This window comes from Macaca mulatta, chromosome 4 (assembly GCF_049350105.2).
Source record: "Macaca mulatta isolate MMU2019108-1 chromosome 4, T2T-MMU8v2.0, whole genome shotgun sequence".
Classification (NCBI taxonomy): Eukaryota; Metazoa; Chordata; class Mammalia; order Primates; family Cercopithecidae; genus Macaca; species Macaca mulatta.
Genome location: NC_133409.1, coordinates 66,553,262 through 67,129,977, shown reverse-complemented (window position 1 = coordinate 67,129,977; position 576,716 = coordinate 66,553,262). Strand labels below are relative to the sequence as shown.

The following is a 576,716-nucleotide window of genomic DNA, read 5'->3' as shown; positions in this document are numbered from 1 at the left end:
TTAACTAATCATGTCTACACAGTGTTCAAGTTGAAGCACCCTATTAAATCAACACACCCAGATTTTTAATTTAAGATTTTTCTTATCACTATTATTCAACATTATGATAATAGTGACAATAACTAAGTTAGCCTCTTCAGCATATAATTCTAATAATGTTTGGTTTTATGTATAAATGGTTTAACCACACCTACTGCTAAAATTTTTATTTTATCTTATTCATAAGGAAAATTTATGTTTTATTAATGATTTACATCTTGCTAGGATCCTGTAGACTAACTTTGCATTCACAATATTTGGTTTTTGACCAAATAGTTTGTCATGAGTTTAGATTTCCCTAAAAATAAGTTACCTTCCAGCTACAGCTGCTACTGAATGTTAGATTTCTCTCCTTGCAGTGGCCAGATTTTGCCATATGCCCTTCAGCTAGAAGTGGGATAGGATTTTCTAGAGCTGCCATAACAAAGTGCCACAGACTGACTGGCTTAAACAACGACATTTATTTACTCAAAATTCTGAAAGCTATGTGTCCAAGATGAAGGTGTCAGCAAGGTTGCTTTCTGCTGAGGCCTCTCTCCTTGGCTTGCAGATGACCATCTTCCCCCTGTGTCTTCACTTGGTCTTCTGTCTGTGTGTTTGTGCCCTAATCTCTCCTTGTAAGGACACCTGTCATATTGGAATTGGGCTCATTCTAATGATCTAGGTTTAACTTAGAGACCCAATCTCCAAATATAGTCACATTCTGAAATACTGGGGGTTAGGACTTCAACATACAAATTGTGAGTACGGAGACACAATTCAGCCCATAAAGTTGCTGGAGGCAGTGAAGAGTGGAAAAGAAATTTTTTTTGAAAGTTTGTCCAGAATTTGTTCCTTCCAGTGGGTTCTTGGTCTTGCTGACTTCAAGAATGAAGCCACAGAGCCTTGCAGTGAGTGTTACAGTTCTTAAAGATGGTGTGTCCGGAGTTTGTTCCTTCAGATGTTCAGATGTGTCTGGAGTCTCTCCCTTCTGGTGGGTGTATGGTCTTGCTTGACTTCTGGAGTGAAGTCGCAGACCTTCACAGTGAGTGTTACAGCTCTTAAAGGTGGCACATCCAGAGTTGTTTGTTCCTCTTGGTGGGTTCGTGGTCTTGCTGACTTCAGGACTGAAGCTGTAGACCTTCACAGTGACTGTTACAGCTCATAAAGGTAGTGCAGACACAAAGAGTGAGCAGCAGCAAGATTTATTATGAAGAGTGAAAGAACAAAGCTTCCACAGCGTGGAAGGGGACCTGAGCAGGTTGCCGCTGCTGGTTCAGGTGGCCAGCTTTTATTCCCTTATTTGGCCCCATCCACATCCTGCTGATTGGTCCATTTTACAGAGTGCTGATTGGTCCATTTTACAGAGTGCTGATTGGTCTGTTTTTACAGAGTGCTGATTGGTGCACTTACAAACCTTTAGCTAGACACAGAGTGCTGATTGGTGCATTGTTACAGAGTGCTGATCAGTGCATTTACAAACCTTTAGCTAGACAGAGTGCTGATTTGTGCATTTTTACAGAGTGCTGGTTGGTGCGTTTACAAACCTTTAGCTAGACACAGAGCACTGATTGGTGTGTTTACAATCCTTTAGCTAGACAGAAAAGTTCTCCAAGTCCCCACCAGACCCAGAAGCCCAGCCGGCTTCACCTCTCAATCCCCTCTTTAAACAGGACACCCCAACTGTTGTTGGGAACTGGGTGATGACCACTCTAGCTACTTCCTGCTGGATAGGAGCAAAGAAAGGGCCTTGCAGTTGTAGTGTCCTCCAGAGGGGAACTCTTTAGGCCAGTGAAAGAGCCAGCGGGTCAGTCCAGGGGTCCTTGGTAGAAGTTGTTAGCTGAGCTCTTTTGGGGTTCCATTTGTAAGACCATCTGTAGCTTGACGGCCTCGATTCTAGAGGAAACAAATTTGACAAGGAGGTTAAAAATACAAGGTCCGAAGGTAAGTAATAGCAAGATGGCTGTCACAGGACCTAGAAAGAGGAGAAGCCATGTTGCCCAACTCCAGAGGTTGGTATAAGAGTTTGAAAGGCATTGTCTGATTTCAGGAGCCTTTTCCTGTAAATGCTGGGTGGCATCTCATACTATCCCTGACTGGTTAGTGTAAAAATAACACTCTTCCCCTAAGAAGGTGCAGAGTCCTCTCTTCTCAGCAGTGAGGAGGTCTAGGCCTCGGCAGTTTTGGAGAGTCACTGCTGCCAAAGAGTTTATTTGGGATTTAGAGTAAGGATAGATTTCATTATTTCTTGCAAACTGTCTGAGAAATCCTTTGAGAGTGTGTGGTAGTAGGATACTGTAGTAGATAAACTGGCTATTCGGGTTCCTGTAGCAGTGGCCATTTCTAACCCTGTAAGTAGGGGTATTAGTTGTATGATCCTGTGCTGATGGACTTGAGCTTTGAGGGGCACTGATAGGGTCTAATTTCCATAAGATTAGAAGTTAGGATAATATGTATTACACTGTTAACTTTTAGCAAACTTTACTTTTGTTGAAAACCTTGTAAGTTTGGGATTTTAATTATTCTTTGCTATTAATAAGACCTTGTTCAGTCCATATTAACTTAAACTTGGTATAGATTGCTCCTTCCTGATTCTGTAAGTACTTTAAGATTTGGCTGAGTGCAAACAGCTTGCACGTTTGAGCAGACCAATTATTAGGCAATTTTCCTAACTCTGCTTCTACAAGAGTTTCCTTATCACTTACTGATACCCATTGTCTCTTTTTCCTTAATTGCCTGGGAGGAAACATCTATCATCCTATCCTGAAGGGAGTTCCTCCTATGTCTTGTCAGACCTTCAGATTTAGATCCCCTGTTAGGAAACCTGCTGGGTTAAGGATTTTTGATAGCAAGGCTATGGGTTGTCAGTGGCCTCAGTGCTTTTGGGCTATGTCCTTGTTTACACTGACAACAAGGTGGTATTGGAGTGTTATATGGTTACAGAGAAGACCTTCAATTATCAATTATAGGTTTCAAATTTACCCTGGCTTTTAAAGGAATAGGGTACACTGTTTTTTCTTTACTACTTCTCTCTCTCTCTTTCTCTCTCTCTCTCTCTGACTTCCTGTCTCTTTCTCTCTTCCCTTTCTTCTGGTCTTTCCCTGCCTCTGCCAGCTGCTTACGCTGCTGTTCTCCCCTCGCCTTCCCCTTCTTGATGGCTTCGGCAGTGTAAGACTGCCACCTCCTTGGGTTTTTGCACCGTGTGCAATAACTCCATGATTTCCTTCTGGTATTAACGGGGTTTCCCCAGAGGTTAGGAACTCACCTTCTTTCCATATTGCAGCATGGGCATGTAGGATTAGATAAGCATACTTGCTATCTGTATACACATTTATTCTTCTTCCCTTTCCCAGTTCTAAGGCTCAGGTAAGTGTCACTAGTTCTGCTAACTGGGCACTGGTCCCTGGGGGATGAGGCTTACTTTCAAGTACGATTACATCACTAACTATGGCATAACCTGCCCTTTGCATCCCACTCTCCACATATGAACCTCCATCAGCATATAGGTTAAGGTCAGGATTAGCTAAGGGGAATTCTAAGAGATCATCTCAGGCGGGGTATGTCTGGACTATAATTTGTTGGCAGTCATGCTCGATTTGTTCCCCATCCTCTGGGACAAAAGTGGCAGGGTTGAGGGCCATGCACATACGTATTTGAAGCACCGGTCCCTCAAGGAGTAGCTCCTGGCATCTAAGTAGGCAGTTGTCTGATAGCCATAAACTTCCTTTGGCACCTATTGTGCCATTTACATCATGAGTAATCCAGACAGTGAGATCCTTTCCTTGTATTATTTGGATAGCCTCTGACACTAAGATGGCCACCACCACAACTACCTTTAAACTGTGAGGCCAGCCTTTTGCTACTACATCAATTTCCTTACTTAGGTATGCCACTGGTTGTGGGGTTGTCCCATGAGTCTGAGTAAGGACTCCAAGAGCTATCCCTGCTCTCTCTGTGACATATAAAGAGAAGTTATATGTGGGAAGGCTTAAAACTGGAGGTTGAATTTGTTCCTTCCAATGCCCAGACTTCAGGTTTGATTTCCTCCTCAAGCAGGGGACAACAAATGGGTACCTTGTTCCCAATATCCATGTAGATAATAGTTCCAGCTTTGGCTAATATAGCCCTCCCTAATAAGGGTGTGGGGCTTTCAGCCATAACAAGAAAGGCATGTGAAAAGAGCAAAGTCTCCCAATTACTCCTCTCCTGAGGAGGTAGGAGAAATACCTGGTTACAGGCTGTCTCAGGATTCCTCGGATGGTAATGGACCTTGAGGACAGTCATCCAGGACAGGACATTAACACTGAGAAGGCCATGCCAGTGTCCAGGAGGAACTCAATTTCCTGGCCTTCAAAGGTTATACATACCCAGGGCTCAGTAAGGGTGATGACATGAGCTGGCACTTGCCCTGGGCACCCTCAGTCCTGTTGTTGGATCATTTGGTTGGGGGCTTCTGGGCCAGGGAACCATTGCACTCTGTGGCAGTGTACCTTCCAGTGATTGCCTCGGCATAGCAGACACGGACAAGGGGGCGGTTTGTTTCTCATTGGACAATCTTTTTAAAAGTGCCTTTGTAAACCGCACTGATAACAAGCTCTACTGGGTGATCGGCCTGCTCCATTTTCTGTCATCTCTGAACCACCAAGGTTGGTTTGTCTGAGGGCCATGACTAGGGCTGTGGCCTTTCTCTGATCTTGCTTTTCCTTTTGGGCCTGTTCTTCTTGGTCCCTATTATAGAACACCAAGGTTGCCAGGTTTAATAATGCCTCCAGAGTTTGTTCAGGGCTCAGGGTTCACTTTTGGAGTTTTCTCCTGATATATGATTGGGTAATAAACCTATATTTTAGGATCCATTGACCCTCTAGTGAGTCAGGTGACAGGGGAGTATATTTTCTTAAGGTCTCCTATAGCCACTCAAGGAAGGCAGAAGGATTTTCTTCCTTTCCCTGAGTTGTGGTGGACATAATTGAATAATTTATGCGCTTTTTCCTAATTCTTCTTAGTCCTTCTAGAACACAGGTCAACAGGACTCCAGTCCCCATGATCTGAGTTGAGGTCTCAGTGGGGATCCATACTGGGGACAGCTTGCTGACTGGTAGTGAATTTGTCCCTTTCTTTGGCTGCCATTCTGTCATTTACTTGACAAAGATACCAGGTATCTCCAAACTCTTGGGCTACAGCTAAAGCAGCATTCTTTTCATTAAAGGCCAGGGTTTGATCTAACAATAGCATGACATCTCTCCAAGTGAGAGCAAAGGTTTGCCTTGACCCTGTAGGATATCTATGTACCTATCAGGATCATCTGAAAACTTCCCCAGGTCTGCCTTGATCTGCTTTAAATCAGAGAGGGAGAAGGGGCCATGTACCTGGGTTGGGCCAAATTCCCCTCCCCCTACAGCTTGAAGTGGACATAACCGATAGCCTGGGGGTTTTTGTGGTCCTTTGGAGATGTCTTTGCTTATTTCCTCTGGGTGGGGGAGATTAGAGGAGGCTTATCATTAATGGGAAGGGGAGCTATAGGGAGGCTAGGATATGGGAGTAAGCTGAGAGGTCCTCCTGTGGGATGTAAATTGCAAGCTTTGCATAGTTGTGTATTCTCCTTCAGTGAAAAGAAGACTTGGACATATGGTATTTCACTCCATTTTCCTTCCTTCTTACAGAAAAGGTCAAGCTGCAGGATAGTATTGAAATTTATACTTCCCTCAGGTGGCCATTTTTCCCCACCAGAGAGAGAATGTTGGGGCCAGGCTCTAGTGCAGAAAAAAAATGACCCACCTCTTTTTCAGGGTTTGCAGGTCAAATTGGTCCCAATGGCTTAGGATGCATTTCAAGGGTGAGCCTGTTGATGCCTGAGCGTTTCCCATTTGAAAGACAAAACCACCCACAGTCTTGGTTTGTTTGTTTCTCCCCCTGCCCAAGAACTCATGGTCCCTGGACTCTGCTGATCGGAATAGTTGTGCTCACTGACGCAGCAGCAGAAACACTAGTTTTCCTCCTAGACCACAAGGAGGACCAAGGAATGTCGGATTTAGTGACCCTTACTGACACATTCTCAAAAACCTGCACCCTTGCCTGTCCTCCTAGACCACAAGGAGGACCAAGAAAAATCAGATTTAGTGGCCCTTACCAATGCATTCTCGAAAACCTATTAGAGTCCTAAGCACTCTCCTGCTAGTATTGGGACTTTACCCATGTCCCATAGAGATGTTATGCCCCAAAAATGAAGTGGGGGTCTCACTACATTGCCCAAGTCGGTCTCGAACTCCTGAGGTCAAGAAATTCTCCTGCGTTAGCCTCCCAAGTAGCTGGGACTACAGGTGCAAATTGGTCCCCATCCTGAGGGAGGGAAGGGATCTCCAGGGTTGGAAGAGTGATGCCTTTTGTCCTCACTTATATGACTAGGAAGGATACACTTTCTGGGGCTCCCCATATCCTAGCTTCAGAAATAGCTTTTGTTAGTCCTGCTTGTCTGAGGAGGGATCCTAAAATTGCAGATAGTCCCCCCTATGAAGAGGCTTTGGGCAAAAATTATGTCTTTCTGATTGGTGAGCCTGGGTGCCTAAAGAAGGTAGCAGAGTCCTGAAGTTTACACTAGAAATCATTCTTACAGGATAAACTAGAATAGCACCAGAGACAGGGAGTGGCTTTTAGAAGGGGGACTGGCCTCAGAGAAGAGAAGTGAGAGGAAGTTTGTCTGACAGGCATTAGGACCCAGGAGGCAAGGGTCAGGATAGATCGGAGAGATGGGTGAGTCTCGCTTGGGTGACATGACTTTGAGAGTTCCGCTCATGGCTGCAGGATCAACCAACTTGTCGTCAGGACCCCAGAGCTGAATGACTTTCCTCTGTCGACCCTCAGCTCAGCCTGGAAGTACAGGAAAAGCAGAAGCTGATTCCGGGTAAACCAACACTCCCAACTTTGAAGAGTCAGGGGTTGTTAGAGAACCCTTTCCCAGAAAACCTGACACCAATGCCTTTAATCTAGCAACTGCACTAATCACTTTAACTGACCAACAGGTGCCTGGTATTTAACCCCCAAATTCTAAGGAAAAATAGGACAGAATAGCAAGCAAAAGGGGTCCAATGGTACTCACCACTTGGCAATAGGCGATAGTCCTTTCATGGTCGCCAAAATGTGTCTGGAATTGGTTCCTTCTGGTGGGTTCTTGGTCTTGTTGACTTCAAGAATGAAGCCATGGACCCTTGCGGTGAGTGTTACAGTTCTTAAAGATGGTGTGTCCAGAGTTTGTTCCTTCAGATGTTCAGATGTGTCCAGAGTTTCTTCCTTCCAGTGGGTTTGTGGTCCTGCTTGACTTGAGGAGTGAAGCCGCAGACCTTCGCAATGACTGTTACAACTCATAATGGCAGTGTGGACCCAGAGTTAGCAGCAGCAAGATTTATTGTGAAGAGCAAAAGAACAAAACTTCCATAGCATGGAGGGGGACCTAAGCGGGTTGCTGCTGCTGGCTCAGGTAGTCAGCTTTTATTCCCTTATCTGGCCCCACCCACATCCTGCTGATTGGTCCATTTTACAGAGCACTGATTGGTCCATTTTACAGAGTGCTGATTGGTCTGTTTTTACAGAGTGCTGATTGGTGCATTTACAAACCTTTAGCTAGACACAGAGAACTGATTGGTGCATTTTTACACAGTGCTAATTGGTGCATTTACAAATCTTTAGCTAGACACAGAGCACTGATTGGTGTGTTTACAATCCTTTAGCTAGACAGAAAAGTTATCCAAGTCCCCACCCGACCCAGAAGCCCAGCTGGTTTCACCTCTCAAAATCAGTTTGTGTTTGAGACCATTTGCAAACATTATGTCATCCTCACAAAGTCTTATGAGGTGGGAGTTATTATTTCTGATTTACAGATGAGGAATAAGAAACACAGAACCAGGCAGTTACAAAGTGGAAGAGTCAAGATGAACACCTGGGTCTGATTGGCTTCAAAGCCCATGTTCTGTCCACCAGCATATCCTTCATCTCTGCTTTATATCTAAAACTCTTTACTCCTCTGGGCCTTGTCTTTTACAACCTTTTCCACTGAATGACTTGTACTCTTGGCTTTGCTGCCCACTCCCCAAACCAAATCATCAACCAGTAGATTTGGGGAAATAACGATGACCCATTGCCATCAGAACTGGTAATGGTCCTTGATATGGTTTGGTGTGGCCCCACCCAAATCTCATCTTAAATGATAATCCCCACAATCCCCATATGTCTAGGGAGAGACCTGGAGGGAGATGATTGGATCGTGGGGGCCCTTTCCCCCATGCTATTCTCATGATAGTAAGTTCTCACGAGATCTGATGGTTTTACAAGGCAGTTTTCCCTGCTCTTGCTTGCTCTTCTCTCTCTCACCGGTTGCCATGTGAAACATGTCTCTTCCCCTTCCACTATAAGTTTCCTGAGGCCTCCCCAGCCATCTGGAACTGTGAGTCAATTAAACCTCTTTTCTTTATAAGTTACCCAATGTCAGGTAGGTCTTTATAGCAGTGTGAGAACAGACTAACACAGCCCTTGTCCTAGAGTAACCTGAAGACTCACCCCTTCCTTCCTGCCTTAGGGTCAGCACAAACTCAGTAACCTGAGTAGCACATCTGCTTGGGCAGTTTCCCGTGATAGACCTTCTCAGTTTGGTGTGCTCCAGATATCACTTAAAGCAAACCAATCCTCAGGAATCTGGTGCCATATTCAGAAGTAGTTTCTGTGGGGATACCTGTTTTCCTTAGGCACTGTGTCCTAGAATCTCTCTTCTAAATTGGGAACATTTTCTCAGCTAGGACTCATGGTAAAATAATCTCTTAGCACAGGCCTATCCAGGGCTAAAAACATTGATGAAACATTTGTGTTGCTTCTTTTGAAACCTACAAATAGGATCAGCCTTGCATGTAGGCAGAGGAGACAGCTGCCCGTGGGATGGTTTCAGGACACCCAGGAAAATGTCCTGGGTTAAAGAACTTTGTCTCCCACTCAATGCCACTCTTGTGTCTTGTGGGTTCAGTTTGCTTTTTAATTGCCTAGATTTTTCACTCTATTATTGTGAGATAAATTATTTTTGTATTATTGAGTAATTAACTCATATTCCATTTACAATTCTCAGACTAAATCCCAAGCAATTGCTTCCTCAAAATTTCCGCATTTGCAAATGAGTTAGGTTGATGTGAAAAGGGTTTAGAGCTAATCCAACCATTTGATTAATACTGATGCTGATACAAGGGCCAAAAGAGAGTCACTGAACTTCGGTTTTCAGCTCTGCCAGGCAAAAACACACATATTATTTCACATATCTATTTATGCAGGCTGTCCTCCCAGGTTGATCTGCTTCCATTTAAGGTAATTTTCTCAGAATTTGCACTGCAGAGTAAATATAAATTTATAAAAGCTTGAGTATTTGCCATTATACAAAATAAAAATATAAATACAGACAGAAATTATTAGAACTAGAAGGGGATTTACAAACCATTTATTTCAACCTGATTTTGTGGCTGAGAAAACTCAAGTTTAGTAAAATAAAGAAATTCATTCAAGGCTTCACAATTAGTTAATGGCAGAACTAGCCATTCACTCCAAGTCCTGGCCTCTCACGACAGCACTATTTCCTACTATACACTGTGAATACTTACATAAGTTCATACATATGCTTGTTATAAGTTGTCCCTACCTCCTTTCAGAATTGGATTTAGAAAAAAACATTGTTTTTTCAGGCTAAAAATAAGTTAGGAGAAAGCTATGTCTTATTCTTTAAAGATATTCAAGTAAGTTATGATTTATGCCAGCTTTAAAAAAAGGAGGAAATGTGATATTTAAAATGGCATATGAAAATATCATCTATTTCCTAAGTTTTATTCCAATTTACAGTAAATATTTTTAAACCTCTGTGTGTAGTTCCTGTACTTCTATGATGTAGCTCTGAGTCTAAACTAACAGCTGAAAAAGAAAATACTAGGCAATAGATGCTGTGCCAAAAGCAGGATCATTTACAGAAAACGCCCTGAAACATTCTGAGGATCACTGTCAAAGGCTATGGACCTAAAGTTAGATCTGTTTTGGTTCATGGGGTCATACAGACACAAATAATGTTGCTGTTCTTCTGCCAGGTTGATCTAACCTTCAGGTAGTCTACATCATTCTTGGGAGCAGGTGCTTACTCGGATGCAAAAGACTTTTCTCAGATCCTGCCATCTCGGGTCTTGTTCATCACATTTGGAAATGATTCTTCCATCCCTTACACTTTATAGTAGCTATTACCTATGACTACCCTGCTCTGTTGATGGCACGTGCTGTCTAGTACTTATTTGTGTTCCTGTTTTTTCCTCTCTCATTAGATCAAAGATGACCATTTTCAGGTGTTTGTGCTCATTACAGGACCCAAGGCAGCACTTGAAGTGTAATATATAGCCCATAAATATTTGTTGAATAAACAAACAACTAAGTGCACTCTGCCTGAGACAAAAAAAAAAAAAAAAAACCACATCTGTTACAAACTAACTGCAAAAGAAAATACAATATATTTAATGTGCTTGAGAATTTAAAAGTTTAAGAGGAAAGGTGTATTTCTTATAGATGTGTATGGATGGTCATTATTCTTATAATCACACTTTTCTGTCCAGTGGATGGATTTATCCATTGCTCTTGGACATTAACTTGTATTAGAGAATATAACTGACATGGAAGATGTCTGTGGGAATGCCTAGAACAGTCATGCTTCTACTGTAGCAAAAGAAAGTTAGACTGGCCCAAATTTCTTCATTTACAGGTAAGGCAATCAAGGCCTGGGAAATTACCTCTTGTCAAGGTTAAAAAGCAAGGTAATAACAAACTTCTGTCTTTGCTATAGTTGTCAAATGGGGATTTTGCACCTGCATGCACTTCTGGGTTTTTTGTTTTTTTGTTTTTTTGCTTTTTTTACCTCCATGCTTGACATTAACTTTTAGAAAATAATTAAAAATATAACTGGAGTAGTTACAGTTCCTATATGAGAGTGCCATTACCTTAGCCTAACTTTGTGAAGACTGTGCTAGTACTAACAGGGATTAAATATTGATACAGATTATTTGAGTTGGGAAAGAAAGACGGCACAAAGGGATAGGCTTGGTATTCTAATGTCTCATGATACAGTAGATTTTTTTTGCTGGGGCACAGCAGGTGTCTCACTGCATTGCCCAAGTTGGTCTCGAACTTCTGAGCTCAAGAAATTCTCCTGCGTTAGCCTCCCAAGTAGCTGGGACTACAGGCGCATGCAACTGTGCCCAGCTTATCTTCATGGCACTTTAACAGATTTCTTGCCCTTCTGGCTGGCTTTTATCCAGAGCCCGAATCCCCCTTTATAGGACTGTCACCAGCTCACATCACTCTATGCTTGGTCATGGTCCTCAATGTAAAACCTGACTCTGGGCTTCCTCTCTCATGACTGTAGCTCTCAAATGCTCCCTACCTCCTCCTTTTCTTTCTTCCCAACTCTTTGCACCATACACTCTGAATGCCATATTGCAGAAGCTTTAAAGATGTTCTAAATGCAAACCAACAAAACAAATCCTTTTCTTTCTCACAACTCAGAAAACACATGGAATATATATAAGATTCGTAAAATAATGTGCAATGCCTTCTGGTGTCTTCTCTTTTTTTAAAAAAAATAATATTGGTTGCCAGACAATTGCATAGCCATATGCAAAAAAAAAAATATGAAGCTATATCCTTATTCATATCATATACAACATTTAACTCAAAATAAATTATAGACCTAAATGTAACTGAAAACTATAAAACTTCTTGACGAAAACATAAGAGTAAATCTTTATGACCTTGAGTTGGGCAGAAAGCTTTTTAGATAAACTTTCTTTAAAGAATTGATAAATTTAACATCATCAAAATTAAAAATTTTTATGCTTCAAAAGACATCATCAACAAAATGAAAAGATATGCCTCAGACTGGAAGAAAATATTCACTCACCATATATCTGTTAAATCAAATTTAGCCTAAAGCTGCCTCCTTCATATTTTAAGTTTGGCTTGCAGGTTTCCCTGTACCTCGTGAGCTATGTATTACAGTGTATCGTAGCCTGAATGGAGTTGTATGCAGACTGTGGCCACTGCTTGTGCCAATCACTGAGTGTTGGCCAATCAAAGGTGACCAACTGTTCAAACTGTGTTCAAATAAGGCAAAGGCCGAGCTGCAACCAATCCAGCTGTTTCTGTACCTCACTTCCGTTTTCTGTATGTCACTTTCCTTTCTCTGTCCTTAAATCTTCTTCCACCACATGGCTGTGCTGGAGTCTCTGAGCCTACTCTGGCTCAGGAAACTGCCCTATTCGCAAATCGTTCTTTGCCCAATTAAACTGTTAAATTTAATTTTGTTACAGTTTTTTAAAAAACATATCTGATAAAGAAATATATCAGGGACTCCCATAATTCAATAATCAGATTAAGAACCCAATTACAAAATGCACAAAAGATTTGACCATATATGAACGGTCAATGAGCACATGAAAATGTGCTCAACCATATTAGTCATGAGGGAAATTAGGACTACAATGAGATACCACTACATACACACCCACTAGAAAAACTATAATCAGAAAGACTAACAATACCAAATGGACGGTGTGAAGCTACTAAAACAATCATACATTGCTTGTGGGAATGTAAAATGGTACATCCACTTGGAAAATAATTTAGCAGTTCCTTAAAAAGTTAAATATAAGCTTTTCATATGACACAGCAATTCCACTCCTAAGGATATATTCAAGAGAAATAGACATATATTTATACCCGAAGATTTATACACAAATGTTCATAGCAGCGTTGTTTATATTAACCTCAAAATGGAAACAATCCAAATGTCTGTCAATTGGTGGCTGGATAACATAATGCGGTATATCCATACAATGGGCTATTCAGCAATAAAAAGAACCTATTGATACACAGTTAACATGGATGGACCTCAAAAACACCAGTGAAAGAAGTGAAAGAAGCCAGGCACAAAAGACTGCATATTGTGTGATTCTATTTATATAAAATACCCAGAAGGACTGGGTGCTGTGGCTCCCGCCGGTAATCCAGCACTTTGGGAGGCCAAGGCAGGTTGGTCACTTTAGGTCAGGAGTTCAAGACCAGACTGGTCAACATGCTGAAACCCCTGACTGCCAAAAATACAAAAAATAGCCCCGTGTGCTGGCATATGCCTGTAATCCCAGCTACTTGGGAGGCTGAGGCGGGAGAATCGACTGAACCTGGGAGACAGAGTTTGCAGTAAGCCAAGATCGCAGCAAAAAATAAAAATAAAAAATAAAATAAAAATAAGATATGCAGAAAAGGCACACTTAAGGAAACAGAAAGCAAACCCGTGGTTGCCTATGGCTGAAAATGGAAGTGGAGATGAACTGCAAATGGGCAGGAGGAAAGTTTTTGGGATGTTGGAAATGTCGTAATACTGGATTCTGGTAATGACTTTATAAGTAAATTTACTAAAAATCACTGAATTGTATATTTACAATGGGTGATTGTTATGGTGTGGAAATTATGCCTCAACAAAGCTGCTTTAAAAATTAAAAATGATGCAGGTCAAAACCTACTCAATTGATATCTTGACTCACTAAAGACTCATGAGCTGTTGTGGTAACGTTGCCTAATTACATAGTAAGGAAACTCTCCTAAGCTTCTCACTGAAAGTTCTTAAACTTAAGAAGTTACAATTCTTAAACTTAAGATCCTTAAGCTCTCTTCATTTCTTGCCTTAACTGGAACTAAGATACCAGTTTTATCTCCCAGTGCTATGTCCAGATCTCCTGCAAACATAGGCTCATATCCTTCTGTGAAGTTCCTACAGCAGGGGTTTCCCCTCCTCTTCCCCCTTCTCGCATCTAATTAATGGCAATGTTCTCAAATGGTACTTCCTTAATCTTGCTGCCTTCTCTCTACTTCTACTCCTCAGACTTATTGTCTCTTGCCTTGATTACTGAAACAACTTTTATTTGGTTGCTTTGACTCTAATCTTCTTTACAAGAGACATGCCCTTCCAAAGCACAATCTTTACACGCTAGTCCCTGTTTAAACATTTTAATGGCTTCCAGTGCCCACAGGATGAAGTCTCAACTCCTTAGCAAGGCAAGCAAAGTGTCTGGCAGACAATGATTGATAAAATTTGTTGAAAGATAAAATGAATGTGTCTCATGTCATTGATTTTTCTTTTACTTTCGTTCTATCTTTTTGTAAGTATGGGTGTCTCCCCTACAAATGAAACTCTCCTCTACAACAAGGATTTGTGTGTTTAAACTCATTTGTCTTTCCCAGCCCCCAGCAAAATGTACTTCACACAGTGGTAATATGATGTGCATTTGTGAGTGAATACATGGAAGAGTACTTCTTGAAGAGCTGTGTTAGGACCCAAGAGTTGCTGGCTCCCCAGGATGCTCTTGGCTTTGGCGTAACCCACAAAGCAAACAAGAGGCTCCTAGTACAATATGCAAACTCACCGAATGTTCTACATTCCTGAAAATTGCCTGGGGACTCATCATTCAGGCATTGTTTTGACTTAGGAGAGTTGATGAGCTCGGTTCTGGACTCCAGTCAGCAGCCTCCTCTTGCCAGGCACTCCTAGAATCTTCCAGAGAGGAGGAGGAACACATGTAGCATTTATATTGAATGTAGAGATTTAACAGATACCATCCACATGTGTGGTACTAGTTTTTATCCCAAATGTCACTAGAAAGGCTTTGTCCGTCTCATATTAGCAAGCCTGGCAAAATGACAAATTTATGTTACAAAAAGTAGTAAAGGAAAACGTTTCATCGTCCTTTCCTTTCTATCATCTTGAAAATAAACACTGTCAATGTACATCTTCTTGGTTCACTGCTAAAACAATGAAGCACCTTAATGAATTCCTCTGCTGCCTATGTCTAAAAGGATCATGTTCCTTTTATTCTAAAAATTTGGCTGAGGCATTTTTCGAAAGAAGAGCTGAATAACTATTACTTACACAAAGCTCTTACTTAAAAGAAAAAAAAATTACCATTACATTCAGCCAAACTAAGGCTGCCTTCTGTTAGGAAAGAATAGAATTCTCATAAAAAAAACTTTATATGTGATCATTTTGACTTTTATCTTGGCCTTCAAAGTAATAGATTTAATTAGATCATGTTCTTCAGAAAGAAAAAGAGTAAAATAAAATAGCAGGGATTTGTGAGGAACAAAAATTTTCATTGAACTAACTTCTCAGAGAGAATCATTTCTAAATGTTATCTTTTGGGTTACATTTTAAAATGGTCTCAGGATATTTTTATACCTGTTTCCCTCTATACCCTGTTCCTGCTATCTCGTTGGTTTTGCTTATGCCATTGACTTATTCTGGAAAACCATTCTTTCTTTTAAAGTGCCCAGTTTAAGTGCCATTTCCTCTAGGAAGTCTGCCCGTAAAACTGCAGCTGTCTCTGAGTAAGCTTCTGAAGAACTGTTTACTGCATTTGAGCACATAGTCACAGGGGGATAAGGATGGGGGAGGGGAACACATCAGAATCTGAGGTGTAATTTGAAAAGGATGTTACGATATATTTTAAAATTTCAAAATAACCTATTATTTGTTGTTAGGGCTAACCAAACAAATCAGTCTTCTTGAAGCAGTGAAAGGCAGCTTCTCTGGCCCTTTACCCTTCTTCAAATCAGAATCTCTAGATGGAATGTTTTAAAATTGAGTGAAACTAACATGGAGTCTACGCCACACAGTGCACTTAATATGGAATAGTCAACATGTGTAAAGCTCTTAACAGTTTACAAAGGGCTCTCGCACACTTTTCAGTTGGTCCTTATTAAAATCTTGCAGGTGGGATCAGTATTACTGCTTTCCTCTTAGACAAGGTAGTTGAGTATCAAAAGTTCACCTCTGTCATGACATAAGTAGTAAGGAGAAGACCCAGGCTGGGATTCACGTTTAGTTTGCTTTCTTTTGTACCAAGTTATGATCTCTAATTTTTAATGTCTGGTGTCTCTGAATTTCTTGAGATTTTTTTCCCTCAATTTCCTCATTGTGTCTAGTACAATTATGGGTGGGTGGATGGAGTTGCTACAAAGAGATATTTAAGTATAATATATAAAGCTGTTACAGGACTAAAATTAAAAGGAAAAATGTTTTTGATTGTCCAACACCCTGTTAATATATTCTAAATTAAGAAATCTGCAGAAATCCTAAAGCTTTTTAGATGTTAATCATGATTATTCATTTGATACAGCTGGAAAAACTCAGAAGCCAAAGATTTTGATCACAGTCATAAATCAATCTTAGAAGCAAAAAGAAAAAAAGTTGTTGTGATTCCTTTTCTGTTCAATAAGAATTATTTCTCTTCTCAATACACATTTGAGCATGCTTATTTGTATTTTAAACAGACTTCTCAAATGAAAACCAACATAGTTTTTGCTAAAGACGTTAAGACAATGAGTAAACTAGTCATCAATTATCGTTTTTCACATAAATATAGACTTTCTTTCTCAGGCTTCAATGATGGAACAAAGTATAATAACTAGACTAAGAGGGTCTCTATACAATAGAAATATGCGACATTTTTGTATGGCAAAGTGGAGCACCTGTGCAATCTAGCTATAGCCTCTATGTGAATTTAGAAAGAAAGGGAACTCGTGTGGTGTCTTGATTCTAGATAGCTATCGACTGAAATTGAAGGAAATATTGCAAGTTAATCAAAACTGACTCTTCCTGAGAATAGGAAAACTGGGTCTCTTGTCAGCTGTCACTAATGAAGACAAAATAAACAATGCTTGCAGTTAATCACTGGCACATGAACTGCTTGCCGTGGGAAAATACCATGTCATTCCAAGCAGCCTTCAAATGCATAAGGACTACATATATGTTTCTTCAAAGTTTGAAACTGAAGAAATTTTAAGATTTTTAAGATATTTCCCAATAAATGATTTTCCCCCATACATTTCCAGCTCCGTGAAGAATTTTTTTTTTTTTTTTGAAGCAGTGTCTTGCTCTGTCACCCAGGCTGTAGTGCAGTGGCGCCATCTGGGCTCACTGCAAGCTCTGCCTCCTGGGTTCACGCCATTCTCCTGCCTCAGCCTCCCGAGCTGGGACTACAGGTGCCCACCACCATGTCTGGCTAATTTTTTTTTTTTTTCAGTAGAGACAGGTTTTCACCATGTTAGCCAGGATGGTCCCCATCTCCTGACCTCGTGATCTGCCCGCCTCGGCCTCCCAAAGTGCCGGGATTACAAGTGTGAGCCACCGTGCCTGGCCTTCCCTGAAGAATTTAGCAAGTGATTATTGAGGCTGTACTATGTACCAGGGGCTTTCAAGTGCATTATTTTATTTTCACTCAATTGTTACAGAAATCGTGGGCCCTTGACACAACACTACATTGTTTTCAACTACCAGTGATTGGCAGAAAAAAGTAAAAAACACTGAGAAAGTTTCCATAAGGTGTGGGTTGGTTTTTTTTGTTTGTTTTTGTTTTGTGTTTTTGAGGCAGAGTCTCATTCTGTCTTCCAGGTTGAGTGCAGTGGTGCAATCTTGGCTCACTGCAGCCTCGACCTCCTGGGCTCAAGCCATCCTCCCACCTCAGCCTCCACAGGCATGTGCCACCACATCTTGCCAATTTTGTTTTGTTTTCTTTGTTGTTGTTGTTGTTGTTGTTGTTTTAAGAGATGAGGTGTCTGGCTGTTGCCCAGGCTGTCAGTAAGATTTTTGTTGTCATTTTGCTGAAAACACAAAGAAGAAAAATCAGAACCCCAAAATTTCAAGAAATATGAAGATTATCTTCATTAGAACAAGCAGTACAAATAAAAATGCCATCAAAATAAATTCTTTTGCTCCTAAATGAGACTTTATATTTATCAAATTCCCTGCGTTTATGTCCTACTAATTATTTTATTTCAGAGCTGGATGAATTAAAAGAATTACGTGATAATTATTTTGAACTAGAACAGATCAAACCTCTGCAACTTCCCCAGTGTTGCAGCCCTATAATTTTTCTCTCTAAATATTTTAAAAACTTACCATTAATGTTTAAAAAGTTTTTTCAAATGTCATATTTAAATACTTTCTCCCCAAGGACTACATCATCCTTTCACTATAACCAATCTGATGGCTTCTGGCCAAAATAAACTCTTTAGCAAAAATTACATTCATGTGTTTACCACGGTGTAGTTACTTAAATACTTGAATTCCAGGAAATGAAGTTTTAAAACATGTTTAGGGAAATAGTTTTTAACATTATCCAAAGGGCTCAGTTAACTTGATTTACAAAATTATGAGCAATTTCTGTTGCAAAGCAAACTTTAATTTCTGCAGAAGCTTATTGCACCAATCTCTTAAGAATAACTCTTACTATGGGTCCATCCAAAATTTTGAATTGACCTAAATAATTAATACACAGCTATTTCCCAGAGACATAGCATAACTAAACTCCAAACACAATTTGGAGTCAGAATACCGGAGTTTGAATGAAAACTTCTAGTCACAACTGAGACTCTCATATATTTAGGAAATGATACTCATTTTACTGAACTGTTTGTGCTTCAGTTTCACAATCTATTTGAAAATTCTATGTAAATGGATGTTTAAAAATTATTTGCTTTACCTGGGGTGTCAACACCCACATTTGTGACTGAGCCAATAAAGGTCAAGTGCAGCAAGCAAATTATTCTTTGAAACTCATTTTTGCCATGCTCTTAGATTAGGATTTCTGGGCTGGGGGCCGTGGCTCATGCCTGTAATCCCAGCACTTTGAGAGGCTAAGCGGGGCAGATCACCTGAGGTCAGTAGTTCGAGGCCAGGCTGGCCAACCCTGGTCTACTAAAATACCAAAAAACCTGTCTCTACTAAAATACAAAAAAATTAGCCTGGTGTGGTGGCATGCGCCTATAGTTCCAGCTGCTCAGGAGGCTGAGGCAGGAGAATCATTTGAGCAGGGGAGGTGGAAGTTGCAGTGAGCCAAGATCATGCCACTGCACTCCAGCCTGAGTGACAGAGCAAGACTCTCTCTCAAAAAAAAAAAAAAAGAAAGAAAAAGTTGGGGTTTCTCAGAATAAATCAGAGCATATTCACTCCTAAGCAGTTACTGACCCCTCTGCCTGCCCCTGGCACTCTTCTGTGTGCAGACATGGCCTAACACTCATCAAGCTCACCCGTCCCCAAATATTCCCCATTGCCACCACATTCTGGCTTCTTGAATTCCTTGTGTTACACAGTCTTTCTAATATGTATTTCCAAATTAGTTAATTTAAGTAAAAGTACTTATTTTCCATGGTTTTTGAAACTAAGTTATCTGAGAATATTTTGTCATGATTACAAAAAAAGGCACTATAAGATAATCATGTATCAAATAGTAAGTTTTATTACCAAGTCACACACACACAAATAGGATAAAAAATTAGTTTTTCTACCCTAAACCCTATATGGGTAACACAAACCCCTAATGGTGCCTAAAATAGCATTGTGAAGGATGCCTCGCTGACTATCTACATCAGTCATATGGGTTTTATAGAAAATGCTGGACTTCTCTCCTGACCTGCAGAATCAGAATTTTCTGGAGCTACTTGGAAGTCTACATGTCATTTAAATTCCCTAGGGCAATGTTATGACAGACCGTTGAGCATGGTAACAAGCATACAGTCAGTGCTTGAATATGTTTGGATTTGTTGAGCAAACCAGCATGTGTCATTACATTTTAACCCTTCTCCCTTTTATTTCTCCTTTTCATCCGTGACTCATCCACTGTTCCACTGTAATGCACCACTGACCCTTTGAGCCACTTTGTCCAATTCCAAAGCATGTCCTGAGCACCACATGATAGGGGCAGGGCCTTCTTGTGAACACTGTCTTGAACTCCCTTGTTTTTATTTCCTCCTCAAGCCTCATCCCATTCTGCAGCTAACCCTCACCATAGATGAGGCATGTGAATTGAGTTTGGGCAGGGGTGACATGAAGGGAATAAGATTGTTTGTACATAGTAGAACTGATATCTCCGCAGAAGAGGACACAGGCAAGAAAGAAGCTTCGTGAGAAATTTCAGATTCATGTTCCTCAAACAGCTTCTATGTTTTTGAGTCATGAATTCGCCAGTTTCTTCCCTTTATGCTATGTCACCAAAAATACCAACAACACATCTCCTGTAAGCAAACAAGAATGCTTTAGGCCCTTTGAGTTAAATATTGAAAAAAACAAGTGTCAAAGAATACTAACCAAAAAGTCAAGTTATTCAAAGTGAGATTAAGTTAATGACGTATTTTTCATCTCTCAGCTAATTTGGCAAACTTCTCTATAATATCGCTGGGTCTATGAGGCTCTTCCTGTTGGTTACTAATTCTAGATAAATGACAACCAGACAGGTCTTTGAGCTCTCTTCCTTCATGATTCTGAAAAACACTTTTTCAGACACCAGGGACCAAATAACGAGCATTCTGTGCTCTCTGAAGTCCTCGGCTGAACCTCAGAAGTAATCTAATGGGTAATGCCTCTGAGACCTGGACAGCCTCGTGAAAGCAGCAGCCAAGATGAATTAAGTTGATAACAACAACATACACAGTTCATTCAACTTTGTACAACAACAATAATGGGCTAAGATTATATGTGAGTCTCTAAATTCTTGTACATTTGTTTGTGCCATCGTCTTGAAATTTTGAACTGAGTTTTCTTTGAGAAATTTGTTTGCCAGAAGAAGTCAGCCTGGGCAGAAAGGTCATCGTCTGAGTGGAGGTGGAACAGGAGAACAGCTAGTACAAAGAGCTCATAAGGTTTCTTTTCTTCCTGCCTCGATGAAAATTATAGTATGGAAACAAATGCAAATACAAAATGCAGCTGCTGTTATATGTTTTTGGCAAATCCATTAGGGATCTTACTCTTGAGCTCATTTCTAATTATTTCTGTTCTATTCTTACCCTCCTAGCTTGTTTGCCTTCCTAGTCATGACCTTGTTCCTCTTCTTCACACTGACAGGGCCATTTCCTAGGCTGATGGGACTCGGGACCGTCTTTCCCTGGTACATTTCAGGGATGATCTTCCCACCCAGAACCCAGGTCATGATCAGCATTTTAGAACTGTTTCCAGGATGGTCACTGGGAAAAGTCATTGGATTCAGCCCAATAACCTGTATGAAGTGTAGACTAAAACCTGGAGTAAGAAATAATAAAGGGGTCGCGTGCAGTGGCTCCCACCTGTAATCCCAGCAGTGTGGGAGGTCAAAGCAGGTGGATCACTTGAGGTCAGGAGTTCTAGACCAGCCTGACCAACGTGGTGAATCCCCTTCTCTACTAAAAAAATACAAAATTAGCTGTGCATGGTGGTGCACACCTGTAATCCAAGCTACTTGGGAGGCTGAGGCAGGAGAATTGCTTGAACCTGGGAGGCGGAGGTTACAGTGAGCTGAGATTGTGCCATTGCCCAGCCTGGGCAACAAAAGTGACACTCTGTCAAAAAAGAAAGAAAGAAAGAAAGAAAGAAAGAAAGAAAGAAAGAAAGAAAGAAAGAAAGAAAGAAAGAAAGAGAGAGAGAGGGAGAAAGAAAGAAAGAAAGAAAGAAAGAAAGAAAGAAAGAAAGAAAGAAAGAAAGAAAGAAAGAAAGAAAGAAAGAAAGAAAGAAAGAAAAAAAAAGGGAAGGGAAGGGAAGGGAGGAAAGGAAGGAAAGGAAAGAAAGGAAGGAAAGGAAGGAAAGGAAAGAAAGGAAAAAAAAGAAAGAAAAGAGAGAGAGAGAGAGGAACAGGCAGACAGATTCTTAACACATACTTTAATCAATGTCCTATATGTGTAAATACAGTTCTCCTGATGTCATATACATCATTCATGAGAATTTACGGAGGTTATTTTGTTTCTTGATCCTTGATCTACAGAATATGACTCATCACCTCAGGGCCACCAAAAGATTAATTATAAAGATTTGGAGGACCCTGGGTAGACAGATGCTTTATTTTCTCCCAAAGATGATGGAAACTGTAACAGATTTGCCATAAGGCATAAGACACTCTAGCAAGATAAGTCACAGTTGTTGGCCTTTCACTCCTTTCTCTAAATTCTAATCAACTGCTACATAAACGTATGCTCTAGGAAAATGGGACCTGTCACCTGGGCAATGACCCTTGGCTCCTTCCAATGGTCCTTGGCAGTAGAAAAGTGAAGAAACATCACTCTTGGGAGAGTACCTGAAAACCCAGAGACCAGGAGTCACAGAACTGTGGTATCCCCCAAGGAAGTTCAATCTTGAGACAGAGCAGGAGAGATTTCCTTGTCTGAGGATTTCCTTGCCATTTTCTGGAACCCAGGAAGAGCTCCGTGAGTACTTGATGCCACCAGCTATGCTCCAGAGAGGACACTGTGGCAGAATCTTCCCCAAAGAAGAAAGAGTTCACACCAGAGGCCAGGACCACTTTAGAAGGTGCATTTAATGTTCTGAATTTGGGGATACAGAAGACAGTAAAACACAAGTTTTAGAGGCAGATTGACTTGAATTCTGATTCACTACTTGCCAGCTGAGTGACTGGACCTTGAGCAAGAAATTTATTGGTATCCATTTTCATCATTTACAAAATGGAACTATTTATATCTTCTTCGTAGGGTTGTTGTATAATCTAAAGAAGATAACACTTATGAAAACATTTGTGGCACATCCCAGTATTGCTACTTACAACTCTATGACCCTGGGCAAGTTATTCAACTCTGTGCCTTCATGTGCTTATCTCTAATATGGATGAGATGACAATAATTGCAGTACCTGCCTCATCGGGATCTTGTGAGTATTAAATGAGATAATACATGTAAAGTACTTAGAGTTGTTTCTGGTACTTGCTGTCAGCTATTTTTAGTAATAGCAGTAAATGTTAGCTATTGGTAGGAGTAAGCATGGAATAAATTGACGTTATAATCATTATCATCATCATTATCATCATTTAGAGACCATAAAGTGGTTTAAAGAAACATTCATTACAAAATTTTGCAGGCTCGCCAGACCTGCTCATTGCAGAACATAAACCTGATCTGCCTTCCTCTTAACCAGCTTCACTCACTCATAATGTGATCAAAGTGTTTGTAAACAGAAACCTCCAGGTCAGGCCACAGGGTGCATATCTGAGACTTCTTTGTGTTTAAACTTAAGTCAAGAAACACAAAACAACTGCACAGAAGCTCCCTGGGCCTTTCCAGCAACAAGAAGTTTGAAGTAGCCAGATTCCAATGAGGCTGTTCAAGCAGAGCATCGGATGACTGGCATATCATGTAAACATCAAAGAGTGACAGGACCTTGAGGACCTTAAAGATAAAATAGATATCTTGGTGGCTGTCTCACTCAGCTTCTCACCCAGGGAGAGGTTCTTCATCGATGAGAATTCCTGTTCCATTCTTCTCTTTGAGGAGAGCTTGCTCAATGCCTGAGCCGTTGTCGGACAACTTGAGTTATTTTAAAGCTTTTTTTATATACTGAACTAAAATCGGACTTCTGGAATCTTCTACCCAATGCTTATTTCTGTCCTCTGAATATAAAAAAAAAAAAAAAAAGTCAGTGCCCTCTTCCATACAAAGACTCTTCACTCTTCACAAGCTGCAAAGCTGCTCTCACGCTGCCTCTTCATTTTCTCCTCTCTAGCTCTTCTCACCATTTCTCACCCAGTCTTCTTAGTTAGCATCATGAAAATGGGAATATCCCCTCCATGGTGGATATCTGTTATGGCTCTTCTGACCATTTCTCACCCAGTCTTCTTAATTAGGATCTTGAAAATGGGAATATTCCCTCCATGGTGTCCATCTGTTATACTTGCCAGTCTAGTATCCATTTTTCTCCCCTTCTATTCATAGGATTCCTCATTCACATGGAAACCTACCTCATGGGGCTTAGATAGATATACTCCCATCTGCTGCCGCTACACCATCCAAACTAGGAGTGGGCATGTGGCCTACGTAAGGCCACTTTCCCCAATTGGTTCAGAGATGTGAACCAAGCCAGGTAAATAAGACCCCACCTAGGACTCTGCTGGAACTAATGGGAAAGGGGTTTTTATTCTGATGGGGCTGTGGTCCTGCTAAGTTAGTAGAATGTACATCACAGGTGAGGGCTATGCTTGCTACCATTTGGTAAGAACCTGTCTAAGAAAGACTAACACAGGAAATGAAAGTCAAGACATTGAGAGAGGCAGATTCCTGCTTGCATTGAGCACTTGGCTCCAGCTATGACAGAAGTAGGTTTCTCTCTGGAATTTGTAAGTATGGTAGTCAACATATATTCTTTTCTGGTTTTGAATTTTATTTATGTCAGTTTTTTACTTAAAACAAAATTAATTAGCACACTGCTCTTGCCTATGCTGTGATGAGAATAGACCAGGACCTAGAGTCCAAACCTGCTCCCCTAAGCCCCTCCCTCGTAGCTCTGCAGTTCCCCTGAGATTAGGTCCCTGAGCAGTTGATGTTATCAGTTGTCTTAAATTTGGGATCCCTTGGTTGCAAGAAGAGAAACCCACGTTAACCAGCACAAGTGCTATCACATTTTATCAGTTGCCTTAGTTTGGGATTCCTTGGCTGCAGGAAAAGAAATTCACATACGTCGCACAAATAATAATATTCACAACAGTGCAATCATAAATGGAGCCCTCCTTCCTTTTAAATTGGATCTGATTTATTTTTATGCAATGTCTCACCGTACTGAGATCATTTTAAATCCTGATGCCATCACCTTTTGAATTAGCTGTTTCTGGCAGATGTGTGTCTTCTGCATACATTTATGAGTATGTCTTTTCTGGCTTTATATAAACCACTAATACAAAAGATGCATAAGACAAGGCCTCAGAGTCCTGTGGTCCACCACTAGGAATCTATTTAGGTTAACCTGACTATTCATTAATATCCTTTGGGTCTAGTTAGCCAGCCAGCTGCTAAACTATCTACCATTTCTCTAATTCAGCTCACATTTCACATATGGTTTCTAATCCACAAACCTATCTCAAAGGAGACTTTGAAAATACTTTTCTTAAAAGAGAAAAGTAATAACCCACCGCACCTGGCATCCACTAGACCTTCACTACTTGCCAGCGCTAATTTCTACTGAAGAACTAAAGAACATGTCATTCTGCATTGTCACTGCCTTTCCAACAAAACTGAGTTCCTTGAGCTGGCTCAGGTCAATGCCTGCAGCACGGTGGTGTTCCCTTGACCCTTTAGTTCCCACTATGGTTTTACTGAATCAAAGGATGAAAGTTTCAGAATACATCGATAAAACAGAGAATAAACCCAATAGTGCTTTAATGAATTAGGTCTTAAATGTTTTATTTTACCTTGCATATTGATATTTGAAGAGAAAAGTTTATTAATTAGAAAAAAAGAGAGCGATTAGGGGAAGGGGGACAAGAGATGGAAACTTTAGCAATAATCCAGAGAGATTAGCTTGGCGCTTTTGAAGAATTTATGACGATGGCACAGGGTTTTGTTACATCGATAGTTTTTTCCTCTAAAACAGGGGTGTCCTTAGTACTATTCTTATGCTTATAAGCCATAATTAGGAAATCGGAGGGTAATGAATGGATTAGACAGAAAGAGGAAAGACAGATAAAAATAAAGGAGACAAGCCAGGACGAAAGGAAATGAACTGCAAAGTGGCAAAAGACAGGGAAAAACTGAAAACAAAAAGCACAAAACTTGCCTTCTTTCCAGTAGGTGAATGAAATCATCCCCTTCCCGGACCACTGGCCCAGCCCCAGGGAAGATTGTGATATGATTGCCATGGGGTGGCCTCCAGAAGAGAGGAGAGGTGAACTGTTGATATAAACAGGGCATCTCACTGTTTGGATTACATAACATAGGTAACTGAAAGTGGTTCAGATGAACCGGAAACAAGGTCATATCTGTGGTCAATAGTTTGCAGTGTGTCTACCCACAAATTATTATTAGGCTTCCTGTGTGCCAGTCATTGCAGTAAACATTTTTTTAAACAAAATATCTATTTTAATTTCCATGATAACCCTGAGAAATGATATATCGCTCTCCTTTTTCTGGCAGATAAGGAACTGAGGCTTAGATATATTGAATAATTGCCTTAAGTCTATACTTAATTTGTGATGTAGCCAGAATGTGATTCCAGACATCCTTCACAGGCTCCCAGGGTCCTGAGATTTCACAGCTTGACTTACAGCTCAATAGGCACAAACAGGTTAAATGTGTTTATCATTACCTCTTTTTTAAGATGCCTACATTCTTTTTAAAAAAAAAAACTGTGACATTGAACAGTATTTTGTTACTCAGTTTTTGCAATAAAATTTTTAATAAACTTCAAAGTTTGGTTTCTCACTTTAAAGCAAGGAACACATCCCTTTGTAACTGGACAAGATATTCATCACTCTGAGGTTCGAAGGATATTTGCTTGCTCGTGTGTTGAAGGATAACGCAGCTGCCTGCAATGAACCCCTGATCACAGTCAGGGGAGGGGGATGGAGAAAGGGGCCTGATGGGAACAAACGGAACATCTGGCTGAAGAATTCAGATTTCCTTCTTTGGATTTTCCCTCTCTCAAGTGCCATTCATTGCATAACCTCTGATGATCAGTTATGATCCTTGGAAGTAAAGCCAAGTTGTTGGTCATACTGTCAATTTTTCTTCAGTACTATCATTTGTATTATGAAAGCCATGATGAAGGAAAAAAGAAAGAAAAATTTAAAATGATGACTTCTCCCAGAAAGTTTGCAACTTGCAATATTTATAAAGGTTATTAGTGGGTTCTGTAACTGGATGTTACTTCATTTCTTTAATAATTAATCAAACATGAAATGAATCTATTATTATGGATAATTATTTAATGAAATCCATTAGTATAAAGTTCCAAAAAACAGAATGCCAGCACTTCAACTGTAATTCAAAGATGTGTTTTTCCCTTAGAATCCACTTTATAGACAAGACGGTTTCTAAAAAGCAACACTTTTCACAGGAATAAAGCAGCACATCTGCTTCTAAACCCCGTTTTTCTCCTCCTCCTTCTGCAGGTTCCTACCTTCCCCTCTCTGCTTCATCACTTCTCAAAGCACTGCTACAGAAAGTTGACATTAAACTTAGAGTTGTAAGATGAGTACTGATTCTGAGACTCTGCAGGTACTAGAACTGTCCCTGGAATCTTACCCATCCTAAGAACTAGGAAAAAGTTGCTTCCAAGCATTGGAGAAATTCAGATTGTTCTTCAACTGCCTTAGAAGATAGTTTAAGGTTCCCTTTTATCAGACCCTAGAAGCAAATCAGTAATGCAGTCCCAAATTAACCTTGTCTTTTTGATTCAGTGTGAGCTGGGCCCATTGGAGTCACTGTCAACCAAGGCTCCCTAGCAAAGACAGGCCCTAACTCAGATCTGGGAGGCAAAGTTAAGACTGGAGGTCCCCCAAGCTTAGGGCTGGCCTACATTAATTGCTTGCTTAAATCTTCATTCTTTACTTGTTCTTCTTATTCTGCTCTGTTCCCTGGACACTTGTGAGGCATTGGAAATTGTACAGCAAGTAAGAACCTGTAGAGAAAAGGGACAAGGAGCCGTGGGAATAAAGTGGCCAACCACAAAATGATCATGACACTTGATGGCGAAGGAAAATGGACATCTGTACAAGAGATGAAAGAAGATTCCATCCAAGCTGTGGAAAACTTACGAGCAAGAGGAAAGTCTATGAATACAAGAAATATGGCAAGCCTGAAGCCATATCTGACACATGGAAAGTGGCCATGGCAGGCCCACAGTGGCCGAGTGGCATCCAACTGGCCAGGCTTCACTCACTCAGTCTCAGCAGCCCTGCCAGGACCATGGAAGGTAGCTAGGGACGGCTCTGCAATCAAAGCTCATTGTATTGTCAAGAAACAGAAACCCACTGAAGCTAACTCAACTGCAGAAGAGATTTATGACACTGAGATACGTCTCTGAATCTAAGGTTGGTAAACAGGATACAAATCCTGACTTCTAGGATCTGCAGAGCTTCCAGGAATAAAATTTCCATTTGTCTGTGCCAGTGTGGATTCTCCTCTTGACTTCTCACTCTATGCTTCCTCCGCTCCCTTCTCTCCGCAGGTTCATTTCCTCATCAGGCTCTATGATCTTCAGAATGCTCACTCTAAGTCCGAGGTTCCCACGACTTCCCTGCTTCTAAGCACTCTTGACTGATCAAAGTCTCTGTACAAAATAGTTCGAATTTTGAGAAAACAGAAGAAGGAGAATTAATTCTTCCTGGGAGACTCAGTAAAATCTTCAAAGGAGCTGATTTACTGCTAGACTTGGAAAAACGTACTGAGTTTTTACAATAGGTAAGCATGGAACAGCCTTTTCTCAAAGCATTTTGATATTTGAATCTCCCAACAGTGCCATGAAGTGTGTTGAGCAGATTATTTAGATTATATAAATGAGAAAACTAAGTCCTACAAAAGGTAAATTAATTGACCAAGGCCATGTAGCCAGTGTGGGGTACATTCCAGACTAGATCCAAAGTTTTCTGACTTCTAATTCACTGATTTTTCTATTCGTTCATGTGTAGAGATGAAAGAATGAGTCTCTTTCATTGCCATTGATAAAATAAAAACTTCAGCCAAATTAAATTTTAAAAAGTTTAATTGAGCAATGAACGATTTGTGAATTGGGCAACCTCCCAAGCCAGAGTACGCTCAGACTCCAGTGCAACTACGTGGTGGAAGATGATATATGGACAGAAAAAGGAAAATGATGTATGGAAAAGGGAAGTGAGGTACAGAAACAGCCAGATTGATTACAGTACAGCATTTGCCTTATATGAACATGGTTAGAACAATTGGCTACATTTGATTGGCCAAAATTCCATGATTGGCACCAGTGTGGGCTACTGTCTGTTTACACCTCTGTTTGTTATAGTTCATGATGCACAGAGAAACTTTTAGGCTGAACTTAAAACACGTCAAGAGGCAGCTTTAGGCTAAACTTGATTTAATACCATCAATAGCCCTGGAATTGGGACTGATATTACTGTAATTTTAACTTGCCTTTCTCAAGTTCAATCTCCATCACGTCCTTTGCAAAAACTCATGTATTTGTAGAATATATCTGTCTAAGTCATGATGGGAAACCAATGCTGTATTTAAACAATTTGATTTGGGAAGAGTTTAATAGACAGATTATTTAGAGGTGCGGGCAGGGTTTAGGGGAACCAACAAAGAATAGTGCAGGATTCCCAAACTGGCAACAGCACGGATCCATCATCACTACCCCTCAGTCTGAGGGGCAAAATGAGAGCCGAGTCACCAGAACGTTGAGAGGGTAGCATGGAGAAGCCACCTGGTCAAAGCTGTGGCTTTCACAGAAGGACGCAGCCAACCCCTGCCAACAACCGCCCTCTCTTCCAGTTTTCAGAACTCCTGCCAGTGAGCCCACTGATTCATTGGCTGATTCCTCTGGAAGCCAGAGAGTATGGGGAATCCTCATGGACATCAAGCTTCCTAAGGAAATAGAGAGAAACTGAGACTGAAGAGGCAAATGAGAAACATCCAATACAGGGAATAAGGGGAGAAATTCAACATGGGAGGCCAGCCGTGGTTTCTGATCTGTTTTGTGTCAATCTCCTTTCCCACCCACACAGTCCTCTAAAACTGCACTAACACATGCACACACACACGTGCACACACACCCCATTCTCCTTCTCCTTTCCCCTTGCTGTTTCCTTTTATATTTTGGAAATCTGACCATTCAAGTCAGTGCCCTGGGTTTTCAGCCAGGAATCCACTCCAGGTCAATGGAGCCAAATCAATTGGTCTCTTGGTCATTGCAAGTCCTGAACTGAACTCAAGGATGCATCCTGCCAAGGTGAAGGATGAGTAGCAAAGGAAGCACTTATATAATTCTATAGTATTCCAAACCCTGTCCTTTTCAAGACCTTCTTCATATTATCAGAGTGGCAGCTCTATGGGATCATTTTGAGGAAAAAATCTTGGCGATTCAGACTGAGGTTTTTCATAAGTTCTGGCTGGGTGAGCCAGTGACGCCATTGTGGACCAGCTGCAACCAATCTGCTGTCTTCCACGCTAGGACCAGGGGCTAAGGTGGGCCCACCTGAATTTGTTATGACAGATCAGTCCTTCACAGCAGTCAAAAGAATGCTCTTAGAGGGCACAACCTGGAAACATTATCTTTCTTCTTTTCTTTTTTGACTGTTAATGTAACTGGGTATCCAAAAATTTATTTTTGTGGAGAAGTAATTCCTTGATTTATTTTGCTAATGAATGAAGTTCGCCTTAATTTCCACTTTTGAAAATTTCATAGACATGAATTACATTTGTAACCTTATCCAGTGATGTTTTTCCTCTCAGAGTCTTGATAGGAAAGGCAATTTTATTGTAAGATAGAAAAGTGACAGTTTAAAAGGGATGGGAAGGTAGTGGTATTTATTATACATCATGATTAATTTTACAGTAGCTGATACTTTAACAACTGTGGGCCCATTAGAGTAAAACAAAATATTATTATTATTATTATTATTTGAGATGGAGTTTCACTTTTGTTGCCCAGGCAGGAGTGCAATGGCACGATCTCGGCTCACCGCAACCTCTGCCTCCCAGGTTTGAGCGATTCTCCTGTCTCAGCCTCCCAAGTAGCTGGGATTACAGGCATGCACCACCACACCCAGCTAATTTTTGTATTTTTAGTAGAGACCGGGTTTCATCATGTTGGTCAGACTGGTGTTGAACTGACCTCAGGTGATCCGCCTGCCTCGGCCTCCCAAAGTGCTGGGATTACAGGCGTGAGCTGCCACACCTGGCCGAGTAATCCAAAATGATGTTCAAATGATACTGAAATGATGTTTCTTAAATCAGAGGTCTTAACTCAATGGCGGGCAGGTGGGATGATCCTAGAGAGTTATCTGGTGTGACTAAAGGTGTTTCCCCATCCCTTACCTCATGGCTGAGTTATCTGGTGTGACTAAAGGTGTTTCCCCATCCCCTACATCATGGCTGCCACCCCAGAGCCCCTCATACCCCTTCTGGCCAGTTATTCCTCCCAGGGGAGGTTGCCCATTCATGTGAGACTTTCCTCAGTCCCGTCTCATTGCTTTTTACTTCTCCTGCCATAGGCAACAAGGAGTTCAGTTGTCCTGGGATTATTTTATCCTAGAGACATCTCAAAACAGTGCAAGGAGGACTCCAGGAGTTTTTAAGGTAGAAGAACAAAATCTCCCACAATAGGGCAATATTTTGCAGAAAAGGAGATTTTCAAAGGGAAGAAGGAAGTTGATTATTTGGGAAACAGAATGTCTGGTTTTTATCTTCCCTGCCTTGCCTTCTAAATTCTTTTTTCTTGGCTGAACTTTTAGAAGTTGGGAGGAAGTTTGGAGAAAGTTTCTAATGTGTCAACTGGCAAAGTTTAAGAGCTTCACAGAACAATGGCTAGCTCTAGTCTAATGATCTCTGCTATATGAAGGTTTGAATGTTAAGTCAGATATAGGCAAAACTGTGAAGTAGGAAGTTTTCTCTTCTCCCAGCTCCTCTTCCGTCTCATCATGCTGGCTAGTTTCTTAGAACACATCCTTCTGTACCTCTTATTCCTAGCCCATGGTATCCCTTAGTCACAACCCTTGCATTTTTGAACCCATCAAAACAATCAATTCACTTGACTTCAATTCTCACGGTATCCAACCAAAGGAAGTTAGCTAGTTCTCACAGATAGGAGCAGAGAACTAAGGAGTTAACAGGTAACTAGGCAGGTAATGTATTTGTGTTTAAACTGGGGCATCTTGGAGACTTTGCTCAAATATAGAGAAATTACAGGCAATTTGGAGACCGTTAATGTGTGACAGGGCAGTTGTGTTCTGGGGAGACAAGCCTTTTGGGAGCCTTCCATTCTTGTTATTTCTACCTCAGTTCTGCTTCTTTTACACAGGGTTGACGCTTACAGTTTAACTGCAGGAATGGTTGGGAGGTGGGGTCAGAACCTCCAGACCTGAGACCCAAATGTGGGAGAATTTTGTAGCTGTTTGGTTTTGTTTGTTTGGTCTTTGAAACGCACAAGCCAGACGCCACTCAGTAAGATCCAAGATTAGTGGCACTGCTTGCTGCCTGATGACTAAGGCAATTAAATAAGTCTCGGTGCTGGCACAGCACCGCAATAACAAATCCCATAGTGTCAAATGCCTCTGCCAGATGGATTGCTCAAACCTTTGGAAGCATTCTCAAGTACACATAGTTAATCACTGCAGGCCCAGTTCGTGGAAAAATGACATGGTACTTGTGTGGGCGGAAGGTTCCTGTCACTTTCCTTGGGCCATCAATCCCATTGTCAGCTTCTATAGCCAATATTGTCCTGATTCCCCTTCTTGGGGCTCATGATATTTAAGTACTAGAAATGTGATGAATTTAGGAGACCTCATGATATTTTTTCTAAATATTTTAGATTTTTCTAGAACAAGCCTGATTTCAAATATCCTGTCCCATTGCCTTGAACAGTCCATCATACTCATCATATTGTGTCTCAATTTTTACTTTAAAAGCAGGTCATAACATTTCTTCTATTTGGCTTATTAAAGAATGTAAGTTACTTGCCCAAGAGGGATGTATATATCGAAAAGTATGTTAAGCCTTGTGAAAACCTAATTAAATCTAATATTAAATACACTTATGCCAATAAATCAACAAGGCATTTATTTTTCCTTCAATAAGTGTTTACCACGTTCAGGGAACTTGATGAGATAGAGACTCAGCCTGCTGTGATCTCTCTCTTCAAGGAGTTTACAGTTTGATTGAAGATGAATGCACTCGTGAATGATTGTGAACAAGAAGCGTAGATAATGTGATAATTGCCTGGCCCAGATTGTTACTGTTGTAGAAGTTCAGGAAGAGGGAAACAAGTATAGGAAGAAATAGTCAAACAAGTCTTAGAAAGGGGGTGGCAGATGGCCTTGACCTCTAAGGTCTTGCTGGACTTGGGTAGACCCAGAGGAAGAGTGTCCATATAGGAAAAATACTGAAGCAAAGAGACTGTGGTGGGCATATATACCAAGATTAGGCTGCAGGGGTGGAGGGTTTGTCTGATGAGAAAGGAGACAAGAATGAAGATAGGTAAGGTTGGAATATGGAAAGCCTCAGGACAGGCAGAAGCACTCAGACTTAATGGAGTAGTCTGGGGAAAACCACTAAAAAGTTCTGATGAAGAGTTAAATTTCAGGACCCTTAAGCTGGATAAGAAGCAGGACAAACTAAGGTCTTCCATCATGATTCAGATGATAGTAAGAAGGCCTTAGACTAACTTGGTATAAGTGACATGGAAAAGGAAAGAGAGATGTAAGTGATTGAAAAAGATCTATTAAGACTAGGTGCAAGAAGCCAGATGCGGTGGCTCACGCCTGTAATCCCAGCACTTTGGGAGGCCGAGGCAGGCGGATCATGAGGTTAGGAGATCGAGACCATGCTGGCTAACATGGTGACACCCCATTTCTACTAAAAGTGCAAAAAATTAGCTGGGCGTGGTGACGGGCACCTGTAGTCCCAGCTACTCAGGAGGCTGAGGCAGGAGAATGGCATGAACCCAGGAGGCGGAGCTTTCAGTGAGCCGAGATCACACCATTGCACTCCAGCCCGGGCGATAGAGCGAGACTCCATTTCAAAAAGAAAGAAAGAAAGAAAAAAAAAAAGACTAGGTGCAAGAAATAAAGAAAAATGGGTCACAGTCTACTCCAAACCCAGCCACTGTGTCTGTGGCAATCACTGAATAAATCTACATTACATGGAATTGAGAGAATGTTGATGCCACTGACGGAAAGGAGACTTCAGAAAGTACTCTATTTTGGTTTGAATTTATGATTGTAAGATGATGAAGTACAAATGAAAGTATCTCTTAGATAATCAATGAGGTGCATAGATCTCAGGTGAAAGGTCATAAAAAAAAAATCACTGGAAAGAATGTGATGCTGAAGCCATGATAAAGGCTGGACATTCCCAGGAAGGGAGCCTTTTAACCCTTAAATTTGAAGACTGGTTATATCCTACATGGAAGGTCTGGCCAGTGATGAGCAACATTACAATAGCAGAGCTGTGTACATAATCTTACCAACTTGATCAAATAGCCTTTTAGCATTGAAACACTGTGTGAGAGATAGTTTGAAAATATGTTGACTTCTGCTAAATTAAAAAAATAAAATTTCAAAATTAATGGAATGTGTTTCAAACCTCCAGCCTGACGCATGAAGTGAATCAACATGGTATGTGGGCGTGGGAGGGGGTTGAGGGTTGAAAAATTACCTATTTGGTACAATGTTCACTGTTTAGGTGATGGGTACACTAGAAGCCCAAACCTCACCACCACACAATATATCCATGTAACAAACCTGCATATGTATCCCCTGAATCTATAATTTAATATATATGTGTGTGTATATGTATGTGTATATATATACACATATATATATTTTAAAAGGCAAATATAAGCATGTTTAAAAAAACCATGGTGTGTGGCATAACTTGTATCTTCCACCATCTTTGCTTCTAGAATACTACACCACGGTTAAGTAGGGTAGGTTTTTCTATGGAGCTCTGACATATATTGTATTACAACTATCTTGCTATGTTGCAGTTGTTATTATCCTGATTCTTACCTGAGAAAACCAAAGATCACAAAAATTTGGTAGCTTGCTTCAGATCAAATAGTCAGTAAATGGCAGAAATAAGGCTATTACCAAGATTTTCTTGTTTCAAATGCCATGCTTTTTCTGCTATGTGATGAGAAGCCATGTTCAATGGCAATGCAGAAAAGGTGGGACCTCATCCAAAAAGCCAGATGAACAAATTCCTGCAATGCTAGGTCTCCAAGAAGAGTTTCAAGGGCACAGACTGCTAACTTCTTTTCACTATCTGTATCCCACAGGGCATATGCACATGTACACATACACATGCACACACATACACACACACACACAAATCTGCAAGGCCTCTTGGGATCAGGAGGTGAGTTATAGTCCATTGCAGGTACATAGTTGTGGGATACATGGGAAGTAATTATGCTGCTATATATTCATACTTAATAAATATTGGTGCTTTGCTATTTACAAACTTTCAAACCATTGATACAGATGAACAAAGTTCGTTTTCAGAGCAAAAGCCCACCATTTCTACTCTTCACCAACAGTTGGCACCACGATTGTGCCCAGACATTTTAATCTTGGCTTAAGTTTGTTACTCTGTGGCCAAAATCATAAACTCAAGCAGGTAAAGTAAATGAATGAAGTGAGACCAAGGTAAGGCAATAGGGAGTGAAACTGTGAACGACTGTGGAGTGTCTGCCCAGTCAAAAGTGGACAACCAAATCTCAGCTCTAGACCATTGCTATCACGCAGGTTAGAGGTCCACTATTGTAAGATATCCTGATTTTTCAAGATAGTATGAACATTAATGTGAAAATTCTTACTTTCATTTGAATGCTCTTGGTTTGTTAATTTGGCAGCTAATTCACATAGCAGCACTGTGTAGATGAAACACATGCACATCTGCAGGCCAGATTGTGTTTGTGTGTTTTGTTTTGTTTTTTGACATCGAGTCTTGCTCTGTTGCCCAGTCTAGAGTTCAGTGGCATGATCTCAGCTCACCACAACCTCTGGCTCCCAGGTTCAAGCAATTATCCTGCCTCAGCCTCCTGAGTAGCTGGGACTACAGGCATGTACCACCATGCCCGGCTAATTTTTGTATTTTTAGTAGAGACAGGGTTTCACCATGTTGGCTAGGCTGGTCTCGAACTCCTGACCTCAGGTGATCCACCTGCTTTAGCCTCCCAAAGTGCTGGGATTACTGGCATGAGCCACCGCGCCCGGCCTGTGTTTGTGTTTTTTGAGTTAGTTTACTAATATCATTAACTTCATTATTTCCAACAAGTGCAAACTAGGAAGAGTGATGAGAGTCATAAGAAGAGAGCCAAGAAAGTTAAGAAAGTCTTAACTAATGCCATCAATATGCATGTTCTCTGGAAAAGCCTAACTTTACACAGATATGGATATTTTAATTGATTTGAAAGTGATACTTTGGATTCATGAACCAATGGACTTACAAACAGCTTTTAAGATCCTTATGTGTCATCAAAAGTGCCAACAATAAACATTTATACCATGAACCTTCTTTAAAAAGGGATTCTCTTAACATATTTATATAAGGGATGCTGCTCTGTGACTCCAGGAAGGTTGAAAGCCTCTGAAATATTTTAAAAGTTACATCCAACCAGCCAGGCGCGGTGGCTCACGCCTGTAATCCCAGCACTTTGGGAGGCCGAGGCGGGCAGATTGCCTGAGCTCAGGAGTTTGAGACCAGCCTGGGCAACACAGTGAAACCCCATCTCTATTAAAATATAAAAAATTAGCCGGGCGTGGTGGCATGTGCCTGTAATCCCAGCTACTTGGGAGGCTGAGGCAGTAGAATCGCTTGAACCTGGGAGGCAGAGGTTGCAGTAAGCCGAGATTGCGCCACTGCACTCCAGCCTGGGTGACAGAGTGAGACTCCATCTCCAAAAAAAATAATAAATAAAAGTTACATCAAACATGAATTTTGAAGGCAAGATTAGTTGAGAAAAAAACAATTTTATCACTAATTAAGAGAGGGACTGGAGAAAAGATATTCTGGTATGGTGATAAAACTACATAGGATTTTTAATCAGAAGGCCTGAACTTTAATCTTAGCTCTGTTATATATATCTACCTTACCTTAAGCAAGTCTTGTAACATTTATGTATTTAATTTCATTTTTATAGAGTGGGAGTTAATAATTACTTTCCTTACAAAATTGTATTAATATGTAATAATACAATGTTTCTAAATTAAAAAACTGAACAAGCATTTATTTTTTTTATTACTGTTATAATGATAATGAGGAAGAAGAAGATGATGTTGGAGAAGAATAAATATATCAGATGAAGTGCATAAAGCAGAAATCATTTGCACTCTGTGAAAAACAAATCTTCCTCAGCTCTTTCTAGACTGAAAGAGAATACAGACTTCTCAGGGACACTGCTATGAAGGACACTAGTCCCAAAACAATGTGAGCATGGGAGAACAACTGCATCCCAAAGCAGTTCAAGCAAAACTATCCTCAGGATTGGAACACAATAAGTCCTGGACAGTGATTTATAACAGTTTACCCTTACTTTTATAATTAAAATCATTTTTGTTGCATTGAAAAAGCTTGACTAGAGAATGAGATATATGGGGGTGCATACATCTGCACTGTGATTTCCAATACAGAAAGGTGCAAATGATAAGAGGAGGCCAACTCCCATTACATTGAGGGAGAATCCAGTGCTGGGATATGGGTAGTAAATGAAGGATCCTAGTGAAGTAGGTACTATACTGCCACATTTATATTCTTTTACATTAAATTTATATATTAGGTTGGTGCAAACATAATCATGGTTTTTACCATTACTTTTAATGGCAAAAAAAGTACATTTGCACCAACCAACTATATATATATATATATATATATATATATATATATATATATATATACACACACACACACACACACACATATACATGTGTATATATAGAAATTTATATCATTTTATAGCTAGTCTTTGACACCATATATGTCATGATTTCTTTAGCTAATTTATTAATTTTAAAAGATTTTGAAGGAGACATCCATTTCAGCCATGACTGAATAATTAGAGCTGGATTTACCCTCCCATCATAAACTACTAGAAAATTGGCAAGATAATAGGCAAATAGCTTTGGGATATTAGGCAACAGGCAATGCTGGAATGTGATTCCTGGGAGAATAGAGACAAAAAGTGAACCCAGCTATCGGCTTGAGGGTGTTTCTGGATCATGAATCTTGGAGAGGGATTCATTTTACTCATGGAGACACAGACCAAATTATGAGGAGGCTAAACTGGCTACAACACGTAGGGCAGAGTACTGGGTGGTGTGGGGAAGTGCATGGAGAAAGAGCTCATGAAAATTTCATAAGGATCAACACCATATTAAATGTAAATGGTTCAAACACTTTGATTAAAAGAGATTGTCAAATTGGATAAAAAAGAAAGACTCAACTGTATGCTGCCTACAAGAAACTCATTTTACACATAAAAACACAAATAGGTCAGAAGTTAGAAAGATAAAACAAGATCTATCGTACTAACATTAAAAAGTAAATAAGAGAAATATAGTTTCTATGTTAATACTAAACAAAATTAATTTCACAGCAAAGAATATTACCAGAAACAAGTTATTTCATAATGATAGAAGTTAATCAAGAGAACAAAAAAATCCTAAATGTATGTGCACTTAATAATAGATCTTTAAAATATATGAAACAGAAATGAATAAACTGCAAGGAGGAATAGACAATTTACAATTATAATTGGAGAGTTCAGCACCCCTACATGTCTTTCTCAATAATTGATCAAGTAAATAGACATAAAATTAGTAAGGATATAGAAGATTTAAACAACTCTGTCAACCAAATTGACCTAATTGATATTTGTAAGATATTCCACTGAACAACAGCAGAATGCTCATTTTTCTCAAGTGCACACAGAACATTTACTAAGACAGACCATGTTCTTGGGACAAAAAAGAAGTCTCAAAAAATGTAAAAGGGTTCAAGTCTCACAAAATGTATTTTCTGACCAAAATGGAATTAAATTATAATCCATAACAGAAAGTAATCTGGAAACAATCTTCAAATATTTGGCAACAAAATAACACACTTTTAAACAATCAATGGTCAAAGAAGAAATCAAAAGACTACAAAGTATTTTAAACCAAGTGAAGGTGAAAACACAAAATTCCCATACTTGTGTGATGCAACTAAAGCTGTAATAAAAAGTATTTAAAAAGATAAAGAAGTATTAACTGTTTTATACTAACAAATACTATACTAATAAATTTGACAATATAGATTAAATGGACACATTCCTTGAAATATAAATGGCTGAAGTTCCTATAAGCAGAAAAAAATAACCTGAATAGGACTTACATCTATTAAATAAATTGTAGTTAAAAACTTTCCCACAAAGAAAAGTCCAGGCCCATATGACTTAACTGAGGAATTCTAGCAAACATTTAAGAAAAAATGAATACCAATTTTATGCAAACCCTTCCAAGAAATTGAAGAGAAGAGATTATTTCCCAATTCCTTTTATGAGGCCAGCATTACAAACATATTGCAAGGAAAAAAACCCTGCACATATATGATCAATTCAGTTTTGACAAGGTGCCAAGATAATTCAACAAAGAGAGACTTTTTAAAAAATGTTGCCATAAAATCTGGACATTCAAGTCAAAAATAAATTAAATAAATAATCTCAACTCTTACTTCATACTATATACAAAACATAACTTGAGTTGGGTCATAGTCCTAAGTGTAAACTGTAAAACTACATAACTTCTAAAGGAAACCTAGGAGAAAATCCTTGTGATACTGGTATAGGCAAAGGTTTCTAAAGATGGAAGAAGAAATTATACTATGGCAAAATTATAAACTTTTATTCTTTGAAATACAACTCAAACAAAATATGTAAACAATCAATAAACTAGGAGATCTTTGCAGGACACATCTGTGTAAAATGACTTGTATCAAGAATCTGTAAGGATCCTTGTAACTCGGTAAAAACAAAACCAAAAACAAAACAAATGGGCAAAAATTTTAACAGATGCTTCACTGAGAAAATACGGTTAGAAAATAAGTGCTTAAAAAGATGCTCAACATCATTAATCATTCAGAAAATGCAAATTAAGAACACAATGGAAATTATTACACACTTATTGGATTGGCTAAAAATTTTTAAACAAACAATACCAAGTGTAGACAAAGATCTACACTTTCAATGTAGATGAAATTTCATATATTACCAGTGAGAATACAAAATTGGGCAGTTACCTTAGAAAACAGTTTGGCAGTATTTTAGAAAGTTCAGCATACTATTGGACCCAGCAATTCCATTTGTAGGTATTTAATTAAAAGAAACGAAAGATATATATTCACAGAAAGACATGCATGCAACTTTATAGCAGCTTTATTCATAATTTTCAAACACAGGAGTTATTTAAATGTCTATCAATCAATAAATGGATAAACAAATTGTGGTTTATCTATACAATGAAATATTACTCAGCATTAAAGAGAAACAAACTGCCAATACCACAGCATGGATGAATCTCAAATGCATATTACTAAATGAGAGAAACCAATCTGGAAAAGCTACAATACAGGGTTGTTCCAATGATGTGAAACTTCTGGAAAGGGCAAATCAGATCTATAGCTGCCAGAAGCTGGAGGTGGAGGGAAGGGATTGACTACAAAGGGCTACAAGGGGAACTTTCCAGGTAATAAAAATAGTTTATTTTTTATTGTGGTAGTCATTATAGGACTATATACATTTGTCAAACGTTATTGAATGTACACTTAAGAAGAGTTAATTACACTATTGGAAATTATATCTCAATAAACTTGACTTGAAATAAAGAAGACAATGGGAGGAAAATTGTTACTGTATAGAGTGATAGGTGCAGTCTAGGGAGCACTATAGGCTCATAAAGATTCACAGGATCTTTACCATAAGAACCATGCTTTGATCATCTTTAATCTTATATTTGAACAACCTCAGAAGCTCCTATGAAATCACATTTTCCTTTAAACCCAACCATAGTAACTTAATATACATAGTAACTTACACACCTGAAAAAATTACCCTGAAATATATAGTCTGCTGACACCTGTCTCCTCATCCATTCCAGAAAGGGAAATAGTTGAAAGTCTGTGTGACAGGAAACATCTTGAAAACAAAAGCACATTCTATGTCCCTAAAACAAAACAAAGAAAACTGCAGATAGTTACCTCTATGCGCTCACTTAGATTAGTTAAAATTCAGAAGACTGGCAGGACTAACTGGGGCTAATGTGAAGCAACTGACGCTTGCAGACATTGCTGGTGAGGACGTAAATGGAAACAACTATGGTTCTGCACGCTTCCATTTACATGAAGTTCCTTCATAGGGAAATCTAATCAACTACAGAGAGCAGGTCAGTGCTTGCCTGGGGCTGAGTGTAGAGAGGGGGTCTAACTGCAAGGGGGCACAAGGAAACTTTTGGGGTGCTGAAATGTTCTTCATTGTAGTGGTGGTTACAGGGGTGAATATTTTTGTCAAAATTACTAAACTTGACACTTAAATGGCTACATTTTATTACATACAAATTATATCACAATAGTGTAGATTTATTTTAAGAAGACTTTTAAAGGCATCTATTTCCTGTAGTGCAGTAGACTGGATGTACTTTTTAACTCATTCAATAAATAAAAATGTAGGTTAATATTTAATGCTTACATAGTTTCAATTATGAGCTTGCTATTCACAGCTAAGACACATAGTAGGTTATTATTGTTTTTTCTTTTCCATGCATTAAAATTTTTTTTCGTTTAGATTTGTGGAAATAAAAACCCACCAATGAGAACAAACAAAGACTATTTATTCAGAGCTTGCAATAGCAGGGGAATCAGCCACCATCACTTGCATTCCGGCCGAAACTCAAGGCAGGCAGAGGAGCGGGGAAATCGTTAGAGTGGTTTCAGGTGTGCCCTGGTTAGAAGCTGTTGGCAGCTGGAGGCAGGCTAACAGGAAGTGGGGCATCCTATGTGATTGGTTAAAGGAGAATATTTGGCTTTCTCTGGTCCTAAATTGGAAGCAGGAACAAAAAATAAGGAAGTTGTCAGTTATTAATCAAATCCTGGCTGATTTTTTTATTATTATTATTATACTTTAAATTTGGGGATACACGTGCAGAATGTGCAGGTTTGTTACATAGGTATACACGTGCCATGGTGGTTTGCTGCACCCATCAACCTGTCATCTACATTATTTCTCCTAATGCTCTCCCTCCCCTAGCCTGCCAAGCCCCAGCAGATCCTGGTGTGTGATGTTCCCCTCCCTGTGTCCATGTGTTCTCATGGTTCAACTCCCACTTATAAGTGAGAACATGCAGTGTTTGGTTTTTTGTTCCTGCGTTAGGTTGCTGAGAGTGACGGTTTCCTGCTTCATCCATGTCCCTGGCTGTTTTAACTGACTGTTACAGGGACTGTTTGCCTTCATGGACCAGTTGCTAGAAGTAACAGTCAAACTTTGTACAAATCTCACTTGTAGATAACTGGCTGGTTTCCTGGGCTGGTTGCTGTAGATAATGAATTGGTTTCTGGGGCTGGTTGCTCCAAGTGGTGGGTCAGAGTTCTATTTTGGTATGTAGTCTGGCCATTGTCTGTATATTCAGTCTGTCGGGTTTCTATGACCTTATCCTGAATGTAAGCCCTAAGTCATCATCAGATATCTCAATCTCTTCTCAAGTTCTATCACTTTAATCTTCATAAGGAAAATTACTGGGGATCTTTTAGTCTGTCTCCATCTAAACACCTGTGTCCAGGGGAGCACACTGCCCTGTCCCCTGGGGGATGTCTTTCTCCCCTTTCCTGTATGGGATCTCTTCATTCTTCCTCTCCATGCCTTCCTTTATCTTGGTTCATTCTCCTATTTTAGTGGTACATATCAACTTCTCAAGAAAAATTCCATGAGTGGTAAAACTGTGGGGAGTTTGCACTCCCAAAACTCACCTTAGCCCAACTTCACTTATAAATAACATGGATAGGTAGAAATTCTTTTAGAAAATGTTTTTCTTCAGAATATTTTCCTTCAGTATTTTAGGCATTGCTCCATTGCTTTTTTTTTTTTTTTAACCTTCAAATGCTGCTGTCTTTTTATGTATGTATTTATTTATTTATTTGAGATGGAGTCTCGCTTTGTCACCAGGCTGGAGTGCAGTGGCATGATCTCAACTCACTGCAGCTTCCGCCTCCTGGATTCAAGCAATTCTCCTGCCTCAGCCTCCCAAGTAGCTAGGACTACAGGTGTGTGCCACCACACCCTGCTAATTTTTGTATTTTTAGTAGAGACAGGGTTTCGCCATGTTTACTAGGATGGTCTTGATCTCCTGACCTTGTGATTCGCCCATCTTGGCCTCCCAAAATGCTGGGGTTACAGACGTGAACCACCACGCCTGCCCTGACTTTCCTTTTCTTAGAGCACCTAATTTAGAAAATTTGCAATTATAAATTCTTTCTCTGCCCCCTTTGGGATATCAATCTCCTCCCAGCTTCTTGCCAGTTTTACAACCCAGGAATGTCTTTCTCAAGGACCTGGGAACCATCCCTTTGACATGTAATCACCGAGAAAGATGGCCCTCTCTGTGGATGGGTAGGAGCCTGGCTTTGATAAACACAGGCTAGCAAACACAGATGCCTAATCACACTGACCTGCCTCTCCCTACCCTCCAGTACTTTTCCACTGGCTCATTCCAGAACTTAAAAACTCTCCCACCTTTTGTTTTTGTGGAATTGTGTTCAATCTCTTTCCCTTATTGCAACAGTCTTGAATAACATCTTCCTTAACTGTTTAACTCTGGCTGGTGCAATTTTTCTTTTATGATGCTTACATTTTTAAAAAAAAATTATTTGTATCAGTAACTAATAAAAGCAAATGTTTTATCTGAAAAGACATCACATTTTTTCCTTTTTTCTTATTATACTTTAAGTTCTAGGGCACATGTGCACAATGTGCAGGCTTGTCACGTATGTATACACGTGCCATGTTGGTGTGCTGCACCTGTCGACTCGTCATCCACATTAGGTATATCTCCTAATGCCATCCCTCCACCTTCCCCTACCCCATCACAGGCCCTAGTGTGTGATGCTCCCCACCCTGTGTCCAAGTGATCTCATTGTTCATTTCCCACCTATGAGTGAGAACATGCGGCATTTGGTTTTCTGTCCTTGCGACAGTTTGCTCAGAATGATGGTTTCCAGCTTCATCCATGTCCCTACAAAGGACATGAACTCATCCTTTTTTACGGCTGCATAGTATTCCATGGTGTATATGTGCCACATTTTCTTAATCCAGTCTATCATTGATGGACATTTCGGTTGGTTTCAAGTCTTTGCTATTGTGAATAGTGCCGCAATAAATATACATGTGCATGTGTCTTTATAGCAGCATGATTTATAATCCTTTGGGTATACACCCAGTAATGGGGTGGCTGGGTCATATGGTATTTCTAGCTCTAGATCCTTGAGGAATCGCCACACTGAGATAACATTTTTGACACATCATCTAACTTAGTAAATGTTTCTTGAGAGGTTGTATTGTAATTGCATTATGCCAGGCCTTGAAGATACAAAAATAAGCAATACATTCAGAAAAAGGACAACTACATCCCAAAACATCTACTTTCATCATTGAATTTGATATGTTTACTTATAACCCAGACAAAGACTAGTTTTGAGACTTCAGACAAATCCAGACCCCTCACTGTACCTCTGTCCTGCTCTCAAAAGCAATATTGGACTACATGGTTTCTAACTTTCCTGTTTGACTCCTGGATTCTGAGAAAGTTTTGAAATAACTCAACAAGTTGTTTTTGGCAATAAAATTGCTAAAATAATTTAAAATTTTTTACTTTAAACAATTTTTTAATGTTAATAGCTTATTTTAAATGTTGGTAGAATTGGGTAAGAATAATACGGAATTAAACTAAGCATAGCTGAATACTCTGAGAGGTATTTACAATTCAATACAGGAGCCTTATCTGAAATCCTACCAATTTTTTTTTTCAGCAGGATATAGTTTCAATGTCCGAAAATGTACCTCTGGAGAATATTACATTTTGGAGCCTGCTAAAAGTTTTTCTATAAATACTCCACCAAATGAAAGAAAACAAGCCATCAGCAATCACTCTGACGGATTTATCGAGTGGCCCAGAGTGCTGGACTCTAGTCCCAACCATTGACATGTTATAAAGGCAGCAGAGTCATCATTCAAATGGATTTAAGTGCCCATTGTGTGTAAAGACCTTTCTTACCTCTCAAGGCTAACAAGTTAAGATGGATAACAGGAGTCTTTTAGCCTTAAAGGGTGCTTGGCGTAGCAAAATACAAACGAAGAAAAGATAACTTCACTCCAACTCCTGGCTGAGCTTATCCCAACAGTGTTGGTGGGGTTTTGGAGAACTAGAAGTAATCTGCAGGCTTAAATTCATTTTTCAGTCTATTCCCACTTACTATTCGCATCACCATGGGAAGGCTTACTCAACTCCTTTAAATCTCAGAGAGTTGTTGGAAGAATCAAATGACATAGATTATGTGACATGCTTAGCACAGTGCCTGGGATATAAAATGTGTTCCAAAAGTATTCGCTGAAATTTTTAATATTAAGTAAGAGTCAATATGAGAGATAGCAACAATATTAAAGGTGGGAGTTTAGTTCACTGTGTATTTATTGTAGGGAGTCAGAATTTGCCACCTCAAAATATGCCATTGGCATAAGGATTATTTTGAGCTAAAGACACTTGAAAAACAGCAGATGCAGGAAGAGCTTTCTGACCTTCCCCTTTCTGTCTAAAAGTAGGACATAAAATTTCCCATGAGAAAGGTGCCCTTGCTGTACCAGGAAGAGCAGAGTAACTCTTGATAACCAGATTCTTACCAGCCCAGAGATGAAATCTACATAACAAACCTTAGGAAAACAACTTGTCTTTCCTCACATATTTACCTTCCCACCCCTGAAAGTCTAAACCCCTTTTCCTTATCACTTGTCTACGAGTTTGTCATTCTTTGTTAACATGCTCTATAAGCTCCAAGTTCTAATCGCCCCTTTGAGAAACCAATCACCAGATTTCTCATGAATGTATTCATGCTGCATGTGTGAATCAACTGTGTTTTTCTCTTATTCATCTGCCTTTTTTCAGTTTAATTTCCAGTGTCCCTGTCATAGAAGCCAAGCGAGGAGAGGAAGAGTTTTGTTAATCTCCCCTACATATGTGTATATGTGATAACTCTGTCTATTTAGAGGAATAATGATCTTATCTATTGATTCAGGAAGGCCCTATGGAGGAGGTAAAAAAGTCACAGGATTGATTTCAAGTAGTTTTGTTAAGGCATGTTAAAGCAAACTACATTATATGGCCTGAGAAGGACTCCGTACTTGTATATCTGAGTCCTTGTGGATGAACTGTCACCTAGTTTAATAGGCAGACAAGATTGAAAACCTAATTTAGGAGTATGTACATGTAACAATAGCTGAGTCTTGGCCTATCCCAACAGCCATACTTCAATCACTCGTAGACTGCTAAGTGTTCAAATTGTGTTCAAATAAGACAAACATCAACCTGTAACCAATCCAGTTGTTTCTATACCTCACTTCCAATTTCTATACATCACTTCCCTTTCTTTGTCTCTAAATTTGTTCTTACCATGAGACATCCCTGGAGTCTCTCTAGACCTGCTATGATTCTGGGGGCTGCCTGATTCATGAATTGTTCATTGTGCAATTAAACTCCTTTAAATTTAATTCACCTGAAGTTTTTCTTTTAACAGACAGGAGCCTGAACCATTTCCACACTGCTGGCTTCAGAAAATAAAGTCACTTTCCTTCTACAGCACCTCATCCTTGTTATGGTTTAGCAGATGGCAAGCAGCCAAACCTGTGTTCAGTTACAAGAGGAACTGTGAAATCTGGGAGCTCCCCTGGCAGTAGAGGGTTGAGCATCAAAGCTGTGTTGTGTTGAGATCTAGTCTTGCTCAAGTGAGTTTTCTTATCCGAACCACAAAACACAGAAAGTGATCCCGGTGACTATCTCCTGATTTTTCCAAGGATGTTACATTCTAGTATCATTCTAGAGACCTAGTTAATTCATGACATACAATGAATGCCTTAGGACACTGGGGCTTAATGCAGGTCTTAGACTTGATGTAATCACTTGAAAAGTGTTTCAGTGGCCTTTAGGAGTAATTTTCAGAGCATTGTAAAATTCTATGTATCTGTTAAAAAAGATGAGGTGAGCTTGTACATAACATGGAAGAATATCCATGATTCATTGATAAATGCAAAAGGTTAAGTCTTGAATAACAAGCAGAGAATACCCCATTTTATTTTTTAAAAAATCCTACATGCAAATACTTAAATAAAAAACAAATCCTAGAAGATTCTATATCAAATTGGGGAAAAGATTGCCCTAATCTCTAAAATAAAATAAAGTAACTTAAAATGAAATTTAAGTAAAAAGTAGTGGGCAAGCAAAGATAAACTAGCACATTTTATTTTTATTGTTCAAATTTATTCAATGAGCATCCACTTCTTTTTAAATTAGGAACAGTTTCTTTAATTCTCCAGTTCAGATATGGTTTTAAAAAATTAACAATGTGAAAAGTGAAGGTAACTTTAACAATGCGAGTTGTGAGTGGCAGGGGAGTAGGGTAGTAAGAGACAGAAGTGGTGGAAATAAGTTTATAAGTGATTGTAGATGTATGGGGCAGCGCTGGGTAATTGGAGCATTTGCAGGCTGAAATATTGGGGGCTGGCAAGGCTCCAAGGAGAGGCTGGGACTGGACAGGTCATCTGGGAGGATGAGCTGAGTGCCTTCAAAGGCTGCCCAGCACGGCACACATAGAGCACCCATCTGCCTCTGTAGCTCTGTCCTCTGGAGGAGGTGCCACAACCAAGGTCTCCTGCCTCCCAAATCAGAGCTTATCTCACATTGATGACTGTATCCAAGTTCCCCAAATACCAGTCATTCTCATAGTATCTTTATACTGTCCTCTAATTTACTTATTTCTTTTAGCTCAATAAATTTGGCTCTGTTTTGACTTATAATATTCATGAAATAATGAGTTTCAATATTAATTATATTTTCTACTTCACAGTACGGTGATGCATCACTTAGTAATTGGGATACATTCTGAGAAATGCATCTTTGGGCGATTTCATTTTCATGCAATTTCTTCATCATGTGAACATCGTAAGAGTGTACTGAAGTGTACTTATGCAACCTAGAAGGTAGAACCTAGTACACACTTAGTCTATTGCTCTATCCATGGTCATGTAGGCAGTCCATCATTGACCAAAACATATAGGACACATGACTGTTTTGAATAATTTTTAAGAAGCTTTAGTCTGTATCTCATCTAAAAGCATCAAAGCATATTTTGGGAAATAACAAATTATATTATATATTAGATAATTATTGAGATCATGCTATAAAGTAGAGGAAGGCAAGTTTATTAAGTATTTAGAAAGAAAGTATCCATATTTTGAAAGTTGCTGATAATGCTGGAGAAATTATTATTAATTGGCAGTCTGAGTACAGGATACTTTTCATGTATCATGTTAAGACATAGGAATAAGATGGGAACTACTCTCCTCAAGCAAGAGTAATGGCCAGAGGTGTAACTGTCACTCCATGGTTAAAACAATTAACGCAGATACGAACTCTCCTGCTAAAGTGAATCAGGCTTAGTTGGACATTTTTGTTGGGTCTCCATGGGTTTTCTAAAGGCCACAAATCCAGGCATCAATAGGCCTGGCCACAATACAAGCAGCTGAGAGCCAATACCTCCCACCACTTCTCTGCATGTCTCTGCAAGCTTGCGAGTTTATAACTGTGCAGATACACAAGTAACAGGTAAGGTCACCAAGTCATTCATTCAGCATGGATTCATGGAGCATCGATGTGCCAAGCACTGTTCTAGAACCTGCAGATATGGTAGTGAACGCAGTAGGCCCAGATTCTGCTCCATGTCTGTGAAGGGGATGGGAGACAGGAAATGGTCAATATTTGTTCATACTCTATGTGGGATGGAGGTAAGAGCCATAAATACAAAGAAAGGCACACATTTATTTTTTATTATTTGTGCAAATTTATGGGGTACATGTGAAATTTTGTTACATGTATATAATGCATAGTGATCAAAGTAGGGTGTCCATCTCCTGGGTGCGATACATTTTTGTTTAACTATAGTCACCCTATTCTGCTATCAAACATTGAATTTATTCCTTCTGTGTAACTGTATGTTGGCAGGGCACAGTTTTAGAAAGGGATCGGTGATGCTGTTTTAGTCACGGCAATCAAGGAAGGCCTTTATGAGGAGGAAGTTGATGAAGAATGGAGCTCCATGGCTCTCTGGGAGGAAGGTCACAGGAACAGATATGCAAAGGCTCAGACAGTGGAAAATACTTCACATACCCGAGGAATCCCAGACAAGAGTGACTGGAGCAGCAAGGGCCAGAAGGAGACGGAGAGGATACGAGGTCAGAGACCAGGGTTAAGACTTAAAATTTCATCTCAGTGGGAGTGAACGTCCCCTAAGGGTTTCAGCAGCCATGTGACCTCTGAATGCAAGGGAAATGGAGCCACTCCTGCCCAGTGAGAGTTAACTGGAGTTTTATGTACAGCTTACACTTGTACCGCTAAGTAGAGGTACAGAGGGGAAATTTGGGCGATAATTTAACTTTTGACTGGATGAAGGCACGGGAGAGTCAGAGCGGCTCATTTTTTCCCTAGATAATTCACTTTCACAACCATGCCTTGTAACTGGCTGAGGGCCTTATCTGTCAGAAACTTAGCCGTTCGACTTTACAAATGAAATCTCATGAGCTCTCACTCTTCATCCGGAGCCTGGATCCCTCAACGGGGCCCAAGGCAGCAGGGCAACAGCATCGTGTCAGCATCATGTCAGCGTCCTGCCACCTCCCTCCACGCAGCAGAAGCAGATGGGAGAAAGAGCGGCGGCTCCTGTAGAGAGGGGGCTTAACCCGTGAGCGTGAGAGGCAGTGGGGGAAGTCATTTTTGCTCTGTCAGAAGAGGCCCAAACATAGGGAAAATGTTGTGTGAGTATAATTTCAACTTCCACTTCCATTTCACGGCCACATGCCACTTCTTGTAGTCATAACAATGTTAAAGCTGGAACAAAATAATCGTTTAGGGAACTTCAAGTCCTATAAATGATCAAACTATGCTGAGCAGTGCTAGGATTCCACAGAGGTGACTCAGGGACACTCTGGAGAATGTCGCTGGATGTGAGGAGAAGCCCGTGGGTGGACAGAGGGTCTCCTCCCTCCCAAGCCCTACCCGCTGCTTCCATCTATGCTGGATTGGGTATTTATCTAAGATTTTGCTTCAAGGAAGAGTTTTGGCACCAAAAAGGAAAAAACAACAACAACAAAAAAGCAAGTTCAGAGATTAATTAGGACTAACTATGTACCAGGCACTCCACTGAATTTTTTTACAAACATTGTCTCATTAATCCTCCAATAACCCTATGAAGTAGATATTATAGTCCTATTAATGAGAAAACTGAGACTTCGTGAAGTTAAGTAAATTTTTCATGTCTCACAGCTACTGCAAAGCCAAGATTTGAACCCAGGCCAACTCATCTGACACCTAAACCTCAACTCCTAATATCTATGCCATCCTGAAAAAAGAAAACCTGTCAACCAAGGTTATTCTCATTACCATTCAAAGAAATGTCTTAAAATGTTTAGAATAGCCATTGTGTTCAACTGCTTGGGCTGACAGAACAAAGTATCACAGACTGCATGTCTTAAACAACAGAAATTTATTTTCTCACAGTTGTAGAGGCTAAGAAATCCAAGATCAAGGTGCTGGCAGATTTCATGTCTGGTGAGGACTCTCTTCCCGGATTGCAGACGGCACCTTCTCGCAATGTCCTTTCATGACCTTCCTTGTTGCACACATGTGCAGAGAGAGAGTGCTGGCATATTTTCCTCTTCTTAAAAGAGCACCAGGCCAGGCATGGTGGCTCATGCCTCTAAGCCCAGCACTTTGGGGGGCCAATGCAGGAGGATCATGAGGTCAGGAGATCGAGACCATCCTGGCTAACACGATGAAATTCCGTCTCTACAAAAAATTAGCCTGGTGTGGTGACACCTGCCTGTAGTCCCAGCTACTTGGGAGGCTGAGGCAGAAGAATCACTTGAGCCTGGGAGGCGGAGGTTGCAGTGAGCCGAGATTGGGCCATTGCACTCCAGACTGGGCAACAGAGCGAGACTCCATCTCAAAAAAAAAATGAAATAAAAGGCACCAGGCCTATCAGATTAGGGACCCATATGTGTGACCTCATTTAATTGTATTATGTTCTCATGGTTGCTATCTCCAAGTATTGTCACATTGAGGATTAAGATTTCAACATATGAATTTTGAGGATACACAAATATTCAGTCCTTAACAGCTATAAAGGCTAATAGAATACTGACACTTATAGAGCTTTCACTATTTAACATATCTTTATGTAGTGCTTACTCTAAGCAGAGCCCTATTCTAAGTGTTTTAAAAATATTGACTCATTTAGTATTTCCAATAGCCCCAAGAGGTAGTTGCTATCAATATTTTCAGATAAGGAAAAAACTGAGGCACAGAAAAAATGATTAATTTGTTCCTTAGTGGTGAGCAGTGATGTAAACCTGTCAAATACTTCACAGAAAAAAAAAAAAAAAAAGTATAATCATCACTCAGCCTCCCTGGGGGATTGGTTCCAGAACTCTGCAGATACCAAAATCTCTGGATGCTCAAGTCCCTGATACAAAATGGCATAGTATTTGCATGTAACCTATGCACATCCTCTTATATACTTTAAATAATCTTTAGATTACTTATAATACTTAATACACGCCAGGTGCTATGGCTCACACTTGTAATCCCAACACTTTGGGAGGCCGAGGTGGAAAGATTGCCTGAGCCCAGGAGTTTGAGGTGGCAGTAAACTATGATTGTGCCACTGCACTCCAGCCTGGGCAACACAGTGAGACCCCAACTCTAAAAAAACATTAAAATAAATACCTAATATAATGTAAATGCTGTGTAAATAGTTGTTACTGTATATTGTTTCCTATTTGCATTATTTTTTATTGTTATATTGTTATTTTGTTGTTGTTGTTTCAAATATTTTCAAGTTGGCATTGGCTGGATCTGAGGATGTGGAGCCCACAGATTTGGAGGGCTAACTGTAACTCAGGGATCAGGCTCCTTTCCCACCCATGGCTCTGCCTTCTTCAACGCATGCTTCCGACATCACCATGGAAGGGAAAATAACATGAGAAGTTCCGTGCGTCTGCTCTGGCTTCCTCTCACATTCCTCACATTGGCTAGAACTCAGTCATGTGACCACACTTACCTGTGAGAGAGGCTGGGAAATGCAATCCACTTGTGCGTCCATGACGAAAAGGAAAACGTTAGGTGAACAACTCTCAGTATCTTCTACTATAAAGACACAGTAAGTAATATAAAATATTCTTAATTTATTTGGAGAAAATAATCCAATTTATGAATTTGATTTTTTAAAATTACATGTCCAGGAGGGCTAAATGGCAATAGATGATAATTGTTTTTTATTTTTTTTCGTAAAGGGCATTTTCTGAGTATCCACGTGCCCCAAGACAGAATTCACATCATTTACTGCCTGTGCCAGCGCCATGGCTAGGCAATCTGTGAAAGTTTCCCCTTTGTTTTTCTTCTTTTTCCTGTGTGCAACCCTATTCTTTCCCTCTGAACCTCATTTCCTCCTCCCCACCAGTTTCATTTTCACTTTTGTGTGGTTCCACTCACCTGTTTTGGGCGTGAATGGACAGGGGCACCACAGACATCACCAGCCCCCCTCATTTTGGTGGCCCTTGAGCTGAAGGAGGAAAAAAAGCTGTTTAGTGGAGCTGAGAGAGGGCTGGGCACAGATAGTGCCTGGTTTGTCCCAGTCCCAACACTTTCCAGCTCTAATTGACCCAGGACAACTTTGCTGCTCACTTTTCCCACTGGTTAAGGTCCAGGTGTATACAGGCATATGTTGGAGATATTGTGGGTTCTGTTCAAACCACTGCAATGAAGTGAATGTCACAAAAATGCATGTCACAAAATTTTTTTGGTTTTCCCAGTATATTTAAAAGTTATGTTTACATTATACTGCAGTTTATTGTGTACAATATCATTATGTCTAAGAAAGCAATTTACATACCTTAATTTAAAAATACTTAACTGCTAAAAAATGCTAACAATCATCTGAGACTTTAACATGTTGTAAGTTTTGCCAGTTGAGGGTCTTACCACAGTGCTGATGGTGGTAATTGTTGCTGAAGGTTGGTTGGCTGTGAGGCAATTTCTTAAAGTAAGACAACAATGGAATTTGAGGCATCGATGGACTCTCTCTTCCTTTTATGAAAGATTTCTTTGTAACATGAGATCCCTGTTGATAGCACTTTACCAATATTAGAACTTCTTCCAAAATTGGAGTAAATCCTCTCAAGCCCTGCCACTTCTTTATAAGCTAAGTTGACATAGTATTCTAAATCCTTCATTGTCATTTTAACAGTGTTCACAGCTCTTCACCAGAAGGAGATTCCATTTCAATGAACAACTTTCTTTGCTCCTCCATAAGAGGCAATTCCTTATTCATTCAAGTTTGATCATGAGATTGCAGCAATTCAGCCCCACTTTCAGGTTCCACTTCTGATTCTAGTTCTCTTGCTGTTTCCACCATGTCTGCAGTGACTTCCTCCACTGAAGTCTTGAGACCCTCAAAGGCACCTATGAGGGTTGGAATCAACTTCTTTCAAACTCCAGGTAATGTCAATATTTTGACCTCTCATGAATCATGAATGTTCTTAATTGCACCTAGAATGAGAGATACTTTCCATGAGATTCAATTTGCTTTGCCCAAATCCATCACAGAAATCACTAATTTATGGCAGCTGTAAGCCTTATAAAATGTGTTTCTTAAATGATACGAGTTGCAAGTCGAAATTACTCCTTGATCCATGGGCTGCAGAATGAATGTTGTATTCACAGGCATGAAAACAACATTTATTTCCTTGCACATCTCTATCAGAACTGTTGTGTGACTAGCTGCAATGTCAATGAGTGGTAATATTTTGAAAGACATCTGTTTTACTGAGTAGTAGGTCTCAACAGCGGGCTTAAAATATTCAGGAAATCATGCTGTAAACAGACATGCTGTCATCCGGGCCCTGTTGTTTCTTTCATAGAGCACAGGCAGAGTAGATTTAGTATAATTCTTAAGGGCCCTAGAATTTTCAGAATGCTCAGTGAGCATTGGTTTCAACTTCAAGTCACCAGCTGCATTAGCCCCTAACAAGAGAGTCAGCGTGTCCTTTGATGCTTTGAAGCCAGGCATTAGCTTCTCCTCCTATGAAACTCCTAGATGCCATCGTCTTCCAACAGAAGGCTGTTTCATTTACATAGAAAATCAGTTGTTTAGTGTAACCACTTTCATCAATGATCTTAGCTGTCTCTCCTGGATAACTTGCTACAGCTTCTACATCAGCATTTACTGCTTTCCTTTTCTCTTTTTTGTAATGGAAATGGCATCTTTCCTTAAACCTCATGAACCAATCTCTGCTAGCTTCGAACTTTTCTTCTTCAGCTTTATTACCTCTCTCAGCCTTCATAGAATTGAAGAGTTAGGGCCTTGTTCTGGATTAGGCTTTGGCTTAAGAAAATCTTGGGGCTGGTTTGATCTTTTATCCAAACCACACAAACTCTCCATGTCAGCAATAAGACTGCTTTACTTTCTTAACATTTGTATGTTCACTGGAGTTGCACTTTTAATTTCCTTCATGAACTTTTCCTTTGCATTCACAACTTGGCTAACTGATGCAAAAAGCCTAGCTTTCAGCCTATCTCAGATTTTGACGTGCCTTCCTCACTAAGCTTAATCATTCCTAGCTTTTGATTTAAGGGTGAGACTTGCAACTCTTTCTTTCACTTGAACACTTAAAAGACATTGTAGAGTTCTGAATTGGCCTAACTTCAATATTATCAGGGAATAGGTTAAACCCAGCAAAAGAGATAGAATGGGGAACAGCAGATTGGTGGAGGAGTCAGAATGCATACAACAGTTATTGAAGTTTGCCCTCTTACCTGAGCATGGTTGGTGGTACCTCAAAACAATTGCAATCGAAACATCAAAGATCACCGACCACAGATTACCATAATAGCTATAAAAATAGTTTAAAAGTTTGAAATATGGGAGAATTCAGTTATCTACAGTCAGAGCTCTGATCTCACCCTGGGACAGGGCCTCCTGTAGGGAGAGACAGCCACCATCTTTGTGGTTCAGTGAACTCAGTGGTTCCAGCTCGCCAGCTTTGGAGAGTCCAAATGGCCCAGCTAAGAAAAGTCCCCCAGTGCAGCACAGCCACTTTGCCAGATTGTGGCCAGACTGCTTCTTTAGGCAGGACACAGATCCATTCCTCCTCACTGGGCAGGACCTCCCAACCAGAGCTTCAGCCACTCCAGCCAGTTTTCCATAAACAGAGCTCTAACTTCCCCCTGGAACAAAGCGCCCAGGGGGTGGGGCAGGCCACCACCTTGGTTGTTTGGACTTCTCAGTCAGTCCAGCCTATGGGTCCTGGAGACCCCATACCAATCAGGGGGCTGAAGGGATCCCCAACACAGCACACCTGCTCTACCAAAAAACAGCTGGACTGCTTATTTAAGTGAGTCCCTGATCGCGTTCCTACTGACTTGGTGAGACCTCCCAATAGGAGTCTCCAGCCACGTCTTACAGGCACATTTGGGCTGGCAAAAAGTCAGTACCCCCTGGGATGGAGCTTCCAGAGGAAAGAGCAGACTGCCATCTTTGCTGTTTCACAGGTTTCACTGGTGATACCTCTAGGTAGAGGAAAAACCAAGGCAACTAGGGTCTGGAATAGACCCCCAATAAACTGCAGCAGCCCTATGAAAGAGCAGCCTGACAGTTAAAAACAAACAAGCAGAAAACAACAACAACAACATCAACAAAAAAGACCACACAGAAATCCCATTCAAAGGTCAGCAACCTCAAAGATCTAAGGTAGATAAGCCCACAAAGATAAGAAAGAATCAACACCAAAATACTGAAAACTCAAAAAGCCAGAGAGCCCTTTCACCTCCAAATGACCGCAACACTGCTCCAGCAAGGGCTCAGAACTGGGCTGAGGCTGAAATGGTTCAAATGACAGAAGTAGGCTTCAGAATATGGATAATAATGAACTTCACTGAACTAAAGGAGCATGTTGTAACCTAATGCAAAGAAGCTAAGAATCATGATAAAACCATACAGTACTGGTAGCCAAAATAAACAGTTTAGAGAGGAACATAACTGACCTGATGGAACTGAAAAACACTACATGAGAACTTCACAATGCAATCACAGGTATCAATGGCAGAATAGGCCAAGCAGAAGAAAGAATCTCAGAGCTTGAAGACTATCTTTCTGAAATAAGACAGGCACACAAGAATAGACAAAAAGGAATGAAAAGGAACGAACAATATCTCTGAGAAATATGAGATTATTTTAAAAGACCAAACCTACAGCTGATTGGGGTACCAGAAAGAGACAAGAGGAATAGAACCAAGTTGGGAAACATACTTCAGGATAGTATCCAGGAGAACATCCCCAACCTAGCAGGATAGGAAAACATTCATATTCAGAAAATGCAGAGAATCCCAGTAAGATGCTCTATGAGAAGATCAACCCCAAGACACATAATCATCAGTTTCTTCAAGGTTAAAATGAAAGAAAATATGTTAAGAACAGCCAGAGAGAAAGGCCAGGTCACCTACAAAGGGAAGCCTATCAGACTAACAGTGGACCTCTCAGCAGAAACCCTACAAGCCAGAAAAGACTGGGGGCCAATATTCAACATTTTTAAGGAAAATAATATCCAACCCAGGATTTCATCTACACCCAAATTAAGCTTTATAAGTGAAGGAGAAATAAGATCCTTTTTAGACAAGCAAGTGCTCGGGGAATTCATCACCACCAGACATGCCTTGCAAGAGTTCCTGAAGGAAGCACTAAATATGGAAAGGAAAAACTGTAACCAGCCACTACAAAAGCACACTGAAGTACACAGACCAATGACACTATGAAGCAACTACATAAACAAGTCTGCAAAATAAACAGCTAGCATCATGATGACAGGATCAAATCCACACATAATAATACTAACCTTAAATGTAAATAAGCTAAATCCCCCAATTAAAAGACACAGAATGGCAAGCTGGATGAAGAACCAAGACCCATCAGTACATTGTCTTCAAGAGACCCATCTCACATGAAAAGACACACATAGGCTCAAAATAAAGGGATGGAGGAAAATTTACCAAGCAAATGGAAAACAGAAAAAAGCAGGGGTTGCACTCCTAGTTTCTGAAAAAAACAGACTTTAAACCAACAAAGATCAAAAAAGACAAAGAGGGCATTACATAATGGCAAAGGGTTCAATTCAACAAGAAGAGCCCACTATCCTAAATATATATGCACCCAATACAGGAGCACCCAGGTTCATAAAGCAAGTTCTTATACCTTCAAAGAGACTTAGACACCCACACAATAATAGTGGGAGACTTGAACACCCCATTGACGATATTAGACAGATTATCAAGGCAGAAAATTAACAAAGATATTCAGGACCTGAACTCAGCTCTGGATCAAATAAACTTCACAGATATCTACAGAACTCTCTACCCAAAACCAACAGAGTAAAAATTCTCCTCATCACCATATGACACTTACTTTAAAATTGATCACATAATCAGAAGTAACACACTCCTCAGCAAATGCAAAAGAACTGAAATCATAACAAATAGTTTCTCAGACCATAGCACCATCAAATTAGAATGCAAGATTAAGAAATTCACTCAAAATCACACAACTACATGGAAATGGAACAACCTGCTCCTGAATGACTCTTGGGTAAATAATGAAATTAAGGCAGAAACCAAGAAGTTATTTGAAACTAATGAGAACAAAGATAAAACATATGAGAATCTCTGGGACATAGCTAAAGCAGTGTTAAGAGGACAATTAAATGCCCACATCAAAAAGCTGAAAAGATCTCAAGTTGACAACCTAACATCTCAACTAAAAGAACTAAAGAAGCAAGAGCAAACAAACCCCAAAACTAGCAGAGGGCAAGAAATACCAAGATCAGAGCTGAACTGAAGGAGATAGAGACATGAAAAACCCTTCAAAAAATCAAGGAATCCAGGAGCTGTTTTTTTGAAAAAATTAATAAAATAGATAGACCATTAGCCACACTAATAAAGAAGACAGAATATTCAAATAACACAACCAGAAATGATAAGGGGGATATCATCACTGACCCCACAGAAATACAAACAACCATCAGAGAATACTATAAACACCTCTATGCATAAAGATAAATTCCTGGACAAATACACCCTCCCAGGACTAAACCAGGGAGGAACTGAATCCCTGAATAGAAACAATAATGAGTTCTGAAATGGAGGCAATAATAAATAGTCTACCAACCAAAGAAAGCCCAGGAGGTACAAAGAAGGATTCTATCAGAGGTACAAAGAACAGCTGGTACCATTTCTACTGAAAATGTTCCAAAAAATTGAAAAAGAGGGACTCCTCCCTAACTCTATGAGGCCAGCATCATCCTAATACAAAAACCTGTCAGATTAAAATCAAAGAAAACTTCAGGCCAGTGTTCTGATGAACCTCGATGCAAAAATCCTCAATAAAATACTGGCAAACTGAATCCAGCAGTGCATCAAAAAACGTATCCACAACAATCAAGTAGGCTTCATTCCCAGGATGCAAGGTTGGTTCAACCTACAGAAATCAATAAATGTGATTCATCACATAAACAGAACTAAAGACAAAAAACACATGATTATCTCAATAGATGCAAAAAAGGTCTTTGATAAAATTCAACATCCCTTCAGGTTAAAAACTCTCAATAAACTAGGTATTGAAGGAACATACCTCAAAATAATAAGAGCCGTATATGACAAATCCACAGTCAATATCATACTGAATGGGCAAAAGCTGGAAGCACTCCTCTTGAAAACCAGCACAAGACACAGATGCCATCTCTCACAACTCCTTTTCAACACAGTATTGGAAGTTCTGGCCTGGGAAATCAGGCAAGAGAAATAAATAACGGGTATTCAAATCAGAAGAGAGAAAGTCAAACTATCCTTTTTTGCCGATGACATAATCCTATATCTAGAAAACCCCATTGTCTCAGCTCAAAAGTTTCTTAAGCTGATAAGCAAATTTGGCAAAGTCTCAGGATACAAAATCAATGTGCAAAAATAGCTAGCATTTCTATACACCAACAACAGGCAAGTAGAGAGCCAAATCATGAATAATCTCCCATTTACAATTGTCACAAAAAGAATAAAATACCTAGGAATACAGCTAATAAGGGAAGTGAAGGACCTCTTCAAGGAGAACTACAAACACTGCTGAAAATAATCAGAGATGACACAAACAAATGGAAAAACATTCCATGCTCATGGAAAGAAAATGGCCATACTACCCAAAGCAATTTATAGATTCAATGCTGTTCCCATTAAATTACCATTGACATTCTTCACAGAATTAGAGAAAACTATTTTAAAATTTATATGGGACCCAAAAAGCTCCCAAATAGCCAAGACAATTCTAAGCAAAAATAACAAAGCTGGAGGCATCAAACTACCCAATTTCAAACTATACTACAAGGCTACAATAACCAAAACAGCATGGTACTGGTATAAGAAGACCAGTGGAGCAGAATAGACACATAGACCAATGGAACATAATAGAGTACCCAGAAATAAGACTGCACACCTACAACCATCTGATCTTTAACAAATTTGATCAAAACAAGCAATGAGGAGAGGATTCCCTATTTAATAAGTGGTGTTGGGAGAACTGGCTAACCATATGCAGAATATTGAAACTGGACCCCTTCTTTATACCATATACAAAAATGAACTCAAGATGGATTAAAGACTTAAATATAAAACCTAAAACCGGCCGGGCACGGGGGCTCATGCCAGTAATCCCAGCACTTTGGGAGGCAGACGCAGACAGATCACCTGAGGTTGGGAGTTCAAGACCAACCTGACCAACATGGAGAAACCCTGTCTCTACTAAAAGTACAAAATTAGCTGGGCATGGTGGCACATGCCTGTAATCCTTGCTACTCGGGAGGCTGAGGCAGGAGAATCACTTGAACCCAAGAGGCAGAGGTTGCAGTGAGCCAAGATCGTGCCATTGCCCTCCAGCCTGGGCAACAAGAGTAAAACTCCATCTCAAAAACAAGCAAACAAACCTAAAACTATAAAAACCCTAGAAGAAAATCGAGACAATACCATTCAGGACATAGGTACAGGCAAAGATTTCATGACAAAGACACCAAAAACAATGGCAACAAAAGCAAAAATCGACAATGGGATCTAATTAAACTAAAGAGCTTCTGCACAGCAAAAGAAACTATCATCAGAGTGAACAGACAACCTACAGAATGGTAGAAAATTTTTGCAATCTATCCATTTGACAAAGGTCTAACATCCAGCATCTACAAGGCACTTAAACAAATTTACAAGAAAAGAAACAAACAGTCCCATTGAAAAGGACATAAAAGACACTTCTCAAAAGAAGATATACATGCAAAACATGAAAAAAAGCTCAACATTCCTGACCATTAGAGAAAAGCAAATCAAAACCCCAGTGTGATACTATCTCAAGCCAGTCAGGACGAAGATTATTAAAAAGTCAAAAAACAACAGATGCTGACAAGGTTGTGGAGAAAAAGGAGCACTTTTGCACTTTTGGTGAGAGTGTAAATTAGTTCAACCTTTGTGGAAGACACTGTGGTGATTCCTCAAAGACCTAGAGGCAGAAATACCATCTGACTCAGCAATTCCATTACTGGGCATATACCCAAAAGAATATAAATTATTATATTATAAAGATACATGCAATCATATGTTCATTGCAGCACTATTCACAATACCAAAGACATGGAATCAAGCAAATGCCCATCAATGATAGATTGGATAAAGAAAATGTGGCACATATACACCATGGAATACCATGCAGCCATAAAAAGGAATGAGATCATAGTTTTTGCAGGGAGATGAATGGAATTGGAAGCCATTATCCTCAGCAAACTAATGCAGGAACAGAAAACCAAATATTGCATGTTCTCATTTATAAGTGGGAGCTGAATGATGAGAACACATGGACACATGGTCAGGAACAAAACACACTGGGGATTGTCAGAGGGTGTGAGGTGGGAGGGGGAAGAGAGCATCAGGAAGAATAGCTAATGGATGCTGGGCTTAATACCTAAGTGACGGCATTTCTGGTAGTAAGACAGGCATGAGTGCAACAGGAGAGGGCTCTTTTCCACCCACTAGGAATGTCGGGTGATGGTTTGGCAGTTATCACATTGCCTTTCTAAAAGGGATGAATTGGAAGCCAGTGCCAGGAAGGAGCCATTTCCTGATGGTCAACACCTGCCCAACTAAAGTGCTAATTGGATTCCTATGCCAGGGAGAAACAACTTCCCAGCACATGCATTAAGACAAAATGGTGGAGTATGACCTTCCGAGGGCATACCGCCAGCGTAGAGAAGAAAGTCTCAGACGGTCATGCATACAACTTCCTAACCACACTGTACGTGCTCTCCTCCCACACGTAAGGAGGGCATTGTGCATGCTGGCAGCCCACCCTAAGGGAAGAACCATGGGAAAGGGGCCAGCCTAGAAAGTCCTAGGATCAAGGTTAAACAGAGCACTTGATCTGAGTGCCCACTTGGTTCTCTTCCAAGCATAGTTTTCTTCTTTCTTTCCTGTTCTAAAGCCTTTTAAAATAAACTTCCACTCCTGCTCTGAAACTCGCCTTGGTCTCCTTTTCTGCCTTATGCCTCTCCGTCTAATCTTCTTCTGAGGAGGCAAGAATTGAGGTTGCTGCAGACCCATAGGGATTCACCTCTGGTAACTTGGATACTTTCCACCAGTAACGATGGGGTGATCTGTGCAGCAAACCACCATGGCACACATTTACCTGTGTAACAAACCTGCACAACCTGGAAATGTACCCCTGAATTTAAAATAATAGTTGTAGGAAAAAAATTTTAAGTATGATCCAAAAAAAAAAGAAATACATGAGAAATTTTAAAATGTGACACGAAGACATGAAGTGAGCACATGTTGTTGGAAATATGGCGCCAATAGACTTGCTGGATGCAGGGTTGCCCCAAGCCTTCAATTTGTGAAAAACGCAGTATGTGTGCATTGCAACAAAGCAGAGAACAATAAAATGAGGTGTGCCTGTCCTTGATGATCTTATCAAGTTTGAGGAGTGAGCTCCCTGGCTTAGTCAGGGAACCGCACATGGAGGGTTACAAGCTATTTCAAAGGACTAGGGGATAAAAACCAAGCACAGAACACATGGTTTTTAAGAGCCTGCCTCATTCAGGAAGTTGCCAGAAGGAAGTGAGGACTTAAGGATAAGTAAATATTAATGGTGCTGGCATAAAAACAGACACATAGACCAGCGGAACAGAATAGAGAGGCCAGAAATCAATCCAAAATATATGATCTACTAATTTTCCACAAGGGCACCAAGAGGATATATGCCTCTTCAATAAATGATGCTAAGGTAATTGGATTTCTACATGCAAAGAAATAAAATTGGTACTTTATCTTACACCATACATAGAAATTAACTCAAAACATATAAAATACCTACATGTAAGACCTGAAACCGTAAAAATTTTAGGAAAAAAAATAGGAGACAAGCTCCTAGACATTGGTTTTAGAAATGATTTTTTAAATATTACACCAAAAGCTCAGGCTACTAAAGCAAACATAAATAAATAAATAAATAAATAAATAGGACTACAGCAAACTAAAAGACTCCTGCACAACAAAGGAAACAACCAACAAAATGAAAAGGCAACCTACAGACTGGGAAAATATATTTGCAAACCACATATCTAATAAGGGGCCAATGCCCAAAATTTATAAGGAACTCTTACAACTCAATAGCAGAAAAACAAATAATCCAATTAAAAATGGGCAAAAGACTTGAACAGAATTTTCTCCAAAGAAGACATAAAAATGGCCAACAGATATATGAAAAAGTGCTCAACATCACAACCTATCAGGGAAATGCAAATTAAAACCACTGTGAGATAATGCCTCACACCTGTTAGGCTATTATCAAATAGATAAGAGACAACAAATACTGATGGGAGTGTGGAGAAAAGAAAGCTCTCCTACATTACTGGTGGGAATGTAGATTGGAACATTATAGAAAACAGCATGGAAGTCCCTAAAAACATTAAAAATAAAATTATGGGCCGGGCGCGGTGGCTCACGCCTGTAATCCCAGCACTTTGGGAGGCCGAGGCGGGCGGATCACAAGGTCAGGAAATCGAGACCACGGTGAAACCCCGTCTCTACTAAAGATACAAAAAATTAGCCGGGCGCGGTTGTGGGCGCCTGTAGTCCCAGCTACTCGGGAGGCTGAGGCAGGAGAATGGCGTGAACCCGGGAGGCGGAGCTTGCAGTGAGCCGAGATCGCGCCACTGCACTCCAGCCTGGGCGACAGAGCAAGACTCCGTCTCAAAAAAAAAATAAATAAATAAAATAAAATAAAATAAAATAAAATTATGACATGATCCAGCAGTTCCTCTTCTGGGGATATACCCAAAAGAGATGAAATCACCGCCTTGTAAAAATATCTGCACTCCCATGTTAATTGCAGCATTATTCATCATAATCAAGAGATGGAAAGAACTTAAGCGTCCATTGGAGGATAAATGGATAAAGAAAATGTGGCGTATGTATATCAGCGGAAAATTATTCAGCCTTCCAAAAGGAGATCCTGCTATTTGCCACGCATGGATGAACCTGGAGGACACTATGCTAAGTGAAATAGGCCAGACGCAGAAAGAAAATATTGCATGATCTCACTTACATGTAGAATCTTAAAAAAAAAAAAAAAAAAAAAAAAAAGGTCAAATATACAGAGATAGAGACTGAAACAGTTACCATGGAAAAAGGAATGTGGAGGAAAATGGGAAATGTAGATCAAAGGATACAAAGTAGCAGATATGTAGGCTGAATAAGTCTGGAGATCTAATGTAGAACATGAGGACTATAGCTAATAAAATTGTATTGTATTGGGGGGTTTTGTTAAATAAGTAGATTTTAGCTGCTGTTTTCACAAAAAAAAAAAGTGAGTTTATGGATATGACAATTTGCTTCACGATAGTAACTACTGTACTATCTATACATGTCTCATAACATCATGTTGTAAACCTCAAATATACCAAATACAATTTATTTTTACTTTTAGGATAAGCAAATCGTAGAGAAGTGGTTGAACTCGTCCCCACAAAACACACATACAGATACTCCAAGGCAGACCAAAACACACAGCCTGGGCTGAGAAGGGAACGAGGTCCCTAAGGGAAGATGTTGGGACAAGAGCCACTCACTCTAATCCTGTGGTGTCCAAGCAGGACCTGAATATGCCAGGCTGGCCAGTGGGGTCCACAGAAACTGAGGGGCACAACGTCCAGTCCAGCTCCACAGTTGCCCTGCAAGAATTTGGCATGGCTGTTGCCAGATTTACCTATTTTTCAAAAGAAATGGAAACACCGGACTCTTTTCATTCTAAAATGTTAATACTTATATTTATAAAATGTAACATTATAAGTGAAACAAAACATGTGCATGGGCCAAATTGACCTCAGGTGGACAATCTGTGACTCTGGATTAGGTCCACATGGCACAGTCACCTACAGAGAATTGTCTGTGTCAAATCGGAGTCCGGCAGCTGCCACTCAGGACACTTTTCTATGCATGTACAGATATTCTTTACTTGTGAGCTGGGAGGGCTGATGCCCTGGACATCATTAACCAAAACATTAACCAAAACAGATGAAGGGGACATTGTGATGGATTACTGCTGGGACTGTCTTCATCATGAGATGATGTCCTCATTCTTCCCTAAGGCAGGCATAGCTCAAAGTTGCTGCCTCATTTCCACAGAACTCCTAGCTGCTTGGAGGGCTGCTGCCTCCTTCACACCGTCCCCAGGAGCAGCGCTGCAGAGCTGCCCCGTGTCACTCGAAGGGCGTCAGCACCACTGTGTGGTCGGGCTTCACAGCTCCGCATAGGCTGCCGGAATAAACCAGAACCCAGAAAACGTGGTTTTCTTAAGTTGCATTGGTGACAACTGAATTGAATTGAATTGAAAATACAATTAGCTTGATATGTACACAAATTCGGTGGGAAACCATTTTGTAGATTCAAAGACTCTTTTGGGGAAGTAGGTAACCCATGCCCCAGCCTGAATTTCTAAATTCTTGCATACATTCAGAATGATGAGTACCAGGTTTTCTGAATCACAAAGCTGAATGTGTGAGGAAGAGGTCCGAGGGCACCCATTTAGACCTTGCTTCATGAGTGGGAATTGCCCTCCCTAAGAACCGCATGAATCTCAGGGCAGAGTTGGGGAAGAAAGTTAAGAACCATATACAAGTAAAAAGAATGAGCTTATTAAGAAAAAAAAAAGTTACTTTAAAAATTATTAAAATTAAAAATTTTAAATTATTAGTTAAAATCATTTGATTAAAATTATTAAATATTACATATGTTTACAATATAAATTATGATATACCTTAATTTCTGTTTAAATTCAAATATTAAATGTGGTTATATGTATCATTTTCATAGTTATTAAAATATTGTTTAACTCTTTAAAATGAATAATTAACAAAGGAAAAAACTTCATAAATATCAAAAAAACAAATTTATTCTATAATAATATAGATCATTGTATAGATGTGTTTAAGAGGAGGGGGAACAAAAGAACTCGGGGTGAAATGGGAAAGAAAGACAAGGAGTTCTGGGGGACAAAGATAAAACTGTCTACAGTTAAAGACTCCAGTCCTTCAAGCTGTTGAAGCTGCCAACCAGATGGAATTCTCAGCGAGCCATTAAGCCTCTCTTAGTCCCAGCTTCCTCTTCTACAAAAACAGGAATTACATAGCTGACCCTATCTATCTACCAAATATGCTGTCAAAAGGCTTAATAGGATTTTTGTGAAAGCATTGGAAAATTATAAAGTACTGTAAGACCGTACACTATTTACGATAATATAACTTTAATAATATACATGGGGAAAAAACACAGAAGAGGACAAAAGTAGGTTGAGGAGGCCAAAGAGTGGGGTGGGCGGCTCTCCTGGTTCTGCCTGCTGTGATGTGGCCATCAGAACAAATTTTCTCCAGCTCTCTCTTGCCTTTACAATTCAAGTTGTCTCAGTAGTCTTTCGAATGGTCCTGATCAGCTTTATTTCTGACTTTATAGTTTACGTTTTACTTTTATTTTTCTGAGTCTCACTCTGTCGCCCAGGCTGCAGTACAGTAGTGAGATCACAGCTCACTGCAGCCTCCACCTGATGGGCTTAAGTGATCCTCCCACCTCAGCCTCCCAACTAGCTGAGACTACAGGCGCACCCCACCACGCTTGGCTAATTTATTAATTTTTTTGTAGAAATGAGTTCTTACTATGTTTTCCAGTCTGTTTTTAAAATCAAGCTCAAGTGATCCGCCCACCTCAGCCTTCCAAAGTGCTGGTATTACAGGTGTGCACGACTGCACCTGGTCCAACGTTGACATTTTAAATAATGCCTGTTCTGACATGGAGTGTTGAAAAGTGTTAACTGTATGAAGAAATTTAGGCATTTACATTGACCTGAACTTTGAATTTCTGTGACATTGAAGATTCCTTATCCCTTACTTTTTATCAGAGATTGTTTTCCTCCCATTGTAAGTGTCTAAGAGTTAGATTCAGGATCAGCATTTGCTTAGTTACTCTACATCATTGCTTGTATAGCTTAAATGTATGTATGGCAGTTCTAAGGAAGAACAGTGTGTAGGTAAAAGCAGCCTGAAACCATGAACTTCAGGATAGACATAGCCTCCTCGACCCACAGTTACTCTGGTACAATGACACTGTCAAACTCTAATTTCATCTTATCGCTTCTTATGGTTCTCCAGTAATTTAAAGGAATCCAAACTCTTTGTGGCAAACCAACCTCTCGATGGTCTTGCTCCAACCCACTTTTCCATCTCGTTCTGCAGTCAGCCTAGGATGATACAGGATGACACTGTGTAGCAGCCTAGAAAGCAACAGTTTAGATAGTATGTGGAGAATGGGCATGACAGGGAGGTCTTTAGAGAAATATAAACAATAATAAAATGATAGACTATCTGATATTCTTCAGCATTTAAAAAAATCCATGATAGATAAATAATCCAAAACAGAAAAAACATTAAGTCTCAGTATATACAAAGGTAAACCTTGATAATTTCAGGAAAACAAAACATTTTTGCAAGAATGAAAACATGATAATAGTGGATTACTTAGGTTTTGCAATGAATGTTATTTACAGGAACATCCTAATGTCAATACCTGTATCTTTATTGATTTGGCTAAAAGTGGGATATAACTACTGAGGGGATGGCAAGAAAGAAGAAGGGTAGGGAATAGAGAAATACTAAATCTCCATCCAGCATAACAGAAAATCAATAGGTAATGTTCCAGTTAACAAAAATAGTTCTGTAAATATACTATTTAGAAATCTAGAAATAAATATCATCTCCTTCATTATACCAATTATAAAGGTCTATTTTCATATCCTAGATACTCAATTTGAAAATGTCTTGCTTTTTCAGGAAGCTTTACACAGCCAATAGCCAACTTCTCAAGGCACCCTATACACTTAGGTTAAGGTTCTTTGTTCCAGAAAATGGATCTGAGTGCCTATTTTGAGTCTTCTCTTGATAATTTTGAATTCTTTGGACCAACCTCTTGTAAAATATAAACGGTCTTTTTTCTACCATATCATTATAGAGTTGACAAGTCACTCTGGGACCACTTGTTCATGGTGTCACTTTCTGGTTGGTTGTTCATTGGGCTTGCATGATTAGTGTTGACTTGTCTGTTCCATGAGGATCCTTTCAGTGAAATTCGGCAATATAATCTTGAAAACCACTTCTGTGGTCACATAGAAACAGCAACGCCTTGGAAACTCACCAGAGAACAAATGAATGAGGAACATGGTCACCCCCTGCCCTGCGATGTTGTGGAGCTCTTTCCTTGGGGTTGACAGTGACATGAGGCAAATGACCTAATGATAGTGTCAGTGGTGACCCGTACATAGAACACAGTCATGATTCATTTATTTTTAATATAAAGATGAAATAGGCACAGAAGTTCTCTATTTTCATCCTTCATTCTAGTGAATTGCCTTTCATACCCCATTCTGGATTGCAAGGTGTGTCTTTAAAGGGCCAATCTCCATGCTCTGCTTCTCAGCATTTTCCAAAACGTCCCTGAGTCAGAAGGGAGGGAGCATGAGCCACTGAGGTCTCTATAGGAAAAAAAGAGCTTTGGCCAGGGTGGAGCAAGGGAGTCGTTTCCCTGAGTTATTTTATGCAGTTTGTTTTCTATTTGAGAATGTTGTACCTATGCATGCATTAATCAAACACATTTGCATCAAACTCAAAGTGGTAATTCAGGCAGAAGCCTGCTTGCTGTTCTAGTGTCTCATTTTTGAAGCACACATCTGTAGGATAAAGGAATAAGGTTGATCTGAAATTAGCACTAAGGAAAGCCAGCTATTGACCAAAGTCATTCAAATATTCCCTAGGAAACATTTTTTATTTGAGTCACAGTGGGAGTTTATTTGCTAAATAAATATATATCTGCAGCCATAAATGCTGCGATTTTAAAGTATGATGTAGGAACTCAGAAATGCTCGCTGCTAGTTCACGGGCGTTCTACTCCATGCATATTGTTTGCATTAGTCTTCCTTTTTTTATATGACAAAGAAAATTAAATAGCAGCAAATTGTTTGTAACCAGAAATGGTTGTCCCCTACCTCACCTTTTTTCTCCCCCACCCCTGGTGCTGATCCTCAAGGGAGATGGTTTTCAATTATTTGACTGTTTCATTTCATGTTTATTTCTAGATTTCTAAGTAGTATTCTAATGTGAGGGTTTTTTTAAGCTTGGACATTACCTATTGGTTTTCTGTTGTGCTGGATGGTGATCTAGCACTCCTGTATTCCCTACCTCTGTTTCCTCTCTGCCATCCTCCCAACAGTTATATCCCACTGTTAGCTAAATCAGTAAAGGTATCAACATTACTGTGTTTGTGTAAATAACATTCATTGCAAAGCCTAAGTAATCCACTGTTATTATATTTTTTTTCTTGCAAAATGTTAAGTTTTCTTGGATTTAACAATTGCCTTATTTTCTGTCAGTATAGTTGTCTCTAAATTGAAGGCTTCGTTTCCCCTATTATATTGTTCATACATCACTCAACTTTTAATTGCTTAAGTGTATCCAATATGGTCTATCTACTTTTTATTATTTTTAATTTGTCCTGGAGACCTCCCTCCCAGCATCCTCCATCCTCCACCTATGATCAGGTCTGGTTGCTTTCTAAGCCTGCCATGCAGGGTCTATCCTGGATCTTTTTTACCTTCTGGTGTTGGAGTCTCTGCTTCCTGGCTCTTACATTTTCTTTGCCCCCAGCCTATTCTCCCGTTTTTCTGGCACCTTCTTCAGGAGCTTCCTGTGGTAGTCAGCCTCCCATGGTCCCCAAAGATCCTTAATCCTGGATGTCTGTGCCTCACTCAGATCCCTCCCATACTGAGTCAGGGCTGCCCTGGATGGTGCATTGTATACAGGGAAGGTGATGATGCATAACTGCAAAGGTGAGGCCATGAGGGGAACCGCAGCACTTGCCTGCTTCTTCCAATAACTTGCTTACTCTGTGGAAGTGGAACAATATTTGATGGCTAAGGGAGTACAAAGGTTCATATGTCCCCATGTGTCAATCTATTGGGGAAACGCAAAGACACCCACCAGGGAATTTTTAATTTCCGTTTTACACTGAGTTAATACCCTTAGACTGGATGAACATTGAACACGTGAATGTACCCTAATTTTATATGTATTTATTCATTTCTTGGTGAGTCTAAGGACATAGGAAGTCATTGTACTGCCCTCGGGCACCATTCGGGCCTGCTAAGCCCTTGTGATCACAATGTAGGAAGCCCAGCCAATGGTGTGCTTCTATTTGCATCTTTGTGAGGGATCAGCTTCAGCCACTAATGCCATTAAAACCAAGCACACAAACAAACCCTTGATCACAGAATCACAAAGTGTAAATCAAGATTTTCAGAAACAATGCCTCCATATATAATTAGAGCCCTGTCAAGAAAAATGGCATTTTTATTTGGTAATACATCAAGGGCTTTTGTATCATTAATAAAGTAAAACAATTTATTTTCATTATTGTTTATTTTGTCTTCATCTCATACTTTTAAATCTTGTTTGTTTCATAATAGGTATTAATATAGTAATACATGTAAACAAAATTTGTAAATAAATAAATGCACCTATATCTGTGGTAGGTATTCAAAGCTTTGTAATGCATGTAAGGTCAAAAAAGTTTGGGGAGCACTGAGATTATAAGCTACCATTTTTTCAGGGGGTTTTTTGTTTGTTTTTTCGACAGGCTCTCGCTCTGTTGCCGATGCTAAAATGCAGTGGTGCAATCATAGCTCACTGCAGCCTCAAACTCCCAAACTCAAGCGACCCTCCTGCCACAGCTTCTCAAGTAGCTGGGACTACAGAGGCACAAACCACTACACCCAGCTAATTATCTTTTTTTCTTTTTAGTAGAGATGAGGACTGCATTACTGAGATGAGGTCTCACCATGTTGCCCAGGCTGGTCTCAAACTCCTGAGCTCAACTGATTCTCCTGCCTCAGCCTTCCAAAGTGCTGGGATTACAATTGTAAAGCACCACGCCCAGCCACTTTTCAGTGTTTGCATAGGAAATCCTTGGACTAGGGATTGCTCTATCTAGGATGGCCTAGAAGGAGCCACACTGTAGCCTTAATGCTCCTCCTCGTTGGTGTTAGTATCAAATGTGAACTTTATACACTTTATCTCCTTTAGTTCCCTGAGGTAATAATTAGCCGTGTTTTAGAGATGAGGAAATTGAGAGTCTCTAGGTTTAGTAACTGGGGCTATATTTAACTATAAGTCAACCCAGGTCATACTGACTCCAAAGCACATATTAATATTACCCTGCCATGAGATTCCATAAAAGTAGGCCTTCTTACAACTCAATTTTTCGTTCCATACATATTCTGCTTTACTATCCCTAAGACGTATAGATTTTGACACTTGAAAATCTCAGAAGTCAGGCTGCATCTTATAACTGAGGGGGTCTCAGCCCTGCTCCTGCCCAAGTGGCAGTCCTAATGCAGGAGTAGCAGTCTGTACATATGACGTGTGCACACTTTCTGACATTCTGGGAGTGTGAACGGTCTACCGTACCTGCACACAGTTTCAGACCACAAGCAGTTTAAGGACATGGGAATCCTACGTGTTGAGAAACATGATCTTTTTTCTATGTTTAACACTGTTGCTTCCTTTAACCATCCCTAATGGGGTTTTCCTAACACACCATGCCCAGTTTATTTCATGTCTTTGTTCCATTGCTTTCGTCTGTCTAGAATATTCTTTCCTCATTCTCTTCCCGGTTTGTTCTCCTGCAAGACTCAGAGTTCAAGAGTCAGATTCAAGAGTTACCTTCGCACTGGGCACAGTGGCTCATGAGCTTGAATCCAGGAGTTTGAGACCACCCTGGGCAATATAATGAGACCTTGTCTTTACAAACTTTTTTTTTCTTTTTTTTTTTGAGACAGGGTCTCACTCTGTCACCCAGGTTGGAGTGCAGTGGTGCAATCATGGCTCACTGTGGCTTCAACCCCGCTGCGCTCAAGCAATCCTCCTATCTCAGCCTCTAAAGTAGCTGGGATCACAGGTGCATGTCACCACACTCGGCTAATTTTTTAAATTTTTAGTAGAGACAAGGTCTCATAATGTTGCCCAGGCTGCTCTCAAACTCCTAGACTCAAGCAATCTGCCCACCTCAGCTTCCCAAAGTGCTGGGGTTACAGGTGTGAGACATCACGCCTGGCCCCCCAAAAATTAAAAATTAGCTGAGTGTGGTGCTGTGAGCCTGTAGTCCCACTTACTGGGGAGGCTGATGTGGGAGGATTTCTTGAACCCTCAAGGCAGAGGCTACAGTGAGTTGAGATTGTGCCACTGCACTACAGCTTGGGCAACAGAGTGAGACTTTGTCTCAAACAAAACAAAACAAAACAAAACAGTCACCTTCTCAGTAAAGCAGTCACACAGCACTTAACTAACACATGTTTCTCCCCTCTTAGTGTCCACTATCACACTTTCAGCTCTTAGAGAGGGGGCCTCAGCCATCGCTATGCCCCTGAACATATAGAACCTGCATGAGTACCGCTGTGGACCCTCATAAACGCTTCGTCCTACACATCCCAATCCCTCTCTCATTTGTGCCCCACCCACTGGTTGAGTTTGCATGTCATGGACAGAGCCCCCTTCTTCCTGATGGCCTTGCGGTGTGCCCTGCAGTGTGCCACTGCCCTGTCCTGTCTGGGATCTGTATGTGATGGACTGGTGTGCTTCTGTTTCTTCATGGGCCCCTTCTATGTCTCCCCTGACTTCTCTCCTGCTTAGGGCTCTCCTAGAGAGCGGCCATCTTGGTGGGAATAAACTGCGCACAGGTCAGACACGAGCCACAAGGGACCTGCCAATATCAACAGGTGTTCTGTGAAACGGACGCCTGGCCGTGGGTCACACATTTAAACATTAGGCTCTCTGCCAGGATAAAGAGGTACCCCATGAAAGACTCACTGTAAACATCCATGATGAAGTTCCCTGGAGCGCCTCAAGGGCAGGGCTAAAGTTTGTGGCCACTCTCCTGAGAGAGACCACAAGACCAAATTAGAGTAAAACACAGCACTTACTGGCCAGGGTGTCAACGGTGAAGGGGGCAAACGCACCGCTAAAGAATAGCCTAAGGCTGAGAGTCCCGAAGGAAGAAGCACACTTCAAAGGGGGGCCGATTTGTGTCCACCAGAATACATGTAGTAAAGTCCTACTGAGAAGGTAACCTTATTTGGAAGTGAAGCCATTACGGATATAATTAATTAAGTTAGGATAAGGTCATGTGGGAACAGGGTGTGCCCCTAATCCAGTATGACTCGTGTCCCTTATGGAAGAAGGAAATGTGGACACAGACATGCACACAGGGAGAAGAACACCATGTGCAGATGAAGGCAATGATCGGGATGTTTCTACAAGCCAAGCAATGCCAAAGATTGCCAGCAAAGCGCCAGAAGCAGGCGCAGAGTCTCTCTCCCAGCCCTCTGAAGGAACTAACGCTGCCCATACCTCCTCCATAGTCATGCGGCCTCCAGAACGGGAAGATAATACATTTTTGTTGTTTAAGCCGCCCAGTCCATGGTACTTTGTTACACCAGCCCTGCGAAACAACTGCAGAAGCCTCCTTCCTCAAAACTGCTAGTCAGGGCCGGGCGCGGTGGCTCACGCCTGTAATCCCAGCACTTTGGGAGGCCGAGGCGGGCGGATCACAAGGTCAGGAGATCGAGACCACGGTGAAACCCCGTCTCTACTAAAAATACAAAAAATTAGCCGGGCGCGGTGGCGGGCGCCTGTAGTCCCAGCTACTCAGGAGGCTGAGGCAGGAGAATGGCGTAAACCCAGGAGGCGGAGCTTGCAGTGAGCCGAGATCGCGCCACTGCACTCCAGCCTGGGCGACAGAGCGAGACTCCGTCTCAAAAAACAAAAAAACAAACAAAAACAAAAACAAAAACAAAACAAAACAAACAAACAAACAAAAAAACTGCTAGTCAGGCCTCACTGGGAAGGTGTAGCTGTTGCCCGATGGATGACAGATTAGTTTCCTGAACTGGCCCAGGTCAGAATTGGTCCAAGTTACAGGGCTGAGCTGGCAGGAAATAGCCACTGACTCTCTCAGGCTGGCAGAGGAAGCCTCCAAAAGCCTCCTGCAGGTACCCGTGGGCTGTGGCTGGTGGGCAGGAAAGGGCGACGTGGAACTCACTAAGAACTGTAGGGTGCCACTGAGGCTTGGTTGGGGGAGTACCGGTGGATGCCCACCTCCCATGTCACTGGTAGCTGTGCAGGAGGAGCAGTGAGAAATGAAAGGAAGCGTGCTGGGTGCTAGGAAGAGAAGCCCCTTCCTCCTGCATTGGTTCCCGCAATGCCCTGTATGCACACGCAAAGGAGACACTCACAGTGCTCGACTTCAGGGCGGAGTAAGCGACAAACAGTCCATTTAGAGCAGAGGGGTAACAAATTTGTAGCCAGCTCACCCCTTCTTCCCTTCAATGTATTTAAAGAATATAAAATAGAATGTACGATTTTGAGAAGGATTTGTTTCCACCAAGGAAGTGGTCAAACAAGGGCTGGGGGGCCACATGGCAAAACTGTTCTCTGCGGGGTTTCTTCAGATTTTTGGGGGGCCCATGAGCTTCTTTGAGTCTCTGGTGAAGCCTGTGTATCTTTTCTCAAAATAATGTTTTTAATATGCGTAATCTAAAATACATAGAATTAACAAAGAAACCAACGACATCAAAACAAAGTAATATAAATATTAAAAAAACAAAAACAAATTTGTGGCCAGGTGCTGTGGCTCACACCGGTAATCTCAGCAATTTGGGAAGCCACGGCAGGAGGATCACTTGAGGCCAGGAGTTTAAGACCATCCTTAACACCATCGCAAGACCCCGTCTCTACAAAAATTTTTTTAAAATTAGCCAGGCATGGTGTACACACCTGTAGTCCTAGCCGCTTGGGAGGCTGAGATGGGAGGATCACTTCAGCCCAGGAGTCTGAGGCTGCAGTGAGCTATGATTATGCCACTGTACTCCAGCCTGGGTGACAGAGTGAGACCCTGTCTCAAAAAAACAAAACAAAACCAAACAAAAAGCAAAACCAAATTTGTGATATAGTTTGATGATTAATTCTATGTGTGAACTTTATGGCATCATGGAGAGCCCAGAGAGCTGGCTAAACATGATTTCTGGGTATATCTGTCAGGGTGTTTCCAGATGAGGTTAGAATTGAATGGTAGCCTCAGTAAAGCATTGTGGATGGGCATCAGCCAATCTGTTGAGGGACTGAATGTAACAAAAAGTTGGAGGAAAGGGGAATTTGCTTGCTGTGCCTGACTGTTGAGCACAGACACCCGACTTCACCCCTCAGTGAAAACTTAACACCATTGGTCCTCTGGATCTCAGAACTGTACCACCAGGCTCCCCAGGTCTCGAGCTTGATGATGGCAGATGGTGGGACTTCTTGACTTCTATGATTGTGATAGATAATACCTTATTTTATTTATACACAGACACAGATCCACACACACAAATACACACGCACATATATATGTGTACAAGATAAAATTCCTAAGAAGGAAAGTAGCTTAAAGTTTAGACAGGGTTTCATTTTAATATTAAAGCATTTTGCGTGTTTTTTTTTTTTAAAGTGGAGTCCTTATTTAATGGGAGGAATGGGCCCTCCTGCCTCACTGCTTCCACAGCCCCGGGATAGACTTTGCAGCCTATGGAATCATCACACCACACTGTCATTACTGCCTACGTCGATAGTCCCTTCCCTAGAATGAGCTCCCAGGGAGCAAGAATTGGCATGCTGCGTCATTTCTACCCCACCAACCAGGGCAGCGCCACTTCCGTGCCGGGGCTCCACAGGTATTTGTTGGATGAAGAGGACACAACAAGAAAGTATGCCAGCACCTTTTTTTTTTTTCCTTTTTTCATGAGGCTACCCCAAGGGAGAGTGGACTTGAGCAAAAAAGGAATGTGCAACCTGGGGACTTTAGGTCTGTGCTCCAGCCTGTGCCTGCCAGCCTTGGCCACTCTGCCCTAACTGCCAGTTCTGCCTTCTGGGACGTTGCTTTACATAAGCAGGATAGGGCAGGAATATATATATTACACATATATATATACACACACATATACATATATGTAATTATGTAATAGTTATGTATTATATAATATATAAATATGTATTATTATAATATATGTTATATCATATGTTATGTATTATATTATTATATCATATAATATAATTATAATATATAATTATATATGATGTAATAGATAAAGCAATTACTATATAATTAATTAATATAAAATATTATTATATTTACATTGTATATCTTACAGATGCACATATGCATATAAAATATAAAATAGAACTATATTATAGGTAATATAAAATATAACTATATTATAGATATATAGGTAATATAAAATATAACTATATCATAGGTAATATAATTATTTATAACTTAAAAGTTTTATATACATATAAAATATGTGTATATATATGCATGTATGTATATATTATATATACAATGTGTGTATATGTGCATATATTATATATGTATATGTGCATATATGTATATACACATCTGTATATATAATATGCATATATACATATATGCATATTATATATACATACACATATATTATACATACATATATCATATACATAATACAATATATAATATACATGCATATATAATATACATATGTTATACATGCATATAATATACCAAACATATATTATATATACAGATGTATATATAATATAATATATACAGATGTATATATTATATATGTATATTATATACATATGTATGCATATATACATCTGTATATATTATTTGTGTATATTATATACATACATTATATACACATCTATATGTATATGTATATTATACAAACATGTATCATATGTATATTACATATACATATGTATATATTATATATGCATACATATGTATATGTTATATATGTATGCATATATACACAGATTGTATATATAATATATGCATATATATGCAATATGCATATATATCCACACATATTGTTCTGCCTCCTCTGGAGAGCTCTGACTAATACACAAGTGCTTCTTTATTACTGCACTGAAAACCAAGATCTAGCAGTGGATTCAATAGCTACATCTCTTCTAAGTAGTGATGAGTACAAATAACATCACGGACTATTTGTAGCCACTCTGAAGTGATATGAAAATATCTGTGTTTTGGACACTTCCACTTCCGGTTTATTTATTTATTTATTTTTGAGACAGAGTCTCACTCTGTTGCTCAGGTTGGAGTGCCATGGCGTGATCTCAGCTCACTGCAGACTCTGCCTCCTGGGTTCAAACAATCCTCCCGCCTCAGCCTCCCAAGTAGCTGGGTAGCTGGGATTACAGGCGTGAACCATCACACTCAGTTATTTTTTTGTATTTGAGTACAGAGGGGGTTTTGCCATGTTGGCCAGGCTGGTCTTGAACTCCTAGCCTCAAGCCATCTGCCTGCCTCGGGCTCCCATAGTGCTGAGATGACAGGTGTGAGCCACCATGCCCAGTCCATTTTCGGTTCTTTATTCCAGAAGTTGCTGGCTGAGGTAGCGTGTGAGTGAGTGTGCTCTCTGTGGGAGTCCACCATGGCATACCATGGCCAGGGCCAGAAAGTGCAGAAGGTTGTGGTGCAGCCCATCAACCTCATTTTCAGATACTTACAAAATAGACCCCGGATTCAGGTGTGGGTCTACGAGCAAGTGAATATGTGGACAGGAAACTTTATCATTGGTTTTGATGAGTGTAAGAACCTTGTATTAGATGATGCAGAAGAGATTCATTCTAAAACAAAGTCAAGAAAACAACTTTGTTTGTGGGTCGGATTATGCTAAAAGGAGATACTATTACTCTGCTACAAAGTGTCTCCAACTAGAAGTGATCAATGAAGTGAGAAACTGTTGAGAAGGATACACTTTGTTTTTTAGATGTCCTTTGTCCAATATGAACATTTATTTGCATTGTTTTGATTACCCTTATGTCATTACAAGATGACAATAAATGCTGTAAGATTGTTTGAATTAAAGAAAGAAAGAAAGGAAAGAAAGAAAGAGAGAGAGAAAGAAAGAAAGAGAGGGGGAGGGAGGGAGAAAGAAAGAAAAAAAGAAGAAATAAAGAGAGAGAAAGAAAGAAAGAGAGAGAGAAAGAAAGAGAGGGGGAGGGAGGGAGAAAGAAAGAAAAAAAAGAAGAAATAAAGAAAGAGAGAGAAAGAAAGAAAGAGAGAGAGAAAGAAAGAGAGGGGGAGGGAGGGAGAAAGAAAGAGAAAAAAAGAAGAAAGAAAGAGGGGAGGGAGGGAGAAAGAAAGAGAAAAAAAGAAGAAAGAAAGAAAGAGAGGGGGAAGGAGGGAGGAAGAAAAAGAAAAAGGAAGAAAGAAGGAAAGAAAGAAAGAGAGGGGGAGGGAGGGAGGGAGAAAGAAAGAGAAAAAAAGAAGAAAGAAAGAAAGAAAGAAAGAAAGAAAGAAAGAAAGAAAGAAAGAAAGAAAGAAAGAAAGAAAGAGGGGGGAGAGAGAAAGAAAGAAAGAAAGAGGGGGTGGGAGGGAGAAAGAAAGAGAAAAAGAAAAGAAAGAAAGAAAGAAAGAAAGAAAGAAAGAAAGAAAGAAAGAAAGGAAGGAAGGAAGGAAGGAAGGAAGGAAGGAAAGAAGGAAGAAAGAGAAGGAAAGAAAGGAGGAAAGAAAGAAGGAAAGAAAGAAAAGAAATAAGAAAGAAAGAAAAAGAAAGAAAGAACAAAAAGAAAGAAAGAGAAAGAAAGAAGGGAAGAAAGGAGGAAAGAAAGAAAGAAAATATCTGTGGTTTGTATGGGTGATTCACAGATAGTGCTAATACTGGCAATTGTTGCTTACATTCAGAATTGAAGAAAATGCTAAATTGCAGTCAGAAGTTAGTGGGAAGGGAAAAAAAATTATAAAATTCTTCTATTCACATTTGTGGACCCCTGAGTTAAGAATCCCTGTGCAAGAGGCAGTTCCAGCTCTAGCACTGAAGTCGATCAAGATTTCACCACATATCAGGCAGGTATTTTTGAGGTTCGCACCAGGGAAACTAATTACCTAAACACAAGTGTCAGCCATTTCTATGTCCTTTATATGCATCAAATATTGTTCTGGAAGCTTTAGGGGCCTCTCTGGATGACCCACTGAAAGGCCTCCCCTACTTCTCTTGTCTCTCCCCTGCCATAATTGCTGCCTCCTGCATGATGAAGCAAACAAAACACAAATGCATGTGGTCTGAAATGTGAGGAAGAGGAAAGTTCCTGGCTCCACAATGCTTGCTCACATGAAAACACAATCATGTACTTCATAATTCTTGGTGGGAGGGTCGTGTGGTTCTGCCCACGCCTTCGCCAAGTGAGTCAGTCAAAGAGGAAATGCTGTGTATTTGCATGGGTGGTGCTGGGCAGGAAAACTGACCCACTGACCACCGGTGAGGATAAAGACATGACTGACTTCCTTCACTGTGTTGCACAGCTTGCAAAGCAATGTCCCAGAAGGCAGAACTAGAAGTTAGGGCAGAGTGGCCAAGGCTGGCAGGCACAGGCTGGAGCACAGACCTGAAGTCCCCAGGCTACACATTCCTTTTTTGCTCAATTCCATTCTCCCTTGGGGTAGCCTCATGAAAAAAGGAAAAAAAAAAAAAAGTGCTGGCATACTTTCTTGTTGTGTCCTCTTCATCCAACAAATACCTGTGGAGCCCTGGCATGGCAGAGGCGCTGCCCTGGTTGGTGGGGTAGAAATGATGCAGCATGCCAATTCTTGCTCCCTGGGAGCTCAGTCCAGGGAGGAGAACATCGACGTGGGCACTAATGACAGTGTGGTGTGATGACTCCATAAGCTGCGAAGTCTATCCCGGGGCTGTGGAAGCAGGGAGGCAGGAGAGCCCATTCCTCCTGTTAAATAAGGACTCAACTTTTTAAAAAATGACATGCAAAATGCTTTAATATTAAAATGAAACCCTGTCTAAACTTTGAGTTATTTTCCTTTTTAGGAATTTTATCTTGTACAGAAACATAACCAACAAATATTTGCCAGGGGGAAAGAAAGGAGACACACAGAATGACTTGTCATCACCCTGGAGAAAGCACTCATTTCCACCACCTCTCACTTCCAAGACACCTTTTTGTCCAGCCCCACTCCCTGCCAAAGTCAATAAAAACACCAAGAAGTCAAAAAAATAAGGATAAAACAGTCTGTAAAATTCCATAAAGCAACTAAATTTGAAGACAAATTCTGGTTGCCATCCCTTTGAGAGGAGTGAGTGAGTTAGGATCTGGCGATGAATGAAGGAAATCGTGACAGGTCAGACTGAGACAGCACTCAGCACAGCCCCTGCCCGCATGGTTTAGCAAGTGCTAGAAGCAGGGCTGAGGCCAGTGCGGCTTAGCATTCTGCTCCCTGGGGAAATCAGGCTGAGAGAGATCGCAGGGCTCAGCATCTGGGTGAAATGTGGAGATCTTTCCACTAATGTTGTTGGAGGGACAGCCTCTTATGTGTCTTCTCGAAGACCACCCATTGTTTTTCTGGGTGGAAAAACAGGAGAGGGAAGCTTGAGTTGATAACCTGGACACTAGCGCAAGTGGCCACCTGCATGGCAACCAAGTAATTAACACATTTCTGAGGGCAGCTTTGGGAAAGTAATGGGTGCCAGCAATGCCACCTCTCCTTTCTCTGCCAAATATGAGAGTAAATTAATTGTCCAATTTGTACATTTTTGGAAAGTGTTATGATAGAAACCAGTCCATCCATTCTCCACCATTGGGCATATATTTGGCCTCACCTGGCTGTGCCTGAAGAAAAAATTTGACTTCTTGGTTTGTGAAAATCATTCTTTACATACCTTTTGAAAAGATTCCCACAAGGAACACTATGCATTTTCTCCAGTTTTGGAGGGGAAAAATATCTGCAAGGAAAATCTGAGTATTTGTAACATCCTCCATGATCCGACCAGCATGAACCCCTCATCAAACGTTCTTTTGTGGGCAACTCCCTTAAACCTCAAAGTCAGCAGGGGAGGAACCCTAGGGAGGGAGAATGGGAGGTCCCCGATGGCTCGGGCAACCACAGTCTCCATCTGTCTTAACGGTGCGGAGAATTACTACCACGGGCCTCCGCAAAGCCCAATTCCATACATTTGGAGCTGGGACTAACTAGGAAGTGTCTAGGTGCCAAAGTAAATGAGCTTCCTCCCTGGGGTGGTGCCAAGGCCCTGAGTTTAGACCACAGCTGAAAGGGCCCTTGGAAAACTTGTGGAAAGCTCCCCTAGGAAGATGGAAGAAACACACACACTGTCTCTGTGTCCAGCACGAAACTGCGCTGCAGATCACTTCAGGGTATTGCAAGAGCTGCAGCTGTCTCACGTGGAGCCTTCGTCTGATCCCGAGGTGGACTCTGGCAGCCACTGGGTCCCTTGCAGATGTAGTAAACCATTCTGCAGAGACGAATTCAAACCAAGAGAAAGGATAGATAACTTGTTTTTGGTCTAAGCTTCAGGTCCCAGATCTGGGGCAACTTAGAATGTTGCCTCTTTATCCACCTTTCCTCCAAACCTACCATCTACCCACTGCTTCTTTTTTCTTCTCTTCAACTTTTAAGTTTAGGAGTACATGTGCAGGATGCGCCGTTTTGTTACAGAGGTAAATGTGTGCCATGGCTATTTCCTGCACAGGTCGTCCATAACCTCGGTATTAAGCCCAGCATCCATTAGTTATTCTTCCTGATGCTCTTCCTTCCCACATTCCCCACTCTGACAGGCCTCAGTGTGTGTTCCTCCCCACCATGTGTCCATGTGTTCTCATCATTCAGCTCCCACTTATAAGCGAGAACATGTGGTGTTTGGTTTTCTGTTCCTGCATTAGTTTGCTGAGGATGATAATAGTTTCCAGCTCCATCCATGTCCCTGCAAAGGACATGATCGCATTCCTTTTTATGGCTGCATGGTATTCCATGGTGTATATGTATCATATTTTCTTTACTCAGTCTATCATTGGTGAGCTTTTGGGTGGATTCCACATCTTTTCTATTGTGAATAGTGCTGCCACGAACATAAGCATGTATCTTTATAGCAGAATGATTTATATTCCTTTGGGTATATGCTCAGTTATGGGATTGTTTGGTCAAATGGTATTTCTGCCTCTAGATCTTTGAGGAATTGCCACACTGTCTTCCACAATAGTCGAACTAACTTACACTCCCACCGATACCCACTGCTTCTAAAACAATCCCTTGAAATAGATTTTCACCTTGGCACATGAGATAGAAGCCAAGAGGAGGCTTACTGGAGCTGAGGACAGAAGCCATTTCTCTTACTGTCTCCTGTCTCTGAAGAGGAGGAGGAAGCAAAAGTTGAAAAACAACAGGAATGATGTCAGTGTCAAGACCAGCTGGTGCCACTGATGACCAGGCCTGAGGTTAAAAGATTAACCCCCCACTCTAACCACATGTACTCTCAATCTATCATGACCCTTTCACGTGGAACCCCTTAGAGTTGCAAGCCCTTAAAAGGGCCAGGAACTCTGCCTTTGGAGAGCTCGGCCCTTGAGACGAGAGTCTGCCAATGCTCCCCGTCGAATAAAAAAAACCTCTTCCTTCTTTAATCTGGTATCTGAGGAGTTTTGTCTGTGGGGTTCCCTGACCAGGAAGCAAAGTGATTAACAGACAGCCCCTTAGGCTGCTTAGGCCTGCCCTGTGGAACATCCCTGCAGGGGACTGCAGCCAGCTTGAGTGACATGGATCCTGAGAGCCCTCCCGGGTAGGCAATTGCCCAGGTGGAACGCCTCGTCAGAGCAGTGCACAGCAGGCCCCCACGGAGGATCAAAGCAGTGGCTGAACACCGGGATGGAACTGGAACTTTAAGTCTGGACATCTGAAACTTGGTAAGACTGGTCTTTGGAACTTGCCCACTCCATTTGAGTGGAAGCGTGGCTTGATCACCCATGGCGTGCCTGTAATGGCACTTTGGGTTTTGACTCGACTTGAATTGCTTGATACTTTGGTTTTGGTTTTGACCTGGCTTGGATTTCTGGATACTCTGATTTTGGTTTTAATCCTGGCTTGGTGTAAACTGAAAAAGTGTGTGTGTGCCCTTTTTACCCGTTCTTTGTTCTGTGGTGTGCGTGTGGTGTGAGCATGGTGTTTTGTCTCAAGGAAACATGTGTCAGGCACAAAGTAAGCCCACTCTGCTAGGAACTATGTTGAAAACTTTTAAGAAGGGATTTAGTGGAGACTATGGGGTTACTATGACACCAGGAAAACTTAGAACTTTGTGTGAAATAGATTGGCCGACATTAGAAGTGGGTTGGCCATCAGAAGGAAGCCTGGACAGGTCTCTTGTTTCTAAGGTATGACACAAGGTAACTGGTAAGTCAGGACACTCAGACCAGTTCCCATACATAGACACTTGGTTACAGCTGGTGCCAGACCCCCCACAGTGGCTAAGAGGGCAGACAGCAGCAGTGCTAGTAGCAAAGGGACAGATAGCCAAGGAAGGATCCCGCTCCACTCACCAAGGGAAATCAACTCCTGAAGTTCTGTCGACCCAACATCAGAAGATCCATTGCAGGAGATGGCACCAGTGATCCCAGTGGTGCCCTCCCCTTACTGGGGAGAGAGGCTGCCCACTCTTGAGCCCACAGTGCTTGCGCCTGTGCAAGACAAACATATCCCTAGGTCACCCAGAGTAGACAAGAGAGGAGGTGAAGCCTCGGGAGAAACCTCTCCCTTGGCAGCTCGTTTACAACCCAAAACTGGGATACAAATGCCCCTGAGAGAGCAGCAGTATACTGGGATAGACGAGGGTGGTCACATGGTGGAGAGGCATGTTTTTGTGTACCAGCCCTTCACCTCTGCTGACCGTCTCAACTGGAAAAACAATACCCTGTCCTATACTAAAAAGCCACAAGCTCTAATTGATTTTCTCCAAACTATTATTCAGACCCACAACCCCACCTGGGCTGATTGCCATCAGTTGTTCATGTTCCTCTTTAACACAGATGAAAGGCGGAGAGTGCTCCAAGCAGCAACTAAGTGGCTAGAGGAACATGCACTGGCTGATTACCAAACCCCCAAGAGTATGTGAGGACCCAGTTACCAGGAACAGACCCCCAGTGGGACCCGAATGAAAGAGAGGATATGGAAAGCCTGAATTGATACAGGGAAGCTCTCTTGAAAGGATTAAAGAGGGGAGCCCAGAAGGCCAAAAATGTTAACAAGGTCCCAGAAGGCCAAAAATGTTAACAAGGTCTCTGAGATCATTCAGGGAAAAGAAGAAAGTCCAGCACAATTCTACAAGAGACTGTGTGAGGCCTATCGTATGTAAACTCCCGTTGATCCCGAAAGCCCTGAAAATCAGCACATGATCAACATGGCTTTAGTTAGTCAAAGCGCAGGAGACATTAGAAGAAAACTGCAGAAACAGGCTGGCTTTGCAGGGATGAATACATCACAGTTATTAGAAATAGCTAACCAGGTGTTTGTAAACAGGGATGCAGTAAGCCGTAAGGAAAACCACAAAAAGAATGGACATCAGGCCTGGCGAAACGCTGACCTGTTAGCTGCAGTAATCAGAGGGGTCCCCCCAAAGAGGTAAGGGAAGGGGGGCCCTGGGAAAGAAACTCAGCCTGGCTATCAGAGTTTGCAGCATAACCAGTGTGCTTATTGTAAAGAAATAGGACATTGGAAGAACAAATGCCCTCAGCTAAAAGGAAAACAAGGTGACTCAGAGCAGGAGGCCCCAGACAAGGAGGAAGGGGCCCTGCTCAACTGGGCAAAAGGGTTATTGGACTGAGGGGGACCGGGATCAAGTGCCCCCAAAGAGCCTATGGTCTGGATGACAGTTGGGAGTAAAGACATGATTTTCTTGTAGATACCGGTGCTGAACATTCGGTAGTAACCACCCTAGTCACCCCCTTATCCAAAAAGACTATTGACATAATCGGAGCCACGGGGGTTTCAGCAAAGCAAGCTTTCTGCTTGCCCCAGATTTGTACTGTAGGAGGACATAAAGTGATTCATCAGTTTTTGTACATGCCTGACTGTCACTTGCCCTTGTTGGGAAGGGACTTGCTTAGGAAGCTGAGAACCACTATCTCTTTTACAGAGCACAGCTCTTTTGCTGCTAAAGTTACCTGGGACATGAGTCATTACGACCCTTATGGTCCCCCAAGAGGAGGAATGGAGACTTTTCTTAGCTGAGCCAGGCCAAGAGATAAGACCAGCTCTGGCCAAGCAGTGGCCAAGAGTGTGGGCGGAAGACAACCCTCCAGGGTTGGCAGTCAACTAAACCCCTGTACTTATAGAAGTTAAGCCTGGGGCCCAGCCAGTTAGGCAAAAATAGTACCCGGTCCCCAGAGAAGCTCTTGAAGGTATCCAGGTCCATCTCAAGCACGTAAGAACCTTTGGAATTATAGTTCCTTGTCAGTCTCCATGGAACACTCCCCTCCTGCCTGTTCCCAAGCCAGGGACCAAGGACTACAGGCCGGTACAGGATTTGTGCTTGGTTGACCAAGCTACCGTGACTTTACATCCAACAGTACCTAACCCGTACACATTGTTGGGGTTGCTGCCAGCTGAGGACAGCTGGTTCACCTGCTTGGACCTGAAAGACGCTTTCTTTAGCATCAGATTAGCCCCTGAGAGCTAGAAGCTGTTCGCCTTTCAGTGGGAAGATCCTGAGTCAGGTGTCATACTCAGTACACTTGGACCTGGCTTCCCCAAGGATTCAAGAACTCCCCCCACCGTCTTCAGGGAGGCATTGGCTTGAGACCTCCAGAAGTTTCCCACCAGAGACCTAGGCTGCATGTTGCTCCAGTACGTTGATGACCTTCTGCTGGGACACCCCAAGGCAGTCGGGTGCGCCAAGGGAACGGATGCCTTACTCCAGCACCTGGAGGACTGTAGGTATAAGGTGTCCAAGAAAAAAGCTCAGATCTGCTGACAGCAGGTACACTACTTGGGATTTACTATCCGACAGAGGTAGTGCAACCTGGGATCAGAAAGACAGCAGGTCATTTGCAATCTACCAGAGCCTAAGAGCAGAAGGCAGGTGAGAGAATTCTTAGGAGCTGTGGGGTTTGCAGACTGTGGATCCCAAACTTTACAGTATTAGCCAAGCCTTTGTATGGGGTCACAAAGGTGGGTGGGGGACTGGGAACCTTTTGAATGGGGATCCCAACAACAGCCAGCCTTTCGTGAGTTAAAGGAAAAACTTCTGTCAGTCCCAGCCCTGGGGCTACCCGATCTGACAAAGCCTTTTACATTGTATGTGTCAGAGAGAGAAAGGATGGCAGTTGGAGTTTTAACCCAAACTGTGGGGCCCTGGCCAAGGCCGGTGGCCTACCTCTCTGAACAACTAGATGGGGTTTCCAAAGGATGGCCCCCATGATTGAGGGCCTTGGCAGCAACTGCCCTGCTAGTACAAGAAGCAGATAAGCTGACTCTTGGGCAAAACCTGAAGATAAAGGCCCCCATGCTGTGCTGACTTTAATGAATACTAAAGGACATCATTGGCTAATGAATGCTAGACTCACCAAGTACCAAAGTTTGCTCTGTGAAAATTCCTGTATAACCATTGAAGTTTGTAACACCCTGAACTCTGCCACCTTGCTCCCAGTATCAGAGAGCCCTGTCGAGTATGACTGTATAGCAGTGTTGGACTCAGTATACTCTAGCAGACCTGACACCTGGGACCAGCCTTGGGCATCATAGACTGGGAACTATACATGGATGGGAGCAGCTTCATCAACCCACAAGGAAAGAGATGTGCAGGGTATGCAGTGATAACCCTGGACACTGTTGGTGAAGCCAGATCATTGAAAGCTTCAGCCAGAAGCTTTCAGCCCAGAAAGCTGAACTCATTGCTTTAATTCGGGCCTTAGAACTCAGTGAAGGTAAGACTGTAAACATTTACACTGATTCTTGGTATGCCTTTTTAACCCTTCAAGTGCATGGAGCATTATATAAAGAAAAGGGCCTATTGAACTCTGGAGGAAAGGACATAAAATATCAACAAGAAATTTTGCAATTATTAGAAGCAGTATGGAAACCCCACAAGGTGGCAGTTATGCATTGCAGAGGACATCAGTGAGCGTCCACCTTGGTGGGTTTGGGGAATTCCCACGCTGACTCAGAGGCTCGAAAAGCAGCATCGGCCCCCTTCCAGGCATCAGTCACAGCCCCCCTGCTCCCTCAAGCACCTGATCTTGTACCTGCTTATTCTAAAGAAGAAAAGGACTTTCTCCAGGCAGAGGGGGGATAAGTGATGGAAGAAGGATGGATTTGGTTGCCAGATGGGAGAGTAGCTGTGCTACAGCTGCTAGGAGCCGCAGTTGTACTGGCTGTGCATGAAACCACCCATCTATGTCAGGAGTCACTTGAAAAGTCGTTAGGGCTGGTATTTCTACATCTCGCATTTGTCAGCCCTTGCCAAAACAGTGTTTTGGTGTTACCTGTGGTGTGTTACCTGCCGACAGCATAATGCGAGGCAAGGTCCAGCACTTCCGCCCGGCATACAAGCTTATGGAGCAGCCCCCTTTGAAGATCTCCAGGTGGACTTAACAGAGATGCCAAAGTGTGGAGGTAACAAGTATTTATTAGTTCTTGTGTGTACCTGCTCTGGGTGGGTGGAAGCTTATCCAACATGAACTGAGAAAGCTCGTAAAGTAACCCATGTGATTCTTTGAGATCTTATTCCTAGATTTGGACTGCCCTTACAAATCGGCTCAGATAATGGGCCTGCGTTTGTGGGTGACTTGGTACAGAAGACGGCAAAGGTATTGGGGATCACATGGAAACTGCATGCTGCCTACTGGCCTCAGAGTTCCGGAAAGGTGGAGCGCATGAATCGGACTATCAAAAATAGTTTAGGGAAAATATGTCAGGAAACAGGATTAAAATGGATACAGGCTCTCCCTATGGTATTATTTAAAATTAGATGTACCCCTTCTAAAAGAACAGGATATTCCCCTTATGAAATATTGTATCATAGACCCCCTCCTATATTATGGGGACTTCCAGGCACTCCCCGAGAGTTAGGTGAAATTGAGTTACAGTGACAGCCACAGACTTTAGGAAAAATTACACAAACAATCTCAACCTGGGTAAATGAGAGATGCACTGTTAGCTTATTCTCCCTAGTTCACTCTTTCTCCCCAGGTGATCGAGTGTGGATAAAGGACTGGAATGTAGCCTCTTTGTGCCCATGGTGGAAAGGACCCCAGACCTCATCCTGACCACTCCCACCACTGTGAAGGTAGAGGGAATCCCAGCCTGAATCCACCACAGCCGTGTAAAACCTGCAGCGCCTGAAACCTGGGAGGCAAGACCAAGCCTGGACAACCCTTGCAGAGTGTCTGAAGAAGACAAGCCGTGCTCCAGTCACACCCAGAAGCTGACTGGTCCACGCATGGCTGAAGCATGAGGAAGCTCATCGTGGGACTCATTTTTCTTAAATTTTGGACTTATACAGTAAGGACTTCAACTGACCCTCCTCAGACTGAGATAGGGCAAAAAGTTGAAACAGTCTTTTTGTTTAAAAGAAACTTGTGTGTATAATGCCACCCAGTACAAGGTATGCAGCCCAGGAAGTGACCAGACTGATGTGTGCTATAACCCATTAGAACTACTTGATCCCCGTTGGAAAACAGGAGAGTATGTAACTCTAGGAATCAATGGAACTGGACTGGCAGGAAGACCTGAGTAGTGAAGATGAGAGTGAGAACTCACACTAGTGAGTGAGGTTCTCAAAGAGGGGAATGAGGAGAGAAGCCAATTCTCTTACTGTCTCCTGTCTCTGAAGAGGAGGAGGAAGTAAAAGTTGAAAAACAACAGGAAGTCAGTGGCAAGACCAGCTGGTGCCATTGATGACCAGGCCTGAGGTTAAAAGATTAACCCCCAACTCTAACCACATGTGCTCTCAATCTATCACGACCCTTTCATGTGGAACCCCTTAGAGTTGCAAGCCCTTAAAAGGGCCAGGAACTCTGTCTTCGGAGAGCTCAGCTCTTGAGACGCAAGTCTGCCAATGCTCCTAGCCAAATTAAAAAAAAAAAAAAAAACCTCTTCCTTCTTTAATCCAGTGCCTGAGAAGTTTTGTCTGCAGCTCATTCTGCTATAGAGCTAGAAGAGGACTGGAATTAGCCAATGGGGAAGTGGGTGAAATGAATCTCAGAAGAGCCATTCCAGAGGACAAAGGGACAGTGAGGTCCCATCTTCTGATGTGCCCTAATGACCTTGGTGTGGAAACCCCAAACCCTATCGCTCCACCTGTCAAGAAGAGAGACAGGTCAGCCTCCAGGCTGCCTCAGCTGTCCAGGGCCTGCTCTGGTGCCTACATAGTCTTCAGAGAAAGAGGACTTGTCTTCCCAAGGGAAACATTCCCAGGTCTGCCATCCCAGGCAACTGCATGAGACAGATGTATCCAGGCTATGATGGAAGGGAGGGAAGAGGCCAGGACCAGTGTAAAGTCCCTAACTTCCCCTGCACTGCTTCGCTGAGTTCTGACCAGAGTTCCTACTGTGGGGGGAGCTTGAACCCTTTCCAAGTTTAGAGCCTGAACTCTAACCAGCCTGGCTAAGCAGGACTTGAAGAAGCTGCCAAATGAAAAAGATCTGCCAGTTCTCTGTCTAGGTGGATACCCAGTCAGCCTGGTGTAGTTTTGGGGGTCCCTCTCCCCCGCCCCGGGGACATTGTTGGTCAGGCGGATCAAAGAGTTTAGTTATTTTCAGAGATGGGACAAACTGGAAGCTCTCAGCATTCTCTTACCTCTATGAGAGGACCCTTAGACTAATGACATATTTAGTTAAATAGGAGTAGGTATGAGAGATAGCAAAATGTCCTCCAACAGAATTTCAGCCAATCTGTGTCACTTCCAAATGTGGTTTTACATTGATTTGTTAGGAATTGATGGTTTACGAAAAGGCAAAGGAAGAAATGAGATGCTTTGCAGGTTTAAACTGCTGGATGGGACCCCCTCCTCTGGGGCCATCTATGATTCTGAAACCCAATGCCTTAGCTAAGGGCGTTCTGGGCTGTCAGGAAGGGGTGGTGTTGACTGGTGTTACTTGAGTCTTGTTGAAGGACGCTTGACTTCAGATGGTAAAATTCAGACAGGCAGAGAAAGAAGAATGTGGGGAGGACTCTAGGATGGGAAGAAAATTCAAGCACGGATGAAATAGGAGTCACCATGCGATATTCAGGAGACATTGAAGGGACAGGGCACATCTGGTTGGGATGGGGCATGGCTGCACCATGGAGGGCCTTGAATGCTCCTTTCGGGATGAATTGTTACTTACTGAAGGACCCTGTGGTAAATAAGAGGTTTTTCTCTATGCGGAGGCCCTAGAGCCAGGGGAATCCACGTTCAGCTAGATCATTGAGTTCCGAATCTTTCCTCTCCAAAATCCCTGTTAGCTCCACACATTCCAAAGCTCTGAAATGAGACAGTTACAGAATCTTTCTCTCCCTTTCCCTGCCTTGACTACTGCCAATCAGGGCAGGGGTTCTTGCAAATATTTTATAATTGCAGGAGGAAAACGGTGCCCTGGCTCCAAAGTGGCATTGAGGACCCAAGCTATGTCTAGTTTCTGATTTTCCTCCCTGGTGGGTGGGCTTGTGTCATTGATGCGGTCTCACATCAATGGGTGCTGCCCCACCCTCATCTTCACTGCTGCCTGGGAGGCATCAGGAGAGTCTTCTATAACTGAGGAAAATATCACCCTTCACCTGTGCCTCATTGGATACAACTGGGTCCTGTGGCCACTGCTGGCTGCAAGGGAAGCTGGCAAATGGGACTCGGAAGGGAGGGGCCAATGCTGCTGGGACTGGTTTGAGCCAATTACGATTCATGCCCTGGGACTGAAAATAATAAGGTCAAACAAAGCAGAGATTCTGCGATCAGACAGCAGAGGGGAGGCTTTTGGAGAAAGGTCAGTGGGGCAGGCAGGTCTTTTCCCAGCACCCGCTATTTGCACAAATAATGACAATGAGGCTGAACAGTGAAAGGACCAGCCTAGGGTCACAGAGCAAGCATAACTCCAGAGCACAGCACCTCCAGACTGGGCGCTGTCTTTTCTCCTGGGATCCCAGCACAGTGGACCAAGTGCTGGTGGCTCAATGTAAATTTCAAGGCCCCAGGAACTCCTTCACTGAAGATACTACAGTTTTTAACCCTTACTATGCATCAGAATAACCTGGGGAACTTGCAAAAACTCATGAATGTCCAGACTTCATTCCTTGAAGTTCAGATTCAATTGGTCTGTAGTAGGTCCCAGGCAGCCTCCTTTGCAAAGCTTTCCAGGTATAATGGTGTTCTACTCTCCCCAGTTATTCAATGAAACACAAACTTAGGTGTTTCTATGAAGCTGGATGAGATCAAAGCCCCAAATCAGTTGACTTTAAGTAAGGGAGAGTATCCTAGGCCAGCAGTCCCCAACCATTTTGGCACCGGTCACCAGTTTCATGCAAGACAATTTTTCCATAGATAGGGTAGGGTGTGGGGGGATGGTTTCAGGATGATTAAAGCATGTTTCATTTATTGTCCATCTTTCTATTATTATTACATACTCACCATAATGCAGAATCAGTGGGATCCCTGAGCTTGTCCTCCTGCAACTAGATGGTCCCTCCTGGGGGTGATGGGAGGCAGCGACAGATCATCAGGAATTAGATTCTCATACGGAGTATGAAGCCTAGATCCCTCGCATGTGTAGTTCACAGTGGGCTTTGCATTCCTGTGAGAATCCAATGCTATTGATCTGACAGGCAATCAGATCCTAACAGGCCACAGACTGGTACCAGTCTGTGGCCCAGGGGCTGGGGACCCCTGTCCTAGACAATCTAGATGGGCCTGATTCAATGCATCAGAAGGCCTTAGAAGCAAAGCTGGGGCATCCTTGATGAAGAATAAATGTCATGATGGACAGCAGCATCAGCTGGTGTCCACGAGTTCCAGCCTGTCCTTCCTGATGATCAGCCTGCCCTATGGATTTCAGACTTGCCTCGTCACACCTCGTAATTAAGCCAATTCTATGCAATAAATCTCAAATTATACATCTCTCACTGCTTCTGCTGAGAACCAGGGAATTATTCAGTAGTTGTTAAGCCAAAAGGCATCAGAATAAAATAACCCAAGGTCAAATCTCATCTCCTCCCTGCGACCGCCGTGGCTGCAGTTCCCTCAGCTATAAAGTGGGAATCTCGGTGCTCAGCGCACAGGCATCCTGTGAAGGGTAACTGCTCTCAGGCGTGTTTACATTCACTACACATCGGGACTGAGTGGTGTCCGCTGCTCTTATACTGCTGGCCTCTTCTGGGCCATGAGCAAATAAATGTTCAGACAAAAAATGCGCCTGGTGTTCCCTCACATTGCTTGACATCTAAAGTTTAGGGTCTTGGAGTGACCTAATCCGGCTTCCCCCAGCTTGCTCCTGCGGTAGGCAAGAGGGCGCCTGCGCACACAGACATGCGGACGCTGCACCCCAGCAGGTGCAGGACACCGAGGCGGCCACCCAGCTGTGGTCATGAAAGCAGCCAGGAGTTCCATCGGCCACCCATCACGACTCTCCTGGGAGTTTTAATAGGGGTTTTGGTTACCCCTACTAAAGCAGCAGGTCTCACTGCTCACCTGGTGAGTCGTGGCGGTCCCGCCGGTCCTGCCGCCGCCGCACTCAGTTTCAGGGCTGCTGCTCGGCGCCGCGCGGCGTGGACGCTCTCCTCCCGGAGACTCCCGCGCCTCCCACCCGCGCCTCCCGGAGGGCCTGCTCTGCCTCCAGCCTGGCGAAGCAGTGCCCTCTGGCGGCCGCGCACTGCAGCAGCGGCTTGCTCTGCAGGCCGAAACCTGAAGCCGGCTCTGGGCTCTGGTTTCCTCCTAAGCTACTACTGTTTTTTGACTTGGAAATCCATAGGAAATCCAAAATTGTATGTTTTTCTTTTTCTGTGTGAAAGAATTTTTGTATTTTCCACCGACAAGAAATTAGATGTTTCTATTCCTGGTAGTGAACAATGTGAGGCTGGATACATTTACCACCTGCACATGTGAAGGCGACCCGACATTAAAAGTAGGGTTAACTCCGTGTTGATTTCGGTGACAAGGTACACGTGCATAAAACCACCCTCCTCATTTCCACAACTTCCAGTCCTGAGAACTGGTCATTCCAGCAGGTTTAAGGTAAGAATCTGTGGATCAAAGTTTAGCCTTGGATGGGCAGAGAGGAGCTGCCTCTTTGTCTATTAACCCTGTCACTAGCCCTCTGCCTATGGACCTCAGCTCCTCGTGTCACCCCTCTGGGTCTCCGTCTCCTAACCTAGGAAAGAAGAGGATTAAAATAGAGCCTCTTCAGCTTTCGCATTTAGGATCCAAGGGCTACCCATTCAGGGATAGTCATTCATTCAGCAAGTACCATGTCAAGTGCAGGGGGTTCAGATTCACCAGGGAGCAAACCTGTGCATTCCTAGATCTTAAATTGTAACAAGGGAGAAAGGTAATAAGCAATAAACCTGAAGATGACACAGTGTGTTAGAAGGTGAGAATGAACGCCAGGTGGAAACCGGCACAGGTGTGGGACTGGAGAGTGGTCGCCCAGGGAAAGGCTGAGGGAGGGGGCAGGTTCAGGTGACGGAATCAGGCCAGGACTCTGAAAAGTGTCCTTGGAGCAAAGACCTGTAGGAGACGGACATGAGAAAACCATATGATCTTTCTGAAGAAAGATCTTTCTGCCTTCCAGGCAGAGGGAAGCGTGCAGAGGCTCGAGGTGAGAACGGTCTGATAAACTTGCGGATCAAGGAGAAAGCCTGCGTGGCTGAATCAGAGTGCCTGAAGAGTAGCGATGCCTGGCAAGGCTAGGAGGTCACAAGAGATGGCTACACAGAACCTGCTGGGCCACTGCAAAGGATTTGCCCTTGACTCTGAAAGAAACGGGGCCATTGGAGGTTTTGAGCAAAGGAGCGGCACAATCTGCCTGATGTTTTCAGAGGGTCTGTCTTAGCCTGCTCTGGCTGCCATACTTAACAAAATGCCACAGACTGGATAACTTACACAATAAACATTTTCTCACCACTCTGGAGGCTAGAAAGTCCAAGGAAGTCCAGTGAAGAGGCCGGGAACTGTGACTAACGCCTGTAACCCCAGCACTTTGGGACGCTGAGGTGGGTGGATCACTAGGTCAGGAGTTCGAGACCAGCCTGGCCAATACAGTGAAACCCCATCTCTACTAAAAATACAAAAATTAGCTGGGTGTGGTGGCATGTGCCTGTAGTCCCAGCTACTCCGGAGGCTGAGGCAGGAAAATTGCTTGAACCCAGGAGGTGGAGGTGGCAGTGAGCCGAGATCACACCACTGTACTCCAGCCTGGCGACAGAGCGAGACTCCATCTGAAGAAAAAAGAAAGTCCGGTGAGGGTCCTCTCTCTGGCTTGCTCATGGCTGGCCACCTGCCCACTGTGTCTTCACATGGTAGAGAAAGACAGCAAGGCCTGGTGTCTTCTTCCTCTTCCCATAAGGGCATTAATCCCATCATGCGGCTCCAGCTGTGTAACCTCATCCAAATCTAATAATCTCCTAAAGGCCCCACCTCCAAATACCATCACACTGGAGATTGGGGCTTCAACATATGAATCTGGGGAAGATTCAAGTGTTCAGCCCTTAACAAGGTCACCCAGGCTACTGTATGAGCTAGATCACAAGGGCTGGCGGAGATGGGGGCAGGAAGAGCGGGAAACCACAGCGAGCATCGAGGAGAGGGTGGTGGCTGTGGCTTGGGCTGCTATGGTAGTAGTGGAGACGGTGAGGAATAGTCAGATTCTGGATAGACTTTGAAAGCAGAGACCACAGGATTTCCTGGCAGGTTGAATGCAGAATGTGAAAGAAAAAAGAAGTAAAGGATGTTTAAATCTGAACGAAGTAACTGGAAGCCGTTATTGAGAGGGGAAATTGACAAGGGTGGGGCAGAGGTCTGCAGGGGGGCCAGACATTTCATTTGGGACATGTTGATAAAGTTTAAGACATCTATTTGTGATGAGAGAGAAGTGAATGTGCAAAGTTCAGGAGATTCAGGGGAGACTTGTTGCTGGAAACAATTATCATCCTATAAAAACATGGGTTCTAGAGTCAGGTGGATTTGTGTTCAAATATCTGTCGTGTTACTTACTGGCTACGTCAGCCTGAAACAAAGTCTTAGCTTCTTTGAACCTTGTTATTCAATATTTATTTTTTCAGCTCCTCCTGTGTCAGGCACTGTACCGGGTGCTGGGATTGAAAAAATAGGCAAAGCAAAGTCCCTGTGCTCATGGACTCTACACTGGTCAAACAGGGATGAGAATAAATGTCCACTTAGTGTTTATTGAATGAATAAAGTGTATAAATTGCCTCAGGCACTCAGTATAGTGATTTGCCCGGTAAATAGCTGATCTCACCACTCTTTCCTTGCTTTCTACCCATTGGAGGACAATTTGTGTTGCATACTTGGACTGGCCAGTAAAGGTCTAGGGGACATTTTGGGTGTCAGCCTTCCAGTGCCACAGAAACTATAGAACTGACTCCCCAAGACCAGAAGGTGGTCCCGAATACCAGAAATTATAGAATCATATGTTGCCTGCACAGCAGAATACAGCCTCTGATTTTTTTCCTTTGGAATTATTCTGGAGACCAGATACTAAACCCAGCTCAGGGACACTGCAACAATGACCAAAACTGAGCTGGTGCTTGAGGATGCACAGGTAGTCTAACAAGCAAATAGCTGGGGCAGCATCTTACCATGAGGGTTGTTCTCACTGCAATCAGCATCCTCTTAGACAGAAGTGCTACATTTCTTCTTAAGTGACAGATTTCCGGGATTGCTTCTTTTATTCTAAACTAACTCTTGGAGATGAAAAGTCAACCACAAAGAGGAGATCACCAAGGGCAAGAAGAGGCCCTGGGATGGATGTCTGAGGCCCCTGAACATTCAAAGGGTGGCCAGAGAAAGAGGCTGCCAAGGGTGCCGAGAGGCAGTGGCTGTTGAGATGGGAGAGGGCAAGAGCGGAGCAGGGATGATCGAGAATTGGACGTGGGAGCAAAGCGCAGCCCCATGCAACGCTGCAGAGGAGACAAGCAAGTGGAAGCTGGGGAGGCCGCACTGGATTTAGCCATGTTGCTTCCGTTCATGGCCTTAGTTACAGCCAGGGAGCAGTGGGCTGAGGAATATATGGAGGATAAGGAAGAAGAGACAATGGACAGAAATATCATTTAAGATATTTGGCTGTGAAAAGCAAGAGACTGGATTATCTAGACAAGGCAAATGTGAGTTCGAGAGATAATTTTTCAAAGGAAAGAACGGTGAACACTGTTCTAGCCCGGCAAGCGTTGTGCTCTGCTTGGAGAAGGATAGGGACACATGACGGGAAAGTGGTGCCAGGAACAACTTGAGATGTGGGGAGGGCAGTCTTCCCCAAGGGAGAGTGCAAATATCAAAATAGAGGACTATGGGCTGGCCTGGAGAGCACAGCACCACCTGCCGCAAGCATGTTCCAGGGGAAGGTACAGAGAAGCGAGGGAGTGAATGAGGGGCTGGGAGTCCCAAGACAGCATCCTGAGCTCAAGTAGGGTTAGATGAATAGAGAAACACCTCCTTGGTCACGGCAGGAGCCACGAGGAACGATGAGAAGAGGATGCCGGGGAGTTTGCAAGCGAGGCCCAGTGGATGATTTCCATTGTTCTATGAAGTGGGAAGAGACTCAGTCAGGCTGAGGTGGATCAGGAGTTTGGAGACACAGAGGATATTCATTAATTATTTCCTTGTTATTTCCAAGACTTTTGTTATTTCCAAGACTTCCTAATCAAGTCTGATGCTTAGCACGTGGCACACTGTTATCCACACAACCACCTCCTCTGGCCCTCTCTCTCCCCAAGCCGAATCCATCCTCCCTCTAGTTCCCACAACCCTTTGTACACGTCTCTCTTATGGCTCCAACCATATTCATTATCCAAGTTTTGGGGAAAGGCCATTGAGGATGAATGCGGATGGTGGTAAAATCCAACCAGATTAGTCTTAACTGCTGTAGCTCTCACACAAGTACCCTGGGATCCTTCCAGATTGAATTCAAACTCAGTTTGGTTAGGGTCTTCTGGGGTTTTTGTTACAGTGTGCAGAAGGTGACAGCTTAATACCCTTTTCAGAGCATTCTTCTTTGAGGTCATGTGAGAGGGCACTGTATTGGGAATTGTAATATTTCCAAATAATGGTGCCCATGGTTCTCTGATGAGTGGTCCAGACCTAGACCTGAATGAGCATTCATCTTCTCGTCCTCTCTCCCTCCTCCCTTTCTCTCTCTCACAGACACAGACACACTCACACACACTCTAAGTTCTGGGAAGTGCAGTGTACATAGTTTGCTCTGAGAGGGTCCTCGTGGCTAAGAGTAAAGACAGTCAGCATTCTAAGGGTTCCAAAATGAATTGTGTGGTTGAACAATGACAACCAACGCCCTTCTCTTTTCTTCTTTCCCTAATCAAATTAATGTTCTTTATAAGCAAATACATCACAGATACCTACATACGCAGAGAGGTTACAGGAAACATCAAGACTCTGGCAAGGGTTTCCTAGGAATCACAAGAAAAAGAGCATCTTCTTTGAAATATTGACTCTTAGGATTTAGCGGGGGATTGGGAAGATTTGAGGTTTATGGTTAGTTCTTTAAAATGATGCAGCAGAGTCAGGTGAACACCCACTCCTAGAAGACATGAAATATCCCCGTTCACAAAATGGGTTAGAGGAGTTGTGAGTAAGATGATTTAAAATTGGGCCAGGCGGGGTAGCTCATGCTTGTAATCCCAGCACTTTGGGAGGCCAAGGCAGGTGGATCACCTGAGGTCGGGAGTTCGAGACCAGCCTGACCAACGTGGAGAAACCCCGTCTCTACTAAAAATACAAAAAAAAAAAAAAAAAAAAAAAAAAAAAAAAATTAGCCGGGTGTGGTGGTGCACGCCTGTAATCCCAGCCACTCGGGAGGCTGAGGCAGAAGAATCGCTTGAACCCGGGAGGTGGAGGTTGCAGTGAGCTGAGATCACGCCACTGCACTCCAGACCAGGCAACAAGAGCAAAATTCCCTCTGAAGAAAAAAAAAAAAAAAAAGTGGAACCTACATTAAGCTTCCTTTAATGAAACCCACCTTATTCTATCAAAATTTAAAACACACACATAACTTTAATACAGCAATTCTACATGCTAAGTGATATAGGTATAGGGATATCCACAATAGCTTTTTCTTCTACAACAGCAAATGGTTGCACTTTCATAGAGTACCGGTTAAATAAATGACCTGCATAATAGAATACTATCCAGCCTTTAAGGGAGTGGGAGAGTGTTGACATGGGAGGACCTCCAAGATGTATTAATTTAAAAGTACGGTGAATAGCATGAAAAATCTGCTCTCATTTCTGTATGGAGAAATACATATGCAATTATATTTATAAATACAGAAGAGTTTCTCTGAAAAGATGGACCAACACTAGTTATAGCAGGTCGCCTGTAGTGAGGAATGAGATGGCTAGGGGGAAGAAGAGGGTAATTTTTTAAATTGTTTCTCAAATGCATACATTACCTCTCAAAATTTTTTATTACAAACACCCTCTTCTCTCTATTAAAAATGTGCCTTTGTATCAATTGTGGTACACTGAAGTTAAAAATGCATTATTGTCAAGTTGATTAATTTCTAGACTATCCAGACCTAGACTTGTTTTTTTCTCTCTTTCTCAGCAGAAGATGTGGGTGGTGTTGTCATTTAAGTGTATAATACTGAGCAAGTCAGTCATCCATGTGGACTCAGATTCTTCACTTGAAAGTGATGATCTTAGACTCAGGATGAATTCCAAAAAATATCTTGCTGGTCTAAGGTGCTATCATTATATAACTTGATCATGCATATTTGAAAATAAAGCAATAAAGTGACAAAGAGAATCTGGGTGGATGTCAGAGGGTGAGTTCTGGTGATGGCAGAATTGTAGACAACTACAATTTTCCCAATATATTTCATCGTTTGACCACTTTATAAATTCCCTTTCATTTCTACTCCATTCACCTTTAGAATACCCAAGAAACAACAAAAAAGGCATATTCAACTGAAGAAATTTATTTACTTTTTTTCTAGGTACATAGATGACATAATTATAGACAAGTTTTGATACATAGGAAAACCCTCTGTCCACCTCTCTTTATGCTAAATGAATCATCACAATAATTTTTACAATTTTTAAAACAATACACAGCTTTCTTGGGCTGAAGCAATTGCAAGAACATATTGGTACTGGTATATTACAGCTACTTACAATGTTTTTAAGAACAGCAATGGAGAAAAATAAGTTATTTAAATATTGATTTCATATACAGAAAGTGCAATGTTGTTAGTTGTTATATAACTTGCTCGACAGTTTCTTTTCTCTATCAATTTTAAATCAAGGTAACTTGGACTCAGACTATTCTATTTTTTTCTGAAAATAATACAGTACACACATGGCAGCAGTGACTTGGTGAGCTGACCTCTTTTGCTGCAGTTATGAAAGCAAACTTTACTATGTCAGGAACTGATTTCCAATAGATTAGTAATTTCCAATTTCACCCATACCTGGGGGTTCAGGACAGAGAAAAGGGCCTCTAACTAAGGCAAGGCCATGAAACAATATCTTAGTTATCTGGGTACGTAAATAGTACTAGTTGGAGCTGACTGCATTTCCTTCCAGACAGCTTTGAAGTGAAAATCATACACAATGTTATGTGTAGCTACCTGAGCCGAACTGCCTTTCCACGTTTTTTTTTTGTGCTTTCCAAAGACAACAATTTTCACCATTACTCAAAATTCTGTACCAAATGCAACTGATTAAAACTGGATATTGCCGAAGCCTACCACCTGTTCACTAACATCCACAGGCAGCCTCAATCCACCTCAGTCAAACGTCACACCCAAACATTCAGCTTTTCTCAGACCAAATTAAATGCTTAAAGAAAAAAAAAAGACCAAACGCTAAATATATTTTTAAAATATTTAAACAACACAATAAAGTAAAAACAACCTCAGACCCCTCAGACTAGACATTCCCACTGAAAATTCTTTGTGGTCCCTGAATTTGATTTTCTATGCAAAGGCATTGATTTCCAAAGAAGAGTGATAAAAATATGGTTTGGCATTCTCAAAAAACTCCAGAAAGTTCCCTCTTCTGCTGTGACTTTCACTTAAATGAAAATCCTTCATTGAGAATGAATTAAAACTTGGAAATTCACATGAGATTTCTCCCTCTCCTTTGTTGTCTCTTACACAACTTTTGTGTGTTTTTTTGCTCAGCTTAAACAATGACAGGATCTGTCCAAATGTCCAGCCGAGGTATTTTGGGAGCAGGAAGAAAAGCCTGTCTGCAGCACCCGCCTCCACCACAGCACGTGAAATGCATTAACGCTTTAGCTATACGAGAACCCTGCAGCTTTTTACATTGCAAATAGGCTAGGCCACAACCCGAGAGGACAAACATGAGCCGTTTTTAAGAGTTCAATAGAAATTTGGCAGCTTTAGCTTTTTATTCTACATTTCCACAACTTCTTCACATGGCATCTTATAGAAGATGAAAATTATTAAAGAAACATGCATTCTTTTTTAAAAATGCATACTAATGCATGAAAAAAATACATCACCTGAGAATGTCTTTTCCCTCAGAAACATGGATCCAGACATAAGCAATATGCTAAAGATGGCTAATTTATGAAATCACTTCCCCTCCAACCCAAGGGAAATTATTTGTTTTAATAAGTAGATGAAATATTATAAAACTTTCAATCAAGGGCTTGTGGTCAAGGTGTTTATATTATAAATGATTGCCCTTTATATTTTAGATGATTGCATTTGATGCTTAAAATAGTGTTCATGATAAGAATGTAAAGGAAAATCATTTTGTAAGCAATGGAAACCTTAATAGTTTGTTAAAATTTACTGTTTGCTAGAAAACCAGACGCTAGACTAAAAGAGGTTAGAGGCCAGGCGTGGTGGCTCCCACCTGTAATCCCAGCACTTTGGGAGGCCGAGGCAAGTGGACCACCTGAAGTCAGGAGTTCAAGACCAGCCTGGCCAACATGGTGAAACCCCGTATCTACTAATAATACAAAAATTAGCTGGGCATGGTTGTGGGTGCCTGTAATCCCAGCTATTTGGGAGGCTGAGGCAGGAGAATCACTTGAACCTGGGAGACTGAGGTTGCAGGGAGCCAAGATTGTGCCACTGCATTCCAGCCTGGGCAACAAGAGCGAAACTCCATCTCAAAAAAAAAAAAAAAAAAAAAAAAAAAAAAGAGGATAGAATGTGCTGAAATCAGTTGTAAAACAATTTAAAGTAGCAAATACTTAACACATGGCTAATGTGGTTTGTCTGGCTCCATACTGAACCTTTGTTTAAATTAAAAGAATTACCTAAATAAAAAAAGAAGGATAATGGTATTAGTTGTAATACTGAAAAGTCTTAGAAAACATCTTATAAATGATTTCCCTTTTTAAGAACATGTTCCTGAAATATGCAACCTCACAGTGACCTTTTGCAAAGATGATCCGTTAACTGAGGACTGAATTTTGGGATGGACATGGTCAGGATTCCAAGTCAATACTGCAGCACAACGACTCACACAGTAATGGTAACGATACTAAACTGGTTAAAACAAAAAGCAGTTACTATGAATACAGACACACACACGCACGCATGCACGCACACACACATGATATCTTTGTGAATTTCAGATAGTTTTGTACTAGATTTGTAGTTAGCTTAAAAACCAAAAACCAACATGAAGTGTGTGGCTGATGAATACCTCTACAAAATAAGCCATGTTAAAATGAGACGATTAGAAAAGCCCACTTTTGCTGGAAACATCCCAGAGAGGTTAGATGTCCGCTGAAGCTGAAGATGTGGAACTACTATGGTTACAGGGTTGTGGACACTAGTTAGATAACTGCTTAAAAGCTTATATTAAGGCAAATAAAAGCTGATTGCTAGAAAGCAATTATGAAAATGTCTCTTGTTTATCTAAAGAAGAACAGGACTTTTTTTTCCTGGTGCAGCCAGATGTTCTAACTTTTGAACAAATGAGCATGGTCAGTAATGTACAATAACTCTCAAGTCTGTTCCTTTGGCCTAGCTAAGCCCGTCTGGCCCTCGGGCATCCTGCAAGATGACAGACAGAAAGGCAAGGGTACTATCAGAAATGGAACAGGCTGCCCCCACTCCTCCCAGCCTCTACCAGCACTGGAGACACAGCATTCGCAGCCAGTTGGCATCTTGGTTCTTTCGTCTTCTGAAAATAAAAATAAGTGCTTGTCTTGTCTTTGGAGGTCAAAGAGAACCGCACTAATTTCCTTGAGGGGGCTTTTCTGGAGGAGAGGATCCTCAGTCCTGTGCCAAGGTTTCACGCTGTTTGGCTGCACGCCAGGCTTTTCTTCTGGATCTGGTCTGCACGTCCAGAGATGGAGGAATTGCATCAGCATCATATGCACAGTGAAAGGGTGGCTCTTGTCCAGAGAAGCCCATTCTGGGCCTGGCTACATGGCCTCGGGGCCTGGCGGCAGTTTGAAGAGTCTGGCTGCAGATAGGAGCTTTCTTATGTGTCTCTCCTCTGTGATGCCGGCCTCCTGAAGGCAAGTGTGGGACAGAGAAGGCACCTGGCTCAGTGTGCTGAAGCCCGCGGTGGAGAGGGTGCTGGCATACATGGGCAGACCGATGGAAATGAGCCAATCTGACACAGACGAAATGCATCCAGGAGAGACGGGCTTTCGGCAGATTTCCGTGAGTCCACCACTTGGAATCTGGATAAATTAAGAAAGCAATATATGATAGAAACGCTTCATGTGTCATCGGAGGACTGCTTCGTGTATGTCTAAAAGGAACAGCACTGAAATACTGCATTGCTAGACTATTATCAGAAAGCAACAACGTAGTGAGTGTCAGAGATCAAGACTAGCAGGAAAAATTCTTCTCTAAGATGAAACAAATCTTTAAGGAAGTGTTCCACAAGGTTCTCGAAGGTGTCTGGAATGAGATCAAATCCCATTTATGTATCCAAGCCTCCAAACTGTAAGCATTAACATATTCTGCTGTTTTGTTTCACTGTGGATATGCTCTTGACAAGAGCCCTAAGGTAGTCTGAAGGGACAAATCTGGGTGATCGTGTGAAAAGTAGCACTCAGTGGGTAGGGTTTTTATAAAGGAGACTTTCCACTGTAGTTTGAATCTATGTTAACCAGAAAATCACATATTTAGTCAATGCGGTTATAAAGAATTTAAAATACAATATCATGGGTTGGCTGGAACAGGGAAATGGATGTTTAACCTTGACTACTGGGTATATAAAGGGCCTACACCTTTCAGAAAGGTGATTTGCTGACAAGGGTGAAAATCTTTGGGATTTTATACAGTTTTGATGAAGCAAACCCTATACCAGGAATACATACTCAGAAATTAACCTTTAAAGTCTACAAAGGTTTATTAACAAGGATGCTCTTCATTACATTTTTTAAAATAAAAGGTTGGAAAAATCTAAATGTTTTAACTATGAGACTCAATACTAGAGTACACTGACCTACTAGAATACTTTGAAATACAATAGCCATCCCCCCTTATCCACGGTTTTGCCTTCTACAGCCTGAAAATATTAAATGGGAAATTCCAGAAATAAACAATGTGTAAGTCTTATGTCGCAGGTCATTCTGAGTAGTGTGAGGAAATCTCATACCATCCAGCTCTGTCCCACCTGACAATCATCCCTTTGTCTAGCAAATCCACACTGTCTACACTCTGGGCCCCGCAGTCACTCAGTAGCCCGTGGCCATCAGATCGACTGTCGCAGGACTGCAGCACTCACGTTCAATCACTCTTATTTGGCCTTATGATGGCCCCAAAGTGCAAGAGTAACATGCTGGCCATTTGCATGTGGCAATGAGAAGCCACGTTCAAAGTGCTTCCTTTAAGTAAAAAGGTGAGAGTTCTTGACTTAATAAGAAAAGGAAAAAACATCGTGTGCTGAGGGTCCTAAGATCTACAGTGAAAATGAATCTTATATCCATGAAATTGCGAAGAAGGAAAAAGAAATTTGTGTATAATATATACAGGGTTTGGTACTTGTCAAGCTTTCAAGAGATCCACTTGGAGGTCTTGGACCATATCCCTCATGGATATGAGGAGACTACTGTATTGATAATATCAATTTTTTTTTCTAAGTAACAGAGAAACAGATTCATGATCTGATAATAGCAAACAATCAGGTTTCAATACTATACATTTACTATTATACATGTGCAGAGAAATGATTAGACAGAATTTTAATGGACAGGTAAAAATTGTGTATATTTATGGTGTAAAACGTGGTGTTTTGACAATTGTGGAATGGCTAAATCAAGCTATTTAACATATGCATTACCTCACACACTATATTTTGTGGTGAGAACACTTAAAATCTGCTGTCCTAGCAATTTTCAAGTATACATTGTTATTAACCGTAGTCACCATGTCGAACAATAGATCTCTTAAAGTTATGCTTCTAACTGAAACTGTGTCATTCAGACGGATTTTATTTTATTTCTTAAGAGATGGGGTCTCACTATGTTGCCCAGGCTGGCATCAAAATTCTGGGCTCAAGCAATCCTCCTGCTTCTGCCTCCTGAGTAACTAGGATCACAGGTGTGCACCATCATGCCTAGCACTAGACGGATCTTTAAAAAGTTTTTCAGTGTTGGGATTACAGATAATTTTCATTTTTTTTTCTTTCTGAAAGTGTATTTTTAAACATTTCTAGGCTGACCATGTATTACTTTCTCCCCAGCTGTCTCCTTTCCATAGCTACGCAAGCCCTTGTCTACTTGGCAGTTGTGAGTATGCTCATCACTAAGCGTGATCACTAAATGTGCCTCAGGAAGCTGGAGAACCGTGGGCTGCTCACCGCCATGCGGTGCTGCTTCCGAAGCTGCTTCACCCGGATCTGGTCCATGTTGATGGCGACGTCCCTCTCAGGCTGATCCAAGTCCTCTGCGTATCTCTGCACCAGGGCTTCAGGAATCCCACAGCGGCCATGCTGCCAGGGAGAACAGGAATGTGGCATCAAGGGTATAAGGATTTTGTTTTTCTTTCCCTAAGATACACCACATATAACGTAGGGTCTCACTGTCGCTTAGACTGGAGTGCAGTGGTGTGATCATGGCTCACTGCAGCCTCAAACTCCTGGGCTCAAACGGTCTTCTCGCCTTGGCCTCCCAAAGTGTTGGGATTACAGGCGTAAGCCACCGCGCCCAACCCGAAAGTTTTAATTTGAAATGAATATATTTTCTTTATTGGCCAGGATAGATGCTTTAGAGAGAATACTTTTACATCTTTATCTTACAGTACTGATGAGCTCTAGGAAAGTGTTCTGAAGCACAGTTAAGGCAGCACCCAGTTACTCTACACTTTTCAGGCCAATGCCTTCACCTCAATCGGATCATTTTGCAAAATACAATTCCTCTAATGTTATTGAAGAGAGTCTTCTAAACTGCAGGAGGGAAGGGCTAACTTCTACTTTACAGATATTCAACTGTTTGCGCTTCATCTGCTACAAGTTATACCACCAGCTTGCTAGGCCAGCATTTACTGTATGGTCATTCTCACTACTTTTTATTTAAAGACATTTACTCACGAAATATCAAGGAGGGTCAGGGAGGTGAACGAGGATCTTATTCTAAGGCATTCATTGTCATGAGAATTTTATAATAAAGGACTCTCAGGAATGCATCCTAATAGGACCTGTATTTCCAGGAGTAAAGTACAGCTGTGTCTCTTAGCATCGCTTTGTCTTTGGAGTCACTTGGTATTGGTAGATCTCATTTTTTTTAAATGAGAAATAATTTTTCATTATAGAGCTAAATGATTTTGGTACAATGAGGGATTTTATATTATCTTTTTCCCACTACCCATACAGATAACTATAATACAATGATCACATCTGAATAGGGTTCTATAATTTTCAAAGTATGTCCACATTTATTTGCTTCTAGTAATCCCTCTAAGAGGTCTTCATGCAGGTTATTTTTAACCTTGGTTTACCTACAGAGAGATGAAATGGGAAGGTGTCAATATCTGAACACATGCATGTCAAGTACGGTGTGGACACGTGGATTCAGGTGTCTGCTGTCCACTAAACCATCCTTCTCGGAAGCCAGTCTGGGTACTAATGATTCTCCCTGCGAAGTAGAGCTGCCAGAAACTAAAAGGAAACAAGCAAGAGCGAAACAAAGAAGACTCCAGAGAGGCTGTATTTTCATTTAATTTGGAGCCTGCGCTCCCTGTTCGTCAGAAGCTGCTGGCTGTGGATCATTCATTCCACTCTCTCAGAGCGGCCCATGCTACTGGGCTGGCTACTGGGCTGGCTTCAGATGTGGGTTCATCTCACCTGGCTGCCTGCCTTCTACAAAGGCCTGTGAATGTGGTGGGCCCAGGACCTTTGATACCTTATCAGAATACGGCTCCTCCGTGAGATCGATGCCTTCGGCATGCAGCTTGTTTTCAGTAAGCATTTCCAGATCCACTCCCCGGGCACAAGAGACCTTCCTGGTCAAAGCCGGGCCCAGCTTCACACCGTGCTCCTGGAGGCTTGTGTTCTCGGGGAGCTCTGAGAGCCAGGGGGGCGGCCTTGTGCTTGGTGGGCTGCCAGGCGCCTGCCCTGAGAGAGGCCTGGGAGCCAGTGCTGGGGGACAGTCGCTAGGGCTGGTGGGGCTGGTGGGGCTGCCCCTTTTCACTGGCAGGCAAGGCGCATCGGGACTGGGGAGGGTCCCACCGGGGCCCATGGGAACAGGGTAGAGTCCATTAGCAAGGCGTTCTCTGCTCTTTTTGGCAGGAACAGGTGGAGGCTGTGATGGAATTTTGGGCTGCGTTCTTGCCTCAGGGACCCTCTGCTCAGCATCTACCCCTTCTTTGGTGCCCAGGGGATGGTGTGTTCCTTCAAACTCGTGTCCTATTCTGTGGCCCTCCAGAGGTGTCCTTGCTAAACCGTGTTTAGCTCCAGGAGGCTGAGCATCATAGTTTCTGGGCAAACACTGAGGGGGTGACAGGCTGCGACCAGAGGCTGCGATTGAGCCCTCCAGTTTCTTAGTTGTCAATTTCTGAGGTTCAGAAAATCTCTTGCTTTGGGTCAGTAGCAACGCATTGTCGACAGCAGAGTCTCGCTCCAGGGGCTGGGCCTTCGTCGAAGAGGCAGTCATCTTCTGTGGCACTTTGGGTACAATCTGAGGGGGCGGTTCTGTCACCTCGGTAGGCACGTCTTGCTCAGCACCAGACTCTGCTTGAAGGTCATCCAGGGAATGGGATCGAGGCCAAGTGTCCACAGTCTGGGGGCCCTCGAGGGTCTCACAGCTCCGGCAGATGGAAACTGGGAGGCTTCTTCGGTTTTTATTCAAACCAGTCACACCAGGTGGGTCACAGCTCTTGGACATGTCTGGGGCGAGGCCACCACCCAGCCTGCCCTCCTCCTGTCCCTGCTTCAGTGCATCCCCTGATTTCGTTAAAGGCAATGTTGGGTAATTGCCCAACTGGTTTCTGCTAAAAGACTTCAAGTTGGGCTCGGCGGATGACTTGGCAGATAGGAGGCTAGCTTTCCGAGTCTTGCCTGTGAGACAAGGGAACATTTTACAATCACATTTTAAAAGCAAATCAATCAAACAGATGCATAAAGGTGTGCTAACATAATTGAAATCTCCAACTCCCACATCCTATTGTTCAATTACACTAAAGACACAAAATCACCCTTTATGACATTGGGTGATAGAGGGTTATTATGGTTCCATTTTTATTTTTAGAAAGAATTCTTAGTCTTATTAAAGAAATCAGGAAGACTGAAATTAATTGGGTTACATGGGAAAGAAATATGCTGTGTCAAGCAGTAAAATAAATCTTGGCTTAAGTCTGTGCCCAGCTACAATTGATGTGGAAAGAGGATGATCATCATACCGCATGTTGATGGCATTTGTTGGGCGAGCACAATTTCTCAAGGTCATGATGGAAAAGGAGAGCTGGACTGAATTTCAGAATAGGTTCTAGAAATGGTATCCCCTACAGAGTGATCAGTGAATGCTCAAATCCCACCTTCCTTGAGGCCCCTCCTTCTAATAAACGTATCCTAGAAACAGTCAACCAACCTGGGCACAGACAGGTAGACTTATGTGAGCACTTTGCCAAAGAAAATCTACAAAATACTGACAAAGGTTTAGGTCCCAGCAAAGCAACAGTCCTGGTTACAACGGTCAGACTGATAACTGAACTATCAACCAGACATAATCTACTTATCTGACGACTGGTAATTGATATTCAACTTCTGCTGTTGGATACACTTTGCCTATTCATGGGCCACGCAGCGTGCTGAATGCTTTGTTCTCATCAGTACTTACATGCACGTGCGCGCGCGCGCGCGCGCACACACACACACACACACAGAGATTAACTGTCCCTTGTTACATTTTTGGTTAATAACATGTTTGTTGTGTGCTTTGACCCTGTCCACCTGTATGTTCCACAATGATAAACACCAAAATGCTACGCATCTGTAGGATATTATTGTTGTTACATAAAGATCATCAGCCTAGTGCTACTACTGAAGATATTGACCCCGGTCCTACTTTTCATTATTAGAAAAATCATCACAGATAAATGAAGAAACACCTCTTCAGAAAAAAAAAAATCGCATCAAATTTTAAAAGTAGGTTGAAATAGAAAATTATTAGAACCTCTTTAGCATAAATTTTAGGAATATGACTTTCTTTTCCCTTAACTCCCAATATAAAACTATATATATAAGTTCCATTTTTGCATTCCGCATTATATTAGAAAGATCTCTGAATTTACTTTATGTTCACAGTATGGTTTGCTAGCCATCTAGTTCTTCAGCAGGTACACATGAATTCATTTGGGCATGAAATATTCTGCCAGTGATATCTGTGAGATCCTTACCAATCACCAACAGTTGGGGAAATTAATTTCCTGGAAAGTTTTGGATATGAAAAGGTTATTAAGAGAAAAAAAAATTCTTCAGAACTTACATGAGCTACACAAGGATTCTGACATTTACTGAAACTGAGGATGTACTGGGATACTAGGTGGGTTTTGTATCCTGTCTTGATATATTCAGGCTACCTGAATATTATATATAGTCTGGGGAGAACTACTATCTTCCCAAGTTGATAGAATAGGAGGGCGTCATGGCTCAAATTCTGAGGGCCCCAAGATGCTTCTTAGAATTGGAATTAGAGTGAGGCAAACAAGGTGCCCGGAGGACACACTCTAAGGAGGTGACCACCCAGAGCCACATGAGTGCAGGGCTGATACCCGAGAGTGAGCACGCTTAGGGTTTGCATCCTAGACACCCACTTTCCTTTCCTTAGCCCTAGTTCTGGTGCCCACAATGGCTCTCAAACTATTTTTTCCCATGATTCCCAGTAAGAAATACATTTTACATTCAACATGTAGTATACAGAGACACACATGCACGCACACAAGCGCAAACACACACACAGACATAACTGAAACAAGGATTACAAGTGACAGTGCTAACAATACTAACCCTTTATCTTAGAGGATGCTCTCTGATATTTTGTATTCTATTTTGTCTTACAAAACTGCTGTCCATGACCCACTAAACTGCTTTCACAACCCACTAATAAAGTACAGCCTGGGAGTTTTAAAAAGTTTGCTTTAGGAGGTGCTCAGCAAACATCGTAACACATGGGCTACTACATAGGATTCCAATGGCTGCTAAAAACTATCAAACCCAGGCATTTTTTGTGACGGCCTTCAAGAGTTTGACAGTGATTTAGGTGACGGTGGCAGCGTGAGCCTCTTACCACTGTTTCTCATCTTGCTACAATGGGAATTCTGGGGTCACAACAGGAAACCACAGAGCCATCCATAGTAATGTTTTGCCCACCTGACCCCATACCACTTAAAACTCCTCTTCTGATGGATGGTCTACCTGGCACACTGTTTTCCTCATGGACCTAATAGCTCCCAACACTCCAATGTTGGTGTTTATTGCGTAAAGAAAAGGGCATAGGAGACACACAATTTAGGTTTTACGGCTGCAGGTATTTTACACGGAATTTATTAACCTCACCCAGCAGCCAGGAGAACAGATAGGGAGGCTAACTTGGACTAGAATGGTATAGAGGTCAGAAAGGAAAAGATGATTGCTGAGTGCATGATAGGAATAGAATCGTCCTTTTGCAGAAAATCGTGCTTTGAAATCAGTAATTGTCAAAGCAGGTTCCCAGCAACTCATGCTGACACTACCGTTTTCCAGGTTCTCACTGCTTTCGTAGCATCCTGAGTCTCGGGGTGAGCATCCACTCAGGCCCTGGCTGTCAACGAGCAGCTTCTCCTGGGATCCTGACTGGTCGCTGTTACCTAGAGGAGAGAACACAGCACGAAATCAACAAGGGGAGTGAAAAGCAGAGATTTCAGAGTCAACAGATCTCGACTTTATCCTCAGATACTGCCCTGAGCTTTTGGAAGAGAACAATTTATCTTAAAATAGATGAGATCAAAATGAACTAGTGGGATCACAACTTTTCTTCCAATAAAGTATTCATTGCACAAAGATAAGTTTGGAGAGAGCACACAGTTGGAATATGTTGACACCTTTTAAGTTACACAAACAGAAGCTTTTAAGTTACGCCAACTCCGGCCTTGGGGCTATGAGGAAAGGAGAAAGGCAGAGTGCTGTTTCGGCAGTGGGGCTCCCAGTCCCTTCTGAGTGATGGCACCATCGAGGAGAAGCAAACAGAGAATAAACGCCCCATGCACAAGGTGAGATTGGGTCATACGTTTTTTGGAGATGTATAAAACTTGTGCTGGAAGATAGTTGTGTTGCCAACTTTCCAAATTTGGGAGCTAATATTAAAGTGTCAAATGAAATAAATTTTATTAGCATTTAGGAGCATTCTTAGCCCTCAGGGACATGCGCTGAGGGCTCTTCTATTAGCTCAGCAAGAGTAAGGCTGGCAAGACGAGGCACAAACCCCAAAACTGAGGAGAGGCCAGTGGCAAATCTTCTTTTATTTTTGTTGTTTGGGATAAGTTAGTGGTTGCTCTTTCTTTTCTGCTTCTCCCTTTGTCTTGTGCCAGCACACTTCTGTCTCCTGCATATAAGTAAAAGCTGGGGAAAGCTTAGGAAACCCTCGAACTTGGAAGCTGAGTAACAGATACATGGTTGCTGGTATAGATAAATGGATGACCGAAAGCTGAACGTCCTCATTCCGAGTGGATAAAGAAAATGCAGTGCCTCTATATACACCATGGAATACTACTTGGCCATGAAGAGGAATGAAATAATGTCCTTGCAGCAATTTGGATGGACCTGGAGGCCATTATTCTAAGTGAAGTAACACAGGAGTAGAAAGCCAAAATCCACATGGTCTCACTTGTAAGTAGCAGCTAAGCTATAAGCACACAAAAGCATATAAAGCGATACAATGGACTTTAGAGAGTCAGAAGGGGAAGGGTAGGGGGAGTCTAGGAATAAAAAACTACATATTAGGTACAATGTATACTACTCAGGTGATGGGTACAGTAAAATCTCAGAATTTACCACTATATAATTCATCCATGTAACCCAAAACCACTTATACCCCCAAAGCTATTGAAATAAATAAAAATAATAATAAAATAAAGGAAAAAAAAAAAGGAAGACCTCATTCTAAGGAAGGCTTTTAAAGAGAAGCATCACTATTTGTCAATTGAGCCTCAAGAAAGCTGGAGGAGAGGAAAAAATCAAGAGCAGCATCAGACACTTCTGTTGAGTGAATCTGCCCCAAGGAAATCACGTGGAAAGCTGTGAGGGTCTTCAACAACCCAGAAGTATCAGCCGGCATGTTGTAGAAAGGGCACGTGGAGCCTTACATGGGACACTGAGGTTACACGCAGATCATCTTTGCATTATTATGCAAAGTGCTTGGTCACATAAAACAGAAACCAAGAAAACATTTTCTACATAAAATAGCTAGTTGCAGTGATGAATCGCTTTATTTTCCTTTCTTTTCATCCCCCACCAACTCCCCCACTCCAACCACATACACAAAGAAAAAAAGAAATCAATAAACCAGAAATGTGATGCCTTTTCTCAGGTCATCAAAATAAAAATGTGGGGAGGCGGAAGGCTCTGGCAGCTCTCCAGCTGTCCATTCACCACTTCCTGCTTGCATTTCTCACAGGGAAAGCATTTTACAGCCCCAACCACAGCAGAGATCGTGGCAGTGTAAGTCCCTCAATTAGAATCCCAAATTAAGAGTGCTACTTTTAAAATGACGAATGAAAAATTAACTAATTGGAAGCACAAGAGCAAATACTGTCCCCCCGACCGCCTAAAAGTGGAACATTCTAGAGCGATGTCCTCACTGTGTGGAAGAGCCTGTGGCTTTGCAGTGGCCTTTGTTCTAGCCTAGCATGTTATTTAGAAAAATGATGCTTATAAAATGAGGGCTTTGCGCTATCCATTACAACCCAGGGAGAGGAGTCAGTGTACTCTGTCCCTGGTGACACGGTTCAGTGCACCACAGCGGCCAAAACAGACTCCAGAGTGCTGGCCGGTGGGAGGAACACAGGAGACCTGCTCCTGCTGCAGCATGGAAATGTGTGCTGTGCCTGCATATCTGGGGACCCCAGCCTCACCAGACACAGCAGGATACCTGAAATTATTTTGGAGAGGGAGGGGATCCATCTGTCACCTGAAAACCACAGTTCTATTTATAGACCCATGAGGCATAAGGAAGGGGGCTAGAATCACTGTCTTTATTAGGGAGAAGAGAAAAAGAGGTGAGGTGCCTCTCCTCTGTAGTGCAGAATCAGGACCATGACCTTTTCCCACACTTCTTAGCATTGGTACAAAAGATACTAGGTACAAAAGATAAGAAAGAAGATGAGCTAGAACCCTGAAAATTCTCATAGTCAAATCACAGCAAAGTGCGAGGTTGTGAGGCTGAAACCCCATTTGAGCATGACCTGAACTTTGACCTGAAGGGGCTCTGCTTGGGCTAAGCTCTCTCTGCCTCCAGCCTCACCAACCCTGCCCCCCTCCCCACCCCACACACACAGGGAGAGAATATGCTGAGACACCTATGAATATTCCAACATCAAAAGGCAGTGGTACCCAAGGGCACATACCATTGCCTGGGGAGCAGTTACCTTGGGAAAGAAGAGAAGGGAATGGGAGTCTCTGAAAGCAGGACTTTCCATGGGCTTACGCCATATTTCTTAAAATGTAAGAAATGAAGAAAATATGGCAAAACATTAACTTCAGCATGTACATGTGTACGTTTGTTTTCTTTTTCCCTGTACTTTTCTGCATGTTTGAAATAATTCCTAAATTAGAATTCTTATACAAGTTATCATTTATACTTAGAAACGGCTAAGACAGTAAACTTTAGATTATAATGTACTTTACAACAAGTAAAAATTCTTTTAGCAATTTGTAAGACACTTTCATTTGCCAGACCGAAGATGGTGGGTCTGGGCTTGGTGTAAGGAGCAGCCATCTGACAATCGGAGTCTTTTCCCAATGGGGTTCCCATATGAAGGCTGGCATTTTTCCCACGCTTTGAGGGAGGCTGGACAGGTGTGACTTCCAAGTAGTGCTGGAAATGTACTTTTTGCTCTCAGTGATGGCTAAGCTAGAAACCTTTCAAGATCCCTCCATATCTTCAAAGATCTCAATAGACCTCTGCATCTCTCTAGTGTACAGAAGTTTGGTTTGACAGAAACCTACCATGTTTCTCTAAGTTATCAGTTAGAGGCACTACTTCTTAGCCATGATGACTTTAACTGTGTTGGATGTAAAATCCTATAATGCTAGGAAAAGTCTGGACCCTGACTCTTGGCACTGATGGGTACCTCTGGAACCTTGAAGCCTTTGTTTTGGAACCAATAAAAGGAAGCACAACTTTATATACCAGGGAAGTTCTAAACAACAGAGCAGAATAGATCCATAATGGAATGTTTGAAGAGGCAAAGAGGTCTTCTTCACCTTCCAGGTTAGCAACCTGATGGATAGCCATACCCTCCTACAAAATGCTCCCTGGTACAAAAATCTCAGGATGTGATCCCAGGAGGAACGACAGGTCTGAGCCAACATGGCATGGAAGAATCTAAGCACAGATTCCTGCCTTACACTCAGGAGTTAGCTTTTCTCCTCCAAAGCTGTGGAAGATAAAGGAAATGTAATGGAGAGTACGTATAAACCAGTTGTTGGTTGCATGTGGAGGCTCACGCCTGTAATCCCAGCACTTTGGGAGGCCGAGGTGGGCAGATCACCTGAGGTCAGGAATTTGAGGCCAGCCTGGCCAACATGGTGAAACTCCATCTCTACTAAAAATACACAAATTAGCCGGGTGTGGTGGTGCATGCTTGCAATTCTAGCTGCTCGCGAGGCTGAGGCAGGAGAACGGCTTGAACCCGGGAGATGGAGGTTGCAGTGAACCAAGATTGCGCCACTGCACTCCAGCCTGGGCAACGAGAGCAAAATTCTGTCTCAAAAACAAAACAAACCAAAATAAAACAACAACAACAACAAAAACCCAGCTGTTCTTGGTGACTGAGGAAAAGCAAGTGGGCTATGTTACTCGGCAGATGTGATTCAGGACAACAGATGATTTAATATTGATTCATACTAATTGAGCTGGTAGGCTACACCAGTTACTGTGCAGGCTCTTTACACACAACCTGGCCACAGACCCAACGTGTCTCTTGGGAATCAAATACTTAAAAAAATGTTAACACTGCCCTTTATAAAGTGATATTAACTATGAATCACAATTGTCTCCAAATCTATCCCTGAAGGCAGCCTGTTTATCTTAGGCTCAGACATCTATCTGATGGTGTGTGTTTCTCTAGCTTACCAGTTCATTTAGAGGGACTGCCTATTTAGCAGAAGTGAATTTCACCTAATGACACTTGCTTCTGTATTTCTCAGGCCTGATACATTTCAGTAATGTAAAATTCTTTTTTCCACCATTAACCATGGTTTTGGTGTGTCTTTCAGCAACAGAAATGCTATTAGCTACTGATATCCCTGAAGCAGAGTCCTTGAAGGAAAACGCATTTGAATTCAGTAACTAGAAAGGATACTCCTTTAAGATGAACGATTTCAGGAATATTTCTGATGGCAGATTGAAGAATACAGAGCAAGATAAGACTGAGTTAATGGAGCAAAGGATATGGTATATTCAAATAGACTTCGTAAAAGCTGTGAGCTCACCGACGATTCTGCTCACAGGCTGTAAAAATAAGCTGTCATTTAGGTTAGGAATTTGCAAGCCAATCGATACGGAATTCTCTGCTCTACATATTCACTGGGGAGAGACATCTCCTCCTTTAACGAAAGCTGATGAATTTCATTTATTCACAAACCAGTCTATTCAATAAGAACACAACTCCTCGTGTGCTCTGAGAAGCAGTCAATCCTTAGCTGGGCGAAAACCTCCCAGCTGGTCAGTCGCTTTTGTGCTCAGCTGTCCCAATGGCCTGCTGGAGGCTGCACATCTCAATAGTACTGCAAGTGGAGTCTACCCAAACTGTAATTCCATTCTTGCAGACGCTTGGTACAGAATCCTCTTCAACTATCACCTAGAAACATGCCTGGAAAGGCAGCGGCGGCACAGGAGGTTTTCTTTTGTTCCCATGTCTGCCCTGGGAATTTACGTCTTTGTGCAATTTGACCTTGGCTTGTGAAATAAGAGGACAGAATAAGCGACTCCAGGGACCTAAGCACATACTGGCGGCATACGTGGGGCCTGCTGTGGCGGACCTCACAGGGAACACCTCTGTGTGTTCAGGGACTTACTGTCATACTCTTGTAACAGCTCCACCGCTGTCAAGAGAACAGCTCTGTGTTCCGGGTCCCTGATATTTAACTCATCCAAGTCTTCCTCCTCCAGCAGCTTAAAGGTGTCCAAATCTTCATATCCATTGAACAGGAAAGTGGGCATGTGCTCCTGTGAGAGGGAGAAGGAAGACAGAAGGGAGTCAGCCAGCCCAGCCACGTGATAACACCGCCAACAACTAGCCTGCAACCCCCACACTGTTCTCATAGTCATCTTCATGCTAATCAAAAGATGAGAAAGTATCATTTGCAATGGATCCTGAACATCCCAGTCCTCTGGCTTAGTAGGCAAGCAGGGTGTTTTATTAATCATGGATTAGGAAGATGTACATTGCAGGCTGTGATGGATTCCGCAGGCTTGCACTATAATTGTACTCTTGATAAGAGCTAATTCCTTTACCTCCACAGAGCCCACAACAGAGGAGACGCCTCCTCCATTTACAGAGTTATTAAAATCCAGCATTTAATTCCTCAGGATCAAGAGTTTTGCAAAGAGGAAACGTAATCTCTCATTGCAGACTCACACTAGTAGATGCTGGGAGTGATGGTGGGAGGGAGGTGGGCATGGAGTTTCCTCGTGGCCCCTGTGGAGCTAGCTGTGATCAAGGTGCCAGGAGTTTCTGCCTATAGCTCTTCCAGCAGCAAGGTTGGATCTGGGACTTATGCTATCACCCATAGCTGAGGTCAAGGGCAGTGTTAGAAAACTGGTAACTCTTTCTGTGGAATGGATGCTGATCACAGCAACGAGCCGACCTTACTGGACCACACAGATCAGCCCCAACCCTACCCTAAAAATGCCCTCCCTTGCTCAGTGTAGGAGAGAAAAAGGCAGTGAGGTAGTAGCATGTGACGAGAATCCAAAGCGACTGACTTTTAGGTTAATCCGATCCAGGAGATCCTCCACAGACTTGGGCTGGGGCGGTCTTCCTTTCCGCCGCCTCCGGGTGGGGCGCTTGGGCTTCTCCTCGTCCTCGCTGAGCACATCCACGTAGATGAACTTGAATGTGCCGACTTTGTTGTTCAGCAGCCCCATCCAGGTCCCCATGGGCGGCTTGCTGATGATATCAATGATGTCTCCTTTCTGTGGCCCAGGGAGCAAAGATCTGTCCATTAGGTACATTCCACGAACGTACCGATCATAAGTCTGTCAGATACACAGGTCATGCAGAAGTGAAGATGCCACAAAGGCCAGAATCGGGGTCCCACAAGTCACCCCTCTGAGTGAGCCGCACAGGATGTGACTGTGAGCTCAGCAGAGGCCAGACAGGTGTCTCTGACTGTACAGAATTCCACACAGGCCCTTGGTCACAGCCCCTCCACCCTCTTGCCCTGCAGAACCAGGGGTGCCTGGGGTGCCTCTGGTGCCCTCAGCCAGGCTGCCCACCTGGCGCTCCGCACGTCTTCCCTCCTCAGAGGGCTCCCACTTCTTGGAGAAGGCACTTCCCACCTGTCCTACCCAGTGTCAATTCTGGCCCTGTCATGGCTGCACACACTTGGTGGAACCCCATCTGTCCCATAAAAGTATCTCTGAGCACACAGAAGGCAGAAATCTTTCTTCAGATGGAGAAAACATAGAAACCACGTGTGTGGAGCAGGAGCTGGTGGGGAGAGCGAGGGTGTGCAGTAGGAATTCTAGAGGGAAGCTGAGGTCAGAGGGGTGAAGTGATGATAACCCAGGGATTAACACGAGACCCTCCCTCGGCCGCGAGGGCTGGCTGGTTCTTGTTCTGTTTTTCACTACAGAGGAGACCAGTGATCGAGGTAGCCAAGATACTGTCCCGTCTATACCATAGTAGTCCAGCATTCAACAGTAAGGAGGAAAGAAAGCCTCCTAGAGAAAAGGAAGAGCCCAGTTAGCTGCTCTGAGGCCAGGGAGAGACATACCTTGAGCTTGAGTGAGTCTGTGTCATAGGGACTGGGGGTGAAGTCGGTGTGCACCCTGGCACGCCCGCAGAACGGGCCTCGGTAAGGCGGCTCTTCATCATCCCCATCTTCCGACTTGACGCTTTCCCGGTTGCTGGCTGAGGAATCGGTGGTGCTCACTGTTTGACCACCTGTACAGGAAACAGAGGAAGAACAAGGGTAGATACAGATTTCCCACCCAGCAAAGCAGAAACGTATTGAAGGTAAGGCAGATTAGGAAACGAAGGCCCAGAGAAAGGAAGCATTGAGCCACAACCCTCTGTCAGGACCAGGGCAGGGCCCAGTTATGAATTCTCCGAGTGGTATCCCTCAGTTCCTCACTGGACAGGGGACTCACAGCAAGTTACCCTCAAGACCTGGGAATCCATGTGGCACCGAGGCTCCCGTGTGGAGGACACTGCAGGACCAGTCACTAGACTCTGCTCTGAACATTTGTGACCTCTCAGTGGTAATGCACACTCTTTCGAACCATTTTACAGATGAGGAAACAAATTCAGAGTGGTCATATCATGTGCCCAAAAGGGTAAGAACTTAGTGGTAGGCTTAAATTTGATCTCGGGGCACGGTGGCTCATGCCTATAATCCCAGCACTTTAGGAGGCTGAGGTGGGCGGACTGCTTGAGTCCAGGAGTTCCATCAGCCTGGGCTACGTGGCAAAACCCCATCTCTGCAACAAAATTAGCCAGGTGTGGTGGCATGCCTCTGTAGTGCAGCTACTCGGGAGGCTGAGGCAGGAGAAGGATCCCTTGAGCCAGGGAGGCGAAGGTTGCAGTGAGCTGAGCTCACAACACTGCATTCCAGCCTGGGAGACAGTGAGACTCCATCTCAAAAAATAAAATTAAAAATAAAAATAAAATAAAAAGTTGATCTTTTCCTTCCTACCATTCAGCCAACTCCAACTACCATTGGCCCGAATGTATCAGTCACATATAAAATTCCCTCCCTTCCCCACACCCTTTATTTCGCTGGTCACCTGCATGTGCTCGTCTCCCTGGCTTATCCCCCTGCTCTCTAGATCCTTCTTCTGAGATGCTTTCCCTGTTGTCTCTGATCAAAATGCATCACCTCCTCTTTTGGGCTGCTGCTGCTGCATGTCTACTAATAACCAGACACGACTCTGAGTCCAGAGAGTTTGCAGGTCCGGTTCTCTAATAGCACCTGAAGGGCAGGACTTGGTCTTATTCACCTTAAAATTGCCTGAACCTAGTGCTCAGTATATGTCACATATTAACTCCAAAGACAATAATCTACAATGACAAACTAGACTTACTCATGGAGCTCTGCCCACTCAGAGAACTGCGAAGACTTTCTACGGAACCCCCGGCCTTGAGCTTGGGCTTGTCCAAGTGTTCAGGGTCAGGCTGTGAAGGCGGAGTGGAGCCAGGCATTCCATCGAGGCCCGAATCCTGCCATGGGTTTCAACAAAATGAAGAAGTTCATCAGAGTGCACAGCTGTTGTTTTGTAATTCTCAGTGACTTGGTCTTCAATGAAATCAATGAAATCAATCTACACTCATATTTGATTCTATAACCAATATTCTCCTCCTTTTAAACCTATATCCTTGCTTACTTTAAAGTTATGGACAATGTTACTATTTATTAACCACTCAAATATTATTTCTCATTCTCAAGTAGATATTCTTGAAATCTCCAAGAAAAAAAAAAATCTATCTACCACACAGACAAAATACTTAAAGGCTTAGAGACTCAGCACACACAAAAGCCCAGTAGCAAGGCTGGACTTCAAATGTAGATCAAGTACAATCCATGATTAATGGAATACCTGGAAGTGCAGTCAGAGGATATTTAATCTACTTGGATAGGAAACATTTGCACTTTTAAAAAAGTATACTCCTTGGGGGAAAAATTGGCAAGATTCTTATGTTTCTCTTTATACAAATTATTGGCATTGGCTAAAGAAATTCAAAATTAAAACCCAAATAGACAGCAAACATACTATTTTCCAGTCTACAATAAAATTTCCGTATGTCACTCTAAAGTCTTAGCTTCTTTCACTTTTCTAAAGTGCTGTCAGTAAAAAGCTGGGAGTCTCTTTCAGACCAGAATCCTGATGGGAGTGACTCAGCAGTACTTTCTGCATTTTGGGTAGCTAAGTATTACCCTCTCAGCGGCTCCTCATTTGCACATTTGAGCATAGCATGCTTATCTGATTCATGGTGCTATATCAATACACGATGTCACACTTCAGAAAGTCTGCAGTGAGAATTGTTTACTTGCCAAAATAGAAAAGTCTCTGGCATATTACACATGGCCACAGCCACATGAACACAAAACCAACTAAACGCAACCTGCTATTTGCATGCTGCCGAATCATCAGAAGGGCCTTAACACAGTTCCACAGGCCCTATAAACATCTGAGGACATCAGCAACAGTAGTCTCTGATCCAACACACATTAGCGCTTTCAATGTGAGGAAAGTGAGCAAGCGACCTCAAAAACAACAAAGAAAACTAAAGTTGACATTATTAGGAAGTCACTGAAGCTCCAAAGTATGAATTCCTTTAAAAAAAAACAAAAAACAAAAAAACACTCATTCCTCCTTTCTGCATCATAAAATAAGTGATTTTTTTCCCATCAAATTCTTCTGTAATGCTTCTGAAAAAAGCATGCAGTTTGAAAAACAGCAATAGTAAATGTGGATCTCTGATATATTTTCAAATGCTTTTTAAAATTATTAATTTATTCATCACATGTTTATTAATTACCTACAATAACAGGCACTATTCCAGGTACTGGGCATATAGCAGTATCAGAGAAAACAAATATCCCTGCCATAATGGTTTGTATATTTATTCAAAAGTTTTTATAAAAAAACACACAAGGTGGGCGCGGTGGCTCATGCCTGTAATCCCAGCACTTTGGGAGGCCAAGGTGGGTGGTTCACAAGGTCAGGAGTTCGAGACCAGCCTGGCCAATGTAGTGAAACCCCATCTCTACTAAAAATACAATAATTAGCTGGGTATGATGGCACATGCCTGTAGTCCCAGCTACTCGGGAGGCTGAGGTGGGAGAATTGCTTGAACCCAGGAGGCGGAGGTTGCAGTGAGCCAAGACCACACCATTGCACTCCAGCCTGGGTGACAGAGTGAGACTCTGTCTCGAAACAAAAACAAAAAAACCAACCACACAAAACCTTCCATTATTTTTGCTTTACAGGAAATTTATAATGATCAGTTATTTCTTTTATTCCTTAACTTATGTGAAATGACTGCCTTAAAAAAATAGAACTAAGCACGTAAGATTGCTATATGGTAGTAACATTACTGAAAAACGTCAAAATGATATTAAAATTCTATGCTTATGATTCATAAAGCATAAAACCTCTTTGAACATAAGCTGAAGAGTTTTGGTGGCTGTTTCAATTTGGGGGAAAAGCAAACTTAATAAAATGCTTTAAATTAGTATCATGCTTTCACTAGCATGCTGACTGCTTCATTGCTGGGAAGAAATACAGAACCACTATCACTCCCTCATCCATAGGGACAAGAGAATGAAAAGAATACAGAAAACAATCGTGGATAAGACACACTGAAGGCAGTCCAGCATCTCCTGCAGGTCTAATAAGCCACGGTTTCTGAGCCTGAGCACTGATCATTTTGGATGGACAGTTCTTTGCTGTGGGGGCCGTCCTGTCCATGCTAAGATGTTTGGCAGTGTCCCTGGCCTCTATCCTCTAGATCAGCATTCCGCAACTCCCGGGCCATGGACCAGAACCCGTCTGTGGCCTGTTAAGAAGTGGGCCGCACAGCAGGAGGTGAGTGGCGGGTGAGTAGGCCAAGCTTCGTCTGTTTTTACAGCCACTCTCCATTACTCGCATTACTGTCTGAGCTCCACCTCCTATCAGATCGGCAGTGGCATTAGATTCTCATAGGAGCATGAATCCTGTTGTGAATTGTGCACATGAGGCATCTAAGTTGCAGACTCCTTATGAGAATCTAATGCCTGATGATCTGTTACTGTCTCCCATCACCCCAGATGGGACCATCTAGTTGCAGGAAAACAAGCTCAGGCTCCCACTGATTCTACATTATGGTAAGTTGTATAATTACTTTATTATATATTACAATGTAATAACAATAGAAATAAAGTGAACAATAAATGTAATGCACGTGAATCATCCCGAAACCACCACCCACCCCAGCTCCGTGGAAAAACTGCCTTCCACAAAACCAGTCCCTGGTGCAAAATGACTGGGCACTGCTGCTCTAGATGTCAGCAATATCTACTCCACTTCATCTCAACCCAGTCTGACCATTGAAAGACATTGCCCTGGGGTGCATGGGGGAGCAAAATGATACCCTCTCACCCCTTCCCCATGAGAATCACTGTAATCAACTGAAGCTGCCATGCAGGCATTGTTTGAATCAAGTGAGGCGGGTGGCAGGCTGGTGGTGCTGTCATTCGCATAGGGGCGATGCTTGGTTTTAGCTCACTGTGCCCACCAGAGAGCAGCAGCTGAGCAAAAATGTCTGCTTTCACTGCTGTTTTTATTTGGCAGATAAACTGCATTACCTACATATTTCAAGCAGACAACCAGCTCATACACAGGTACTTCAACAGGCTACAAAATGAATGCTGTACAGGTGCCGGAGGACAGTGTCTTGAAAATTGAATGGTCATAATTACCTTGAGGCCAAGCTCTCCAACTGTCTTTACTCCCGCCACCCATGCAATTAAGACAGAAACAGTCATTTTTCTAGCAACAAAATTATAGATCTAGGGGGGAAAAATCTATTGTGTGATACCTTTCTTCATGGCTACAGATAGGGCAAATGAGGGAAAACACCCCGCTCTGAAACATTATTACCAAAGTCTGGTACCCAGGAAGAACTCCGAGTTTATTTCTCAGACTGGCTATGTGCTTCTAGAACAACTTATGCTATCATCGACAAGTCTGCTGTTCAAAAAAAAAGTTTTAGGTTTGATTCCGGTAACATCCATTCTGTAGCAAGGCATAGTTTAGAAAATAAAATGCTTCCTTTGCATTCAAATTTACAATGCCTATTGCACTGAAGAGTAACCATTTCTTTACATGTCTTTTTCTCTTGTCTGTACATAGAAGGCAAGTCCTATATTTTGTATTCCCCAGCACCAAGCACGGTGCTGAACAGCCCAAAGTGCTTAATAAATGTGTGCTGAATACAATATTTCTCTATGTAAATAAAGCACGGACTTGGAGCAGGTTAATGCCAAGGAATATGTATATTTAGCACCATTTAAAATCTCTGGTGGGCCATCCTCAGCTTTTCTTGTCAGGAAGAACCAAGGGAACATTCTACCAGGTAGCTACATACCTGCTCAGACACAGAGCTGCTGTATTTTTTAGACATTCTCTTTCTCATCGTCTCTTTCACTGATTTCACCTTTTTCCCAAGAGAGATGCGAGAGGCAGTAGGTGATTTGATGACTTCTTTGTACACAAAGTCTCCTTCTTTACCCTGTAAAACAAAATGTTGCAAGTATTGTTGGTTGCAAGTATTGTTGATCGCAAAAGATGAAGGACAGGTTTTATTATTTAAACCATTACTGTCCTAGCTCTCAGAAATATGGGCATTCCTCAGGATCTTTAAGTTTTTCTTGTGTTAACTCTGTGCTGTTATTTATCTCTTTGATTAAAAATGAAAGCTTATTGACTATAGGGTTTTTTGTTTGTTTGCTGACAGTGGGATGTGAGTCAGTTTTTATTTTACTTACTTTTAGTACATCCTTATCAGGTTACATTTTTCCTGCTATTTTTAACACCCAAGGGGACTGCATTTCATCAGTAAAGAGTGATTTACCTTTGGGAGGCTGAGGCGGGTAGATCACGAGGTGAGGAGATCGAGACCACCCTGACTAACACGGTGAAACCCGTCTCTATTAAAAATACAAAAAATTAGCTGGGCGTGGTGGCGGGCGCCTGTAGTCCCAGCTACTCGGGAGGCTGAAGCAGGAGAATGGCGTGAACCCGGGAGGCGGAGCTTGCAGTGAGCCGAGATCGCGTCACTGCACTCCAGCCTGGGCAACAGAGTAAGACTCCATCTCCAAAAAAAAAAAAAAGTGATTTACTATGTTCATGTAATCCCAGCAATGAGGGAGAAGAGAGGATAATACAACTGAATTGCCCTGAGAAAGAGGTTAGAACAAATGGTTAAGCTCACTCGTTAGAAGAGCAACATCTGATTGGATTTCCATCACTATAGCGCTCAGTGTGTACATTTCTCTCTTAACAAACTAGATTGTGGTCATCTCTCATTCTAGTTTGCATTTTTTTTTAAACAAACTTTTCTCTGAGAAAGAAAACAAATCATATTTTCTCTCATTTCTAAAAAAGATTGACAGCAGAAAACTATTGGCTTAAGAATCAATATAATTTGATAGCCAAATAAAATAGTTTAAATCTCTTCCAGGAAATTTTCAAAACATTTCATATACATCCCAGGTGGGTATTTTAGCTGACCCATGATCATAACAAATATGAAACACGAAATCTTCATTTTATAGTTTTATGACACAATGCAAAGGACAAACTAAACTATATATAAGACTCACCAAAGGCTGGGCGTGGTGGCTCACGCCTATAATCCCAGCACTTTGGGAGGCCAAGACGGGTGGATCACAAGGTCAGGAGTTCAAGACCAGCCTGGCCAACATGGAGAAACCCCACCTCTACTAAAAATACAGAAATTATCTGGGCATGGTGGCATATGCCCGTAATCCCAGCCACTTGGGAGGCTGAGGCAGGAGAACTGCTACATTGGGACGGAGGTTGCAGTGAGACAAGATTGCCGACAAGACAAGATTGTGCCACTGCACTCCAGTCTGGGTACAAAGCGAGACTCCGTCTCAAAAAAAAAAAAAAAAAAAAAAAAAAAGGACTCACCTTCACCCTTGGGGTCTGAGAAAACAAACTTCAGGGAACAAAACTTGTGTGCCACTGTGGTGGCCTGTCCCTGGACTATGACCCCAAAGCAGCTCTGAGGGGCAGACACCTGGGCCTGACACCAGATCCCTGAGCGGTCTGGTCTGCTTTGGTCCCACGGAGACTAAGTTCACTCCAGGACACCCCAGACCACAAAACCCTAGGCTTAGTATAGGCCATGCGGGGCCAGGTACTGGGCCTGTAATAAGACTGGTGTTCCAAAATGCCAGCACATACCCACAGGGCTCCACTTCATGGCACTATGTGTGTGTCGTAGTTACGTGCTAGAAACTAGCAAGAAGAAAAGGCCATGTGCAAAATGACTCAGACCACAGAGGCCAGACTTATCTGGATTTGTTACTTGAAGAAAACCGGAAGCAAAGGCACTAAAGGAACCGTGCTACTCAGGGAAGGAGACGGCAGTGAGAGTGGTCATTATTCATTCCATGTGGAATGGTGGAGTCCGTAAGGTGAGTGAAATAGAGCTTTTCTCTAAACGTGACTGAGGATTACCAAGGAAAACAGTACCCACTATCAGTTCTCAAAGATGCTCAATGGTCAACTATTGTCAGCCTCATCGCCTGAATCCATATCTTTTGCTTTCCTCCAATGCTACTCACCATTGGGTCAGAATTATTACTGCCAACATGCAGAGAGCGATTTGTCAAGTCAAATCCTCCAAAACTGCAGGTTCTCTGTGGAAAAGAGGGCAGGGCAGAAAAACTCCAGTTATGCTTAAGCCAGCCGGTGGTGCACCAACCCAACAGTCCCCATTTGCAGGACATCTCTGAATCACAAATACGTGTACAGGATGAAAGTAGAACACGAGAAATGATGAGAAAAAAACACATGAGTCATGTCATAAGGAAACTTCACTCATTTTTCCCTTTCACAGGCCACTGGAACTCTGCCCACCCCAGATGTCTAGAATCCTCTTAACATGCAAAAACCAACCACTTAAAAAAAGCCTAAAAAACAACAACAAAAAAACCATGAGTCCAGTGCTGTGAGATTCCCTGTCTCCAGCACAGAACTTCCCCTAACATCAGCTACATTCAGTAGAGAGAATGAAGGGATATGTGTTAGAGGATCCATGTGCTCAGGCATCCTGAAAACCCAGGTCTAAAATCCCATGGCTCTGACACCAACAGCAAGCTTTTCAAACAGACTTTCATTTTGTTTAGTTTTAAATCGCTGAGAAGAGGAGGGGGAAAGGTTATGTTTATAGTAGTCCAATCAGGCCAAGAGAATTACTCACTCACTGCTTCCCCATCCTAGCCAAAAACGCTGGTAACTTTCCCATCTAACTGACCAAGTTAAGTAATGATGACCCTTTTCTCTCAGTGAATGAAGATGCCACATTTGCCCAGAAAGAAAACGGATGAATCGGTGACTGTCTTTGACCACACTCTTTAATTTCAATAGGACAAATGCTGATGTTATAAAGAATGAAAACTTTATTATCCTTTTAGGTGGTTGCAAAACTTCACAGAACTGCTTATATCTTAGTGATTTTTGTATTTGCAGAACTTGGTTCAAATTCACTGTTGTTTTTCTAGTAAAAGCCTCTGAGCGACCACCCTGCGCCCCGCAACGCACATTAATGTTACAACTAATTATTTTTTTTAAACATCAGTAATGAAAGTTTAATTGTAGATTCAGGGTTCAATATTTTGTATTACCAGCTTCTCAGAGAAGTCTAATGAACAGCTATTAAATGGAAGAAATGAACAGAAAAGTACAATGTATTAGGTTGGTGCAAAAATAATTGCGGTTTTGCCATTATTTTCAATGGCAAAAACTTTGATTACTTCTGCACCAACCTAATATACTATAAGTATTGCTTATTTATTTAAAAAAATATATATATATATATAAAATTAACTGAATTGATAAAGTAGAAACATCCTAGAAAGAAAATGCCCAGGTTTTTGAAATCACATAAATCTATACGCAAATCCTGGTTCTGCCACTTACTTGCTGTGTTATCTCAGGTAAAGTACTTACACTCTCTGAGCTTTAGATTAATTATTAAAATAATACTTATATCACATTTGAAGCCTTCTAGCGCACTGCCTGGCACAAGGCAGACACTCTACGAAATGCTGGTTTCTTCCATTACTTTTCATTAAGGCTGTACTGAGAATGCGGTAGTCATCCTGGCAGCTGTTATATTGAAGTTGAGGCTTAGTTAACATTATAAATATGCAAATGCAGAGGTGGAGCTTTGTTCTGGGCCTTACAATCTAATCTGGGAGTTCAACTATAAAATCGGAGCATACCAGGAATGGGCCACAAAGTGAGAGATGGCCACTGGGGTACAGGGGAAGGCCAAAAGATAAGGAAAGCATTTCATGACAACCGACATCAGGATGACTCAGAGCTGTTCTTCTTCACCAGTGCTGCTGCTGCTGCTGTTTTAAATAATCTACTACCAATTTATTTTCTAATAGACATTATCCTAATTCTATATTAAATATCAATGAGCAATGTGATTTCTTTTATCGTCAACTTAACTGGACCTATATCTATTCTATAGAAAGAGAAAAACCTTTCTGCACAAACATATTCACCAAATCACCTAACTGGGTAAGCAATGTTATGACCACCTCTCAAGGCTAATTTTTAACATTAACTTTCTCTTTCCAGCTTAAAATGCCACGTACATTTCCTCCTTCTTGCAAAAGCAGTGATTTTATTCTAGTTTCTTTCCTGTGACTCAGGGCTTCACAGACACGGTATGGCGCCCAGATGCCTCATTATTGTATGGTTTTGCATGTCCCTGCTTTAAACTACAGCATCTACTGCAATGTTGGAGCCCGAGTTATTTCTGATGCATATGAAATAACTGACAAAGAATTTATGTGGAAACTATGACTGCAATAAATTAGAATCTCATTTAAGTTTTCATATGCCTATTGTATGCCTTTATTTCTAAAATGAAAAACTTAAAGAATGGACTAGTTTTCTTAACTACCAACTAAAACGTCTTCCAATGATAGACTAAGATATCTGGAATTGATTCTTTTTAACAGTGGAGGAGTGACAAAGAATATAACAATAAAGATTGCTTGAATTAATTTCTAGCTTTTTCTATAAGATCAAGTAGTTCTTTAACAGCATTCCTTCAAAAGAGAAAATGGTCTGTAAAGAGACTCATAAAAAATAAATCAGTATATCAACCAGCCTTTAACATTGATGACCTAAATAAATGAAGCCTAAATGAAGTTTTTTTTAGTTCATACACCTCCTGTACTGATAATTATAAAAACACTTTAGATAGATGCTTGGGATGAGGAGGGCTAGTCAATGGAATGGTCATGCAGTTGGAAACACATGTTTTGGGTTGAATTTAAAAATGGACAAAATTGCAAAATGTCATGCATGTCTGTTCTCTCAAACAAAAATTGAATGACCAAATAAAATACGAGACAAGTGACCACTTCCAGTGAATACAAAGCATTATCATTTCCCTGAGGTTTCATCAAGCAAATATGGCATTTTTGAAAGACGAAGAGATTGAGGTTGAAGAATAAAGGAAACTTTTAGATAAAATGAAAGAAATACATGACAAGGAGAATGGAAAATAACTTTTTAAATAAATCTAGCAAAGAAATAAAATTAGTCCCTTTTTAAAAAAGTTATTTCTACTGTAAGATAGAATGCTTATTTCCTCTTACATTCTCTGGATAAATAGTAAAATTTTGATTGTAAACTGTACTACAAGAAAAGGAATATGCAAACATATAACTTCCTATTGAACACATAGTTTTACAAGTGTTGAAACTGTCCATTACTGTCTCAGGCTCACAGTATTTTAAAAATACTCAGCTTCAGACTGATACTTGAGGTAGGGATTACACAACAGCACGTTAGGTGCGGGTGGTGCCTGGAGGGATTACACAACAGCACGTTAGGTGGGGGTGGTGCCTGGAAATGAGCTTGCCCAGATGTCTATACTCAATGTCAGTGAAGAATTAATCACTGGTCCACAACGCTAACTAGCACAAATCCCAGAAATATAACTTCTAGAGACAAAGCCCTCATGGAGTTATAGTATGAATCCGACAATAAGTAACATGAGAGGCACATCAACAATTCAAGGTGCTCCAATTGGGAAAATTCTCAGTATTACATGATGTAAACTCAGAGGTGAGTCATCAATTAACAGAAGAAGTGGGTCTGTTCTATCAAGGTCATGTCAAAAGGTACAAGAGCAGACGAACTGGGCAGAACACTTCTGAAAGTAAAAAATAAATACATAAAACTAAGATTGGTTATTTTTCAAAATATCTGTGAGTCAGAGCAAACCAGAGGCTGAATGAGTGAGAAAAAGAATTGTTATTCTAAAGCAAAAACTCAATCAATGAAAAACTGTTGCCATGATACAGAAAGAGACAGCAGAAAAGTTCCTGCTACATACTAGCAGTATTAAAAGTATTGCAAGAATTACACCAATATGAAAGGACAGAAAATAAGATCTAGGGAGGAAGTCAACACGTGGAAATACTTGGAAAATCCAGGGGCTAGGAGGGACCTAACGATTCTTTTACAACAGAGAAAGTCGTTTTAAGAATGGCATTGACCAATCCATCTTTACTTTCACAAAAGCAGAACCCGACTGAATGAATTTAAATTACACTAATTGTCTGGGGAAGAACATCCTGTTCATGAATGTGAAGGCCCCCTGGGAAAACCACTATTGAAGGATACTCTACTCTTTCAGATCTTTAAAAGGGCCCACAGCCAACCGTCCTGAGCAGATCAAGCAAGGTGCCAGGTGACAGAGGGCCAAGAGCTCTACTTCCTCATTGTGCACCATTTTATATGGGCCACTGTGCAAACTAAAAGTTAGGTGGGAATTTCAGAAGGAAAAATATCTATATTCTGAAGTTCAAAGTAAGTCATGCCTTGAAAATAAATCTTACTAGGTCTCTGATCAGCCAGTATTAAAAGTGAAAAACATCCCCTATTCTTTCAAAGTGAGTACTTCATTCCTTGCTGAGTACAGAAGAATCTATAGGCTAGGGGAAGGCATTTCCAAATGTTGATTTGTTTATAAAGATAAGAACATTGAATAGACTTAAGTAAAACAAAAAGGCTCCCATTTTTGTTGTTAGATTTACCAACTTTCTGCTTGCCTCTACTAATAATATAAATGTGCTTTATAATGTTTTCAAATCACCGAATTGGTGACTGTGATGATGGCAGTTTTTCCATGAGCCTGCTCCTATTGTTTTAATGTTAAAACCAAGAGCAAGCATCTCTTTCCAGGGTGAAATGCCCTTCTGTTTTGAATCAGCTTCTTTGAGGTCAAGTAACACAATGGCCGAGAATCAAGACAGCCACTCCTGGAGGCAGCCAAACCCCACCCCTGTACCCTGGAAGCCCCTCTCTGGATCAGCTTCAATGCTTATTTTAATGGGCACTCAAACAGCTTCATCTGACAAGAGGAGAAATGGAAGAGAAGGTGAAAGTTGCCTGGAAGTGAAAGCAGGATTTGAAATTAAAGGTGATGGTGGGATGTGCCCTGACGTCATGAGCAGGAGAGAGGGGAGAAAGCCAGTCCCCGCAGAAGAAAGGCCATAATGCTTGACTGCACATCACAGAAATGACAAGGCCGTCCTCGGGACCATCTTTGTGACTCACAGACTTCTGGTGGATTCTCAAGAGAACCCTTTTAGTACAGCGGTCGACCGTGGCGGCCCACTTCCTCTTTGCCTCCTCATCCTCCTCCAGCAGGCACCGCCTCAGGTCCTGTCTCTCAGCCTTGCTCAGGGTCCTGTCTGAGGCAGGCCGCACTAGCTGGGTCAGGTTCAGGTGGCTGTACAGGCTCCTCTCCACCACGTAGGTGATATTGAACTCGCTGACCGAGGTGCGCCCGCGCACCCTCCTGCCGGGGAAGCCACAGCTCCCGCCCCCTTTGCCTTTCTGCCGGAGCAGCTGCAGGTCACAGGTGGTGCTGGTGATGCCTTTTCTGGAGGGACGCTGGCAGAGAAAAGCTCTGGAACAGGAATAATTAGTATCCGTTTTCTTCAAGCGGATTTGCTTCCGGACACTCTGAAACTCCTCCAGGGACACCAGAAGGTGGTGCCTGCGACGGTGGTTGTCATAGAAGCAAACACCATCTGTACTTACCCCGTGGCTCAGGGACCCGAGACTCTTCTTCATCTCCCCCTCGGTGAGGGAGCGGGACACTTTCTGGGCCTTTTCTTCTTCTGGGTAGGAGAAGAATGTCCCCATCTTCTTGGGGGGCTTAATCAGGCCCCGACTCTCTCCTTTGCTGAAGGTTTTGACCAACTTCCGGCCAGCCCCCCAGGTGTCCAGGCTGCTGGAGGATGGAGACGTGGTGAGAGAGTCTGAGTCATCTTCGGGAGGTTTCTCAGGAGAGCCATCAAAGAAAAAAGGCTTCTTGTGCACACCAGAGTAGAGGGCGGACCGTTCATCCAGGACCGGCGAATTCTCGAACACGTGCTCCTCCCCACCTGGAGGGAAACCAACAGAATCTCTTGTGAACACACCTTTGCATTCTTGCATACGTCTTTCTTTACACCCACCACCCTGCAAAAAATAAGCTAGCCCATATAGATAGCTAGCCCACAGCAATATCTTTCTCCGTATCATGACCCTCTTTATAAACTCAGCTCCCACTTACATATGTACAGAAAAATGAAAATATACTGTGAAAATATATGGTTTCACATGAGCTTAACGTTAAAAGGTTTCAGATGTGTTTTCTCCTTCTTTAAATATCTTTGTAGATCTAACACCTTCACAGTCGTATTTAAAATGCCATTTGCAAAATCCAAGCTAGCCATAATCACAATATGCCTTAGCATTTCGAGATAATGCCCTCCCCAGTTTGTAAATGCAACCCTCTGAAACTAGGAATCAGGATCTTTCCCCCTTCTGAAAGGCACTCCTTTATGTTGGCTCTGGTGACTTTTTATAGTTGGAGTGTGATAAATGTCATATGGCTGACAGTGATTGTTTTATTGGTACATATGCCATTTGAGCGATTAAATCTCCAAGGAAGTTTTGGTGGGGAGAAACACTATAAAGGGTTGTATCCTGCAAATGTGACTGACAAATCATCTCCAGCTGACAGGCCAAATGTAAAAAGTCAGGAAACTCAGTGATCCCGGCCAGATACTCCCATCAACTCAGGCCTCGCTAGGAAGCAACAAGGGCGTTTAAGGGCCCTGACACGCAGGCAGCTCCAGGGTCCCACTGGTCTCAGAGATTCCAGCTCTTGAAGCCCTCACTGGAGCCAGGTGGCAAGCCAAGCCCTCCAGAGCCCAGTGGAAAGGTTTGGACTTGCTGGCACGAAAATCGAGTTCTTTTCCGCATGTGTTATGTGAACAGATGTGAGAAAAGAAGTAGGTCAAACTGTGGGTGTAGCGATCCCAACTGGCTGTGTCCCTTTAATTATAGGGAAACTTTGAGCTCTGCAGCTTTCCACCCGCTGAATTGTGAAGAGGAAAAAAGGAAAAGTTCCTTGGAACAGAAGGATGGCACTAAATATACCAGCTGGGACGAGGGCGCCAGTGTGTGGTAAATGTCAGAGAAAAGGGGAGCTATGCTCAGTTCAGAGCAAAACTCAGAGGGGGAAAGAACGGCAGCAGTCCTTTAAAATTCTAAAAATGGCTTACTTTCCCAATTGATGGGATTTATAGGTACAAATCTAACAACAACGAAAAAAAGAACAGCTGCTATTAAATACAACCAAAGGTCAACTTTACATTCATGTCCAGCAGACGTTGGTGGGGAGGGTGGGAAGTGGGAAAGAAGATGTAAAAATCTGCCTGGCCTATAGTCCCCTGAAGAATCAGGGATCTTTCAGGGGGACTTTAAAGGTAGGATTTGGGGTTCTAACAGAAATTCACCAGCCCAGAGGCAGGGTACAAATACCCTGGAAGTTTCCCGCTCCTTCCTCAGGACACCTGACTGACAAGGTGTGAAGACCAAGGGTTCTTATGCTGTTGGAAATAAAAACGGCAACCTCTTCTAGTTACAGTCTACCCTCCACTTCCAAGAAGAAGTGACTGAGCCAAGACTAGAGGCACAACCTGTGGCAGGGGCAGCCCAACCATGGACTTCTCTATTAAAGAAGTCGAGTGTGGTTGTGGCTTCACCATCTGCCCAGGTGTCCATGCAGATGTGCAAAGGCCCTTCTCCACCCATAGTCCTAAGGGGTTTCAGAGAATTCAGGTGAGTCGACCCTGCGTATCCTAAGGATCTGTCACTCAGCAGCTGTTTTGGACATTTTCCGGGCTCTGTGCTTAGGATTGTCATCAGAGATTCCAATACTTTGGTGTCACATCTAAGTCTGGAACCAGCTGGTGAACGCATGTCCATGACGAATGTAGCTCTATTCTCGGGTTCAGGAAAGTCAGCATCTGGTAAGGGGTTGTGAGGGATATGCAGTGAATGCTTCCCAAGAGGCTGCATCTGCTGGTGCTGAGGGCAGGCCTCCTGTAGTGCAGGCTGTAGTGCACTGGGCCTGACCAGCGGCCTGGAATCCCAACCTTGACCTGGACTGCTTGAACTTGGAGCATTTCTTCTCTCATCCTTCTCTGACTTAAGCATACAACTCTCCTACTGGAAGAGTGACCGTCAAGATGAGCTCACTCCATCACATTTGCTGGGATTTCCTTCACATGAAGGCCTCCATCTATCTTCTTCAGCTGAGACTGGCTTACCAAAGGCAAGGTGATTTTGGCAGGAGGAGAGAGGTAGGCTGTGGGCTGACTTAATGCCAGGAACTCAGGGGTATGCTCTGCATTCAGCCCGACTCTGCCACTCACAGTTCCATAACCTTGGGCAATTACTTCCTGGCTCTGAGGCTCTGTTTCCTCATCTGTAATAATGCCTACCTATCTTTCCATAATATCCCTGGCAAAGCTGTTGTGATGATAACAGTAAACATTATCCTCATAAAAGAGTTACGTGAAGGTGCTGTATGAGCTGAAAAGCTTTCTACAAAACTGGTGATTCATTCCTGGAGAGAACTGAGTGCGAGCAACGAGGGAAGGAAGGGTGTCCGTTCTATGGCAAAGACACAGAAATGGGCAGGTAAAGGGCACTGATGTAGCCTAGATTAAAGACTGGCCAGGGTTGTCCATGCCAGGATAAGGACTTGAAACCCAGGGTGCAAGGGCGAGAGTGAGTGAAGAACTGATCTCTCTCTTGGCTTTCCAAGGACTTCAGACCTGGCTGGGGAGAGAGGTGGCAACGGAGTGAGAACACGCAGCTGTCAGGAAGCAGGCTGCCTGGACATCGTGCTGGGCCTTCTGCTGGCTGGTTGAGTGGCCAGGAGTCAATTACTTAGCCTCTTTGAGTCTCAGTTTCCTCATTTCTGAAATGAGGATGGTGTAAGTGCTTACTTCTGGTAGCTATTCTGAGGATGACATTAAAGAGAACATAAAATCTAAAGTGTTTGGGAAAGTGCCCGGCACGTGGCATGCCCTCAATACATGATAATTATCATGCAGACAACTTGGTATTAGCACAGGCATGCAGGAAGTTAAAGGATCAACCCTTTGTAAGTCCAAGGGCGGGGGAGTTGGGGGGGTGTCTCCTGGAGTATGAATCCTTCCTGCTCTGCGAGATGGACAGGGGCCAAGGTAGCCTCTTCCAAGTACCACTGCCAGTGAGGACCCTCAGAGAGTTCTCTGTTGTGCAGGGGTTGGAGGAAGTTCCAGTTTAGCGGGGAATTGGGAGGTAACCCAAAGCAGGCGCCTTGAGCAACACACACACCTGGGGGCCTCTCCTGAGAAGACGGTGAGCTTGGCCAATGGCAACTCAGCTCCCTGACTCATCGGATGCCAGAGTGTACCTTAGGATTGGAGCTCACTAAATCCGTCTTCCATCTGTGAAGCCTGATTTGTGCCCAGATAAATTAAAGTTCAGAGCCAGAATTCCATATGGTTATTACTTTTTACTCTAGAGTTACCCCTTTCGGTATATTTTTCCTTTTCAACCAATGCCTCTCAAAGATAGTTGGACTGATTTATTCTGACATAAATATGCAAATTACAATGTTTGTATTTTTAATCATGTTATTCTAGTGGAAAGGCTGCCTTAACACACCACTATCATGTGTGAAGGGCCCACTGGGGAACAGGCCCAGGACTAGGTACTTTACCCACATTATCTCAGTTATGGATGAACCCCACCCATCTATTTGTTATATTTGAGACTTGATTTTGGCCGAGTGTTCATGAGATTTGTTACAAAGTGTGCCCTTAAAGTTGAATGTTGGCAATCCCATATGGTTCTCCCTAACAGTACCAACTGACACTGTCTGTGATTGCAGTAACGGTCGCCACAGGGTACATTCAATACTGTGGAATTCACAACTGGTGGGCAGGTATTAAAACACCCAAATGTAAAATCAGCATTGTATCCAAATGTAAACAGAATTACCACGCAAAAAGATACCCTTATGAAACCCCAGAATTGAAAACAACCCTAGTTTACGAAATTGGCCATAAAGCTGATTTCTCTCCCTATGTTTTTCTTTTCCCTTCTAATGCTCATTCTCTCACAGTTACCCACTTAGCTTCAGTATTATTCTAAGGGATTTAAACCCATGAATAATAGCAAACACAAATTAAAAGCAGCAATACAAACAAAAAACCCTTATCTTTGCAAATAAGGGGAAATTCATTTCTTTACATGACTTTATTTTATTTCTATATAACAAAAATGCCTCTACAAAAATAATTTTAAAACCTACATGTTAAAATTTGGAATTCCTCACAATGTAGATATGACATTTTAACAAGTAATGTGCTTTTTTTAAAAGCATATTCTTTCCAGTATTTTTATCCAATTCAATTCTTATAATTTTTCAAACAGAAAAATCTTATTTTTTAATTTTACCTTTTTGGGGAGAATTTATAAGATACTGCAAATGCACATTACTAACAAGAGAGATGAATAAGGTTGAGATTTGAACTGTCATAATTATACTTCAAAGGCTAACTATTCATTTCAATAAATCCAAGTTGATGTCTCTTGACATTATTGTTTCACCTGGCTAACTCCAGCAATACAAGTCTTAAAGATTCCCTTAGAATCCTAGGTCCTTAAAGCCCCCATTTGAATTGAGACTTGAGACTCTCTACAGGAAGAACAAATCATCCCTGAGAAACTGATAGGGATATTAGGTGCTTTGATTATTAGGCATTTCTTCAAAATGTACATATATGAAATTTGATCTAAATTCACTGAGCAAGAACCATAGTCCTTTTTGGGATTGGAGACTCATGTGAAAAAGTTAGAAAGTTTATATAAAACGGTATAAGCTCATACATGAAGCTACACTACACCTCGAGAAAATTTCCATTTCCCATCTTTTAAATTTAAATGACTAAGCACCCCAAACGCCTGACACCAGGACCTTTCATTCCATCACATCATCGCATCTGAGCATCACTCTTCTGGCAGGCACAGTTCTGCCAGATTTAGCCAGAGCTCAATGCATTTTCCACTTGAAATCGTATCCCTTTTCTACTGAGAAACTGACCCCAAATGATTTCTTTTGGAATAACCAGGGTGGAGTTTGCCTTTTTTTTTTTTTTTTTTTTTTTTTTTTTTTTTACCTTCAGTGCTGGGTTTTTTCATTTCTTCCACCCTAATTAGTTTCTTTCTGACTCTGCGAGTGGAGTTTACCAGCTTGTGTAACCTCTTAAACTTCACCGACTCCTCGGTCTCATCATCCGATTGTTCTCTTGACTGGCAAAGAAACAAAGGAAAAGTTAATCAGGTAATTGCTCCAAGCTTTGCCTGTGCGGCTGGATATAGCTGGCCTTGCTGCCAGTCTGATCCTCGGCAGCTCTGTTGCTGAACTTGGGGAACCAACAAATTTACCCAAGAGGTTTACAAAGCACCACATACCATCTTAAGGTCTAATTCGGGGTAGAATTAGGTCCTAGGCACGGAAACACACATCCTTGCCCTCAACTGGCCTGTGGTGGCATCTGTCTCAGCTACTTCCTTGTCCTCTTTTAGGAGGACTCCGGCAGGACTCTCCCTCCAATGCTGGCCCTGTAATTCCAGTTTCACTGCTGTGGTTTGGGTCAGGCTCTCATCTGTCTGGCCCATCAGGACTTGCTGTTTAACGTGGTCATCAACTACTTCTCCAAACCAAAATTCTGTTGACTTTTTCCAGCCCTCCCCCAAAAATCAAAAACAGCAGGGCAGGAAAGGGAAAGAGATGCAAACAGCCTCTTCCATCCCATTGGCTAAGACTGTCTGCCACATTGCAGCCAGCCCTTCCGCCTCTCCCGGCTCCTTCTAAGGGATCACAAGGCGAATGTGAGGACAGACCCTGCATTCCTCCAAGAGAGACAAGGGAAAAGGCTGACCTTTCAGCCATACAGTACAGTCCATATTCCCCACAGCCCATTGCACTTTGCAGGGAGTCAGCATGCTCAGGCCCAGCTGTTTTCCCTCAAGTATCAAACATTACAGAGAGAGGGAAAAAAATCTCTCTCTGCAGCAGTGACCCAGGCTAAAAACAATCCTTTCCTTGTGAAGGAAATGAGGGTTTCATTTCTAAGTCAGCTCCAACATTCAATATGCAGCTTCCTCTGTTGTATCTGTTCAAAATGTGAAACAGTAAAAGAGGTCTCCAGCTAAATGAGCGTGCAGCACGGGTGCATGGGCATGCCTGGGAGCAGCCGCCTCGGCACACCCTGTGCAGCGGATGAGCAATTCCAGCTCACATCGCATGTCCTGACAACAACCTTCTCTCCATTTCCTCCAACCCCGTTCATGGAATAGTAGGAAGACAAACGCCCCAAACGAACACACAAAACAAAAACAAGCCCCATCTCTGAACACGAGTCTAATATAGAGACTTTTTCTCCTGAAGAAAAGCTCTCACTAATCTCAGTGTTACAGACAATAAAACAGATAAGCAAGAGTTGCAGATAATACCTCAAGAGAAGAAGAGGTAGAGTTTCTATGCATTACTTAGGCATAAAAATGGTACATGTTGTGAGTCCTCTTTGCACTATGGCACAAACATTAGTAAGGATAGTAAGGGATATAAACAACTGATTTCCTGGCCTCTGTCCTCACCCTGAAACTCAAGGCATGGAGCAATGGTACTTTCTCCCCGTATGACTATCAGCAAACTGTTCACCCACTTGTGGTTAACTATAAACCTAACATCAGCAAGTCACCAGGCAGAAGTGTTTCTCAGACTTCTCTTCTGTAAAGTGTATCGATATCTATGTCCAATTTCTCTAAAATTCCTAGATAAAATGTTGCCTGAAAGTGTCAGAATTAAAGCTAAGTACTGGGTACCTGGTAATAAAGAATGGGAACTGGACTCCCAGGGCAGAAGCTACACTGGATGCTGGCAATTAGGCTTAAAACTGAAAATTAAAAAAAAAAGAATAATAAGTGTAGTTCCTAATACAGAATGGTATTGTCTGGTTTGAGTTTCATTTCTACTTGGTTGGATTGTTGACGTGTGATGAAATGGCTGGAGCGGTCAACCAGAGGAATGAGAACTTGGTTAACCCTCATTCTGGGTAACCAGCACCTGAAAAACCCACAGCGCATGGAATTACATATAAACATTTAAAAACATTCTGCCCTCTTGATGTAGCTCAAAAGCCAAGCAATTCTAATGGAAGAATAATCAACATTATGTTATAGAAAGTCTCTGTAACTATCAATGGGACAAACCCAGAATATGTCTCTCACCCTCACATTTAAAAATGTTGAAATCAAATGAAAATCCAATAGGTACAGATTGTTTGTAATCAAAATATAAGAAGCTGTGTTATAGGATGAAAATTACTGACGTGTATACCTCATACCTAGTTTGCTGGTTGGTGGTGGTGGTGTGGGTATGTGTATGCATGGGATAGTGGGCAGTAAGAAGAGAAATGGGGTATAGAAAAAAGTAATACAAAAATTTTAGTCCACAAAGACACAAATCATTATATGCAGTAGAGTGAACTTTCCAAGGAGAAATCAAAATAGTTAAACCAGGACAGTAGATTTAAAGGTGTTGCCTTCCTCATAAAGTCCTAGTTTCCTCTGCCCAGATTCACTGTGGCAAAAAATAACATATTTCAGGTACTTATTTAATTGTTTTCACAAGTTCCATTTATTTTTGAGAAACATACCTTTGAATTATACCTTCGAATTATACTTCTTTATACCTTTGATTTAATGCTATTTTAATTTTTCTAGAAAAATCAAGATTTGGAGGTGTTTGTCATTGACAAATCACAAACCATGGCAACCAAGTCCTTCTTTTCCATGATTATGTTTTGGACACTAGACAAGATAGATGTGGCACAATTTATATGAAGAAAAATGCAACATAAAACCCAGGTCATCCAAGAAATGTGTGTGTGTGTGTGTGTGTGTGAGAGAAACAGAAATTTTCCTAGAAGTCAGGCTAGAAGTTACTTAAGTTCAACAACCTATCCCAAGAATGTATTGCTGCATCCATGATATTGATGGAGAGGTGTTGACTTCTCACTTCCTACTGAGTACAGAGGAAAAAAGGCTTGTGAAATATTTGCCTTTGAAAAATTCTCTCCAGCTGTTTTAATAGAAAAACGCTGTAAAAGCCTTGCATTTCTTCTAAACTGGAGAGTAAATCTTGAATTCCTCATGTCATATTTCTCTTTTTAAGTATATTCCACTTCCCAAATGCTGAAAATAACATAGCATGTCTTTCTTTTTTTTCTTTTTTTTTTTTTTGAGATGGAGTCTTGCTCTCTCTCCCAGGCTGGAGTGCAATGGTGCGATCTTGGCTCACTGCAACCCCCACCTCCTGGGTTCAAGTGATTCTCCAGCCTCAGTCTCCTGACTAGCTGGGATTACAGGCACACACAACCATACCCAGCTAATTTTTGTATTTTTGTAGAGATGGGGTTTTGCCATGGTGGCCAGGCTGGTCTTGAACTCCTGACCTCAGGTGATCTGCCCAACCTCGGCCTCTCAAAGTGCTGGGATTACAGGCGTGAGCCACCATGCCGGGACAGCACGTCTTTTTATTCAGGAAATATACCACCAGGGATGGGGGCTTGAGAATTTTTATATTTATAAATATCAAAAATATATAATTTTTAAATTCAAATACTATGTATATTTTAAAAGAAATCTTCCTATGTGAAGAACTTTGTAGAAGATAGAGGAAATCTGCATTGTATATAAAATAAATGATTGATTTTAGGAAATAGGCTCAGCACTATTATAGAACAGGTTTTAAATAAACTAAAGTTAAAAAATAAAAGTATATATTCACACACATTCAAACATGAGATAGTGTGGCCTCCCCTCCCTTGTCCCACCCTGGGTCAGAGTTAAATAGCTCATCTTCTAAACGAGAAGGTGAGCTCAATCATACAGACAGCTCCTCACCAGAAAACCTTCAAGAGAAAAAGGCAACTTATCCCACCAAACATTGTGGAAAAGTGGATTTCCAATACTGTAAACAGAAACATTTGATTTCCAGCCTCTCCTCTGCAGACTTTTTCCAGCAGAAAGCCCATATGGCTCAACTTTTAATTACTTTGGCTAATGCTATATGTAGTAATTCTGTGGTGAATGCTTAAGTGTTTCATTTCTGGTTTCCATAGCAACATTACATCAGATTGCAGACAGCTGGCTCCACAGTTTTAAACCATAACAAATTGACCAAGCCAAGACACAAAACTATAGCTGCTTTAAAGAGATAGCACACCATTCGCCGGCCAGACCGCTGAATGAGGAACCTATGGGGCCCGTTTGGCACCCGGAGGAGGGTGGAGCCTCCCTCCTTCCCAGCTTCTTTTGGAACAAGTGTATCCTTGACACATCTGCAATGTTCTAATAGGAAAGACATGGAGCCAGCGTGGAGAACTTTTTATAACACAGCTATACGCTGGATGATCAGAAAAAAAGGAACAAAATGAATAGCATCTGTAAGTACAAACATTTGTGTGCTCACTAAACGCATCCCCTCACTGCTCCAAGTAAACCTGTCACTGCTGGTAGGTAACAGATACTTCACCGGACCCTGTAACAGTTCTTGGGACTACAGAGTGCAGAGTAAATCCTTTCCAAAAGCCATATGGCACAGCTGTGCAGGCACAGTGGCAATGTGCTGCAATAAAGGTTAAAACAAACTTGCAAGGAGCAACTAGACCCTTTGGAGGACTGCTTGAGACCGCCACGCTGATCACAGGATTACAACTCTGCCCTTTGCAGAAGCACTCTCACTCAGCTTGTTTCCCTAGCCCAAAACACACAACACGCTGTCACAATTAACACCCAGACTAAGCCCACTTATCTCCCCCGGCGCCACATAACACCGAGAGATATTTAAACATTTCTCAAAAGCAATTTGAAACTGGAAATGTACTTGCTTGTGAAATTCACACTGGTCTGTCTAACCTAGCGCATGATCAGACATATATGCTTCAGCTTTCTAGGTCGGCTGTGCCACAGCATTAATCTTAAAGTTAAGAGAAGGAAGCCAATCAGATATAAGCTTATGAAAACCAATGTGCAACACTGTCTGAATGCAAGTCCTCCCCAGGAAAAGCCTCCACAATTCACAGCTGAGCCATATATGCTAATTGTCTCAAATTCTCAAAACAATATTCACTATTCTCCAAAAGTTACGCATTTTCACTGGTGAAAATGCCAGGCAAAAAAGTTCAGGGTTACCAGGTAGGGAAGTAAACAGAGGCAGAAGGGCAAATTTAGAGGAATTTAAGAAGGAAAGAGAGAGAAACATAGGCAGGAGCAGCAAAAACTTTTACTTGAAGCAACAGAAAACACATTCTTCCTTTCCCATTAAACGCATTCAGTGACTTACCGGCTTCGGCATTTAGCAAGTCTAAGGGGCAATTCTGAAGACGTCCGGTACCTCCCACCCCCCTCCCCACTCGGAGAGTGTCTTCACTCTTGTGGCATCAACTCCGCAATCTCAAAATTAGGATTAGGCACTCCTGGAACATGTCTCTGTGGAGTTACATGATCAGGCAGGCTCCGCCGTCACAGCTCAGTATCCGAAGGAGAAAGGGGAAGACACTGGATTCAATTAGCTTCTTTCTGCTTGCTGACTGATTCCCCAGTCGCTTGCTAACTGCATAACTTGCAAGAAAGGCATAAGTCATCAGCTCTAAGCAAATCTCCTATTCACCACAAGGAAAAAAGGGAGTGTTGTGCATGGCCAACAATCCCTGTTTTCACTGAGGAAGGCTCTCTGACCTCCTGCTGGCCTCCAGTTCCTTAATTACTGTCTATGGAATTCCAGAGACAGAAAAAAGAACGCGAGAATCTGAGCAAATCCAGGACAAGGAGGACAAGGACTAACCCTTAAAAAGATCTCTTTTGCAGACATTCTTCTGAACACCCCCTTAAGGGAGTAGTCTCAATTGAAAATAGACACCTTCTGATGGCTATTTTTGAAATTACTGAATTAAAACTTATGATTATGGTTTTCTCCTAGAGTTGTCACTTTCTCTCTCCCCATTCCTTTTTAAAATTTTAACAACCAGAGTAAATGTAGGATATTTCCCCTTCATTGGTGCTTCTAAAACTCTCTTAACAAATTGTTTTAATGCCCATTTCAAAGCATCTGAGTTCTCCTGCATTCTAGAAATGTGAGCATGAGGACTGTGTCACAAGATGATCATTTAATTTTCTCAAGGATCTCAGGGGAGCCGCTAGGCACATGCTGTTACTTAAACAGAACATTGTCTAAACAACACAGGACTAAAAACCCATACAAAGTCTCCATGACGTGGGCTGCAAGTCACGTTTGTCTTTTCAGGGCTAAGTTCATTTACTTGGGTAAGTCACTTATTCCCACAGCACAGTTTGAGCTGCTTGTTTCTAGATGTCCCTCCTATTGGGTGAGTCTTGATGTATGATGCTTGAGCCCATCTCTTTATAGGACACCACACAACATAAAATACCTAGCTACACAGGACTCAGGGATGCGTATGAACCACTGTCCCTCCTTAAAATGACAGAAATTTAGAGTTTACCTAAACTAAAAACAGCCAGGCACAGTGGCTCACACCTGTAATCCCAACATTTTGGGAGGCTGAGGCGGGCGGATCACTTGAGGCCAGGAGATCGAGATCAGCCTGGGCAACATGGTGAAAACCTGTCTCTACTAAAACTACAAAAATTAGTCAGGCGTGGTGGCATACACCAGTAATCCCAGCTACTCAGGAGGCTGGGATAGGAGGATGGGTTGAGCCCGGGAGGCAGAGGCTGCAGTGAGCCAAGATTGCCCTACTGCACTCCAGCTTGGGTGACAGAGTGAGACTCTGTCTCAAACAACAACAACAACAACAAAAGGGAATTGGAATACGAAGCTCCCAAGTGGAGGCTCATGTTTTACCGTGCACACGTTACAGGTTCTGCATCAGATCACCAGAGCTCCATCCCCTTTTCCTCGGCTCTTGTCTTGCTCTTCTTCCCTGGGTGGGCTGGCGTCTCTCACTCCTTGCCAAGAATTAAACTCCCTTCTCCCACTCTGTCTTCTGCTCAGAAGTATCTCCTCCCAACCTTTATGGAATTTCCTCTTCTTTCTCCTGCAAGGGCTCACCATACCTTCCCTACACTGCCCAGTTCCCCGTTTCACAAACTGATTCTCCCACAAACTCCCCCTCCCCTGCCACCACCTGATGGCCCAGGTGCTTTCGTGATGTTGTACTTCTAATACTTGGATTTGTCCAAAGCTCACCATTCCCAGGCACTGTGCTCCACATCTGCATACATGATCCCATGTCACAGCAATGGCAGGGGCAGAATCTGAGACTGCATGGTTTTGCTTCTGTGCCACTACCTACTCAACAAGGCCTTTCTTCATCCAAGACTGACAACTGTGCTGCAAAGTTATGCCTACACTTCCTTAAAACTGAGTGTAGGCATTTTCCACTGAATTCCTTCATTACAGGATAAAAATGAAGAAAATGAGAGTACCCCAATCAGACTGGGGTAAAGGGAAGGGGATTAGCCCAAGGTCTCAGGGGTTAGAACAGTCTGGGTTTCATTATCAAGTTCTCTAGCAAGTCACTTTACTTTTATGGGTCTTAATATTCCTGCACATAAATTTGGTATAGTAACATTTTTCTTACAGTGTGGTTGTTTTAAATACTATGTACATGAAATCCTTATTGAACTGGAGTTCAATAAGGACTTGATATTTTTACTCTTATTATTATTACTATTATTATTATTATTTGAGATGGAGTTTTGCTCTTGTTGCCCAGGCTGGTGTGCAATGGCTCAGTCTCAGCTCACTGCAACCTCCACCTCCCGGGTTCAAGCAGTCCTCCTGCCTCAGTCTCCCAGGTAGCTGGGATTACAGGCACCTGCCACTATGCCCAGCTAATTTTTGCATTTTTAGTAGAGATGGGGTTTCACCATGTTGGTCAGGCTGGTCTCAAACTCCTGACCTCAGGTGATCTGCCCGCCTTGGCCTCCCAAAGTGCTGGGACCACAGGCATGAGCCACCACGCCCAGCCTTATTATTAAGTCTGCAGTCTTCATAACTCACTAGAGTTCAGACAACACCTAATTTTCACAAACTTTTCTCTTAGGTGCTGTGTAAATAGCAAAGACCACTTAAAAACCCAACAACCAGGCAGGGCGCGGTGGCTCACACCTGTAATCCCAGCACTTTGGGAGGCCGAGGTGGGCGGATCACGAGGTCAGGAGTTCGAGACCAGCCTGACCAAAATGGTAAAACCCCGTCTCTACTAAAAATACAGAAATTAGCCGGGCGTTGTGGCACACATTGTAATCCCAGCTACTCGGGAGGCTGAAGCAGGAGAATTGCTTGAACCTGGAAGGGGGAGGTTGCAGAGATCATGCCACTGCACTCAGGCCTGGGTGACAGAGCGACACTCCATCTCCAAGGAAAAAAAAACAAAACAAAAAAACAGAACAAAACAAAAACAACCAACAACCAGCCAGGCACAGTGGCTCATGCTTGAGCCACTGTGGCTCATGCCAAGGCAGGCAGATTACTTGAGGACAGGAGTTCAAGACCAACCTGGCCAACATGGTGAAACCCCATCTCTACTAAAAATACAAAAATTAGCCAGGCATAGTGCATATCTGTAATCCCAGCTACTCAGGTGGCTGAGGCACAAGAATCGCTTGAACCCGGGAGGCAGAGGCTGCAGTGAGCCGAGATCATGCCACTGCACTCCAGCCTGACTCCGTCTCAAAAAACAAAAACAGAAAAAACCAACAATCCTTGTACATGTGAAAGCTAGTCATATGGCCAGCATCTGAGGCTGGTTCTGGACAGGCTGTTCAGATACAGAGAAGACTGAGCCAGCACAGGTTCAGATCCCCTCTGTGCCACATGGGGAGAGTGTGTGGCTGCGGGCATGTTTCTTCTCTCATCTCTAAGACAGGCAGTGAGAAGCATCCTAGGGCTCTCTGGAGGATAAAACGAGACCTTGAATGTGAAGCCTAGAGCTTGGCAGGTAGGAAAGTCCTCGTTCCATGTGAAATACACATGAAGTTCGTGCCCTGATTTATCCAGATACTTTGGAGAGGGTGGCAGGAAGGATACATCCCCACTTCTTCCCCCAAGCGGCCTCTCCTCACAGCACAGGACTTGGGGAGTGTCCTAAGAGGATGGGAGACAGAGCCGACCTTGTCCACCCCTTTTTAACCTCACTGCCACGCCTCTCAGGGGGTGATTCAGGTACTTACCGAGATACTCGATGTTGGGCCCTTTGTGAGGACGTACCATGGCTTGACTTTCAGAAAACAGGAGGCTCCCCAGGCCAGGAGCCTTGTCTGATCTCCTTGCATTCCTAGTACCCACCCATAGTCGACCACCCCATAAATATCAGTGCGATAACTGTGGAATGAAGAAGTTGAGATTCCCCAGCCCTGTGGCTCCCAGCCCTGGCCATGTGTCAGAGTAAACTGTGGGATATTTGAAAGACTAGACTGAGTCAGGCCACCCTGGGAAGCTCCCTGGTGAGGGACGGATTGGGGGATAGACTTTGTGAGGAAACGCCGCTGCTGGTCCTGTTCTCTGGGTGGCGGGCTTGTACACAGTAGGTGTGCAAATTTGCTGAGAAGGGATTTCAGTATTTGACTCCTCTGGTGAGGAATTGTTCCTCATTAGCTCCTTGGAACAAGGTCCAAAAGCCTTATGGTGGAATATGTGACTGTGCATGGTCAGATTCAGTTTCTGGTACATCGTGCTCCATTCTTCAGATACCACGTGGTGGACAGGGCATCAGAGTACCTGGTCCTCACCCCCTGCTTCCTCGCAGCATCTCAAACACCCCATGCCCATCACTGCCCTGATGGCTCCTCTTCTGCAAACAGCTCTGCTGACTGCATCCACACCCCTAACTCCTACACGTCCTTCAAGTTTCAGTCTGCATATTGCCTCCTCTGGAAAGCCCTCCTGGCTTTGCTCCTCATCTCCTTTAGATTAAATATATTTTATCCAAGGACTTAGCACATATATTGTCATCGCTAGATTCCCTAGCCCATCACTAACTGTCATGCACACAATGAGCCTGACCACATTCATTTCCACATCTGTATGTTAGTAGCATTTATTGTTTCTGACTACATATGACATATATTACTAAAAATTTGGAGAATGCAAAAATGCACAAAGTAGTAAGAGAAATGACATATCATCCCATACTCAGACAGAAAACTTGCTAATATTTTGGTTTATGCCTTCCCACTTTTTCCCCATACACACGCATATGCACACACACACAAAATATACCCTGATGTTTCTGGATGTTTCCTTTTTCTTTGCAAGAAAGAGTGATCTTTGACCTTTACCTTCTCCACCTCCTCTAGTCACTATCAGTGTCCCGAAATCCTCCCTCAGATTACACGCACAGTCTAAGTGGAAATAACACATCTGCCTGTAAGTGGGGACCCTCTCTGAGCCATGGCTGCCTCAAAAGATTTTCCTTCAGAGAAACCCCGGACCCCTGGTGTATACCGTAGCCACACTGTTTTATAGCCCATTTTTTAAAGCTCTATGTTTTGAACATTTTCACATGTCAACAAATATTCAAAACAATACAATGTATTAATGATACAGTAGTATTTAGTCATCAAAGTATACCATAATTTACTGATATCATGGTCCCCATAATTAGACATTTGCCTATTTCCAAATAATCCTGGGATGCACACTTTGTGGTAAAATTTCTAACATATCTAACACTTTTTTTTTTTAGAAAGATGATTCGATTGTAGAATTGATGGGTAAAAGGGTGTGTCTTTAAGACTTTTGATACATATTGACAACTTGCTCTGAAGAAAAGTTGTATTGTTTTAAAATATCACAAGCAGTTACCAACACTGAGAATTACAATATTCTTTTCCACTCAGATAAATAAATATCTGTGTTTGTGCTAAACAGATATTTCCTGATTGAAATGAATGAATGAATGAATGAATGAATGAATGCACTGATTCAAGGCATCAGGAAAGGCAAGGAATAGCAATAGGAGGAAGCCAACATTCCCTGGATTTATAAACGTTATCATCTAGAAGTCTGAGGGTAGGGAGAGCCCCAAGAGAAGTTCAGAAATATGATTAATGCTAAGGTCAACCGTGACAACTGCATGAGAAAAACACAGAGATATAGGAATTCCGACGTGGGAGGACTCATCTCTGGGTAAGGAAATTGAGGCACACTTCCATGAGGGGAAGAGGACCTGCCATGGGTTTAGGGACATTTCCATGTCCCTACATGAGTCTAGTCCAGTATTTAGGTGGTCCTGGGGCCCTACTTCTCCCGCCCACCCCAGCCCAACCTTAGATGCCCTCCTATCTAGACAAAGAAGAGCTCAGCTGATGTTGTTGCTTTTATAAACAGCATGTGACACCAATCAACAAGAGCTTCCCGGCCCTCCTCTTCCCCAAGCTTGATTTCATAATCTCTCCAACATGCCTGATCTCCCTCCATGGTCCAAACAGTGATGCACTGAAAGTCCCTCCCTACCTTAGGGGCACTGCACTGATTCTGAGGCCATGGCAGAGGCCTTTTGGTCACAGTCATCGGGTTAATGTGTTATTCTTCGTGCTTAGAAAAATATTAGTCTCACTGTTCAAATAAGTTAGAGTTACTTTAAAGTGTGTTTATGAGTTGCTAGAAGTAACAGTAGAAAATATGAAGCACATTGTGGGTAATTTTTTTTTTCTTTTATCACAAAGGAGTCAGGGGAGGACTCATTTGTTTAGTAAGAAATATTTTGCTCATTAGCTGGTGACATCATTGTCCTCTGAAATTAGGAGATTTTTGTGAGCATATGGAAAAAAAAAAGATGAGATTCCATTCTTCTCCCAGAGGTGCAGTGGAACACTGAAATAATCTCTGGCAGTTTCAAAATTAACTAGTTGTTGCCAGATTTGAAGAAAGAGATGGAGGAGGAGGGGGCGGCAGAGAGGAGAAGATAATTACATGATAGTTTTATTTGGAAAAAATATGTGAGAATTTGAGGTAATATTACCATTCCCTAGGGGCAAAGGCTTGTCAGCACTTAATTCACTTAAGAAACTGCTTTAAAATTTAACCATAAAACCAAAGGAGCAGCAAATGGATGTTATGTTCCCTAATCAACTGTAATCTCTTTCTTAAACTCACGAACTTTGAATCGTTTTTAATCGCCCCCATGAGGAGAAGGGAGAAAAATACAAAATCTCAGGAGTCCTACAGCCAGATCTAGGGAGGCTTAAAACAAAAGTGCATCCTCCCACCCCAGTTCTGCAGGATGCCACAGAGCAGAGAATGCCTTTCCTCCTGAATGGGTCGGGGGAGAGAGTGGTAAGTAGAGGAAAGAGGAGTGGCTTCTCCTTCACTCTGTAAATCTTTGGAAGACATTTCTGCCTGGGGCTTTGTCACCCTGACCATAGGTCAGAGAAATGCGTTGTTTCATATTAAATAGGTGAGTTAGGAAACAAAGTGTCCACAGCTCTACAGGTCCCTCTGTTCAGAGTGGGGTAGTGTTATCCAAAGCAAATCTATGGGATCAGACACACTGAAGACTAAAGCAGAACACCAAACCCACTCATTCCCAAGGGCATCCAATTCTCACATGCCATGGAAAAAGGATGATTCAAAACGGGACTGCCAAGTAGGGCAATTACATATGCGTTTAAGGCGCTAGTTTCTGGAGCTGATGAAAGTGTTCATCCCAGAAGCCGTAAGTCTCCTAAGGGATTGGGTGGTGTCTGCAAAGTCACATTACTTTTATGGCATCTTAGGCTGAATGACTCATGGATCAGGCATGATGACTTCTCCGATAGGGCTGCCAAACAACCTTGTCTAGGCAAATGGCAATGTAGAAATACAGAGAACTGATGGAGCCAAATGGCAATGGAGGGAAGCGGGGCCCACCAAGATCATTCCTCCGAGCCAAACTTATGCCACCAGGTCACTGGGCATCTGTCGAAGCTGGAGGAGGGAGGGTCCAATGTTACCTCCTAGACTGACATCTACAACCTTAATCTCCTTATGTTTGCAGGATAAATAAACAAACTTACTTCAAGTTCCACATTGAAGAAATCTAGACTAAATACCTTCAGAGAGGAATTATGTAGAGCTAGAAAGGTTGTTTGTGGTCATCCAATTGGCAAAACTATCAGGTCATGAACTCTGCTGAACACTGAACCACAGAATATTCTTCTCACAACGACTAACGAAACGAGAAAAGCCCCCCAAGAAGAAAAAACAAACAAACAAACAAACAAAAAACACTAAAAACTTGCGCCAAGAGCAACCAAACAAAGAAAGCTATATAATCTAATGTACTGAACTCCACGACCAAGGTAAGAAAGAAATTTCTGAAGCTCACTGGAAAAGGCCCCCAACTTCTACAAAAGCCAGGCTGGCAGGAATCCGCAGAACCCTTTCATGTGACTCCAGATCTGGAAGGAAACAGTGTGGCCTCTTTATCTTTTTCTGGCCTAAGAGCAGTGGAAATGGCTGCAGAAGAGCAATGAGTGAAATGATGGGAAGTCAGGGCAGGCTGTTCTTGATTGAAATACAGCCTCTAAAATTCAAAAAATGAATGAAAGGCAGAATGGCTATATTCCACCAATTACCCCGGCTATGAACCAGGTGGCATAAATTACGATACAGCACATTCAACACAGTTTCAGGAGAGAAAAGGCAGAGTCCAGATATCCCAGTGAAGACCACATTTCACCATATATCATGGCCAGGTTGTAGCAACAACAAACATAAATGGACCACAGAATAAAGCCCTCAACTGTACCTTGAAAGGAGAAAAAAAAATCTATTGTTAGATAGCATGGCAAACAGGTCAAAACATAACCTTCAATATCAGCACAAATAGAGAATGTGATCAGAGCCACCCAAACAGGACCAAGATGAAAAAAAAAAAAAAAAAAAAGCATGACAACTGTACAAACAAACTATGGCAAAGAAGGGGGGAAAAAGAAGCATAGATAAAACCAGAAAGCCAATCTTTTGCTCTCAACACTTCATCAGGAGAAAATATAACTCAAGGAACAGGAAGAAATTCCTAATAGTTGCTTCCCTCTATAAAATAATTTAATAAGAACATGAATTCAATTAAATGAGACCTCAAAGACAAGATAAAAAATATAAATGATATAAATTTAAAGTTTGCAGAAATAAGGAAACAACCGATTAGAGAATCAATTTATAAATAAAAATAAGCAAAGAATAGAATCTATAACCCAGAAGTAAAAATACTGATAGAGAGAAATGATTCATATTACTTGACCCAATTTTCTCATATTACCCAAGTTTTCCGATTTACTCAGCTCTTCATCCAGACCTCTGACTTTGCTGCTCCCTCTCCTGACACACATTTCTCCTTCTCCTTGAAAGTTCCTCCTCAGTGTCAACCACTTTCTCTGGGAAGGCTCCCCAGACCCTCCTTGCTGGGGCTTGCTGGACTTTCTGTGTGCACCTATCACAATAGGCAGGAAAATCTCAATGAAGTCCACAACCATGCCATCTATTAGTCTGGCTCCTTTTCTCAAACGCAAGCTCCTTGTGTACAAGGACTTGGCACATAGTAGGTACTCAATAAATGCTTGCACATAAATAAATGAAAGAATGCTCAAGATGGCATTCTTTCAACCTACACTTTGGGTCAAATGCGCAGTGTAAGAAGTGATTTGCATCCTTTTATAAACTAATTATGTGATGCTATTAGCATAATACTAATAATAAATAGTAGAGTGAACATTGAAAAGTGAGGAGTGTGGTGTGGTACAAAGAGGGAGATGAATGGGATTGAGAAGTGAATAAAAGGATATTTTTATATAGATTATACTGTAAAAAAATTTGGTTGTGTTAAAATACTGCTTTCCAAATGATTTGTCTGATGACTACCGTTCTAAGAATTTTGTTGCAGTGAGCCGAGATAGCGCCACTGCACTCCAGCCTGGGTGACAGGGCAAGGCTCGGTCTCAAAAAAAAAAATGAATTTTGATACAATGGGTAATTGTGACAACATTAAAATGAACTCAAAACAAATGATGGGCGACGTATGATTCTAATAAGCAGGCTTAGGTTGGAGATGGACCACAGTGTAAATTCTACATATGAACAACAATAGGGCCTGGGTATCTCCCCAGCCCATCCATTAAATAAGGACTGGCACTAGGGCAAATAATTTAACAAGGAATTGACACGTAATGAATCGATAACATTGAACAAGTAATGAAAATCCTCTTATCCCCAACTTCTCCAGGGTTGTTCCCAAGAGCACAATAAGAAACTGGGATTGCAAATGGAAATGCCAATCTCTAAACTGAATTAGATTACAAATATCTGTACTGAAATATAATCAGCTAGTGGGGAAATGTGGCATATCCTCTTTGGTATTTATGTATTAGGTTGGACAAAGGAAATCACCACTTTCATAGGTCAAAAGCTGTCTACTATCTCTAGTTCCACAAGGTTCAACCAAATAAAAGAAACAATAGACCAAATTGTATCCATAATCTATCTTAATTTTTTTAAATAGGTATCCTCAGATTATATAGTATCTGGTTATTGTGTCATTTGTTTTTATCAGTGTGGCCCTTGATATGTTTTTCTTTCTTTCTCTTTTCTTTTCTTTTCTTTTTTCTAGAGACAGGTTATTGCTCTGTCACCCAGACTGGAGTGCAGTGGCATGAACACTGCTCACTACAGCCTCATTCAGGCAATCCTCCCGCCTCAGCCCCCCAAGTAGCTGGGACTACAACTAAATTTGTTTTGTATTTTTTTTTTTTTTTTTTGTAGAGATGAGGTTTCACCATGTTGCCCGGGCTGGTCTAGAACTCCTGAGCTCAATCCGCCCACTTTGGCCTCCCAAAATGCTGGGATTACACGCGTAAGCCACCACATCCAGCCAGCCCTTAATATGTCGAGGAAGGCCTCCAAGCAGCAAGCACCCTCAACTTCTTACAACTGTAGAAATCAGTAATGATAAAGATGTGCCTGGTTAGTTCCCAAAGTCAAAGAGCCAGATGGGCCTGCCATGAGAGTGCCTTCTGACATAACAGGTATGGAATGCACATCCACACACGTCATCAGCACTGTAGGGCCCTAGATTATTTCAGTACAATTAACTACTTACACTTCACAGATAGTACTCCGTCCAAACATGCTTACTAAAACCATACCAGGCCCACCCTTAAACCCACTTACACGATAATACCTTCTGAAATAGGAAACACATTGATTATGTGTTTGGTAAAAGTATAACCAAGTAAACACGCACTTTTACATTAAGCTTATCCTGACAGTTCTGGCCTCTCTGCTGATACATGAATATAAGCCATTACTACCATGTTAATGGTATGTACAAAAATAGCACTTTTATGGGAACTCAAGTATTTTAAGAATGGCAGTTGACGGGAAGGGCAGAAGATCTTCACATTAAATAACAAAGAGATGAAGTGCCTGGCCACAGATGCAGAGCTAATAGGTGGGCGATTTGGATCTGAGCCCAAGGTCTGACTCAAGTCTGAGCTTAACCAGTCTCCTCTCTTGCCCACGCAGGGCGAAGTCCTGGTTTCCAGGGACTAGTAGAGGCAACAGCTTCCTTCTTGTGTAACTTTGTGGAAACATGGCGATCTTAAGGGACTCAACAAACACATGCCTGAAAACTTTGGCCCCTATCTCGGGGAGAAGACGGAATGAGAGGGCAGAAAAGAAGTGACAAGAAGCCACCTAAGCAATGGCTCCTGGGCAGCTTATAACCAGATGGAACAAAATGGGCATTTCTTAAAACATCTCACTATGTATAGTTTTCCAATGGATTGATTTTTCCTTTAGTCTCACCCTAAGCTGTAGATTAAAGGAATTATTACTTTTACTCTTTTAATAAGAACTTAAATATGTTCCAATTTTACTATCATTTTAGTTTCAGAATCACGGTTTTATTAAAATACAGAGTAATATTTCCTCTGATAATCTCCTACCCAGCCAAATAAAATGAAAATTTATAAGAATTATTCATAAAAATCAGAATAATCATATGAAGGTCTCAAACACATTAAAAGACTAAGATCAGTGTGCATTATTTCATGTTTTTAAATTTTTTTTACTTTTTTTTCTTTTGAGACAGGGTCTCACTCTGTCACCCAAGCTGCAGTGCAGTGGTGCAATCATAGCTCACTGCAGTTTCAGCCTCTTGGGCTCAAGAAATCCTCCCGACTCAGCCTGGTAGCTGAGTAGCCTCAGTAGCTGGGACTACAGGCATGTGCCACCATGCCCGGCTAACTTTTTTATTTTATGTAGAGCCCATGCTGGTCGTGAACTTCTGGCCTCAAGTGATCCTCCTGCCTCAGCCTCCCAAAGTGCTGGCATTACAGGCATGGACCACTACACACAGCCAATAAAAGTTAATTTTAACATAGTTACGTGTAGAAAGATTTTTGAAAAGGGTTCATCTACACAAGGTAATACTGCATGCATGGTATACAGAATTGCTGATACCTGTCCCAAGGATACAGGGCATAAATGCCTTCTGATAAATTATTGCTATGTCCTGTTTCTTCTTTCTCCTGGTCATATTATAAATCAAACAAGTAAACTCTTCTTCTGTGTGAGAAATAAAGAACTGAAGAACATGAGCCTAAGACAACCATTAGAGCTTCAATAAGTAGAACCATTTTCTAGCTGTAAACCAAAAAGCAGCCAATTAGAACCCTTTTAAATTTAAACCCACATACTCAGAGTTATGAAAAGATCCCTTAGGAAAAGAGATGCAGTGGGGAAAAAAAAAGTAAATGCCATTAAAAAGCAAAATGCTTATTCAGAAATGAAAGTTATTTTTATACTTGGAATCTATCCTCTCTTAAACTTGCTTATTAAACACACCTGTAATTCCAGCACTTTGGGAGGCCGAGGCAGGCAGATCACCTGAGGTCAGGAGTTCGAGAACAGCCTGGCCAACATGGTGAAACCCTGTCTCTACTGAAAAGAAAAAAAAAAAAAATTAGCCAGGCATGATGGTGCATGCCTGTAATCCCAGCTATTCTGGAGGCTGAGGCAGGAGAATCGCTTGAACCCGGGACGTGGAGGTTGCAGAGAGCCGAGATCACGCCACTGCACTCCAGCCTGGGTGACAGAGCGAGACTCCTTCTCAAAAAATAAATGAATAATTACAAGAAGAGAAAGACAGCAGAAATAAAATCCATCATTTTCTTGGGGATACTTTCACTGTATCTACAGCGCCAACTCAAGTACTATGGTATGTGTCACTCTTCACATAATTTATGCATCTAATCAATATCCACTGCCATCCAAGTCAGCAAAACTATAAAAATCGTACACATTTTTTTAGATTGCTGGGAATATTTATAGGTGGGAGCAGATTTTGTAAATTCATCATATGCTGCCATTAAAGAAATCTTCTTTGCGGTCAGACTTCTACATATGATGAAGCTAATGATATCGGTTTATATGTTAACACCTTTGAAATGTAAAAATAAAACTTCCAGTAAATTTTAACCTAAAGATAGTGTCTGAAAGTTATTCTAGTAAAAAAAAAAAAAACTCAAAATAAACACAGCAAGAATAGTCAATCTTTAAAATTTTGAGTTGAGCTCAGAATAGCAGATTCTAAAAAAGAGGACAGTGGTTATACAAGTAGACGGATGCTGCCACTCTGCTCCAGAAAGCAGTGAAATCACAAATGCTCAGGCCACCTATGAGTGTGTGCACTGTTCTTATGCCATATTCTGTAAAAAGGGATTATACTGTTAACCTTTTCTTTTTTCATAATGGAAATTAAGCCATTTACCACAAGAACCACTTAAAAGGAACTTCTGCCGGTGTCCTGGCTTTCGGCACATACCAGAATTGTTATTAATAAATTATCTTTCAGAATGTTCTATTTCGACTAGGGCTGTGACTACCTTTCCTTCCAAAACTTCAAACCTGAATCCTCTGGCTTGAAGACCATGTCTGTTACTAAGGCAGGTGAAAGGACATTGAAAATTCTATGTAAAACCTGGCCACTGGAGAGGGACATGTTTATGGTTTACAATTTTAGAAAGTCCCAAAAAGATTTAAAAGGTGCCAACTGAAAGATCTTATAACCTTGGGATATTTTAGTTGAGACTCTGGAAGTCCTCAATCGAGGAAACACTGAAAATAGCTCCACAGCGTTCTGTGTCTGTTGTCCAAAGTTTTGGACACAGTTCAACCACATGGCTCTCTCCACCACAAACCAAATTAGCGACAAAAAGGTACATATGGTGAACGGAAGGCTATGAAGAGTGCACACATGGAGGTAAGGTGGTGTTATAAGGCCAAAATTATAACATTCTTTTTTTTTTTTGAGATGGAGTCTTGCTCTGTTGCCAGGCTGCAGTGCAGTGGCGTGATCTCGGCTCACTGCAACCTCCACCTCCTGGGTTCAAGCGATTCTCCTGCCTCAGCCTCCTGTATAACATTCTTTGCACAAATATTTCCCAACTCTAAAACTCCCCAAAAGCAAAAGTGATGAGTTATGAAACGATGACTTGCTTTACTCACTCACAACATTTCCCCAGGGGTGCACCATCCTGGTAAGGAAACTCCAGCTACAGAAACACAATTCCAGCTTTTCCTGGAACACATTTTTCTATAAAGTGAAAAATCTACCGAACGGTAAAGACGACTCTAGCCCATCTCGCACTTCGTTGCCAAGGTTGTTGCTTCATTTTTCTTCATACATTACATATATTCTTAAAACATTTTAAATAAGATTGCCATCAAATGATCTCTCATTTGGAAAGATCTTTCACAGCAAACATTTTAATTAGTATTCAAGTACCAGGTATAGATCACTAACTCTTACCCACCAGCTTTCTAAAAACAGAAAAACTATGATTTACTACAACTTACATTAGTAAAAAACTAGAACACCCGGTAAAACAGAGATCATAATTTCTTTAAATGTCTTCTTAACTAGAAAATAAACTGAACCTTAGTGCACAAAGCTTGAGAACTCTTACAATCATCCCTCCTTGCAGGAGGCAAAGGAAAAAATAAACTTACCAAAGTAAATTAAAATGAAAAATAATAAAATAAATGTGCAGACATTTAATAAGAAATACAGCTAAGCTCTCAACCAAAAATCTCTTTTAAAACTTTTAGCACTCCCAACATAAGGTTATTATTAATGGAAAACAGCACAAAACAGATTCTTCTCTGGCAAAGGGAAAGCTATTTTTCACTTCCCCTGTAACTATCTTTAGTACTTTACACTCTTGGAAACTAGGAATGTGCATATGGATTTATTGTGAGGCAACACGCAATTATCTAATTTCAGCGATGGGGGTGGGGAAGCCTATGAAATCAATGCAAATGAAATCCTAAGGCATGACAGGCATCAATATAGGCATTGAAGTCTGGTGACAAAGGCCTTATGATCCCTAAAACTTTCATGGCCTAGGCCTTCCTGATTCGAGCCAGTGGGCTATTCACATCTCTGTATTCTAGAAAGGAATTGATAGAAAACAGAAAAGCTCCGGCCCTTGCACGAAAAATATTCAAAGTGCCTATAGCCCGTGGTGGCTGAATTCTGAAATTAACTGCTCTGCCATAGCGGCAAATCTAAAATAATGTGAATGAATATTTTGGATGGGGTTTCTGGCCAACTCTTCATAAAAATGCAAAACAGGCTAAAGCCAGGGTAAGAGGGGCAAGGGTCATATATATACCTTAGGATTACAATCAAGTTTAAGCAAACTTCAGTGGTGATGGTGGTGGGTTGTAGCTCTGAACAGCATGACCAGAGGTTGGCATGGGTGTTGGCAGAGAGTCAGCTAGCAAAATATACAGGGTAAATCAACTGCTTCAAAAAACTGCATTGCTGACTAGCCTATCATCACCTACGCCTCTCAGCCAAAAGAGAAGTCACTCTTCAGAACTTCTGGAAGTCTGTGCTCTGAGAGGAGGAAGCATATGGTATTTCTGGCCCTAGGTCTAACAAAGACAGGCTGAATTTATTTGCGAGCCATCTATGAAGAAATAGTTTGGTAAGAAGTTAGTAATACAAATGTGTACATGGCATCTCAAATCTGTGTGCACACACGAGTGTGATTTTGTTTTATTTATTTATTTATATATATTTTATGAGACAGAGTCTCACTCTATTGCCCAGGCTGGAGTGCAGTCCTGTGATCTTGGCTCACTACAACCTCTGCCTCCTGGGTTCAAAAGATTCTCTTGCCTTAGCCTCCCAAGTAGCTGGGACTATTGGCACAGGCCACCATATCTGGCTAATTTTTTATTGTATTTTTGTAGAGATGGGGTTTCACCACGTTGGCCTGGATGGTCTCGAACTCCTGACCTCAGGTAATCCGCCTGCCTCAGCCTCCCAAAGTGCTGGGATTACAGGCGTTAGCCACTATGACTGCCACATGGGTGTGATTCTAACCTCTGCTCTAAAGCATTAACTGTCAGAACAGGACCTGTCTCTTTCTCCTTTACTTTTATAACTCAAGCATCTAGCACAATGCCTGCTATATAGCAAGGGCTCTATAAATGCCTCCCAAATGAACAGAGAAATGCTGAAGAGAATGAAATGTTCCAACTATTAAGAAGAACTCATTTCATTCTCACAATTTATATCCAGGTAATGGTTCTGACTAGCCCTCTGAAAGGGGTCTCATAAACCAATGCTTAATAATGCTTTCTTAGCAGCTTATTCTAAATGCTTGATAATACTTATATTAACTTTCTCCTAAACAAGACAAGCTCCTCTCTTTGAAGTCTAAGTGGGTGAGCTTTTACTACAGTCCTGTTTCTCTGAATGGACAAAGTCTTTTAACCTTTCCCTTGACTCAGATGCTATTAATCAGGGCAGTATACAGTGAGTCTGATACTAAGGGACCCAGTATGGACAACTGAGTCTTTGTTTTCTCCCCCAAGTTGGGTTTGAATTGGTCCTGAGTTACTGTATTTATTCCTCGTGATCCTTTAGGTTCATGATGTACATCTACATTATGTTAGACTTTAGGACTTGAGGATTAGAGACCCAAAAAGGCACATTGAAAACCATGGACACGGCTCTTTTGATTACCTCATTGTCCCAGGACACATTGCTGGCTGGCCTATGACACATTTATTATTATAAACGGTAATGTCTCAGTCACTTTCACACAAAAGTAAACCAGACAGGGCTTTCAAATTCATAATCCTTTGTTTTTTAGCTGCAATGGAAATCTGGTGCTTGATTCAGGAAACTGGGAGATGATGGAAGGATTATATTTATTTCTGATAAACCGCCATTTGTTGCTTAGATACTAAAAAAGATAAAGATTGAATCTGTAGTTGCAAGACATAAAACATGCTTTTAAAGCAGCCAGGAAGAATGAATGTTCAGGCCAGGTGCGGTGGCTCACGCCTATAATCCCAGGACTTTGGTAGGCCGAGGCAGGTGAATCACCTGTCAAAGGTTCGAGACCAGCCTGGCCAACATGGTGAAACCCTATCTCTACTAAAAATAGAAAAATTAGCTTGGCATGGTGGCGCATGCCTGTAATCCCAGCTAATCGGGACACTGAAGCAGGACAATTGCTTGAACCCAGGAGGCAGAAGTTGCACTGAGCCAAGAAGTTGCAGTGAGCCGACATCACGCCACTGCACTCCAGCCTGGGTGACAGAGTGAGACTCCATCTCAACAACAACAACAACAACAACAGAATGAATGTTCAAATATAATGCTCTTCTTGAAATATTTCTGTAGGAGCTGGACATTGGAGAGACAGAATACAGTCTTCCTTGCCCAAGGGGGTCACTATTTCCAAGGAGGCTGAAATATGTACAATCAATTTTGATATTCTAGGATAACTGTTTAAGTTTGATCTATAAAGCCAGTTTAACAAAAGCATATAATAGGAAGCAATAAATATGCTTGAGGACGGGAAGGAAAGTTTCAGAGAGGAAGGAACAGCTGGACTCCACCTTGAAAAACTCAGATTTTCACCAGGAAAAATTTGGAGGAAAACATTTTAGATAAAGAAAATTATGTGAGTTAAAGTGCAGAAGAATGAAAAGTACAAAGTTTGTTCAGTCATGCATATGAGGTCCAATATGTCTGGCATAGAGGGTATTGGGTGTGGAGATAGAATATGAGATTTAAGAAATTGATTAAAGCCAGATCACATAGAATTTTAAGTGTGCCAAGAAGTGTGGAATTTATCTTATAGAAATGGAAAACCATCAGCCTTTTCAAAACATAATTGCAAGAAAAGACGGATGTTTTAGAAAGGTGACTGGTTGTATGGAACACAGATAGGAAAAGACAAGAGACTGAAGACAGGGAGATGGGGTTGTTTCCAAATTTTAAGGGTAAGATAACCTAAAAAACAAAACAAAACTATGTAATACATGAAAAGAGGTAATTCCTTCTGTTTCTGCTCCACACATTGTGAAGGCGACACCTTAAAATGTCTTTATGAGGCCGGGCACAGTGGTGCACGCCTGTAATTGCACTGTTTTGGTCATATTGAAACAGTATGAATAATATAAGGTATGTAAGATGGAAAGGAAAAAGTTAAATAATTATTATTATTATTTTTTGCAGAAGACATGATCTTGTTTTCTTGTTTTTTTATTTTTATTTTAATTTTTTTATTTTGACACAGGATGGGGTGCAGTGGTAAAATCACAGCTCACTGCTTCCTTGGCCTTCTGGGCTCAAGCGATCCTCCCACCTCAGCCTCCTGAAGACATGATCTTATATATAGAAAACCCTAATACTACGCGTGCCACCCCCCCCGCCCACACACAGCCTACATAACTAATAAATTCAGCAAAGTGACAGGATAGAATATCAACACATGAAAATCCACTGCATTTTTATACAGTAGCAATGAACAACTTGAAAAAAATTTAAAAAGCACTGTCATTTACGATAACATCAAAAAGAATAAAATATTTAGAAATAAACTTAATTAAAGAAGCAATACTTATATACTGAAAACTGCAAAATACTGCTGAAAAAAATTAATGAAGACTTAAATAAATGGAAAGATACCCTATGTTCATTGACTGGAAGATTTCATATAGTTAAAATGACATTACCCAAGTCAATCTAAAGATTCAATGCAATTCCTATCAAAATCCCAATGATATATTTTTCAAAAATAGAAAAGCTCAAACTAAGATTAATGTGGAATCTCAAGGAACCTTTAAAAAAAAAAAAAAAAAAAAAAACCTTAAAAAACAAGAACAAAATTGGAGGTGTCATACTTCCTAATTTCAAAACTTACTATAAAGTTATGGTAATCAAAACAGCATGGTACTCGCAAAATGACAGAGGTAGTCCAAAGGAACAAAATAGCCCAGAAATACATCATCACATATGTGATCAATTAATTTTCAAAAAGTATGCCATGACCATAAAATGAGGAAAGGATAGTCTTTTCAACAAACGGTTCTGGGAAAACTGGATATCCACATGCAAATGAATGAAGTTGCACCCATACATCTCATCATATACAAATATTAACTCAAAACAGGTCAAAAACCTAAACCTAAAGGCTAAAACTATGAAACCCTTAGAAAAAAACAGAGGGCAACATCTTCATGATATTAGATTTGGCAATGATTTTTTGGATATGACACCAAAAGCACAGGCAACAAAAAAACAAATAGACACACTAGATTTCAAAATTTAAAAGTGTGTGCATCAAGGACACTATCAAGAGAGCTAAAAGTAACCCACAGAGTTGGAGGAAATATTTACAAATCATATATCTGATAAGGGATTAATATCCAAAAAATAGAAAGAACCCCTGCAACCTAACAATAGCAGCAAAACAACATAACTGAAGACTAGGCAAAAGACTTCGACATTTCTACCAAGATGATACGCAAATGGCCAATGAACATACAAAAGATGCTTGAGGGAAATGCAAATCAAAATCATGATGAGATACCATTTCACACCATTAGGATAATTACTATCAAAAAATTATAATAACAAGTGTTGATGAGAAAGTAAAGAATTTGGAACCTTTGTAAATTATTGGCAAGAAGGTAAAACTATACATCTACTGTGAAAAAAAAATATGGCGGTTCCTCAAAAAGGTAAATACAGAATTACTATATGATCCAGAAATTCTACTCCTAGGTATGTGCTGGGCATGTGCAAAAGAATTGAAAGCAGAGACTCTGAGATATTTGTACACCAGTGTTCATAGCACCATTGTTCATAATGGCTAAAAGCTGGAAGCAACCTAAGTGTCCATTAACAGATGAATGTACGAACAAAATGTGGTATACACATAAAGTGGAATATAATTTATCCATAAAAAGGGATGATGTTCTGATACATGCTGCAGCATGGATGAACCTTGAAGGAATTATGCTAGGTGAAATAAAGCAGACACACAAAGACAAATATTGTATAATTCCACTTATATGAGCTACTGAGAGTAGTCAAATTCACAGGGACAGAAAAGTAGAACAGTGGCTGCCAGGGGCAGGGTGTGTGTGGAGGTGGGTGAGGCAGGGGTGAAGGGAGAGTTACTGTTTAATCAGAACAGACTTTCTGTTTGAAATGATGAAAAACTTCTGGAAATAAATTATGATGCTGGTTGCACAGCAATGTGAATGTACCTAATGATCAATATCATTAACAGTATCAGTATCACCAAACACTTTAAAATAGCTGATATGGTAAATGTCATGTTACGTATACTTTACTGCAATAAAAAAAAAAAAAAACAAACCCCCAGCATGATAACACTATGTGGACTGTAGCTGAGTCTCTGTCAGGTAGAGAAAATAAGCAATCTATATGAACAGACACTTCTTTGCAGACCCAGGTGCGAGTTGGAAGTTGCGAAAAGAAATCCAAAGTCTAAAATGGTGAAGACTGTCCCTTATCACTATAGGTGATCAAGATGTCAAAGACATGGTAAACTCACATTGCAGTTTGATGAGCCATCAAATGTTGGGTAAGAACCATCTGGCCAATCGGTAGGGTCCAGGGCAGCCGACTGCCGGTGCTGGGCCTCGTATTCCTTGAGCTGCAACAAGAAGAAATGGATACTGAAATGGAAAGAATGGCCAGACACTGGCCAGACCTTTCACAAGGAAATGACTCAAATAATACATCTAGGTTCCTGGTTCACAATCTTGTGCTCAAGCAGCAGAGAGATGACTTTCGGTACCTTCTTCATGCCAGTGTTGGTAACTAAGTGCCAGCCAAAGACACCTTTCCCAAAACCAAGAGGAAGATAACCACCCTGCCCTATGAGTTTTCATCTAAGTCAAATCAACAGGCAAAATGGACTCTTTGTATCCTGTGTTCCAGAAAGAATTTTCACTTTCCCCCTCCAACATCAACACTTATGTTTCCTCAGCTTGATTATAAAGAAATTGTCTGTAGTTTGGCCTCTGAATTACCTTCCCAAGTATGTAAGTCAAAAACATGCACGTCCTTTTTAGGAAGAGAAAATGATAGACTACAGACATTTTAGTGAAATGGGGTCAAACCCTGAAACATTTTATATATATTTGTTGTTGTTGTTGAGACAGGGTTTCACTCTGTTACCCAGGCTACAGTGCAGTGGTGCAATCATGGCTCACTGCAGACTTGACCTCCCAGGCTCAAACAATCCCACCTCAGCATCCCAGGTAGCTGGGACTACAGGCGTACACCATCATGCCCACCTAGTATTTTTCTTTTTTTTTTTTTTTGTAGAGATGGGGTTTCGCCATGTTGCCTTGGCTGGTCTCAAAATCTTGAGCTCAAGTGTTCCACCCCTTCAGCCTCCCAAAATGATGGGGTTACAGGTATGAGCCACTACACCCGACCCTGAAACAGTTTTAAAAATCACATGCTTGTCTTGTTCAAAACGGCTTCAAGTTGCTAGTCCAATGTTATAACCTAACAAACATTATGGGGTTATTGGAGACCTTTGAGGATGGTCTCTCTCTATTGAGATCTTAGAGATACTGAAAGTTTAGGTTCAGAAACAAGGTTTCTAGTTTTTGAAAAACACAGAAAGACAATTGAAATCCTATAGCAGGCCAGGCGCAGTAGCTCACACCTGTAATCCCAGAACTTTGGGAGGCCAAGGCGGGTTGGTTAACCTGAGGTCAGGAGTTCGAGACCAGCCTGGCCAAGATGGTGAAACCCTGTCTCTACTAAAAATACAAAAATTAGCTGGGTGTGGCGGCGCACACCCAGTACTGAGTACTGAGTAATCTCAGCTACTCAGGAGGCTGAGGCAGGAGAATCGCTTGAACCTGAGGAGCAGAGGTTGCTGTGAGCTGAGATCATGCCACTGCACTCCAACCTGGGTGACAAGAGCGAAATTCTATCTCAAAAAAAAAAAAAAAAGGAGGAAGGAAAGAAGGAAGGCAGGAAGGCAGGCAGGCAGGCTATAGCAAAGTGAGCAGATTTACTTTAAAAAAATTTTTATAACTTCTTTTACCATATTTCCCAAATAAGTGAGCAAATTTAACTTAGCAATATGAGATCTTTCAGAATGGCATAGTGAGAGTCCAGGTGTCACACAGAAATTGAGCTCTGGGATTCAAAACAATTGTCACTGCATTCAAATCCTATTACAAAGCAGTGTGCACATATGAATTTAAGACAGTGATCAAATCATGTTCCATGAGCCAAGCAACTTAAAAACAGAAATAATTGAACCTGACAGCCCACGTGAGGGTGACTGGACAATCCCAAAGCCCTGGAGCTTGAGGATGTGGTAGCGCCACTACAATGACCATTATTCCTCTAGGAAAAAGCTACTTTCACAACTGTGACTTCAACCTATGAAATTCTTTTCTGCATATATGTGGGAGGAGGTAGGCAGTACTGATTATTGAGTAAGAGCTTGAATGCAGAACCAAATACCAGCTGGGAGCCCTGGGGACAAATTATTTAACCCCTCTATGTTTCGGTTCCTCCACCTGGAAAACAGGCATGACAATAAATCTGTCTTACAGAGCTGTTACCAGAACTAACTAAGATAATGCAGCAAAACTCTCAGCACACCATATCAAAGCAATAGGGTTATTATAATACTATTATTATTACCACTGTGCTTTCAGAGAAAAGAAAGCTCAAAGTTCACATTAACTTGACATGTTTAAACTTTTGGGTATTAGGGGTATTAATCATTGTAATCTTTCTGTTACATTAGGGACACTTAGATTGTTCCAGTCTTTATATTATGTTATACACTAGGATGTTCTCTCCATTTTGATATATTGGCTTGTGAAATGCTACATTCTCCCTGTATGATTGAGAGTATCTGCCCGTTGGAAAATGGGATTATCATGAGATTATCAGGTCTCCAGTTCTCTAGTCCATGTTTATACCCAATCTTAGCTGCATCTCCTAGGAGCCACTAAATAACTTTCAGCTTTAAGGAAAACAGGTACAAATTTCTTTTTTTTTTTTGAGACGGAGTCTTGCTCTGTCCCCCAGGCTGGAGTGCAGTGGCGCTATCTCTGCTCATTCTAAGCTCTGCCTCCCCGGTTCACGCCATTCTCCTGCCTCAGCCTCCTGAGTAGCTGGGACTACAGGCGCCCACCACCGTGCCTGGCTAATTTTTTGTATTTTTAGTAGAGACAGGGTTTCACCGTGGTCTCGATCTCCTGACCTTGTGATCCGCCCGCCTCAGCCACCCAAAGTGTTGGGATTACAGGCGTGAGCCACCGCGCCCGGCCCAAATTTCTAACTAGTCAATCACATATGATGATTTTTTTTTTTTTTCCTGCTGTATGCTCATCTCTGCTATCTACTTTGGGGCCTAAAAGTATGTGTGCTGTTCTGATAGAGATTTTAATTCTATGCCCTATCCAAACTTTGCTACTCAACTGGCTTTTTGGTTTGTTTTCTGTAACAGGCTTTTGCTCTGTTGCCCAGGCTGGAGTGCAGTAGGGCAATCACGGCTCATTGCAACCTTGATCTCCCTGATTCGAGCAATCCTCCCACCTCAGCTTCCCAAGTAGTTGGGACTACAGGGGCATGGCACCACATCCAGCTAATTATTTTGTATCTTTTTGTAGAGATGAGGTTTCATCATGATGCCCAGGCTGGTGTCGAACTCCTGGGCTCAAGTGATCTGCCTGCCTTCGCCTCTCAAAGTGCTGAGATTAGAGGCGTGAGCCACTGCACCTGGAAACTGTTTTTTTTAATTATCCTAATTACACAATTCTAAGTGTTTTAAAGTTACAAAACAAGATCTCTATTTTTTTTAAGTGCACTGCACAGGAAAAAAAAAACATGTAATTACACAGGTTATTACATTGATAATTACCTGTTATAATTACATTTTTATATTCCACTTTGGTTCAAGAAGTTTTGGTTTAATTATAATTTCATGAAGGCATGACCATTTGTAATTTCATTAAAGAATGTATACCTTTTAAAGCAAATCTGTAGTGTTTTACATTAATTCCAGGAGTTATAAAATAATGACATTTTAAGGTATGTGTATGTGTGTGTGTCTTAAGCAAAAACATTCCCTCACATCCTGTGATCCCAAATCTCACTGTTTTCTCACAGCTGAAGTCCATGACATGATTTTTTAGAATGATGGCCATCTTTAAAAGAGTAATGTTTATTCCATCTTGGAGACCTTTAGGGAGAGATATATCATAATGTTCCAATTTCTACCAGTACTTACTATAAAGAGCATTTATGTTATATTAAACCGAAATCCACTCCAGCTGCTTTTTAAATTCATTTCTTTCTAATCTGTCCTCAGTAGAGATTTTAAAAACAAACAAACAATCAAACATTCTCCAGGACATCCGAAAGATGTACTCTTTAACAACCCTCAGACATTCGAAGACTGTGATTAAGTTCTTTTCTGCTTCTTTTGAGATAAATCCCTTCCAACTTCTCCCCATGGGATCAATTTTTTAAAAACCTCCTGTGGACTCTATATGTGTCCAAATCTCTGTGATTTGATGCACAATAGCTTTTACAAGGAAATGACTCAATAATACATCTAGGTTCCTAGTTCATAATCTTGTGCTCTGGTATACCAGATGCCCAGATTACCTTAATGACTTTATAAGAATGTCCGGTAGGTATAAATTTACACACCCTGCTCTAGAGAACATGACTAAGAGAAGCTGTCTCCACAAAGATATCTAGATGGCTGCTCCCCAACCGCAATCAGCTTTCAGACATCTTATCCCTGGCATGACAAACTCTACAATGCCAGTCACCCTCCAGGGCTCCCCACTCCATTTGGAATCAGGCTGAGTGAGGCTAGACTCCTCCTGAAATCACATCTCTGTCCAACTTCATCCTTCTCCCTCACTTAGAGGTTTCTCTTTAAAGCCTTCTTTCAATAAGCCACTTGCACAATGCTATATAGAGTTTGGATGTCTCTTTCCCCAAACCTCATACTGAAATTGAATTCCAATACTGGGGAAGGGGGCCTAAAGAGAGGTGTTTGGGGCCATGAGGGAGGATCCCTTAAGAATAGTTTCATACCCTGTGGAGGGGTGGGGAAGGTGATTTCTCACTCTATTTGTTCCCCAAAGAGCAGTTGTTATAAAAGAGCCAGGCACCTCCCTTCTCTTGTTTCTTCTTACCAAGTGATCTCTGCACACACTGCCTTCCACCGTAAGTGGAAGCAGCCTGAGGTTTTCACTAGATGACTACTCTCCCAGCAGGTAGAATCATGAGCCAAATAACCCCCTTTTCTTTGTAAGTTACCCAGTCTCAGGTATTCCTTTATAGCAACACTAAATAGACTAAGATACACAAGAGTCCCTGTCTCAGGCTGTGCTTCCAGGGAATCAGATGGATGACACCCGGAATGAAGAAAAGTTTGGACTAGGCACGGTGGCTCACGCCTGTAATCCCACCACTTTGGGAGGCCATTTGAGGTCGGGAGGATCATTTGAGGTCGGGAGTTCGAGACTAGCCTGGCCAACATGGTGAAACCCCGTCTCTACGAAAAATCCAAAAATTAGCTGGGCCTGGTGGCGTGTGCCTGGAGTCCCAGCTGCTTGGGAGGCTGAAGCAGAAGAATTGCTTGAACCTGGGAGGTGGAGTTGCAGTGAGCCAAGATTGCACCACTACACTCCAGCCTGGGCGACAGAGCGAGACTCTGTCTCAAAAAAATAAATAAATAAATAAATTAGCCAGGTGTGGTAGCACGTGCCTACCTAGAGTCCCAGCTATTAAGGAAGCTGAGGCATGAGAACCGCTTGAGCCTAGGAGGTCGAGGCTGCAGTGAACCATGATCACGCCAGTGTACTCTAGCCTGGGCTACAGAGCGAGACCCTGTCTCAAAAAAAAAAAAAGTTCATGATGCCAAAACATCAGTGACAGTCAATGACAAACTTTAAGTGCTCTTTTCTTAATCTATAAAGGACTTTATTTCTGACTTTCACACAGATACAGTCTTGTTGGAATCAGAAACATACATTAACAGATCGATCAATGTGTAATACTTAATGATTAGATCACATTGACTTGAGCAGTCTTCAGTATAAATAATTATTTTTAAGGAAATGTGATTATTAAATCATGGTCATAGATCTCTCTCAATTTCCTATAGACAGTGCTTCCAGTTAAAATTGCAAAGGACATATTTTTCTACAATATCACTCATCAATGCTGAGTATTATCATTCCAAGAAATTTACTACTATTCTTTTTTATACAAGGCTTTAAATGTGAGTGTATTCCCTTCCCTCTTCACCCCACAACAAACAAATTACTCACATAAATGAATAACCTATAGCTTCCAAGTATGGGCTTTCTACATCTTATGGAATTAGTAAAAGATTTGAATGTCCTGAACTTATTTGCCAAGAGCTATGTAAGGCCTTAAAATTGGTACAGGCACACCTCATTTTACTAAGTTTGACTTTACTGCACATCACAGAAACTGTGTTTTACAAATTGAAAGTTTGTGGTAGCCCTGCATCGAAGAAGTTTATCAGTGCCACTTTTCTAACAATATGGGCTCATTCTGAGTCCCTGCTGTCACATTTTGGTAATTCCTACAGTATTTCAAACTTTTTCATTCTTATTACATCTGTTATGGTGACCTGTGATCTGTGACCTCGGATGTTAATATTGTAATTGTTTTGGGGAGCCATGAACCTAAACATATAAGATTATGTTATGAACCTAAACATTATGAACTTAATGGATAATGTGTGTGTTCTGACGGCTCCACTGACGGGCCATTCTCCCATCTCTCTCCCTCCTGCTCAAGCCTCCCTATTTCCTGAGACACAACATATTTAAATTAGGCCAATTAATAACCCTGCAATTGCCTCTGTGTATTTAATTGAAAGGAAGAGTAGCATGCTTCTCACTTTAAATCAAAAGCTAGGAATGAATGATTAAGCTTAGTGAGGAAGGCATGTTGAAAGCCAGGGTAAGCTAAAAGCTAGGCCTTTTGCATCAAACAGTTAAGTTGGGAATGCAAAGGAAAAGTTATCGAAGGAAATGAAAAGTGCTACTCCAGTGAACACACAAATGATAAGAAAATGGAACAGCCTTATTGCTGACATGGAGAAAGTTTGAGTGGTCTGGGTAGAAGATCATAGCAGACACAACACTCTCGTAAGCCAACGCCGAATCCAGAGCAAGGCCCTAACTCTTTTCAGTTCTATGAAGAGACAAGGAGGTGTGTCTTATAATAAATCCAGAAACTGTTTTTTTGAGAACACCAACAAATTTATGTGACTCACTTTACTGCAATATTCCCTTTACTGCAGTGGTCTGATATCAAACCTGCAATAGCTCTGAGGTATCCTGGTACACAGAAATTGTTATTTAAAATCTGCCAATGACCTAGATCTCCCTAAGCAACTTTTTTACTAATGAGCTTGACTTTCTTAAAGCACATGTGTTAATTATCCATCATAAAGCTATTAGAAAGCATTCAGTAAATAAAATATTGAAATCCTAAATTAAGCTATATTTTAAAATTACACTAAAAAAGATAGTACACTGAGGTTTGTTTTGTAAATTTCATTCTTTTCAAATGATTTCAGCTTACAGTAATGTTTTACATATTAGTTCTTTGTAGCCTTTTTCATTTTGATCTTCATTTGTATGTGATATCTGGGTTTTTAGGGGCGTGATGAATCATGGTTTTATAATTTACAGTGGGAAAAGATCCATCAATGAAATCAAATTCATGCAAATGAAACAGAGTGGACCAAATTGTCTTGATCTGAACATGGGCAAAATTTTTCCCAATATGATGACGCCCACCTCCAAATGGCACATAGACAATCTTCTCTCCTGTTGAGTTGTCCTGTAATCACTGATCAGGATTCAGATCCACAAGCTCCACCCAAGTGTCTTGAAATTCTTGATTGACAGTGGGAGATAAACCTGTTTGGTGGCCTGGAGGAATGGTATGTCCTATCACACCCTCTGAGGCAGTTTAGCCATTCTCAGTATAGTCAATACAGGAAGTCTAAGTCTTAACTCTTTCTATACAGTCATTATACAAGTTTCAATCTTTTTTTTTTTTTAGATGGAGTTTTGCTCTTTTTGCCCTGGCTGGAGTGCAATAGCGAGATCTCGGCTCACTGCAACCTCTGCCTCTGCAATTCTCCTGCCTCAGCCTCCCATGTAGCTGGGGTTACATGCGCGTGCCACCACGCCTGGCTAATTTTGTATTTTTATTAGAGATGGGGTTTCACCATGTTGGCCAGACTGGTCTTGAACTCTTGACCTTATCAGCTGATCCGCCCGCCTTGGCCTCCCAAAGTGCTGGGGAGGTTCAATCTTGAGCCGGTCATAAGTTAAAGAAGGTAGATCCTCTCCACGGACAGTTTTCTGCTTCAAATAACATTTTTCATGACATGTTTCATCTCCGGCTATAAAGCAGCTCATTTAGGAACCAGTAGTTGAGGATGTATGTGACCCTGAGAACAGTCTAATAAGCAGCCCTATGATTTCCTCATCTGCCGATAGGCACTCACTCTTGTCTGTAGAATCCAGCAAAGTTTGGAGAATGCTTTGGATTTTTTCTTCTGGTTTCTGTGTTTCTGGGTTGCCTTATAGACAATAGTCGTGCTCTCAGTGAGCTTTGTAGCTGCTTCTGCAACCACGCAGAGGCGGCCAAGGTGGCTGCAGCCAGGCCAAAGGCCCGAAGCCACCACTCACATATGCACACAGCTGTGCCACCTCTCCCTGAGTTGACTTCTGATTTCCTTTCCATGTAAACCATGGCTAGCTATCAAATTATGACCTCAGAAAGAGCTTCACACGATTTTTTTCCTCCACTTTCTCCCCAACTTGAAAGTATTCCTTTCTTTTTCAGTTATAGAAACTTGCTGTCTGAAGTGGGCTACATTAAGGCTACTTCTTAACATTTTCTCTTGCCCCAAGAACATTGGATTAGGCATATCACATTCAACTCCCTTCCCAAACACAGGTGTCCTGAGATGACTGTAGACATCTTCTGCATTCAGATCTTTGGTTTTACTATTAAAAAATGGTGCAGTCAGCTGGATGCAGTGGCTCACGCCTGTAATCCTAGTACTTTGGGAGACCGAGGCAGGTAGATCACATGAGGTCAGGAGTTCGAGACCAGCCTGGCCAACATGGTAAAACCCTGTCTCTACTAAAAATACAAAAATTAGCCGGGCGTGGTGACAGGTGCCTATAATCCCAGCTACTCAGGAAGCTGAGGCAGAAGAATCACTTGAACCCTGGAGGTGGAGGTTGCAGTGAGCCGAGATCATGCTACCTCACTTCAGCTTGGCCGAAAGGGCAAACCTCCATCTCAAAAAATAAAATAAAATAAAATATAAAAAAAAGTAGTGGTGCAGTCACATCTCTCTCCGGGAGTAAATGTCTTGCTTACCACAGAAAAACTAAATACGGTCCATACTTCTCATATGCCCGTACTTCTCATATGCACTTTCTAGAAACTCAATTGAACTTTTCCCAAATGTATGGCATGCCCAAGGAATAGAATGGGAGAGAAAACATATGATGAGCATTTTGCACCAGCCGGCAGCTGGGCTAGGTGGTTACTGTTGTGGCAAAGCAGACCAGGCTGAGGATGAAGGTGCAGGAGATGAGCAGCATGGACAGGAGTCTGTCACTTTCACCTGCCACCCACTCTACCACCTGTCCCAGCACCGACCTGCTCATCTGCATTCCAATTATAATCTTTTAGTTATTTTTAAATGTACAACAAATTATTGTTGACTGTAGTCACCCTGTTGTGCTAGCAAATCCTGGATGCTATTCATTCTTCATTCGTCATTCATTTCATACCCATTAACCATCCATACTTCCCCTCACCTCCTCACTACCATCCCCAGGCTCTGGTAACCATCATTCTACTCTCTATCTCCATCAGTTCAATTGTTTTAATTTTTACCTCCCACAAATGCGTGAGAACTTGTGCAGTTTGACTTTCTGTGCCTGGCTTATTTCACTTAATATAATGTCCTCCACTTCCATCCATGTTGTTGTAAATGACAGAAACTCACTCTTTTTTATGGCTGTGTAGTGTTCCACTGTGTATATGTATCACATTTTTTTAATCCATTCATCTGTTGATGGACACTTAGGTTGCTTCCAAGTCTTGGCTATTGTCAACAGCACTGCAATAAAACATGAGAGAGCAGATAACTCTATGCTAACTTCCCTTCTTTTGGATAGATACTAGCAGTGGGATTGCTGCATCATATGGTAGTTCTATTTTTTGTATCATGAGGAACCTCCATACTGTTCTCGATAGTGGCTGCAATAATTTATATTCTCATCAACAATATATGAGGGTCCCCCTTTCTCCATATCCTTAACAGCATTTGTTATTGCCTGTCTTTTGGATAAAAGCCATTTTAGGCCAGGCGCAGTGACTCACGCCTGTAATCGCAACACTTTGGGACGCCAAGGCAGGTGGATCACCTGAGGTCAGGAGTTCGAGACCGGCCTGGCCAACATGGTGAAACACTGTCTCTACTAAAAATACAAAAATTAGCTAGGCATGGTAGTGGGCACCTGTAATCCCAGCTACTCAGGAGGTTGAGGCAGGAGAATTGTTGGAACCTGGGATGTGGAGGTTGCAGTGAGCCAAGATTGCGCTGCACTCCAACCTGGGTGACAGAGCAAGACTGCATCTCAAAAAAAAAAAAAAAAATTAGCCAGATGTGGTGGCAGGCACCTGTGATCCCAGCTTTTAAGGGAGGCTGAGGCAGGAGAATCCCTTGAACCCACTGAGCCAAAATCTCGCCACTGCATTCCAGCCTCGGTGACAGAGTGAGACTCTGTACCACAAAGCCATTTTAACTGGGGTGAGATGATATCTTATTGTAGTTTTGATTTGCATTTCTCTGATGACCAATAATGTTGAACACCTTTTCACATGTCTGTTTTCCCTTTGTATGTCTTCTGAGAAATGTCTATTCAGATATTTTCTCCATTTTTTAAATTAGATTATTGGATTTTTTCCTATTGAGTTGTTTGAGTTCCACATATATTGTTTATTAATCCTTTGTCCGACAGGTAGTTTGCGAATATTTTCTCCCAGTATGTGGGTTGTATTTTCACTTTGCTGATTGCTTTGTTTGCTGTGCAGAAGCATTTTAACATGATGTGATCCCATTTGTCCATTTTTGTTTTAGCTGCCTGTACTTTTAGGGTATCACTCAAGACATTTTTGCCCAGTCCAATGTCCTGGAGAATTTCCTCAATGTTTTCTTTTACTAGCTTCATAGTTGAGTCTTAAAGATTTGTCTTTAATCCATTTTGATTAGATTTTTCTATATGGCAAGAGAGAGGGGTCTAGTTTCATTCTTCTGCATATGAATATCCAATTTTCCCAGCACCATTTATTGAAGAGATTGTTCTTTCCCCAATGTATATTCTTGGCACCTTTGTTGAAAGTGAGTTCACTGTAGATGGATGGGTTTATTTCCGGGCTTCCTATTCTATTCCATTGGTCTGTATGTCTGATTTATGCCAGGACCATGTTGTTTGGTTACTACAGCTCCACAGTATAGATTTGAAGTCAGTTAATGTCATTCCCCCAGTTTTGTTCTTTTTGCTCAGGATGGCTTTGGCTATTCTACGTATTCTGTGGTTCAATATACATTTTAAGATTATTTTTTCTTCTTTCCTTTTCTTTGGGGGGTGGGGGTGGATGGATTCTCACTCTCTCACCAGGCTGGAGTTCAATGGAACGATCTTGGCTCATTGTCTCCACCTCCCCGATTCAAGCCATTCTTCTGCCTCAGCCTGCCAAGTAGCTTGCTACAGACAGGCGCCACCTCGCCTGGCTAATTTTTGTATTTTTAGTAGAGACGGGCTTTCACCATGTTGGCCAGGTTGGTCCCGAACTCCTGATCTCGAGTGATCTGCCCACCTTGGCCTCCCAAAGCGTAAGTTTATTTCTTCTAATTCTGTGAAGCATGTCATTGGTATTTTGATATGGATTGCACTGAATCTGTAGATTGCTTTGGATAGTATAGCCATTTTAATGATATTGACCCTTCTAACCCATGAACATGGAATAGTTTTCCTTTTTTCTTTTTTTTTTTGGTGTCCTTTTCTTGCATCAATGTTTTACTGTTTTCATTATAATGAAAGCTTTCACAATAACAGCTTTCACTTCTTTGGTTGAGTTTATTCTTAGGTATTTTATTTGTAGCTATTGTAAATGGGATTACTTTCTTGATTTCTTTTCAGATTACGTATTGCTGGCATATAGAAATGCTACTGATTTTTATGTGTTGATTTTGTAGCCTGCAACTTTACTTAATTTATCAGTTCTAATAGTTTTTCAGTGGAGTCTTTGGTTCTCTTTTATTTCTTTCTCTTGCCTGATTGCTATAGCTAGGACTTCCAGTACTATGTTGAATAACAGTGGTGAAAATGGACATCTTTGTCACATAACTTTTATTACAGGATATTGTTATAATTGTTCTATTTTATTTTTAGTTATTGTTGTTAATTTCTTATTATGTCTAATTTATAGATTAAGCTCTACCATGGACATGTATGCATAGGAACATAAGAAAAAACATACACAGTATGTATAGGGTTTGGTACCATCTGCAGTTTCAGGCATTCACTGGGGGTCTTAGAACATATCCCTTGCATGTAAGAGGGAACTACTGTATATTAAACTAAACTGAGTACATGTGTGCCACTGTTTCAAGGTTTCAGACCTTTAAGATCCCACTCAATGGTTGCTATAGGTTGAATGTTATGGTTTCTACGTGTTGAATGTTTGTCTCTCCCCAAGCTGATGGTGAGAATTTGGTAGCTGGTGTGGTGGTGTTAAGAGGTGAAACTTTGGGAGGTGATAGGGTAGTATTACTGTCATTATAAAAGGGCAAGTTTGCCCCCTTTAGCTTCTTGGCATTCCTCCTTCTGGCTTATAAGCATCCAGCCTTCCTCCCCTGCAGATGACATGGTACACAAGGCGTCATCATAGGAGAGCATAGTCTCACCAGACATCAAACCTGCTGGGGCCCCTTGACATTAGATTTCCCAGCCTCCGGAACTGTGTGCCAATAAATTCCTGTTCTTGATGAATTATGCAATCTGTGGTATTCTGTTACAGCAGCACAAAATGGAACAAGACAATGGTAAAGTCTTAACTCATTCAATGTTTCCTTGGTGGTTTGAAGGTTTTTGTCAATTTCCAAACCTGTTTATTTGGGACTTATCTGCACAGTACTGAACCAGCTGTTCAAAGTGAAAATTCAAGAATCAATGGGTTTGTTTTTCAACAACAAAGCAGGGAATCTCTTAATAAATTGCTGCCTTACTAGTATAACTGCTGCTCTAGTATCCTAAAGGTTAATTAGGCTTCTTGTAGTGCCTAACTTAACTCAGAGGGAAATAAAAATAAAAACAAAAAACAAACACAACAAATTATAATTAATATTTACTTAGATATGAAAGTAAGTATAACCTTTAGATTATTCAAAATTCAGTTTGTGAAGGCATCTTATAGAACTGATATTTATAGGCCAGGTGTGCTTGCTTACACCTGTAATTCTAACATGTTGGGAGGCCGAAGGGAGAGGATCACTTGAGCCCACAGGTTTGAGACCAGCCTGGGCAACATGAGGAGACCCTGTCTCTGTAAAAAATTTAAAAATTAGCTGGGTGTGGTGTCACACACTTGTGGTCCCAGCTACTCAGGAGGCTGACATGGGAGGATTGCTTGGGCCCAGGAGGTTGAGGCTGCAGTGAGTTGTGATCGCACCACTGCACTACAGTCTGGGAAATACAGTGAGATCCTATCTCAAACAACAACAACAACAACAACAAAACCAAACCTGATGTTTGCAATGTTTTTAGCATATTTGATTTTTATTTAATAATTAATCTTTTACCACTGATTATGTTCTTTTCAAAAGGCTTGTGAATTTTTCCCGTTAATGTGGTCCACAGATCAAATATATCTGCCATTCATTCATTCGTTCGTGTTTTCATTGACTATAGCAGTTTCACCTCGCAAAGTAGAATGCTTGCATCAAGTAAACAGAATAAATATTTTATCTGACAACATGGGTACCTGATTCCTATACCCCTTGATGGCCCCAAACATTTTAACACTTCAGGAAGCCAAGTCCTCACAAATATAAACCAGGTATCTGCATGCTTACCCTGGCAAGTGCTTCCTCAATCGTGATCATCTTTTCCTTGACCATCATCATTAGCTGAATCCGCTCCTCATCGCTCATTGTTATTTCACTGGCAACGTAACCAACGTCTTCTCCTGGAGATTGAGGACAAAGAATAACAGGAGTGAAAACAAGAACAGCGAAACAGAACGTCAATGCTGAATATCTGCTGTCTCAGGCGAGGGAAGAATGTTGCTCAGGACACTATGTATGTTGAACGTTACTGATGAAGCAAAGGGTGGGAAAAATATGCTGCTTTTAAAGAAGCGAATAAGCACCTCTGATTGAGAAACAGGCTTGCAGAACATGTGGATCTCACCATGTCACCCTAGAAACAAATCCTTCAAGATGATCAGAGCCTTTGAGATGGTGTGCCCAGTGGACGGGTTTTGGAGGAAAGTAAGAGAGGGCTCCTCACTATAGGTGGAGTAAAGATCTAATTTATACACCCAACTGGATCATACAAGCATTCCAAGGCTCCTTCAGCTGTGGGTTCTCTGTGTCCTTTCATTTGAATATAAATGAGAAGAAAATATTTTTGCAAAGAAGTAAGAAAGAACCCTAGGTCATGACAGAGGAAGGAAGGTCACAGAGTCCAGACCCACAGCCTGGCAAAACCTTCCAATCCTACTAAGCTATTTCACTGTTATTATTCCTTGAAACTAAGTGCACCCGGGTGAAGAGGTTCATTCCTGTAATCCCAGCACTTTGGGAGGCCAAGGCAGGTGGACCACTTGAGGTCAGGAGTTCGAGACCAGCCTGGCCAACAAGGTGAAACCCCGTCTCCACTAAAAATACAGAAATTAGCCAGGTGTGGTGGCAGGCACCTGTAATACCAGCTACTCAGGAGATTGAAGCAGGAGAATTGCTTTGAACCCAGGAGGCGAAGGTTGCAGTGAGCTGAGATCACACCACTGCACTACAGCCTAGGTGACAGAGCAAGACTCCATCTGAAGACCAAAAAAAAAAAAAAAAAAAAGGCCAAGTGCAAATCACAGACATGAAGCATGTTCAGTTAATCAGAAGAAGGGTGCCATATAGGTCTGTATCTGAAAGTATTATTGTCATAAATTGGTTTCCAAACTGCGGGAAAATCAACTTCCAACTCACACCTGAAGGCAGCTAGAACTGCAGAGATGAGAATGTTCTGCTAGATTCCAAAGATTTTCCTACAGAGCAAACAGACTGCTATTGCCTCTAGTATATCTGAGCCACACTGGGCAATGGTGCCTCTGGTCAGCGTGTGGGGAAGGACATGTTAGTGAACATCAGCTGTAACATCCCCACTCCAGTCCCGCACCCTGCTCTCCTCCCCATCTTTCTCATTCATACTTTTTACCAGCTTCCAATACCATTAGGATGCCCAGCTGTGGCTTAATTTGCCTTTGGTGTAAAGGACAGAGGGAAAGAGTCTGCCTGTAGACTTGCAGGAAACCATTTCAGGCACAGCTGACTTTGGAATTTATGTTGCCCTGTATTTCCATCTCATTTCCATTTAGTAATCAATCAATCCAAAAATACTCCTCAAGTTCCCTTTGCTACTTTCACAGGGAGAATAACAGTGTGTGCTGGGTGAAGACAGAAGCCTGCTGGCTTGATTCATTTTACTGTCTGTGTCACCTCAAATGGCAGAGAGGGTGATGGGAAATTGGTTGGGTTCTTTAAAAATTCACGATAGGCCGGGCGCGGTGGCTCAAGCCTGTAATCCCAGCACTTTGGGAGGCCGAGACGGGTGGATCACGAGGTCAGGAGATCGAGACCATCCTGGCTAACATGGTGAAACCCCGTCTCTACTAAAAAATACAAAAAACTAGCCGGGCGAGGTGGCGGGCGCCTGTAGTCCCAGTTACTCGGGAGGCTGAGGCGGGAGAATGGCGTGAACCCGGGAGGCGGAGCTTGCTGTGAGCTGAGATCCGGCCACTGCACTCCAGCCTGGGCGACAGAGCGAGACTCCGTCTCAAAAAAAAAAAAAAAAAAAAAAAAAAAAATTCACGATAGCTGGTAAACTGTTGGCTTCCTCCTTCCCTCCCTCTTGTACCTCTCCCTTTCTCCTTAGCTTTCTTTCTAAATTAGACTTTTTTTTTAGAATACAAGGTTTATTTTGAATCACAAGTGATGCTGGGTGAATACAAAAAACTGGGAATGCTTAAAAGTAGGACAACTTGAGAAAAAAAAACCATGTGGAATGTTGCCAAGGAACCCAGGTGTGCTGTGACGTGTCTACTGTTCACATCCATTTTTCTCATTTCCACATGTACAGGTAATTAGACAGACGTTCCACACAGCGCAGGACACTAAGGTTTGTAAAGCAAAACAAGTAGTGTCACTGGTGATCAAGGAAAACTTTATATCTACTGATAACCTCATTCAGTTGGACTGGAATCTGGAAGTGGATTTGCTCCGGTTTCTTCTCTGAATACTGGGGAAACATAAATTATGTAACTGAGCCTCAAAGGGATGACATATTTACTTACTATATAAACAACAACAAAAGACACAGCCAAGAGTAGGGCAGAACTCCCTTCACAAAGCCGCCCAGGCAAATTCCCATGATGTCAGACCACTGGAGTTTCCAGGGGCAACACCCCATAACCGCCCCGCTGCAGGAGAGCATCAGAAGTTCAGAAGAATGCAGAGGCCCTCAGTGGGAGCACGGACAGGAGAGCCCCAAACCAACACATGCGAGGGCTCTCTAGGCCCTTTCAGGCTAGATCTTGACGAGAGAAAAGATCTTTCTGAGGTTGGTGCGACTGAGAAAACTAAAGATTCGGCCTCTGCTCTCAGATCTACGAAAGGGAAGAACTGTGAACTTGTCCCCTTTTGGTTTTTTTTTTTTTTTTTTTTTTTTGACTTAAAGAAAAGAAAATCACTGGGACAAAGTCTTAAAGTAACAACAGGAATGTCAGAAAAGTTGAACATCTTATGGGCACATGCGGTGAGTTACGCTAACTTACAGCATCCACTGAGATTAACAGCACAGGCTTCTCCACATGTTAGAGCTGAAAGGACCTACTGTCCGCCAGCTGCATTGCAGTACCTTTTGAAGTCTGTCTCATTATTCCTTTCTGGTTCTTTCGGAAGTTCTGCCAGAAATACTTATTTTTCTTCTTCCAGTCTCCTTTTCCTTTAAAAAAAAAAAAAAGGAAGAAAAAGCACAAGCAATAAATTCATTAATAACAAAAGTAGCCTCTTCCTTATAATTCAAAGCTGGTAAGAATACTTTGATTTCACAAAAGGACAGTTTTTTCTTTCAGTTTGTGAAAGAATGGGAGATGGCTATAAAGTTGTTTAAAAGAAATGCAAATTTCCTAGTAGCAAGATATGGTGCAGTGAGGTTAAGATGAAAAACAGAAACATCAAAAAGGAAGGCAAAACATGCATTCTTGTGTTTACTTTGATGTTTGTTTAACTAGTATGCCTAATTTGGCCTCATCTTGCAGTGTATATCCCCCCCTTTGGTCTTAGCCACAATTATTTCAACTACACCACAAATAGGGTATTTTAAGAAGCTCACTTTGTTTTGTTGTTATTTCTGTTGTTGATGTACCCTTGGTTTATTTCTGTTACTCCAGATTTAACGACAAGAACAGAATGGTTGGTATGTCCTGGGCCCACAGGTCAGAGGAGGTGGTCCCCTGGGTCTGTGGGTCTGGCCCCCACTGTTATTCTCAGAAGTGTGGTCTGCATGGGTCTCACTATGGCATGCATATGGCACTCCCTGGCATTCAGGCTACCTGGTGACCCACCTACAGCTTACCCAGGGCACAAAGAAAAGAAAGCCTGCAATCAGGCCGTGACATCTCCCAAATGGGTCTCTCTCTACCCGCCCCACCCCCCATCCTTTCCAGACTACTGCGGTGACTTTCAAGTGAAAACAAACTCGCTGCTATAGCTAGACATTTTTAATATGTGGTAGGGTTCTGATCATCAATAATATGTAATACCTTTTTAAAAGCAAAGCGAAAGGGGAGAGTAAGCAAAATGAGTGGGTAGAGCAGTCCTTTATTCTTTACAAATAAAAAGCAGCAGCAGTGGTGTCTGCCATCGTGCTGATGTGGCACATTCAAAGTAGCAGCTCTGTCACCACTTGTTGTCTGTCTGGTTGCTCCATGGCCACTGGAAATAGGACCCAGCGAAGTGATGGGTTTCCCCAGTCTAGACGGGTGGTGCCAAGCAATGAAGCAGACATGTGGGAACCATGTCTATGGTGCTCCCAGGCTAGAAAGGGCGTCATCTGTCAAAACAGGATGCCCGTACATTTAAGTTTTGACAGTCCCCAGAGCTGTGGGAATGAAACCGGAGCCTTTCCACCAAAGACAGAGCTCCATGGCAAGTTTTGTATCACCCACTGCCTTTGGGCTTAACACTGAAGCAAATGTCAGACATGCAGGGTTAAAGTTGACTAGTTATTATTAACTCAACCTTGCTCTTGGACAGTTCAGGAATATTTCTTTTCTTTCTTTTTTCTTTTTCTTTTTTTTTTTTGGTTGAGATGAAGTCTTGCTCTGGCGCCCAGGCTGGAGTGCAGTGGTGCAATCTTGGCTTACTACAACTTCTGCCTCCTGGGTGCCGGCGATTCTCCTGCCTCAGCCTCCTGAGTAGCTGGGATTATACGCACAAGCTACCACGCCCGGCTAATTTTTGTATTTTTAGTAGAGATGGGGTTTCACCATATTGGCCCGGCTGGTCTCGATCTCCTGACGTCATGACCCGCCTTGGCCTCCCAAAGTGCTGGGATTACAGATGTGAGCCACCATATCCAGCCTATTTATTTTCCTTTTAAGAGACATGGTCTCTTCATCCAGGCTGGAGTGCAGTGGTGCAATCACAGCTCACTGTAGCCTCAAACTCTTGGGCTCAAGGGATCCGCCCACCTCAGCCTCCCAAGTAGCTGGGACTACAGGTGCATACTGCCATGCCCAGCTAATTTTTAAATTTTTGGTAGAGAGCACATCTTGCTATGTTGCTCAGGTCAGTCTCTAACTCCTGGGCTCAAGCAATTCTCCCTCGTTGGCCTCCCAAATTCCTGGAATAAGAGAAGTGAGCCACTGAACAGGCTGAGAATATATTTCTTTAACTATAAGCTATATTCCCTTCTTCCTTCTCCCATTTTCAAGTTTCTGAAACAGAGATACAGCCTAATAAATGGTAATAGCTAACATTTATTCAGCTACTATATCCAGGCACTTTGCTATCTAATGGCAAATTTCATTTAATACTCAATTATATGATGCATCATTGTTCCCACCTAGCAGATGAGAAAACTGAGGCTTGGTGCAAGTGAGCTGCACAAGGTAATAGCTATTGAGTTGGCAGATTCAAAGGCAGGCAGCCAGGTTTGATTGAGTACTTATGTCCCTAATCACTACCAGCCACCCACCCTCTGACCCAAACAGAATAGCTGTTACTAAACCAAGAGTGAATTTTATAATCAAGAATATATAAAATATGCAATGCCTTAATTATGCATAATCTTGGATCCAAAAAATTCCCAATTGAAAGATGTATCCAAAGGACATTATTAGGGACACAGACCCCAGGATTTTTAGAGCAGCAGTAAATTTTTAAGTCTGCGTAATATTCCACCATATTGGATGTGCCATAAGTTAATTAACCAATTCATTCTTTGCTGGATATTTAGGTTGCTTCTAATTTTTTCTCTACTAACATAGAGAATATTCAGTCATGGGAAAATGCTCATAACGTATTCAACTTAAAAATTATAAAACAGTATGCAGAATATGATCACAATTATGTTTTTTTTAAATCCCCTAGAAAAAGGAGAATAAAGATGTACATCAAAATCGTAACAGTGTTTATTTCTGAGTAGAAGGATTATTGTGGGTTTTGTATTTTCACATGTTCATGTTTTCTATAAAGTATTAAAATAATTAAATAGGTAAACCAAGAAAAGTGGTACTGACCTACAGCGTTGTCTTCCGAGTTTGATTTATGAAGAGGGTTCCTAGAAAAGAAAAACAAATCAGATTACCAGGGAGCCTTGCTTTCATGGGAGAACTGAAAATCCTCCTAACTAGTTTGACCCGGCATCAATACTACTTAATACAGCCAGGGAAACTGTTACAGGCTATTTACCATTGGCTTTTTCTACCCGTCTGCTGACTTCCTAGAAATAGACTCATGTGCCATTTGCCGACATTTATTAAAGACTCACTCGAAGGTGAGACCTGTAACATTAAATGAAGAAGACAGACTTCACTAGATCGTGGAAGTGCCTTTCATTCTGCGAACTATTAATACAGTGAAGTTACTGCCATTGGGAAGTCTCTTGTGGAAGAGGAAAAGAGAAAGCAAATAATAATGAAAACATAAACTCAGCACCACAAATGCCACTTGGGCCTGCAGATAAGTACAGTGGTTGGCTCTAGGAAAATGAAGGGGGCAGGGAGGCGGGTGAGAGACCCACAATAGGATATTGAGTGCCCTTAATAGAGGGGGTGGCCAGTACATAGTTCCTCCAGTTGGTTGCTGCCAGTTGGCAAGTGCAATGTCTATCCTGCTGAATCTTCCAATGTTCAAAGAGAAGCCAGAAATCTGTATTTTGTTTTTGTTTTTGAGACAGAGTCTTGCTCTGTTGCCCAGGCTGGAGTACAGTGGCATGATCTCAGCTCATTGCAACCTCCGCCTCCTTGGGTTCAAGCGATTCTCCTGTCTCAGCCTCCCAAGTAGCTGAGATTATAGGTATGCACCATCACGCCTGGCTAATTTTTATATTTTTAATAGAGATGGGGTTTCACCATGTTGACCAGACTGGTCTGGAACTCCTGACCTCATGCAATCCTCCTGCACATTCGGCCCCCCAAAGTGCTGGGATTACAGGTGTGAGCCACTGTGCCCGGCCAGAAATCTGTATTTTTATATGAGAGCTCTAACATTTTTAAGTGATGGCAAATAAACCAATGTTTTAAAAAATGTGTCCAAATCAATCAATACATGTCTGGGCATCAAATTTGGACCCCCCCACCCCCACCCCAACACCTTTGGCTGCCAGTTTGTGAAGGCAGATACAGACTAACCCAAATAATCTGAAAAGTGTACACAGCCCAACCCCAGTTCATTAAACATTTCGCCAGAAAAAAACTTAAGATAAACAAAATTTAAAGAAAGAAAGCGGGAAAACCAAAGAAAGTTAAAACTGGTTGTATCAAAAAGGGAACGAGGGGGGCAGATCACTTGAGGTCAGGAGTTTGAGACCAGACTGGACAACATGGCAAAGCCCCATGTCTACTAAAAATACAAAAATTAGCTAGGCTTGGTGGCACAGGTCCATAATCCCAGCTACTTGGGAAGCTGAGGCAGGAGAATTGCTCGAATCTGGGAGGCAGAGGTTGAAGTGAGCCAAGATCGCGCCACTGCACTCCAGACTGGGCGACAGAGTGAAACTGTGTCTCTCAAAAAAAAAAAGGGGGGGAACAGTAGAGGGTGGAACAAAATCTTTCATTAGGTGTGTCCAAATCCCAGAAGGAAAATACAGTATCCTTGGGCTTGCAGCCAAGGGAAACCAGAAAGAAGGCACCTGCATCAGAACAGACTCAGACACTTGGGGGATTTAAACCTGAATCTTCAGTACAAGTTCACCGCCAGGAAGGAAGATGGAAGAGGTGATTTTTGCATCTGAAGGTTTGGGAAGATAAGAAAGTGGGAGGCCAGGTATGAGTCACACTGAAAACATTAGAGGAAAGGCTGAGGCAGGAGGAGAGCAGACTGGGCAACATAGTGAGACACCGTCTCTTAAAAAAAAATTTTTTTTTTTTAAGTTTAACTGGGCATAGTGACATGCACCTATAGTTCTAGTTCTAGCTACTCAGGAGGCTGCAGCAGGAGGACTACTTGAGCCCAGGAGTTCGAGGTTGTAGTCAGCTATGATCACACCACTGACCTCCAAACTGGGTGACTGAATGAGACTGTCTCATTCAGAGGAAGAAGAATTGAACATCATAATCACCTAAAGTGATTTTCTGCCTACCTTTTGGATAAAAGGACCTTGAGAATCTAAGGTGACCAGAGAGAGGGGAGGGAGGCTTTTTCATGCAGAGCCGCCTTTAATAAGCCACCATCCTTTGGTGTAGCTGCACTGGTGTGGGCTGACCACTGGGTGCCATTTCTGAGTGGCAGGCCCATGCCCAGCAAGCACCACCATTCTCCACATGGGAGTGCAGAGAACTGTTGGTGACCAGCACAAAAATCTGAAAGCTTTCTATTGTAAACTAAGGGAGAATCAGAGCTAAGAACAGACTCAGGGGAGAAACCGCTGCAAAGGACAAGAGCTAGATTTGAATTCTAGTTATTTCCCCTTATTCCTGAGCTGTGAATACACAACATGTAAGGAAAATCTCATCACCAAATTGTGCCAAAACATGGCTAGGACCTACTCTCCTTCCTCCTATCCACACAAAAATGAAAATACCTGTATTTACCTGCAAGGCTTTTAGGAGGTAGCCATTTCAAAATTTAAATCATTCAGCCAAAATGTACTGAACAACAGCACAAGTAAGGTACGTGGATGCACAGGAAGAAAGGGGACCCACAGGTGAGGGATGGAGGAAGACAGGAACAAAAAAGCTGGGGGAGGGGAGAATGAGAAGAATGAGGAAGAGAAGCAGCAAATGTAACGCGCTCAGGGCCATGGGAGAAGTGGGAGCAAAATAAGAACAAGTTAGTTGGCTGGGACTGAGGCAGGAAATCCTTCAGAAAGAAAAAAGGGTCTCTGCTCAGTTTAGATTCTTAATTTTTTAAAAAAATCTTACTGTGCTGTACTTTGCATTTCAAGTCATGGGACTCAGCTGCCCACCTAACTTCAGTGGGCCGGGGTCTGCAGCTGGTTAAACATGTTTTCTGTAAGGGGCCACCAGAGGCACAGGGAGCCCCATATGTATTTTTGTCCTCACCCTAAGGACTAGAGATGTCCTTTTTTTTTTGGACACAGAGCCTCCCTCTATTGCCCAGGCTAGAGTGTAGTGGTTCGATCTCGGCTCACTGCAACCTCCGCCTCCCAAGTTCAAGCGATTCTCCTGCCTCACCCTCCTGGGACTACAGGTATGTGTCACTACACCTGGCTAATTTTTGTATTTTTAGTAGAGATGGGGTTTCACCATGTTGGCCAGGCTGGACTTGAACTCCTGGCCTCAGGTGATCTGCCTGCCTTGGCCTCCCAAAGTGCTGGGATTATAGGCATGAGCCACCATGCCTGGCCGGGACTAGAGAAGTCTTGACCTAATTGCTATGGACCAAATATCACTACCTCAGGATACAACTGATGATGTAATAAGTGAAAACATAAATTGTGAAATTTTACTTTCCCTGAAAGTCATCAAAATACTTCAAAAAGTACACTGCAGAAAAATGTATGCTCCCACTGCTACACCATTATCCCAAAATGTAATTGCATTTTCCTCTCTGAAATGATGACTGACAATATTTTCATTATTTTTAATCTACTGTCTTTAAACTATCACACACTTTGATACAATTTTATCCTCTGGTTTGGACTTGGCCCAGGCAGTGCTTGAATTTCCCCAGGATGCCAGCAGATGGCACTGTAGTTTCTTTATTCATCTTGCTGTAGTGAGTAGGATTTTGTTTTTAAAATTTCACAAGTTCACCACCTAGATGCTGGCCAAAGAATAACAAGCCCATGTTTCATAAGAGCGAGGCTCCCCAACTCATCAAATTTGCAAAGGAGGAAAATGACACCGTACAAATTTGGATGCAGTGACTTTCTCCCTGCAAACAGAAGCTGGCATAGAAGCAATGCAAAATGCCATCTCCTTTCTCCCTGAGACTGATTATTAAAATTCATCCAGCAGGAGCAAAAATCAATGATATAACCCAAGTCCAAATGTGGATGGCAGCAGGTGGAAGGGGCCATTTACTGATCTCCTGGTGGAAGAAATAATGCTCAGGCGTCAGCTCCAAAGAGGCCTCCCGGTAGTACCTCCTTCCTCCAGCCAGATGCCCCAGGCCTGAGGACAGTGGGTGCTGGAGGTGGATCTGCTCTTTGGACTCATCTTTTTCATTGTCAGTGGGCAAAAAGGATGAGAACTTCAGCATGAATTTTGATGACCAGGGAGCAATAATTAATATTCTGCTGTGCTTTAAAAATCCATTTAAACATAATTATCATCAAGTACTGGATTTAACGTCTCAGAACTGAACCTTAGCAAAAATACTTGTTCATCAGTAACTCCTACTATTAAGACCCCAAACCTGCTTAAGTGTCAACATTTTTCCTCAAGATCCCTAGACTGCTTTAGCTGTTCCTGAAGGCAAAATTCACTTAAGAAAATTCCTACATTAAGGAATTTATCAATCCCATTAAAAAATAATAATTTGAGACAGTATTCTCAGAACTGAACTAGTTTCTTTCCTCCTACCTCTGTCTTTAACAAATTCTTTGCTAAATTGCTTTGTTATTCATTTTCACTCATTCTTTCATTCAGTATTTATTTATTCACCTCTCAGTAGGAGTCATGCATCCTCTGAGGTCCTGAGAACATAGCAATAAACAAGACAGATTCAAGGAGGGTGACTGCAGAGTCAAGGAGTGAGGAGAAATTGAGGTGATGGGACAGAAAAGGTTTATCTGAGCAGAAACCTAAATAATGAAATAACATTCACTTCCCCAGATGGGGAAAGCTGGGCAGGGGAACAGCAGGGGAGGGAACAAGAGGTCCCCTTTGGACATGCTAAGTGTGCGGTGCTTATTAAACATCCCTGTGGAGACAGTAAAGAAACAGTTGGAAATGCGCATCTAGAGCTGCAGATAAGAATTCGTAAGTGACTCGCATACTCTAAGCTCTGAGCCTGGCTGAACACTCTGAAGACTGAGCTCTGGGCCAACCCGATTTTTAGGGGTCAGAAAGAGAAGGTGAGGCCCAGCAATGAGACTTAGGACGAACAGCCAGTGGGAGAAGGAAAAGCAGGCAGAATGTTCCTTTACCTTTCTGGCTAGAATATTATTAAACTCCATTTTACAAAAATTATATTGCAGCTGGGCACAGTGGCTCACGCCTGTAATCCCAGCACTTTGAGGCTGAGACGGGAGGATCACCTGAGGTCAGGAGTTCGAGTCCCGCCTGGCCAACATGGTGAAACCCCATGTCTACAAAAAATACAAGAATTAGCTGGGCGTGGTGTAATCGCGGCTACTCAGGAGGCTGAGGCAGGAGAATCACTTGAACCCAGGAGGTGCAGGTTGCAGTGAGCCGAGATCGCACCACTGCACTCCAGCCTGGGTGACAAAGTAAGACTCCATCTTAAAAAAAAAAAAAAAATTATATTGCAGCCTCACACTCCACACAGTGGAAACTCTAGGTTGCCATATTTTCTTTCCCAGTGAGCCTACTGCTTTACAGTGGAGATCCTCGTAAGACCATAGAGTAGGAGGAGGAACACACACAGGTCAACATGAAATTCTTTACACTTGTATGGAATTCCACCTCTCAAATGCAAAACTTTCATTACCCCCCCATCACAGAATAGGACTATCAGTGAGACTGAGACGGGAGTGATGACATGCTTGAGGTCCAATCGTGCTGGGCAAGGGCATAACTGGGCTTGGTGGCCACGTCTCTGACTCCTGAGTCCAACAACTCACCCTCTTCCCCAGACTCCTTCTCATTTGTATAACAGAATTCCAAACTGTATACATTCTTTAACAGGATGCCTCTTTTCTATTATTTAAGGGATAGACAGAAAGGGGATACCGTTATATACTGGCCCAGCTCTTAAGTAAATTGCTAAAATGATACTCAGAAGAACTTGCAAAAACAGAAAGTTTTCAACACCAAATCTGACCATGGTCTATGGAAGTGTCAGAACTAAAAGTTCCAAGAACACTTTTTAGGAATTGACTATCTGGCTATTGCAAGACCCCCCTATCTGCTTCTAGAAGGAAAGGAGGCCAAATACCATGGCTCAAACTCATTTTTCTTCTTCTGTTTATATACAAATAGTCTAAGTTACATCCAGACAAAGATAACTCTATCTCATTTCTACATACTGAGTCCAGTACACTAGAAGAGTGCAATGAATGGTCAAGCATAAAGAAATTCCTAAAATACACTTCATGTTTTGGCTTTGGTGAGCTGTCCAGAAATTTCATTATAACCAAGAAAAAAAAAAAAGAAGAAGAAGAAGAAAAGGAAAGGAAAGTGGTTATAACCTAATTTCCAAGAAAGGAACATATGCTATATGTTACTGGAAAACCTGTACTTAAGGGATTTTCAGAGTTCCTTAATCTTGAGTCTCAGGAAATCAACTTCTCCATTAGTTGATTTCCTGCTGAATTTGGAATCTGGGCTTTTGCTGTGTCTGGGTCTTTTCCTGCATCATCCCAGGCCTGCCAAGGCAGTCCCAAAAGCCAGTAGCAGCCTTTTCTCCACCATTTCAAAAAAAGAGCTGACACATCTGTGCTACTGAGTTGTGTGTATACAGGGGGAGGCAGGGGAAGGTTAAAAGGTTGAAGGACTTATGTTAATAAGTAGTTAAGATTTTCATTTTCTTTATGTCCTACTTAAGTAGGATAACTCTGTACCTTCATATTTTGCTTCTTTCATGACAAATCACTTCATGGTAAAGAAGTAATTTCTCAATTTAATATTTCTTTCTATCCTTTGGGTATCAAAGGTATTTTTAGCATACAAACCTATCTCTCTGTTTAAGAGAAATAGACAAGAAACAAAATTCACTAGTTGCCATAAAAACTCAAGAGTCACCCTTTCTCCAGCCACAGGGCCAGGACTTGGATGATGCCAGCGAGACACAGCTGTAAGACGTACTCACTCTCAGAATCTGGCAGGTGCAGGGAGTGAGTTGCCTCCTTAAATTCCACGCCCTATGCACCTCTCCTGCTTGGCCCCATGATTTAGCTTGTGAATTCACTGGCTGAGACAGAAAAGCAATTCTATTGTCAAAATCTGGCATATTGTTAGAACTCCAGGAATATTCAGTATCAATGACAACGTGGGTGACATTTTGTCAAGCCGGTCAAAACAATCCCCATACAGGTTTTTTCTTTCATTTCACAGTCTATTCCAAGCCTGGACTTGCTGACTTTTTGTTATAAGGTCACCTTTATAAATGATTAAGGCAGGTGTCTGCAGTACCAAATCCAAGACAGTGGCCTGACCCGGCACACACACTCAGGAGTCAGGCAGAACTAGGGGTAAATGACAGTGCTGCCACCAATCTAAGCCTTGACTGGCTTTCTAAGAGCAGTTGTGATGATAAAAACAGTACCCCTTAATGGATTGTTAAGAGGATCACATGAAACAGTGAATGTTAAGAGCTTTGCACAGTGTCTGGCACTGGGGAAGCTCCAAGGAAATGTTACTTCTTATAACTATTCACAGAGTAGTCCCAAACTGACAAACTGTCTTAGTCTTCTCCATCGGACTCGCTGTTCTCATCCCACCAAGCATTGCCATGATGTATCTCCTATTCTAGATTCTAAGTTTCCAAATCATTAAGGCTCCTCCTTGTAAATTATTTTATCATTAACCTCTCTCAAATAATTGAGATGGACACAAGGATTTCTCTTTTACTTCCCACTTTATAAAAGCAATTTGTATGTTTTTTAGAATTACAAAAAACAACATGCATAACGATTGAGCATGATGTCAAAATCTCTCTATCCAATGGATGTTCAGCACATTATTTCCATTATTCCCATGTTATTATCCTACTGGTTTCCTTAAGCAGTATTTAGCTTATTGTGTATGGCACATTGTCTACTAAATAATTTTTCATTGATGCTGCAGAGCTTTTCAATATAGGCACTTATATCAAGGGAAATGTCTTGGGTCCATCAATTACCTCAATTATCATTAACTCTCCAAAAGAAATGGCAGGATTTTCAGCTATGAAGTGTGGATGTTGTCTCTAAACAGTAATACCATCTAATCTTTAATTCTGGTTCAAAGAGGACTTTTTGCCCCATAATCCAAATTCTCACACTTGAAGGTGCTAAAAGGACATTGAAAGATCTGAATTTTCCAACCGTGAGTTGCAGAATTTTTACTTTTTCTACCCCACCCTCTTTGTATATCTTTGATTTACAACTGCCATCAGAACCACTTTAAGTCAGCCTATTCCTTCTATAGAAGATGTCTCAAAAGGGCATCTTGCTCAGAAAAATAAGGAGAAAGACAGCTAATTTAGACATGCAGCATTAGTTCTAATGACAATCACCTTTGTTATCCTTCAATCCCCTGCTAATTGTATTAGACATATGGAAGTTGTAGGTAACTAAATATTATCTTTCCTGCTACAAATCAAGCCTGACTCCTTTTGTTCTGTCTGTGATAGAGATCATGAGCAGCTGACTGGTACCTCCATGTGAAGGATGTCTCAAATGCTGTCATAAGGCCACTACCCAGGAAGTGGCACCGCACAATGAATGGCTCAGAACGTGGGTTCAGGAGTCCAAATGCCAGCATTCAAAGCCAAGCTCTACCCGCTACTGATTACTAACTCTGGGCATGTTACTTAGTCCCACTGATTCCCAGTTTCCTGTTACGCAAAATAGAGACAATAATGTTACCGATCACATAGAATTTTTAGAGTTTTCTGTGAGTTGTGACTTTTACTGTACTTACTACATGCCTACACATGCTAAGCACTAAACAAATTAAATAAAATAAGTTAGCTGTTATTAGCGGCCTTTTTTCCAACCGCTCTACTTATGAGCCAGGGCATCCTCAGTCCTTCTCCAAATGTACTTCCATTTCTTAACTTGTAAGGGATTGGTTCTCTGGCACCTCGGGAATGGCCAACACGCTCTCCAGGCCAAGGACAGGGCCCACTCCTGTTGACTCTAAAAATCCCTCACAAAGGTGCAGTGAAAGACATTTGTGTCCTTTCATTCACCAACTGGTGACTTGTACTGAAAGTTAATGATGCGGGTCACTGGCAGAAACTTAAAGAGTTCCACGTCTGAAAAGCAGCCAAATACCATCTCTCCACAGGGGAGGCCCATGGCCTGGTTGTGTCTGGGCCACGGCCTCACTAAGGCCAGGACTATCCAAGTCCAGCAGCGATGTGGGCTCGAAGTAGGGAGAATCAGATCTGGGATGGGATTCAGTCATCCTCTAAGGTTTCCAAAAACCCCTCAGTGGGTCTTCTCTTTTCCATCTGGGCCATATTTTTCTTCATTTGTGGCTTCATGGGTCTGAACTGTCTAAGAAGTTGAGATAAAATTGCTCCATGAATGCCAGCTTTGATACTAACAACACTATTGATAGTAACAGCATCTATTCCAGCACTATAAAGTTATAAATGCCTCCCCAATTCCTTCAAAGTTAATAACTAATGTTCAGAATAACCCCATGACATATGCTAGAGGGCGTGTGTGTGTGTGTCTGTGTATGTGTCTGTGTGTGTGTGTATATATATATATATAATTTTTTTTTTTGGAGACAGTTTCTTGCTCTATCACCTAGGCTAGAGTGCAGTGGCACAATCATGGCTCGCTGCAGCCTCTACCCCTTGGAGTCAATCAATCTTCCTGCTTTGGCCTTCCAAGCAGCTGGGACTCCAGTTGCATGCCATCACGCCCGACTAATCTTGATTTTTTGTTTTTTGTAAAGACATCTCATTATGTAGCCCAGGCTGGTCTTGAACTTCTGGCCTCAAGAAATTCTCCCAGCTTGGCCTCCCTAAGTGCTGGGATTACAGGTGTGAGCCCCCCCTTTTTTTTTTTTTTTTTTTTTTGCAATGAAAGGTCATACAAAAAGGAATCAGCAACTGACCAGTTTCATACACAATCAATGATTCACTGTTTGCTTGGTATAGATAATAAAGCTCTATGCCAATGGATGAGGAAACTGCACACAACATGGCCCATACCTTCCAGGTGTTTACAAAACTCAAGAAGATCTTACTGAAATATAAAAATAGTCAAGCTAGTTGCCTCCCATGTCAATATCCAGTTCATTTTCTTTCTTACTTACAGAGTCCCAATTTTGTTTGGGGTAGCAGTATACCTTGCTAAAATACTCACTTCCTCGGACTCCCTTGCAGTTAGTTGAGGCCAAGTGTCAGTGTCTGGCAGGGAAGAAATACTAGAACTTTATGGTGAGATGTTTCTAAGAAAGCTAGTGTTTCTATGACAAAAAGGATTTACTCCATCTACATGCCTTTTGCCCGGCTCTTCCCATTATCCCTCCTGGAACAGACATCATTTTATCATAAGGAAGAAAGTTCCATACTAAGGATGGTAGAGTAGGAGAGGGAATAATTCCCAGAGCAGCTGCTCAAGTCTTGGAAAGCCCAACTCCAGACTCCCTGCTATATGAGAAGATGTCCCCATTGTCTAAACACTGAAGTCAGGTGTCAGTTACATGCAGGTGAATATAATTGTAACAGCTTGATATCGTTTGACTCTGTGTCCCCTACAGAGGTGGGACCTGGTTGGAGGTAATTGAATCATGGGGGCGGTTACCCTCATGCTGTTCTCGCGATAGTGAGTGAGTTCTCACGATAGTGAGTGAGTTCTCATGAGAGCTGATGGTTTTATAAGGGGCTTCCGCCTTCGCTGGGCACTCACCCTTCTCCTTCTTGTCATCATGTGAAGAACGACATGTTTGTTTCCCCTTCTGCTATGATTGCAAGTTTCCTGAGGTCTCCCTAGCCATGTGGAACTGTGAGTCAATTAAACCTCTTTCCTTTATAAACTACCCAGTCTCGGGTATGTCTTTATTAGTAGCATAAAAATGGATGAATATGCAGTTAGTGGTTAAGAAACGAAAATGACTAACTTCCACAAAGCATTGGTCTGGCTTACCAAAGTATATTCATATATCTCATTGCATTTCAGGCTCACAGAAACCCTGAAAAAAACTAGCCTTGCTGTATGTACGAAGAGACTCTGGCCTGGGGTCTTTATGTAAGTGACTTGTCCAGGGTCACACAATTAGTCATTGTAAGTCACAGAGCTGGAGATTAAACTCAGCTCTTCAGACACCCAAACCAATGTTTTTCCCACTAAAACTTGAGCTCCGTGGAGTCAAGGGGTTCACCAGTCTTACTGATCACGGTACTCACAGTACCTGGAGCAATACTGTGAGCCCAAAGCCAAAACTGCAGTGTCTCTAATTACTGGTATTGAAAGTGCAATTTAAGTTTGAAATGTGGCCCCTGGAGTCTGTGGCTTCAGATCAAATTCTGACTTTTGATGATTCTTCAGTAGGCATACAAATTAAGGAGTGAAAAAACGGGGGGTGAGGGGGCTTGAAATTCTGCTTTTTCTTCTGGTTTTGATCTAACCAGTAAAAACAAACGCCTTCACTTTATAGCCTCACTGTGAGTTTTAAATTTTACTTAGGTCTTCTTTTCATCTTAAGAATTACTAAATTATTGTCAAAAGTAAAATAAAATAAAACAAAACAGGGTTGTAGCCATTATTTTCACCACAAAAGCTAGTTATTATAAAAATGAGAAAAAAGGTAATTTCTTATGAGCTTAAGCAGCCTACTAAAAAGAAAGTACCTTTGTTAACATTATATTATTATTATTATTGTTATGAGACACTCTGGGTCTCACTCTGCCAGGCTGGAATGAAGTGATGTGATTACAGCTCACCGCAGCCTCAACCTCCCCAGGCTCAGGTGATCCTCCCACCTCCTCAGCCCCCAGATAGCTGCGACTACAGGCGTGCACCACCATGTCCAGCTAATTTTTGTATTTGTTTTTGTAGAGACAGGATTTTGCCATGTTGCCCAGGCTGGTCTCGAACTCCTGGGCTCAAGCAATCCACCAGCCTCTGCCTCCCAAAGTGCTTGGATTACAGGCATGAGTCACTGCGCCCGGACAGTGTATACTATTAAATGGCTTCCAATTATTTTGTAAATGGGGCAAAATTATTCGTTTGCTCTATTTCCTTTATTAAAATTTCCTGCATATGTGTAATAAATATAGGGTCCAAGAGAGGCTTTTCTGCAGAGAAATGTGGCTAAGGCTGGAGGGGGGCCCTCTGGAAGGCCCTCTGGCTCTCTGTTTGCGTGAGGCAGACCCAGGTTAAGAGCTGCTGTGAGAATGGGCTGCCACACACTGGGGTAGCGTGTATATGGGGTCACTGATCCCCACTGATATGGGCAGGGAGGGTCCCCTGCTTTGAGTATTTTCACCAAATGTGCAGGAACCTAGGGGGAAAGTGAGGCAGCAGGGGGCCGGTCCTCACCAGCCTCAGCCTGGGGTGGGGAAGGGAGTGGGGCAGATGGGGAGGAAAGAGGCTCCATTCAAGGACCTCCTCCTTGCGTTTCCATGGCAATGGCTCCGGAAGCAGGTCAGGACTTTCTCAGTGGAAACAAACAGTGGCTCCTATTCACCACCCCTGAGGCCTGCTGGCCATGCAGGCCATTGTGCAGCCTGGACACAGAGGACCCTGGAGGGATGTGGGGCCTGCGGCTGCCGCTTTTCTTCTGCCAGCTGCCCTGGGGGCAGCAGGGGAGTCCAGGGGAAGCAGCCCTGAAGGCCAAGGCTGGAGGCACTGCAGGCATGGAGGGCCCTTCCTCTCCCTGCAGAGCTCAGTGACCAGCAACCCCTCCAGACCACTGCTGTGGGAGCCACCCACCTGCCCTACTTCTCCCAACGGGCAGCATGGACATGCGGCAGCCCTGAATCTGCGTCCAGCCAGCGGCAACCACTTCAGCCTTCCCCTGCCCCACTTCTAATTTATTCACAGACATGGCTGATGGAACATTTTTATATGTTATAAATACTATGAAAATGGAAACTCAAGTTTTCCCATCTTCTCAGATCTCATTTTTAAATTCCCAAGCATCTCTGTCACTTCCATGCGCCCTCCACACCTGGACTCACTCCAAGTGGACCCTGTCCTCTCATTCTTGATCACTCCACTCACTGATCTCACCCTGCCCTCAGATTACTTCACGTCCTTCCCCTTCGGGCGCTGTGAGCGCACCAGCACCTGCTGGAAATGATTCAGACACCAGGAAGCTTTCCAAGGTCACCGTGATGATGAAATGACCTCTACCAACATCAGCTGAACAGCCCCCAACTCGACCTGTGCTTACGATGCGGAGTAGAAGCCAAGAGCTTAAAGCTGACAAGACACTGATCTGGGTGGTGATGAATAAAGCCAAGCTGGCTGCTTAAGAGTCTCCTGGGAAACTTCTTAGAAGCCTCCAGGGTTCCACATCTGGAGATTGAATGCATTAGGTCTGGGCAAGGCCTGAGGATCTGTCTCTCCAACAAGCTCTCCAGGTAATTGTGACATGCAGATATGCTTGGAACCACTGGCTTAGCCTAGGAGAGGCCGGGGATCAGAGTGCCCATCTTCATTATCCATTCCCTCCTCGTATCCAACACCTCCAAAATAAAATAAGCAACACTGCAAGTGAGATGTTCAGAAAAGAATACGGAGTAATACAATAAAACAAGTGGCCAATACTTTTCAAGCATTATCCTGACTTGTAAGGCTTTATTTGGGCAAAGCTTTTAGATGAGAGACTGGGGACTGCGTTGTCTCGACACCAAGCATTCCCGACCTGAAGGAGACACTCCCTGAAGATTCGACGAAGTAATGAATCAGCCGGTGGATAAAAGAATTCAGAAAGTGGAAGCGGAATAAAGAAAGGCTTGACAAGGCCTTTAGACCTTCCAGATCTCTCCCTCCCTTCACAGTTCTCCCTGCCTCCTGGGAGGCACAAAGTTCACCTCCTCACGCTGAGAGTGATACATCTAAAATACAAAGCCCATCACCAGGAAATGCCTGAGCTGGCTCTGAAGGCCTTCCACCAGCTAGGCCTGGGGCTCCACCACCTACTCCCCCAAGATGCTGTGCTCCCATGGCTTTGCACACCCTTTCTTCCACCAGGAACTTCCTTCCTCTCTGCTTCTGCCGAAGAGAATCCCCAGTCAGCCCTCAGGTGCTCACTCCTATGGGAACCTGTAGCGATTTGGAGTCTTGACACTTTAGAACAGCTGGATTACATTTCTCAGAATTCTCTTCCCTGCATAGTTCCAGGTTAGCCTAGACCACAAGAGAGATTTTACATGAAACGCAGAAAGTAGCTCTTTTCTTTCCATGCTTCATGGCCACTGTGGGCATGGGGCCCTGCTCTAGCTGTTATTGTTGGTCCTCTGGGTCAGGGGGTGGCATGGGGCAGTAGCTGGGCCCACACGCTCACATTCCTGCTGGGTCTCCTTCTCAGCTCCTCAGTTCTGGGCCTGTGATGTGCGGAGCTCCTGAGGAAGGATGCCAGCAACTCCTGCAGGCCCTCTGCACCTGCAAAGCTGAAGCCTTGCTTGGAGACGGTGACTGATGGCATGGGTGTCAGCCCGCCCTGGCAGGCTGGACTTTGTCCTTGCTCTCTTCACTTTGCAGGCATTGTTTTTGCTGAACTGCCCACCCTGCTGACTTCAGGCTGTACCACCTGACATAGAAGCAACAGCCTCACCTGGCCTGTGCAGCCAGCATGGGCTGTGATGCATGAGGTCAAAAGCTCATAATAAAGTCCTTATTCTATCTTAACATTCTACTTCTCAAATAGAACCCTGACTGATGCCAAAATACAGGGTCCTCAGCACCATGCCTATCCCCCAAGTGGGGTTCACCATCCCTCCTTCTGCAGTTCCCCTGCCCTGATAGTTTTCACATTGCATTATAAGCATCTTCCCATGTCTTCAGATTGTAAGAGGACAGCTATCTTACTCATCTTTTCTATCTTACTCATCTTTCCAGGGCTTACTACTGGATAAACGCTTATTAAATTAAACTTCCTGAGCTGCCTGGTCCATCACCAGTCTCTCTGAGCATACCAGTCTTTGATTGTACCTGTACCTGGGTAGATGAGACGCGGTCTGGCCCTTGCAGATAAACAGAGCTGGATTCAAAATCCAGCTCTGCCTGACTCAAGGTCTGTGATCTTGCTAAGTCACTGACCTTTCTAAACTTTGGTTTCCTTAACTGTAGAATGCCATCTGCATTATAGACTTGGTAGGAGAATTAATAAGATATGCAGGGAGCACTCACTAAGCCGTAGGTGTGAGTCTCCCCATCTTCCTGCCAGTATAGGAATGATATTTATTTACTGATAGCCTCCAACCACCACCCTATCATTGGCCTAATATTCTGTTTCTTCTTATGCAAGAGAGAGAACAAACAGCAGTCACCTCCATATATTAAACAATTCCTGGCAGCGGCACCTGTCCCCAGCCATCCCAGCAAGAACACACACAGCCTGCCACCGGCAAAGGACACAAGACAGACGTGCAGACTCAAGCTGTGTCCGGGTGGGCTGGTGGCTCACTCACCAGACAGAGGGAAGGGCAACGGAGTTTCCAGTTGGGAACAGCTGAGGAGAAGGATTCTGGACCAGCTGCTCCTACCCCAAGCTCCTGCATTCTGGAATGCTGAGCCCCTCAAATATGCTGTGCAATGGTGCACGCGTGCACACACACGTGTGGACACGGTTAGGCCTGCACAAACACATACTTCAGCACATTGCTACCACAAAGGCTCTATGAAAATAGCTGTTGTTTCCCTGCTGCCCCCGTGTGAGGCATCACAAAAGAAACTAAAGGTCATGGGGGAAGGGCATATTTTAGGGAACCATGGTCACTGATGAGCTCTGTGTGTATGGCACGGTCTGCTGAGCCTGAGAAGAAACACCAGACTCACTGCCCTCACCAGGGGCAGCACCGCACATTACAGAGCGGGTGAGGGAGGGAATGGCAGAATGTGAGCACCTATCGCCTGCCAGGCTGTGTGCTGGGCATTTCACAGCACCACCCTTGAAAACAGCTGTTTTTGTGCCTGCTTTATTGAATAGAAACCTGAGGCATAAAGGATTCGAATAACTTGTTCCCAATTCCACAACTAGCAGAGCATAAACTCACGCTCAGATTCTGTCCAGCTCCAGAGCCTACACCAGCTACAACATAGTGGGACATGCAGAGTCCAAGCTACATTGATCGGTGCAGGGCATGCTTTAGACTGGAGCAGAAAACGAAAGACGGCCTGAGCTAGAAGGACCCTGGAGACCACCTGACTCACACTCCTCACCATGCCCACGAGGGAGCTGAAGCCCAGAGGATAAAGTGGCAGAGAGGACGAGTCACAGATGGACGAGCCTCCTGGCCAGTGACCTGGCCCTCATGCCCTCAGCCTCTACTGATTAAGGCAGAAGGGTACCTACTCTCATAATAACACCTGGCTCTTGGGCCAGTCCATTTGTTTTGTGAAACCTAAGTTTGCTGTTTTGCCTATGCTTCCCACCCTGGTGCGCCTGAAGAAAACAAATAATGGTGGCTCCAGTTGCCTTTGGTTATCTTGGTGACGCTCTAACAGCCCATGAGGACTGGGAGGACGCCAGGCACAGAGTGAGGGCACATCCACCTCCGTGGGGCAGAAGCACCCCGAGACCCACTCTGAAGGGCATGCCTCTGCGTGACGTCCTCACTCCCATATACAGACAAAAGCCCCAGGTGCAGGGCGCACACACACATTCCCCAGGGGAAAACATGGGTGTCCCCACCCTACACCATAGCCCCGCCACAAACAGGATGTGGAGACAGGATGCATTCATGTCAGCACCAGGGGACGTGGCTTGACCTGGATTTCCTAAACTCACAGACCTCATCGGCCCTTTTCACTGAATCTGGTCTACTTCCAAAGGAGGACTGATAATTCCACAGCATGATTTTCTAAATCACAATATTATGTATGAGTTTCTTGGTATTGCACCTTCAACTGAAGGTATTATGTAGTCCGTTCTTTCTTCCTTTCTTTCTTTTTTTCTTTTAAGAGACAGGGTCTTGCTGTGTTGCCCAGGTTAGTCTCGAACTCCTGAGCTCAAGCAATCTTCCTGCATCAGCCTCCCGAGTAGCTAGGACTATAGGTGCAGGTCACCATGCCCAGCAGTTGTTTCTATTTTAGAAAAGGAAAATCTAGGGAGACTTGAAGCAGACTATGAAACAGAATCCAGTAAGAAAATGGGGGCAACCGTCAGAAAAAGATTTGGCAATTTATGGAAGCTACTATTCTGTTAAATGTTTATTTACAGGTGTCTTTATAATGTTAATATTTACAAGCGGAAAGCACTTTTTATTCATGCTCAGTCTGGGGAGACACTGACACATGTTGGGTAACAAGTAAGCTCAAGGTAGCTTCTCTGAAATTCCAGTCCTGGGAACAATCCTTCTGTAGCCCTATTTCAAAGAACTAGGGGCATTCAATGAATTCAATGCAAGTACTAAATGAGCACTTGCTCTGTGCAAACCACTATCCTGGACACTGAAGAAAATCAGAAGACTGAGCTCTCAGCCTCAGGGCTCATGACTATGTTGGTTCTTCTGGGATTAGAGAAATATACAAGTGGCTCAAGCCACAGGAAAGGCATGAATGTGGGCCAGACAAGATAGATAACAGACAAGATTACCAGGCGCTTACTGCGCTCTTTATGGCTTAGTAAGTGAGGTAAGCACTACAATTATCATCTTCATTTTATAATTGTGGAAACTATAAATAGAAAGGTCAAGTGACTTGCCCAAGAGTTGCAGAGCTGGTAAGATAGACAACCTGGATTTGAACCCAGAGAGTCTGGTACCAGGCAGGGCATCTTAATTCCAAGGCTATAATGACACTCAGAATGGATTGAGATGTGTGTCTCTAGCTCTGGGAATTTAGGCAAGCTAATGAGTCTCAAATACAATATATACCTCAATGAGTTTATACAAAAAACAACAAAAAAGAGATAACATATCATGAGAGATTCGCACAGTACCCAATATATAGACATCACCTGAGAAACCATGTTATGATGATGTTGACAACAATGATGATATGATACGTGTTACGGTATGTTAAGAGACATCAGATCCATGGAAAATACTACTGGAGTCCAAGGAGAGGAGAGGATACAGACAGTGAAGAAACTGAGAAAGCACTCAAGGAGAAACAGCCTTTCAAATAGGACCTGAAGGAAGGAAATGCTTCCAAGGCATGAAATTCAGACAGCCAAGGGGGCATTTGGGTAATCATAATATCTAGTTGGGCTGGAGTAGGGGTTATATGAAGGTATGAGGTTATTGCTGGGGAGACCCAGCAATAAAGAAGGGTCAGGGATGTATGTAGGGGCACTGGTTACCAAGGTGAAAACCTAGACAGGTCCTAATTTATAGATGTCACTGGGGAGAGCTGGGCATCCCCTCAATGAGACGTGACCTGAGTGTATTTTAGGGAGATAAATCCAAAAGCAATTTCTGGAATGCTCTTTAGTTCATGAAAAGAGCACTAAGGGTCTCACTTGGAACAATACAGATTAAAAATACACAGAGGGTGCTATAGTCTAGGTATGGTCTTTCTGTCCCCACTGAAACTCATGATGAAATTTGATTTCCCGTGTGGTGATGTTGGGAGGTGGGGCCTAGCAGGAGGTGTTGGGTCACAGGAGCAGATCCCTCATGAATGGTTTACTGCCATGCTTGCGGTAGTGAGTTCTCACTCTCGAGGGCCTGGATTAATTCCCGTGGAAATGGATCGGTTACTGAGAGAGTGGGCTGTTACGAAGTGAGGTTATTCTTCTTGTTTGGTCCTGGCTCTTCACAGCTGTCCACTTCCCCTTTGGCTTTTTTCACCATGTTATGACCCCACAGGAAGGCCCTCCCCGGAAGCCAGGGCCATGCTCTTGAACTTCCCAGGCTGCAGAACCCTGAGCTGAATAAACATTTTTTCTTTAGAAATTAGCCAGTCTTGGGCCGGGCACAGTGGCTCACACCTACAATCCCAGCACTTTGGGAGGCTGAGGCGGGTGGATCACCTGAGGTCGGGAGTTCCAGACCAGGCTGACCAACATCGAGAAACCCCCATCTCTGCTAAAAATACAAAATTAGCCGGGCTTGGTGGCACACGCCTGTAATCCCAGCTACTCGGGAGGCTGATGCAGGAGAATCACTTAAACCTGGTGGGTGGAGGTTGCAGTGAGCCAAGATTGCACCATTGCACTCCAGCCTGGGCAACAAGAGCAAAACTCCATCTCAGAAAAAAAAAAAGAAAGAAAGAAAAGAAAGAAGGAAATTAGCCAGTCTCGGCCAGGCACGGTGGCTCACACCTGTAATCCTAGCACTTTAGGGGGCTGAGGAGGGTGGATCACTTGAGGTCAGGAATTCATAACAAGCCTGGCCAACATGGTGAAACCTTGTCTCTACTAAAAATACAAAAATTAGTTGGGCGTGGTGGCACATGCCTGTAGTTCCAGCTACTAGAGAGGCTGAGGCAGGAGAATCACTTGAACTCAGGAGGTGGAGGTTGCAGTGAGCCAAGACTGTGCCACCAAACTCCAGCCTGGGTGACAGAGCAAGACTCTGTCTCAAAAAAAAGAAAAGAAAAGAAATGAAATTAACCAGTCTCAGGTATTCTATTATAGCAACACAAAATGGACTAAAACAGAGGGAAACAAAGGAAAAGTTATAGAAGTTGAAAAACAGGATTTGGCAGTTGACAATCTGGGGTCAAGGAAAAAAAGCAGGACATCACAATGAAAAACCCTGGGTGACGGGCAGAAAAGTTACTCAAGGATACAGAGAGGGAAGTATGGACAAAGAGCAGGTGGTTAGAGAAGGGTCAAGAGGAAGTGGTGAATTATGTTATATGAATGGGCAGTTTGGGTGGCTGAGATGTTAGTGAGCAGGCATTTTTCAGCAAGAGGCTGTAATAGGCAAGCTACCAGATTGCAAAGGTCAGAGCTAGAGAGTTAAATCTACAATGGGTACCTAAAGAGCTCAAAGCCATGGGCACAGGTAAGAGCCTTGGGAGAGCTCACAGGCTGGGTAAAAAGCCTGGGATGCACTCACAGTAAGGGGTGGGCAGAGCTGCACAGAGTGCACATAAAGGAGGAAAAACTCGAAACTTGGTGGCAAAGTTGCTGCCACCAAGGGAGATGAGAAAAATGCGACCTGAGGAAAAGTCAGCAGGACCCAATGCAACAGGGACTGCACATGGGGAGAGGTCTCTGGCTAGGTTCCTATAAAGCCATTGACCTCTGAAATAACATTTCATCAGGGAATGAAGACTGGAGCCAGGCTTCATGGGAGAAGTTTAGCAATTAGGGAAAGAGAGAAACAGAAATAGAGTCTGGAAGAATGGCAAGAAGATTTTTCTAGAGTAAAGAAGACCTAAGCATGTTTGTGCATGCTCAGTCACTCAATTGATTTATTGAACATTATGGAATATCTTCTGTGTGCCAGGAGAGAAGCAAAAGATCTAGGGCTCAAGAAGTTCAGGGTGGAAGGTGACAAAACACACACACACACACACACACACACACACACACACACATACACACACTCTCCACTGCAACAGGAGCAGGAGAGTCCAGGGGGTATAGAGGCCAAGTAGCAGGCCACTTCACCTCAAGTCTATGGATTAGGGGAGAATTCTGGGAGAGGCCAACTCCAGAGCTGAGGTTTTAAGATTGAGTGGAGCTTGCCCAGGGAAAGGTCAGAGGGCGGGCGGTGGGGGATGATGGTGAGAGAGCGGGAGACAGAGCATCCCACTGAAGGAGCAGCATTTCCAAGGCTCAGCATGCCATGGGAGAATAGGGCCTGTTGAGAAACTGCAGCAGCTTTTGCTCTGCCTAGGGAGCATGTAGCAAGGGCTAAGGTGGCCAGGTAGGTGGATGGCAGACCACAGAGGAGGAGGAGGATGAGGAGGATGAGGAGGAGGAGAGGAAGAGGAGGAGGACAAAGAGGAAGAAGAGGAGGAAGAAGAAGAGGAAGAAGAGAAGGAGTAGGAGGAGGAAGAGGAGGAGGAGAAGATCAGATCAGAGATGCAGGCAATCCAGAGAGCAGCAGATGATCCAAAACAGGGAGTTGGAGGGACTGCAACAGGCACGTGTGTGCTGGGGCTTCTTCCCTGCAGTCAGAGGAAAGAGGGTGAAGACAAAGATCTTTGAGAGGGAAAAAAGGAAAGCTGACATAATCAAAAGAGTAATCAGCTTGCCAGATAAAACATACCTGAGAGTAAAGCATTGTCCAAGGAGAGTTAAGTGTCCGCATAGAACATTTATAAACTATATTCGATCCTCTTTATTTAACCACAGAACACTGCTCTATTAGCCTTCTCTCCTTTTAGTTACCTTCCTTTTCCATCATGCTATACATTTTTGGACTTTTTTACCATAAAATAGTTCAAGTGTAGCCACAGATAATGAAAAAAAGTGAAACTAAATCAGTGACTGTTCAACTCCAGTGAAAGACTTAGTAGAAAAGACGTTATAAATATTGGCTAAGGTGAAGTTTTGAGATTTATTTTGGACCTTCCTGCCTCTACAGATAAACAACCAGGACCCAGCTTATATCTGGATAAGGGTAGAATTTGCTCCTACTTTCAAGGGAACTCCGAAGTGTAGGTTTTAACTGCTGCTATTTATTTGATGCTAACGAACACGATTTGCCACTAGCCTCTGTATTTGCATAAGCAACGCATTCTAAGGACTTCGGAATTATAGCTCTGTGGTTAGGGTTATGGGTTCTGAACTGGGACCAAATCTGTGTACTGCTCCTTAGTAACTGTGTGGTCCTGGGCAACTTACCTCTGTCCTTTAGTTTTGCATTTGTAAATGGGAATCATTCCATTTGTCATCTCATAGGGTTTTTGTATTAAATGCATCAATGTTAAGTGTTTAGCTCAGTTCCTGGCACATAATAAGAACTCAATAAACATCACCTACTATTATCTGCTTATGCCTTTTCAATTTTTAGTCTATATAAACTACCCCATGAAGATTTCCTCCATAAACATATTATGAAATAGCCAGGTGGCCCTCCCTACAGTTGGCTTCCTTGGATGTAATGACAATAAAAAATCTTGACACACAGCTTATTTGTCAGACATCTAGGCAATTTTCAGATTCCTTTGTTTACATGCATACAAATAAAAGTTTAACTTTTCGTAGAAAATACTGCTAGTCTCCTATACGATGTCTATTCACCCTCTTTCCTTAAGAAAAGAACGCTGAGCTGGGCACAGTGGCTCACGCCTGTAATCCCAGCACTTTGGGAGGCCGAGGCAGGCGGATCACGAGGTCGGGAGATCGAGATCATCCTGGCTAACACGGTGAAACTCCGTCTCTACTAAAAACACAAAAAAATTAGCCAGGCGTGGTGGTGGGCACCTGCAGTCCCAGCTACTCGGGAGGCTCAGGCAGGAGAATGGCGTGAACCTGGGAGGCAGAGCTTGCAATGAGCCAAGATGCGCCATTGCACTCCAGCCTGGGCAACAGAGCGAGACAAAAAAAAAAAAAAAAAAAAAAGAAAAGAACCCTGGCTGGGCATGGAGGCTCACGCCTGTAATCCCAACACTTTGGGAGGCTGAGGCGGGCAGATCATGAGGTCAGGAGATCAAGACCATCCTGGCTAACACAGTGAAACCCGTCTCTACTAAAAATACAAAAAATTAGCCGGGCATGGTGGCAGGCGCCTGTAGTCCCAGCTACTAGGGAGGCTGAGGCAGGAGAATGGCGTGGACCTGGAAGGCGGAGCTTGCAGTGAGCCGAGATCGCGCCACTGCACTCCAGCCTGGGCTACAGAGCAAGACTCCGTCTCAAAAAAAAAAACAAAAAAAGAACCCTATGTTGTTTAGGACAGCAATGTGCTCCATTAAAAATGCTCACTTCTCTAAACTCCCTTATAGCTATGGTGGTCAAGTGACCCAATTCTGGGTCCCCCTTCTTTGCTTTATTTTTATCTGTACCACGACTTTAAATATGTAATTTTTGTTCTAGTATATCCCCCTGCCTTCAAACGTAAGCTGCATATAAGCTTGTGACAGCTCTGTCCATCACTATATCCTGGGCCCCCTGAAGGCTGCCTTCAACAACAGGTTGGTCAGCAAACAGCTGCTGCATGAGCAAATGAGTGGCACACACTGGAATGTGGTGGACAGGGTTTCTAGGAAAGCTCTGCAAAGCACATGGTTTAACCTCGGGACCTACTGCCTTCTTCCCTGCCTTCACCCTGCTTTTTCTTCCCACCTAGAAGATGCAGCAGCCACTTTAAGGCAATGACAGCAAAGAAAAAGAAAGAAGAAAAAAAGAAAGCGATCCAGCCATCTGGGTTTCTGAAGGCCGACTTGAGTCATGGAGCCAGCCCTGGACCCATTCATGGAACGCAGATGTGTCTAAGGAATCACTATTTGTCAGGTTTTCTGCGACTCGTAGCTAAACTTATTTGTCATAGTTATAAAGCTATTTCCCAGCACCCTCAAGAAAAGCCTTACTCTCTAAATATTCTTGAAAGTCTCTGGTAATAGAAAATTAGTTAATTTTACCTGTTCAGCCAGTTGACACAAATCCAAGATTGAGTAATAAAGCACGTATGTCAGAGGCATTTGAACCAGAGCACTTCCACCTTGAACTGGGGCTGGGTAAAATAAGGCTGAGACCTGTTGGGCTGCATTTCCAGAAGGCGAGGCATTCTTATGACAGAATGAGATAGGACGTTGGCAGGACTGGTATCACAAGATACAGGTCAAAGATCCTGCCGATAAAACAGGATGCAGTAAAGAAGATGGCCAAAACCCAACAAATCCAAGATGGCGATGAAAAAGTGACCTCTGGTCACCCTCACTGGTCATTATATGTGAATTATAATGCATTAGCGTGCCAAAAGACACTCCTACCAGGACCATGACAGTTTACAGGTGCCATGGCAACATCTGGAAGTTACCCTATATGGTCTGAAAAGGGAGGGACCCTCAGTTCTGGGAACTGCCTGCCCCTTCCCCAGAAAACTCATAAATAATTCACCCCTTGTTTAACATATAATCAAAAATCAACTGTACGTCTACTCAGTCGAGCAGCCCATGCCACTGCTCTGCCTCTGGAGTAGCCATTCTCTGGTTTCTTTACTTCTCTAACAAACTTGCTTTCACTTTACTCTACGGACTTGCCCTGAATCCTTTCTTGCACAAGGTCCAAGAATCCTCTCTTGGGGTCTAGATTAGGACCCCTTTCCAGTAACAGATAGTCTCATCAATAAACAATGTAGATAGATACAAACAGAAGAGGCTCAAATGAAAGCTCTCTTGGCCTTCATTATGAAGTAAGAAAACAAGGATGAATGGGGACCCCACCAAACTCATGACAAGGTAGGGAGGGTCTGTTCTTTCTTTCCCCCACCTACTTACCTATCACCTACCTACCAACCTACCTCTTGTATACGCAGGTCAAGCACATCTAGAGGCCAGCAGCCCCACTTGGCAGGGGCATCTATAATAGATGCTGAGATGCCAGGTATGTCGAAAATCTCACTGCTTGTCTCTCTCCCTCCCCACCTTCTGGGTCAGAGCTAATTTCCTGTAACTTGAGACTTTAAACCCTGTTAAATGCTAAATACTGCCGAGAAAAGTGATGTTATTTTTCAGAAACAGACATTTGAAGCATAATTAAGGCCAGATATCTCCCTTGGAATAGGTTTTAGCTGGGCGAGGAGGAGGGAGGCGCGCGCACTGGGGGTGCCTGAGACAATTTGGGAGACTGGATCTGCGAGGCAGGAGTCACAGGAGCAGTGCTCAGCTTCCACACTGCCTCCTTCTCTGCATTTCTGCTTCTAAGGGTGGGCCCCTGCAAGTCTTGCCCACATGTGTTTTCTAAGTTCTCTTGTTTTTGTAATAAAAAGCAGAGAAAACTTCTGCCCATAGAATACCACTCTGACGCAGAATGATATTTTGGTTGGCAGAGACTTTTGCAGACACCAACCAGACACAGCCAACTGGTTCGCCGGGTCACCCTTTGAGGCTCCCATACTCAACGGCAAGGCTCCCAGCAAGCATTTTGATGTAAGGGAATAGTGAGATTGTCTATTTGCATCTTCAAATACAATTAATAAATTATTCAATAGAGACAAGGCATCGAACCTACTCAAAATATAATCTGACCTAAGAGTTTCAGAGTGATAGATCTTTAAAGGCAAATGAAATTTAAACACAAAATCTCTTGGGAGATTTTATACAAAATAATCATCAATACAAAAATAAGTATCACCCTTTTGCAACCATCACAGCAACACTGATTCATGCAAGAATCATGGAAAGAATCTAAAACCATTAGGTAAAAGTTTGATGATGATAGTTTCACGGTCTCAGATTATCACCTCACAATATATACATATATATTCACTACAAAGAAGAAATCGTAACTTCTCAAAGAAAACCTGGCAGATACCGCCTTAACTGAATGACCGAAATTAATATCACTAATAATGAAACAAACGGACATCACGGGCCCCCTGATGTAATGCACTGTGGAGCAAAAAAAATCAAAAAACAAAACCAAATAAATGCTAAACAAACACTTCACCAAACAACTAGCTTACACTCTGAAAAATGTCATTATTGTCAAAGATAAAAGAAGGCTAAGAAACCCTTTCAGATTAAATGTGACAAAAGACATGACACCAACATGCCGTGAGTGATTTTTTTTTTTTTTTCCTCTAAAAAGTGCTGGATTGGAAAAACAGTGCTATAAGAGACATTATTGCGACAATTAGAAAAACAATTAGGGCCAGGCACAGTGGCTCATCCCTGTAATCCCAGCACTCTGAGAGGCCAGGTGGGCAGGCCATTTGAGGTCAGGAGTTCGAGACCAGTCTGACCAACATGGTGAAACACCTTCTCTACTAAAATACAAAAACAAATTAGCCAGGTGTGGTGGCGGCTGCTTATAATCTCAGCTACTCAAAGAGGCTGAAGCAGAATAGCTTGAACCCAAGAGGTGGAGGTTGCAGTGAGCCGAGATGACGCCAGTGCACTCCAGCCTGGGCGACAAAGCGATACTCCCTCTCAAAAAACAAAAAAACAAACAAAAAAAAAGAAAATAAAATAAAAAGAAAAACTTGAATAGAAACTGCATATTAGAAAAAGTTATTAAGTTTCCTGTATTTGGTCATTATACTATATTATTCTGTAACAGAATGTTGTCCTTAGGAAATATTTGCTTAAGCATTTAGGGGTGACAGTCGTGATGTCTACCATTTATTCTCAAACAGGCCAGCAGTAATAATAATTAGTGGTGGTGGTGGTGGTGTGTGTGTGTGCGCATGAGAGAGAGACAGAGAGAAAGCTCAGGAGTGTGCAAATGTCAACAACTGGTGGCCTACGTGAAGATTACATGAACATTCACTGCACAATTCTCAATCCTTGAAACTTTACTGTAAGTTTAAATTTATTTTATTACTTTTTTCTTTTGAGATGGGGTCTTGTTCTGTCACCCAAGCATGATCACAGCTCACTGCAACCTTAACTTCCTGGGCTCAGGGGACCCACCTGCCTCAGCCTCCCGAGTAGCTGGGACTACAGGTGGGCACCACCACACCTGGCTAATTTTGGGGGGCTGGGGGCAGGGGCGTGGTGTGGATCAGAGACGGTCTTACTATGTTGCCCAGGCTGATCTCAAACTCCTGGCCTCAAGTGATCCTCCCACTTCAGCCTCCCAAAGTGCTGGAATTACAGGCCTGAGCCACTGCACCCAGCCATAAAAATTTTTAAAAGACAGTGTTTTTAAGTTAAAAGCAAAGGGTAGCATAGTTTTCAAAAGCCATTAACAGAGAAATAAAGGACAAAATGTTTTTAAACTTTCAAATTGTTTAGAAGCACATTAAGTTTGAACCACTTAAAATTACAGAGGCAAGATGACAATATTACAAAAGAGGACAGTGGGTGTGTGTTTGAATTTTTTCGTTAACCTCAGAGGAGGCCATCAGTCTCTCTCGGCCCCAAGAGCCATGCCACATTTTACTAAGTAAAGGATATAAACACGGAAAGAATGACTCTCCACAACTGAGGGGAAGAAGTACTACCCAGCCTAACTAAGGTTAGTACAAATTTGGTGAGTCACTTCCTCTTAGGAGGAAGAGCAAACATTTCTTGTTTCCTGAAGGATTCAGAGATTCTGAGGGAACACCTGAGCTCTCAGCCTGAATCATGCTACATAAGTAATAAACTAGGGCAGGAAAAGCTACGGCCCATTCACTCGATGCTTCTAGCCCTACCACAGTACCTCCAAGTTCAAAGTCAATGTCAACTTGAGTCTTTTTTGTCTATTTCAGCCTCCACATTGCCAGGTTCCTGGGAAGAGGCAAGGTAAGCAAAACAAAAAAAAGTTGATGGATGTGCACAGTTATCCTCGCACCGTGAGTGGGCAGTGGCCTTGGTTTGCTGTGGGACATTACCCGCAATGTTCCTCAGTCCAGAACCAAACCCACAAAGCCTCTTAAGTTTAGAATTATAGCTTTCTGGCAAAGCAGCCCTCCTCCCTGAACCGCCTGTGCCAGCAGCACACACACGTGGATGGATTAGGCAAAGCTGTGCTCTAAAGCACACACACGCTCTCCCCAACGTGTGCTTTGCATTCCAGAAATACTTGATGCCTAAACCACTTCTATGCCTCCCTTGGCATGAACGTACAAGTGGCTCCATGCCAAAGGAAGCGTCTGTTTAGAGATGCGGACTTTCTTTAAATTTAACACGGAAGATCACAAATAGAACATTCTAGCATAATGATGATGCAATAAAGTAGAAAAAGAAAAGGTTTTAGAAAAAAGATTCTCTTTGTTTTTTGTCTTATTTATGTTGCCTAAAAGAAATACTGAAAACATAACATGAAACATAAAATTAGCTTCTATGAAAGTAGAAATTACAGGGCCCAAGTTGGGTCAAGGAAGCAAAAACATTTCCTTTAACAGGAAAGGCTAGGGATCATTTGCCATTTTTTTACACACACGTTCATTGCTGTTTTAAGGTCACCTACCAAAATGAGGTGCAGAAGATGGGTTTTTAATCATTGGTTTATTCTGGAACATAGTACATTTTATTTTTGTATCTTGCTTCTTGATAACTTTTATCCTATATTAAAAATTAATGTAAAAGATGAAAATCCATCTTGGTTAATGCACCTATCCTTTCCCTTTCTCTTTTATTTCCGGAGATTTATTTAGGGTGTATTCACAATAGGCAGTGTAAAATCAGTAACGCTTCACAAAATCCTTAGACATCACCAACTGCATTACAAAACACATTCTTAGCCACCTAGATACATACACATGCATGCAACATGTTAAGGAAAATGACATCCAAGTCCATAGTACATACGCACACGATCGCCTGTTTGATTTCCGTCAGCATGGACCTAAAAGACACCTTCTTGGAAAGTGATCCTGGGCAGAGGGAGAAAGACTTACTTTCTTTCCACTTCTGGTGTTGACACGGCGCTACAGAAGCCAAGCGACTCCTACGAGAGAAGATTCGTATAGTCAGTGTGGTCAGAGCAGCAGGCTTCATCTGATTTGTACAGAGTGTCACTTAAAAAAAAAAAAAAAGGCAGAAGCAAAACTAGATGATTAAAGTCATTGTGCTTACTTCGATCTGGGACCGCAGCTGAAGTGACGTGGGGCTAGCGTCGGGTTTCTCCTAAAACAGAACAGATGCCGGTTTAACGGGACTTCCAAACATGTCACACACGAGAAAGACAAATAGACATGTAAGAAGAGAGGGGAGGATTCGGGAAAGGTTAGGGTATAGAGTGGGAGGAGATGGCAGAGATAAGAAGATTTTCTGGGAAAACTAAATACTTTTAAAATGAGAGCTCTGGCCCCCTAAGATTGAACTATTTTCCAAACTTTGCCGCCAGACTCTGCTGACAATTTTATTGCAGAAGAAAAAAAAAGCACCTTTTCAGTCAAGGGGACTGATAGTTCATGGTGAAATAATTCTGTGGATATACTTAGTCGGTCACTAGGACACTGAATTTACTGCCACCCATTTGAGTTTAGCTGTTTTCTAAAGACACTAGAGTTCCAATCCAATTTTTTTTTTTTTTTTTTTTTTTTTGAGACGGAGTCTAGCTCCGTCACCAGGCTGGATGCTGGAGTGCAGTAGCGCGACCTCAGCTCACTGCAACCTCCGCCTTCTGGGTTCGAACGATTCTCCTGCCTTAGCTTCCCGGGGAAGCTGGGATTACAGGCAGGCGCCACGATGCTTAGCTCATTTTTGTATTTTTAGTAGAGACGGGATTTCACCATGTTAGCCAGGATGGTCTCGATCTCTTGACCTTGTGATCTGCCCGCCTCGGCTTCCCAAAGTGCTGGCATTACAGGCATGAGCCACCGCACCCAGCCCCAATCCAATTTTAAAGTTCTAAACGTATTCAGAGTACTTAGTAGCTTAGGAGAAGTTGTTAATGTCTTTAGGAAGTTGGGAAGCTAACTGAATGTTATCTTGCAGCCTTAAAAATCACTATACTTCCTAACACAAATGAACTGACCTATCTGGAAATTTAAAAACAAACACTCTTGGTATTGATTTGATAAATGAAATATAAATACTTGATATTAAGATGCACTGAGGCTGGCACAGTGACTCACACCTGTAATCCCAACACTTTGGGAGGCTGAGGTAGGTGGATCACGAGGTCAGGAGATCGAGACCATTCTGGTCAACATGGTGAAACCCCGTCTCTACTAAAAATACAAAAAAAAAAAAAAAAAATCAGCCAGGTATGGTGGCATGTGCCTGTAGTCCCAGCTACTCGGGAGGCTGAGACAGAAGAATGGCATGAACCCAGGAGGCAGAGCTTGCAGTGAGCACAGATCGCTCCACTGCACTCCAGCCTGGGTAACAGAAAGAGACTCCGTCTCAAAAAAAAAAAAAAAAAAAGAATATCATTAAATCGTGAGAGGCAGAAGAATCAAAGAATATTATAGATAAAACCATATACTATAATGCCCTCATTTCATAGTTCAAGGAGGCTGCATCTCCTTTGAAAGTAAGATAATGAAGAGAGATAAACAAATTACCTGCGATAAAACTAATTATACAAATTATGCATTTTCACATGCATCTAATTGTTCAATTGTCCTTTTCACCATTAACACAATTATAAAACTACACCAATACTGAAAAACTTTTGTTGAAGTATAAAAGTAGCAATAAAGTATGAAAATAAGTATAACTCAGAGCAAAGTTATACTTTTAAATAAGGAACAGGAATCCAGTATGAATATAGAGTATCAAAATGAATGCGCTTTCATGCAGGATTGTGGAGGAGTGTTCCGGGAATCTGTTGCTCAACAACGTGCATGTGGCTGACAATACTGCACCGCACACTTGGGGAAACTGTTGGGAGTGTGAATTTTACGTTATGTGGGTTCTTTTTTTTGTTTGTTTTGTTTTGCTTTTTTGCCACAATGAAAAAAAGAAGAAAGAATGTGCTGGGATGAGTACATCTGAGAATGGGATGATTGTTGACAAGCAGCCAGAAAGAGAAATGGGATTTAATGGACAAGAATTTAATGAACTGGCAACTCACTCATCCCCTAATCTCAGGCCCTTGTTTGTTATAAAAAGATATCACAGTGGAGTAAAAGCTCCACAGAACTCTCATTAACATCCTCCTGGTTTTTACTGCCACTGTTGTTCATAACAGACATATTTCTGTACCAAATTTGATACACCATTCTACCAAAAAGTATATGGACAATATTCCAAGTGTGAATGGTAGGATGTCAGGCTCAGACACCGTTAACAAAGGGGATACATACTTTTGTACATTTCTGGTGCTTACACACCAACCACAATTTCCCAGGACCTAACCTTTCAGTCTCACATAGAGAAATTTACAAATTTAAACAGCAGGAGGTAAGCAAAAGTATCATCAGTGATTTTTTAATCCCACATCTTCCTTTCTATTCAGGAGTTGGTACAAAGAACTCAGAGTGATGATGAAACAAAACTGTTAGTTCCTCTGAAATTTTCTCTGAAATTGCCCCTTTAACACCCAATTGCAGCCAATGACCTTCTAAAACCACCAGCAAAAGTGACTGGTTCAGTTCACCTCCACTCCTCCATTTTTACCTTTTCTTCAAGCTGTTCATTTCTACCTCACTAGTAATAGTCATGCTAGGAAACGATCTTCTTTTGTTATAACCATTTATCTGCATTTTTAAAATAGATTTTATTTGCTAAGTGCATCATTTGCCATGTCATATCACAAATGTAACGTATATGGTGTGTATGTATGTTGTGGTATGTATGTTACAAATGTAACATATATGGCAAAACGTACCTGTCCCTGAATATACAAAGTAGTTGCTTATTAACAACCGTATTAAATGTTTGATGATAAGGAAGCAAAATTTTAATCATTTCATCTTAGCATGTTCATTTGTTACTTAAAATAGGCATTTGATTCTTTTAGCTATTTAAACAATTTTTTTTTTAAAGAAACAGGGTCTTGCTATGTTGCCCACGCTGGAGTGTAGTGGCTATTCACGGGCGTGATCATCACGCACTGCCACCTTATGCCCAGAGCTCAAGCCATTCCTCAGCCTCCCAGGTGGCTAGAACTATAGTTCATGACCATGCCTAGCTTGTTTAGCTACTTTTCAGAAAATTGATTGGGGCTATAGTTTGACATATAATGTTAAAATCATGGAGACAGGTAATGTTTTCATGCAGAACATTTGTTTTATCAAGGGCAGCTTACTGATGTTGAACAGGAGATCTTGTATAGTGATATTTCTAGTGACTTATTTTTTTCAAGACCAAGCAAGAGAATAATTTTTTCAGGATGTCTTATTAATTTTATCCCCCAAGGATAAGAGATTATAGTCATCATTTAGACGCATGTCTTACAGCAAACACATTCTAAAGTAAAAATATTGCACAACTGAGGAGAAGCTTGTAAAGTTATCCACTAAGTTAAGGACCTATGAATGCTTGGAGAGAGAAAAATGGAATAAACTATTGGCAAAATTCCATTATCATAACACTGATGAGTGTCACATGATGTCAATGACAAAAGTGCCGAAGAGTAATTACTATAATGTGCCATGTGCCATGCACCTGACTGCTCAGCCACGACCCCTTTATTCAGAGAACAGCTGATGGTTTACAATACAGCTCCTGATCTGGATGTCTTAATGTAGACAGAAATAGTAAACATTGTGAACCTCATCAAAACAGTCATTGAGTATATGTGTAAATATGTGTAACTGCTGGGCGTGTTGTAAAAAGAAAGGATCACTGAGAAATAAGACCCTTCTCTCCTCCCCCAACATACGCCAACTGTTTCAGTTACTACTGCCATGTAACAAATCATCCCAAATGTAATGGCATAAACCAACAAGCATCTTATGATCTTCACAGGTTCTGTGACTATGAATTCAGAAAGACAACAGCAGAAAAGGCTTGCTCTGCTCCACAGTGTTTGGAGCCTCTGCTGGGAACATGCAAAAGCTGGGGACGACTTGATGGGTGGGCCGTAATCACTGGAAAGCTTGCTCACTCCCATGTCTGGAAGCCAATGCTAGGGCTGCATGGGTTGCTGAGGCTTCCTCACAGCAGGATGCTGGGTTGTAAGAGTAAGCATATGGAGAAAGGCAGGCAGCAGCTGTATTGCCCCTTTGGTATTTTGGGGTTATTTTTATTTTTTTATTTTTTGAGACAGCATCTCATTCTGTTGCCCAGGCTGGAATTCAGTGGCGAGGTCATGGCTCATTGCAGCCTTGACCTTCCAGGCTCAAAGGATCCTCCCACCTCAGCCTCCCAGGTAGCTGGGACTACAGGCGTATGCCACCATGCCTGGCTAATTTTTTTGTACTTTGTGTAGAGATGGGGTTTCACCATGTTGCGCAGGCTGGTCTCGAACTCCTGGGCTCAAGCAATCTGCCCACCCTTGGCCTCCCAAAGTGCTGAGATTTGTATTGCCTCCTATAACAGCCTCCTATGGTAAGATATCTGCCAGAGTCACAAGCCCTCCCAGGTGTTAGAGGGTTCACGGCCCCCTCTCTCAGCTGGGGGAGTGCCAAAGCCACACCATGAGAGCAACATGGATGGCAGACATCGCTGTGGCCAGCTTTGGGAATTACAGTCCACCATGCTGACTGTCAAGGAAATGGGCCTGCTCATGAGTTTTCAAAATGAGGAATGGGGTGCAACCATTTACTCATGACAATATCCGGAAGGATTATCTTGTGGCTTTCACAACATTTACTCAAGTATAGCTTGGCAACAGTCAGCCTGAATTATCACTTCAGGTCAAAATATTGCACTGTATTAGGCTGCAATGATCATGTCTCTCATTTCAAACCTGTAATTATAGAAAATTTTAAATACACAAAAGTAAAGAGAAGAGGACAGTAAACTCCCCAATTCCTACTACCCAGCTCCAACAATCAGCAGTTCAGAGTTGACTTTGTTTCCTCTATACCTTCACTCTTACTTCATGTTCATCTCATTTTACTTTGAAGAAAATCTCAGACATCGAATCATGAAATATCACCATTTTTAAGTTAAGAATTAGCTATCAGAGTTCCTTAACTGTTGCTCAATCTTGAGCACGTGGCTCTATCACCAAGAATTTCACTCTTTCCTAGCACTGGAGGACTTTCTTTGATCATAAGGTAAAATCATATTTATGAAATTTAGATACTCCATCTAAATGTTGCAAAGGGACATGAAGAAATGCATTCTGAAGTTGAATGTAACTTTAGAGTTTATTAGAAAAGTATTCACTATTGTTTCCTAAGTGTAAAGATAATATCCTTTATTTTATTTTATTTTATTTTTTTGAGTCAGAGTCTGGCTCTGTCTCCCAGGCTGGAGTGCAATCTTCGGCTCACTGCAACTTCCGCCTCCCAGGTTCAAGCGATTCTCCTGCCTCAGTCTCCCGAGTAGCAGGGAATACAGGTACCTACCACCACGCCCAGCTAATTTTTGTATTTTTAGTAGAGATGGGGTTTCACCATATTGGCCAGGCTGGTCTCTTGGCCAGCCTGGTCTCAAACTCCCGACCTCGTGATCCACCCCAGCTTGGCCTCCCAAAGTGTTAGGATTACAGGCATAAGCCACCATGCCCGGCAATGCTTTTAATATTTTTTTCTTATTTCCTCTCCCCTCCAATAGCAACAAGGTCTCATTATGTTGCCCAGGCTGGTCTCAAACTCCTGGTCTCAAGCAATCCTTCCACCTCAGCCTCTGAAAGTGCTGGGATTACAGGCATGAGCCACTGCACCTGGCTACATCCTTTAAAATTTCTGAATATGATATGTTCATAAACTTTGCTTGGAAAAAGCATATTCTAAGCAGAATTTAATGAGAAATTACTCCACGATATGGTCCATGTTCAATTAAAGGACTCAGAATGACCTGGGAGAGTCACACAACACTGATGGTTGAACTTGAACCTTACGTTAGGGCATTATAACTTAGTTTGAAATGTTTTAAATACGTTTAAAAAAGAAGTGAATTGTGAATTTTTTCTGTGGCTGGTGAGGTGAGAAGATTTTGAAATTTGACCTATAGATTTAATTGCTCATCATTAAGTCACATATGGATACCTTAGTTAAAATGACAAATCTCATTAACATTACAAACTCTTAAAGAAACCCTCCCAAGTTGTGTGTGACAGTGAAAACTAAACACAAATATAAATATATCCCAATATGAATGCATGCATATTTGTACATATATATATGTGTACACATGGAGAAAAAAAACGCTGAGAGTATATCTCACTGAATTTTTTTACCAGCATGTAGTCTTGCATTACTTTTTTCTAAAGATGAAAGATTACATCTTTAGAAAAGATGGGAGGCTGAAGAAGGCAGATCACAAGGTCGGGAGATCGAGACCATCGTGGCTAACACGGTAAAACCCCGTCTCTATTAAAAACACAAAAAATTAGCCCAGCCTGGTGGTGGGCACCTGTAGTCCCAACTACTCAGGAGGCTGAGGCAGGAGAATGGCGTGAACTTGGGAGGCAGAGCTTGCAGTGAGACAAGATTGTGCCACTGCACGCCAGCCTGGGCAACAGTGTGAGACTCTGTATCAAAAAAGAAAAAAAACTCCAGTTCCCCTATGTTTTTAAATTATCTACATGTATATGTCTATAAATGCAGGAGAAAACATCTAAAAGAATTCTACACGCCAATGGTTACTTCTCAATTCATAACCTTTTTCAATTACTTTAATATATTTTTAAAACACAATAAAAGATAAATATAACAAATCCCTTTGTAATAAAAATATACATATACACTTATTCACATATTTTTAAAAACATAATAAAAGTCCCCAAAGTTAACTTTGATAACAATTTAAGTTGTAGCCCAACAATTAAGCTAAAAAGCTACCTAAGAAATGTTAAAACAGGCTGGGCATGGTGGCTCACGCCTGTAATCCCAGCACTTTGGGAAGCCAAGGCGGACAGATCACAAGATCAGTAGTTCGAGATCAGCCTGGCCAACACAGTGAAACCCTGTCTTAATACAAAAATAAGCCAGGTGTGATGGCACGCACCTGTAGTCCCAGCTACTCAGGAGGCTGAGGCACGAGAATGGCTTGAACTAGGAGGCAGGAGTTGCAGTGAGCAGAAATCGCACCACTGCACTCCAGCCTGGGTGACAGAGAGACTCCATCTCAAAAAAAAAAAAAAAAAAAAGAAAGAAAGAAACAAAGAGGCATTAATACTTTATTTATCAAGTTAGGTCATGGCTGGTATTAAAAAATTTTCTTGATGTGTTAAAATTTGTATATTTTATTATTAATAGAGAAGGACCATGCTGAAATGATTTCATATTTATAGTTTGACTGAAAGAGGCTTCACTATAATATGGTATAGTTAAAAAGAAAAATGAATCAGGTGATCAAAAATCTTACTGGGCCGGACGTGGTGGCTCAAGCCTGTAATCCCAGCACTTTGGGAGGCCGAGACGGGCGGATCACGAGGTCAGGAGATCGAGACCATCCTGGCTAACACGGTGAAACCCCGTCTCTACTAAAAAAATACAAACTAGCCGGGCGAGGTGGCGGGCGCCTGTAGTCCCAGCTACTTGGGAGGCTGAGGCAGGAGAATGGCGTAAACCCGGGAGGCGGAGCTTGCAGTGAGCTGAGATCTGGCCACTGCACTCCAGCCTGGACGACAGAGCAAGACTCCGTCTCAAAAAAAAAAAAAAAAAAAAAAATCTTACTGGGGAGAAAAACTTCAAATGCATTTATTGTCAGATTGGATAATTTGTAGAAACAATAGTTCCGCAAATGTTTATTGTACCTAACACAGAAGCTAAATAAATAAATCCAACAACAAAAGCAAAACCCAAGTATTGCAAGATGAAATCAGTAGTTTGCCAAAACCAAAGCCAAAACAAATGTGCACCTGTGTGTGCTTTTACCTGCTTGTGTATGTATATACACACACGTCTACAGTCACACTAAAAGGGACTAGGTGAAATACAAAACTAAGTCTCTGTCCCTAAATGATGACATTCTGGCTTTAGGACCTACATCCCATTGTGCAAAATACCAGATTCAAAAACCCACCCAGGGCAGAATTAGATCCTGGAAAACAAATATCATGCCCTTATCCCCACTCCCATTTGTCTCCACCTCTTGTGGAAATCCACGTTACTCCTCCCTTAATGCTGCCAAGGTTCCAAGCCAAATGAACTTTGCAGCTGGAAAAGCAGGAGGGACAAATCCCCATTCTGTTCCAAAAACGGAGAGGAAGAATACCAGGCGCCCACCAGCTCAGCTCGGTGCCAAGTTCTCCTCCTCCACACTAGGTACAGGAAGGAAGAGGTGGAAAAAGCCAGAGGTGATCGGATGCTTAGCCACATGCAGCTAAAAGTAAAATGCCACATGCTACTTCTGATGCATGCGATTAATGGAGGGATCCAAGCTCTGAACTGCTGGGGAAAGTTGCTGCCGGTCATAGATTTACATGGTTTCTAATGCTTTACAAGATGGCTATAGAGTTGTGCTATCTCCCAGTTGGCAAACTATACTATATGTGTTTTTCACAGGAGAGATCCTTACCAAGTAACAGATAAAGTAGATGAACAGAAACTTCCAGGTAAACTCTACTTAAAAATGTATACATTTGGCCAGGCGTGGTGGCTCACACCTGTAATCCCAGCATTTTGGGAGGCCAAGGCGGGCAAATCACCTGAGGTTGGAAGTTTGAGACTAGCTTAACCAACATGGAGAAACTCCATCTCTACTAAAAATACAAAATTAGCCCAGCGTGCCTGTAATCCCAGCTGTTTGGGAGGCTGAGGCATGAGAATCGCTTGACCCCGGGAGGCAGATGTTGCAGTGAGCCAAGATTGCGCCATTGCACTCCACCTGGGCAACAACAGCAAAACTCAGTTTCAAAAAAAAAAAAAAAAAATTGTATTACCTTGTACCTTATTACAAATGGGTCCACATGATCAGATTCAAGTAGGTTATTTCTCACCTTTTAAAGGAGGCCCCTTTCTCCATGTTTTAAACCTAAAAATACCATCACATCTTTATTTTTATTGAAAAAATCAAAGAGACTGTAACTATTTGCAAAGTTCTGGGAGTCCAAGCTTTGACTCTATGACCTGCTGGCTGCTGTTTAACCTCTCAGTCCTGGCTGACCTGTCTCAGATGAACCAGCCATCCCACTAGATGAGCTCCAGCAGTCAACACATGGATTAGTGCAGGGCAATCAGGCATGTAGATCCCAGGGCAACCTGAACGTCAACATTCTCACCTTTGCCAGGAAATCATTCCACTCTTGTCTGACTTCTCTATTCCAGTCAATTCATGGGAAATGTGTCGATTTTACTAGGACTTAAAATTCAACATTATCGGCCAGGCGTGATGGCTCACACCTATAACGCAGCACTTTGGGAGGTTGAGGTGGGCAGATCATCTGAGGTCATGAGTTTGAAACCAGCCTGGCCAACATGGTGAAACCCTGTCTCTACTAAAAATACAATAATAATTAGCTGGGCGTGGAGGCGGGTGTCTGTAGTCCCAGCCACTAGGGAGGCTAAGGCAGGAGAATGGCTTGACCCTGGGAGGCGGAGGTTGCAGTGAGCCGAGATCGCGCCACTGTACTCCAGCCTGGGCGAGAGTGACTCCATCTCAAAAAAAAAAAAAAAAAGAAAAAAAAAATCTATTGTCTTAGGAATCTTCTCACTCCCCACTAAATCAGCTGCCCAAAGCTACTGCTTTTCTCTTCCTGAGGTTTCTTGCATCCATCCAGTGAATCCATTCCCCCTGTAGTCCTTTGCCTCACAGCTACCTGGGCTACCAGCGTATGGCTGCATGGAAAGTACTGTCAGCTGGGAGACTGGAGTCCAGTTCTGCTCCCCACTGCAGTGCAACCTTTAGAACCTGTTTTATTTTGTTTGGTTTGGTTTTTCCAATGGCAACAAAAGGCAAATGGATCACTTGATAATCTTTATGGTCCTTTTTACTCTAAAAGGACTGTGATAAGTGGTGCCATGCCCCTCTAATCACTATTGTCAACTCCATCTTCTGGAAATAGTACTCTGTGTCTCTGCTATTCAAAATATGATTTGTGGACCATCTGCATTAGCATCGCCTGGGAACCTGCTATACATCCAGTCGTGGTCCCATCCCAAACCTCCTGAATCAAAATCTGCAATTTGCCAAAATTCCCCAGTGATGTGTACTGTTTGAGAAACTCACTGCTTCTGTGTCACTTCTCTCTTCCAAATCCTTCATGGAGGCCGGGTGCAGTGGCTCACCTCTGTAATCCTAACACTCTGGGAGGCCGAGGCAGGTGGATTGCTTGAGGTCAGGAGTTCGAGACCAGCCTGGCTAACAGGGTGAAACCTCATCTCTACTAAAAATACAAAGATTAGCCGGGCATGGTGGCATGTGCCTATAATCCCAGCTACTTCAGAGGCCGAGGCAGGAGAATCGCTTGAACCCAGGAGGCGAAGCCTGCAGTGAGCTGAGATGGCACCACTGCACTCCAGCCTGGGTGACAGAGAGAGACTCTGACTAAAACAAAACAAAACAAAATTCACAAAATCTTTCACGGAAACACAATACAGACAGGATGAAGTCCACGTTTTGGAAGAAGGCCCTTCACCAAATAGCCTGATCATAAACCCTCTTAGTGAGCAGTTACCATGTCCTCTGTTCTCTGAGTGCAGACTGAGCCTGGTGTCTCACTTCTGCTTATGCTACCTAGAATGTTTCTCCTTCCTATCCATCCAAATCTACTCATCCTTTAGCTCCAATTCCAATACACTCTCCTATTTAACCTTCTCTGCCCACTTGTGCCTTAAATGACATGCCTGAGTATGGACATGCCAATGACTAGCCACGTCACATAATCGTTAAATTTACCTATAGGTAGCAACTCTTCTACTCACTTCCTGGTTTTCCTCAACTAGACTGTAAATGGCCTTCCAATGAATTCCTGTTGAAATTCATTGTGTGCCGCCACAATCCATCAAAATCTATTTACTTAGCATTTATTATCTGCCAGGACATCCCCTTGAGAATGCTACTTTCTACAGCCTTGCACAGGCTCTCTGTACAAGGGAGTACTACTGGGAATCTATTGGTTTGTTTTGTATTTTTTGTTTTTGTGTTTTTTAAAGAGATGGGATCTTGCTTTGTCGCCCAGGCTGGAGTACAGTGGTGTGACCATAGCTCACTACAGCTTTGACCTCCTAAACTCAAGTGATCCTCCTGCCTCAGGCTACCAAGTAGCTGGGGCTGTGCATACACACCACCACGCCTAATTTATTTTTTTTTGAGATGGGGTCTTGCTATGTTGGCCAGGCTGGTCTCAGACTCCTGGCCTCAAGCAAACCTCCCACCTCAGCCTACCAAAGTGGTGGGATTAGAAGTGTGAACAATTGTCCTAGTCCTGGTTTGTTCAAATGGGATCACTATGCCAATAAGCCTGACTCTTTTTCCATTCCTTTTTTTTTTTTTTTAAAGATACAGGGTCTTGCTCTGTCACCCAGGCCTAGGTTGGAGTGCAGTCATAGTTCACTGCAGCCTTGACCTCCCAGGCTCAAGCAATCCTCCTGCCTCAGCCTCCTGGATAGCTGGGACTACAGGCATGTGCTACCATGCTCAGCTTCCTTCTTTTAATTTGTGTTTGTACTTTTATTGTATGGCACGTGTATTTTCATGTTTTTATTTAAGATTTACTTTGGGATTGCAGAGTTACACTAGGAAGTAAAAGTAATTCAACAAATATTTAAGATCTACGACTTAGATACATAAGAACTTAAAACAGAATGTTGTTATGTTTAATCACTTTTAGGTAAAAATCAGTAGTCGCCTGTCAGTTTCTTCATCCATATCTAACTCTTCAGCTTTTCATGTCTCATTTCACCAATATTGCTTGAGGTATAACAGAATATGTTAGTCATTGTTCTGAACCCCCATAAGCTCTTGGCCTGGTATAAGAAATTTTCTTCTGAGCGAAACTGAAGGAAAAGTACTCTCATCCCACCATATCAAAGAAGAAAGGTTCTAAGGGAAAAATTTTTATTTCACAGCTGAAGAATTCTATTCCACTAACTGCAACCTTAAAGTCTCACCATAATTAAGGGATCAGTGAATTTCTGTAAGCTTTCATAAGAAAGAAACCTGAAGTGGCAATTTCCACCCAGCCATTAATGCTCTGTGTTAAAATAATTGAGTATTTTGCTGTGTTAATTTGTATACTTTTTTTTCTTTTTTTTTTTTTGAGATAAAGTTTCACTCTTGTGGCCCCGGCTGGAGTGCAGTGGCACCATCTCAACTCACTATAACCTCCGCCTCTCAGGTTCAAGCAATTCTCCTGCCTCAGCCTCCCAAGTAGCTGGGATTACAGTTGTGTATCACCACGCCGGTTAATTTTTGTATTTTTAGTAGAGATAGGGTTTCACCATGTTGGCCAGGCTGTCTCAAACTCTTAACCTCAAGTGATCAGCCTGCCTCGGCCTCCCCAAGTGCTGGGATTACAGGGATGAGCCACCACCCCCGGCCTGATAGTTTATATTCTGCAGTATTAGTTACTTATTTATTTAGGCCTCACCACATTCCAAAAAATGACTTAAGGTGGCTAAGTAAGTTAGTTCAGTGTCACATGATAAAAGTAAAAAGCTAAAGAGCTAATTAATTTCTATGATACAAATAGCAGAGGAAACAAGACTATAAAGTAGAGTAGGCCCAGGGATTCGGTTAGTTCATAAAAGGTGAGCCATGGGATGCCACAGTACAGACAGACCACATGCTCAGTTACGAGATGGATGTTACTATACTTTTATGTCTTAAGGTAGCCATAGGAATCTTTCTCCAAGTAAAAATTTCTCCTCTGGCTTCTGGCAGAGATAACACACTATTATTCTGAAAGATATCACATGGAAAATTCCGGAAGAAGTCACCTCGCTCTGGAAATGCTTTCACACTGGGCAAAGCTGAAATTAGGTCTGAGATCCCCGAGTGAAAGCAGAGGAGCATACCAAGCGGGCCTCCCTGAGGTTCACACTCCCCTACCCATTCAGAGGAGTCAAGAAGTACCCAGGGCAGGAGCAGAAATCAGTCTGGGAGGACAGGAGGGTGAGTTCCACCATCCTGAAGCATAGCTGTGCTAAAACACATCAGAGTTGAATTAGTTAAATTCAGGAGTAATTTGAATCTAAGAGGGTCAAGCTTGGTGCTCCCACACCTCATGTCAAACGAGGCGTATAATTCTTTAATGTCTAAACTGTCTTTGTTTAAAACTATGTACCAGATCGTTTAAGCTACAACTTTACCAATGTTGAGTGCATACCACATACCAAGCATTTTGCATGGAGACAGGAATAAGATCTATATACCACAATGTGGCAATGGATCATTTCAATAAGATGTGGGTGTTGTGTTAGAAGAATGCACCTTTTACAGTGTACAAAACATTGGTTATATAAACGTAATCATTAAAAGGCACAGTGTCCATGAAGACATTTTAGTTATCCTAAAAAACGAACCCAACAAGTTCTATAATTCAATTTTTCACTCTACTAGCAGGACTTGGCATATCCACACTATAACCCACTCCCTGGGTACATTTCCCAGGGGTATAGACCATGATATCTGGCCATTCTAGATGGTAGTGGCCATCCCCAGAATCCTCTCACCCTCCCTGTTCTCATCCCATGCTCCCTAAGTGATCTCCTTTGCTTTTTTTGAGACTCTGTCTCGCTCTGTTGCCCAGGCTGGAGCGCAGTGTGCAGTGGCACAATCTCAGTTCACTGCAACCTCTGCCTCCTGGGTTCAAGTGATTCTCCTGCCTCAGCCCTCCGAGTAGCTGGGATTATAGGCATGCACCATGCACACTGAGCTTTTATATATATATTGTATTTTTAGTAGAGATGGGGTTTTGCCATGTTGACCAGTCTGGTCTCGGACTCCTGGACTCAAGTGACCAGCCCGCCTCGGCCTCCCAAAGTGCTGGGATTACTGGCGTGAGCCACCATGCCCGACCACTAAGTAATTTTCTGGGTACATCTGGTTGCTCACTGGGATTGACAAACATGAGACAAAAGTGACAGGAGGCCCTACATAAGCTCATTTCCTTTTGCTTTCTCTGTTTTTTTTCCATCTCCTCTTTCATCTAATCATTCCATAATTTTAAAAAATATTTACTGAGCCCATAAGTCAACAAGGATAAAACAGTGAAAGAGACATACACTGCTTCCATCTAGGGGCTTCCATCTAGTGAATTCTAAAGTCACTCATTTTGCATTTCAACTCTTAAGCCACAGGTGCAACACTCCTTCTGTTCTGGCACCAGGTACATGACATCTGGGTAACTGTGCTTGGCTCTGCATGCCACATTTCCCGGGGACAATGGAAACCGGAGCACCTTCACTAGAATGGTGTCTGGAAATGGTGTCGAATACTCAGGATCAATTGGAGGAAGCAGGGCTGTTTACACAGAGAAGGGAAGAAAAATATAAACATGGGAAAGGCTTCCAGGGAGCAGGGAACTGCCCAGTGAAGAGCTAGGAGAAACTGAGAAGATTTTAAATGGGAAAAAAAGTATTTTATTTATTTATTTATTTATTTATTTTGAGATGGAGTTTCACTCTTGTTGCCCAGGCTAAAAGAGTGCAGTGGCATGATCTCGGCTCACTGCAGCCTCCGTCTCCCGGGTTCAAGCCATTCTCTTGCCTCAGTCTCCCCAGTAGGTGGGATTAGAGGTGCCCGCCACCACACCCAGCTAATTTTTGTATTTTCAGTAGAGACGGGGTTTCAGCATGTTGGCCACACTAGTCTTGAACTCCTCACTTCAGGTGATCTCCCCTCCTTGGCCTCCCAATGCTGGGCTTACAGGTATGCGCCACCACACCTGGTCGAAAGTATTCTTTTAAAATAATATCTAATGACCATAGAGAAAATAAAATCAGGCCAGACACAGTGGCTCACAGAGGCTGAGACAGGAGAATCACTTGAACCTGGGAGGCAGAGGTTGCAGTGAGCCAAGATTGTGCCACTGCACTCCAGCCTGGGGGACAGAGGGAGACTCAGGAAAAAAAAAAAAAAGGAGGAGGGGGAGGGAAGGAGAACGGAGGGGAGCGGAGCGGAGGGGAGGGAAGAGAGAAAAGAAAATCAGAGTATTAGTGAAGATATTAAATACTGAATTGATGTAATACTTTCAAATAAATTATTTTCCAATTTTTTCAAGAACCTTGAGCTTACTTCTTTGAAAATAACTGTTTGGGCCGGGCGCGGTGGCTCAAGCCTGTAATCCCAGCACTTTGGGAGGCCGAGACGGGCGGATCACGAGGTCAGGAGATCGAGACCATCCTGGCTAACACGGTGAAACCCCGTCTCTACTAAAAAATACAAAAAACTAGCAGGGCGAGGTGGCGGGCGCCTGTAGTCCCAGCTACTTGGGAGGCTGAGGCAGGAGAATGGCGTAAACCCGGGAGGCGGAGCTTGCAGTGAGCTGAGATCCGGCCACTGCACTCCAGCTCGGGTGACAGAGCGAGACTCCGTCTCAAAAAAAAAAAAAAAAAAAAGAAAAAAAAAAGAAAATAACTGTTTGAAGTAACTGTCTATATGCTTGAAAGAACTACACGCCATTCCAGATCAAGATGTTTAATGATGATTTCTTGATTAGTAACAAAAAGTTTTACTCAAACTAAGAGGTAAAAATTGTTTTAACCTTTTTTACAACCATTTTAAATTTATTAAGCATTTTACAGCCAACGGAAATATGGCAATTTCTATTTCAAGAATGTAGCAGCACCTTATTTCATTAACAGACATAGTGAAATCTCTTATGAAAACATAACATATTTTAAATCTAGTTTAATTTGTACTACAATGTACTGACAGAGTTCTTTTGTGCAGCCTTGTACATACAGTGTTCATCCTGAAGCTAGCTTGGCTGCGCTGGTCCAGAGCTGCCTCCCACCACACCTGACCACTGCACCTTGCACTCCATGTCTGAAGCTTCAATCCACCTCTTCCACGAGCTTCAGGGACCCTTGACTGTGATGGCCAAGTTTGCCACTGAAGTGCGTATCACCCATCCTGTGTACTGCTCATGGGAGTCACATACACTGCTCTGCCCTGGGACCATGCTCCCATAAGCCCTGTCAGTGGTTCTCAAACTTAGTGCCTTGCAATCCCTGGACGGCTTCTTAAACACAGATTGCTGGGTGCTACCCAAGAGTTTAATCTGCATTTTTACCACATTCCCAGGTGATGCTGATGCTGCAGGCTGGGGAACCACACTTTGAGAACTACTGGTCCAAAGAAGGCTGCTCAGAGCTGCTTCTAGTCAGATTCAGGGGCCTGCAGGTGAAGGGGTAGGTATATCTGGAGCCCCGCTTGAAGTCTGCCCTGGTTTTCAGTGCCCTAAAAGGGATGATCGAGACTAAGAATTTTAAAGTTAAAAGGAGGCTGGACTCAGTGGCTGACACTAGCAATCCCAGTGCTACGGGAGGCCCAGGCAGGAAGATCCTTAGAGGCCAGGAGTTAGAGGTTACAGTGAGCTATGATTGTACCACTGCACTGAGCCTGGGCACACAGAACAAAGCCCCGTCTGGCTGGACATGGTGGCTCACCCCTGTAACCCCAGAACTTTGGGAGGCCGAGGCGGGCGGACAACTTGAGGTCAGGAATTTGAGACCAGCATGCCAACATGGTGAAACCCCGTCTCTACTAAAAATATAAAAATTAATCAGGCATGATAGCACATGCCTGTAATACCAAATACTCGGGAGGCTGAGGCAGGAGAATCAGTTGAACCCAGGAGATGGAGGCTGCAGTGAGCTGAGATTGTGCCACTGCACTCCAGCCCGGTCCCGAAAAAGGAAGAAGCAATAGAAGCAGAAGCAGAGGAAGAAGCAGCAGTAGCAGAAGAAGCAGCAGAAGAAGCAGAACCAGAAGAAGAGGAAGAGGAAGAGGAAGAGGAAGGAGGAGGAGGAGGAGAAGGAGGAGGAGAAGGAGAAGAAGGAGGAGGAGAAGGAGGAAGGAGGAGGAGAAGAAGGAGGAGAAGGAGGAGGAGAAGGAGGAAGGAGGCGGAGAAGTAGGAGAAGGAGAAGGAGGAGGAGAAGGAGAAGGAGAAGAAGGAGAAGGAGAAGGAGAAGGAGGAGAAGGAGAAGGAGGAGAAGAAGAAGAAGAAGGAGAATAAGAAGGAGGAGGAGGAGGAGGAGGAGAAAAAGACACTATCTCTAAAATAAAAAAAAAATTAAAAAGACAAAGATGGACTCACCGCCATTTTATTAAAAATGATGGGGCAGAAGGGCAAGCAGAGCCAGGTGTCCAACAATAGAATAAATTACTTACAACACGTGGAAACCACATCAATGGAGCATTCAAGCTTGACTGCAGGATTGTCTGCTGTCTGGGATGGGGAGTTTTTTTGTTTGTTTGTTTGTTTGTTTTTCAGAAACTGGTCAGACCTCTGACCGACTACTATAATTCCACTACTTGATTGGAGTGTAATCATTGGAAATAAAATTAAGTTATTGTGGTATGATTTATCTTTTACATGATTTTTTTTAATGGTAGAAGGAACTACAAGTTCTAGCCCAATGACTCAAACATTTGAAACAGATGACCTTCAGAATTTGGCAACAACCTATAACTGAACAAACATTTATGTCTTCATCTACTCAACCAGTGTTTCCTGACCAGTTTGTACTCAGTTGACGTGCTGGGTACTGGCAGTATAAAAAAATAGTCACTGACCTTCAGGAGCTCACAGTTAAGTAAGAGAAACAGTAACTGAGAATATAAAAAACGAAAGGCTCTCATGGTATCATATAAATAACGTTGGAACTTATTAGTATGCAGATTGGGTGACTGAATGGGGGATTTACAAAATTATGTAGCCTGATCAAACAGGAGGTGCTAAATTTGAATGGTTCCTCTAATAGATCAGCTCACATTTTGTCCTAATGAAGTGTCACTATTATTGTTGTCTTTGCTATTATAAAATCAAGTGGTGCTATCATGACATTTAACCACTTTCCTTTCTCATTCTCTGAACCATATTTTTGAACCATCTTTAAATACTGTGTAACCATCTTTAAAAAACTCCAGAATCAATTGCAAGCCAATACATTTTGAAATCATCAGCCACAAACTTGCTTTTAAAATAAATAAACCTTTGAATTAGTCATGTTGTATAAAAAACACATGGGGCCGGGCAGGGTGGCTCATGCCTGTAATCCCAACACTTTGGGAGGCCAAGGCGGGTGGATCACAAGGTCAAGAGATTGAGACCATCCTGGCCAACATGGTGAAACCCTGTCTCTAATAAAAATACAAAAATTATCTGGGTGTGGTGGCGCACACCTGTAGTCCCAGCTACTCAGGAGGCTGAGGCAGGAGAATTGCATGAACCGAGGAGGCGGAGGTTTCAGTGAGCCAAGATCACACCACTGCACTCCAGCCTGGGGACAAAGCAAGACTCCATCTCAAAACACACACACACACACACACACACACACACACACACACACAGAGATAGGTATCATATTATTTGAGAAAGAAAATATGTGAAAATTGGAATCTCAGCGACAAATGGCAAACTTTAGCCCAGGGCAAACTTTTTATTGGTCTATTATAAATGCTTGCAAAATCAGGTTTATAATGGAAACACAGGCAGACAAAGTCCCAATGTAATATACATAAATGACATGTTTCTGTTCTTGTATAGTGATTTTTCTCCCTTCTGAGCATTAATCTTTGAATGGCTTACTCTATAAATTATGAAACTTAGTTCAAAAACAAATGAAATTTAAAATACCCATTTATTGAATGGCAAAAGTGCCATGTTGAAATTACTGTGATTTATCTGTGTCTGTAATGGTTACTATAGCAAACATACTTCATTGCTCAAAATTATTACCTTGTTTCATAGTTTACTCTGGTTTAAACATAAATTTATCCCGCTGTTCAAAACAGCAGCTGTTTGTCAGGGTCGTGTTCATTCATCCACAGCCACAAGGCCCAACTTTTTCTTTCTACAACTCTAAAGTGGCACACTGACGTATACACATAACACTCACTTTCTGGAAACCAATTAAATTCACACGGATCACTGACTACTAATATGGGAGGAGGGGACAAGGTGGAGTACTGTTTATCCAGAACAGAGTTCATCTCCATGCTCACATGCCTACTTGGACCCCACATGGTTCTGGCAGCTCAGGCAGAAAGCATAGATTGGCACTATAAAAGCAGCCCTGTCTGCAAAACAAATGGGATTCTTGGGCATTGGTGCTTGTGGGCACTGCCATCCCAGTGACTGAGTCATTGCTGCTGTGCCTAGGAAGAGAGATTCTGGTTGAAAGGTCAACCTTTCCTCCATACGAAGAGGAGGGCCCGCTCCTTTCCCTCCTCATCATTTACCTGGTAGAGAAGTTGTGCAAAAATGCATCCTCTCCGCCTGGGAGAAAATGTGCCACATTCATGATAATGGACTAAATGGCTCACTATATAAAAAGTGCTGATAGGCCGGGCGCGGTGGCTCAAGCCTGTAATCCCAGCACTTTGGGAGGCCGAGGCGGGTGGATCACGAGGTCAGGAGATCGAGACTATCCTGGCCAACATGGTGAAACCCCGTCTCTACTAAAAATACAAAAAACTAGCCAGGCGTGGTGGCGGGCGCCTGTAGTCTCAGCTACTTGGGAGGCTGAGGCGGGAGAATGGCGTGAACCCGGGAGGCGGAGCTTGCAGTGAGCCGAGATCACGCCACTGCACTCCAGCCTGGGAGACACAGTGAGACTCCGTCTCAAAAAAAAAAAAAAAAAAAAAAAAGTGCTGATAAATAAACAAGAAAGGTATTACTTTAAATAGAAAAATGAGCAAATGACTTTAAGAGATGAGTCAGAAAAATAAGGATAGAAAAATATGTGTTCTTATAAATAACAAGAGAAATATAGCTTAAAAGCACAATAAGATTACTTTTCAAACTGGTAACTTTTTCTCCCTAAATGCTGGGAAGTATAAAATAAGAACAGGGCAGGAGTGCTGCTGGCGGGAGTGCAGACTGTAGAATATTTCCAGGTGATCAACAGTGTTTCAAGAGTCTTTCACATGTTCCTACTTTTCACCCTGCTACACTCCTATCTAAAAATTGGCCCTGGCTGGGCAAGGTGGCTCATGCCTGTAATCCCAGCACTTTGGGAGGCCGAGGTGGGTGGATCACCTGAGGTCAGCAGTTCAAGACCAGCCTGGCCAACGTGGTCAAACGCCGTCTCTACTAAAAATACAAAAATTAGCTGGGCATGGTAGCACGAGTCTGTAGTCCCAGCTACAGGCTCTGTTTGGAGACAGAGTGAGACCCTGTCTCCAAAAGAAAAGAAAAAAGAAAAAATGAAAGAAGTGACCATGAACATCTTTAAATATATATCTTTATCTTAAGAGTTCACTGTCTTCCTAGGGCCAATCATTTTTATCGTTTATTATTATTATTTTTTCTGAGATGGAGTCTCGCTCTGTTACTCGGGAGTGCACTGGAGTGTAGTGGCAGAATCTCGGCTCACCACAACCTCCGCCTCCCAGGTTCAAGTGATTCTCCTGCCTCAGCCACCCTGAGTAGCTGGGATTACAGGCATGCGCCAACACGCTCAGCTAATTTTTTTGTATTTTTAGTAGAGGCGGGGTTTTGCCATGTTGGCCAGGCTGGTCTCGAACTCCTGACCTCAAATGATAAACCCACCTCGGCCACCCAAAGTGCTAGGATTACAGGTGTGAGCCACCGTGTCCGGCCACTTATTTCTATAATAACAAAAAGTTGGAAATTGCCTAAATAGTTCAAATTGGGGGACACAAATTATGATAATACTCAAAGACAAAGGGTACATAATGATTTTTAAAAATATGGAACAATAATTCATAAGGGAAAGGTATTCCTTGGTGAAGGTTAAGGAACGTGAACAAGCACACCATATACACAGCTTGAAGTCATTGCATATTTTGGTATATGGTGTACATATATAAACAGTGGCATGTAAACTCCCTGGGGAAGGAAATTTTGTATGTTTTTTTCACTGGTGTATCTTCAGAACCCAGCAGAGTGTCTAGCACTTAATAGATACTCAATATTTACAGAACAGATGTATATATAAGACAAAAGCATGTGGTTATATCTGAGTTGCATGTGTGAATGGGGACTTAAGTATCACCTTTATTTTTTTAGGCCTTCTGACTTTTCTACAATGTATATATACAAATTTTAAGTTGAAAGCAAAACAAAAATGTTTCTGCTTAAAATCGGTTTTTCTTAATGTTATTCCTTCTATAGACCCAGAGTCAGATTTGATCTAAAATTTACATACACAAACATGCACACTATCAAGACTCTACACAACTGAGATACAGAAGGTCCATGACATAGAAGATTCATGTTAACTTTTTAAAATCATATATAACAAACTTCTTTTCCACACATAGAGCTTTGCGGGGCACTTGTCATTTAAAGATACATTATTCAATACGCACACACTTATTTTTTTACTGTATTATATTAATGAGGATTTTTGAAACATCAATAATGCAGAATTTTTCTCACAGAAATTTTGCTTTACTTTCCCTTTTTCTTAAAATGCCTTGTTGGCTCTCCTTTCCTGTAGCACGAAAAGGAAGAATTAAAGTATTTTCTTGTTGTCTCTTAAACGGCCTCAATCAGTTAAATACCACCAGGGTGTTAATTACAAAACAGTTATTTCATATAAGGTTATGCATATTACTGCACAGAAAATCTCCATGTACACAAACTAAGCCAATTTCCCCCTAGCACATAGCATTTCTTTTTCTCAGGAAAAGCAAACAAGCAAAAACCCAGAAGAGTACAAACAGGAAACCTATTACGACCTGCTCTCCAAGGACAGAAAACAGATGGATGGTCCTTTCCTAGCATCTGTAGCAGAGCAGATAAAAGCAGCGAGTCTGAACACAATGACTGATGTGGCTGAGAAACAGGACAGGAGGGCAGACTGCATCCCCAGTACTACATGGTCATCTAAAAAGGATGACGCAAACCTAGAGATATGATTGTTATTGAAAGAACACAGACAATAAAGAGTCTTACATGAGTACTATCAGACCTGTTTTTTAAAGAGCCGTAATCCCTATAGTGACATAGCATCAACCTCAAAGTCATCCACATTTTCTCTGTCAAGCCCTAAAACAACGTATGCAAATTCAAAGCACTAACACTTGAATTAAAGAGAATCCAAAGAGGGTGCTCACCTTTGCCACAAAATCCCAAACTAGAATGAGAAACCATTAGCATCCCAGTACAGATTTTAAATATTCTACCTGTACGTTTTGAAAGTTGCTACGAGGCCGGGCGCGGTGGCTCAAGCCTGTAATCCCAGCACTTTGGGAGGCCGAGACGGGCGGATCACGAGGCCAGGAGATCGAGAGACGATCCCGGCTAACACGGTGAAACCCCGTCTCTACTAAAAAATACAAAAAAACTAGCCGGGCGAGGTGGCGGGCGCCTGTAGTCCCAGCTACTCGGGAGGCTGAGGCAGGAGAACGGCGTAAACCCGGGAGGCGGAGCTTGCAGTGAGCTGAGATCCGGCCACTGCACTCCAGCCTGGGTGACAGAGCAAGACTCCGTCTCAAAAAAAAAAAAAAAAAAAAAAAAGAAAGTTGCTATGAACACTCTTTGAATATTCCAAATTTTAATCATCAAACGGCCTTCACAATGCATGAAAATGCTTATTACCTGAAAGAGAAAATGATCTTTGGAAATGGAGAGGATGTGTCTGTTTTTGCCAGAAATTATTCACAGAGCAACAAGTAAATCTCTCAAATTTCACCAAAAATATTATAAAGCTGGGGTGAGCAATATGCCACGTGACAATGCCAGAATGGACAGGAGATGGGAGGGGAGTAAGTTTCAAGGAAGATTCAATGTTGAGGAAAGGACTGGCTGTATTGAAACTGCAGAGGGCTTTCAAAGTTATCATCTGAGGATAGAAGAAGGGTTATGATTTGGAAACTGGAGATTAAGGTGTATTCTTCACAGAACTTTAGAGAAATTAAAGATGCTGCCTCCTCCTGATCCCCTAACTGGCCTTAGGCCTTTCCTGATCCCCTAAGACTGGCTCAGGTGCTTCCATTGGAATACTGCACCACACTATCTGTGTACTCAGACTTCAGTGTACCCTGGGCACAGGCTATGGGTTGCTCACTTTTAACATCTCAAGACCTAGTGAAGTGCCTGGTTCAGACTAAGTATCTAATAAATATTTGTATCGTGAATTCAAAAAGGAATAGAGCAGAGAAGACTGGAAGTAGAGACACCATCACACATAAAGCCCAGTGCCTATTTAAAGTCCTACTGTGTTTTTAGTTGCTGGTTACTAACATTGTATAATTTGACTGACAAAGCATGAGAAAGACAGTATGTTCAACAGTGAAGCAAAACAATGATAGAAACATGTTCACAGAAGGACAGAAACCATGTTAAGTGCTATATATAACTTCTACCACAAGTGTCAAGGGTTTTGTCAGGGATCATGTAGACTGCCATTTGTCCTTGTTTATCCTGAGTAGGGAGCCAGGGAAAAGCTGAATGGTGTGGTAATGAAATACATAGAAGTAAATTAACTATTTTCTTGAAAATTCCCTCTTAAATAACTATATGCAAGTGGTAAACAAAAAAATTGAAATGATGGCTGATTCGGTTATTTACACCTAGATGTTGTCAAAATTAACTATAGAAAGAACAGTGACAAACACCTTTGGAGCTACCAAACATCTATGCACCCCATAAGCCCCAAGTATTCACTAAGTACCAACTAGGACCACCGGGTTTGTTTTCAGATTGCATCCCACTTCCCCACCTTTTGTTAATCACAACATATCCACCTATCAACTGAGTACATGTGCCAGGGCCAATCCTGGAGTTTCAGGTGCTTCTGTAGTGCTTTCTGGTTCATCATAACCATTATCATCATCAAAGTTATCATCATCAATGTGATTATCACCATCTTCATCTTCTTTGCTTCATTCCCATCATTGCCAACGTATATCTAATGCTAACTGGGTGCCATACACCATTCTAAGCACTTTTTTTTCCATGTAATCTGAAAAAAACTTATAAGGTAGGAACTTTGCCTATTTCCAGTTTGTTTTGTTTTTTTTAAAACCAATGAGGAGGCCGGGGGCGGTGGCTCACGCCTGTAATCCCAGCACTTTTGGAGGCCGAGGTGGGTGGATCACAAGGTCAGGAGATCAAGACCATCCTGGCGAACATGGTGAAACCCCGTCTCTACTGAAAATACAAAAAAATTAGCCGGGCGTGGTGGCGGGCGCCTGTAGTCCCAGCTTCTAGGGAGATTGAGGCAGGAGAATGGGAGGTGGCGGAGCTTGCAGTGAGTGGAGATCGCGCCACTGCACTCCAGCCTGGATGACAGAGCGAGACTCCGTCTCAAAAAAAAAAAAAAAAAACCAGTGAGGAAACTGAGGCATGGAGAGACTAAATTATCTCGCCCAAGACCATGTCTGAAGGTGGCAGGCTCTATGGAGTCTATCTGATTTGACTACGGGATACACACTCTTTTTTTTGACAGAGTCTCATTCTATCGCCAGGCTTGAATGTAGTGGTTCAATCTTGGCTCACTGCAACCTCCGCCTCCTGGGTTCAAGCGATTCTCCTGCCTCAGCCTCCTGAGTAGCTGGGACTACAGGTGTACGCCACCACACCCAGTTATTTTTTGTATTTTTAGTAGAGACGGGGTTTCACCATGTTGGCCAGGATGGTCTCAATCTCTTGACCTTATGATCCACCCGCCTCGGCCTCCCAAAGTGTTGGGATTACAGGAGTGAGCCACTATACTTGACCAGGGATACACACTCTTAACTGCTACCCTAAGATCTACTGCCCGCCCTGGTCAGTGCTCCAGGGCTGACCACAGGCTTCCTTTAGCTTCCTGAGTCTATGCCCTCCTCCCGTACTCTCTAGCCTGTACCCAAGTGTGTTTTTGTTTCTTCCTTGCAAGGCCTTGTTCTGGTAACTGCACAATAACCCTTGCCTTCTCCCAGGGCAGGAGTTCCGCCCCATCCATGTTCAGTGACTGAGTCTCTTCCACCTACTCACAGACCTAGCTATGAGCAGACACACAAACATGGGCTGTTCTCAGTTTCCCAGGGCCACCCCTATCCCATTATCTTGTCTTGAGGTTCCCCATCACCTGCCGCCCAGACTTCAACTACCTACTGGAGGACTGAGTCTCTCCAGTAACTCCCCACAATGAGGTCTCCCCCAATGGCTGGGTCTAAATTCAGGCTGGTCTCTCCTGCAAATTTCTGCTCAACTAACCATAACTGGACTTGTGTGGCCATAACTGGCAAAACCCGAAGTTGCTAACAATGGTAATGAATCTCACTTAATGCTTCCCCATGTTCCAGGCAGATCCTGGGTTATTTATCTGTTTCTGTTGCAATCCAAGGAAGTCACATTCTCTCTAGAGGCAACACAACTCCAAGACACAGAGCCACTGTTCTGAGCAGGAGCCCCCTCTTCCCGCAGGCCTCTGAGAGGTCTGCCACCTGTCAGACATTGTGCAGTTAATTAGGTAACACTTGTGAAGGGTTTTGCGACACATAGCACACATGTCGTCCAGGATCTCACACATGGTGCTCCACGATGCAAAACTCAAGAGCTATTTTTAAGCTCTATCTAACAGTTGAGCAAAACTTAAGAGTGTCTCCTACTGCAGACCACTTTAAACTCATTACTCTTCCACTGAAAATTCCTCAAAAAGAGCATACAACTGGTGGGGATTATTAAATAGGATACAAAGGACACTTGAGGAAAAAAGAAAAGAAAAAAAACTTGTTGCAATCCATGCCAAGTTTTCAGGGACACCTCAAAGACGTTGCTTTTGTTTCATCTATTCTTTTGAAAACAAGCAATTCAAGAGGAACAGGAGGGAACAAATTGCATCTTGTCTGCCCAGATGTCATGTCCATATAGGTGAGTGAGTCACGGCGCTGGTGGGCCATCTGAGGGTACACTGAAGAGGCATCTGTGATGCCTGTAACCTGCTAAGACAAAGGCCAGCTTTTCTGAAGCCCTGGCCAGACTTGCTTGGGCAGTTAAGCCAAATGCCTTGATGGGTGTAGGCTTGAAGTGTGGGATCTCCTTTACCTCCCCACACTATAATTACACAAAGCTTTTCTGGCTTAGGGAAAAACAAAAGGTTTATTTTTAATTAATGAGGGCAGGTCCCTAATTCTCTCTTTAAAAGAGCTTCCTTTTGCCAAAGGGAATCCTCTGAATGAGTGGGTAGGTTTAAGGGACTGCCTTTGGCTAAGAGGTTTGAGGGCAGTTTCCCCAAAGAGTTAAACTCCAGTGACAGAGCCATGGATGTGGGCTTCCTCTTCTATGGCACTCCGTATCATGATGGCTCTGCGGTGACCTTCGTCCTGCTGGCTCTCAGAGGTGATTGCTATCAATCTTTAAATTCTTGAAGTTTGCAAGGGCAGGTGCTAGCATGTGTTCAAACCTATCTGTATTTATCTTTCAGATTTCTGTGCTCCCGGACAACACTGATGATCATACCAAGTTACTTAGTCAAACCTGAAGAGTGATCTTCCTCTGATTTAAGTGGTTTTCACTTTTTAAAGAAAACGGTCCTACAAAATTAATTTATATGTATTTCCTACAAATTAATATTAAGTATTGCTTTATCAATCTTGTCTTCACCCCAGACGTGTGACATAACCCAGGGAACCTTTAAAGAAAAGGTTGTGTCAAGCGAATGTCAGAAAAGTGATATTATTTCCTCGTGCTTACCATTTAATAGGAAGGAAAGAAAGCAACACAAACACATGAAAATCAGTGCCCAGGCCCCTTTAGAGTAATCAGGACTTCCTAGACAAACAAATAATTATCACTAATATCAGTATGTAAATTGTTCGGCTGGCATGCACACACCAATAGCACTAATTAATTTTTTCTCTCAAATTAAGAATACTCAATACAAAGTTCTAAACTCATTTGTCCATGAAAGCCCTACCCATTTGTCATCATAAAAATAAGAAAATACTGTGCACTCTGTGAGGTCGATGGGGGTGACTCACGTTGATTAAATGCACAGTCAGGCATTATACTTGGCACTTTAAAAATATTCCCTCTTGAGAAATGTATTAACTCTTCCTGGGCTCAGTAGAATGTAAGCTCCACGAGGCTGGACATGGTGGCTGATGCCTGTATTCCCAGCACTTTAGGAAGCCAAGGCAGGTGGATCACTTAAGGTCAGGAGTTCAAGACCAGCCTGGCCAAGAAAATACAAACAATTAGCTGGGCATGGTGGCAGACATCTGTAATCCCAGTTACTCAGGAGGCTGAGGCAAGAAAATAGCTTGAACCCAGGAGGCAGAGGTTGTGGTATGCCGAAATCACGCCACTGCACTCCAGTCTGGGCAACAGAGCGAGACCCTGTCTCAAAAAAAAAATTTTTTAAAGAATGTAAGCTCCACAAGAGCAGACACTTCACCCACTTCCCTCACTGCTGCAGCCCCAGGACCTAGACCATGCCTGGCACATTGTAGGCATTCCATAAATATGTGTTGGATAAACTTTTTAATATTATTTCCCATAGTTCTCACTGCAGCCTCCAAAGGTAGGTATGGTGTTTATCTCCTTCTTACACAAGGAGAAACTGAAGCTCAGAGAGACAAAATCACTTGCTCACAATCGCACAGCTAATAAGTGGCAAAGCCAGGATTTCTACCCTGGTCTACCATCTTCCTGCACTCACCCTCGCCCTCACCCTGAACCATTCTGCTTGACTGCCTGAGTCTCTTACATTCAATTCTCTGCTAAGGACATTTGCATCCACAAAAGTGTCCACATGAATATACATGTAGGAACACACTAGAAATTCTTACCATTATATTCTTTCTGACTGTGCCTTAAGACCTAATATTCAGCATGCCTTGGTTCTAGAACCTAATTATTTTAGTGCTTCTTTTATTTCCTTACATAATTATTTTTGTTTTTAGTAAATATCATACTGACAAAAGTACAGACACAAATTTTGTAGGACAACTTGCCCTTGCTGTAAATGTTACTGATGTGCTTCTGGCTAAGGAGGGACCCAGAAGTGACCCAAGCTTCCCGTGTTTTCTATTTTCCAAAAACGGATGGTCACCATTCTTCAATGATTTTTACACAGACTTCATAAAAGGGAGGAGCAATTCCCCATACATTTATTCTTTCTCTTTATTTTTTTATGCTTCATCATCATTCTTTTCTCTTCCCTTTGGCATGTTCATACAACCATGTTCAACTCTCCCCATAGAAAGAAGAGGGGAGCAGGAGGAGAGGCCCGGGGAGGGAATAGGAGAGGGTAAGGGGAGAAGAGGGAGGAAGGAAGGTAGGGTGGTTCATTCTCTTCTCATCATTGCATCCATTCTTTCAGAGTCAAAAGTGCAAACTTCTTGAATAAATGTTCTACATACACCACCTCCATTCACCTGGCATTGATTATTTCAGGCCACAAATCAAGCTAGGTGCTAAGAGCACAATGACGAATGAGCCTCGGATGCATTTCTCTCACTCCCGATGCTTCTATTGAGCCCCCATTCCACAAGAATGTCCCAGTAGCACCTCAACTACATATCATAAGATGAGCTCCTGATCTTTCCCACACATCCTGCTTCCTCCTCCTCTCTCTCCCCTGTTAACAGCCACACTCCCCTCCCAGCATCTTCAATTAGCACTAACCATTCCAATTTAGGTCAATCAAGACCTAAATTCCTCCAACAAAATGTTTCTTCTGTTCATTTCGTCATTTCCGTTTCTACTCTTAGTGTCTTTGCTCGGGCAGCAGCAATACCCTTTGGACTGCTCTTCCTCCTCCCAAGAGCATAATCCTCGGGTCATTCTCCCAATCAAAAGTTTTCCTATGTCCCCTCTTAACAACAGAACAATGTCATACTATTAAACTGGCATTTAAAGCTTCCACATTATGGATGGAACCTATTCTCCAAGTCATTTAGTCTCACTCTAATGTAACTGAAACTGAACTTCTCTAAGTTCCCTTGAGTATCCTAAACAAGATTCAAACTAATCAAATACTAAAGTAGCTCAAATTACTAAATCAAAAGTAAAGAGCTGTGCATTCGACAAGTCAACACAAACACCAGGTTTACAGTTTCTAAAATGGTAAATATTTCCCTACGGTCTCATCATTAAAACTTCAGCAATATTCTGATACACCGAGTTGCTTTAAGGAACACTACTTTTCTTTTTTTCAATAGTAATGATTTTCCTATGACCCTTTCTCTGTATTCTTTATGACTTAGTATCCTAGTGATATAGTTTGGATGTCTGTCCCCTGCAAATCTCATGTTGAACTGTGCTCCCCAGTGGTGGAGGTGGGGCCTGGTGGGGGTTGTTTGGGTCTTGGGGGCAGATCCCTCATGAAGACCTTGGTGCCCTCCCCATGGTAATGATTGGGTTCTTGCTCTATTAGTTCACCAGAAGCCAAGTAGATGCTGGTGTTGTGCTTGCACGGCCTGAAGAACCCTGAGCCAAATACACTTTTCTTTAGAAATTACCCAGCCTCAGGTATTCCTTTATAGCAATGCGAGGTGGACTGATATGCAGAACTTTTAGGGAACTCATTGCAAACTGAAGTAACTACGGTACAAATTCTAAGTTGAAAAACGAAACACTAAATGCTTTATCAAATCACTTTACATCATTTTCAAAGCAACTTTTTCTTTCATTCATGGATGCTGTAGGTGTAACTATAATTTATTAAAGAATTACTCTCTCAAAACACCACTGCCCATTTAGATACCTGCTACAATTACCAGGAATGGAATGAGGTACAAATTGAAATTTATGTAAAACAACAAACACTAGGTGCTAAATAAAAATAAAAAAAAATAAAAATGATTTATTAAGTGAACTGCAAATTTCTCAATCCGTATATCAAAATCTAGCCAAAATAATGCTTCTGATTTGCAAAAAAAAAAAATGGAACCATCTTAAACATCTTCAAATACATATATATATATTCCTTCAACATCTCAACTACAAGTTACAACGAGTCATGAGTGGCAACATTCAGTGTGGCTTCAGGCCATGAAAGGGTTATGCAACAACATAAATTATATCAAAATGGAGAGTACGTATTTGAAAATCTGATGAAAAATCTACCAAGAGTGAAACTTCCATAGAGACTTGGGCGAATATTCCCATTATGGTCTTTGGGAATAAATTTTCAAACAGCTGAGAATTTCAAGGGGGATTTTATGGTTCATATTAATTTCATCAAGTTGGCTGAGCACAGTGGCTCACGCCTGTAATCCCAGCACTTTGGGAGGCCGAGGAAGGCAAATCACTTGAGATCAGGAGTTCAAGACCAGCCCAGACAACATGGTGAAACCCCACCTCTACCAAAAGTACAAAAATGAGCTCGGAGTGGTGCTGTATGCCTATAATCCCAGCTACTTGGGAGGCCAAAGCACAAGAATCACTTGAACCCAGGAGGCAAAGGTTGCGGTGAGCCGATATCCCACCACTGCACTCTAGCCTGGGCAAGAGAGTAAAACTCTGTCTCAAAAAATAAAATAAAATGAAATGAAATGAAATAAAATAAAATATAAAAATTCATCAAGTTTTACAAAGATAATTACTAAAAGGCCAAATGGCATTTTTGTTTTCTTTTATAAAGTTTAGATACAGCCTTGTACATGCTGAGGATTCAATATATGTTGACTGGATATAATTGCATAAGACTGAACTCCATAAATCTTGTCTTCTATGTTATGTGTGTTTGTTTAGTGGGGAAATATTTTTATATTGTATTTCTCTTGGTCCCCAGAGTAACTAGTAAGGCTCAATCAATGTTTAGTGACTGATTGAATCACAGAATTATATATGTAACTAGAACTGATGAAGTGTAGATTAAACAAAAATACAGACCTGGAAGGCCTTTTTTTGGGGGGGAGATGGAGTTTCGCTCTCGTTGCCCAGGCTGGAGTGCAATGGCATGATCTCAGCTCACCACAACCTCTGCCTCCCGGGTTCAAGCCATTCTCCTGTCTCAGCCTCCCAAGTAGCTGGGACTATAGGCATATACCACCACACCTGCTAATTTTGTATTTTTAGTAGAGATGGGGTTTCGCCATGTTGGTCAGGCTGGTCTCAAACTCTTGACCTCAGGTGGTCTACCCGCCTCAGTCACCCAAAGTGCTGGGATTACAGGTGTGAGCCACTTTGCCCGGCCGCCTTTTATGTCTGTCACAGATGTGTGAGCAAAGGTTTTATATTCTACTACTGGGTAGCTTGTCACACTACAGTGTGTCAGTTCACAGTGAGGTCCTCCTTACAACTAACCCACCTTACGCTGAACACTCATATCTAATGCAACATGATTGTTTATTTCCTTATGAAGTTTCTGTTAACTATGTAATGTCACTCTAAGTGTAACTTATATTTAAGCTTGTCCTATAGAGAAAATGTAATCCTAAAAATTATGATTCATTGGTTTACAGGAAAATATGGCTCTTGTCTCAAGAGAACTAATTCTGAGAACTTTAAGAACTTTCTGGAATAAGAAACATCTGCTCTAGATTACTAGTAATCTCTTTTGAGATTTGGATATGCAACCATTAAATGTATCGCTGTGAAGTACTGCCTTCCACAAATATTACCTTTTCCTTATAACAAAAACATACAGCCGCCCCAATATTTCAGCAGTTTCTTATGGGGAGGGTTCATCAGGACTGATCTGGAAAACACTCTAGTTCAATGTCCCTCTTGCACAGGTACCGTCACACCTTCTATTTTAAGAAGTATTCAAATTTGTGTCAAGATAAGAGCATGTTCCCTTATAGTCTGGGGTGAAAGTGATTCTTTTTTTGTTGTTTGTTTGTTTGTTTGTTTGTTTGTTTGTTTTGAGACGGAGTCTTGCTCTGTTGCCCAGGCTGGAGTGCGGTGGTGCAATCTCAGCTCACTGCAGCCTTGCCTCTTCCTCCCCAATTCAAGCGATTCGCCTGCCCCAGCCTTCCGAGTAGCCGGGATTGCAGATGCATGCCACCATGCTCGGCTATTTTTTGCATTTTTAGTAGAGATAGGGTTTCATGCTGTTGGCCAGGCTGGTCTCGAACTGCTGACCTTGTGACCTGCCCGCCTCGGCCTCCCAGAGTGCTGGGATTACAGGCGTGAGCCACCACGCCCAGCCAAAAGTGATTCTCAAACCAGACTTGGTCACTTGATACATGCTTCATGACTGCCTTCAGCCATTCACGTTTATTAAAAACACAAGAAAATCTCCTTCTGTTGTCTGGCTCAAAATATGGATTGCTGTTTGTAATGAGAATCTTGAAGTCACTCAGGTAAGAAATTTCTTACATAGCCCTGAGGTGGTACTGGTTTAAAACAGCCTCCCCTCTCTTGCCTTAGTAATATGGATGGCAGCTTTCAGAGCATTTCAGACACTTTCAAGAAAACAAAACTGAATTTGAGAGTTGATTTACGCAGGAACTGAATCAACTTCTACATTTAATATTGTTAATCATATAATGCCATCCATTTACAACTCTTTATAATTGGATATCCAGTTAATATTTGTTGAGCTTCTGCAAAATACAAGTCACTGTGAGGCACAAGGCACTATGGCATATGGTCTGAAGGACAAAGAGATGCAACTTAAACCCAGCCATCCAGATGCTTAGAATTTGGCAGAAGAGATGAGACAAGCACATGAATAATAATGCACGGTAGGAAAGCACAGACATGACATGAGAAGTATCATAAAACTGCAACACAGATATAGAAAGACAAGCGCCACTTAGCTTGGAGAATCAAGAAGAGCCTGTAGAGAAAGTGGCATTAGAGCAGGGTGGAGTGACAAGCATAGCAGGTGACAAGCATAGTAGGTATAGCCGAGTGACAAGTGTAGTAGGCTTAAAACGTGGTGGGAGGGAGGCAGGGGCTGTTTTTCTCCATAGCAAATCTCTTCAATTTATGTGACAATGTACAAACTGCAAGATAATGAAAATAAGGGGGCACCTTACACCATATACAAATATTAACTCAAAATGGATCAAAGGCCTAAACATAGACGTGAAAGTATAAAACTCTTAGAAGACAACATAGTGAGAAAGTCTGGCAACACTGGATTTGGCAATGATTTCGCTGGATATGACACCAAAAGCATAGGCAACAAAAGAAATAATAAACTGAACTCCATCAGAATTACGAAAACATTTGTGCATCAAAGGACACGGTCAAGAGTGAAAGGCAACCCAAAGAAGGGAAGAAAATATTTGCAAATCAAATATCTGATAAGGGATTAATATCCAGAATGTATACAGAACTTTATACATGGAGTTGGATTGAAATAAACTTTTTTTTTTTTTTTTTTTTGAGACAGCGTCTCGCTCTGTCGCCCAGGCTGGAGGGCAGTGGCGCTATCTCGGCTCACTGCAAGCTCCGCCTCCCGGGTTCATGCCATTCTCCTGCCTCAGCCTCCCGAGTAGCTGGGACTATAGGCGCCCGCCACCACACCCGGCTAATTTTTTGTATTTTTAGTAGAGACGGGGTTTCACCGTGTTAGCCAGGATGATCTCGATCTCCTGACCTCGTGATCCGCCCGTCTCGGCCTCCCAAAGTGCTGGGATTACAGGCTTGAGCCACCGTGCCCGGCCGATATAAACTTCTTTTATACATTGAGTTGGATTGAAATAAACAATCCAACCCATAAATGGGGAAAGACTTGTATAGACATTTTTCCAAAGAAATTACATAAACGGCTAATAAGCATATGAAAAGATGCGCTGGGCATGGTGGCTCACGCCTATAATCCCAGCACTTTGGGAGGCTGAGGCAGGCGGATCACAAGGTCAGGAGTTCAAGACCAACCTGGCCAACACAGTGAAACCTGCGTCTCTACTAAAAATACAAAAATTAGCTAGGCGTGGTGGCGGGCCCCTGTAATCCCTGCTACTTGCGAGGTTGAGGCAGGAGAATCGCTTGAACCCAGGAGTCGGAGGTTGCAGCAACACAGCAAGACTCTCAAAAAAAAAAAGAAAAAAGAAAAAGATGCCCAACATCACTAATATTAGGAAAATGCAAATCAAAACCATAATGAGATACCATTTTATGTCCATTAGGAAAGTTATTATCAAAAAGGAAAAAAAAAAGTGTTAGCAAGGATGACGAGAAATTAGAACCCCTGTTCCCGGCTGGTGGGAATGTAAAATAGTATAGCAAGTATGGAGGGTCCTCAAAAAATTAAAAGTAGCTGGGTGCAGTGGCTCACGCCTGTAATCCCAGCACTTTGGGAGGCCAAGGCAGGTGGATCACCTGAGGTCAGGAGTTCGAGACCAGCCTGGTCAATATGGTGAAACCCCATCTCTACCAAAAATACAAAAATTAGCCGGGTGTGGTGGTGCACGCCTGTAGTCCCAGCTACTTGGGAGGCTGAGACAAGAGAGTGGCTTCAACCCAGGCAGCAGAGGTTGCAGTGAGCCAAGATTGCACCACTGCACTCCAGTCGGAGTGACAGAGCAAGACTCCGTCTCAAAACAAAAACAAAAACAAAAAAATTAAAAGTAGAACTGCCAGATTACCCAGCAGTTCCACCTCTAGGCATATTCCCAAAAGAAATGAAAGCAGGGATTTGAAGAGATATTTGTACACTCAAGTTCATAGCAGCATTACTCACAACAGAAAAATGATGGAAGCAACCCAGCTGGCTGCTGGTGGATGAATAAACAAAATGTGGTCTGTGGGACAAGGAAATACTATTCAGCCTCAAAAGGGAAGAAAACTCTGATACCCGCTACAAGACAGATGCATGCTGAGGGCATTAATGCTAAGTGAAAAAAAACAGTCACAAAAGGACAAATACTGTATAGTTCCACTTATAGGAGGTATTGCAAATGGTCAAATTCATAGAGACAAAAGTAGAATGGTGGCTGCCAGGAGATGTGAGGAGGGGAAATAGGGAGCTGTTTAAAAGGTACAGGGTTTCAGCTTTGCAGGACGGAAAGAGTTCTGTGGATGGTTGGTGGTGATGGTGGAACAACATGTGATTATACTGTCACTGAACTGCAACTCAAAATCAGTTAGGATGGTAAATTTTACGTTATATATATTTTACTATAAGTTTTTAAAACAATTTTTTTAAAACTTGTTTTAAAAAAAAGAATAAAAGATAAACTCAACTTAAAAAGTTCCACACTCCTCTATACCACTTCTGCCATGGACAAGGCCTTCCTAGACCCTTGGAGAGCCTGATTCTCTCTGCTCCTCCCTGCCTTCACTGTCATCCTTGGACTTGGCACCTTGCTCCACCTGTCCTTTGGGGCCAGACCCTTTCTTGTTTACCTGGATCCCCAAGCCCAGTATTCAGCATCTACGCTCCATGATTCCCCACAAGCTGTTGTAGAAGGTGATAGGCATATGCTGGCTGCCTTTTCTGCTGGGTGCTGATGGAGAGGACGCTGTTCTAAGTTTGAACACTGGCAATTAGGAATCTGTATGCAAACTGTAACACTATTTCACATAATGCAACAGATTAAAATAACATTAAACATATGTCAACTGCTTTTATCTATGACTTCTTTTTTTTATATATCTTGCAGCTCAGAAATAGATTTCACTCGTATCAACAACGTTCACACTGGGCTCCCACATGAAGTCCTTTGGAGGTATTCTTTGAGGTTCCTATGACCAGCCAAAACAAACAAGCAAAAACAAAAACAAGCAGATTGCTGAATAAATTCAAATCTGACTAAAATGCTGGCTTATGTTCAAAGTTGTCATCTCCTGGGGTCTGGGCAGGTGACTGGCACCCAGCAATGAGAGGAATGCCCATCTGACCTGTTCTACAGCCCTGCCCTGCCCTGCCCCATTCTGAAATCAGGGTGGCATAGGCACAGGGCACATTTCTGCCTGCAGAAAATGTCTCTAAGTTTTCTTTTACCATGGAGGCCACTTCCAGCACAAGAATTGGAGTCCTAAGATTACATTGTCGATTTCTGATTTTTTTTTCTAAGTAACAAATTGCACTTTACAGTTAGCAAAAGACACATTCCCAGGTCAAACCAGTAAGTGCAGCTTTTCTCATGATGTGCTGGGATACAGAAGTACAGAACTTACCTACCAGGCATAACAAGTTTCTATGGGAAAATGGAGTCAGGGGTCCAGCTGGGGTTTCTAAGATGAATCCACTCCACAGAGGGAAAGAGTGAGTGCATACAGCCTCAGCCTAGAGTCGTTCCTGGTGGCCATTTTCATCTGGGCGGTAGAGGCGGTGAGGACCCAGGAGTGAGGGTGGGCTCTAGGTGGATGGAGAGCCAGGCAATATGAGGAGGGAACAAAAGCCAGAGGGAGCAAGGAAGAAGGCCCGCAGGAGTGAGAAGGGGCTGCGCGGAGGAACAGATGGAAAGGGAGAAGGAGCAGGCTGCCAGGGTAGTTCCTTGGTATCTTCATTCTCAGCCCTGCTAGCCTGAGCCTGGAGTAGAACGCAGTGGGAACAGGGCAGAACTTTCTGTTTTCCTCTGTGCCTTTCAACAAAACTCCCCTAGTCAAGGTGGGAAGCAGAAGGGTAAAGGGTCGGAGGGGAGCTTTCTATTTTCCTTTCTTCCTGCTCCTCCTTCTCTCTCTTATCCACTTCTCCTGGCAACTATTATTTGCTAATATTCTCACTGGCACACACATACACGCACACAGAGGTGATCACAGGCAGGAGGGGACGCCGAGGTGGGCAGAGGTGGGAGACAGTCAGGCCTAAGAAAGGCACAGAATCACCCCATGTCCAGGGTGTGGAGTAGGAAGAGGAAAAGGAAGAGGGAAGCAGAGGCAAGAGGCAGAAGGCAGCAGCTCCGGTTTGAGCAGGAAGTTCTGCAAGCTTTCAGTCAAGCCGCCCTGTGGGCAGAATCAACAATCTCTTCCTAGACTGTGATGAGCTAGCTTGGTTCCACTCCACCTCCAACACTGCATTATTATTTTTTCCTCTCTGCTATTCTGCAGCTCTTTGAGACTGTACAATACACTCAGCTATGTTAAACAAAAACACAAAAGTTCTGTCGTCTCGGACGGTTCCCTATCAGATGAACAGAAAGGCCAACCAGGCAGAAGGCACCAGCAACCACAGCCTGGGCTAGGGCTGGGGGTGGGGTGTTGGAGGGGGGCCGGGGACTGGGATGGCGGGGAGGCTGGGGTGGGGCATGGGCTGGGAGTGGGGAACGGTGGGGCTGGGCTTGGGGGGCAGGTGGGGGGGGTGGAGCTGGGGTTGGGATGAGGGTACAATAGGGCTGGGATGGAACTGGGACAGGGGTGAGGGTGTGGGAGGCTGATGGTGCTGGGCTGGGGGTGGGGCAGGTGGTGGGGGTTGGGGCAGAGCAGGGCTGGGCTGGGCTGCGGGTGGGTGGTAAGTCAGTTTGGAAAGCACTGAAGTGCCAAGCACGTATTTTTTTTTCTATTGTACTGGTTTTTATGTAGTTAATCCTCAGTGGATCTCGGACATTTACATTTGCATACCCATTTTAAGACAACAGCCTATCCCTTAGAACCATATTTTAAAAATAGGTTTACATAAGCAAACTTTACAGCATGAATGACTGTTGTCTTATCAAACACACTTTAATTGGAAGCCTTTCCTCCTCTAATGAGAAATCTGAACTTGTTAACATACTTTATGTTTTTATTAGCCAGCAGGTTCATTCTGTAATAAAGGCATTTCTTTTCCAGAATTAGACTTTCAAAACTTTCTTGCCTAAAAGATTTTTCTTATTAAATATTTATGCTTATTTTTAAAACCCAAGAGTGTAATAAGAAAGCCTCACTTTATGAGTCTAGGAATGCAAATACCTCCAGAATGCACAGCTATTGTCATTCATTCATCCCATGAAAATCTATTCCTCACCTACTATATTCAGGGGATTGTTCTGGCCCAGAGATACAGTAATGGACAACATACTCACTAGAGAAAGGTGAAACATAGCATTCAAAGTACTATGGAATTTTGGAATTAGGAATAAAGGTACTAAAAATCACTGAATTGTACACTTAAAAGGGTGAACATTATGGTATATGAATTATATCACAGCTTTTAAAATCCCTATGGGAAGGCAGGGTGCGGTGGCTCATGCCTATAATCCCAGCACTTTCGGAGGTCAAGGCAGGTGGATCACCTGTGATCAGGAGTTCAAGACCAGCCTGGCCAACATAGCGAAACCCCATCTCTACTAAAAATATAAAAATCAGCTGGGTGTGGTGGCAGGCACTTGTAATCTCAGCTACTTAGGAGGCTGAGGCAGGGAGAATCGCTTGAAGCCTGGAGGAAGAGGTTGCAGTGAGCTGAGATTGAGCCATTGCACTCCGGCCTAGGCAACAAGAGCAAAACTTTGTCTCAAAACAAAACAAAACAAAAACCCAGCTGTTAACAATTGTTATCTTTGGGAACTGGGTATTAAGAGACATTACACTTCTACTTTGGAATTTTTATTCAGTTTTTTAATAATGAATGTATGTTGTAATTGTATAGCAAAAATTACTTTTGGCTGGGCACAGCGGCTCACGCCTGTAATCCCAGCACTTTGGGAGGCCTAGGTGGGAGGATCACTTGAGGCCAAGAGTACGAGGCCAGACCAGGCAACATAGTGAGACCCCATCTATTAAAATATATATATATATTCTTATATTAATATTCTATATTGTATCATGCTTTATAATATTGCATTTTGATATTATATTACCCAAGGACATAAACTAAATGTAAATCAATCAACACAAACTGATTCTTCCAGAAGGCTCTGAGAAGAGTCTAAAGAAGAAAATGCAAGGTTAGGGAGTAGCCGGGGAAGATCTGGCATTGGCCTCCTGGTTTCAAATCTCATCTCTGATACTCACTAGCTGTTCAACTTTTAACAAGTGCTAACTTTATAATGAATATCTCTACTATAAATAATAATATCTATGATAAGTATTCATTGAGCTCTAGCATGGACCCAGGAACTACACCAAGTACTATATATATGAATGTTATCTTATTTAGCTTACACAACAACTGGACGAAGAGGGCATCGTCTTCCCCACTGCTCAGTCTTGGAACTGTGGCACCTCTCAGTGGGGTCCAGGCTGGTGTGTGGCACAGCCTGGGTCTTCCCCACACCTCAGTGGGGTACAGGCTGGTGTGGTGCAGCTTGGTTCTTCCCCACCAGGTGGTACTTTCACAACACTGGTTTCTGCCTCTTCCCAACCTAAACATTAGATAACTAATATCCACCTCAGGGTTATTACAACAACTAAACAGGGTAATAGATGTAGCTGTCTCGTCAACTCTAATGTGCTTTTAAAAAATGTCATTTTTGGCTGGGCGCAGTGGCTCACCCCTGTAATCCCAGCACTTTGGGAGACCAAGGCAGGCAGATCATTTGAGGTCAGATGTTTGAGACCGGCCTAGCCAAAATGACAAAACCCTGTCTCTACTAAAAACACAAAAAAAGCTGGGCATGGTGGTACACGCCTGTAATCCAAGCTACTTGGGAGGCTGAGGCAGGAGAATTGCTTAAACCCAGGAGGCAGAGGTTGCAGTGAGCTGAGATCGCACCACTGCACTCCAGCCTGGGTGACAGAGCAAGACTCTGTCTTTTTTTAAAAAAAAAAAAAAAAAAGGTCATTTTTGTGATAATTATCAGCATGGTTGTTATTTCCACCTTCCCATACTTTGTTTTTTCCTCTTTAGTTCTTGGCAGTACTTTAGGTAGCAAGGCAGATAAAGTACCCTGAGGTTTAGACGTGTGAAGTGAAACTGATGATCAATGAGGCATAATAGCTTAATTGATAATTATCACATCACTGGCATTGAAAAGATTTATCAAAAATATTAAATAGTAAAACTTTCCTTAAGTTAAAATTCTCCTTTAGAAGGAAACGTTTAATCTTCATGAATCTAGTGACTGATTCCAACGAAGAATGCAGATAAAATACCCAAGCAGATCCCGAAAGATGAAAGAGATCAAAGGAATATCTTGGAGAAAAGAAACCCACACCCTAAGGAGAAGGGACATACACATACAAACACAAATACCCTTTGAAATCACAGATGAAAATCGGTCTTCCTTTTGGCATCTTTGTTAAGAAATCATGTCTCTGCTGTCACACACATTAAAAAACTAACAGACACCCCCCCACACACATCCAGATGTTCACGAATATTCATGATATGCTTCCAATTTGGTTTGGACTTGCTCTTGATTTATTTTTCATTAAGTTTCATCAGCTTCTGCTGGGGCCCATGAGATGGATGGCATTGCTGGTAGCACAAATTTAGAACATCTTCATATTCCAAATAATTGCTCCAGTCTCTCAAACTATTCTTTATACATAAATTACTTATGCACAGGTCTCAGAATGGCCAGAGACAGGAGCAGTAGCTTACTCATGAACCTAGCTTCTTAATACCATTCTAGAGTTGGTAAATTGAGCCTCCATTTCTAATACACAGATGGACATATCAAGGGAGAAAAAAAAGCAACAACCCAATTTTCTTTTTTGAGAAGTGCAGTGAAACACTAAAGGAAAGGCATGAGCTGTGTGCTGGGGTATATTGAGATGTATTTTCCAAAGTTACTCCATGAGCTGGTTTGTGTCCTTCCTGATACTGAATAGCTGAAAAGTCAGGATAACTGATGTGACCGCATCAATTTTTTTTTTTTTTTTTTTGAGATAGGGTCTCACTCTGTTGCCCAGGTTGGATTGCAGTGGTGCAATCTCAGCTCACGGCAACCTCTGCCTCCTAGGTTCAACCTCCAAAGTAGCTGTGACTACAGGCATGCACCACCATTCCCAACTCATTTTCGTTTTTTGGGTGTTTCTGGTAGAGGTGGGATTTTGCCATGTTGCCCAGGCCAGTCTCAAACTCCCAAGCTCAAGCGATCCACCAGGCTTGGCCTCCCAAAGGCTGATGGCTCATGACTAGGATTACAGTCATGAGCCATCACACCTGGCCAGCACCAAACAAATTTGCTCAACATTTTGCCATCTTGTTTTCTTCAACTTAAAATTCTTAAAACTTCCAAACTGAAAGAAAAGACAATCCCAAATGCAAACAAACTGCTGGAATGGGGGCAATGGTCTTCTAATGAGAGGGAGAGAGAGAAACCTCCCACTGATGTACATGATGATCCAGAGCTCAGAGCTCAATTCTTTTTTTTTTTTTTTTTTTCCCCAGACAGTCTCACTCTGTCACCCAGGCTGCAGTGTAGTGGTGCTATCATGGCTTACTGCAGCCTCAACTTCCCGGGTTTAAGTGATCCTCCCACTTCAGCCTTCCCAGTGGCCGGGACAATAGGCATGTGCCACCACGCCCTGTTAATTTTTGTATTATTTTTGTAGAGACAGAGGGTTTTGCCATGTTGCCTAAGCTGGTCTCAAACTCCTAGGCTCAAAGGATCCACGTGCCTCGGCCCCCCAAAGTGCTGGGATTACAGGCATGAGCCACCACGCCCTGCCCAGAGCTCAGTTCTTTCTACTGTTAGTCATTTCGGTGCACAGGAGCTTTGGTGAGAGATCAGTCTAAAATATGGACTGCGTGCGTCAGGAGGACAATGTCAGGTGTAGTGCATGACGACACCAGCATAGGCTCAGGGCCCTGCCCCAGCTGACTTCCAGGCTGGACCCTACAGGTGTCTGCCTAATTCCATTCCAGATGCCAACCTGCCTCAGGCCCCATGCAGGGTTCTGCAGAATAGATGGGCCACTTGGCTTGGACCACTCAGTCAGTCCTACAGTCTCAAATGTAGACTGTTGACATCATCGCTAAATGACATAGATACAGCTACAAAAACCCGCTCTGAGGGTCTGGAAATAAGCAAACATTCACTGCACTCCTTTACATTTTGTCTCACCTCAAGACCATACTGCCTCTAGCGTGCTACAAATTAACATTTTTAAATAGCCTATAATTAGCTTCTGATTAGCCTAAATAAATTACATTGTAATCTTCTGTGTTAAAAATGTATATAATTGTTAAATGTAAAGACTGAGATCACACTACAATTTTGGCAACCTGGTTTTAATATATTCCAGGCTCCAAAATGTCACCTGGCTTGGGCTTCATTCACCCTTTGAATGGTCCTGACTCCAAAAACAGAGATGCTCCTTTCCCTCCCAAGCCCTGGCCAAGTCCTGGCTACCTGCTAGGTTCTGCCATCAAAGTGGCCACTTTTAGGTGAGTTCCTAACTCTTCTCTCCGATTAGTGTCAATTTCCTTAACATTTAGGAACGCTGTCTGTTGTACGCAAATGGAAACAACAAAGCTCAGACTTTTTCCTTTTTGGCAAGTACTAGTATTTAAGTAGTATGGTAGTTTGTTTTTTTTTTTTTTTTTTTTTTTTTTTTTTTTTTGAGACGGAGTCTCGCTCTGTCGCCCAGGCTGGAGTGCAGTGGCACGATCTCGGCTCGCTGCAAGCTCCGCTTCTCGGGTTCACGCCATTCTCCTGCCTCAGCCTCCTGAGTAGCTGGGACTACAGGTACCCGCCACCGTGCCCGGCTAATTTTTTGTATTTTTAATAGAGACGGGGTTTCACTGTGGTCTCGATCTCCTGACCTTGTGATCCGCCCGCCTCGGCCTCCCAAAGTGCTGGGATTACAGGCGTGAGCCACCGCGCCCGGCGGTAGTTTGGTTTTTAATCCCCCAGGCATACTACCTTTCATTAAAGCAAGCAAACAAAAACCATTTCTAAATGCTCAGGAGCAAGAGAAAAAGAAGCTGAAACTCTGTAATCCCAGCACTTTGGGAGGTTGAGGCGGGTGGCTCACCTGAGGTCAGGAGTTTGAGACCAGCCTGGCCAACATGGTGAAACCTCATCTCTACTAAAAATACAAAAATTAGCCAGGTGTGGTGGCGGGCACCTGTAATCCCAACTACTTGGGAGACTGAGGCAGGAGAATCACTTGAATCCAGGAGGTGGAGGTTCCAGTGAGCCGAGATCACGCCATTGAACCCCAGCCTGGTAGACAAGAGTGAAACTCAAAAAAAAAAAAAAAAAAAAAGAAGCTGAAATTGTTGATGCACATTTGAAAAATCTAAAGCCCTCTCTATTCTTAGACTGTCATATCATGCACAACACAGCCAACCCAGCGGTTTCCACAAGTGCACAGTCTGCAAAGGTGTCTAGTGCCTAAGTGTAAGGATGGAAACACCTGAACTGACTGCAGGGTTAATAAAAAAAAAAAAAAACCTTCTTAATTACCAAAGGTATAGAATGCCAAGATCAAATCTGGCACCAAGAGATCTGTTGATGTCCACATTCACATAGTGCCATGTACAAAAAATGCTGACTAAATTGGAACTGGGCATTTGATTACAAATGTGACTTTGTCTGAGAGAGGCCAGAGCACAGAACTGTATTACCATCTGGCTTAAGATATAATGCCTCAGTGTATTTGACATCAAGTGTGTGAATCCCACAGCAGAATGGAGTTCAGACTCACCATCTAATGCCCACAGATACTGATCACAGTCTTCAAATCAACTGTAGCCCAAAGCTAGCAAATAATGTAAGTGAAGACAAAAGGAAACAGAACAAAAACAAATGCCATTTAGAGAAACCACAGGGCTTCAGCAGGATAACTCAGGATAGTGTAAGGCATGTGAGGCACAGTTCTCATTCTTATCCTATGGGGATGAGCATAAGAATTCAGGGACGACATAAGTCTTCTGTGTTTCTATGCTCTGGGGGCAGACCTGTGTTCCCTAAAAACAATGGTGACCTTGTAGACTGAGCTGGGCAGAATCTCACTTTCCTGATCATTTTCTTGAATATTCAGGAAGCTCAAATGTACAACAGGAAACCTGTTTCCCACATGCTTTGCTGCCTGTAGCAAATAACAAAAGAAGAGCAGTCAATGAAACCAAACAAAAACCCACACAGACCAGACTATGTGCACATGTCTGCATGAAGTCACATGAAAAGCAAGAACAAGTTCACCTTGGCCCAGCGGTCAACGATTGCGAAATGGCCATTTATTCTCTTTCTCCCTGTGAATAGTAATGAATCGTAATATTCTACTTTATCTTTTATATCATTAATAATCCAAGGACCTCTGAAAGAACAGCCTGCCTCTTTTTTCCCCTCACATCGTTTATGCCATAGTTTCTAGCCACATTTACCCCTCCATTTTTGACCTTGGCTGAAACTGTGGCCTCTCCCTGAAGTTACTCCCCACGGTCCACACCTCCCTCAACCAGGTCAGTCCTTCCTGTGCCTTCTGATTGGGAAGCCTGGGTTATCACTTCCTCTAAGGAGTCGTCAGGGACCCTCTTCTGTACTCCTGCACAGCACGGTAAGAGTATGTTACTTGCCTCACACCCCTACTAAACTGTGGCCTCTTTGTGGGCAGGGAATACATATTTCGTCTGTGATTCCGGAAAGGCAAAATCCCAAATAACAGACTCAATGCTCATTAAATATTTCAAATATATTTAAATGCTCAGTTGAATATTTACACACATGAATAAATTCAACAAATACTTATTGGGCACCTATTATGTGCTATGCACTGTTCTCTATGCAAGGGTATAGTAGTGACCAAAATAGACCGACAAAAGTCCCTGCTCTCAAACCAGGCAGGACCCACTGGAAGGGACAGGAAGCAACTTTGAAGGTGTTGGATGTGTTCTCTATCATGCTGGGCTGTGGGTGAGGTGGGTATATTCATTTGATGAAGTTATACAACTGACATTTGTGCATTTAGATGTATATAAGTTATACCTCAAAACAAACTTTTTTTTTTTTGAGATGGAAGCTCACTCTGTCACCCAGGCTGGAGTGCAGTGGTGCGATCTCGGCCCACTGCAACCTCCACCTCCAGGGTTCAAGCGATTCTCCTGCCTCAGCCTCCTGAGTAGCTGGGACTACAGGTGCCCGCCACTACACCTGGCTAATTTTTTTTTGCATTTTTAGCAGAGACAGGGTTTCACCATGTCTCTATGTTTGGACAAGCTGGTTTCAAACTCCTGACCTCAGGTGATCCACCTGCCTCAGCCTCCCAAAGTGCAGGGATTATAGGCATGAGCCACCATGCCCGGCCAAAACAAACTTTTAAAAAACATAGTAATCAGCAGGGCGAGGTGGCTCAAGCCTGTAATCCCAGCACTTTGGGAGGCTGAGACGGGCGGAACACGAGGTCAGGAGATCGAAACCATCCTGGCTAACCTGGTGAAACCCCATCTCTACTAAAAAAATACAAAAAACTAGCCGGGTGAGGTGGCGGGCGCCTGTAGTCCCAGCTACTCACAAGGCTGAGGCAGGAGAATGGCGTGAACCCGGGAGGCGGAGCTTGCAGTGAGCTGAGATCCGGCCACTGCACTCCAGTCTGGGCGACAGAGTGAGACTCCGCCTTCAAAAAAAAAAAAAAAAAAAACATTAAGTGTGAGTGGGGTGTGAAGATGAAACGATGGCAGGATGCTGCTAGCTGTGGATGTGGGTAACAGGCACAGGATGTTCACGATATTGTGATCTTTATAGATGTTCACATTTCCAACATAAAAAGCTATAAAAAATCCCTGTACTCACTTGAATAAATATTAATGAAGTACAAGTAATGGATACGCTTCAGCATTACTGTGGGGATTTTTCAACTCAGAATAGAAAGGAAGGGAAAGAAATCAACAGTTACAGTCACTTATGATGAAACAATTTTTTTCATTTATGCCTCTAATAACTTTGAGATACTTTACCCACATTTTATAAATTGGGAAACAGAGGCCAGGGCCAGGTAAGTAAAACAACCAGAATTTGAACCAAGTCTGTGACTCCCTCAACCTCTTTCCATCAGTGTTTCTTACACCCTCTTGCTCACTGCAACAAGCCCAGGTAAGGACTCTTGCTCCAGCTTGGAGAGGGGGCGGTACAGCCAAAGGAGGCTCTGACAATTAGCACCGGTCACAATGGACACTATTCTTATTGCCTCTGTCTTGATCCAGAACTATATTTGGAAGGTTTAAGTTATTAAAATTGCAAGGAATGATAAGTCATTCTTACACCATTAACAATGGTTCTCTTTCTTTCTTTCTTTTCTTTTTTTTTTTTTTTTGAGATGCAGTCTCACTGTGGCACCCAGGCTAGAGTAAACTGGCATGATCTCGGCTCACTGCAATCTCACCTCCCAGGTTTAAGCGATTCTCCTTTCTCAGCCTCCCAAGTAGCTGGGATTATAGGTGCACACCACCACACCTGGGTAACTTTGTATTTTTGGTAGAGATGGGGTTTCACCATGTTAGCCAGGTTGGTCTTGAACTCCTGACCTCAAGTGATCTGCCCGCCTTGGCCTCCCAAAGTGCTGGGATTACAGGTGTGAGCCACTGCACCCAGCCAGCAATAGTTCTGCTATGACCTTTCACAGTTATAATATGCAATGTTTTTATTGACATTCCCGGTCCTTAAAGACCTCAGTGCATCTCCACCTGGGCTCCTTTTTCCTTGTATTCACACAGTCATGACAACAAAGTGGCACAGAAGCTGGGCCAGGTTTCAGCTGCTGATGAGTATGTCATCATCAACAGAGTGCTGCTGGAGGTAGGGACTTCTCTCAGCTCCGTGCCACATCAACAACTGCACAAACTTGTTTTCTGCCAATACTCACACAGATTCCACCTCAAAGATGCTGAGGAAGCTGATACTGCCAGTAACAGAGGCCACCTTGAGTGTGTTCCTTTCCTGACCACGGTGTCACTTTGACAGATGTCAGACTTAGCATCATTCGAGTTGGGCCATTATGGACTTGGAAAGCTACTAGCATTTCTGATTGCAGCTTCTCCCAGCCAAAAAAACACATGGTGCCCAGGGATTGTGCCAAATGTGGAGAGATATGGGCAACTTCCCTGCTGTTCACAAGCACTAATGTCCCAATCCCCAGCAGAGGGAAAGGCTGTGGTCCAAACACATCATTCCTGTAGGGCCCATTTGGTGCTAAATAAAAACTCTCACCATAGTTATAAATGTGAATCATAATATCTGTTTCTATTGTTGAATTTTTACCCATCTGTACTCTCTGTTGTCTTCATCAAAACTAATTGGCCCCAAAGACACTTTATCAAATGCATTATTCCAGTCAGGATCCAGGTGATTACGTCCTAGAGAAAGAGCTTGACATCTAGTCCAGAAAGTTAATTACTAACATAATTATCAAAACCTTTTGTTTTTCAGGGTTAAGTCAAGCAACTCGGTGGGCTGAGTGCCCTTTTGTTTTGTTTGTTCTCCAGTTGATACATAATTAGCTCTTAAGGACAACGCATTTTTTGACTTTTTAAAGTCAAACACAAATATCTAAGTATTCTATCTGTAGACTATTTCTTCAATCTCCTAAATTCACCCAGAAGATTTAGAATGAAGCAAAGCCATAAACCAAGTCAACCCATCACCCAAAATTTTCTGTCCCCAAGGCTGTCTTCTAAAATGACTTTTTCTAGAGCAGACACAACAAATCTAATGCTACTTTTTCCCTATAAAATGTCTGAGACTTCTAACATGTTACTGCATATTTCCTCTTCTGCTTTTAACATTATTTTGTCTCAAAGCCATCTTGCATTCAGCTTTGACAGGGCTGCTGACAAGCATAGAAAGAAACTGACTGGTCGCAGTGGCTCATGCCTATAATCCCAACTCTTTGGGAGGCCGAGGCAGGTAGATCACCTGAGGTCAGGAGTTTGAGACCAACCTGACCAACATGGTGAAACCCCATCTCTACTAAATACAAAATATTAGCCAGGAGTGGTGGCACACACCTGTAATCCCAGCTATTTGGGACGCTAATGCAAGAGAATCACTTGAACCCAGGAGGTGGAGGTTACAGTGAGCCGAGATTGTGCCAATGCACCCCAGCCTGGGCAACAAGAGTGAACTCCATCTCAAAAAAAAAAAAAAAAAGAAAGAAAGAAAGAAAGAAATAATTAAGCTGCAGGTCCTCAGACCTGAAGTTGCTCCAACCAAGCAGCCAGGAGGGAAAGCATATTGTTTACTTATCTGAAGGCAGAATTGAAAGATTAGAAATATATGTAAAATTCTAATGCAATAAAAGGGAACATGACAGACTGGAAGTCACAGCATTTCAAGGAAATGAGTCCCCAGGAAGAGTCAAAAGTGTTAAGCACTGTGAGAGGGAACTTTCAGGAGGCCGATAGCGTTGTGTCATAGCCTAAATGATGACTAGCCTCAAAACACATCTAACATGGACATCTAGACTTCGGAGCCATGTGAGTGACACAGGAAACATCCAGCACCTAAACCCGATCCTTGCCAGTTTTAGAATTTCCCTTTTCCACTGCAACTTGTCTGGAATTTCATAGAAAGAGAATCTGAAGGCTGGATGCAGTGACTCACGCCTGTAATCCCAGCACTTTGGGAGGCCAAGGCAAGCAGATTATCTGAGGTCGGGAGTTTGAGGCCAGCCTGGCCAACATGGCAAAACCCCATCTCTACTAAAAATACAAAAATTAGTCGGGCATGGTGGTGCAAGCCTGTAATCCCAGCAACTTGGGAGGCTGAGGCAAGAGAATTGCTTAAACCCAGGAAGCAGAGGTTGCAGTGTGCTGAGACCATGCCATTGCACTCCAGCCTGGACAACAAGACCAAAACTCTGTCTCAAAAAAAAAAAAAACAAGAGAGAGAGAGAGAGAATCTGAATATGCCAATTTGGGGTCTTACTCGCTAACTACAAATTTTTTTTTTTTTTTTTTTTTTGAGATGGAGTCTCACTCTGTCACCCAGGCTGGAGTACAGTGGCAGGATCCTGGCTCACTGCAAGCTCCGCCTCCTGGGTTCATGCCATTCTCCTGCCTAAGCCTCCCGAGTAGCTGGGACTACAGGCGCCTACCACCACGCCCAGCTAATTTTTTCTATTTTTTAGTAGAGCCAGGTTTCACCATGTTAGCCAGGATGGTCTCGATCTCCTGACCTCATGATCCGCCCGCCTCAGCCTCCCAAAGTGCTAGGATTACAGGCGTGAGCCACCGTGTCCGGCCGCTAACTACAATTTAAAGAATGAACAGTCATGCTTCCAGTCTGGCTTGAATCAGCTCCCATCAACTTTACCCACCACCAACTTCTTGTACTTTTGATGGGAACTAATTAAGCTCATGTGGTGTTTTTTTCCCCCACATTGTCTTCTGCGGTTTTGGAACAGAGCACACCAAATTAGCCCCACCTGTTTGAATGAGAAGGCGGTTATTTATCCCACCGATGGGCAGACTTTCTCTCCTACCTAGAAGCTGCCTTCCAAGGTTCCCAAACACCATGGGATGACGATAGTAACCCCAACTCCTAACCAGCTAGAATCCTGAGAAGAGCAGTTTAGTGTTGTGTCAGTGGTCCATCTTTCGCCAGTTCACAGCAATCATTTCCTCAAGCACAGTAAAATGTCTAAGGAGGCCACAGAGTCCTACCAGACTATCATTAGAGGCAAGAGTTACAACATTCTGGCCAGGCATGGTGGCTCACGCCTGTAATCCCCAGCACTTTGCGAGGCCAAGGTGGGTAGATCACCTGAGGTCAGGAGTTCGAGACCAGCCTGACCAACATGGAGAATCCCCATCTCTACTAAAAAAAAAAAAAAATTAGCCGGGCATGGTGGTGGATGCCTGTAAGCCCTGCTACTCGGGAGGCTGAGGCAGGAGAATCACTTAAACCCGGGAGGCAGAGAGAGGTGGTGGTGAGCCCAGATCACGTCATTGCACTCCAGCCTAGGCAACAGAAGCGAAACCTCATCTCAAAAAAAAAAAAAAAAAAAAAAGAAGAAGAAAAATTGAAACATTCAAGAATTCAGGGCATTATGCAATATTTAAGTTGTCCTGTGGTAATCTTGCCAAAATGAAAGTATTTTTTCATTAACTATGCTCCAACAGGAGAGCCTAATGAATTTTAAGAGTGTGGGAGTCTTTTGACACATAAAGTTACTTTCCAAAGGAGGAAATAACCCCAGCATTCACACATGTCAAGGAGCAAAGTTAAAGGAAACAAGCCATTGACAGTGCTGCCGCCCACCTGGGCCAAGGCGTCAGGCTCCCGAGGTGATGGCTTTCAGCCCCTGGATGACACTTCTCAGCCTCAGTCAACTTTAACTCCCATCCCTGCAACTACTAAATTGGTGAACATAAAAGAAAGAGAATCAATTAATATTTGGCAGTCATGATATATTGTGACTCCTGATCCAAGGAATCTTTACGTGGTTAAGAAAGTAAATAACAGTACATAAGAACATCCTAGTCTCACAGTGGAAACAGATTATGTTCACTTACAGAATATACAGCAGGGGTACCCAACCCCTTGCTGGGTCTCTTATAAGAGAGGAATCACAGAACCCTTGTATATAACATAAAAATAATTATTAACAAAGAATTCTCTGTTCTTAATTAGTTCTAAATTAGTTACTTAATTATTATTTGTGTGTGTGCTTACCCTAAGTAGACAAATAGGAGGTAGAAGGAGGATAAATAAGGATTCAATTGAATCAGCAGTTTTCAATTTTTTTTTTTTTTTTTTTTTTTCCCGAAACGGACTTTCACTCTTGTTGCCCAGGTTGGAGTGCAATGGCGCGATCTTGGCTCACCACAACCTCTGCCTCTCAGCAGGTTCAAGTGATTCTCCTGCCTCAGCCTGCTGAGTAGCTGGGATTAGAGGCGTGTGCCACCACGCCTGGCTAATTTTATATTTTTTAGTAGAGATTCTCCATGTTGGTCAGGCTGGTCTCCAACTCCCGACCTCAGGTGATCCACCAGCCTCAGCCTCCCAAAGTGCTGGGATCACAGGCGTGAGCCACCGTGCCCAGCTCAGTTTTCAAACATTTTTTTAAAGGTTGAGGAACTCTGTTAGTTAAAACATATCCATGCAGCCCCCACTATCTGAGATGGCTCAAAAGGAACAGGTCTGGATGAGGAGATACAGAGGGTTGAACATTTTCCTCTGCTTCAACCCCATTTCTTGAGGAGGTCCTGAGGTTGGCATAATGAAACAAAACTATTTGAAAGGCACGGAACTAAAGTGAATCCAATAGTAAGATATTTACACTGAGAAATGCAGAAGCTTTTATGATATTTTATAGCAAATATACAATTTTGAACTACTAGTATACATAAAAATTAAATATATAGCACCTACACTACTTAGTTACTGTTTATCACATACAAGGCCAAATGTGCCACTGACTATACACATAAAGGTTTTCACAAACAGCCAAATTTATTTCAATGCACCTGAGTGAGAGGAGAACATAGCCATGAAAGATGGTGATGACAAGGAATTTCAAGGACAGGGAATATGAGCTACAATACAATGTTAAGTAATAAAGGAAGAAATTTTTTTTAATATATAGATACAGCATTGTTTCACTGATTTTATATATATTAAAAATATGATTTTTTATATATATATAGTGTCTTTAGGCCGGGCATGGTGGCTCACGCCTGTAATCCCAGCACTTTGGGAGGGGTTTGGGAGTTCGAGACCAGCCTGACCAACAAGTAGAAACCCTGTGTCTACTAAAAACACAAAATTAGCCGGCCGTGGTGGTGCATGCCTGTAATCCCAGCTACTTGGGGGGCTGAGGCAGGAGAATCGCTTGAACCCGGGAGGCGGAAGTTGCGGTGAGCTGAGATCGCACCATTGCACTCCAGCCTGGGGGACAAAAGCGAAACTCCATCTCAAAAAAAAAAAAAAAAGCGTCTTTAGCAGTGGACTAGTTTTGCTGATTTTTAAATGCCCACAAAAACATTGGAAGGATACCTACTAAAACATCAATGTGATTATTGCTAGGTGAGAGACTACAGGCAATTCATTGTTCCTTTAAATTTTATGTTGCTTTCCAAAAGAAAAGAAAAAAGGAATGAAGAGGGGGGAATAATTAGCCTAGACATCCTTTGGGCTTAGAGTCAATAAAAAATGTAGTATACACTGGTGAATAGTAAAAACATACTTTTTCCTTAAGTTAAAAAAATAAAAATAAAAATAAAAATCTATTCTTTTAATGAATGCAAAGGTTCAATCCTATTGCTCCAGCCAACACTCACTCAGTTTGATATCCGCAGCAGAACTGGGTCAGTCCTTTAGGGATCTGAACTTTTTACCCCATACTAGTGCAGTAGCCTACAGATTGATACCCCAGGAACAGCTAGCACTGGGAGAAGGACCAAGGAGAAGCCCAAATTGGAGCAGCTCTGCTCACAAAAGCATATTCTCAGGATTCCCACTCACCACATCCAGGTCCTGGGAAACCCGCCGTTTCCGCAGCTCCTCCATCCTCTCGCACACGTCGGAGAAACAGGTGTTGTAATAATCTGCATACTGCTGCGCCAGGTCATCGATGTTTCCCAGCGAACCGTCCTGAAGGGGTAGAAAAACAAAGGCAGTCAGGTCAGTGCACCCGGGAAAAGCCCACAGCCATCAGACCTCCCTCTATGCAGAGTTTATTGTAATAAAGGCCGGTATTTAAGCGGGAAACATCAAGTGCCAGGTTGTTTCACCTACAGGATCTCCTACTCCTCAGGGCAGCCCTCTGACAGGGGCCTGTTTTTTCCCCACTTGTATTGATGGGTAAACAGGAGCTCAAAGAAGTTGAGCGACTGCCCACAAATCCTGGGACTAAGAAGCACAGAGGCCAGCTTTCCAACCTGGGACGGTCTGGTGCCAACATCAGGGTCTTCGACACCCATCTCTCTGCCTGCCTAGCAGGGCTAAGAGAGGAAACACCAGGGAAGCACCTTCAGCAAAGGCACTGTGTGAGGAAGAGGCTCCTAATGCCCAGTGTGGCCCCTGGCCTGCATCACCACCTCCTGGGAAGCTCATAAAAGAGACAGATGTCAGGACCCCTCCCAGGGATTCTGATGGGAGCCTGAGAATTCAAGAACTGGCAGAGAATAGAATCTGAGACAGATCTCACTGCACCTCTCAGGAGACCCTCAGAAAAGTGGAAAATCTTTTTATTCATTAGTCATGAGTATTCATCAATATTCATTATTATGGTCATTAATATTCATATTATTCATTAGACTTATTATTCACTAGGCATTCCAAATCCAGGTGCAAGAGTACACGTTACAAATTCACCTGCATAAATAAGTAAACATGTCACTTGTTTCTTCCCCAAGGCAAGTGCCACGTAATTGCTCTAGAGCTCATTCTGAGCTTCCCCCCAGCTCCACTGAGCCTTGTACTGGTTAAGTGGCCTTAGGTACGTCTCTTAACCTCCGAGGAACACTGAATAATCACAGCACCTACTTCAGTGAGGACTACTGGAGTAACATGTGTGAGGCGCTTAGACCTTAGCTGGCTCATGTAGTCCACCTGGCATGTAGTAAGTGCTAAAAATCTCTCACAGTGTAATACTCACTGCAAGATTTTGTTCCACATTATAGTCTTCCTTTAGAGCAATGGATTCCTAAATACACACCTGAATACACACAGGGTGGATGACAGAAATGCCTTGTACATTTGTAAGTTATGCCATTTCTTCTATCCATTCACTCATTCACAGAAAGACCTCTCCTCCAGCTCTTTTTTTTTTTTTTTTTTTTTTAACCTCCCAACATTCTGCTCTTTGGTTTAAATAAATGACTTTACCAAGACAACCAAGGAAAATACGACTTTTAGATCACCTAAAGCCACACACACATTTTCCATTTTACAGACTGCTAGCCAGCCCTTCAGTTATTTAACGTTGGTGCACTGCCCATAGCAACACACGCCTAACACTGCAAAGCAGGCTTAGATGCAAGCAGCGCTTGCGAGTTGGATTTCTCCCAAAGCCTTTCTGCTAAAGACCTACACCCTGGTCAGGAGGCCTGGGGCAGATCAAGGATCATCTCTACCCTACTTCTGCATTCACTGAGTTTACAGAACCAAGGGAGAGGAGAAACCGAAACGGGAAAAAATGACACTTTAGAAAGCTCCTTGCTTCCCCACCAATAACACGTTCTGCGTTTGAGCTGATGGCCTCAAAGTTCCTAGCACAGTGTGGAGACAAGAAGGCCAGGAAGATCTTTGAATGTGTCTGGACAAAAGTCACTCCTTCACTACAATCAGTCTTGTCTGTCTGAGCCCACAGTCTGGACTGACACAGCAGGCAAGGTGGGAGACCCCCCCCCCTCTTCAAAATGTCATCTACTGTCAAGTGTTCAGTAGAAAAACAGCAAAGGTCAAGACGGAATCTGCTGCTGCCCCTCTAAGGACACACACCGTGGCGCTCAGCTTCCTGGCCTCTGCTGTACTGCCTCCAGGAAAGGAAACTGCCTGAAAACAGAACCTGGGCCGGGCGCGGTGGCTCACGCCTGTAATCCCAGCACTTTGGGAGGCCAAGCCGGCGGGTAGATCACCTGAGGTCAGGAGTTCGAGATCAGCCTGGCCAACATGGTGAAATCCCATCTCTACTAAAAGTACAAAAATTAGCTGGGCATGGTGGCACACACCTGTAATCCCAGCTACTCGAGAGGCTGAAGCACAAGAATTGCCTGAGATCAGGAGGCGGTGGTTGCAGTGGGCTGAGATCCCACCACTGTACTTCAGCCTGGGTGACAGAGTGAGACTCCATCTCAAACACAAAACAAAAACCCAGAATCTGTCTTGGAAGAAGAGGGAGCCAGAACAGAATATCTTAAGGTGAGGTTCCTGAAATACAGCATGATAAACTGATATTAGGATCCTGAGGATCCTCCGACTCATCACAACTCAACCACACATGCCCCAGGATCACAACTCGACCATTTCCATCTACGGCCTCCCGATGGCCCAACTTTGCCCAACCTGCCACCCAAATGACCTTGCTAAAAGATCAGATGGAATCTTCCCCACTGAGATCCTTTCATGCACCATCACCCATCCTACAATATAAACCCCAAATGTACCAGTCTTTCAGTAACCTTCATCTGCGGTCCCCACGCCCTCCATGCAGTAGGGGCCTGAGAGCACCCAGAGAGCAACAAGCAGTTCCTCCTGGAGGCTCGAAGCAGGCATTCTCCCACGCATCCCCCATAACCCCATCAACACACACCCTGAAGAGGACTGAGGGAACTCCTGGAGGAAACTTTAAGAGAGAAGGAGGGCAGAAGAGCAGCTCCCATGGGGGCGTGGGTTCTGACCACCAGCTCCTGACAGCTGTGACTAGGAGAGCAAAGGGCCAGCCCCTGGGAGGGAAGGGCTCAATGCCACAGCTGCCTCAGCTATTTGAGCACCTGGGGCCAGGTGCCTGGCTCACGCCTGTAATGCCAGCACTCTGGAAGGCCAAGGCAGGCAGAGACCAAAGAAGCAGCAAATTCTGCAGCGGACACCAGCTGGGTGTTTTCCAGTTCAAATCTGACACTACCAAACTGGAGACAGCCTCATAACCCACAGGCTGAAGGCTCAGTCCCAGAAGACTGCTCTTCACTTCTGATGCCAGAAGCAAGCTCCAGGTTGTTTTCCCTGCTACAAATTGGGGTTCCCACGACCCCCTCTTGGGGCTCAATTAATTTGCTAGAGTGGCTCGGAAAACTTGGGCAAACACTATACTTACATTTACTGACTTATTTTAAAAGAATTCACCAAGGATACCAATGAATATCAGGTGAAGAGATGCATAGGGCAGAGTACTGGGGAAGGGAGTTGGAGCTTCCCTGCCCCCTCCAGACCCTCCACCCTACACAAACCTCCACGTGTTCAGCTATCCAGAAGCTCCCAGAACCCAGGCTGTTGGGGTTTTTATGGAAGCTTCATTACGTAGGCATGATTGATTAAATCAAAGGCCACTGACTAGCAGCTCAACCTTCAGCCCCTCTCCCCTCCCCAGAGGTTGCGGCTAAAAGTCCCAACCCTCTAATCCAACCTGGGTCTTTGCTGTGACCAACCTCCATTCTGAAGCTACCTAGAGTGGCCAGCCAGCAGTCAACTCATTAACATACAAAAAAACACGCTTATCACTTTGGAGATTCCAAGGGTTTTAGGAGTTTGCCAGAAAACAAGATTAAGACCAAAAATATATTTCACAATATCATAAAACCAACAAGAAGCCAACTCTTCAGTTCTGTTTTCCCTACGAGTGAAATTCTCTATCCCATTCCCAATCACTCAAAACTCCCCCAGTAATCTGGGGACCTGAAAAATATATTTGTTGCTCCTGAGGAAAAGAGCAGCTGTTCAACTCAACTCAGGCCAAAGAAAGCCAGCATTTCACAACCTACGATATGCCGTAATAGCCACTCCTCACTCCAGATAATAATTAGAACAGGGTGGCACAGCTGCTTTTACATCTTCCCAAATTACTTTCCAGATGTGCAGTAAGTCCCCATAGTTACCACTTCCATCAGTCTTGATGATTTAAATGCCAAGAAAGGCAACAGAATAGAAGAATGCATATGTGTGTTTTTAAGAGTGGGTTTTGTCTGCCATCCCACAAAAAGAATCCTTTACATTCCAATCAATGAAACCAACCAACCACCTGATGATTTTCTTTACCCACTCAAAATTCAGGCTTTACAACATGAAATAATAAGGATAATCATCATTTCTATGTTATATGGGGGGGGGAGGAAACTCTGGGAGCGATGGATATGTTTATGACGTTGATGGTAGTGGCATATACTTATCCCCAAACTCATCGAGTTGTATACATTCAATATGCACAGCTTTTTACTTATCAATCATACCTCAATAAAGCAGTCTTTAAAAAACCATGCTTTTTCAGGACTGTCTGACAATGTTTGCATTATTTTTATTCAGCTTGTTCCTTGAGATAGTTACAGACCTACTCCATAAAAATATTTAATTTTACTAAAAATACTTGCAACATGAGTCTGCAGGAAATTTAAATAATGCAGCTGAGGTTTCCATAGGGCCACATGCTGCATCTTTATGGAAACACAAAATCTATGTCTGAGTCAGCATCCCACCATACTAATGTCAAGCACTGATGTTGCAAAATAAACTTGTAACTATAATAAGACTTTAAATCATCTCTACACTTATTATAACATATATCATGATTAAAACACTGAAATGGATTCTTTAATAAGACTTTAAATCATCTCTACATTTATTATAATAAATATCATGATTAAAACACTGAAACGGATTCTTTTTTAAACCTTTTAAGGTGTTCAGAAGTTTCTGGTCTGGAGTTCATTGCTTGCCTCATCTGTTTCACTTCTTTCTTATTTTCTCTCTTTGGTTCTCTGGCATTAAGCTTAAGCAATATTAGTTCAAGTTTAGGTACATGGGAAAACTTTATTTCCTCAAAATAATTTTTTGAGAAAATTGTGAAATTTTGAGTCACATGATATTTTTATGAGAATTTTCCCACCCCTTTCTTTGAAAACAAGAAAAGAGATACATGCAGATTCAAGTTCTCTTTCCTTGTTATTACAGAACCTGGTCACAGCATCTGTCCATGTATATGACAATCCATTTCACTTGCGGCAGATTTAAATTAAATCTATGGAGTCATCACCCATGTCAGCTCAACGGACAACAAACTTCTATAACCTTCCCCCAAAGCCACAGAGCACCTTTGTCCCAAACACCCGTCTTTCATACAACCAACATAAAAAGACAGAGATAAGAGGCATTGTACCGAGCAGGGTGGACTGCTGTTGCAATTAAGGAGAAAAGACACAGAGCACTGTTCCCTCAACAATTGGTTTCACAGTATTTCTGAGATTTATCCCAATTCACTTCTGTCTCTGGAAAATGGAAAACCTAAAACTACTATGAAAACAAAAGGCATTTGTATCATTACTTTTGTTATTTCTGCTCTTCTTTCCCCAGATGTCACTTCCAGTTTAGAATAAGTTGACAGACTTGGGAGGGGAAAAAAATAAAAAGAAAAAAAAAAAACCATTTGAAAACATCAGGAGATACAATGTGATCTGTTGCATGCAGATTGTATGCAAACGAATGTGTGATCCTCCTATTTTATGTATCTGTAAAGTTTTCCCCAAGGGAAAACTCTTGTGTGTTGCTCTAACTCCCCAAAGTTGACAGAAAGACACTGTTGCTGTTGACTCATTTATTGTTTCTTTACCTTTTCTGTCCTTAATAATAAGTACATATATAATTTATATAATATAAATTGTTATGTTTATATTGCTCCTTGTTTGAAGAGGGATGGATGGAGATATATACATCCCCTCCAAGCTAAATCCACCAAAAAAATAAATCACTATGGTACAATGAAACCTAACTGATTTTTTGAATGACTTCTCAAAGTGTTTCCACTCTTAATTAGCTTGTTTAAAGATTTTAAGGCGATAAACACTTTTAGCAACCTTTCAGGTGAAATTGCTACAACCATAAAAATGCCTTTAATTCTGGTTTTCTTGTTCAGCCTCATTGAATCTGTGTAATGTTACTGTTCTCACCAGCTCTGTCATCACTTTCTGCCACATTGTCGTCATTCTGGAGAAATTCATTGACTGTAATAACTGATCTGAAATACTTTTCTCTGAGGTATCATTCCCAGTGTTTCTACAGACGGGTTGAGCTGGAAGTATAGTTTGTCTCAGGAAAAAGTTTTAACATGTAACAACATATGCCAGAGGGACGTATTAGGTCATGCAAATGGCAAGTGACGCCCCCGGGGGCACACCCATAGGGCAGGTGGCTGGAGTGGGGCTCATTTCATACCTTCCATCCCCTCTCTCCAAAAACACCCAGAACCGCCAGCGCCCACGTGGAATCCTAGCTTTGGCATACATGGTCATGGTGATGCTATTGCACATAGGTGGGTCCCGGTTACCACAAATCCCCTCCTGAAGAATAAATGGCCTCCCAGGAGGCAGGATTGACAAACCCTCCTCAGAGCTCTCTCAGCACCTGCTTCTAGGTCTCCAAATGTCTAAGGAAAAAAATAGGAAAAAAATAGCAGGAAAAAAATTGGGGGGCCGGGCATGGTGGCTCATACCTGTAATCCTAGCACTTTGGGAGGCCAAAGTGGGTGGATCACCTGGGGTCGGGAATTCGAGACCAGCCTGACCAACATGGAGAAACCCCATCTCTACTAAAAATACAAAATTAGCCGGGCATGGTGGCACATGCCTGTAATCCCAGCTACTAGGGAGGCTGAGACAGGAGAATCGCTTCAACCTGTGAAGTGAGCTGAGATCACGTCGTTGCACTCCAGCCTGGGCAACAAGAGCGAAACTCAGTCTCAAAAAAAAATAATAAATTGGGGCATAGAATCCCCCTTTATATATGAATATACATTACAGCTATGTACAGCTAGAAGCATTTATTAATATCAATTATATCTATGTATAGCTACAATTATTTATGTTAAAAATACACACCGGGCCGGGCACAGTGGCTCACGCTTGTAATCCCAGCACTTTGGAAGGCCAAGGCAGGCAGATCACCTGAGGTCAGGAGTTTGAGACCAGCCTGGTCAACATGGTGAAACCCTGTCTCAACCAAAAATACAAAAATTAGCCAGGCGTGGTGGCGGGCACTTGTAATCCCAGCTACTCAGGAGGCTGAGGATGGAGAATCACATGACCCCAGGAGGCGGAGGTTGCAGTGAGTCGAGATGGCACCACTGCACTCCAGCCTGGGTGACAGAGCGAGACTCCGTCTCAAAACAAAGCAAAACAAAAATGGGCATGTTAAATGATTTTAAAAAGGATAAATTAAAAGTGCCAAGTTCCTTCCTGTGCCCAAATGGATAAGCAACTGTAGTGTCATTCACTCTGCAGATCATGACCCATTAGGGGTTGCACGGGTCAAGGGTGGATCAGAGAAGCACAGCCGCTACGGGCAATGTGGGAGCTGGTGAAGCAGCCGGTACTGCCTGCTGTGCCTAGTACTAACTTAGGGTCACTCTAGGTCAGTCAGACTGGCGGTTATGAAGGAAGCTGGATGTGAATGACAGCAAGGACAAAAGAGAGCCCATGACACCACTGGAGCCACGAAGACAGCCGGAGTCCACTTGTGTTTCTCATCAACTCCAACCTTGACGCCATGGGTGACCCACAGAGAAGCTAACACTCTTCACAAGGGACCTGCACACATGGCCAAGGACACAGAAGGCAGGGATCTGGCGGGCTCTGGAGCTGTTGTGGGTTCAGATGCTGTCTCATGCCAGCAAGGTAAGCCAGCAGATCAGTGACACCATGTGGAAGCTGCCACAATGCCTGGCACCCTACACCAACCTTCAGAGTCTAAAAAATATGCTGCTGATTCACTTCCAGCTCCTAAATCTCACACAAGGTGTCTTTTGTGAAGGTCACTAACCCAGAACCATACCAGAAAGGGTGAACACAGTACAAGCCCCCACAGAGTATTTGGGTAAATTTAAACATTTGAGACTTGCATTTGTTTAAAGGATATCACATAGCATATCAGAAGAGCACAGAAGAGGCTGGGCACAGTGGCTCACACCTGTAATTCCAGCACTTTGGGGAGGCCAAGGTGGGTGGATTACTTGAGGTCTGGAGTTTGAGACCAGCCTGGCCAACCAAAATGGTGAAACCTCATCTCTATTAAAACAATTACAAAACTTAGCTGGGCTTGGGGGTGCGTGCCTGTAATCCCAGCTACTCAGGAGGCTGAGGCAAGAGAAACACTTGAACCCAGGAGGCAGAGACTGCGTGAGCCAAGATCATGCCATTGCACTCCAGCCTGGGCGACAGGGCAAGACTCCCTCTCAAAAAACAAAACCAAAAAAACCAACCCTGTTTCTACTAAAAATACAAAAACTAGCCAGGCATGGTGGCGGGTGTCTGTAATTCCATCTACTCCGGAAGATAAGGAAGGAGAATCGCTTGAACCTGGGAGGCGGAAGTTGCAGTGAGCTAAACTCGTGCCACTGCACTCCAGCTTGGGTGACAGAGTGAGACTCTGCCTCAAAAAAAAAAAAAAAAAAGCACAGAACAGAATGGAAAATGTTGAAGTACATCTCATGAAACTTTGTGTATATAGTATTGCATTTTATGACAATGTAAAATACAATCCTTCCAGTGAATCTCTGACAAAAGTTTGAAAGTCACTGATGGAAGGCCAGGCACAGTAGCTCACACTTATAATCCCGGGACTTTGGGAGGCCGAGGCAGGTGGTTATAGCTTGAGGCCAGGAGTTCGAGACCAACCTGGGCAACACAGTGAAATCCCATCTCTACTAAAATTACAAAAATTGGCTGGCTGTGGTGGCACACACCTGTAATCCCAGCTACTCAGGAGGCTGAGGCAGGAGAATCACTTGAGCCCAGGAGGCAGAGGCTCCAGTGAGCCGAGATCATGCCACTGCACTCCAGCCTGGGCGGCAGAGCAAGACTGTCTCAAAAAAAGAAAAAGTAAGAAAGTCACTGATGGAGTTTGCTTCCTAGATGACAGCCATGTGGGCCCACACTGTCTCTATTTTAGAACCCCACTGCCTGTGAGTTTCCCTGTCACTATCCACCCCTCCTTCTGAGCACACCCTTAAATGTAATTATTCCCCAAGGTCCTCTGCGTTTTTCTCTTCTTACACTCCCTGCTCCCTTGGGGAAATGTCATCTGTGGCAGGATGGAGTTAAAGCCGCTCTAACACTTTCCCTCTCCTCTACTTCCAACAGGCCCAGTGCAGACTGCTTGACCCTAGGATTCAGCAGACTTCAAACTGGTAGCAAAAATGTTATTACCAAAATCTTATGCATGAACTAGTCATCCCCAACTACCTACTGGGAAGAAATCTGAAAAGTTTAGTCTAAATATGAACAAACTCAGTTTCCTGACGAGAAAAAGGAGCAGTTCTCATAAAACAGATGAACAAGGAGGCCTACTCCACATCCCTCATGCAAAGTATATGCCAGCACCTCTGCACAGCACATCGATTGTCACGTATGATGAAGAAACTGAGGAAAGCTGTAACATTCGCTTGTGTTTATGCTCTTCAATCATCAACAGTTTATAGGATATTTCATTAATTCAAATAATATTTACTAAACATTTACTATATTCCGAGTGTTATGCTAAATGTTAAGTATACGATATAAAATCAAAAAACATGAATGTTTACTTCTACTGCACAGAAGAGCAAAGTGTGGCCATTAGTTTATTTTAATGCAGTCATATGGTTAAGTCATGAGAACTTGTTGAAGGGATTTACTAAGTTGTGTGCTTAATATTAGATCTCTTTGGAATGAAAGGCTCTGAAAAAATCCAATCTGCTGGCTATCAGTGGCTCAAAAGAGTATTACACAAAAACCTTAAGAACTTGAAAATGCGGAGAAAAGAATGGGAACATTGATCATTGGTTCTTAAAAAGTACAAGCATAGATTCAGACTCAAAATGGACATTTGGATTTAGCAGATGGCAGTTTTAAACTGAACTCATTTTCCATTTTTAATCTGCCCTGAGCTTAACAGAATCACAGATTTGAAAAGCAGCAGAGCTAATTGGGTGGGAATGAATTCACAATTTTAGACCACATTCACAGATCTTGATGAGTATGAATCACACTAAGTTTTCTCTGGCCGCCTTTTTGACACACAAACGTCAGGATGTGAACATTTTCAAGCATTTGACCAACAAGATCTGAATGTGATATAATCAGAATTTTAGAAATGAAAATATTGATCTCAGAACAATCTGAAATTTCTAGCAGTGTGGTTAAATGATGTACAATATTTGAGTCTTTGTGTTTTAGAGAAATGATAATCTGCCACAGCTTGACTAGAGAGTCTCACGGTGTGACCGTACTTGGTATGAGACTGAGCTTGACTCTGGCTGATTTCCTCACACAGCTCCTCGGTGCAACTGGTAAATGAGATGCAGGAGTCCAGACAACTTGATCAAAACTGACTGACAACAAGCATCATGCTGGTAACCATTTGCTTTTAAACAACTAAAGTTGAAGCAACTGCTTCTTGGTGCTATTGCCAAAATTCTACATTTTTAAGAACTGACAGGTAACACCTAAAAAATACTCTTTGCTTGGCACCTACGTTCCGCATCTCACAAATGGCTGCACCAGATATCTAGGACCTGCTTTAAATCCTGGGCCTGGGAGGGGTGGTGAATGCAGATATAGATGGAACAAGATCAGTGGTGATGGAACATAGCAGCTCTTTAACATATGCTCCCTACTTGGTATACATCTGAAATTTCCCATTGTAAGGAGTTTTTAATAGGTGGCTTATTTGTTCATGTGTTTGTTGTTACCAGGCAACTTTAGAGTTTATGAAAGCTGGGGCTGGATCTTATTCATTTTTATAACCTCAGTTTCTAACATTATTGCAACACCCAACACTTAGCAGTTACCTAATGAATATTTATCAAATGAATGAACAGATGGATGGATGGATGGATGGATGGATGGATGGATGGATGGATGGACGGATGGCAGTAGAGTTGATCCTTCTCTTTCCTGAGAGTGCCATAAAATTCACTCAGTAACTAGGAATTGACAGACTGCCCACTAAACCAGCATTTTTTTATATAATGGTGAGCTTCTAGTCACAATTCTTGTCCCTACTGACCTCACAACAGTAATACAGTCTAGTGAGACACTGATACACGAAATATATCATTAGAAACAATGGCAAATGAAGGTCTTAGGGAAGGGGGTAGGAAGATGTTCCAGACAGAGGGAATAACAAATGTAATTCCTCTGAGTCCAGAGAGACAGCCTAACCCGTTCCAACAGGTAAAGCTACCCTGGGTGACTAAAAGGTCAGAATGCAGAGGTGTGGCAGGACAGGGGACTGGAGAGACAGGAAGAAACCCAGGTTTGGTGATTCCTCATGAATTCAATAGCCATAGATATTTAAACAGGAATATAGAGGGCATGCTTTACATAAAGTACGAAATTCGCTGTCATACACTTCAATGACAACCAAACCACAGAGATTTTGAAAACTGTGGCCCTGATTTCATTAACTTTGCATCCACACAGAAACCTCTCAACAGAACAGTCAGTTGGCACCTGTGAATTGATAGTGCCTTGTCTCACCAGCTAGAAAACCAAACTAACAAATGGGGATACAATCCAAGAAGCTCATCCAGCCCTTGGCCAGCTCTGCTTCATTATATTTTTGTCCAGCTGTGAATCTTAATGCTGCTGACACCAATAAAGTGAACCATTAGCATGGTGTCTGCCTCTGTGATCCTTGGCAGCAGACCCGGTCCCACCTCTGTCATGGAAGAGGCTGAACAGTGAAGACAAGATTTAAATGATTTAAATCCACTGGGATGTTATTCCTCTTTTCAGGTATGGCCACAGTCCAACAGGCAGAGAAAAGCTTCACAGAAAAAGGGTGGCCTACATGACAAAGAATCATCAACCAGGCACAGTGGCTCACGCTGATAATCACAGCACTTTAAGCAGGCGGATCACTTGAGCCCAGGAGTTTGAGACCAACCTGAGCATCATGGTCAAACCCCAGTTCTACCAAAAAATATATATAAAAATTAGAAGGGCATGATGGTACACGCCTGTGGCCCCAGCTACTCAGGAAGCTGAGGTTGGAAGTTCAATTAAGCCAGGGAGGCAGAGGCTGCAGTGAGCCAAGATCGTACCGCTGCACTCCAGCCTGGGCAACAGAGTGAGACTCTGTCTCCAAAAAAAAAAAAAAAAAAAAAATTGTGGCTGGGTTCGGTGGCTTATGCCTGTAATCCCAGGACTTTGGGAGGCTGAGGCAGGTGGATCGCCTGCAGTCGGGAGTTTGAGACTAGCCTGGCCAACATGGTGAAACCCCACCTCTACTAAAAATACAAAAAAAAGTCCTCACTCCTCCAACAGGAAGGTTAAAATTTCTCCTATTATTTGATGGGACCAAGTTATATCACATGAGTGGCACAGAATCCCAACCTATTATAAAGACCTAGAATTTCAATACAGGGAAGGGCCTTAAATATGGTCTCATTTGACAAGTTCATTTCAAAGATGAATTAAGAGTAACCAAAGACCACAGGGTTTTGAGTGACTTGTCCCAGAAAACAGGAAACCAAGCCTCCTAAATCAAAGTACAGGGATTATTGATTTCTAATTATCTACATTTATTGCTGATAATTTTTAACATGTTGAGGGTCAAAGATCTTCCTGATTCCAAAGATGTTTCCCACACCAAAAGGAATAAAGGGAAAGTTCCTCGGTTCAATGGGCTTAATTACAGTCCCACAATCTTCTCATATCCTGACAGAAAAAAAGCAACTAAGATTTTGAAATAAAGATAGCCCATCTAGAAGGGCACTGAATACACAAGGAGCTTATCCAGAAAATCCTCAGCATTCTACTACCATCAAGGAGATCAGAAGGAAGGCCACTGCTTCCCTCCACAGGTTTGAGTTTCATCTTTTCTTTTTAAAAATAGGGTCTCACTCTGTCACCCAGGCTGGAATGCAGTGCTGCAACCACAGTTCACTATAACCTCAAATTCCTGGGCTCAAGTGATCCTCCCTCCTAAGGCAGCCTTCTGAGAAGCTGGGACTACAGGTCACGCCACCAGGCTCAGCTAATTTTTTGTATTTTTTGTAGAGATGGGAGTTTCACCATGTTGCCCAGGCTGGTCTTGAACTCCTGGGCTCAACATGATCCTCTTGCTTCGGCCTCCGAAAGTGCTAGGATTACAGGCACGAGGCACCGTACATGGCCTGGTTCAGGTGTTGTAAGAAAACAAATACAAAGGCCGGGCGCGGTGGCTCAAGCCTGTAATCCCAGCACTTTGGGAGGCCGAGACGGGTGGATCACGAGGTCAGGAGATTGAGACCATCCTGGATAACACGGTGAAACCCCGTCTCTACTAAGAAATACAAAAAACTAGCCGGGCGAGGTGGCGGGCGCCTGTAGCCCCAGTTACTCGGGAGACTGAGGCCGGAGAATGGCGTGAACCCGGGAGGCGGAGCTTGCAGTGAGCTGAGATCCGGCCACTGCACTCCAGCCTGGGCTACAGAGCGAGACTCCGTCTCAAAAAAAAAAAAAAAAAGAAAACAAATACAAGAGCAATGCTGCAGCCACGGAAAACATGCATATATTCATTCCCTTTGTCGTGATGAGCGCTTAGGATAAGTTCCACCCAGAAGCTAAAGGAAAACCTGTTTGTTTCTATTTACTAGAAACTATTTTAGAGCCCTTCATTCATATGATACCAATTGGATAGTGGCTTTCCAAAGTCAAAAAGACGCAGGAGGCACTGTGGCTCACTCCTGCAATCCCAGCACTTTGGGAGGCCCAGGTGGGTGGATCACTTAAGGTCAGGAGTTCAAGACCAGTCTGGTCAACATGGTGAAACCCCATCTCTACTAAAAATACAAAACAATTAGCTAGGCATGGTGGCACACACCTGTAATCCTAGCTACTTGGGAGGCTGAGGTGGGAGGATTGCTTGAACCCAGGAGGCGGAGGTTGCAGTGAGGTTGGAGATCGCACCACTGCACTCCAGCCTGGGTGACAGAGTGAGACTGTCTCAAAACAAAAACAAAAACAAAATCAGAAAGAAACCAGTTTACTCCCACTGTCTGGAAAAATGCCACACAATCCCCAAACAACCCTTCCCAACACACATAACCCTCTCCAAGTACAGTGCATGAGTTAGCTTCTGGCATCTGCCCTTCCGATGGCTCCTTGATCTCCAGGCCAATCACACCACAGGGGTCAGTGCACTAAGGATGCCATTCAGGGACTCAGAGGCCAGCTTGTGAATGTCAGGTATAGCGGAACTCTGTTGGGTTCATCCTGTACCACACTCTGATCTGTAACATACAGGAAAAATCCAATTGAGAGAATGTCAGCCCTACAAAATAACTTTTCTTGTTCCGGCACATGTGTATTATCTGCACCCGTATCTATGCATCTGCCCATCTATCCATGTATCTATAGAAAATATTATATATGACATGATGGCTATACTTTCATTTCCGTTTTGTGGGGGAGAAAAGTTCTTTCCTAACTACATCATTTCCCCTCAAGATGATCTCAATTTTCATCATAAAAGGCTTTTACTTTTGCCAAGAAAATAATGTGAAAGTACTCTGAAAAAGCATCTGAAGCACATGAATCTGTTCTTATTCGCAGATTTAAAACATCTTGGAAGTTAATGAAATTGTCTTCCGTTAGGGATTTCCGTTAAGTAAGTAGATTTTAGCTGTTCTTGTCACCAAAAAAAAAAAAAAAATTAACTATGTGAGATAACAGGTGTGTTAACCTCTTCACTACAGTGCACTATCTAAACGTATCTCTATACCTCTGTGTATCCCACAACATCATGTTGTGGCCAGGTGTGTTTGGCTCATGCCTGTAATTCCAGCACTTTGGGAGGCTGAGGCGGGTGGATCATTTGAGCTCAGGAGTTGAAGATCAGTCTGGGCAACATGGTGAAACCCTATCTCTATAAAAAATGCAAAAAACAATTAGACACGTGTGGTGATGCATGCCTGTAGTTTTAGCTATTTGGGAGGCTGAGGAGGGAGGATGACCTGAGCTCAGGAGGTTGAGGCTGAAGTGAGCTGTGACTGAGCCATTGCACTCCAGCCTGAGAGACAGAGTGAGACCCTGCTGCAAGAAAACCAAAAAAAGGCCAGGCGCGGTAGCTCACGCTTGTAATCCCAGCACTTTGGGAGGACAACGCGGGCAGATCACTTGAGGCCAGGCATTCGAGACCAGCCTGGCCAACATGGCGAAACCCCATCTCTACTGAAAATACAAAAATTAGCCAGGCATGGTGGCAAGCACCTGTAATCCCAGGTACTCAGAAGGCTGAGGCAGGAGATCACTTAAACCCAGGAGACAGAGGTTGCAGTGAGCTGAGATCACACCACTGCACTCCAGCCTGGGCGACAAGAGTGAGATTCCATCTCACAAAAAAACATAATGTTGTAAACCTCAAATACACATAAGAAAATTTATGTTTGAAAATAACAATATCTTGGAAGTTGAGAGTGACAGTGGAGATTACTTGCTTTGTGTCACATTCTACACAGGGTTACAATGTAAACTTGACAGTCATTTCTGCCTAAGAGAACTAAAAAGGCTGCAAGGTATTCACACCATTCTCCTAAGCCAATTACTGTGGGAACGAAAATACCCATTTTCTCAGTTTGCTCACAAGGTGAGAACTTATTAACTGGCTTTTTCACTGACATCTAATACATACTTTTTTGAAAGAGCAATTCATTTCATTGAAGAATTAACATTTTTATCAGTTCATCTTGGCTAACAGTTTTACTGGTCAACGTTTGCTTGGACATACATACTCCCCCTCCTTCCCATTCATATTCCTGGATTTACAATGAAACAATCCCTTAAAAGGAAATGAACTAGTTAAAGCATGCCTACCACCTACCCAAACTTGTTTATGCATCTCAATTGCCCTATAAAAAGGGGTAATTTCACTTTCTTCTCTGGGATGTAGATACAAGTATTTTTATTTTAATTGTTTGAGACATTATGGGAAGAAAGCCTGCAAAAAATTCAATGTACTATCAAGCACCTAGTTTTAAAGGAAAAAGTGTTGATTCTGTCAGGATGGACTGTGTGTTTCCATTCTCAAAGCACGGCAGTTCAATTTTTTTTTTTTTTTTTTTTTTTGAGATGGAGTTTTACTCTGTCACCCAGGCTGGAGTGCATTTACTGTGACCTGCAACCTCTGCCTCCCTAGTTCAAGCAATTCTCCTGCCTCAGTCTCCCAAGTAGCTGGGATTGCAGGCGTGCACCATCAGGCTCAACAAATTTTTTTGTATTTTTAGTGGAGACAGGGTTTCACCATGTTGGCCAGGCTGGTCTCGAACTCCTTACCTCAAGTGATCCCCCCACCTCAGCCTCCCAAAGTGCTGGGATTACAGGTGTAAGCCACTGCACCCGGCCCAGTTCAACTGTATTTTATACTGAGAAATCAAATTCTGGGCTCCCCACTGTACCCTCAAGCACCCTCTAAACAACAGTTGGAAAGATCCTGCTATCCTGTTGGAATCTAAGTCAGATCATGTCCCTCTGCTCAGAAACCTTACTCGGGCTCCTGTTTCTTTCAGAGAAAATGCCACAGCCCCCAGGATGACATAGAAGGCTCCTCACAACTGCACACCCTTACATCTTTCCTGCTTCAATATGTGCCTTTCCAGCCTCACTGCCCCAGCCACACTGGCCACTTTGCTACTCCTCCAACACACCAGAGCCACTCCACCTTGGCCAGGCCTTCGAACTTGCTCCTCTCTCGGCCAGCTCTTCCCGCAGTTACCTACCCTTATCCTCTACAGATATTACTCAAATACCCTCTTCTCAAGAATATCATGTCTAAAACTGCAGCTCCCTGACCTGTCCACACTGCCTCTGCCTTATATTTCTTCTTACTGTTTTTTTCACCATCTGAAATAGTTTGCATATTATTTGTGTAGGTTTTTATTTGTTTCCCTCCCCCAACTAAGGTGTCAAGTCCAGGAGGGCAAAGATTTTTCTAAGTTTTCTTTTTTGTGCTTAGGACAGTGTCTAGCAGGCTCTCAATATAAATGCACTGAATGAATGAATGAATGAATGAATGAATGAACAAATGGAATAAATGAAACGATCAATCAACAAGCAACATGCCAGGCACTAAGCTCAGGCCCTTGGGGAGATGAATATAAACAATTTATATATTGCTTCATGCTTTAATTTTTTTCCCTTCTAAGTAGCAAATCTACTTTTCAGTCCTCAGACCTTAAAAATAACTAGCAAGTTTTAACTTGTAAAACATCCATGACTTCATTATAATTTTTAAAGCCAATATTAACTATGCTGCTGCCTTATGTATGTATATCATCCTGTTCTCTTTGTATGGTTTCAAAAGAAACAAATGGAATATAGTTCAAGGTGTTAATTACATAAGCTTATTAAAAACAAACTCCTAAGACATGTCAGTTCTAACACTTAGCACGTCTATGTTTATGTAGTTTATTAGTTTTATATATGTGAGAAAGTAAAATGTAGAAGCATAATATTGCAAAACAGTCACTACCAAAGGAAAATTATTTCATTCCATAAACAAGCTTTATAAAGAACTAGCTCTAGTGTAAGTCTGAAAGGGAAGGAGCGTGGCAGCAGAAACAGGTTTTTACATGCTAGTGTTTCTGGATTCATGGGAGGGTGGTACTGTGCTTCCTTATGTAACTGCAATCTAAACAATTTTACATAATCAGAAAATAAGTTTTTGCATAATCCCATTTTATAAAAATAAGTGAGGACCTTTTCCAGGTATTTTGCATATCCAGGTCATAAATGATCTACATTGAGAATTCTGGATAATTTTTTGCAATTTGTATGTGAATAACTACTACTGGGGGAAATGGTTCTGTTAGTAAATATCCCAGAATAAGGTCTATGACCTCAAGGAGCAAATTCGGGCCACAAATACAGGAAATAAAGATTCTCAGTAGGTCATTAGAATTAACTGTCCTCCAAGAAGTGGCAGGTACTTCACCATCCTCCTGGGTCATGGGGAGGCAGGTGCACGGAGGGGCCTGAGTGCAGGAGGTTCCCTGCCCCCATTCTGCCTTTCCTTATTTAGGACCACCACGAACCCAGAGGATATCCTGGCTCTGACCTAAACTCAAGTCAGATCTGTACCCACCTCCCTACAGACAAGAGTGGCAGTGGGGACCTGACATGACTCTCATGCTAAACTGTAGAAGAGTCAACTAGGCTGCTGAGCGCAATGGCTCATGCCTGTGATCCCAGCACTTTGGGAGGCCAAGGCAGGTGGATCACCTGAGGTCTGGAGTTTGAGATCAGCCTGGCCAACATGATGAAATCCCATCTTTACCAAAAATACAAAAAAAAAAAAAATTTTATCTAGGCATACTGGCGGGCACCTGTAATCCCAGCTACTCAGGAGGCTGAGGCAGGAGAATCACTTGAACCTAGGAGGCAGAGGTTGCAGTGAACTGAGATTGTGCCACTGCACTCCAGCCTGGATAACAAGAGTGAAACTCCATCTCAAAAAAAAAAAAAAAGAATAGCCAACTAGGTGCTCCATAGATACAATTCAGAAAACGCCCAAAAAGAGATCAGTCAGTTAATTTCAACTTAACTTCATTTTCCCTTAAATATTAGCTCAGTGACATTGGTCTCTTCTCTCCCCATCCTCCTCTGTAGCAACAAAGACCTTAGAAGGTAAACATGGAGGAAGGAGGGGAGATTGGCCACTCCTGAAACACACTTCTGTGAGGCTGGTATTCTGACAGCAACGTTCAAGGAGATCTCCAAGAGAAAAACACGAAGCACAAGGCACTGGGTAAGATCCTTCACCAGGTGTGTTTTCATGACAGCGTTTCACTTCTTATATAAAAAAACATGTTTTAGTCTTCATTTGAGAATACCTTATAAAGTCAGTACATATTTTTGAAAAAATATGAGACCCTTATTAGGTCAGAATATATTTTTGATGTTTTTGTTTTTTGTTTTTTTGAGATAGAGTCTCGCTCGGTCGCCCAGGCTGGAGTGCAGTGGTGCAATCTCAGCTCACTGCAACCTCCACCTTCTGGGTTCACACCATTCTCCTGCCTCAGCCTCCCGAGTAGCCGGGACTACTGGCGCCCACCACCACACCCAGCTAGTTTTTTGTATTTTTAGTAGACATGGGGTTTCACTGTGTTAACCAGGATGGTCTCGATCTCCTGACCTCGTGATCCTCGTGCCTAGTCAGGTCAGAATATATTTTTGAAAAAGCACGAGAAGGCCGGGCGTGGTGGCTCACGCCTGTAATCCCAGCACTTTGGGAGGCCGAGGTGGGCGGATCACAAGGTCAGGAGATCGAGACCATGGTGAAACCCCGTCTCTACTAAAAATAGAAAAAATTAGCCGGGCGCAGGGGCGGGCGCCTGTAGTCCCAGCTACTCGGGAGGCTGAGGCAGGAGAATGGCGTGAACCCGGGAGGCGGAGCTTGCAGTGAGCCGAGATTGTGCCACTGCACTCCAGCCTGGGCGACAGAGCGAGACTCCGTCTCAAAAAAAAAAAAAAAAAAAAAAGAAAAAGCACGAGACTCCAAAGCAAAGAGAGAATTTAATAGGAGAAAACCACTGTTAAGAAACAAGAAAAGGAAAAACCTGAAATTGAGACATTTCTACCTAGTGTGTTAACATAGGGATGACTCAAGGACTAGATACTGGGGCCAGTATTTCAAAACTTTCCACACACCAGTTCTGCGCAAATTTCCTCCTGATTCCAAATCTTGCCAACCATCTTTAAATCTCCAATGATAGTTAATCACTTACTTGTTTTTAGAGTTGTCTTGGGTTTTGTCTATGTATCATAATTTGTTTTTTAATAAAAGATGTACAGATAGACTTAAAAGGCTGCAGAATACTTTGTGTAGACAGGGACATTCAAGAGGTCACTTTCACTTGATCTATCCTTCTATCTTTCCTCACCTCTGCCTTCCACTTACAAAAGAGAAAAATGTTATTTGTTTTAACAAATTACCTATTTTGAGAATTTTTTTGATGAGGTGGTTGGATTTTTGTTTTTGTTGGTTTGGGATGGGTCTGTCTGTCTTTGTTTTTTTTTGTTTGTTTGTTTGTTTGTTTTTTATAGTCTCGCTGCGTTGCTCAGGCTGGAGTGCAGTGGCATGATCTCGGCTCTTTGAAACCCCTGCCTCTCCAGTTCAAGCGATTCTCATGCCTCAGCCTCCTGAGTAGCTAGGATTACAGGCATACACCACCACACCCAGCTAATTTTTGTATTTTTAGTAGACATGGGTTTCACTGTGTTAGCCAGGATGGTCTTGACCTCCTGACCTAGTGATCCTCCCGCCTTGGCCTCCCAAAGTGCTGGCATTACAGGCGTGAGCCACCGTGCCGGGCCAGGTTGGCTTTTTCGTCAAGGAAAGGGAATAGCCAGTATGGTGGAGTGGTTAAGATGCCAGGCTCTGATCTTAAGAAAGTTATTAAATATTTTGGTGCCTTGGAGAGAGGTATCTGCCTCAGGTATTATTTGCACTGCTGCCAAATAAAGACATAATCCATGTAGAACACTCAGAACAGTGTCTGATACCCAGAACTCCATAATCACTACTCTTATCATTAACAATGGCCACTGTTGCTTATCATTTTAATAGACTATGATGACCAACTTTTAAACTGTCTTATCTTCAAAAAACTTTCCTGCATCACAATGAAATCACCTTTGCCTAAGTAGAAACAGTTTCAATGTGTGAGGCAGATGTGACTACAGATAAAAACAGTCTGCAGAAGTCCCAAAGACTCATAACAAACCCAGCTTCCAAAACAGCTTTTTCCCCTCTCATAGCACGGGGTGCCACTAAAGACAGATTCCCCCTCTGTGCTGCCTTCCCGGCATGCGCAGCCAGTCTCCCTACCTTGCACACGTTGATATCTAGTTGTTTCACTTAAGCACATTCAGGTACTCTCCCCAACACGCACGGCTCTGCCAGGCCAATGCACATGTCCGTTTCCTTCATAACTCTTTGCAGATCCACCACAATGCTGCACGAGGCAGGCATTTACTAAAAGCTTCACAAGTCAAGTGAATGGATCCATATCTTCCAGAGTAAGAGACAGCGCGCAACTTCCTACATCATATGGATGGATGCCTTGAAAGTTATTTGTTTTTGTTCCATTTGATCAAGTTTGTAAAACAAGCTAAATGCCTTCTATTCACTTCCTGGTATTTGTGGATTCAGAGCCCATTTGTTGTGTCTATATCAGACAACAAATAGAACCCCGTATGTGTGTGTGTGTGTGTGTGTGTGTGTGTGTGTGTGTGTGCGCGCGCGCGCATCTCCGGGAGGTTGGAAGGATGAGAATTAAGGGAGACAATTCCATTTATTAAGCATCTGTATACCTATACTATATTGTCGGTATTCTTGTACATCATTTCAATTAATGCACAACACCAATGAGGACATCAAAGCAGAGAGGTTCCATGTCCACTACCACATGTCTAACAAAGAGCTGGTCCTAGCTGGGAGTGGTGGCTCACACCCATAATCCCAACACTTTGTGAGGCTGAGGCAGGTGTTTGACTCACTTGAGGTCAGGAGTTTGAGATCAGCCTGGCCAACATGGTGAAAACCCATCTCTACTAAAAATGCAAAAATTAGCTGAATTTGGTTGCTTGCGCCTGTAATCCCAGCTACTCGGGAGGCTGAGGCAGGACAATCACTTGAACCTAGGAGGCAGAGGTTACAGGGAGTGGAGATCGTGCCACTGCACTCCAACCTGGGCAATAGAGACTCCGTCTAAAAAACAAAAAAGAAAAAACAGAGCAGATCTTGGCTTCAAATTCATTCCTGTCTACTCCAAAATCTGCCTTCACCACCACAGAAGTACAGGCTTACTGCAGTTGGCACACAACAAGCTTAAGCTAACCTTACTGCTTATTTAAACTATAAAGCCATCTACTGAGGCCTTCCACAGAAAGTAATCCCCACCCCATAATATTATAAAATAAAACTTAGTGTTAGTTAACAGTACTCCTGAGATGCCTACAGTATAGAGTTGAATAATTCACTTAATCTAAATTGAGGAAACATATGGCTGGGTGCTTGGCCAGGCCAAATTGCCACATCCTCCACTCCATCATTCTTCCTGAGGCTGGGTTTGTGGTAGACCCCGCAGCCTTGAATGACCCCACCCACAGGCCCCATGAGAAAAGCCGTGACTCCGAAATGCTGACACAGCCGCTGCCACCCAGGCACTCGAGGCCTCCGATGGGTGTCCCCCTCCTGGGCTTTTCACTCCAGCACTGCAGATAAGAAAATGAAATGGGAGCAAGGAGCCAGGGGGAAGGGGTCAGCAGCCCAGTCCATCCCCACCAACTCCACCACCCCGATCTGGGGCAGGAGACCTGGACTTATAACTCACAGACTGGGAAGCATAGGCCAGATACAGATAGGGGCTTGACCTCAGCTGGCTGCAGAGGGCAGGAGGGCTGCGTGTCATCACATCCTGCTTCACCCTGGTCCACCCTCCCCAAGGAAAGCTTCCTGAGGAAATCCTGACTGCTACAGAGAAATGGGTGGTTCAGCCCAAGGACGTAAACAGGAGCAGTGTGTTTTGTTCTGTTTCCCTGCAGACCTGTGCAGGGCCTCTGGCTAAACAATTATTTGGCAGCCATGCAACTAAAAAGCCAAGCTAAGCGGTGGCTCAGACAACTACAACTTGTAAGTAAGAATGTGCATGGTCAGACTCAACTGAGGATTGCTAAAAGGACTGAGGTGTGTTCTCACCTAAGTTTTTAGCTTAAGGAAGCATAATTATAAACCACGATTACTTTTGCACCAACCTAAAACAATAACAAAAAGATACACTGTGGCCAGGCATAGTGGCTCAAGCCTGTAATCCCACCACTTTGGGAGGCCGAGGAGGGTGGATCACCTGAGGTCAGGAGTTCAAGACCAGCCTGGCCAACGTGGTGAAACCCCGTCTCTACTAAAAATACAAAAATTAGCTAGGCATGGTGGCAGGAGGCGCCTGGGAGGCAGAGGTTGCAGTGAGCCAAGATCGCACCATTGCACTCCAGCCTGGGCAACAGAGCAAGACTCCTTTAAAAAAAAAAAAGAGCTACCCACTAGTTACAGAATCCATCAGAACCCAAACATGATGAGAAGGAAGGGAAGTTACTTGCAGAAGAGTATCCAAATGGAATCCTTGGTGAGGCGCGGAGGTTCATGCCTGTAATCCCCACACTTTGGGAGGCCGATGGGCGGATCAGGAGGTCAGGAGTTCGAGACCAGACTGACCACCGTGGTGAAACCCCGTCTCTGCCAAAAATACAAAAATTACGCAGGCATGGTGGCCAACACCTATAATCCCAGCTATTCAGGAGGCTGAGGCAGGAGAATTGCTTGAACCTGGGAGGCAGAGGTTGTGGTGAGCTGAGATCGTGCCATTGCACTCCAGCCTGGGCAACAAGAACAAAACAGAACTCCATCTCAAAAAAAAAAAAAGGAATCCCTATTTTCTTTTAGTTTTACAAACAACAAAATTCAGGCCCAAACCTAAATACTTGCCGAGCTTATACTCAGGGTCCAGACATTGCAAGTCAGACACCAGAAATGCACCATCGCCCCACCAAGTCCAGACAAGACTTTAAATGAAGTTCTTCTTGTTTTGTCGTCTGCTCGTTTCCTTCCAAGTATCCAATATTTTCTCGTGTCTATATCTTAGCAACTAAGTTCCTCAGCACAGTGTCTACCTTTCTTAAACTTCCTCCTCAGAAATGATCTCTATGGTTTTTTTTTTGGTTTGTGTTTTTGAGACAGGCTCTCCCTCTTTTGCCCAGGCTGGAGTGCAGTGGTGCAAACACAGCCACTGCAGCTGCAATGTCCCAGGCTCAAGCAATCTTCCCACGTCAGCTCCCCAAGTAGCTGGAAATACAGGCAGCACTACCATGCCTGGCTAATTTTTTTCTTTTCTTTTCTTTTTTGAGACAGAATCACGCTGTATCCCCCAGGCTGGAGTGCAGTGGTGCCATCTCGGCTCACTGCAACCTCCGCCTCCTCGGTTCAAGCAATTCTCCTGTCTCCGCCTCCTGAGTAGCTAAGATTACAGGTGCACACCACCACGCCTGGCTAATTTTTGTGTTTTTAGTAGAGACGAGGTTTCACCACTTTGGCCAGGCTGGTCTCAAACTCCTGACCTCAGGTGATCTGCCCGCCTTGGCCTCCCAAAGTGCTGGGATTACAGGCATGAGCTACCCCGCCCGGCTAATTTTTGTATTTTTTTTTTTTTTTGTAGACATGGGGTTTCACCATGTTGTCCAAGCTGATCTCAAACTCCTGAGCTCAAACTATCCACCCACCTCCGCCTCCCGAAGGGCTGGGATTACAGGAATGAGCCACTACACTCAAGCAAAAATGATCTTTATATTCCTAGTTCCATCTCTCCTTCAGTTAAAGCTCCCATTATGTGAGCCATTTCAGCAAGGGAGGGCAAGACATCAAAGGTGCTTAAGGATCGATCATGGAGGATACATCATTTGAATTCTTAAAGAGAAATATGGTCATGAGGTGGGCAAGAACGAGATGTACTTCAGTATGACCCCCTCCTCATCACCTCTACCAGGGGAACCAACAATATCTTTGTAGAGAACTCTGTGCCCTGCAAGATGTCTCAGTTAAAAAAAAAAAAAAAAGATAGTAAAAGAGTTCGATCCAACAAAACAAAAAATGGCCATTAGGCTTCCTAAAGACTGTAAATGTCAAATGACTGACACAAATAGTAGGTGCTAAAGAATGTGCAAAGAAGAGAAATACTGATTTTGCAATGTCAACAGACCGTACTATTTAAAAAAGCAATCATGGGTTGTAAATCATATGATAATGAGGCATGACAGCCGGGAGCTAGCTTTATCACAAAGTACCTGACACAGTAAAATACTTGAACGGAAAATTTCCTTTTTCTTTTTTTGAGACAGAGTCTCTTGGCGCCCAGGCTGGAGTGCAGTGGCACGATCTCAGCTCACTGCAACCCCCGCCTCCCAGGTTCAAGCAATTCTCCTACCTCAGCCTCTCGAGTAGCTGGGACTACAGGCACATACCACCTTGCCTGGCTAACTTTTGTATTTTTGGTAGAGACGGGGTTTCACCATGTTGGCCAGGCTGGTGTCCAACTCCTGACCTCAGGTGATCTGCCCTCCTCGGCCTCCCAAAGTGCTGAGATTACAGGCATGAAGCACTATGCCCAGCCGGAGGGAAAATTTTTGTTAATCATGGAATGTTCTTAATTTTTTAATATTGATATGTTTGACTCCATGCTTCATTTGTACTATTTTGCAACGTTTCCTGTGGTCAGAACTCTTGGGGATGATGCAGACTCTATCCTTGTATTCTTCCCATTTCCCGTGGCAGAACTTATTCTCATCTTGACCTTGCGTCTACAGAAACTTTCCTTTTGGTCTTGAGTCATTTCCTGTCCCAACTACAGCAATTGCTAGTCTTATGTTCTTCTTGAATATTGAATTGTAAACACTAAACATGCTCAAGACAGGCAACTTTCATGTTTCAATTTCCACCCTACATTAGTTACGAGTCTACACTCTTGCTTTCGTAATCCATCACTGAGCTTGATTCAAAATTACTGATTCCACTGTCATTCTTTTAATGACAGTGTGTGATCCTCTCCACACACCCCATCGACTTCCCACAGCTAATGGTGAGTGTGTGTGTCCCCAAAGGAAAGGGGAGCAGCGTGAGCCAGCTCTCAAGACTTCAGGGGACCTTTCCCTTCGTGACCATGAATCATTTTCCTTCTCAATCTCAACGTGAAAACTTTCCTTTTCCTCTGCTAATGAGAAGTTTCTTAATAGGATGTCTGCTGGGCTGTGTAATAATCTCCAAAGGGAAGTGATGGAGGTTTTGGCATGAGTCACTGAAGTGGAGCTGGAGGAAGTAATCGGCAGTAATGGACCAGAGGGAGCAGTCCTTTACCAACAGGATGAGCTGAAGATGAGCTGGGAAATTTTATTTTTCTAACTCTCCGTTTTTATATTACTTGGTGAGGACATTTCTCTCAACGCATTTACTCTGAATGAATGGTGGCCATTAAAATTAATTTATTCAGGGATCAGAACTTTTTAGAATATATGTCCCATTAGAGTTTAATTAAAATGTCCAGTATAGAATCCACAGGGAATAAAATATACTATAAGTGGTTTCCATTTTCTCCGTATACTCTTTTACTTTCATTGCTAACCCTCAGCAATCCACTAAGGAGTGATTTCCAACTCTCCAAGTCTTGTAAGATGCCTGCACACCCTACACAGCCTCAAAGACCAGGGAGTGAAGTGGTACCAGGAGGGGTCTCAAGCAGAGGTTAAGAAGAGCTTCAATCACTCCTTCCCTAACACCATCCACCACCATGTCCTCCAGAACACCGTGATTCATCTGATGTTGCATTCAAAGGATTAGGACAGGGAATTCAAAGGGTGAGGCCAAGGGGTGAGGCAGGGCAGCCCTGTGTTTATGGATAGCACCACCAAGGTTCCTTTGCAGCCATGCAGCCCACGCCCAAAAACCTTGGCCGGGGTCCCTGCCCCACATCAGCATATCTGCCCAGACCTAAGAAGCCGCTTCAGGAATCCTTGCACCAATAAGACTTCTATGCTACTCTACAACTTTCTCTCCACACCCTCTTTCCCAGCTCTGTCTTGGGTGGCAGTTGGGATGGGTAGCGGTTGAGATGCGAAGAGGAAAACAAAGAGGTATTATCTTCTTTGGGAAACTTTAATTCAATTCCACTACTTGTATGTATGTATGTATTTTCGAGGCATGGTCTTGCTCTGTTTCCCGGGCTAGACTGGAGTGCAGTGGCATAATCATGGCTCACTGCAGCCTTGACTTCCCGGGCTAAGGTGATCCTCCTGCTTCATCTTTCCAAGTAGCTGGGACTACAGGCACAGGCCACCACACCCGACTAATTTTTTATTTTTTGTAGAGAAGTGGTCTCCTATGTTACCCAGGCTCAATTCCACTATTTTAAAACGAAGATGGAAAGCATTCCTAAGCCTCCATTTCCTCATAACCACCACACCCTCACCCTCACCTCACTTTCGAAAAAAAAAAAAAAAAAAAGGGCATGTAATAGTAAAAATGGCAAGCAGGAAGGGGAGAAAACCAGGGGCATTAGACTGAGGTCTTGTGTGGCCTTGTGTGGGAGGGAAGATGGGGCACATTACAGCCTCTTCCTCATTGCTCAGTCCATGTCACTGCTTCTCTCATAGAACCTAGTAAGAAATGCTGGACATTTGGCCGGGTGTGGTGGCACATGCCTCTAATCCCAGCTACTCGGGAGGCTGAGGCAGGAGAATCTCCTGAACCAGGGAGACAGAGGTTGCAGTGAGCCAAGATGGCACCACTGCACTCCAGCCTGAGCAACAAAGCAAGACTCAATCTCAAAAGAAAAAAAAAAAAAAGGCCAGGCACGGTGGCTCACGCCTGTGATCCCAGCCCTTTGGGAGGCCAAGGTGGGCAGATCACGAGGTCAGGAGATCGAGACCATCCTGGCTAACACAGTGAAACTCCATCTCTACTAAAAATACAAAAAAATTAGCTGGGCGAGGTGGCGGGCACCTGTAGTCTCAGCTACTCAGAAGGCTGAGGCAGGAAAATGGTGTGAACCTGGAAGGCGGAGCTTGCAGTGAGCCGAGATCGCGCCACTGCACTCCAGCCTGGGTGACAGAACAAGACTCTGTCTCAAAAAAAAAACAGGCCAGCTGCAGTGGCTCATGCCTATAATCCCAGCTACTCGGGAGGCTGAGGCAGGAGAATCACTTGAGCCCGGGAGGCAGAGGTTGCAGTGAGCTGCGATCACGCAGCTGCACTCCAGCTTGGACAACAGAGCAAGACACTGTCTCAAGAAAAACAAAAACAAAACAACAGAAACAAGCAATAACTGCAAAGTGCATAAAATGAGGTATGCCTATATATACATACTTGTATATATTTTTTCATTTTTAAATAAAAAGTCCAAGGACCACAGATGTTTAAACATGGCATTAGAAAACAGGAAACCAAAGAAACAACCAAGCATCTAAGGAGGGTTGACTTAAATTTAAAGCAAAGCAATAAAGGTAATCACCTCTGTTTTAAAAGATATTTAAGAGTCTAGCCACATGCCTACTTGTACAACAGTGACTATCTGTCACAACCAAGGCACTGGTACAATATCAGTGTGCTTCTCTCTGCCTTCATAAAACTTGTTTTGAAACAGACCCTCCTGGGACCCCAGAAGGTACTGTGTTACTATTTCCTCCCCTCACTCATTTTGCTAACTCATTTTTCTGCCAAAACAACACTCCGAGCCTCTTCAATCGTCCCTGCCAATTGCAATGCATAATTCAGTGCTTACTTCTTTTGACTCAGCCAGCAAATTCAGGATTCAAACCAATCTGCTTTCACTTGCTCACTGGTCTCTGGCCGATCCTTGGGAGCCATCGGTGACCTACAGCCCTTGAGCAACTCTCGCCCTGGATTATCTTCTTTATACATCAAGACTTGAAATAGAACATACTCAAACTTGTCTGCAAGTCTGTCTGCAGTTGTACAAACAACAGGTTTATGCGTCTTCAAATCTTGATTTAAAAAAAAAAAGTCAAACCTAGTATAGAACCTAATATAGAACCTAATTGCTCTGCAGCTTGCATTTTTTTTTTTTTTTGAGACAAAGTTCTGCTCTTGTTGCCCAGGCTGGAGTGCAGTGGTGCGATCTCAGTTCACTGCAACCTCCACGTCCCAGGTTCAAGCAATTCTCCTGTCTCAGCCTCCCAAGTAGCTGGGATTACAGGCACATGCCACCACACCCGGCTAATTTTTATATTTTTAGTAGAGACGGGGTTTCACCATCTTGGTCAGGGTGGTCTTGAACTCCTGACCTCAGGTGATCCATCCACCTCAGCCTCCCAAAGTGCTGGGATCACAGGCGTGAGCCACTCTGCCTGGCCAAAAATCTTTTAGGTGACAAGAGGAGGCTGTCTTTCCCAATGTCATGGAAGTGGGCCTTTCTATTTACAAAGGAAGAACAAAGTGGATAGTCATGGCTGCTGTTCTGAAGCCTGTCTCAAGCTGGTTACAATGAGGAGTAGGTGTCTGTGCTTCTCTCCACCTCGTTGGAATTGATGGGCTGCAAATGTAAAGCCTTAGGTATTTGCCACACTGACCCACACTGGCATCCAAGACACCAGGATCCAGGGAGCCTGGGTGGAAACTGGGAAAACCCAGACTGCGGGAGACTTTCTGGCTTTACCGTCAAACTCTGCTCAAAGAGCAGAGCCCAAATCCATCTGGGTCTGGTCCACCCTGGGGGGCAGTGTGCAAAGATATATAAGCTCAGTATTTTACCTGTTTTACAGGTAAAACAAACGAACTTGGAAGCCTAAAATCTGCAGAAGCCAAAGTCAGCCAGCAGTTGTTGAATTATGGGTATAGAATAAAATGTGGGTGTGTTTAAAAGGAAACCAGGAAGCCTAGATTATTTACATAGTGAAAGGATGCCAACAACAGGAAGTTTCTAGTAGCTCTGAGGGCATAAAACCAATCAGCATATGTGCACAGCAAAAGAAATAATCAGCAGAGCAAACAGACAACCCACAGAGTGGGAGAAAATTTTCTCAAACCATGCACCCAACAAAGAACTAATATCCAGAATCTACAAGGAACTCAAACAAATCAGCAAGAAAAACAAACAATCCCATCAAAAAAGTGGGCTAAGAACATGAATAGACAATTCTCAAAAGAAGATATACAAATGGCCAACAAACAAAGGAAAAAAATGCTCAACATCACTATCAGGGAAATACAAATCAAAAACCACAATGTGATACTACCTTACTCCTGCAAGAACGGCCATAATCAAAAAATAGTAGATGTGGGTATGGATGTGGTGAAAAGGGAAAACACTTTTACACTGCTGGTGGGAATGTAAACTAGTACAAACACTATGGAAAACAGTATGGAGATTCCTTAAACAACTAAAAGCAGGCCAGGCCCAGTGGCTCAGGCTGTAATCCTAGCACTTTGAGAGGCCAAGGTGGGTGGATCACCTGAGGTCAGGAGCTTGAGACCAGCCTGGCCAGTCTCCACTAAAAATACAAAAAGTAGCTAGGCGTGGTGGCGGGTGCCTGTAATCCCAGCTACTTGGGAGGCTGAGGCAGGAGGCAGAGTTTGCGGTGAGCAGAGACTGCACCATTGCACTCCAGCCTGGGCGACAAGAGCAAAACTCAGTCTCCAAAAAATAAAAAAAAGAAAAGAAAAAAAAAGAACTAATATGAAGTAGGTCTACCATTTGATGCAGCAATCCCACTCCTGGGTCTCTACCCAGAAGAAAAGAAGTCATTATAGGAAAAAGACACTTGCACATGCACGTTTGTAGCAGCACCACTCACAATTGCAAAAATATGAAACCAGCCCAAAAGCCCATCAATCAACAAGTGGATAAAGAAAATGTGGTATATATAGACCACAAGATACTATTCAGTCATAAAAAGGAGTGAATTAATGGCATTCACAGCAACCTGGCTGGAGTTGGAGACCATTATTCTAAGTGAAATAACTCAGGAATGGCAAACCAAACATCGTATGTTCTCACTTACAAGTGGGAGCTAAGCTATGAGGAGCAAAGGCATAAGAATGATACAATGGGCTGTGTGTGGTGGCTCATACCTGTAATCCCAGCACTTTGGGAGGCTGAGGTGGGCAGATCACCTGGGGTCAGGAGTTCGAGACCAGCCTGGCCAACATGGTGAAACTCTGTCTCTACTAAAAATACAAAAATTAGCCAGGTGTAGTGGTGTGTGCCTGTAATCCCAGCTACCCAGGAGGCTGAGGCAGGAAGAACACTGGAACCTGGGAGGCAGAGGCTGCAGTGAGCAGAGATCACGCCACTGCACTCCAGCCTGGGGGATAGAGCAAGACTCTATCTCAAAAACAAACAAACAAACAAACAAACGAAAAACGAATTATACAATGGACTTTGGGGACTTGTGCGGAAGCGTGGAAGAGGGTGAGGTATAAAAGACTACACATTGAGTGCAGTGTACACTACTCAAGTGATGGGTTTACTAAAACCTCAGAAATTAGCACTAAAGAACTTATTCATATAACCACATACTACCTGACCTGTTCCCCAAAAACTATTGAATTTTTTTAAACTGTATTCAAATAAAATAAAATAAAATAAAACCAATCAGCATATGTAAAAGTACATATGAAGTGCAAGAAATAATACCAATGTAAATATGATCATGCTAATCTCTAGAGCAGCACTTCTTAGATTAAGGGATGTGACCTTTCTCTTAAGGTTTAGGGCATGTGTTCATTCTATTCGTCTCCCCTCCTGGTCTCTGTGGAAGCTCTTCCACTGTAGAAGGGATCCTGCTTTCTAAAGACCCAGACACAGAATATGCAGCCACTCAGGGGCATGACAAACCAAAGAATTCTTTTTTTTTTTTTTTTTTTTTTTTTGAGACGGAGTCTCGCTCTGTCGCTCAGGCTGGAGTGCAGTGGTGTGGTGCAATCTCAGCTCTCTGCAAGTTCTACCTCCCGGGTTTACACCATACTCCTGCCTCAGCCTCCTGAGTAGCTGGGACTACAGGCACTTGCCACCATGCCTGGCTAATTTTTGGTATTTTTAGTAGAGACGGGGTTTCACTGTGTTAGCCAGGATGCTCTCGATCTCCTGACCTCGTGATCCGCCCGCCTCGGCCTCCCAAAGTGCTGGGATTACAGGCGTGAGCCACCGCACCCAGCATCAAAGAGTTCTTGATACAAAATGTTAATGTGGGGTAACTAGCTGACATTTTCTTCTGTTCAAAAAGGAGCCAGTTCTTTGCTAATGCCAAAGTTACATCATGAAGATTTTGCAATATCCTCTACATATCATTTAGGAATCATTTGACACCTATTTAACGCTCATAATGAAGTCTCAGTTTCATAACCTAATCAAGGCAAACTGCTACTACACATCAGTGTTATGACGCTCTTCCAGTAAATCACCACCTGGGCGCCACATGTTAGGTGAGTTACATCAACACGTTGCAGAAGGCAGTAATGACCATACCCCAGTAGACTACGTCTTAATGCCATACATTCTGAGAAAGTTTTTAAAAAAAACTGTAAGTCACAATAAAATGAGCCTTAAAAATGAAATGTTTTACCTTTTCAGAATAAATGTTTATGGTCTTTATAGACTTTCCCAAAGATTTCCAATTCCTGTAGGCTCTCTTTAGATTCATAACAAAATTATCCCAAAATAACAATTTACGTAAGTGGCAAGTTTGGCCGGGCACAGTGGCTCAAGCCTGTAATCCCAGCACTTTGGGAGGCAGAGGTGGGTGGATTACCTGAGGTCAGGAGTTCAAGACCAGCCCGGCCAACATGGTGAAAACCCATCTCTACTAAAATACAAAAATCAGCCGGTGGTGGTGGCACATACCCCTAATCCCAGCTATTCAGGAGGCTGAGGCAGGAGAATTGCTTGAACCCAGGAGGCGGAGGTTGCAGTGAGCTGAGATCGTGCCACTGCACTCCAGCTTGGGTGACAGAGCAAGACTCCGTCTTGTGGGAAAATAAAATAAAATAAAATAAAATAAAATAAAATAAAAGTGGCAGGTTTATTCATTACAGGCTTATAGTTCTTCCTCAAAACACAACGAGTCAAAAAAAAAAAAAAAAAAAAAAAAAAAACACAACGAGTCCCATTTTCTGCCATATTCATACTGAAAAGTGTGGTCAAGTTTTTCGTAAGTCTGGTGGGGCCGTCGTTATATGATGGCTTTAGAAATTCTTGACTGGAAACCTAAGACTCCTAATTAAAGCTCAAAGATCCAGAGTGAGTAATTTGCAGAAAACAGCTCACAAAAAATAGCTGCTAACTGAATGAAACCCTGGGAAAATAGTCTACAAAACAAAAAACAAAACAATCAGGATTATAAAAACTGATTTAGTACATTCATGAATCCATCACTCAAAAAATGAAATCATGAGTTAAGTGAATGCTTGTAATATTTTACATGTTTTGAAATAAGTAAACTATTCAAAAGCTCTCTTATGTTATTGTGTCACTTAGACCGACACATAAAAAAACCAAAAATAGCAATGTGGGTACCATTTAAACAGAAAATTTTTATTACAAGTATTTTCTTGCTTTCACAAAATCTTGGCTATTCAAAAGCATTCCTATTTTCTCTCTTTTTTTCTTTCTTTTTTGTTCTGTTTTGTTTTGTTTTGACACAGTGTCTTGCTCCATCACCCAGGCTGGAGTACAATGGTGCCATCACAGCTCACTGCAGCCTCAACCTCATGGGCTCAGGGGATCCTCCTGACTCAGGCTCCCAAGTAGCTGGGACTATAGGTACATGCCTGGTTAATTTTTAAAATTTTTTTTGTAGAGGTGTGGTCTCTCCATCTTGCTCAGGCCAGTCTTGAACTCCTGACCTCAAGCAATTCTCCTGCCTTGGCCTCCCAAAGCACTGGGATTACAGGAGTGAACCACTGTACCCAGCCCTTTTCTCTTGCAAGTATAGAAAATATTTTAAACACATATTTCTCGATATGTAATCTAAAGGTTAATACTTTGAAGCAATTTATGTATTTATTTTTAAGCTACATATTAAAAAGGGCATATTACCTCAATCAAATCAACTGCACTCCAGCCTGAGAGACAGAGCAAGACTCTGTCTCAAAAAAAAAAAAAAAAAAAAAAGTCAAAAAAAAAAAAAAAAGTCAATCGATCTTAAACATGCAGAATCAGAACATCATCCCTTCACTTAAAAACGAAAAATTAGTGACGCAGTGGTTCACACTTGTAATCCCATCACTTTGGGAAGTTAAGATGGGAGGACTGCTTGAGGCCAAGAGTTCAAGACCAGCCTGTGCAACAAAAAGAGACTCCCATTGCTAGAAAAAATTAGAAAAATATAGTAAGTTGAGTGTGGTAATGCGCGCCTGTAGTCTCAGCTACTGGGAGGCTGAGGCAGGTGGATCCCTTGAGCACAGGAAGGCGAGGCAGCAGTGAGCCTTGATCATACCACTGCACTCCAGCCTGGGTGACACAGGGAGACCCTGTCTCTGAAAAATTAAAAATTAAAAATTAAAAAGATTAAAATAAAGACATATTAATTCATATTCTAACTAAAGAGATTCAACTATTGTTAGTAGTTAATAATAACTCATTTTTTTTTTCTTTTGAGACAGAGTCTTGCTCTGTCACCCAGGCTAGTGTACAGTGGCACGATCTCGGGTCACTGCAGCATTGGCCTCCCAGGTTCAAGCAATTCTCCCTGCTGCAGCCTCCCAACTAGCTGGGATTACAGGTGCCCACTACCACACCCGGCTAATTTTCGTATTTTTAGTAGAGACAGGGTTTCGCCACGTTGGCCAGGCTGGTCTTGAACTCCTGACTGGTGAGCCACCTGCCTCAGCCTCCCAAAGTGCTGGGATTACAGGCGTCAGCCACCACACCCAACCAATAATTCACATTTATGAACTGTTCATCGTATGTCATGCACAGTTCTCATTATTTATTTATTTATTTTTGAGAAGAGGTCTCGCTGTGTCTTCCAGGCTGGAGTACAGTAGTATGATCTTGGCTCACTGCAACCTCCACCTCCTGGGTTCAAGCGATTCTCCTGCCTCAGCCTCCCGAGTAGCTGGAATTACAGGCGCCTGCCACTATGTCCAGCTAATTTTTGTATTTTTTGGTAAAGATGGGGTTTCACTATGTAGGCCAGGGTGGTCTCGAACTCCTGACTTCAGGTGATCCACTGCCTTGGCCTCCCCAAATGCTGGGATTACAGGCATGAGCCACTACACCCCGCCTTTGTTCTTGTTATTTAAATAGTCCTCATGAGAACCCAGTGATGGGGTGGCTGTCCAGCTCAGTTTACAGATAAGGAAACTGAGGTACAGAATAATTAAATAACTCACCCAGGTCACATGTCCAGTAAGGGCTGAAGCCACAATTTGAACTCAAACAATCTAAAATAGTTCCTTTGCTCTTAACTACTTTACTATTCTACCTTTCAGTTTTCTAAGAGACATTCAATTAACTTTGTTTGTTTCTAAATGTTTTAACTCACAGATTAAGGTTGTTACTCTTCTCTTTCAAAACTTTTTTTTAAAGACTGGGCATTTCCAAACAAGGAATGCTACAAAGTTGCTAATGGTTTATTTTACAAAGGAGATCTTTAAATTCCTACCAAAACAAAGACAAACTCGTATAGCAAAGATACATATTCTTGAACTAGAATATTCCTTTCCTCTACAAATAATTTAATGTTGAAACACTATATTTTTAAAGCGCACGCGCGCACACCCGCGCGCGCGCGCACACACACACACACACACACACAAACAGCACATAAACATGTTTTAGGTCTAGGTTAAAAAAAAAATTGTTGGCTGATAGCAAGACCAATACAAAATTATTATTAAACTCAACAAAGTCAAGGGTGTTTAGGATAAATTTTAAAGGAAACTAGGTCTTACTGGATTAAGGGAAGTTCAAAAAAAAAAAAAAAGGGCGGGGAGTGGGTAACTAGGGCTCGGGGATATCCCAAGATTTCTTATTCTGCTCCTCAATGGCTCTTTACTTAAAAATCGTGTTATTCTCATAATGCATTTCTTTTCTTTCTTATGACCTCATGCTAGGCGAAAGAATGAAGCCACAACCAGGCAGAGTGATGGGTGGACACATGGAAACTTCCTCACTCACTACTTGCTGCAAAACGAAACTAGTAAATAGTGAATTGAAACATCAAAATCAACCACGAATAGAACTTGTATGAGACACCCAAGGAGAACTGCAACGTATCTCTGTGAACACAGAGAACCTTAGTCTGAAGAGCAAACATAAATACAAATATATTTCCGTTTTCACCTATCAACTTGAAAAGCAAACATAAATACAAATACATTTCCATTTTCACCAATCATGTTGAAAGCCATAGAGGAGCCTTTCAGAAAAGAAAAAACTACTATTACGGAAAGGAAAAACTACCCCTTTCTCAAGCGTTTGTCTTCTGAGTCTCAGAGCTACCATAATGCCTGGATATCCAGTCTCCAGGATGGAGACGTCTGTATTACATGACTTGACATGGCAGGAAAGAGACAAGATAGGTTATCTCTATGAGGCGTCTCTCCTCATAAAGAATTAATGCTGCCCAGTGAAACACTTCAGAGAGCAAAAGAAGGGATGTTCGAGATCTGGCTAGGAGCAAAGCTAATGAGGAACAGACCTACCATTTTCAGGTCTTGTTACAAACGTGAATTAATAAATAGATGAGCATATCATTTGAAAAATGACAATTTATGCAGTCACGAAAATACATTTTATCTCAAAACTAGTCTGAAGGTTTAGTTAATTCATGTAGTCTTAGTCCGTACTCACAGGTGTTAAATGGTATCACTGACTGTGAGAGTCAGTCTTTGTCCATTTAGATTCACTCGTTTGAGACCAATTTCATTTTTACTAATGACAAGAATGTGTGTCAACCACGGGTAGGCACATCATCTATTACAGTGGGATTAGGACAGTCAAATCTTAAACAGGAAGCAATCAGGTAGCATCACAGCACGCTTAAAAAGGATACATTAGATAAATGATAGTTTTCCTCTTACATCCTTTGTAAAATTGAGCTATTGATTTGCAAACGAATCAATTTGCATTGACTACATATTTCCCACTATTTCACTGTACTCTACAATTAGCTTTTAAAAGAAAGATTTAAAGATCTTACAGTGGTGTGTATATTGTTATACATAATAATTCCCCCTCCCCCTTTTTTTTTTTTTTTTCTTTTTTTGAGACGGAGTCTCGCTCTGTCGCCCGGGCTGGAGTGCAGTGGCCAGATCTCAGCTCACTGCAAGCTCCGCCTCCCGGGTTTACGCCATTCTCCTGCCTCAGCCTCCCGAGTAGCTGGGACTACAGGCGCCCGCCACCTCGCCCGGCTAGTTTTTTGTATTTTTTAGTAGAGACGGGGTTTCACCGTGTTCGCCAGGATGGTCTCGATCTCCTGACTTCGTGATCCGCCCGTCTCGGCCTCCCAAAGTGCTGGGATTACAGGCTTGAGCCACCGCGCCCAGCCAATAATTCCCCCTTTTAAGGAACCATATTCTATCAGTATAGAGAGACAGGTATATAAATATTTATACATATATACATAGATAGGTACTTTTTTTCTTTTTTATTTAATAAGAATTACAGATGAGGTCTCACTATGTTATGCAGACTGGTCTAACTCCTGGCCTCAAGCGATCCTCCAGCCTTGGCCTCCCAAAGTGGTGGGATTACAGGCATGAGGCGCTGTGCCTGGCCACTTTTTCCTTTAGAAAGAAAGAAAATCAGCTGGGCTTGGTGACTCACGCCTGTAATCCCAACACTTTGGGAGGCCGAGGCAGGCGGATCACGAGGTCAGGAGATCGAGACCATCCTGGCTAACATGGTGAAACCCCGTCTCTACTAAAAATACAAAAAATTAGCCGGGCGTGGTGGCGGGCGCCTGCAGTCCCAGCTACTTGGGAGGCTGAGGCAGGAGAATGGTGTGAACCCAGGAGGCGGAGCTTGCAGTGAGTCGAGATCGTGCCATTGTATTCCAGCCTGGGCGAGAGCAAGACGAAAGAAATAAAAGACAGAAAGAGAGAGAGAGAAAGAGAGAAAGAGAGAAAGAAAGAAAGAAAGAAAGAGACAGACAGACAGACAGGAAGGAAGGAAGGAAGGAAGGAAGGAAGGAAGGAAGGAAGGAAGAAAGGAAGAAAGGAAGAAAGAAAGGAAGAAAGGAAGAAAGGAAGAAAGGAAGGAAGAAAGGAAGGAAGAAAGAAGGGAAGAAAGAAAGAAAAAGAAAGAAAGAAAATCACAAGACATACGACATCTCTAAAATGTCTTGTATTAACTCAGCCCACTCTAAGCATAAAAGAATTATCAAAAGAAAGTTACCATCGAGCAGTCTTGATTACTTTAGACACTGCACAAAGTGTTGGGCCTCAGGAAGCCAGAGGACAGGTAATGACATGACGCACAAACATCTGGTTAGAGCTCTCACCATCCCTGCCTGGATCACTAGAGTAGTCTCCTTCCTTCCAACCTCACTGCCACCCCATTGCCTACAAAAGTTACTTTTCCGGCAGGGCGGGCGTGGTGGCTCACGCCTGTAATCCCAGCCCTTTGGGAGGCAGGCAGATCACCTTAGGTCAGGAGTTCAAGATCAGCCTGGACAACATGGTGAAAACCCATCTCTAATAAAAATACAAAAATTAGCTGGGTGTGGTGGCGGACCCCTGTAATCCCAGCCACTTGGGAGGCTGAGGCAGGAGAACCACTTGAACCTGGAAGGCGGAGGGTGCAGTGAGCCGAGATCGCACCACTGTAACTCCAGCCTGGGCAACAGAGTTTGACTCACTCAAAAAAAAAAAAAAAAAAGAAAAAAGAAAGAAAGAAAGAAAAAGAAAGAAAATGAATGAAAAAAGTTACTTTTCCAAAACACAGAAGTAATTAGGTCCCATGCCTGATAGCCTCTTTCACCGGCAACCACAAACCTTATCCAGCCACATCAACACCCATATCTGGGAGATCTGTGCCCTTCCACCTTTGTCCCTCTTTGCTCTGCGGGGAAGGGCCCTCCTCGCACCTTCCTTTTTATCCCTCTCACTAGAAAAGAACTCTCTGGGAACTCCTACTTATCCCTCAGGGCCCAAATCCAAAGGTCTGTCTGGTAGTGGCCCGCCCAGACACTCCCGGGCTGTGATCCTGAGGGAAGGGATCCCACCACCTTCCGGGCGCTCTGCCCACCATCCTGTGAAGTTGGGTCTGTACTCAGCGACCGACCGTGGGGCTGAGGCTTTTGCAGCAAAACTAACCCTTTGTAGAAGTCAAGGGTAGGTATTGCTAATAGCTCAATAACTTAAACAAACAAACAAAAATTAGCAGCCATTAAATGTCTGAATGAGATGTGTAAAAGAATGAACTATATACAATTGCAAATGGAAGTCGGTTTCAGGGAAATGCATGATTCAACTTTCAGCTTCCCTATCTACCATCTGCATGACTTAGGACACAGACATTTACATCTAAACTGTAAAACGAGGACAAGAATATTCACTGGCCACACCTCCTACGAGGATCAAGTAAGAAAATGTATGCGAAAGACCCAGCACAGCCCTGGGACTCTACACAGGAGCACGGCCTCCCGCTCAGTCCCCACAGAGCTGCATGCAAAGGACCTCAGTAAGAAGCCAGGTGGCAGAGGGAAGGGTTGTATGGCTGAGCAAAAGAAAGACAAGGTAGAGAACAGCAAATAAAGGCAGAGAGGCAGGAGAAGGGAATTATGGAAGAAGGTCGCTTAAGCTCAAGGCGTCTCCTTTAGCAGGAAAAGATTCGGCAACCCCAACCAAAATTATCAAAGCCGGCCAGGCGCAGTGGCTCATGCCTGTAATCCCAGCACTTTGGGAGGCCCAGGTGGATGGCCAGGGATTCAAGACCAGCCTAAGCCCTGTCTCTACTAAAAATACAAAAATTAGCCAGGCGTGATGGCAGACGCCCGTAATCCCAGTTACTTGGGAGGCTGAGGCAGGAGAATCGCTTGAACGTGGGAGGTAGAGGTTGCAGTGACCGGAGATTGCACCACTGCATTCCAGCCTGGGAGACAGAGTGAGACTCCTTCCCAAAAATAAATAAATGAATACATAAAATTATGAAAGCCACTGACTTAGTCTTTGGCAAAGAAGTGAACATCCATACGCCTGAGTTCTGCCTCCTCTCGGTTACCTTGAGCAAGTCTTTTACACCCAGAAGCCTTCCAAACCCTCCTCTCTAAATGAGAGTTGAGGGTGCATTTCCAAGGGCGCTTCAGTCCCTTCCACTATATACAATAACCCTGCAACCTCTGCACATAGAAAGGCCACAAGGCTTTCTTCAGTGCGCTAAAAGGAACATCATAAAATTAAGATGAAGTCAGAATATTTGAAATGGGCTTGACTCTCAAATTCCAAGACGTAAAATTAACTAAGTCATTAGCTGATAGGCACAACTCAGGACACCTCCCAAGAGAACAAGTAAATGAACTGCTTTCAAAGGAGTGAGCATTTTAAGATCCCCTCAGGATCTCACTAACATCTCCCCTTCCCCCACACTTGGCCTAAAACAACAAAGGAAAGGAGGGAGACATTACATTTTGTTTGTTTGTTTTACGGGTTTTCTTGTTAATTTTTTAGGAATGGAGTAAATAGTAAGATAGGATGAATATAACAGTTCTGTGGACTGATGCATGCCTTTCTGCAGCTTGCACAGGAATTAAAGTAGGGGAAGGTTTGGAGTATCTCTATACAATGGATGTTTTCTAAGCATGCTGGGAAATGGGTGTAAATTGTAGAAACAAAGCAAAAACAGAGGAAATTTCAGGTTTGGGGGAGGTGCATCTTGCAGGATCCTGCAAACAATAGGCACTTACTAACCCCCTTCCCAGTTAACAAGCAGATTTAAAGGCTGGGCTTCGCCTTAGAAGTCCCCAAATCCTGTAGGCAGAAGCTGAAGAACCATGACAATTTACCAAATGGATAAATCAGTCCTGAAAAAAGGATCTAGCACACCTAACTGTATCTAACAACCTTAGCAATTCCTGCTTTTAAAAACAACCTCCCTCCCCTACCTAACAAAAGGAATGCTGTGTCTGCCAACTATGGAGTAAAGAAAAAAGGGTAAAATTCCACAGGATTCTAACTCAGTTTTGCGCTTCTCAATAGAAGTCTATATATGTCATAGGGAAAGGTGACATGCTTTGAAAACCCTGGCCTACCACATGTTGTAGTGTTAGTGAAAAGAATGGTACATTTCACAAGAACACCAAGGTTTCACAGCCCAGGGCTTACAAACATGTTGCTTACAAACATGTTGCAATTTACCATTCGTTTCCAGTGGAAGCACAGGGATTTTAATTTGCATGATGAAACTGCCCAAAATGTAGTTTCAGCCAGAGCAGAATTTATTCACATCTTTGTAAATACACCCCATTATATTACAGCAGGCACATGTGTCTTGACAAAACAATGTTTTGATGTGATTCCTGCATTTAAGAAATACATACTTTTTTTTTTTTTTTTCCTTTTTCATTCAACAAAGCCATGTTCTCAGCACCCAGTTAAGTCAGGAGCACTGGAGATAGAAAAATGAGTAAGACACTGACCCTGCCCTCCAGGCACTCACAATCTAGTAATTTTTTTTTTTTTTTTTTTTTTGCAAGCTTGTTTCCTCTTAATTCGATATCCATTTATATATTCACTTATTAGAATTTATTTATTCCAGCACTGCTCAAACATTTTCATGCTGTAAATTATACTATTATTTCTTTTCTAAATGAGCACTTTGTTAACAATTATCTGAAAGCAACTATTTGGTACTTAACTGTGCATGGACTGAATTAATCTAAATGCAAAATGTGTCCTAATGAACTCAAACAACCATCCTGTATTTACTGAGATCCATGACTCTGGGGCAATACTTTCACTGGGTTATAATCAACAAAATCCCCTGGGGGACAACTGCTCAATAGTGCTCATTCACCTAAAAATGTTTTTACCTACTAAGCTGTGAGTTGTGTCATTTCAAATTTCCACACACAGTATTGATAGGCTGTGTGGTTTGATTTCCACAATCAGAAGAATCTGAAAAAGTAAAATAGAACTGTGTCTGAAATCTGTTAAGGATAATGTTCAGACGTGTAATTTCCTGACTACCTCTACTCTCCTCTTCAAATTCAGTATGGAAAAAGAATCTTGTAAGTCACATTTTACTTAAAACACACAGGATTTCTAAACATACTGAATTACATTTCTACTGAGTTCATCTGAGATAGTTAGCTAACTATGGAGCGTCATGACATCAGGATCCCTACTGGTGGGGCCAGCGACTGGGGACAAGTCTAACATTGTCACTAACAAGGTATGTGCCATTGGCCAAGTCACTTCACCTGTCTAGATTGATAGACGATTGCAAAATCTCATATTTTAAATAAAAAAGGAAGGAAATGGTGTCTCTTGTTTCAGCGAGAATAAAGTCAACTGTCAATTTTGTGTCTTCATGTATTTCCCCGAAGACGCAGTTTGTATAAACACTTGGATGACAGCTTTCCCTCTCTTTTAGCCTAGTGTCTCCCTACAAGGCATCTACAAAGGAGCAGTAAGCCATGTCTTCCTCCGAATTTTACTAAGGAACAATCTCCATGCCCATTTACCCCAGATAAACAAGGGGAAAACAAGAGCAGACACAGCCTGTCTGGGACAGGCTTCACGTTCTTCCCAGCCTGATACTGAATGATTAGCTGAGGTACATATTTTCTTTGCTCCTGCATCTGCCCTTTCAATAGCAGGTTTGAGCTTCTGAAGCCCCACCCCATCTTTTAACTCAGCCAAAGAACACTTGACTACAACTGACCCAACAGTGCTGGAATCTGCCAGGGAAGGGAAAGCAAATCTGCAGAAAATGCCACCGGCCAACCCTCTTCCCCAAAAGAACCCTCAGCCCAACTTTCATTTCAGCAGGCCACTGACCCTCCCCGCCCCCAGCCCAATGCCCTAGAGTAAGGGATACAATGGGATATTATCAAACCAATTTCCTCAGTGACTGAAAACTTAGAGCTGGGTCTAGGCAAGAAATAACAAGATAACTTAAAAACAGTCTATAGGCCGGGCGCGGTGGCTCATGCCTGTAATCCCAGCACTTTGGGAGGCCGAGGTGAGCGGATCACGAGGTCAGGAGTTCGAGACCAGCCTGGCTAACATGGTGAACTCCCGTCTCTAATAAAAATTCAAAAATTAGCCAGGCATGGCATTGCGCGCCTGTAATCCCAGCTACTCAGGAGGCTGAGGCAGGAGAATTGCTTGAACCCAGGAGGCGGAGGTTGCAGTGAGCTGAGATTGTGCCACTGCACCCCAGCCTGGGCAACACAGCAAGACTCCATCTCAAATTTTAAAAAAGAAAGAAAAAAAGAAAAAAACAGTTTATCACAACTTTAAAATGTCCATTGGGTTTTCTGGAACTTCAGTGAAGGATCATATTCACCTGTATAGTTCAGAAAATGCAAAAACAAAACCTTTTAAATCTAAAATACATATTAGATGTAGGTATATTATATATATATGCTATATGTAGTATGTAAATGTACACTGTATGCATATTTATATACATTTTTCAATACTGGAGAGTGACAAGAGCAGATAGAAATCTTTAACCAACCCTCGCTGGTTCTCTGTACAGTAAGAATCATAAATACCAATGGTCACCTGAAAATGGAGTAACTGGGCTTTTAGCATGTCTAGAAGGAAGAGACAGGAGACTGTTTGAAGGAAACAAACAAACAAAACCTGAAAGAGAGCTACATTTACTGAGGCTCTACTATATGCTAGACAGTCTGTTGAGTACTTGATACACACATCAACCCAGCTAAATCTCAGAAACCCCAAGAAGCAAGTCTTCTTGTCTTCAATTTTCAGGTAACGAAATTGAGGATCAGAGAGGTTGAATAAGTTGACCAAGATCATGTAAACAGTCAGTTGGAGAGCTGGCATTTGGCCTACTATAACTGAAGCCCAAGAGTTTAATCACTGTGCTAAAAACTGTGCACGGTTTATCATTCCCAAAGAAGAACTTCTTTCACTCCATCTCCTCCCATTCAAAAAATATAAGATCTCAAAGCAAATCTAGAGCCTCTTCCGATAGTCTTTTATGTATGGATTAAGATATCTGACTGTAATAACCCTCACCCATCCGATTCCAGTCTACCTGCCTAACTAGAGCTCCACCAAAGCAAATCTATTACTTCCCCAAGGTATTCAACCCTGAGCAGGTTAAAACTTCATCCTCCATACAGAAGTACTGCTTCCCAGAAACTATGCCAAATCCAGGGGCGGTTTTAGTCACTGGACATTTCAAAATACATGACAGCACAGATTTAGCAAAATAAGTCCTATTGTTTTAGCCCCAAACATATAAAACAAATATCTTGTAACTCCACAAACTGAAAAACTGCAAAAAAAAGTAGGTGAACATTTTGGTAGTTCTGAGTAAGGAAATGTTTGTTTTCCCTCTTGTGGTCACACAACAAATGGTGAAGAGATAAACATCAGTAACATCAGCCTTTTCCCTAATCCAGCATCAACCAAATATTTATTTACAACTACTCTTTGAAGGCTTCTTCTTTCTCGCCTTTTCCACACCAACATCTGAGCAGGTGTCCCAGATTAAATTGCTGAATATCATACCCGATTGTTGAAAAAATACCTTTTGACGGGACCTGTGGCTGGTTATTTTTTAATTAGGGTTTGAAACCCTATACCGTGTGTATTTAGCACCCTAAGAACTACAGCCAGAGAAGGACGCCTCTGCGGAGTGGGTTGCCCAGTGGGTGGGCGAGAAGGGAGCCCCGTCTTCAGAGGGGCTGCTGCGAACTGCGCTTCCTGCGCCGCCCCCTCCCCAGGTAACTCACCAGGATGCCCATCACATCGGTCCAGAGTTGGGAGAACGCCTCGGACGTGCCAGCGCCAGGCTCGGGCTCCGGTTCTGGCCCCGGCGCGGGCTCGGCCTCCGGCTCGGGCCCCGGGCCAGCCGCTCCCGCGTCCTCCATGGCAGTGTCCCGCGCGCGGGCCGTGCGTCCAGGTCCCCGCGGCGCCCTCGCCCAGCACCCGCGCGCAGCCGGCCTGGATGCCGGGTCCCCGCCCGCGGCGTCACCGAGCCGCGCCCCCGCGCTGCATGCCCCGGCGGCCCCGGCCACCCCGCGGGGGCCCCTCGCAGGCGCCCACACCTCGGCTCTAGGTGGCCACGGGCTGCGCGACTGACAACTCCAGAAACTTTCCAACCCCGCTCCGCGCAGCAACAGGGTAGCAGGAGGAAAAGTCCGCACCACTGAGTTGTACGGCGGGGAATTCGCTCGGCCCAGAAGCAATTAAACCCACTGCAAAGGCGTTTCTTCCTGTTACGGGAACCAACTAAGTAAGGCACGCGACTCGTTCGTTCTAGCAAGTCTTGGCAGGACCCTGCAGGGGTGGCCGCGGCGCCTCGGTATCTTGGAGGGAGCTCCCCGGGACCCCTCTCTTCAAAATGAGCTCTTCCAGCTCCACATGACTCTCCCCTCGAGGCTAAAGAAAGCGTTTAGCAACAAAAGGTGCTCTGATGTCAGGCTCTTTGCATGGAAATGAGCCTCGGACAGGAGAACAAATCGCCTGTTGAAAGAGCAGCCGCGCCGCGGTCTCCGGCCCGCACAAGTTTCCAATCACGCTATTCACGGAAACGCTTTTGGTCACGGAAACCCGAGAAAGTTAATCTTTAAGCGACTGCCGCCCAAAGGCTTCACAAGTAGTCCGTGTCGCCACAATGCACACCTCGCCCCTCGTGAAGTCAAGCAACCCAAGGAATTACAACCCTGCCTCTGCCAGCCAAGAATTCTCTGCAAAACGAGTGTGAAAGCTTGGGCACGAGCCATTGTTTGGATCATTTTTTATGAGTGGGTGCATTTTGGCTCCCGAATGCCCACAATGGCATGCATTGCTAGGGCTTTCGGCTAATTAGGGGAAATGGGCTTTGGGTTTTAATTATTCCTTTACATTAGGGACACAGGGAAGGGCTATTTTCGAAACTAAATTCAAATGACTGTGCAGCCACTCAGCCTACACACACTTGGGGCCCTGTGTGTGTTTTTCCAAGGAGAAGCTCCAGGACGGATTTATTTTATAAGGGAAATAGCCCTGGAGAGGTGATTTTCCCTTTTGTGATTCTGCCTTTCAAAACCACTCAGAGTTTTCCTGGAAGGTGACAATGCACGTCACATTCGATTTGGTGATTGAGCACTTTTGAAACAGTTAAGAAACCACATGGAGTTTGCTCCTCTGTTAGGACCTTGTGGTTTAAAAGAAAAAAAAAAAAGTGAGGTGCCCCAGCGAGAGTGTCCTTGCTTGTTTTGAGGCCTCTCCTGTGTCTTGTTGATTGTGAGGGTTTTTTGTTTTGTTTTGTTTTGTTTTCCTTCTGAGTCCACTAAAAGAAAGGGGGTAACAGCATGTCCTTGAATTCCGCTTGCTCAAGCATTAAGTGCTGCGAGCACCAATCAATGCAATGGGTGAATAGTCCTTACAGGAATGTTCAAAATGTAAAAACATTTTCAAAAGTAACTAAATATAAACACAAGCCCTGATAATTTTTGTGTGTTTTTGGCTGGTGTGGGGGCTCACGCCTGTAATCCCAGCACTTTGGGAGGCTGAAGTGGGCAAATCACTTGAGGCCAGGATCTGAGACCAGCCTGGTCAACACAGCAAAACCCCGTCTCTACTAAAAATACAAAAAACAGAAACAAACAAACAAACAAAATAGCAAGAGTGCTGGAGCATGCCTGTAATCCCAGCTACTCAAGAGGCTGAGGTACGAGAATTGCTTGAACCCAGGAGGCAAAGGTTGCAGTGAGATCCTGCCACTGCACTCCAGCCTGGGTGGCAGAGGAAGACTCTCTGTCTCTAAAAAAAAAAAAAAAAAAAAAGAAAAAGAAAGAAAGAAAGAAAGAAAAAAATGTGTGTTTAAAAAATTTTTTTAGAGACAAGGTCCTGCTCTGTCACCCAGGCTACAATGCAGTGGTGCAATCATAGTTCACTGAGTAGCAGGGACCATAGGCACACTGCTCCACCAGACTAATTTTTTTTTTTTTTTTTTTTTTTGTAGAGACAGAATTTCTTGCTGTTGCCCAAGCTGGTCTCAAACTCCTGGGCTCAAGGGAGCCTCCCTCCTTGGTCTCCCCAAGTGCTGGGATTACAGGCATGAGCCACTGCACAGAGTCCCTGATGATAATGTTTGTGAAAGGAAACCAAAAGAATTATTACATTTCTCCTTAATAGCATTGAGGCATTTTGTTGAAGTAGAAAGAGCACTGAACTATATGAGTCAATACAGCCAAAGTCTTGTGCTCTCCTAGGCTGATGCCGGAGTTAGGCCAGATGGGTTTTCAAGGCTCCCTCGTGCTCTGTGATACTTTGAATAAAAATAAATTCAGTTAAAGCTGATGAGTTTTTTTTTAATTGTCATTTCTATAAAGAAATAAATATAAGTAAATGATAGGAAAAGATAAATAGCCTTTATAGTTGACCGTATTGGTATATTTCAATTTATTCACCATGTGATACTTTTTTTTTTTTTTTTTTTTTTTTTTTTTTTTTTTTTTTTTGAGACAGAGTCTTGCTCTGTCGTCCTGTCACCCAGGCTGGAGTGCAGTGGCATGATCTCGGCTCACTACAACCTCCGCCTCTCGGGTTCAAGAAATTCTCCTGCCTTAAATTTAAGAAGATGCAGAGGACTGTGCTGCTTCCAAGAGGCAGCCTGTTCTCTGCATAAACACTTTCCAGCAAATGACCAGCAAGGAGCCAGGCAAGCCGGGCAGTGGGGGCTGGGGATTAGGATGAAGCCTGACTCTCCAGCACCAATCCAGAATCATTTTCTTCTTGACTCATCAGATGACCTGGGGCAAAGCATTTGACATGGTGTTAGTTTCCCCATCCAAGATGAGGCAAGGTCACACTAATTGCCACCTGCTTCTTCACAGGTTATAGTATGTTTCAGGGTCATCTAAAGACATGTACAGTTTAGTGACAACACATACCCGCATCAGTGTAATTAAACTGGCCGGGCATGGTGACTCACACCTGTAATATCAGCACTTTGGGAGACTGAGGCAGGCACATCACTGAGGCCAGGAGTTCAAGACCAGCCTGGCCAACATGACAAAACCTCGTCTCTACTAAAAATACAAAACTTAGCCAGGCATGGTGGCACACACCTGTAGTCCCAGCTACTTGGGAGGCTGAGGCAGGAGAATCACTTGAACCTGGGAAGTGGAGGTTGCAGTGAGCCGAGATCGTGCCACTGCACTCACCCAGAACAACAGAGCGAGAGTCCATCTCAAAAAATATATCTATATAGATATCTATATAGGTATCTATATTTATAATTATATATCGATAGATAGATAGATAGATAGATAGATAGATAGATAGATAGATACAATTAAACCTTAGCCAGCATTTTGGCACTTATAGAAATCAACCTATTTTAGATATTTACCATGTTTTTCCTGGTGCTTCTTAATGGATAGGGAAATGAGATAATGTTTTTGGAGAAATGTTGATGCCTATACATAGAATGTGAAATTTGAGGCTGGGCGTGGTTGCTCATTCCTGTAATTCCAGCACTTTGGGAGGTCAAGGCAGAAGGATCATCTGAGGTCAGCAGTTTGAGACCATCCTGGCCAACATGGTCGTCTCTACTAAAAATACAAAAATTAGCTGGGCATGGCAGCAGGTGGCCTGTAGTCCCAGCTACTTTTTACTTACCAATTTCCATGTGTTAACTCAACATGATCTGATTACCACTCCCAAGATTGACTCTCTTCTCTTTTAGTTAATGTCACTTGTCAGTCCTTTCTGCTAAAAGTTCCTTCAAGGGCTTTTTATCTCTGTTTTTTTTGAGACAGAGTCTGGCTCTATTGCCCAGGCTGGAGTGCAGTGGCCCGATCTTGGCTCACTGCAATCTCCACCTCCCAGGTTCAAGTAATTCTCCTGCCTCAGCCTCCCGAGTACCTGGGACTACAGGTGCCTGCCACCATGCCTGGGTAATTTTTGGATTTTTAGTAGAAATGGGATTTCACCATGTTGGCCAGGCTGGCCTCAGCCTCCCAAAGTGCTGGGATTACAGACGTGAGCCAAGGCTCCTGCCCCTTCAGGGGCTTTTTAACAAAGTTGTCATTTCCTTATAAATAAATAGCCATCATCATCATCATCATCACAACTTCAGAGTCATATAGGGTATCATTTACCAAGAACGTTTTATATTAGAATTCTACCCCATGGAAATGGAAAAGGGCCTTGAAAAAGATCTAGGTCAAATCCTTCATTTTACAGATGAGGAAGTGGGCTCCAGAGAACTTGAATGATGAGTCCAAGTGAACACAGCTATGTGGGGCAGAATTAAAGTAAGAACAAACTGATTTATATTAACATCTTTTTTTTTTTCTTTTGAGATGGAGTCTCACTCTGTTGCCCAGGCTGTAGTACAGTGGCATGATCTTGGCTCACTGCAACCTCTGCCTCCCGAGTTCAAGTGATTCTCGTGCCTCAGTCTCCCCAGTAGCTAGGATTACAGGCGCATGCCACCACGCCAGGCTAATTTTTGTATTTTTAGTAGAGACGGGATTTCACCATGTTGGCCAGGCTGGTCTCGAACTCCTGACCTCAAGTGATCCGCCCACCTCAGCCTCCCAAAGTGGTGGGATTACAGGTGTGAGCCACTGCACCAGACCCAAACTGATTATTTTAAAAGTCCTTTCATCTGTATCATACTCCATTTGATTCCCACAAAGTTCTTCAAGGAATGGAAGTGTAGATACTCCATTGAAGATGGGTATACCAGAATCCTACTTCTCTTTTTCTCTTACCGTCAGGAATCTCATCCAGCTCATTGAAATCATCCTGCTGTGGGTGAGTGAATTCCAAGGAAAGTGATGTAGAAGATTTTTCTAGACTTCTAGTAGAGACCCAAAAGTTGATTTCAGAATCAATTCTGTGGCTCATAATAAACATTTATTGTCACAAATGAGTGAAAACTATTACCACAATGCATTCACTGAGAATATTGATAATGTAGCAATCTCTGTTACTTATTGAAAATTAGTCTCCATGATATTGTTGCACAGGTAAATGTACAGCACATATATACATATACACACACATATACAGATAAATGTTTACACTGGCTTGCTTTGTAAAAACTTGTTCTTAGGGCCAGGCACAGTGGCTCACACCTGTAATTCTGGCACTTTGGGAGGCCCAGGCAAGGGGATCACCTGAGGTCAGGAGTTCAAGACCAGTCTGGCCAACATGGTGAAACCTCGTCTCTAAAAAATACAAAAATTAGGGGCCAGGCACGGTGGCTCACGCCTGTAATCCCAGCACTTTTGGAGGTCGAGGTGGGCAGATCATGAGGTCAGGAGATCAAGACCATCCTGGGTAACACGGTGAAACCCTGTCTTTACTAAAAATACAAAAAAATTAGCCAGGCTTGGTGGTAGGTGCCTGGAGTCCCAGCTACTCGGGAGGCTGAGGCAGGAGACTGTCTTGAATCCAGGAGGCAGAGCTTGCAGTGAGCTGAGATCGTGCCACTGCACTCCAGCCTGGGTGATAGAGACAGACTCTATCTCAAAAAAAAAAAAAAAAAATAGCTGGATGTAGTGGTGGGCACCTGTGGTCCTGGCTACTCGGGAGGCTGAGGCAGGAGGATCACTTGAGCCTGGGAGGCGGAGGTTGCAGTGAACCAAGATTGCGCCATTGTACTGCAGCCTGGCAACAGAGCAAGACTCTGTCCCAAACAAAACAAAACAAAACAAAAACTTGTTCTTACTGTGGGCCAGAATTACAAAAGTTAAAAAGCATTAGTCTACAAGTTCTGGGGTATTTAGAGTATAGGTTCAGCCTATTTAGGTCATTATGTCAATTTAAGAAACCTAACTAGTTTACTGCTGGGCATGGTTAAAGTAAGGTAAAATAGAGATGAGGCCTGAGTAATCCTGAGAAGACAAAACCACTTAGACCTTATAAGTGAACTCAACCTTTCTTGATTTGCACACATAAGGAAAACTTAACTTAAGCTAACTCTTAGAAATGCCTGTATTAGGCCGGGCGCGGTGGCTCAAGCCTGTAATCCCAGCACTTTGGGAGGCCGAGACGGGCGGATCACGAGGTCAGGAGATCCAGACCATCCTGGCTAACACGGTGAAACCCCGTCTCTACTAAAAAATACAAAAAACTAGCCAGGCGAGGTGGCGGGCGCCTGTAGTCCCAGCTACTGGGGAGGCTGAGCCAGGAGAATGGCGTGAACCCGGGAGGCGGAGCTTGCAGTGAGCCGAGATCGTGCCACTACACTCCAGCCTGGGTGACAGAGCCAGACTCCGTCTCAAAAAAAAAAAAAGAAATGCCTGTATTAAAGAAAAACAGGACTTAAGCTCAACCAATCAGAAGTAGCCAACAAACTTTTATAACTATGAACTTTCACAGGAGATTGATCAAATAAGGCAACTGTATAATTGTATCCAATCAAATGTTTTCTTTGCTTTACTTCTGTGTCTGTCCTATAAAAGCCTCCCCATAGATTCTCTTGGTGGAGTTCCTGAACCACTTCTGGTTAAAGCTGTCAAGTCCATGAAATGTTGTTTGCTCAAATAAACTCTTTTAAAATGTTTATCGTGCCTGCATTTACCTCTTTAACAGCAGTAAAGATATAGTTTCAGGGCTGGGCACAGTGGCTCATGCCTGTAATCCCAGAACTTTAGGAGGCCGAGGTGGGCAGATCACCTGAGGTTAGGAGTTCAAGACCAGCCTGGCCAACATGGTAAAACCCTGTTCCTACTAAAAATACAAAAACATTTAATTGGCGTGGTGTTGGGCACCTGTAATCCCAGCTACTCGGGAGGCTGAGGTAGGAGAATCTCTGAAACAGGGGATCTCGCAGTGAGCCAAGATCTTGCCACTGCACTCCAGCCTGGGTGACAACAGTGATACTCCATCTCAAAAAAAAAAAAAAGATACAGTTTCATGATAGAAAGCACAACTGTAATGAGGTCAAGACAAAGCTAGGTTTCCATTTTTATTCAAGTTTCTATAAGACATTGGGCGAGTTATTTATCTTATCTGTGAAATGGGAAAATTCCACCTATTTGATACAGTTGTTGTGAGGTTATCTGTGATGACACAGGCACCTTGATGAATTATAATTCATCATTATAAGCTTTCTCTTTTTACCCTCTTTTTGCTTTTCCTTCCCCCACCACTCATCCAGTGAGGCTACATCTATACATTGGAAATTTCCTTGTGTATACCTAGGTCTCTGTGATCATACAAAAGAGTCAGCTCCAGCTCTGGAATGCCATTGCTGAGGAATGGAGCTGGGAGTTTACCTCGGCTGGGGTGGGGCGGGGTGATTAGGACGCTTCAGTTTTCATAGTAAAAGTAGCAATAGCCGCAATAACCATCGCTGTCATCATTTATGGAATATCTACTCTCTGCCAGGCATTGAGCTGAGGTTTAGGTGTATTTCAGTGAAACTTTAACATTCCTCAAATGGAATTTATGATTTCCCACCATGATCCAACTCTCCCTCCCTGCTCCTTTCTTGCTTCAGTCTTCGGATATATCCATTCATTTATTCAAACTACCAACTTCATCCTTCCCTTCCCTCACCATCACTGCGATCTAAACCACAGGTAAGCCCTGCTGATTTGAATTCTTTTTTTTTTTTTGAGACAGAATCTCACTCTGTTGCCCAGTCAGGAGTGCAATGGTGCAATCTCGGCTCACTGCAACCTCCGCCTCTGGGGTTCAAGCAATTCTCCCTGCCTCAGCTTCTCGAGTAGCTGGAATTACAGGCGACCACTATCATGCCCGGCTAATTTTTTTTTTTTTTTTTTTTCTGAGACGGAGTTTTGCTTCTTGCTCTGTTGCCCAGGCTGGAGAGCAGTGGTGCAATCTCAGCTCACTGCACCCTCTGCTTCCCCGGTTCAAATGATTCTCCTGCCACAGCCTCCCGAGTAGCTAGGATTACAGGCACATGCCACCACACCTGGCTAATTTTTGTATTTTTAGTACAGACAGGGTTTCACCATGTTCGCCAGGCTGGTCTCAAACTCCTGACCTCAGGTGATCCACCTGCCTCAGCCTCCCAAAGTGCTGGGATTACAAGCGTGAGCCACCATGCCCAGCCTCAAATTCTTTTTTTTTTTTCCTTTTTTTTTTGAGATGGAGTCTCACTCTGTCATCCAGGCTGGAGTGCAGTGGCATGACCTCAGCTCACTGCAACCTCCGCCTCCCAGGTTCAAGTGATTCTCCCTACCTCAGCCTCCCGAGTAGCTGGAATTACAGGTGCCCGTTACCATGCCTGGCTATCTTTTTTTTTTTTTTTTTTGAGACGGAGTCTCGCTCTGTCGCCCAGGCTGGAGTGCAGTGGTGCGATCTCGGCTCACTGCAAGCTCCGCCTCCCGGGTTCACGCCATTCTCCTGCCTCAGCCTCCCGAGTAGCTGGGACTACAGGCGCCCACAACCGCGCCCGGCTAATTTTTTGTATTTTTAGTAGAGACGGGGTTTCACCGTGGTCTCGATCTCCTGACCTTGTGATCCGCCCGCCTTGGCCTCCCAAAGCGCTGGGATTACAGGCGTGAGCCACCGCGCCCAGCCTCTCTCTTTTTTTTTTTTTCTGAGATGGAGTCTCGCTCTGTTGCCCAGGCTGGAGTGCAGTGGCATGATCTTGGCTCACTGCAACCTCTGCTTCCTGGGTTCAAGTGATTTTCCTGCCTCAGCCTCCTGAGTAGCTAGGATTACAGGTGCGTGCCACCACACCTGGCTAATTTCTGTATTTTTAGCAGAGATGGGGTTTCACCATGTTGGCCAGGCTGGTCTCGAACTCCTCACCTCAGGTGATCTGCCCGCCTCGGCCTCCCAAAGTGCTGGGATTACAGGCGTGAGCCACTGTGCCCAGCCTTGAATTCTTAAACTAGGCCAAAGTCATCCACTTCCCTTCACCTCCATTACCACCACTGGAGACCACACTGCTATCATCTCTTAAGATATTTTATCACCAGGCGCAGTGGCTCACGCCTGTAATCCCAGAACTTTGGGAGGCCGAGGTGGGCAGATCACGAGGTCAGGAGATCAAGACCATCCTGGCTAACATGGTGAAACCCCGTCTCTACTAAAAATACAAAAAATTAGCCGGTCGTGGTGGGAGGTGCCTGTAGTCCCAGCTACTCGAGAGGTTGAGGCAGGAGAATCAATTGAACCCAAGAGGCAGAGCTTGCAGTGAGCCAAGATTGCGCCACTGCACTCCAGCCTGGGTGACAGAGTGAGACTCCATCTCAAAAAAAAAAAAAAAAAAAGATATTTTATCTAGCTTGGTGCAGTGGCTTATGCCTGTAATCCCAGCACTTTGAGAGGCCAAGGCGGGTGGATCACCTGAGGTCTGGAGTTTGAGACCAGCCTCACCAACATGGAGAAACCCCATATCTACTAAAATACAAAATTAGCCAGGTGTGGTGGCGCATGCCTGTAATCCCAGCTACTGAGGCGGCTGAGGCCGGAGAATTGCTTAAACCCAGGAGACAGAGGTTGCAGGGAGCTGAGATGCACCATTGCACTCCAGCCTGGACGACAGAGTGACACTCCATCTCAACAACAACAACAACAACAAAAACAAAGATATTTTATCTAGAGCAGTGCTTCTCAAAGTACACACCCACAACTCAATCATTAGCATCACCAAGGAATTTGTTACAAAAGCAAATTTCCAGGCTCCACCTCAAGACTTCTACTGAGTCACTCTGGGAGTCGAACCACCAATTTGTTTTTTGATTTTTTGTTTGTTTGAGACAGGGTCTCCCTCTGTCACCCAGTCTGGAGTGCAGTGACTTGAACACCTGGGCTCAAGGGATCCTCCCACCTTAGCCTCCCAAGTAGCTGGAACTACAGGCATGCACCCCCATACCTGGCTAATTTTATTATTATTATTATTATTTTGTAGACACAGAGTCTCCCTATGTTGCCCGGGCTGGTCTCGAACTCCTTGGGCTAAAGCAAGTAATCTGTTTTTTTAACAAGTTCCCCGGAGGATAGTGATTAGTGCTCAAATTTGAAAGCCCCTGCAGACTATAGGTACGTCAGAGTAAGGAAGAGGAGCTGAGGAAATGTAAAATTTTAAAATAGAATACAGTGTATTAAAAATCTATGCCAGCAGATTGTTTTTATTTTTATTTATTCATGTAGTTTTTGGATGGAGTCTCGCTCTGTCGCCTAGCCTGGAGTGCAGTGGCACGATCTCAGCTCACTGCAACCTTCACCTCCTGGGTTCAAGGGATTCTCCTGCCTCAGTGTCTTAAGTAGTTGGGATTACAGATGCATGCCACCAAGCCCAGCTAATTTTTTGCATTTTTAGTAGAGACGGGTTTTTACCATGTTGGTCTGGCTGGTCTCGAACTCCTGACCTCGGTGATCTGCCTGTCTCAGCCTCCCAAAGTGCTGGAATTACATGCATGAGCCACTGCACCAGGCCTGTAGATTATTTGTAAAAACTCGCTGGCAAAATAGCTAACTTATCATGAGACAAGTTAATGAAGAAATCAGATATTTGGAGATATTTGGTTTTATCTTTTTTTTTTTTTTAAGCTCTGTTGAATTTGAGATACTTGGTTTTAAAGGGCAGACAATTAAATATTGAAATTAAAATGCATTTTCCCTAAGAATAGCATATGTTTTAGGAACACATTTTCATTTAAATACTTGTTATTTGTTACAGACGACAACAACACATTTTCTGCTTATAGCAGAGATTAAATCTGAAAGATTATAAATATTCCAATTTATTTTTCACCATACTCACTGTTGCTGAAATTGAGCAATGAAAGTAGATAAGCTCATTTAATTTTTGCCTACAGTCAGCAATCCTTTCTGGCATTCCTATGTGGGGCATTCCACAATGCCTTGGGGGAACTGACTTCAAGGAAAGACTGGTATGTTAAAACATTTTCCCTGTCACAAATTCACACCATTTTTTTTTCCACAAATGCCTTACAGGTGAGCCAAGCCCATGCTAAAGCATTACCCGTTAAAAAGCCCTTCATCAAGGAGTGTTTGGTGAAAGAAGTGGGAGAAGAGCTAAGAGCAAACTAAAAAGAAATTAAAACAGAATGCAGACAGAATAGGCCAGGGAAAGAAAGGAAATAAACCAAGTGAGGCTGTGGGGATGTAAATCCTTTTCTCTGGGCTGGGTAGGGCAGGGGGGCGCACATCTGTAATCCCAGCACTTTGGGAGGCTGAGGCAGGAGGATCACTTGAGCCTGGGAGTCCTAGATCAGCCTGAGCAACAAAGTGAGATCCCATCTCTACACAAAATTAACCAGGCACTATAGTATGTCCCTGTAGTCCTAGCTACTGGGGAGGCTGAGGTGGGAGGATCACCTGAGCCTGAGAGGTCAAGGCTGCAATGAGCCCTGATTGTACCACTGCAATTCAAGTTTTGCCACAAAGCGAGCAAAATTTTCTCTGAAATTTTTTGTTCTACTCTGATAGGCAATAGCCAGTTAGATTTTCATCTGTGTTGATGCTATGTGAAGGCCAAGTTCTGGCCAGGCGCGGTGGCTGACACCTGTAATCCTAGCAATTTGGGAGGCTGAGGTGGGCGGACCATGAGGTCAGGAGTTAGAGACCAGCCTGGCCGACATGGTGAAACCCTGTCTCTACTGAAAATTAGTGGGGCGTGGTGGCAGGAACCTGTAATCCCAGCTACTTGGAAGACTGAGGCAGGAGAATCGCTTGAACCCGGGAGGCGGAGGTTGCAGTGAGCCGAGACCGCGCCATTGCACTCCAGCCTGGGTGACAGAGTGAGACTCAAACAAATAAACAACAAATAAACAAACAAATAAACCAAAAAACAAGTTCTGCCTGGGAATTATTCCATTAATAATACCACAACAGGTATTTTATTATACACAGCAGGGTCAGACTAGATGATTTCTAAAGCCACTTGTAATTCTGAACTATGAAGATTCGGAAAAATTTGGTAACACATTACAGACAAGAAGCAAATTTCTGGCGAGATGTATACAGATGCCCATGAGGATCAAAAAAGTGGGGGCATCCCATACTGTTTAAGGCAGGAACCAAGAGACTTCAACTCACCATCAAGTTACTCCTGAATTAAGATGAGAACCGCCTCTCCTACAGAGAACGGTAAGATTATATGAAAGCCACCTGACAGGAGAAGAAAAAAAGGAAACACGGAGGGAAATGATCTTTAGAATCACACTTCCTGCTATTTCTCTTTTTTTGCTTAGGAGATACAAAAAATTAAACAGGGGCCGGGCGCGGTAGCTCACGTCTGTAATCCCAGCACTTTAGGAGGCCAAGGCTGGCGGATGACCCGAGGTCAGGAGTTCAAGGCCAGCCTAGCCAACATGGCGAAACACCGTCCCTACGAAAAATTAAAAAAATTAGCCGGTCGTGGTGGCGGGCCCCTGTAATCCCAGCTACTCGGGAGGCTGAGGCAGAAGAATCGCTTGAACCGGAGGTTGCAGTGAGCCGAGATCGTGCCATTGCACTCCAACCTGGGCGACAAGAGGGAAACTCCGTCTCAGAAAAAATAAAAAAGCCTTTCCTGTTAGGCGAGAGCTGCGCAACGCCAGGGTATCGGACGCCGTTTCTCACTTTCATCATATAGACAACAGCCCTGCTGCAAAGATCGTCAACGTACCTAAAACCCGAAGAACCTTCTGTAAGAAGTGTGGCAAGCATCAGCCTCACAAAGTGACACAGTATAAGAAGGGCAAGGATTCTTTGTATGCCCAGGGAAAGAGGCGCTATGATCGGAAGCAGAGTGGCTATGGTGGGCAGACAAAGCCAATTTTCCGGAAGAAGGCTAAGACCACAAAGAAGATTGTGCTAAGGCTGGAATGTGTTGAGCCTAACTGCAGATCCAAGAGGATGCTGGCCATTAAGAGATGCAAGCATTTTGAACTGGGAGGAGATAAGAAGAGAAAGGGCCAAGTGATCCAGTTCTAAACTTCGGGATATTTTTCTTCTGATTTTGAAGAGAAAATGTTGAAGCCCTAGAAAAACTACCTGAGGGAAAATAGTGATATTCTTATGCAATATAAATAAATAAATTAATTAATTAAATTAAATAAAAAAGTAAAAATAAAAGGGAATGTGTTAATAAGAGACCAGAAATTGTTAACTGTTTCCTAGTTATGCAAGAAAAGACTTAAAAGTGCAGCTGGGAAGTATCCACCAACCAAACTGATTTATCAATCTTGTCTTCTAATAAATTTTACCCTATGGGAATGTCCACTTGGCTGTCTCTCGTGCTCTTAAACATGGTTATGGAAAATACTTTTTTCCAACACATTTTAAAGCTCTGGTTAAAACTCTTGCTCTGCTTCTTTGAGATGCCATCATGTTACGTGCATAGAACAAAAGATTCTCACTCACATAATTCATCCCAGGAAACAGAAGATCATTACAGTCTTATCCAGAGTTGATGCATGCTTGCACAATACTTTGGGTAAACAACACCACCACACGTATGATTAATGACATTTGCATGAGTATTTTTAAAAAAGGCAGTGAGCTGAATATAACATTCTGGGAAAAGTATGTGTTGAGTCATTATAAAGGAAAGTTCGATATCCTTTTTTACTACTCATTTTTTAAGTCACAGATCTACCAGGTAATTACTTGAGGAAGACCCATGAGTGCCAGATGCATGGTGGAGCCCTGAGGTTAACCCTCTTTATGTCTGTTCTCTGTCTTTCATGGAAATGCCAACATTTTTGTATCAGAAGGAGCATGATTTTTTTTTTTTTTTTTTTTTTTTGAGACGGAGTCTCGCTCTGTCGCCCAGGCTGGAGTGCAGTGGCGCAATCTCGGCTCACTGCAAGCTCCGCCTCCCGGGTTCACGCCATTCTCCTGCCTCAGCCTCCCGAGTAGCTGGGACTACAGGCGCCCGCCCCTGCGCCCGGCTAATTTTTTCTATTTTTAGTAGAGACGGGGTTTCACCATGGTCTCAATCTCCTGACCTTGTGATCCGCCCACCTCGGCCTCCCAAAGTGCTGGGATTACAGGCGTGAGCCACCGCGCCCGGCAGGAGCATGATTTTTATACTAGTAAAATTCATCTGCCAGCCCTTACAAAGAGACACTCCCATTCCTGTTCCTGAAAAAAAAAAAAAAAAAAAAAGAAAACTCAACTTTTCCTTCAGCTGTAAAATTCCATTGTTTCAGAATCTCAGAAACATATATCTTTCTTCTCACGCCATCTAACTCTTCTCCTTACCAAGTACAGTAAGTCATATGGACTCGCCCCTGTTGTTGAAGGCCATGTTCCTCTCCAGAGTACTTTCCTTCTAATTGCATTTTTTGTGACACACACGGATGCACAGACACACACACACACATAAAGGCTTAGTTATCTCAGTTTTTCTGAGCTGCCTTATACAATTGAAGATATAAATAAATGAACTCTATGAAGAACTCATCAAAAGAGGTGGCACCGTGGCAATGTCTCAATGAGTTTCTCACATATGGAGAGAGAAGCTACAAGTGACAGGACACTGGGGTCATGGTTACTTCTTTAAATAGTGACTTGGTCAAGCTTAGTGAAACAATCCTCCGTTAAGGGAAGTACATAACATGCTCTGCTCCTATGGTTAATGCTGGCCTGAATGAGGTTTGAAATCTAAAAGACATTATTAATATGGGTGAGCAGGCACCGGATTTTCTGCACCATTTCCCTCTCAATGAACACAATTCTTTTTTAAATGGATTGTCTAGGCATAATTGTTTTCCTATGCCTTATAAATGAAACAACTAGGTGCTAGTTATCTAATGAATGTTCTCAAAAATCAGATGATGTTGATTCCAATAGCAAAGAGACACTTAACAAAGAACCCTTGTTCTAGAAATGAGGTCATCTGGACAGTCTATCCATTAAGAAAAAGCCTATTTTGCTTTCAGAGGTCACCTATTGGGGCAGGAAATCCATCTTTCAGCCAGCAAACTAACATCTGGCCTAAGTCTTCTAAGCTGAAATGTCAATTTCCTGATCTGAATGGAACACACATGAAAGAGAAAAAGATGAAAAATACAGATCCTCATGTGCTGAAGAATTCTTCAGCAGCAGCATAAAGATTATTCAAAAAAGAGCTACTTTTTAGTAACCAAAACCAATAAAAACAGTAAAACGTTTGTATGAAATATTTTCTTCTATAATAATGTAAAGATAAATGATAGCAAGGGTACAAATCAATCACTCACTGGTAAATCAATATATAAATCTACTTTAATTTAGACCAACTAATCACAATTTATGGTAATTCATCCCAGGCTGGGTAAGTTTTACTTTTGTGCTGAGAAACGGGAGCAGGAGGAAGCTTACTAGGTGCAAAAGTAATCACAGGTTTTGCTACTATTTTTTTTCTTTTTTTTTTGAGACGGAGTCTTGCTCTGTCACTCAGGCTGGAGTGCAGCGGCATGACCTCAACTCACTGCAACTTCCTCCTCCTGGGTTCAAGCAATTCTCCTGCCTCAGTCTCCTGAGTAGCTGGGATTACAGGTGCCCACCGCTGTGCCTGACTAATTTTTGTATTTTCAGTAGAGATGGGGTTTCACCATGTTGGCCAGACTGGTCTCGAACTCCTGACCTTGTGATCCACCTGCCTCTGCCTCCCAAAGTGCTGGGATTACAGGTGTGAGCCACCATGCCCGGCCTCACTATTTTTTTTTTTTTTTTTTTTTGAGACGGAGTCTCGCTCTGTCGCCCAGGCTGGAGTGCAGTGGCGCGATCTCGGCTCACTGCAAGCTCCGCCTCCCGGGTTCACGCCATTCTCCTGCCTCAGCCTCCCGTGTAGCTGGGACTACAGGCGCCCACAACCGCGCCCGGCTAATTTTTTGTATTTTTAGTAGAGACAGGGTTTCACCGTGGTCTCGATCTCCTGACCTTGTGATCTGCCCGCCTCGGCCTCCCGAAGTGCTGGGATTACAGGCGTGAGCCACCGCGCCCGGCCTATTTTTTTAAATTTTTTTTTATTTTTTATTTTTGAGATGGACTGCCGCTCTGTCACCCAGGCTGGAGTGCAATGGCACGATCTGATCTCGACTCACTGCAACCTCTGCTTCCTGGGCTCAAGCAATTCTCCTGCCTCAGCCTCCTGAGGAGCTGGGACTACAGGCACCTGCCACCAAACCTGGCTAATTTTTTGTATTTTTTGTAGAGACCGGGTTTCACCATGTTAGCCAGGATGGTCTCTGTCTCCTGACCTCGTGATCCGCCCACCTCAGCCTCCCAAAGTGCTAGGATTACAGGTGTGATCCACCATGTCTGGCCCAGCCTCACTATTCTTAACTGATAATTAAATTAATAGGATATAACTTGAAGAGAACTGAGAAGGTGTTTAACCTACGTAAGAAAGTAATTGTTTAAAGCTGTTTAAAAGTGCCATAAACTAGCCAGGCACAGCACACCTGTAGTCCCAACTACTTGGGAGGTTAAGGCTGGAGAATCACTTGAGGCCAACAGTTCAAGGCTGCAGTGTGCTCTAATCGCATGTGTGAGTAGTCACTGCACTTCAGCCTGGGCAACGAAGTGAGACCCCATCCCTTAAACAAAAAAGTGCCATAAAACACTTCACATATAATTCTCTAATTTACCACTCAGTTTACTTTTTGTGTTTTTTTTCGTTTGTTTGTTTGTTTTTTGAGACAGAGTCTCGCTCTGTCACCCAGGCTGGAGTGCAGTGGTGTGACCTTGGCTCACTGCAACCTCCACCTCCTGGGTTCAAGTGATTCTCCTGTTTCAGCCTCCAGAGTAGCTGGAATTACAGGCGTGTGCCACCACCCCCAGCTAATTTTTGTATTTTTAGTAGAGATGAGGTTTTGCCACGTTGGCCAGGCTAGTCTCGAACTCCCGACCTCAGGTGATCTGCCCACCTTGGCCTCCCAAAGTGTTGGGATTACAGGTGTGAGCCACTGCACCCAGCCACTTTTTGTGTGATTTAAACATATTCCATAATTTTGACTAATCTTTCTTCTACCAGTGTACATTATAGAGATTTCTATTGTATGTGTCATTCATTCATTCATTCATTCATTCCTCCATGTAACAAATACTGATTGAGTACCAATTATGTCTGACATGTGCCAGGTCTGGAGTTCTGGATCACCTAGCCTAGTAAGAGAGAGAGAAAAGTAAATAATAGGCATATATACTCCATAAAGAGGTGCTCAGAGGAGAGAATGGCCAACATGATGTGGAACAAGAAGAGCTCATGAAGGAGTTGAGCCCCCTACGAAGGGATTGAGGGGCACAAGTTTCACCAGCCAGTAAGGGAAGTGAAAGGAAAGATTTTCTAGGCAAAGGGAAAAGTCTGGAGATGTTAAAGATTGTAAAGTCCTAGTGTGGAGCGCAGGATGTGACGGTGGAAGTAGGAAGCAGTAACCAGTGTGGCCCTGTATGCCAAGCTCGGAGGGAGGATTTTATTATGTATGCTCCGTTTAGTGGCAAGCATTGCTCTAACTCCACCCCCTTTTATCTTTCAAGCAAGAAACATGAGTAGTAATCCAAGTGCATAATAAAATCTAATTATGACTTAACAGTTACTGTGATAAGAGCAATATGGCGGTCAGGCACAGTGGCTCATGCCTGTAATCCCAGCACTTTGGAAGGCCGAGGCAGGCAGATCACCTGAGGTCAGGAGTTCAAGACCAGCCTGGCCAAAATGGTGAAACCCCGTCTCTATTAAAAATACAACAATTAGCCGGCCACGGTGGCGATGGCTGTAATCTCAGCTACTCAGAAGACCAAGGCACTAGAATTGCTTGAACCCGGGAGGCAGAGGTTGCAGTAAGCCAAGATTACGCCATTGCACTCTAGCCTGGGCAACAGAGTGAGTCTCTGTCTCAAAAAAAATTTTATATATATATATAAATATATATATATATTTATATTTATATATATATATATATATGCGCAGTGGCTCACGCCTGTAATCCCAGCACTTTGGGAGGCTGAGGCAGGCAGATCACCTGAGGTCAGGAGTTCAAGAGCAGCCTGGTCAACTTGGTGAAGCCCTGCTAAAAATATTTTTAAAATTAGCTGGGTGTGGTGGCATGCACCTGTAAACCCAGTTACTTGGGAGGCTGAGGCAGGAGAATCACTTGAGCCCAGGAGGCAGAGGTTGCAGTGAGTTGAAATCGTGCCACTTGCACTCCAGCCTGGGCAACAGAGTGAGCCTCCGTCTCGGGAAAAAAAAAAAAAAAAAAAAAAGATGCTTTTCCCCTACTTCACTCTGCACTTCTCATTCCTGCTACCATGTGAACAAGGAAGTGTTTCCTTCCCCTTCTGCCATGATTGTAAGTTTCCTGAGGCCTCTCCAGCCATGCAAACTGTGAGCCAATTAAACCTCTTTTATTTATAAATTACCCAGTCTAGGGCAGTTCTTCATAGCAGAGTGAGAATGGACTAATACAGAGGTCAAGGATGGAACTGAGGCTCTACCAAGTTAACACATTCGCCTAAGGCTTTTGTTGGTAACCAGGGAGTGGCTCAGTGCACATGTGGCTGGCACAGATGGAAGCAGAAGCACCATGATCCCACAGCACTGGCTTCCTGATTTGGAGGCAGCCTCATGGCAGCAGAGGCATTGGTGGCCCAGTTCCGGGTGAGTTAGTAGACTTGGGGTGCCCAGTCATCCTAGTTTGACCAGAACTACCACAGTTTTAGCACTGGAAATCCCACATTCTGAAAGTCCTCATACTCAGGCTAACTATGACTGTTAGTCACACTATAAAATTGCATTATTCAGCCGGGCGAGGTGGCTCACACCTGTAATCCCAGCACTTTGGGAGGCCAAGACGGGCGGATCACAAGGTCAGGAGATCGAGACCGTCCTGGCTAACACAGTGAAACTCCATCTCTACTAAAAATACAAAAAGTTAGCCGGGCGTGGTGGCGGGCACCTGTAGTCCCAGCTACTCGAGAGGCTGAGGCAGGAGAATGGCATGAACCTGGGAGGCAGAGCTTGCAGTGAGCCAAGATCGCGCCACTGCACTCCAGCCTGGGGGACAGAGCGAGACTCCGTCTCAAAAAAAAAAATAAAAAAAAAAAAATAAAAAAAAAAATAAAAAATAAAATTGCATTATTCCTGAAAGTTCAACCCAGAGTCTATTTCTTTAGTCTTCCCAACAATTCAAGCCATCTATGTATCTTAATAAATATCTTTTTTTAAAAAAACACTAAAGAATCTACTTTTTTCTGCAGCTAAGAACTTGGAGGAAGACAGCCATGAGCAATGGCTATAAGGCTGGAATGGAGAATAAGAATCTGAGAACATTGCCAAACTCAATTGGAAGGACTGGGTGATTTATTGGATGGCAGAGTTGGAGAAAGGGAAGGAATCAAGGCCAATGTCAGGTTTCTGGCTTGTGCAACCAGGCAGGGGACAATGCTACTCACTGAGGCAGGGAACACATATGGGAGCAGGTTTTTTTTTTTTTTTTTTTTTTTTTTTTTGAGACGGAGTCTCGCTCTGCCGCCCAGGCTGGAGTGCAGTGGCCGGATCTCAGCTCACTGCAAGCTCCGCCTCCCGGGTTCACCCCATTCTCCTGCCTCAGCCTCCCGAGTAGTTGGGACTACAGGCGCCCGCCACCGCGCCCGGCTAGTTTTTTTGTATTTTTTTAGTAGAGACGGGGTTTCACCGTGTTAGCCAGGATGGTCTCGATCTCCTGACCTCGTGATCCGCCCGTCTCGGCCTCCCAAAGTGCTGGGATTACAGGCTTGAGCCACCGCGCCCGGCCGGGAGCAGGTTTGAGAGGGAAAAGAATGAATCCAGTTTGACCTGTGTGGAATTTTAACTGTTTTTGGAATAACCATGTCCACAGCTCATGGATAATCTAGAACTAGGAGAGTAGTTTGGGCCAGAGGTGTGTCCTGACTACAAAGGAATCCTTAAATGATTTTCTACCACTTTTCCCCTCAGTTTTTCGTGATCTGATCCCTCCAGCCTGCTGCCCTCCCATTTGCCATTCTAGAGTCATACCGCACTTATGCTTGTTTTTTTTTTTTTTTTTCTGAGACGGAGTCTTGCTCTGTTGCCAGGCTGGAGTGCAACAGCATGATCTCGGCTTCCTGCAACCTCTGCCTCCTGGGTTTAAGCGATTCTCCTGCCTCAGACTCCCAAGTAGCTGGGACTACAGGCATGTCCCACCACGCCCAGCTAATTTTTGTATTTTTAGTAGAGACGGGGTTTCACCATGTTGGCCAGGATGGTCTCAATCTCCTGACCTCGTGATCCTCCCACCTCAGCCTCCCAAAGTGCTGGGATTACAGGCGTGAGCCACTGAGCCCGGCCATGCTTGCTTTTAATGGAGAGCCTCACTCTTCTATTCATGTGGGTCACACGTGTAGCCTCCATACATGGAGCTCAAGTATGCCTGAGCAGCGCCTCCCTTTAATTGGTATCAACTTGCATGCATATCATCCAGGAAGCTCTCCCTGGCCTTCTCATAGCTGGGAGAATTGATCCTCTTCTGTGTCTCTGTAACACCCAACTATTTTCCTGTCACAACAGTTATCCTACTTCTTTGTAATTGCTTACCGAGTTGGATCTCTCATGTTTAATTGCAAGCTCTGTGAAGGGAGGGGCTATGGAGTCTCACTCACTGCTAATACTCCAGTGACTAGCATCAGCTTGGCCCATAGTAGAGATTCATGTATTATGTATTTGATAAAGGAAATCACCAATGGAGACAAAACAGAGCAGTGACTATCAAATGAGGGTGCACATTAGAATCACTGTGACACTTTAAAAAAGTACAGGTGTCCAGGCCCTAGCTAGAATTATATCAGAATCATTGGAGATAGGGCTCAGGTATGTTTATTTTTTATTTTTTGAAAGAGCCACCATTGGCCAGGCATGGGGCTCATGCCTGTAATCTCAGCACTTTGGGAGGCCGAGGTGGGCAGATTACTTGAAGTCAGGAGCTCGAGACCAGCCTGGCCAATGCGGTGAAACCTGCCTCTACTAAAAATACAAAAATTAGCCTGGAATGGTGGCATATGCCTGTAATCCCAGCGACCTGGGAGGCTAAGGCAGGAGAATCATGTAAACCCGGGAGGCAGAGGTTGCAGTGAGCTGAGATCTTGGGTGACAGAGCTAGACCCCTGTCTCAAAACAAAAGGAAGAAAGAAAAGGAAAGAAGAAAGAAAGAAAGAAGGAAAGAAAGAAAGAAAGAAAGAAGGAAAGAAAGAAAGAAAGAAAGAAAGAAAGAAAGAAAGAAAGAAAGAAAGAAAGAAAGAAAGAAAGAAAGAAAGAAAGAAAAAGAAGAGAACAGTTGATCTGGATGGGTGGTCAGGGATGAAATCCATCTGTGTAAGTGAGAATGAAAAACTGTGAAAGGCAAAAATGGGGAACATCAGATTCAAGAGAATGAAGAAAAATGACACAATGTTTGAGAGAGAGAGAGTGGTTCTAAAAGTAGGAGGAGAATTATCATGGCATGATGTCAAGGGAGGTGAGAATGACAGCAAGGAGTAAGGGATCCACAGTGTCCAAAGCAACAGAAGAGTCACAGCAGCAAGAAATGTCAGCTGAGCTTGCATTTTGGAGTAACTGTACTGAGCCTCTGCAATTTCAGGGTCAGGGGAAGGAGTAGAAACTGGATTGCAGCAGACTGAAGGATGACTGGGAGAAAAATAGGTAAACAAATGTGAAGAAGTTTGAAGAAGATGGTTAAGAATGTGAAAGAGTTGAGCAAATTTATAAATTAAGCCGAAAAGAACTAAGTAGAGAAGGAGAGATGGAAGATTTCTTTTTTTTGAGACTGAGTCTCGCTCTGTTGCCCAGGCTGGAGTGCAGTGGTACTATCTCAGCTCACTGTAATCTCCTCCTCCCGAGTTTAAGTGATTCACATGCCCTCAGCCTCCTGAGTAGCTGGGATTACAGGCGCCTGCCACCATGACTGGCTAATTGTTATATTTTCAGTAGAGACGAGGTTTCACCATGTTGGCCAGGTTGGTTTCGAACTCCTGACCTCAAATGATCCACCTGACTCGGCCTCCCAAAGTGCTAGGATTACAGGCATGGGCCCGGCTGAGAGATGGAAGGTTTAAGAGATGCTACTGTTAGACCAGGATCCCAGAGGAGATGAAGATGGTAATATTATTATCTTTTTTTTTTTTTTTTTTTTTTTGAGGCGGAGTCTTGCTCCGTCGCCCAGGCTGGAGTGCAGTGGCCGGATCTCGGCTCACTGCAAGCTCCGCCTCCCGGATTTATGCCATTCTCCTGCCTCAGCCTCCTGAGTAGCTGGGACTACAGGCGCCCGCCACCTCGCCCGGCTAGTTTTTTTTTTGTATTTTTTAGTAGAGACGGGGTTTCACTGTGTTAGCCAGGATGGTCTCGATCTCCTGACCTCGTGATCCGCCCGTCTCGGCCTCCCAAAGTGCTGGGATTACAGGCTTGAGCCACCGCGCCCGGCCGGTAATATTATTATCACCACCATTTGTACATATATTTTAATAAATTTATATGTATACCATTTATATATGAAAGTTAAAAATTTACACGTATGAGAAATTATCACTGTAGGACTTTTCTCTTTTAGAAGTCAAACAGACTTCTCCTTTCCTATTAACACATTTTTCTTACCCAATCATAACAATAGAATTGATCAGATTTAATTATTCTAAGTAAGGAGGCAAGGACTGCATTCTAATTACATTTCCCTTATGCTATGCCCAGACCATCTTCAATGGATTTCAGTTCAACAAATATTTACTAAGCATCTATTTTGTACTAAGCATTGGGAATGTGAAAATAAATTGTAAATCCTGATTTTGATGAGCTTAGTCTAGTGAGGGAGACAGCGCATAAGTAGGTTGGTGTAAATGTTATCACAGTTTTTACCATTACTTTCAAAGACTGCAGTCAGCCAGGTGCCATGTTTGATCCCCATTATATTCCTGAAGGCAGAAATGACAGTATTTTTAAGCACAGCAATCTCAGGCGTTCCTCTATTTCAGTAGATCATAGGACAAAGAGCTTCATTTTGATCTTTCATGCGCATATACTCATTTGCCATTACCTTTTTTTTTTTTTTTTTTTTTTAAAGAAGGAGTTTCACTCTTGTAACCTAGGCTGGAGTGCAATGGCGCAATCTTAGCTCACTGCAACCTTTGTCTCTGGGTTCAAGTGATTCTCATGCCTCAGCTTCCCAAGTAGCTAGGATTACAGGCATGTGCCACCACGCCCAGCTCACTTTTTGTATTTAGTAGAGATGGTGTTTCATCACATTGGCCAGGCTGGTCTTGAACTCCTGACCTCAAGTGATCTGCCCGCCTTGGCCTCCCAAAGTTTTGGGATTACAGGCGTGAGCCACCGCGCCTGGTCTGCCATTACTTTCAATGGCCAAAACCGTGATTACGGTTGCACCAACCTAATACTATCAATCCTGTGTGATAAAGGAATGCACAAGGTACTTTATGAACAAAGAGACTGGACAGTTAATGCAGACTCGAGGCATCATGGAAGACTTCTTGCGAGAGGCTTCATCTGAGTTAAGAAGTACTGAAGGAAGAATCAAAATTACCCAGCCATGTGGTGGCTAAACTGGACTCAGACTATGAGAACAACAGGAGCAAAGGCACAAAGACAAAAATGACATTATGTGTCACTTTCAACCGAGCTCTCTCTTTTAAAAAACACAAGTGAAGGCTGGGTATGGTGGCTTATGCCTGTAATACCAACACTTCCGGAGGCTGGAGGAGGAGAATCTCTTGAACCCAGGAGTTCCAGACCAATACAAGTGGGAGAATGGCTGAACCCAAAGCTCAGGGCAGGTGGATGGTCAAACACTTTGCACCTTGTAGGTTGTGAGCAAAGGAGGTTGTTCTTAAAAGACCTGAAAGGGCCCACCCTTTGTCTTTTGGTGCTTCCTAATTTCCTTTCTGGGGTGGTAATCTTCACTTTATTTTGAAGAGCACCATGTACCAGGGACAGTCCCTTGGTTGAGTAGATGATTCCAAAGCCTGCTGTAACAGAATACACACATGAGGGAAAAAGGGAGTAAAATTTGGAACACTTTACTAATGTGCAGGTCACACCTGCCCAAAGGCCAGCCAGAAGTGGTGCTGCTATCAAGGGGCAGCCCATACACCAATAATGTACCTTGATATTTTCTAGCAGCGGCGCCAATCAGCTTTTTTCAGAGGGTCTCGTCCAGATCTTTCCACTGGCTCTGTGATCTGAAGTAAAGTATTCTCTCTTTATCCTTAGGGGATAGATTCTCAGACCCCCAGTGAATTCCTGAAACCATGGATAGTACTGAACCCTATAGATACTGTTTTTTCTCATACATACAGTTTAATTTATAACATAGGTACAGTAATAAATTAACAACTAATGATAAAATAGAACAATTACAACCATATGCCAGCATCACTGCTCTTGTACATTGGGGCCATTATGAGGCAAAATAAAGGTGACCTCAACAGCAATACGGTGATAGTTAACCTGATAACTGAGTCACCTACTAAGCAACTACTGTGTAGACCACATGGGTACAATGGACAGAGGAAGGATTCACATCCTGGGACGGATGTTGCTGGACAGCACAAAATTTCATTATGTTCCTCAGAATGGCATACAATTTAAAACTTATACGTCGGGTCAGGTGCGGTGGCTCATGCCTGTAATCCCAGCACTTTGGGAGGCCCAGACGGGTGGATCACCTGAGGTTGGGAATTGGAGACCAGCCTGACCAACGTGGGGAAACCCTGTCTCTATCAAAAATACAAAATCAGCCGGGTGTGGTGGCACATGTCTGTAATCCCAGCTATTCGGGAGGCTGAGGCTGGGAACTGCTTGAACCTGGGAGGCAGAGGTTGCAGTGAGCTGAGATCATGCCATTGCACTCCAGCCTGGGCAACAAGAGCAAAACTGCATCTCAAAAACAAACAAACAAAAAACGTACACATCGTTTATTTATTGATTTTTCCATTTAATATTTTAGGACCGAGGTTGACTGTGGGTAACGAAAATCGAGGAAGAAACCATGAATAAGGGGGGACTACAGTAATTCACCATCTCCCAGGTTCCTTAACTCCAAATTGAAGGGGGTAAAAAAAGATGTCTGGGGCTTTTCCCATATTCCATAATAGAAGAATGGTCAAATAAATGATGATATGATATCTTGAAGAAATAATATCTATGTATCAAATTGTTAATACTGTATAAAATATATAACAGCATGGGAAAATATTCTCTGTGTGAAAAACTTTAAGAAATTAGCAGTATATATGCCCATAAAGGTGAGAAAAGAAGCTGCCAATGTTCTATGGCTGTGTTGCAGTACAGTAAGGACCTCAGTAAATGTTTTTTGAACAAATAAATAAATGAATGTCAAATGAAAGTTGTTGATGCATTCGGGTGGTAAGATTTTGAATAAACTCTCTGAAAATTTTTCTATACTGTTACTATGCTGTTTAATGATAAGCATAATGTTAATAATAAACATTGATTATTTACTGTATACAGGCACTGCCCTGTATATTAAATATTTTGTAATGCTACCTATTCATTGCCTGGCAAAACATGTCTCCTGTTTGTCTATTTCCAGACTCAGGCATTCACGGAGACAAATTCATTGCCAGCCAGACATAGAAGTGCCCTAAAAATTGGACTGGTGAATAAATGAATGAATGAATGCCTCCATGAATGACAGTGGCAGAAACTGAGGGCCATGACACTAGTGCCTTAGACCAAAAGGTCTCTGTGTGATACATGGGGATGCATTCTCAGTCTAAGTTCTGGGCTTCTAGATTATCTATGTAAATAATTGCTAGTATTAGAATTACTGAGTTGCTGAAGCTGAGAGACAAAGGGTTCTTTTCTAAACAGTTTCAGAAAGCACAACCTTTTACATAACTTATGATAGTTCCTGAATGCCTCACTGTTAAATAATGGAATGCATTGCTAAAGGTTGCCATATTATAGCATTTCCAAAAAGGCAGGAATGCACTATGGCAAATATTTCATGAATGGAACCTGAATGAATCCAGTATCCAACAAAAGGAAGCAGATGTTGTGAGTCCCATTAAAATTTTTTTTTCCCTCAATATTTTCTCAAACCTCCTAAATAATAACAAATATTCAGGAACCACTTCTTTTGATCCACCTGTAGTGTTTAACTTTCCTGGTTTTCCAGGTTTCGTGATAAACATGGTGTCACAGATGAACAAGAGCTCTTTATTGGACCAAATTTTATCACTGGCTTATGCATGCAAGGGTTCTGTAGAGACCACTGGAATTTCTTGTCTTCATCCAAGAGAAGTATTTAGCCTTTGGTCAGTAATACAAGCAATTTCACCCTTGATTTTTCTTGCATACACAGTCTACCTTCTTTGCTATTCATCTCCAGATTTTCCAATGAAAGCCACTATTTTTGAAGTTGCTCTGTGCCGTTGGCTGTTTCTCCTGATTCCTTCCCTTTCCAGCTAACTCAGAATGGAGTGCAAAGTCAGCCAGGTGCCATGTCTGATCACCATTATATTCCTCAAGGCAGAAGTGGCAGTATTTTTAAGCACAGTAACCTCAGAGATTCTTCCATTTCAGTAGCTCATATGACAAAGAACTTCATTTTGATCTTTCATGCACATTTATACCCAAGATACACACCTCTTCTCATAATTCTATATCCCCTGACATACTAGAGCTGAGGCACCTCTGTAAAGCAATCATAAATACTGCCTGCATCATCTCAACATATGGTGACTGATTTCTCTCAAAAAAAGTTTAATATCTACGATGAAAAAACAACAAAACATTTCATAATCCAATGGTGTCAAACACCACTCCTCTCTTGGTGTATAAAACAAAATGTCTAATTTTCAGGGCCTCGGAGGAGAAAAATGGAGACTCCAAATAATGCGCTGCCCAGTATTTCCTGAGAGCTTTCTTCCAATCATAGATGCATTCTGGGCAAGCCAATTAATCTGGGCATGATGCCCCGAAGTGGGCAGTGTGCTGTTTGAAGTCAATAACAGTGTGACATATATCTATGCTCTGTACCCACTTAATTTGTCCCTGGCTGGAATACATGAACTTTTATTTGTGCTATTATCATCATATCCTGTCTAGACAGAAAACAGCTTCAGAGTGGCTCCCTTCATATTCAGTGCATTACAAATAAAGAGGCCAGTCTGCCCCACGCTGCCTACGCTTGGGACTCTGGTGGGTTCCCTCTCAGCTTCTCTCACTGAAAACAGCAGAAACAGAGGGAAGACCATTGAAGCTGCTGCCAACTGGAAACACCTAGATAAGGGTAAAACTTGACAAGACATTGTAAACATTGCACTCTGACTCCAGTAATATTATATTCTCAGTAAATCATTTGGAAAAATAATAAAAGATTTTATATCAAGCTGGGCAGAAGTAATGTTTGAACTATATTTTGATTCTAATTTAAAAACACTGGTGCTCCAGGAAATCAATGAACAAAAGGAGGACTGTATCCTCAAGGCTGTGAGGGGAAGAATCTATTGGTCACAGCACAGGGATTTAGGAAGGTTGAAATGCCCATGGGTGTGGCAGGCTAGTCTTAGTTTTGAGGTTTTTATTTTTTCCTTGAGACAGGGTCTTGATCTATTGCCCAGGCTGGAGTGTAGTGGCACAATCATGGCTCACTGAAGGCTTGACCTTCCAGGCTCAAGTGATCCTTCTACCTCAGCCTCCTGAATAGCTGGGACTACAGGCACGCACCACCACACCCACCTAATTTTTAATTTTTCTGTAGAGATGGGGTCTCACTATGTTGCCCAGGCAGGTCTTGAATTCCTGGGCTCAAGCAATCCTCTCACCTTGGCCTCCCAAAGTACTGAGATTACAGGCATGAGCCACTGTGCCTGGCTTAGTTTTGAGATTTTGACAGGGCAAGAAAGCTCCCATAACTAAAGTGAGGAAATCTCTTAAATTTAAAAAAGTTTGAATTTATATAAAACTGATTAACTAACGGCATTACCTGCATCATAAAAAAGTACTGTCTTTTAAACATTCATCAGGGAATCTAAGGTAGTAGTTGAACAGATGGGCTTTGGCTTCAGACAAACTTCAACTTCCAGCAAGTTACTCTCTCAGGTTCACTTTCTCAGTTATTAAATGGGGTCAATAACAGTGCCTATGACATAGTGTTGATAAGACAAATACAAAAGTTAGCTTGCAAAACACTGAACACCATGAGTGCCACATAGCAAATGATCAATAAAAACTTATTAGATACTTTAAAAATTATTATGTGGAAAAGCACTTACTATCATTTCTACCTGGCATAAAGGAAGCAGTCACAGTCAATATATGATCATAGTGGTTATTACATTTTTCATTTAAATTCTATTTAATAACAGTAATAAATAGTAGCTCATTTGATCCCTTAAATGCTTGCAGATCATTAACTGCTTTAAAAATCATTTATACTGGGTGGAATGCAGTGGTTCATGCCTGTAATCCCAGCACTTTGGGAGGCCGAGGTGGGCGGATCACCTGAGGTCAGGAGTTCAAGACCAGCCTGACCAACATGGTGAAACACCAGCTCTACTAAAAATACACAGAATTAGCCGGGCATGATGGCAGGCGCCTGTAATCCCAGCTATTCAGGAGGCTGAGACAGGAGAATCGCTTGAACCCAGGAGGCAGAGGTTGCAGTGAACCGAGATCGTGCCACTGCACTACAGCCTGGGCTCGACAGAGCGAGACTCCGTCTCAAAAAAAAAAAAAAAAAAAAGTCATTTATACCATTTTTCATTAATAGACCTGAAACTTAGGAGAGCAAAAGGAATTCTAAACCCACCCTCTCTTTCTTATCCCTCCTCTTGAACTAAAGACAGTGATGATGTTGGGGTGGAAAAGCAAGAAAGAAAATAGAAAGAATGCCTATTTCCAAACTTTTGTTTGAGGACCTAAAATGAAAACGTATGCTGTAGAATAAAGGGAAATGACTGTGAATGTCTTAGAAATAACTCCTAGATTCAGGCACAACATAATACATTCAGCGGGCTCAGTAAATTCCTCATTACCATATAAATTGTGTTCAAGTCTGATCTAATAGGATATGATTAATAATTGGAATTTGTTTTCTTCAAGAAGCTGAATGATTGAAGGGACTCTGATACAGTTTAAAGGACCATTTCGAAATTGATCAAGTACTTTTTGTTTTGTATAAACAAAAGTATTCTGATTAGAATTAGAATGAGCTCCTTGTGGATACTGAGTGGGGAAGTGTGTAGCTGTGGCCTTGGAGGTGCATGAGTTCACCACAGGAAGTGGGGCTGCATCCACTCACCATATGGCTTTTAAAATGAGAATTACAGAAATTATGGCTGCTCCGGGACAGGACTTCTGATTCCATGTTGTTTATTCTCTGATTAGAATACCTGGTAAGGCTTCCAGTGTCGCTTGGGCTACATCCCACTCCTTTTCGTTTTCTCTCTAGACCATTTCTGAGACGCAAAAGCTTGTTTCTGGTGTAAACTGAATGCAACCTGAGTTCCTTATGAAAATCTGGACAGGAAAACACTGAGCTTATGCTAAAGGTGATTTTCAGAGGAACAAGGTTTCCTTGTTGAAGTTGTCCAAAATTCAGAGCTATGCAAGGGGGAGGGAAGGATTAGCAAGTTAAGGGAAATAAAACCAGCAAAATAAGTCCTTTGATGAGGAATTAAGGCAATGTGTTCAAGCCAGTTGACACAATTACAGCTCCCAGTTCTCTGCCAGAAGGAGCAGGTAGCAGTATCTAATTCCATTCCCCACCCTACACTCGGCATGCAGCCGCACGTGCCACAGCCACCAAGGCCCCTGTCAATTAGAAACAGCATTAAAATGACATGCCATCTGCTCTACAAATGTCATCGAGCTCGTGCCACCTGTTGAGGGGTTGTGGGGGCAGTGGAAGGGTAAAAAGTCTCAACATAGGTTTGTGTATTTATACAAACAAAGAGCCGTTTGATTCAATGTTCTCCCTCTTCCACCACCCTCTCCTACCCTTCTTTGCCAGAAATCTTTTTGAATAGTTTTGCAGCAGTATTTTCTGCCCAGAAGAGCATTTAAATACCATGCCCCAGGAATCACAGGACATTGAAAAATATGTGATATACCCCAATTAGTAGGGAAAGTAATAGCTTGAAGCCATTCATGAGCCATCCCCCACTTGCATTCACAAATAAACACGAAGGAAAAGTGCAGCCAAGAGGATTTGCGCTGAATGAATTTTCTCCGGGTGAATACTAAGACACCGGAATGGGTATACAGGAGATTATGGAAGCTCTTTTCCAAAGATCTGGACATTAGGAATAGTATGTCCGAATCAGGATATCATGTCAGTTTCCGTAAGCTTCCCTCCTAGTCTCTGCTAATGTAGTTTCCCCGCTTCTACAATATCTGTGCCCAAGTTTGAGGTTTGGTTCAGTTGATCTCTCCTCTCTCTGCCACTAACTCCTAAGACTTCGTTTTTTTTGTTGTTGGGAAGGGATGTTGTTTTGTTTTGCTGGTGTCATTTAGTGAATCTTCCTCCTCAATCCCTCCACATCCCACTGAATCTCTGTTGACACTTCTACCTGTCCTTCAAGACACAACACGATGCCACCTCCCCAGGAAGCTTTTCTTGACTGTCTCTTCTCATCCAAAAAGAGCCACAGCCTCCTTCTTCTTCTCCTCCTCCTCCTCCTCCTCCTCCTCCTCCTCTTATCCCTGTAGGATAATAGAACCTATCTCCTAAGGTTAGAATTAACTTATATAATGAATATAAAGGCACATCTAAAGCCTAGCATAAATGGTCAATAAACTTTAGCTAATTTTACTTTATGCATTAGTTAGTTTAATTCTCAGAGCATATTTTTATTCAGTGCTACTACTAATTTTGTTTTCAGTTTAGAGATGAGGAAATGGGTATTTCTAAAGGTTAAGAAGCTTGCCTATGGTCATTCACTCAGCTTTAAGTGCCAGAGCACAATTTTTAAAATATTGCCTTCATGCTTTTTGGTTGTTGTTGCTGTCATTGTTATTAATAGACAGGATCTCACTCTGTCACCCAGGCTGGAGTACAGTGACATGATTTATAGCTCACTGCAGCCTCAAACTCCTAGGTTCAAGCAATCCTCCCACCTCAGCCTTCCAAAGCGCTGAGATTACAGGCATGAGCCACCATGCCTGACCACCTTCATGGTTTTTGATGACTAAGTACTATCTAGAGTATTGCTTCTTTTTTCTTCCTGATCAGGCTTATGGAAGTATAATTAACACACTAAAAATCATGCTTTTTATTGCACAACACTATGAGTATTACAGTCATGTAACCAGCATGACAGTCAAGATATAGACAGTTCCATCACCCCACAGACTACCCTCATGCTATTTAACAGTCAACTCGTCCCCCGACCACCAAACTCCAGAAAACACTGATCTGATTTCTATCCTTACTGTTTTGACTTTTTCTAAAAATGTCATACACATGGAGTCATATAGTATGCAGCTTTTTGAGTCTAGATCCTTTCACTTAGCAAGAAGCAAGCATTTGAGACGCATCCAGGTGACTCAGTGTATGAGAAGTTTCTTGCTTTTTATTGCTGAGCCGTATTCCACTGTGTGGATGTACCAGAGTTCACCCATTTACCAGTTGAAGCAGGTTTGAAAATTGTTTAGTTTTTCTTGATTGTGAACAAAGCCATGATAAACATTCAAGGAAAGGTTTTCTTTTCTTTTTTTTTTTTTTTTTTGCTTTTTTGAGACAGGGTCTTGCCCTGTCGCCCAGGCTGGAGTGCAGTGGCATGGTGCCATCTTGGCTCACTGCAACCTCCCTGTCCCAGGCTCAGGTGATCCTCCTACCTCAGCCTCCCGAGTAGCTGCAACTACAGGTGCCTGCTGCCACATTCAGCTAATTTTTCTATTTTCAGTAGAGATGGGGTTTCACCATATTGGCCAGGCCGGTCTCAAACTCTGGGCTCAGCAATCTTCCTGCCTCGGCCTCCCAAAGTGTTGGGATTACAGGGTTAGCCACCGCATCTGGCTGACAGGTTTTATTTGAAAATAGGTTTTCATTTCACTTTTTAATACCTAGAAATGGGATTGGTAGGTCATAGGGAAAGTTTGCATGTATGTTTAATTTTATTAGAAATTTAGGTGTGGTGGCGGGCACAGTGGCTCATGTCTGTAATCCCAGCACTTTGGGAGGCCAAGGCAGGTGAATCACGAGGTCAGGAGTTTGAGACCAGCCTGGCCAACATGGTGAAACCCTGTCTCTACTAAAAAATAAAAAAATGAGCTGGGCATGGTGGCGGGCGCTTATAATCCCAGCTACTCGGGAGGCTGAGGCAGAAGAATCGCTTGAACCTGGGAGGCAGAAGTTGCAGTGAGCCGAGATCGCGCCACTGCACTCCAGCCTGGGCGACAGAGTGATACTCCGTCTCAAAAAAAAAAAAAAAAAAAATTAAAAAAGAAAAGAAAATTTATTTTTATTTATTTATTTATTTATTTTGAGACGGAGTCTCGCTCTGTTGCCTAGGCTGGAGTGCAGTGGCCAGATCTCAGCTCACTGCAAGCTCCACCCCCGGGTTCACGCCATTCTCCTGGCTCAGCCTCCCGAGTAGCTGGGACTACAGGCGCCCGCCACCTCGCCCGGCTAGTTTTTTGTATTTTTTAGTAGAGATGGGGTTTCACCGTGTTAGCCAGGATGGTCTCGATCTCCTGACCTCGTGATCCGCCTGTCTCGGCCTCCCAAAGTGCTGGGATTACAGGCTTGAGCCACCGCGCCCGGCCAAGAAAAGAAAATTTAAAAAGAAGCTTAGGTGTGGTGGTGCATGCCCGTAATTCCAGCTATTCAGGAGGCTGAGGCCGGAGGATCACTTGAGCCCAGGAGTTTGAGACCAGCCTGAGCAACATAATGAGATCCTAGCTCAAAAAGCAAACAAAACAAAACAAAACAAAACAAACAAACACCTGTCAGACTGATTTTCTACACCAATAGGCAATGCTTGAGAGTTTCCTTTGCTCTGCATCTTTGCCAGCATTTGCCATTACCAGCCTTCTTTTTTTTTTTAAAGTCATTCTAACAGTTATTTTGTTGTTTTTTAAATTTGCATTTTCCTGATGACTAATTATGTTGACTATCTTTTCATGTGTTCTGTTAAATCTTTTGCCCATTTTAAAAATTATGCTATTTTCTTATTATTGAGTTTTGAGATAACTGAATATATATTTTGGATACAAGTCCTTTATTCAAACACATACTTTGCAAATATTTTCTCTCAGTGTGTGATTGCCTTTTCATTTTATAGCATCTTTCAAGGAGAATTTTAAACTTTGACTAAGTCCAATTTATCCATGTTTTCTTTTATGAATCATATCTTGTTTTAGTGACAAAATCTTATTTACCAAAGTCACAGCAATTTTACATTGAGGTCTACGATCTATTTTTTTTTTTTTTTCACATATGGATGTCCCATTGTTCCAGCACCAGTTGTTAAATAGATAGAGCAGATATTTGAACTCAAGCTTTTCTGATTCTAGAGGTTAAGTTTGTTTTGTTTTGTTTTATTTGTTTTGTTTTGAGACAACGTTTCACTCTTGTCGCCGACTGGAGTGCAGTGTCACAAACTTGGCTCACTGCAACCTCCGTCTCCTGGGTTCAAGAGATTCTCCTGCCTCAGCCTCCCAAGTAGGTGGGACTACAGGCATGCACCACCACGTCTGGCTAATTTTTGTATTTTTAGTAGAAACAGGGTTTTACCATGTTGGGCAGGCTGGTCTTAAACTCCTGATCTCGTTTAAGAGGTGGTTCACCCTCCTTGGCCTCCCAAAGCGCTGGGATTACAGGCGTGAGCTACTGTGCCCAGCCTAGAGGCTAAGTTTTACCATGTACTTCTTGTACTATGCTCGTTTATATTTTTAATTTTCTATTGGATTCTAAATTCTGCCAGACTTCCCTACAATCCCCTAGCATGGTGCCTTGAACATATATGTCCTCACTGAACACTCCTAGGTTGACTTTTAAATGGAAGATGGAATATTAATTACTCAAAACTGTCCAGTTTTTGTTCTCCTTTGCCTAAGAAATGAATGATACCTTTGTACATGTTGTGTATGTGTTTAGAGCTCTGACCCAACCAACATGCTGGCAAAGGTCACCTGTCTAATGTTTATAATTGACCTTCATACCTTAAGTCTTTTAATACAAGGAGAGACGAACTAGCCTTTTTTTTCTTTTTTCTTTTTTTTTTAAAGCAACATGAGAAGGTAACATGAGCCTCCATCTACTAACGATATGAGGACAATTGCCTTTCTTCTGATCACATTCCTGCCTGTTGCACAAGCCGGGGCTGTCTGAAGGAATGATCATTTGCCAATCTGTTCTGACCAGTGGGCAGGGCCAGCTCAGAGACAATCTGGGGCCAGAACTAGTGGGTGGATATGGGTGGAGGTGGGAAATATGCCACACTAGTGTAACTGAGATTAACTGAGGTCTTGATTCTGATCCTAGAGTAAATAAGCTAGTGCAGGCAAGCCCTTCGTGTGACCTTCAGCTTCGTGAATTTATAAGCAAAGGCCTTTCTGTAACTCACAGAGGGCAAGGCCAGCAAACCATTGCTTAGCCTTTACCACTGAAAAGGCAGAAAGGCTTGCACAGTCTATTTGAAAAGATGTTGTCTTTATACTCCATCACTCTTTTTGGATTATAATAACCTTCAGTTCTCACTGAATATTCCATATTCTTTTTTCCCCCCAGGAAGCATAACTACAAGCACCAAGCCATTCCTGATGGGATCACTTAGAGAAAGATAATCTGGTTTTTTTTTTTGTTTTTTTTTTTTGACAGAGTCTTGCTCTGTCACCTAGGTTGGAGTGCAGTGGTATAATCTCGGCTCACTGCAACCTTCACCTCCTGAGTTCAAGCAAGTCTCCTGCCTCAGTCTCCTGAGTAGCTGGGATTACAGGCGTGTGCCACCAACGCCTGGTTAATTTTTGTATTCTTAGTAGACATGGGATTTCGCCATGTTGGTCAGGCTGGTCTCGAACTCCTGACCTCATGATCCACCTGCCTCGGCCTCCCAAAGTGCTAGGATTATAGGCCTGAGCCACTGCATCTGGTAGAGGAAGAAAATCTCATGCACTGACAAGGAACAATTCTATTTTCTAGATATAAGAAACTACATCACAAGACAGTAAAGCAGAAAATACTTTAAAAAGCTCCTAAGTTGCTGGGTGCAGTGGCTCACGCGTGTAATCCCAGCACTTTTGAAGGCTGAGGCGGGTGGATCATCTGAGGTCAGGAGTTCGAGACCAGCCTGACCAACGTGGTGAAACCCTGTCTCTACTAAAAACACAAAATTTAGCCGGGCGTGGTGGCACATGCCTGTAATCCTAGCCACTTGGGAGGCTGAGGCAGGAGAATCGCTTGAACCTGGGAGGCAGAGGTTGCAGTGAGCCGAGATCGCTCCATTGCATTCCAGCCTGGGTAACAAGAGTGAAACTCCATCTCAAAAAAAAAAGAAAAAAAAGCTCCTAAGTTTTTGATGAACAACTGATATGATACCTGAAAGGTTCTTTGCCCGGGACCCATTACAGAGCAAGTTCTTTAAAATGCCATATTGTTACCCCTTATTATACATTTTGGGGGGAGCGGTATTTACCATCTTTTTTTTTTTTTTTTTGAGATGGAGTCTCGCTGTGTCGCCCAGGCTGGAGTGCAGTGGCGTGATCTCGGCTCACTGCAAGCTCCGCCTCCCGGGTTCACGCCATTCTCCTGCCTCAGCCTCCCGAGTAGCTGGGACTACAGGCGCCCACAACTGCGCCCGGCTAATTTTTTGTATTTTTAGTAGAGACGGGGTTTCACCGTGGTCTCGATCTCCTGACCTTGTGATCCGCCCGCCTCGGCCTCCCAAAGTGCTGGGATTACAGGCGTGAGCCACCGCGCCCGGCCTTTACCATCTTTTTAACTGTGGCAAAATACCATTATTAAATTTTGCCCAAGGTGCAATATGTATATACACTTATATGTGTGCATGCATACGCACACGTACACAAACACATGCGAGACACCATAGAAGAAGTGAAACAGAGGGGCATGGAGGTTAGGAATCCAGAGAAAAAGATGGATCCAGAGATATCCAAGAAAGAGATCAAAGATAGTGAGGACACTGTGGCTGGTTATACTTCTTGCTTATCTCATGGTACATCTGTGAGTGTTCAGGCTGTCTCTCTTCCGTGTTTTCTGCTCTCATATCACCACAGATCTCCTGCTAGGATCATGGCACCTCTTCGGTGCTTTGCACATCTTGAACATTATGAGTCAGCTGAGTTATTTCAGAAAAAAATTAAATTAAATATATTTGTTGTGCAAATATTACTGGAAAAGTCATCAAACCCTGAGCCAAGTGACCAATTAAGCAAAATTCTACTAAGGGATTTGCTTTCCACCAAAATAAAGCCAAGTTAAGTTGACTAAGAGGCTGAGCAGACATTTTAATAACCTAATTCAACAAGCAGCTGCCTAATTCAACAAGCAGCAGGAGGGAGATGACAGGTCATTCTGGTAGGGCTGGATTCTTAGGATCAGTCATACATCAACCTTTGAAGCCTGGGATCAGCAAGGGGTGGAATAACAGTAAATACAATCAGATGCATGGAGCCTTGGGGCAGCCACGGAACCTGGTTCATAAATATCTTGTTCCAGGAGGATGCTATTAGTTAATGGGCTTGGCAGCTCCTTATACTGTAAGCTCTTTTAGGGTAGGGCTTCCAGCTTCCTCTCCAGTTGCCTATAAAGGTTGTGCTGGCCAGGCACAGTGGTTCACACCTGTAATCCCAGCACTTTGGGAGGCCGAGGCAGGCAGATCACAAGGTCACGGGTTTGAGACCAGCCTGACCAACATAGTGAAACCTGTCTCTACTAAAAATACAAAAATTAACCAGGCATGGTGGCACACGCCTGTAATCCCAGCTACTCAGGAGGCTGAGACAGGAGAATCGCTTGAATCCGGGAGGCAGAGGTTGCAGTGAGCCAAGATCGAGCTACTGCACTCTAGCCTGGGTGACAGCGAAACTCTGTCTCAAAAAATAAGAAAGAGAGAAAGAGAGAGAGAGAAAGAAAGAAAAAGAAAGATGGACAGAAAGAAAGAAAGAAAGAAGAAGAAAAGAAGAAAGAGAGAGAGAGAGAGAGAGAAAGAAAGAAAGGTAGGCTATGCTGAGGATGTGGCAAGCAGCCAGTTCTCTGGGTCACTCAAGGATGACTAAGAGGAGCTGTCACCCTATATGTTTACAAATACCAAGGCCTGGTCATCTGACCCACCTCTGCTTGAGCACATTGCACAAAGTGAGTTCCTAGAGGTACATTCCCATTCCTGTGGCCAGGATGAACCTCTCCCAATTCTTTTTTTTTTTTTTTTTTGAGACGGAGTCTTGCTCTGTCACCCAGGCTGGAGTGCAGTGGCCGGATCTCAGCTCACTGCAAGCTCCGCCTCCCGGGTTTACGCCATTCTCCTGCCTCAGCCTCCCAAGTAGCTGGGACTACAGACGCCCGCCACCTCGCCCGGCTAGTTTTTTTGTATTTTTAGTAAAGACGGGGTTTCACCGTGTTAGCCAGGATGGTCTCGATCTCCTGACTTCGTGATCCGCCCGTCTCGGCCTCCTAAAGTGCTGGGATTACAGGCTTGAGCCACCGCGCCCGGCGAACCTCTCCCAATTCTTGAGTGCAGCTGATTTCTGAGACACAGTGGTTCTGCACAGGCTGTTGGGCGATGTGTTCTACAGCCTCTTTCTCAGGGGGAAAGGAGGGATGAAGAAGAAAACCTGACCCTGTCTCGGCTCGGGAGAATCTGTCTGTGTTTCTAGGGAAAGGAGACTGTAAGAATAGGTGGGAAAGACTGCTTCAATAAAACAAAAGAGAGGCCGTAAGTAGGAGTGTGGACGGATGCCTCCCCTGCTGCAGCAAGATTGAAGACTCCCTGGAGAAACTTAGTGTGGGTTGAAGTAGCAGCTGCTTTTGAGAACACAAAATATTGGAAGCAGAAAGCAACCTCAGCAACAGAGGAAGTGGCAGTGGGTGAAGAGTCTTGCCAATCAAGAAGAGTTTTCCTGGGACCCAGCTGAGGCCTGGAACCTTGGGGCTCAGAAGCCTGTGGCCCTGGCTGGAGGACTTGTGCTGGTTCATTTCCATTTTCCCCTCAGATCCATCTCTGCTTTTTCTGACATCTGTCCCCTTAGAGGTGGACATCTATACATGGCGTCCTGACTTCCTGGTTCTCTGGTTTCTTTTGGGTTGGGTCAATAGCAGAGAACAAGCGAGTGGAAAGACAAAGAATTAGGTAGGGTATTTATGTCTGTTCTTATCTGTGCCCCACACCTGCCAAGGTTTTAGCAGTTGCTACATTCCTCTAAGGCCAGGGATCAGTAGAGTTAACTCCTTCTTCCTTTTTTTTTTTTTTAATTGTTTTAATTTTGAATTTTTTTGTTTTGTTTTGTTTTGTTTTTTTTGAGACGGAGTCTCGCTGTGTCACCCAGGCTGGAGTGCAGTGGCGTGATCTCGGCTCACTGCAAGCTCCGCCTCCCGGGTTCACGCCATTCTCCCGCCTCAGCCTCCCAAGTAGCTGAGACTACAGGCGCCCGCCACCACGCCCGGCTAGTTTTTTGTATTTTTAGTAGAGACGGGGTTTCACCATGTTAGCCAGGATAGTCTCGATCTCCTGACCTCGTGATCCACCCGCCTCGGCCTCCCAAAGTGCTGGGATTACAGGCTTGAGCCACCGCGCCCGGCCTTAATTTTGAATTTTTATGGATACATAGTAGGTGTATATATTTTGGGGGCACATGAGATATTTTGATACAAGCATACAATGTGTAATAACCACCCCAGGATAAATGGGGCTCATCACCCCAAGCACTCATCATTTCTTCATGCCATGGACATTCCCATTGTACTCCCTGAGTTATTCTAAAACATAAACGTTCTAGTACCTGATTTAACAAGTGTTTCCTCGAATTTCCCCTTCAGACTTAAGCATAGGAAAAGCTTTCGGATGTTGCCAGTTTCTAGTGCATCACCATCTTTGGCTGTTCTTTAATCCTGCCCACAGCTCTGTTAAATAGTGCCCTTATTTGACTCTTGTCAAACTCATTGGGTCTGCCAGCTGTTTTATGCTGAATCCTGACTGAAAGAGAGATTTCTTTTCTCTTTTCTTTTCTTTCTTGCCTTTTTTTTTTTTTTTTTTTTGAGTCAGAGTCTCGTTCTGTCGCCCAGGCTGGAGTGCAATGGCACGATTTTCAGCTCACTGCAATCTCTGCTTCCCGGGTTCAAGCAATTCTCCTGCCTCAGCCTCTCGAGTAGCTGGGATTACAGGCACATACCACCATGCCTAGCTAATTTTTGTATTTTTGGTAGAGATGGGGTTTCACCATATCGACCAGGCTGGTCTCTTGGCCAGGGTGGTCTCGAACTCCTGACCTTGTGATCCACCCGCCTCGGCATCCCAAAGTGCTGGGATTACGGGTGTGAGCCACCATGCCTAGCCAGGAGATCAGTTTCAAGGTTTCCACAGAGCAAGAGCTTTGGTGAGCTTCTGATTGTAAACTCGGGAACAAATAGAACCTTTAACTTTCCTCAGGAACCCATGCAGCAGTAGATAAAAGAGGCAAAGAACTTGAGAAAATAAGCCTCAGCTCAGGAATGTTAATGAGAAAGAAACTCTGGAACAGTGACCAAAAGTGTATAAATAGGGGATAAACTGCTGAATACATTCTAAAGAAATGTGTATTCAGGAACTGAGTAGTATAGAATGTAGAAGTTATTTATTTATTTATTTGAGACTGAGTCTCATTTTATTGCCCAGGCTAGAGCGCAGTGGCACAATCTCGGCTCACTGCAACCTCCACCTCCCGGGTTCAAGCGATTCTGGTGCCTCGTCTCCCAAGTGGCTGGGATTACAGGCACCCGCCATCACCATGTCCAGCTAATTTTTGTAATTTTAGTAGAGACGGGATTTTACCATGTTGGCCAGGCTGGTCTCGAACTCCTGACCTCAAGTGATCCGCCCGCCTCGGCCTCCCAAAGTGTTGGGATTACAGGCGTGAGCCACGGCACCTGGCCAGAATGTAGAAGTTATTTTATTAAGCTTTTCTAGAAGTTGTGAAATTTTAATGCTAGGTCTTTAAAAAGTTCTTTTTCTTCTCTTTTTTTAAGGTGGAAGATTTGGTTATTTTTTATTATTTTTTTATTTTTTTTTGAGACGGAGTCTCACTCTGTTGCCCATGCTGGAGTGCAGTGGCGTGATCTCGGCTCACTGCAACCTCTGCCTCCCGGGTTCAAGCAATTCTCTGCCTCAGCTTCCCGAGTAGCTAGGATTATAGGCACCCACCACCATGCCCAACTAATTTTTTTGTATTTTTAGTAGAGACAGGGTTTCACCATCTTGGCCAGGCTGGTCTTGAACTCCCAACCTCGTGATCCACCCACCTCAGCCTCCCAAAGTGTTGGGATTATAGGCGTGAGCCACCACGCCTGGCTGCCGATTTGGTTATTAATTTGAGATCTTTCTTCCTTTTAAATATAGGCATTTATAGCCATACATTGCCCTCTGAGCATTGTTTTAGCTGCATCTTACAAGTTTTGGTGTACTGCATTTTTCCATCTTAAAGCATTTTCTAATTTTCCTTGTTATTTCTTCTCTGATCCACTGATTATTTAGGAGTTATTTTTGTTTTGTTTTGTTTTTTGTTTGTTTGTATTTTGTTGAGACAGAGTCTTGCTCTGTCACCCAGGTTGGAGTGCAGTGGCACAATCTTGGCTCACTGGAACCTCCACCTCCCGAGTTCAAGGTATTCTCCTGCCTCAGCCTCCCGAGTAGCTGGAATTATGGGTGCTCGCTACCACCCAGCTAATTTTTGTACTTTTAGTAGAGATGGGGTTTCATCATATTGGCCAGGCTGGTCTCGAACTCCTGAACTCAAGTGATCTGCCTGCCTCAGCCTCCAAAAGTGCTGGGATTATAGGCGTGAGCCACTGCACCTAGCCTAGGAGTAAGTTTTACATATTTGTGAATTTCTCAAATTTTCTTCTGTTATTGATTTCTAATTTAATTCCATTATAGTTAGAAAGCATACTCTATGATTTTGATTCCTTTATCTTGAGTCTTATTTTATAGCTTAGCGTATGGTCTATCCTGAAGAATGTTCCATTTGTGCTTGAGATGAATATGTACTTGGCTGCTGTTGGGATATTTTAAAATCAATTTTAGGCCAGGCGTGGTGGCTTACACCTGTAATTGTAGCACTTTGGGAGGTTGAGGTGGGTGGATCACCTGAGGTCAGGAGTTTGAGACTAGCCTGACCAACATGGCGAAACCCCATTTCTACTAAAAATACAAAAAATACAAAAATACAAAATTAGCCTGGCACGGTGGTGTGTACCTGTAATCCCAGCTATTCGAGAGGCTGAGGCAGGAGAATCGCTTGAATCTGGGAGGCAGAGGTTGCAGTGAGCTGAGATCGTGCCATTGCACTCCAGCTTGGGCAACAAGAAAAAACTCTGCCTCAAAAATAAACAAACAAACAAATAAACAAATTTTAAAGTACAGAGGTGCCTGGAATCAAACACATTCTCATCTCCCTCACCTTATCCATTGTTGAATTGGAAGAAGAACCGTTGCCATCATCTCTTTCTTTCCCTCAGTGTGTGTGTGTATATATATGAGTATATATTATGTGTGTGTATGTGTATATATATGTGTGTGTGTATACATACCATGTGTATATATATACATACACACAGAAATAGATAAACAAATAGAAATAGATAAACACGGAAATTTTATATATATATACAGTGTGTGTATATATATATATACAGTGTGTGTATATATATATATACACACACACACCTCTTTGTATGCGTGTGTATATATATACACACACACTATACACACACACATCTAATATACCCTATATATATATGATTTCTGTGTGTGCATGTGTATGTGTATGTATGTATAATTTCTGCAGCATGGAGATATTTTACGTGAGTTTGAGAATAAAACAGCATGAAGTAACAGAAACAGCAGAGATTTAAAATTTCCAGTTCTAACTCTTTAACACAAGTATCATGGCAAATCCTAGAAAATCAGAAGAGTGGTTTTGGATTCCAAAGTTCCCTTCTAATGTTAAAATGGCAGGTAATTACTTACCTTCTCCACCTCTCACTTAGTCTCTATTAACCAAGGTCATGATATTACCAGCTTCTTAAGCGTCTTGTAAATTATGAATTTTTTGATCAAATAAGAAATAACATGAAAATTATTTAGCACAATGTTTGGTACATAATGATCATTTAGTGAATGTCAGTTGTTTTTAATATAGAACTACAGGTCGGGCGTGGTGGCTCATGCCTGTAATCTTAGCACTTTGGGAGGCCGAGGTGGGAGGATTTCTTGAGCCCACGAGTTCAGCCTGGGCAACATGGCAACATAGCAAGACCCCATCTCTACAAAAAATGCAAAAAAAAAAAAAAAAAAACCAAACACCCAGGTGGGGTGGTGTGTTTCTGTAGTCCCAGCTACTTGGGGGAGGGAGGTGAAAAGAATGCTTCAGCCCGGGAGATTGAGGGTGTAGCGAGCCATGATCACAACACTGCACTCCAGCCTGGGCCACAGAGCAATATCCTGTCCCCCACAAAAGAAAAAAGAAAAGAAAAGAAAAGAAAAGAAAAGAAAAGAAAAGAAAAGAAAAGAAAAAACCCCAGGTTGGGCACAGGGGCTCACGCCTGTAATCCCAGCACTTTGGGAGGCCAAGGCAGGTGAATCACCTGAGGTCAGGAGTTCGAGACCAGCCAGGCCAACATAGCGAAACCCTGTCTCTACCAAAAATACAAAAATTAGCCAGACATGGTGGTGGGTATCTGTAATCCCAGCTACTCGGGAAGCTGAGGCAGGAGAATTGCTTGAACCCAGGAGGTGGAGTTTTTTTTTTTTTTTTGAGATGGAGTTTCACTCTTGTTGCCCAGACTGGAGTGCAATGGCATGATCTCGGCTCACTGCAACCTCCGCCTCCCAGGTTCAAGTGATTTTCCTGCCTCTGCCTCCTGAGTAGCTTGGATTACAGGCATGCACTACCACGCCCAGGTAATTTTGTATTTTTAGTAGAGACGGGGTTTCTCCATGTTGGTCAGACTGGTCTGGAACTCCCGACTGCAGGTGATCCACTGGCCTTGGCCTCCCAAAGTGCTAGGATTACAGGCATGAGCCACCGCGCCCGGCCGAGGCGGAGGTTTCAGGGAGCTGAGATTGTGCCACTGCACTCCAGCCTGGATGACAGAGCAAGACTCTGTCTCAACAACAACAACAACAACAACAACAAACCCCAAAAACAAACAAAAACAAAGATATAGAACGGCAATTACCAGTCCTTTTCTTCTCTACGGTAAAAGAAATAGGGAATTCTTTTTCACAGTGCTGTAGGGTTTTTGAAACTGTGCCTTCATGTTGCTTCCTTGATCTAAATGAAAGGAACAGAGTGTCTTAATTCTGGCTGGGTGCAGTGGCTCACATTTGCAATCCCAGCATTTTGGGAGGCCGAGGCGGGGGGGATCACCTGAGGTCAGGAGTTCGAGACTAGCCCTGCCAATGTGGCAGATCACCTGAGGTCAGGAGTTTGAGACCAGCCTAGCCAACGTGGTGAAACCCCATCTCTACTAAAAATACAAAAAATTAGCCCGTAAAAATATAAATATAAAATTATAAAAAGTTAGCCAGGATTACTCGTTCCTGTAATCCCAACTACTGGGGAGGCTGAGTGAGAGAATCATTGGAACCCGGGAGGCAGAGGCTGCAGTGAGCTCGCTACCACACTCCAGCCTGGGTGACACAGCAAGACCCCATCTCAAAAAAAAACAAAAAAAAACAAAAAAAAACCCATATCTTATTTCTGAGAGGTAAAGTTGTTGTTTGTTTGTTTGACCAGGCCCCTAAAGCTTATTCTAGTGCACCTAAAAAGATTGGACCACCTGGTGAGGATATTATGGAGGGGAAAGAGCATCTGATGGGCACAGGAAGGTCAGAGTCGATAACCTTTAACATCCTTCCAACCCTGAGATTACCAAGGCGGACAATAGAGGCTATGAAAATTAGTATTAGCATAAAATCATCTTGTGACTCTGATCATACTAATGAAAGGACACATTAATCAATTTATTTCTTGGTACTATACTCAGGTTTTTAGCCTGCCATATTCAGTTTACTAAATCACTTCTGACAGCATGTTATGGTAATGTAGTCATAGAAAAGAGTTAATTCATTTCTACCCAAAAGCAATTTACTGCCTCTCAAGTGTAGAATAGGAGCTGCAGTGTGTTGCTAAACTGATACCCAGGCATCAGTGGAAACAGGCCCTAGGCATTGAAGGTTTCTTTCCTCCCTAACATCTTGACAACATTATCTGCTCCTAAAAATCTCCACCAAATTATTTGTTGGTGGGGCAGGATGGGGGTGGCTAGTGCTCACAGGCACCCTGTAAATTTATTCTGATTTAAAAGTTGAGACCTTTTGACCCAAGATAGCATCCTGAATTAATGTTTGCTTCTCAGGCCCTCCTAATACAGGTTGACCTGATACTCAAAGGCTTCTTACGTTTGTATCATTTTCAGCCATAAAACCCCAGAGAACCCAGAAAGGCCTTTTTTTTTTTTTTTTTTTTTGAGAAGGAGTCTCGCTCCTATCTTGCAGGCTGGATTGCAGTGGTGTGATCTTGGCTCACCGCAACCACCACCTCCCAGTTCAAGAGATTTTCCTTCCTCAGCCTCCCAAGTAGCTGGGATTACAGGCATACGCCACCATGCCCGGCTAATTTTTATATTTTTTAGTAGAGATGGGGTTTCACCATGTTGGCCAGGCTGGTCTCAAACTCCTGACCACAAGTGATCCACCCACCTCAACCTCCCAAAGTGCTGGGACTACAGGTGTGAGCCACCACACAGATGAAAGGCTTTTAATGATATCAGGATATCTACTTCTTGTAGCACCAATAAATGCTAAAAAAAAAAAAAAAAAAAAAAATTCTCTAAAATAATTACAAAAAAAATCTTTGTAATGTTAGAGTGTCCCCTCCCCTATTTTATTACATCTCCTGCAACTGGCTATAGTTTAAACTTCACCTTTCTCTATAATATAAGGCCTAACAGGGCAGAGAAGTTCATTTTGTTCCCGCTGTTTCCCAAACACCTTCAACAGTGCTGGGCATAGAGTGAGTGCTCAGTAGGTATTTATTGAATGAATTCCCTCCTTTAACTCAGAAACATTTATACGAAGTTTAAAGTATTTTTAAATGCTTGCAAAACTGTCTGCATGCTTTTATTTGTGAATTACTTAATGATATTTTAACTCAAGAGAAAACATAACCTAATGGCTCTCTGCTAACAAACTTACAGACTCATTTAAAATGAGTATTTCTGTCCTTTCCCTTCCTTCCTTCCTTTCTTCCTTCCTTCCTTCCCTTCCCTTAACCCCCTCCTTCTCTCTCTTCTTTCTTTTCTTTCTTCTCTTCTCTTTCTTTCTTCTCTTCTCTCCTTCCTTCCTTCCTTCCTTCCTTCCTTCCTTCCTTCCTTCCTTCCTTCCTTCCTTCCTTCCTTTCTTCCTCGTTCTTTCTCTCCCTCTCCCTCCCCTCCTCTCCCCTCCTCTCCTCTTTCATCCCTCTGGCTCTGTTCAGGCTGGAATGCAGTGGCATGATCATAGCTCACTGTAGCCTCTACCTCCCAGGCTCAAGTGATCCTCCCACCTTAGACTCCTGAGTAGCTGGGACCACAGATGCATGCTACCATGTCAGGCCACACTAATTTTTAAAAAACATTTTTTTGTAGAGATAGGGTCTCGCCATGTTGCTCAGGCTGGTCTCCAACTCCTAGGCTCAAGCAATCCTCCTGCCTCAGCCTCCCAAAGTGCTGTACCAAATTAAAGTGAGAAATTGCCATGCGATAAATTATAATAAGGCCAGGCACAGTAGCTCATGCCTATAATCCCAGAACTTTGGGAGACTGTGGTGGGCAGATCACCCAAGGTCAGGAGTTCAAGACCAGCCTGGCCACCATGGTGACACCCCATCTCCACTGAGAAAAAAAAATACAAAAATTAGCTGGGCATAATGGTGGGTGCCTGTAATTCCAGCTACTAGGGAGGCTGAGGCAGGAGAATTGCTTGAACCCAGGAGGTAGAGGTTGCAGTGAGCCAAGATCACACCACTGGACTCCAGCCTGGGTAATAGAGCTAGACTCCATCTCAAAAAAAAAAAATTATAATAAAATTAGTTGCAAATCAATAATTCATTCTATTCTATTTTAATGAATGCTATTTCCCTTAAAACTTGCAAATTATAGCCATGTACTAATTTTTACCAAGAGTGGCGGTATTTTGTTAACATCAATGCTTCGATAGGGTCCACCAGATAAAATATTAATATTTTTTTTTAAGAGATGGAGTCTCGCTCTGTCACCCAGGCTGGAGTGCAGTGGCACGATCTCGGCTCACTGCAACCTCTGCCTCCCAGGTTCAAGCAATTCTCCTGCCTCAGCCTCCTGAGTAGCTGGGACCACAGGCGCACGCTGTTACACCGGGCTAATTTCTTTTGTATTTTAGTGGAGAGGGTGTTTCATCGTGTTGCCAGGCTGGTCTCGAACTCCTGAGCTCAGGCAATCCACCCCCCTTGGCTTCCCAAAGTGCTACAGGCGTGAGCCACCGCACCCTGCCAATAATTTTTTTAGCATACATATATATCCCAAATATTGCATAGGATGTATGTATGTTAAAAATATTCATTATTTACATAAAACCAAATTTAACTAGATGTCTTATGTATTTTTCTTACAATCCTACCTAGCTTCAAAGTTAGTATCATTGTTCTCATCTTAAAGTGTTGCCACAGTCAAATAAAGGTTGCTTAATACATAAACCTGTCACTGTCTTTATATACAATGTCTTTAGTCTAAGCTATTTTACCATCCTCTTCCTTCAGGAAAATAAACAAACGAAAGAGGAAAATGACTTCCCCAGTGATGGCCCCGGTGCGAGCCTCTCCACAGGCCTCTGCTTTGTAGCTCTGGAAGGTCGGCTGCTCCCCGCGACAGCGTGCACCATGCCCAGAGTCCTGCTCTCTGCGCTGAATGAACCATAGTTCACATGACAGACTCTCTTCAGGGTGCTCTTCCAGAAGTTTTCTTCCCACTCCTGGAAGAGCAGCAGCCCTGTCCATATGGAAATACTAGAAATTTTAAGAATGCAACAGTAAAGAGATTCTCTCCCCCGAAGCCCTTTCTTTCCTTAGGTCAACCCCATGCCGAGGTAAAGCATCCACAGCTGCAGCCCTTTGTTCTTGGCCTTTGCTTTCACAAGCATGAAAATGTGTGCTTTCGATATTTTGCTAAATTCCCCAAATCCTTTAAACAAGGAGCAACAGTCAGGGCAGAGTAGTAAACTACATCGGACTTGTGTATCCTCCATGCCAGCTCCTTCTCATTAAATGCTCTAGGAGGAGAAACCCTTGTCCTTGACCCCTTTCTCCAAACTGCCACACCAAAGGGATTTTGAACATGTGCCCACATATGTGTAACACTCTAGATAAACAAGTTTAGGGAGACTGCAGGTCCCAGCATGCTGCCTTTTGAGTTTGACACAGCAGCATTTAGAGCCAAGTGTCCTTGGGTCAATCACTCAATCCTATTGAGCCTCAGTCTTCTCATCTATAAAATGGGGCTATGAATACAATGAATCCCATAAAGTTACATGAGATATTGTTGTAATTATCTCCAGGAACATAGTAACTGCTAAGTGCTACTACTTTAAATATAAAAAATAAAATATATACTTAATAATAATACACAAGGGCCTGGTGCGGTGGCTCATGCCTGTAATCCCAGCACTTTGGGAGGTTGAAGCAGGTGAATCACTCGAGGTCAGGAGTTTGAGACCAGCCTGGCCAACACTGTGAAACCCCATCTCTACTAAAAATACAAAAATTAGCTGGGTGTGGTGGCATGCTCCTGTAATCCCAGCTGCTTGGGAGGCTGAGGCAAGAGAATCGCTTGAACCTGGGAGGGGGAGGTTGCAGTGAGCTGAGATAGCGCCATTGCACTGCAACCTGGGTGACAGAGTAAAACTCTGTCTCAAAACAATAACAACAACAACAACAAAAACAACAAAAACCAAAAACCACAAATATCCCATAGAAATTTACTTTTTAACAAGTATTCCCTCCTTTAAAGTAACAATGATTTCCAACAGGTTTTGATGGTAACTAACAAAAGGCGTAATAAAAGTCAATACATATAAGAAGTGGTATTAGAATAATATGTAACTTTGCTTCATTGTTTGGAAAATGCTAACTCTCTATTGGACTAGTGCAAAGGATAGAATACAGACTATCAGAATATTGAAAATTAACAATTTCACTAAGGCGCAAGGTGTGGGCAATACAGTGGTTGTCCCCACCCACCAGGTGAAGTGCTGGATCCTGTCAACACACAGCCCTTCTTTGTGCTGGGGTCTGAAGGAGAGAGGCATGGCAGGAACAATTTTGCACTGTTCTTCAGCCCAACTGCACTTCCTCAGACAGGGGACAGTGCTTTTCTGCTGGAGCTGTGCTGCCATACGCCGCCGTCAGTTTAAACTGAATGTATCACAGGCTGCCGAGATAACTCTGCCCTGTCGGATTGTCACCCGGTTGATCAGTAATCAAAAGAGAGCTGGAAGAGTTCTTATTAGTAATATCACTTGTTTCTGTTTTTCTCCATTACTCCCTCTCTCCAAGGGAGAAGAAGCTGAGTTAAGAACAGAAATCAGAATCTGGATTCTGCTCACCCAAAGAATAATGCATCCATTCTGTTCAGAAAATGCCTTGATTGTTGATTTGTTTACTTCAGCTCCTTCTCTGAAGGAGAGTATCAGAATTTTGGGGACAAAGCAAAAATTGGAAGAGAGAGAGATAAAGTATGCACGTGTGTGTGCAAACAGAGAACTCCTTTCTCTAAGTGTTGAAAATGCCTCTGTAATGAGCCTGCCCACCCGACTGCGGCATCAAGACTAGGGTTATTTTTCCCCCAAAGCTACATTTAAACCACCTAAAAGTGGGTAGCCAGGAATGCCGGTACTCATTTACTTCATTATCAGGGCCTCAGTTTACTCATCTATAAAATGAGGACATTGTATTAGACAGGTGTGTGTATGGGTGTGTGTGTGTGTGTGTGAGTGAGAGAGAAAGAGAGAGAGAGACAGAGAGAGAGAAAGAAAATAAGTCTTTTTTTTTTTTTTTTCTGAGATGGAGTCTTGCTCTGTTGCCCAGGCTGGAGTGCAGTGGCGTGATCTCGGCTCACTGCATGCTCTGCCTCCCGGGTTCACGCCATTCTCTTGCCTCAGCCTCCCAAGTAGGCAGGACTACAGGCGCCCGCTACCACGCCTGACTAATTTTTTGTATTTTTAGTAGAGACAGGGTTTCACCATGTTAGCCAGGATGGTCTCGATCTCCTGACCTCGTGATCCACCCGCCTCGGCCTCCAAAAGTGCTGGGATTACAGGCGTGAGCCACCGTGCCCAGCTGAATAAGTCTTACTAGTACAAAAGACTTACTAGGCATCCATTAATTTTTCTTTGCCTATTTCAAAAGTGGGAACTAGATTCGATTCTGTGCATTTTCACGAAATGGCTGTGCCAGTGGTTTTTAACTCCCATTCTTTGGAAAAGGCAGATGTCAATATAGAGCACAGGGAGTGCAGACTCGAATACCCTACTGAGCCGTTGAACCCCTTTAGAAAGAAACTCAGCACTTTTTCCAAGTTCTTTTTTCCATCCAATAAGATATAAGGGCAACTCAAAATTTTAAGACATTTTTGCTCCCCTCTCCTTTCTCCTTATGATTAAGACCTTGGGATCTGATCCACAGGTTGAGGGTCACAACCCCACACTGCCATTTATCAGGTGTTATTTAAAATGTGGGGCATTAGCAATTCCAGGCCTCACACAGGCTTTTCTGTGTAGGAAAAATAATAAATAGAACAGTAGCAACTATGTATCATGTACTTAGTTATGTTCTAGGCAGGGTGCTAAGCAAGTGTTTCACCAGTTGCTCCTTAATCTTCCTACCTCCTGGTGAGAAAGGGCCTATTACTATCATTGCTATTTGGACTTCATTCTGGTGAGAAAGGATCTATATCATCCATCCCTACTGAGGGGTTCAGTTGTTTGTTCAGAGTCTCAAAGCTAGTAAGGAAAGGGTCCAGGATTTGTTCCACTCTGACCCTGAAGTCTGTGTTCTCAACCGTTCCTGGATTCTGCCACTGGTCTCCATTTCAACCGCTGATCCTGTGACAGTTTCTTGGCTGTGTAGCCTCATTTGAATTCTTGTCTGCCTTCTTTTGTGGCCAGTAACACATCTGCAAAGCCACTTGTGGCCATGGAATCGATTTTTTTTTTGGTGCAAAATCCAAGCATACTACTTTAGAGATGTGAAAATGACCAGTGCTACTTGAGCATCTGTGGGTGGCGGGGCCAGCCCAGGTGTGGCAGACACAGTCACATGGTGCTTTTTAGAGAATAGGTTCCCTTTGCCTCCCCAGATCCACGCCAAGGTCTCAATTGCAATTCACAGGCTTTTTCACAAAACAATTCAGCCATCCAAATTGGGCCAATGACTATTTCTCAGATTTCTCTTGCTCCCTTGAGAAATGTTAATGCTCAAAGAGTGTATTTGAAAAAGAAATATTTCCTAAGTTCCAGTGAGAGACTAGAACCTTTGCTTTTCCTCCTCCCGGTACAGCTGGCATAGTTATTCTAAGGTAAGGACTATAACAGCATCCTAGACAGAATCTGGAATACTGTTGTCCCTTGGGGAAAGCTCTAGCTAATGGCTTCTCCTAGGATTCCAACTCACAGCACCTCTTGAGCAGGCTTAAAGGGCGCTGGCGTGTGGGTTGTAGAAAATTTAGATCCTGGCATCAGTGGCATAAACAAGATTTCTCCAATTCCCCTCCCCCTCCCACTGCAGACTAGCTGAGTCTCTGGCTCCGGCTCTGCCCATGCTGCCTGGGAAAGTACAGCTGTCCAGAAGGCAGGTGGAAAGCCTCCACACACAGTGTTGCCCAGTGTCCAGGGCCAAGCAAGTGGCACCAATCCAGTGCCATCTCCGAAACCTGTGGGATGCAATCACTCCACTTCCATTCAGGAGGGAAGAATAAGCAAACAGTTCAAGGACACCTCCTCGCATTAGGCATGTATCTGACAGAACTGCAAACCAATTGGAGATGTTTCACTGGCTGCTGATTCCTGGCTGCATGCAAGGAGCTAGGCCTGAGGAGAAAAAGGGCAACATCTTTGCTCAGCGCTAGTCTGGAGTGTTCTGGTCCTGAGGACATCTAGAGGAGCATTCCCAGCACCACTGAGCACCTACATGGTTTGGATCATTTAGGGCGTGCAGGTTGCTCTGTGGCCACTATATCCAGGTGAAATGAGGCCTTTAAGATTATTACAGATCATGGTAGATCTTATACACCTTTCTGGGCTGCTGTTGATTCACATAGACCTTTTTTTTTTTTGAGATGGAGTATCACTCTGATGCCCAGGCTGGAGTGCAGTGGTGTGATCTCGGCTCATTGCAACCTCCAATTCCTGGGTTCAAGTGATTCTCCTGCCTCAGCCTCCTGAGTAGCTGGGATTACAGGAACATGCCACCACGCCTGGCTAATTTTGTAGAGACAGGGTTTCGTCATGTTGGCCAGGTTCGTCTCAAACTCCTGACCTCAGGTGATCTGCCCACCTCAGCCTCTCAAAGTACTGGGATTATAGGTGTGAGCCACCGTGCCTGGCCCTGATTCACATAGACCTTTTAAAGTCTGGCATTGAACCTATGATCAATGGAATTCACATGCCACTTCCCTTGCTCTGCCCTGATGCTAGTTTGCTGGAGTGGGGAACTGAGTTGCCAAGGTATAGCTCTGGCTCTAGCCACGTGTGGAGCATCTGAGTCCCCATGAAAGTCCGTGTTTGAGTAACATGCCCTTTACACCCCTCTTCCTAGGGCAGAGCCTTCTCAAGGCTATTTTTTGAGGTGTAGAGCCCCACAGGCCAGTGCATTTCTATAAGCGTGTAGAAGAGACTGAAGGCAGAGTGTTGCTAATATCTGTAATAATAGCCATATCCCAAAAACAACCCCATTTCTGTGGAAGGCTCCATTAGTCCATATCCCAGGATAAAGCAGGGAGGGCCTGGGATTGTCGGGAGCCCCTAGGCAAATGTGTCACCTTCTGCCCACGTGGATCGCCGGCAAGCTCAGAGCTCAGGGCAGATGGTGGTTTAAATGCTTAAAAAAATGAATTGGATGACCGTCAAAATGGGATGGTTTAGTTATATAGCTTCCTAAGGCAGGAAATAACACTAAACTATTTCTCCCAGCTGCATCATTCTATGAAAAGATCATCACAGAAGACAACGCTGTCTACTTTCTAATCTCAAGTAACCCTGAAAAACACTTCCTTAAGTACATTTGACAAAGTTAGTTCCTTTCTGTTCCATATTCAGGCGTTTTTTTCCTGAATTCCTTTGCCTGATTTTGCTACCAGTGTTAAAGATGCTAGCCACTCTTTCCCAGGAGGACCTTAAAATAACCAAATGCTTTTAAGTACTAGTATCTATTTTTCTTGGCTCTAAGCTCTTCCTTCTTCTTTTCCAAGTCTGGATTTCTGGGTTCTTTTTCTTTAACCTTATCCCCAGTACCCCCTGGGAAACCAGCAACAACAAGAATAACAATGACAATAAATACCTTATACCCCAAGCTATGGCTTTCTTATTCTTATTTTTTATTTTTGGTTTTCATTTGACTTAAAAGAGCATTTCTTGTTTTAAAAAAGTCCCTGAGTCATAAATACACTGTTTTTGTTTTGTTGTTGCTGTTGTTTGTTTATTTGTTTTTTGATACTCTGTCACCCAGGCTAGAGTGCAGTAGTGTGATCATAACTCAATGCAGCATTGACCTCCCAGGCTCAAATGATCCACCCACCTCAGTCTCCCAAGCTGCTGGGACTACAGGCGTTATGTCACCAGGTCCAGCTAATTTTTAAAATATTTTTTGTAGAGACAGAGTTTCGCCATGTTGGTCAGGCTGGTCTTGAACTCCTGACCTCAAGTGATCTGCTGACCTTGGCATCTCAAAGTGCTGGGATTACAGGCATGAGCCACTGTGCCTGGCCATCCCACACTTTTTAAAAGCTATTCTTTTAAAAATTTTAAATTGACACATAATAATTGAATATACTTATGGGGTACATGTGATATTTCAATATCTGCTTACTATGTGTAATGATCAAATCAGGGCAATTAGCATATCTGTCACCTCAAACCTTTATCATTTCAAAGTTTGATATTCCTTTTTAATGGATTTTGTCTGAAGCAAGAATGAGCAAATAATCAACTGCCTCATTTTTGCCATGTCCTAATTGCCCAATATGGCCGGGTGCAGTGGCTCACGCCTCTAATCCCAGCACTTTGGGAGGCTGGGGCGGGTGGATAACAAGGTCAGGAGTTCAAGACCAGCCTGGCCAATATGGTGAAACCCCATCTCTACTAAAAATACAAAAATTAGCTGGGCATGGTGGCATGCACCTGTAGTCCCAGCTACTCAGGAGGATGAGGAAGAAGAATCGCTTGAACCTAGGAGGCGGAGGTTGCAGTGAGCTGAGATCGTGCCACTGCACACCAGCCTGGGCGACAGAGCGAGACTCTACTTTGTCTCAAAAAAATTGCCTAAGATATGATGGTAATGCCTCCCTGTGGATAAAACAAACTGTAGGAACAATGCCCCTTATTTATCAGTCTGTGGCCCCTCATTTCCCTAAGTACAAGCGCTTTGACATTATAAACTTTTTAAAAAGTTGTAGGTAAATGGCCAATTCATATGTATTATGAATGAAGTGGGAAGCCAGGGCACACATGTGTTGTGTTTACAGATGCCATTAAATAAAATCTAAGAAATTAAATTCATCTGACATACACTTAACAAAGTACATAATCATTATCATGTTGCACGGTAATTAGGCATAAATGGGAAGCAGTCATCATAAACATAATTGGTATGACTTTACACAGTCAAATCGTGAGGTTTCCTCTGATCATGTTTAGTTTCTAAGATCTACAGTGGGTACCAATGTGGATGGTGTCTTCTGACTACATATGTCATCATCATTGTACATGCTGACTGGCACAAGGCTCCTCCACCCATTCCCTCAACAGTTAGAATTTCCTTATCCCCTCTTTCTCCCAGTCCCCAGTCTAGCATAGCCGCGTCTTGTATTCTGTCCATTGTATTTGACCTTCCAACCCCAAACTGACACCCTAAAGTGGTCCTTGAGCAGCTGCTGAAGCTGTGCTTTTCCCTCTCCTTAGATGTCCTGGATGCTGAAGGCCTGAAGGGATTGATTTCTGGGCTCTGACATTCTGGATGGGAACTGTGCTGAGGTTCCATTAAAAAGGATGAAATGCACCTGTGGGATGGAGAAGGAAAGGCTTGGGCCTATGTTGCGCTGGTGAGTGTGGGATCTCTTTTAGCAAGTGACCCTAGTCATATTGGGAATCACTCCCTCCCTCCCTCCCTCCTTTCCTTCCTTCTTTCCTTCCTTCCTTCCTTCCTTCCTTCCTTCCTTCCTTCCTTCCTTCCTTCCTTCCTTCCTTCCTTCCTTCCTTCCTTCCTTCCTTCCGTCCCTCCCTCCCTCCCTCCCTCCCTCCCTCCCTCCCTCCCTTCTTTCCTCTCTCTCTCTCTCTTTCTCTCTCTCTTTCTTCCTCTCTTTCACCCTTTCTGAGTTTCGCTCTTGTTGCCTAGGCTGGAGTGCAATGGCGTGATCTGGGCTCACTGCAACCTCCAACCCCCAGGTTCAAGTGATTCTGCTGCCTCAGCCTCCTGAGTAGCTGGGATTATAGGCACCTGCCACCATACCTGGCTAATTTTTCTTATTTTTAGTAGAGATGGGGTTTTACCATGTTGGCCAGGTTGGCCTATAACTCCTGACCTCAGGTGATCCACCCGCCTCAGACTCCCACAGTGCTGGGATTACAGGTGTGAGCCATTGCACCCAGTCCTTGTGGGGAATTGATTGGTTCCCATCACTGAAGTATCAGGAGTGGAGCCAGGTGCTTGGACGGTCACTGCGGATCTGTGTCTCTCTTTACCTAAGCCCTGGTTTTCTCTGTGCTGATTTTATCTTAGGCAGCATTTTTTGTATGGCGGGGAGATGGCCATCAGCAGCTCTGGGCTTAAATCAATCATCTTAGAAATTATACAGTGAAGCACCTCTTTTCCAATAGTTTCAGCAGAAGTTTTTTTTTTTTTTTTTGTTTTTTTTTTTGTTTTTTTTTTCGCCTAATTGAAGTGAGCAAGAAGAATTCAAGATAAAATATACCATAGGAGAAATCTATTGGCTCTCAGCCATATCAAGAGCCTTGGCATTTCTTAATAAAGTTAAACATTTTTCTCTTGTGATGTAATCTGTGTTTTGCTAAATAGGAATTAAACTATCTTGAACTTTATTCCAAAAAAGTGACGGAAACCATCCAAGCAATGATATTACTTCATGGCTCTTAAGTTGCAGAAATTCGGGTTTATCCAATATCGAGGACACACCGAGACATGTCACATTGTGCTCGCCTCAGTGTGACAGCACCTGAGCTGCCTGTCAGGGAATGCAAGTGTGCTGGGGAGGCTGATACTCATGGCCTCCTGGCTCCCAGACCTGACCACATGGGTTGGACCACTAATTTCAAGGTACTCTGAAGATTTTCCAATGGGGGCCGGTAATGTGAGCATCAAAAAGCAACCGGTAGTCACAATGTACTCTTTATGATATTCACCCTTCAATATGAAAAATATTCAAAAGGACATGGACATGGATCAACCAATATTCTAAAAACACCAATAAAGAGAATCAGCACCACAAAAATTCCTAATCACATTGCACCTTATTAAAATAGTGATATTGTGGTTATTTCTGGTTCATTTGGCTTGGATATCACAGGTAGAAAGGAAAACGTTGGAAACAGTGTGAGATGAAATAATGCGAAGAATAAAGTAAGTTAGGTAAGGTGGCTCACGCCTGTAATTCCAGTGCTTTGAGAGGCTGAGGAGGGAGGATTGGTGGATCCCAGGAATTCAGGACCAGCCAGGCAAATGGTGAAACCCTGTCTCTAAAAAACAAAACAAGTAGCCAGGCACGGGGGCACGTGTCTATAGTCCCAGCTACTCTGGAGGCTGAGGCAGGAGGATCACTTGAGCAGGGGCAGTTGAGGCTGCAGTGAGCCATGATTTGCACTACTGCACTCCAGCCTGGGCAACAGAGCAATATCTTCTCAAAAAAAAAAAAAAAAAAAAAAAAAAAAGATGATGTGGAAGAAGGCAGGCATAAAGAAAAGATGCCTTTTATCTCTTTCATAAAACATAATGAAATTTCTAAGGACCTTTTCATTTTTCTTTTTGAGACAGGATCTTTCTCTGTTGCCCAGGCTGGAGTACAGTGGCACGATCTTGGCTCACTGCAAACTCTGCCTCCTGGGTTCATGCCATTCTCCTGCCTCAGCCTCCCGAGTAGCTGGGACTACAGTTGATCGCCACCATGCCCGGCTAATTTTTTGTATTTTTTTTTTTTTTTTGAGGCGGAGTCTCGCTCTGTCGCCCAGGCTGGAGTGCAGTGGCGCGATCTCGGCTCACTGCAAGCTCCGCCTCCCGGGTTCCCGCCATTCTCCTGCCTCAGCCTCCCGAGTAGCTGGGACTACAGGCGCCGCCACCACGCCCGGCTAATTTTTTTGTATTTTTAGTGGAGACGGGGTTTCATTGTGTTAGCCAGGATGGTCTCGATCTCCTGACCTCGTGATGCGCCCGTCTCGGCCTCATTTTTTTGTAGTTTTAATAGAGACGGGGTTTCACCGTGTTAGTCAGGACGGTCTCGATCTCCTGACCTTGTGATCCTCCCACCTCAGCCTCCCATAGTACTGGGATTACACGCGTGAGCCACCGTGCCCAGCCAAGAACCTTTTTATTAATTCCTAGTTCTCAACCAGGAGAGAAAAGAGAATTTTTCCTCATATATTTGGGAATCAAACATGTAAGGCTAAAGGGTGTTGGTTGTAATCACTGATAAGAACTAAATATGTAATTAACACTGAGATTTCCCTCACGGAAGGCCAGGCACAGTGGCTCACACCTGTAATCCCAGCACTTTATGAGGCCGAGGTGGGCAGATCAACTGAGGTCAGGAGTTTGAGACCAGCTTGGCCAACATCGTGAAACCCGGTCTCTACCAGAAATAAAAAAATTAACCGGGCGTGATGGCGCATGCCTGTAATCCCAGCTACTTAGGAGGCTGAGGCAGGAGTATCGCTTGAACCTGGGAGGCAGAGGTTGCAGTGAGCTGAGATTGTGCCACGGCACTCTAGCCTGGGCAACAGAGTGAGACTCTGTCTCAAAACAAAAACAAAAACAAAAACAAAAAAACAAAAAAACATTTTCCTCACAGAACTCATGGCTGTCATTTGTGTTCACAGTGGCTATACAACATGTGTATGTTGTCAGGGTATAAATGCAATCACTCTCTGGTTATTTATCAAAGGGGACCGCGTCCCCTTCCCCTGTTCCACAACACACAAAGCTCACTGCACTTCTTTTTAGATTCCTGTGTTTCAGATATTCTCTAAGTCCAACAGCCTTATCAGTAACAATTGTCTATGTCTCTAAGGTTAATCAGGCTTAAAAAGAAACTTTTGCCTAAAAGCCAGCTCCAACTTACTTTTCCGTGGCAGAGGCATTGGTTACCGTGAAGATCTCTGTTGTTCCCTGACCAGACAAATCCACCAGAGATGCCTGAGGGGCAGACCCTTCCTCTGACCACTTCACCGCCTTTTACCCCAAAGTCAACAGGAAAGGAAAGTAGTGACAAAAATGAGGTTAGAGGCTGTAGGCTGGAGATCGTGAGGCATTTGAAGTTAGGTAGGCTCACACCTTTCCACAAGTGTGCCATTCTCCCTGCCCTGAGTCAACACTGGCCATCCCTCCCTTCTCTTTTCTTGCCTTCCATCAACTCAAAGTATAAAATGCTTCTCAGTTATGGATTGTGAGGTGACCTGGGCTGGGAATGAAAACAAACAATCCCTTGAAACTGATGTTGTGTTTTAGCGCTTTGTTTTGTTTTGTTTTGTTTTGCACAGTAAAAAAGAAAAAGGGATCCCAGCTACTCAGGAGGCTGAGGCAGGAGAATTGCTTGAACCTGGGAGGCAGAGGTTGTGGTGAGCCAAGATCATGCCATTGCACTCCAGCCTGGGCAACAAGAGCGAAACTCCGTAACAAAAAAAAAAAAAAAAAGAAAAAGAAAGGAAAAAGGGCACAGGCATGCCCTAAATTGTGCACCGTGTGGGATTCAGCTGTCTCCACTTTACCGCCTCTCTAGTAACCTAAAGGGTAGGAGGTGAAATCTCTCTGGCTAGTCTTGTCTGGTAACGAGGGTTTGATGTCAATAATTTGGGTGACATGCGGTGTTCACATTTAGAAACACAGACACTGGGGCTAGCTGCTGAGAACCAGGTTGGAAGTGTCAATCTAATTACTATCAGGACATTTTTCTGATCTTAAAGTGGCCTCAGGCTGGAAAGTGTGTGTGTGTGTGTTTGTGTACACACACACGTGTGTATTCTGTGCGTGTCTGTGATGGCTCTAGTGATGGCGTGGTGTTGCTGACGTGTAGGAAATGATAGAAGTCACATATACTTGAAGTCAGGAATAGCTAGCAAGGACCATACATGTGGTAGATAAGAAGTAAAGCAGTGGCAGGATTGTTTATGTTGAGAGATGGCTTCCTGGTTCATGTACAGATGCATAGATAGTTCAACCCCTTCCTTTGGTTTATTTCTGCATTTTAAATTATATTGAATTTTAGATAATTGATTTTTGCAGACATCTGGGGGCTGTTTCTTTTCAAATCTACATCTTTGGAGACAGCCTGTGTTTCTGCCACTGTCACAGGGTTGGGCTGATTCCCGTGATGCCTCTACTGTAGGAGATGGTAATGAGGGCTCATCGCACGGGCGAATCCCAGGGCTGCTCTGTCATTTACTCTGATTTCTCTAAGTGATTGAAAAGCACACTTGACATACACTCCCTCTTCAGAGATCAAGTTATAATTAAATCCAAGGAAACTCTCTGACAGCTGGGGCCTGCGGGTTTTGAGCTTGGTGCTTGTTCTTGCAAAAGCCGACAGCTATAGCTTATGTCCCACTGCCACATGCACGGCCAGTTAGGGCGATGATGAAACGTCTTTTATGTCTGCAGTTTATTTTGTTTGGTGAGAACGAAAGCCCACCAGAAAAGTGGACTTGCTTTGAATACAGATGTAAGCATTTCTTACAAAACTCAAGCCCTACTTTTTCCAGAGAGGACTAAAGGTTAGTTCCATACTGTGCCAACAAACTAGAAACCATCACTAAGCAGCTAAGAAGAGGGAAGCACAAATGGCTTGGGAGACGGGAGATGTCTGGGAGGATGCCAGTGTGCACTCAGATTTAACAGCTTCATCAAAGGGAATGTGTTAAATGCTCATTAACTAAATTTACAAACGATCCCCAACTGGGAGGTGTTGCAAACAACAGAGGAATACCACACACACACACACACACACACACACAGATTACAGGCATGTACACACACATACACAGAGCAGAAAGTGAAGTGTGAAGTAACAATCTGCTCAGACCCAAAATAAAATAATCTTAAATACAGACGTTCAAAGGAGCATTAGAATAGATTTAATGCAGAATTGAGGCAGCAGCTCAACAGCAGCAAGTTGCTATCTCTGATGGATGTTACTGGGGAGACAGACTGTGGCCATGGTGGCAGGGGGTGTGGCCATCCTCAAAGGATCCTGGAAAAGATGTGACACACACCTCGAAGGAGAGAGAGCAGGGGCCACTGGACACCAAGACTGAAGAACACTGAATGTTAACATGCTGACAGATTCTAAATATTTGTTACTAAAATCCTTAATTTTCCAAGGCGTAGGGACTATTGGCCCAGAGGACACTGAATCCTGATAGTAGAGGAAAGAGCACATTGCACATTGGCTCACATCAGCACCCAATAATTGTCCCACTGATCCTCAAGAAGCCATCATTAGGAACTGACTTCTTGGGGTATTGTCCTGGGTATTGCCCAAGCATCTGGAGGAAGGAGAGCATTCTGGAGCTGAAGTCTCCTCCTGAGGCCATCAGAGACCTGGGGCAAGAACAGCACCTCCACTCATATCTCATCCCTCAAATCTGACCCTTCGGACTCCACCCATAGGCTCCTGGAGCAGTACACTGTGGTCTGACAAAGTGCATGGAGAGGGTGCAGGGTGGTATGGAAGCCTGGGTGATGGGACCTCCAGGCTGTGGTTCTGCCTCTGCTGCTAAACATTCATGTGAGTGCATGGTTGAGTCTCTGGACCGCTCTGGGTTGCAGTTCCCTAAGTAGCTTAGGGATTTGTTATGGGCTGATTTGTGTCCCATCCCCCCAAATTTATATGCTGCAACCCTACTCCCCAGGACCTCAGAATATGACTGTAATTGGAGACAGAGTTTTAAAAGAGGTAATTAAGTTAAAATGAGTTACTAGGGTGGGCTCTAATCCAGTATGATTGGTGTCCTTCTAGAAGAGGGGGTTAGGACACAGACACACACAGAGACGGCTATGGGAAGACACTGGAAGCAGACAGCAAGCCTCAAGCCAAGGAGAGAGGCCTCCGGAGACACCAATCCTGTGGACACCTTCATCTCTGACACTTGGATCTCCAACTTCAAGCCTCTGGGACAGTGAAAAAACTAATTTCTGTTGTTTAAGCTCCCCACTCCGTCACCCCAGTTTGTGATTCTCTGTTATGGCAGCCCTAGGCAAACTAATACAGAATTTTTTTTTTTTTTTTTTTTTAAGATGGAGTCAAGCTCTGTCACCCAGGCTGGAATGCAGTGGCACCATCTTGGCTCACTGCAACCTCCGCCTCCCAGGTTCAAGTGATTCTCCTGCCTCCACTGCCCGAGTAGCTGGGACTACAGGAATATGCCACCATGCCCAGCTAATGGAATTCTTTTAAAAATTATTTGATTTTATTTTTTTTGAGACAAAGTCTTTCGTGTTGCCCAGGTTGGAGTGCAGTGGCATGATCTAATACAGGACTCTTAATGGAGCATCCATGAATCAACTTCAGGGAAGTCTCAAATCGCTTGATGTTTGTAAAAATTTTATGTGGATGTGCATGTGGGCACTTTTTAGAGAAAGGTACATTCTTTAGAGGAGAATCATAATTTTAGAGACGCTCCTAATAAAAGAAAGTTAACATCCATTGACTATTACTAAATTATCGCTAAAGTTCCTTATAGAACTAAACTTCAATCTTTAATGTTTATAATTCCTTTAATTTCCAACCCATGCAAGCAACCAGAGACTTCAGTAATACAGAAAGAATCTGAGGCACCTGCTCATTGTAGATCACCAAATCTATAATTCAGACATCTTACTACCTTAATTATGTGTTTGCATTGAAAACTGTTGGCACTTCCCTTCTTATTTGGTGAGAACATAGTGAAATGAATCCAGGGTTGCAGGACTGATATATGCTCAGAGCATTACACTTTTCACTTGAAAAGTAAAGAATGGGGAGAAACATCTTCTACAGGAATTACCTGTAAGAAACCCTACTCAAAGATCTGATCAATGTCTGTTTTAGAACCTAAGGAAAATTGTGGAAAAGAGAGAGAGGAGAAAAAACGAAACAGCCTGTCACTGCTTTGGGAAAAATAGCAAGGGCAGCATCAATACTGGATGAAACCTGTAAAGTGTTCTCTAGCTACTATCCTAGAAAGTGGCATTCCCTGGGCGCCCAATAGCCAGAGGCCACTCTGTAAAGTAATGTTCTATCCTTGGAGGATGCTAGATGCTTATCTTGGTTAACCCACACCGCAACCATAGCAAGGAGATAGGACCTCTTTTCCAGGGATACAAACAGGACCTCTTTTCCAGGGAAACAAACAAGTATTGGAGGTTGGACTCCAGGGCAGGCAGCCCTACCTCAAAGCAGATTCTTTCTATGGGGCTCAACATTTCTATCGGAAGCCTCCCTCCCTTTCTGTTGTTCTCTCTTATTCTCTAACACGAAGACTATATATCCTTGAACTTCTGCTCCTTTAAATAATCCAAAGAACACAAATGCAGAATAATGGCTACCTTTGGAGTTGAGAGAGGGGGGCGTGGATGTGGGAGAGGTCCAGAGTGGTGGTAGCTGTGGAGGTAAGATGTTATCTTAAGCCAGATAATGGGTAATGGGCACGTACTTGTTGGTTTGTTCATTTTGTTTGAAAAAGTATTAAATATTAAACAAAATTTTCAAAATCTGCCTTTAAAAAGATTTATTTGGCCTTAAAAATGTTCATACCCTTTGGCCGAGGAGTGCCATTTCTACTGGGACTCTATTGGGAGAAAATTATCTGAAATGAGGACAAAGATTTATTTGCCATAAGTTCATTATAGCATTTAAATTTGAAAATGTTGAAATAACATTAAAAGTCCAAGAAGAAAAGAGAGAAGAATCAAATAGATGCAATAAAAATGAGAAAGGGGATATCACCACCGACTCTACAGAAATACAAACTACCATCAGAGAATACTATAAACACCTCTATGCAAATAAACTAGAAAACCTAGAAGAAATGGATAATTTCCTGGACACTTACACTCTCCCAACACTAAACCAGGAAGAAGTTGAATCCCTGAATAGACCAATAGCAGACTCTGAATTTGAGGGAATAATTAATAGCCTACCAACCAAAAAAAGTCCAGGACCAGATGGATTCACAGCCAAATTCTACCAGAGGTACAAGGAGGAGTTGGTACCATTCCTTCTGAAACTACTCCAATCAATAGGAAAAGAGGGAATCCTCCCTAACTCATTTTACAAGGCCAACATCATCCTGATACCAAGCCTGACAAAGATACAACAAAAAAAGAGATCAACATCCCTGATGAACATCGAGGCAAAAATCCTCAATAAAATACTGGCAAACCGAATCCAGGAGCACATCAAAAAGCTTATCCACCATGATCAAGTGGGCTTCATCCCTGGGATGCAAGGCTGGTTCAACATATGCAAATCAATAAATGTAATCCAGCATATAAACAGAACCAAAGACAAAAACCACCTGATTATCTCAATAGATGCAGAAAAGGCCTTTGACAAAATTCAACAGCCCTTCATGCTAAAAACTCTCAATAAATTCGGTATTGGTGAAACGTATCTCAAAATAATAAGAGCTATTTATGACAAACCCACAGCCAGTATCATAATGAATGGGCAAAAACTGGAAGCATTCCCTTTGAAAACTGGCACAAGACAGGGATGCCCTCTCTCACCACTCCTATTCAACATAGTGTTGAAAGTTCTGGCTAGGGCAATCAGGCAAGAGAAAGAAATAAAGGGTATTCAGTTAGGAAAAGAAGAAGTCAAACTGTCCCTGTTTGCAGATGACATGATTGTATATTTAGAAAACCCCATTGTCTCAGCCCCAAATCTCCTTAAGCTGATAAGCAACTTCAGCAAAGTCTCAGGATACAAAATCAATGTGCAAAAATCACAAGCATTCTTATACACCAGTAACAGACAAACAGAGAGCCAAATCATGAATGAAGTCCCATTCACAATAGCTTCAGAGAGAATAAAATACCTAGGAATCCAACTTACAGGGGATGTAAAGGACCTCTTCAAGGAGAACTACAAACCACTGCTCAGTGAAATAAAAGAAGACACAACAAATGGAAGAACATACCATGCTCATGGATAGGAATAATCAATATTGTGCAAATGGCCATACTACCCAAGGTAATTTTTAGATTCAATGGCATCCCCATTAAGCTACCAATGACTTTCTTCACAGAACTGGAAAAAACTGCTTTAAAGTTCATATGGAACCAAAAAAGACCCCGCATTGCCAAGACAATCCTAAGCCAAAAGAACAAAGCTGGAGGCATCACGCTACCTGACTTCAAACTATACTACAAGGCTACAGTAACCAAAACAGCATGGTACTGGTACCAAAACAGAGATACAGATCAATGGAACAGAACAGAGCCCTCAGAAATAATACCACACATCTACAGCCATCTGATCTTTGACAAACCTGACAAAAACAAGAAATGGGGAAAGGATTCCCTATTTAATAAATGGTGCTTGGAAAATTGGCTAACCATAAGTAGAAAGCTGAAACTGGATCCTTTCCTTACTCCTTATATGAAAATTAATTCAAGATGGATTAGAGACTTAAATGTTAGACCTAATACCATAAAAACCCTAGAAGAAAACCTAGGCAATACCATTCAGGACATAGGCATGGGTAAGGACTTCATGTCTAAAACACCAAAAGCAACAGCAACAAAAGCCACAATTGACAAATGGGATCTAATTAAACTAAAGAGCTTCTGCACAGCAAAAGAAACTACCATCAGAGTGAACGGGCAACCTACAGAATGGGAGAAAATTTTTGCAATCTACTCATCTGACAAAGGGCTAATATCCAGAACCTATAAAGAACTCAAACAAATTTACAAGAAAAAAACAAACAATCCCATCAAAAAGTAGGCAGAGGATATGAACAGACACTTCTCAAAAGAAGACATTCATACAGCCAACAGACACATGAAAAAATGTTCATCATCACTCGCCATCAGAGAAATGCAAATCAAAACCACAATGAGATACCATCTCACACCAGTTAGAATGGCAATCATTAAAAAATCAGGAAACAACAGGTGCTGGAGAGGATGTGGAGAAATAGGAACACTTTTACACTGTTGGTGGGACTGTAAACTAGTTCAACTATTGTGGAAAACAGTGTGGCAATTCCTCAAGGATCTAGAACTAGAAATACCATTTGACCCAGCCATTCCATTATTGGGGATATACCCAAAGGATTATAAGTCATGCTACCATAAAGACACATGCACATGTATGTTTATAGCAGCACTATTCACAATAGCAAAGACTTGGAATCAACCCAAATGTCCATCAGTGACAGACTGGATTAAGAAAATGTGGCACATATACACCATGGAATACTATGCAGCCATAAAAAAGGATGAGTTCATGTCCTTTGTAGGGACACGGATGCAGCTGGAAACCATCATTCTCAGCTAACAGAAAACCAAATACCGCATGTTCTCACTCACAGATGGGAACTGAACAATGAGATCACTTGGACACAGGAGGGGGATCATCACACTCTGGGTCCTATTGTGGGAGGGGGGAGGGATAGCATTAGGAGATATAGCTAACGTAAATGACTAGTTAATGGGTGCAGCACACCAACATGGCACATGTATACATATGTAACAAACCTGCACGTTGTGCACATGTACCTAGAACTTAAAGTATAAAAGAAAAAAAAAAACCACCACCAACAAAAAAAACATTAAAAGTCCAACAAAGAAGAATGATTGGGCAAATTAAGCTACTTCTATGAGTTGGAATATTATACAGACTTCAAAACAAGATGCTCTCAAAGAGTTTGTAATGGTTCGAGGAAATTCATTTGATAAAATTTAAGTGGAAAATTAGGATATGAAATTATGTATAAAATAAGACTTCAAAGCTCTGGAAAATACTCTGAAACAAGACTAACAGGAAACAAAGCAATGGGTGCCCCTGGATTAGGTTATGCAATTATGGTTATTTTGTTTATAAATTTTAATTTTCATACAGTAGAGAATGTATTACTTTATTGTTTTGAGATGGAGTCTTACTCTGTCACCCACGCTGGAGTGCAATAGCACGATCTCCGCTCACTCCAACCTCTGCCTCCCGGGTTCAAGCGATTCTCATGCCTGAGCCTCCTGAGTAGCTGGGACTACAGGCATGTGCCACCATGCCTGGCTAATTTTTGTATTTTCAGTAGAGACAGGGTTTCACTATGTTGGCCAGGCTGGTCTCGAACTCCTGACCTCAGATAGTCTGCCTGCCTCGGCATCCCAAATTGCTGGGATTACAGGTGTGAGCCACCATGCCTGGCCATGTATTACTTTCATATAATAAAAAAATTATAAAATTTACTCTGCCTATTAGTTCTTGTCATCGAAAATCTTCAGGTAGGTTCCTATAGTGGTCCTTGGAATGATTTTATCCTTAGCCTGAAGTGGATAATGTGCTATTCCTGCTAATGAACTATAGCTAACTCACAGGGTTAAGGGAAGGCATTTTGGAATTTCTGGTTCCTCCTGGTTATTGCACTTTAAAAAAATTACATAGACATGATATTTCCCCGTAAACAATTCAGTGTGTTCCTGTGTTGCTCCATGTACTGCAAGACCAGATGTAGATCAGGAAAGCTCTTCACTGGCTTAGTATGAGAGCCAGGTAGACAATACACACAAGTGGGGAATACTCATTTTTTTTTTTTTTTTTTAGGTGGAGTCTCGCTCTTCACCCAGGCTGGAGTGCAGTGGTGCGATCTCAGGTCCCTGCAACTTCTGCCTCTCAGGTTCAAATGATTCTCCTGCCTCAGCCTCCCAAATAGCTAAGATTACAGGCGCATGCCACTGCGCCCGGTTAATTTTTTGTATTTTTAGTAGAGATGGGGGTTTCACCGTGTTAGCCAGGGTGGTCTCAATCTCTGACCTCTCAGGTGATCCGCCCGCCTCGGCCTCCCTAAGTGCTGGGATTACAGGCATGAGCCACCACGCCCAGCCAGAATACTCTTGTTCTTCCTATGACCATGTGCTGTGATGCTGTGTGGTTTCTGTCACGTATACACACACAAGCACACTCATGCACACACCCCCTACCTCCCTGCCTACATTCTACCCAGCCTGACTGCTCTGGAAGGAAAGTATGTAGCAGGGGTCTGGGGGCCTCTGGGGCAGCTGTCTCAAGACCGAAGTGGCTGCCGAGCAGTGGTCGTAGCTGCAGGGGAGGTGGGGGAGAGGAGGAGGAAGGAGCTGACTTGCAATCATCTCTTTCTGCTTTGTCCCTGTCCTCTTCATTCGGTGCACTCAGCTCTACGGGAGGACAGTGTGTAACTAGTTTGACCAGCTGCTGACATCTCTGAAGAAGGAAGAGGTCTAATACCCTCCGAAGAAGGAATCTTCTTTTTTTTTTTTTTTTTTTTTTTTGAGACGGAGTCTCGCTGTGTCGCCCAGGCTGGAGTGCAGTGGCCCGATCTCAGCTCACTGCAAGCTCTGCCTCCCGGGTTTTTACGCCATTCTCCTGCCTCAGCCTCCCGAGTAGCCGGGACTACAGGCGCCCACCACCTCGCCCGGCTAGTTTTTTGTATTTTTTAGTAGAGACGGGGTTTCACCGTGTTAGCCAGGATGGTCTCGAACTCCTGACCTCGTGATCTGCCCGTCTCGGCCTCCCAAAGTGCTGGGATTACAGGCTTGAGCCACCGCGCCCGGCCGGAATCTTCTAATATTACTTCACTGCAAGCACATTCTAAGCTTTCCGGCAGGGAGTCCCCAGATGAAACTGGGAAGCAATTAGCTTGGGATCGCTTCAGGTCTTCTCCTTGGGATATGTTGATGTATTCCTGACTCCAGGCGCTCTCTGGATACACCTTTAGGTGTGTCTTCTCTGGCAGACAAAGGAGTTGTGCTTAGAACCAGTGGCTGCAGCTCAGTTCTGACGACAGGGAGAAATGAGTCTGGGGAGAGGGACTAGGGTTGGGCTGTAGATTGGGGAAAGGATACCGCATCTAAAATAAAAGAACCTAACACTGTATGTATTCTGCCTCTAACCCCCAATTTTCCTTCTTCTCTCCTCCTAATATAGTGATTGTGTTAGTTAGGTTCCTCTGACAGTTTGATTCCCCAAGACAGAATTAGAAATGCATAAGATCTGAGGCTGGGCGTGGTGGCTCACATCTGTAACCCCAGCACTTTGGGAGGCCAAGGCGGGGGGATCACAAGGTCAGGAGTTCAAGACCAGCCTGGGCAACACAGTGAAATCCCGTCTCTACTAAAAATACAAAAATTAGCTGGGCGTGGTGGCAGGCGCCTGTAATCCCAGCTACTTGGGAGGCTGAGGCAGGAGAATTGCTTGAACCCGGGAGGCGGAGGTTGCAGTGAGCCAAGATCACGCCACTGCACTGCAGCCTGGGCGACAGAGTGAGACTCCGTCTCAAAAAAAAAAAAAAAAAAAAAAAAAAATCCGGGCGGGATGCCTGTGAAGGATGGAGCCTTAGAAGGAGAGCAGCAAGGGAGGAAGTTGAATGGAAAGAGCTTTAGACTTCAGTGTAGTCCCGAGAAATTCACTGCCAGGCCCATGGGAGACCCATAGTAAAGACTGCCTATTGGAGAAGTCCTGCACTTTGCAGGAATGGCCACGCCAGTTTCCTGCCCCGCTCAGCCATTGGCTGACAGTAGCCCAGGGGCGGGGACCTTTCTGTGAAGATAGCTTGGGTCCTGAAGTGGGGATACTTCCCTCAAGATGGTCCTTCGAGAGGAGGTCTTTGTGGTCCACCTCCACGGCCACCACAGTTATATTCTAATTTATGGTTTCATTTATACCAGTGCTGACGTGATTGTGTACTATAGTCACATTTCTTTTCTCATTATTTTTTCTTTCTTGGAGTTTTCTTTTTTCTTTCTTTTTAAAAAAGTTTTTTTGAGACAGAGTCTCGCTCTGTCGCCCAGGCTGGAGTACAGTGGCGCATCTCGGCTCACTGCAAGCTCTGCCTCCCGGGTTCACGGCATTCTCCTGCCTCAGCCTCCCGAGTAGCTGGGACTACAGGCGCCCGCCACCACGCCCGGCTAATTTTTTTTTGTATTTTTAGTAGAGACCGGGTTTCACCGTGTTAGCCAGGATGGTCTCGATCTCCTGACTTCATGACCCGCCTGCCTCGGCCTCCCAAAGTGCTGGGATTACAGGTGTGAGCCGCCATGCCTGGCCTGGAGTTTTCTTTTTAAAATTTGGTCACTTCTCTATGTCCCTATCTATTACTGTGCTCCAAGCGTTGACAGAACCATGACACACCTCATGGGAGACTGAAGTCGTCGGGCTCATGAATCGGTTCCATTTCTGCCTTCTTTGAGACATGCCGCCTGGAGCCCCGTTTGACTCGGTTGTGCTTTGCACATCCCCTTGTTTTAGTAGAGCATGTCCTCCAGGAGCTTGCAGGTAAGGGGTGTAGGTGATATAAATGCTTTGACTCCTTCAATGTTTCCAGTCCATCTGAGCCTTAATGGAGGGTTCTAGGTCGGAAATCGTTTGCCCTCAGAATCTCCAGTCTGTTGTTTCTTGGATGCTAGTGTTCCTGTTGAAAAGTCAATGCCAGCCAGGTGCGGTGGCTCACGCCTGTAATCCCAGCACTTTGGGAGGCCAAGGCAGGAGGATCACTTGAGGTCAGGAGATCCAGACCAGCCTGGCCAACATGGTGAAACCCTGTCTCTACTAAAAATGCAAAACAAAAACAAAAATAAAAACAAAAAATAGCCAGGCATGGTGGTACATGCCTGTAATTCCAGCTACTTGGGAGGCTGAGGCAGAAGAATTGCTTGAACCCGGGATGCGGAGGTGCAGTGAGCTGAGATCACGACACTGCATTCCAGCCTGGGTGACAGAGCAAGACTCTGTCTCAAAACAAAACAACAAAACAAAACAAAACAACACTCTCCTATTTAACCCTACTCTTCTGAAATTTCACAATGATGTGCCTTATTCTCTGTGCTAGTACTAGGTCTTTTTCTCTCTTTCTCTCTCTCTGCCTCTTTTGTTGTTGTTGTGAGACAAAGTCTTACCCTGTCACTCAGGCTGGAGTGCAGTGGTGCCATCATGGCTCACCATGGCCTCGACCACCCAGGCTCAAGCGAATCTCCTGCCGCAGCCTCCTGAGTAGCCAGGACTATAGGCATGTGCAACCACACTCAGCTAATTTTTTCTTTTTATAGACACGAGGTCTCTCTATTTCCCAGGCTGATCTCGAACTCCTGGGCTCAAACAATCCTAGGGATGGGTACAGTGGCTCACCCCTGTGAGGGTCCTTAGATCCTCTTTTGATCTATTTGTTCATCAAGGTAATAAAAGACTACCATGGATTGAACACCTAGTATGTGCCACATAATGTACTTTCTACTCAGTATGTCTCATTTCACCTTCACAGAATCCCTGCAAGGTGAGTGTTATTATATCCATTTGTGGACCAGGACTGCGGCTCAGCAGCTTTTCCCAAGACCCTGAACTCTGACAGGTGAATAACTGCCAAGTGGTGGAGGTTGGCCTGCAGTGGGCATCAGTCTGAGTTCCAAGCTGACTGCTCTTTCCAGGGCAACCACCCAGAGGCGGGTCCTAGTGCTAGGTGATGGCAGGACTTGCATGTCAAGTGCTTCATGGGAGAATGTAAGTTCCATGGGGCTGAGATCTTGGCTGGTCTGTTCACCACCATCAACCAAGTACAAGAACAATCCTTGCCATGTTGAAAATACACAATCCTTTTTTTTTTTTTTATATCGGGGGGAATATTGAGGGGGAATGTTGGGGGGAGTGTTGCAGGGGGAGGATTTTTTTTTTTTAAATTTGAGACAGGGTCTCACTGTCACCCAGGCTGGAGTGCAGTGGCGTGATCTTGGCTCACTGCAGCCTCTGCCTCCCAGGTTCAAGCAATTCTCCTGTCTCAGCCTCCTGAGTAACTGGGACTACAGGCGTGAGCCACTATGCCCAGCTAATTTTTGTCTTTTTAGTAGAGATGGGGTTTCATCATGTTGGCCAAGCTGGCCTCAAACTCCTGGCCTCAAGTGATCTGCTTACCTCAGCCTCCCAAAGTGCTAGGATTATAGGTGTGAGCCACCACTCCTGACAATCAGTACTTTTTAAAAGGACGAATGGATGGATAGATGAACATAATTTCATTTAATTCCCAGAGCAACTCAGTCATAACTCTAATTTACCCTTTTGTAAAAGGTTAGAAAGCAAATCCCAGCATTCTGGGATTTTTGTTTCCCAGCGAATTGCTCTTTCTAGGAAGTGTTTTTGTATAATCTTAGAATTACCCTTGATGATAACCCATGCTACCCCATGGCAACCAGAACCTAATGGGATAGCTGAGTTGGCTTGGTCAAGTGATTGAACACTTATTCAACAAAATATTATTGAGTGAGTGTCCACTGCATGCTAGGCACTAGGCTGGGAGATTTACATTCATTAAATCTCATATTATCCTCACAATAGCCCTGCCAAGTAGCCAGGTGGCCTAAAACCAGTTTCTTAAAGATTCATTTGCTCGGTTGGGTGCAGTGCCTCACACCTGTAATCCTAGCACTTTGGGAGGCCAATGCGGGTGGATTGCCTGAGCTCAGGAGTTCAAGACCAGCCTGGGCAACGTGGTGAAACCCGTTTCTACTAAAATACAAAAAATTAGCCGGGCATGGCAGCGTGCTCCTGTAGCCCCAGCTACTTGGGAGGCTGAGGTAGGAGACTTGCTTGAACTCAGGAGACGGAGGTTGCAGTGAGCTGAGATTGCACCACTGCACTCCAGCCTGGGCAACAGAGTGAGACTCTGACTCCATTAAAAAAAAAAAAAGTTCATTTGCTCAATGAAGACTTTGCTTAAAATTCAACCTCTAGACCTTTGAGAGTCTAGGTTTCATTTTAGTGTTCTATATTTTCTTGGCATTTGGGAGCAGTTTAACGATGAAAATAATTAGTTCCTCCAAGGGCATATCTAACTTAATTTAGTGTTTATATTACGTATTTATTGCACTTGCAGATTTTTTTTTAACTATTTAAAAAATATATGGAACATTTCACAAATATGCACATCATCCTTGCACAGGGGCCATGCTAGTGTTTAGTATATGTGCTGCTGAAGTGGGCCCAGAATTTTCTTTTTTCTAATGATGGGATTGTTTTGTCTACTTGAACGTGCCTTGTTCTATTTAACCTACTTTTGCATGGTTAAGCTCTTTTTAGTCAGTTTATGTAAGGCCTTTTATTCAGAATTTAAATTAAATTTAAAAGTAAATTAAATTAAAATTAAAATTTAATTTAATTCAGTATTTATTTCGAGGACATGTGAAAAGACCTAAAAATGCTTCAAAGGAAATAGAGTTTTGCATGAATGAGTTTTTAGGTAAGATGTTCCGCAGCCAGGCTGTAACGAGAAAAAAATAATGGAGACCAAGATGTGGGCAGACATTTAATAAGCCTCTCCCGGCCGGGTGCGGTGGCTCACGGCTGTAATCCCAGCACTTTGGGAAGCCGAGGTTGGTGGATCACCTGAAGTCAGGAGTTTGAGACCAGCCTGGTCAACATGGTGAAACCCTGTCTCTATTCAAAATACAAAAAATTAGCCGGGCATGGTGGTGGGTGCCTATAATGCTACTCAACAGGCTGAGGCAGGAGAATCGCTTGAACCCAGGAGGCAGAGGTTGCAGTGAGCCGAGATTATGCACTGCATTCCACCTGGGTGACAGAGCGAGACTCTGTCTCAAAAAACAAAACAAAAAAACAAACAAAAACAAAAACAAAACATGGCCAGGCGTGGTGGCTCATGCCTGTAATCCCAGCACTTCGGGAGGGTGAGGCAGGCGAATCACGAGGTCAGGAGTTTGAGACCACCCTGGCCAATATGGTGAAACCCCATCTCTACTAAAAATACAAAAATTAACTGCGTGTGGTGGTGCATGCCTATAGTCCCAGCTACTCAGGAGGCTGAGGCAGAAGAGTCGCTTGAACCTGGGAGGCGGAGCTTGCAGTGAGCTGAGATCACGCCACTGTACTACAGCCTGGGTGATAGAGTGAAACTCTGTCTCAAAAAACAAAACAAAACAAAACAAATCCCTGCATATTTTGTCTCTTTTAAAAGAAGGTCAAAATAGACGGTTCTTAAAAATAAAGCACAATTGTCTTTATTTTCATATTTGGAAAACTATTGGGATGTCAACATAATAATGTCTGCAAACTTTCAGAAAGAATTTTTGTAGAATTTCCTGGACATTACCTGGAAAAAGGATTATATGGGGTCAACTCACTTCTGCCCTATGTCTGTCCCCAGAGAGTCTGACCGGTGACCCTGGGTCCAGTTTTTCCTGGCGCACTCAGCAGAAGCAGCTGGCTGGTCTGAGCACAGTGAACCCAGTGTCTCTCCAGGCCATACAATTCTACCATTCTAACTTCTCAGGTGGTAGCGTGGTATTTTGGAACGTATATCTGTGGGAATGTCCACCAGGCTGGACTTTACTGTGCTGTTGACTGTAGTGGCCACATTGACCACCTGACCCATGCCAGGAGCCACCTCCATTGCAGGTGCATTTCTGCATGATGGTTGTCATTTTGATTAAGAGTGCAAGGCTCCGGAGGCAGACTCTATGGTTTCAAATATTGGCTCCCATATATCCTAGTTATAGGACTATTCGTGTGTCTCCTTTCTTTATCAGTAAAATAGGGATTTTTATGCGTCTACCACACAGTGTTGTTGTGAGGATTAAATGAGTTAATATTTCTACAGAGCTTAGAACAGTGCCTGGCACATAGTAAATGGTATGTAAGTTTTAGTAATGTATAATTATCATCATTATTATTTTTTTTTAGAGATGAGGGTCTTGCTATGTTGCCCAGGCTTATCTCTAACTCCTGGCTTCAAGTGATCCTCCTGCCTCAGCCTCCCAAGTAGCTTGGATTACAGGTGCAAGACACCGTGTCAGGCTACCAAGATTTTTTGTGTGAAGTACTTGGCACAAGGCACTTCTTGGGTAAAAAATGCACAGGAGTGCACTTGCAGGTGTATATATTTAAATGAACAAGTGCTTCTTCTATGATCCTGGAAGTGTAATTTACCAGCAGTGCAGTTTCTCCTCTCCGTCTCCCTTTGCTACTACCTGCCCTCAGCTTTCTCATCGTCCTCTCCCTTTTTCCTTTGCATGTACTTTGTTCTCTCTTCCTCCATCCTAGCTTACTTTTTCTTTCTCATACTTACAAATCAACTGGGCGCTGTTTCTCTTTTCTCTTACTCTCCTAAGTTTTATTTTATTTTAATCACTGAAGTGATCTGAGAAGTGGCTGTAAAAAGGTAACACCAGCCTATTGACATGCTGCCTCAAACTGCAGGGGGTGAGTCACAAAAGGAGAGAGTCCAAGGTTGGACAGAAGAGACGCAAGTTCCTTCTGGCTTCGGAGTTCTATGTCCACCATTTCAAATTTAGATTCATATTTTATTAACATTTATCTTTCCCTTTGTATGGCTTAAGCACTAGGCTAGGGTTTTAGATGGATTATTATTTAATCCTTACAACTCCTTAAAGGCAGGTATTACTCCCATCTTACAAATGAAGAAGAAAAGCAAAAATGGAGAGATAATCAACTTATCCAAGGCCACACAACTGGAAATCAGAGAGCCAACGCTGGTGTGTATACACGCTAACTCTAAGCTCCAGTTTCTTCCCACTACTCATAATTCCTCCCACACAAAAAAGTAGAAGTAGGCTAGGCACAGTGGCTCATGCCTGAAATCCTAACACTTTGAGAGGCTGAGGCAGGAGGATTGCTTACGATCAGGAGTTTGAGATAAGCCTGGGCAACATGGTGAAACCCTGTCTCTACAAATAATAAAAAATCAGCTGGTTTGTGATCGTGCATGCCTGTAGTCCCTGCAACATGGGAGGCTATGGCAGGAAGATTGTTTTAGCCTAGGAGTTCAAGGCTACCGTGGGCCATGATCATGCCACCGCACTCCAGCTTGGGTGACAGAGTGAGACCACATGCCCCAAAATAATTGCAATATAATGTGATTAATGTAAATACGTAGCGGTACTTATAAGATCTTATGGAAATACAAGTGAGGTAGGGAGGGGAATTTCTAATATTTCCTAGGCAGATTTTTGAACTGGGGTCCTTGAAATTTTGGAAGGTCAGTGGAGGAATCACTTGAAGTTGTCTGCAAAATTTTCTTAGAGGGGTTTGTGGCCAAGGGAGTAGAGAGGTGGAAGTTTGACCGGGGGCATCAGAGAGTATTAACTGTGTGAATGTTTGAGCTGATCAAGAGTTTGCAAGGAATTAGAAGAGGAATAAGACAGTCTAGGCAAAAGAAACCACAAGTGGAAAAGTACATGCAAATAATTTTCTTGGACTTCAGCCTAGGGTACCATTCAAGGAAGCAGCAGGAGACAAAGCACCTAGAATAGGTGGTTAGGGTCCAGACCAAGAAACAAATGATGTTCAGGGCCAAGAATGAATTCTCAAGGATATTAAAAATGCTCTCGACAACATTATTACAGGTCATTGTAAAATGTATTCTCCAATGCCATTAAACAGTATGATGGAAGTTCCTTCTTCCCTTTTCCAGATGCTTGTAGCAAAGTCTCTGTATTTTAGGATGAATTTGCATTCAGGAGTAGAGCTGGGAGCCTAACCTTGTTTCTGGGTGATAATGTGTTCTGAATTCTAAACAATGGCTTACAAAACTTCTGAAGAGCCATGAATTCTGTGAATTGGCATGGTGGCACCACCCATTGGTGCCTTGGCGGTAGGTTATTGAATCCCTGGTGTCCAAATATGGGGCTGTAAATTAGAGGAGGGGCAGGGCAAGAGGATATTGCCCTAAATGAAGATATGCTGAGTTTGTTACTGGAAAAGAGGCAGAGAGATTTCGGATCTGGATTTTCGAGGTAACAGTAAATTTATAATCCAGGTATCACTGTGGAAGTCTCTGCCACGCTGATTTTATTTTCTCCCCAAACTTCTGAGGTTGATAACTTAATCAGGTAGATTAACTAGGTTAGTTAAAATAAGATATATATGCAATCATCTCCCACAAAGGAAGCTTGTCTGAACTGGAACTGTTTCTATAGATTTCAAGGCTCATTCGCTTGTCTCCTTAGGACAGGAACGATATTCCTAAGGCTGAAAATTCCCCTTTCTATCTCAGTTGATCAATACATCATTTTGCATCCTCAGCACAAAAACCCAAATGTGCTTGCTTCCTTTTCTAAAAGAAAGCCTCTGTCTTGCTGGGATTAAGAGGGCATAGTCCCATGACACAGTTTGCAGTCAAATTTTGGCACCTGAAAAAACCTTCCCTCTTTAAAGAACTGCGGGCAACCAGTCAAAAGGGACCAGAGTTTTGGCATTTGGACTGAAAACATTACCTGCCAACTGGGCTGCTCTGAACGTATTGTTTCTGAAACCAGGGGAAGCACATGTAACAAGAGGAGGCTTTGTTCTGTTGGAACATTTTTGATGAGCCCATCTGCCCCAAGTTGAAGTGAGAAACTGCCAGCCATGTCTGTTCACTTTCTCCCATTTACCAGCCTCCCTTGGACTCCTGAATACCCTCTAGGGCACGACTGTTACCTCTCACAACTCATATTTCAGATATTTTTTGCTTTGTTCATCCCATGACCGTGGAATTCTATGTTTCATACACAGTTGCTTTGACTGGCAGTCAAACACTTTTCTCTCAATGACCCAGTCTCTCCTTCTGGTTGCTATCCTACCAAGACAGCGAGGAGAAATTTGCCCAAGCAAAGGCTAAATGCCTGAACTGACGTTTCTTCTAGAGTTCCCTTCCCTAATTCTACTTTCATTCAACAAGTATTGATTGGGCACCGACAGTACCAGGCACTGTTCTCAGCTCCTCAGAGACAGTAGTGAGCAAAGCAGCCTTCCAGAAGCCCATCTGAGAGGCCTCAACTCACCAAAGCCCAGGCCAGAAGCAGAGAAGGGGCAGGAGGGGCCCTCAGGCCAGGCTGGGGCTCAGCACCCATGCATCAAGTGGTTGGGCTCTCAGACTCTACCTCGTGATCTCTGTACTCTTTAATTATTTGTCATGAACAAATCTATCTATCTATCTATCTATCTATCTATCTATCTATCTATCTATCCATCCATCTATCTATATCTATCTATCTATCTATCCATCTATCTATATCTATCTATCTATCTCTATCTATCCATCTATCTATCTAGCTATTCGTCTATTTTTTTTCTTAAGAGACAGGGTCAGGCTGGGCACAGTGGCTCATGCCTGTAATCCCAGCAGTTTGGGAGGCCAAGGCAGGCGGATCACCTGGGGTCAGGAGTTCAAGACCCGCCTGGCCAACATGGTGAAACCCTGTCTCCATGAAAAATACAAAAATTAGCCGGGCATGGGGGTGGGTGCCTGTAATCCCAGCTACTCAGGAGGCCAAGGCAGGAGAATCGCTTGAACCCGGGAGGCAGAGGTTGCAGTGAGCTGAGATCGCACCACAGCACTCCAGCCTGGACAACAGAGGGAGACTCCGTCTCAAAAAAAAAAAAAAAAAAAAAAAAAAATTTTAAAAAGGAAGAAGAAAGGAAGAGACAAGAGAGGCAAGATCTCACTCTGTCATCATGTCACCAAGGCTAGGATGCGGTGGTGTGATCATAGTTTACTGCAGCCCAGAACTCCTGGGCTCAAGAGATCCTCCTGCCTCAGCCTCCCAAGTAACTGAGACTACAGTTGCATGCCCAGCTAATTTTTGTAATTTTTGTAGAGACAGTGTTTTGCCATGTTGCCCAGGCTGGTCTCCAATTCCTGGGCTCAAAGAACCTTCCTATCCTGGCCTCCCAAAGTTCTGGGATTATAGGCATGAGCCCCCACATTCAGCCCAAATCTAAACCCCTTTTTTAATTAAAAAGGAAAATAACTTCACAATCTATAGAATACGATTTCTACAGAGAAGACGAAGACGGAAACAAAGTTGTTCAGCAACCCGAGAAGAAAACTCCTTCAGTAGAATATTAGATGCTAAATGGTTAATCGGATGGTCCCGATCCCCTGGGGGTTGCAATATGAAGTACACCATTACATCTTTCATTCTTAGCATGTGTGCAAATCTTTAAAAAAGTTTTCACAGATAAGCAGAGGCTGGAAAAGCTCTGGTCTTTAACAGGAAAAACTTTTCTTGGCTTACAAAACCTTTTTTAGAGTCTTGGGGGAAAATAAATATTTACATAATTATATAAATATATCTTATATAATGAATGGTAAGTCACAAAAATGGCAAAGCCCGGTGAAGGAATTCTGAAGCAGTCGCTGCCTAGCCCCCTCGGAATTTTGATGGATTCATCAGTAGCACTGAAAATCCCTAGATACTGACAGTTACTTTATACCTGTTTCCCACAATAGTCCTTTCCTGAATATACCAGTCTAAATGTCAGAAGGACACCTAAAAACAGTCTTAAAATTTGAAAACAGACAGCCTACATACCCTGCAATCTTGTTCCTCCATGAAGTGAGCTGCTGGCCATACGTTCAAATGGTCTCTGACTTCCTCTCTGACTCAGATCGCATGAATCCGCAGCACTGATGTAAGGCTCTAAATGGGAATCTGTTTTCAATTCAGGGCAGATGTGGGACACTCTCACAGCCCTAGGGATTATCAACTTTAAAACAAATCGCCTTCAGGACGATAAGAGAGGCAGTAACTGCTTCCTGAGGCCTCACTGGGGTCCCTTCCAAATGCTTAACATATAACACAATAACTATGACACAAAAGCAAGTTTCGTTCTTTGAGTTCTCAGACTTTAAAATGAAGCTTGCAAATGCCCCTCAGAAACAAAGCTTGAAAATATATCTCAGAACATTTAAATAGAAATCCAGATATTTTAGTAACTAACATACAACGGTGATCCAAATGCCCCTTTCTCCCCGCCCCTACAAAACTCTCAGCCAGGGTTTGGCTCATTGAGTATAGTTTTTCCACAAATTGAATTCGAATTGTTCTGGTTCAGAGTTTTCTTGGCTCAAGAAAAGGAAGGGAGGACTATTCCAAGACTTCCACAGAGAAACATCCAGAAATCCATTTAACACGGTAAGTTTAATGTTCTAGGATTAGCGTTCATGCATGGACTCTACGTCTCAGAATGTCCTCTGTTCTGAGAACACTTTGTAGAGTTGGCTGATCTGCTAGGCTTCAAACTCTGAAACACCTTCGCTGGGGCTTAATCTAGTTTAACCTGATTTGATAACCCTGAAAAAAAGTTACAAAAACATGAATTTTGAAGACATCTAAAGGAAACATAAAAACATTTCCCTTTTAATAAAGTAAAACAAAAGTTGTATAGAGTCTTAAAAAATATTAAAAGTTAATGTGCATGGCATGTCCCTACACAAATAAGTTTAGGTGTTGGTAACATCAGTGAATAGTCAGAGGATAGTCACATTAAGTACATATTCTTGGAAAACACAGTCTATTCTTTAAAATTAATATTGTGAGTGTGACATAACAGAGTTACATGGTAAAGCATCAAGTCACTACGGAACATTAGGGCTAGTATTTCTCCTATCTTCATGGGGAAAAATAAATTAAACTTCCTGTAGCTTAGGAATGTGCTAACATAACCTTTAGGCAGCGGTAGAAGTGGTATTAGGAGTTGTGGATGAGCCGAGCATGGTGGCTCACACCTGTAATCCCAGCACTTTGGGAGGCCGAGGCAGGTGGATCACTTGAGGCCAGGAGTTCGAGACCAGCCTGACCAACACGTAAAACCCTGTCTCTACTAAAAATACAAAAATTAGACGGGCGTGGTGGCGGGCGCCTGTAATCCTGGCTACTTGGGAGGCTGAGACAGGAGAATCACTTGAACCCAGGAGCGGGAGGTTGCAGTGAGCCAAGGTCGTGCCACTGCACTCCAGCGCGGGCAACAAGAGTGACACTCTGTCTCAAAAAAAAAAAAAAAAAAAGTTGTGAATGAGATGTCCAGAGTCCCAGAGACAGAGACCTGTCCCTAGATTTCTCTTTAACTGAGTGGCCTCGGACACGCCGTTGCCCAGGCTACCATTTCCTTATTTGTAAAGTGGCTGAATTAGGGAGAAGATATCTAAAATTCAAACCTCTAATATCAGTGATGGTGTATTAACCAAGAACTTGGTAAAACAGAAGGTAAGAGTCTTTTTGTTTCATTTTGTTTTCAAAAATAATCACTAACTGCCACTAGTTTGACATCTCAGACAATTTTTTTTTTTCCACTTTGGAGCATATATCTACAATTCTGGCTGATAAGGCAAGTTTTAGCCAAGAAATGGGATCTGAAGGATCAAGAAACCCACTACCTTATGTAAATTAGATGCCTAGATTTTTAAGGAGGTTGACAGGTTTTTAGGGAAACAATTACCAAAGGCATAACTGCCCAATTTTAATTCGGCTCATGGGTGTCAGTAATGCACTTACTTAGCAATTAGGATCAGTTCAGTACAGAAAAACTTTAAAAATATTAAAGTGAGTAAGGAAAAGCATACATTGCTAGCGAGCAGTGGGTGGTTTTGATAGCTGGCAGGTAAGGTGAGGGACACCCGGGGTGGAGGATAGCGTGGTTTGGTAAACGAGCACCGGCTTATGAGTCAGGAGACCCAAGATCTAGTTCCAGGGCTGCCACTAACTAGCCCTGTGACCTTGGCCACCCTCTTGCCTGTTTCTAGTATGTTTCCTTCTCTATACCAGAAAGGTCTTGGTCTGTCCATCCTCTTTCTGTCCCAGCAACCAAAAGAGAAATTCTGCACCATTGAATACAGCTTTTGCTATAGAATACAGCTCCTACAGCTGTGCTATAGGAGCACAGAAGCCAAATCTATAACATCAGTGTATATCAGTCTACGGTGTGCAACAGAAAATAGTTGTACACTGGGAGATAGCTAACTGGGAGATGATCATTTTCACAGTTGTGGGAGGTAGCCACTCACCTGCCAAATGCCAGTAAAGTCCTGTTCCAAAGCACACCGTCACAATTAAGGTTTTCTTTCCACAAACCTATTTTCATTTATCAGCTATGATTTGAGGATATAGAAACAATGTTTAAAATAATCATATATAATACTACTGTTGAGGGTTGAATTGTGCTCCACCACACCCCTCAGATTCATATACTGAATATCTCAGAATGTGACCTTATTTGAAGATAGGATCTTTACAGAGGTAATTAAATTAAAATGAGGCCATCAGAGTGGGCCCTCATCCAAACATACAATCTAACAATGAAATGACTCAACAAAGCACAGGAAAGTACGAAAAATTACAAACCTAAAGAAACTAGGTTGGGGGTGGTGGCTCACCCCTATAATCCCAGCACTTTGGGAGGCTGAGGTGGGAGAATTGTGTGAGCCTGGGTAACATGGTGAGACCTTGTCTCTGTAAAATATTTGAAAAATTCGCTGGGCATAATGGTGTATACCTGTGGTCTTAGCTACTTGAGAAGTTGTGGTGGGAGGATTGCTTGAGCCTAGGAGGTTTGTGCCACTGCACTCCAGCCTGGGCAACAAAGCAAGATCGTATCCCACAAAAAAAAAAAAAAAGAAAAAAGACAAAAACCAATTGAGAGGGAGGGCACACAACTGGGAGTGCCCATAGCTCTGTTCTTGCTCAAGGTATCATGTGCACTAGTTCCTCCTCACAAGTCAGATTTCAGCTATTAGCTGCCACACCTCCACGGGACATGGGACTCCAAGCATTTATAGTATACCCTCTTATTAATGATAAGACTTTTTCCAAATGTAAACAAACCTGGCAATAATGTATTGTTATTTCATACTATTAAATGTAGGCTACATTGATATTCTCTATTAAAACACTTTATCAAAAATAAAAAGAGATACTAAGAAATGGACATGGTGAATACACATTAAAACAAGCACTTATTACATGTAGCAAATGGCTATAATTTCCAAAGACATAATTCCAACTGGATCCAGCATTGTTATTCCCCAATGCCTTATCTGACAAAGTTTAAAACTGAGTAACTCATACGAAACCATTATAAAGGAAATGCAAATATCTGAAACTCATCTGTTTATTAAAATCAATCTCCATTATCTTTCTTCTTAAAAAGCTTAGAAATAAATATAGTCTCTTAATGTTGACAGTATTTACGGCTCAAACAAAGCTGAGATGAAGGCTGAACTCAAACAATGCAGGAAACAGAAAGGAGAAAATACTTTAAGGTTAATTACTTAGGCCATGCAGGTAGATGTGACCCCAGGGGGAATGGAATTCCACAGGGCTTAACTTTTCAATGCCAACATTAGAATGTTCAGCAGAAGCTGATAGACCAACCGTTCTGGCAGTCTGATGCTTTCAAAATGGTAGATGAGGGAAATCACACAGAGTTGAGCAGAGTTTTACAACTTGCATATCAGCAGTTGATTACATTTTTTCCTTCATATTTTCCACTTTTCTGTGACATAGTAGCTTGTTTCTATGTTATTTACATTAAATGTGATCTGCCTATCTTTCCCATGTGAGCTTCAAGTAATAGGGTAAACTTTATAGAACTGTGCAATATTTCCTTTTGAAAGAAAAATAATAAAAATTTAGTTGTGTCTGTACCATCTGGAGGTCAGTTCTCTTTGTGCACATCAAAAAGCTCAACTTATTTTATTTCACAATATTTGAATATTTCTTTTTAAATGAAAGATTCTTTCTATGCATTTCCTGGCATCCCAAATTGTTTGATTCAGAAAAGTTTCATATAGTTACAAATCTCTTCTGTCAGTCAAAATTTCCTGAACTAGAAAGTTCAGGAACTGAACGGAACTGAACGGAACTGAAAGGCTGGTGATGATTCCGGGACAGAGAAATAGCTAACAGTCGTATTATTTATTGTTCATGTAGTGGGTTAACACACATTGGCATTTCCTTCATGGGATTCATAAAGTTTCACATGGTTTTGAGATGATTCAAGGGTGAAGACTTTAAACAAGATCCCTTCCAACTCTCAGACTATGATTCAACACATTGTTTCTCATAATTGCCTGCTGTTAAGAGTCAGCTAAGGATGCCTGTTGAAAATAGACTCCACGCCCCCTTCCCTTCGAAGGCTGATTCTGTAGGTATGGTGGGACTCTGGGGTTCCTTATCATTGGGAAGGTTTAAGAAACATTTTTTTCCCTGACTCTTAATGTTGGTTGGATATTGGAATCACTTGGGGAGCTTTACAAAAGTAGTACTGGGGCTGGGCGCGGTGACTCTCGCCTGTAATCCCAGCAGTATGGAAAGCCTAGACGGGCTGATCACGAGGTCAGGAGATTGAGACCATCCTGGCTAACACGGTGAAACCCGGTCTCTACTAAAAATACAAAAAATTAGCTGGGCATGGTGGCGTGCACCTGTAGTCCCAGCTACTCAGGAGGCTGAGGCAGGAGAATTGCTTGAATCCCAGAGGCAGAGGTTGTAGCGAGCCAAGATTTCGCCAGTGCACTCCAGCCTGGGCAACAGAGTGAGACTCCATCACACACACACACACACACACACACACACAAAGTAGTACTGGGCCTGGGTCCCACGGAAAAGGTTTTGGCTTAATTTATGGTGTGGCCTGGGCGTTTGGATTTTTTTGAAGCTTCCGGGTGCTTCTAATTTGCAGCCAAAGTTTAGAACCACTGACTTGATTGAAACAACAGCCAGTTATCTGTAACATATGTGAAAGCAATATCTAACATTTCCATTAAGAGATGCAAAGTGCATTTACAGATGTGTGTCTTATTTGAATCCTTGACAACCTGGTGAAATAGGTTAGAGTTGGTATTATATTTCCTTTTCAGGTAAGCAAACTAGGCTTCAGAGAGGTGAAGTAGTTTGATGGAGGGCCACTCGGAGCAGAATTCTGGAATTGCTGAGGTGTACCTTAGGCATGCTACTACCTCACTCTCTACGTGCCTTGGCTCCTACTAGCTCTCTGGCTTTCCCGGCCTCCCTTTAAAAGAAAAGAAAAGAGGTCAGGCATGGTGGCTCACACCTGTAATCCTAGCACTTTGGAGGCTGAGGTGGGAGGATCGCTTGAGCCTAGGAGTTCAAGACTAGCTGGGGCAACATAGTGAGACATCATCTCTACAAAAAAAAAAAAAATAGCTGGGCATGGTGGTGCACACCTGTAGTCCCAGCTACTTGGGAAGCTGAGGTGGGAGAATCACTTGAGCCCAGGAAGTTGAGGCTGCAGTGAGTCATGGTTATGCCACTGAACTCTAGCCTGGGCAATAGAGCAAGACCCTGTCCAAAAAGAAAAGAAAAGCCCTCTTGTTTCTAGAGCTTCTCTTACTTTGGAATTGTTCATATTAATACAACAGCAGTAGGAGCTAACATTGGGCCCTTTGTATACATTGTGCTAAGTGCTCTACATGCATTATCTTCATTGTCTTAAGGACTCTGTGAGGTAGGTCATACAGGTTATATCCCCATTTTATAGCTTAGGAAACCGAGTCTTAGAGACTAAGCAACTTGCTAAAGGTCTTATTCCTATGCAAATATTCTTCTTATTTTATCTAAGCCTTTTCTTATTTTCCTTTCAGTCAACCAAATTTTAGCTAGTGGCAGAGAAGAAAAGAATCAGGTAAAGTATTTTGGAGCTGTGCATGGTAGCTAACACCTGTAATCCCAGCACTTTGGGAGACTGGGTGGATCACCTGAGGTCAGCAGTTCGAGACCAGCCTGACCTACATGGTGAAACCCCGTCTCTACTAAAAATATAAAAAATTAGCTGGGCATGGTGGTGGGCACCTGCAATCCCAGCTACTCAGGAGGCTGAGGCAGGAGAATCGCTTGAATCTGGGAGGCGGAGGCTGCAGTGAGCTGAGATTATGCCATTGCACTCCAGCCTAGACAATCAGAGCAAAGCTCCGTCTCAAAAAAAAAAAAAAAAAAAAAAAAGAGAATTGCTGGATATGCGATGATTGACAATGACAGCTTCCTTGAATTGTATTACCACTTCTAATATGGGGCCTGGATTTTTAAAGAAACTTCCGGAGCCAGTCATGCAAAAGTATGAGGATCTAGTGCTTGAAGAGTTCAATGGGAGAATCATGGGTTGTTAATTCTTAACGAACCCTGCCTTTCCAGAGACAGCAGTAGTTCCCTGAATTAAGACATAGATCTGGCATCAGAAGGCTTGGGCACAGGTCTCAGATGGCTTTTTTTAGCTGTGGGGTCTTGAGCCAGTTCTATCCAGGACAAAGTTTTATGTTCTGAGTGAATCAGGCCAAGTCGGAACATTCATCAATGTTCTTATATCTACTTTACTAAGGTTTGCAAAATACTGAGCGTATTTTTTGTGGTCTCAGTATTCAGAGCTCGAAGTACATCTAGTGAAGAACCTGGGATCTACAAGTTCAAGAAGCATGGGGAGCACCTTGGTTAGGTACACAAACTCTTTGCAGAAGTTCAGCACAATTTTTTGATGCTAAAAAGAGAATGAAAGATGTAAAATAACAGAATTTCTTTATCCATCCAATGTATTTTCCCTCCCTCCTTCCTTCCTTCCTTCCTTCCTTCCTTCCTTCCTTCCTTCCTTCCTTCCTTCCTTCCCTCCCTCCCTCCCTCCCTCCCTCTGTCCCTCCTTCCTTCCTTCTTCCCTTCCTCCCTCCCTCCTTTTTCTTTCTTGGCAGGGTCTTGTTTTGTCACCTAGGCTGGAATGCAGTGGAACCTGCTTAGCTCACTGTAACCTTGAACTCCTTGGCTCAAGCAGTCCTCCTCTTTTGGCCTCTGAAGCAACTGGGACTGCAGATGTGTGCCATCATGTCTGCCTTATCCATCCAATTTCTAAGACTGTCATTTGGTGTGGGAATTCTAGTTCCTCTTTGCAAAGTGGAGGTTATATAAAAATCAAGGAGAAATTATTCTATTATATATACTTCAAAGAGAATAATGACTACTAAAGCTTAAACTTAAAATGCATTATGTAATACATAAGTCTCAATTTATTCAGCAAATAGTGAGCACGTGGTCTGTACTAGACACTGGGACTACAATAATGGCCAAGGCCCCTACTTTTATGAAGCATGCTTTCTAGATGGCCATAGATAAAGGACAAGTACGAAAACAGATTAGTAAAACAATAGCTGTGCTCAATTTTTAAAAAGAAGCCAACAGGGGGCTGAGATGGAGATTGTTAAGAGAGGTGATAGAGCAGGCAGGTAGAGGTGACATTTAAGCTCAAAGGATACGAAGAGGCCAGCCGTTCTGAGTGTGGGAAGAGAAACATAACTGGCAAAGAGATTCATAAATGAAAAGCCCCTGAGGTGGGAGAAAAAAGGTTGATGTAGCTGAGAAACTGGAAAAAGTCAAGTATGACTGGGTGTGGACAGCACGACAAGAGGCCACAAGGCTCTTGAGAGGCCAGGTTGTACAGCCCTCATGGGCAATGGAGATGAATGTGAATTCTATTTGAAACCCAACAGGAAACCATTGAAGAATTTTAAGCAGAGAAACAGCATGATCTGATTCCAGTCTTCATGTAATTTTTGTGGTGTTTAGAGAAAGGACTGGAAGATACTGAAGACAATAATGACCTTTTTCTTCCCAAGCAATACTTGTTAGAAAAAGCAGAAGTAATAATCTGCTTATATTTTCAAAGAAGTCTTCTATGAACCTGATCCTTCATATTTCTGGAGGGGTAAGAGTTGTTCTACATTCCCAGCTGGGGCAGAGATACAGATATATAGACCATTGAGCTTTAACCTGCCCAACCATGACAGGAATGCATTTCACAAGATCTTTTTTTTTGGTCAAAATAAAAAAGAGTCCTTTCAAATTACCTCAGTGAAATGCATGCCTTCAGGTCTCCCTTTCATCAGAGAAAGGTGTTGAAAGTTACATCCAGCCCTATGTAACCTCCTTAAGCCTCAGGTTGAGCCCTAGGGGTTCTTTGCTTGCTGGTTTTGCACAGGTAACAATAAACAGAACAACACCTAGGATAAATGATTGTCATACAAGTGTTACTTCCATTATGACAGAGCTCTTAGCATCCCCAATATGCATAAAAGTTAAGACATTCAGATTTCCTCTGGACCAGCTCAGAAATGAGTCCTCCACCCTCATGTGGTCTTCCATTTCCACCACCCAGACAGGGGCAGGAAAACAGTAACATTCCTTCTAACATGGAGCTGGATGTGTACAGATGGTAATGGACAACTGACACATTTTACAGCCCTAAAAGTCTAACTCTCTTTACCCTGTGACAGTTTTCTTTTCAGGTTTCAGTTCAGTGCAAAGCATATTTCCATGGTTGAGTTATGAACTCCAAAAATTGGGGCTTGTAATGGAAATGTGGACAGACGCTTCACTGTAGCTTCGCTTCTGGGCACCGCTAGAGTCATCAGTTTTAATGAGAGCTGTTAATATCACCTCCATCAGAATGGTTGCCCTGGGCTGACTTTCCGGGCCGTGCACAGGTGCTCTCGGCCAAGAATGTAATGTAGGTTATTACATTATCAATGAGGCACAGATGTGCTTTCTGACTGAACTCAAGGTGGTGTTCCGGCCAAGTGCATAACTCTTTCAGTGGGCCCAGGTCTGTTTGTATCAAAACGCTGTTCGAGCTCAGTGAACCTCAGAACTGCCTTCTGCTTCCCCAGGACACGAGTTCAGAAAACCCGCTTAAGAATGCAAGAAGGATGGGCTCTCCACAGGCAGGCACAGGCTTTCTCAAGAATGTGAAACTCATCCTGCCACCTTCTGCTTCTTCGGGGAAGGCTTCAGTCACCGCATATTCATTCATTGACTCATCAGGTTTTTCTTGGGCACCTGTCCTGTGCCAGGTACCCTGGAGGAATCAAGGGTGATCCTGCCAAGGAGTCTGCCTGCAGTCTCTCTGCAGTGCTGTCTGCTGTTTCTGTCCTCTTCCAACTTCTTCAGAATCATCTCTCAAAACCTGCGTCTCCATCGCCTCTCCCAGAGGCTCCAGTGCTAACATTATGGTGTTTTTCTAGTGTTGAGTGTTTGCCTGAATTTACAACCTCAGCAGCTCCGTTCCTCTAAGCTTAAAACCCCCAGTAATTTGGCTTTGGCTTTTGCTCTTTCTCTCTCTTTTTCTTCCTTTCTTTCTTTCTTTTCTTCTCTTCTTTCTCTCTTTCTTTCTTTCCTCCTTTCTCTTTCTTTCTTTCTTTCCTCCTTTCTCTTTCTTTCTTTTCTTTCTTTCTTTTTCTTTCTCTCTCTCTTTCTTTCTTTTTCTTTCTTTCTTTCTTTTTCTTTCTTCTCTCTCTCTCTCTCTCTCTACCTCCCTTCCTTCCTTTCTTCCTTCTTTACTTTCTTTCTTTCTTTCCTTTGTTTTTTTGAGACAGTCCTACTCTTGTCACCCAGGCTGGAGCGCACTTGGCTCACTGCAACCCCCACCTCCCAGGTTCAAACGATTCTCCTACCTCAGCCTCCCGAGTAACTGGGATTCCAGGTGCCTGCCACCTGGCTGATTTCTGTATTTTTGCTAGAGACGGGGTTTCCCATGTTGGCCAGTCTGGTCTCAAACTCCTGACCTCAGGCCATCTGCCCGCCTCGGCCTCCCAAAGTGCTGGGATTACAGGTGTGAGCCATCTTGCCCGGCCTTCATTGAACTTTTTCTTATTCAACTGGCTCCCTGGGATCTATCTGAGTCTGATGTGAAGCCAGATTTTTCATAAAACTAGCAGCTGCGGGTCCTGCAGTTAGCCTAGTGGCCTGGCTTGATACTGTCAAGCCAACAGGGAGCTTGGGTGCTAAAAACTGGCTTGGAAATGCCACATTGGATGCAACACCACACCTGTCTGTGTTCCCAGTGAGAGGTCCTGGAAGTTTGTTAGGGAGAGCATGATGACTCAGGAGAAAAAATGGGTTCTCCTTAGCACGAGGGAGATGTTTAGAATTGATCTTGACTTTGAGAGTGATATTGACGTGCTGTCCAGGAAAACTGATATCTTATACAGGAACTAAATACTGGGAAACGAGATCACCACCCTGTCCACAGCACAGCCTCCCTACTGTCATTTCAGTTTTAAGCACAGAGGTGAACAGACGCAAATAAGACACTGGGAAAAGCGTGCGAGCATAAGCGTGTGTGTGTGTGTGTGTGTGTGTGTGCAGTTTGTGTGTGGGCCTGGAGAAGAGTGCAGTGTTTTCACGGGCATCTGAGTGCACGAAGCTGGGGGAAAACATGAGAAAGGCACGGTCAAGATAGAGTGTGATTCAATTCTTCCATCCTTTTGCTTGTTGCATGCCCCTTGATCGTTAACCAAAGATGACAGAAAGATCCTGAAGACTAATGGATGTCTTTTTCCATTTCCTTTCTGCCTACCCAAGCCCATCCCCTACCATGCCTGATTTCAGATCACTTCCTCCTTCCTCTTATTCCCTCCTTTTCTACCCATTGTTTGGCTGATGGTTTGGCAGGGGCAGCATGAAGGTGCTGATGGCACTAACCCCATTGTCTGTCCCCCATACCCTGCAGGGATGTGGCTGTTGTGGCAGAATGCAGGACTGTCATTCCTGCAGCCTGCCTCGGAGCCCCAAAGATCTGGGCCAGTGGCGGCAGTCCCCTGGTGGCGCTGGGGCTGTTCTACATGGCTGGTCTCATTATGGAGTGAATCTCTGGACAGGCAATTTGTGTCCGCCACCTGTATCTAGAAATCCTTTGCTAAGGCTGAGAGGCGCTTCCAATCTCTCCTCCCAGGTTTAGCTTTCATGACGTGTTCCACTTCCACTTACCACATAAATTGCCCTGTTTGCATTTCATTTCAGTACTTGAAATATGCTGATCACCTCTCCTTTCTCATAGGGAGAGAGGCACATGTTTTATAAATAGGAGAAAGGCAAGGACATGGAGACCCAGCAGATTATAGAAAGTAAGAGTCAAACCTACACACTTCCAACTCAGGAAGCTTGGGTGGTGCAGCCACTCCCTCCAATGAGGGGAGGCTGTTTGGATACAATGCAGAGGTGTGAAGGTTGACTATTCTATCTAGGGATTTGCCATGGACTTGCTTTTGTCAAATACCAGGTGGAAATCTTCATGGTGATTAACTCAATGGTAGAAAATTTGGACAATATATTAGTATTTAAAAAGCCTTTATGCTGGGTACGGTGGCTCATGCCTGTCATCCCAGCACTTTGGGAGGCCAAGGCTGGCAGATCACCTGAGGTCAGGAGTACGAGACCAGCCTGGCCAACACAGTGAAACCCTGTCCCTACTAAAAATACAAAAATTAGCCAGGTGTGGTGGCACGCGCTGGTAGTTCCAGGTACTCGGGAAGCTGAGGCAGGAGAATCGCTTGAACCCAGGAGGCAGAAGTTGCAGTGAGCCAAGATCGTACCACTGCGCTCCAGCCTGGGCCACAGAGTAAGACCCTGTCTCAAAAAAAAAAAAAAAAAAAGCCGTTATAGGAGGTTTACCAAACATTAAACATGATGCAGATTCTAAACAAGACACATGAGAAACTGATTAATGTTATTATATTTATATAACACATGCACAAACTGTATCATGAGATTTTTTTGGAGGAGCAACTTTAAGACGATTAACGTGATAATTTAAGCAATATTTTAAAATAAGCTTTTTTTTTTTTAAAGACAGGGTCTTGCTTTGTTGTCCAGGTTGGAGTGTAGTGTCGTGATCATAGCTCACTGCAGTCCCAAACTCCTGGGTTTAAGTGATCCTCCTGCCTCGGCCTCCCAAGAGCTGGGACTACAGGCTGTTCTACCATACCTGGCTAACTTTTCGATTTTTTGTAGAGACACGTTCTTGCTATGTTGCCTAGGCTGATCTCAAACTCCTGGGCTCAAATGAGCTTCCGTCCTTGGCCTCCAAAGCATTGAGATTACAGGCATGAGCCACGGCACCCAGCCTTAAAAACAATCTTGATTTAAAAAAGAAACATTTTCCAACAAATATTTCATAATATAAATATTAAGCTTCTTCAACTTTCATGAAAATTGAAAAAAACATTATGAAAATGGTATCCTTTGATCTCTGTTCTTTTAGTATTTTCAAAAGATTATATATTTCAAATATATATGCATATTATATTCAAACTTGTATGAAAGAAAAATGTTGGTTTTTAAATATGCCATTTTGTTCTGAAATAAAAACTGGGAAAGAATCATTTAAAAAGCCAAACTTGGCCGGGCACGGTGGCTCAAGCCTGTAATCCCAGCACTTTGGGAGGCTGAGATGGGCGGATCACGAGGTCAGGAGATCGAGACCATCCTGATGAACACGGTGAAACCCCATCTCTACTAAAAAAATACAAAAAAACTAGCCGGGCGAGGTGGCAGGCGCCTGTAGTCCCAGCTACTCGGGAGGCTGAGGCAGGAGAATGGCGTAAACCCGGGAGGCGGAGCTTGCAGTGAGCTGAGATCGGGCCACTGCACTCCAGCCCGGGCGACAGAGCGAGACTCCGTCTCAAAAAAAAAAAAAAATAAAAAAAGCCAAACTTGGTCAGGTGCGGTGGTACATGCCTTGTAGTCCTAGCTACTCAGGAGGCTGAGGCAGGAGAATCACTTGAATCTAGGAGTTCAAGGCTGCAGTGAGCTGTGTTTCCACCCCTGCACTCCAGCCTGAGTGACAGAATGAGATCCTGTCTCTTAAAAAGTAAATAAATAAATAAGTAAAAAGCCAGGCTTTACAGTGCTTTCAAATGGTATTAAAATGACAAAAATCACCTTAGTTTTAAAAAGAGGTTATGATCCCAACAGAAGTACTCCCTTCTTAGTATAAGGAGTACCCTCTGTGGCATCCAAAAGTCTTCTCTATGAAAGCAGAGTCAGTTCCCAGCCATATATTTCCCAGGCATTTCTTCTCCATTGACCTTATATTTCATTTATGCAATGAATGAAAGCATATTAAGTTAGGCATGTGCTGGGTTCTGGAGGTGCAATGATGAGCAGGACAGACCTAGCCTTGCCTTCCCGGAGCACCTAGCAATAGGTGGCAATACAAGCACAGCCATAAACCAGGACCAGGATGGGCGAAGGACTGAATGCTCTCCATGGGGCCTTCAACAGCAGTGGCTCACCTACTTTTGCATATTGGTGAGGATGGTAGGGGAGTGGGGGCATTTTGCCCTTGCTTTGAAAATATTCAAGAGTGATATCTGGACTTCCTGTCTCTTTGGCCAGGCAGTTCAGTAGAACAAACTGGGAACAGTTTGGGAACAGTTTACACCATGGGCATTGGCAACCCTGTTCTTTCACAGAATTTTGGCTTAGTTCTAGACATGCTGAACGACTTGAGTGTGAGGATTAACTCCGATGCTTCTCTTTTAACTTTCCGAATCTGTAGGCATTGGCCTTGAGTGATTCCAAGCTCTCCTGGAGCAGGAGGTGCCCCCACTCTGGGCATAAACATCTCTTCCTAACCCCTCGCAGACAACGATCTTTGGGTACCGTCCAGTTATAACATAGACATGGCCAAGGTAACAGAGGTGAATAGAAAACAGGAAAAATACCAGGCTGTTTGTATTGGAACATGGTAACCATGAAATGAGCAAACATTTAATTTTGTTCATTGAGATCAACATGAAAGCTGCTGAATCTCTTATAACAACTTTCAGGACATTTGGTGCATGCCATTTTGAAACACCTTCAAGCTGAGCCTGTTGTTCTGAAATGTCAGAATGTTCCATTCTGGTAAGCTTTCAACTTGTATTGAGTTTTCCCTTTGTGCAGAACTCTGTGAAGTGCAGCTAAAATGTATAAGGGGAAAGAAAGGATAAAATGAAAACCGTGGAAGCTGTGAGTCAGTAGGCAGTGAAAACAATCTGAGAAGGCTTTCTGCTTTTGGTTGATTACAGACTGAATCTATGACCCAGGGAAAGAAGCCCACCCATTCTATGTGTGCCTTATTTCTGTGGTTCCCTTTTCAATATAAGGGGCAGTTTAGACAGTAATTTTTACGTATGGAGTAAGGTAGTCTCAGAACATTCATGTGTGAGTTTGAGGCAGCTTTGAACCTCGGTTCCACTACTATTACCTCTGCAGCTCTGGGCAGGTTACTTAATCTCTGTGATCCTGAGTTTCACATCTGTAAAACAGGGGTAATAAAAATATCTATTCAGGGGTTTATTGTAAGGACTACAAAGGAATTTTAAATCTAAATTGCTTAGTGCAGCCTGGTCCAAAAATGTTCAATGAATGTTAAGCTATTATTATGGAAAATTATGTCAACTCTGGAAAAATCAATGATTTAGGATTCTTTAGTTTGCTAGTTTTGAAAATGGCTCAATCTAGCACAAACAAGATGGTATGAGCATTCTAACACATAATAAATGGAAAGCTGAGTATGGTGGTGTGCCTGTAATTCCAGCTACTCAGGAGCCTGAGGTAGGAGGATCTCTTGAGCCCAGGAGTTCAAGGCTAGCTTGGGCAACATAGTGAGATCCCCATCTCTTAAAAACAAGGGAAAGACAAGTACTCATCTATTCATTTACTCATCACACAACATGGAACATTTTTATGTGCTTGCCAGTGGGCAAAGCACTGGGAGTGCAGGTATAAAAGTGACAGTTCCCATCTTCCAGAATCTTAGACACTAGTGGAGCAGATCAATAAGTAAACTGACAGCTGGGCATGGTTCATGCCTGTAATCCCAGCACTTTGGGAGGCCAAGGTGGGTGGATCACAGGGTCAAGAGATCGAGACCATCCTGGGCAACATGTTGAAACCCTGTCTTTACTAAAAATACAAAAATTAGAGGGGCATGGGGGCACGCATCTGTAGTCCCAGCTACTCGGGAGGCTGCGGCAGGAGAATTGCTTGAACGCAGGAGGCGGAGTTTGCAGTGAGCCGAGGTTGGGCCACTGCACTCTAGCCTGGTGACAGTGAGACTCCGTCTCAAAAAAAAAAAAAAAAAAAAGGTAAACTGACAATGACAATATAGCATGTGTGCTTAATAAATGCAGTTTGGCAGACCTATGCTTTGAAAACCCAGAGCCTGTGGGAGAATCATACTGAAAGGATTACACGCTCACTAAAGTCTAATATTCAAATTCCAAAGGAATTGGCGACGGAAGTCAGGAACACATGAGAGATTACTTGAGGCCTGGCCTTGGGAACTCTCTACTTCCCAGGCAGATGTCAACTTTGGTCTCTAAGATGAATGCCAGCCTTGGATAGGAATTAAAAAATTCCTTTGAAAAGCCCTAGGCCAACCCTATGTGACTCAGGTTCAAGCCACATTTGCCACCAGGGAAGCCCTAACCACATGCCAGAGATATGATGCCTGCCCTTCTACCTGGGATTCCTTAATCCATAAGGTTTAAGATCTGAACTGGGCTCTTCCTTATACGTGGGTAAAGACTCTAGTCCTGGCTCTGAACTCCATGCTTCTAGGTAGAATCCTGCTACCTCTTAGAGACTTCGCCGATGACTTCTTTTGCCCTTAAGCTTGTATTTTTTGTTAACAACCGTATTGATATTTAATTCACATAGTATATGATTCACTCATTTAAAGTGTAAAATTCAATGGCTTTAATGTAGTCCAGAGATGTGCACCTATTATCCCAGTTAACCTCAGAATATTATGCCAAAAAAGCCTCCGCACCCCTTACCTGTCACCCCCAAAGCTCTCATCACCCCAGATCGAATCTACTTTTCATTTCTATAGATTTGCCTATTTATTTATTTATTTTGTAAGTTTTTAAGGTCATGTTTATTGAAATCTGAATTTACATTCAGTAAAATTCACCCTGTTAAGTATAAGATTTGATTTGACAAATGCGTGGTCATACCATGATCAAGATGCAGAACAATTATAGAATAACTCTAACTATTCCCTTCTGCCTCTTTGCAGTCAACTCCTCTTGGATCCCAAGGAACTCACTGACCTGTTTTTCTATCAAAAGGGTCAAATTTTATCACTAAAATGATAGATGGTACTATGGAAAAAGTTGTAAGCCTACAAAACACACAAACCAATTTTTAAAATGAGACACTTCGAAAAATTTCTTTAGCATAGCAACAAAATGAAGGTAGCTTAACATTGTACTACAGATGTGCATTCATCAAACTCTACCGTTTAAGAACATTTAAGAATATACTGTAAGAATACACATATTTAAGAAGATACTGTAAAATAACAATCTTTAGAAGAGTCAAAAGAATGTAATTTTAACACAAACTTTATAAATTAAAGCATTTTATAAAGTTGTCTTAGATAGTTGTGAAATAGTTAGTCCAGTTAGAATTAATGTGTTCTAAAACTGATCTACTTGAAAAACTAAGATGAGTCGTATCTTTGTTGAGTATGTGAACCATGGTTAAGGTCTTGCTATTTGGTGTTAACACTGTCAAGTTACAGACCATGGCTGGTTCACAGAAAAACTACTTTAAATAATGGAATTGAATTCCATAGAAATTTTCTATGGGACCAACTCAGTTATAGGGCAGAGGCACAAAATTGTCAAGTAAATATTCCTGTAGATAATTGAGGCCATGTCAAAATTCACCCTTACTACCACTACAAAAGGGACAAAAGAAGCAAAAATCTCTATTCTGTAGATATTAAAGATTACATGTTTAAATACATCTTATCTACTTGAAAAGCATGGTGGCTCATGCCTGTAATCCCAGCAATTTAGGATGCTGAGGCGGGTGGATTGCTTGAGTCCAGGAGTTCAAGATTAGCCTGGGCAGCATGGTGAAACCTCATCTTTATAAAAATGCAAAAATTAGCTGGGCATGATGGCACACACCTGTAGTCCTAGCTACTCAGGAGGCTGAGGTGGGAGAATCACCTGAGCCTAGGATATGGAGATTGTAGTGAGCAGAGATGGTATCATGCCATTGCACTCCAACCTGGGTAATGGGGCAAAACATTGTCTCAAAAGAAAAAAACAAATAAAAAAGCTTCAGTGATTCTTTTTTTTTTTTTTTTTTGAGACGGAGTCTCGCTCTGTCGCCCAGGCTGGAGTGCAGTGGCGCGATCTCGGCTCCCTGCAAGCTCTACCTCCTGGGTTCAAGTGATTCTCCTCCCTCAGCCTTTCAAGTAGCTGGGACTACAGGCGCCCGCCACCGCGCCCGGCTAATTTTTTGTATTTTTAGTAGAGACGGGGTTTCACCGTGGTCTCGATCTCCTGACCTTGTGATCCGCCCGTCTCGGCCTCCCAAAGTGCTGGGATTACAGGCGTGAGCCACCGCGCCCGGCTTCAGTGATTCTTTCAAGCCCCAGACCTTAAGCTCATCAGCATCTCAAAACTCAACCAAGTCCAGTCATGTGCCACAACTGAAAAGGAGATTTGCCTGTTTATAAGCGGATGTTATAGACTGACTTGTATTTCCCCCAAATTCATATTTTGAAGGCTGAAACCTCAATATGACTATATTTGGAGATAGGGCCTTTAAGGAGGTAATTAAGGCGAAACAAGCTTCCTAAGGGTGGAGCCCTAATCCCATAGGATTGGTGTCCATTACAAAGAGGAAGAGACACAAGGAATGTGTGCATACAGAGAAAAGGCCACGTGAGGACACAAGGAGAAGAAGCTGTCTGCAAGCCAAGGAGAGAGGCCTCAGGAGAAACGAAAGCTACCAACACCTTGGTCTTGGACTTCCAGCTTTCAGAACAGTGAGAAAATAAACCTCTGTTGCTAAAGCCACCCAGCCTGTGGTATTTTGTTATGGTGGCCCTCGCATGCTAACACAGTGGACTCATGCAATATGTGGCCCTTTGTGTCTGGTGTCTTTCACTTACAACATGTTTTTTCAAAGTTTAACCCATGTTGTAACTTGGATTAGTACTTCATTTCTTTTTATTGATAAATAATATTCCATTGTATAAATACATCTCATTTGGTCTATCCATTCATCATTTGATGGACATTTGGTTTATTTCCACATTTTGGCTATTATGAATAATTTACTATGAACATTCATGTACAAGTTTTTGTGCGGACATACGTTTTCATTCGTCTTGAGTATGTATCTAGAAGTAGAATTTCTAGATCACATGAAAACTCTGGGTATAACTTTGAGGAACTGCCATACTCTTTTCTGAAATGGCTGCACCATTTTACATTCTCACCAGCAAGGAATGAGGTTGCAATTTCTCCACACTCTTGCTAACACGTGTTACTGTCTTTTTTAAGAATTATTATTATTACGGCCATCCTAGTAAGTGTGGCATGGCAAATCACTGTGGTTTTGATTTTCGCTTCCGCAGTAACTAGTGATGTTAAGCATCTTTTCATGTGCTTATTGGCCATTCATATATCTTCTTTGGAGAAATATCTATTCAGATCTTTGGCTTATTTTTTAATCGGCAATTATTATTATTATTATTATTTTTTTAATGATGGAGTCTTGCTACATTGCCCAAGCTGGAGTATGGTGGCTATCCACGGGTATGATCATAATGTAGTACATCCCAATCCTTCTGCCTCAGCCTCCTCAGCAGCTGGGACTACAGGTGAGTGCCATTGTACCTGGTGGCAATTAATTTTTACTGTGTCTTATTGCTGAGTCATTATCATTCTTTGTATATTCTAGTTCCAGTTTCTTTATCAGATATATGACTTGCAAAAACTTTGTTGCATTTAATGGGTTATATTTTATTTCTTTTCTTTTGAGACAGAGTTTCGCTCTTGTAGCCCAGGCTGGAGTACAGTGTCATGATCTTGGCTCACTGCAACCTCCACTTCCCAGGTTCAAGCGATTCTCATGCCTTAGTTTTCCAAGTAGCTGGGGTTACAGGTGCACACCACCATGCCCGGCTAATTTTTGTATTTTTAGTAGAGATGGGGTTTCACTATGTTGCCCAGGCTGTTCTTGAACTCCTGACCTCAGGTGATCTGCCCACCTCAACCTGCCAAAGTGCTAGGATTACAGGTGTAAGCCACCACGCCTGGCCTATATTTTATTTCTTGATGGTGTCTTTTTTTTTTTTTTTTTTTTTGAGACAGAGACTCACTCTGTCGCCAGGCTGGAGTGCAATGGCGCAGTCTCGGCTCCCTGCAAGCTCTACCTCCTGGGTTCAAGTGATTCTCCTCCCTCAGCCTCTCAAGTAGCTGGGACTACAGGCACGCACCACTATGCCCAGCTAATTTTTTATATTTTTAGTAGAGACGGGGTTTCACCATGTTGGTCAGGATGGTCTCGATCTCCTGACCTCATGATCCGCCCACCTCGGCCTCCCAAAGTGTTGGGATTACAGGCATGAGACACTGCGCCCGGCCGATGGGTCTTTTAAAGTACAAAAGTTTTAGTTTTGATGAAGTCAAATCACATTCTTTTGTTTCTTCTGCTTTTTGTGTCATCTCTAAAAAATCATTGCCAAATCTAAGGTAAGATCTACTCATATATCTTCTTTTAATAGTTCTACAGTTTTCTTATATTTAGGTCTTTAATTTTGAGTTAACTTTTTGTATATAGTGTAAGGTAGGGGTCCAGCTTTATTCTTTTGCACTCAGTTACTTAGCATTATTTGTTGAAAAGACTGTTCATTTCCCAGTTGAACTGTTTTGGCCCTCTAGGTGAAAATCAAATGACCATAAACACGAGTGTTTATTTATGGACTCCCAATTTGATTCCACTGATCTATATATCTGTTGTTATGCCAGCACCACACTGTAGTGTTGTAGTAAGTTTTGAAATAAGAAAATGCAAGTCCTCTAGCTTTGCTCTTCTTTTTTAGGCACGTTTTGGTTATTCTAGGTCCCATGAAGCTTGCAAGGCTTTTGAAGGACCAGCAGTCTTTGGTGCCTGGTCCCAGATTCTATCTGCAGGCTGAGCATCTGAGGCTGGCTTGCACGTGTGCCGAGGCTGCCCCATGGGCTAGTCCCCGTGTGCCACTGAATTATTCAGTCTACCTGAATAGACTTTTTCTAGGGCCTAGAGGGGGATCTTGTGAATCCAAATTCCTGGTGGGTACTTTGTGAGGGAGGAGATGAAATTCTAAGTCCAGCTCTCATAGGGTTGATGTGTTAGGTCTGATGGCTTACTCCGGAATCCTAAGAGTTATTAATAATTAGCTTTGATGGTGTCAGTATAGCCATGATGTAGCTGTTCTTTTTGAATTATAAAAGTAATATAATCACATCCTAAAAAAATGGCGAACAGGGAAGAAAATTCACCGTAATCAGAATTTACTTGTTATAGGCTGTAATGTTATTTTCAATTATCTAATGCATTACTGTAGATATACGCTTTTTCCTCTGTAGAAAGAAGTTTTCGCATTATTTTTGGAATTTAATTTGAACTGAGAATTCCACTAGGGATTTTTGGGTATCTATCACTTCCCTTGTGGTTTGAGAGGCCAGACACATTTTTGGAGACATAATCAAGCAAAGTCATACTTCAAGCCTAGAGTTTACTTCATATGAGTGCATTCATAGGAATGTGTTTCCTGGATTTAAGTTAGGCTAAGACTTAACGTGTAGCTTTTCTCTCTATTGCACTTTTTCCTCTCTAAGAAAATATGTGCATTTCCAAATGCCTCATCTCATCGTAATGATTCTTTATACTAGCTGCAGATGTTTTGGCCACATCAGTTCGGCTTCCTACCTGTCTGAATAGAACTTGCCACTCTATTTATTGAAACCTGGGTTCTTGGAGTCATTATCCTCCAATTTTCTTCAGGTTGACCAGCAAGGGGCACTAAAGTATAGCATCTATTTTCTCCTAGCCACAGCAGAGGTTTCGGTAAGCAAGTAATTGAGCAAGAATCTAGAAACTCTGCATTCTTATAGTCAGATCAAAAAGCTGTTGGTGGTATATTTGATATTTTTCAGGGATATTGATATTTTTTAAATGAAAAAAAATTCTGATTGGACAAAAAGAGAGCAAAACAATTCCAATATAGAATCACTCTTTGTTTGTAAGCCATAATTCTCCTGTCTCGTCAATACTATTAGGTAAACTGGCAGAATCCTGTCATTGCTTTTCTGTGAATTACTGCCTGTTTTTTTTCTATCTGGAGAACATAATGGGCTAGCCACATAACGAGTTCCTAAAAGGATGAACTACTTGATGTTACACTGACAAGCAATTATTATAGGGCCTGTTGGTTGGTTTTTTCCTCTTCCCTTTAAATTTTGCCTGCCTATTTATTTCCATCAGCTACTAAGGATGACTCTTTTATTGTTTCAAATAAAGGATGCAATCTATATGCTAGGCACATATTATGAATAATTCCTTGTCATAACAAGGCACAAATGTCCTTCAGAGACTGGCACAAAGTTATTGAAGCTGTTTAGGATTTGGTAATGAGCTTTTCTTTCTTTTTAAAATTTTAGCTTTTATCCATGCTTAATCACACCAAGTTACTGAAACACTAGGGATGATAGAATTTAACAATTAGTCCATCAAGCTAGAAGCAAATACCCATGATGGTTTCTAATTCTAAATCAAAGCAATAGTTTTTGGAAGCTCTGTCCACCTATCAATACTATAGAAATAATGCATGTCAAAGTAATTAATTAAATAGGAATGTTCAATTACAGCCACTGTATCATATTTTCAGTAATGTTTCATTCTTTTTTAAAAAATACAGTTTTTTTTTTTTTTTAAAGACTTAGGCTTTTTTAGGCCTGGTTATTTGCAGCCTGTGAGAATCATGTATTCAAATGGATTGCATACTTCTTTACCCATCACAGCGCTCTTCTCTCAAATATAATCCTAAGCCCCAAATGGCTGATTACTTAAGAACCCTTAAGAAGTCTTAGCTGAATGATGGATAGCTTAGAGTACAATTTCTCATATTTTTCTCTCTGTTAGCCAGAATTAGAAACCGGAGGTTGCAGAGCAAAGATTTTTAGGAGCCGAGGCAGATATCCAGGGTGAGATGAAAAAGACAGAACAAGAGAAAGGAAAAGACGAATGCTTCCGTGTTTTCTAAACAACCCTGCAGACGGTCTGTCTTGGTTTCTTGAAATGATTCTGATATGCCCAGGTGTTATGCCCCTCCCCCATCTGCACCTTTCTTCTCTCTGATGCCAGGGGGATGAGGGCAGAGATTGTAAATGACTGGCAATGCTAAGAGCACAGGCCCTGGAGTTCATCTGCAGAGTTCACATTCAGGCTGTGTGGCTCTGGGCAAGTATTTAACCCTCAGTTAATTCTGCTGTAAAGTGAAGATTCATTCACTCACTTAACAAACATTTATCAAACACCTGCCTTATGCCAGGCACCATTCTAAGCACATATGTTTTCTTTGAGGATCAGGTGAGAGAATGAAGGTAAAGCATTTAGGACTGTGACCATAAATAATGACCATTACTGTCTATTGAGAATCCGCCATGAACAGGCCCTAGGCTATATATTTTAGGCAATTACTTAACCCCTGTTTGTCTCAGTTTTCCTCATTCGCAAAGACAGCATCTTGTCTCACATGGCTTTTGTGAGGTTTAAACGGGGTAATGTACATGAAGTGCTTAGAACTGTGCCTGGTATATAGTAGTGTTTGCCATCATTACCTCTGTTTCACAGACACGACCTGGAGAGGTAAATGTTATTATCACTGCTTTAAGATGAGTTAACTGTGGGAGGAAAGTTAAATTGGTCAAGGTCAAACGGCAGGTAAGTTGCAGATTGGTACCCCTATCTGTCTAGACCCAAAGCCTATGTTTTTCCCAGTGTACCTTGGTACCTTGCCTCCTAGAAGCATTGAACACCTGGCTTGATCACACAGACTGTTTACACATGAGCCTTTTTGTAGCTCTGAAATGCCACTTCCCAATTCCTCCAAGTCTCCCCTATCAGCCCACGTGTGCATGTGCATGTGCACACACACAAACACACACACGTGCACATGCACTCACATCTACAGTCTCTGCAGGAGTATTCATTCTGACAAGCAGCTTCTCTCCTCAGGGAAATTATGCTGCCATTCACTTGTTTAGCAAAGTTGTCATCCACTGCTCTAGGACCTGTATATTCTTTGCTAGACAATAAGTAAAAAATGTAAATTTATTTTTTTAATCTGTGAGTCTTCTCAGGGAGAAAGCCATTTGCTGGCCTGCTTCTTTAGTCCTTCCTTCCTTCCTTCCTTCCTTCCTTCCTTCCTTCCTTCCTTCCTTCATCAGTTATTCATCAAACATTCACTGTGGGCCAGGTTCTATACTATGTAAACTGTCACATTTCTAGGAACCATACACTGTGTTTTCTTAGTATGTAAAATATTGAATCCTAATTGTAGATTTTGTACAAATTAGTTTAAAAAGGACAGAATGCAAAAAAAAAAAATACAATGTTTGCTTGTTTGCATTTCACATCCCCAGTGGTCGTCACTGACTGTCAGAAGACAGTTCTATCAACACTTCACAGTTTAAATAAGGAGCAGATTTTCTCAGTGTCCTTTGTATATCTTCCCCTTGGGAAACACAGCTACAAATCATATGGAGATGGTTTAGTGCCAAAGGAAGCTCCTTCTGAGGCTTGGGGGAGGAAGTGACTGCTTTCATAAACTGTTCTTTTTGACTTGATGAAGTTGAAAACGTTGCAAATGTTCCAAAGAGCAACTTTACGCCAAACTGATGGGAAATTTGCGGAAAATTAAGTACCACAGTCAAATATGGTAATTGCTTCTTCATAAAGATACAAGAAAAATGTTCCACCCACCCCCTGACAAATGTACCTATATCAGGGAGAGGGTAGATTTTGAGGACTCGTACTCTTACGGCAGAATTCTGCATGTTATGCTGCAAAGAGTTAGAATTATTAAGGATGTGTTTGCTGTTTGTTGTTCACCAAACACCCATTCTTCTTTTAATAATATATCAAATTTCCCCTGGGGAAAGCTTTGTACCGGCTCCTGGATTAAAATAAACAAACAGGAAAATGCCCTTACTGCCTTCTCTCCTAGTCTTTCGGGACCCTGGGCTGCACTATCACGGATTACCACCCTCACCAAGCTTCTTTCTTAGGAGCTCTTGTTGGGAATGTCCTAGAAACCAGTACTGCTTAAGAGATACAGCTTCCACTCAACTCCACTATTTGGCAGTTTGGAGGATTGTGAAATAAATGTTAAATATTGCGGACTTGTATTAATTGTTAGCATTCAGGGGTGATTGTGAGGTTTCCAAGAACTTGAAATAAGGGCTTAGCATTGAGAATTAAATGGTAAAATCAATACATCATGCGTTACATCATAAATATATACCTATGTCTAAAAAAGAGATACTCATTAAACATATTTACCAATTTCCATGCTCAGAACAGATGGTATATACTCTCAGCCACTAATCCTTTAATTGCTGGAATCTGAGGAGGTCTAGGGTTTCCCAGGGAGGTGCCAGAGTGGCCAGGGTGGCAGCGCTTTATCAACTACAGAGCATGAAGATATTTCCATAACTTAACAATTGGTTTGCAGAGGTGGATTTTCTGTGAAATAAATGAGTCCCCACTTGCATGGGAACTTTCCAAGTAAATATTTACTTTCATAATTAATTTTTACTCATAAAGGTTTATTGTTTCTTTAAGAGGCCTCACAAACTTGTATAAGGTTTAGGTCCCCACAAAACCAGATTTTAGACCCCTGATATGACCATAACTGCATTCCAGCTGAGTATCAACCCAGCCAATAAAGGTGGATGGCAACTATTAAAGGCATCTCCTAAGGGGTTCAGGATGGGCCAACTCCGGCTGTGGCCTGAAGGTGCTAACTGTCCACTAGAGAAGGTGCTCTTGTCTCCAGCTTTGACTTCTGCCATCACAGTGTCAGGTCTCCCCATTTTAGGAGATGGATGTACCAGGCTATCTTAGCTTGGTGTCATTATAATTTCTCAGGAGCTTTTATCAAACCTTAATTTCTTCTATTTCAAGCTTACCAAGAAGCCTTCTTACTGTAATTGAGCTGCACTGTGGTTGCCTATGGTGTGCTGGACCTTGAACTTAAGGATCTCGTTTCTTGGGCAGTTCCATTTCTCAGGGCAAATTAATAAATTAGCATTCTAGTTTATTATTAGTTATTCTAATTACTTGGCCAATGGGAATTCACTTCTGAGAGACGATCTTCATCTATGCTAAGGTTTCTGAGTCTGTGAAGCTAGTCCATGGACCATGGCAAATTCACTAAAATAAACATTGTGTCCTCAGGGATAGATGCTCCATTGCATCGCCCTTGGCCTTCTTCCCTTATTTTTAGCAGCACTTCATTGGAACTGTTTATTTGTCTCCCCACTAGATTGTAAACTCTTTGAGAGTAGGGACATCTGCGTTCCAAACAGTTAGTACAAGTACATAGCATAGGTTAAGGACTCAATAAATATTGAATGAATCAGTAAATGGAAAAAAGGAGTGTGTGATATTCTTTGGATACCAGTAAACTAGTAGCGACACAAACTTTTAGTTAAATTTACAAATCATTTTGTTTTTGAATACATTTACTTTTTCACGGCAAAAGTATTCATAATACTTTGGAGGCTGAAGATCTTTTAGCTGTTTGTTTACAAGCATGTCAGATAAATTATGAACCCGATCATGGTTGATACAAAGTAATCCTTTCCTTAAAATATTTTATTTTTCACTGTAGAATAGTCCTTTATTATTTTATGTCTATCTGATCTGCAAATATTTAGGAGGATTAGAACTCTTTTTGTACTTGCACCAAAAGCTAGTGATGAGAATCAAGTTGAATCAAGAATAAATGAGTCCTGAGATGAATCCCTTTATGGAAGAATGTGTGAAATGACACAAATGAATGGTATTGATGCTGTCACAAATCATTTTCAACACCCAAAAAAGTCTACTGTTTGTTTTAAAGCACACACACATAAACTTTACCCCACTACCTTAACATTTTCAGGCTGAAGTTGAGAGAAAGAAACAATTCTAATGGAAATATTCTGTTTAAAAAGAATTGCCAGAGGAAAATACATTAACTGAATGAGGGTAAGATAAATGATAATGGAAAGACTTCTAACTTATTCCTGTTAGCTCTTGTTTCTGAATCTACTGTTCTGTCAGCTCTCAAGGATATGGGTAATCTATGAGAGAGAGGAGAGAGAGAGAGAAAAAAAACAAAAAAAAGAGAAGAGAAGAGAAAAACATAAAGTCCGAGCATGCATGTATATGTACACGTGTGTGTTTGTGTATGTGTTAGGGATAAGCAGATGTTTCTCAGCTTAATTCCTGTTTTTATTTTTTTATTTTTTTTATTTTTTTTATTTTAAGATAGAGTCTCACTCTGTCATCCAGGCTGGAGTGCAGTGGCACGATCTTGGCTCACTGCAACCTCCGCCTCCTGGGTTCACACCATTCTCCTGCCTCAGCCTCCTGAGTAGCTGCGACTACAGGCACCCGCGACCACACCTGGCTAATTTTTTTGTATTTTTTAGTAGAGATGGGGTTTCACCGTGTTAGCCAGGATGGTCTCGATCTCCTGACCTTGTGATGTACCCGCCTCGGCCTCCCAAAGTGCTGGGATTACAGGCGTGAGCCGCCGCACCTGGTCCCCAGCTTAATTCTTGTTTTCTCAAACTTCACAACCACCTTAGCCAAACCAAACCAAACCAAACCAAAACACTATCCCCTTCTCACTAACATGTATTCTGAAAGAAAAAAGTCCCTTCAGTTATTAAGAGCTACATTGCCAGTTCTATAACTCACCTTACTAAAGAACCCCAGCAGAGACAACCAGCAATGCATTTACTATGGGATAATTAACTGTTCTAACGTAATGTTCCCAAATCAGTAATCACTTGTGTTAGATTGACTCTTTGTATCTCAAAGGCAAGAAACTGTCTAGCCTCAAGCAGAAGTTCTCTGGTCTCTATCTTTGTATCACTTTTCAATTGCAGCATAATGATGAACAGTATCCATGCTATAATACCAAGAACCGATTTTATTATTAGCATCTACAACTTAATTGCAGGCCACCTGGTGTCATCTGCTCTTCCTTCATAGAACTGTATTTGAGAGAGGAAAACAATCGTTTGGGAACCGTGTTTGTGTTGAGAAAGAGGAGTTAGTGCTGTTTGTTTTCATAAGCAGAGAGGAAGTTATCAACCCTGCAGATTCTAAAATTCTAAATCTCAAGAGCTTTTAACATTTCCTCTTTAAGGCATCAAGCAGCTGTTTCTCTTGGGAGGGCTCCTGGAAACCAACTGAGTTGAACATGGGGTAATGGAATGTGGATTTGAAAAAGTAATACCAAGATACAGCTTGTAATCACACACACACACACACACACACACACACACACACACACACGCGCGCGCGCGCGCCCCAGGGCTCAAGCCCCAGGTCCCAGAACCTGTGAACAGCTTAGGGCAACTGAAGTTCTTTCTTCCTTACAGTCAGGCAAAGCAAGAATCCACTCTGTCAGGTGGCCTTCCTCATGTCGTCTTTGGGGTCTCTGCTTAGAGAAGCCCTGTGGCCGGCAGCACAGCTGTGACCCAGTTGCCCTGAAATAGCAGCAGTCAGACACGTGGCCCCAGGAGAAACAACAGCAGCAACAACAACAGCATCATCCTCTTTAAGAGGGTCTTCCCTATTAAAGAAACTGGAGGCCTACAATGTGTACCTTCCTCTGCCTCCCACTAGAGCTGCAAACAACGCCTTAGCACCCAGGAATAGTGGCCCACTCTCTAAATGTCTGTGACATTTGTATGACCATAATAACCCTTTATAATAAAACAACGTCCTACCGCTGGGTGTGTTCATCCACCAATATGTGAATGTAGTATTCTGATGTGGTTGTCTTGTTGAGGCCATGGGAAAGACCATGGCCTGTTAAAGCCAGTCTCCTCTGCATGATAGGGATATATTGTCCAGTGTAAACATGCAGGGAAAATAAGTGTTTGAAGGCAGGATATACCAAAACTTAGTAGGCGGTAAGGTCTAGGCTTCCAGGAGTCTAAGCATGTTTTTGGGTCCTGCTGGGTAGAGGGGAATAATGGCCTTGCCACATGGATGCAGGCTTACAACTGGGAAAGGGGGAAGATGGTCAAGTGCTGTGTTGGGAGCACAGAACAAAATAGTGTGTTATTTTATTCTTTTTGTTATTCCTAGTCATTTAATAGGGTTTTCTTTATATGTTCCAGCCTAGTCTCAGAGTGCTTTCGGGAATTCAGAAACCAATCTCAAGTCAGCGGTTGCCAACAGAGTTGAGGCAGGCAGTGTCCCCTGAGGCTGGGGTAGTTGTCAGAGGAGACACTCCAAATCCTGGCCAGGTGGGCCAGGGGCTTCCCACATGGCAAGTCTCCCTGCATAGCCTAATGTGGAGGATCAGATCTGATTTAATGAAAGAGTGGTCTTCCTGGCATCATTTCTCTAAAACATAAAACTGGTCATTCCTCATTTCCATAGTCTCCCAATTACTAACATGTTTGTAAAGCTCAATAATGGTTGGCACGATTGCTTAGGGAGCTAAATGTGAAAGTCCAGCTTTAAAGCAGGATTTCAAGTTTCCTGATCACACTGAATTCTTTTTATTTTTTTTTTTTTGCGACACAGTTTCACAGTTTTACCCTGTTGCCTAGACTGGAGCACAGTGGCGTGATCTTGGCTCTCTGCAACCTCCACCTCCTGGGTTCGAGCGATTCTCCTGCCTTAGCCTCTTGAGTAGCTGGGATTACAGGCACAAGCCACTACGCCTGGCTAATTTTTGTTTTACTATTATTATTATCATTATTATTTTTGAGACAGAATTTTGCTATTGTTGCCCAGGCTGGGGTGCAATGGCACTATCTTGGCTCACCGCAACCTCCACTTCCCAGGTTCAAGCAATTCTTCTGCCTCAGCCTCCCGAGTAGCTGGGATTACAGGCATGAGCCACCATACCTGGTTAATTTTGTATTTTTAGTAGAGACAGAGTTTCTCCATGTTAGTCAGGCTGGTCTCGAACTCCCAACATCAGGAGATCCGTCCACCTTGGCCTCACAAAGTGCTGGGATTACAGGCGTGAGCCACCGTACTCAGCCAATTTTTGTATTATTAGTAGAGATGGGGTTTCTCCGTATTGGTGAGGCTGGTTTCAAACTCCTGACCTCAAGTGACCCACCCGCCTTGGCCTCCCAAAATGCTGGGATTACAGGTGTGAGCCACTGTACCTATCCAACATGGAATTCCAATTCTCCCATACAATCAGCCAGCCAAAACAACCTGTTTTTAGAGGTAGCCAACCTATAGGATTTATACCATTAGTAAGAGTTTAAAAAAAAAAAATCACATATTGAGTGCCAACAAACTGGAGAACACAGATTTACCCAGCATAGAGTCAGAGCCCATGGTCCTTAAGGAAGAAATGATTTTCCCTCTTTTGGCTTGGGCTAGTTCATACAGAAAAAGAATCCTAGAAAAATTGTGTCTATCTGTAGATGAACCAATGGCATAAGGGATCCCGAGGCCCTCATAGTATATTCCACCAGAGAAGAGATCCAAATAAATTGCAGTATGTATTTGTTAGAGTGGCAGCTACTCTTTTTGAAAGAAATACAATGGAATATTGAGGTTCTCTCTTAACTTGTAAATAACCTTGTGAATGACAAACGTGCTTTCTTTGAAAGTTATGATAAACATTGGGGTGTGAAAAGCAAGTGAAAGGGGACTTGAAATAGATGCAAATGGACACTTTAGTTGGCCTTGAGAAAGATTGAACACTAGAAATTGGAGTCTCTGTTATTAAGGGAGAGATTCTGAAATCACTTGGGCATGAAAGTGTTCCCAGGCTAATTCCAAGCTACCAAAATACAGAGTCCAAAGACACTGAGACTCGTAAAGTGCCTTGCCAAGAAAAAATGGAACTTTGCCTTCTTGGCTTCCAAAAAGAGGGTTTCCATCCAGGTTCCCACTGGAATGGAGAAGTCGTTCACATATTTTCCCACCCTTTCTGTTTCTCTGAATCACAATGACTTTATTTTAGTTTGTTACTTACACAAGGAAAATAGTCCCTTAGCACTACTAGTCAAGTCCTCACCATTTGCTTGTTAGCTGAATGTAAATAGCAAGAGACTGGTTGACCACAGTTAATCCTGAATAGTCCTACATTATCTTACAATGTCTATGTGTGGAAACAACTAAGGCACCAAGAAACTAACAAAAATCAAAGATCATTCAGGACCATTTTGTTTAACTCTATCAGGTATGAAATCATAAGAAGATGAAAGTAATAATTCATGGATGAGGGTTTCAGGTCTCAGGCTCTTCATTTTTGACCCAATTCTCAGGTTATAAAAATAACATTTAACATTTAGTGAATGCTTGCTGTTGTGCCAGTAATAGAGGTAATTGATACAAATGTATGATCTACTTGAATCCTTACAACAGTCATACGAATTACGGAATTAGCCCCATGTCCAGATAAGAAGGTTGAGGCATGAAGGAGTTAAGTCAGCTTCCCAAGGTCACAGAGCTAATAAATGTCAGAACAGAGATTTGAACCCCAATTGCATGGCTCCAGAACCTACCCTCTGAACCATGAAGTTTTACTGCTTTATGCAGCTATATGATATTGTAGCTCGCTTCGTTTCTGATGACTATCTGTGTTCAAATTCTCTGTTTAAATATTTATACAGAATATAAATGTGTACCCTGAGACTTTACAATGGGCATATCGCTATGAATTTCTTAGACACAATTCAAGGGGTCTATAAATCTCAAGTTTTAAAAGCAAGAGGAGATGCCATTTGCCTAGTAGTTCTCATCTCAAAGCATGTATTTTAAGAAAATTCTAGATGTGCAACTGCAAAATGTATGACTTCAGCACTTGAATGTGTCCACTTGCTTGGAGGCATTTGGGTTGTTAGAGCTCTTAATACGTGTGTAATCCAGCTGTTCAGGTAGGTTGAGTGACTTGCTCAGGGCCTGACAACTAGTTAACCACATAGCCCAGACGAGAAGGCGGGTCTCAGTTCCTATTTCCAGACTCTTCCAACTATTTCTTCATCTCAAACCCACAAACAAATAAAAACAAACTTTAATGGGGCAGCAGAATTTGAAATTGTACTTATTTCAATGAGTACCTAGAATCTGATGGTTCTAATTCCAGTGGATATTTTTTTTCCCCTTGATGGTCTTTAAATATTTTACAGATTTTTCAGAGTTTGCCAAAAATAGGTCTGTGAAGACTTTGACATGTTTTGTTTGTAAGAGAGGAAAATAGATAAAAACATAACTTTAAAAAAATGGTGACTATGCAGGCAAAAATAATGATGTGGGAAATTAAATCCTGCCTAGAGGTCTGAAGCTGATAACTTTTCCTGACCCCAGCAAGAAGATATTTTTCTTTCACGGGGAGCACAAAATCATTGGCTATGCTTTTTCTCTTTCTTTAAAGAATAGCTCTTCCCTTTATTAGCCCAGGACAGATCAAATGACAATAATGCCAAACGGGAATTTAATTTAAAATATCTTCCTCTTTATCATGTTGAAAAGCCTTCAGCTCCAAGTTGGCGAATACTGTGAGCCGCCTTGGCCTGCAGAGCCCTGACGCATAGAGAAATGCATGTGGTATGAGGGACAGCCACCCACCAGCAGCCTCGGGTGTGGGAAAATATTCCTTCAACTAAGGGAAGGCAGCCCAAACTCTGAAAATTTGATCTCCTTCTTTTGCCAAAGAGCCAGCAACAAGATTCTGGGTTCCATCACTGTTATTATAACTGTAGGGGGAAAAATGACTTAATTGTAAACCAATGACCTCACCCTAATAACCATGTTCTAATCATTTCTAAAGAAAGCTGCCTTCATTCCTGCCAACTTTCAAATGAAACAGATGACATTGGAAGATGATTATATTCATTAGCAATTATTCCATGAAAACAGTGAGAATTTGAATTTACCCTACACTTAACCCAGACAACTAAAACTGCAGTGCAACCTTGGGCCAAGTGTTGATGAACACTGTGTTGGGACAATGTTTAGACCTAGTCTTTGAACACTTCAGTGTTTCCTTTCCCCAGTGAGGCACTGGTTCAGGTTAAAAAACAAACAAACAAACAAAACAACAGAAATGTTCGTCCTCTTAGGCATAGGAATTGTTTTCGTTTAGAACCTTTGAATGATAGATCTCTGATATAACTGCATTTTTTTATGGGACAGAATGACACATGGTACAGGCTTTCTGTCTTACTGCCACACGTCAGCGTCCTGGGAGATGAACCAGATACAGGTGATGCCGAAGGGGTGACAAGGCCAGGGCTGGGGCATGAGCACCGGTCAACACTGACACTCATCAGCTCCCATCTGGCTTGTGTGTGAGCACTCGAGTGTAGCTCAAGGCAGGGACAATATTTGCTGGAAGTTTAGGCGTGCCCTGGGCATCCTAGCTAGGCAGAGGAGGGAACGAAGATAGGTTTTGCAAGTAGAAATAAAAAAAAGAAGCACTATTATAGAATGACTACATTTCCTAAAGTCATTTTTTATGAACCATTTTTAAGCCGATCTTTATGTCATGGCTGAGAGATTGATTAGCAAGGTGCTGCTTTTACAGATGAAAGAACTAAAAACAAGAGAGACAATGATTCCGGCACAGTGATTTGCTGGAGATTGATTGGCAAGCGTGAGCCGGACCTGGAGTAGAATTCAACATGTCTGGTGCCTGCTCCAGAGCTCTGACAATGAAAAGGAGTCCAGATTTTGAGAACAAAGAAGGTTTCAAAAGCTAAGCCAGATTCCCTTTCACAGGGGTTCAGCTAGTCAGGCTTCTTTCAAATCCACGCCCTGTTACGGGAGAGCATGGTGCTAGGAACATGTGGGAGGGGCAGCCCTGAGCCAACACTCCCTCTAGAAAAACATCCTAAGGCCATATCATGGTGACAATGGGACAGGATTATTATATTCCTATTGGAAGGATCACACTGTTATGTTATCATTTCCTTTAGGAAATGCCCACATCCCCAAACTACTTAGTCACTATGAGTCCCTACAGAACAAACAACCCTCACCTTAGACCAAAGAAATATGTCTCTCAGTCAAACAAACCTACTTAGAATCAGTGAGCACAAAGCCTACCACAAATAAGTTCAGAAGCCCCTCAAAAGGAGGTCCCGTGGTAGAGTTTCAGTAAGTCTAATGTCCCTAGCTGAGCTAACCATCTGGCATGGCAAATTCATGGGCCAGTGAATACTCGGTACTTTGCAGATTCACACAGTTTTTGTCTCTGCTTCTATCCGACCCTACCCCTGCCCAGCTCCCTGCAATCTGCCTGCTCTTTTGGTCACAGAAGGACAGCGTATCCCAGAGTGACTTTTGGGAGCTATTTTTTTTTTTTTTTTTTTTTGAGACGGAGTCTCGCTCTGTCGCCCAGGCTGGAGTGCAGTGGCGTGATCTCAGCTCACTGCAAGCTCCGCCTCCCAGGTTCACGCCATTCTCCTGCCTCAGCCTCCCCAGTAGCTGGGACTACAGGTGCCCGCCACTTCGCCTGGCTAGTTTTTTGTATTTTTTAGTAGAGACGGGGTTTCACCGTGTTAGCCAGGATGGTCTGGATCTCCTGACCTCCTGATCCGCCCGTCTCGGCCCCCCAAAGTGCAGGGATTACAGGCTTGAGCCACCACTCCCGGCCTGGGAGCTATTTTTGAGCTTACTCATATTTGTAGTTCCCCAACTCACCTGGAATGGAGGTTGGGTAAGTAGCAGAGGAACGTGCCTAGATGTGACAAAAGAGTGATGTCTATGTATTAAATGAATATTCAATGAGAACCCATTGTACGCCAAGCACTTTTCTAGTCCAGGAAACTCAGCAATGAGCAAAGTCATAAAAATCCCTTCTCTCATAGAATTTACAATTTGGGGTGTGTGTGTGTGTGTGTGTGTGTGTATGTGTATGTATACTACACACATTAGGGACAGGGTGGGTAAGATATAATGACCAAAATATGTGGAAGACTTCATATGGTGTATTCAAAGAAAATAAAAGGCCGGGCACTGTGGCTCACACCTGTAATCCCAGCACTTTGGGAGGCTGAGGCAGGTGGATCACCTGAGGCCAGGAGTTGGAGACCAGCATGGTCAACATGATGAAACTCTGTCTCTACTAAAAATACAAAAATTAGTCAGGCATGGTGGCACATGCCTGTAATTCCAGCTACTCAGGAGACTGAGGCAGGAGTATCGCTTGAACCTGGGAGGCGGAGGTTGTGGTGAGCTGAGATTGCGCCATTGCACTCTAGCCTGAGCAATAGAGAGAGAGACTCCATCTCAAAAATAAATAAATAAACAAATAAAATAAAATTATACTATGGGGTGAAACTAGGAAAAGGGATAGGAGGCTTTGAGGTGGAAGGTGATAGCTGTAATTTAAATAAAGTGATAAAACTCAGTGAGAAGGTTACATATGCACAAAAACTTGAAGAAAAAGTAACTAGCTGTAAGGTCATATGGGGAAGACAATTCCAGGCCCCAAAACAGCAAATGCAGAGACTCTGAGCTGGGGCCACCCTGATGCCCCTTTTTAGGGTGTGCTATTCTCATGGTACCCTATGTAAGTGGTGTCCACTGGAGTTGTGTTGTGAACAATGTGCACTGGAAAACGTGGCAGACCTATCATAAAGCAGGAACAGCAAGGAGGCCTGGAAGGGTAGGGGGAGGCCAGGGAGAAAATGGAGGGCCAGGTATTTTCAGGCTCTTTCAACTAGCTCTGTGGGAAAGCTAGTTGACTGTCCAAGGAATGTTTAGACAGTCCCTTTGCCCATGTCTGCTGATACCACATGCCCTAAAAGCAGGTAGGCTGTGTCTAGACTACTTGGGTTTGATAGTTAATAAGTGAGCTCTATGAGGGAGATGTATAAGTGACGTGTCTTTGGATGGCAGTTTTTTCAATTCTCCAGCTCCCTGATGAATGTGGGAACAAAAAGTTCTATCAGAATCGACACTGGTTATAATGTGAATTTACAACATTACTTAAGAATATTCCATTTTGCTGTAGAGGACAAAAAAAAAAATGGAATAATGAAATCCACCATAAACCCTGGGCATAGGTGGTAAGTAAGCAGGTACCTTATGGGATATAGGCAAAACTTATAAGATGTATTCAGTATAGAGAGTAATATAGCATATACTGAGGCATGTTAAAGATAAACATAATACCTGAAATATATGATGGAACAAAGAAGAATATTATAGATAGAAATGTCAAGTCATATGTCTTGATCATTCTACCTCTAGGCTGACAGCTCAGTCATCTCTAGATTAGCCATTCATTGGTAACTCAATATGGTCTCATTCTGAGTTTTACATGAACTGTGCTAAAAAAAAAAAATGCAGATAAAACCTTTCACTGTTCAGTAAGCAAATTGGCCAGGGGGTCCTTGTTTCTCATCTTAGGTCATTTTCCGTCGCTATAACAGAATAACCTCAGACGGGATAATTGATAAAGAATAGAAATGTATTTCTCACAGTTCCACAGGTTGGGAAGTACAAGGTCAAGGGGTCCAGATCTGGTGAGGGTCTTGTTGCCGTCATCGCATGGTGGAAGGGCCGGAGAGCAAGTTGGAGAGAGAAAATGGAACTCACAGCCCCCAGCCCTTCTTTAAGCCACATTAATCCATTCATGAGGATGGGACCCTCATGATCTAAACACCTCCCATGAGGCCCCACCTCCTAACACTGTGGCATCAGGGATTGCATTTCCAGCACATGGTTTTTGGGGAGCACATTCAAACCATAGCATCCCTGCATCTCTCTGACATAGCAAATGTGTGTCATTGGCACAGCAGGCCTTGTGTCTGTGGGCCCCCTTGCTCAAACCTCAACTCCGGTCCCCTGACCACACTGTTAGTGCAGAGAAAGACAGGACGTTTGGAGCTTGCATAGGTCAGAAGTCAAGTAGGGTTTGCTGTGCATCCTTATGAACTGACCATATCTTCTTCCCCTTGCTTGTCCCTGTGTGTTTTAAATTAATAAACTGTATGAGGCTGGGTGCGGTGGCTCATGCCTATAATCCAAGCACTTTGGGAGGCCGAGGCAGGAGGATCACCTGAGATCAGGAATTCAAGACGAGCTTGGCCACCCTGTCTCTACAAAATTACAAAAATTAGCCAGGCATGATGTGGGTGCCTGTAATCCCATCTACTCAGGAGGCTGAGGCAGAAGAATCACTGGAACTCGGAGTCAGAGGTTGCAGTGAGCCCAGATCGTGCCATTGCACTCTAGCCTGGGTGACAGAGCAAGACTCCGTCTCAAAAAAAAAAAACAAAAAAATTAATTTAATGAACTGTGTGATTTAAGCAGTCCAATTTAGTCTGTGTTCCTTCCTGTTCCCTGACCTCTGGAATAGCTTGGGATAGTTTCCTGCATGCCACCATTTTCTACCCACACCCCTCCTTGCCACGCAAATGCAACGCCTAAGGTGCTATGAAGTCTCCAAGAGTCCTTGTATTAGACCATTATTTTCTGAATCCTAATATTCATAATGAATGAACAGCGTCCTTCAGAGTCCTTGAACAGAAAGAAGGAATTTTAAAATATAAGAAGAAAACTAGCCTACAGTGTCTCTGCCTGTATCTTTTACGATTTCATTAATAATGAGAGACATCATAAGGTTTGATTGACTTTGTCCACCAGTAAACTTTAGAGGTTCTAGAAATAACATGTAACTAGTCAAGGGGAAAATTCAAGGCCATTTTGGAAAAGTAGGAGTTCTTGTGGGAGTCAAGTTCTTAACTCATAAGTCTTCTCTGACTCTTCGCGTCTACTATTATTTACTGAATAGCATTGCTACAAACATGTTTGTACTGGTCCCTGTGAATAAGTGGGCTGAAATACAAGGAGTTGTGGGTTTGACTCATCAAAATATATGTGTAAGAGTCAACCATAGGGCTCCTGGACATGTTATTATAGCCTGGAAACTGCTGAGTTCATGTATAATTTAGACATGTAAAACCATGCACAAATACATATTTTAAAAATTATACAGTTTCTAATCAGTTTAACATATACTGTGGAAAATAATCATGCTGAAAAAATAATAGTGTTAGCTATCCCTCCATGATTGAGTAGGTTAAAAAGGACAATAAGGAGTTATAGTAACAGAAAGTATCTTTTTGATTAGAGATATTTTATTTTTCTGATTTTGTCTTTTCTTTCAATGAGTTAAATACATTTGACCAGATTAATGCCAAATGATTAAGGTCACACGATAATATAAGGTTAGCAATCAGGGGCTGTTAATTTACCTACAACCCCCATCCACCTCCACCGTACACATACACCAATTATCTTTTAAAACTTACGTTCTTTGCAGAACTGGGTTTAGTTATGTGATTACCATTGACACGTTATGACGCAAGTGCCCCTGGGGTGTAGACCATTGTTTTCATCAAACTTCTGAGCCAAAATCACAGAACGGCAGTATTGAGCGACGAGGGAGAATCCATGTATTGTCTGTGCTTGTTATCAGATTATCCCCAAATGGATACTATTCCACTTCACCTGGGACCAAAGACAGCCCACAGACCCATTACGGGTACATTTTAGACAATATTTCTGATGTTAGAGAATAAGCATTTTCAGACCCCACCAGGTTCTCCAGCTTCTTGGCCTGAGCTTCAGTTCCTTCTTCTTGTTCTTTTTTTTTTTTTTTTTTCCTGAAACGGAGTTTCGCTCTGTTGCCCAGGCTGGAGTGCAATGGCGCAATCTTGGCTCACTGCAACCTCCGCCTCCAGGGTTCAAGCGATTCTCCTGTCTCAGCCTCCTGAGTCACTGGGATTACAGGTGCCTGCCACCACGCCTGGTTACTTTTTGGTATTTTTAGTAGAGATGGGGTTTCATCGTGTTGGCCAGGCTGGTCTCGAACTCCTGACCTCAGGTGATCGGCCTGCCTCGGCCTCTCAAAGTGCTGGCATTACAGGTGTGAGCCACCGTGCCTGGCCAGTTCCTCCTTCTTTTTATACTCACCTCCCCACTCGAAGTTAACTCAGTCTAGCCCAGATACGCCCTGAGTGAGGGAAGGGATCCTGCCAAGCCTGAGATGCTTTGCAGAAACCTCAGTGATAGAAGCCAAATACAGATATTAAGTATAAACACACACATGCACACGCACACAATGAAATTCAAACTTACCCCTTGAACCAATTAAAAAAATAAGCTTTGCTAAGTTTGCTAGCTATTTAAAGAGATGGCTTAAAGGGACTGCAACTCAGAATGCACTTTTCAATAGAAACAGTAATTCTAAGGCAAGCTTAGGATACTGCAATTAACCTAAGTGGTAGGCTGGGCATGGTGGGGCGAGTGCCTGTGGCCCAGCTACACTGGAGGCTGAGGTGAGAGGATTCCTTGAGCCCAGGAGTTTGAAGCTTCAGTGATCTATGAGGGCACCACTGCACTCCAGCCTGGGCTACAGAGTGAGACCCTGTCTCAAATTGTACCCCTGCCCCCGCCCAAGAAAAGCCTAAGTGGTACTCATTTCACAGCAAATGCTAACTTTATCTTTTTTTCTAGTATTTTTTTTTTCTTTTTCTCTGTGGATTAAACAAAGGGAGGAACATTTAGATTTTTTTTTTTTTTTTGAAACAGAGTCTCACTCTATCACCCAGTCTGGAGTGCGGTCGTGCCATCATCGCTCACTGCAGCCTCAAACTCCTGGGCTTAAGAGATTCTCTCATCTGTCTCCCATGTAGCTAAGAACGCAGGTGTGTGCCACCATGTCCAGCTAATTTTTTTCGTATTTATTTTTTGTAGAGAGAAAACTGCCATGATAGCTCCCTGTGTTGCCCAAGCTGATCTCAAACTCATGACCTCAAGCAATCCTCCCTCTTTGGCCTCCCAAAGTGCTGAGATTACAGGCGTGAGCCCCTATGCCTGGCTGATTTAGATAGTTTTAATTAATGTGTAATTCGTTGTTTAATGTCTTTAATTCTCTCTTGTCTGTAAGCACCACGAAAGCAGGAATTGATTCTTGTTCCTACCTGTATCACCAATGATTGGCACATGGTGCATGCACAATACACAGTTTTCAATGATATGAATGTATGAAAGAATAAAAAGAGAGAAAGAAGAAAGCAAAAATGGTGGGCACTGGTTGGGTGAAGGTTCCAGTCTGCTTGAAAGCTTCCCCCTCTTTCTCTGGCAGAGGAGAGGGCAAAGAAGCCGAGCGCTACAGCATGGTGCCTTGCAGTACTGAAAGGAGCATGGACTTTGGTGTCAGATGGACTGGGTCTCAATCTTTGCTCTACCCTTGGCTCTGCTTCACTATTTTTTGTTTGTTTGTTTGTTTTAAGACAGAGAGTTTCGCTCGTTGTTCAGGCTGGAGTGCAATGGCGTGATCTCGGCTCACTGCAACCTCTGCCTTCTGGGTTCAAGCAATTCTCTTGCCTCAGCCTCCCGAGTAGCTGGGACTGCAGGCATGTACCACCACGCCGGCTAATTGTGTATTTTTAGTAGAGACGGGGTTTCTCCATGTTGGTCAGGCTGGTCTTGAACTCCTGACTTCAGGTGATCTACCCGCCTCGGCCTCCTTCACTATTTAACTTCTCTGATTCAGTTTCCTCATCTGTTAACTGGAGAGAATACCAACTGCATCCAATCTTTGTTACATATACCAGATAATGTACTATACATAAAAAGCTCTCTGCTAGGTGCCAGGCTCAGAGTTCTGAATAAAGAAACACTAAAAGCTAATTTCGCATGGGCACTGACTTTAGGAAATCTTTGACGTACAAGTTGCAAGTTTTAGGTGATGCACAGTGGGACTGTAGGATGAAAAGCTAAGTGCCAAGTCCTCTGATTTTCCTTCCTCACAATCTTTGGTTTAGAGATTTAATACGTTGTCTTCAGCCACCTCTTGAGGGCCAATCCCATCTGCTCATCTAAGGTTCTGTCCCACATCTTAGTTGTCTTCTGCATAGTTGCATGTTTTATTGTCAGCTCAAATTTATCATACCTGACAACACCAAGTACCAGTTTCTTCCCCAAAGAGTGCTTCCTTTCAGATTATCTTTCTGTTAATCTTACTTCTGTTCCCTAGAACTCTAGGTTCAGAGTCTCAGAATCAGTTATCCTGGACTCACCTAGAAGAAGGATCAAACCATGGCTTCTTGAGCCAGTAGGCGTGAGCCCAAGTCTGAATATCAACAGTTGCCTGTTGAATGGATGAGCTTGTTTTTCACATCCACCAAAACCTGTTTTTCCTATTGCCTTCATATTCCTATTAATAAATCCTCCCTTCTCTGCTGGTTGTTAAAGCTGGAAACCTCAAACTCATCTTTGGCAATGTACTCTTAGTCAATGACCACATTCAGCCAATTCAATGGCTCCTGTCCCTTTTCCTTGATGTGATCTTTCATATTAATTTCTTTTCCTATATCTGCCACTACAACTCTTGTCCAGATCATACCAGGTAAGAGCATGGACTTTGGTGTCAAACAGAACTGGGTTCAATGACAAGCTTTGTCACTTTTTAACTGTGTGCTGCTAGACAAGTTGCTAAATCTCCCTTAGCCTTTTTCCTTATCTAGCAAAATGGATAATAATAGTATCCATCTCATATGGTTGCATGATTAATTAGTTAATAGCCACTGACAGCATGCATTTCTCACTGGTATCCATGCTCACATATCAAAGAGTTACATCTTTTTCCTTCCAATGTTGACATTTCTTCTACAACATTCCTGATGAACAGGTCATCTTGCCTAGACTTGAATCTCTTCAAGGATGGGTGGGCCAGTGTGTAAGAAAATGTAAGTTATTTATGAATGAGTTTAGTGTATTAAAGGTCATCCTTATACTGAGCTGATGTTCACTTTTCTATCATTTTAACTATCTGGGGCAATAAAGAATTCACTGAAATCATTTTCTATATTACAGCAACATTTTAAGCCTGTGAAGTCATCTCTTGCATTCCACTTTTATATTTCATCTTGCAGATTAAACACTACCAGTTGTTGTAATCTTTCTCCCAGTATCCTCTGGATCCACTCCACTTAATGAGTGTTCTTTTAAAATATGTTGTCCTAAGCTGATCATGAAAATACAATGGACTAAGATTAGGAAAAACCATCTTGAAAATGAAGAACGAAGTTGGAGGAGTCACACTTCCCAGTTTCAAAACTTTGTACACAGCTTCAATAATCAAGACAGCATGGAACTGACATAAGAAGAGACATAGATCAATGGAACACAGTTGAGGGTCCAGAAATAAACCTTAACATGTATGGTCTACTGATTGCTAACAAGGGTGTCAGAACAATTAAGTGAGTAAAAAATAGACATTTCAACAAATAATGCTGGAATTAACTGAATATCCACATGCAAAAGAATAAAGTTGAGCCCTTTTCTCACACCACACAGGAAAGTTAACTCCGTGTAGATAATAGACACAAAAATATGAGCTAAAGCCATAAAGCTCCTAGAAGAAAACATAGAAGTAAACCTTCATGATCTTAGGTTAGGCAGCGGTTTCTTAGATATGGCACCAAAACACAAGCAACAAAAGAAAAAATAGGTAAGTTAGATCTTATACAATTAAAAACTTTTGTGTAGCAAACAGTACAAAATAGAATGCGAAAAGACAACTTACAGAATGGGAGAAAATATTTGCAAATCATATATTTGATAGAGGATATGTATTCAGAATACAGAACTCTTAAAAATCAATAATAATAAGATAAATAACTCAATTTAAAATGCGCAAAAGATCCAAACAGATATTTTTTTCAAAGAAGACAAATGGACAAAGTGCATCTGGGAAATTCAAATCAAAACCACAATGAGATACCACTTGACACCCACTAGAGTGGCTATAATAAAAAAGATGAAATTGACAGGTGTTCACAAGAATGTGGAAAAATTCAAAACCTGTTTACATAGTACTGGTGAGGATGTAAAAGGGTGCTGCAAGGGTGCACTTTGGAAAACTGCCAGTTTTTGACAATGTCTAACAATGTTAAACATAGAGTTACTATATGGCCTAGGTGTATACCTAAGAGAAATAAAACATATATTGGCATAAAAACTTATAGGTAGGAGCAGTGGCACCCACCTCTAGTCCCAGATACTTGGGAGACTGAAGCAGCAGGATCATCTGAGCCCAGGAGATAGAGACTAGCCTGGTCTATACTGTGAAACTCCATTTTCAAAAAAAGAAAAAGAAAAAGAAACAAAAATCTCCTATATTGATCAATATTCAAATGTTCGTATTAAGTGTGGTATATCCATACAATGAGGTATTATTCAGCAATAAAAATGAATGAAACACTGATACACGATAGAAAATGGATGAGCCTCAAAGCATTGTGGTACGTGAAAGAATCCAGTCACAAAAGACCACATATAGTATAATTTCATTTATACAAAACATTCAGAATAGGCAAATCTATAGAGATGGAAAGTAGATTAGTGGTTGCTTAGGGGCTGGGTTAGGAGTGAACAGGAAATGACTACTGATGGTTACTGTGTCTTTTTTATAGATGATGAAAGTGCTGGCCAGGCGTGGTGGCTCATGCCTGTATTCACAGCACTTTGGGAGGCCGAGGCGGGTGGATGACCTGAGGTCAGGAGTTCAAGACCAGCCAGGCTAACATGGTGAAACCCCATCTCTGCTAAAAATACAAAAATTAGCTGGGCGTGGTGGCATGCACCTGTAATCCCAGCTACCCAGGAGACTGAGACAGGAGAATCACTTGAACCTGGAGGCAGTAAGCTGAGATCGCACCACTGTACTCTAGCCTAGGCTACAGAGCAACACTCTGTCTCCCCCTGCCAAAAAAACTGCTCAAAAGTTGTTTTATGGTGTTGGTTGCACAACTTCATGAATATATGAGAAATCATGAAATTGTATACTTTCAATGAATAAATTATAAGGCATACAAGTTATATCTCAATAAAGCTGTTTGCTAAATTTGGACATCACTTTTTTTTTTTTTTAAACAGCTTTATTGAGGTATAACTCTGGTGTTATCTGAACAGTATTTGTACTGGGAAATTATTTGTTATTTTGGGGGCCTATATTTTATTCATACATTTAGTATTTGTTTGTTCACCTCTATCATAAGCTATATAAGCTATGTGTCTCTAAGGACTGGGATCATTTTTATCAATTGTTAAACCTCCATTTCCTTGTATAGTAATTTTTGCCGATTGTTAATTTAAAAATGTTTGTTGAATGACGCATTTTAGGCTAAATGAATACAGTTTGCATCAGCTTTAGGGTAGACATGTCACATGTAGTCAACTAACCCTCCCCAGGTATTTTATGTGAGTTGTTGTTAAGCCAGGGCAATTCTATCCTGTACATGGGCAGAAAATTCTTGAAAAAAAAATCAAAGAGTTTACATTTATATCATGTTAGACCCAATCAGTCATTTTAGCCAGTTAAGTTTTTTTTTTTTTTTTTTTTTGAGACGGAGTCTTCCTGTTTTTATTTTATTTTATTTTTTTGAGACGGAGTCTTGCTGTTTTGCCCAGGCTGGAGTGCAGTAGTGCGATCTTGGCTCACTGTAACTTCCACCTCCCAGGTTCAAGTGATTCTCCTGCCTTAGCCTCTTCAGTAGCTGGGGCGACAGGTATGCACCATGATGCCCAACAAGTTTTTGTATTATTTAGTAGAGATGGGGTTTCACCACATTGCCCAAGCTGGTCTTGAACCCCTGACCTCAAGTGATCTGCTGCCTCAGTCTCCCAAGGTGCTGGGATTACAGGCATGAACCACTGCGCCCAGCCAAGATTTTCTTGGAGTTTTTCTGTCATTTAGTGTAGTCTCTATTTCTACCTGCTTTGTATTACATTTAATTTAATAAGCATGCTGTCTTTCTCCATAAAAACATTAAACTGTAGAACAATGTTTTTATGGAGAAAACACAGCTAAAGTCAAATGCTGGTGGAGCATAAAATGCTTGCTTGAAGAACGCCTTGGTAATGGCTCCAGCTAACTGTACCATGATCTAATCCTGTGGCTGGGACTTCTGGGGGAGTCTTTCTATCCACCTCCCCAAATCCATCTGACATACTCAGGCCCAATACCACTTCTTTTATGGGCCATTCTCTGATCTTCTCAGAATATCTATCTTCTATTGAATTTGCCACAATATTTTGTTTGTACTACTCTTGAGACATCCCATACAACCTTGAATTATAATTGCTCGCCTGGATGTCTCAACATTTATTCTAGACCATAAGATACTTAAAAGGAGGAATTGTGATTTCTTTGACAGTTTTGCTTCTTAAAATTTAAGGGTGAGGGTGCTTAATAAGTATTAGAAATAACAGATAAGTAAAATATTCAGTGCTGTTAAAATACTATTAAATCTCAACACTTTCAGGGGTTACATATCTGAAAAAATTGTATCCTATATATATATATAAATTCTAAAATAAATTGAAATAGTCCATATCAAAAACCCTGCTAGAGTAGGTAACTCTTCCCAATCGACTTCAATTATTCATGACATAATTTTTGCAGGCAAATCAAAAATTACATGTTTAGAGATTAGCAGATGAATCCTCTTACAGTTTTCAAACCAGTCTGTACTAGCTTGAAGTGTAATGTTTCTGGTGCTTGAATTTTCCCTGCTTTGTCTCTCAGTCTTGGCCCGATGCATGGGTAATTTTAAATATGTTATTGTGGTGCTTACAGGTGTTTTTCTATCCTGAGGTTGTATTGGAGTATGACACGATCAAACCTCTTCTCTGCACCATGTCACAGAACCACCTTAATGGAAGAGTGGACAATAACTATTGTGGTTTTCTCCCATTTCAGGTGATGGAATGGAACCACGTGTGTACAAAAAGATACAGGAATGTACACGTTCAGTTTGCAATATAAAAACATATACTGTGATTGGAGATGGATTATAACATTCTAATGGCAATTTTTGTCATTTATTCAATAAACATTTCCTGGCTGGGCATGATGGCTCATGCCTGTCATCCCAGCACTTTGGGAGGCAGAGGCAGGCAAATCACCTGAGGTCAGGAGTTTGAGACCAGCATGGCCACCATGGTGAAACCCCATCTCTACTAAAAATACACACATTAGCTGGGTGTGGTGGTGCATGCTTCTAATCCCAATTACTCAGGAGGCTGAGGCAGGAGAATCGCTTGAACCCAGGAGGTTGCAGTGAGCTGAGATTGCGCCACTGCACTCTAGCCTGGGCAACAGAGTGAGATTCTGTCTCAAAAAAAAAAAAAAAAAAAAAAAAAATCCTGAGTGCCTACCATGTGCTGATTAAACTGTTCTAGATGTTGGAGATGCAGCTATGGACAAGGCCAATACAGTCTCTTCTCTCCAGGAATTTACCTTCTAGTGGAGGAGAGAGACAAAAACAACTTTGTACATAAATCTTTTCCGATAGTCATTAAGAAAATAAAGCAACATGGTGTCCGAATTCTAGGTTGCTCATATTAAAGGCTAGGATGCCTAAAACCACAAGGAACATTTCAGAATTAATAACATTCATACTTCATAGAGCTATACTTATGCTAATAAATGTTTGGTATTGTTGCCTCCCCAACAGCCACCTCAGACCACCTCCCGACTCCAAGTGTCCCTGCTCATCAATCCAAAATTTTGTCGAATATACTACTTCCCCACCCCCAATGGAGCTTAAGGGTTAATCTGAACTCTCTAAACCAATCAGGGCATTCCTACTGTCTTTGATTGTGAGTGTTGTAGGCAGAGACATATAACCCAATTCTTGCTAATGAGACTTGAGGTAGGATTCGAGCTTCTGGAGAGGTTGCCCGGCTCCTAAAAAGAGAAAGACACTGGAAAAGAGATGGACTCCTCTACCACTGGAAATCAGATGGTGTCCTAAGTGACATAAGTGTACTTACAACAGCCATTTTGCAATCATAAAGAAGCCAGTGGGAGTACACAGCCTACATGTCCACGAAGGCACAGAAGAAAGAAGAGAGAAAACTATATTCTTGATGACATAGTTGAGCCACAGAATTGCCCAACCCCGGGGGTGTCCCACTTCGAGTTGGGGGAGATAATGCATTTTCCTTGCTGTTTAAACCACTTTGAGCTGAGTCTTCTATTACCAGCAGCCTAAAGCATTTTGACAGATAAAAGTAGATACAAATGCACATATATAATGAGTATCCTGACTGATTGATTAAATGTGTTTGTAGGCATGAATTACCTCCCCACTCCATTTATGATTGTCACATTTATTTTTACTTCAGGGAAAAGCAACTATAGAATTTAAAACAATCAGGATTGAAAACAAATACCTGAATTTCCTACAATTAAAAAATCAATTCATTAAGTAGTGGTATTATGCTAAAATAAAATGAATGCTTACAAATTTGTTAAGGGTTTATGATGTAATAAGACATCAAATAAACCATTTTTATTTAAGTTCTTTAATTTTAAAAAATCTCATATTGAGTCCAGTCTTTCATTTTTATCACTGGAATAAATAGAGAATAGTCATTGCAATCAATTGCCTGTTTGTTTCCCCAGAGAGCTCTCCCACAAGCATACATTATGTATGGAGATGAGAGGGGGAAGTGGCTTCCTTTTCATACTGTCTTTTCTTCTAAACTACAGTTTCTCCATTGGGTCTACGTTCAAATAAAATGCGAGCAAAAATGCTAAACTATTGTTGTTAGAAAACAGCTTTCTCTAAGAATGAAATGCCAATTGTCTTGCAAATATTTTCTCTTTCTTATTTGCAAAGTTCTGTTAGTCACTTTGATGTAGTCAAAGCTTTTGAATATTTATAGATTTCTTATTTTTTGGAGAAAGACCAGAAAGGCAGTAACAACCTCACTGGGTTGTTATCTAGCAATTCAACCTTTATTTTTATTTTATTTTTAAAATTTCAATAGTTTTTGGGGTACAGGTAGTTTTTGGTTACATGGATAAGTTCTTTAGTGGTGATTTCTGGTATTCTGGAGCACCTGTCACCTGAGCAGTGTACGCTGTACCCAGTGTGTAGTCTTGTATCCCTCACTCCCCTCCCACCCTTTCCCCTTCAGTCTCCAAAGTCCATTATATCATTCTTATGCCTTTGCATCCTCATAGCTTAGCTCCCACTTATAAATAAGAACATATGATATTTGGGTTCGCATTCCTGAGTTACTTCACTTAGAATAATGACCTCCAGCTCCATCCAAGTTGCTGCAAAAAACATTATTTCATTTCTTTTTATGGTTGAGTAGTATTCCATGGTGTACATATACCACGTTTTTAAATCCACTCTCCATCTTTATTTGTAAAGCACAGATGATAAAGAACTGGATTTATTAAAAAACTAAATATATATTCTTTATACATTACTTCTGTAAGTGTAACTCTATCCATAACCTTTGGTAAACTGAAATTAGGAACACAGTTATAACTGGTATCTGAAGTGTGCAGGGTGAAGGAAGTGATGGAGTCCTGTTAACAATAGCCATTCCAATGCTTAAGACAATCACAGGACTTCTTTCCACCCATAACCAGGGGCTCCTTTTGCTCTGTTTGCCTTCCAGTTTGTTCTATCTTCACCCGTAATAGGAAACCATAATAGTTCTTCCTACTCACTTCCGATAACCACCCCAGCGGTCCTTGGGAACCACTTCTCCCTCATCTGTCTGCAAGAAGGAAGCTGTGGAGCCACGATGGGTCACCTATACAAAGGCCCAGATTTTTTGGGAAGGAATCAGTTTCGATATTCTCAACTTCCATAAATGCTTTTCCCTAAGATGATCTACTTTCAGGAAAAGTTGTTCATAATTGCTTAGAAAACATTTAGGCAAAATTGTTTCTACCGATTTATAAAAAATAAAAACATATCCATCTCCCATCTCATTACTCACTCCCAATATTACTATGGTGCATTGCTTCGGGGTGTACAAACTGTTAGAGAGCTAAATAAAGGTATAAATAAAAACAATGGAGGCCGGGTGCAGTGGCTCACTCCTGCAATCTCAGCACTTTGGGAGGCCCAGGGGGGTGGATCGCTTGAGCCTAGGAGTTTAAGACCAGCTGGCCACCATGGTGAAACCCCGTCTCTACTAAAAATACAAAAATTAGCCAAGTGTGGTGGCAGGCACCTGTAATCCCAGCTATTTGGGATGCTGAGGCAGGAGAATTGCTTAAACCCCTGAGGCAGAGGTTGCAGTGAGCCAAGATCGCACCACTGCACTCCAGCCTGGGCAACAGAGCAAGAATCTGTCTCAGAAAAAAGGGTGGGGGGAAGCCTCTTTAATGATTCATCAAGGCATCAAGGCAACTTAAACACATAAGGCTTTCTTCTACTTTTTTTTTTGTGGTGGTTGTGAGGGGCAGGCTGTAGTGTAGTTGCATGATCATAGCTCACTGTAGCCTTGACCTCTTAGGCTCTAGTGATCCTCCCGCCTCAGCCTCCCAAAGTGTTGGGATTATAGGTGTGTGCCACCAAACCCAGCTAATTTTTAAAAATTTTTGATAGAAACAAGCTATCACCATGCTGCCCAGGCTAGGTTCAAACTCCTGGTCTCAAGCAATCCTTCTGCCTTGGCCTCCCAAAATGTTGGGATTACAGGCATAAACCACTGTGCCTGGCGCATGTAAGACTTTTTATTTTCCTCTGTTATATACAAAATTCTGTAAAATCTTGGTGCTGCTAAAGTGATATTTCAGATGATACATATATAGAGAGATGCATATTCTCAATTCCAAAGAGCCAAAGCAGTATAGATTATTGAGGCTGATCTTTTCAAATGCAACAAGAATGTTTTGTGGGTCTACCAAAGTTTTTGGTGATATAATTGATAAATTTACACATTCGCATTTTCTGTCATTTCTTTGAGTTTGGTCATGCTTTACTGAATAAAGTAGGTAAAGTCTATTTTTTTCAAATTGAGTCATGAGATATGTTCTGCAATTAGTCGCTCTTTGTTTTTTTGTTTTTTTCTCCATTGCACTTTTATTTGAATGTAATATTAGGGACAATTATTCAAAAGGGCCAACATTTCCCAATTTGATCTGAGTCACTCCTTGTCTTATCTCATTGCCTATATTCTACCTCCTAGTTAAAAAAATAAACTTACGTGAAGTTATAATAGAATCTGAGACATCATATTTAAAATGGGTGGGTCACATGAGCGAACATTGTTAGGAGGCAGAGAAGCAACATAGTTTAAAGATCAACAGTTAATGGATTGCTGTGTCCTCTGTCATGTGGTCACTTCTTACCCACATCAGCGGAAGCCTCTTAGTTAAACTCAGTCTTGCTTATGAGTGACAACAATCATGACTGCGTTTTTTCAGACAAAGTGGGGACTTGATTCCAGCATAATCTGAAATGTGTAAGTTTTATTTACACAGCACTTTGATATTCAAAGCACTGTTCTAAGAACTTTATAAATATTAACTCGTGTAATCCTAATTACAGGCCTCTGAGGGGGTCACAGATATACCTATATTTCACATTTGGGGAAACTGCGATTGGAGGCCCACCTAGTTAGTTAGAAGGAGGACTGGCATTCAAATCCAGACAGCTCGGTTCTCTCTGTGTAGGCTCTTATCCACCATGCTCCGCTGCCCAATTCTTGAGTCTTTTTTAAGGGAGTTCTCAGCATCATCCCTTGTTCACCTTGGCCATGCCCAGAATGTTTCAGGATGATGATCATATTTAATAACATTTAGTTACTGTTCATCTGAGACTCAGTTTGCATGCGAAGTACTATTATCCTTATTATACAAGTAAGGAGAGGAGGAACCAAGAGGCCCGGGAGGTGTAACCAAGACAAAGTCAGAGACAGAAGCCTCCAGCCCTGTGATGTAATGATAAGAGAAGTTTCCATTCCCTTGTTTACTAGGAGTTGCTTAGTAAACAGATTTGGAGGGATTGACAGAGAGAAAGCGAGAAAGCGAGCGAGCGAGAGAGAGAGAGAGAGAGAGAGAGAGAGAGATTGAAGGGGAAGTGTGGGGAAAAAACCTAAAACACAAAACCCTTTGTCTGCAATAATCAAATTTATAAGATAATGGTAGCAAAATGATTCCATGTAATTATTCAACATTTCCTTACGTGGGGAATTATTATGTAATTATTCAACATTTCCTTATGTGTATTATGTATGTAGTCATAACTGTAATGTTTTCAGTACTAACTTGACAAACAAGTTGTAAATCTTTCTGGAAGTCAGAGGCTTATGTAGTTCACTTCTTGGTGCAAAATCTCAGCAGCTCTATGGGGCAGAAGTGGTTTGAAGTGCACAGGACATTGAGCGACCTTGGTGTCTCTTCCTGAGACTGCGGCCCCAATCTCCTTTCCAGCTTAGGAGCCTGCAGGCAGAGGAGTACCTCCAGCCTCTGTGCTAGCACCTTCCCCACCTCAGGTATCGCTTCATCCACTTGCCTAAGTAGTTTTAATTAAGGCAAGGAGGAAAATGTGTGAAATATTTTTATGTGGCTATGGTATTAAAGATACAGATATGGATTGTGTCTGGGAAAAATCCTAATTGTTGATTTATCTGCCCCCCAAAATTCACACTATTCCTCAGCTGCCTAAGGGATTCCATTGCATATGGGAATACATTTGATATTGTGACCCCGTAATGTGAAGGAGGAAAAGCAAACTCAAGGAGCCCCACACGGAGACCAGGCAGACCATAGGTTAGAAGGGGAGAAGAAATTCACCTTGCTTTTGAATTTAAGAAGAGGGAAAATAAAACTTTATAAAGCAAGAGAGGAATGTTTTTCAGTTTTATTTTACGGGTAGTGAAAAAAGATGCAAAGGAAGAGGTTGAAGAAAGGAGATAAAGAGAAACACAAAGAAGGCTAGTACGAGGAAGAGTAAGAAGTAAAGAAGAGGCTAACAGACCCGCAGGGAAAGGAATCTTGCAGAATGGGAGAAAGACTCAGTCACTGCAAAGTGTTTTAATGGACTTGAACTTCTCCTGTCACTTCCTTCTGTTCACCACTGTTATCACTGCCCTTTGAAATTCTAATTAGCCAATTAATCACTGTTCACAACCACCGCAGCTCACCAAAGGGAAAATTATGCTCTGGGCTGTAGCCAAAGCAATATCACCCCTTGTCTAGATGAACTCAAATCAAATCAGCCTTGGAAGTTACAGGCGCCTTCCTCCTGCCTTAAAGTGGCCACTGTAAATTCTATGGGATCCAGGTCATTTTCAAAATGAAACGTTCCTGGGGAAATGTTGTGTAAAAATCAGAATATCGTATGTTTCCCAAACCCTTTAAATACAGAGGACTTCTGCCTATTGACTGTGTTTTTAGTCTCACTCCGTTCGGTTTCAGATCTATTCACTTCCTTGCATACAGCTATGCAAAAGATATTTGTGCAAATGGTGGACATAAATTCAGTACTAAGCAAGCTTTGTTGAGGCTTTGTCATGTTAATACCAGTCACAAATGAAAGTAAAATTTTATTTTGAGGTTTAACCTTGTAAATTGCCCAAAAGCAATTTTTTATTTCCAGCTGATTTATTTGAAGAAAATAGGCTCAGATTTATTGGGCCTGTTAACAAAATAAATAAATAAATAAATGACCTCCTGTAGTTTCTGCTACTATTTATTGATCTCTTTCAAATTTAGTGAGCAATTCAATCTGCAGTAAGACGTGTTGAATGGAGTGGATTGTGAATGTCAAAGTGGAATGAACACTTAGAAAGCATTTTCAAGTCCCAGCAAGTAGCTTTAATAAATGGGAATAAATTAAATTTACATAAGTGGAGGGCAAAAAGAGGGATTTTGTTTTAACTATGAACTATGCAGAAATCATTTGTTAGATATGGGGTTTATTGGCTACATTTTATTTTATTTTATTTTTTGAGACACAGTCTCGCTCTGTTGCCCAGATTGGAGTGCAGTGGCACGACCTAGGCTCACTGCAACCTCTGCCTCCTAGATTCAAGTGATTCTCATGCCTCAGCCTACCGAGTAGCTGGGACTACAGGCATGTGCCACCATGCCTGGTAATTTTCGTATTTTTACTAGAGACGGGGTTTCGCCATGTTGGCCAGGCTGGTCTGAAACTCCTGGCCTCAAGCAATCTGCCTGCCTCAGCCTTCCAAAGCCCTGGGATTATAGGCATGAGCCACCATGTCCAGTCTGAGCATTTTTTCATGTATCTGTCGGTATTGGCCACTTTTAAAAAATCAGCTCATAGAGTGGATTGCTGTAGCTCGGATGAGTAAAGGGTCCATCAAAGTCTTTCATGCTAACTCTACCTTCAGAGACTTTCCTTAGAATAATCCCTTCTAACATCATTAGGGTAACTCACTCCTGTTTTCCCCATCCAATCATTGCTATTACCACAACTACTAGTACAACTAGTAGTGTTGTAGTTGTAATAATAAGAGTACTGCTATGGTTTGAATATGTCCCTGTAGAATTAATGTTGCAACTTACTTCTCATTGTGGTGATATTAAGAGGTAGGGTCTTGGCCCGGTACGGTGGCTCACGCCTGTAATCCCAGCACTCTGGGAGGCTGAGGCAGGTGGATCACGAGGTCAGGAGATCGAGACTATCCTGGCTAACACAGTGAAACCCTGTTTCTACTAAAAATACAAAAAGTTAGTCGGGCATGGTGGCAGGCGCCTGTAGTCCCAGCTACTCCAGAGGCTGAGGCAGGAGAATGGTGTGAACCCGGTAGGTGGAGCTTGCAGTGAGCTGAGATCCCGCTATTGCATTCCAGCCTGGGTGACAGAGTGAGACTCCATCTCAAAAAAAAACAAAAAACAAAAAACAAAAAAAAGAGGTCGGGTCTTTTGGGAAGCGATTGTCATGGGTGATTAAGTCCACCCTCATGAATGGATTAGTGCCTTACAAGAGGGCTGGAGGGAACAAGTTCAGACCTCTTTGCTCTTCTGCACTTCCACCATGTGAGCACATAGCGTTCATCCGCCTTTTGCTCTTCTATCCCTTCTGCCATATGAGGATACAGAGTCGAAGGTGCCATTCTGGAAGCAGAGACGGGGCCCTCACCAGACACTCAACCTGTGTGTGCCTTGATCTTGCATTTTCCAGCCTCCAGAGCTGTGAGAAGTAAATTTCTATCCTCTATAAATTACTGATTCTGTGGTATTTTGTTATAGTGGTACATACAGACTAAGAAAAATAGATTTGACTTCAAAATGAGAAGAATTATTGGAGGTGCTTTCCCAGGCTTAGATGAAGAGACCTCCAAATTGCCAAACCCACATGTATGTTTCAGTGCATGTCCTATTTCACCTTTGCTATGGTTGCCACTGTCTACCATTCCATTCTTCTTGAAACTCCTTTGGCTTCCTCAATACCATGCACCATTTTGTACACCACACTCCCATCCTGAATCCTCCCCTCAGGCTCCACCTGTGCTGTAAAGAGCCTCCTATGCACACGGGGAAACACCCAGGCCTGCAAGTTTAAACTCAGTCTATTTCCCCATCATTTGCACAGGCCATGAAAGTTGCCGTTGAACCATTGTACCGGGGTCTCAGGCGTCCCAAGCATGGACCAGATAGCAGGATGTGGGCTCAGAGTGGGTACATTCCCTTAGCTCTGCCAATTTTTTGCCCTAGAAGGAGGAGTAAGGCCAGAGGAGGGTCCCCTTAAGTGTGGGGCCAGAGTGAGGGCCCATCTCACCTGTATCTGTGTTGTTTGGGAGGATAAAGGTGACAGGTAACAGGTGAGAATCATGAGGCGTGTTGAGGGACTAGGGAAAAACAAGTTTGGAGGAGATAATGCACGCTGCTGAGTGGGAATCATCATAGCATCAGAAGAATTTGAGGATAAAGACTTTGAACTTTGATCACAGGAGGAATGGGGAGGTCTGAATTCTTTTGCATAAGGGAAGGGATAATCAGACATTTCTGCAGGGTGGATGAGAAAATAGGAGAGAAAACAAGGAGATTGGCAAGGTTACTGCAAAGTTCAAGGTATGAAGTAAAAATAAGTGAAAGCAGAAAGGGGCTCACGGAATTTTTACAATGAAGAGGGAATCAATTAGATGTAGGAGGTGAGGGAGATGGAGAATTTAGGCCAAATAGTTTCACAAGATAAAATGTGGCCGGGCTGTTTGATTCCTGGGAAGGCTCTTCTCTTTCTGAGAAGTGAGGATGCTGTGTGGGCATGTTTTGAACCCTGTTCCTATAACCAAGGCCAATCCTGGCTCCCAGGAGCCTGTGGTCCTCCTTAAGGTCTTTCCAAGGAAGCCCTGTCCTTACCTGAGCACCCCCATCCACTTTCAGGCTGAGCATGAGCATGCAATTTCAGCTCTGAGTTCTAAGTTATGTTCGTTTTGGGTTGGAAGAGGGATATTTCAGAGTTTATAAAAATGCAAGATCCTTTTTGTTAAGGATAAACAAATTCTTTCTGAGGCAGGCACACTAGCCAAGGTCAGATAAGGTTAAATTATCATCACAGAGAAGCAGAAGGGTTCACAAGGTGGTGTGGACTCTGAACTGTCTGGATTTAAATCCCTCTGACTGCGTGACCTAGAAAGTCCAGAGCAGATCTTCTTCCAAAGTACTGCTAGCAGGAGTTAGTTTTCTGTCCTGATGTGGGAGCTGGGAGGGAGGAGGAGCTGGGAGGGAGGAGGAAGCTCTCCCTCCAAGGTCCCAGCACCAGCTCTCCTTCTGCCACCAGAGCAGTGAGGACAAAGGCCAGGGAGCTTTTTTCCTGCAAAAGTCAGATACCCACCAGCTTAGTTGCACTGGGGCAGCCGTGCTGTGTTAGAACCAACAAATGAGAGGAAGGTCCCACTAAAGAAAATGAGCCCTGTAGATTTGTGCCATTCAACAGAAAAAGAACAATTTTCTATTCCCCTTACTGAAGTGTCAAATAACTTTTGGCAAAAACCTCTGCCATCTTTATATGTTAGGTTATGTTTTTGGGTTGGGCTCTTATTGTGTGACCATCTGTGGCTATGTGTTAACTAGCTGTTTGTCACTGGTTCTTTTCTCCTCTTCCTCTTTCCATGGTTGCTTGGCAGCTAAGGTTTTTTTTTTTTTTTTTTTTTTCATTTCAATCAGTGGCTCCCAATTCCAAGCAGATGTTTTCAAAAGTGCTTGACTTTTAAGCAGAGTGTATGCAGTGCCCTCTTGGCAGTGTTGCTACACTCAGCCGTGAATCTGGTTTGCAAATGAGGGTGCTGGGGTGCCTGGGAACGGGAGCTTCTTGAACTACAAGTGCTCAAGATTCATTTTCTTTCTTTTATTTTTTTTTCTGGAGACAGAGTCTCATTCTTTCACCCTGGCTGGTGTGCAGTGGTGCCATCATAGCACACTGCAGCCTCAAACTCCAGAGCTCAAGTGATCCTCCTGCCTCAGCCTCTCCAGTAGCTGGGACTACAGACACACACCACCACACCTGGCTAATTTTTTTTTTTTTTTTTTTTTTTTAGAGATGGGAGCTCACCATGTCACCCAGGCTGGTCTCAAGCTCCTGGCCTCAAACGACCCTCCCACCTCCCACTTTAGCTTCCTAAAGTGCTGGGATTATAGGCAAGAGCCAGTGCATCTGGCCTGAGTGTTCTAGATCCTTGACATCCTTCCTCAAGATATTGGTGCCTGGGCCTGTGCTGGAAGCATCTCAGCAGTTTAGATTGCCCTGGCTGTCTCCTGAGGGATACAGGCCCAGCACAGACTGTAAGGCTGACAGGCTTTAGATTAGGAGGACCTGCATTTGAACCCTGCCTCCACCACATGCTGGCCGTGTGATCTGGATGATGATGCTCTCAGTTTTCCTGTCTGTAAAATGGGGATAAGGACAAAACAGTACCTCACAAGCAACTGTGAGGATGGAAAGTGATAACATGGTAAAGCACTTTGCTTCAATAACTGCCACTGGGTTATGGAGTGTCACTCAGCAGGCATGCAGCACGTGCCAAACAGTAAGCAATACTCCTATTAAGATTTTTAAAGTCCTTACAATAATCCTATGCTATGCATATTATTATCACTGTGTTAAGGACAAGGCTCAGAGAGGTTAAGTAACTTGCCCAAGGTGGCACAGCCAGTCTGGCTCCAGAGTCTGTCTAGGTTGCTGTTCAGGGACCATGTGGTCCATAATAAGCAGTGTGTACTCAGGGACTCAGCATCAGGGACTGGAGGTAAGCGCTTTATAGCCCCCAGGATTTCATTTAACTCCCTAACCTAAGTCTCTAGTGGCGCTTGGAGGGATGCTGTTACTATCTTCCTGACAGAGATGAGAGACATCAGGCCAGGCACGGTGGTTCATGCCTATAATCCCAGCACTTTGGGAGGCCGACGCAGGACGATCATTTGAGGTCAGGAGTTCGAGACCAGCCTGGTCAACGTGGTGAAACCCATCTCTACTAAAAACACAAAAATTAGCCGGGCATGGTGAGCACCTGTAATTCCAGCTACTCAGGAGGCTGAGGCACGAGAATTGCTTGAACCCGGGAGGTGGAAGTTGCAGTGAGCCGAGATCGCACCATTGTACTTCAGCCTGGGAGAGACAGCGTGACTCTGTCTCAAAAAAAAAAAAAAAAAAAAGAAAAGAAAAGAAAAAAGAGATGAGGTCAGAGAGGAAATGTGCTGCTGAGAGAGGCTGGCTTCAGCACTGGCTCCTCAGCCTCTTTCCCTGCACTCTGGGACACTGTCCCCACCATTCAGGGCTGGACGGACCTAAGTGGTTGTCTCGCACACATTTCGCCAGATGCCAGCGGTCTTCCCGGAGGCACAGGAGTTAGAACCCACATGTCTTGACTCCAGCCCATTGTTTTTTGTTTTTATTCATGGTATTAGAATAACAGTATCATTTGCCACTATAAGTAATTCAGTATGCTTCAGGTTTTTCTCCCTCCTGCCAGTCTTATCATAATAAAAAGTTACCAGAATAGATAAATATTAAGAACCCAATTTGTGCAAGCACAAGGAAGTACAGAAGGCCAAGTAAGCAAGAAATCTGAGCATTTGTCTTTAGACAGTCAAAGTAGTAGGAAAAAGAACTGAAGCTAAAAAGTGATACAAGCAGATGTGGAAAAGTAATACTGTAAATTTCTTCATGTTATCTATATTCTAGAAACTTAAGGTCTACTGTTACGTATTAGAAGGTATTGCTGGTATAGTTCTGCCAGGGAAAAGGTATAGTTCTGCCAGGGAAAAGGTTTTCTTTTATAAAAAGAAGTTAGGACACTTTGGGAGGCCGAGGCGGGCGGATCACTTGAGGTCAGGAGTTCAAGACAAGCCTGGCCAACATGGTGAAACCTCGTCTCTACTAAAAATACAAAAATTAGCTGGGTGTGATGGGTGCCTGTAATCCCGGCTACTCAGGAGGCTGAGGCAGGATAATCACTTGAACCCAGGAGGTGGAGGTTGCAGTGAGCCAAGATCGCACCACTGCACTCTAGCCTGGGCGACAGAGCAAGGCTCTGTCTCAGAAATAAATAAATAAATAAAATAAAATAAATAAAAAAGTAGATATTTCTGCCAGCTCTGCCCACTATACACCATTGCAAAATTTTAGTGCCGTGGAAAAGTTCCAGCAAGCACAGCAAGTTGACTCTAACTGATTTTATAGTTGAACCTGAGGTCTGGGGATGCAATGAAACGACACCACAATTTATCATCAGAAATAAAATTGTCATTATGATGTTGCTTTCTATGATACCTCGTACAGGGCTGTTTATTACTGAGAATCTCATTTTTAAAGGTTTAAATATTCCAAGTTCCCTCATTAGCAGTCTGGCAAAATGTCTGCATCTGTCCTCATGAGGACAACCTTTTTCCCTCCAGAGCACCCAGCCCAAACAGAAGAAACCCAGAGCGTTAGCTTTTGCTGAGCCAAGTTGTGGAAGACTTATTTAGCAGGATTTAAACATATTAGGTCTCTTCAACCTTTCCTTTTCTAGAATGACTGCCTCAGTGGGACACAGATTTTGAAATTTTATAAGTTTCCCAAGAAACTAGGATATGCACACTTTGGCCAAACTAAGAAAGGTATTGACTGGGTTTCCTACTGGTTTCCTAATTGGGTTGTTTTTTTTCCAGATGCTTATTGAATTTCAACTGGAATAAGACAGGTGGTTTTAGGCCGAAAGCAATTTAAAGCTGACAAAAACATAAAGCAAGATGAGTGGCCCTTCTCACAGGGAGCCTGTCCAGGTGCTGGCAGAACCCCTCACAGTCTTCTGTCCAACTCTCTGCAGGGCCAAGTGACAGCATGGCATAATTCCCATGATGATTCCAGAGGAACCAGGCATCTCCGGGCTCCTGGGCACTGGGGTCATAGGAACGAGCCCGCCAGACTCCTCAGAATGTTTTGTTCTGGAAGAGCTCTTCTACAACCATCTACCAGTGATGACTACAGGGCCAGGGCAGGGATAGCCCCAGAGTGCAAGCAGGTGCAAGGGGAACGGTCATTTTCTTTGTCTTCTGTTTCAGCTCAGTTCAGCAGAAACACATTGAGCCCCTACAGACTGCTATACAATATAAAAAAGCTATTTGTAATAAAGGCATGAAATCTCACGTCATGCAAAGCACTATGGCAACATGAGAATTGCCTCCCCGCTCCCTCATCCATGCAGGAATTCTCTAATCTATCACAGCTGGGAGAAATACCAAATATACCGCTTGGCACATTTTGGGGCTCAGTTGTATTTAGGCCCAAACAATGCTGGAGAGGAATCTGGTGGGAGAATAGAGCTGGGAAATCATTATTATTCTGAGAGGTAATATTGATGATAGCAAACACATACTGAACTAGACACTGTCCTAAGTGCTTTATCTGTATTATCTCAATTAATCCTTAAAACTCCTCTATGGGGTAATACTAATTTTAATGACAGAGAATGAAGTATAGAGATATAGAGTAACTTACTTATAGTTATATAGCAGAAAAGTGGTTCAATATCCAAATCCAGGTTAAATTAACTACAGAATTCAAGAACCTAACCATTTTCACTCAACTGCATTTATCATTTAATCTTATATTATTAACAGGTGCGAAATGAGGGGCATACAAGCATTCTGTACGAACATGCCTAGTTTTTTAACTTCACGTCAACATGCACGCACCATTGGTTTCTATCAATTACCAAATGCACAAATCAGAATTAGACCTCAGTCCAGTGTCATGAGTGATGGATACTCCTGTCAGAAAAAAGCCATCCTGAATATATTGCACTTGGTGTGGAGTGACAGAACTGTCATAAAGGTAATCATGTAAAAACCCCAATCTGCCATTATCAACTTTTTGAATTTCTGATAATAAGCTGTTTTCTGTGTTGGCTAATGGTGAACACGCTTCTTCTATTCATCATTTCTAGTTTTATACTCTTGGGAGCAGGTTATCATAACTATCAAGCAGAGATATAAAAGACTAGGAAACATTTAGTTTTAGAAAATAATGGCTTAGAACCCTAGTAAATCAAAAGAGCAAGGGGAAAATAAACTAGACAGTTAAGATGCCAGCTGGAGATTTTTTACAGTGGGGCCCTGACAGTGGTTTGTAAGTTAGTATTGCAGATGATGAAAAGGAACCTGCCTAGGAGATCCGAAGTCTCCAAGCACATACAGACCAGAGGTAATGACAAGATCCTGAACTGAAAACGACCTCTAATCTAGTGCCTGCTTTCAGGACTGACCTGTTGGTTGTCTATAAGAGCAGAAAGGTCAAAAGAACTGTAAGGATTTAATAATACCGGTATGGGTAATTTTCTTGAGAAATGAGAATATTCACCTGAACCTCCCTGCCCCCTGCTTTTCTCAACACTTTAAACACACACACACACAGACACAGACACAGACACACACGCACACACACAGACACAGACACACGCTCACACACACACACACACATGCACACACACCCTTTGGCTAGGGAATATTCCAGGTTTCTACAGCAATTACATCTCCACAGAATCATTGACATATTAATTGAAATAATCTTGACTCTTTCCAGTTGAATTTTTTTTTTTGCTATTAATTTTGTCATGGAAAACTTACTGATCCCATAAAAGCAGAGAACAGAGATTTTTAATCTGGGATTCGTGGGTGGAGGTGTCTGTGCAATATCCCATGGAGAGGGTTCTTCATGCTCATCAAGTTTGCAATGGAATTGGAGACTGCTTAACGTTTTAAAACTATGGTCTTAGGGGTCTTCTCATGTATCTGAAAGACACTAGATTTTAAAAAAATATTCGATTTCACTCTAACTCAGCATTGCTAGAACTCCATGCTGACAGGAGGCTCTAGTCCAGCAGTTGTTTCTTTTTAAATAAAACCCAAAACAACTGTGGGAGATGTCACAGGCAGGGGCAGGAGAATGTAAAAGGAGGATCACAAGCTATCCTGTTCTTATCAGGAGAAGCTTAGCGATGTCCCTGAGTCCCCTCCCCTGAAGCCATTATTTGCTGCTCTACCGTCCCCATCAGTGGAATGCACGGCTCAGGCACAGAAACTGTGTTCAAGCCTCGCTCTGTTACTTTCCACTGATTGTGGGACCTGGGTCAAATAAATGCCTCCCTATCTTACTTTTTTCATCTACAAAATGAGGGAAATAATACCTTCCTCTCAAGATTCTTGTGGGGATTAAATGAGATAATGAGGAAGTGAGTGCATGACACAGAGTCCCCTGCCAGAAACCCTTGAGAATAGATGTGTTTAGAAATTCAGGCTTTGGAGTTTCATACATGTAATTCTATTCTTATCTTCACTACTATATAATACCACCCGCATCATCCATAATCAGATATATGCATATTTCTGTAGCAAAACAGTATGAATAGTCACATTAAGAGAGAGGAATGAAGATTACAGACAGCCTTATGTCAATTCGGGACTGGTTTTGCCACTAAAAATGTTCAACTTTCACAGCATCTTGGACTTTGAGAAGAAGCAATTATAGATGTCTTTTCTCAACAATTGTTGGTTGAATCCTACTTTCTTCAGCCCCCAAGGTCCCAATTCTTAATCACTGTTGAGTCACCAACCTTGGCCTGTCCCCATATTGCCCATCTCTTGGCATCAGCGCTGCCCCATGGCTGTACCTGCTTCCTGGGTATATTTCTCCTACCTTCATGCTCATTTTGCACAGTGTCCTGCTTAATCTGGTGGCTCATCTTTCCTGTCGATGCTCTGGGTGAAGACGATTTCCCTCTTCTCCCAGCTGTCCTAAACTCCCAATTCCCTGGGCAACCCTTCTGGCGACAGCTCCACTATTCCAGGGCGGTCTGCTGCCCAGTATATCCTCGGGGAGCTATCGAAGTGTCTCCCAGTGACGCTGGTTGGTTCACTGGCTCGAAGAACACTCTTTTGCTGAAGCTGAGAGGGGACATTCCTCAGTCCCACCCATGTATGCCTGAGAGCGGCTTTCAGGTGGCTTGACAATGACGCAGCAGATCCTCTTGAGGCCAGCACTCCTGGCTTCTCTTCCCCAGTCTACAGTGTCCTGAAAGAAGGAACGTGGGGGTTCCAGCAGCCATATGACAGCTGCTTCCAGTGCATGGAGGCAGTCACGACAGGCAGCACCGTCACAGGCCACCCACATCATAGCACATGGCTGTGGGGATCATGCAGTGTATCACTGGTGTAGTGGAAAGAGCATGATGAGACACATGGGGGTATCATTTCTAGCTCTCTCATACTGTGTGAACTTGGGCACGTTACTTTAAATTTTCTGGGCCTCAGATATGAAATAGGGACTAACCTATATAAATGCCCCAATAAATATCTGGTACCTTCCTTTAGTGCTTTTTTCCCCCCCTTTGAGATAGCATATTGCTCTATAGCCCAGGCTGGAGTACAGTGATGCAATCTTGGCTCACTGCAACCTCCACCTCCCACGTTCCAGCAATTCTCCTGTCTCAGCCTCCTGAGTAGCTGGGGTTATAGGCACGTGCCACCACACCTGGCTATTTTTTGTATTATTAGTAGAGATGGGGTTTCATATGTTGGCCAGGCTGGTCTTGAACTCCTGACCTCAGGTGATCCACCCGCCTTGGCCTCCCAAAGTGCTGGGATTACAGCCGTGAGCCACCGTGCCCGACCTCCTTTAGTGCCCTTCAAAAGGCTTTTCTTTGCCAGTCTGGGAGACCCACAAACAGTAGGAACCTGTCTTCTCTTTGTATTTATTCCTAGCACAGGGTCTAGTCCACAGCAGACAGGTAATAAACTGCTGAATGAATCAGTGGATGAATGTAATTGTTTCTGAGGTAGGTAGCACATCTTTAGTTGCTCCTAAATCTGATATCCACAATTTGATAAGAGGCCACTAGGGTGAAGATGGCTGGGCCATAGTTTCATAATCCAAGTAACCATATTTCCCTTGGATATGGATAACAGAGTTAGACTGTTACAAGCTCTTCCACTCAACAATGTTTTCTTTTATAACAGAACTTTAAATTTTATACACTGAACAACATATCCCAATAACCAACATGAAAAGTGTTCCACTTCAGAAAAAATATGTCTATTTAGAGCAATATTTGAAGATCTACTACAATTCTATACCTTCATCACAAATCTTCAACTACTAGTAATTAGAGCTCAATTAATCCTAACATTCCCTTGGGTTCAAGCAGATTATAATGACCAAACTAACTCTGAAGGGTTTTGTAGACCTCAAGATTCATCCAGGGTGTCACATAGGTTTTGGGAATTAAGACATCTTGGATTTAAAAGCCATTCAAGCAGCTCTATATTTAATTATTCCCCAACTCTCTTGGAATAGAGAAAAAACCAAATGACTTTTAACTCATTAATGTAGACAGCAATGATATTGGTTTTGCAGCATTTATTTATTTATTTATTTATTTATTTGAGACTGAGTCTTGCTCTGTTGCCCAGCTGGAGTGCAATGGCGTGATCTCGGCTCTCTGCAACTTCTACCTCCTGGGTTCAAGCAATTCTCCTGCCTCAGCCTCCCAAGTAGCTGGGATTATAGCCATGTGCCACCATGTCCGGCTAGTTTTTGTAATTTTTTTTAGTAGAGACAGGGTTTCCCCAGGTTGTTAGTCAGGCTGGTCTTGAACTCCTGACCTCAGGTAATCTGCCTACCTCGGCCTCCCAAAGTGCTGGAATTACAGGTGTGGGCCACCGTGCCTGGCCTGATTTTGCAGCATTTTCAATTAGCCTCAGTTCCTTTATCTGTAAAAGGCGCATCAACAGTCTTTACCACGCTTGTGTGAAACGTCCTGGTGACACAGTTGGCCTGGCTACTGCGAAAAGTCATAGCTCTTGGGTGGAACATTACCGTAATATACTCTGCCAAAGGCCTTTTTCAGCGCTAATGTTTCATAATTTCAACATGTGGTCAAGGCATAAATGAAGATTATGTAGGGCTTTGCTTACAATCTACATTTTCCTTTCTGTCTGATGTTTACTTTCATTATCTCTGGAAGACACGTTGGGGAAAAAATATGCTGTGTGTATGTGTTTCATTTTTCTTAGAGCACACTCTTTCTTTTTTGCCTATAGTAGAGTAAAACCAAAGATAGTCTCCAAGAGTGATCACTATGACTAAAATCCAAGTAAGAGAGGGGGAAAATCAGAGAGGAAAAGAGGCTGAAGTTAGATGCAACCGGAACAGCTGAGCTTGAAAGAGGGAGGTGTATAGGTTGAGGAGCCCTTCACCATTCTGAGAGGTGTTAAAATGCATTTCTCCCAGAGAGTACATGGATGCTGGATGCAAAATCTGCTATTCCGGAGGCTTGAGATATAGAGAGGTAAGATGCTTGGCACAGCTGACAATGGGTGAGGACAAAGAGGGGAATAAAACCACACTTGGCCTGTGTGGCCCAGCACCCCTTCCAGGATTCAAGAACACATGTACACTTGATTTAACCAAGCCCCGCATACTTCTTCCCAAAAAAAGAAAAACCCCTATGAATTTCTCTTCTCTGTTCATTCCCTCTTTATTTTATTCAATAGAACGTTAAATTTTGCCCCCTATGAATTTCTCTTCTCTGTTCATTCCCTCTTTATTTTATTCAATAGAATGTTAAATTTTGCCTGAGCAGAGGTATGCAGTCACATAGATGAGTCTACTTCATCTCTTCTGATGGCAAGAGGCAGTATGTGGGAGATGAGAGCCAGAAGAAACAGCTTTTGATTAATATTTCAGTCACAGGACAGGAATTCAGTTATGAGATGAAGGTGTATTATGGAATAGCTCCCAGACAAATATATTTTGTCAGTTCATCTTGAATCATCTGGCATCAGATTCACACTGAATCAAAATTCAGGTGATTTATAAAGGCACATTAAGTTCTATTAGTATTAATGGGAAATATGCATGTGTATCAATACATGCATTAGTGGAGACAGATTCCCTGAAGGGTTTTTGCTTTGGGGTGAAAGCTACTATTTGTGCCTTTTGCACAATGGAAGTAGAATTGTGCCTATTAAATCAGTGTTCAATATCTATGCCCAGTAGAAAAGGGCCTTCTTTTTAAAGATGCAAATAAAATGGTATTTTATATTTGTAATTAAAAGCATTATAACAAACAGCCACATCTTATTACTGCTATTTAGAATTTGTCATTTAGGATTTGTTGTTATTAGTAACTGTATTCAGTCAGTTTCTATACAGTTGAAAGAGCAGTTGTTTAGTCCTTTATTCCCATGTCAAAGATGAAGAAATAGGCAAAGTTTGGTAGCGATTTATATAGAAAGGCATTCCAGAAGTAAAATAACAAACAGTGTCAGAAAAGACAATTTATCCAATTCACAAAGCAAGGAAAAGCTAAACCTATCCCCTGTTCATTTTCTGGGGCAGGCAGGGAAGCAAAAGTTTAAGTCAAATTAGAGGCAACAGAAATGCCATGATTTATTACACTTTTATCAATAATAATGATGTCGGCTGCTAAGGGAAGAAAAATCCAAAATGGCTTCACCTCCTACGAGGTTTATTATTTCACAATAACAGTTCTACTATGCTGTTAAGGACCCTGTCCCCTCTTCCTGTTCACCATCCAGAGGTCATCCCTGTACTTCAAGTGTGACAAATGGCTGCTGTAGCTTCTGACTTCATTGTGAACCCAACAATGCCAATGGAGGGAGAATGATCATGTCCTATGCATCTCTTTTTATCAGTAGGACTGTTTTCCGAATAGTCCTTTAGTAGGCTTCCCTTAGCATCACACTGGCCAGCATTAGGTCATACTCCTCTTCCAAAATCATTAAGCGGCTAGAGAAGAGGAATTCCATGATTGGCTTAATCAGTTTTACCATCCCATCCTGCGAGCTACATATTGTGTTGCCGTCCTGAGCTATGGTCTCCCAGAAGAGGCTGGGCACCACACCAAACGGGGTCTCAGCTGTTGAGGAAGCAGGAAGAGGTGGGGCAGGAATGGATGGGTGGTCATCCACGTGTGTGCTCCACAAATATGTGCCATCACTGTGATCCTTAAAGGTCTACTTAAATGCAGTCATGGGTCTCTGGGGCCTCACTGGACTGATGAGAGAGCGCCAGGTTTTGTCATGAATCTAATTCAATACCATCAGGTTCACAGACTTGAACGCTAAGGTCTGGAGACTCAAGCCAGGTCAAGCACCGTTTCTGAGCTCAGCAGGTGAATGACAAAGAACTGAGCAGACAGCTTACACTGAACCTGAATCTTGACTCTGACTCACAAATGTTTTAAAAGGGACAAAGAGGAGAATGTTCAGGAAATAAAATATTAATACAGTTTAGATGTTGGATATTCTTGCATAACTGAAAAGCAGGGGCAAATGAATCCATCTCTTCATTCTGTCTGTACCTCTGCTCCACCAACATCCCTAGATCTCGAGGCAGCACACGGGGCTCCCGTATTCTCTTTGTGTCCTTCTGTCATACCTCCTCCCAGAGCCTTCTTTCACACTAAGGTGTAAACAACTAATAACAGCTTAAGTATCATCATTTCACTAATAAGCTTGGCTGTGTGGCATAACAGACCTGAGGGAAAGGGAAATACTTTTAGAACTGATCAGGATGGAGATCTAGAACCTAAGAGGACAGTCATCAGTCTAACTCACAGCATCCAGAGCTGCCCTGTTCAATGTGGTAGCCAGTGGCCATATGAGTCTATAGAGTTTACATTTAAATGATTTAAAATGAAAGGAAGAATTTAGTTCCTAAGTCACACTGGCACATTACAAATGCTCAGTAGTTACTGCACCTATTGGGTATACTGTGCTGGCAAATGCAGAGACAGGATACTTCCATCAGCATGGGAGGGGCCAGGGGACAGTGCTGCTCTGGAGGGCGTGGAAAATCAGGGTGGGACAGATAGTGCTGTTCCCAGGATCCCAATGGAATGGCGTGCTCTGCCAATGCTTAATTTGGTTGGGAAGGTCTGGTTGGCTCATCCATTTTGGAGCAGGAGCCTGGAGAGGGGCCGAGTGTCAGTGGGTGGACGGTGAGCAAACAAAAAACTCTGAACAGAGGGGTCACATTTGTGCTAGGGATTGACCGAATTATTAACTCCACAGGGAACACTAGAGGACAAGAGGTGCTGAGGACGGCAAAATGCCTGGAGTTGGATGGAACATGAACGAGCTGATTATTTCTTTTTTAAATGCATAATGTATTTATGTTAATTAGTTTTTTTTTTTTTTTTTTTTGAGATGAGTCTCACTCTGTTACATAGGCTGGAGTGCAGTGGCAAGGTCTTGGCTCACTGCAACCTCCATCTCCCGGGTTCAAGCGATTCTCCTGCCTCAGCCTCCCAAGTAGCTGGTATTACAGGCGTCTACCACCAGGCCTGGCTAATTTTTGTATTTTTAGTAGAGACGGGATTTCACCATGTTGGCCAGGTTGGTCTCAAACTCCTGACCTCAGGTGATCCGCCTGCCTTGGCCTCCCAAAGTGCTGGGATTATAGGCGTGAGCCACTGCACCTGGCCTGTTAATTTGTATTAATGTAAATTTTCTATTTGTGGCAAGTTATATTGGCTTTATGCTAGTGACATTAAATTTCTTAAATATACAGCTATCAAAATTTCAAAGGAAGCAAATTTCAAGAAAAATATTAGATGAAAACTAGTACTGGTGAAATGCAATATGGGATAAAGTTTCATATGGTTTGCAAAAGACTGAGCTTTGAGAAACCCTGATTTAAGGCAACAGGATCCGTTACGAAGGTATGTTTCTAGGTAGGGCTGACTTCTCCATCAGGTGCTCTAGGCATAGCACTGACAGCTGTCATGTTTCTGGGCTTAGCAGGTTAATGACAATACAGGAAGGGCCCATGAAAATGTATTAAAATAACTTTCTCTTAAAGAGATTAATTCAGGAAAAAAATAAATGTCAAAGAAGATGTTTTAATTATTTATCTTTATGCTGACATTTGTAAAATGCAACTTTCCATATATATTTTTTTACGGAGAAAGGGGTTCCTGAAGGCAAAAGTGCCTAGAGCCCATGAAAATCAGAATGAGGCCTGTTCCTAGGCAAACCGGGAAGGAACTTCCGAGGCAATGGAATGCAGAAGGATAGAGCTTGCTCAGCTGCACCCACAGTGGGTAGGGGTGGAGACGCTGGATTTGAGCAGGAGGGCATCAGTATAATCAGAGAGCAATGCTCCAGCTGTGCTTACCTGCTAAGTATGGCACAGACTCAGGGCAGGTCAGCAGACAGGGTACCCAGGGCTCAGTCCAGGCCCACCAGACATCAGGCTTAGGATAGTTGGATTAGTCACTGCTTTTGTGATGATTACCTGCTGGTCAGAATTGGTTGGGTGAGTGGTGGTCAGAGCTGAGTCTTCAGGGTGAAGTTCTTCTGGGGACTAGGGAAAGGCAAGGATGGGAAAGGCAGGATTTAGGGCATCCTCTATTAGGAAGACCTATTAGGACTACTTAGCCCTGACATTATAGGGGCATAGAGACAAACACCTACTTGGCCTGAGTCAGGCCAATTATGATTATAAGAAACACAGAAGCGAGAACCAAAGACACACACATAATGCAAGCCTTAAACACAAAGAGGGACTTGGGAATGCTGGCAGATATTGCTTTTGGAAAAAAGAAGTTTATGAAACAATTATCTAACGCACCCTGAAGGCAAAGGCTGACGGGCAACTAAGTGCGAGGCCCAGCTAAGGCTGACCCGAGACCTCTTGACAAGTTCTGGGACGACAGAGGTATAAGAGCCATTTCAAGTCGAAGGAGAGTGGCTAAAGGCCAGGTATGTGGACCACTTCTATAACATCTCACAGCTGCTCTCTTGTTGCCGAGTGAGGTGAATGACATTGATAAATCGCCCTATTATAACTTGTGATAAAAGCAGCAGGTACTTAAAGCACTGACCAATAGACATCTGAAAAGACAAATGACTGCTTGAAGACAACGGATACAAGTTGGAAATTAGCGATACCCATTGTGAGGAGAACAGGACAAAGCACGCTGGACAGAGATAATACCCCAATCTCCTGAATGCCCATTGATGTGGGTCACCTGACAGCCTGCTCGGAAAAAAGTCTTAGTTGCTAATAACGTATGTGAAAACACCCTGAGGACCATGATAGCTCATGCAAATTCAAGGTATTATTATGACTCAACCAACTGAAATGTTGAAAATTAAAGCAATTTTATATACTTTCATTTGGGGCACAAGTTTTGGGGCATTTGGTTAGGATTTTTTTTTTTTTCTTACTAAATGGTCTGGATACTTACTATAGTGATGTGCAGAATCAGCATAAACAGTTTTTGTTATAGTTGTTTTTTTTTTTTTTTTTCTAGATGGAGTTTCACTCTTGTTGCCCAGGCTGGAGTGCAATGGCACCATCTCGGCTCACTGCAACCTCCATCTCCTGGGTTCAAGCAATTCTCCTGCCTCAGTCTCTTGAGTAGCTGGGATTACAGGTGCCTACAGGCGCCCGCCACCATGCCTGGTTAATTTTTGTATTTTTAGTAGAGATGCGGTTTCACCACATTGGCTAGGCTGGTCTTGAACTCCTGACCTCACGTGATCCGCCCTCCTTGGCCTCCCAAAGTGCTCATTACAGACATGAGCCACCACACCTGGCCCAGAGTTTTATTTTTCTAAAACCTCCAACTTTTAGTGGGGATTCAGAATGCCTACGTAATGGAAAAAACAAAAACAAAAACAAAAAACAAGTCTTGCAGATAATTCTCGCCTGTGAAATTTGTCTCTTTTGTACTGTTGATTGTGGTGGTTTCTACAGTAGCATCCAGCACCTATTCTGCAAACCACTTCCTTCTTAAACCTCAAGGGTTTCTGCAAACCGCATTCAAATGATCTGTAGAAAGTGTTACCCTACACTTTCCATTACATCAGAGCCTTGCCAAGTGGCCCAAGAGGGATTCATTAACTGCTGCCGTGTCCCCATGTGTCTGATTAGCCACAAATATATAATGAAGGTGGTTCAGCAGTGTAGGCAGCCGCAGTGGAGAACTGCGGCAAAAATTCCCTGCAATTTTTCTGGCAGCTGTCATCAGTCAACAAAACCCAAACTGACACCTTCAGTTGCCAACAGTTTTGGGTAAAACACATGCATGTTCCCAAGGTACAAGGGCCACAGGTTGAGGGTAAGGTTAAATGATAGAGTTTCTCTACTGGATGGAATGGAAGAAGATAGCAAAGTGAGATTTTGTGATATTAATAAAGAACCTAATGGATTAATGGAAGGGACTGCTATGTAGGTTTCTGGTGAGTAACTGGTGATGCTGTGAAAGCTACGTGTGGCATCCAATAGCCCATTTTTACTTCAAGAAAACTCATTCTCGTGCTCTGCAGCAGCTGCTACTGTTTGGATTATGAATAGTTATAAGCCAGATGGTGTGGCAGAAAGGACTCACACATATTTTCACATGGACAAATATTATTATTCCAAAACATAAACACGTCAATATAAGTGTTTTTTCTCCTGGGAGAAATCCAGCCCCTGATCTCAGTTATAAGAAAATGACTCACTTTGTATGTGCAAAAATTACCTGCCAAGGTTATTATTGGAAGAAACCCACACCACAGCATTCCCCAAGTTTTCCTTTCCTGATTTGTAGTCAGCTGCATTTAATGTGATAAAGGAGAAACAGACAGGAAGGGAGGGAGAGAAGACGGGAGGGAGGGAGAGAAGACGGGAGGGAGGGAGAGAAGACGGGAGGAAGGAAAAGAAGGAAAAGGAAGAGAGAGAATGAAGAGATGAGGTAAGGAAGGGGAAAATCACTGTCCCTCCACCCCAGAATTCTCATAATGGTGACAGCAGTGTGTTGGCCTGGGAATTCTAATGCCAAATACCTGGTGATCAAAACGGGAAGGCAAAGATGGAAAAGACAGAATCAGGCCATTTGGACACATCAGTGAAGGATTCTTTTGAAGCTCTTCTGGAAGAAAGAGATTTTTCCAGCTCTTTCTCTGATTTTATTTGGAATGTTTCAAGGACAAATAATCCATCACAGTCAATATAGTTCTCATAATCATGTATCCAGATTTCCCATTTCTTAATTTGGTCTGGTTACCTCTTGCTGTCATTTCCATTTTTCTATAGTCTTTCTTTCTTTTCTGTTTTTTTTTTTTTTTTTTTTTTTTTTTTTTTTTTTTTTTTAAGACAGAGCCTTGCTCTGTCGCACAGGCTGGAGTGCAATGGCACGATCTCTGCTCACTGCAACTTCTGCTTACCGGGTTCAAGCGATTCTTGTGCCTCAGCCTTCCTGAGTAGCTGGGATTACAGGCACATGCCACCATGCCTGCCTAGTTCTTATATTTTTAGTAAAGACAGAATTTCGCCATGTTGGTCAGGCTGGTCTGGAACTCCTGACCTCAGGTGATCTGCCTGCCTTGGCCTCTCAAAGTGCTGGGATTATAGGCATGAACCACTGTTCCTCGCTTTATATTCTTTCTTTCCCCAGAAATTCCTATAATAAGCTTTTCTTCACAAGAATCTTCCACTCTTGGTGCCAGGTATTTTGTAATCAATCCTAAACTCGCCTCCTTTGTCTCTCTTCCTGCTAAGGCTTGGTCATTGCCTTCCAAGACTTCCTGCCTAGTTTTCCAGCCTCCTGGGAGCCCACCTGTCTCCTAGCAGGGTGGACCAGCCCACCACGGCTCAGGGAGGGCAGACCTGGGGTGATGTGTGCAGGAAGAGATGGAAAGGGTGAGTCCAGCGGCAGTCCTTGGATGTCTTTTCGCTCTGTGGGCCCTGTGGGTCAGCTCTTCTAACGTGGAACCAGCGCTGTGCCCTACTGAGAAAGGCACACTAGGAAATTCTGTCCTGGCTGGCAATGTTAGAGTTGGCTTCCATTGTAGAGTAGTTTTTAGTGGGTCCTCTCTTTTGGTGTACAATGCAAGTTTACCACCTACAAGTGAACAATTCACCTAGTGCCCTGACTCTCATTCTTTGGAGTTCAAATAACAGACAATTAAAAAAAATTTTGAATCCAGCATTTGCTTGTTGCTTGACCACCCTCCTGCATGTACACCCTTCAGCTCCAGGACCACATGTGGTCAGGCTGGTAAGTATAAGTGGGTGACTCCGTGGGAGCTAAGAGATAATATGGACTGGGTGAACTGGAGTATACACCTTCAATAGCATTCAAGCTAAAACGCCTCATAGCCTTGTGCATTCCCATTGGAGAACATCTGCAGGCTGTGTTCAGCCCCAAGGCCACCAGTGCACAATCCCTGCTCAGCAACCCGCCACCCTTTATGTTCAAGCACATCCCCATTTCTTTTATTTTTGTGGCCTCCCCTGGCAGCCCCCACTCCATCTGTTTTCCTTTATTCTCAGCCTGTTTGTCTCAATGTCACTTTCACTGGCCCTGGTTCAGATCCTTGGTATCACGAACACCCTCCAGGCCTTCGACGGAGCCTTCTGAGTACCCCAGAGCAGTCTCTTCTCTAAGGAAAGCATTCTGGATCACTGCACCTGTTCCATGGGTGATATGGTTTTGAGCTCTAGGACAGCAATTCTCAAAGTGTGCCCCTGAGATCAGCATTACTGGCATTGCCTGGCAACTTAGAAAAATGCAAATTGGGGGTCCCACCCTAGGCCACTCAATCAGAAACTCTAGGGGGAGATGCACAGTGGTGGGCCCAGCAATCTGGGTTTTAATCGGCCTTCCAGGAGATTCCACTGCAGGGACAAGTTTGAGAATCACTGCTCTATCCAACTGGTCCCACCCCGGATGGCGATGTGCTTTGGTTTGCCTGTATCCCTCTTAAATTTCAGTTCCTAAAGCTAAACCTTAACCCCCTTATTCATTTTAGAGGAACATAGGGGCATTATGCAGATAAAATTAGATAATTCCTAGCACAGTTTCTAGCACATGCTAAATTTGTCATACATGTAAATTATTATGATTGTGTCATCATTAATATTATTACATCAGTGTGGTCCAAGGTCAAATGACCTTTTTATGTACAGTAACCTTCTACTATCAATCTAAGAGTCAAATATCTCTACTGTGTATTTATCTGTCATTCACAGCTCACATATTTACGTGGTAGATGGAAATGTAGAATCTATATTGAATGCAACAGCATAAGTGGTAGGGCTGAAACTTCTCACCAGTGAATCTTGTTACATCAGCCAAAAGTTCTAAGAGCTTGAGGAGGAGGAAGTAAGTTTCCCCAGAATAAAAGAAAGCAGTCACAGAAGTATAATTTCTTTGAGGAGGACACGGGTGGAGTAGTGAAAGGACAGATCAAACATTAATTTTAAAGCTTCCCTATATTTCAAAGAACACAGAGAATCTCTCTTCTATGCCTGTCCTCCAATTGTAAATGCCCTGTAAAATCTCCATTCTTCTTCCACTTTAGACAAAAGACTATTTTGAGTGTTACTATGTAAAAAGTAGAAATGCCAGCCTGTGCGAGGTCTGTTAAAATTCACTCAGTAAAGAATTCTGACTTTCATTAAAATAACTACTAAACGAGAGCCAAGAGGTTGACCTTCACATTGTTCAAGAGCCACACCAATCACCTCGCCTTGGCACGCAGTTGGATCTCTTGCCAGGATTTCAGCAGGTGTTTTCTGAATTGCATCCAGAATCACACTGGACAGAAACACAGCAGAGGTTGCCGAAGCCACATCAATAATGATAAGCAGATGATCACGGCGCCCTCCCGCTCACCCTGTGAGCTGCAGAGATCACAGCACCGCTGAGTCTGTGGGAGGCAGCGCAGCCTCGAGCTTCTAGCCAACAGCCAATGTCATTTTAACATATTCAAGACAGACTAGCTGAACCAATGTTTCAGGCTAGAGTTCTAAAGACACAAAATGAGGTTAGGAGAGGAACAGGAAAATATACACAAATATTTTTGATTAGTAACTTTCATTTAGAAATTGGGGACATCTTCAATACAAATGCTTAAAATGCTATAATCACAACTGCCATATTTGCAAGTCTACTTTTTAAAATTTTTTAACCTAACAAAGTATAATCCAAGGAAAAAGCTAATTCTGAAGTATGTTCCTTCTTGTCATTGTAAATAGCAAGTGCAATCACTTAAAATACAATTCCATCAAGGGTCGCAGATGAGAAATACGATTCTGAGTTTTCTTAGATTCCGGCTTTCAGGGTGACTTATTCAATATCCCTCAGTTGATATTCAGAATATCAATTTTGACTGATGAGCATCTTCACACATCCTGGTCTTTGCCTTTCTCCACATTGCCAGTCCTTCTTTCCTTCCCTCTCTCCCTCCCTCCCTTCCTCCCTCGCTCCTCCCTTCCCTTCTCTTCCTTCCTCTTTCTGTTCTTTCTTTTCTTTTTTCTTTCTCCTTTCCTTTCCTTTCCTTTCCCTTTTTCTTTCTCTTTCTCTCTCTCTCCTCTCTCTCTCTCTTTCCCTTCCTTTCTTTCTCTTTTCTTTTTCCCAAGACAAAGTGTTGCTCTGTCACACAGGCTGAAGTGCAGTGGTAGATGCTCAGAGCTCATCACAGCTTAAACTCCCAGGCTCAAGCAGTCCTCCTGCCTCCGCCTGCTGAATAGCTGGAACTACAGGTGTGCACCATCACATCTAGTTAATTTTTAAACTTTTTGTAGAGATGGGGTCTCACTATGTTGCTCAGGCTGGTTTCAAATTTCTGGCCCCAATTACCAACCTTTTGGATCCTGTATTCAAGAAACAACTACAGTTCTTGAAAGGAGAGAAAAGGCAGCAAGGCCTTACAGCAATGCTCAGTTCTTCTTTTCTTTTTTTTTTGAGATGGAGTCTTGCACTGTTGCTCAGGTTGGAGTGCAATGGCGTGATCTCAACTCACCGCAACCTCTGCCTCTCAGGTTCAAGTGATTCCCCTGCTCAGCCTCCTGAGCAGCTGGGCACCCACCACCATCCCTAGCTAATTTTTGTATTTTCAGTAGAGACAGGGTTTTTCCATGTTGGCCAAGCTGGTTTCGCACTCCTGACCTCAGGTGATCTGCCTGCCGCGGCCGCCCAAAATGCTAGGATTACAGGTGTGAGCCACCATGACTGGCCTGCAGAGCTCAGCCCTGTACTGATACCAGCCTCTTGGGAAATACTGAAAAAGTTACTTAACTTCTCTGTGCCTCAGTCTCCCTTCTTTGTAAAATGAGGGATTGGTTAAATCAGTGGTCATAGCTGAAATATTCACAGGCCCCAATAAGTACTCAATATGTAGGTAAAGAGGAGAATGCTTGCCCTGTCTACAGGGGATAGCTATACTCAGCATCAGCTGATAACTGTCATCTTTTGCTTCTTTTTCAAAAAAACAAAACAAAACAAAACAAAAAAACTGTCCCTGGATTGTTATGTGAAAATGTCTTAATTTTAAATATTTGCTAAAAATGTAAATAAAACAACTACAATTATAAAAACCATATGTAGGTCAAACAGAACATGTTGATGATGCTTTAGAGTTCTTGCCTTCTATGATTCAAAATTTCTCCTGAAACCTAAGACCTGTCAGTCTAAACATACAATACCTTGATTTTCATCATTTGTGTATCTGATGTGGTGGCTTGCTTCTCCTTTCACAACATCGAGTGGACTGTGTACCTCTTTTTCCTGTAAGTAGCATACACTTTATTTATGTCAAATACAACTATGTACATGCCTAGAAAAGTTAATCATCTTGACCTGAAGTATGCTGCCAAGTAGCCAAATATCAGTGGGTGGATGCCTTAATGTCAATAAAGACAGAAGGGAGACATGGGAGAAGCCCACAAACTAGAAATAAAACTAAGTCAGGGTATTAGATGGTTTTCATACTGCTAGAAAGAAATATCCAAGACTGGGTAATTTATAAAGGAAAGAAGTTTAATTGACAGTTCCACATGGCTGGGGAGACCTCAGGAAACTTACAATCATGGTGGAAGGCAAAGGAGATGCAAGGACCTTCTTCACATGGCAACAGGATAGAGGAGCGAGTGAAGGGTGAAGAACCCCTTATAAAACCATCAGACAGGCACAGCAGCTCATGCCTGCAATCGCAGCATTTTGAGAGGCTGAGGTGGGCCAATCGCTTGAGGTTAGGAGTACGAGACCAGTTTGGCTAACTTGGTGAAACCCTATTTCTACTAAAAATACAAAAATGAGCCAGGTGTGGTGTTGGGCAGCTGTAATTCCAGCTACTCTGGAGGTTGAGGCAGGAGAATCACTAGAACACGGGAGGCGGAGGTTGCAGTGAGCTGAGATCGCACCACTGCACTCCTGCCTGGGTGACAGAGCGAGACTCCATCTCAAAACCAAACAAAGACAAAATCCATCAGTTCTCGTGAGAACTCACTCATTATTAGGGGAACAGCATGGGAGAACCACCCTATGATGCAATCACCTACCTCCCTCGACACATGGGGATTACAATTAAGAGATGAGATTCAGGTGGGGACACATAACCACACCACATGGTGTGGAAGAAAGAGGAAAAATGTTTCCTGTTCATCAAACAGTAGCTGAGGAGCAGATCGCAGGAAAATGACCCTCAGGAGCATGAATCCAGCTGTGAGGAAGGAGGGGCTTTGAGGGAGCAGAATGCTTCAGGTGGCAGGATGGTTGCCTGCAAGAGAAATTTTGGCCTGAACTCTCAAGATGGGGACTGATGCCTGGAGAATTTTCCAGGAAGGGGTTGGTTAACTCAAGGGACAGGGAGGGAAGTAGGAGACAGGTTTACTGGTCTTAGGAGTAAATCTATGGAAAAGAATTCAACTTCTCTCTCATCCTGAGCATAAATAGACTGCTGTCTGCAGAAGATATCCATAAGGTGCTGACTTGATGTAGTTTGCATCGTACACAATCCCATCAGCTGACTAGTGTTTCATGTTTTTCCTTAAAGGTATGTTTTTCTCCTTACTCCACTTGTACCACACTGGTCTCGGACAACTGTCATCTCATGTGTAGGTCCTGTAACAACAGCTTTCTTACTGGCCTCTAGAATCTTCAGAATCCAAGCTACCTTGCCAGACTCATTTTCCCTAAATGCTGCCTTTATCAAGCCACTCTACTGTTCTGACTCCTTCCATGGCTCTCATGTCCTACCCAGTCTAAGATCCTCTGCTTGGCCTTCAAGACTCTCCAGAATCTGCTCCATGCTCCATTCTCTATCTTTCCCCAGTCCCTCACACGCATTTCCTGTTCAATCACTCAGTAGTATCCTATCAGCAGAGGCATTTCTGCCTCCCAGCATTTACTCGACACCATCCCCTTCACCTGGGTGCCTATCCCTCTCCTTTTCAAATTCTATCCATCAATTCCATCATGAAACCTTCTTTAACTCTTCTGGGCCTCACAGACTTCCCTGACTTCAGACTTGCTATTCCACTTAATTTCTGAACCATGCCCTCTGCCACTCAATTATATATTATTCTGTTCTCTAATTGTTTCATGGTCTTGTCTCACAATCATATTTTGACCTTCCTGAGTCAAGATCATGTCTTCTTACTCTGTATTCTCCATAGAAACAGTGGATTTAGTCATAGAGGCTGGGTTCAATGAGCACTTGCCTGATGCTTCAATGAGGCAGGTATTCAGATAAGCTCACTGGGAGAAAGAGGATGGTGGCAAAGAAAGATGGCTGGGGTCTCTTGGGAGGAGATGATCAGACAGGACTATGTAGAGAGCTACCATTGCCCACTTTCCCCAAATAATCATGCATGGCCATCATGCCCTCTGTTGCCTGCACTTTCATATATGGTTCATGCTTGTTGAAGTTGTGCTAGGTTGAATTGTTGCACTGGGTTGTATGCAACGGCAGACCTGATCCACCAACTGTCCTGGACCAGCACATAGCCTTGGAGACTTAAAGCTGCACTTGGTGGCAAGCTTCTGAATTTGAGCTCCCGGGGGTCACTATTATCCTCTTTGAGAGAAGCATGGTCCAGTTATGTCCAACATGGAAGTGAACTTCTAAGTGACTCCAGTATTCTGCAAGAGTGAAGACATTCAAGAACTCAGATGCACTAAGAGCAAAAAATGATGAGAGAACTCTGGATGGAAGAACCACTCCGATCATTCCGGTGGAGAGGGCTGAGAGACAATGTCCAAAATTCTGTAGGAAATCACTTTAGATTTCTCACTCCCAGCCCACTCCAGAGAGTGCCAAGCCTGTTACTAAATCTCTGTGTCTCACAATCTACACAGTTCAGATAACAACCTGCTGACCACAGGAGAGGTTGGTTGCATTAATTATGATAGAAAGACACTGTGGAAATATACCAGGCCCTCCAAAATCCATTTCTGTTGGTTCACACAGGCTGAGTAGCCATTGGCTCATAGTAAATTGCAGTCCCTCCTGCCCTGCGCCGTGCCTGTACTGGGTGTCTGTGCTGGCAGGTGTTCTGTCCATGACACAGCCTGGAAGGAGCCTAAGACAGGCGAATGAGCTGCCACCAGCTCCCTGAGGCAGTTTCTGGGGCTGCTGACTTAGCTCTCTCATGGGAAGCCACCACCCACCTGCCAGGGGAACTGGTGACAACATGTAGTGGCAGTGGTGGAGCCAGAGGTGAAAGAGAGGTTCAAAATGAGGGGAGAATTTTCAAAATGGCAGTTTGGACAACCATGATTTAACAAAACAACAGGCTATCTTGAATTTGCATGGTAGCTGCTTATAAATCCAATAGTTCTGTTATGTGACTATCTTATCTGGAAAACTCCTTGAGCAGTTCTGGGTGGACAGGACCAATGCCTACATCTCAGTCCTTTGTGTATTTCCTGAGCATCAGCCTCTACCCAGTCCCCACAGGTTTAGGACTCTGGAGCCAGTCAGAGCCTGCTGCTACATCAGCTCCCAGCTCCTTGGAGCATAGATGCTCCTCTCTGCCTAGAGGATATGCAGAAAAAAAACTTTTTAAATTTTTCTATAGGTCATCAAAACAAACTCTTAATAAAAATAAAGACATTAAAAAAACCCAAGTATTATAAGAGCATAGGAATGATTGAGTTTCCAGAATACAATGTATTAATATGTTTGCTAAGTAAATGAGTGAAAGAATTGGATAAACAAAAGTAAAGGTATTAAATGTTTGAATACTGACCTAAAAATTGTGCTTTTTAATTATGTTTAGGAATAATAATTTTTTTAACCCTCCCTTCTCCAAAGACATCACACAGAATGGCTTACCAGCTCAGATACAGCATTATAATTTAAGACATCAGAGATACTGAACATTCTTTAATGAATACAAGTTTCATTAGAAACCAAGGTTTCAGTATGCTCATAGAAACCAAGGTTTCAGTATGCTCACAGAATAAACTTAGTGTAATAAAAGATGGTAGTATAGGTTATACTGCCAGGGAAAAAAGAGATGAATCACATCGTTGCCACCAAAAGATAATTTGTTATACCATCCAACCTAAAAATCACCTGTTTGTAACAGAATTTTCTAATTCCAATGAAGCTGAAACTTACATTAGAAAGGAGAAAACAAAATGAAATTTTATGCTATGAGACAGTGAAATATAACTAAAAACAAAAAACCAAAAAAACAAAAAACAACAACAACAACAAAAAACCACTGGAATGAGGAGTGGGGCTATGATCTTGTAGCCAGACTATGGGTTGTTTGGATAGAGGGACTTCAGTTTACTCAACTATAAAATGACATGATCAGCTAGAACCACCGAAGTCAGGGAATCTCTGCATTCTTTGATGCATTCAAGACTGTCCCAAGTCATCTACAGTAAACTCAGCAGTTCTTGGTCACATAAAGAGAAAATGGCAGGTACGAATATGTTCAGTTCAGAAATCACAAAGGTTAATCTTAGACATTAGAGTCCTCTTTTATTATGCCCCTCTGATCAGGTGTGTATATATACACACCTTAGAGAAAATCTTAAAAGAGGTACAGTTAAAGAAAACCAAAAGCAAAAATCCAACACAGAGTTCCAAGAAATGCTTCATTTATATTAAAAATCTAGCTTAGAATTCCTTTCCCCCAGCGAACTATATTGCTGCCACAAAGTCATAAAGCCTTATATGCCACAGCTGTTAGTATTCTTCATCAATAGAATTAGAAAAAGTTCCTCCCAAACAATTCATTCAAAGCCTTTTATCAGTAACAAAATTTGGTATGTAGAAGGCATGTTTCACTTAAAGTAATGAGCAAGAATACAATCCTTTGATTATAAATTCCCCTTTCATCTTATTTTCCAAAAAGCCACAAGGAAAATGTCCAGCATGATGTCCTTGATATTTAAACACTTTATTCAACTTACCATTAGTTTACTCCAAAACTCAGCTTCCCTTGTAAAATGCTCCATAGTGAAGGGATAAAGTTCTTGTTCTGCCTTGTCAAATGTGTCACTTGTGCTGCTCAAGTGACTGAGCACAGGGAAGCAAACATTTCAGACGAGCCACTTTCATAATATTGACTGTTGCAGTCTCTCATAGCTGGGAGTCTTGGGAGAAATGGAATTTACATATGTGGAGGTGAGATGGGTGTGGGCATTTCTCACAGTTATGATTCAAAATCGAGATATGTCTCATTCGAGAAGGTAATAATATAAGTCAAAGAAGAAAAGTATCCCTTAGCATTACTGCCATTCATGACAAGGCAACTGACACTGCCATGTGCACAGGCGCCACACCTCAGTCATCATGCCAACAACAATCCTTCAGTGGGTGGTGAAGTTTCCTTCTGGCATTTTTTTTTTTTGACTCTAGTAATTATAAATCTCTCAGCTCACTTTAAGGTGTGTTCGGTACACAAGAATGGACACCTGGAATGCAAGTAGAAGTGCAAGCTCAGGAAGAAAACTTTTGGCAATCCTGTGGGCAAAATTAACCAAAGTTGGCTACCAAATCATTCATCCTCCGTGCTACTTTGTTAGAACAGGTCAATTAGGATTTTAAACATCCATATAAAAATATAAGTGCTTACAATATTCTCACTTTTTCTGAAGAGTCAGAAGATAGAACTTCCTCAAAATATCCTTGAGAACTGGATCTATGGTTATTATCTTAGGCACAACTCATCTTCATCCGTGCTGATTAATGATACTCAAAAGAAACATTCTTATAAACAGAGAAGTCTCACGCTCCTACCCACCATTCCTGAAAGTGGAACAAAAAAGCAAAGGTAGAACCCAGATGAAGCCTGATGGGAGAGACCTGGAAGAATTCTGGTCCTTTCTTTCTGTGGACTTTACATGTTCAATGAACATTTCTGGGACATTTGGATACAATGAAGTGAAAGGTTATGATGAAAACCAAAACTCAAATGCACAAACTGCTTTTACCCTTTAATAACCCTTCTCCTGAGTGTTCTAACCACATTTCCCTTCCTTTGCCAGTTCCTAATTCCACAGGACTTACTGTGTAGTGGCCCTTTACAGCACAACATAACTGTGGTCAAACTCTGAGCTTTACCTCCAAAGCCTGGAGTGGAAAATCAGAAGCCAACATCATGTTGTTCCAGTGTGGAATTCACCACTTGGACAGTTTTTCTCCTGCAGGGAGAGTCCATCCTCCCTCCCACATCTACACATGAGTAGGGCTTTCTAAAATGCTTAGTTTTATAAAATTTTACCCAGGAAAACAGTTATGTCTGGTACATTTTCTCTATTTCCTGGCTATGTCAAATTAGTATGAGCTTTGCCAGATTAACTGCTTAAATGCACGAAAACAATCATTTACAAACCAAGAGACCCAGGAGAATGGAAAGCTGGTCAAAAAATAGTAACTTTTCAAAAGGAAAAAATATGATTTTGCTGGGGAGATATCTAAAAGTCCTTGTTGACTTTCCTTCCCCAGGAGCCTGGGGAGGGCCACCCTTAGCTTAACCACTTCATTAACCACTGGGCCTTCAGAACCTGTTGTACGAGTCCTCCCTCATAACCGAGTCCACCTCTGTGCTGGTGTCTGTGAGTTGGTGAGTCACTTTTGCATACTCTGCAACTCTTCCAAATATGTGAAACAACTATTTAGGCCTGGCAGGGAGTTTTCTTCTTTCCTATTGGTGAAATCTCATGTTCTCTGTGGCTTAACATTCATTTCACTGAGTACAGGTACATGTACTTTTACAAAGGATACACTTTTGAAAAGCTACAGTAAACCCATGATTCTAAATTGAGTCATATTTTTTGAAAACTCAAGGATATCTTGATACTTAAAGGAATCCCTGGCATATCCACTTGTAAGGTTTTACAACTTTTGCAAAACCACTTGCCAAATGAATGTTTTACAAGTGTGGGATTTCAAAGACCGTGTTTTACTAACTTGAAGGACACAAGCTCAGCCCATTTGGCCTATGACAAACTCAATTAAGGTTAATGGAGCACAAAAATGGCTCTACAGGTAAATACTGATTCTTTTCCAGAGAGAGTTATCGAAGTTTTTTTAGGCCAGGCACTGTGGCTCATGCTTGTAATCCCAGCACTTTGGGAGGCTGAGGCGGGTGGATCACTTGAGGTCAGGAGTTCAAAACCAGCCTGGCCAACATGGTGAAACCCCATCTCTACAAAAATACAAAAAAAAAAAAAAAAAAAAAAAAAAGAGCCAGGCACGGTGGTGCATGCCTATAATCCCAGCTACTCGGGAGGTTGAGACAGGAGAATTGCTTGAACCCAGGAGACAGAGGTTGCTGTGAGCTGAGATTGTGCCATTGCATTCCAGCCTGGGCAACAGAGTGCAATTTCATCTCAAAAAAAAAAAAAAAAAAAAAGTATTTTTGAGTATTAGTGACTTTTACTTATGTGCAGACAATTTACAGGAAAAAGAGTATGCAAAATCAATTTACATTTTCTAACAAATTAAAATGATTTTAAGAGCAATCTGTAAAAGGTGAGTCAGTGGTGCCTTGAAAATAAACCTTTAACTTTCCTGCCCCTTTTTTACAAAACCGAGGCATTGAAAACCCAAAGTTTGGCTGGGTGTGGTGGCTCATGCCTGTAATCCCAGCACTTTGGGAGGCTGAGGCAGGTGGATCACAAGGTCAGGAGATTGAGACCATCCTGGCCAATGTGGTGAAACCCCGTCTCTACTAAAATACAAAAAAAATTAGCCGGGCATGGTGGCCCGTGCCTGTAGTCCCAGCTACTTGGGAGGCTGAGGCAGGGGAATTGCTTGAATCAGGAGGCAGAGGTGGCAGTGAGCCGAGATTGCGCCACTGCACTCCAGCCTGGCAACAGAGCGAGACTACATCTCAAAAAAAAGAAACCCAAAGTTACTTTTCTTTGCAAAATGTTGATTCAATTTCTTGAAGAGTAGGCTAGATGCTCCTGAGGAATGCAAAGTGCTATGTTTATCACTACCATACATATTGGCAACAGGGTTCAGAGGTTTTAATTTAGAATTTTTCCCCCTTTTTCTCCTTCTGTGTATTTTTCTCCTTTTCCTATGTCTCTCCATGCCTCCGTGCCTTAGTATGGTACAAAACAGACTTAGCGTGCAAGGCTTCCTGGTTTGTGTTTTCTAAAAGCCTGATATCCAAACGGGAGATGGAATTTGAGGAATGAATATCTCTGTGAAACAAGTCATGGTGGGGTGTGGTGGTGCTTTCATGTAGGAAAATGCTTCCCCTGGTCTAGGAGGAGGGCAAGGTCCAAAGGGTGAGAAGCATGGCTCCCCGGCTTTCCTCTGGGAGGCAGAAGACCCTAGGAAGGAAGACTTGAGGGACATCGCAGGAAGACAAGGGATAGGACTGGGATTTACAGCCTCCACAAAGATTCTCCTACTTGCAGAGGGCATGGAGGAAGCAGAGAGCTGCTGGGCATCAAAGGGGCCACTGTGGTCTGGGACAGTGGGGTGTGCTGGTGAGACCATAGTCAAGGCCATTTGCCTTACTGGGTATTGTATAAGCTTCCTGAAATCTGGTGCAGCTCTGGGAAGGAAAGAAGAGCTCAACAATGACAAAAATGAAGAACAGCTAGGGGCTCACAGTGGCTTTAAAACAAATATAAATGTTTGAGGACAAAGATTTATACCGAGTACTCATTCTGGTGCCAAACACTGGGGTGAGGCCAATTTTTTGCTCAGCTTTTGAGGAGTAAGCAGGCGAGTCATGTCCCTAGCATTGTAACTAGAGAACGAGACTGTCCTACCAGGGAGCGCTGTGTGTAACTTTACTCCCAGATTCAAGGTCATCCAGAAGTCTTTATGGAGCACCTTGACTCTACCACAGGGATCCAAGGTGTGGAGTTTACTGCTGTTGTTTCCTGACCCTGAAGAGTTAAGAGGCAGAGGATGAAACAACAGATTGTGAAATGTCTGAATTAGAAGAGTATCATGTTCATTTTGATTTTGGCTTTTGAACTGTAAATGACAGAGAGCACATCCTTACCAAATAAAATTCTATGGCAGACAAAAAAGATCCATTTAGTCCATATGTGGTGGCTCATGCCTGTAATCCCAGCACTTGGGGAGGCCGAGACGGGTGGATCGCCTGAGGTCAGGAGTTCGAGACCAGCCTGGCCAACATGGCGAAACCTCATCTCTACAAAAAATACAAAAATTAGCCAGTCATGGTGGTGGACGCCTGGGGGGCCGAGGCAGGAGAGTCACTAGAACCAGGGAGGCGAAGGTTGCAGTGAGCCAAGATCGTGCCACTGTACTCCAGCCTGGGTGACAGAGTGAGACTCCATCTCAAAAAATAAATAAATAATAAATAAAGAGATCCATTTAGGATCTCAATGACCAAGTACCCCACAGGACCATAAGCATGGAACTGTCACCCCAGAAGTCAACCTGGCCTTGTTCTTCCAGTGTTAAGCACAGTGGTTTCTGAAAATGTATTGCACATATTGCCTATGTCCATTGCCAAGTAGTTTCCAGGACCACTGACAGATGCAAATAGAAAATAAAACTAAACAGAAGCCCCGCCATGAGGGTTTGAGGTCTATCAAACAGAAAATGGATCTTCTTCAGCCTTCTGTCAATGATCCATAGAAGTGTAACAGATGAAACTTACAAAACCTTACATGAGTACCAAAAGCTAGAAGAAAATCTTAACTCCCTCCTGTAGGAAGCCACGCAAGCACAGACAAGGGGAGCCAGCCTTCTCCCTTCATGGAAGGAAGGTATTAATACACAGAGCACAAGAGCAAAAGAGGAGGGGAATGGATGGCCTATGTGTGGGTGCAAGATAAAGTATATGCCAAGGCTCTGTCTTCATTTTCATAGACTGTTTCCATAAAAAGTGTAAGAATCTGGCAATGGTCAAGTTGCTGTGGTCAGCTACATGTTGTCCTGCATTCGGTTGCTGTTGGTGGACACTACGGGATCCCGGTATGCATGCAAAGGTGGTCTATTTTCTTGCCTCTGTCAGTAGAAGGTGGTGAGTAAGGCCAGGAAACATCCAGAGGAGGACAGACTCTCTTACCACTGAGCACAGGCAGGGGCCTGGGGAAAGGTGTAGATATACTCTCTGCCTATTCTCCAGGTATTGGACATTGGTTATGCAAAGTCCCTGAAGGAAAAGGAGAAAGATCTGCTCAGAGGAATATTCATATGCTATACACATTTCTTGCTTTCTCTGTAGCCTAAAGATTGATTCAGACCTAGTAAGCCTGGTAGTAGTGTGTGACTCTTTTCTGGACATGAATCAGGTCTAATTTAGAGTGCATTTAAGATGCCCCTCCAGGCTGTAATCTAATCTCAAGATCAGAATGAACTACCAGCCTGGGAATATCAACAGTATCTGAAGAGTCCTTGCTATTTTTAAGGAGAGGGGAAAGGAGGAAAATATTTTGAACTAAAATTTATTGAGTACATGCCATGTTCCTAGCACTGTTTAGGTGTCAGCATTTCATTGTCTTCATAACCCTGTGAAATAGATATTATCTTTCTTTTACTGAAGAGGAAACTGAGGTTCAGAGTTACCTGGATTTCTCATAGTCAGTCAGCTGGCAGTAGTTGTAATAGTGAACTTATTGGAGGTGGTTGAGCTGCTGGTAGTAAGGAAGACCATAACTTCTCTATGTGCTGGGAGCTTTACATACTTATTTCATTTAATTGTTCAATAAATTATTTCATTTAATTAGTTCAATAAATTTAATATCTAAATGTGGTCATTTAGATATTAAACCAGGATTCACACCCAGGCTGATTTGCTTCAAAGTTCATGCTCTTTCCATTATCTCATGATGCTACTTTCCCTCTAAGTTGTAAATAACGATATTGTTCTTTTAAAGAAAAGGTAAAAGTCTAAACAGAGGATGTCTAAGAAGGCCTTGGATAAAAAGTTAGTAAAAGTTGCTGTGTGCTAGAGTCACTGAAAAGATGCAGGAAAGACCTACCTCTAGGTTAAGAAAGTCTAATTGATTTATTTCATATAAGCACAGAAATTGTGCCAAGGTTAAATTAAATAGTGATTGACAATGGTTGAAGACCACAGGAGAACAGATATCCAATACTATCTGGCTGATATTGCTTTACTTATTCATAGTTCTTTATATTTTACTCTGAATTATATTTCACAGCTTAAAATATAAATATTAGAGATAGGTTTATTAAAAATTGGAAAGAGGAGAGGTGCCCAAGATGGCCAAATAGGAACAGCTCCAGCCTCCAGCTCCCAGCCTGAGTGACACAGAAGACGGGTGATTTCTGCATTTTCAACTGAGGTACCGGGTTCATCTCACTGAGGAGTGCCAGACAATTAGTGCTGGTCAGCTGGTGCAGCCCGACCAGCAAGAGTTAAAGGAGGGTGAGGCATCACCTCACCTGGGAAGCACAAGGGGGAAGGGAATCCCTTCTCCTAGCCAAGGGAAACTGAGACCCACAACATCTGGAAAATAGGGTAACTCCCACCCTAATACTGCACTTTACCGCGGGTCTTAGCAAACGACACACCAGGAGATTATATCCCACACCTGGCCCGGAGGGTCCTGCACCCACGGAGCCTCCCTCATTGCTAGCACAGCAGTCTGAGATCTAACTGCAAGGTGGCAGCGAGGCTGGGGGAGGGGCAGCTGCCATTGCTGAGGCTTAAGTGGGTAAACAAAGCCACCGGGAAGCTCGAATTGGGTGGAGCCTACCGCAGCTCAAGGAGGCCGGCCTGCCTCTGTAGACTCCTCCCCTGGGGACAGGGCATAGCTAAACAAAAAGCAGAAGAAACCTCGGCAGAGGTAAATGCCCCTGTCTGATAGCTTTGAAGAGAGCAGTGGATCTCCCAGCACGGAGATTGAGATCTGAGAATGGACAGACTGTCTGCTCAAGTGGGTCCCTGACCCCTGAGTAGCCTAACTGGGAGACATCCCCCACTAGGTGCAGACCGACACCTCACACCTCACATGGCAGGGTACACCCCTGAGATGAAGCTTCCAGAGCAAGAATTAGACAGCAACACTTGCTGCAACACTCAGCAATATTCTATCTTCTGCAGCCTCCGCTGCTGATACCCCGGCAAACAGGGTCTGGAGTGGACTTCAAGCAAACTCCAACAGACCTACAGCTGAGGGTCCTGACTGTTAGAAGGAAAACTAACACACAGAAAGGACACCCACACCAAAACCCCATCAGTACGTCACCATCATCAAAGACCAAAGGCAGATAAAACCACAAAGATGGGGAAAAAGCAGGACAGAAAAGCTGGAAATTCAAAAAATCAGAGCGCATCTCCCCCTCCAAAGGAACACAGCTCCTCGCCAGCTACAGATCAAAGCTGGACAGAGAATGACTTTGATGAGTTGAGAGAAGGCTTCAATCGATCAAACTTCTCAGAGCTAAAGGAGGAACTACGTAACCAGCGCAAAGAAAGTAAAAACATTGAAAAAAGAGTGGATGAATGGATAACTAGAATAATCAATGCAGAGAAGACCTTAAAAGAACTGATAGAGATGAAAACCATAACACAAGAAATATGTGACAAATGCACAAGCTTCAGTAACCGACTCGATCAACTGGAAGAAAGAGTATCAGCGATTGAAGATCAAATGAATGAAATGAAGCGAGAAGAGAAGTGTGGAGAAAAAACACTAAAAAGAAATGAATAAAACCTCCAAGAAGTATGGGATTATGTGAAAAGACCAAATCTACATCTGATTGGTGTGCCTGAAAGTGACAGGGGAAATGGAACCAAGTTGGAAAACACTCTGCAGGATATCATCCAGGAGAACTTCCCCAACTTAGTAAGGCAGGCCAACATCCAAATTCAGGAAATACAGAGAATACCACAAAGATACTCCTCGAGAAGAGCAATTCCAAGACACATAATTGTCAGATTCACCAAAGTTGAAATGAAGGAAAAAATCTTAAGGGCAGCCAGAGTGAAAGGTCGGGTTACACACAAAGAGAAGCCCATCAGACTAACAGCAGATCTCTTGGCAGAAACTCTCCAAGTCAGAAGAGAGTGGGGGCCAATATTCAACATTATTAAAGAAAAGAATTTTCAACCCAGAATTTCATATCCAGCCAAACTAAGTTTCATAAGTGAAGGAGAAATAAAATCCTTTACAGACAAGTAAATGCTTAGAGATTTTGTCACCACCAGGCCTGCCCTACAAGAGATCCTGAAGGAAGCACTAAACATGGAAAGGAAAAACAGGCACCAGCCATTGCAAAAACATGTCAAAATGTAAAGTCCATCGATGCTAGGAAGAAATTGCATCAACTAGCGAGCAAAATAACCAGCTAATATGTTAACACATAACAATATTAACCTTAAATGTAAATGGACTAAATGGTCCAATTAAAAGACATAGACTGGCAAATTGGATAAAGAGTCAAGATCCATCAGTTTGCTGTATTCAGAAGGCCCATCTCACATGCAGAGTCACACATAGGCTCACAATAAAGGGATGGAGGAAGATCTACCAAGCAAATGGAAAACAAAAAAAAAGAAAGCAGGGATTGCAATCCTAGTCTCTGATAAAACAGACTTTAAACCATCAAAGATCAAAAGAGACAAAGAAGGCCATTACATAATGGTAAAGGGATCAATTCAACAGGAAGAGCTAACTATCCTAAATATATATGCACCCAATACAGGAGCACCCAGATTCATAAAGCAAGTCCTTAGAGACTTACAAAGAGACTTAGACTCCCATACAATATTAATGGGAGACTTTAACACCCCACTGTCAACATTAGACAGATCAATGAGTCAATGAGACATAAAGTTAACAAGGATATACAGGAATTTGAACTCAACTCTGCACCAAGCAGACCTAATAGACATCTACAGAACTCTCCACCCCAAATCACAGAATATACATTCTTCTCAGCACCACATCGCACTTATTCCAAAATTGACCACATAGTTGGAAGTAAAGCACTCCTCAGCAAATGTAAAAGAGCAGAAATTATAACAAACTGTCTCTCAGACCACAGTGCAATTAAACTAGAACTCAGGACTAAGAAACTCAATCAAAACTGCTCAACTACCTGGAAACTGAACAACCTGCTACTGAATGACTACTGGGTACATAACGAAATGAAGGCAGAAATAAAGATACTCTTTGAAACCAATGAGAACAAAGATACAACATACCAGAATCTCTGGGACACATTTAAAGCAGTGTGTAGAGGGAAATTTATAGTACTAAATGCCCACAAGAGAAAGCTGGAAAGATCTAAAATTGACACCCTAGCATCACAATTAAAAGAACTAGAGAAGCAAGAGCAAACACATTCGAAAGCTAGCAGAAGGCAAGAAATAACTAAGATCAGAGCAGAACTGAAGGAGATAGAGACACAAAAACCCTCCAAAAAAATCAATGAATCCAGGAGCTGGTTTTTTGAAAAGATCAACAAAATTGATAGACTGCTAGCAAGACTAGTGAAGAAGAAAAGAGAGAAGAATGAAATAGACGCAATAAAAAATGATAAAGGGGATATCACCACCGACCCCACAGAAATACAAACTACCATCAGAGAATACTATAAATACCTCTATGCAAATAAACTAGAAAACCTAGAAGAAATGGATAATTTCCTGGACACTTACACTCTCCCAAGACTAAACCAGGAAGAAGTTGAATCCCTGAATAGACCAATAGCAGGCTCTGAAATTGAGGCAATAATTAATAGCCTACCAACCAAAAAAAGTCCAGGACCAGACTGATTCACAGCCAAATTCTACCGGAGGTACAAGGAGGAGTTGGTACCATTCCTTCTGAAACTATTCCAATCAATAGAAAAAGAGGGAATCCTCCCTAACTATTTTACAAGGCCAACCTCATCCTGATACCAAAGCCAGACAGAGATACAACAAAGAAAGAGAATTTTAGACCAATATCCCTGATGGAACATTGATGCAAAAATCCTCAATAAAATACTAGCAAACCAAATCCAGCAACACATCAAAAAGCTTATCCACCATGATCAAGTGGGCTTCATCCCTGGGATGCAAGGTTGGTTCAACATACGCAACACAAATGAATAAACATAATGCAGAATATAAACAGAACCAAAGACAAAAACCACATGATTATCTCAATAGATGCAGGAAAGGCCTTTGACAAAATTCAACAGCCCTTCATGCTAAAATCTCTCAATAAATTCAGTATTGATGGAACATATCTCAAAATAATAAGAGCTATTTATGACAAACCTACAGCCAATATCATGCTGAATGGGCAAAAACTGGAAGCATTCCCTTTGAAAACTGGCACAAGACAGGGATGCCCTCTCTTACCACTCCTATTCAACATAGTGTTGGAAGTTCTGGCTAGGGCAATCAGGCAAGAGAAATAAATAAAGGGTATTCAGTTAGGAAAAGAAGAAGTCAAACTGTCCCTGTTTGCAGATGACATGATTGTATATTTAGAAAACCCCATCGTGTCAGCCCAAAATCTCCTTAAACTGATAAGCAACTTCAGCAAAGTCTCAGGATACAAAATTGATGTGCAAAAATCACATTCTTATACACCAGTAACAGACAAACAGAGAGCCAAATCATTAATGAACTCCCATTCACAATAGCTTCAAAGAGAATAAAATACCTAGGAATCCAACTTACAAGGAATGTAAAGGACCTCTTCAAGGAGAACTACAAACCACTGCTCAGTGAAATAAAAGAGGACACAAACAAATGGAAGAACATACCATGTTCATGGATAGGAAGAATCAATATTGTGAAAATGGCTGTACTGCCCAAGGTAATTTATAGATTCAATGCCATCCCCAGTAAGCTACCAATGACTTTCTTCACAGAATTGGAAAAAACTGCTTTAAAGTTCATATGGAACCAAAAAAGAGCCCGCATTTCCAAGACAATCCTAAGCCAAAAGAACAAAGCTGGAGGCATCACGATACCTGACTTCAAACTATACTACAAGTCTACAGTAACCAAAACAGCATGGTACTGGTACCAAAACAGAGATATAGACCAATGGAACAGAACAGAGTCCTCAGAAATAATACCACACATCTACAGCCATCTGATCTTTGACAAACCTGAGAGAAACAAGAAATGGGGAAAGGATTCCCTATTTAATAAATGGTGCTGGGAAAATTGGCTAGCCATAAGTAGAAAGCTGAAACTGGATCCTTTCCTTACTCCTTATACGAAAATTAATTCAAGATGGATTAGAGACTTAAATGTTAGACCTAAAACCATAAAAACCCTAGCAGAAAACCTAGGTAATATGATTCAGGACATAGGCATGGGCAAAGACTTCATGTCTAAAACACCAAAAGCAATGGCAACAAAAGCCAAAATTGACAAATGGTGTCTAATTAAACTAAAGAGCTTCTGCACAGCAAAAGAAACTACCATCAGAGTGAACGGGCAACCTACAGAATGGGAGAAAATTTTTGCAATCTACTCATCTGACAAAGGGCTAATATCCAGAACCTATAAAGAACTCAATCAAATTTACAAGAAAAAAACAAACAACCCCATCAAAAAGTGGGCAAAGGATATGAACAGACATTTCTCAAAAGAAGACATTCATACAGCCAACAGACACATGAAAAAATGCTCATCATCACTGGCCATCAGAGAAATGCAAATCAAAACCACAATGAGATACCATCAGGAATCAACAGGTGTTGTTCTGTGAGAAGTTTCTCACAGAAACAACAGGTGCTGGAGAGGATGTGGAGAAATAGGAACACTTTTACACTGTTGGTGGGACTGTAAACTAGTTCAACCATTGTGGAAAACAGTGTGGCGATTCCTCAAGGATCTAGAACTAGAAATACCATTTGATCCAGCCATCCCATTACTGGGGATATACCCAAAGGATTATAAATCATGCTGCTATAAAGATAAATGCATACGTATGTTTATTGCAGCACTATTCACAATAGCAAAGACTTGGAATCAACCCAAATGTCCATCAGTGACAGACTGGATTAAGAAAATGTGACACATATACCCCATGGAATACTATACAGCCATAAAAAAGGATGAGTTCATGTCCTTTGTAGGTGGATGCAGGTGGAAACCATCATTCTCGGCAAACTATTGCAACAGAAAACCAAATACTGTATGTTCTCACTCATAGGTGGGAATTGAACAATGAGATCACTTGGACACAGGAAGAGGAGCATCACACACTGGGTCCTATTGTGGGGAGGAGGTAGGGGGGAGGGATAGCATTAGGAGATATACCTAATGTAAATGATGAGTTAATGGGTGCAGCACACCAACATGGCACATGTATACATATGTAACAAACCTGCACGTTGTGCACACGTACCTTAGAACTTAAAGTATAATAAAAAAAAATTGGAAAGGGATAATTGAGTAGAAAATGTCTCAGTTATTCATGCCTCTCCAAGAATTACAGTGTCAGGATCTTGGAGCCTAACTACAGATATAGTGCTGGGTACAGAATAAGTCTCTGGAACATCACAACCTAGCTCTTGATGCCAAGGGTGCTTTCTGTCAGAAACAGAAGCCCTGAGCTGGCCTCCTGGGCCCCTCCTGCCAGGTGTGAATATGTCAGGGCACAATTGTTTGGCAATATCTCTTTGCTGTTTTATTCTCTCTGCTCATTCCTTTCCTTGAAGAAAGAGGAATTAATCATTAAAACAAGTCACCTATTATTTAAAAAGCTTCTTTGTTTCTGATGATCTTAAAATATATTTTTGGAATCAAATCTACCCACACAGAAAGTCAAGCAAAATGTAGTCTAAAATGTGCTGTAGGGACAGGGTCTAAATTTCTTGGCAATAGCTGATAAGTTGATTAAAACCAAATTTGTGACCCACTGTTAGCCATAATAGAGAATCCTAAAGGGTACAGTTTGGTCCCATTTTGTACTAAGGCAATCTTCTTGCTTTTGCATTATATTCTAGCAAGAATATAATGTTTCTGATGGACAAAGATGGGGGTGCCAGGATATGGAATCCTTAATTCTTATTGTAGCTCTTTGCAACGTATATATCATCTTTCATGGAAACTTCTCACAGGATATTTAAGGCAGAAGAACGTTCCATCAGTTTCGTCCCAATTCCTGGTGTATTTTCTTAGGCTATTACATGAAGTTTCAATGTTTTTGAGCCACAGTGACATCATTTATCCCTCTAGTTAGGTCTACAATAAAATCAGGATTCTGAGTTCCTTTTTTTTTTTTTTTTTTTTTTTGCTCTGTTGCCCGGGCTGGAGTGTGCAGCTGCAGGAACTCAGCTCACTGCAACCTCTGCCTCCTGGGTTCAAGCGATTCTCCTGCCTCAGTCTCCCGAGTGGCTGGGATTACAGGCATGTGCCACCACATCTGGCTGATTTTTGTGTTTTTAGTAGAGACGGATTTCTCCGTGTTGGTCAGGCTGATCTCAAACTCCTGGCCTCAAGTGATCCATCTGCTTCAGCCTCCCAAAGTGTTGAGCTTACAGGCATGAGCCACTGTGCCCAGTCAGGTTTCTACATTCTGACAAATGCATCCTTTCCTTTGAGCTCTACTCTGATTCCTGTTTGGCCTTCTACAGACTTGTTTGTGCTGAAGGACAATGTGCACAGAAGAACTTATTGCAGAAGCAATTAAAACAGGGAGTGGAGTTCAGCCTTCAAAAACAGAATCCCCTAACCTGGTTATCTGGCATCACCAAAGGGCATTCTCTAAGGGGAATACGCTGCTTTTCTTATAAGGCAATGTTCATTGTTGGGAAATTCTAGTTAGTATAAACTTCTTAAACATGTTGATAAAAAACATAAACCAACTGCCAGTAATATCCGAGGGGAAAAATGGCTTTTTGGCAGTTGAAATAAAAGTCTAGCAAGCCAGTCGGAGGACCGGCAGTCTTCAACCTTGTTAAGCCCAGTTTAGTAAACTCAGTTGTTGTCCATGGAAGCATGAGTTTGTGGGTATTAAAATAATGAGCTATCTTAAAAAAAAGATCCACATCTCTTTCCATAAAAGGTGCAAGAGGACCATTTAAAAAGGTGTGCTGAGTTCAGTGCTATTTGGACCAAGAGAAGAATGGGAATGGCTTACTGGAACTAGGCATGTAAAGTCCTTGTAAGACCAGGAGGGAGTTCCATGATTCCGGGGTTAATGCTGCCTTTAGTTGCTGTCTCTGCTTCTCGTGTCAGGCTGGGAGTTAATTTGGAAATGTGACAGCAGCCCCTGCAGCCACCGACAGGGAGATGCCCGACATTCCTTAGCTTGGTATATCAACAGTGGAATACCAGGTCTGGCCCTGATCATTTAAACTCCCATGAAGAGAAATCACAGTCTTCTTTCAAACCTATATTAATCAATATCCACCAAGGCTTATCCTCTGTCACCTTAAGAGTAGTCCCTAGTTGGCCGGAATCGGTGGCTCATACCTCTAATCCTAGCAATTTGGGAGGCTGAGGCGGGCAGATCACGAGGTCAGGAGTTCAAGACCAGCCTGGCCAATACAGTGAAACTCCATCTCTACTAAAAAACACAAAACTTAGCCGGGGGTGGTGGCGCATGCCTGTAGTCCCAGCTACTTGGGAGGCTGAGGCAGGAGAACCTGGGAGGCGGAGGTTGCAGTGAGCCAAGATGGCGCCACTGCACTCCAGCCTGGCAACAGAGTGAGACTTCGTCTCAAAAAAAAAAAAGAAAAGAATAAAGAGTGGCCTCCAATTTTAGAGAACATCAAGACGTTCGAGTACATTATTTTCTTGTACCCTAGAAAAGGCCCCAAAAGTAAGCAATTCCTATGTACTCAGTCTAAAGTACCTTTATATCTCCCAGAAAACCAGGGCTTTGAGCTGAGGTGTGGACCAATGCATGTTCTTTTAAGATTCAGGTTCTTAAGAACCTGATCAAATAGTTGATAGTCTTTTTAATTCTTAGTAACTTCGAAGGGCACATTTTGGTTGAAGAAGTACAAACATTCACTGACTATGTTATAAGTCAAAGGTTGACTGTGACCTTACTTTTGAGAACAATTGAAACACAAGGAAACCAAACTGAATTAGTTAGAAAGGAAAAAGAATCTGATGTGTAGCATATCAAGCCATTTCTACTAAGCACACAATATTTGTGAAGGGAAGCAAATAAAATAGGTTTTTCTGATGGAACACATACGTGGAGCCACGCATAAGAAGTTTTTAAAAGGCCAGGCACAGCCTTTTATAGGCTCATGCCTATAATCCCTGCACTTTGAGAAGTCGAGGTGGGCAGGTTGCCTGAGCTCTGGAGTTTGAGACCAGCTTGGGTAACATTGCGAAACCCTATCTCTACCAAAAATACAAAAAGTAGCGGGGTATGGTGGTCTGTGCCTGTAGTCTCAGCTATCAGGAGGCTGAGGTGGGAGGATCACTTGAGCCCTAGAGGTGGAGGCTGCAGTGAGCAGAGATTGTGCCACTACACTCCAGCCTGGGTGACAGAGCCAGACCCTGTCTGGAAAAAAAAAAAAAGAATCAAAAGAAAAAATACAGATTATCTTCATATACTATATTTTCTCCTGTATCCTCTAACTATGCAGGTATAAATTCTAAAAATTAGTGTAATTTATTATATTTGAGTCCATTTTGTTGTAAGCATCCTGTGAACATTCTTAGATGGTCTTGTTAGATTTCAAAATAAAGATTTCTCCTACACACATCAACCCTTTGTGTCACCCAGCAAATGACTGACAGCAACACACAGAGTTGATCCTTTCAGGTCTTTAAACTGTGTACAGTGATGGTTTTCCCAGCTGATGGACCAAGTATGAAGCTCCTTCAGCAGGGGACTGGCCTCCAGTGGACATCCATCAATGATGTCTGCCTTCTTGTGGCTTCCATAAGCAGCTCTCCTGCCAGCTATGCTGCAGAAGGTCCCTGACCCTTGCCACCAAACAGGTGTAGGAAGATTCTGCTGGTTCTCTGGCAGAAGGGTACTGGCTTGATTTGTGCCTGTGGCCATCAGCTTCTCACAAACCAAGCAGCCTCTGCAGATCTACCACGTGGGATGTGGACATGCAGCTTTGTGACCTAGCACGTGGCTTCCGTCCTCCTCTTGCTGTATCCGACCACGCATGGGGCCAGCCTGGCTCCAGCTGCTCCGAAGGTGGCCGTCACTTGCTGGCTAAGGTGGACACAGATATCTGTGAAATTTGGATGTTTACTTCACAAGGCCCTGGCGCAGAGCAATTTATAAGAAATGCAATCTCACAGAGAGGAGGAGAAAAAAGGACATATTTGTAATTGATGATGTGGAGGTAAAACTCCACGTGCCTGCTCTTTGCAGTCAGTGTGAGGAGATGCCTACGGGATAAGTGGCACCAAAGGGGCATTAGTTGCAGATTAGTTTTCCTGACTTACAAAACCTCCCCAAATAATTTAGTAATGAAGACCTCTTCTGTGAACTGTCAGCTTTATTTATCTGCTCAACCTCCGTTCTGAATCAGAGCCATTTATATACGCTTTGTGGAAGGTGTCACATTCAGCCGACAGACTACAGCACGCTGTACGGATTTACAGAGAGAAGTGTCCTTTAAAGTCAACTGAAATGACGGTTTTTATCACATAGAATGTGACCCACAAAAATAGCTTTTTGAATTATTTTGGTGATAGACATGCTCTATTTTGGTCCAGCAATCAGAATCATTATTTCTAACAGAAAGTAATATGCCATTTCTCAAAACGGCTTTAAAGAGCAGCCTGGTCGCATTATTTTGTGCTGTAAACAAGGTCATTGGAGACATTGGTGGGCCCTGAACAAAATTAAATCCAGAGAGGGTGGAGCAGTTTGGTGTGAGTTTGACCCACAGGGCAGAAGACCTGGGTCTGGGCTGTCTACTGACTAGTCAGGTGGCCAGTGGGTGGGCCACACCCCTACTTTCAGTTTTCTATTGTCCCTGTTTCACAGGGTTCAGAGCAATTGCAGTAAAAATAAAGATCCTCTGAAAATGCCCATAGCATCATGTACCTATGGTGATGCACCATCCTCACACTATGAGGCTCCTCTTAGCATGAATAAGTGTCCCCTCCATTCCAATTCCCTTAGAGTTTTTAGCTCAGGGGAATGTGTGGGTCACCCTACACACTTCCAACCCCTAGGGACTGAAGCTTCTCAGCTCACTCTCTCCCCTTCTTCCTGTCTCCAGACCATACTGAATTCCCCACAGAGGGGAATTTTGGTCTGTTATGGCCCTGACGGGCTCTGATGATGCTGAACTTTGTGCCTCTTGTAATTCTGTGTTCATTCCATTTGTTGGGCACTTACTCATATTGAGTACTAATCCCCATGATAAAGTCTTTCTTATTGCTTCCCAAACATCTCCTCAGAACACCCTCCCTCCTTCCCTCCCTCCCCTCCTCCCTCCCTCCTTTCCTCCCTCCCTTTCTCTTTTTCTTTCTTTTAGTAGAGATGGGATCTTGCTATGTTGCCCAGACTCCTGAATTTCTGGTGTCAAGTGATCCTCTGCCTCAGCCTTCCAAAGTGTTGGGATTGCAGATGTGAGCCACCACATTCAGCCTCCAGAGTACTCCCTCTGTCATCTCACCTAGTCTTCTGGATGTGGGGAGATCCATATCGCAGAAAAGGTGTTTCCTAGCTCTAGCAATCTGAGTGCATTTTTTCATCCCCAATCCATCTTCTGTCTGTAACTCCCACCAAACAAATCTGCACACCATCTATCTATCTATCTATCTATCTATCTATCTATCTATCTAATCTATCATCTATCTATCTATCTATCTATCTGTCTGTCTGTCTGTCTATCATCTATCTATCTATCTATCTATCATCTATCTATCTATCTATCATCTATCTATCTATCTATCAATCAATCATCTATCTATCTATCATCTATCCATCCATCTATATTGAGACAGGGTCTCACTCTGTTTCCCAGGCTAAAGTGCAGTGGTGTGATCACGGCTCACTGCAGCCTCTACCTCCCTAGGCTCAAGTGATCCTACCCGCTCAACCTCCTGAGTAGCTGGGACTACAGGCATGTTACACCACACCCAACTAACTTTTGTATTTTTTGTAGAGAGAGGGTTTGCCCATATTGCCCAGGCTGATCTTGACTTCCTGGGCTCAAGCAATCAGCCCTCTTAGCCTCCCAAAGTGCTGGGATTACAGGCGTGAGCCACCAAGCCTGGACACGTCATTATTTTGAACGTCTTTTTAATTGATATTTATAAGACTTAAACTTCTTTGGGATAGGGTTATATTCCAAAATAGCCTATAAATAATCAATTCTTAAGGAAATTTTTGATTGATTGTTGGTCATTAGACACTTTCTACTAGAGGACTAAAGTCATAGGAAACATTCATACATTGGCTCATTTTCTTAGTCATCCAACCAACATTTGTTCAACTCCACTATGTCCCTTCAAAATCTAATTGAACTTATCTGGAAGTTTTGAAACAATGACTACAGAGGCAAAATGATGAAATACAGATAAATGCTTATAGTAAGACCGCCTCCCTCTCAGGTGTTTCTTTGGTTTTTTCTATTTGCTCTTTAAAATAGAAAATTGCCCTGTAGCTTTCTCTGATGATCTATCTATCTATGTAACACACACCCCAAAATTCAGTTGCTTAACGTAACAGTTTATGCTCGTCTCTTGTAGCCCAGAGGATTGACTGGGCTCAGTGGGTAGTCTTTGTCCAAGATCTGTCATATGGCTGGAGCTTGAAGGGTCTAAAGGCCCAAGTGGGATACATGCCCAAGATGGCTCCCTCGTGTGGCCTGTGTTGACACTAGCTGCTGACTGGGAGCTCAGCTTGGTTGCCAACTGGAATATCTATACATGGCCTCTCCATGTGCTTTGGGCTTTTCATAGCCTGGTGGCTGGGTTGTGAAAGATTGTAACATTATAAGAGCAGGTGCATTCAAGAGACACAGGTGGAAGCTGTAAGACTTCTATGGGCCAGCCTTATAAGTCCCAGAATGTCACTGCCATCGGTTCTATCAGTCAAACTAGTCACTCAGGCCAGTCCATATACGGAAGAGGAGAATTAGCCTCTGTTTCTCTATATGTGTATATGGAGAAGAGGAATGATGCCTCCCTTAAGCCTTCCTGTCTTCCCTTAAGACAGGAAGTCGGCAATAGCCATCTTGCTGACTTCCTGTCTTAAGGGAAGTCCCCCAGCTACCATCATCCAGTGGTTGATAGGAACTCTTTGTTTTCTCAGTCAATTCTCACAAAAAGCCTGGTGAGATAGGTCTTATTATTTCTCCTACATTGGAGATGGCAAAAATAAGCTCAAAATACTTGTGTGGCCAGTTCAAGGTCAAACAAACTGTAAAGGGCAGAGTAGGGTGTTACACCCTGGATCCCTAGCTCAAAGCACAGGGTTTTTTTGTTTTTGTTTTTTTCCACTATGCAACTCTCCCTGGAATTATGACAGCATGTGAACAGCGCCCAAAGAAAAGGAAGATGGAAGGAAAAGAAAGAGGTGGATAGAGGTGCTTTCATTTAAGTTGCTGTAATTATCAGATGATGGCATTTTCTATACCACAACTCCTGTTACTCTTTAGGTAACATTTTTGGATGTTCAAGCCCTCAAACACTCTTGTGTGATGGGAAAATGGTCTCAATTTTAGACAAAGCATTTCAAGAGCACATACTTCAGCCAAATGGAAGCTCAATGTATAATCTGAATTGCAATTTACTGTAGGGTAATACGTTTTTATTAAATGAAACAAATGTTCTCTAGTAATTTTTAAATTGTCTTGAAAATAAGGCTAAGATTAATCCTGCTATCAAATCTGAGCTTTAAAAATTAATTAGAAGACGGAATTTAGTATTCTCCTATAATGCAAGTTGGATTTTTAAATAAGCACTTAATCCTGCAAAGAAAACACAATTCACAGAACAAGCGAGCTCAATTATTTCAGCCTCTTTCCTCGTTTCCTTTCAGCTGCAGGGGGCAGCACTGCTCAGCTAATGGCTTTTTTCTTTTTCTTTTTTCCTTTCCTAGCAAAAGGAAGAGTCATTTCCTTCCACACAATGGTTTCATCCCTGCTCTCCATTGTACAGTGTGTGGCTTTCTTGAGGCACTGCCTCTGGAGTCCCGACCTCAAACTCCACTTCAAATAGGAGACTTTATGTTGGGGAAAGAAGGACTGGTAAAGAATTCTTACTTAAAAAAAAAAAAAAAATCCTATTTCTGTATAAAGCTATCCTTCCTCTGACTAGAAACAACTAGGAAATAAAGAGAAGACAAAGATAAAAAGAAAAGTCAACACTAAGTCACACCATCATTGAAGGTGTCCGTGGGGAATGTGATTGATGGTGCACCTATCGGGTATTTGTGCCTTGAAAACTCAAACCCTTTGGAGACAAGGGCAGTCCTTGGCTTTGGTCCATTATATGTTACAGGACTACTGAAGGCTGAGGGGTAGATCCCTATTTTCCATAGGTTTTTCCTAAATGAGGAAGGGCAAGAAATAGTAATTATCTGAGCCGTGCTGCCTCCTGCTGGTAGCAGTTATGCAACCCTGCCAACAGATGTTCCCTAAACCCGTTTCCAACATTTGTTCAGAACTCCAAAGCTCTCATCGATCATCCAGGTCATACTCTCCCTGCCCCACTTCATCCCTTCTGCAGAGTGGAAGCTGCAGCCAGCCCCTGGAGGGGAAATGACTTATATCACAGGTTTTAGTTCAGGTCTCTTTCTACACTACCCAACATCATGGAACACCCAATACATGAAATTCACAAAATAGTGTTTAACATGATAGTGCTGTTTGGACATTCTTTTTAAAGACATATATTGGAGTCCAGAGCTCTATGGTGAATCTTATCCTTCAGATCTGACCTATTTAATCAGAACTGTCAGAATTTTCTTTAAACACTGAAACATGATTCCTAGGATAAGTGTGGTATTTATGATTTCTCATACCTCTTTCATGGAATAAAATAATAGAAAACTTTACTTACTATTCTGTAGTCTAGTTTCTGGAGAAAGTAATCTTTCATAACTGGAGCTAGTGATTTGAGGCTGCAATTAAGATAAAGGAATTTGATATTTACAGAGCCAGGATGTTCCAATAGTCTTTCTAAATTTTCATGTATTTAATTAAGTTTTATTTAGGCTTTATTCATACTTGAGCTTTATATATAAATCAAATGATCAGAGAAAATTTTGTCTAAAATTTTAATCGTCAATGCTTATTGGAAAGTTCAGAATTTCACAGTGACCCAGCAAGGTAATTAATGTGAATCAACTGGCTTGTCTATTCTTTTGGTACCTATCCACTCACTTTGGTTAACTAGTTTGATTACCAGTTCCAAGATAGTGTCTGTCTTAGTCAGTTTGAGCTGCTATAATAAAGTACCATAGACTGAGTGGTTTATGAACAACAGAAATTTATTTCTTCCAGTTCGGAAGGCTGGAAATCTAAGATCTCGGTGGTAGCATGGGTGGGTTCTGGTGAGGACCCTCTCCTGGGTTGCAGACGTCTGTCTTCTTATTGTTGCTTCACAGGGTAGAAGGAGACTGGAGAGCTCTCTGCAGTTCCTTTTATAAGGGCACTAATCCCATTTGTGGGAGTTTCACCCTCAAGACCTAATCACCTCCCAAAGGCCCCATCTCCCAATACCATTGCATTGAGAGTTAGGATTTCAACACATGGACTTTGCGGTGACACAAACTTTCAGTTCATTGCAGTATCCATGTCACATTCATGGACCTGGTAAATGACAGCTTTTAAACTTCCACATCTAATAAGGTGTTTTTCACAACTGTAATACAATGACAACTGGGAAGCTTCTGTGTCAGAGATTCTTAACTTTCTTTACCAACAACAAAAATCTCTTGCCTTGAGACGCTTTCATCCAGTCTCTAGTCAAAGCCCTGTCTCAAACATGGTACCTACAGACCACTTGACTTTGGTCCCTTCTCATTTTGCTAGTACTCTAGTATTTATGTTCTCAGTTCTCTCTTTTTAAAATCTTTTAACGTGGAGTCTTACTCTGTTGCCCAGGCCGCAGTGCAGTGGTACAATCAGAGCTCACTGCAGCCTCAACTCCTGCGTTCAAGTGATCCTCCTGCCTCTGCCTCCCTGGTAGCTGGGACTACAGGTGTGCATCACCAAGCCCAGCTAATCTAATTTTTTTTAAACAGACAGTCTTACTACATTGGTCAGCTGGTCTTGAACTCCTGGCCTCAAGTGATCCTCCCAACCCAGCATCCCCAACTAGTTGGGATTATAGGCATGAGTCACCATGTCTGCCAGATTCTCAGTTCTTGACAATTTTTTATACAGTAAAAATGTCTTTCAATTTGTGTGTGTGTGTGTGCATGTGCGTGCACGTGCTTGGGCATGCCTGTAGAATGAACTAAGTTGTAAGCTCCCAGAAGGCAGGTGTTGAGTCTCTCTCTCTCTCTCCCTCTTTCTTTCCTTGATATTGTTCTGCAGTGCCTGGTACAATCTTCTACTGCGGGAAGAACTCAGTTGGCTGATGCGTGTGGTGTTTCCTAGAAAACTGATTATAGGAAAAGTCTCACGAAGGGTACCAGACCTTGCCCTTCTTAACAAATGTGTCTGTTTCTCCCGAGACACTGTCTGCTTATCCTGCAGCCTGCGTGTTTTCTAGTCACTACCAATTAGCATAATTACTATCTCAAGGCCTTGCCCTTTATTGATCCTGGTAGTTAAAGCAGTTTACAGTCACAAGACATGCTGACAGAAGGTACAAATATATTCACCAGGATCTCCAATGGAGTTCTGTCCCTTTCCTTGCTTTTCAGAATTGCTTTTGTCTGCTTTTGTTTCAGAGTGTGCCTTCCTTTTTCTCATTTCCCCCAAGTTTGCTGTGGCAGAAGTTCAGTAGATCACTTAACACAGCACCAGAGAGCCGTAGGAAGACATTTACAACAAGAGCTTGGTTTCAATACAGACTAACGTGCTCAACCTGTCAAAATAAATAATCGGCAAGGTATTTATCAAATGCCATGGCAGCACTATATGCAGGGTTATTCAGGGATTTTTAGTTAATAGAAGGGGTGGAGGCTGCAGTCCCTGGGTTCTGAAAAGACACTCACCAAGATGCTATTAAAGAAATGAACTAACAGTGAGAAGGCTGGCAGAATACCAGCCTAGATCCTGAACCGTTGTCAAGAAAAGGCATTCTTGAGCCTGTAGAAACTAGAAGTAGTTGACAGAAGTGATGACATTCACTGACATAAAGAATACTGTTTCTAATCTATGTAAGAGTGCACCAAGCCAAGGATTTATTACACCAAGGATTTATTACATACAATAAAACTACTATTTGGTGATACTGAATATATGTCTTGTGCATATTTGGATGCATATAAAATAAGCATCCAGGAATAAGATGGGCCTAAGAGAGATCAGGAGAGGTAGCACTCTTAGGGCAGAAATATCAGAAGGGATACTCCCACTTCAGCCTCCTGAGTCACTGCGAGTACAGGTGCATGCCACCATGCCTGGCTAATTAATTTTTTTTTTTTTTTTTAGGGATCTCACTATGTTGCGCAGGTTAGTCTTGAACTCCTGGGCTCAAGTGATCCTCTCGCCTTGGCCTCCTAAAGTGCTGGGATTACAGGCATGAGCCACTGCGCCTGGCTGTGATCATGCCACTGCACGCCAGCCTGAGTAACAAAGCAAAACCTTGTCTCCCCACCCCGCTCCCTGCTCCAAATAAAAGAAATCTCAGAAGGCCCTGTGGAGGCTTTAAGGCCCAGAAGGCAAGTGGCTTAAATTTCTTGAGCCAATTCTGACTGGGTAGTAAAGATTACCTGGAGCCTGGCTTGAAGAAACTGGCACTTGGCTGCCAGGTGTAGGCATGAAGAGGTGCGCTGCATGACTCCTGGGTGTGCCAGACACTGAGACCACACACCTGCTTGGTTCTGAGCTCTACAGAGGCTCAGTGGAAACAAATACCTTGCTTGATGTGTAACACTGACTGTGACGTGAGAGGGATAGGAAGACCCCCTGCTGTAAATTCAACGTCCCTGCCTGACAGATGCTCCGTCCTGCTTTCATCCATGACCAGACAGACACCAGCCAAAGGTGATGCCATGCCAATCCCTCAGCTCCTCAACCATCGATGCTTTGTTCTCTGGTAACCGATGGAAGTAGGCTATCAATATTGTCTTCTTGTTCTTGTTAGATTTACTCTCCCCATTGTTGGCATCTAAGTAGCCCAATGCAATTTCACCTTGTTAAAATGATGCTCAAATGCAAGACTTCTCTTAATCAGTGGAGTAGTAGAGAGAAATGTGAATGCTACGATTCTATTTAAATATTACAGTTTATGCACTCAGTAATTTATTTGGCTACTCATACGTAGGTCATACGTAGGTATGTGCATAAGATTTAGGCCTTTATTTTGATGTAAATATTTACTGTAATTAATATTGCTTTTGCCTGCTCAGCATCTGGTCCTCCTTCTTTTGGTAGATTAGTCTGATGTTTCCTGGGAGAACCAATCCTTTTTCACTCTTACCCCTTATATTTAAGGAGGTGACACCACCGTCAGCTCTGGGGTTGCTCAAGTGATCTGGAACTGGCCAATAAGTGCTTTTTGTTCCTCTTGCATAGTGTTTGGTTTAGGGGTTGTTATGGGGACTTGTGTCTTCCTTAAAAAAGACGGGTTGGAGTCTTAACCCTTAGTACTTCACACTGTGGCCTTATTTGGATATACATTTTTTCCTCCTCCTCCTCCTCCTCCTCCCCCTCCTCCTCCTCCTCCTCAAAGGGGAAACTTGGACACACATAGAGGAGGATAATGTGAAGACAGAGAGAAAGCCAAGCCACAGGCCAGGGCTACCAGAAGCTGGAAGAGAGGCAGGGGGCAGAGGCTCACAGCCTCCGAAGGAACCAACTCAGATTGGTTTTGATCAACTTCAGATCTCTAGATCTGTGAGACAATATATCTCTGTTGTTTAAGCCACACAGTGTGGGGTACTTTGTTACGTGGCCCTAGCAAACTAATATGGGGATGATCAAGTTCAGCAAATCAGAATGAATCCCAGAGCTTGTGTTGAAGCACTGGCAAAGAGAAGATGCCTCTTCTCTCATAACTGTAAGGAAGTAAGAATAGAGCTTCTGGGGCTGCCAAGGGGCCAGGATGTGTTTGAGGCTGAAGCCAGCACAGGCAGGCAGAGCTACAGGTTCTGAGAGAGGAAGATGGGATCCTGGTGACATCATTTGAGCCATGAGATTAAAATATTTTGAAGTAGCTTCCAGGCCTTGAGTTTTCCATTACATTGGCCAATAAATTCCCCATTTTTTGCTTAATCTAGGTTGAGTTGGAGGTCCTATCACTCTTGTTCATGAGGTCCCAACCAAGGGCATGGGGCATGACTGAGCTGCCTCTGGGGGTGACAGCTGCCTCCGCTGGTTCCTATTATTGCATGAATATGACTCTAAACAGTAAAGGGAGGCATGGTGGGAAATCCTCATCACTGTGTGCTCCGTATTACATATCATGAGACAATGTTGTACCCACATGAATCATGGACTCCTTCAGAGCTGTCATCCTGTAGCACAGAGTGGTTTGAAAAGAATATGTGTTCAATAGCAAAGTGTGAGATTAAACTGAATCATTCAAATATTACTGACACAGGTCAAATCGATTTTTGCAATGACCTACAACACTTGTTTTTGGTGCTATTTCCAAGTGATACTCTTTGAGACAGATGCTTTTTAAAAAGGATAAGTTTTGAAGCATCACTTACTTACACTAAGTGTAATAACACTAAGAAATAAAAATACTGGATATTTCAGTTTCACTGATGGTGAAATCTTTCTACAATCTCTACCTTGGGACTCTTGTGTGGGCACATACAGGAAAGTATTTTTTCCTGTAAGGAGAGTATTCACAGACTGTCACAGTGGGATGGTGCTGAGTGGGTATGCAGACAATGGGGAGATACTGCTAGGCCAGATTGGGACTCTAAGTCTGAATATAATTGGAAGTCACTAGTGAAAATGTGGCCCAGAATAGTCATGACCCTGAGTGATTGCCATCTGTTGATTATTGGTCTCAGTCCAATTTTTCAGTCTGGTATCCACATTGGAAAATATATACACATATATTAGCATCAAAATAATTATCCACAACAGCATCTGTGCCAAGGACAGAATGAATGGGCCATTTGAAATGCATTGTCCATTCACGCCTAAAGGTGACCTCTGTAGTAATTCTGGGGCATTCTCTTAGATGATTTTGCTGGCTTGAAGCAAGATTCTGACTTGCTGAGTTCTGAGATAAATAATGAATTACTCCAAACCAGAACCCAAAGGGAAAAATATGGCTATCCATTATTTATTTTTTATCAAGGTTATCCTTATCCAAAAAGCGATTTAGAGCAGCTTACATGGTTGCACATAATATAGCTATCTCATATAGATCTAAAATAAAAACAAAAAGTAAGGCAAGGAAAAAATGTGCACGAAAATCAGATAGTGCCAGAAGTGAGATTAGTATCAAAAAAGAGTTTTGCTTGTGGTTGGCTTTCTAGCATAAAATATGAAGAGGAAAACACGATCAGTGGCAAGAGTCACAGTATTTATACAGTAAAAACAAAGAAAGAAAGAAAGAAAGAAAAAAATTTCAATAGTCCAAGTAAAAAAAGTGCCTGACACAAGACTTTTTACACACAGGAATTTTTCCTTGTTATAGTAGCCCGTAAGGGATATAGCAGAACAAGACCTAGGCTCTTTCCTTTTGCAGGACCTGTATTCTACTTTCTCCTCCACTTTGTCTTCCCTCAGTAAAAGTCCTCAAGGATCTAGAACCAGAAATACCATTTGACCCAGCAATCCCATTACTGGGTATATACCCAAAGGATTATAAATCATTATATTATAAAGATACTCACACACATATGTTTATTGTAGCACTATTTACAATTGTAGCAAATACTTGGAACCAACCCAAATCCTCATCAATGATAGACTGGATGAAGAAAATGTGGCCCAAATACACCATGGAATACTACGTAGCCATAAGAAAGAATAAGATCATGTCGTTTGCAGGGACATGGATGAAGTTGGAAGCCATCATTCTTAGCAAACTAACACAGGAACAGAAAACCAAACACCGCATATTCTCACTCCTAAGTGGGAATTGAACATGAGAACACATGGACACAGGGAGGGGAACACCACACACCGGGGCCTGTTGTGGAGTGGGGGGCAAGGGAAGGAGGGCATTAGGACAAATACCTAATGCATGTGGAGCTTAAAACCTAGACGGCGGGTTGATGGGTGCAGCTAACCACCACCACGGCACATGTACACCTATGTAACAAATCTGCACATTCTGCACATGTATCCCGGAACTTGAAGTAAAGAAAAAAAAAAAAGAAAAAAAGAAAAATGTCTATCCTCACTGTGAGGCAGGCACTGTGTTAGTTACTTTCCTTACAGGGTTTCAGTACATGATGATAACACAGTTGTGACAGGGTGGCAAATACTATTGGCCTTCTGATAAATGAAGACAGGCTTAGGACAGGAGTGACATATCTGAGTGGGTCAGTAGGTCTGTCTGATTCCAAAGTTTCTGTGCTTATCAGTAGCAATATGCAGCTTTTAAAGAAGGGGCTGAAGGAACTAACGAAACACCTCTAGACAGTTCCAATTAGGGTTCTATGTTTCTAAAGCGCTCCGCAAAGGAACAGATTGTGTTTGATGATTCTAGCAGGAAAATGAGGCGATGATCCTGTTAACAGATCGATGTGCGGGGTCATCAAAGTTTATTGTGGATCATGTTTTTTTCATGAAATGAAAGCCTAAAATAGACCTTGTCAAGAGTAAGTTTCAACACCTTGACGTGCAAAAAGCTTCACTTTGCTGTCATTTGAACTTCTCAATTTCAGATTTAACAGGACAGAAACAATCAGAGATGGTTCTGTGTGTGGAAATCTGGCCAATAAAGACAGTTTGTGAGGAGGCCAGGATGCTGTTTCTCCAAAGGTTCTAGAGCGGTTGGTTATGCCTATTAAACTGACTTCACGTGCATTGCATAGCTTGGCTGTACTGCTCAGAAAGGTGACAGTGACTGAGACAGCATTGTATCTGTCTCCTACATTTGTAGCAGAGGGAGCCAGAAAAATCTTCACAGTAGGGGATGTTACCAGAACAATATAAAGGCAGCCTGAAGAATAACCACAGCGCTACTGGTTTCCAGGCAATACTAGCAGCCGACACATCAGAGTTCGGTGCCTTAAAAGGAGCTGTAATTGGTGTGTGTGAGCAAAACTGTCCTGGGATGAAAAGGCAGAGCCAATTACAGCACTGAGCTTTGCAAATGGAGGCAATGATTACCCCGCCCCTCCCCAAATTTACGTATAGACACACATATGCGCACGCACACACGCGCGCGCGCACACACACATACAGAATTGAGATAGTCATCAATGGCGCTGTCATATGTTTAATATTTAGCTCCACCATCTAGATCACTGCTCTCCGTCAAATCACCAACGTACAGAAGGCAGGATGCAGCCTCCATGGCTTCTCGCAAAACCTAACATGGACGCATTCTCATGAAAATGTGTACTGATGAAGGTGATGAAGAAGACAAAATAGTAATGGATGTAGAAAAAGAACACTTCCTCTCTTGGCAAGATCCACTGTGAGTTGAAAATAGGTTAGCCCTGGGGTGGGGTGAGAATTAGGGAAGTAAAGGCAAAGCAGAAACCGGGAGGAATCTGAGCATCTATCTACCCATCCTTCCTGCAAGGAGTCTCCTGAGATGTTTTCGTAACAAGTTTGTTTATTCACAGTAGGAGGCATTTCAAACTGATCTGTTTGAGGATGCATTTAATTACTGTCATGTTGATAATGAAGAGTCTTCTCACCCTCCCACCCACAAACTTAATTGTATGTACACCCATCTTTTCTTGTAACCTCACTTCCAGATATCTTTCCTTCCATTCAAAGCTAATTTCAAATACTCCCCTGTTCCTCCCACTTCCTCTTAGAGCTTTCACCATTAATTATTCCCTTTCCTGTCCTGTACTTGGGGGGAAAGGCTGTCACACAGAGATGCCCAGAAGAATCTGAACAAACAGGCCTTGCTCTGCTTCCCCCAGTTTATTATTATTAGATCATACCGGTTTGTCCTCCAATCATACTTCTGCAGGACTGTCCATAAAAATACTCAGATATCCTCATTTCTTTGGGTCTTCATTTTTGAAGGCTCCTATGTCAGGTAAAAGTTAGGTTAAATAAATCTCTATGCTTTCCTCTTGTTAATTTGTGTTTTGTGATAGGTGTCTCAGCCATGAACTGTGATGGGTGAGAAAAAGATATTACTTTTTCTCCCTCCTAGCGCCACACTTCACATAGTCACCTAAGACAGAAACCAGAGCATCATTGTCAACACTTTGCAGTCGGATTCCATATTCAACCTGTCACTAAACCTTGCTGTTTCTACCTCTTTAAGAGCTGAGTATCCATCTTCTCCATTTCCACTGCCTGCCTTAGGGTATGACCAGTAGCCAGGATTAATGGAAGACTTTCATAACAACTCTCTTTATTTTCTTTTTCCTTCTTTCTTTTCTTTTCTTTTTTTTTCTTCTTTTTTTGAGACAGAGTCTCACTCTGTCGCCCGGCTGGAGTGCAGTGGCACAATCTCAGCTCCCTGCAATCTCTGCCTCCAGGGTTCAAGTGATTCTCCTGCCTCAGCCTCCCCAGTAGCTGGGATTACAGGTGCCCATCACCATGCCTGCCTACGTCACCATGCCTGCCTAATTTTTTAATTTTAGTAGAGATGTGGTTTCACCATGTTGGCCAGGCTGGTCTCAAACTCCTGACCTCAGGTGATCCACCTGCCTCGGCCTCCCAAAGTGCTGGGATTACAGGTGTGAGCCACTGCGCCCAGCCGACTCTTCTTGATTCCAGTCTTGATCCCTTTGTATGTATCCTCTCCCTTCTATTGCTCCCAAAGAAGTGAATTGAAACTCTGGCCATGTCACTTACCATCAACCACCACTCTCCGGGAGCATAACAGTCAAGCTCCCTAACATGGAGCAAAGGTACTTTAGCATGAGGCTTTCCCTGACCTCTTCAGGACAGCCACCCATGATTTCCTCCCCATGCACCTTGCATCTAGTACAGCAAGCTGCCACCAACCCCGTGCACAGACCTCTGGCATTGCACCTACCAGGCCATTCTGTTCCTGTCTTCTATTTGATGCCCCTCAGTCTGAGCAGATGCAAGTGAGTGATTCTGCACCTTTAGATCATTATGTCTACAGAGAAACTGGTACCTAGTAAGTGGTCAATACATGAATAAATAAGTGACTATTCGATTCTCTTCTGACTGCTGGGGATGGCCTTATCTGACAGCTAAGGTCCAAACAAGTTTCCTAGAATGATTAACAGAAGCAGGCAAGGATGAAAGAAAGAAATGCAAAACACAGTGATCCTGAGGCCCAGAGAGCCAAAGCAGGGAACAGCAGAGGGGTGGGGACACCGCAGGGAAAGTGCCTGCTACATGGATCAGCTTTGCTCTACACACCTTGGTTGGTTCTCTTTCAGGTCTAGTTTTATTCATATAGGAAATCATTTCTTTGAGATAAACTCAGTGCCACGTATGAGTTTCATTATAGGCCAACAGAAGGCAATAAAGTACCCTGGAGACAAAGTAATAGCATGAAAATGTGTGGAGCTATGGTCCAGTTTTGTATTTGAATAAGGACTATATGTAATACAGAAAGAAAACCTTCCAGGACGGATGTGGGGGCTCATGCCTATAATCCCAGCACTTTGGGAGGCCGAGGCGGGCGGATCACTTGAGGTCAGGAGTTCCAGACAAGCCTGACCAACATGGTAAAACCTGGTCTCTACTAAAAATACAAAAATTAGCCAGGTTCGGTGGCGCTTGCCTGCAGTCCCAGTTACTCAGGAGGCTGAGTAATATTTTATTTTGTTATCCCTATTTCATGCCCATTTCTTATGGATTAATTTAAATTCCAATATGCAAGTGGTAATAATATGGCCATTGGTAGTTCCTTCTGTGAAATATGGATTTTATAGTAACATGGAGAAACAGGCATTTCTTCATCTTCGATGTCTACTTGTTTGGGAGCAGTTCAGCAAGGAGACTGTTGAAACATCAAGAGTAAATTGTGTACTTTGGGGTGCAAACTGCTAATTGCTAATACATTAATTAAAAGATTTCTTGTGCTTTTTTGTTCCAGGAAGCAAAGCCTATACAAATCTACCCAGTCACCTTTTCCTGACCTACCCCCGCTCCCACCCCTTCTTGGATATTCGGAATGAGAACGCGAAGATAATTTGTATGCACATTTCTGACAGCCATTTTAGGGTTCTGTTATGATAAAGAACAATTAACAAAGGCTTCCCTGGCGTTGACTAACCACTTTCTGGGCAAATGGTTTAATTAACGAAGAGGCTGCTTCCTTTGGTTTAATCATACAACATTTAAGCAGAGGCTGCTTAGGCAAATAAAAGGCTGTTATTTCATTTGGGTATTTTGCTAACATCTGTCTGTCCACAAGATGGCAGTAAACGTTTGATGAGTCTCTATGGTAACTAGTCTTTTGTGTGTAAATGTGTGTGTTGGGGGGTGGGGGTGAGACTTCCTTTAGAAGAAAAATTTTATTTATTTGATGTTTTACATTGTTTTACACTTTATGTCAAATAAGTCTACTAGTATATAATTAATTTAAAATGCCTTCAAGTGTGTGACAGTTACAGTGTTTATCCTAACAGTTCAGCTGTGTATCCTAACAAAAATAATATAATTAGTCTCCATCTCAACTGCATATAACAAAAAGGATGAACAAAAAGTTAACATTTGATTATGAGAAACTAGAGAGTTCTAACTTTACTGATTAATAACTTGAAAATATATGAACAAACTGGTTCATTTCTGAATCCCAGGTGAGTGGGTGCTATCAGCAAGAGTTGTGGGTGCTATAAGCAAGAGTTGTGGGTGCTATATGCAAAAGTAAAAGAGTTGTGGGTGCTATATGCAAAAGTCAAACACGCTAGGATCCTCTCTGTAAGAAACTTTAGACCTACAGAGACTATCCAAGTGAGTGTGTTCACAAAATTGTTATACAAGCTAATGGGTGACATAAGGGAGATATGAATGAGAAACTGTGTCACAGTGGAGGAGAGATGATTTTTAATTGGCGGGAACCAGGAAGGCATTCTTGGAGAGTGGGGCACTCAACATTTGCTCTGACCTAGGAGTGGGACCCAGACTTGTGAGTTGCTTGCACATAGGTATGAGAGTAAAAGCTCACCTGGCCAGGTGAAGAATACCTGGGGATGAACAGGTCAGTTTACTTGGTTGCAAAGTGTATCTAAAGGGTAGGATTGTGAAGAGAGTGAGATTGATGGTTGAATGAGAGGTTTAGAAATTTGGCTTTTTTTCTGGAGGCAATGGAGGATCACTAAAGGTTTTGAGCCGAGAAGGAGCCTAGTGGCAGTGGCTCAGAAAGAACAGCCTGGAATCTGTGCAGGATGTATTGAGGTGGAGAGAGACTGGCTGTGTGATGGTGTGTATAGGTCTAGAGAGAGGTGGTGTTATGGTCATAGTCAAGCTACAGTCCTGAAGCAAGGACCATTAACTTCATTTCTGTAGGTTATTTTCCTCATTTGAAAGCAAAGGCTTGGACCAGGTGGTTCTTTTCAGCTCTAAAAATTACAGGCCTGGCTAGGATAATAGCAGGGGTATAGAGACCGGTGAATGGACACAGGAAAGATTAGCAAGGAAGGCAGAGAAGCAACGTTATGTTGCTGGTCCTGACTGGTCTCTGACTGGAAAGGGAATGGAGGGACATTGGAATGGAAGCTTGGCAGGAAGCGGAGAAGACAGATAAAGGCAGTAGAACATTTTATACAGAAGAACATTTTATGCCTAGAATGACAGTGGGATTGTAAGTAGATAATGGCAATGCCAGCTATGTGAAGAATACATGTTCAGATTTGAACACTGGCATTATTTGTAACATTTAAATCATGGACAAAAGAATTGTTTAAACGTATCTGAAAGATGTGGATAAATTATCTGAAGAGGTAGCCTAATACCATCATGGAGGTTTCCACTCTTTTCCTCTTAGTAAATGTAGTATTCAGTACACATAACGTTGCCAGAGAAGGCAGAAAGGCTCTTAAATGCAGTATTGGAATGAACACAAAACAGGCAGGTCTTTGTATACAAAGATGGCTCCTATGGGCCTCAGAGGAGCTGGGCTCCCAGCTGCCTTCCTGCTGGTGGTGACCTATGAGGCCCAGGCCACCACATGTGCTCCCAGAGCCACAGCCACTGAGAGGAGAGTGTGGAGGTAGCACTGGCTTCATGAGTCATCATTGAAGACCCAGTTCTCAGTCCCAATGTTATCTCAGCAACGAAAGCAACCCAGTGATGGGGGTTTCTCTCCACTCACTTCTGACTAGATCGTTATGCATAAAGGAAAAATGTGAAGTGAACAAATCGTTACTGGGGAGTGGATTCAAAAGTGCAATTTCCAGAGCAGTCACAGGTAAGATCAGGCAGTTTTAGGTTAATCTCCAGGACCACAACACTGGACAATGACAGCTGATGCCCAGATGGGTGACTAGGGTTGGAGGGTGGACCTTGATGTGTCTTCAGATTGCCAGAGATTAAAGTCTTTGTGATACTGCTCAGTGTTCTGCATTGAACGTGGAAATTTTCATTTCATGTGTTGCATGTAGTGAATTCATTTCTAGAATGCTCAGTTTATCAGCATATCACATCCTCAACCTTTCTGCATCAACAGGCATTTGCCATATAATGAACATATACGTGTATTTGTTAAGACAGGAATTTATGGCCTTTAATACAGGAAGCTAAAATATTCCTAAGTAGGTTAATTTTACAGTAAAATCTCTGGCCATCTTCACTTCCATGGTTGCATTTGGAACTGTGTATGAATCTGCATTTGGTCTCCAAACTTTCTAACATCTAAAATCCTTTTCCTGAGAGTCTGAAGTGAGTCAAACATCAGGGATTGGGGAAAAGTAGGGAGTTTGATGACAAATATAAAAGGTAAGATCACAGCTTTGGGAAACCACCAGTAACTTCAATTTTCTAATAATAAAAATATTAACTATTCTTTTACTACGAACTTTATAGAAGTACTATACAACTTTTTCTTCTTCTTCTTCTTCTTTTTTTTTTTTTTTTTTTTGCCAAATCTAGTTTTCTTATTTTAAAAACATTAACATAATGGTTAAAAGCAATGTTTTCTACAATGTGCTGGGAAGTTAACAGAAGATATGGCTATGAGGTTACTGAAGGTACAGGACATAAGAAAAAGAAATTCCTCAAGGAAGCAAGGACTAAAAGTGACATGGTTTTGCTGTGTCCCCACCCAAATCTCATCTTGAATTGTAATTCCCATTGTCCCCATGTGTCATGGGAGGGACCCGGTGGGAGGTAATTGAATCATGGGGACAGTTACCTTGATAGTGAGTGCGTTCTAATGAGATCTGCTGGTTTTATAAGGGTCTTTCTCCCCTTTTGCTCACAATTATCCTTGCAGCCATGTAAAGAAAGACATGTTCGTTTTCCCTTCTGCCACAATTGTAAGTTTCCTGAGGCCTCCCCAGTCATACTGAACTGTGAGTCAATTAAACCTTTTTCCTTTATAAATCACCCAGTCTTGGGTACGTCTTTATTAGCAGTGTGAGAACGAACCAATACAAAAAGGAATTTTTGGAAAAGTCAGAAGAGGAAAATGAATCTAGAATTACTGAATTTTATTTTCTGCTTTTAGATTAGCCATCGCACCTTTCTGAGCTCAGCCCTTTTCTTAATTCTCATCCACTTGCGGCCTCCCTCTTTAGAGAGCTGTCTGCGTGGACGCGTCTCAGACAGGCCTAAGCCTCAGTGTCTTGCTCTTTTTTGCATCCCCAGCACCTACTTTGCCAATGCCTGGCTCCAGAGGCATCTCTGCATATGTTGCATAAATCAATAAATCACCCCTTTGCTTCTCCCAATCATAATTTACATGTGCTCACAGATGCGTATTTATTATAAAAAGTAACACTGTATAAACTCAACAGATAGTAGGAAGGTGAGCTTGACGTTACATAATGAATACCAATGAAAACCAAATAATCATGACATCAATACTTTTTGGATGATTCACACTGTCCCTTCTTCCTTTCTTCTGTCCCTCCCCTTCTCTTCTTCTTTCCTTTGTATGTTGAGTATCTATTAAATGTAAGGTACTAAAATTACAGACTGTCAGAAGAAACCTTAAGGTAATCTAAGGTAACCCTTGTCTTATGGTCAAGTTCCTCTATCATATCCTTGACAAGAATCCTATGCCCCTTGCCTGAACAAGAGCAGTGAGGGAACCCATGGACCTGTGATTGTCAGGATGATTTTCCTTATTCTTTGGTATAAATCTGAGCTCCTGTAACTTCTATCTATTGGTCCTGCTTCTAACTTATAAATACAGAAAAATTCAAAGTCTTCTACATAATGGTCCTTAAAATATCCAAAGTCACGCATCATGGTCTTAATCTTCTCCTTTCTTAGACTAAACTTCAGTTTTTCTCATATTCTTTACATATCCGGACCTCTCTCCCAGACAACTGGGAGCTTAGGGCCCTGACACTGGTGGTGATGGGGGTTACCATAGTCCAGAAACCTGAGCCAGGCAGGGGGTGGGAGGTACCAGCTGTTCTCAGGTTGCACTTTGGGGAATACCTGATGAGGTGAGAGGCAGTCAGAAGATTTACAGTGAGAAAACTGGACAGGCTGCTTTTTATTTTCTTTCTTTTTTTTTTTTAGAGACGGGGTTTTGCTCTGTCGCCAGGTTGAATTGCAGTGGCTCTATCATAGCTCACTGTAACCTCAGATTCCTGGCCTCAAGGCATCCTTGGTTCTCAGCCTCCCGAAGCACTGGAATGACAGGCAGGAGCCACCATGCCAGGCCCCAATCTATTTCAACAATCAATACCCACCTCCCCACTCTCTAGACCCGTGGCTTTGAAACTCAAGCTTGCATCAAAATCACCCAGAGGGAAGTACAGACAGCTGGGCTCCACCCTCAGAATTTCTGATTCAGCAAGTCTGAGCTGAGACCTGAGAATCTGCATTTCTAACGAGTCCCCAGGCGATGCTGACCACTGCGCTAGACGACACAATGAGGGTGAGACTGCATAAGATGATGATAGAGGGCTCAAAGTTAACATAGGATCAGGGCTGAGGCTAGCATGAGACAAGTGACGGGCCTGCCTGGGGTGCAAACTCTAAGGAGTCTCTCACCCACTGGGCCATGCATGTGAGAGCCAGTGGCAAGGACTCCTGTGCCCAGCAAGCTGCTAGATGGAATAGTTTTCCATGCAGCAAAAGCTGCAGTGTGGCCCGGTGGTAGGTAGAATGTCGATTCTCAAAGATTCAGCCCACTTACGGACATATAAGAGAGTCCCTAGTTCCCTCCCCATCCTGGTGACTGCTAGAAGTTGCTGCTACTGGTATGAAAGAGTTAAGTTGTCACAATAAGGCTCTTCCAGTAATAAATGTCACAAACCACCTGCCAAAAAATTCTGTGTAATTTTGGGCAGTGTTAAACAGCAGGGTTGCATTCTAACAAATATTTAAAATCTAAGAGTAGATTTTAAATATAATAAGAGTAGATTTTAAAATTCCATTCAAATCCTTCACATAGTAGAACTGAATTTCTGTTTTAAGAGGAAGTAAAATTACACAAAGCATGGCAGGCTATAATAAGTAACGGGTGCGATCGGTGAACTATTATCATATCATTTCTATCCTCAAAGGCTTTCCTGTCTCCTAGGAGACAAGCATGTAAATAAGCGATTCTACATCACAGAGTGAAATAAGCAGAGGTCCAGAAACAGGGCTACTCACTGACCGTGTGGTGACAGAGGAGAGAGGGTCCTAAGGACAGATGTGGATGTTCTTGATTTTGTACTCCAAGTAAATGTATTTAAGAATGCTTACCCCAACCTCTGAGAAATCTGAAAGTGGCAGCTGAAGTGCCAGGTAAACCGGGGAGGCAGGGAGACCCAGAGCTGGCATTGCGGTCCACTAGCCCCAGTGGCCTGACCTTTTGCCTTCTTTTCCAGCTGCAGAGGCCCTCAGGAAGTCACTGCACTCCTAATAATCTCTCTCTTTAACATAAAAGAAATTTAGTCTTAAGTTTCTCAGGAACTTAATAGTGTCATCCATCTATTCCACTCTCCAACTCCAGGCAGAGCTTTAATAATCAAGACAAGTAAGTGTTAGTGATACTAGTTTTTTGTTTTGTTTTGTTCTGTTCTGTTTTGTTTTGGTGAGATGTAGTCTCGCTGTGTTGCCCAGGCTGGAGTGCAGTGGCACAATCTTGGCTCACTGCAGCCTCCACCTCCTGGCTTCAAGCCATTCTTCTGCCTCAGCCTGCCGAGTAGCTGGGATTACGGGTGTGCACCACCGCGCCTGGTTAATTTTTGTATTTTCAGTAAAGACGAGGTTTCGCCTTGTTGACCAGGTTGGTCTCGAACTCCTGGCCTCAGGTGATCCGCCCACCTCGGCCTCCCAAAGTGCTGGGATTACAGGCATAAGCCACTGTGCCTGGCCGTGATGGTGGCCTTTCTGAAGGCCCTTAGGGAAGAAGGATCACAGTGTCACCTGTAAGCTGCTCATCAGCAGAGTGTGTCCACTGCCTTGCCTGACTTAATCATTGGTCACCTTTCTTTCTGGCCATTTCAGCCCACCACAAGTTATTACATGAGAGAAACAACCACCAGCTGTTTTCTGGGAGTCTAAAATGTGCCCCTTCACGATGTGTTAGGTGCTGGGGATGTCGTATAGCCCAGATGCTAGCAGATGAGGACAGAACCTGAAGTCCTTCTGTAAGGGAGGAAAGAACTTCCCAGCTCTTCAGTACTGGAAGTGCCCTGTTACAGAAGAGGAAAGGGAGAAACAAAGACAGGGCCCTGACCTGCTCTGTTAAGTCTGTGCCTCCTGTGGCAAGGAGGGCCTCTATCGCTGGGCAAGTAGACGGATAACTTGCTTACAAGGCAACATGAGAATCTAGACATGCTGTGCTTGGAATGAACTCTTTCGTATACTGATAACCTGGATCAATTTCCTTAGTAAAGAAGGAGGAGAGTGGGGTTTTAGACCTGTGTGACCTTGTACATGGTAACTTCCCAGGGTTGACTTCAGTTTATTCATCTATAAAATAAGTATCATAGATAAGATATGCGTAAGGTCCCATCTAGCTCTTCAGTTGTCTAAGTTCTTCTGGTTTTGCAGTGCTAAATGTAAAAGCTATCCTAGCTGTATTTTATTTAATTCGTTAAGCAGCTCTGATTGCATTTTGTCTCTGTACAAGACAAATGGATGCTTTATATCCACAGCTCTGCTGTAGCCCCTTCTGCTCAAGGGTGTTCTGTCCACCCAATTGTGCATTCCAGGCTTGTCCCTCAACCTGAGCCTGTCCCTGCACATCACAGGCTAATTTGTTCTAATTCCATTGAGTTCACAGCCCCGTGGATGCATTTTCCCATTGGCAAGCCGAGGGTCGGCAGAAGGGGATGGATGGATATTACCTAGAGTATTTCACTAGATTCAAATGAGAAAGTATTAACCTCTTTTCAGGAAAACACATGGCAATGCTGAACTGACAGAGTTCAAACACCAAAGGGGCATTTGAGAACTGCAGCTGCCCGATGGCAAGAGGGCACTTGTATCAGAAGCTTCACTGCCCAGCCCTATAATAAGTGGTGCCTTGACATCAAATGAGTTGGTTGGCTAGTTCCTTCCCCATGAAATCGTTATTTTAAACCCCAAACTACCTCGGCATAATTTCTAGTCTGCTGACTGGAAATCAGAATGGAGCATAACTATTTTCCTTGCAGAAAAGGGCTGCCCAGGGATGTACTGGAGATGATCAGGAGACACGTGCTTTTCTCCTTCAAACCCTTTGCCTACTTTGTATTTCCAGTTCTCACAACCCACCTTTTTCAGAGACCACACACAGAGACTACACTGATTGGAATCAAGTTTAAAGGCATGGCTTACATTTAGGTGAGCAAAAGAAAACCTGCCTTGAAGCTAAGGAGCCCCTGCTGTGCAGTCTCCATTCTCCAAAACTTTATCTCTCCATCGCCTTTTCTTGAACAGGGTCTAGTTTATTTTAATTTGTCCTTCAGAATGAGAAGTTTTTTTGACTGAAGAGTCACTTGGATGAACTTTAACAGAGGCTGAATCAAAGCCAAATGTATGCTGTACTCTTGGGCTTCAGTTCACAATCTAGGTATATACTGTGGTTAAGAAAAGAAGGAAGAAAAGAAAAAGGGACATGTTAGGAGCAACTTCAGTGATTCTTCTAGGCTTCACCATGGTCATCCCCATTTAGATACCAGTAGATGGATCTCCTAGTCCAGAATTGCCAAAGTAATTTGTGCCCGAATGCAGAACAATTGCATCCAACACTGAGACAAATATGAAAATTGTAGCTACCATTTATTGAATATTATTATTGAGTATATTACCAGGCATATTGCTGATCACTTGACCAATATTATCTCACTTAATCCTCAGATGAGTTCTATGAGGGAGCTACAATCCTCCCCATTTTCCAGGTAGTCAAACAGAATCTTAGAGGGTTAAATGACTTGATTAAGGTCACATAAGTAGGAGGTACTACAAGTGGAACAGAACCTAGCTCCATCTGACTCCAAAACTTGTGATCTTTCACTTCCCTCCCATGAATCTCGAGAATAAAAAAGAGTTATTTCATTGTCAATTTCACCTTCCAGTATTGTTGGTATTTCACATTCAATTCTGATTGTAGCTATGCAGGGGCAAAATATATGGGTTCCTCCTCTTTATGAATAGAAAACCGGTCTAAGATTATTTTTGAACATTTGCCTTTAGTACCTTTTAAACACATGCATCAGTTTAATGTCAAAGCAGAAGCTATATGCATTGGGCCCTTGGCACCAATATGTTTAGATTATATGCAGGTCTAAGTCTGTTTTACTAGAACAGGGCCTCATTCTCTTAAATATATCCATCAACCATCCATCAGTGTAATGTACATCACTCATAGGAAAGAACATGGTTCCATCAGACCTTTTTCACTCCATTTCTATTACTACAAATGGCAATTACAATTTTAGGAATCAGAAGGCTATAAAGTGGATAATCTAAGAATGATTAATTTTGTTCTGTTAGAAAGCTGTCATTTCTGCTCTTATGAATGGATAATAACCTCACCCTTCCCCTCCTCCTTCTTTAGGATATAGGCTAAATGTTGGTTTGCTAGGGCTCCCCTAACAAAATACCATAAATTGGGTGGCTTAAATAATAGAAAGCTATTGTCTCAAGTCTGAAATGCAGGTGTTGGCAAGGCAGATTTGTGCTGAGAGATGTGAGAGGTAATCTGTTCCACGCTTCTCTCCTAAGCTCCCTGTGGTTGGCTCGCAATCTTTGGCCTCTCTTGGCCGGTATATGCATTACCGCATCTCTGCCTGTGCTCACGGGCATTTTCCCTGCCTTCCTGGCTGTGTCCAAATTTCCCTTTTTATAATGACACCAGCTATATTGGATTAGATGTCCACCTTACTTCCTCATATGACCTCACCTTAAGTAGCTGCATCTGCAACAACCTATTTTCTATTTCCTAGTAAGATTACATGCTAAGTACTGAGGGCTACTTCAACTTGGGCATTTGGGGAGGGGGATGCAGTTCAATCCAGATCAGGCTAGGCCTTTGTAAAATTCAATGCACAAGGGCGATCAATAGAAACCTTTGTTAATAGCCCAGGATTTAGCTAAACAAACCCCTTTGCCTTCATGCACTCCATGTGCTTTTTCTCGTCCCAATATCACTCTCTCCATGATGAGTTCAGGGTCCCCAAAGGTCCTCTAAAGCATGCTGGTAAAGCATCTGTAGGAGACGAAGGGCTAGGTACACATGTAAATACCACCTCTCTTCTTATCACTGTGGAGGAGCCTCTAAGTGTTGAGGAATTGATACTCAACTCTTTCCACGGTAGCACCTCTTTCATTACTAAGTCCCTAGAACTTCATTGAGCTGGTCCCCCCTTTCTCCCCAACCTCCCCATAAAAAGCAGAGTAAGGTATTGTCCTATATATGTCTCAAAGCTGAAAATGCACAAAGCGTGAACACTCTAAAACCCAGAGTACATTCATCTGGAAAACCTGTCCTTAATAGTTGTGGGATATGGACAAAGAGTTTAGTATATTTGAGGATCCAGGTTATTCCAAATGGCCTAATGAGAGGGCACTGGAGATTTAGACTTGGATGGTAGATAACTCTTCAGCTCTAAACCTAGGCCTCCAACTGCCTACCTATCTCTCCATTCACATGCCTTGATCAAACTGGAAGTCATGGATTGTCCCTTGTCTCTGCCAAACACCTTGTGGTATTCCTTCTGCACAGTACCTGTTGCTTCCAAAGGTCAGTGAGTCCCCATCCGTGTAGTTACCCAAGCTAGTAACTATTGTCATTTACTCTACCCATTCCCTTACATCTAACAACAACTGTCACCATGCCCTGTTCTATTTCCCTTCTAATGTCTTCTGACCTGTTGTTACGTCTCTCCATTCTCTTCACTCCTGCATGAGCTCAGACCTCAGCATCTCTCCCATGGAGAATGCAGCAGCTTCCAAACTGGGCTTCCCATACATAATGCCCTCCCCAGGCCCTGCTTATTTCTGCTTTTACATCATCAAATACAGGACAAGAGGGTCATTGCCTTTCGACTGCAAATCCTCTGTGCCTACTTCTGTCTTCAGTGTAAAGTTCAAACACATCAGCGGAGCAGACAAGGCCCACCCCTGTCTGGCCATAACTTCCTTTCTAACCTGATCCCCTTTGCGTGATCCTTTGTTAGGAAACAGATCATGCACTTTCATACCTCCATGGAGCTTCCCCTGCCTGGAATTCCTTTCCCTTTCTCTCCTATAAAATGCCAGTTTATGTCTTCAGACCAAGTTGAAACTACTACTTATTGGAAAGTAAGTCAAGGCTTTCCTAATGATCCCTGGGCATAATTATTTCCATTCTCTCTGTGCAGTTTCTTATGTATCCTTTATTCTTGCTCATAATAGAATTAAAGTGTAATTCTTTATCAGCCCGCCCTCCTAGGTTGTTTATTCCTTTGGGGCAGGGATTTTTTTCTTATTGATTTTTCAATTCTTAGACCTTGTCTGAAATATGGTAGGTACTTAATACATTCTTAATGAATGAATGAAGTTAAGCTCATCATTTCTTTCACATTAGGAGACTTTTCTCCCCTTTATTTTCAGAATTCTATTCTAGGTGAGGAATAAGGTGGGGGAACCTGTTCTTATTAAATATCAAGTCTTATACAACTATATAAAGGTGATATAGAAATTGTCAATTAGAATGATGAAATAGAATAGATATCCCAGAAACAGACACAACTACAAACTTGAGTTGTGACATTTTTGCCACTGAAACCAGTAGAGGAAAGAATGGACTTTTCAGTAAACAGTGCAGGGGCAGCTGGTTATCCATACGAGAAAAGGATGAAATTGGATGCCTATCTCTTACCATATACAATATTTAATTCCAGGTGAATTAAAGAATCACAACTATTAGTATGAGACTTTTAAAAGACCATACAGGAAAACATCTTTGTGATCACAAGATCAAGAGAGATTTATTAAACAAGAAGTAAAAGGCAAAAAACCTAAAGGGAAAAAAATAAAATATGCTATATTAAAATTAAGAAAGTCTGTTCATGGAATGACAGAATAAAGAAAGCAAAAAGACAAACCATAAATTTGGGAAATATATTATTAAGACATTCAACTAGAATTCTAATTGTAATTCTATTTATCACACCACTTTCAAAGATGAGCAGGCAGAAAAAGATCTTTAGGCTTTGAGGAAAGCATTAGATGTGAAAGACAAAGATCAATGCCACACACACACACAAAAATGAAACAACTTAGAGCATGCAGAGAATATGCTAGAAAAAAACTTAAAAAATATAATTAATATCCTTAAATATATGTAGAGCTGCATCTGTTAAATAAAAACAGGATGCTATAACAAACAAATACTCCAAGAAAAGAAGGAATTCTTGGAAAAAGTAAAGGCTTTTATGGCACAAATGAAAAGCTCAACTGAAGGATAAGAAGATTAAGTTGAAAAAGTTTCCCAGAAAATAGAAAAAAAATGACAAAGGGACGGAAAATAGGAAAGAAAAAAACTAAGAAAATGCAGGAATTATACCAGGAGGCCCAACATAAGCAGATCAGAGAAACCAAACAGAAGAAAAATATTTATGTGAAATAGTTGAAGGAAAATTCTTCAGAACTGAACAACATGATTTTTCAGGTTGAACAGCTCGCCAAATACCCAGTGGAATGGGTGAAAACAGCCCCTTTTTGAAAGGCACATTGTCATAAATTTCAGATCATTTGCAACAAAGATCTACAAACTTACAGAGAAGAAAATATAGCTTTCATACAGAGAATCAAAACACAGAAATACAGACTTTTCAGTAGCAAGACTGTAAGTGGATGTTTTCTAAATTCCCAAGGGAAAGAATTTTCGACCTACAATTCTACAACCAGCCAATAAAGTCACATTTAGACATTCACATATCAAAAACTTAACCATCTATCATTCTTTCCTACCAAGTTACTGGCACATGCGTTTCACAAAGACAAGGTTGTAAAACAAGAGAAAGAAAAACCTGGAACCCAGGAAACAGGATATCCAATGCAGCAAAAACACAAAGGGAGTCCCTAGAGTGACTGTGAAGGGAGATCCCTAATGACAGCTGTTGACCGTTGATAGGGTTTGGCTGTGTCTCCATGCAAATCTCATCTTGAATTGTAGCTGCCATAATTCCCAGTGTTTTGAACAGGACCCCATGGGAGACAATTGAATCACGGGAGCAGTTTCCCCCATACTGTTCTCGTGGTAGTAAATGAGTCTCACAAGAGCTGATGGTTTTATAGGGGGAAACCCCTTTCACTTGGCTCTCATTCTCTCTTGACTGTTGCCATGTAAGATGTACCTTTCACCTTCTGCCATGATTGTGAGGCCTCCCCAGCCACGTGGAAGTGTGAGCCCATTAAGCCTGTTTTCCTTTATAAATTACCCAGTTTTGGGTGTATCTTTATTAGCAGCGTGAAAACGGACTAATACAGCCATCCAGATTGGAACAGGTCAGAAGATTTCTTCAAGATGGTAAAGATAATAGACTACTTAATAGGCTTGAACATTGTGAAAGGAGACTTACACAATTGGGGACATTTGGGAATTAAATTCATGATGGTAATATAGAAAAATAAATGAATCAAACAAAATTAATTGTTAATTTTAGGGAAAGCCCAACATTGCACAGAACAAAAAGTAATTGTAGTATCATGGTGTACCACATTGTTAGGCTGTGAATAGTGTTCATACAGTCATAACTATGTAAACTCCAGCTAGTGATCTACCCAAAATATGATCTGACCCTACTGAGAGGAAGCGGGGGTGGGAAATGTATGAAAGAGTGAAATTCTCATACTCCAAAGAGAAAAGAAAATAGGTATTTTCTAAATCTGAAAAAAAAAATTAGTAACAAAATAAGCATACTATTTAGGTAAGTATTTTAAAAATCCATTGAGAAAGTTGAATGCAATTGCTTCCAGGGAGCAGGAAATTATAGTGAGTGTTGGGGAGAAACTGATGTTTTGTATATCAAGACTTGAGATGCTATTAGCTACTTTATGTGTTTGTGAAACTTGGATAAAATAACAATTAAGTTAAAAAATAAGTAACAAAAGAATATACACAGTATTACATATTTCATAAAGTATAAAGCCAAACAGTATTTTGTTTAGGGACACATACATATGTACATGGTAAACCATAAAGGTAACGATAAAATGAATGACAAAGTGGGTGGAAATTTTTTAAAAAACACACAAACCAACAACATCATAATAAGTGGGGCAGAGGGATAAGAATGGAGAGGGAACTCTCAGAAAATTGCAACAGTATTGGTAATATTCTGTTTCTTAAGTGGAGTAATGGGTTCATGGTTTTTTTTTAAAATAACTCTGCTTTGTAACTTGAGCATATATAAATTTATATATATTATATATAAAATGTATATGCATTGAACATTTTATGTAAACAAAAGAAGTTGCCTTTATAAAATGCATTAATGAAAACCTATAGAATATTGATTGTCTTTTAATCCATAGCTTGATTTCAACTTTTAGCAGTAAATTTAGAAAGTTCACAGAGATGATCATTATGTGCAATGAGCATCAGGATGTAGACTTATTATCCTATGTCAATTGACATCAAGAACTTAACTATATGGGGATTTTCCATATTGCAGTTAAAAGTATTTAACAAAAAACGAATTCTCAACTTTTCTTACTTTGAACTACTAGAGAATTATTGATGTTTATGGTCTTTGTCTTTATTTGGGTTCTACTTGAGATTAATTGTGGCCTGCCCCACACTTTACCTAACTGCTTTTTATGTTAACCTAAGCTACCCTAATACCCATTAGCACTGAGTGCCATTAGCAGTGATATTACCTCCTTGACTACTCACGCTGAACTCACGTGCAATAACAATGAGGTAGGCTATTAGGAAGAATTCATCTTACACAGCACGACTGAAAAACACTTCTAAGTCTTCCCCAAGTGATATAAAATGCACCAAAAGTTATAACAAGAGAACATCCAATCTCCACAAATGGCTCTATTTGTCAGTAGCTTTATTTTCAATACCAATTGTTGGAAAGTAATGTACTTCTATCCAAGTTTCAAACTGCACTTACTGGTAACTAATTTGCACAGCCCGAGAGATATTTATTTGGGATGACATTGAACTGAGTTTTCAATATTTCTGATCTCCGTCTTTTCTTTGGATAGGCCATTCCTGACATAGCAAGAGTCAAAACATATGTATTTGAACTCTGCTGATTGTCATTTGGTTTCAGTGCTTTGTTTGGAAAAACTGCTTCCAGGAACTGTGTTGGGATGCCAAAGCTGACTAGACTGCACCTTTGCCTGTAACATCAGAGATTAAAGAAAAAGTTAAAAAAAACAAAACAAAACAAAAAAACCCTCATTTTTTTCAAGCAATATCCCATATACTTATAGTCCAGCTGATATTTATTGACTATCTCTGACATGAATAGCTCTAATAAGTTATTTTCCTATTCGATGACACAAAGGGACGAAACAACCAAAACAGCTGTCAGATTAAGAATGCTGTTGTCACCATCAATTATATCCCTTTGCTAGACAGCTCTGACCATGCACCTGTTTCCTTTCCTTTTCCTTTTTTTTTTTTAAATGGAGAGCTACTCTCCTCCCCTTCCCCTTCTCCTTGTATTGAAAGAAAGGCAGGAGGGGAAAGGGATGATAATTTAGCGGAAGGTCAACTAGGGCATCTGCTAATGGCTCCCTCTCCTCCCATCACTGATTGCCTGAAAAAAGGAAATCAGCCCAAATCTATTGTTGTGATCAGGGAGCAAAAGCTGTAATGCTGGTGAGTGAGCACGTGCTTCTTCCTGCCTCTTTTTCCTTCGAAGAAAAATGATTACTACATTTAACTGACACACTGTAGAGCAAATCCCCTCTTTAGAGCTCATCAGTCTGAAGGGTGGTGGGGATGCGGCCCAGCAGAACTGGTCTCCCTTGACGAAAACACCTGCTGCCATTGCCGCCCACCACCTCTTTCCTCTCGCTTCGTTCTCATTTCCGTGGTTCAAGGGGATCCTTAAAACTATGGATGAAGTGTGAGGCTTGCAGTGTGTCAGCACATAAAAGTGGGTATGCTAGGGTATCCTGGATTTTCCTGTGTTTGGGAGAATAATCAGCGATGACTCAGTTCTAAGAACAGGCCAGACACATGATGGGGAGGGAAAAGCAACCATGAGAAGCTGATGGTGTCCCAGCCTGCATCCAGTCTGACCCTTGTCTGTCCTTCCAGACAGGATATGAGCAAAGTTACCCAGCAGCACCAGCAGGAACTGAGCCAATGAAAACCCCCTGCCCTGCTGCATTCTAATTTCACAGGTGCCCCGCCTTCCGGGCACAACAGGAAATGAGTCAAGGCAATGATGATAATGAGAGGAAGAAAAAAAGTGCTTCCTCTGTACAAAATGCTTACACACAGGTAATCTCATCTTTTAATTGACCCCTTCCTCAATGCAAAGTAGATTATTGTCCTTACTTTAAGAATGAAGAAATAGACTTTCTGAGAGAGGTGAAGGTGATGTATGAGGTCACATGAAGGTCAGAGCCGGGAGCTGACTCAGCTCATGGCACCTCTTGGAAGATGGGGAAATTTCCAACTGAACTTTTTGTAGTTAATACTTGAAAACTTTTGCCTCTCATGAGACTAGTGTTTTTTTGAATATTATTTTAAAATATTTTATTTCCTGACAGTATACAATCTTTATGCTAGGTAATATATTCTTAGAGATGCCAAGAAAAAATTATTATCACCATCTACAAACCACTGTGAATTTTTGTGCTTCCATGGGATACTAAGAGTCAAAGACTTTTTGTATTTTTAAATCTTTCATTTACCTTTTAGCAAGTATCTGGTTAGTAACTTAGCGTAATGTTTTACTCTCTTCACTTTTTTTTTTTTTTTAAAGAGACAGTCTTGCTCTGCCACTCTGATTGGAGTTCAGTGGCACCATCATAGCTCACTGCAGCCTCGAACTCCTGGGCTCAAGCAATCCTCCTTCAGCCTCCTGAGTAGCTGGGACTACAGTAGTGCACCACCAGGCTAATTGTTTTATTTTTTGGAGATATATAATCTCTCTATGTTGCCCAGGCTGGTCTTGAACTCCTGGCCTCAAGCAATCTTCCTGCCTCAGCCTCTCAAAGTGTTGGGATTACAGGTGTGAGCCACCGTACCCAATCTCTTCTTCATTTATTACATGAAATTAATCAAATTTACCTGATTTGAAAATTTAAAAACAGTCAACTGCTAAGCATACCTGTACTTTGGCTTTTGTTTAAAAAGTGAAAGATGGCAAATGTTTCTTCACTTAAAAATGCAGGCACAATATAAGCATAAAAGAACTCATATAACATATTACAACTACCCAGGAAACAACATATTCAATAAAACAAATAGTGACAAATATGGAAATACTGAATTTGTAAGGTCATTCAACTTTTTGTACTCCAGCAGCGACAGATTATGAAATGGTTTAATTAAACCCTGTAGCCCCAATAATTAATTTAAAGGTTGTAGCTAGCACAGTGTCTGGCTCAAATAAAGTATTCAATGTTCCCTGATTAGCTTGCTTCAACTACTTCACAATGTATACTTACATTAAAAAATCATGATGTACATAATAAATACATAGAATTTTTATTTGTCAACTATACCTTTAAAAATATTATACATATATAGTCTCTAAATAATAACTAAATGAGCTGGTGTTATAATGAATCTGTTTCATGATTATGAATTATTTTACAGTAACGGTAACGGAATTCTTGAAGGCTTTAGCAAAATAAGCAATGTTCATTCTGTACTTATTTTTGGATCTATAGATTATGAAGTAAAAAGTATTCAGACCACTCAAATGACATATAATTGGACATAAAGCCTGTGGTAGCGTGATTTTAATTTTAGGAGAAATCAGTGTCTCTGCAGACTTTATTCTTATGAAACACTCTCCTATTTCGTTTTTCCTTTTCTTCTATTCCTCCCAGTCGCTGCTCTTAGACATCATCAATGTGCTTGTGTGTATAAAAAGCAATGGCTCCATTGCGCCCCCTGGTGTGAAGTGTTTGTTCCACCAGAGAACTCCGAATGTCCAGAATTCTGTCTTCATTTGGCTTTGAAACATTGAGTTGACTATTAATATGACCTTATTAATGTGATCAAAATAAAAAAGCAACAAAACAAAATTGAGAGAGGACCTTAACCTCTGAGCTCCATCTTCCACCACCAAGTCAATCTCAGTCCATTCACAAGGCTTCAAAAGATTTTTAAAAATACACCATATAATGATTCAGGCTTCTACATAGGTGGTAAATGGCACAGTGCCCATCATCATTTTTTTCTGGACTCATAACTAAGTTATACTATCTCAGGCCCTAGCGCAGAATCAAACATAATCTCATTAGACCCACTCAGTACGATTTTATGAGACATTCTTTCTTGCAGACACCAAGCCAGCTCACAAATATCACAAACTGTGTAAAATATGTTCATTTTTATTCTGATGTGATATTCCATATTATGGACTATTTTGTTACTTTAGATTTGTTGCTCCCAGTGGTGATATTATCCAGTTGATGATTTGATTTTCTTTTTGTTCTCATAGCCCCAGATGGACTACAAATACAATATAATCAGTCCCCAACATATGAATGAGCCGTGTTCCTAAAGTGTGTATATAACTTAGTCATTTGGAACTCAAAATATATTTTCCCACAGAAAAAAATTTAAGATATGATAATTACTTTCCAAGGGTAACCCCTAAAATCAATTTAACTCAGATTGAATTGGAAATACTTTACTAACAGTACCATTTCTACTAAAATTGGCCGACCATTTATTGTCCAGGAAAATGAATTCTGGGTTTACCTTAGGACTACCAGAAACACTCCTCTCTTTCAGAGAAGTAGAAAGACCATCTAGCTTCTGACTGGGGGGCTGCGAGGGGTCTGGCTGGAGTGACCAGGCAGATACTCTTTAAAGGCTGGCATGCGCATGGGGTGAGGAGACAAAGGCAGAATTCATATCTTTCCCCAAATCACTACCCTGCCCTTGTGCTACTGTATGGGAAGAATGCTCAGTATTAGATGATTTTGCTTTTAGGAGCACGTAAATACTTCAGCTGAAAGATGCCATGGCATCTACTGTGCTTTCAGGGACTCTCCGCAGACACGCGGTGAGAAAGGGATTATGGAATGTAGGAGAAAGCTTGCACCCACTCACTCATCAGCAGACACTCAGTGATCCCTGTGATATTACAGCTACTCTGACAGGTGCTGGGGATACAGAGGATAGAGATGGATAAGGAACTGTCCCTGTCCAACGGGCTCACATTCTAAGCAGGAGTGACAGATATCTATCTAAAGGGTGTTCTGTCTATAATACAACAAGCATAATAGAAAACACAAGAAAGCATGGCATTGTAACTTCAGGGGTTTACATGATAGCTGGGGATATATAATCAACAACCCCAAATTAAATTGGAATAAAGAACATAATATTTCAGACGTCACAAGGAAACTAGAAGCAAGAAGTGAGGGAATAGCGTACCCTGTTCCTTGACCATAGAACCCCCCTTTTTCCCATGGAATATCTCACATAACTCAGAACACAACTGTGACATGCAAGAAAACGTGAGGGTATTTGAGTGTGAGAAATAAGTCGTATAAATCCAAGAGAGGGAGAAACTTTTAATTAAGCCGTGCTAGGTTAACCCCTGTGCTTATCTTTGCTTCTGTCCAAATTTCTCTAAAAAGGTAATAAAGATAACAAAAATAATACAAGCACACAAGGGATAAGAGAGAACGAGAGAGCAGACAAGATGATTAAATTCTGAAACATGGACAGCTGAACGCGGGAAGTAACAGACAGAGAAGACAGAAGAAACCCAAAACTCAAGGCTGGTAGTGGAGTGCCAACCAGAAACTATGTGTTTTGCACCACAGAATTCCAGAATGTCCCAGGAATTGGAAGCCACAGGTACCTGGAGCTGAAATGGAACTCGCTGAATTGATGCAGTTGGACCCTCCATCCTCCTCCCCGAGCCAGTCCCTTCAGCTCCCATTGAAGCAGGTTTACTTGCTGGAGAGGAGGAATCCAGAGGCTGTGGAAATGGGAAGAAGACAGGTCATGCAAACACAGGAGTTGGAAGAAGGTATGTCCTCCCCACCTCTGTGTCCCATTTGCATCTCAGAACATTGTCTGATAACTAATGATCTGAGTTTATAACCTCTATTCGGGAGAGATTAGAGTATTTTACTCAGGTGCAATGGATCAGCAAAGAGATGGGAGGGGGGACCTTGATTAATACTTGGGTCTTCCAAAGCAATGTCTAGGTCCACTGGTAAGACATGAAGTTCATTTGTGCACAAAGAGCATCTCATCAGAATTTTAACACTTCTCTCTTAGACACTAACGGGCTATTAAGGATCATGGAACTTGTGAGAAAACCCCAAAACATTAGATGGAACTCAGAGGAAACAGATTAATTCAGACAGTAGAAAAAAACATCTTAAAGGATTATCATTAGTGTCCTTATGAAGTTATAAGAGGAAAGCATTCATTAACAAAAAGGAGAAAGAAACAAAAAGCACCCCAACAATAAGAAAGAGCTCTTAGGAATCTCAAAAGAAGGGAAGAAACTAGAAGAGTTGTAATGTTTCCAATACACAAAAAAAGACAAATATTTAAGGTATTGGATAACCTGGTTATCCTGATTTGATCATTATACATTGTACCCAGGTATCAAAATATCACAAACACCCACAAAATATGTACAATTGTAACATCAATTAAGTTTTTTAAAAATAAATGAAAACACTAATAATAATAAAAAAAAATTAAAACTTTAATAGAAAAGTTGGATGACAAAGTTTAGTATATGTTCTATAAAGTAAAACAAAAAAGCCACACTGGGCGCTTTGGCTCACGCCTGTAATCCCAGCACTTAAGAAGGCCAAGGCGGGTGGATCACCTGAGGTCAGGAGTTCAAGACCAGCCTGGCCAACATGGTGAAACCCCATCTCTACTAAAAATACAGAAATTAGCCAGGCGTGGTGGCAGGCGCTTGTAATCCCAGCTACTCGGGAGGCTGAAGCAGGGGAATAGCTTGAACCTGGGAGGCGGAGGTTTGCAGTGAACCAAGATTCACTCCAGCCTGAGTGACAGAGCAAGACTCAAAAAAAGAAAAAAAAAAAAAAAAAAAAAAAAAAAGCCAAAAAGAAGAGAAATAGGGGAGAATAGAAGAGATGAGAAACCTAGAATACCATAGATGAGATGTGATTGTATATCTAACTAACAGGAGTTTCAAAAAGCCAGATAAAGAAGAGAGAAGAAACTTACGAAGAACAGGAATTTATAGATTGAATAAGCCCATGTATGCATAGCACAATAAATAAGAAAGATTCTATTCTTTAAAAAATAAGAAAGATTCTATTCTAGATGGCATCTAGAATATAATATTGATCTAACTAACTAATGTAGGACTCAAAACAAATCATATTCAGGCACAATAGTAACAGTAACACGAAAATTTGCCCCTGTTGTATTTATTCTCAGTACGTTGCTGGTGAGTGTGCACCACCAAAATGAAAGAGCAGGTCACATGACAGAAAGAGATGGAATCAGGGAAACAGGAAATCCCATGTGGGAGCAAAGGGAAGGGAGTTCCCTGAATGATGGTGATGGTAGCTTCCAGAACATACATTGTTTGTAGGGTGCAGCAAAAGAGCAAGGGATTTAGAAGGAATGCTTCCAACAACAAAAAGGGAAGTCATTTTATTATTTGATAGTTTGACAACATTAGGAAAAATTTGTATAGTTCTTTTAGAAAAGTTAGGGCTGAATTCCTAAAAGAAAAGGAAGCAAACAAATATGCAAAGAGACCAAGGAAATGATTAACTCCAGAGAAAACAAAACCTTGAGCAAGAAAAAAAAAAAAGAAAATGATAGTAAACTATATGACTTAGCTGTGAACAGTACTTACATAATTATAAGCAATATAGCATTGATATAAATAAAAACTGTAAGTTTCATTTGAAGTATGGTGGAAAGTAGTGTGTGTGTGAGGACGGGGCAAGAAGGGTGAGATTGGGTAAGAAGGAAGTCAATAATGCATATAATTTAAAAATAAATATACATTGGCCGGGCGTGGTGGCTCACGCCTGTAATCCCAGCATTTTGGGAGGCCAAGGTGGGTGAATCACTTGAGATCAGGAGTTCAAGACCAGCCTGGCCAACATGGTGAAATCCCATCTCGACTAAAAATACAAAAAAAAAATTAGCTGGGCATGGTGGCACATGCCTGTAATCCCAGCTACTTGGGAGGCTGAGGCAGGAGAATCACTGGAACCTGGAAGGTGGAGGTTGCAGTGAGCCAAGATCGCGACACTACACTTCAACCTGGGTGACAAGAGTGAGACTCCGTCCCAAAAAAAAAAAAACAAAAAACCAAAAAAAAATTAAATAAATATACATCCAGTTAAGCATGTAATGTACTGATATGGGGGTAAATACTAAAGGACTTGAAAGTGATTGTCTCTGTAGAGTGGGAAATTAGGAGCAAGGAGATGGGAGAGAATATTTGTTTTTCTTTATCAAGCTTGCTGTACTATTAACCAGTTAAAACTATCTATATGCATTGCTTTGTTAAATACAAAAACTAAGTAAAAAACAATGTTAGCAATGTGGAAAAGGCATATGGTATAAAATTGTATCCATTTTATGAATATTCACTAAATAAAAGAACATTTAAATATAAAAATAGTTGGTTATAAACTATAGTGGCATTTAAAATGGGCATTTTGGTGCCTTTGGTAAGGATCTGCCACTTTGAACTACTGCAAATTAACAAGCCTTTTTTTTTTTTTTTTTTTTTTTTTTGAGATGCAGTCTCACTCTGTTGCCTAGGCTAGAGTGCAGTGGTGCAATCTTGGCTCACTGCAACCTCTGACTCCTGGGTTCCAGTGATTCTCGAGCCTCAGCCTCCCAAGTAGCTGGGATTACAGGTGTGCCCCACCACACCTGGCTAATTTTTGTATTTTTAGTAGAAATGGGGTTTCACCATGTTGCCCAGGCTGGTCTCGAATGCCTGCCTCAGCCTCCCAAAGTGCTGGGATTACAGACATGAGCCACTGCACTGGGCCAACAAGCCACTTTGAAGAATGGTTTACCACATCACAATTTGATTATTAAATGTCGGCAACAGAATCACATCGTGTTTGTATTTGATTTAATAGTTCATGAAATAAAAGCTGAATGTTATGAATTTTTAAAAGCAGGATAATATAATCTGTCTTTTTGTCAATTTTGAGTAAAGTAAAATCTGAAAAATTCTCCACTACACATGAATTAATTTAATAATAGAAGAAAATAAAATAATTAAAATAAAGTAAAATAGATATTTTTACTGCTTTTATTTCAAATGTTTTGATGCCATTGCTTTTCTTATTGTATTTTCAGAAGTGTGAGAAGCTCAATTTAGCACTTGGCTGATCCATACTATATATTTTATTTCAAAGACTAGAAAAAGGAGGCCTAGAGAAGTTGATGGTCAAAGGTCCCCCAGTGGCATGGATGAGACGTAGAGTAACATGGCTTACTGGACAAGAACAGAACATTTCTAAACTTTAAACTCAATGAGAAAAACATAGTTGTCTCTGTCCAAACATGGATTAACTGCACTTTCAGGCAAAAACTCAGTTGAGCCACTTCAATTGCACTTGACAAAAGGCTCAGTTTTCCAAAAATGAAATAGCAATATGTTTTTTTTTCCCATTATGAAACTACAATTTTCATGACAGCAGAGAAGTTTATTTTGGATAAGAAAGAAAAAAGGAAAAAAACAGCCATGAAATTTCTAAGAAGGTGAGAAAACTTCAGAGGCCACAGTTTCAAATAATTACAGTGGAAACTACTTTAGTAGTTAAAGAAAATATTTATGTAGGAGACTAAAGCATTACACCATGGAAAACTCTCCTAACCCCTTCTATATGGACATTTTGTCTCATGTCCATGTACTAAACCTAAAAGACCCTTTTTGGAATGTTCTTCATCCCCAGCCAGGCCTGTCTAGTCTGCTTGCCCTTTAGAGCTCAGCTTCAGACCACCCTTCTCATCAAATCCTCCCTACTTTCTGTCTTTATCTGTTTCTCATCTTTCTAGTTCCTTTTTACTGGTGATACATGCAAAGGGTAGCACTTAATTTTTCAAGACTAGTTTCCTTTGTGCTAGTTTGGGCTCCACTGTCAGAAAATAAAACCTTCGAAGGCAGGAATTTTTTCTTACACCTCTTTGTATCTTCAGAGGACTGGCCCCACAGGAAGTTCTGAGAGCCCTGACTGCCTAGCTATCTTTATCACCAGCTCTTCTTGGAGACTTCAGAAGGCTTCCACATCTTCCTTTACTTATTTAAGCAAAGCACTCTGATGAGCTTTCCTTCTTAGGTGCTTAGTATAGAAAGAGGTATATTTTTCCCTCTCTTTCTCCCACAATAGCATAATGATGCAACATGGATTAAAACCACTTGGGTTCAAATACCAGACTCACCGAACTTCTTAGCTGAGTGATCACTGACAAATTATTTAATCTCTCCCAGTCTCAGTTTCACCATTTATAAATTGGAAATAGTAGTATCTATTTCAAAGTTTTATTGTGAGGAATAAGTGAGAAAATATCTTTAAATACTTCTTATGATGGCTGGCATGCAGTAAGAATTCATTACATCCTACTTGTTCAAATTCTGTGAAAAAAAGTCTGGGCCTGTTATATCTAAGATGCTTCTTTATGAGCATGGTGTGTAGTGCACTGTACCAGGCCAAGCAGTGGGGCAGCAATTCTGCTCCGTGATGGAGCCCCTGCTTGGTAACCCCACTCAACACCAGCAGAGATATCTTCAGTGAAACTGGCCCCTGTAGAATCTGCTCATAGCTGCTGGCAAGGGTGGAAATACACATGAATCCTGAATGGAAGTGACCTTCAGATGGGGAGATGAGCACATGGAGCTCAGTTTGATGGTAAGAGACTGTATATGCAAATGGACAATGTCTGACTGTGTGTAAAAATATAGCTCTGACCCACATTCTGCAGCAACCAGCCCAGGAAACCCATCTATTATTTAGAGCAGCCAGGCCAGAAAGCCAGCCTGCTATCTGCAGGTCAGACTCATGGGAAATCAGACCACTATCTCTAGTAACAATTCAGAAACCCAAACAATAACTCTTCTAACAATCTGCCCCAAATGGCCTGGATTTCATTAGTAACTGACAGCTTCCTTAAATTTGGTCTCTGCCTGCAACTTAGGAGTAACTAGAGAAAGCCTTGACCAGCCACATAGGATGTTCTGCTTCTAGGAATAGAATCTACCTCCAGATTCCCCATGCCAAAACTCTCCAATCACAGCATACTTGAAACCTTCTCTTTTGTTCCACTGCAAAGCTCTCCCACTCCTCTGCCTGCCTATGAGCCTTGCCAACTGCAAGTGACACAGTGCTTGACTCCCTTGCTATAGCAAGCTATGAATAAATAGCTTTTGTTTGTTCTCATTTGGTTGGTCTTCTTTTATTTCCACGATGGGCTTATTTAAAACAAAGGCTCAAATGTTGTCCTGTCACCAGGTCTCAATCTGAACCGATTTCCAGATTATAGACGAACATAGTCTTCACTGTGCTGCCTACTCTGAATATATCCATGCAGATTCATTCAATTTTTCTGGAGGAGACCCATCAGCAATTTTCATAAGATGAGTAACACTATCTGTCTCAGTTGTAAGACCTCAAAAGTGCTGTGTCTGTTGGATCATTCACCAACCACTTTACATTTCTGAATCAGAAAGTATGATACTGATAGTTCATTTTCCATGTAATTCTAATGCAGGCTTAAATACCAATTTCTTGACAAAAGCTGTCTGATTTCAGAATTGATGAAAAATTGTTTCTTCTTTTTAACATTTGCAAATAGTCATATTTCCATAATAAAAAGTCGTCTAGTTAGCTCGTGCCCCTTTCCTTGTATTTTTAACCTATTAGCAAAGGGACTCCAGCCTTCTGCAACATGTTTCTTTGTTATAAAGCCAGAAAGCCTTGCAAGTAAACAAAACAAATAATCCCTCAAATTTATAATTGGACAGGAAAATCACAGGGACAGAGTGACTAATCACCAAATCAAGAAAGACCTGAGGGATGAGACTCTCAATAACCATTTGCCGAGGGAATGGTAAAATGAGCCAGCTGTGAACCGAGGGCTGTGCAGCTTGTGTGTGTGTGTGCTCATGGGACACAGCCAAGTCGAGGGACTCAGATGGACCGTTTACACCACTCGCCACCCTAGCCATTAAGCTCAGGGGAAAAGGTTTTGTTTTTGTTTTTTTGTGAAGCCACAGTTTGGGGACCCCACAGGTGAAGAGGGGTTGTGGCTGGACTGCAGGAGGGGCCCTTAGGGCAGTCAGAACTTGTCAGCAGCTCCCTTAAGCCACTTGGACATGTCCTCCTCTGAAATCTTTTTTAAAAAACTAAAATGTCTACTTTCTCTTAAAATCCGTTTTATTATAAGTTTCAATCAATTCATTTTTAAAACTTTTTGTATCATTTATGATGCAGGAGATATATTTTAGTGTGACCAACATATTCTGGAGCTAGATAGAGGTGGTGGTTACCCATTGCTGTGAATGCCACTGAATGGTTCATTTTAAAATGGCTTAACACGAGTTATATGAATTTACCTCAGTTTGAAAAAGTGAGAGGATGAGGAGAGAAAAAAAAAAACATTCTTTCTCAATAGCTGTCGTCAAATAGAGACCTCCAATCTCTTTAGTCATTCATTCACTTAATAAATGTTTATTGAGCATTTTATCTGAGCTCAGCAAATCGTCATTGCTGTATCTCTAACTGTCATCTCAGAAAACATGTGAATTCATCTCATAGTTGTCACTGTCCTTCCTCCCCTCCTCCTCTCTACCCCTGTTTGCTTTTGAGACAGGGTCTCCCTCTGTCCCCAGGCTGGAGTGCAGTGGCTGGATCTCACTGCAGCCTCACCTCCAAGGCTCAAGCAATCCTCCCACCTCAGCCTCCCAAGTAGCTGGGACCATAGGTGTGCACCACTTTGCCCAGTTAACATTTTTATTATTATTTTTTTTTTGTAGAGATGGGGTTTCACCATGTTTCCTAGGCTGATCTCAAACTCCAGCGCTCAAGCAAACCACCTGCCTCCCAAAGTGCTGGGATTACAGACGTAAGCCACTGTGCTCGGCCTGTCCTTCCCCTTTGACAACCCAGTTCTCTCTGATCACTCCCTCAAATACATACACACAAATCCTTCTGACACAAAAACATTCTCTCCATTCCCATTCTTTTATAAAAGTATCAAGTGTTGAGACCTCCAGTTACAACTGTTTCACGAAGCTTCCCAACACCTGTCCTGTAACTCTAATGCAGCACCTCGAGGGCCCAGCCTGCCAGGATCTAGAGCTCTGGTCTTCACCCCCAAGACTCTGGAATCTGGGAATATGTCCTTCCCTAGAACATGTGTCTCACTGGCTTTAGGCAAATAAGAACCGCCCGGTACTTATTTTTTCAAACCTCCTTAAAAGCAAACTTCCAAAATGCCACATTCCATTATCCTGAAACTCACCTTTAAAGGTAATGGGACATTAATAGATACCAATTGTACGACAAAAAGACAGAAATGCATATGTAAAGAGTAGACTAGATAAGTGTAAGCCATTCATTGCTACGCCAAGTAAAAATTACGTTTGAGTGAAAAGGTATATTTTTATATCATTGCATCCGGTAATGAAGTGACAGGCACGTAAAAATCGTGCCTTTTCTTTATTTCTATTGTACTTACATGGAGATAAATGTCTGTGTGTTCTGTTTTATTTGTGGTTCCCATTCTAAGATCTCATAAATTATTTATTTTTATTTGGGTTGTGTCGTCTCCCAGGATTTTACTTCAATGTGTTCGCCAGTGATCTGCTAATTTTTATTTTAAAGGGGAAACATGAACAGAATCTCATTTACATCTAAAGCATGAGCTAACTCCAAATACTATTGCTTCTCCCTGGAACTGGTTTTTAAAATCGCAGACTGGGCTCTTACTTCAAGCCTGACTGTGTTTCCCATCTCAACTTTATGTCTGTGCGATTTGTGAATTGTAAACAACAATCATTTTTTAATGTTCTTAGGGAAATACTTTGGCTGCATTTCAAGCCTTTTATGTATTCTCCTCATGATGTTATCTGTAATTAAGCTTTAGATAATTAACATTTCCCTCAAAATCGGTATCTCTATATCTTTCCCCCTTGTTTGTTACAGAACATTAAATTAAATTCAGTACTGCTTCCACTCTGTCCTCATCCCTGATCCCGAAGGTCAGCCAAGTTTTAGTTTAGTTTTTTTTTTTTTTTTTTTGCATGTAAATAATAAAAGAAGTATGGATCAAAAAGTAGCATTTGATGTAGTAGTAAAAACCGGGGTTGGAGACTAGGAAAGAAATTGTCTTTATGCAGCTATACTATTCCTTTTTCACTCAAACTACTCTCAAAAGCCTTCTCAGCCAATTAATGGACTAAGGCAGCAGGTGACGGGATGACTGGAGTCGAGAAGCTGATTCAGCCACACCTCTTAATGCATCCCAGCTACTTTTAGGAGCAACTTGGCTCATAGGTGGTTCTCTAGACAGAAGAGGAGGCATTTTACTGTTCAGGGGTAGTGATAATACACTGGGAAATAGCTCACACAAACCATTTCACCATTATTTTGTTATTTCAGCTATTAGGAAAATAGATGCTACATTTTACATCTAGATGGCACATATCTCTGTAGGAATTCCAACTCTTACAGAATCCATTTTCCTTTATATTCTTGTAGATGGGGGAGAGTAGTAGTGTGAATGAAGCTTGTCTAAAGCATGCGGAAGATGAGGAGAAACCCAAAGCCCTTGACATTGAAGCTATACGACAAACCTACTGTATACTTTCCCTGGAGATAAAAGTAACCTGTAATGCCCCCAGAAACATGGCTCTTGTTTAACCTCTGCTTAAACATTGACTAAAGACACAATAGCCTCATCTAGCAATGTGATTCTGGAGACAGTGCTGTGGTCTGCAACTGGAGATGAATGGCCAAGCTAAGCATGCAAAGATGGGATGCTGTGTGTGGGGACAGATCTACAGAGTCTCACTCTGTTACTCAGGCTGGAGTGCAGTGGTGCAATCTTGGCTCACTGCAACCTCCCAGGGTCGAGCAATTCTCCTGCCTCAGCCTCCCGGGTAGCTGGGATTACAGGTGCCCACCACCACACCCAGCTAATTTTTGTATTTTTAGTAGAGACAGGGTTTCACCATGTTGGCCAGGCTGGTCTCCAACTCCTGACCTCAGGTGATCCACCTGTCTTGGCCTCCCAAAGTGCTGGGATTACAGGTGTGAGCCACCGTGCCCGGCCCAGATCATTTTTTAATGAAAGTGGAGTCTACCACAAAAATTCAACACATATCTTCAAAAGGGAAAAGGTTATCTTTCACAGAGGGTTTGAATGTAGTTATTAAAAGGTAACAAGCTTAGTATAACAGGAAATGAATTAGGGATGTTTTAGTCACACAAAATAAATAATGATTCATGTTTACTAAGGAAGAAGCTGAAAACCTTTAGTATTTAAGACTGCAGGTGGGGTACTAAGTGCCTCATTACAATTATCAGTGGTTGACACTGGGAAACCATCCTTCTAAAGAGGGTCAAGACCACTTTCTGCCTCTCTGGACACAGATAACCATGAAGGTTGTAAAGACTGCTCTTTGCAGAGAAATAGCAAAGCCAGCAATCTATTCTTACCGATGTTCTTTAAGAGCTCAGGCCTCTCATACTCAATCATCTAGTACACATTTCCACTGCATATGGTGACAGAATAATGTGTATAATATATGTAGCAGGGAGCCATGGACTGAACGTGTGTGTACCCCAAAAACTCATGTTGAAACTTAATCCCCAGTGTGATGGTATTTGGAGATGAGGCCTTTGAAAGGTGACTGGGTCGCAAGGGCTCATGCATGCATGGGATTAGTATCTTATAAAAGAGACAAGGAACCACCCTCTCCCTTCCTATGTAAGGATACAACAAGAAGGCACCATCTCTGAACCAGGAAGCTGCACCAGACACTGATTCAGTTGGTGCCTGACCTTGGACTTCCCAGCCTCCAGAACTGTAAGAAATAAATTTCTGTTGTTTATATGCGGCCCAGTCTATAGTATTTCTGTTATAGTAGCCATAATGGACTAAGATACAGGATTTCCATTTGAACCATAGTTGTGTTCAAACTAGTATTCTGATGTGCCTGTGCAATGCTGGGAAAGGGTCCCCTTTTGAGAGTGACCAAGAGGCCCCCTGGACAAAAATACTGAAGGAAAAAGGAGATGCACAAGAAGAGGCCCTTGGGGAGGGACACTGCTTCCGTGGATAGCAAAGTGCCTGTCACACCAGGTAAGATCTGCCTATGGTCATAACTTTGTCTATGGTACTTACATGTTGTACAGCAAATTTGTCGATGGCAATCTACACAATGCTGTCACCTTCACATGCGATAGGAGGGCTATGCAAAAGCCTATATTTTGTTTTTCAAAAATTATCTTGCTTTAAAACTAGTGAAACCTACACTAGAAAAAATCCATGAAATTTATTTATTAGAGCCACAAACCCAGAGGTTATTAATGAAACAGAAATGTTTTCTACCCAGGCATTTCATACTGAAGTTGAAACAGTATGAAAATAAATGTAGGGCGTGGTGGCTCACACCTGTAATGCCAACACTTTGGGAGGCTGAGGTGGGTGGATCACCTGAGGTTGGGAGTTCAAGACCAGCCTGGCCAATATGGAGAAATCCTGTCTCTACTAAAAATACAAAATCAGCTGGGCATGGTGGCACATGCTTGTAATCCCAGCTACTTGGGAGGCTGAGGCAGGAGAATTCCTTGAATCTAGGAGGCAGAAGTTGCAGTGAGCCAAGATCGCGCCACTGCACTCCAGCCTGGGCAACAAGAGCAAAACTCCACCTCAAAAAAAAAAAAAAAAAAGAAAAGAAAAAAAAAAAAAAGAATGTAACATATTTAGAGCAGTAGATTTTTTTTTTTCTTGAAATGTTGTCTTCTTAGGGATATGAACATGTCCAGGCCAGTTATTCTCTCACAAACAGGATTTAGAGGGAGCTGTGTTTTCCATGGTGAAAATATCCAGATTCATCAAAAGAAAAACAAAACACTCACAACTAGCTAAACTCAAACCTTCAAGGGAATGACATGTGGAATCCCTCAAATGTTTACATTCAGAGTTCCAAAGATAGATATACTGTCTGCATAATTTGGTAAATACTTCTTTTGTAAAGTAAATATAATTTTTATTCTGAAAAACTTAATGACGGAGTTTTCCTCAAGGAAATTTTGGATTTAAAAATCCTGATTTAAGATAGCCAGTTTTATTTTTTCCTCTTTTTTTTTTTTCATAAAGTTGCAGGGCCAGGTGCGGTGAATCACGCCTGTAATCCCAGCACTTTGGGAGGCTGAGGCTGGTGGATCACCTGAGGTCAGGAGTTCAAGACAAGCCTGGCTAACATGGTGAAACCCCATCTCTACTACTAGTGGCACATGCCTGCAATCCCAGCTACTCGGGAGGCTGAGGCAGAAGAATTGCTTGAACCTGGGAGGCAGAGGTTGCAGTGAGCTGAGATTGCACCACTGCACTCCAGCCTGGGTGACAGGGGGAGATTTCATCTCAAAAAAAAAAAAAAAAAGATTGCAAAGTAGTCCTTAACTCAGATTACTACTGGGAGATTTGATAAACAGGTGAGCACAGCACTATGGTTAATACCATTTGAATTGTACATGTATGAAATAAAAATATTACTCATTCCTCACAATTACGGGTCAACTGGCTGGTATATGAAACTAGTGTGGATGTAGGGCTGGGCTGATCAGTTTCTTAGTTGGGCAGTGGTGGGCTACACAGAACTGTGTCCTCCATGACTTATAATGAGTCCCGCATTCTTGTGTTTGGGTGGCAACCATCCTAAGGACACTCATGCATACTGTGTGAACTTCTGTTATAATAAGACAATGAAGATAAAGGATATGCTTCGCAGGCTGATGATACAGTTCTCAGACTGATATGTTCTCAATTTAAGTCTCAAACAAAGGAACTACTGTACTGTCCACTTCAAATCGGATGCCAAGAAACTACAGATTCAACTCCCCCAGGACTCATGCATGAATTTAAGGTAATGGAGCTTAAATAAAACAGCAAGTAAACATTAAATGGTTGTTTTTTAAAAACGTTGGCAAGACCAATGTTTTGGAGTTTTGTGGCTTCTCCATTATAGAAGGTAGTCTTGTTTGTTATGGGAAGAAGAGTATGTGGGAGATCAAATGTTTTCAGGTGATTGTTGCAATTGGTTTGCACACGCGGCAGACACAGCCTGTAGCTGAGCAGGCAGGAAGGATGAATGCCTCGACCAAGGTGTGGGCAGGCTCTTCGGCTGACACGAAGACGGTGCCCACGGCATAGCCGAGGAGGTGGCAGCCAGAGCTCCAGCAATGGCTGAGGTGGTTTTCCAGACCTGAGAGCATCTCATACACACCTTCAGGGCTATGAGGGTGCTCAGCAGCAGGTGGAGAGGAAGAAAGCAAAAGGAAATGAACTAATGTAGCAGAGAAGTCTGTGTGTACAGGTACATGTGCGTCCCACATGGGCACTCCAGATATGGAACACACACACAGACACACACACGTATAAACTAAGAAGACCTGTAGCTCTGGGGTTGCTTCTATTTCTGGTGGTGACAAAGAGAGAGGCCCAGCCCCTGTTACTCAAATTGTGACCTAGATTTTACTCCATTGCTGGAAACCAGAGAATGGCTGTGTGTGGCTGGTACCAGCTCTTGCTGAAATATTACTGGTCAGAAATTATTTTAATTAAACAGTTGAAATAACATATGCAAAAATACTCTCTAGAGCACTATACATTTATGTCATAGAAATATTTTAAAACTAAACATTCATATCATAGCTGGATATTTGCTAAACCTTTCTCAAATAGAATGAACATATATGAGATATATGTATATGTTTACAATATGTATGTGTATAATGAGTTTTATGACAAGTAAACCTTTAAATAAAGAGCATAGAGAATGTTTCTTTTTACAGATTTATTTTATTTTATTTTTTTGAGACAGAGTCTCACTCTGTTGCCCCAGCTGGAATGCAATAGCGTGATCTCGGCTCACTGCAACCTCTGCCTCCCGGGTTCAAGCAATTTTCCTACCTCAGCCTCTCAAGTAGCTGGGATTATGGGAGCCCACCACCATGCCCGGCTAATTTTTGTATTTTTTTTTAGTAGAGATGGGGTTTCACCATCGTTGGTCAGGCTGGTCTCGAACTCCTGACCTCCAGTGGTCTACCTGCCTGGGCCTCCCAAAGTACTGGGATTACAGCTGTGAGCTACCGCTCCCTGTCTACAGATTCCTATTATTAATGTTTCCATGGGAAAAATGTAACAATGAACTTTCCTGACACAGGGTTTCTTTGGGAAGTAGCAGTGTTAGACCTATCCTCAAAGTAGAGCATTGTTGGCACTATTTTCCTCTGGAATAACAGTTTGAAATCTGCTTGTAAAGTAAATTACAGGAAAGGAGAATATTTAATAAGTTAAAGGAAAGCCAAAAATATTTTACCTTAGCTAATAGTCTAAATATTCACGGGGCATTTATCACGATGAAATGCATGGCTGTAAGTCTCTAATTAAATTGCTATTTCCAGGCCTTGAGCTACAATGAAAATTCTATAAAGAAGGCTATAAACCAGTTATCAACCTATTTTAATCACTGTTTAAATTAATACAAGAAAATAGTATTCAAGGAGAGGGAGTAATTTTAAGTCACACTAGATAGGCTGAACATTCTAAACGAGATGGCAAGTACTCCACAGAAAAGGACTGCTTCTCTGATTTCTTTGCATGCACTCAGGGCATTGAACAGGACTCCGCAGAGTGAGTGTTCCATAAATCCTGCAGACTGACTTGCAAGAGTCTCTTAAAAAATAATAAAAATGCCATTTAACTCAAGTTTCAGGTTAGAACATCCTATGAGGCTTTCCCTGGCCAGTAATAATAAACTCATCAAATAATGATGCCAACAATTGGACATGCTCACCAACCTAGTATAAAGGGATCAATGCTGCTAAATTTGCACAGAGGAAATCTTGCTTGCTGTTGAAAATCAAACACGAGGCCATTGTAATTCAGCGTCCATCCAAGAGCCAGAAAGGGAAAAGGTATGATGAAAAACAGATTAATTTGTGGTTAGATGCAAGGCATGCTTTAGTCCAAAGAGAACAGCTACCGTGGCACATTCCCTAGGAGTACCTGTATACCGGCACTACCCACATGGTTTCCAGAATTCCACGTACAGATGTTAATAAAATCACTGGCTCAGACTCCTCTCAGGGAAAAATGACAAGAACTTTTAAATAGGGACATTCAAAACATTTATTCTACAACTATTTTTAAATATAGCAGTCCCCACTTATCTGCAGTTTTGATTTCTGAGGTTTCAGTTAGTTACCAGTCAACCAAGGTCCAAAAATATCAAATGGAAAATTCCAGAAATAAGCAATGCGTAAGTTTTAAATTGCACCAAGTTTTGAGTAACGTGATGAAATCTTGGGCCATCCCACTATATCCTGCCCAGGACGTGAATCATCCGTTTGTTTAGCAGATCCACACTGTTTACACGGATCACCTGCTTGTTGCTTGCATGGTGATCAGACTGACTGTCACAGTATTGCAGTGTTCAAATAGCCCATATTATAATAAAGCCCCCAGAGCTCAAGAGTGGTGATGCTGGCATATTATTACAGTCCTATTTTATTATTAGTTATTGCTGTTAATCTCTTACTGTGCCTAAGTTATAAATTAAGCTTTATCATAGGTATGTATGCACAGGAAAAAACATAGTGTGTATATATAAATGTGTATATATACATATATATATGGCTCAGTACTTTCTGTGGTTTCAGACATTTACTGGGGGTCTTAGAATGTTTTCCCTCCAATAAGGGGGGACTACTGTATCTAGTATGTGCCAATTACTGATCTAATTATTGAGGCTCAAATCGTAAGCAAAATACAGTTTCTGACCTTTAGGAGATTAAAAAAGGCCCGAGGAAAAGAAGTATTGTATACTTTGAAGAGAACTAGATATAAATTACAGAGGAGTTACCCTGCTTACAAATATGCACCAAGCACTAGAAATTATATCTAGCCACAGCTTTAGCCTGGTTCTGCTTCAAGCTACCAGCTTGACCCCAGCACGATGCTGCATAACCCTAGTGAGAATCCTCTCATTTCTGTGTGGGCTCTGAACCTTGAACCTTTTTCCTCCTTTTTCTTACTTTGATCTGAGTCTTTCCTCTTAAGTCTCATTGTTTTGTTTTGTTTTTCCGGTCTTGACACCAGAGTTTTTACCTTTGGTATAGAGCTCTTACCTACCCATATTTCACCAAGCTTATATATTTTTAAATTCTTTATTTAGGAAGTTTTAAAATGTGCATAAAGGAAAATACTCATTACACAGTGAATGATTCATTAAACAATAAATTTCCATGAACCCATCACTGAGCTTCAACAATCATCAATTTCGCCAATCTTGTTTCATCTATCCATAACCCCTTTTTATTATAAAGTTAATATTATTTTCATTGCTTAAGTTATTTTGATTTCTAATTGTTACTGAGAAATAAAATAGTTTCCAGGCACAGGGCTAATACCTAGCAAAGAGCAGATCTTAAAAATATGTGTTCAACGATTGTATTCAATAAAACTGTCTGCTTTTAACGTGGGAGTTTTGAAACTGTCTGAAGAAAAAACGATATTCTGAATTCAGTGTTAGAAGGTGAGACTCAGGAGATTTCCTTTTTAGAACAGGCAAACCTTTTCCAGCTTTTCCTGTTCTGTTTCCCACCCACTACCCAGTAAAAGGTGGTACCCAAACAGGAAGAGGGGACAGAAAGCATCCCATAGTAGCAGAACTCAAAGTAAGGTTTATTTTTCTCTGCTCTCTGGAAACATTTAACTAAAGCAATCATTATTCTAAAATATGTAGTTACTTTGCAGGGTAATGGGGTCTTTTTTCTGGAAATACATTTACTCAAGCATATTTGGTTCATTGTATAGGTTTACATACATTAACCTGCATACAATATCACACGTACCTGTTCCAGAACCAGGGACAAAGCAATACACGTCTCAGAGAATGCTGAACGAAACAAAACAGGCACAGGCTCTGCTGAACTTCAGCAAGAAGTGCCATCAGAGCAATTTCCCGGATCCGAGTTCAGCCCAAATCTACTTAAAAAATTGCCAGTGGAGAGGAAATAACACTTCACTTATGGGTAATTAATACAGAACTAGTAAAAGTGCTTAAAATCACATTAATTGAAAAAAAAAGATAGTGTCATCCAAGGATGACAAATGAGGAGACCACATCCTACCCTGGCTTTCCGTCCATATCCCAAAAGATCATAGTAAAGTTAAAATCTCAACCTTTACTTTTACCAGTCCAGCAAAATCACGGTAAAATCTCATTTGTATGGATGGCATAAGAATTAATCAAACAGGCTGGGTGCAGTGGCTCATGCCTGTAATCACAGCACTTTGGGAAGCCAAGGCAGGTGGCCAACATGGTGAAATCCCATCTCTATAAGAATACAAAAATTAGCCAGGCACGGTGGCTGGTGCCTTCTATTCCAGAGGCTGAGGCAGGAGAATCACTTGAACCTGGGAAGTGGAGGTCACAGTAAGCCTAGGTCACACCACTGCATTCCAGCCTGTCTCAAAAAAAAAAAAAAAAAAAAAAAAAAAAGAATCAAACAGTATTTAAGTAATCTGGTATAGTCAGGGGAAGACAGATTGATCTGAGATTCAAAGAACCCAATTGTGTAAACCTGGGCAGGTCATTTAGCTTGCCTGAGCCTCAGTTTCCTGGCTGTGCCATGCAAATACACTAAGTCAGAGGTTTTCTTTCATGTCTTAAAGCAGCAGAAACTGACTTCACAAGAAATGTTGCATGACTTTTCAATACATAATATACATAAGCGTGGAGCTACTCTGGTTGAAGTAAAGGCAAGAGCCCCAAGTGCTCAGCATCCCTCCCTCCCCCAGGCCTCTCAGGCCTTTTATGGAGGAAGAGGGTTTTAGGATCCCTTCTCTGGAATTCCTGAAGATTTGTCAACCCTAAAATCCTAAGACGGTATCATGGCTAAAGAAATCTAAGGTTAAACTGATTTATAAAACTACTGAGAAATGCAATTTTTCACGTATGAAACATTATTAATATTTCTTTTCTTTTTTTTTTTTTTTTTTGAGACAGAGTCTCGCTCTGTTGCCCAGGCTGGAGTGCAGTGGCATGATCTCGGCTCACTGCAAGCTCCACCTCTCAGGTTCAAGCGATTTTCCTGCCTCAGCCTCCCGAGTAGCTGGGACCACAGGCGCCTGCCACCACACTCGGCTAATTTGTTTGTATTTTTAGTAGAGACGGGGTTTCACCGTGTTAGCCAGGATGGTCTCAACTTCCTGACCTTGTGATCTGCCTGCCTTGGCCTCCCAAAGTGCTGGGATTATAGGTGTGAGCCACTGTGCCTGGCCGAAACATTATTAATGTTTCTATGTGATATTCTGGCTTCTAAAAAGGGTCTGCCACAAACGAAAAGCTATATAGTCTTCCCCTCTTATCCACGGGCAATAAGTTGCAGACCTCCAGTGGATATCTGAAATATTGACTAGTACCAGACTCTATATAAACTCTGTTTTTGCCTATACATACACACCTATGATGAAGTCTAAGATACAACAGAGAAATTAGCATGAAATTCTTTTTCCTTTGTCATAAGTTCAAGGACAGAAGACTGGTTCTTATGGTAGATCTTGGCACCCTCAGCATATGACTTTTTTTTCCTTTTAAAATTGAGAACTTTTACATTTTCATTTAAAGGAAGTACTTTATGGTGTCTCTCTGGCATATCCGAATTGCCAGTATCACTACTTTTGCACTTTAGAACCATTATGAAGTAAAGTAAGGGTGATTTGAGCACAGCACTGTGATAACCCTGCAGTCAATCTGACAACCAAGATGGCTAAATGACCCACAGGTGGGTAGTGTAGACAGTGTGGATTCACTGGACAAGGGGATGATTCACATTCCCGGCAGGATGGAGTGGGATGGCGTGAGGTTTCATTATGCTACTCAGAACAGTGCGCAACTGAAAACTTTTAAATTGTTTATTTCTGGAACTTTCCATTTAATTTTTTTGGACTGAAGTTGACCTTGAATAACTGAAACTGTGAAAAGTGAAACCATGGATAATGGAGGAACTGCTGAAATACTATTCCAAAGCTAAATCAATATACTTATTAGAATTTCTTCTCATGTACTCCATCTGAAGTCAACATTTCTTTTGAAATCATATTTCTGCATTTTCCCCCATTTTCTAACTAACCATGTATGGATGCAAATTATTTTATAGTTATTTAAATAAGAAAGAATACAAAAGGCTTCCTGGAGTAATAGTTTTAAGTAAACTGTTTAGACTAAAGTTTTCTTTATGAACTATTGATCATCACTTAATTTTAGGAAGAAAATTTTTACACTGGCATCTCACTTGAGCAGTCTAAATGATGGCACACACGGAGGAAAAATATTAACAGTGGTGACAATACTTACGATTTTCCTTCCAATTATGCATTTCTATATATACTATGTGCTATGGGCTAAGTTGTTGTATCCCCCCAATTCCTAGGTTGAAGCCCTAATGCCCGGTACCTCAGTGACTGTATTTGAGACAAGGCCTTTGAAGAGGTGCTTAATTTAAAACGAGACTCTTAGGGTGGGTCTTAATCCAGTCATACTGGTTATCCTTATAAGAAAAGAAACCTTGGATGGAAAATCGAGGCACCAGGGGTTGGTGCACAGAGGAAAGGCCATGTGAGGACACAGGAAGAAGAGAACTCAGAAGGGATCAAACAGGCCAACACCTTGATTTTGGACTTCCAAACTCCAGAATAAGTAGAAAATAAATTTCTGTTGTTTAAGCCACCCAGTCTGTGTATTTGGTTAATGTAGCCCTAGCAAACGGTATTTACACATACATATACACATACACAAACACTCTAGCAAAGGATGCTTTCATCTACACATCCACACGCACACTCCTCATGGATGATTACCTTCTTCAGTTGAAAGCTTCTTCATATGTTTAATAGCATTGCCAAACACCGAAAATAGCCCTTCACCAAACTATTTTGGAATTTGGTGCACTGTTATTATGTATGATAGATGTTTTCATCTCATAGTAAAATGTGTAGGTTAAGCCTGGAAAATACTACATTCCAAAATATTGAGCTGGGAGTTGTGGCTCATACCTGTAATCCCAGTACTTTGGGAGGCTGAGACAGAAGGATCACTTGAGCTCAGGAGTTCAAGACCAGCCAAGGCAACACAGTGAGACCTCATTACTACTAAAAAAAAAAAAAAAAAAATCAGGTGTGGTGGCATGCACCTGTAGCCTCAGCTACTCAGGAAGCTGAGACGGGAGGATCGCTTGAGGCTGACAGATGGAGGTTGCAGTGAGCTGTGATCATACCACTGCATTCCAGCCTGGGTGACAGAGGAGACCCTGTCTCAAAAAAAAAAAAAAAAAAAAAAAAAAATGCATCGAAAGATACAAACTTCTTCATGTTTGTTCAGTTTGCTAAAAAAGTTCAGATAATATTTTATACTATGCAGGGTTATACAGAGATGATGAGATTGGCTAACAGAATTTGGGGAGCAAAAATGTATTCCATAATTAGTCAACTTTTCCTTTTAGGTGAGTATTGCTGGATTGTTCCTCTGTTAAAGGCAATCACTAACATAACATTGAGTTTTTTTTTTTTTTTTCCCCAAGGATTTGGTAGCTCTGCTTTGTAATATGTGATGATAGTAATAAATAAATAATTTCTCTGGCATTAATGATATTAACATTTTATGTAACTGATTCATTAAGGTCTCAAGTGAATGCTCAAAGCTGTTGCAATTCAGTACAAGTCACTTAGTATGAAACACACGCCTCCTACAGCACTATATTGGTTTTAAAATTGATAGCACCATCAGGTCTACAAGATCTTGAGAAGAATTTCATTTTCTCACTAGTCTAAAGTGATTGTGCTATGTTCCCTGACCTTCAAAAGCTTTTTGTCATTTTTCTGCCGTGTAGTGCAGAGGTTCTTTCCTCTATCCATTTCATTTAAATATGTGCTATGTGGGTAAATCCAATAAACTAAGTAGTCATTTAGTTAAAACCCTTGTGGGGGTCAGAGCTCTAGGGAACATTTCAAGGCACTGATGTTCCTTCTTCAACTCTGATTTCCTAGATCATTGATCATCTTCTACCAGCTCTTTGAAATGGATCCTCTTACCACATGCCCCTTAATCCCCTGTGTTGAGAGGAATGCTAGGTCTGGTACCCATTGGTATCCATTCCCTGGGGGAATGAATGAAAGGAGAGGGAACTCCTTTTCATGATTAATAGTCTAAAATTCTCCCAAGGAGACACAAGCCCTGGACATTGCCAGACAAAAGTCCTTGAAGGTGAGTGGGGAAGAATCTCTTTACTGGCCTCGGTCCCTAGAGCACCACCTTTGCTCATAAACAAATCTCCTGTCGCTTTCCCAAAGATAAGTCACACGGTCAAAGGTGCCTGTAAGGTTGTTACCACGTTTTTCTTCCAGGGAGTGCTCTTCCTACTGGAGCGCACGTCAAGGTTGAGATTGTGAAAGAAGGTCAAGTGCATCCCAGGGCCTTGTAAACAATAAGTGCTTAATACTGTGGAATACAAATGAAGGAATGAGGGGAATGTGCCATTTCAAAAATGTGTAATTCAAAATAATGGCTTTGCACTACGTACGCTTTTCGTGGTAGGTTTTAGGTACACTATAAGTTAAAAAATGGGTTTTAACTTGAAAACAGGATTCCATGGTGAAATAAATCTGCTAAGCAGTGGGTTAAACCAGGTGAGAGGTATTTTTGAACTGCAAGACCCCTCATAACTTGAATTTTTGAAAGATGGCTGGAGCATTCAGGGATTCTGAAACTTGTTTAGCCACAGGACTTGTTTCTTCTGCAAGATATTTGGAAAAGGTTGTGCTAAATAGTCTTTAACTCGCAGAAGGGATTAACTATTTATCACCTTAGCTGACCAGAGCAGAAATTTTAGATCTTCCACATATTTGTGGGACTGACCTGGCAACAGTGCCCCAGGAAGGAAAGCTTAGTTACCTTGTTGAAATAGGTGCACCATTTCTAATTTTCTTTTCTCATTCTGTGTTCTTTTTTTTGAGATGGAGTCTTGCCCTGTCACCCAGACTGGAGTGCAGTGGTGCGATCTTGGCTCACTGCAACTTCCACCTCCTGGGTTCAAGTCATTCTCCTGCCTCAGCCGCCTGAGAATCTGGGACTACAGGTGCATGCCACCATGCCCAGCTAATTTTTTTTTGTAGTTTTAGTAGAGACGGGATTTCACCATGTTGACCAGGATGGTCTCCATCTGTGGTGGCTCACACCTGTCATCCCAGCACTTTGTGAGTCGGAGGTCGACAGACCACGAGGTCAGGAGATTGAGACCATCCTAATTTTCTGTAAGATGAATGCATGTGTGTGGCAGACGTATCACCGCCAAGTTTACCTTCAACTTTTTCCCCATTAAAAAGACAGGTTTTTGGATGAGAGGCATTTATTATACTGTTTCATAGTAGAGTAAGATGATAGGGCACTATAATAAAGTTTCAAAAAGGGAAGAGAAGCAAAAATAAAATTTGAAGATGTGTAGCTATAGAAGATGCTTCCCTCTTTACTCCTAGGCTGATAATGGAGTCTGATAGAAGAAAATGCAATTCAAATCAAACCAACAAGAATACTAGGTGCCCTGGGGAAGCAGAGCAAGATGCTTGCTTGTGGTGACCCACCTGGCCGGGGACCAGCCTTGTCTTGGTAACTCAGCTGCTGTATATTCATTTTGTTACTTAGTAAATACAATACATTTTCCAATGATGATCGAGTCTCATTTAAATATGTATATTAAGAGGTTTGGTCATATTTACCTATAAGTTCAACAACAAAGAAATGATTATTTCAATGTATTAATCCACCCAGGGTAGCCAGTAAACACACGGTTATGAACACTATACTGCAACACAGAAAAGCTTAAGTTTTAGTGTTAAGTTAAAAATATGTAACTAAGCATATTATTTAATTGTATCTATAAAAAATAAATATAGTAAAAATTAAACTATGAATAGCAATTATCTTTGAGAGATGTCATTATAGAGCTTCTTTCTTTTCCTTTCAAAAATTTCTTAATGTGGGATCTACAACTTACAGTGTTTAAAACTTTATATGTTTTTAATAACCTAGTTTCATTCTCAAGTGTGATTTTGTTATCGAGGGGCCATTGTTTTTGACTTGAGTTACTCATTTCAAGTTTTGTTATGAATACAAATTGGAAAAAAATAGAGATTGATATACATGATTTTTAAAAATTACAGTTAAATTTCCAGGAAATCTTGGTCCTGTTGATTAGTAGATGATTGAAAAGACAATAAAGTCTGCCTCACTCTGAGTTAGAGCAGATGGCTTTCATTATAACCAAGGTATTCATTTTAGATTAACTTCCAATAACAGTTTTCCTCCCTCTTCAAAGGGGATGTGCTACTTTCACTTTCTGAAATCGGTGCCCAGTTTTGCACAAGATTTGTTGTTGTATTTGTTGTTGTTGTTGTTTTCCAATGAAGGTGTCAATCAAATTTTCAACAACCATAGAAGAAATCTTAAATAATATTTTCCTTACATCTATATTCAACTGTAGATATAACAAAACAAACCTGCCACCAGACAATAAGGGATATTTTTCCTTTTGTTGTCAATAATAGAAATCACATGCAATGTTGAACTCAGAATATACGACAAAAGTTTACAGAATCTCCTGAAATGTAAACCTAACATTACCCTTACTATGATCCCACTCAAACTTACTATGATACCACTTGAAGAAGAGAGATGACAAATGGCCAGCAACCCCCAGCCCCGACCACCAAATAGAAGTTATCCAGGTTTAACTTCAAGAATTACCCCCAAGAAATCGATGACCTGCTTTTTCCAAAAAGCCCAGATTTAACACTTGGGTGGTCTATATTGTGCCTTCGACATATAACCTACTTTGCCAAACAATTAAAAGATAAACATGTGCTATAATATATACTGTAAGGAAATGATGATACAAAATAACCAGGTAGCAAATCTTCCAGCTTAATACCATGACCAGGTATCTCTGACTGACTCAGTGTTATCCTCAGTCTGACTAGCTCACCTGTGGCCCCATCGCATAGAGGTATAACCCTGAGCAACTTTATAAATTACACTTTATGAATTACTTATGTGATACTGTACCTCAATTCGTAACACAGACCACATCTCTTTTTCTTAGAAAAAAACGAAGGAGGAGATGTGGCTAAAAATCTACAACTAAAACTACTGATTTCCTTGTTTATGCTACATGGAAGGAGAAATCTGTTAGCAAATCTGAGAAGGATCAAAATTCCATTCCCCACTTTCTTCAGTTACACTGTTACTGGAATGTGAATTTCATCTCCTGGCGTTCATTTCTCCTTCCAAAGCCTATGGACGATCCCATTGTTGAAGTATTGAAAGATCCTTTGCTGAAATCTTTGTAAACATGTCACATTTTCTTAATGCATATCAGATCACAAATTTCATGTAATTTCTCTAATATTTTGCCATTAATAGTATACTTTAGTGATCTTCACCCAGAGAAGCAAATATATTAGTGCCAGGTGCTCTGTGCTCACAAGCAAAGCTGAATGCATTTACATTTGTAAATATCCACTCCAGGAATATCATTGCTCTCTCTCTCTTTTTTTTTTTTTTTTAACATCAATGTTTGCAGAGCCATCAACCATTCCAGAGCAATCTGTCTTGCTTGTCTGTGCTCAACTGTGAAAATGCATCTTGATCTCCTACTTATTCCCCAAAGCCATGACTCAAGCATAAAAGCAGATCTTTATTACTAATTGATCTGGTCTTTTCCTGTCCCCAAAGCATGTGCTGCTCTGACCACAATTCCAAAGAAAGAAAAATAGTAATTGAATATTTCAGTTAAATGCAAAATTGCACTTTCCATTCTTCTTCCAACTAAGGTTGGCCTAGGATTTATAGAAGTCTTCTAATAAATCAAAGCAGACAAAACATGGTGTTCTATTTTCTTTGCTCTAACTAAAGGAGGCATTCAAATATATATTTTCCATTTCCATTTTTATATTTTCCAGGTTTTATTCTCCATGGGATACTGCTACTGCCTTGGACTTAGAATCTATTTTTTCTTGGAGTTCACAATTTGTAATTGATGAAATAATACCCTCTGGCCAGCTTATGTTATGAGCTAGATGTTTTAATTTTCGCTCTAAACTTTGTGAACTGTGTATAATTGCTCAGTAGTTTAAGATCACTTTTTCTTGTCCCATTAAAATGTTGGAAAACAAATAAATCTAACTGAATGGTTTTCCCTAAACTGTTTAAACTAACTTAATAATCTATTAATAATGTGCAATGGGATTTAACACTAAAATGGAAAAACACACATTATTTTGACAAATTACCCTTGGGGTCTGATAAGACTTAACTAATTATTTATGTACAGTGAAGAGCAATCTGGTAAACAAGCAAATCAAGCCCTGCTAAACCATGTGGAAATTTGGTTCCAATTCATCTCACACCTTCCAGGAATGACCAGCAAAACTACACAGTGGCTTATGAGAAAATCCACCATGTGCTGATTTACCTGAGGGTTGGAAAAGATGCTTACATTTAATTAAACAATCAGTAGGACAAAAAACCACCACCATAAAAGTAAAACTAAAAACATTGAAATGTCGTAGGTTTGCTGCATGATTTCTTTCAGTTCAGGATCATTTATTTTGAGACAAAAGCCAGTTTGTTTCAACTCTTAAAAAAAATCAAGGCATTGATTTAGGTAACTTAGAATAATCCCATCTAAATCTTTTCTTATACCCATGAGGAAACTGAGGCCCCGAAAGTTCGGTTGCCTTGTACAAAGTGACAGAGGTATTAACATTGACTTTTGGCTCATAAGCCAGGCCTCTTTCCACCACAGTGTGTCGCCAGCGGAATCTCATTCACAGGAGTGGCCAGCTCTAATGGAAGGACAATGACCCAACTATTTCCCAGATTTCTTTTGATGGCTCAAAAAATCTTTACACTTTTTTTTTAAATGATTTTTAAAGACGTAGTGCTATAGTTTGGTTCATCTTCTCCAAATCTTATGTTGAAATTTTATCCTAAGTGTTGGATGTGGGGTCTAATGGGAGGTAATTGGGCAGTGGGGGTGGATCCCTAATGAATAGCTTAATCTCCTTCCTCGGTGGGGGCTGGGGAAATGTTCTCACTCTATTAGAGAGAGCTGGTTGTTAACAAGAGCCTGGCGCCTCGCTGCCTCCTTGCTTCCTCTCTCACCATGTGATCTCTGCACATGCTGGCTCTCCTTCCCCTGTTTCTGTGAGTGGAAGCAGCTTGAGGCCTTCACCAGATGCACATGCTGGCGCCATACTCCTTGTACAGCCTTCAGAGCTGTGAGCCAAATAAACCTCTTTTTTATTATAAATTACCCAGCCTCAGATATTCCATTATAGCAACACAAACAGACTGAGACACTTAGTCTACTTCAAGTTGGATTTCGGGATCTGTAAGCACTTTATTGATAATATATATTGCTATCCTTGTTTTTTTCCTGTATTTCTGTAAAACATCAGAGTTTTCTCCAAAGAAAAATGAACACATAAAAAATAAAAAGAACTATGTTGGCCACGTTTAGCCAGAAAACTTGGGGAATCATTTTATGCTATATACCTGTTTTAGAAATAAAAATTTTTCTTTAAAGAAAAGTTTTAGAAAATGCATTTGGCCACAGAAATTTTGTGTGTGTGTGCGGCGGTTGTTTTAATAACAACTATTCACATGCTCTAGAACACCTAGCATCCTGTCTTGCATTCACATGGTGCTTGTGATGGTTAATTTTCATCTGCAAACTTGACTGGGCCAAGGGATGCCCAAGTAGCATTATTTCCGCATGTTTCTGTGAGTGCAGTTCTGGAAGATTAGCATTTGAATTGATAGGCTGAGTAAAGAATAGAGCCCTCATCAGTGTGGGTGCGCCTCCTCCAATCCATTAAGGTCCCGATGGAACAAAATGTTGAAAGAGGGATGAATTCGCCCTTTCTTTTTGAGCTGGGACATCCATCTTCTCCTGCCCTGTGGCATCAGTGCTCCTGGTTCTCAGGCCTTCAGGCTTGGACTTAATCACACAGCCCTGATTTTCCCAGTCCTCTAGCTTGCAGACAGCAGATTGTGGGACTTCTTGGCCCACATAACTGTGTGAGCCAATTCCCATAATAAATCTCCTCTTAAATGTATGTACCTCCTATTGATTCTGTTTCTCTGGAGAACCCTAATACAGTGCTCAATAGTTGCCTAAGAATTTGAATTGGTACACACTGGCTGTATGAATTCCTTTAAAATACTTCTGCACATGTACCTTACCCAGATTTTTCCATGGTCTCTCAATGATTTGCTCCCAAAGACTACTTCTAAAGGGATTAATTTTCAATAAGTCTTTGAATGTTTGCCATTCAGGGAAGAATACGTTGTTTTTATTTCTAGTCAATCATGACCCTTTTATACAAGATGTCTAGGTCAGCAAAAACTTTTAGTGGGAGTATGATTTGAAAGAGCAGAGAAAGTCAATATTCCACTTGAGCTTCTAGAAAGTATTTCTAGTTTGGACTCCGTTGGGACCTAAATTGGATGGAGGAGGTACACACAGATTGGCATGATTCTGCTTCTTGAATAGGTGGCAGCCACACAAGTGTTTGCTTTAAAATTATTCTTAAAATTTGGCAGATATATTTTACACACTTTTTATGTGCACCTTTTTTGATTTTTAAAAAGAACAGAAAACATCACCTAACTATATGCCTAACGATAGCCCTGCCTACCCACCAAAAGGTGAGAGTGAGACCATCATCTGCGTGGCTCTTCTTGAAGTCAGCTCCACCATTCTGGCCTTCTCTAGCAGACACCGGAGCGAAAGGGCAGAATTGGGAAGCTGTGTTCTATTTCTAGCTGCTAAATTCATTCTTCAGAATATGGTATCTGAAGTGATGGTGAATTTCTGTCACATTCTGACTCACATGTAAGCATTAAAATATATTTCTGGCCAGGCACAGTGGCTCACGCGTATATCCTATAATCCCAGCACTTTGGGAGGCAGAGGTGGCAGATTACTTGAGGCCAGGAGTTCAAGACCAGCCTAGCCAATATGGTGAAATCCCCATCTCTACAATAAATACCAAAATTAGCTGGGTGTGGTGGCACATGCCTGTAGTCCCAGCTACCCTGGAGGCTGGGGCAGGAGAATAGCTTGAACCTGGGAGGCAGAGCTTGCAGTAAACTGAGATGGTGCTACTGCACTCCAGCCCTAGCAACAGAGCAAGACTCTGTCTCAAAAACAAACAAATAAAATAAAATAAAATAAAATTCTAAAGTCACCTTACAGGAATTTGGAAATTCACTTACATTATCCAAACCTCTGTTCCCTGCTCTGGAAAAGGTTGACAATCAATGTATTCTCATATTTATTCCCTATGGGATTCTATATTTCAATTTGTATTTATTAGAGATCATAAGGTTATTAACCTTTCTCTTTGTCAGGAAAGCCTTTATTAGTATTATTGTTCAAGTATTCCAAGGTACTCTATTGTCAAAACCTGATCTATATCAGTTTTGTTTTGTTTTTGTTGCCAGGCTGGAGTGCAGTGGCACCATCTCAGCTCACTGCAACCTCTGACTCCCGGGTTCAAGCAATTCTCCTGCCTCAGTTTCCTGAGTAGCTGGGACTACAGGCACGCGCCATCACGCCCAGCTAATTTTTGTATTTTTAGTAGAGACAGGGTTTCACCATGTTGACCAGGATGGTCTTGATCCCTTGACCTCGTAGTCTGCCCTCCTCAGCCTCCTAAAGTGCTGGAATTACAAGTGTGAGCCACTGTACCTGGCCTATATCAGTTTTAAGAAATAAAAGACATTATAGTCTTTGCATTTTAGCCTTCCTGAAGAGAATTATCCTTGTTCTTATCCACAGGTAGTTAAAACAATAACCTTCTTAAACATTTTAACAAGCTGATGGTAAAAAATGACTGAATATTTCCAAGTTCTTTTCTCAGCCCACAGGCTCTGGAATATGAATTAGGTGCACTGATAAAAATGTTGAATCTTTAATATTTCACACCAAAAGAAATGCCTCCAGGTAGCTTTTAGCATACTGCTGTAATCTTGGGTAATGAATTAATCATACCCATCCTTAACATAGAATGTTAAGGTGGAATCCACACAGAAGAGTATGGATCGGATAAGCAAGCACTTTTGCTCCTGAAAACTATTTCAACCACTGCATTAGAGTTCATAGAATTGACTAATCTCCACAGACTAGGATCTAAAATTAATATAGGCCCCAAAGCCCCAGTCTCAGAACAGTGCCAGATAAAAATCCCAAATCAGACTGCCAGAAGTGCTTCCAAGTAGAAGAAGGGCACCCAGGGAACCAGTCATATTAATTCAGTAAATAGGAATTTATGCCACTTACCTTTGTCCTGAGGCCTTTCTGATTAGCAACCCATTTACAGCTATATCGGGAGGGATTACTTCATGGAAGCCTGGCCCCCTTAACTAGGGAGGGGCTGTTTGTATGTCTACCAACATTTCTGCCTATCTGGGTGGCACATAATTAATATTGAGGTTCATTAGACGTTTAAATGCCAATAGTGGTCATAACAAAAGAACACAGTCAGCCAGGCGCAGTGGCTCATGTCTATAATCCCAGCACTTTGGGAAGCTGAGGCAGGAGGATTGCTTGAGCCCAGTAGTTCAAGACCAGCCTAAGCAATGTAGTGAGACCCGGTCTCTATAAAATATTTAAAAATTTTTAGCTGGGCGTGGTGGTGTGTTCCTGTCGTCCTAGCTACATAGGAGGATCCATTGAGCCCAGGAGGTTGAGGTTGTAATGAACCATGATTGTGTCACCGTGCTCCAGCCTGGGTGACAGAGCAAGACCCTGTCTCAAAAAAAAATAAAAAATAAAAAAAAGCACAGGCTGACTCACCAGTCACTCTGTCACTCTTTCACATTGTGGCAGAGGCTTTGGCTTACGTGTAATTTTGATTATATGGAATTATTTTATTCATTGAATATGAAAGGTGATTTTATGTTTCCTTATCCACACCTCCAGTGAACTCCTCCACTCTCTGTTATCTATGGCTTTAGTCATTTCTTACAAGTAATATTTTGGAGCCTAGGGTGAGTAGCATGAAACTCATGAATAAAGGTTGGTTACATATGTGTGGTTGGACCTGGGAAAAAAGGGGCCCTAAGCTGGCAGGCTCCTTGCTTATAACTCTGGGCTGCTGAGGGGCAAGGCAGAGGTGCCCATACCGACTCACTAGTAGTCAGTAGGGAGGAATCTGCAGAGGCGGGAGAACACTTACAAACATGTATTAATATGGTCCTGTATCAACACATCACATATTATTTGTAGATGACCATTGCTTCCCTCCCTTTCTCCCTCCCTCCCTCCCTCCCTCCCTCCCTCCCTCCCTCCCTCCTTCCTTCCTTCCTTCCTTCCTTCCTTCCTTCCTTCCTTCCTTCCTTCCTTCCGCAAATATGTGTTCAGGTTCTATTGCATCTAAGGTACCGTTCTGGTAATGCAGATTAGACAAAAGTGTATGATGTAGATTCTGTCCTTTAGTTTGAGCACGGAAAGCAGAGTCAGGGAGGAGAGGGAGCGATAGAGAGAATCCATGCCATGGTCAAAAGCCGATCATGAATTTCACCTGCATTATTAACAGTTTTATTAATTCTGTAAGATCAGTTTATCCCATACTCATTCTACAGGTTTCCTACTTCTAAATATCAGCTTTGTTTAGAAAGTATCATTCTTTTTAGAAATTTTACAAACAAGATACAGAATATAAATATAGAATGAGAAATTGGCACGTATAAATAACTGCCATACAAGGTCAAGTGAGATAAGTTCTGTCAGAAAAGTACAAAGTGTTATGAGAATTTAGATAAATAGAGATTGATTTGGGAGGAACAAAAAGGAAAGTGCTAGAAAGAAGCTACCTTTTAAATTGGCCACAAAGAACACGCGAGATTTCAAGGGACAAAAGAATTCAAGAGTTCAAATGCCATCTACAAGAATGGGGCAGGGGAGACAGGGACAGGTTGAAGTTTGGCAGCAAAAAGGCTGTATTAAAAGTGATCACTTTGGTGTATACATGCTAAGTTATAGGACTGCGGCAAAATCCTAGTGGAAAAGTCCAAGAAGTAGATTAAAACACAGCTTCCAGCCTTTTGAACCTTTTTCAGTCCCTACATATTGAAGATAGCTGACATAGAATGTGCATAAGTTTAAAGGAAAGAGGGCTGAGAAGAAAAAATGATTGAGACATATGGAGTGTTCACATTTAGGAGCAGAAAGAAAGGAGAAAAAATAAAATCCTAGAAAATTGTAGCATGTGCATGCCAACGAAGCGAACGTATTAAAGGTTGTGAGGACACTGACTCATGTTTAAAAATTAAAACTGCTTTGACTTTTAATTTACAACATGTGCTCAAATACATCCCATATGGACCAAAGACTTTTAAAGAGAAACAGAAATTTTAAAAATGAAAAGAAGCTACAGATAAGTATTTATCTGATGTTAGAATGGAAAAAACTTCCTAAGAGTAAAAGCAAAGTGTACTAGTCAGGGTTCTCCAGAGAAACAGAGCAAATAACAGATATATGTGCACACAGATATACATGTATCCTGAGACTTTCATACCTGCATAATCTCATATCAATTTCTCATAAATCTCTCTATATTTATATATATACATATATAAACATATATATACACATAATACATACATATACCCATATATAAAGATATTTATATATGTATACATACATAATGAAGTTTATTATAAATAAGTGACTTATGAGATTATGGAGGCATGCAAGTCTCAAGGTCTGTAGGGAGAGCTGGCAAGCTGGAGACCCAGGCGAGTTGATGGTGCAGTTCCAGTCTGAGTTCAAAGGCTTGAGAACTAGAATGGATGATGTAGTCCCTGTCTCAAGACTCATGAAGAGCTGATGCTTCAGTATGACTCAGAAGGTAGTCAGGCAGGAAGAATCCTCTTTTACTTGGAGAAGGGTCTTTTAGTTCTATTCAGGTCTTCAACTGATTGGGTGAGGCCCACCCACATTAGAGTAGGTGATCTGCTTTACTAAGTCTACTGGTTTAAATATTAATCTTATCTGGAAAAAATCCTCAAATGAAACACCCTGAATAATGTCTGACCAAATATCTGTGTACCCCATAGCTAAGTCAAGTTGACACATGAAATTAATCATCACACAATGTGAGATATGGCTACATAAAAGTTAAAAAATCTATATAACCAGGAAAATATTTTGCAAAGATTAAATAGGTACATCCTGATATCCTCCCCCCCCCACCTTAGTTGTGTCCTATTTGTAGCCTCACCCCTCCGAGGCCAAGCTGCAAGAATGACTTCCCAGAGCAGGGGAGGATGTTCATTTGTTCTCTTGAGCAATGCTGGAAAGTCAGGAGGAAGAGGATTGCTAAATGCTGAAATCTGTTTCATCACAGTTGAACTTATCAGAGGATGGGCATGGGGCCCATCAGATCCTTTGCTTCTCCCAGGGTGTGAAGAAGATGTACTTCTGTCCATGGGGCCGGGAGGCCTATTGTTCTGTGCTAGAAAGATGATCCAGCAAAGGGGAAGTTAAACAGCCAGAAGGATCGTATGAGGAAAAGGGAAGCAAGGAGTAGGAGAAGAGAAATGGTTAGAAGTGGGTATCTTGCTTTGGACAATTCAGGAGGAGGAGGGATCTCTGTCTTGACTTCCAGTTAGTGCTTTAGAAAGAGATGGACCCTTGGCTGCTCCTTTACCTACTCAGGTGCAGCCACTTCAAGGTACGGCTTCGTGGTATGGCCTCATGATATGCTAAGTGGTAGGGCTGCTTAGGCACAGGGAGGCCTGGACATGTAGCTTCTCTGGGCACCTTTTGGTTCCCATATGATGTGTTGGTTCCCATATGATGTGTTGGGGACCTGCCCACTGGAGGGTCTTGGTCCTGAATTAAGAGCCCATGGGCCTGGCACAGGCTTACCATGGTGGGGTGAGGAGACCTCTCCACAGGGAATGGGGGTGGACAGCTTCATCCCCAGAAGAATGAGGCAGAGAGGCAGAGGGTGCTATAGCAGCCATTCAAGAAGAATCCAGTCAGCTGGGAAAGTAGGGGGAGGGAGAGAAAGGGAGGAAGATGGGGAGAGACAGAGAGGAAGGAAGGGAGGGAGAGATGTTAGGTGGAAAGGCTGGCAGCACGCCCAGCGATCATGTGAATCCAAGTTGCTCTTCACTGCACTCAGAGGTTACCTGAGTCCCTTCCACTTGAGATGCTTAACTCCACCTTGGAACAGAGCCAGGAAGAAGTTGGGAACAAGAGAGACGGCAATTACCTCAAAAAACCAAATGTTACTATAAAGGGCTGTTTAAAGGATAAGTTCAGACTAAATTAAAAAAATAAAAAAGGCCTAACATCCATTTCTGCCTCTCTACCAAGTGACTGTGAGCTTATAAGGAAGACCAGGATAATTACAGATAAAATAAACATACCACATATCTGCACGTTGAAAGATTATATTGCCTGAATTTGTAAACCTGGTATGTTTCCATTTATTTATTACAACATTAATAAAAAATGTCCAATAACAAATAAAGGAATAATGCCAGAGATAAAAGGTTAATTGCTTTTACTTACACAGAACTCTTTCAAATAAATAAGAAAAATGCTAAGACCTCTGAGGAGGAATGGGCAAAAACTAAAACAAAATATCCTGGTAATTTATAAACTAGGATATAAGAGTAGCTAATAAGCATATAAATACTTAACAAGTTAACCAAGAAATAAAAGATAAAATAATAATTAGTACCATTTTCACTTATCAGAAGAGAAAATACTGACAACTTATCAATATATATCAAGGACATTCAAAGTGTTTATATCTTTTGATATATTCTACTTCTAGGAAATTATCCTATAGAAACCATAAAAAATGTGGACACATTTAACAATGAAATTCAATGTTGTTCAAGACATATGGAAAGATTTGAAATTGTAAAATATAATACCTTTCCCAAGGTCACAAACAGATAAACATTTACCTAGTCTCATTTTAAAGAGAGACTAGAAGAGAATCTTACACCATAACTTTTCTTGCTAGTTTATTTCAGTCTTTTATCAACTTTGCAGTAAAGCCATCTTTCACATGTCTAATTGAAATACACCCAGCTTTAATTTAAGCCCATGTTTGGGCTCAAGTGGACACAATGAATAACTCCGTGGCATTGTTTCATTAAATTAAAAGACAACAATTCTCTCTTGGACCAAATTTTTCTTCCTTCTTTCAATGAACACACACTTCTGGCACTAAAGATATTTCTGACTGCCTAGGATCGATATCTTTCTTCTTATCTGGCCCTTGGCACCCCACCTGGCCAGGTCCTAGATGCCTGTTTGCTCCCTTAGCCTATGAATGGGAAATGGGCCACAGGGAGACAAGCACACGACCGCAACATGGTGTGGAAAGAGCTCAGGCTGAGGTCTACACATCTACACAGGGTCTACAGGTGCATAGAAGATGCACCCAAATCAGTCTGGTAGAGTCACGTATCAAAGAGGAGGAGAATGTCTTAGTTCATTTTGTGCTGCTATAACAGCATACCAAAGGCTGGGTAGTTTATAAAGAACAGAGTTTTATTTCTCATAGTTCTGGAGTCTGGAAGTCTAAGATCAAGGCATTGGCATTTGGTATCTGGTGGCCCCTCTGGAGGGGGCAATGCTGTGTCCTCATGCAGTGGAAGGCAGAAAGTCAAGAGAGGGGGAACTCCCCCTACACCTGATCCCATTCACGAGGGAGGAGCCCTTATAGTGTAATCACATCTTAAAGACCCACCTTGTAATACCGTCACATTGGCAACACCTGAATTTGGGAGGGGGATCCATTCAAACCATAGCAGAAACTGTAGAGCTGAATGGAATTTCCCCAAGTGGACAAGGGCAGTGGAGAGGTGGGAGGGTAAGTATAGTTATTTCTGGTGTGAAAACATATATGAAGGTATCTAGGTGAGAGAGAGTGTGTCTTCAGAAACTGAAAGACTATGCAGTGTGGTTATGCAGAGAGGGTGCCAAGCAGGATCATATGAGCATGAGTGGGAGCTTGGTGGCAGGTGACAAAGCCTTGCAATAACATGAAGGAGTTTGAGTTTCAACCTGTGAACACTGGAGTTAGTGAGTATTCTAAGCAGGTGAAACACGATCAGACTTCAGTGTTAACCAAAACCACACAGATACTGTGGATGTAGGTTGGAGGGATAATCTGGAGGCACATGTACCAGATGGAATGAATGATGGATCCAAAAAGAGCAAAACTGGGGATGGAACAGAGAATCAAGAAGGCTTCGAGACTTACTGGATGTGGGATTGGGTTGAGAAAAAATGAGGAGGTGGTGATGACAACCTAAAAATGTTACCTTATAAAAACATTTGGCCTCTCAGTAGATCTCATACTTGAGTATGCATGAGAATCATTGGAATCCTTGTGAAAAATCTTGATTCCTGGGACATGCCCCAGATTAATAAAGTTGGGGAGAAGGACCAGAAACACATTAATTAGCACTCCAGGTGATTCTGATGTAAGTCTACCTTGAAAACTATAGCACGGCTGGGCACGGTGTATTACATGCCTGTCATCCCAGCACTTTGGGAGGCCAAGGCGGGTGGATCACGAGGTCAGGAGATCAAGACCATCCTGGCTAACACGGTGAAACCTCGTCTCTACTAAAAATATAAAAAATTAGCACATGCCTGTAGTCCCAGCTACTCGGGAGGCTGAGGCAGGAGAACTGCTTGAACCCAGGAGGCGGAGGTGGCAGTGAGCTGAGATCATGCCACTGTACTCCAGCCTGGGTGACAGAGCAAGACTCTGTCTCAAAAAAAAAAAAAAAAAAAAGGAAACTACAGCAAAGGTTTTTTTCTTTTAATTTTTCCTTGTAAATAATTTGCAAATTACTACTCCCAATGAATAACTGGTAGGTAACTATGCACAATGAAATGAACAAAAATATTTGACGGTAGACATGGTAGACTATCTCTATGGTCTACCATCTGCCAATCTAGAAAGTGAGTGGTGGAGGAGGCGGACCATGGGGTGATTTCTGTGAAAGAGCAGCAGCATTTAGGGGGTCGACATGGGAAGAGAAATTAGTGAAGATGGGAAGGAGAGAGCAGCAAGAGAGGAAAGGCAAGGAAGGAGAGGTAGTAACCGTGGGGACTAACTCAGGAAGCTCTGCCCCAAAAAATACAGAACAGCCACCATGGCACTGATTATAAGTTCTCAGGGCCATCCTTTCAGACTGCAACATTCTCTCCATCTATTTAACTTTTTAAAAATTAAAAATACATAATTCCTGAATAATACAAAGAAACAAAATTCAAATTCCCTAATACCATGAAATTTTTTCACAGGTTTAGCCATGAAATCTAATTCGTACAAAGACTAAAGACATGAATTCTGGGGATGCTACTGATAAGCATATTTAAAGATTATTATTTCTAGTAGTTCAAACCATCAAAGCATTTTAAAAGGCCTCTAGAAATACTTTTATGAAAAGTATATGCACCTCTATTTACAAATAAACATTTTTTTAAAGATTAAAAACTTGCTCCCAGCTGCATCAATAAACCTGTCATAGTCACATAAGTCTAAGGCAGTAGGCAATTTGGAAATAGCTCACAAATTTCCTTCTTGAGCAATTTCTGATTAGCAAAAGTCTAAAGAGAGCTAGTGAATCAGCCTGCACAAAGCATTTGGAAGTGTGTAATCACATTCACTGACATCAAATGCATTATCCTGGAGGCAAGCTAGTGAAAATATCAGTGGGATTGAAGTGGGTAAAAAAAAAACTTTCAGAGATAAAAGCATCTTTAAAGTTTTCTGGAAAATTTAGTTACTGTCTATCGTACTTGAAACAAAATGAGAGTTAAAAATATTTCTGCCCCTAATCCCTATGGGACACCCATTACATTTTACTGCAAAGTTCTATTGAATGAACTCCCAAGTGAATGTGGGTGGACCCAGACAATGACATCTCTTCATAGGTCACAAGGAGGTGAGAAACAATTCTTGAATTTCAGAACTTCAGCAAAGTGTAGTCTAAATTGGAGTGGCCCAAGACAGCAGATTTGAGAGTAAGTCTAAACAGGTCACCTCCAACAGCAGTCTTTAGTTTAAAAATTCCACTGGGGCAGATGAAGTCAATTGCTTGAAACTTCTCATGTGGCTAGTGGTGTTTTGGGCTTTGCTGGAAGGTCTCTGAGTTTTACCTGCCTGATCTCTTTCAGCAGACCTAGAATCTTGCTTTCCCCTCAACTTCCTCCTCCTCCTCCATGTATCACATCTTGGTGTTGTGACCTGAGTCTACTCTGCTCTCCAGCCAAGGCCCAAACTCCAGGACCTTGACTCTGGGTTCTATTCCTGAGACTGATGTACTTGCCACTACCAAGAGATTGGATAGGAGTTTGGATAGAGTTTCATATGTATTTGCAATTAGATGTCACAATGACATGTATTAATAAAACATGCTCTATATAGAAATAAAATGAAGAAGACATATACATTTTATTATTAGATATTACATAAGACAGTTAAAAATAATGAGATCCCACAGAAAACATGCTGGCTGAGGTGACTTACTCTTATAATCCCAGCACTTTGGGAGGCAAAGGTGGGAGGATTGCTTGAGCCCAGGAGTTTGAGACCAACCTGGGTAACATAGTGAAATCCCATCTCTACAAAAAATAAAAAATTAGGCAGGTGTGGTGGTGCCTGCCTGTAGTCCCGGTTACTTGGGAGGCTGAGGTTGGAGGATCACTTGAGCCCAGGAGGTCGAGGCTGTAGTGAGCTGTGATTGTACCACTTCATTCCAGCCTGGGTGACAGAATGAGACCCTATCTCAAAAAATAAAAAATAAAATAAATAAATACATTTGGCCTATGAGTGGCTCTCATACTTGTTAAAAAAATAGATTCTTGTGCCTGTAATCTCAGCACTTTGGGAGGCTGAGGTGAGAGGATTGCTTGAAGCCAGGAGTTCGAGGCTGCAGTAAGTCACCATTGCAACATTGCACTCCAGCCTAGGCTATAGAGCAAGACCCTGTCTTCCTCTGAAAAACAAAAAATAGATTTCTGAGCCCTGCCCCCAGATTTGCGACATCAGGCAGGAGAACCAAGAAAGTGTTTTTTTTTTTTTTTTTTTTTTTTTTTTTTTTTTGAGACGGAGTCTTGCTCTGTCACCCAGGCTGGAGTGCAGTGGCCGGATCTCAGCTCACTGCAAGCTCCGCCTCCCGGGTTTACGCCGTTCTCCTGCCTCAGCCTCCCGAGTAGCTGGGACTACAGGCGCCCGCCACCTCGCCCGGCTAGTTTTTTTTTTTGTATTTTTTAGTAGAGACGGGGTTTCACCGTGTTAGCCGGGATCGTCTCTCGATCTCCTGGCCTCGTGATCCGCCCGTCTCGGCCTCCCAAAGTGCTGGGATTACAGGCTTGAGCCACCGCGCCCGGCCAGAAAGTGTTTTTAAGGAGCAAAAATTGTTTCTTTAATTTTTAATTTTAATTTTTTAATTTTTTTAATTTTTCCATTTCAATGTTATGTAAATTGCTATCCCCCTCTAGTCATCAGTAGATACCATGCACAAGTGAAGAGAACAAAAAAGTGATGCAGTATAGACGGGCTATGTATTTTGCCTTTGTGCCTTCTAAATAACCTCCTTTAGCTACTACATGAGCACAAGTAATGGACAAAGCTTTTTAGGTCCATCTGAGGAAAATCAGGAGTTTTCAACAGATATATATTATTATAGCAAGGAACGAGAAAACACAGTATTTTTTTCTACCCTGGCATTTATGCTTGACCAGGTACTAGCTAAAATAAGCAGGTTTTTTTGGGAGGGTAGAATATAGCTTTTTGATTACCTAGAGTTTGTTCTTTTAGAGACAGACTGCTGGGGAGGTAAGATCTTATCTGTGGTGAAGAATGTATCTGAACAAACAGCAAAATGAAATTCTAAGTTGTCTCCTAGCTACTGATCTTAGCTGGCATCTGAGAAATTCTGTAAATGACACCGGCCCCCACGCGCTGACCCTGATATGCTAGCATGCCGAACATCAAAGGCGTGCGTGCACACAGACTAAAGGGGAAAAAACTCCTAAACCTTAAGGGGCTGAGTTCTATTTTTGAAAAACAGCTTTGATGAAAAGCCCATAAAATTACGTAAAACTGGGGTCATTTAAAAATTGGGAAGAACTCTCCCAGGTTGTTCTAATTTCAAATAATGACTTTTTTTTTTTTTTTTCATATTAAACATACAGCCTATGGGATTCTGGGTTTCTGTCCCCCTCCAAGTAAAGTAGAAAACAGATTCTCTTACCTTTTTTTTTTTACTTCTTGTTCTTGGCTTCTAAAGCTCTGCTTGTTAAGTGAACTTCTGAGCTTATGAGAAAGATAAAGGCCTTTTTCATGTGAGGTAGAGGGGGAAAGTGGTAGGGAGGGACCGGGAAAATGTTCTTACTAATAACCTGCCCAAATTAGGTAAGCACAGTGGGTGAACCAAACGATTTGATAATTATTTTTTTCTAAGTAAAAATTTAATGGCTGAAAAGGGAAAGACCAATTAATTCAATGGGCAGTGAGTCTAGCTCCTAACTCGCATTTAAGACGTGTTTCATAATGATGGCGGTTGCCCACGTGAACGCCCGCCCACTGCAAGAATGAAAGTGAATGAAATCCCTTAGAAGACCTTTGATCAGGCGCTATCCCCTGACAGAAGTCAGCTTGCACCGAGAAAGAAGCAATCCATCCTGTTGAGGGTGGGGTGATGGCTACCACTACTCAATTAGACAAAAGGTGACACCAGGGGTTTATAATTCTCGAGGTGCCCCAATTAATTTATGTAGCTGCTAGTGTGTGTCAAGCTGAGTTGGGAGTTTAAAAATTTTTTTAATGTATTTCTTCTCAATAGTATTCATATTTATTAATGTTCATTTGGTAATGTTATTCCCCTGCAGAGAAAAGGAAACGTGTTCATCTTAGCATTTTTGCCTACTTCCTCTTTTTTCTCCTTGTTTTAATTAACAATTGCTCAGTGCCCTGAGGGCTGTCATTAATTAAAAGATTTTTTTTTTAAAAATCCTTCAGGAATAAGAAGAACTGATATTTTTTTCTTTTTAAACATGAAAGTGGTTTTAAGATTTATTTTGTAGTGGGTTTCTCTCTTTTAACGTTCCTCTCCTTGTGATTACATGTATTTCCAAAAGATTCAGTTGTTTTTATGTAACTATAGGAGTTCTCAATATAGGAAATAAAATCTCTTGATGTTTTATTAATTCATGCTTTCCTTAGAGTTTGGTAAAAGAGCTTTTACACCATGAGAATAATGCTTTAATAGAAAAGAATATAAACATTAGTAACTCTTATAATAGGGAAAATGCACGGTTTGGTAGTTTCTTTTCTCCGTTGTTCAAGAAAAAGGTAAAGATGTGCTTGGGAGTAAAAGAATTCGCTGATGAAGGCAGATGGAGGAGATAAGTAGTAAGTACATATGCCTTGAAGCCATTGAGCTGTGACTTACCCTATCTAATTACTATTTTGACCACTTATAGAATTTTTTCTCCCTTTAGTCTATGAAAAAACAGATTAAATAAGAGACTATAAAGGGACCAAAATGATTCCAAAGGTGGCTTAATGAAAAAAGAATAAAATGTTCTGCAGTTTTATGGAAGGTTATAAACCTTATGAAGTGAGCCGTTTTCTGATGATAAAATGCTGCTGGAAAGGCGGTCCAGAACCTTCTCTGACACAGGAGAACAGTCTCTTTCAGTACCAAGGTCATCAGGAGAGGCTTACAAATATTTTATCACTGCTCATATCCCTTTTGTTGCAGTTTCTGAACTCCACTCCTCATGTTAAAATATCAATGCAAACCCTAGGAATTAATTCAAAAAATAATTTGTGTTTGAGTTGAATTGTAAAAGCCAGTTTGTCTTTATTGAGGCCTCTTGTGGGAAATCCTTAGTGAATCAGTAGGTCCTTTCTTCAGTTCCTCTTCTCCCTATCCTTTTTCAGGATGTGATAAACCCACACTCCAACCTTTTTCAGCAACACCAGCAGACGCACACTTCTCAGTGCGGTCATTTCAGTTAATAATCCATCAACCCCGCTCAGCACATTCCTCTCCTTTTCCAAATTGGGTCACTGCATGGCTCCCTATTGGCCCACTCTGATCTCCTCTCTCTATAGTCTATTCTTCAAAGGCTTTGGCCACAAAGGATTATTTGGCCAACTCTGTGGCAAATAATCCTAAATACAAATCATTAATCCTGAGTTTGTGCACTTCTTGACCTTTTGATTTAAAATACCTTTAAAATCATGAAAGCAAGGCTGGGCGTGGTGGCTCACACCTGTAATCCCAGCACCTTGGGAGGTCGAGGTGGGCAGATCACTTGAGGTCAGGAGTTTGAGACCAGCCTGACCAACATGGTGAAACCCCATCTCTACTAAAAATACAAAAAAAAAAAAAAAAAAAAAAAAAATTAGCCAGGCATGGTAATGTGCACCTGTGATCCCAGTTACTCAGGAGGCTGAGACAGGAGATTCACTTGAACTTGGGAGGCGGAGGCTGCAGTGAGCTGAGATCATGCCACTGTACTCCAGCCTGGGTGACAGAGAGCCAGACTCTGTCTCAAAAAAAAAAAAAAAGTTATGTTTACACTATACTGTAGTCTAAAAGTGTGCAATAGCATTATATCTAAAAATTTATATATATACAGACCTTAATTAAAATGTATTATTGCTAAAAATGCTAATGATCATCTGTGCCTTCAGTGAGTCATAATCTTTTAGCTGGTGGAGATCTTGCCTCGATATTGATGGCTGCTGACTGATCGGGGTGATTGTTGCTGATTAGGGTGATTGTGGCGATTTTTTTTATTTTTGAGATGGGGTCTCTGTCACCCAGGCTAGAGTGCAGTGGTGTGATCTCGGCTCACTGCAACCTCCTTCTCCTGGGCTCAAGCGATTCTTCTGCCTCAACCTCCTGAATAGCTGGGACTACAGGCATGCACCACCACGCCCAGCTAATTTTTCTATTTTTGTAGAGATGAGGTTTCATCATGTTGGCCAGGCTGGTCTTGAACTCCTGACTTCAAGTGATCCACCGGCCTTGGCCTCCCAAAGTGCTGGGATTACAGGTGTGAGCCACCACGCCCGGCCGGCAATTTCTTAAAGTAAGACAGCAATGAAGTTTGCTGCTTCCTTTCACAGAAGATCTCTCTGTAGCATCTGATGCTGTTTGATAGCATTTTACCCACGATAGAACTTCTCTTAAAATTGGAGTCAATCTTCTGAAACCTTGCTCCTGCTTTTAAACTAAGTTTATGGAATGTTCTAAATCCTTTATTGTCATCTCAACAGTGTTCACAGCATCTTCACCTTGGAGTAGATTCCATCTCAAGAAAACACTTTCTGGCCAGCCATGGTAGCTCACACCTGTTTTCCCAGCACTTTGGGAGGCTGAGGTGGGAGGATCACTTGAGCCCAGGAGTTCAAGTCCAGCCTGGGCAACAAGGTGAAACCCCCATCTCTACAAAAAATACAAAAATTAGCTGGGTGTGGTGGCACGTGCCTGCAGCCCCAGCTACTCAGGAGGTTGAGGTGGAAGGATCACCTGAACCTGGGGAAGCTGAGGCTGCAGTGAGCTGTGATCACACTATTGCACTCCAGCCCGGGCAACAGAGAGAGGCACTGTCTCAAAAAAACAAAACAAAACCAAAAACACTTTCTTTGCTCTTCCATAAGAAACAACTTATCCATTTAAGTTTGATTGTGAGATTGCAGCAATTCAGTCTCGTCTTTAGACTCCACTTCTAATTCTAGTTCTCTTGCTGTTTCCACATCTGCAGTTACTTCCTCCACTGAAGTCTTGACCCTCAAAGTCATCCAGGAGGGTTGGTATCGACTTCTTCCAAACTCCTGTCAATTTTGATATTTTGACCTTCTTTCATAAATCACAAATGTTCTTAATGGCATCTGGAATGATAAATCCTTTCCAGAAGGTTTTCAATGTACTTTGCCCCGATCCATCAGAGGAATCACTATCTATGGTAGGTTAGCCTTACAAAATGTATTTCTTAAATAATAGGGCTTGAAAGTTAAAATTATTCCTCGATCCATGGGCTGTAGAATGGATGTTGTGTTAGCAGGCATGAAAACAACATTCATCTCCTTGTACATCTCCATCAGAGCTCTTGGGTGACCAGGTGCATTGTCAATAAGGAGTAACCTTTGAGAGGAATAATTTTTTTTTTTTCCCTCAGAAATGGTCTCAATGTTTAAGCTCAATGATGAGCTTAAAATATTCAGTAAGCCATGATGAAAACAGATGTGCTGTCATCCAGGCTTTGTTGCTCTTTTTGTGGAGCAGAGGCAGAGTAGATTTGGCATCATCCTGAAAGGTTCTAGGATTTTTGGAATGGTCAATGGGCATTGGCTTCAACTTCAAGTCACCAACTGCGTTAGCCCCTAACAAGACAGGCAGCCTGTCCTTCAGAGCTTTGAAGCCAGGCATTGCCTTCTTCTCTCTAGCTATGCAAGTCTTACATGATATCTTTTCCCAAGAGAAGCCTGTTGCATTACGGGCACTTATGGTCCCAGCTACTCGGGAGGCTGAGGCAGGAGAATTGCTTGAACCCAGGAGGCGGAGCTTGCAGTGAGCTGAGATTGTGCCACTGCACTCCAGCCTGGGCAACAGAGTGAGACCCTGTCTCAAAAAAAAAAATAAAAGAAAAGAAAAGAAGAAGAAAGAAGAAGAAGAAAAGAAGAAGAAGAAGAGGAAGAAGAAGGAGAAGGAGAAGAAGAAGAAGGAGAAGGAGAAGGAGAAGAAGGAGAAGGAGGAGGAGGAGGAGGAGGAGGAGGAGGAGAAGGAGAAGAAGAAGAAGAAGAAGAAGAAGAAGAAGAAGAAGAAGAAGAAGAAGAAGAAGAAGAAGAAGAAGAAGAAGAAGAAGAAGAAGAATGTTTCATTATAGGGAAAATCTATTGTTTTGCATAGCCACCTTTATCAATGATCTTAGCTAGATTTTCTGGAGAATGTGCTGCAGCTTCTACATCAGCATTAGCTGGTTCACCTTGCACTTTTATGTTACGAAGATGGCTTCTTTCCTTAAACCTCATGAACCAACCTCTTCTAGCCTCAAACTATTCTTCTACAGCTTCCTTACCTCTCTCAGCTTTACAGAGCTAAAGAGAGTTAAGGTCTTGCTCTGGATTAGGCTTTGGCTTAAGGGAATGTTGTGGCTGGTTTGATCTTCTACCCAGACAACTAAAACTTCTTCTATATCCGCAAAAAGGCTGTTCCACTTTTTAATCATTTCTGTGTTCACTGGAGTAGTACTTTTAACTGTCTTCAAAAACTCTTCCTTTTGCATTCACAATTTGGTTGTTTGGTACAAGAGGCTTGGCTTTTTTTTTTTTTCTAATTATACTTTAAGTTCTAGGGTACATGTGCATAACGTGCAGGTTTGTTACATATGTATACTTGTGCCATGTTGGTGTGCTGCACCCATCAACTCGTCAGCATCCATCAACTCATCATTTACATCAGGTATAACTCCCAATGCAATCCCTCCCCCCTGCCCCCTCCCCGTGATAGGCCCCGGTGTATGATGTTCCCCTTCCCGAGTCCAAGTGATCTCATTGTTCAGTTCCCACCTATGAGTGAGAACATGTGGTGTTTGGTTTTCTGTTCTTCTGATAGTTTGCTAAGAATGATGGTTTCCAGCTGCATCCATGTCCCTACAAAGGACACAAACTCATCCTTTTTTATGGCTGCATAGTATCCCACTGTGTATATGTGCCACATTTTCTTAATCCAATCTGTCACTGATGGACATTGGGTTGATTCCAAGTCTTTGCTATTGTGAATAGTGCCGCAATAAACATACGTGCACATGTGTCTTTATAGCAGCATGATTTATAATCCTTTGGGTATATACCCAGTAATGGGATGGCTGGGTCATATGGTACATCTAGTTCTAGATCCTTGAGGAATCGCCATACTGTTTTCCATAATGGTTGAACTAGTTTACAATCCCACCAACAGTGTAACAGTGTTCCTATTTCTCCACATCCTCTCCAGCACCTGTTGTTTCCTGACTTTTTAATGATTGCCATTCTAACTGGTGTGAGATGGTATCTCATTGTGGTTTTGATTTGCATTTCTCTGATGGCCAGTGATGATGAGCATTTTTTCATGTGTCTGTTGGCTGTATGAATGTCTTCTTTTGAGAAATATCTGTTCATATCCTTTGCCCACTTTTTGATGGGGTTGTTTGTTTTTTTCTTGTAAATTTGTTTGAGTTCTTTGTAGGTTCTGGATATTAGCCCTTTGTCTGATGAGTAGATTGCAAAAATTTTCTCCCATTCTGTAGGTTGCATGTTCACTCTGATGGTAGTTTCTTTTGCTGTGCAGAAGCTCTTTAGTTTAATTAGATCCCATTTGTCAATTTTGGCTTTTGTTGCCATTGCTTTTGGTGTTTTAGACATGAAGTCCTTGCCCATGCCTATGTCCTGAATGGTATTACCTAGGTTTTCTTCTAGGGTTTTTATGGTATTAGGTCTAACATTTAAGTCTCTAATCCATCTTGAATTAATTTTCGTATAGGGAGTAAGGAAAAGATCCAGTTTCAGCTTTCTACTTATGGCTAGCCAATTTTCCCAGCACCATTTATTAAATAGGGAATCCTTTCCCAGAACAGAAATTATAACAAACTGTCTCTCAGACCACAGTGCAATCAAACTAGAACTCAGGACTAAGAAACTCAATCAAAACCGCTCAACTACATGGAAACTGAATAACCTGCTCCTGAATGACTACTGGGTACATAACGAAATTAAGGCAGAAATAAAGATATTCTTTGAAATCAATGAGAACAAAGATACAACATACCAGAATCTCTGGGACACATTTAAAGCAGTGTGTAGAGGGAAATTTATAGCACTAAATGCCCGCAAGAGAAAGCTGGAAAGATCTAAAATTGACACCCTAGCATCACAATTAAAAGAACTAGAGAAGCAAGAGCAAACACATTCAAAAGCTAGCAGAAGGCAAGAAATAACTAAGATCAGAGCAGAACTGAAGGAGATAGAGACACAAAAACCCTCCAAAAAATCAATGAGACCAGGAGTTGGTTTTTTGAAAAGATCAACAAAATTGATAGACCGCTAGCAAGACTAATAAAGAAGAAAAGAGAGAAGAATCAAATAGACACAATAAAAAATGATAAAGGGGATATCACCACCGACCCCACAGAAATACAAACTACCATCAGAGAATACTATAAACACCTCTACACAAATAAACTAGAAAATCTAGAAGAAATGGATAATTTCCGGGACACTTACACTCTCCCAAGACTAAACCAAGAAGAAGCTGAATCTCTGAATAGACCAATAGCAGGCTCTGAAATTGAGGCAATAATTAATAGCCTACCAACCAAAAAAAGTCCAGGACCAGATGGATTCACAGCTGAATTCTACCAGAGGTACAAGGAGGAGTTGGTACCATTCCTTCTGAAACTATTCCAATCAATAGAAAAAGAGGGAATCCTCCCTAACTCATTTTATGAGGCCAACATCATCCTGATGCCAAAGCCTGGCAGAGACACAACAAAAAAAAGAGAATTTTAGACCAATATCCCTGATGAACATCGATGCAAAAATCCTCAATAAAATACTGGCAAACCAGATCCAGCAGCACATCAAAAAGCTTATCCACCATGATCAAGTGGGCTTCATCCCTGGGATGCAAGGCTGGTTCAACATATGCAAATCAATAAACGTAATCCAGCATATAAACAGAACCAAAGACAAAAACCACCTGATTATCTCAATAGATGCAGAAAAGGCCTTTGACAAAATTCAACAGCCCTTCATGCTAAAAACTCTCAATAAATTCGGTATTGGTGGAATGTATCTCAAAATAATAAGAACTATTTATGACAAACCCACAGCCAATATCATACGGAACGGGCAAAAACTGGAAAAATTCCCTTTGAAAACTGGCACGATACAGGGATGCCCTCTCTCACCACTCCTATTCAACATAGTGTTGGAAGTTCTGGCTAGGGTAATCAGGCAAGAGAAAGAAATCAAGGGTATTCAGTTAGGAAAAGAAGAAGCCAAATTGTCCCTGTTTGCAGATGACATGATTGTATATTTAGAAAACCCCATTGTCTCAGCCCAAAATCTCCTTAAGCTGATAAGCAACTTCAGCAAAGTCTCAGGATACAAAATCAATATGCAAAAATCACAAGCATTCTTATACACCAGTAACAGACAAACGGAGAGCCAAATCATGAATGAACTCCCATTCACAATTGCTTCAAAGAGAATAAAATACCTAGGAATCCAACGTACAAAGGATGTAAAGGACCTCTTCAAGGAGAACTACAAACCACTGCTCAGTGAAATAAAAGAGAACACAAACAAATGGAAGAACATACCATGCTCATGGATAGGAAGAATCAATATCGTGAAAATGGCCATACTGCCCAAGGTAAGTTATAGATTCAATGCCATCCCCATCAAGCTACCAATGACTTTCTTCACAGAATTGGAAAAAACTGCTTTAAAGTTCATATGGAACCAAAAAAGAGCCCGCATTTCCAAGACAATCCTAAGTCAAAATACAAAGCTGGAGGCATCCCGATACCTGACTTCAAACTATACTACAAAGCTACAGTAACCAAAACAGCATGGTACTGGTACCAAAACAGAGATATAGACCAATGGAACAGAACAGAGTCCTCAGAAATAATACCACACATCTACAGCCATCTGATCTTTGATAAACCTGAGAAGAGGCCTAGCTTTTAGCCTATCTTGGCTTTTAAGATGCCTTCCTCACTAAACTTAATCATCTCTAGCTTTTAGATTTAAAGTGAGAGAAATGCTACTCTTTCTTTCACTTGAACACTTAGAGGCCACTGTAGGGTTATTAATTGGCCTAATTTCAATGTTGTTGTGTCTCAGGGAATAAGAAGGCCTGGAGAAAGGGAGAGAGACAGGAGAATAGCTAGTTACTGGAGAAGTCAGAGATTCTGACTTCATGGATTAAGTTTGTTGTCTTATATGGGCATGGTTTGTGGTACTCCAAAACAATTACAATAGTAATATCAAAGATTACTGATCATAGATCACAGATATAAACAAAAAGTTTTAAATATTGGAAGAATTCCCAAAATGTGACACAGAGACATGAAGTGAGCACATACTGTTGGAAAAACGGTACCAAAAGACGGTACCAAAAGACCGGTGCCCAATGCAGGATTGCCACAAACCATCAATTTGTAAACAAACAAACAAACAAACAAAAAAACCTCAATATCTGCTAAGCACGGCAAAGTGAAGCACAATAAAATGAAGTATGCCTATAAATTATTGGTTCTTCATGATAGCATCTCAAAGTAGAATTACTAGGTTAAAGTTTGTGAACACATACATCTAGATTAAGATACAGACATCTTGCATATCTAACATAGATCTTAAGATATATTGACAATGCCAACTTTTTGTTGCCAAAGTGATGACTTTTGTTTTTTCCTGCTTTTTATTTTAAAATGATTTCAAACTTACAGAAAAATTATAAGAATGTACAATGGATACTATTTAATCATATCTGATTTAAAAAACCTGGATACCCTTTGCTCAAAGATGAAATCAAGTTTTGCCAATTGGCTCAATCCCATCCTTCATAGCAAAAGCACCATTCCCGGATCCTGGGTTGCACCCAATTCCAGGTCTCTCTAGTCTCCTTCAATCTAAATCAGTTCCTCAGTCTCTACTTTATTTTCATCCTGAAGAGGACATTATGAATATCAGTTTTAATGTCTCATCATCTTCTGAAGTGCAACAAATCTAAAACTGATTTCATCATCTTTCTCTGCAAATCAACTTTCCCACTAAATTCCTACTTTTTTTTTTATCATCCTTCTTCCAACATCCTAGGCTTAAAACTTTCCTTCTCCCTTAATCCACACATAGTTCTCAAATTGTTAAACATTATTATTCAATTGTCCCATTTGATACATTTACCTGCACTTTCCCATGGACTCAACATGTCCGTCACTCAGCTCATGAGGTTCTTTCTAAAACCTCCTCCTCAGCTTCCTGCATGAATAACCTCTGCATGGCACCAACATTGGCCAAGTGGGCCAAGGTAGCATGAGGAAAGACAGGCAGCTGGAAAGGACGTGGACCTGTGTGCTAGAAGAATAGGTAGGAACAGAAGAGGGAGGGCATAAAGTGTGAATAAGCCTTTAAATGCTGTGCTACATATTCCAATTTTAATTCGTGTCTTCTTTCTGGACTATTCTGTGGGCATTTTAAGACTCTAGCCATTTAAAAAGCTGCTTTAGAATGTGATCGCTAGTAAGCTTTTTGTATACAGAGGGACTAAATAAAGGTTTGTTGATAAATAAAGTTGATAAATTACATTGAGGCTTAAAGTCTTTGAGAGTTCATACTCCACTATGAATTGCTTTCTTCTCTAAATGTGGCATGAACATATTGAACCATCTGATTTTAAAAACATGGGAAATCATCTCACCTTCCCTCTAAACAACAGTAGAAAGACTGTGTATACTAATTTAGCAAACACTGATTTTGCAGAAAAGAAACATTCAGCAAATACTTATTGAGGGCCCAGTACACACATACACATGTATATATACACATACATATTTATAGACAAATATAATTGATGCATTACTAAGGAAGTGATAACCATTTGCAAATAAAAGTATGAAAACATCTATCCTCAATTAAATAGTGTACCTTTTAAAATGATAAACACATTGGCTTAAATTTTTTCACAGTCTTTTAGAAATTGGGTTTCCAGTTTTCATAAGCCAATAAGGAAAGCTAGTGCTTGTGCTCTTGGAGAGGAAAAGCGTGTTTTTGGCTGGCAATGTGTGTGGTGGCAAATGCATAAATTCTGGATCTAATATCTGGCTTTCCATTCCTGTTCTGCCACTTGCTAACTGTGTGATGGGGTGAGATGGGTCCTCCAGACCCCAGCTTCTTCATTTGTAAAGTGGGGGAATGATGATAGTTCCCACCTCATAGTGTTATTGCATTAAATGAATTAATACACATGAAGAGTTCATAACAAATAGTGAAGATGGATGATGCCCTCCTAAGGATTCTTTCAGTTGCAATAATCTTATTTAAATCCAATCAATCCTGATTATTAATATATTTACTGATTCAATTAACATTCACTGTAGTTCAGTAAGCTAGGTGCAGTGATGGGTAAGACATAGTTCCCATCATCAAAGGCTATCATATTATAAAAACTGAAGAAGCAAAATAATACTGTTGGGTAAGGACGAGACACTTCCCCTCTCTTCCCAGCTTTCTATCTTGGCTCATAAGAGAAAACATCCATCCTTGCATGGCTCAGTGGATTCTTGGATGAATCCCTCACAGCTAGCTCTTTACTTTAGTTCTGAACTAGTTCTCATGGGAGAGGAGCTGCTTATCTGAATAAATCTGTTATTTGTGGGGCCATGTTTCCCCTAGTGATCAGTAATGCTGCACAGAAATATAATGGGTATCTCTGGGCTCAGTTCAACCTGATATTGGACAAGTGAGCATGCCCACATACTCAGGATCCTTTTCTTTCTCTCTGCTGTCCTTGGCCTCTCCTTTTCCCTCTCCCTCCACCCACCAGGTCTCTGAATATGAGCGTGCATGTGCGTATACACCTTCTCCCACACATGAGCATAGGATCCCAAGGTCTAGATTTTGGATGGGACATAAGAGACTCCATTCCTTCTTTTCCCCAAATTACGCCTGCCATCCAGCTTTCCTTTGGATTTTCAGGAAGTGGTTCAGATATTGATAAAATTTACATTGGATTTCTTATTTGATTAGAATGATCCTTTTGTAGGTGTTCTTTGGCAGAGAACCCTATAGGTAAGAAGAACAAGTGCCAGGATTTGGATATCCTGAACACCTAAAAATGTGTTATTAAACTTTTTCCACAAGACATTTTATCTCCTAAGAACAAAACTCTCTTAAATTATAATCTTCCAATTGCTCTGTTTCTTTAGTCATCTTTATCTTGGATGATATCTACATAAATTGTCTCAATTTCTCTTCTCCTTCTCCTCTTCCTCTTTCTTTTCATTTTGTATTTTAGTTATGGAAGCGGTTCTTTGAGATAATCTTCTCAGCCTCTCTGTAGCTGAGGAAACAAACAGAGTGGTTAAGTATTTAATTAACCTGTAATCCCAGCAGTTTGGGAAGCTGAGGGCAGGTGGATCACCGGAGGTCAGGAGCTCAAAACCACCCCGGCCAACATGGTGAAACCCTGTACCTACCAAAAATACAAAAAAAATTAGCTGGGCGTGGTGTTATGTGTCTGTAGTCCCAGCTACTCGGGAGGCTGAGGCAGCAGAATCACTTGAACCTGGGAGGCAGAGGTTGTAGTGAGCCGAGATGGGGCCACTGCACTCCAGCCTGGGTGACAGAGTGAGACTCCATCTCAATAAAAATAAAAATAAAAATAAAAATAAAATAAAATAAAATAAAATAAATATTTAATTAACGACATGCAGCTAGTTAACAGCTAAGCTGGACTTCAGTCCAGATTTGCAGACTTCATGTACTGTTCTTCCCATCAAACTATGTTATCTTCTAATTTCTAACTCCATCTTTGACACACTTCAGTTTTCATCCCAGCTACATCAACAATATTGTCTCAGGTTTACCCCTTCTTCTTTGAGCCCTGCTGCCATTGTCTTAACTCAGGCCTTCACCATCTCCTGTTTCCATCTCTTTCCTCCAATCTTTCCCACATGGGGCTGCTAGAGTCAGTTCCCTAAAACAAAATACGAATGTACTAGTCTTCTGGTGTATAGACCTTCAGTGCTCTTCATTGCCTCCTGGATTGGCTCCAAATTCCTTGGGATGACATTCTAGCTGGAAGCTATCGTTTTAGACTAATTTCTTGCCACTCTTTCTCCACCCCTCCAACTTCCCTACCCCCATAGTGCCTGTGCCTTGGTAACAGACTGGTCCCCAATTACAGTATGCCAATGTCTATTTATCACATTCTTAAAAATTGAACTAAACTCTAATCAATGCAAACATTATCTCTTCTAACTATCTGAGTCAGACCAATCACTCTCTTACCAGTAATTTTATCGCACCTGGTCATACCATTGATGGCATTTCTTGCATGATATGGTTTTCATTTGGATCCATGCTTTCTACACTAGGCCATGAGCACCTAGAGAACAGGGACTAGTGTTCTCTTCCTCTTTATGTTTCCAGGGCTTAGCCCTGGTTTGTTAGTTCTAACAACATCTAACCCTGGACATCTTTAGGGTTTTCTATATGTAAGATCATGTCATCTGCAAACAGATAATTTTACTTCTTCATTTCCAATCTGAATGCCTTTTATTTCTTTCTTATCTAATTGCTCTGGCTAGGACTTTCAGTGCTCTGTTGAATATCCTTGTTTTGTTCCTGGTGTTAGGAAAAAAGGTTTCAAGTTTTCACCATTGAGGATGATGGTAGCTGTGGGTTTAACATACATGGCCTTTATTATGTTGAGGTCTATTCCTTTTATACCTAGTTTGTTGAGAGTTTTTATCATGAAAGAACATTAAATTTTGTCAAATGATTTTTCTGTGGCTATTGAGATGGACATACGATTTTTATTCTTCACGCTGTTAATGTTGTGTATCACATTTATTGACATGTCTATGTTGAATCATGCTTGCATCCCAGGGACAAATCTCAATTGATTATGGTGTATGATTCTTTAACATACTGTTGAATTTGGCTTGCTATTATTTTGTTGAGGATTTTTGCATCCATGTTCATCAGGGATACTGGCCTGCAGTTTTCTTTTTTGGTAGTGTTCTTGTCTGTCTTTGGTAATGCTGACCTTGTAAAATGCATTTGGAAGTATTCCCATTCCCTTCATTTTTTTTAAGAGTTTGAGAAGACTTGGTATTAATTATTCTTTAAATGTTTGATAGAATTCAGTAGCAAAGTCATCTGGTCCTCACTTTTTCTTTCTTGAGAGATTTTTGATTAGTGATTTAACCTCCTTAATTATTAGTAGTAACTTCAGATTTTCTATTTCTTCATGATTCAGTCTTGTTAAGATATATGTGTCTAAGAATTCACTCATTTCTTCTAGGTTATCCAATTTGCTTACACATAGTTGTTCATAGTATTTGAACTTAGTATTTTTATTTCTGTGGTATCAGTTGTAATCTCTCCTCTTTTATTTCTTACTTTATGTATTTGAGACTTTTCTTATTTTTTTCTTAGTCTAGCTAAAGGCTTGTCAATTCTGTTTTTCAAAACACCAACTGTTAGTTTTGTTTACCTTTTCTATTGTTTTTCTAGTCTTTATTTCTGCTCCAATCTTTGTTATTTTCTTATTTCTGCTAAATTTGGGCTTAGTTTATTCTTCTTTTTCTGGTTTCTTAAAGTTTAAAGTTAGGTTGTTTATTTGAGATCTTTCTTTTTGTTTAATGTAGGTGTTTATTACAATAATCTTCCCTCATAGAACTGCTTTTGCCTCATCTCATAAGTTTGTTAAGTTTCTATTTTCATTTGGCTCAATTTTTAAAAAAAATTCTTTCCATTGCTTCTTTGACTCATTGGTTGTTCAGAAGTATGTTGTTTACTTTCCATATTTGTGAATTTTCCAGTTTTCCTCCTGTTATTGATTTCTAGTTTGTTACTTTTGTGGTTGGAAGAGATAATTATTATGATTTCAATCTTTTTGAGTTTGTTAAGGCTTCTTTTGTAGACTAACATATTGCTATAATCTGAAAGTTTATGCTTCCCTACATTTCACATGTTAAAACATAATAATCAATGTCATGATACGATATTAGGAGCCAGGGCCTTTGGGAGGTGACTAGATCATGAGGGTAAAGCTCTTATGTAAGAAGCTCTTGCCCCTTTCATCAGTGAGGACAGCTGTCCATGAGCCAGTAAGTGGACGCTCACTAGACAGTAAATCTTCTGCCACCTTTATCTTGAAATTTCCAGCCTCCAGAAGTGTGAGAAATACATTTCTGTTGTTTAGAAGCCATTTAGTTTATGGCATTTTGTTATAGCAGCCCAAAAGGGCTAAGACACATATGAGGATCCTGGAGAATGTTCTAGGTGTGCTCGACGTGCATGTGTACTCTGTTGCTGTTAGATGAAATGTTCTGTATATATATGTTAGGTCCATTTGGTCTAAAGTATAGTTGAAGTCCAATGCTTCCTTATTAATTGTTTTGACTGCATGATCTTCCCATTGTTGAAAGTGGGGTATTGAAATCCCATACTATTATTGTATTGCTTTCTATTTCTCCCTTCAGATACACTAAAACTGCTTTATATATTAAGATGCTCTGATGTTAGATGTATAGAAACTTATAATTATTATATTCTCTTGGTGAAATTATCCCTTTATTATTATATATCGACCTTCTTGGTTTCTTGTTTCAATTTTTGACTTAAGCTCTTTTTTGTGTGATTTTAGTATAGTTACCCCTGTTCTCTTTTGGTTTCCATTTGCATGGAATATCTTTTCCTACCCCTTCACATAAACTTAGGTATAACTTGAAGTTAGAGTGAGTCTCTTCTAGGCAGCAGATTAAAAAAAAAAATCCATTTAGCCATTCTTTGTTTTTCAAATGGAGAATTTAGCTCATTTACATTTAAAGTAATTATTGATATGAAAGGACTTACTATTGACATTTTAGTAATTCTTTTCTGACTGTTTTGTAGTTCTTACTTATATTCCTTTCTTCTCCTACTATTTTCCTTTGTGATTTGGTGATTTTTTAAAAAACAGTAGTATGTTTTGATTACTTTATCTTTATATTTTGTGGTCTACTATAGGTTTTTGTTTTGTGGTTACCATGAGGCTTGCATATAACATATTATAGTTATAACAGTATATTTAAGCTTATAACAACTTAACTTCAATTACTTACAACAACTCCCCACTTTTACTTTCTCATTTTATGTTTTTAATGTCAGAATTTACTTCTTTTTATATTGTGTATCCATTAACAAATTATTGTAGCTATAGTTATTTTTAATACTTTTGTATTTTAACTGTTATACTAGAGCTAAAAGTGATTTATACATAATCATTATAGTATTAGATTATTCTGAATTTGACTGTACTTACTTACTCTTACTTATCTTGACCAATGATATTACTAATTAGTGTCTTTTCATTTCAGCTTGAAGAACTCCTTTATCATTTTTTGTAAGTCAAGTCTAGTGGAGATGAACTCGTTCAGCTTTTGTCTGTCTGGAAAAATGCTTATTTTCCTTCATTTCTGAAAGACAGTTTTGCTGGATAAAGTATTTCTGGTTGATCTTTTTTTTTCTTTTAGCACTTTGACTATATCATCCCACTCTTTCCTGGTCTGCTGGGGTTTCTGGTTAGAAATCTTCTGACAGTCGATTGAAGGTATCCTTGCATGTGACAGGCCTCTTTTCATACTACTTTCAAAATCCATCATCTTTGCTTTTTGACATTTGATTATAATGTGTCTTGGTGAAGTTGTCTTTGGCTTGAACCTGTGTGGGAACCTTTGGGCCTCATGTATCTGGATATCCATATTTCACTCAAGACTTGGAAAAATTTTAGCTATGATTTCTTTAAATAAATTTATTTTCCTTCCTCTTTTTATTCTCATTTGGAGACTCCTATAATTCATACAATCTTTTGTTTGGTGGTGACTTATAAATCCCATAGGCTTTCTTTGTTCAATTCTTTTTTCTTCTTTTCTCCTTTGACTGGATAATTTCAAATGACCTGTCTTTGAGTCCGCAAATTCTTTCTTCTGCTTGATCAAGTCTGTGGTTGAAATTCTCTGTTGCATTTTTTAGTTCATTCATTGTATCTAAGAGTTTGTTTTTTTAATTATTTCTGTTTCTTTGTTAAACTTCTTGGCTGGTTGTGGTGGCTCATGCCTGTAATCCCAGCACTTTGGGAGGCTGAGGCGGGTGTATCACTTGAGGTCAGGTGTTCGTGACCAGACTGATCAACATGGTGGTATTTCTCTACTAAAAATACAAAAATTAGCCGAGTGTGGTGGTGGGCACCTGTAATCCCAGCTACTCAGGAGGTTTAGGCCAAAGAATCATTTGAATGTGGGAGGAGGAGGTTGCAGTAAACTGAGATCACACTACTGCACTCCAGTCTGGGTTACAGAGTGAAACTCTGTCTCCACAAAAACAAAACAAAACTTCTCATTTTGCTTATGAACTTTTTTCCTGATTTTTGTTTAGTTGTCTGTGCTTCTCTTATAGGTCACTGAGATTTCTTTAAACAATGGTTTTGAATACTATTGTCAAGCAATTCATAAATCTTCCTTTCTTTGGGGTTAGTTATGGGAAATTTATTGTGTTCCATTGGTGATGTCATGTTTCCTTAGTTTTTCATGTTCCTTGAAGTTTTGCACTGCTGTCTTTGCATTTAAATAAGCAGTCGCTTCCTCTAATTCTTACTGACTGGCTTAGGGAGAGAAATAACGTGGCCAGTCAGCCCAGTTAGGTATTCTCTGGATTTCTCCCCTCCTCCCTCCATCCCTCCCTCCCTTCCTTCCCTCTTTCTTCCTTCCTTTCTCTCTCTTTCTTCCTTTCTCTCTCTTTCTTCCTCTCTCTCTCTTTCTTGTGAAAAGGCCTTGCACTGTTGCCCAGGCTGGAGTGCAGTGGTATAATCATGGTTCACTGCAGCCTTGACCTCCTGGGCTCAAGCAGTCCTAATGCCTCAGCCTCTGGAGTAGCTGGAACTACAGGCACACACCACCACACACAGTTAATTTAAAAAAAAAAATTTTTTTTTTTTGTAGATACAGGGTCTCAGTAGGTTGTCCAGGCTGGTCTCGAACTCTTGGGCTCAAGCGATCCTCCTGCCTTGGCTTTCCAAAGTACTGAGATTATAGGCATGAGCCACTGTACATAGTCTCACACCTTTGCTATGCATGCATCCATACCACTCTCTGCTTCTCTTTTGAAGGGGAATTCTTAAGATTGTATGGCTTCTCACAGTCTCACTGAGTCACAGTGCATGCTCAGTGCCTCTGCTTTGTTCCTAAGGGTGATACCCTAGGGAAAAAAATGCTCAAGTTTATGTGTCTTCTCCCAATCTTGCAGAGGCAAGCTGGCTGATTGTGCAGGCTCCCAAGCCATCTGCAAAGGCTCACACTCACTGTGCATTGGGAGGAAGACTGTAGGGGTGAGAGGGAAATGCACAGGGATCCAGCCACAGAGTGTTTGTGAAGGTGAGCCATGACAAACATTGTAAGTCCTCATGGGGCCATTTGGAGTGGGCGTGCTGTTGAGGCATTCCAACTGACTTGTAAGTGGACTACCTGATGGAATCTGAGAAGATGGTTAGTAGGTTACATGCCCCTTTGTTGGGTTTCTTGGTTAGTTGCTGTGAATCCCTTCCTCTCTTCCCTGCTCCCAGGCTCCCCCAGCTACTCAGTTATGCTGATTTTTTTTTTTTCAGTATTCTGGGTGGGGCAAGAAGGAGTTAGGCCTCTTGAGCAGCATTCTGCACAACTGGGAAGGCCAGGGCTCATTCACTATGCTTTTTACTTCCCTTAATGGGAGAAACTTGTGGACCACGTGGGTGTCTTTTGTCACTGACCTATGCCAAATTGGGGGAGGAGTAATGTGGGTAAAATGAAACTGTTCTTCTTACCCTCTTCAATGCATCAATTCTTAGATTTTTGCTTCAACAGCATGCTGAAGCTTCTCTGGACTCCCAGACTCCCACAAAGCTAATCTCTTCCATGGGTGGCTGTCTAAATTGGTGCACTATAGGGAGATGAGGACAGAAAGCTCCTATATTCCTCCATTTTGCTGACATTACTCTTCTGGAAGACTTAACATTACAAAGATGGCAATATGCTCTAAATTCCTCTACAGATTCAATGCAATCCTTATAAAAATACTGACTGCCTTTTTTTGCATAAAATAATAATCTGATCCTAAGATTTGTATAGAAATGCCAGGGACCCAAATAACCAAAATAATCTTGAAAAAGAACAAAGATGAAGCACTCACACTTCCAAATTTTAAAACTTATTATAAAACTACAGTAATTAAGACTTAGTGATACTGACATAAGGATAGGCATATAAATCAATAAAATACAATTGAGAGTCCAGAAATAAGCCCACACATTTGTGGTTTATTGATTTCAACAAAGTGGTTATAATAACCAAAAATTGAAAAAATCAAAATATTCATCAACTGATTAAATAAAATACGACATAGCCACACAATGGAATTTTTTGACAACAAAAAGAAACGCAATACTGATACATGCTGCAACATAGATGAAACTCAAAGACATTATGCCAAGAAAAGAAGCCAGTCACAAAAGATCACATATTATATGACCCCACTTATATGACAAATCTAGAATAGGCAAATGTACAGAGAAAAGTAGGTTAGTGGTTACCTAGAATTTGGGAGTAAGTGAGGGGAGAATGGGCAGTGATTATTTTAGGTGGAGGATGACGAAATTGTTCTAAAATTAGGTTACAGTGACAGGTGTGCAACTTTGCCAATATCTAAAAACCTTTGAATTGTACACTTTAAACAGGTGAACTTTATGGTATGTAGATTATAGTTCAATAAATCTGTTAAAAAGTTGAAAGACAGAAGCATTGCCTTATCTCCGATGTGCCCTAGGTACGCATGGTTACTTTACTGCCATTTATGGTTACTTTACTGCCATTTTAGGTTAATATGGGCAACTTGGATAGTTAACTGTTCCCTGTTCATACCTAACCCTCCATAACTATAAGGAAGTCATGACTACCTAGAGACGAAAACTCTACACCACACAGGATTCTCAACTTAGTCCACTAAAAAAAAGTTTAAGCTGCTCTTTGTGTTATCTTCATTTTCTGTAATGAAACACTTGTTTTAGTCCAGCCAAACAACTCCTAGGTACTCATGAACTCCATTCACTTTCTTCTTTTCTCACTCTTGCTGTCACTCTCTTCTCACCTTCAAAGTAATATCCATTTCCAAAGTATTAAAATCAGGTCTTTAAGAAAGGTTACTCTTATTTATTAGTATGATGATATCATCTCTACCCTCCTTGAATCTACTCTCCTTAGAAATACACTGAACATAAACTACATGCCAGACTCTGATTACCACTGAGGATCCAAAGATGAATGACCCAAATTTCTGTCTGGAAGAAGCTTTCAATCTAAGTGAAGTGACAGATATTTGTACATGCACTCAACGAGTATATGACAACATAAAACAATGCAACAGGTGCAGAAGGGGAGTATAATTACTTTCAATCAGAAGAGATGGGAAGGCCTCCAAATTCAAACAGATCTTTGTAAATCTGTCATATTGTCAGTTGACTTCAAAGCTTTACAAGATATCATGAATCAAATTCCAAAGTTAAAGAACAAAGTATAGGACCTACAGTTGGTCCCTTTTCACAAATGGAAACTACTAGTTAATTTCATATTAATGTGGACCCTATAAATATTAATAAGATTAGGTTATAAGATGGGATTCTAATAAAAAGAACCAAAAGAATGTGAGGACGCTAAAAATGAAACCAACATTTTAAAGAGTGAATATTTCTGAATCACAAAATGAAACTCTTTTATAGCCAAAACCTGCAAACCAAATAAAAACCAAATCCAACCAAAACAAACAATATTGTACCTCCAAATAGATAAATACCGTGTTTCCTAAGGCTTGATCTTCTCACTGTCTACAGGATTCCTGTACAATTCATGGTCACTGTGAGAGTGACCCTTCGAGTTACCCTTGAAGACACTGAGAACCAAGAGGGAAGCTTGGCTCTATGGTGCCACGCTCATAGGAACTTTGACTAGTTCATTAGTTGATGGTGTCACTCCCCACTCTCTCTTGCACATTTTGCTGTGTATTTTGGCATTGCATGAATGACTCTTGTCCAAAACCTGGAATCTTGAATCAGTTTTTGAGCTTTTTCATGTACAAGGATCATCCTAACACAATAGGCAAAACAAAGTGAGATGGAAAGCAAAGAGCTTCTTTTGTTGGATCTGAGGTCACAAATCCCCACTTCCTCATATGGTAACTGATGATACATCTCCCGGATTTTGTTCCCCACAGACCTTGACCTTAATTAGTCTCCTGGCCCTTGAGGATTTTCCTGAATTGCCCATCACTCTTTCCACTTGAATCTATATGACACGAGATGCCTATTCTATTGATCTTTGCATCCACACAGGGTGCCCATCATCATCTTCATTCTTAGTTAGATTCTTGGTCCTGTTTCTTCTTGCACAGCCTTGTTCAGCCCAGAATGACATCTCCCTCATAGGAATTTAACTTTCCAGTGTTCTGTTATGCGCTTGGTTCATGGTTGTTTAGTGAATGAATAAACCAATTCTATCATTTTTTAAAGAATTTATGTAAAGACAAACAGAATAGTTGTTCTCCAGTTCACTTACTAGTCAGTTGTCTGTAAGTCATATAACTATTCCTAGACCCAAATAGAATGCATAAAATTCCAACTTTAAAAACCTGCAGGATGAGAGAAAATGAAATCTGCTACTATCTTTTAATGTCTTTAAGGTGATAGGCAATAAGAAAGCTGCCAAAATCAGAATCAATCTCAAATATATTTTTTTTTCTCTGGGAGTGATTGAAAGGGAGCATAAAAAGATGTCAGGCTGACAGATGGATTACTACTATTTCAGATTTGCAACTAGAAAACAAGGCCAGGCTGTGGATCTCAGTGTGAAATTGCAAGTCCTCTATCTATTTCAGGAGATCATACGGGAACAACTGATTTTATTTCCCAGTCATCCCCCACTTCTCTTACATACACAGCAGCTGTCATACTTGATGCGAGCTGCTCAAGGACAGTGCTAGAGTTGGATTCCTCCAGACTTTCCTTTACCCAACCGTTTTTAAAAAGTGTAACAATTTACAAAAGCGGAGAGGCTTGTAAATATATGTTTCTCTATGGTAAAGAGGTAATCCCTAAGACTGGATTATATCGTTGAAAGTTACAATATTGAATACTGTCTTTAGCACCATCCAGCATCTCCTAGGATCATCTTTCCTCCGGGTGACCTCACTTCCTACATTCCTTTCTTCTGGGATAAATTGCTGCCTGTACTTAGACTGCCTGCCCCAGGCATTCTTTCATTTTCTGACCATTTCCATATGAGCTTCCTCCCATCAAAATTTATCTTTTATATTTCCTGACACCAAAGAAAGAGATATGCCAAGCCCAAGCTCAGAGAGAGTTTAATATTTGAGAAACTGCTTTACGTATTTCTGCTCCAGAGTTATTTTCATTTAAACAGATGGCTACTGAAACATATTGCTTTAATGTAATATAATGCATGTAAGAGTAGAAATTTAGACTGTGCAGCAACATAATAATGCCCCATCTCATTTCACACTACAGAGGTGACTATTACCCCTATAAATAAAACTGAGGTTATGCTTTGATCTTCAAGAAAAAAAGCCTATATTCTACTTCAGTTGAGTCATTTATTATTCAAATGCTATTGTTTGATATTACTTTTCCTGGACACTATATTTTCTCACTCACCTTCACACTCACATGATTTTAAATATTTTAAATAATCTTTTATTTATAGTCTGTTTTTTGGTATGGAACATTTCCAATGTTTCATCATGAAACAGCGAACTTAATAGCAAATTCCTATAATCTACTAACAAAACAGATCTAAACTTTAAAAAGCAATATTATCTTGCTTCATTTTCTGAAGTCAACTTATTAAAAAGTCATCAAGAGTGATGTAGCATCTTATTATCAAAGGGCAGTCAAAAAGAGTACGGTTCCGGCTCCTTTCTGTTCATCAATTAGTGGTGTATCATT

At 42.2% G+C, this 576,716-nt stretch overlaps 2 protein-coding genes and 2 pseudogenes across 5 annotated transcripts; 2 read left to right on the top strand and 2 right to left on the bottom strand.

Moving 5' to 3' along the window:
• Positions 1-77,082: 77,082 nt before the first annotated feature.
• On the top strand, positions 77,083-77,328 carry LOC697473 (small nuclear ribonucleoprotein E pseudogene; annotated as a pseudogene).
• A 21,234-nt stretch (positions 77,329-98,562) lies between these two features.
• On the bottom strand, positions 98,563-464,794 carry SASH1 (SAM and SH3 domain containing 1). Of its 4 annotated transcripts, none has more exons than XM_078001231.1 (20): positions 464,646-464,794; positions 261,827-261,955; positions 209,705-209,755; positions 209,527-209,576; positions 181,233-181,273; positions 178,346-178,432; positions 175,291-175,403; positions 161,620-161,721; positions 135,810-135,942; positions 130,339-130,685; positions 124,821-124,895; positions 122,594-122,737; positions 118,549-118,684; positions 117,240-117,409; positions 116,227-116,436; positions 115,317-115,467; positions 109,775-109,888; positions 105,949-107,102; positions 104,409-104,540; positions 98,563-102,279 (listed from the first exon to the last, which is right to left on the bottom strand). In XM_078001231.1, the coding sequence occupies exons 1-20, from the start codon at positions 464,688-464,690 to the stop codon at positions 102,016-102,018; spliced, it is 3,648 nt and encodes a 1,215-aa protein (XP_077857357.1). In that variant the 5' UTR covers positions 464,691-464,794; the 3' UTR covers positions 98,563-102,015. The 4 variants fall into 4 exon arrangements, with proteins under 4 accessions (XP_077857357.1, XP_028703027.2, XP_028703026.2 ...); XM_028847194.2 differs by lacking the exon at positions 464,646-464,794 and adding an exon at positions 384,837-385,286; XM_028847193.2 differs by lacking the exon at positions 464,646-464,794 and adding an exon at positions 306,463-306,832.
• On the top strand, positions 318,742-319,670 carry LOC700425 (large ribosomal subunit protein eL42-like). Its single transcript, XM_078001381.1, has 2 exons — positions 318,742-318,769; positions 319,107-319,670. The coding sequence occupies exons 1-2, from the start codon at positions 318,742-318,744 to the stop codon at positions 319,595-319,597; spliced, it is 519 nt and encodes a 172-aa protein (XP_077857507.1). The 3' UTR covers positions 319,598-319,670.
• On the bottom strand, positions 378,401-378,534 carry LOC144340782 (U6 spliceosomal RNA; annotated as a pseudogene).
• Positions 464,795-576,716: the final 111,922 nt, after the last annotated feature.

Excerpts from the sequence above, each read along its gene's own strand:
- SASH1 (XM_028847193.2), bottom strand. The coding sequence starts at position 306,600 with ATGGAGGACGCGGGAGCGGCTGGCCCGGGGCCCGAGCCGGAGGCCGAG. Across the intron at positions 116,437-117,239 it reads CAGACTCACTCAAGCTCAAG|AAAGGAGACATCATTGATAT; the intron begins GTATGTCTCTCC and ends CCTGGGCCACAG. Across the intron at positions 104,541-105,948 it reads AGGAGCCGTATTCTGATAAG|CATGGCCGCTGTGGGATTCC; the intron begins GTATCAAAGGTC and ends TCTCCCTGGCAG.
- LOC700425 (XM_078001381.1), top strand. The coding sequence starts at position 318,742 with ATGAGAACCGCCTCTCCTACAGAGAACG. Across the intron at positions 318,770-319,106 it reads CGCCTCTCCTACAGAGAACG|GTTGCAGTGAGCCGAGATCG; the intron begins GTAAGATTATAT and ends CTTGAACCGGAG.